Consider the following 555000-nt stretch of genomic DNA (forward strand, 5'->3'; position numbering starts at 1 on the left):
TAACTTTTTCTTTCTTTTTTCTTTTTTTTTTTTTTAACCAGTCCTGAAAAAGCAATACAATATACACAATAATCAGCATTAGAAAGCACACACCCATTATCAATAATTTGTGATATGAACTTAACACATTTGCAGAAAAAATATAAATATATCTACATACCTGATCAGGTTTCTTTAGCCTTTTAAATCAAGATAATACATTTATACGCAGAATGCATGAAAAAACGTGGATGCCTAATTGATCTAATTATCACATTATGAAGCCTTTTTAAATACTGAAAACACAATGTAAATATACTGATTGGTGACAAATTAAAGCAATGAGCAAAAAAGCATCATAAGGTGTTTGGACACCACAAGACTCAAGAATAACTTTAATGTTCTTTGGCATAAATTCCCTGTCTGTGCTCTGCTCCTCCTCAGTATGAATTCAAATGATGTGCAGTGACCCTTCCATTTTTGGCGTCTATGGATTTTTGCACCACTGAACTCTAAAATGTGCATTTGTAATTATAATGAGGGGTTTAAGTACAACAAACCTACCTTAACATCCCTCCCTGTGTTGTTGTCGGCAGACTGTTGCTGTATTGATATTCTCAGTCACCGGAGGAGGTCAAGCTTGTTTTTAGTGTCATGTCTCTTAAAATCCCAGGCACAGTTTGCCACAGTTTTCTGATGACTTAGACATAGATATAAATTCAGATTGGTTTGTCCTTTTATCAACTGTCATTTTTATACACATCACAGAGCATGACATGAAGTTATTTGCTCTATTGTATCATTAGTGCATCTGTATGAAAGTACCAGCATTCTTAATGTTTCTCCACTCATTTGTCCCAGTTTTTCTCTCTAATTGAACCACATACAAACCTCTGTAGCATTCAGTGGACTCGTAGAGGGAACTTGACATTTCATTATTTTACAAGCAAGGACCTTTAATTCATTTAATTGCCCCTTCACCTAGATAAAAGAAAATGTTAAGAGCTGTGATGGACAATTGAATCAGTATTTCATGTTGGTTCTTCAATGGCTTTTCTTAACCCAGTCCAAATCATGTCGTATGAAGGAACCCCTAAAGGCAGTTGCATCCTAGTGGGCTCCAACATAGGAAGGGCCGTCAAAAATGTAATAATCAGACACAATTAGCATAAACACTACATTGTGATTCTTAGATGTCACTGAGACAGCATGTGCACAGGGCCCAGAATTGTATGCTTAAAAAATATCAGTTCTTCCACATTAAACAGGCCTGAACAGCATTTTCCTTTTGTAGGGTATGAAAATATTACAAATAGGAAAAAGCCACTTCAAATTGAAAAATGCTTATAGCAATACAAGACAAGTTTAAAACACCTTTTTAATGCTTTGGACATCATTTATATGGGCACCACACTCCTGTAGAGAGTACCGCTGTTATTTTATCTTTAAATAAGACATTTAAGTAATTACAGTATGTCATGGGTTATCTATTACAACCAGAAGCTGGAGCTGAGCTGCAGCAAGAACTAATTTGGATGTAGACCGGTGGAGCTGACAAACTTTGGTCTAATTTAATCTCTGGCTTTAAGCCATTGTCTGTTGGTCTAAAATTATTCAGATAAAACATAATTAAAAACAAACCAATACAGCAGACAATCATCAGCATAGCAGCAGAACTCAGTGTTGGTAAGCCAGAGAAAATGGCGAGGCAGGTAGCATATAGAGACAATAAGACTTAACCTAAAATTGAATTCTGGAGTATGCTACATCTACTGAAAGAGGTGAAGTAAATTAAAACCACCAACTGAAAAAATGCAAGATAGAAGTGGCTAGAAGTGGCTTCCTGTTCAGGTCAAGCGCTGCCCTTATGTGACATTAGTGCAAAAACTGACTAAGATGTTCGCTGGAGAGTTGGTCCGCAGTTTTTCACTGTTGCCTCATAGAAATCAGTGAGAGACTGACTTTGTTTATGCATGCTTTTTTTTTTGTTATTACTTACTGGTTTTATATTATGACATCATATTTCTCTGTTTACCTCTGCAAACCTCAGAAGTAAAAACTTCTTTGAGTTTCCTGTTTTTCGCCTACTTTATAGTCTTTTTTCTAAATCATTTAATTTGGTTTAACACACACACACCTCAGGCTGTCCAGATTTAGGGATTTTTTTAACATTGCACAATGCATCTATTTGTCCATTCATCCATCTCATTAAATTAATGTATGTCCCTTTCTCTATTGCTTAGTCCAGATTAGTCCACCATTCATTCATCTCCCATCCCTCCAGCTCTTCTGTCTCTCCTCCAACACATTTGCTCTGCCCGTCTATTAAATTATCCCTCCGTCTCTCAGCAGCCCAACTCTCTTTCAGTTCACCCATCCCTCCCACAGCTCCCGCTCTCTCTTAAAATATTCATTGATGTCTTAAACACTTTTTCTGTCTCTTTGAGACACACTACCTATCCTTAACACTTTCATGGCTCTCTTCAGCCCTTGTACACTGGCATCAAAGATGATTTACTTACATATGTTCACATATAAACATACCATTTTTCGTTTTATTGGAACTTATTTATAAAATTCTTTTTAGTTCTATACTTAATTGTGATATTAAATGTTATGTAATACTGTATGTAATATCATAGGCACATAAGCATCCTTCCCCAGGTAACAGCCGTGTGGAGTCACATTATTCTGTAATTTCTATAACAATCAAATGCTACTGAGACACTGTGTTTGATTATGTAATATTTTAAAACATGCACATAAATGTTTGTGGTGCTGCAGTCCCAGTAGAAACCATTCAATACTGTGCAACAGAGGAAAACATGAAATCCTAGACATGGGGCATTATTACATCTGAGAAAATCATGACAATTAAGAGCTTGAGAATTTATGCTTAACAAAATGTTTTTTCCCCCTGTCATTTGATTACTAAAACCTGATGCTTATGTTATAAAATTGTTGCTTTTAAAAACCCACTTAAAACCTGCAACGCAGGTGTCAGTGAGCCTATTTTTTATTGCGGTTTGTGCACAAAAATCCAACCTACAACAAACATACTTTACACATGCAGCCATCTTCATTAGTCCTTTTTTATTTATTCCAACCACAAAAACAACTGTTCATCTACATTCCCTGTGTGACACACTTGACATTAAATCTCACTGAAGTCATGAGTGTTCCAATTAAATTCCATTCAACCTGCATAATGCTGTCTCCTCCTGCCCATTTCCTTGACCGTGGTTCATGGTGTAGCTGTGCTGTGTGACGTATGTCTATCGCTCTCATCATATTATATAGTTGGCCAGCCAAATCCAGTCAGATTTATTTATGAAGTACTTGTCACAAAGTGATTTGTCACAAAGTGCTTCAAAGAAAACAAAGGTGACACAAACAGATATTTATATGTAAACAAGCAACAATGAAAGACAAAACCAAAAAAGGTGTAGACAACTGTGTGAGCATTTGTGTATGAGAATATATACACATATATACACATATGAAGAAAAAAGCGACCAACACAGACTGGAAAAAAGCAGTCACAGAGACAAGAATGGCTTGTCGTCATGTTGGAAGCTTTTATTACTTAATGGACATGTGGTCTGTAGTAAAGCCTGGCACAGTGTCTGGTCTGATGCAATGAGTGGACTGACATGGAGACCTGCATATTGCAAGCAGGAATTACTTCCCAGTACTGGATTATAAAACACCAGAAGGCAACAGCAACAGACAGGTGAGAGAACAGAGAAGGTGTAGAACAGATACGGTATCTGCTTATGTGAATCTAATTGTCTATTTCATAATAATCACACTGCAAGCCAAGGATTTATGCATTCATTGTCTCTCAAGCACCTATAAACAGGCACCCACATATTGTACATTTAACCAGTTTGGTAACATGTACTGCCAAGCATAAAAATAATGATGCCCCAAATTAGTGTATTTAAACCCTGCAAACTGGTTTATGTGATGCATTGGATTATGTGTTGATGGTAAATGGTGTCTCAGAACATAACATTAAATAAGCTCTAATTGTTATTGAAAAGTCTGCAATGAGGATTAAAACAAAGGGGTTGCAAATGTGCTTTTTGGCTCTTGAGTTATTGGCTTTTAAGCATTTATTCAGATTGCCTATGAAGATTCTGCTGCATCAGCTCTAATTTGTCTGTAGCATTGGATTGTCACTGGATTTATAAGATTATACTGAGTAGTGTCTGTGGGTATAACACATAGTGTAAAACTGTCTGAATATATTTTCTTAATTAACAGAGTCTAAATGCATAATCACACAGATTATGCAATATTCAAGTGGAAACCATTGTTCCCAAAAACAAAAGCCTTTATTTTTCACTCTCATCACCAAATTACTCTATATTCAAAATGTCACCAACACACCTCTGTACTATCTATGGCCAGAGGTCACATACAAATTAGTGATTTTCTGTGCAGTGCAGTGTTACAGCAACCAGGCAAAAGCACAATAGTGGTGCAGGTTTCACTGGCTAACAGGCTTATGGTGTTTTGGGATCTCACACTCTTGTGAACAGCAGCAGTCTTTATTGGTATGTCTCACAATGTCAGAGCAGTGTGAGGAAGAGGAGGGGGAGGGGAGTGGAAGAGGACAGAGATCAGATCAGAATATTAGGAATATTAGAAATGAGCAGAAACATTCAAATGATGTAGCTGTTCTTTTAAAGCAGGACATCTTGTGATTCTCACAATTTTTAAAAAATATATCCAAAAATAAGCACACCCTGCACACCCACAGGTCTTTTCACTCATTTGCCTCAACAGAGGATTGTGTAGATGTGCACAGACTGTAATTGATTGACATATGTCTGACCTTCTACTTTTAGGGAATGAGAGATTACACGGTTGTAATTGCTCATGGTTCATGAACATTTTGTAAAATTCCAACACAGCTCGACCAAACTACAACCCTCAGCAGAAGTCAAAAAATCTGAAAAACTGAAAACACCTAGCTATGATTAATTAATTTAAGAGCACACTGTTCTTATCAAGTCAGAGACAATATAATACAATATTTTTCTAAAAAAGTTCCAGCTGATACGGTCTGGTAGAATAAAATAATAAAAACTAGGGCCCATGAGTAAAAGCTAGACTGCTGCAATCATTCTTTTGTGTGTACAATTTCTTAATGATGAGCAGTGAGTGCAATTTTTTCAGTGCTGAGAGTCAACAAACAAGTTCCACCCAACCATAATGTGGCATATCATATTATTTTTTGTCATATCGTAATACATTGAAACTTAAGAACTAACACACCTCAATTTTCATTTGTGCAATTCAACTAGACTGATTTGAATTCGGTATGGTTGAAGAAGGTTTGAAGAAAGAATATGAGAGAGAGAGAGGAAAATTGGTGTGGCAGGTAAGAGGCGTAGGAGGATGGGAGAGGCAAAGAGGGAGGGAAGGAGAGCCTATAGAAGCCAGTGGGGGTGTGAAAAAGGCAATTAGTAGGGGTAAAGAGATGCAAAGATAGAAAACAAGAGAAAACGAAAAGTTGTTACAGAGATTAGTGTTTATAAATTTCAACAGTTCGAGGGATATATGGATACAAGTGAAGAAGGGTTATTTATTGCTTCACAGCACCAGGGCACTCTAAATACACCCAGAGGCTTTGAAGAAAGTGACATATCTGTCTCATACTTGTGGGGTGTGGAAATACAAAAAAAGCTGTGTGCTCTGTGGACTGGTTTGGGCAAAGGTTAGAACCAATAAAAAGCACCAGACAACTGTGAGGAAATCGGTTGCTCACGAGATAAATACTGAGTCTAGAATATTTTATTCTGAGTCAAACTTAATCATTCACACACAACACCCCCTATCTTTAGACCCTTGATTCAGACAGGAAAACTCACCTGTAAACGTGGTTGAAAAATGGAGGAAAGAGAATAAAGATCCCACATCCACGATGCACAGGCATCCAAGAGGTGTGTAGAGAACAGACCAAAAAGCTGTGTTACCCTATTATTAATAGGGAAAATCAGGATGACAATATTATGATGATAAATATTATATAACATATATGAAGAGTGTGTATCTGAGAAAATTATTGTGTCTTTTTAAGTGTCACCAAACAGATCAGACCTGAGCTCCACAACCTGCTCGCACCGCTGAGACCTGGAAAGAGCACTGATACATACACATACAAGACTACAGTTGGCAACAAAAGCTCTGAAATGTTTTCTTTGTACAACAGAAATCACAAATGTCTCTTCAGTAACCATTTTATTCATGCAAAGGTGTTAAACGTGCTGACTCACTTTCACCAACAGCAGCAAACATTTTTACTCTGCTGCCATCCCTTGACTTTTACCTCTGACTGCCTCTTGAACACATTTTAATACATGACAGCTCTTTTAAATTTCACTCACTGTTCCCTGACATAGCAAGACAGCCAGGAAATGTATAAATGTAAAATGTTTTTGCCCGCTGCTGCATGCATTAATTATGGCTGCCATGCAAAATAGATTAGATCTGCAACTTCATTGAGTGGGTGCAGCAGTTCATGGCTCACATGGATCTGCCTCCCACCCCAGTCCATCTAAATGGACCCAATTTAAAATAATAAAAGCAGGAAATGTATAACAGTATGTCCCTCATTTTAGTCACTTTGTTCGGTGGACCCCTTTTTCCAAAACCTCAGTGCTGCTGAGACACTGAGCTGTCATTTAACATCAGACAAATGTGGTGAAATAGGCACCTTTGTGTTTAGTCTTCTTGATCAGTCAGGTGAGTCCAGGTGAGTCAAGAAAAAATTGTAGATAATCTCTGCTTCAACGACTCAACACACTGTAGAATGACCCAGTTGAAAATATTTTATTGCATGTGGAAATAGTGCCTTTTCTATATGTTATTCTTGAGCCATTAGTTTGAGAAGCATCCGAATGTAAGTATTTAATGTTGTGGCAACTACACCCAAGACTGCAAATGCATTATTATTTACAAAGTATGTCCTTTTTTAGTGTGTGTGTTTCCAGCAAAACACTGTGCAGTTACACAGAGAGGACAGGAAGTCTGATGTGTCATTGTTTTGGTGATTTTTCTATTCTGTCTGCGGGACATGTTTGACTTTGAGACTACAAGGCGCTGTCTGTTAGCTTGTCTCCTGTTGTCTGCCTCGTTGAATGCTTGTAAGACAACACTGGCCCATATTTGTTTGCCAACTGAGTCTTATCTCTGCATTTCCTTTACAGTCATTTGCTATAAAAGATGTACTAGTATGCATCATTAATGGATTATCTAAAGAAGACTGTTGTTAACCACAACAGGATTTGGTGGAGTGGATGCTGTAATTTTCATTGGGTGCAAACTTGGAGTGTTGATACAAAATTATCCCTACAGTATATCCCACAGCTGTCGGAAATTAATGGAGAATCTGTTTATATTTTATAGTACTCATGTATTATACAGTAGAATAGACCAACGTCTTCTCTGTAGTAAAAACTAACTCTAAGCCCGCCTGGTATGATTCAGTTTGGGACAACATGTTTTGTCAGTGGAGGGTTTCATAAGTAAAGTTTTGTTCCTGGCTTTGAATTTGAGAGCTTGTACTGTATTATAGTGTTTTGGAGGCTGTTATTGACCTTCTTCGCCCCACAACTGTTGTGCCTATTAGACAACTGACAATCAGTCTATGGCAAATGGACTCTGTAGGCCTAAGTGTGGTGCAGCACATACCAACCCTATCTGTCATTAATTTAAAAAAAATCTTTATTCATGAAATGGTCTGCATCTTCATCATCTGTCATTCTCAAGTGAGCACATTTGTGTGCCCCTATGCATACATGCATGCCTGTATACGGACACTGCTTATCTATCTCTCCATCTCTCTCTCTCTCTCTCTCTCTCTCTCTGTTCAGTTCGATGCAAAAAAGATTTATTGGCAGGAATGTAGATAACACATTATTGCCAAAGCTCTACATTAGTACATAATCATTAAATCTATTTTCCAAAGGAAGATAAATAAGACCACAAGCATTTTAATCACTACAATACACTACTTTCTTGAAATTCTGACACTATTTCCTGCATATATTGGTTCCACTTCAGAGGTGGCCAGATTATTACAAGCCTGTGACCCATCAATGGCAGTGCCACTTAGAGTTATAATTTAGGGTTCATTGCCATATAATCTTGCTCTGCTGTGTGTTATGAGTCTGTCGTGATCAATGTATCAACACTCTATCAACAGCTTTGTGTACTTGTACTTCCTCTATTAGTTATTTTTCGCATTTCCCAGAAAAAGTGGAGAACTATTGCTTTTAGTATCCAACTTTGCCAGACTAAACCTGTCCCTGACCTTTCCCTGCACTGCAACACGGATAAAACAACATGTCACAAGAGTGACAAAATAGGTAATTTGGAGAATTTGTGCCATATGGCTGTGTCAAAAACAACTCATGGGTTTTCACGGTTCAGAAACACTGGACTGAAGTGCATGACTCAGGGACACAGATAAAAAGTTCAGTTCACAGTTCATTTAATTATAATGCAAGCAAGAGCAGGTATGGGAGAAAGGTGAGAGGTGAATTCAACAAGCAGAGAGAGGTCAATAACAGACAGGCAAAAACACCAGGCAAAAAAGAAGCAAACAAAAGACAGAGTCCAAATACATGCAGGAGGTCAAAAAACAGACACGATTTGTCTTATATTGTTTTGTTTTTTTAAAGGCTGGAAAGCTACAGATGATAGCACAATAGACAATCTGGCAGAGGGTAAGAGCAAAGCTATACTATGGAAAGGCAGGGAGGGCTGACAGAGCAGATGAGAGTGGCTGAATCTGAAATGACAGGACAGTTAGTGAAGATGGCAAAGGGCAAACAGCAAAATGAATGACTAAATGACAAGATGAATGAAGTGTGACATACGAGATGTTTCCTGATTTAGGAAAGAGAGAAAGAACTGGTTTAAGGTTGGAGAAAGATAACCTTCATGGGTTAAAGAACCAATGTTGACTGATGGTAGAAAATGTGACGCAAATAGTGGACTATGGTGCCAAAGTCATACACATTGTACTCCCATGATGACAGTCCCTATGATCATAAGAGGTCATTTATGAGCTTTTGAAACAAACAATTAATACTATTGTTTTTTCTGGTGAGGACAAGGAATAATAATGTTCCCCAAAATGACAAAGGATTCCTCTATTCACAAAGCAAGTCTTTAAATTAAAATCCATTCTTCTGCTTTCTTTTGATTTTTCTTATTTCATCTCATTCCCAGTATGATTACCATTGTTCATGTAGAGGATGACACATCTCCAGCCAATGCTTCTGGAAAATTACATCAAGCTTCCTCAGCCTTGCAATTCATTGTCCACTTTGGCCTATGACTTCATTTATGAGGAAAATCCAGGAATAGCCAGAGTAACAGCTCAATTAGACAGCCATGTTGCAGGGAATCCATTTTTCTCTAGATTGATGACCCATGTGAAAGTTCACCTCAGTTTGATGCATGTGATGGATAACTTTTACACACAATCTAAAAATAGCATTTTTGCAGTGCACAGCAGTCAACATTTTACATTCTACCATATAAAATTCATGCATGTCATCATTTTTCTTTGCAGCTGCTTTTGGTGATTTATGTATCTGCCAACCAAAAACCTTCTTCATTACTAGGCAAGAAATGAAAGTGTTATTGAACAAAAGTGGTTAAAATTACTCATTTTTCTATGTGGAAAGACAAAAGGCTCTGGAAAAATGAGTATACTGTATTCTAAATTAAATATTTGTGTGGATTTTATTGCATTATGCAACACTATATTATTTTACAAAATGACACCACTTCAGGCTGTCACCGAGCACAGTTTGTTTCTGCAATTATCCTTTGACAGAAAATGACTTTACATCTGTGTGTGTCGGTGGGTGTTCCTCCACATGTGGGCAGAAGAACAGAACATGCAACATGCAAAGATCCATTAAAAACATTACATGCACATACATACTGCATATTTGAAATCTGGTTTCTGAGTAATCATGTGTTCATCCGTGTTTGTGTGTGTGTGAGCTGGAGTCTGCTCCTGTGCCTGTGTGTTGCTGCTAAACACTGGCTGAATGTGCTTAAGACATGTGTGTGTGTGTGTGTGTGTGTGTGTGTGTGTGTGTGTGTGTGTGTTTGTGTGTTTGTGTGTTTGTGTGTTTGTGTGTTTGTGTGTGTGTGTGTGTGTGTGTGTGTGTGTGTGTGTGTGTGTGTGTGTGTGTGTGTGTGTTTGTGTGTGTGTAGGTATAGGCCTCCGAGAGGAAGTGCATGTTGCCGTAGAAACATCACAGGGCATGATAGAGGCAGAGCTCATGGCCAGATTGGAGATGATCTACTACTGGACAAAAACACCCAGGGAGCCTCATTTACCTTGGTACTAGGCATGCTCAGAATGTTCCTCGGCTGGTCCACACTTCCACACTTCCACACAGACACACACACACACACACATACAAACGAATAGATTAAACCGAGGTCAACTGCCAGCATTATCGATCACTTGGCTTCCCCTCTCTGTAAAGATCTTGAATACACTATCACTATTTAAACCAACTGTGTCCTTTTCCCAGTGATTTCTTTAGCAGGAATAACTTTTATGCAACATCACCTGGCAAGGTAAAAAAAATGCTTGAGATGATGAAAGGTATTGATCAGTTATTAATAAGATCTTTAGGTATGTTATGTGATTTACAGTATTAATTTGATGTTTTCTGTATGACTTATTAATTTGCTTACACAGTCATGCCTTAAGGCTCCTTGTCACCTCCCCAGATGTTCATAACACCTCAGTAAGATCCCGTCCTTCTGAGAAACACTAAACTACTGTAACCAATCACACAAATGACAAATCTTACTCTCAACAAGAATTCAAATGATGACAGTAATTCTGTTGGCACGCTGCTTAAGTAAACACAGTCGGAGGTGTGTAACTTCTGCATAAATTCACATTGATCTGACAAATTGGAGCTGCTTTCTTCATGGGGAATTTATACTGGAACTCATGCACAGTCACAACACAAAGCAAATGGAAAAGCAACAAAGACAGACAGTGGAGAATGGAGGGATCTTCAAGTTAAGCAACAGGATTTCACTGGCACTCCAGGAGGCTTTGTCGCCTAGCAGTGCCTGGAGCTCTTTTGATTGAACAGCTGCCGTATCAATTCAGGGGCCAGTGCAAGGGCTATTTGTAGCTCAGAGGTACCTTCAACAATAAATCTCTTGACACTGATAAAGAGGGAGACACATGTACTCATACAACACTCGTGGACACAACCCTCTCACATTCCACTCTACTTCAACCCTGTGTTCTTGTTGGATGAACTGAAGCTCTATCGCACACGCATTTGTTGATGCACACACATACATATTTTGAAATAGAGAAGCTTCTGTCCCTGAGCGACAATTGCAACTTTTTGTATTCAATCTGAGATGACAGCAGGAAGCCCCCTAAGGGTTGCGATACATGGACATCAATTTCAGGCACTGTGGATTTACATAGGCAGTACCTCCTGCAACACGCTGTGGCAAAATGACTGTCTTTGGGCTATGAGGCACAAATGCAATATCAAAATAATACAAAAGGTCATAGGTGTGACAGAATATTTCTAAATATTTTAGGGTTTGTACTAGGAACATGTGGTTATAGGGAACTTGCTCTTACGCACCACACAAAACAATGATATAGTATGTCAGGTCAAAGCCTTATTAGATCAATGTGCTGCAAATGAATTAATTTGACAAATGCAGTTTATTTGCTTTTGCTCCTATCAGCCTCACAATTTCAGACCACACATAAGACACCAATCAAGCACTCCAGCCAGTCAGCCAGTCAGTCAGTCAGTCAATCAATCAATCAATCAATCAATCAATCCATCCATCCATCCATACATCCATCCATCCATCCATCCATCAATCAATAAACTGATTATGACGCTAGTATTCTGGAGCCACAGATAATTCTGTAGATTATAAAGTGCCTTGAGGAAAATTTGTGATTTGTAATATTGGACTATATAAAAAAAACTGACTTGACTTCAAACATACTTTAGAAGATTGAAATGCATGCAAGTAAAGCAAAGCTCCAAAAAAAGCACAGGACATGACAGGAAACAATAAAGCAGAGGTACACAGATAGATAGACAGACAGATTCACTAAACCCTTTTTAATACAATTTCAACAAATAAAGACAATCAATACACTGCCAATTTATTTTCAGTGGAAATCTTAGAACATTTTTTGGTGAAATGAAAAGCAAACACGTCACATGAAATGCAAATTAAAAAAGAAGATGCCATCTGCCATCACTGTGAGGAGTGACTAATGACTGAGTAGACCGAAAGGATTCAGTTTATAATTAAATCACTCTGGTGGTTTTTCCAGGAATAGAACCTGTGATCTCTCAGTTAGCCAGGAAGACCACTCAGCTAACTAATGTGAGTACTTTAAAGCCCTATGGCAAGTATGAATATTTGATCGGCCAGTTGCAGATTTCAATATTTGATTAGCCTGTTGCAGGTGGATTGGATGTGAAACCCGGAGTGCCCATGTGTCATTTATTCTTACATTATTTAGTATTTTTTGTAGCCGCCTGTAGGCTTACAATGCAAACTTTTCCTTGACAATTCTTTACCTAAACATCCTGCAAACACTAAGAAATAAAGTTGATTTAATCATAACAGATTATTCATTAGCTCTTGTAAGTGTTTTTTGAGTCAGCAGCACATCTGAAAAAATTGTTTAACATTCATGGGTAGTACTGAATATTCTAGTCATGGGAGGGAAACACATGCAGGTAAATGTCACAGCAACAACATGAAATGGCAGCTGCTCATATGTCTTGTGTATTTCCTGCTGTGTAGGTTTGTTCCTCCAGAAGTACACACACGCACACACACACACACACACACACACACACAAACACTAAGACTCTCTACCTTGATGCCTTTATTGTACATGTCAGCAAGAGCGCAGAGTTAAATCTTGCTCCTGTGCAAGTGACAGGTGACACACACACACACACACAGCTGCTTGTCTCTACAGTACATATGTGGTATCATGACCGTACATCGTTGTGTCACTGTGACCCACTCTTGATCCTCTCACTGTGAGCCCCAACATGGGCGATGGACTGGAACGTCCATGACTCTATAATACAAACATCTCAACAGTCGGGTTAAGGGCTTAGGTGTGGTGGGCACTGGACTGAAACCTCTCATACGTGTGACACTGTGACACACACACACAAACACACACACACACACACACACACACACACGCCTTAAACATATTCAGACAGTGTTTAAGGCATGTGTTTAAAACTATTGTGTGCTGAAAATCTAATTCATTGATGTTACTGCAGAGTGTATTGAATATACAGTATATCTGAAGAAAATTAGATTATGTTGCCCATTATCCTGAGATAAAGGGGAATGTCTTACCACTGAGACCTTAAGTCTCACCTTCGATGCTGAGGCACACGGTATGTTCTTGGGCGCAGACAACAAGAGGACCTTTTCTTCCCTGCAGCTAACATACACATGCACACACACACACACACACACACACACACACATGTACACACATATTAACCTTGATCTACCTTGATCTTCGTTGACATCATTATGGGTTCTCCCTCTATCCCTGTGACAGACAACGCACATGCACACACGCACACCGAGCACTACCTCTGCTCTCATTCTCGAGCAATGGACTGGAACTAACATATACTTTCCTGCGGCTGTCTCGCACACTCACAGAGGAAGAGAGACAAAGAGGACACATGCACAAAGCCTTGCTGTTTGTTCAACGCATACAGACACAACCTTACACACACACACACACACACACACACACACACACACACTCTATGATCTCTGATTCACACACAACACATTCTCTCCCTATAGAAATTAATCACATGGACTCCTACATCTATGCAACCACACTCAAACTACACTGTACTATTTTACTGCTCTCATCATTCACACCAACACGTGCTACAGTCAGGAGGCATCTGCCTCCGACTGACTTCATAGGTCAACTCTGTGACAACAGTCAGCATCTCTGCCGCCCTCCTGGATAGAGTTTGATGAGCCACATCCAGCTAAGAAGACTAGAAGCCACATTACACATGCTCCACTACATCAGGTATGAAATTAGATATGCAACACACAAACACTTTATGTGAGTTCAAGACTTTATCCAAACACACAGTATGGCAAAACAAGCTGGATATTTCATTTATTTTTGTTTTTGTTGTAATATTTGATTATTTTTCTTGAGAAGTCTTGTTTGGTGTCCTGGAAAGGTCAGAAGACCTTACCTTTCCTGAGGAGAATCACTTCTGTTTGAGCTATAAGACCAGGATGACGTCAGATATCCAATTTAAGGCTAAACATAACCAGCAAAAACAGCTAATAGTTAGTATTAAAATATTTTCAGTACAACGATAATTTAATTTGCAGGTTTTCATGGGAAGAAGGAGGAGGAGAAGAATTTCTTCAGAACAGTTTAATATTCTTAGCGAATGTGAGAATTAATATGTGTTTAAATTTTAATTCTGACCCAAATATTGCATTATAAACTGAAAATGAAAAGGATATATTTTAAGATTGCATTTTTACTTTCCAGTTTTCATTAATATTTTATTTGGGTTAACTTCACTCATCCATAAATTAATACCAATAGTTGCTCTTATCCAGTGCCCTCATAAAATATGCATGCATGCATGCAACATGTGTGTCTTGAATCATGTTCATATGCTATTGTAGCAGTAGACTCTCCTGTTCTTGTACAATTCTGTCCTGATGATGACAGTGACACACACGCACACACATACATGTTAGGAGACCATTGTCACTTTTGGGAACATTACATAGACTTACATTTATTTTCTGGAGACTTACCCTAACCCAAACCATAAGCACTACTTGTCTAACCTTAAGTTTATCCTAACCCTAACCTTAACCAGTGACCCAAAAAAATCTGCTAATTGAGGATATGAGTATTGTCCCCAGATGGACAAGCCATTCCCCATTACCTGGTCCTAAATCTGAAATGTGGCCACAATAGTAGCCTACAACAGACCACACACACATACAAATGTGAACTGAAATATGCACACACAGTTTTGACAATATAATGAACCGACAAGTACAGTCAAAGTTACAACCTTTATTTTACTCACAGTTACAGACACAGCTCACTTGGTTTAGTAGGCAGTGTCCAAGTCCATCTCAGTTAAATTAGGCATCTTATTTTCTCTTTTGTTCTCAGTTTTTCCTCTCATTTCTCTTCTCTCTCGTCAGCTTTTATCTTGTCTAGGCGCTCATTTCTCCCAAATCCTCTTTTCTCCTATTCTTCACTGTCTCTGTTGTCTTCGTTAGTCTGCCTCACATTGTGGTGAAACAAGTTCCACTCTGATCCAAAACTCCACCATCAGCTTATCCGGTGTGTGTGTATGAGTGTACATGCGTGTGTACATGCGTGTGTGTGCGTGTGTGTGCGTGTGTGTGCGTGTGTGTGTGTGTGGCAATGGTGTGAGAGCATGTGTGTTTTGAAAATGGAAAGCAAGGGGGAATGACCTCCTTTCCTAGCTGCACAGCAGAGTGTGCAGAATGCTTAGATTGGGTGGTCGTTGCAAAGCACTCAACTGTCCATTGACCGGCAGCCATTGATCTGCAAATTCCAATGACTGACTTGCTGCTCAGTAAACAACCCACATACATATGCATTCAAACGTGACTGCTGTGTGTAAACAAGCACACATGTAGACACTGATATAAAGGCCTGCCACTGTAATTACTGATTAATGTACTACCGTTCACTAATAATTTTGGTATATATAATTGGTCCAGAATATTTGAATAGAGTCCATGTTTTGGAGACTACAGTTCATGAAGATTACCAGCCCTAATCACACTATAACTGAAAAAGAAAAGAATATTGAAAACATTTCTCATTTGTCAAATGTTGATATTGTTTTGTTTTATCTTTCTTTCTATAATGTAACAGTACCAGATAACATTTTATTTTACTAGCCAGTGATTCAGACATGTATACACATATGAACACACTTCACTCTTGCATATGAGTCATGTATGGAAATATGCCTTTATGTACTGAATCATGTTGCATGTATGGATTTGCATTGACGTTGCTGCCCTTGCTCTCCATTTCAACATTTTACAGGAACATAGAGAATAAAAACTATTCACGTAATCTTCAATCTTATTAACTCCCTTCCTTAAGACCCTTCACATGGCAACATGAGAATCATTTTAAATGTGTCGATCAGCAGCACAGCGAGTCAACACAGACTCTTGTGGAAGACTTATAAGACACAAAGAGAAGTTAGGGCAGCGGCAGGGATTCTTCTCTTTGGTGTTTCATTTGAAAACGAGCCACGTCACTGTCAGTCCTAGCCCCTTAATCCACGACTATGGTAATGATTGTGTTTTTCATCCGAGTGTACGCCATGGTGCTTTGGATTTTAAACCCTATGATGAAGACTAAGGCAGAAACACACTCTGGAGTTTTTAACCTTTTTTATCCAATTCAGTGAGCAAATCCACTGATTAAAGGCTTTTAAGTTGTCTTCATGAAGACCGCCTCGGGTCACTCAACATCCGAGTAACTCAGAAAACTTGTAAACCAAAAATAAAGTGTTTAATGTGTGGAAACCCTTAACCTTCTTTACTTACCACTGAGTCTTTTAGTGCCCTCTTTGTTGATGAAAGAAGCCCCAAAATCTCCCACAGAAGATTTCACAGACGTCATGTTTGTTGGTTTAAGTCCCTGTAAGGACATTAAGCATGGTGAGAGCAAAGAGAAAGTGCACCACTTGTAGGGAGGTTTCATAACTACAGGTGTTTGTACAGTGTTTTCTTGAAGGCCATTATTTTAAGAATACAAGCACTCACTGTGGTGTCATCTGGCCACTTCATGTTTTTTTCCCAGACAATACTCTTGTGTCTCATAAACACATCTTTTATTCATTTTGATCTTTCTATTTCACAGCAAGTTGTCTGGACACACATACAAGAACATATTCCTGCAAATTGGTCAATCTTACAGTCAGGTTGTACTATTGGGGTCAATCTCTGCTGTGAAGGCTCTCATTATAGATCTGAAAGCAGAGGGTGGACTGCTGAGCAATGCACTATAGGCCAATGTCACTCAGCTTAACATTCATTCAGTGACCTTATTCACACCTGGCAGTGCTTGATTCTAATTTTAGGGATACTCATGCAATATAACACACAGGGCCAACTACAATATCATGTGGATTCCTCACATTTGCCAATGTAAAGTTTCAACCCTTTTAGTTGTTTCATGGGGTGTGTGTCATGGTGACAGTTTGGCACACACACAACTAGCTGTATTAGTATTGTCACCTCCATTTTGGTAAGGACCTGATCTAAAATAACCAGAATAGAGCAGATAAAGATATGGATATGTTTTATAGAGGTTACTAAATGTAAAAACATCAATAGGAAGAATAAAAATCAACCAATAACTGAGTCCATCTGAATCCACAACTTTATCAAACCTGTTTCTATAACTGTTTTGATGGGTTGGTTATTTGAAAAGACAGCTCTCCTCCCAAAAAAGGCATGCGTTTTACTGTTTAAAAGGACAATTACATTTTACTGTTTCCAATTAAACTGTTTATGTGGCTCAAACTGGCATTTGTGAAACAGCAGATTTTACCATCATTTTTAAACTACTCCTAAAAACAGCAGTCTGTTCATCTTTTTCTTTTTGCACTCTCCTGTATGTTTGTCTATTCTTTTCAACTGTTGAGCAAATTATAAACTCTGCTAAGTGGAACAAGGGGACATTTCATTAACTATTGAGCAGTGCCTTGTTAATTCCTAACTGATGGTTTGGAAAATTTAATTAATTAAAGATAATTATGCATCTCAGAATGTAAAAGCTCAATTTGGTCTTATAAACAACAAAAAATTACTGCTCACTTTGTTGTTGTTTTTGTGTGTGTATAGAATAAGACAACTGGTTTGCCTTCATGTCTCTTTTCACCATATTTAAAATATGTAAAATTATTATTATAGATAGAATATATTACATCTAATAATATATATATATATATATATGCTAATAGAAGGAGATGCAATTAAATTATTTTTAATAAATCAAAGCTTATGAGTTCCTGTATTAATTCTGGTCATCAACCAAGATGAACAGAACTATTCTCCCCTCCCCACTGTTGGCAGGCATATGTCTGTTGTAAATGTGGAGGAATACATTATGAGACTGAACTGAAGTGAACACAGCACACAAAGACATCGATATATACAGATCATTGAGGTTTTTAATAATCATCAACACATTTATGTACAAAGCAAGCAATGTCATATTGAAATGACCAAAAAATGAATCCTAAAATGCATTTTTCTTCATTTTTCTGTCATTAAAATACCTAAAGATTACTTCAGCGAGTCAACTCCAACAGTTCAAATACGTTTGGTTCAGAATCAGTATAATTACAGTCTGACAAAAAAACAAAAAAAAAACCCTTCACAGATCAATCTTCTACAGTTTAACAGCCCTGGGCATGGGAGGGTGAACCCACAGTTATTTCCCTGTCCAATGAAAATAAACCGGAGTAATGATTGGAAGATTCCTTAAAAAGCAGAAAAACATCCCTGCCAGTTTTCCCTAAAGCACCAAGTTCGTGTTTGTTCAGTTATCTAATTCCTTTAGTGAAATACAGACCCTGTTTACCCAGACACAGATGAGACAACAGACCTAATGCAGGTCAGGGTAACAACAGCTATTAAATGTATCAGGGTATTAATGTAAATGGCTTGTTGGGCTTTTCATTATGCATGCATCTTACTACACATCCTGTAATACACAACAATTCCCCCAAGTTATCACCTGAATACAGCGCTGCAAGTGATGTGTAAATCCTTCTTCAAAAGAGTAGCATCTTGAGACAACCTGATTGTCTGGTACACAAAAACCTTTGACAACAACTAGAGGCATACTCAGCTTTCTACATTCAACTCTATTACCACTACAAATAAATGTGTCACCTCCCGACACGACAACACGAATTATGTTCTCCTTTTGTGCCTTTCAAAAAAACCCACCAATAGAAATTATGTTTCAGAAAAATGCAAACAGCCAAGCTGAAATGCAAAAGCATCCCTAAAGTCAATTTAAAATGTCAGTTGTTTATTATCATGAATTCAGTTACACAGTGAAATACAAATGTTCTGAACAAGTAATTACCTCCATCAATGGTTTGAAGTTTGGGGGAAGCTGCATTCTTGCATTCGGTTTGTTATCAAGACAAAAAATGTGTTGCATGTATAACTTGAGCTCAGTGAACTAAATATTTGTTGTGGTGAGAATCTGCAATTTAAACAACTAGGCTAAAGTATTAATGATTCCAACATCTGGAACCTCTAAGACAGCACCAATGAGCGACGTTTTCACATGGCAGTCGCTAAGAAAATAAAACCCGGATGACCAATGATAGAAACACAGACCTTTCAAACTTTTGCACTCTACCAAACAGCTTCTAGTTTTAAAATGTCAACATGGTAATTTGCAGTAAATATTAACAGTATGCTTTCTGTGCAACTTAAATTCTATTATATATTAAAGTTTCCTGCCAATCACACAACACTGCATGTTTAGACAGTGGTGTTAAAACTGTGGCAGATGAATAGTCAGTTTAAATCTACAGCAAACATGTTTCCACTTTTAAAAAAATCCAAAAAAGCCCAAATGAAAGGCCAGGTTAGTGGCTTTAAAAAAACAAAAAGAGGGGGGAAAAAAATCCTGCCCAGGGCTGTGCTAACTGAATTAGTTATGCTTTGTGAAAGGAGAGGATACTTTTTGTCATAGCCAAAATTCAAACCTTGTTTTCTTTGCAGCCAATTTATTCAGTCATTCCCTTCCTTCAAAATAATCAGATGTGGCACCGTTTCAGGATGTCGACTCTTTTGCCCTGCCTTTAACCAGGCTTTCAAAAGCAAATTGCATGTGAGGATCGACCAGAACTTAGTCAGCATTAATTGCTTAAAAAAAAACACAGGGGATAGAGATAACTGAGGGAATACAGCAGAACAGGAAAGCAGTGTCCAATTAACACAATTATTTAAGAAACCATAAAAGTAAAACAAATTTAGAGAAACTAATCTTTTACAAAAAACACTTGCGCCACTAGATTTTTTTTTTCCTCTTCAGTCTTTACAACAGTGACTGCTTGAACGAGCAGCAACACTGAGGGGTTGATGGTGAAAGTCACTATATACACACAATGCGCACACATACTCTGAGTCACTTTACAGTCATACAACTGCGCACACAAGTCAATGTGCCCAGTTTTCTCAGTGGTTTTCACAGGTGACAGTCGGCCAGTCTCTCGCTCGCTCTCTCTCTCTCTCTCACACACACATAAACGGAAGCAAACTGGGGAGATGAGTGGGGCGGTGGCTGGTGCCGGTGCTCCTATACTCTAACTGTGAAAACTAGGGTTGTCTTCTTCTTGGTTTATGAGGCTCAGTCACATCATCTGGCTTCAAAAGGGAACTGCAGGAAGGTAGGTCCTCCTGTAAAGCATTTTTTTTTTAAAACATTTTTTCTTCTGTCCTTTGAGAGGAGTAGCTGCATGTGGACAAAAGAAAATATGTTTGTTTTAACATTTTATGTCATTAGTTTATATATATTACAGACATGATCTGCAAATGCCTAAAGACAGAGAGACATGCTTTATAATAATTACGCCTTGTCTATGTAATAAGCAGAGGAAAACTTGAGTGAGGGGAAAGGCTGACGGCCAATGGCTGGTGAATGGCTTTAATAATGTGAAGAATGAATAGAACTCTCACAAAATCCATCTCTGTCTCATACTTTATTTCTGTCTGGTCAGCATGCTAAACCTTTTTCTAAATACTTAAGAAATGGTTTATGAATGGTGGAAATAAGAAAATAAAAATGACAACTTGCAGTTGTTCTAATGCTAAACTGGTATCTAGTTGTCATGATATGCATCTAAAACTAAATTTAACAAAGTAAACAAAGATAAAGTACAATATTAACATGCAGAACTATCACGACATGCACAAAAACAAAACTAAAAATCCACGTAGGGCTTTATAAAGATGGAAAATGAAGCTAAAACCAAGACCATAAAGTTGAGGGGATAAATGTATGCATGACATGTTTGAAAATGATGACAATGATGGAAAGATAAACACTTTGTGGACTACAGTGTGGTAGAATAAAGAAATATTTTCTAGTTAAGTAAGTTAAAATGTAAATACAAAAGTGTAGTGCGGATACAATAACACCCAAATATGAATCTATCAAGGAAATAGGAACCATGTCATGCCAAATCAAAGTACGCACAATTCATACTGAATGAAGTGAAATTAATTCAGCACAAAAATAAAGACACAGGCTGTCAAAGAAATGGAAGAATAAAGGTTGTCACTTTTACCTTGAGGGCTTGGTGGTTTTAGCTTTCATCATCTGAGACATGGGGTTTAGCAATTGCCATCTCCTCCTTGCTATTTGCAATCATCTTACATTTCTACAAAAAGACAGACAAAAACATTAGTTGCTTTGAGTAAGCACAGTAATGCACACACATCCACAAAATCACATTACTCTCTTGCACTCAACACTTTTGTATCGAACAGGTACACATACCGTGCAGTCATTCTCAAGCAAAAACACACACTGACGCAGTCTAACCCAATATCCATATTTACCTCAGTAAGCTCCTTGATGGTATGTATGTTAGCTTGCTGAGTGACCTTCCTCTTTGCTTCCTCAATGTGGTCCAGATTAAGGGTTGGGGCTGGGGGAGCGAGGCATGGGGGAGGCTTGTTAGTGATGGTAGGAAGTGGAGCCAGGGGAGGCATGGCCGCCAGAGCACCCATGTTGGTCAAAGCAGCCGTCATAGTAGCTGCTGTCATACTCGCCATAGCAGCACTCATGGTGATGTTTGACATGCTGGGCATTCCTGGAATTGTAGGTAACCCCATTGGACCCATGTTGGGCATATTCGGCATGTTGGGCATCCCCATGCCCATTGGGAGAGGTAAAGGTAGAGGAAGGGAGAGGGGGGCAGGAGATGGAGTGGGTAGAGGGAGCTGGAGGATGGCTTTTGGCCGAAGACTCTCGGGAATGGGCACCCCAGCCTTAGCACACATGGCAGCAGCATTAGCCTTGGCTATCTCCAGTAACTGGTCCTTGTCTGAGGAAATGAAGAGACGGAGGGAAGGCAACAACAGGGCACAGAAAGGGTATTTAGAGAGGGAATGAGAGCTGGATTAAGCATAAGAGCAGTGTAAAACAAAATCTAAAAACAAATCAAGCTAAATTGTTGTATGAATGTTCATAAATGTAAAACCACAAATGTAAGTGTTATACAAGTGTTGGTCTGTCTGTTTTTTACTATGGACCTTCACTGTGTCCTGAATAAAGTTTGATTGATATACAAGTGATTGTCATTAGTTACAATAAATAAATGTTTTACCCAGCTCAGTCAGCCGTGGAGGAGTCTTGCTGGTGCTGCGTCGTGTCCGGGAACCTGAGCGGCGCTGTTTGCGGAGAATGAGGACTGGAGAGTGACTGGGTTCCCGCTTCCACCTGTCCCGTCTGTCGAATGAACGACTGCGAAACACAGGGCGCCTCCCTCGACCCCTTGACCTTGACCTGCGCCTACGATCAGAGGAACGTGACCTAGATCGCCTGCTTCTGTCTCCTGATCTGGATCTTTTCCTCCGGCCTGCAGACCTGCTCTTTGATCTTTTGTTTCTGTCTGTGGACTTGGACCTCCTCCTTCCTCGGCCGTTGGGGGAACGGGATCGTCTTTTGCGGGCTGGAGAGCGGGACTTGGATCGGCGTATCCTGGATCGTGACTTGGAGTGTGATCTCTTACGCCGTGCGGTAGAGCGGGAGACACTAGCCTTTCGCCGCCGGGCAGGACTCCGAGATTTTGACCGCCGTTTTTTCCTTTCAGATGGAGAAACAGATTCTCTCTTCCTCACTGGAGACTTGGACCTGAGGAGAGGTGAGTGATAAAACTCATAAATAATTGCACATTTCTGTTAACAGTTAAAGAACGAGCAGAAGTGCAGGACTGTATAAAAATATGTGATGTCTTTTTTAGGGATCGACTGATATGGTTTTTTAAGGTCGGATACCGATACCGATTATTAGTAATCAAGGAAACCGATAACCAATATTTAGAACCAATATTCATTTGCGGTAAAAATTAAAATTTTGGTATAAAAAAAACAAAAAAAAAAAACACACACTTGGGATTAGACTGAATACAGTATTATGTTTGTTATACATGAAATATATTGTGAAAGTCGACTCTGCTTGTGAAATTCAACAGGTTCAGCTCTCTTAATCTGTAGGCTACTTGCTGTACCCATATGTTGCTATGTCTTCTTTTTATTAAATAAAAGGAGCTCCAGGTCATGTTCACTTGATCATTCTTTTCTCTTTTTTTTTGCCGTGGTGCTATTTATATTTAGAAGTGTGGGCTATTTAGGCTATTTGCAAAATCTTGTTGCACTTGATGTGAATATAGGCAGGCAGGTTGGTCCAAATTTTGCTTCTGGGCATGCATGTCAGTGAAACTGATCATAATAAGGTTGTGGTGTCTTTAAAACTTCACCATAGAGTATTTTTATTGCAACTTTGACATTTTCTGTTGCCTTGCCTTCAAACACCACACTGCTGCTTCACGGAGCAGTCCTCTCCTCTTCTCTCTCTTCTCTGTGGCGCTGCATCAAGAAGCTTCAGTGTTGATTGGCTGTCACTTGTGCCGTGCAGCCAATCAGTGGGCGCTGTAGGCGGGGCATTGTTACACAGCCAAGAGTGGTGACTTCAGGCAGAGAGAGACGGCTGCATTAGAGCCAAAGGAGCACGTTTTAAAATAAACTTATTTTATCGGTGGAAAAAACAGCTGATGCCGATTATCATAAAAATGCTGAATATCGGCCGATATTATCGGCCATGCCGATTATTGGTTGATCCTTTCTTTTTTCGTTATACTTAAATTATTTTTTCTAGTGCAGAATGATGCCAGCATTGAGGTATTTAAAGGTTCGGTGTGTAGAATTTGGTGGCAGCTAGCCGAACAATCGTGGTTGGGATGGAATATAATATTCATGGTTTAATTAGTGTACAATCACCTGAAAATAAGAATCGTTTTGTTCTTATTTCCTTAGAATAAGCCTTTTAAATCTACATAGAGAGCGGGTCCTCGTCCAGAGGCCAACATGTTGCATCGGCTTGTTACTACAATTGCTAAGAACACACAAACCAAACACTGGCTTCTTTTGTGTGTTTTGTGAGTTTATCGGCCACTACAGGTTGTCCAACACACTTGGAAGAGAAGGGTGAGGGGAAAGGTAGTTGGTTGCAATCTCCAACCTCATCATTAGATGCCACTAAATCTGGTTAATTTTATGCAATCTTAAATATTTAATACCTTACAAAACATTGTAACATTCTTTAAAAGACGCACAGATTCATGATGCAGGATAGATGTATCCACATACACTACAAACCTGGATTGCTTCCTTCTGGATGTGGTCTTGGATGTTGATCGTCGAGGCGATGATGTTGGGCGTGAAGGTTTTCGGCGTTCTGTAGGTGAACGTGACTTTGACAGCTGCTTTTTCTGCATTCTTGGAGATGCTGAACCTGAGGAGCTTCTCTGACGTTTGGATAACGTTTTAACTGGGGAAGTAGAATCCTCTTCTTCATCTGAGCCTTCTGAACAATCTGACCCATCTGGACCAGTGCCAGGCTCTCTGGAACCAGACCTGGACCTGGAAATATCTCGTTCATTGGATGAACTGGCACGCTCGTTCTGTTCCTTTTCATTGTTGGGAGAAAGGGTCTGAGGCTGCTCCTGCAACTTATCAGAGAAATTTCCAGCTTGGGAGATGGGTGCAGCTGCTGAGGGCACTGGTTTCCATGAACCTGCAGAATACACGTTAAACAGCATATTAGCCTATTTTAGGGAAACATACCACATACATTATTCCAAGTTTTCAAAAATAAATAATATGTCCTTTTCTTAAAGAACAACTGGGAAGAAAGATGATAACTAGCAGTTCTGATCAGTTTTGGAGGAGTGAGGTGCAGGGTTACTTGACTGACGTGTCGAATCAGATGATAATGGAATTGATCAGTTTTAACATTTTCTGACAATTTCACACAAATGCAATTGTGAGTTTGAAGTTTCACCTTACAGAACAGTTCCGTTATAGTCATTCAGTCACTGTAGCTCTTAGTGCCACAGCAATCCCTGGCCTCATATTACCTTACACACAAATTATCCCAAGAGAGCACTAGTTATAAATATGGAATAAATACCAGAATTGTATTAGGGGGTAAAAAGACGGCTTGGTGCATCGCAACTCAAGCAGGAATAGCGTAGCAATTTCAGGAACAAAATCAAGTTGCTCTAGTTTGAATGCAAACAAAGGGATTAAAAAGCTGGCCTCACCTGCCACAGTGGAAACTGCTCCACTTTTTCCAGCTGCCTTCACATTAAATGTCTGCTCTGCCTTAGGAGAGGAGGACCTCTTCTCCTTGACAGGAGACAAAGATGTGGATCTGGCTGGAGAGGAACTATCAGAATGCCCCTCACTTGACTCAGACCTAGACCTGGACTTAGATTTGTTCAAGCCAGCAGAGACAGATTTAGACTTTGACCTTCTGCTACTCTTCTTGGGAGATCTGGACCTCCTTTTGCTAGGTAGTGGTGAGTGTGACTTTGATCGGTGCCTTCGAGACAACGAGCGAGATCTGGAGCGTTTTCCAGACCTTGGTGGAGACCGGTTTCTCCTGGCAGGGGACAGAGAACGCTTTTTGACTGGAGACCTGGATTTTGACAGCCGGCGAGAGGGAGGGGTTCTGGACTTTGTCCGTTTACGGGGAGTCCTGGATCTGGAGCGTCGGTTACGCTTAAGGATGACAATAGATCGTGATCTAGTGCGTCTGCTCCTGCGAACTGACCGAGAGCGTGATCGGCGGGATCTGGTGGGTGGCGACCTCCTACGTCGAGACAAAGACCGACTCCTGGAACGCCTGCCTCCTGCACGCCTTGCCAGTGACCGGGACCGGGAGCGCCGAACAGGGCGTCTGGATCTAGACCTGGAGCGGCGGGTTCTTGTGACAGACCGTGAACGTGAACGCCTTCCAACTGCACCGCCACGTCTAGGTGAGCGGGTCCTGGAGCGCCTTGTGCCCCCCCGGGAACGTGACTCTGACCTTCGACTTCTCCTTGGAGACCGAGATAGAGAGGGAGATCTGTGCCCACCACGTTTAGGCGATCTTGAAAGCTTTCTTTTCGGAGAGGGGGGACTCTTCCGTCGTTTTGGTGACACAGACAAGGAGTTTCTTCGACGTTTAGGAGACTTGGACTTCCTTGGAGATTTTAACACCTTCTTCTTGGGGGTGAGGGAGCGAGAGGTGGACCTAGAGCTGGCTCTCTTGGGAGACTTGGGGGTTGGGGAGCGGGACTTCCTCCTAGATTTAGGGGACTGAGAGCGAGACACAGAGCGCGACAGTTGACTTTTTATAGCCTCTAAAAAGTCAGCTACAACTCCCCTAAGAGGAGTGGTAGACTGTTTTCCCTTTGAGGTTGACCTGGAGTGAGTTCCTGACCGGTCTGATCGCCTGCTGGGACTAGGTGACCGACTCTGACTTGACCCAGACCTCTTAATGTCTAGGCCCTTGGAAGGGGAAGGAGACCTTGACCTGGATGAATCGCGTTCCTTGACCTTAGCCCTTGGAATTGAATTGGCCTGATCTTTCAGGATTGGGTCATCTCTTGGGGTAGTACCTTCCTGTTTAGGGATAATGTCAGGGAGTTCCTGGGCATGGCTGAATGTGCCATCTCCATGACTGCTTTCTATCTTAACTGTTGTTGTCTGTGTTCTGTCATCCTGGCCTGCCAAGGATTTTTCTGATCCATTGGTGTTACTGCCCTTCCCTCCAGTTGGGGAAACATCCCTTTCAGATATGTCCTCTTTCTTCACTCCAAGCAATTCAGGATTCTGTGTGAGGTTGGGAACCCCCTTCTCATCCCCTCGTTTGCTTTTTGGCATCAGTTTGGATACTGGTTCTTGCAGGTCAGGTGCTGCAGCTGGGGAGTATTTGCCATCACTGATACCTTTAGCCCCTTCCCCTTCAGACTCAGAACCTGAAGCTGAGCTGCTCTCAGATGGGGAAGGAGATGGGGATTTCTTTTCCTGCTTTTCATCTTTCTTCTTCTTCTTTTTCTTCTTCTTAGCAGTGTGTCTTTTATGTTTTTTGGATTTTGAATCTCCCTCTGTGTCCACACGATCTGGGATGAGAAGTGATTTTTTTTTAAGAACAAGTAAATTAACTAGTTTCAAAAGGTAATATGGATTATGTTTATGTGCGAGTGTCTCCTACCTGTAATTACATCTCTTTTACCCTCCTCCTTCAGCCCAGTATGGTCTCCGCCTTTTGCAGCTGCTGCCAATCTGGCACTATAAACACAAGGGAAAGTAGTTTCACAAAATAAGAATTTTCCGCATAAAAATGCTCTTAGAGAAACTTTTCTCAGACAACCTTCCTAGATGATACTGGAAGCAATGATTTCAAACCACAGTTTGCATTTCTGTTAAAGGCCCCATGAAACAGAGGTTACAGCATATATGGCCTCTGTATAATAGACTGAATATTTGAGTGGTGTAAATTTGCGCACTGATATCCAAACATACATCTCTTATTATTATTGCTATGTTAGCTACTACATCCCACAAACTGTGAAGTTTAGGTTTTTATGATGAGTGTGGCAAGTTAATCCTGAGGGCATCATCAAACATTTAAAACATTTACAGGAAGAGAAAAGACATGATTTTTCTTTTTAAATTAAGAACTGAAACAGACACACATGATTAAAACTGGGAATATGTTTTTTTTTATTTCATGTGGACTTAAAATGTGGCTTGATACTTTTTGTCTCTTATACCTAACAATGCACATCGTGACAATGTTTTATGTATGTAAATCAAGCATCACATAATCCACCAGGCAGAAATGTATTTAAGTAATAATGTTCAAACACTATGGCCACAATCTGAATATGAGATTCACTTTTACGTACCTTATTTACTACACAACATTGAACACATAATTCATAAAATGTAAAGAAAATTCATCATTTTGATTTAATAAACCTATGAAGACAACAGTACATTTAATCCACACAATGTATTTTAATTAAATTTAAGTGCTTTTACCTGGCTCTGGTGGTCCGGACAGGTTTTGGTAGAGGCTCCGCATCCGACTCAGCGCCAGATTCTGAGCTGCTGTCTTTTTCACCCTTCCTCCTCCTCCTCTTCTTCTTGCTCTTGTGTTTTCTGTGCTTCTTGTTTTTCTTATGGGGTGGCTCATTCCCTTCCTTGGCATTCATGTCATCTTTTTCAGGTGCCTCATCCTCACCTACACAGGGCATCCAGTATTTCAGATCATCATCATCATTATTATTATTATTATTATTATTATTACTATCCTTAGTTATTTCTGATTTTATTTGATTAGTTCTGCACTTAAAATTAGTACATTTAATTTTTCTTGACCATCTTATACCTTTGTATGTGCACAAAGAATAAACTGATTTATGACAGAGACATTTGGCAGACATTTATTAGCTTTTCATCTCTGAATGCAGCTTTGAATATAATGCTTTTTTTCCCATGGAGATGGAGCAACCATACTGTGCTATTGGGTAACTTTTTATCTTCAAAGAACAGCAGCACAATTGTTTTGTAAAAAGGTAATGTCACTGACCGTGTCACCCAAATGCAACTATGATGTGTCTTATGTAGTTTCGGGGGAACAATTAACTTTTATGAAAGGGGCATAATCTAAAATGTTCAACCTGAAAGCTGGGAGAAAGTAGTAGTGAAAGGAATAAAACTGGACATAAATAGAAATTATGCAAATGTAATTCTGTCCTATCTATCACTCACCTGAGGGAATGTCCACAGCACACTCCATTGTGCTGGTGCCCCTACTTTCGTAAATGGCCCTCTTGAAGTCACTGGTGCGCTGTTCCCTCACTCAACACTGAAGAGAGAATCAAAGCATTATGACTTCAGCAACAAAAATGGCACAACCAACAGAAGAATTTATAACATACAACAAAATATAAGTAAAACCACCTGTATTACATTAAATACATGCAGTACCAGTGGTTGGGCCACAATAATTCCACAAGCCCAGCAAGATATATTTATCCAAATATTATGTAGGTATGAGCACAGAGGATCGTTCTAAAATTGGTACCTGCCTGACCAGTCAGAAGCAAAATAGCTCATGGGCAGTCACGCTGTAATCAGTATTTGAATGTCATCCACTCATTTAATGACACCCCCCCCAACAACCTCAATGCTTGGATACAACAACTATATGTCTCAGGACAAAGATCAAAAAAAGTTGGCGATATAACCAAATAGATAATCAGACTTTACTTTTAATTAATCAGTATAACACAAGCCTGAGTGAACAGCAGTGGATGTCTACTAACATATTAACTATCTTTAGATAATTAATAGACTGCAAGCACCTAAATCTGCCAAAGGTAAAATTACAGCAGAGTAAATCTTAACATCATTGAGATTTAACCAACAAGCACGGTCCACCTGCACTCAAACACAGTAGTGGAAGGATTATGAAGCCCTTTTCACACATGGAGTCTATCGTTGGAATGTTTATGAACGTTTCTTGTATGGAGTCATGTGAGCATGGAAACAAGGATGAATAGTCAGGAAAATCTGTACCGCCAATTTCCAACATCAAGACATCGCAAAATTTCAGCGAAAATGCAGGTACAGGCACGTAAAGGCTTACGTCCATCTGACAAAACACACTATGTGGAGTGAGCAAACCAATCACAACGCTCCGCTGATGAAGTATTTCACTCCTCGACCTGTTTATGGTTTCCTTGCCAAAGCTTTCACGGGTGGTTTAATAGCTAACAAGCCATACAAGTTCTTTTGCATGCAACCAAGTTCATTTTTTCATGAGTGGCTGATGACTATCACCATCAAACAGCACACAATCCCTTTCCCAGCCACGATCCCTTTCTAACCCAAACAAAAGGCAGCATTTCCTGTAGCATCTCCCAGGCTACAGTGAAGTAGTATGGTAACAAATTCACAGATATTTCTGAAGAGAACAGATCTAAATCAAAAACCACTACTCGACTGGTCAGACCTTAATGATAATAATCTTCTCAAGACAAGTGTGAGTATAGTGGTGTGTGATCTAGACATGGTTTTAATTCGTCTAGATGGGAAATAAAAACAGTTATTTCGGCCTTTTCATAAGCAAAATAAAGACGTCGCAAATCTGAGAGTGGGTTTAAACAAACGTAATGCTCTTTTGCAACTCTTTTACTCTTTCTTAAGTGTAAGTGGCGGCAAAAAAGTGAAATATCATTGTTTATGTTTCCCTTATGGCTGAATTAGAAGCTCCGGGTCGTAAAGCTAACTTCAGCGTCGTGGTTGCCAACATATTATATTAGATTGCAAATAGCTAAATTAATGGTCCTGAAACATCCTGTCAGTGGTTAAGTTGCACAAAATGTAGTTGTTTAACACTTAACGTTAAGCCAGCTGACTCCATGGATAAAAGAATGAAAAAGAGAGGGGGGAAAGTTTTTAGCAGCAGCAGACAGTTCATTCACACGTTAGGTAACGTTATCAGGCCTGCAGCACTAACATCCATTCACAGATCACTGCAGCATCTAAAAGCTACCCAACGAGAGCTTATACTCATAGGAAAGAGTTTGTGGTTTCTGTACATTCTGTATGAATTACTAAATCCGTTTTGTACAATTATTTTATAAGTTAGATAACGTATAAGCAATAAAAGCAGACAGGCTGGCAGCACGCTGCGGCCTCAGCAGGCAACGCACCGCTATAAGTTAGCACGAATGTAGCTACACCGATTAGCTACTCCGCGGTTTCAAACAAAGCAAGCCCGCTCGTTCACCACACAGCTTACGATTCTCCAGCGCATACTTACCCAGTTAGTTTTCGGCTGCTTCAGTCCTTGTGTAGAAAATCCCAAGTGGTTATAATGCTGCAGTGTGCGAAACAAAACAACCGTTGAATATGCTAACCGTTAACGTTAGCCTGCTAACAGATCCGCCATGATGGGGGAATGGTATCCCAACATGCCATGCTGCGCAGTTTGAATGGCGGCGTCACTGTCTCCTAGGCAACTCCATGCTCCGCTTTAGCAACGGACTGTTTGACATAATTTCACTTACAAATATCTTGATTTTACGGAAGTCCGCCAATGTGATGACTAAAAAATCATGTAAGTCAATTATAATGAGAAACCTTCTCAAAATAATGAGAAACTATCTCAAAATGACTTAGTAACAAAAAATAATGACAGAATCTCAAAATAATGGCTTATTAACTCAAAATAATAAGTGTGTAAAAATAATGAGAAAGTATCTAGATATAACGAGAAACTATCTAAAAATAATGACAGAATCTCAAAATAATGGCTTATTAACTCAAAATAATAAGTGTGTCAAAATAATGAGAAAGTATCTAGATATAACAAGAAACTATCTAAAAAATAATGACTTACTAACTTAAAATATTGAATTATCTATTAGATCTCATTATTATGAGATACTAGGTCATTCATTTCAAATAGCCTAGTATCTCATTATTTTGAGATACTAATTCAATATTTTGAGTTACTAAGTCCTTATTTTGAGATAAGAAGTATTTTTTTTAGGAAAGTTTCTCATTATATCGACTATCACATTGGCAGAAATGGGCTTCTGTGCTTGTTTTTTCTCTTTACCTTATGTATTATTTTTTTATTTAAACTAAAAGTTTTTGATGCAACCGTATACTTTAGACTTTGTTTTTTGTCTGAATGATTTTTTGCTTATTATAGCCTTACCTTGTCCTGGGAGTTTTTTTGTTTGTTTTGTTTTTTAGTGTGAGAGTTCATTTTTGCATTCTTGAACTTTGAAACCTTAGTATGATTATTAAAGAAATCAAGATTAGCAAGTAATCTGTCATTTGTTTGTCTCACTCATTCTTAAGTATGTGCCATTGCGACTTTGGAGGGTAATTCAGTTTCACATACACTCACTGGCCTATTTATTACACCTGTGCAATCTAATTCAATCCAATACAACAACTCTGCTATAAATTCTACATTCATGAAGCTTATCCATTTTCAGTTTTTGTTGATATTTTCAAGATGGTGATAATTCAACTTTATGTTTATTAATGAGGTCATAGTGGGTGATGGTGGTGTACTAGGGTGCATTATACTGAATGGTGTTCCTAATATTTTGTATTTGTATTATTAGAAACACCATTCAATATAATACACCCCAGTATGCCACCACCACTTAGCATGACATAAACATAAAGTAGAATTATCACATTTTGTGGTAATGTCAACAAAAATTTAAAATGTATAAACTTCAAAAACGTATCATTTATACAGGTTTACAGTTTTTCAAGTCTGTCTTAAAACAACAGTCAGTTGTCCATAAACACTGAAAGAGATTTTCCTCACTGTTATAAGAGTAAGAGTAAGATGTATCTTTATTGATCCCACTTTGGGAGAAATTCAGATTGACATAAGTAGTGGGGAAAAGGGATCAAACTAAATAAAATAAAGTACTATACTGTAAACCATCTCTGTTTAAATAAATCTGCAATATGTAAATGTTGAATATTCCGAAGCTTTTGAGTTTATATACATGTGTGCAATGGTCCTGGGATTAACATAGTAAGGAAAACATCAGTCTTTTTTAGTGGGAGTGGGAGGTACTGGGAGCTGTGGTGTTGTACAGTCTAATGGCTGATGGCATGAAAGAGCCCCCTCCAAGCATTTTTATGGCTATTCATACTGATTATTAAGACATCTCCTTCAAATGTGTTTTCAATGCAAGTGGTGGGGCTTATATGAAACTTAGAGTCATAATAAGTGAGTATCTGCCACCTTCACATCTATCTATCCATTTTTTAAATAGTTTTGAAGAATACACTTTTATTCTGAAGGGCCTGCTCCGGAAGTGTCATGGCTACTGCTTGTTTGTGTCTGTCAGTGTGTGAAAGGAAAGAGAATAAATAACGCTACATCAAGTCAAACTTACGGCCAAAGTTTTTAATCAGTTCAGAGACATGAAGAAGAGATTTAACATCAACCTCGATGATTCAGCTTTCACTAAAGAAAGAACACCGGTCGGTATTTTTGCTTGATTTACATTTACGGAGGCTAGGCTAAATGTATCTAACAACTCGCTTTCAAATTCAAATTTTTAAATGGCTAACCAACTTAGCACAATATTTAGGCTAGCTTGCTAAAATGTGTGATTGTTTTAATCATTTATTTTATAATGTTCGACTCTCAAACTGTAATGTAATGTAATTGCATTTTAGCCAAAGCCCCAGTTTCAGCCTTCATCGACCACAGCTGCATCCTCATCAAAGCCTGCTCCTGAGTCAGTGGACCAGCCCCTGTCCTATGCACAATACATCGTCCAGAGTAAAAACCGTGTACCCGCTGCTCCTCAGAGAGACGGTTCCTCTAAACTTCTCAGGACTGAAGGTGAAGGAGGTACCAGTCTGAAGCAAAGCGAGTCTGCCACAGGAAGAGGAATAGGGACTGAGAGTGGATCTGATGGCGCGGAGAAGAGTGAGGAGACACAGGTTACTGGTACAGACCACACAGAGGGGACCTGTCAAAGCCTCAGCCTGGGTCCCAAACCAGTAGGGTCTGGGAACTGCATTATTGTCAGCCCTCGACAGGTAGGCATCAAAATGTTTGCATAAATGTATCTTAGCCATCCATTTTTCTGTCCCTGCTTCAAGGATTCAGGGTTACATTACAGAGCAGGTTTATTTTTGGTAGCCCCCATGGATGCATCAGGCTCTTGGGTTATTTCTTGAAATAGTTTAATAGCTTTCAGGCTTGTTAGTCAGCCTGCACAATGCTAGGTTTCACATCACATACATGTCTTTATCATTTCAGAGAGGAAATCCCATTCTGAAGTTTGTGAGGAGTGTCCCTTGGGAGTTTGGAGATGTTGCACCAGACTACATCTTGGGCCAGACAACTTGTGCGCTCTTCCTCAGGTGCGTTTTTTTACGCCTCCAGATTGTGTGTTTATGTGTGTGTGTGTGATACCCCAGAGAAGTGCTGCTAGCGTTTGTACAAATGGAAGTAAATTGTATGAGCTTTGTTTCATGTTTCATTTATCCTGTTGCATATGTGGTGTCATACACAATCCATTATCCTAATGAGCACTGATGTTTGTATTGAGACTTTGATGGGTTTTTTTCATATGTTCTTTCTATGTTCTTCTCCTGTGTTTTTTTGTTTTGCTTTGATGTCGGTTTTGGCCCTTGAAGTCTGAGGTATCACAATCTCAATCCAAACTATATTCATGACCGTCTGAAGCAACTTGGACAGACTTTCACCCTCCGAGTGTTACTGGTTCAAGTAGATGTGGTAAGTAAGAAGATGCTTCATAATTCAGTTTACGTTGACTGTAATCTGTATATCAAATCAGATTTCTATAATATATTTTAACAAACTGTGCTAAAGATATGGCATCAGTTCCAAGCTGTCAGAAATGTCCAATTATGCTCTATTAGCAAAACAGCATAACGCATTTTTCAGTTTTTAATTATAATTTAAAAGCTATTACAAAAAAATGATTCAATTATTTGAATATCATGATTTTGCAGTATTGAAATAAATGTCCCTTTTTTAATTATTTTTTGCTAATACGCCTTGCTGTCATATTTCATCACATATCACAGAAAGATCCTCATCATGCATTGAAGGAGTTGGCTTGCATCTGCATAATGGCTGACTGCACTCTCATTTTGGCTTGGAGGTGAGACCTGCATCTGATTGCCAAGAACACTGTACTGTTTGTTACTGGAAACAGACATGAGAATGAACTGAGAACCAGTTTTAAATACCTTAACTTCTTGATATGCAACGATCTGAGCCTTGCTACCTAAAAAAGTGTGTATTCTGGAGATATATAATACATATATATATGAGATATATGTAAGGTTTTTTTAATGCAACCTTTTAGGGTGTTAACATCTGGCCAGGGTAAACAGATGAAAAATTCTCTTCTATGTTGACGCTGGCTAATTTATTTTTTCCTTTGATCAACAAGCCTCTTGCCTGACAAAGAAACAAATCAAATGATATAAGTAACATTCTTAATACTCTCTTCATGTTGAATTGACAGTTCAGAGGAGGCAGGACGTTACCTGGAAACATACAAGTCCTATGAGAAGAAACCAGCAGACCTTCTGAAGGAGCAAGTTGAAAGAGATTACCTGTCAAAGGTTTTGATTGCAAACACTACTCATGTATTCACCCTTTCAGAATGAAACATTTCAAAGTCTGACAATGTTTGGAATTTGATAACTTTGCAAATTTACATAGGGGTTTTGTGTAGCTTGATAAGGAGGATACAGGGCACATAAAACATAAATAATTGTTATGTATCATTTTTTGCAGATTTTAAACATTTTCAACATTAGAAAGACATTTAACAGAGTATGATGCAGCCATATACAAATGTTAAGGTTAATAATCTTATATCTAATAATATTCTTCTCAGTCTTATCCAACTGTTTATTTATTACTTGAACAATAATGCTGATCGGATTTCTGTTTGTTTTTTAAGGTTACAGACTGCCTGACAACTGTGAAGTCTATAAACAAGACAGATGCTATTACGTTGCTGTCCACTTTCTCGGTGAGTACCCTTGGGGGAAAAAAGAACGTAGTTTCCAGTCCATTAGCTGCTCCCAACTGCTAAAATTTATCAGATTGATGCCATATTAAAGTATAATTGGCCAATTTGGGAATGTACTCTGAATTAATTGTCTTATCCTAGTATTAGTTTGATTTATCGATGTTTCCAGAGGTAATGGCCTAGTGCAGTCAATAAACTGAGATTATGAATTTTGTGCTTTCTTTTTTTACAGTCTGTAGAAGGAATCATAAGTGCCTCTAAAGAAGACCTGGTTCTCTGTCCAGGCCTTGGACCACAGAAAGTGAGGAAAATGAGATATTCACCATATCAATATAGAGAAGGCAGATGGAATATTTGTTAAATTACTAAGATGATATTTTGTGCTTGCAGGCGAAACGACTGCACGATGTGCTCCACAAGCCCTTCTACAAGTCAAAGACTAAAGACAACTGAAACAACTGCTGTGTGACTTGTTACTGAGAAGAAGTTGGTTGTTGCATTGATCAGCATGCAAGCACAAAAAAGAGACAATTAAATGCTTAAAAGTCTTTCACATATTCATGTTACTTTCTTTGTGGCAAAGAAAGAAATATGTGTGCTGTTACTCAGACTGAGAATAAGCGAGAGAATTTAAGACTTTGAAATCTTCAGCTGTAAGAGTTGCACACTGATGTCATGAGTTTTTGGTGTAATATCTGCTGAATTCATTTAATTTCTTAATAAATATTTTGTGATATTTTATACAATATAATGTTCCTTAGTTCTTTTTTTAGTGCTGGAATGTCATACAAAAATGTGTATCGCTTTAGGGGCAAATCGAAAAATGTATTATACAGAAAATGGAATTTGTACATTTTGTCCAGTATTGCTGCACATTGACTCCTCTCCCCACATAAATAGGGCAGGTTCTGAGGGTTGGGGAGATGGATAAACTCAGGACATGTATTATTTATTTGTCAAAGAAAACCTCTCTAAAATTCTTATATTTCTCACAGTATAATAGGAAATGAGTTTCTGTCTCCACCTTTCTTTTGATGACAAAGTGAACACAGCCTGGCCTCCCTGGGTCGTCTGTTCTGCCTGTGACAGCCTGTTTCTATGGCCAGGCTGTGTCCACTCAGTCTGTACATTGTTAGAGTTTTACTTTCTTTTCTATCAATCATGGTGGTCAGGTACTCTGCCACCATGTACTCTCTGTTTAGGGTCAAATAGAATTCTAATTTATTTTTGTGATATTTGATATAATTTTCTATTTGTTTGGAGTTGATTGGGTTGGACCAGATTGTTTGGTTTGTGTCCTGAAGCCCTGGTGTGTGTGGGCAGAGCTTCAGGACCATCTGGCAGAGGGGACTCTTATATTTGCTCAACTGTTGGCACTGAAGGGCTTTGTACTGGTAGGAGTGGGAGTCACTGGATTGGAGGTGTTTATAAAATTTGATGGCTCGTTTTTTAATTTTAATTATTAAAGGGTATTGGCCAAGTTGTGCCCTGCATACATTATTGGCTGTGTGTTTGTGAATTTCAAGTATGTTTTTGCACAGCTCTGTATGCAGGGCTTCCAGCTGATGTTTTTCCCATTTTGGAGGTCTTGGCTGGTTAATGGACCCCCCACTTCACTACCATATAATATTATTGAAATTTGAATCAGGTCCGAATTAGAATGTCAATGGGATTTTTTTTCTTTTGATGGTGTAAAAAGCTCTTCTTGCCTTTGTCTTTAATTCACAGCCAGCTCAGTCACAGCTGTGCCAAAATGCCTAAATATGTGTAATGTTTTGACTGCTCAATTTCAATATTTCCTGAATATTGTGAACTTATTTTTCAGAGAGTTTGGATTTTCGTCATTTTAAATTTACGTTTTTTGAATGGTCAGGATTTTGGTCTTTTCATGTTTACAGATAGTGCCAATCTTTGAATTTGTGGAGGATATTCAGGCTCTGCTGTAAGTCCTCTCTGGAGGGAGATAGGAGGATCAGGTCAGCAGCATCAACATCAGAGCATCAGACATTTGACCACTGTGTCGTGCAGATTCACACCAGGGGCTGTGGATTTTTGCAGTTGTTCTGCAAATGTATTTCTATATATGTTAAAAAAATGGTTGGGCTCAAATTGCTGCTGTTTCACCCTGTGGTACTGTTTGAAATAATTGGTTCTTTTTTCCAATTCTAATTGCACATTTGTTATTCAGATACATTGATTTAATTAAAATGTAGGTTTTACCCCCTGCACCACTCTAATAATTGTTAAAAGAGTCTCCCATGACAAATACAGTCAAAGGACTTATTGAAATCTACAAATCATGAATACATTTTATTTTTATTTTGATGCATTTGTGTGTTAATGAGAGTGGTGAGGGTAAAGATATGTGCAATGGCTAGGCATTAATCCAATCTGACTTTTAGACAGGACATTGTGTTCATTGAGGAATTCAACTATACAGGAGTAATGATACAGAGCACCTTGCCCATACAGCTAGTGACACATATGCCTCTGTAATTCTGAGGGTCAATTTCATTGCCACTTTTAAATATAGGTGTAATAAGACCTCTCAGAAAAAAGCCAATTGGATTTTTTCTGGGCTGTATTTCATTTCATTTAGTATTCAATCAGATCAACATGCCTTTTTTGCTTTTTAAGGTCTTCAGTTTTGTTTTCAAATCGTTCATAGTAATGGGGAAATCTAGGGGGTTTTGGTTGTCTCAGTTTCATATTTTTTAGTTTTTCAAGTAATTGTCTGGTTTCTAAGTCAGTTCCAGATGTTGTCGGCCCAAATAAGGTGTGAAAATGTTCGGTCCATATGTCTCCATCTTGTGTGACCAGCTCCACTGGTCCCAGAAGGAGTTTTATTCTGTATATATGGGGGCAGTGTAGTGGAGCTCTCACTCCTTTAACTGCAATACTTTAACTACATCAAGGTGATAATACTTTTATACTTTAAAGTATGTAGTATTTGACATGCAGAACTTTTACTTGTTATGGTGTATTGCTACATTGCTGTATTGGTACTTTTACTTCGCTAAAGGATCTGGGTACTTCTTCCACCACTGGATGATGCCTTAGACCAACACTAAACACTACTGACAGAGGATTGATGATATACTGTATATGTTTGAATTTGAATAGTTAATGTATGCAAATGTAACGTGAGGGTTCGATATGTGGTATTTGGACACTCTTCATGAGAGAACACAGCAGGATTGAAACAGATGACTTTTAGGCAGAACTTTACTATAGCTCCCGGAATCAGAAATCAACAATAACCACACTTCCTTGTCTTTAACCCCTAGGTGAGTAACCCAACCAATCAGAGGCCAGGAACGACCTAGATCTAGGCAAATTTACTGTAATGAGGTAATACCTACAGTCTATGGGTAAAACCCAAAACCACAGAAGCAGATTCAAGAGACTATTTTAACTGTTTCAAGAGATGCTGGTGTAACTATCTGAATCTGTAAATATGTAAAAAATAATGTAAAAATAATAATAAAATAAAGCACAAATATATAACTACTTAAATAAATTAACTTAACTTTTAAATCTTACACAAACATGACATACAAGTTTTGGATATACAGAGAAAATGAAAATTACTAAGAAATGTAGAGTGATTATTACCAGTAGAGTAATAAAGTGTGCCTATCCTTAGTTATCTTAAAACACTCCCACCCCAAAAAGGTATTTCAGGTATTTAGCTCATTTTCCAAATACGAGGTAGGCCTATACAGTCTATGGGTAAAAGCTGGCCAAAAATCCTAGATTTTTCCCCACAGTAATTGTTTTCTAATGACAGCTTCTCTAAGGGAAGTAAATAATATATTTGCTCAAGAAATGTATTTAAAAACAAATTCGAGCAATGTTATCTTTCCAATAAGACAAGATACGAAGTAAAGCGAGTAAAGCATTTATTCGAGCTTTTTGACTAGCACTTTTCATCGCTATTTGTCCGACAGTACGTGAAGGCACCGTAAGCGAAGCTGACGTCAAAACAGGAAGTATTTGCTAAAGCCACACCAGTGATGTTTTTTACCGCTAATTTCACAGCACTAAACAGGTTTATTCTTTATTGACAGACAAACCTGTGGTCCCATGAAGACGTGTTAATCACCGGAAACACAACAGAGACAGATATGGAGGAGAAAGAGGATGAGGAGGATTCATCTCCTGAAGAGTACTTTGCTCGGTGTAGTTTCACTGGAAGCGACAGTGATCAGGTTAGAGACCCTAACCCCCCCACACATATGCATCTATAAACGCCTGAAGGGTTATAAAGGAACGTTACTAGTTATAACTGCGGTTTTTGTCCCGCAGTTGACTTTCAGCAGCGGGGACAGGCTGCTTGTGCATGTGAAGACCTCCTCAGACTGGTGGTGGGCAGAGCTGCGAGGGGTCAAAGGTTACGCCCCTGCCTCTCACCTGAGGCAGGGTGCAACAATAGAGGGTGCAACTGAGGAGGAGGAGGACGCCTCCCTGGAGGACCCGTGGCAGGACGAGGAATACTTCGGCAGTTATGGGACACTGGTTAGAAATGTTAAATTATCTACAAGTTGCACCATTTAAAAGCTTAACATCAGACTGTGCAGAATTACCCGAAGAAAAAACAGACTGGGAACTGAAATTATTTAAATTAAGTCATCCATCTCATGCACAGGACAGGTACACATATTTTCAAGTCTGTCTTAAAACAAGTCAGGTGCCCAAATGAACTTTGAAACAGGGTTTTCTTGCAGTAATCATTCCTTCTGTTTATGATGGGCAGTAGAGGATCCTTCCATAATGCACTAACGATGTAAGTGATGGGGGCAAAATCCTGTTTCAGTGTTTCATTTGGTAACCCGACTGTTGTTTTAAAACAGACACAACAGACACATTTTCCTTTGTCTAAGCTCTGTGTTCCTTGGTGGTGCGTTTAAGCAACCTTCAACCTCAGAGAGAGCTGCAGAAATACACCTAATTCACAATCCATAGGAGAAATCGAACACAGAATTAATACTTGTATTTAAGAAGCTGATGTTCTGCGATTAAACGGCAAATCTTTGCTTGTTGCTTCTGTCTGAATGAGCAATAATCTTAACAATTAAGACTTTAGGTGTTATAATATAAACAGCGGAAACTGTAAACTCATGACATATCACATGCTATACTGATATGCTACTGCAGCTACTGTAATTTTATTTTTTTTAAATGTTTTATGATACAGAGGCTTCACTTGGAGATGCTGTCAGACAAGAGCCGCACTGAGGCGTACCAGCAGGTTGTTCTCAGCAACAGTGCTTCTCTGAGAAGTAAGGTGGTGATGGACCTCGGCTGTGGGACTGGCATCATAAGCCTGTTCTGTGCTCAGCTGGCACAGCCTTCAGTGGTAATGCCAACAGTCTGCCACAGGCTCTCTCTCACACACACAGGGTGCTTATGTTGTGACTTCCACAAAATGAAATTCCTTGCATCCAGTTAAATTTGAGGAAGACATCTGTTGGTTTGTTGAAGGTTGTTTATTGATTTCTGCAGGAAATGAACTGGCTCTTTCTATTCCTGCGCCTACACATATGAGCACATACATAGATGTTTGTTGTTGTGTTTTATTGTAAGCAAAAGAGTAAGTTAATTTCTATTTTTGTAATGTTTCATCCCAAACTATTTTTAAAATCTCACCACATACACACATTACTGTACCTCTACTCCCATCTGCTGGACAAGGAGGATTGCTACAAGATATAGCGTACACAGTGTGAGAAATAATCTGTGGTATTGTAGGTGTATGCTGTAGAGGCGAGCTCCATGGCCGAGTACACCAGACAGCTGGTGAAGCAGAATGGATGTGAGGAGGTCGTCACGGTACTGCAGGGGCGAGCTGAGGACATCGAGCTGCCTGAGCAGGTGGACATCCTGGTGTCTGAGTGGATGGGGAACTGCCTACTGGTAATAATCACTCTTCCAATACTGTTTTTACTACTAACAATATTTTTTTTTTTGTGAAAATTTTGATCATTCAGATTTGAATATGCAATGTCATGTTTCTATCTCCTCTTCCTCTTGTCTAGTTTGAGTTCATGGTGGAGTCAGTCCTGCTGGCCAGGGACCGCTGGCTGAGGGAAGGTGGTGTGATGTGGCCTTCCTCTGCAGCCCTCACCCTGGTACCGTGTCAGGCCAACAGCTATTTTGCAGAGAAAATGGCCTTCTGGGAGCAGCCCTATGGCCTTGACTTCACCCCCCTTCAGTAAGGGCCGTTAGTCAGCCGTACTCTGTGCACTTTGCCATGTCTCACTCTTATGTTTTTGCACTGATTTTCTACAACAAGGTCACAATACTGAGAATCATTTTCATTAGAGACTGTAGAGACACTCAGATCAGATCAGATCAGATGTGCTAGTCTGTGATCCAAAAAAAGTTCCTGCAAACCAAAAGCTCTTAGCATCAGATATGTAGCATCTACATAATTTCAGGAGAAAAACAAAGAATGTTACCCACTGTCCATCACTTCAAATCATTTAACAAGACATTTTGGTCCTTAGACCATCAGGCATAATAAATAGAAACAAAAAACAATCTGTTATAAAGTACCTCATTTTGTGAATAAAATTTGTAACTACTTACTTTTCAAGCCACAATACTTACATGTTAAACACGGATGACAAAGAAAGGATGGGTGAGTGATTGTATAGTATGTCCTCAACCCTGGGCGGATCAATAACATCTCCTTATATGGTCAATTATGTGGTTAACAGATATTTAGGGGAAACAGGATGCAAGTACATATAAGATGAGTAACAGAACAAGCAGGCACAAGATCACAAAGAGGAAGAAAGTGCAGCTGTGTAGATAACTCTGTGATATTATGTAGTTAAAATGACCCAGCATACACCCCATAGAAACTCATTGCTGTTTACAGCTACACTTACTTAGCTGTCTTGTGTACTTATAATCAATTTGCCCTTCTCCCTCTTGAGTTGTACTACATATAATCTGTGGCAGCAGCTTAGTTTCTGCAGTGTTGAACATTTCATCTCTGCAGGCCTTTGGCACAGCAGGAGTTCTTCACCAAGCCCAAGTTCAGCCATCTCATTGAGCCCGACGACTGCCTCTCCACCCCCTGCGATGTCATCTTCCTGGACATGTACACTCTGAAAGTCAAAGATCTGGAGGTGCTGTTTTAGTATTATAAAGTTGCTCCATCCCATAAAAGTTGTGTTTTGTGGCTAATGGAATGTAGTTTTTCTCAGGAAATTGAGGGTCAGTTTCAGTTTTGCGTGAAGAAGTCTGGTTTTTTCCATGGATTCACCGCATGGTTCACTGTTTCCTTTGAGAGCCTGGGGGAAGAAGGTGCAGCAGTGGAGTTGAACACCGGACCTGAGTCTGAGTAAATACACCTATTCACTCTGTTGTGCTGTAATAACATTAAGAAGGCTGCATTACTCATTAGCAGCACTGCTCCAGGGTATGTGCAGCACCTTTTAAAAGCCAACACACATAATTCAAGTAATCAAATAAGTTAGTGGTTAACAGACAAACACTTTAGACTTTGTAACCAATATCAGATTACATCTCTGTGACATGCTGTTAAAAAAAAACCGTAATACTTATAAATGAGCATCTTATAAAACCCTGGAACTGCCATGCACGTCACTATTGAACATTTCTCTCTTCAGGCCAACACATTGGAAGCAGACTTTGTTCATGCTCGACAGGCCAGTCAGTGTGCATACTGGAGACTCCATCAGTGGAAGTGTTCTTCTGCGCAGGAACCCTATTTGGAGGCGCCACATGACCGTTACCCTGCACTGGAAGATCAACAGCAGCAAACAGGAAACAGACAACTGCCAGGCAAACATCCTGTTTTCACTTTACACTCCTTTTATCTGATGGTTGATTGATTTTTTTAATTATTATTTTATGTTGCGTAATGGGTTACATTTTATCCATGCAATGTGAGTTTGTTACATACTCAACCCATTAGTTTCCCAAGAGTCTACACATGACTTCAGAGTCTTAATTAGAGTCTTCACCCCCCCCCCCCCCCCTTCTCTGTCCATAGGTCGGAACAAAGAGTTTCCCCATGTGGAGGTGACAACTTATCACCATTTCTGCCAGCAGTGGATGTCCACAGAAAATCTCTTGAGTTTAGGGTCAGTAAAGTATAACTTGTAAACTGCTGCTGGACTGGACTGAAATGTGACTTTCATTTGATAATGAAAGTAGCAGTCAAAGGAGCCTCATCTGGTTGGACATGAAGTTGTACTATTTTAAGTCTGATGGCTACAGGTCCAGGTGGTACAGCGCTCCATGAACTGTGCCAAGAGGAAATGAGCAGAAGAAGTTGTTATATGCTCATAATAAACTGTGGAGGAATACTAACCTGGACTTAAAAGAGGCTTTATAGACAGACTCCTTAGTCATCATTTGTTAACCAAATTAAATTGTTTCTGAAAGATATTTGTGATCTCAAGGTGCAAAAAGAAATGAATGAAACTAAGTTTTTATGGCCATTTTAGTCACTGTGCATTGTGCTCTATAATACTCATTTCATTTACATTGTCATTTGTATGAGTGCTACACATGCCAAAAAGTTTGTATGGATATAAAAAAACAAAACAGATTAACCATAATTAAAAATGATATTACATGTTTCTCTATATTAAAGTGAACAAAGTGCAACTATGAAAAAAATGTTAATTGCCAAATATCAATTAAAAAACAAATGGAGTGACTACAAAGTTAATTCATTTTTCACAATAAAATTCATGATTCAAAAATAAAATAACTACAATTAATGAATTCTTGTTGGCAAACAGAGTCATATGAATATATTTTGGGAGTTGTTTAACCAGAAATTGTTCTCGGTCCCTTTTGAGTTTACTACTGATGGTGGACTTTTAATTTGCTCTGTTGGTGACAAGTGAGACTTTGAGAGCCAGTTGAACTAACATGAGGATGCTGCCTTGCTTCATTTGTTATCAAGTTCTGTGGTAGAACCTAATTTTTGTCTCCTGGATGCGCCCTTGTTGATCAGGGCTCTGTTTTGCTCTTGGCTTTGGCTCTGGAGCGTGTGTTGACCTCAGAGGATAAAGGCTGGGAGGGTGAGGAGGATTCAGGAGAAGGAGGCCTGGAGAGCGGGACAAACATAGGAGGTTTAACCACTTTGTCTTTAACTTGCTTGTTTTTATCCTTTTTCTGCCTTAAGTGTTTATCACAGTGGTTTACAAACGTATCCAGCTTGACAAAGGTCTTGTTGCACACTTTGCAGTGATAAGGCCGCTGTCCCTTGTTGAGGTGTATGTGCAACCTGATGTATGACGATCGTACAAAGGTGCGGCAGCAGACGCCACACTTTAGATCCTCAGAGCTACTTTGTGTGTTCTGGGGATTGTTGAGCGTTGCTGTAGATGCTGGCTTTTCCTGCCCGGAGGACTCCTTGTGAGAGAGCAGAAGTGACAAAGAGCGGAAACCTTCACCACACTGCTCACACTTGTACGGTCGCTCCCCTGTGTGCAGGCGAACATGTGCCAGGAGTCCAGCCTTCTGGGTGAACGACTTGTCACAGAAGGTGCACTTGAAGGGCTTCTCGCCAGTGTGAAGTCGACGGTGAGTCTTCAGATGCGAGGCCCGGCCGAAGGTCTTACCACACTCTGGGCATTTAAACGGCCTGTCCCCGCTGTGGATAGTCTTGTGTGCCACCAGGTGGGAGGACTGATGAAAATACTTTCCACAGATGTTACATCTGAACTTCCTTTCTTTGTTGTGGGAGGCAAGGTGAAGGCTCAGGTGGGCTGAAGAAATGAAGGTTTTGGGGCACAGGGAGCAGCTGTGAGGGTCGAGGCGGATGCGCCGGTGTGGCCGTCGACCGTTGGGGAGGCTGCTGCCCGCCTGGCAGGATGGACACTTGGAAGGGATGTCTGTTTTGTGCACACGTTGCCGTTTAGATGTGGTTGAAGTGTTGGTTGATTCAGGGTCAGAGTCCGGCTCTGGTACAGTGAGACTACATCCACAGTCTGAGCAACGCCCAGTCTGTTGGTCTTTATCACTGGTTTTATCCAGCATGGTGCCATCTACAACCATAGTGGGAGAAGTGGGGCTTTGTGACACATCATAGGGACATCTGAAAGCGAGACACAAGTGTTTGTTATACACGCCTACATACTGGTGTTCCCCAACCCCACCCCGTTTGTTAGCACACAAACATTATTACCATGTGATTAGTCAGCCAGTATGATCTATGTTTGTCAGTTCATCTTTATAATGCCTGCTTGTGCGTCAATGCACGATAACACATCTCATCTGATTATTTGGGTGGAAGAAAAAGCAGGCCACAGTCGACATGCACAACACAGCACATGCTAACATAGCAGCCTTTCAGCAGCACTGGGTCCTTAACAACAAGCTTATTCGATGATGTAAGCAAACTTTTACATACCGTGTTCATTGTTTGACAGTAAATGGGGTTAAACGTGTTATATCTTGCAAGCATCACATCACAACGGGGGCATTGTCGGATCGCATTTCATTTCCTGCGTTTTCCTGCAAGAAGCTGTTTGGTATACTTTTTTTCCTAGGACGGTAAAGTCATGACCCGCCTTGCACTACCTCTGATTTAGAGTAAGGTACTCTGATTGTCGTACCCTGATATTCTTACCGTATTTATAGCCAATCTTACTCCTCATGCCTAAACATGACTGACGAATACAACGTGTACCAGCCAATCAGAGGTAGAGTGGGGCGGGTCACGACTTCGCCATCCTAGGGAGAAAAATGTGGTATCCGTGGTATGGCTAGTAAGAGCCTGCTGGTAGGAGCCTGCAGCAGCATCTAGCGAGCGGCGGATTAACTGTCATCATGAGTGATCATTTCATACTGTCATGACATGAGGCACAATCATTCAAAGTATGTTGAAAATAAACGAAAATGAAATGAGCTCACATTAAACGTGTTTGTGGTAAATATGACAAAGACGTGACGGTCTTGAGGTGCTTTGTTATTTGATGGCAGATCAGTAGTGAAAATGAGATATAAAGTTTCGTTTCATTGAGAAAACCAGAAGAAAACAGTCGTTGGTTGGTATGTGTTGTTAGTGCTGCCTCCTAAAGTTTCGTTTCACTTGAAGCAGGGCTGGATTTCAGAGAGAAATGAAAGACTGAGTTGGAAACGACGTTTGGGGCTGGACACCAGCAGCCTTTATAAACGCTGAGCTGGTGAATCAGGCATCATTAAGTTTCTCTGACATTTATCACAGCAGGACTTCTACACGCAAGACTCACCATGACTGAGGTATTGTGAATTGTGTAATTTATTACCTTGTGAATTTACTTTCTACAGCTGTTAACTATTAGAAATAGATGCAAAAAAAGAACAATTAAGAAAAATAAATGTTGATTTAGTCCTAAAATGTTATTTTTGTATTATTCTTCTGTATTCATTATCTCTGTATAAATTGTATTTATTCTTTTGCACACATATTCCTGAAACTTTTTCTGCAATTAATTAATCTGTCCATTTCCTGGACTGCGGTCACGGCGTGACCGCAGTATTTCCTGGTTAGTGTTTGACATAGCCTAATTCAACCCCTAACTATAAACTCCAGCGATCATTTCCACCAGAGGATGGTCATTTCCTCTTCTCATTGTATTCAAACAATAATAATACAGCTATAATACTTTTATAGAGAAGTAGAGTAGTTGGTTGGGAAACTCAGTAAGGCAGCAACATTGATTCATATCATTTATTTGTGCAAATTCAAGATAAGACTGGACATTTAAGTTAAGAAGTAGGCAGTTTCAGCCTTAGATGGATAGATGAGTACACAGGGTCATACAAGCAGCAATTTCTTCTACAATGCTGTGTGACTCAGCAACATTACCTGAAACAAGAAGCTGTTAGAGGTTTTTGAGGTTTTCTAGTGAGCTCAGTGAGTCAGCATTGTGACAAACGAACCAGTTTTACCTGTTTACAAATCTTAATGATTGAAACACATTAAGATATAATCAGAAGTGTATTATATCAGGTTCTAGTGGAAGAGGTTAACAAATATATTTGTTAAACGAAACGTGCACTGTGCACTCAATTTAGTACCCACTATTTGGGATTTTAGTCAATCAGGCCCAAAGTGTGTATGCACACACACACACACACACACACACACAAACATTAATACCTCCACTGGATGAATAAAAATAAAATGGAAACCCCGCCTTTTATTTACGTGTTGCCAGGTGATTTTGAAAACTTGTTTTTTTTCATTCACCATGCACGCACTTAACTCAGAGTTAACATACCAGACATTAATTGAACTGACTTTTTTATGTTTAGGAAACGTTTTACCAGTAATGTTGGATTATGTACACTGGACTTATTTATGCTGCTTTTATCTGTTTTTGACTGATTTGTGAGTTTAATTATGCACACTTTTACTCTGTTCCCTAACACAAAGTTGACTGAATTTAAATAAAGTGCTCAACCCTTACAGCTTAATGTTAACTTACAATTAAGCAACTGCAGCTAAATAATGTAGTTTGAGTTTGGTGTGCGTTTGTCACAACACTCTTGACTCTCTTGCAGCATCCAACCCAGGAAGGATGAGTTTGAAGACAAAGAAAAAAACTCGGTAAGTTGCATAAGTCATGACTGATGACAGTAAGAGGTTGTTCTGGTATTTTAAAGGGCAATGAGGAAACATGCACATAACTGCCACTGGATGTCATCCCCAACTATGGGCTTGCTTGCACTGCTGTTTTTAACTTTACTGCAACTGCCAGATAGTGACAAATTGCCTAGACTAGTAGTTGTTTTTGACCTCTCTAGGAAATATAAATAGTATGTCACAGATGATGACTGAGGACATCCACATCGACTGATGAATACATGCACAGTTTTGGAACAACTTTTTCTTTTTTCAACTACTGGTGACTTCTTGTAAAATCTTCTTGTGTCACAGGGTTTAAGGATACATGGTGGTATATTACTGAATATGAAAACCCCTGAAGAAAATTTGTTATATGATATTGGGCTATACTGGACTTTGGTATAGTGTTAGTGCAGTGTCTGTTTCTATTCAGATAACCAAATGGACAATGATAATTATCAGGGTTTAATTGAATCATTATCAAAAATGCTTCATATCAATATGCAATGTAGTATATATATGTATAGATAATATAAGTTCATCAGAATCTGTATCTGTTTTATTAGCCAAGAATGGAAGCATACAAAGAATGTTTTGGTGTTTGCTCCAACATGAACAAAAATAATATAATGAATAATATAACATAAAGAGATGAACAAATTAATATTAAAATTAAATTAAAACATACTATTTACAGAATAAAATATTCATAGTTTTGAAATGTGATATAAAACTAAAATTAAATATTGACTGTACAAAGGAAATATGGACTGTCTTACTAAAGAAATCAAGTGTATATGAAGGTGACAAGTAAAAATTAATTGTGACACGCGTAATAAATTATTAAATGATGTAACTGTAGAACTGTTAATATGTAAGACCCTACTACACTAACAGAAATTTACAGTGGGTTAAGACACCCCTGATCTTCTTAAGGCTAAAACAATATCCCATTCATTGGTATTCTTATTAGTTTTCATTAATATGTCATGTTGTTATTATTACGAATATTTGTGTCAAACAAAATCAAGAACACATAACTAACTAAATATAATAATTCCATTATTGATAACTAATTACCTTAACTTCATATTCATACCATGTCATGTTTCATAAGTGGTCATTTGGTGGAGCAAGAAACTTTTTATAATTGTGTCTGAGAGGGCAAAGTCACATGTACAATGCCACAAGTATATGATATGTACGTAAGACCAACTAAGTCTTTCTTGGCCAATTGTTCAGGGCCTCCTTCGGGGCAACAGCGCCGCCCTTCATTGACTACCTGAAAGATATTCTACGTCGATATCCAGATGGTGGACAAATTTTAAAGGTGGGTACGATGATCTTCAGTCAAATACTGTTTATTATAAATACTCTACAAAACCTTTCATATCTTGGTTGATATATGAATCCTGAAAACAGATCATTTTATTTCCTCTTAGAAGTTTCCTCTGTTAATGTGTTTTTGAATTGAATTAATCTTCATTAATTATCTAAATTTGTGCTTTTCTTACTATGACACAATGTATTCATTTAAATATATATCTATGCACTTCTAATAATGTGCAGTTGCCTTAGCTCTCCAGTTTGGCGAAGGACCATCAACCTTTACTGATACACATAAATGGTCAACTATAAACAATATGTGTAGCTCAGATTTGATGCAATGAACACAAGACTCCTTTAGAGTAAGCTTTGGTCTGCAAAAGGTTAAAATGTTTAATTTGTCAACAGGAGCTGATTCAAAATGCAGATGATGCTGGAGCCACAGAAGTGGTTTTCATCCATGATGAAAGAAGCAATGGGACTGAGAGCCTTTGGACTGATGAACTGGGAAAATACCAAGGTATGCATGATGTTCAGAGAATATGGATGTTCCAGGGTTGTTATCAGCACCAGTAATTAAATATACAGTATATTAATAAAATACATGAATAGAGCAAATAGAGGGTGGAAAAGACAGTGACTCCGTTTTAGCCTCCAAACAAGAAGGTCCAGTGCTCAAATGTCTGCTCTGGTCCTGTCTGTTATGTTTTGTGTGAGTTACTTTAGCATAGTTGGCAGAGAGGGTATTTTTCTAATATTTTTCCTCATTGGAGCAAAATATCAATTTTGTGAGGCTATTTAATAAGGCTTTGTTTTCTGGTTACCCAACGAAAACTTGGTTCTCATGATCACTTGATAGCATGGCATATGACTCTGATCTAGAAGATGTTATGTTGCTGGTTCCATTTGACATGAATACTTTATATATACTACAATTATACCTTTACATAATATTTTTTCAGGGACTGATAGTGTATCTGCAGGCAGTTGACAGTAGATTGTGGTCACCAAATTAAAGAAAAGACCCCAACATTACTTTAATATTGCTTAAGGGACATTAAGCAGTGTCTGACTAAAATTAATAACAAAATAAGTGAGAAGGTAGAGAGAAAATTAAAGGGATGACTGACAACACATAAATGCATACTTAACTTCTCTGGTATAAGTACTTTGTTATTTTTGCAAAGGTCCTGCTCTATATGCCTACAACAATGCAGCATTCACTGAAGATGACTGGAAAGGTATTCAGACTTCAGGGAGGAGTGTCAAGCGCAATGACCCAAACAAAGTTGGGAGGTTTGGGATTGGCTTCAACTCTGTTTACCACATAACAGGTAAAGCTATGCATAGGTATCACACATATTCTTAAAGTATCAGTATAATGCTTAGTGTTTGGAGAACATAGAGCCTGTGGTTCAATAATGGGACAAGCACTTTCATTTTATTGACAGATGTGCCAAGTGTCTTCAGCTCAGGGCACCTTGGTGTGATGGATCCCCAGGAGAAAATATTTGGGGAAAGAAAAGGAGGTTTTCAGTGGTCTTTAGAGGATGAAGAAGATCGAGAAAATCTGATGAACATACATGACCAGTTCAAACCCTTTAGAGATATTCTTTCACTTGTAAGTAGACAAGAGTGGTCAAAAGTCATCATGGAGGATCAGCACTTTGATGGGACAATTTTCAGATTCCCCTTGCGCAATCAGGCATCAGACATTTCAGATAATCTATATGACTCTGATAGGGTTGTTCAGCTTTTTGATAGCTTCATTGCAGATGCAGACTTAAGCCTCCTGTTCCTAAAACATGTGACCACTGTGTCCTTGAAACACATTAACATAGATGGCTCTGTTAACACCAGACTTGAAGTGAAATCCTCCGTCCCCACAGATGTGATGATGAAATCAGAAGACAATTCAATCACAGAGGGTTCGACAAGATTCAAACTAATAACCCTCAACTCAGAGGACCACAAGGAAACAAAGTGGCTTGTGACATCATGCACCATGAAAGAGGGAAACTTAGAAAAAATAGATTCACTTGCAAAAAAGTTGAGCTTTTTCCCTCAAGTTGACTTGGCATTCCCTTGTAGTGAGAAGAGAGACTGTAGTGAGAGTAGACTGAGCTGCTTTCTCCCACTCCCTAACAATGAATCCAACAAGACAGGGCTCCCAGTTTATGTCAATGCGTGCTTTGGCCTCACAGACAACAGAAGACACATCAAGTGGCAAGAGGAAGACCAGAAACATGATGAACATGCTGTGTGGAATGAACTGCTGATGAAGGAAGTGCTCCCACAGGCTTACCTCATGATCATTCAAGATGCTATCAAACTTGCCCAACAGGGTATTGTCCAAGTCTCTTCCGTGTATGATCTGTGGCCAGATATCGCTGAGATACAGCACAAAGACAAATGGCATGTCATTGCTCTAGATGTTCTTCATCACTTATTTAGAGAAAATGTTGCTGTCCTCTCTCTTGCCAAAGATGAAAGAAAGTTTATCTCTCCATCTGAAGCTGTGTTTCCCTGTAATAGTCCACCAAGCCCTGACATACTGGCCACCATTAAAAGGACTCTGGTTTCCTGTGGAGAAAATCTTGTCACTGTACCAAGTCGTGTCGCAAGAGCAATAAATGAGACCTATCCACACAGTGACACCCTAAGACATGTGACTCCAGCTTTCCTCAAGGGTGTTCTCCACAGGATTGACTTGCATAACATATCTAAAGAAGACAAACTCTACCTTCTGGAGTATGCTTTGAGTGATAGAAAATACAGAGAACTCCAGGGTCTTCAGCTGCTTCCACTCAGTGATGGCTCTTTCAGATCTTTCACAAACAGAGAGGAGGACACCACTTTAATTGACAGCAATGAATTTCCAAGGTAGGGTTTAAATGTTGTCTTCACACTCTAGATATAAAAACTATTACCACATAAACCATGTGGTTTATGCTCCATTAGTCCTATACAAACTATAAACAACTTCTTCATAAATAAATGATGAGTGGATGCATAATGACATTAATATTTTGTACTGATGTTAATTTTGTAGCTGTGATAACTAAAATCTCCATTAATGAAAGATACCTATTAATAAACAAACTAATGTTTGGTCATTATGGACATAAGCATTGCTATCATAAATTGGCTTTGCAACTTCAACTATGCAGAAAAAAATGTTGTAGTTGACAAAACATACAAACACACAGATGCCACAGACATGGCTTGTGTTTTTTCTTTGCTAGTTTGTTTGTTTTTACATGAACAATGAACAAATGTATCCTCTGTGCAGAGCGTTGCTGCCATGTTGCAAACACCTCTTCATCCCAGATGATCTCAGTCCAGCCTGCCGTACCCACCTAAAACAACTAGCTAGAGAAAGTAAGAACAACATTTGAGAAAAAGCTGTTTTAAAAGTTACTTGTAATATGCATGTTTACACTAAATACATATATTCATATTTTACAGAATTATTCAAGGTAATCAACATTGATGCCGACCACGTGAAAGAATACACAAGGAGGTATTTGCCAGATGACTGGAAGCCAACGAGGACAGGGCTTGTTAAGTGGGACATCAGCAACAGTCAACATCCACCTTTAGACTGGCTACAAGAATACTGGAAATTTCTCAACACTCACTTCAAAGAGTTAAGTGGTTTCACTGGAATGCCATTAATACCAGTCAGCCCCCCATCTCTCAGTCAGCCTGTATTACTAGCAAGAGTACAACAGAAAACAACCCTAATTTTTCAGAAAAGTAAGCAGAGTAGCTTGCCAGAACAAATAGTTCAGTTGGTAAACAAAGTTGATGGTACTGTGGTGAGAGGAAATGATTGGCTCAAACATGAAGACCTAGACTCTTATGTGCTGAGCCCATCTCCAAGGAGTGTCATGAAAATCCTGATGAATTTAGATTCTCAGCATCTCATCAGAGAACTCCAGACTGCTTCTGACAGACAACGAGAAGAACTAAAAGAATTTCTCTCGCGTCTGGAGTCTCTCTCAGGCAGTGAGAAGGATTTACTCTCAAGGGTGCCTCTGTTCCAAACCATGAAAGGACAGTATGTTGCAGCTCAGTCCAAACAGGCTGTGCTTTTAGGTTCTGGTCTAACAGTACCAAAAGAGCTCCCCATGCCTGATTCAGTTGTGCAGTGTGCTACTGAGGCTGATCGCAAACTATTAAAACTGCTCAAAGTTAATCTCTTGGATACAGTTCAAGCAGCTAATCTCCTCATTGACAGTGTTGAGAAGGGGACTTGCAGTAAAGAGGACACTGAGAAAATAATGACTTGGATTTTACAGCATGGTCAAATAATTTTCTCTCAAAATCAGACCTTGAAACATAGATGTAAGAACTTGAAGTTCATTGAAGTGAATGGAGAGCTGAAAACGACCTCAAGTTTTTTGGATCCAAGAATTCAAGCTTTCAAAGTCATTTTTGAGCCATATCTCTTTGCCCCACCTTTATATGCCAAAACACCGCAGATGCTTGAAAGTCTGACAGATCTCGGGTTGCTAAATAAAGAAGTAGACTTGTCACCGGGGCACTTGTTGCATGCTGCCACACAGATTGACAAACTCCATGTTGACTCTCAAACTGAGGCTCTCAAAAGAGCTCAAGTACTCTTGAAAATGTTGGATGCGAATGATCTGCTGTCAAAGTTTTCTCATGAAGAGCTCAATCGCCTCAAAATGTTAAAATGGGTCCCTTGTGCTAAACCTGGCAATGACAAATCACAGAGTTGTTTCTTCTGCCCACATGAAATAAGACACACTATGTATGACAACATTGTTGAGCATGTAATGCCTTTAATGGGAAAGCTGAGTGACAGAGTTAGCAACAAACTTGGTCTCAAATGCCTACCTCCACCTGCAAAAGTGATTGAGAATTTATCAATCTTGATATCAAAAACAGACGAAATGGCTGATCCTGACACAAATTGGGATTTCAAAAGGAAGCTGAACAGCATTTACAAACACATGCAAGATCACCTCTATGCATTTTCTACAGTTATTAGCAAAGAAGCACGTTGGCTGTGGAGCCACAACCAGTTTGTTGCACCACAGGATCTTGTTCTAGACTATCCACGTAATTTAGATCTGAGCTCTTACATTGGGAAGGTGCCAAAAGAATTTCTGCTTTACAAGAACTTGCTTTGTGAGTTTGGTTTGAGAAAATCACTTTCAGATCAAGAAATTGTTGACATTCTTTATTTCATCAAGAAATCCATTGAAGAAAGGAAACAGCAATTGGCAACTTCCTCTGAGATAAAAGTCTCAATAGAAATTCTTAACTGGCTGTGGAGAGAGAAGAAGACAGTGCAAGATGACATCCCAGTGCCAGTCATTACAAAGGGTGGCCAATTTACTCTCAAACCACACTCAACAACAGTCTTCTGTGATGTAAGCAAAAAAAGTTTGGAAGAGCTTCAGTATAGCCAGGAGGAAATCCATGTCATGCATGAGGAAATACCAAAAGCATTAGCTGATTGGCTCAACATCCAACTTCTCAGTACCCACATCCTCGATCCAGAGTTAGTGGGAATTGAACAATGTGGACAATCTGAACCAATAACAATGAGAATCAAAAACATTCTTAAAGAGTATGATGAAGACAGTGACATCTTCAAAGAGCTCATTCAAAATGCAGAGGATGCTGGGGCAGAGGCCTGTAAATTCTTGATGGATTTCAGAGTGCACAAAGACGCCCCTGAAAGTCTCATTGACCCTGATATGGCACTTTGTCAGGGACCTTGTCTTTGGGCATTTAATAATGAGCAGTTTACAGCTGAGGATTGGAAAAATATTGTCAGAGTTGGCTCTGCCTCAAAGGAAAACAAGCTGGAAAAAATTGGAAAGTTTGGACTTGGATTCAATACTGTGTATCATGTGACAGATGTCCCTTCCATCCTCAGTGGAAACAGTCTTCTCATACTGGATCCAAATGTAACTCACCTTAAGAAGCACATCAAACACGAAACTAATCCTGGGATCAAGCTGGACCTCTCTCTACAGCGACATTTTCGTTATTTCCCAGGTCAATTTGGACCATATGAACGCATTTTTGATTGCAATTTCAGCAAACAAGGCCCACCGGCACCATATCAAGGCACTCTGATCAAACTACCTTTCCGAACTGAAGAAGAGGCGTTCAAGTCAGAGATTAGCAAAAAGGTCTATCACAATGACAACATCATCAGTTTTCAACAGCATTTGACTAACAACTCACAAACTCACCTGCTTTTTCTGAAGAATGTCAATACATTATCTCTACAAAAGATCTCAAACAATGCCTCAACACCACCGAGAGATGAAGAAATGAAGACAATCTTCACTGTCTCCAAAACCACTGTGAGCACAATGAAAATTCCTGATGAAGTTGGTTTGTCAAAGCAGAATCAAGCCAAAACAACATTGATGAAACATGATGTAAAATGCAAAGAGGTAATTGACTGCAGCACAGTCAACATTGTCCAAATAACCAGTCAGCAGTCTGGTGTAACTCAGGTTCAGTCCTGGCTTCTGTACAACTGCTTTGGGACACACCAGTCTTTAAAAATGACCCTTGAGAAAAACAAGCAAGCAAAGTTCTCCTTGCCAATCGGGGGTGTTGCTGTGCCTTTGCAAAATGATCCAGAGACTGGGAAATTGGCTGCATTACACTCTGAACTTGTTGGACAAGCATTTTGTTTCCTTCCTCTTTCCATTTCCACTGGTCTCCCAATCAATGTAAATGGAACATTTGCTGTGACGAGCAACCGAAAAGGTCTGTGGGAGAGTGGAGTGAAACAAGAGTGGAACAAATCTCTTCTTCAGGATCCTGTAGTGACAGCATATATTACTGCACTCTTAGCACTTAAGAAAATGTCTGAAAATGACCAACTGGACAATTACTGTTACCACACATTTTGGCCTAATAGGGAGAAAGTGAGTGAAACTTTCAAACCTTTGGTTGATGAATTTTACTCCATTGTTGCCCAACAAACTGCTGCTCCAGAACTCTTCAGCGAAGGCAAACACTGGTGCTCAATGAACAATGCCATATTTTTGCATGAGGACATTGAGGAGGATGAAGACATTTGTACGCTTGCAATGCAGATCTCCCAAAAACATGCAAAAGCACCAAACCATGTTGTTCCTCTTCCACTATGGCTGAGAAATAGCTTCAAACAAGCTGGCCTTGAAAAGGTTTTAGACAACAGAACATGGAACTGGGAGAAGTTTTATCAAGAAGCAGTGTTTAACAACCTTGCTACCATGGACCCTAAGAGTAGAGATACTCTTGTGCTTCATGCTATTGACCTTAATATAAAAAAAATTGACAATCTATTGGTCAACCATCCATGCATTCCCACAACAGGCGGACAGCTCCAGTATATCAGGAATCTTGTGAATCCCTCAGGAAAAGTGGCCTGTCTTTTTGAACGAGCAGAAGGACGATTGCTTGGAGGTACTAAAAATGACTTTTGTTCCCCCAAAAGGATTCAACGCTTACTGGCACTTGGAATGGCAGATGATGATCTCCCATTGGAGGACATAACCGAGAAAGCAGGCACAATTACCAAAACCTGGAGCACTGACAAAAAGAAAGCATATGGGCATCTGAAATGCCTTCTTGAACTCATGAAGGATCACATGTACAACAAAGAGTCCCACCACTGGGAAACACTGAGGATAACAGAATTTCTGCCAGCATTTTACCCTGGTGATACCAAAATGGAAGGACAGGTAATACTTAGAAGGCCCACTGATGTTTTTAGTGACAAATGCTCCCTACTTGTTAACATGATACAACCTGTCCTGGATCACTGCACTCTGAAAATACACAACACAGATACACTCCTACAACTTTTGGGGGTTCGCGACCATCCAGAGCCTGAGATGGTGCTTCAGCAGCTGAAAGAAGCACATATGCAATCTCAATCCACTGACAAATCCATGCTTCACAAAATAGCCTTTGAATGCTACAAGTTTCTGGATCAATGGCTCTGTGCTTCTGGAAATTCCACTTACATTTCACAGAGCGCAAATTCCTTCCCATTCATTCTTGTTGGCAATGCATTTGTAAATGTGAACTGTGTAGCTGAAAAAGAGCAATTTGAAGCAAAACCGTATCTCCATGTTCTGCCGCCTGCCTTCACTGGTTTCAGGAATCTCTGGGAAAGTGTAGGCATTGAAAAGAAATTTACACTCACTCAGTATCTAACTGTGCTCCAGGAGTTGCACACTCAACATGGAAACCAGCCCCTGCCAAAGAGCGATCTTGATATTTGCCTCACAGTATTAAGCAGAGGCATATATAATGCAGAAGAGGAAACTAGTAACTGCCTCATACCCAATGAACATGGTGTTTTACAACCTGCAAGTGAGCTCTTTTTTAATGACAGCCCATGGATCCCAATCAGTTCTGGCGTCACATTATGCCACGAGAATATCCCACGTGTTATGGCTCTCCATTTTGGAATCAAAACAACCAAGCATCATGCTCTGCAAAATCATGCGGTTGAGAACATCTCACCATTTGCCTTTCACTTTGAACAGCAGGAGAAACTACCTGTTCGAATTAAGAACATAATTTCAGCCTATCCTTCAAAGAAAGATATCCTTAAAGAGCTTATCCAAAATGCAGATGATGCAGAAGCAACAGAAATTCACTTTGTTTGGGACAAACGACAGCATGGCAATGAAAAAACGTTTGGGGAGAAATGGAACAATTTGCAGGGTCCAGCACTGTGTGTGTTCAACAACAAAGTCTTCTCTGATGCCGACCTGATTGGCATTCAACAGTTGGGAGAAGGAGGAAAGCACAATTCTCGAGGGAAGATAGGAAAGTACGGAGTAGGATTCAACTCTGTTTACCATCTGACTGACTGCCCCTCAATCCTGACTGGAGATGAATTACTCTGCATTTCAGATCCCAATCAAAATTACATTGAGTGTCATTCAGGCAAATCATCCGCTGGAATTGGTTATAAACTGGATGGAACTTTCAAGGAGATGTATATGGATGTCTACAGATCCTTTCTTCCAGACCAATTTCCCCTTGAAGATGGCACCATGTTCAGATTACCTCTAAGGTTGGATACCATGGCAGACAACTCTAAAATATCCCAACAGGGAGTCACTGAGTGTGACATGAAAGAACTGTGCTCTGCCCTTGCTGAAGATCCTGAAGGACTAATTCTGTTTCTGAGAAACATCTGCAAAATTCAAGTCCATGAAATCAATGAACACTCAGGGACACCTAAAAGCATCTTCTTGGTTGAAAAGACTCAACCAGAGAAAAGCAGAGAAGAAAAAGATGCTTTTGTCAAGCTTTTACAAAATGCTTTACAATCTGACAAACAGATAGACCCATGCAAGGCTATTTATGGAACCATAATTTCCTCCTCAGATAAAAGACAAAGTAAATGGATCATTGCGGAGCAGTTTGGCACATTCAAAAACAGTGGTGGGAGAGATGTAAAACTTTCAGACAAACTTCCCCAAGCTGCAGTAGCAGTGTGTGTTAAGTCAAATATCAGTACGACTTTAAATCGAGCAGTATCCAGCCCTGCTGGAATAGAACTATCCAGCCCTATTCATTTTGATGGAGTAGCCTTTTGTTCACTTCCGCTGCCTGGAAAAACTGGACTGCCAGTGCACATCAATGGAAACTTTGAGGTAGACTCTGCCAGGAGAAGCCTTTGGAAAGAAGATGGCCAAAGTTTGAAATGTAACTGGAATGAATTTTTGAAAAAGAACATCATAGCACCACTGTATGCAGATCTCCTTGATTACATCAGCCGAAGCATTGCAGTAAAGAAAGTCTCTCCTGCACGTATTGAGTCATTTCTCAGTACCTCATACCTCTGTTTTTGGCCAACTGTGTCCAAAGTTGTTGGTCAGGAGTGGCATGAAATGATACATGAAGTATACAGATCAATCAATGAACGATGCCTTAATGTGATTCCAGTGTTGAAGAGCTCAATACATGTAACTGCAGAACGAGCATTTAAAGAGTACGCTTTTGACTGGTGTAATGTCAGTGAAACTAAATCAACAAAGGCACCTTACCTACAATATTCATCAGGTGGACAGATTAATTCCATTTTGGAAGACCTTGGAATGAAACTGGTTCCATTTTCCATGATGATGCAAAAGATATGGACTGGTTTCAAAACTGCTGGCATTAAAGTGAAAGATGTCAGTCCTTCAACTGTGCAGACTTTTCTGAGAGCAAAACCCCTGAATGACCCAACACAAACGGATGAGGATTTACCCCTGCCTATAAGTGCCACTCTGATTAGAGATAAAAAACTATGCTCAAAGCTCTTGAATTTCTGCTTAAAAGGTCTCGACTTGAAAAAGGTAACCAAGGAACACTTCAGTTTACTTGATGGACTTCCACTTCTTCTCACAAGAGATAACATTTTGAGAGTATTTAACTCCAAATCTCCAAAGCATATAACAAGATACGACAGTCTGTTCATTGGCTACGAGGACCAATTTGCAGATTATGAGACCAACAAAGACCAGATTGATGTTCTACAAACTCTCAAACTTGTCAACAGTTTGACACTTCCCACTGCAGCCAATTATTTAAAACCATATATTCAGGGTCTTCTCCAAAACTGTGAAGTGGATCCGCACACTGGTCTTCATGTCCCAAACGAGGCAATGTCAAAGTGGCTGAAATCACTTTGGATGTTCTTAACAAGTCAAATCAAACCTGAAACATCTACTGATGATGAACAAAGTCTGACATTAAGCGCTGTGAGGCAGCTCTTCAATGACTGCTGCATTTTACCTGTTGTGTGTCCAAGGTTAAACAACATGCACTTCCTGCAAACAATGAAAGACATGCCAAGTGTTATTCAGGTCGCCTCAGAAAGGGACATATCAGGCATCCTGTTTAAACTTGGTTTTATGAAGCTTGACAGTTCATTTTTCATTGACATGAACCGACAGACACGTTCACTTCTACAACCCGAACTTATGGATGTGAATGATGAAAGTTCTGTGTTGGACCAAGTTTTCAATATTAACCACTCAGAGTTTTCCAAGCTTACCACTGATGAGATGAGAGTGCTTCAGAGCTTCCTGCAGTCTGGAGTATTAAAAACCAAAGACATTCAAGGGTATCAAAGGAAGCTCAAATCTTTGCCATTATTTGAAACAATACATGGTACACGAGTGAGGATTGATGGACCAAAAGGGGTATTTATCCTCAACATCAGTGCATATTCAATGACTAGCTTTCCAGATTTGTTCACCCTGCCTGACAGCAACAACATTTTCCTCAAAAACAATCATGTGAACTGCAGTGTATCAGAAGCACTGAAAATCCAAACCCTGACTGACCTGGAGTATTTCATGGAGTTCATTCTTCCTGTTGCACACAATCTCTCAGAGAGACAGACACTTCATTGTTTCAAAATGTTATTATCACTACAACTAAATGTCAAATATGCTAACCATAAGGACAAAATCATCTCCTCAATGAAGACAGTGAAATTGATCCGCAGTTCTCACGGCAGATTGGAGATGGCATCATACTATTATGATGAGAGTGTTGCTTTGTACAAGGCCATGTTGCCACAAGAAAGATTTTTGCCCAAGACATTTTGGACTGAGGTGTGTGAAGAAAATGCAGTGAAAACAATCCAAACAAAAGAGTTACTCAAAGAACTTGGAATGAAGCATTTTGTGTCAAAAGATGAAATAATACATTTTGCTCAACAGTTGGAAGTAGAAGCAAAAGGAAACAGTCCACTTGAAGAGTTGAAACGTAAATCATCAGTAGTTTTAAAAGCAGCCTTGACTATGGCAAGTAACGACAAAAACAAAGAGGAAAGGTTCCTGGAGAACATAGCCGACATCAAGTTCATTTTTCCTGTGAAAATTGAAAATGAACTCTGCAACTATCACCAACCATTCGCCACCGAGAGGACTGCTGTTAAAATCAGAGGATCTTTGATGGAAAGCGATCGTAAGCATCAAGAGTTGATTTGGTCTTCAATGGCAATTATTCATCTACCAGTTTATAAGTCAGAGAAACTTCTGAAAAAAATGACAAATGCAGGAGCTTTTGAACAACCACCTCCAGAGTGTGTTACCAGAAATATAAGCAACATCTGTGAGTCACCTTGTCATACTGAGGACTTGATCAAAACCCGTGCAAATGTGTTTCGAAGTTCTTATGCCTACTTGCAAGCAAATGGGTTTGATATCCAACAACTGAAAGGTCTCCCAGTTGTGCTGGTTGAAAGAGATACAAAACTTGTGAAGGCTGATAATACATCTCTTTCACTGCCCTGTGACCTTGAGTTCAGACCATATTTGTACGGAATTCCTCCAATGGATGTCATGTTTGCAGAGTTCTTCAAGAAAATTGGTGTAACGGTGGTACCTACTGCTGAGCAGTACTGTAATGTTCTGGCAGCAGTTTATGCTGATTCCTCTGCTAAACCACAATTAAACCCAAACCAATGGAAAACTGTCAAACAAGCTGTTAAGCAGTTGTTTGAGTTAATTAAAATTCATGGAAGTCAGGCCCTAGTCGATATAAAAGCTCTCTATCTTCCTGCAGTAAATGGTAAATTATACCCATCACACACACTGTACTACAATGACACAGCATTTGAGACTAAAAGGATAGAAAAAGCGCTGGCAAATGAGTTCCTGTTGCTTCAGAAACTCAGTGAATGTTATTTGGGCACAGACATTTATGCGCATCATCGATTGCTGCAACTGCTGCCTCCAAAATTTCAGCCTAAAATGCTGTCTAACTTCACTGAGGAGAAAGTCGTGGAATTACACATGCAGCTTTGTGAGCTCGGAAGTAGCTGTGAATTTAGAGGATGGTTTGACCAACATCTGTCCTCAGTAGCATTTCGTCATGGACTAGTCTGTCTTATTAGAGAGCATTCGAAGGGGAAAATAACACAAGAAGATGCCATTGAAATGTGTGAGAAGACTTTTGGTAGTATTCAGATTGTCTGCTGCAAAAGCTTGGAAACAGAGCTTTGGCTGGACAAACAGCCATTAAATGACACTGCAGCTGAAATTGATGTTTACGTCAAACAAGGACAAACAGATTGCATCTTTTACTTAAAACACAATGAGAGCATGGCTTTTAAGGTGTTAAATAAAGTTGTTATGTTATTGACAAGGGAGATCAACGCTCTTTTAGACAACAGAATTGCAACAGAACACCTTCCAGTCCTTGGACAACTTCTCACATGTGACAATCTGCAAGATGCTCAGACAGTTCTAACTGAGAATGGGATCCATGACAGTGCTGAAACGGATGGCTTGCTGGTCAATTCACATGCCCCTGGGACAGATATCCCAAAGGAATGGCATGATTCCTTGGACATGAACATCCTCAATAACTTTGAAGGGGGGGAATATGTTGGCTACATGACTAACAACAAGTACATTTATGCAGTTATTGTTGAGGAACTGTCTGGGCATTCTGGACAATATTCACGGAGATACAAAATACTAATTGGAGAAGATGAGACAATTGAAGTCAGTTGTCTGGATCTATATCAGTTTAAATGCGAAACGAAGCCTGAACCTGATAGGGGGACTTGCACTTCTGCTGAAGCTTCTTGCATGGAGCTAGTGTTAGTATCAGGAGCTGTGCCATCTTCTTCCCAACCATCATCTGCAAGGTCCTTACCGGTATCTTTTGAAGAGGCTAAAAGGGAAATTGATAAATGTTTGGCTGAGATCTGGACTCTCTCTGAGGAGGAGAAGCATAAAGCCATCAGACGACTCTATCTAAGATGGCATCCTGACAAAAACCCTGACTGCCCATTGCTTGCCACTGAGGCATTCAAATATCTGCAGAATCGAATTGATGAGCTCAGTAAAGGCAAAAGCAAAGGCAAAACTGCTGGGTCCTATTCAGGGGCAAATTCAAATTTCAGAGACTTCTACCAGCAATGGAATCAGGAGGCCGGGTATCACAGAAGTAGCCGAGAGCGATTCTTCAGAGGCAGCCGTTCCTACAACTTTTGGACTCATAATAGCAATATCCCGAGGCCAAACAGAGAGGAGGCCCAGCGCTGGTGTCGACAGGCTCGCTGTGATCTAAATGCAGCTTACAATGACATCGGTGAGGGGAGCACAGAGTGGTGTCTGTTCAAAGTCCATCAAGTTGTGGAAAAGTCTCTCAAAGCCGCACAGTATAAAAGACATGGTAACCCCAGCAGCAGCTCCATCTCAGTTATTGCTCAAGAAGTTTCCCTCTACAACCCTCAACTGAAAGATCTCCCTCAAATTGTGCAAAATCTGAGGATGCTGGGAGTGGACCCCAAAAAGACTCAATACCCCAACTGTCATCCATTCCCCCACATTCCAAATGGACAGTTCAAAGCAGAAAATGAGAGGCAAGCTGTAGAGAAGGCAGATGAGCTTCTCAGTAAAGTAGAAGCATATGTCAATTAGGGATTCAAGACAAACACAAGTCATCTAAGCAACTTAGCATTTCTATACCTGTTAAACATGTTAGCAATTATGCATCTGTGATATTTAATCATTGTTATTAACAAAGCTACTTTATCATTGTTTAACAAGACGAGACAAGTTTTGGAAATTCTGACTTGTTTCTGAGACCCAGATGTATGACTTTGTAATGTAAATACAAATATCAAAGAAGTGTTTGCAATGTTGTAAGTCTGTATAACTAATTATTGAGTGCCCATCTTCTCACAACTTTGTTATGAAAATGCAAATATTTAAAAAAAATTGCAATGTTTTAAGCAAATATATAACTAATTACTGAGGGCCCATCTTCTTACTGTATATCCATATTATGAAAATGCAAATATCATTTTTATTTTTGCAGTGTTTTGGGCAAGTATAACTAATTGCCATCTTATTACTGTACAACTTTGTTACGAAAATGCAAATATCAAATGTCTTTTTGCAACGTTTTAAGCACGTATAACTAATTACTGAGGGCCAATCTTCTTACTGTATATACCTTTTTTTTAATTAAAATGCAAATACAACATTTTTTTTTACTTTTAAGCAGGTATAACTAAATACTCAAGGCCAATCTATTTACTGTATAACTTTGTTATGAAAATACAAATATAAGAATTTTTTGCAATGTTTTTATGGTTTTAGATACTTACAGTAACATTCATATCTACTATACATTACTACTGTATACATTTTTACATTTAATTACTTTTATACCAACCATCTGGGAATCAACATAACCAATGTATGACTTTGTTATGAAGATGTAAAAGAAGTTTGTGGAACTTTGTCACATTACTTAATTTTTTGTTAGTTTGTTGTTTGTTTCTTACCTTTTGTGTGTGGGGGATCAATAAAACGCAAAACTGCAATTCTGGTTTACATCATTTAGTTAGTTTGGAAGTATTATGTTCTTTGTTCTTTTCTCAATGATAAGACCATGGACACAACATAAGTGTGTATTAATAATAATAATTATGCTATATTGTAGATCAACATACAGAGGCTTCGGATGGTTAATGTTTGCCAAAACAAGAAAAATAAAGCATTAGTTTAATGAGTACAGTGTTAATAAAATAATTCCATTATTGATGATAATCTAATAAAAAAAATAACTAATGCTCTAATACTTTTAGGGCCCCTGTCAGCCACGGGCTCTTAGAATCTTCCTAACTTTTCACCCTGTTAAGATGCCCCTGTCCACCAATATGACTGTGTGTGAGTAACATGTTCAGAGCTGACAGCTTGTCAGTGGTCGTTGAACATGTTCAATACTGAATAAGTAACTGTAAAGAATTTCACTGTAAAATAACAGTAACACTGGCAACATAGAAGCCGGTATACTATTAAAAGAAGTATTTAATAATGTTCATACAATGTACTCCCCTTACACCTCACCTCTGAATGTGAATAAAAACAGCAAATAAAAATTTGAGGGCTGCTTAGTGTAATTTATGTCTAAACCAAAAAAAGCCTTGAAACAATTATCCACCTCCAGCAAAGGTCTGTTTCGGTAACATAGCCAGCAAATATGGTGAAGGCATAAAAATCCCCAAGGCACAAGATATACAGGAACAGTTGACGGGTGGCTGCACTTTGTAGATACTCCACCATGTTGGCCCCACCTGTTAAATACACATCAGTCAGTTAATGTTGTAATATAATTGATATTGAGGTTGTTTATGTTATTGACCACATTGTGCTTATTTAGTAGTAGGATCTAATAAAAAAAAGAATTGTCAAAAAACCATCCACTGCAAACATGACCAATGCAAATATGCCAAGTCAATTTTGTATTCAAATGCAAATGCTTGTTCTCCGAACAAGATGTGCAGAGGAGTAGTGAAGTGCAGCTCTGTCCTACTGCAGAAACAGCAGAGGTCACATCCATCTAAAGTACATAAGTCATCATCACAGTGGATCCTGGTGGCTCACAGTGGATCCTTGTGGTTCACAGTGGATCCTGGTGGCTCACAGTGGATCCTTGTGGTTCACAGTGGATCCTGGTGGCTCACAGTGGATCCTTGTGCTTCACAGTGGATCCTGGTGGTTTACAGTGGATCTTGGTGGCTTGTCATCTTTTATGGAAACTTGTTCAATCATACATCAAAACCTGACCTGCATAACAAAGAGTAACACTGATATTTAAACATCTACATCCAGTTTCCTTATCTCTCTGCTGATGTATCATACTAATATACTTTCATGAATTACATGAACAGTGTACACAACCATTTACAAACAAACTAAAAACATTGATCAGGGTTTCTTTGAACCAAAGGGAACAAACAAGACTTTCCTGCAGCCTGAGATGACGACTGTGTGACCATGGAGCATCTACAGAAAACGCTTTTATGAGTGCACAGCATTACATGATTATACAGATACACACTGTTCACTATGTGTATATCACCTGCATTACTTACTGTTACAACTGGTTAACTAACTTGCATCTTACAGAAAACAGCCTTTATATTTTCACACACACACTTGCTGCTGTGAGTTTAGCTTCAGAAACAGTTTAACTCACCAAGAAGAGTCCAATAAATCCAAAAGTCTATCTCAGCAGAGCAAGGTTCATTCAACCGTAAGTTAGCATGTTTTTCTCTGACAACTTCTACTAAGAAAAGTGGCTGTATCATCTGGCGTGGAGGATGAAACTTTTCTCTCTCTGTTTGTACCTTACAGCTACACACCGGGTCGAGTTTCCAGGCAACTGAAATCGGTGTTAAGGATAAACAAACTTTTTCAAGAAAAGAGAAGCGGGAAAATTAATGAAACAACTGCTGGGTCAAGCTGCGAATTAACATTGTTGAGGGGGCTGTCAGTTTGTCCTCGTGTATTCTTTTAATGAAATAGAAGGAGAAGCATTTTAGTTCAAAACAATCAGTTTTATTTTTAACAACAGTAGAATGTGCAATATTACAGAGCTCTGGGTCTGACTTATAGTATCCCTGACAAGCAACAGAGTGTTCATCAGTTCACAAAGTCTGACTAACTGTCTCTTCCCTGACCCAGTGTTTTACAGCGTACAGAGCAATAGGTGTAACGCAAGGCGGTGTCCTCTTCTGATTGGCTCAAGACGTGTTATTCCTTCTCCTCATGATATCTGACTCCATCCGTTGTTGTGACGCCTTAGAGCGCAACCTGAAACACAACTGTTAAAGACAAACATCCTACTTTCAAATACTTGCTAAGAACACATTAACCCTTAAACAGGCAATGTGCACCAGGAGATACAGACTCTTTAAGGAGCATGATGGGTTAAGGTGGTTGTTTAATTGTATATGTGCCTTTAATTGGTAGAATTTAAGCTTGTGGTAGGTTTATACTTTTATAGAAATGATAAAAATCAGTTTAGAAACTAGTATGTGTGATATTAATGACCAGAATGTATCACTTTAACTTTTCTATGTTAAATAACACATTTAAGTGTTTTTACCATTATGACCATTTTATACCTTAATAAGGGCAGAGCATCCTGGTGGAGATTACTTTAGGTGCAAATGACATAACTAGTAACATCAAATTAGGATTTTTCACATCTAATTTTCCACTCCTGCCTGTTTAAGGGTTAAAGGTCATCTTTTCACGCTCTGTATTTTTCCACTTCAAGCTACATTGTGTTTTTTTGGTACAGTGGTGTGACTATGGCTAAGACAATACAAGCATTCACTTCTTATCACTTATTAAAAAAAACCTTATTAATTAATGCAACATAGTTCCCTTTAATCGTCACAGCCATTTCCCTATACTCAGCAGATTAATCAATGCAACAGTTCAAGGCTACATGAAAATAATTTAACAACTTCAATATATTGACACTCTTACTGCTCAAATGCAAGCAGAGGTGTGTGCGTGTGTGTGTGTGTGTGTGTGTGTCAATTCGATATCATTCAAGCTTTGAGAGAGAGAGAGAGAGAGAGAGAGAGAGAGAGAGTTAACAAAATTACTCTCTGGACACATTCATTTGTATAGAAAATGGCCAAATTTGCGCCATGTCATTATTTTACTTTTTGGTATTGTGGTAATCCTAAAGTCATCAAGTGACATTAATTTAATATTGTGGTCCTTGGATTACGTTACTGACTACATTTTTTAACAGACTCGATATTGTATCTGAATACATTTTTTAAGTAACTTTCCCAACCCTGATAATAAATGATAATGTCATACAGTCATGAGGCACAAGCATTCAAACTATGATGAAAATGAACGAATCGTCACTGAGAAAACACAATGAGCTTACATTAAACATGTGTTTGTGGTAAATATGGCAAAGACGTGACAGCCTGGTGCTCTATATCTAATGGCAGATCAGCAGCGGAAATGATCAATTCATTGATAAGAGGTAAAGTTTCGTTTCACTGAGCAAATGAGAAGAAAATGATCGTTGGTATTGTTGGTCATACTAAAGTTTCGTTTCACTTGAAGTAGGGCTGGAAGACTGAGCAGACTAGAAACGACGTATGATTTTGGGGCTGGACACCAGCAGCCTTTATAAACGCTGAGCTGGTGAATCAGGCATCATTAAGTTTCTCTGACATTTATCACAGCCGGACTTCTACAAGCAAGACTCACCATGACTGAGGTATTGTGAATTGCGTAATTTATTACCTTGTGAATTTACTTTCTACAGCTGTTCCATTATGTAAGAAATAGATGCAAATAAAGAAAAAATAAGAAAATTAAAGTTGATTTAGTCCTTCACTTAAAAAAAAAAAAAAACTTTTTCTGCATTCATTATGTCCGTACATATTATATTTACTTTTTTGCACATTTTTTGCACATTCCTGAAACTTCCTCTGCAATTAATCTGTCCATTTCGTGGTTGGTGGTGGTCATAATTTAAACCCCAAACTATAAACTCAGAAGTGTCACCAGCGTCAATTTCCACCAGAGGATGGTCATTTCCTCTTCTCATAGTCAAACAATAATAATACAGCTATAATACTTTTATAGAGAAGTAGAGTAGTTGGTTAGGAAACTCAGCAGGCTAATGCAGCAAAATTGAATCACACCATTTATTTGTGCAAATTCAAGATAAAACTGGAGGTAAGAGGTTAAGGAAAAGCTACATGAAAATATACAATTATTTTTTAAAGATTACTTGAAACTGTGTTGGCTCTTTCATGCACCTCCTTGCATGCCACACTTGCTGTATTGTGGAGTAAACTATGCATGCAACTAGACAAACCTGCACACTAGGACAGTTTCAGCCTTAGATGGATAGATGAGTACACAGGATCATACAAGCAGCAACTCCTTCTACAACACTACTGTGTGACTCAGCAACATTACCTGAAACAAGAAGCTGTAGAGGTTTTGGGGGTCTTCTAGTGAGCTCAGTGAGTCAGCATTGTGACAGATGAATCAGTTTTACCTGTTTACAAATCTTAATGATAGAAACACATTAAGATATAAAATATAAATACTTTAATGTTCCTTCACAGGAAGTGAAGTATGTTCCAGAAAGTATGTCTGGTGTTAATCCTGAGCTCAAAGTGCAATACCTAGTTGGATATTAGTTTGTTACCCAATCACTATGAAGTTATCACTTACTTGCCCTCACATTCTGTGTGAGTGTGTATGCACAAACTGGATTAAAATGGAGACCCTGCCTTTTTTATTTAGTTAGTTGTGTAATAGGTGTCAAGGTGGTTGACCTTTGCATCTTTAGTCGGGCTCAGACCATTAGAACCTAAACCACACCCATATGACTAAAGTAACAAATAAATACACATGCAAGGAAACGATACAGAGAACAATAGAAACACAGATTCAAGCAAATACTAGACATAATGCTTCCTTTTTTTTCTTCCATTTTTGTATTTATTTACTTTTAAAAAAAGAAAAAGATATTCTCATTTAATATCATATCATACCAAAGGGGATGCAAACACGGTGTTCAAATTTTGTTATGTTTAGACAACATTTTAAAGTAACCAATAATATCTGATTATGTACATTTCCAGCTTTGTATAGTTTGATTCATGGAAACAACTTATTTATGCTGCTTTTATCGGTTTTTGACTGATTTGCGGGTTTAATTATGAACACTTTTACTCTGTTCCCTAACAGAAAAACAAAGTTGACTGAATTGAAATAAAGTGCTCAGGCCTTACAGCTTAATGTTAACTTACAATTAAGCAACTGCAGCTAAATAATGTAGTTTGAGTTTGGTGTGTGTTTGTCACAACACTCTTGACTCTCTTGCAGCATCCAACCCAGGAAGGATGAGTCTGAAGACAAAGAAAAAAACTCGGTAAGTTGCATAAAAAAAGTGAGTTCTGACTTTTTTCTCAGAAATTCTGAGTTTAAAGTCAGAATTCTGACTTTTTTCTCAGAATTCTGTTTAAAGTTTAAAGTCAGAATTCTGAGAAAAAATGTTTTCCCTTTTTCCCCCCACAGTGATCCTAATCCTCTTCCATGTTACACCTATTTGGTGGCCACTTTTTTTTTTTTTTTTTTTTTTGACCATACCATAGGGGCTCCGTAGATATGTACGTAAGACCAACTAAGTCTTTCTTGCCCAACAAGGAAATACTGGGTACTGGCTAATCTTAAGTAGTTTAAACCACAAGCTACATGTAAGATGTACTGGTTGAACATAAATTTGGTCCATTGATTGGTTGTTCCTATACAATGGCTCTGTACTAATTTAAACTTGACTCAATTTTTCTCACTACGTGATCCCACTGTTTTGTTCAGGGCCTCCTTCGGGGCAACAGCGCCACCCTTCATTGACTACCTGAAAGATATTCTACGTCGATATCCAGATGGTGGACAAATTTTGAAGGTGGGTACGATGATCTTCAGTCAAATACTGTTTATAATAAATACTTTACAAAACCTTTCGTATCTTCGTTGATAGGCCTACATGAATCCTGAAAACAGATTTTATTTCTTCTTAGAAGTTTCCTCTGTTTCTCTCAGTCTGAAAGCAGATAAGTGAAATCAATGTACGTACCCCATCACTGAAAGAAAATATATTATTCTATCCTCAATATGTGTATAATTGGGTGCAAATTTCATAAGCCCCTTTTCGTAACAGACCTTTTGACTTGTCAGAGTAGAAAAGGGACAGGTGTTACTAATAACAGTAACGATGGCTTCATTCTAGTGTCCTATTCAATCATGACAATGAGCCAGTATGAATGTTTATTTGAATGCACCAGTAGCTATTCATTTATAAACACATATGTTTATACTCCAGAACTTTCTCAATTTACTTCTATTAGAAACACAATCAAAACACAAATATTACATCTGAAACAGTGTGTATTTGCCTGATAAAGAACCTGATAAACCTTTTAAAAGAACACAGTTATGCACTTCAGCATCAGTTTGGTCTGTAAATACTGAAACATCACAGCAATTAGTGTCCTGAAATACTTCTGATCAACACACACTCATTTTTCCACACAATATACAGGCTTAACTGATCTATTTTCATTAGCTGCCGACACAGCTGCAGTGTGCAGCGCATGCTTGACACCACTGTTTATATGACGTTATAGTTCATAGTGTGGACGCTCACATCATTATCTTTACAGTTATAGTAATCATTCTTAATGTGGACAGCCCTTTACCTATGATCATATCCAGATCCAACATATCTTTGTATTTTGTATTTTACTGCTTTATAGGACACACTGGTGTATAAGACGCACCCCACTTTTAAATGAAAAAAATATTGTGTTAAAGGTGAGTCTTATACACTGGTTTTTATGGTAAATATGTGTTTTTTTTACTGTGACATGATGTATTATTTTAAATATGTCCAATAATGTCTAATAATGTCCAGTTGCTTTAGCACTCCAGTTTCCTGAAGGACCGAGAACCTTCACTGATACACATAAAAAGTAAACTATAAACGATATGTGTAGCTCAGATTTGCAGTGAGGCACAGTGATGCTACTGCAGATGAACACGAGACTTCTTGAGTGTTAGTTTGGGTCTGCAAAAGGTTAAAATGTTTAATTTGTCAACAGGAGCTGATTCAAAATGCAGATGATGCTGGAGCCACAGAAGTGGTTTTCATCCATGATGAAAGAAGCTATGGGACTAAGAGCCTTTGGACTGATGAACTGGGAAAATACCAAGGTATGCATGATGTTCAGAGAATATGGATGCTCCAGGGTTGTTATCAGCACCAGTAATTAAATGTACAGTACATTAATAAAATACATGAATAGAGCAAATAGAGGGTGGAAAAGACAGTGGCTCAGGTTTAGCCTCCAAACAAGAAGGTCCAGTGCTCAAATGTCTGCTCTGGTCCTGTATGTTATGTTTTGTGTGAGTTACTTTAGCATAGTTGGCAGAGAGGGTATTTTTCTAATATTGTTCCTCATTGGAGCAAAATATAAATTCTGTGAGGCTATTTAATAAGGCTTTGTTTTCTGGTTACCCAACGCAAACTTGGTTCTCATGATCACTTGATAGCATGGCATATGACTCTGATATAGAAGATGTTATGTTGCTGGTTCTATTTGACATGAATACTTTATATATACTACAATTATACCTTTACATAATATTTTTTCAGGGACTGATAGAGTATCTGCAGGCAGTTGACAGTAGATTGTGGTCACCAAATTAAAGAAAAGACCCCAACATTACTTTAATATTGCTTAAGGGACATTAAGCAGTGTCTGACTAAAATTAATAACAAAATAAGTGAGAAGGTACAGAGAAAATTAAAGGGATGACTGACAACACATAAATGCATTTACTTAACTTCTCTGGTATAAGTACTTTGTTATTTTTGCAAAGGTCCTGCTCTATATGCCTACAACAATGCAGCATTCACTGAAGATGACTGGAAAGGAATTCAGACTTCAGGGAGGAGTGTCAAGCGCAATGACCCAAACAAAGTTGGGAGGTTTGGGATTGGCTTCAACTCTGTTTACCACATAACAGGTAAAACTATGCATAGGTATCACACATATTCTTAAAGTATCAGTATAATGCTTAGTGTTTGGAGAACATAGAGCCTGTAGTTTAATAATGGGACAAGCACTTTCATTTTATTGACAGATGTGCCAAGTGTCTTCAGCTCAGGGCACCTTGGTGTGATGGACCCCCAGGAGAAAATATTTGGGGAAAGAAAAGGAGGTTTTCAGTGGTCTTTAGAGGATGAAGAAGACCAAGAAAATCTGATGAACATACATGATCAGTTCAAACCCTTTCGAGATATTCTTTCACTTGTAAGTAGACAAGAGTGGTCAAAAGTCATCATGGAGGATCAGCACTTTGATGGGACAATTTTCAGATTCCCCTTGCGCAATCAGGCATCAGACATTTCAGATAATCTATATGACTCTGATAGGGTAGTTCAGCTTTTTGATAGCTTCATTGCAGATGCAGACTTAAGCCTTCTGTTCCTAAAACATGTGACCACTGTGTCCTTGAAACACATTAACATAGATGGCTCTGTTAACACCAGACTTGAAGTGAAATCCTCCGTCCCCACAGATGTGATGATGAAATCAGAAGACAATTCAATCACAGAGGGTTCAACAAGATTCAAACTAATAACCCTCAACTCAGAGGACCACAAGGAAACAAAGTGGCTTGTGACATCATGCACCATGAAAGAGGGAAACTTAGAAAAAATAGATTCACTTGCAAAAAAGTTGAGCTTTTTCCCTCAAGTTGACTTGGCATTCCCTTGTAGTGAGAAGAGATACTGTAGTGAGAGTAGACTGAGCTGCTTTCTCCCACTCCCTAACAATGAATCCAACAAGACAGGACTCCCAGTTTATGTCAATGCGTGCTTTGGCCTCACAGACAACAGAAGACACGTCAAGTGGCAAGAGGAAGACCAGAAACATGATGAACATGCTGTGTGGAATGAACTGCTGATGAAGGAAGTACTCCCACAGGCTTACCTCATGATCATTCAAGATGCTATCAAACTTGCCCAACAGGGTATTGTCCAAGTCTCATCCGTGTATGATCTGTGGCCAGATATCGCTGAGATACAGCACAAAGACAAATGGCATGTCATTGCTCTAGATGTTCTTCATCACTTATTTAGAGAAAATGTTGCTGTCCTCTCTCTTGCCAAAGATGAAAGAAAATTTATCTCTCCATCTGAAGCTGTGTTTCCCTGTAATAGTCCACCAAGCCCTGACATACTGGCCACCATTAAGAGGACTCTGGTTTCCTGTGGAGAAAATCTTGTCACTGTACCAAGTCGTGTCGCAAGAGCAATAAATGAGACCTATCCACACCCTGACACCCTAAGACATGTGACTCCAGCTTTCCTCAAGGGTGTTCTCCACAGGATTGACTTGCATAACATATCTAAAGAAGACAAACTCTGCCTTCTGGAGTATGTTTTGAGTGATAGAAAATACAGAGAACTCCAGGGTCTTCAGCTGCTTCCACTCAGTGATGGCTCTTTCAGATCTTTCACAAACAGAGAGGAGGACACCGCTTTAATTGACAGCAATGAATTTCCAAGGTAGGGTTTAAATGCTGTCTTCACACTCTAGATATTAAAACTATTACTATGTACTTGCTATTGGGAAGACAGCAAGCAAAATATAGACCAAACCATGTGGTTTATGCTACATTAGTTCAATATAAACAATAAACAAATCATCATAAATAAATGATGAGTGGATGCATAATGACATTGACATTTTGTACTGATGTTAATTGTGTAGCTGTGATAACTAAAACGTTCTTTAAGGAAAGATACCAATCAATAAACAAACTAATGCTTGGCCATTATGGATGTAAGCATTGTTAACTGGTTTTGCACCTTTAACTATGCGGGAATAAATGTTGTAGTTGACAAAACATCCAAACACACAGATGCCACAGACATGGCTTGTGTTTTTTCTTTGCTTGTTTTTTTTTTTTACATGAACAATGAACAAATGTATCCTCTGTGCAGAGCTTTGCTGCCATGTTGCAAACACCTCTTCATCCCAGATGATCTCAGTCCAGCCTGCCGCACCCACCTAAAACAACTGGCTAGAGAAAGTAAGAACAACATTTGAGAAAAAGCTGTTTTAAAAGTTACTTGTAATATGCATATTTACACTATATACATATATTCATATTTTACAGAATTATTCAAGGTAATCAACATTGATGCCGACCAGGTGAAAGAATACACAAGGAGGTATTTGCCAGATGACTGGAAGCCAACGAGGACAGGGCTTGTTAAGTGGGACATCAGCAACAGTCAACATCCACCTTTAGACTGGCTACAAGAATACTGGAAATTTCTCAACACTCACTTCAAAGAGTTAAGTGGTTTCACTGGAATGCCATTAATACCAGTCAGCCCCCCATCTGTCAGTCAGCCTGTATTACTAGCAAGAGTACAACAGAAAACAACCCTAATTTTTCAGAAAAGTAAGAAGAGTAGCTTGCCAGAACAAATAGCTCAGTTCGTAAAAAAAGTTGGTGGTATTGTGGTGAGAGAAGATGATTGGCTCAAACATGAAGACCTAGACTCTTATGTGCTGAGCCCATCTCCAAGGAGTGTCATGAAAATCCTGATGAATTTAGATTCTCAGCATCTCATCAGAGAACTCCAGACTGCTTCTGACAGACAACGAGAAGAACTAAAAGAATTTCTCTCGCGTCTGGAGTCTCTCTCAGGAAGTGAGAAGGATTTACTCTCAAGGGTGCCTCTGTTCCAAACCATGAAAGGACGGTATGTTGCAGCTCAGTCCAAACAGGCTGTGCTTTTAGGTTCTGGTCTAACAGTACCAAAAGAGCTCCCCATGCCTGATTCAGTTGTGCAGTGTGCTACTGAGGCTGATTACAGACTATTAAAACTGCTCAAAGTTAATCTCTTGGATACAGTTCAAGCAGCTAGTCTCCTCATTGACAGTGTTGAGAAGGGGACTTGCAGTAAAGAGGACACTGAGAAAATAATGACTTGGATTTTACAACATGGTCAAATAATTTTCTCTCAAAATCAGACCTTGAAACATAGATGTAAGAACTTGAAGTTCATTGAAGTGAATGGAGAGCTGAAAACAACGTCAAGCTTTTTGGATCCAAGAATTCAAGCTTTCAAAGTCATTTTTGAGCCATATCTCTTTGCCCCACCTTTATATGCCAAAACACTGCAGATGCTTGAAAGTCTGACAGATCTTGGTTTGCTAAATAAAGAAGTAGACTTGTCAACGGGGCACTTGTTGCATGCTGCCACACAGATTGACAAACTCCATGTTGACTCTCAAACCGAGGCTCTCAAAAGAGCTCAAGTACTCTTGAAGATGTTGGATGCGAATGATCTGCTGTCAAAGTTTTCTCCTGAAGAGCTCAATCGCCTCAAAATGTTAAAATGGGTCCCTTGTGCTGAACCTGGCAATGACAAATCACAGAGGTGCTTCTGCCCATGTGAAATAAGACACTCTATGTATGACGACATTGTTGGGCATGTAATGCCTTTAATGCGAAAGCTGAGTGACAGAGTTAGCAACAAACTTGGTCTCAAAAGCCCGCCTCCACCTGCAAAAGTGTTTGAGAATTTATCAAACTTGATATCAAAAACAGGAAAAATGGCTGATCCTGACACTAATTGGGATTTCAAAAAGAAGCTGAACAGCATTTACAAACACATGCAAGATCACCTCTATGCATTTTCTACAGTTATTAGCAAAGACACACGTTGGCTGTGGAGCCACAACCAGTTTGTTGCACCACAGGATCTGGTTCTAGACTATCCACGTAATTTAGATCTGAGCTCTTACATTGGGAAGGTGCCAAAAGAATTCCTGCCTTACAAGAACTTGCTTTGTGAGTTTGGTTTGAGAAAATCACTTTCAGATCAAGAAATTGTTGACATTCTTTATTTCATCAAGAAATCCATTGAAGAAAGGAAACAGCAATTGGCAACTTCCACTGAGATAAAAGTCTCAATAGAAATTCTTAACTGGCTGTGGAGAGAGAAGAAGACAGTGCAAGATGACATCCCAGTGCCAGTCATTACAAAGGGTGGCCAATTTACTCTCAAACCACGCTCAACAACAGTCTTCTGTGATGTAAGCAAAGAAGGTTTGGAAGAGCTTCAGTACAGTCAGGAGGAAATCCATGTCATGCATGAGGAAATACCAAAAGCGACAGCTGATTGGCTCAACATCCGACTCCTCAGTACCCACATCCTCGATCCAGAGTTAGTGGGAATTGAACAATGTGGACAATTTGAACCAATAACAATGAGAATCAAAAACATTCTTAAAGAGTATGATGAAGACAGTGACATCTTCAAGGAGCTCATTCAAAATGCAGAGGATGCTGGGGCAGAGGCCTGTAAATTCTTGATGGATTTCAGAGTGCACAAAGACGCCCCTGAAAGTCTCATTGACCCTGATATGGCACTTTGTCAGGGACCTTGTCTTTGGGCATTTAATAATGAGCAGTTTACAGCTGAGGACTGGAAAAATATTGTCAGAGTTGGCTCTGCCTCAAAGGAAAACAAGCTGGAAAAAATTGGAAAGTTTGGACTTGGATTCAATACTGTGTATCATGTGACAGATGTCCCTTCCATCCTCAGTGGAAACAGTCTTCTCATACTGGATCCAAATGTAACTCACCTTACGAAGCACATCAAACACAAAACAAATCCTGGGATCAAGCTGGACCTCTCTCTACAGCGACATTTTCGTTTTTTCCCAGGTCAATTTGGACCATATGAACGCATTTTTGATTGCAATTTCAGCAAACAAGGCCCACCAGCACCATATCAAGGCACTCTGATCAAACTACCTTTCCGAACTGAAGAAGAGGCGTTCAAGTCAGAAATCAGCCAAAAGTTCTATCACAATGACAACATCATCAGTTTTCAACAGCATTTGACTAACAACTCACAAACTCATCTGCTTTTTCTGAAGAACGTCAATACATTATCTCTACAAAAGATCTCAAACAATGCCTCAACACCACCGAGAAATGAAGAAATGAAGACAATCTTCACTGTCTCCAAAACCACTGTGAGCACAATGAAAATCCCTGATGAAGTTGGTTTGTCAAAGCAGAATCAAGCCAAAACAACATTGATGAAACATGATGGAAAATCCAAAGAGGTAATTGACTGCAGCACAGTCAACATTGTCCAAATAACCAGTCAGCAATCTGGTGTAACTCAGGTTCAGTCCTGGCTTCTGTACAACTGCTTTGGGACACACCAGTCTTTAAAAATGACCCTTGAGAAAAACAAGCAAGCAAAGTTCTCCTTGCCAATCGGGGGTGTTGCTGTGCCTTTGCAAAATGATCCAGAGACTGAGAAATTGGCTGCATTACACTCTGAACTTGTTGGACAAGCATTTTGCTTCCTTCCTCTTTCCATTTCCACGGGTCTCCCAATCAATGTAAATGGAACATTTGCTGTGACGAGCAACCGAAAAGGTCTGTGGGAGAGTGGAGTGAAACACGAGTGGAACAAATCTCTTCTTCAGGATCCTGTAGTGACAGCATATGTTACTGCACTCTTAGCACTTAAGAAAATGTCTGAAAATGATCAACTGGACAATTACTGTTACCACACATTTTGGCCTAATAGGGAGAAAGTGAGTGAAACTTTTAAACCTTTGGTTGATGAATTTTACTCCATTGTTGCCCGACAAACTACTGCTCCAGAGCTTTTCAGTGATGGCAAACACTGGTGCTCAATGAACAATGCCATATTCTTGCATGAGAGCATTGTGGATCATAAAAACATTGGCATGCTTGCAATGCAGGTCTCCCAAAAACATGCAAAAGCACCAAACCATGTTGTTCCTCTTCCACTATGGCTGAGAAATAGCTTCAAACAAGCTGGCCTTGAAAAGGTTTTACACAACAGAACATGGAACTGGGTGAAGTTTTATCAAGAAGCAGTGTTTAACAACCTTGCTACCATGGACCCTAAAAGTAGAGATACTCTTGTGCTTCATGCTATTGACCTTAATATCAAAGAAATTGACAATCTACTGGTCAACCATCCATGCATTCCCACAACAGGCGGACAGCTCCAGTATATCAGGAATCTTGTGAATCCCTCAGGAAAAGTGGCCTGTCTTTTTGAACGAGCAGAAGGACGATTGCTTGGAGGTACCAAAAATGACTTTTGTTCACCCAAAAGGATTCAACGCTTACTGGCACTTGGAATGGCAGATGATGATCTCCCATTGGAGGACATAACCGAGAAAGCAGGCACAATTACCAAAACCTGGAGCACTGACAAAAAGAAAGCATATGGGCATTTGAAATGCCTGCTCGAACTCATGAAGGATCACATGCACAACAAAGAGTCCCACCACTGGGAAACACTGAGGATGACAGAATTTCTGCCAGCATTTTACCCTGGTGATACCAAAATGAAAGGACAGGTAATACTTAGAAGGCCCACTGATGTTTTTAGTGACAAATGCTCCCTACTTGTTAACATGATACAACCTGTCCTGGATCATTGCACTCTGAAAATACACAACACAGATACACTCCTACAACTTTTGGAGGTTCGCGACCATCCAGAGCCTGAGATGGTGCTTCAGCAGCTGAAAGAAGCACATATGCAATCTCAATCCACTGACAAATCCATGCTTCACAAAATAGCCTATGAATGCTACACGTTTCTGGATCAATGGCTCTGTGCTTCTGGAAATTCCACTTACATTTCACAGATCGCAAATTCATTCCCATTCATTCTTGTTGGCAATGCATTTGTAAATGTGAACCGTGTAGCTGAAAAAGAGCAATTTGAAGTAAAACCCTATCTCCATGTACTGCCGCCTGCCTTCACTGGTTTCAGGAATCTCTGGGAAAGTGTAGGTATTGAAAAGAAATTTACACTCACTCAGTATCTAACTGTGCTCCAGGAGTTGCACATTCAACATGGAAACCAGCCCCTGCCAAAGAGCGATCTTGCCATTTGCCTCACAGTTTTAAGCAGAGGCATATATAATGCAGAAGAGGAAACGAGTAACTGCCTCATACCCAGTGAACATGGTGTTTTACAACCTGCAAGTGAGCTCTTTTTTAATGACAGCCCATGGATCCCAATCAGTTCAGGCGTCACATTATGCCATGCGCATATCCCACGTGTTATGGCTCTCCATTTTGGAATCAAAACAACCAAGCATCATGCTCTGCAAAATCATGTAGTTGACGACATCTCACCATTTGCCTTTCACTTTGAACAAAAGGAGCAATTAACTGTTCGAATTAAGAACATAATTTCAGCCTATCCTTCAAAGAAGGATATCCTTAAAGAACTTATTCAAAATGCTGATGATGCTGAAGCAACAGAAATTCACTTTGTTTGGGACAAACGACAGCATGGCAAAGTAAAAACGTTTGGGGAGAAATGGAACAATTTGCAGGGTCCAGCACTGTGTGTGTTCAACAACAAAGTCTTCTCTGATGCTGACCTGATTGGCATTCAACAGTTGGGAGTAGGAGGAAAGCACAACTCTCCAGGAAAGATAGGAAAGTACGGAGTTGGATTCAACTCTGTTTACCATCTGACTGACTGCCCCTCAATCCTGACTGGAGATAAATTACTCTGCATTTCAGATCCCAATCAAAATTACATTGAGTGTCATTCAGGCAAATCACGTTTTGGAATTGGTTATGAACTAGCTGGCACTATCAAGGAGATGTATATGGATGTCTACAGATCCTTTCTTCCAGACCAATTTCCCCTTGAAGATGGCACCATGTTCAGATTACCTCTAAGGTCGGATACCATGGCAGACAACTCTAAAATATCCCAATGGGCAGTCACTGAGTGTGACATGAAAGAACTGTGCTCTGCCCTTGCTGAAGATCCTGAAGGACTAATTCTGTTTCTGAGAAACATCTGTAAAATTCAAATCCATGAGATCAATGAACACTCAGGGACACTTAAAAGCATATTTTCGGTGGAAAAGACTCAACCAGAGAAAAGCAGAGAAGAAAAAGAGGCTTTTGTAAAGCTACAATGCGCTTTGCACTCTGGCAAACCAATAACCCCACAAAAGGACATATATGGAACCATAATTTCCTCCTCAGATAAAAGACAAAGTAAATGGATCATTGCAGAACAGTCTGGGACATTCAAAAACAGTGGTGGAAGAGAGGTACAACTATCATACAAACTTTTCCAAGCAGCAATAGCGGTTTGTGTGGGGTCAAACCCAGCATTCAGTCATAGTCGTTTTCATGGAGCAGCCTTTTGTTCACTTCCTCTGCCTGGGAAAACTGGACTGCCAGTGCACATCAATGGAAACTTTGAGGTAGATTCTGCCAGGAGAAGCCTTTGGAGAGAAGATGGCCAAAGTCTGAAATCTAACTGGAATGAATCTTTGAAACAGAACATCATAGCTCCACTGTATGCAGATCTCCTTGATTACATAAGCCGAAGCATTGCAGTAAAGAAAGTCTCTCCTGTATGTATTGAGTCATTTCTCAGTACCTCATACCTGTGTTTTTGGCCAACTGTGTCCAAAGATGTTGGTCAGGAGTGGCATGAAATGATACTTGAAGTATACAGATCAATCAAAGAAAAAGGCCTTAATGTGATTCCAATGTTGAAGAGCTCAACACGTGTAACTGCAGAACAAGCATTTAAAGAGTACTCTATTGACTGGTGTAACGTAAGTGAAACAGAATCAACTAAGGCACCTTACCTGACATGCTCATCAGCTGATGAGATTAATTCCATTTTGGAAGACCTTGGAATGAAACTGGTTCCCGTTTCCATGACAATGCAAAAGATATGGACTGGTTTCAAAACTGCTGGCATTAAAGTGAACAATGTCAGTCCTTCAACTGTGCAGACTTTTCTGAGAGCAAAACCCCTCAATGACCCAAAACAAACAGATGAGGATTTACCCCTGCCAATAACTGCCACTCTGATCAGAGATAAAAAACGATGCTCAAAGCTCTTGAGTTTCTGCTTAAAAGATCTCAACTTGGAACAGGTCACCAAGGACCATTTCAGATTACTGGATGGGCTTCCACTTCTTCTCACAAGAGATAATGTTTTGAGAGTGTTTAACTCCAGATCTCCAAAGCTGATATCAAGATATGAAAGGATATTCATTGGCTATGAGGACCAATTTGCAGATTATGAGACCAATGAAGAACAGATTCATGTTCTACACACATTGAGACTTGTCAACACTTTGACTGTTCCCTGTGCAGTCAACTATTTGAAACCATTAATTAGGCAATTTCTTCAGTTCTGTGAGGTTGACCCCCACACTGGTCTTCATGCCCCACACAAGGAAATGTTGAAGTGGCTGAACTTTCTTTGGATGTTCTTAACAAGTCAAATTAAACCTGACACATATACTGGTGATAAACAAAGTCTGACTTTAAGTGCAGTGAGGCAGCTCTTTAATGACTGCTGCATCTTACCTGTTGTGTGTCCAAGGTTAAACAACATGCACTTACTCCAAACAATGAAAGACATGCCAAGCGTGATTCAGGTTGCCTCAGATAGGGACATATCTGGTATTCTGTTTAAACTTGGTTTTATGAAGCTTGACAGTGCATTTTTCAATGACATGAACCGACAGACACGTTCACTTCTATACTCAGAACTTATGGATGTGAATGATAAATATTCTGTATTGGACCAAGTTTTCAACATTAACCACTCAGAGTTTTCCAAGCTTTCCACTGATGAGATGACAGCGCTTCAGAGCTTCCTGCAGTCTGGAGTATTAAAAACCAAAGACATTCAAGGGTATCAAAGGAAGCTCAAATCTTTGCCATTATTTGAAACGATACATGGTACACGAGTGAGGATTGATGGACCGAAAGGGGTATTTGTCCTCAACATGAGTGCATACTCAATGACTAGATTTCCAGACTTGTTCACTCTGCCTGACAGCAACGAAATTTTCCTCAAATGCAATCATGTGAACTGCAGTGCAGCGGAAACACTGAAAATCAAAATCCTGACTGACCTGGAGTATTTCATGAAGTTTATTCTTCCCACTGTACACAATCTCTCAGAAAGACAGAAGCTTCACTGCTTCAAACTTTTAGTGTCACTGCAACATGATAGCAATTATCGTCAGCATAAGGACAAAATCATCTCCTCAATGAAGACAGTGAAATTGATCCGCAGTTCTAAGGGAAAATTTGAGTTGGTGTCATACTACTTTGATGAGAGTGTTGCATTGTACAAAGCCATGTTGCCACAAGAAAGATTTTTGCCCAAGACATTTTGGACTGAGGTGTGTGAAGAAAATGCAATGCAAACAATCCAAACAAAAGAGTTACTCAAAGAACTTGGAATGAAGCATGTTGTGTCAAAAGATGAAATCATACATTTTGCTCAACAGTTGGAAGAAGAAGCAAAAGGAAACAGTCCACTTGAAGAGTTGAAACGTAAATCGTCATTCGTTTTCAAAGCAGCCTTGACTATGGCAAATAATGACAAAATCAATGAAAAGTTGCTGGAGAGAATAGCCGACATCAAGTTCATTTTTCCTGTGAAAATTGAAAATGAACTCTGCAGGTATCACCAACCATTCGCCACCGAGAGGACTGCTGTTAAAATCAGCGGATCTTTGATGGAAAGCGATCGTATGCATCAAGAATTGATTTGGTCTTCTATGGCAATTATTCATCTACCAGTTTGTAAGTCAGAGAAACTTCTGAAAAAAATGACAAATGCAGGAGCTTTTGAACAACCACCTCCACAGTGTGTTACCAGAAACATAAGCAACATCTGTGAGTCACCTTGTGATACTAAGGACTTGATCAAAACCCGTGCAAATGTGTTTCGAAGTTCTTATGCCTACTTGCAAACACATGGGTTTGATATCCAACAACTGAAAGGTCTCCCAGTTGTGCTGGTTGAAAGAGATACAAAACTTGTGAAGGCTGATAATACATCTTTTTCACTGCCCTATGACCTTGAGTTCAGACCATATTTGTACAAAATTCCTCCAATGGATGTCATGTTTGCAAAGTTCTTCAAGAAAATTGGTGTAACGGTGGAACCTACTGCTGAGCAGTACTGTAATGTTCTGGCAGCAGTTTATGCTGATTCCTCTGCTAAACCACAACTAAACCCAAACCAATGGAAAACTGTCAAACAAGCTGTTAAGCAGTTGTTTGAGTTAATTAAAATTCATGAAAGTCAGGCCCTCGTTGATGTAAAAGCTCTCTATCTTCCTGCAGTAAATGGTAAATTATACCCATCACACACACTGTACTACAATGACACAGCATTTGAGACTAAAAGGATAGAAGAAGCGCTGGCAAATGAGTTCCTGTTGCTTCAGAAACTCAGTGAATGTCATTTGGGCACAGACATTTATGCGCATCATCGATTGCTGCAACTGCTGCCTCCAAAATTTCAGCCTAAAATGCTGTCTAACTTCACTGAGGAGAAAGTCGTAGAATTACACATGCAGCTTTGTGAGCTCGGAAGTAGCTGTGAATTTAGAGGATGGTTCGACCAACATCTGTCCTCAGAAGCATTTCGTCATGGACTAGTCTGTCTTATTAGAGAGCATTCTAAGGGGAAAATAACACTAGAAGATGCCATTGAAATGTGTGAGAAGACTTTTGGTAGTATTCAGATTGTCTGCTGCAAAAGCTTGGAAACAGAGCTTTGGCTGAACAAACAGCCATTAAATGACACTGCAGCTGAAATTGATGTTTACGCCAAACAGGAGCAAACAGGTTGCATCTTTTACTTAAAACACAATGAGGACATGGCACCTAAGGTGATAAATGAAGTTAATATGATATTGACAAGGGAGATCAATGCTCTTTTAGGCAACAGAATTGCAGCAATACACCTTCCAGTCCTTGGACAACTTCTCATGTGTGACAATCTGCAAGACGCTCAGAAAACTCTGGCTAAGAATGGGATCCATGACAGTGCTGAAACAGATGGCTTGCTGGTCAATCCACATGCCCCTGGGACAGATATCCCAAAGGAATGGCATGATTCCTTGGACATGAACATCCTCAATAACTTTGAAGTGGGGGAATATGTTGGCTACATGACTAACGACAAGTACATTTATGCAGTTATTGTTGAGGAACTGTCTGGGCATTCTGGACAATATTCACGGAGATACAAAATACTAATTGGAGAAGATGAGCCAATTGAGGTTAGTTGTCTGGATCTATATCAGTTTAAATGCGAAAAGAAACCTAAACCTGATAGGGAGACTTGCACTTCTGCTGAAGCTTTTTGCATGGAGCTAGAGTTAGTGTCAGGAGCTGTGCCATCGTCTTCCCAACCATCATCTACAAGGTCCTCACCGGCATCTTTTGAAGAGGCTAAAAGGGAAATTGATAAATGTTTGGCTGAGATCTGGACTCTCTCTGAGGAGGAGAAGCATAAAGCCATCAGACGACTCTATCTAAGATGGCATCCTGACAAAAACCCTGACTGCCCGTCGCTTGCCGCTGAGGCATTCAAATACCTGCAGAATCGAATTGATGAGCTCAGTAAAGGCAAAAGCAAAGGCAAAACTGCTGGCTCCTATTCGTCCTATTCGTCCTATTCAGGGGCAAATTCAAATTTCAGAGACTTCTACCAGCAATGGAATCAGGAGGCCAGGTATCACAGAAGTAATCGAGAGCAATTCTTCAGAGGCAGTCGTTCCTACAACTTTTGGACTCATAATAGCGATATCCCGAGACCAAACAGAGAGGAGGCCCAGCGCTGGTGTCGACAGGCTCGCTGTGATCTAAATGCAGCTTACAATGACATCGGTGAGGGGAGCACAGAGTGGTGTCTGTTCAAAGTCCATCAAGTTGTGGAAAAGTCTCTCAAAGCCGCACAGTATAAAAGACATGGTAACCCCAGCAGCAGCACCATCTCAGTTATTGCTCAAGAAGTTTCCCTCTACAACCCTCAACTAAGAGATCTCCCTCAAATTGTGCAAAATCTGAAAATGCTGGGAGTGGACCCCAAAAAGACTCAATACCCCAACTGTCATCCATTCCCCCACATTCCAAATGGACAGTTCAAAGCAGAAAATGAGAGGCAAGCTGTAGCGAAGGCAGATGAGCTTCTCAGTAAAGTAGAAGCATATGTCAATTAGGGATTCAAGACAAACACAAGTCATCTAAGCAACTTAGCATTTCTATACCTGTTAAAAATGTTAGCAATTATGTGTCTATGATAGTGAAATATTGTTATAAACAAAGCTACTGTATCATTTGCCTAACGAGACAATCATAATCATAATATGACATTTTGAAAATTCTGACTTGTTTCTGAGGCCCAGTTGTATGACTGTAAATTTCATATAAGTTTTTGCAATGTTGTGTATACAGTATAAATAATTTCTGAGGGCAAATCTTCTTTGTTATAAAAATGCAGATATACATTTTTCTTTTTTGCAATGTTTTAAGCAATAACTTTGTTATGATAATCCAAATATCAATTTCTTTTTTTGCAATGTTTTAAGCAAGTATAACTAATACTGAGGGCCCATCTCATTACTGTATAACTTTGTTATGAAAAGGCAAATATCATTTTTTTTGCAGTGTTTTAAGCAAGTTTAATGAGGGTCCATCTTCTTACTGTATAACTTTTTTTATGATAATCCAAATATCAATTTCTTTTTTTCTTTTTCTGCAATGTTTTAAGCAAGTATAATTGATTACTGAGGGCCAAACTTATCACTGTATACTTTGATATGGAAATGTAAAAATCAATTTATTTTTCTTATTTTTGCAATGTTTTAAGCAAGTATACCTACTTACTGAGGGACAGTCTTATTACTGTATATCTTTGTTATGAAAATGCAATTATCAATTTTTTTTTTAATGTTTTAAGCAAGTATAGTTTATTACTGAGGGCCCATCTTCTTACTGTATAACTTTGTTATGATAATGCAGAAATTATTTTTTATTTTTTGCAACGTTTTAAGCAAGTATAACTAATTACTGAGGGCCCATCTTCTTACTGTATAACTTTGTTATGATAATGCAGAAATTAATTATTATTTTTTGCAGCGTTTTAAGCAAGTATAACTAATTACTGAGGGCCCATCTTATTACTGTATAAATTTGTTATGAAAATACAGATATTAATTTTTATTTGTGGCAATGTTTTAAGCAAGTATAACTAATTAATGAGGGCCCATCTTATTACTGTATAACTTTGTTATGATAATCCAAATATCAATTTCTTTTTTTTCTTTTTTTGCAATGTTTTAAGCAAGAATAACTAATACTGAGGGCCCATCTTATTACTGTATAACTGTGTTATGAAAATGCAAATATAAGGGCTATTTTGCAATATTTTTATGGTTTAAATACTCAACGGTTATATCTACTATACAATTACTACTGTATAAATACATAATTTTAACTATTTTTATACCAACTCACTGGGGATCCATGTATGACTTTGTTGTGAAGATCTTTGTCTGTTTTAAGCAAGTATATATATATTACTGTATATCTTTGTTATGAAAATGCACTTATCAATTTTTTTTTTAAATAATGTTTTAAGCAAGTATAACTAATACTGAGGGCCCATCTTATTACTGTATATCTTTGTTATGAAAAGGCAAATATCAATTTCTTTTTTTTCTTTTTCTGCAATATTTTAAGCAAGTATAACTTATTACTGAGGGCCAATCTTCTTACTGTATAACTTTGTTATGATAATGCAGATATTAATTTTTCTTTTTCTGCAATATTTTAAGCAAGTATAACTAATTACTGAGGGCCCATCTTATTACTGTATAACTTTGTTATGAAAATACAGATATTAGTTTTTATTTTCTGCAATGTTTTAAGCAAGTATAACTAATTACTGAGGCCCATCTTATTACTGTATAACTTTGTTATGACAATGCAAATATCAATTTCTTTTTTTCTTTTTCTGCAATATGTTAAGCAAGTATAACTAATTACTGAGGGCCCATCTTATTACTGTATATCTTTGTTATGAAAATGCAAATATAGGACTATTTTGCAATATTTTTATGGTTTAAATACTCAACAGTTATATCTACTATACAATTACTACTGTATAAATACATCATTTTAACTATTTTTATACCAACTCACTGGGGATCCATGTATGACCGTTTGTAAGATCTTTGTCACATGACTTCATATTTGGTAGTTTCATTGCCTCAATAAAAAAAAAAAAAAAAAAAATGTAAACAGCAATTCTGTTTGATGCTTTTATATATTTTAGTTAGTTTGAAATTATTCTTTTTTCATTGATAGGACCGTGGACACAGCGTAAGTGTGTATTAATAATAATAATTATGCTACATTATTGATCAACATGACTATCTCTTAAGTTTGTTGCAGTACAGTTTCAGCCATGGGAAGTACACCTACTGTAAAGACTCAGCAAGCCTCCAATTTTCTGCACCACCTCTGGGTTTGCATGTTTTTACATGTCCTAATCTTACACAAATTTTGAATTTAAACTTTTTTAATTTGAATTTATCTTTGTTCAGTCTGGGTTGCAACCTGCCAGCTATTTGTGGGAGGTTTCTGCAAATACAAGTGCTGCAAAAATACAACACTATATTAAATCCTCAGGCTGTACACAAAAGTAAAATAAATCTTACTGCAGTCATTTAGGGCATCTGTTGCTTAGTTACCAATAAAATGCCATATAGTGTATGGTCAAGTTAAAAATGACAGTACTTCATTTACAACTTATCTGACATCATCTGAAATGACATCATCCAGATCAGAGGTTAGTAGGTCAACCTACAGACACCGGATGTTGATAACATGCCACCACGGGCTCAGAGGGGAATAGCACTAACGTATCATAACTAAATATTGGTGAAATGAACTAGTTTCGCGGCAGATAATGTGTATAGAGGCTGCGCTTCGGTGCCCCGTGTACTTGCATCATACGGATATACGCGGCACTGCACTGGAGCTAATTTCGTCTGAACGACTCCAAATGACACCAAAGTTGTCTGGGTGAGTAAATGATCGTATTTTATGCTAGAAATAAGGTCCAGGTTGTAAAAAACGGTAATTATCCTTTAACTCCTAACGGAACCTGCTATGACAAGGATCACTGCTGATTGGACGAAAGCACGTCTGTCTTTTTAACAGGTGGGAAAGGCTGCTTTACACTGTACCTGAGGGCTGTTGCACAAAAGCAGAATTAAGAAATCTCTCTCCCTCTCTCTCTCTTGGGGTTGGAAAAACCCCAGCATCACTAATTCTCACCCTAATGCTAACCAATCCAGGTAAGGCAATGAGTAAATCAGTCTGACTAGCAACTAGCAAAACTAACAAACAAACAAACTAACTAACTAGTAAATCAGAGGCAGAGTAGGATTGGTAATAACTTCACCATCCCAGGGAAAAAAATGTGCTGGGTGCTAAAAACGTATTAATAAGTAGGCCTAGATGTTCCTTGAACCATATCCTATACACTACATGGTGTGAAAACTGTTGGTATACATTTAATATAAAGACTTTATTAACCTTTATCATTCATATTGGTGGAAAACATTTACTTAAGTACTTTGCAGTACTTAAGTATGTCTATGCTTAAATAGACAAATACATCTGACTGACAAGAGCTGTGACACTGTGCTAAATCAAGATCTGCATGGACGCTGTTGCCATCAACAAGCGCATCTGGGTCTATCCAAATCAAAAGCCCTGGATGACTGGAGAGGTCGGGACCCTGCTGAAGGAGAGAAACAAGGCCTTCAGGTGTGGTGATGGGGCACAGTACAGTGCTGCAAGAGCCAGCCTAAGTAGAGGCATCAGAGAGGCCAAGGCAGCATACCAGAGTAAAATAGATGAATATCTTAGCAGCAACAATGCAAGGCAGGTGTGGCAGGGGATGCGGCACATTGCCAGCTACAAATCCAACAACCTGGCAGTGGCTGATGGAGACGCCTCGCTGGCGGATGCACTGAACATCTTCTTTGCTTGCTTTGAGGTGGAGCAACCGAATGCAGCCACAACCCCTCAACCCGCGACAACATCCTCACGCTGGAGGAACATGAGGCACGGTGCACACTAAGGGGGATGAACCCGAGGAAAGCTGATGGACCAGATGGCGTACCTGGACGTGTACTGAAGACCTTTGCAGACCAGCTAGCTGTTGTCTTTACCAGGATCATCAACCAGTGCCTGTCCCACCTTGTCTGAAGTCCTCTGATATTGTTTCACTGCCAAAAAAGACAGCAGTCAGCAGCCTGAATGACTACCGTCCATTGGCACTTACACCGATTGTTATGAAGTGCTTTGAAACTTTGGTTCAATAGCACATCAAGTCTGCCACCTAGATTGGGCTCTCACCAGTTTGCTTACAGGGCTAACAGATCAACAGAGGATGCTATTGCAACAGCCCTCCACACTGCTCTGAGCCACCTAGAGCAGCAGGGGAGCTATGCAAGGCTGTTCTTTGTTGATTTTAGCTCTGCGTTTAACACCATCTTCCCCCACAGACTGGTGTCCAAACTGACGGGGCTAGGACTGTCTTCCTCCATCTGCCACTGGATCCTGGACTTCCTGACAAATCACTCTCAGAGGGTGAGAGTGGGCTCCCGCCTCTCAGCATCAGCTTCCTACAGGGCTGTGTGCTGAGCACCCAACTCTACACCCTCTACACTCATGACTGCACCCCTGCTCACTCCACCAACACCATTATTAAGTTTGCAGACGACACCACAATAGTGCGACTCATTTCTGAGTCTGCCTACAGGACTGAGGTGGAGCGGCTGACTGGGTGGTGCAGGGACAATAATCTGGCCCTTAACATCACCAAGACAAAGGAGCTGATTGTGGACTTCCGGAGGAAGAAAACAGAAAGCATCCAACCTCTTTGAACCGCTGCCCTCTGGCAGAAGGTACAGGTCAATAAAATGCAGGACAAACAGGTTTTTACTCGAGGGCAATAGTGTCGCTAAATGCAGTAAAGGCTTGAAAAAATGTGTCTGACTGTACAGTAATCTGGTTGACTGTGCAATAACTTGAATGACGTGTTGTATGTGCAGTGTGTGCTTGATATTTGTTTATTTTATTTTATTTTTTTATCCTAGTATTAATGTTTTTATCTTTGCACTTTCGTAATTTGCACAAATAAGGGGTTGCATCTCAATTTCATTGTACAATGTGCAATGACAATAAAGATCTCTTCTGCTATGCTACTTTCTACTTCCACTTCATTACATTTGACAGTTTTAGTTACTTTTAAGATAAGATTTGACACAATGGATAACATAAGCTTTTACAAAATATTGTTAAAGATGAAACTAGTGTTTTCCAACCTTTTTGGTTTTTGACATCTTTCAAAAAGCAGAGAGTAGTCGGGACCACAGATGTCTATGAGTTGTTAACAAGTCCACCAAAAAGTTATTAATCAATCACTCAATAAATGTTCAAATGATCCAATATTTCACCAAAAATCTGAGATAAGAGTAAAAAGTTCAAAAGCGGTATACAGATTTGTTTTTTCTTCTTTTCTTTCATTTCACGACCCCCTCAGATTTATCTTTCTCCACCACTGCTCATATTGGTTGATGGAGACATCATGTAATAATTCCCACCTTCAACCTGAGCAGAGGTCTAATCAGCCAGAATACCTGAGGTGATCTGTGACTATACAAACTGCATCTGCATTTAAGTGTCCACTGGGCTGTCAGAGGGATGAGTTGTTTCAGAAAATGTGTGACCTAACTTCAAATATTCTTATTAGACACATTAAGCTGTCAGTAAAGACAAACATTTCCAGTTAAAAGCATTTTTTTATTCATTAAGAAATCATGTTATGAAAATAATGACAACTAACCGTATATCAGACAAATGTATCTTTCCATATGTTAACAACAAAAGTTTGCTCCGGAGGATGTGACATCTCAGCAGTCACTGTCTTCTCCTTGTGCTCGGAGTGTGCTTTGTCTCACTCTGGCCTGTTCCCACAGTTCATTCATACTATAAAAAAGGCTTTTCATGTCTTTTCCCCAAAGTCAACACATTAGAATCCATTTCAATTTTTTGTCTGTGAGGGAGAAGTTCACATATTTACCAGATTCAGTCTTTGTGTTATGCTTCCTGCCGTTTTCTCCTTCTATTAATAATTTACACAAAACCTGTACATACTTACAGCAGGCTGGTGGCCTGTTTCTGAAGGGATGTGCACATAGAAAAAAGAAGCAACACACAGTGAAGTGAATCTTTACAAAGTCAATGTGATAAGATGGGAGGTTGTGGTGTTACGAGCATATTAGACACTTGCCTCGTACAGTACATGCAACTCTCGACTCTCATTCAACCTTATGGCCCTCGTAATGAGGCTATGACATTCTGCATCAAACCCAGAGCGACTGCTATCGTTTCCAGTCTTTTATAAAACACACATTCAACACCATTAACAATGGGGACAGACATTGTTAAAAAAACATTTATGGAGTAAGTGTGTGTATGCAATGGCTGATGTAAGGATCAAGTATATTCATGTTTGCTATAAAGATGAAAGACTTTGGGTGCAATAAGCAGGATTTACCAGACCTAACCTCCTTCTGCATATTCCCTCCCTATCCAGCAGCTGATAAACTTGACAAAATTAAGTTAAACAGGAGCTAGGATAGGAACAGGCATCTGAGAAAACACTTAAGGCTTAATTCATATCATTTGGCACATTGCTTATGCTAAGCAACGATTATATTCCTCGCCATCTCATGACTTTGAATGATCGGCACTTACTGTCTGCAGTCATTCAAAAGCAACATCGTTCACATCACTCATATTGCATTTTGTTCTGATAAAATAACTACAGTATATTACACATTTTAGATTTAGAAAAGAACAAGATTGAGTCGAACCACAACATTGTTTATAAGCAATTATCTTATTGACACTACAAACTAAAGCACTAGCTCGAACACAAAAATCAGGGTTCACCTCAAGGGTGCAGCCGAGTTATTCCCACAGATGTGACGACAATGTTTGTGGGATTTATGAAAAGCATACGACCTCTAATGCCCCATGAGGCTCTGTGAACATGAAACATGTTAGAGCTTGTTTGAGTTTGGGTACTGGCAAACACAATTAACATTCATAATTTTGGAGACTGACAAAGACAATCATGTTAATTACACAGTGTAGTGTTATATTTTAACTACTGTCTTACTGCTATGGGGTGTCCTGGTTTTAAGGAGTCAAATCTTCCGTCATACATACAAAACTCACTTTAACACAACCAAAACGCCCATGAAAACATTATTTGTTGAGGCAGGAAATCACAGGGAGAAACAGACATGAGGTTTGTGTCAATCTCTTATCTCCGTTTTGCTGAGAAGTTTTGCAGTTTTCACGTCTCATTGAGCGGGCAGCTCGCTCTCTTGCCTCTGGCTCCGAGCGCTGTATCTACTGTCCTGCTGCGTGATAAGCCACATGGAGGGGTGAACCTCCTGTAGCTGGGTCCTCACATATTGTAGGCCACGTATATGGGGTCCAGTTGGTCGGCTAAGAAGCCGTCTCTCAGGTGCATGCGTTGCTTCTCCCCTCGGGAGTTGATGGGAATGACACCGGGGTCGACCACCACCACCACACCTACAATGAGGTAGTGCTCTTCCAGGACAACATTGGTGACAAGAGCCACCAGGTCCAGGGCCTCCTGCTCTGATCCCTCCAGCTCCACCACCACCACCAGAAGGTTGGTCCAAGTGAACACCGCACTGGAGAGGTAACCAATGCAAGAAGAAAAGGCAGATGGAGAGAAGACAAAGAGAAGTAGAAAAAAAGGGGTGAGAGATGTAGAACAGTTAATAGTAAAATAAATCATGTTGCTCATCTATAATTTGACTTTTCTAATGAAAAAACATCTGGCCACACAAGAATTTATCCAAATCAAGCAGTGAACTCACCATTCAGCTATACTTTTGTGAGAACGGATGACAGAGGTCTCAATGTCAATAGGGTGATACCTCATTCCCCTTAGCTCCAGAGTCTCATCAAGAGAGCCCACCACATAGAGGGCGTCATGGCGCTCTGAAAAAGTTAGATATTTAGTTAGAGAGGGAAGACAGGTGAGATATCTTTAGTTTTATGTGGTGAAACATTCTCACCTCCACTGGCATCAGTCAGCTCAGTACGCCGTAGGAAGCCCAGGTAGCCCGTCCTCGCCCAGACAGTCTGAGTATCGCCAAAGCTGAGTTTGGTGTTGAAGTGGTCAGCATGTAGCGCCTCCTCCCCATAAACTGTGTAGTAGCCTGTAGCGTTGTGAGGACTGCTGACCCAGACCTATCACACAGAGTAAAGCAGTCACAAACTATTCACAGTGTTTGTCACCTGTTTATGGGTTACTGGAGTGAGCCTTTGATCAGATATGAGCCCAGTAAATATTAAGACCAAATGAATTATCCCAGAAGGAAATGTGGTGTGTGCACAAAACTTTACATAAACAATAAAAAAGAATCAACCATACTAGGAAGAAAAAAACAATCCCAGATAAACTCCACAGTATGTTTGACCCAAGAAACCAGGTCATTGAAGGTTGGGCGGCACAGTGTGAGAGCAGCACTGTAGTGACAGCACGGCATTTCCTTATAATGCAAATGTGTCTGAATTTTACTAGTCAAATGTTCTGTAGTGGAAACAGACATTGTCAGTTTAAATCAGACTTTATCTGAATGTAACTGTTTCATCCAATCTGAAGTCTTTATCATGAACCTGCGTACATGTAAAAAGCAGATTATGAATTCAGAGAAATCAAGCTGAAGAAATCAATCTACTGTAATCTCCCATATCTGTCACAGAAAGGAAGCTTAATGTAGTCGTAATGCACTCATTTACCTGAGTGCATGTAAATGAACTGATTGTGGGTCACAGCCGTGGAGCAGTGATGGTCAAACGAGGCTGCTCTGAAAAAGTGATGAGGTGACGTTGTGACTTACCTCTCCTAGATGGGAGTCTCCCAAGGGTCCTTTAGTCTCTGTGTTGGCAATAATCACCTTCACTCCTGGGAGGATCTACAACAGCAGACAGCCAGAGCAGTTTGAGAAAAGAACTCTTCATGACGTCACGCTAGTTAATAGTGTTTTAGTGCGTGTTTATGTGACACTGTACCTTTCCTGACTCCATCAGTGGCAAGCTGTGTGGTGACCCCCTCTCTACCAAACGAACCCTGGAGAAGACGCGAAAGAAAAAAAAAGAAAAATGACAGTTCTGCATATACACAAAAACAATTGGAAAACTGTTGAGTTTACGAAATTGAAAAATGAAAGTTCACAAGGAAAAGTAAGACTAACAAAAGAACAAGAACCGCAAAAATACTTTCTTAGGTTAGATACTTGTTACAATAATAATTACTTTATTTATATAGCATCTTTCATACAAGGAATGCAGCTCAAAGTGCTTTACAACAAAACAACATGTAACATAAGATAGACAATAAAACCTGCTATTGATAACATTAATAAGATAAAATAAAGTGAAAATATAATACGTAGAATGTATGCTTCAGTAGTGGTGGTAAATTGAGACTTAATAAACAAAAATCAGAAACTATTTGACCTTGTGTACACAATCTGTAAATTGGTGCCTAGGTCTCTGAAGCCTAAAGCAAATAGATCCTTCATTTACCCAACGGACACAGATACTTAAGTAATACTTTTTTTTAACAATCATTTTTTACTTTTAGCACTCAATCCCCTACCGATCATGTCGTAGAGCTCTCATGTCCACGTAAACAGTGGTAGGGTCTGGTCCGGCTGTGCCCTGCAGAAAAACAAGCAGAGTGTGACGTGAGTCAATAATGTAACTCTGAGAGACCTGACATTCATACATGCCTGGGTGGAGGAGAGGTGGAAGCTGCTTATGATACAACTGTTGACAAAGCAGGGGGACAGCCAGAAGTCAACCAGCCAGGCTACAATAGTTAGGACTCTGGCAAAACTCAACCATGTAGCCACAGGCAGTTTAAGTAACTGCAGCGTTAAATTCACCTGCTCTTATACTATCAGTCTGCCAGGTGTAAGAATCAAGCTACTGTACAGAGCCTTATTAGAGGCCTACAAGAAATGATAAGTTAACTGTAGTTTATTACTTTCAAATATTTATCTTCTGTAACTAAACAGGCCCGCAAATGTCAGCTATTTCTAACTGAGCATCATTTGTTTTGATTAAATGTCCATGGTTCTGCCATGCAGCCATATCTAATTGAACCATTTCTCAAGAACTGACTCTAGTCATCAGATATTGATTGTTTATGCTTAGGGATTTATCATCATTACTGCTGTAAGACAAGTCACAACACATTATGTTTTCCATCACTCCTTTGCCAGAGTTTAGCCAGAGCACAAGCTAGCAATGAGTCGCTGTAAGGTTGTCTGCAAGGTCAAAGCCAAACACACAGAGGGATAATTCAGTATAATGAGCCGCGGGACGCCAGGACATCGAGCCAAGCAGAGGTTTCAGCAACAGAGCGATTTTTGGAAAACCTCACCGAGACTCAATCCAGAAATTAGCCTTTGCCATCAAACAAATGCCAACAGTGTGATTAGCTTAATTAAGAGTGCATCAATCACTCCTGTCAAACATTTCCTCCAATGAACTTGATCAACAAGTTTGCTCAACTAATACAGCTGAAGAGTCAAAACTGTGTGTGGTATTTGTTAATGAGGAGTTTAAATGTGAGATATCATCAGTTTGAAGGAGAAAAAACTAATAAAAACCACCAACTTCTCTTATTAAATTATTTCTGGTGTGAAAGAAAAGGCTATCAAGATAATATATTCATGATTTAATTAAATAATTAGTGTTATTCTGTCTACTATAACTAACACTAACTAATGAGGTGTGGTTAATGAAATATTAGAATTGTCAAAAAAAATTCTACCTCAATGTAAATGTATGTATCACATCCTGGAGTCGATCACAGGGTTTGACATGACACGCTTCAGATGAAAAATTATTCCTCAAATTCATGCTGCTTATTCATGATATCATGTAAAGTAGTGCATCAAAAAAGCAATGGTCAAGAGCCAGGCGCTACAGATAAGACTCAGCTAAAAATGAAAAATTGTAGCAAGGTGGAGCTGAAGCTTGTTGGACAAAAAGAAAACACAGATAAAAATCAGTAAATAATAAGCAGGTTTGAACATTATGCAGGATAAACAACAAACACACACAAACACACACACACACACACACAGACAGACCCAGTGGCAGCCCAATGAGCAAACAGCCACTCTTATCCTACAGTACCTGCTCAGCCAGTTTCCCTAACCTGTTGGGCTGACGGGGACAGATAAATAAAGATATATACATGTATATATTTATATATGTGGACACACATGCACACACAACAACAAACAAGCAAAATAAAAAATCACCAGTTACCGAGGAAACAAAACAGAACATCAAAGGGCCAAAGGAAAAAAGAAAAAAATGATCAACAGTCAGACTGAGAGGCTGTGAAAACACAAAGACCCCCAGAATCAAATTAAAACTACCACAAAGCATTCATGCTATTTTTGCAGTTGTTCAAAAAACACAAATGATCTGTTGAGACCCAACAACTGAAAAAAGTAAGGTAAAAGTATATTAAAGATGACACCAATGAACTGAACGGTTCAGGACAATTGAACTATTACAAAAACAAGTCAATGAGGGGTGACTGTAACTGAAACCACCAAAACCAGTGATGAAGGTGAGTGCATGAGCGGTTTGAGAATAGTAATTAGTTACAACTATCATTTTAAAATAACTAAAAACAGTCCAGAGTAAAGTATGAAGTTTTATACTTTTCTCTAAACCTCCAGTTAGTTAGTTGTTAAACAGAAAGAAAAGACTCATATTTTTTACTATGCCTCCAGTCAGTAGATAAAATAAAGTTTCAGACTGATTTTAGAAGTTTTAGCATCTGTTACAGGAGTTGACAGGAGGTTAAGGAAAAAGTATAAAGTTTAATATTTATATACATTCCTTATATATTTCTTTATGCACTCCATTTGAACTTGTTAACTTACAGTATTGCTGATAAATGTATTCATTATAAATTTGTACTGCCTTTTGTCAGTTTCAGGGTTCAATACAATAACATATCTTTTCCTGTAACTGCCCAGGTATCACACATCTTCACTGAGTGCTCATCCCTTCTTCCACAATTAACATTTTTAGTGAATTAGCTGGCCAAACATCATAAAGCAGAGGATTTGCCATTTATACTTTAAGTGTTGCCAGTTTCCTGGATGTTCTTCTGACTTACTTCTTCTGACTCACATACTCCGTACTTCTCTAACCCTCCACCCCTCCTCCACTATTGATGGATGCTTACCTGCAAACAGATCGCCACATTCACCCTGCAGCCAAAGGTAGTGCTGACGGCACGTGGTGAAAGCCCCAAGTCCTTGAAAATCTTTGAGAAGGACTGAGTTAGTGATATGCGAGGCCTCTCCTCTGCTACCACCATGCATGTGCGCACGCAAGACAGGTTCACATTTCGCAACTGTGGATGGAAAAAAGAAGAGTTGGATTAGCAAATTTAAAGAAAAAAATGTGTAGAGCATGATGAAAACACTCCAGTTTCAGTAATAATGTCACATTCATTCTCAATTTGAAAAGAGGAAAAAAGATTGTGGAAGCTGCATATAAACTTGAAGCTGATGAAAATAAATGAACATAACATTTTCATATTAATAGTTTCAAGTCAATGTTTCACATGAATGTTCTTTTTCACGTTATTATGAGCTTTCTTATTAGATAGACTCTACTAATTAAACTACACACATAATTTGTAAAACATCCAAGTCTCAAGTGCTGGAAGAAAATCAGCTCACAGATAAGAAGGAGTAAAGTGTTTCACCCCTGAGTACCCCTGACTTTGTCTCGATAAGCATAATCATCGCTGTGGCAAAAGCAGCACCTCTGGGGAAAAAAGAGTCACTGAACAGAACTCCTTAAATTTTCTGGAAGAAAAGGCAGTTTGTTGCTTCCCATTAAACACCAAACAACTGAGGCGATAAACTGACCCGCAGTGCTTCCGTCTGTGAACCCAGGCCCTTGGTGCACATCTCCATCACTGAGTAAGAGCAGAAGGTGACGCGCACTTTGTACTGGCTGACTGCTGCCAGCCACAGAGATGCATTGCTCTCCAGCTCCAGAGGGGGAACAAGGATCGACTGATGGCCCGAGTACACACTGAAACCAGAAGCATATGGAGAGGCATATATGAGCAGGACAAAAAAGACTTCGGAAAGCAAATAACCCAATGTTTGTCCCAGTCACTAGCAACAACACTTTAATCCTCATATTATCTCTGATTTTGGAGCTGCTGGTTCACCTGCACAGGCACCAGAGAGCGAAGCCCAGACCACAGTAGGGGTCCAGACAGATGGCGATCTGTCGAGAAGGGTAGAGCTCACACTGCAGTTTGATGGAGCGACACAAGGCACTGGTGGCAGCGTGAGACATCTAAAAGAAATGACATTACACATGCATCAAAACTGGGTCCTGGAGTAAAATTCAACTCAAACACAACTCCTTGAGATTCACTAATGGACACCTCAGCAGTGTGTGGATGGTTGCTTGAAGCTGAAAACTTTCTCGTCCATATAGATTTAATCGGACTATTGCCCAGTAAAACTAGACATTTTCGGCCTAAATTTTCCTTACTGAGTACTGAGGTGACCCATTTGCATCTACTATGCTTATCACACCTCTCCCAACATACTTTTACTCCTGCTAGGATGCCTGTTGTGGACACACTGAAGTCCAGGTACGCTAACATCTCAGGGGTTGGAGGCTTGTACATCTGGGGACTCTTCTTCCTGGGGAGGTCATCTGGAGTACAAACAGAAGAGTAAATGGAGGAGGGTATTTGCAGCAGACATGCAAATCAAAGACTGTGTCCTTCTTTTTATTTAAAAATCTACCTGGTGATTTCAACATGTTAACAAAACTGAAGACCATAGTGTCTTTTTGAGAGTGTGTATATAGTTCACCTGTGTCCAGCACCATGGGCCAGCTCTTGATGTCCACAGCAGCAGCGGCCTCTTTGGATTTCAGCAGCTTCATTATTGCTTGAGTAGTCAGGATGCACACCGACTTACTGACCTTTAACACAAAGATACTACAGTTTTACGACATACACTGTGTAAAGTAATTAAACTGTTACAGAAAGAAAAGCATGGCTCAGAGTGTGGAGGTGACTTTTTATATAATAAAATCTGTCACATTCTGTCAATAAATTCACATGGTTTAATCACTGTAATCTAACTGTGGTTAAAAGGACTTAATTAGTATTTTGACGCAGGTAAGGAGACGCTGTGTTACCTCAACAATCATCTTGACGGTGGGCAGAGTGGTGGCCAGGTTCTGTGGGTGTGGGGGTCTCACAGTAACTGGGACACAGCCAGCATACAGGCAGCCGTAAAAGGTGGCAATCAGGTCGATTCCTGCACAAGAATATTTATACTTACAAGAATACACTGATGTTATGATTGAAGGAATAATATGCTTTTTTATTATAGTACTTTTTTTAAGTTAATTGCCTCAGGTGTTGGTGTGTGGGATTAACAGACATATCTGAAAACTAAAGACAGGGACAGTGAAGGAACAGATGTCTACCTGGTGGGTAGACAAGCGCTACGTGGTCCCCGGTGTTGAGGCGTCCCATAAGAGCTGCAGCCACCCGCTCTGCCCGCTTGTGCAGCTGCAGACAGGAAGCTGTACTAGCTACCGTGCCCTGAAGAGCAAAAGATAAGAATGCATGAGATCCATCTACATCGCTAACTTAATTTAACATATATATGACAACAACTTCAGGGGTAACGTGCAGTCGTCATCATTCTACATCTGATATGACAAAGTATGAGACGATAAAGGTTCTTCAACCACAATCTACCAATGTAACTATACCTTTAATAAATGTACTATTATTGTATTAGGTTATTGTATTTATGTTGCAAAATCAATGAGGGATTGCAGAATGTTTGCATCAATACAATGTAGAACGTTGATTTATCAGGTATTAAATGATCTGAATGATCCAAAAACAGGCATTAACTACAATTGATTGTTGTTGTTATTTTTTTATATATATATTTATGTGTGTGTGTGTGTGTGTGTGTGTGTGTGTGTGTGTGTGTGTATATATACACAGACATTTATTGAAGAGGACTTAACTATATCATCCACTCTGAATTGAGACCATGATTAACAGATGCTGAACAGAAAAGCAGTACCTTAGCATTGAGAACAAGAAACAGAGGATGGTCTGGAGTGGCCTGGGCTCTCCACTGCAGCACATCCTGTATGTATAGGAACTATAAAAGAGAGACAGAGACACAAGTTTAACTTGAAAGGAATAAAAGTGACAAACAGCTAAATCAGACACGCACTGACACAATACATGCATGTAGATTTAATGGAGCATGGTGACATGAGATGGGTTTTTATAAATGAATGCGTTTATGTGAAGCTGATAAGAGTAATTAATGATTTAGGAGAAATCGGAGTCAGCAGGAAGTCAAATCCATGTTCACTCCATCCACCTATGCATCCTTACCTGTGTCTGCAGCATGCATGTGAGTGTGATGAGGTGAAATGAGGATGAATCTCTACCTTACGTGCCTGGTCATTGTCCTCTAGTTGGGCCACATCTCTCCCGCAGGCTTGTGCTATCCTCTTGCCGGCCACCAGGTTTCCCACTATCATAGAAGCAGGTCCAACCTCTGTACAACACAACACCATTCATTCATTCATCGTGTCAATGAAGTTAGCAACGACACTGATATCAACATATAAATGCAGCAATAAAAGAGAATAAAGCACGTTTTTTATTTTATTTTCTTATTTATTATTTATCTATTAAGGGATGTGTGGTTCTCTACCTGGCTGTTTTTGCCTCGGCTTGGGCAGATTGGTGACACATGTGTGAGGGCACATGAGGACATTGCAGGGGTGCAATGCACCCTCCAGGAAGCGTTGCTTTGTCTCGGATATATGGATGCCACCTAGAGGAGCCTTTGGAAGCGTGTTGGCAGGCACCAGAGCCAAGCAGTACACCCCAACCTGGTGAATGCTGTCGATGGCCTGGAAATGACAAAAAAGAACCAGAGTTCAACAAAAGTGTCGAATAAATCAGAAAAAATAGTTTTAATCCTATTGTGTAAAAATACACAATGTGAGCTTTTGAGATTTTTTTATATTATAGTTTTAATAAGCACTCTAGGGGATATTTTCAACTTTGCAGTTGCAATAAATTATCTTAATCAAGTCTGAAAGCTCTGAAGCTCTGTTGTTTTTATATGGAACTGGCATGTAGTAAAACCAACTGTTTCCTGGAAGGTAAGAGTAATATAACCAAGTATACTGTACATTAATTGCACGCTTACTAAACTACAACATACAAACCCACAAATATGTTCCTTGAATTAGATGTCACTGATAATAAGTTGTGAAAAAGACAAGGCAGACAGAGCACAGTGAGCACCTGAAGGACACGGCTCATCCACTGGAAGCTGTCTTCCTCAGAGGCATCTGGTCTCTGCTCTGCCACAACAACAATCCTCTCGTCATGCAGCACCGACACAGAAAACACAGCTATCCTGGAACAGATAACGTACAACAACACTGTTACAGATAGAGTACACAGTCCTCAGATAGGACAGTGTGTAGATATGACAGCTTACATCATGTGGAGAAGTATAAAGCTTAATTTGTGATGTTTTTTCTTTACCTCCCCCTGTACACAAACTTCATGGGCTCCACTGCCAGCGCAGTGGCAACCACATCATCAGCATTGTGTCTCCGCCCACTGACCACCATCAGCCCATCCATCTTCCCCACAACAAACACAAGGCTGTCCTGATATGGGAAACAGAAAGTACAATCTATTAGATGGTTAAGTTGTGACATAGTGTGCCAAGAACTGCAGTTACTCAGGGATGTATCTATTTCAGATGCACTAACTAATTATCCCATCCAACACTCATTCACTCACTGGCTGGCCTTGGATCAATGAGACAGGTATCATTCAGGTTGGCTGTATAAAATATGATTCTTTCCTTCTTTCCTAGTGATTTTAAACTGTGAAAACAAGTTTCTTCTTAACTGATTACTAAAGGCAGTTTCTGAACAAGCACACCTCTTTATAGACAGTCTTTGAAACAATAGTACTGTATGTTCTGCTGAAAAGGAAGGCTGTGGATTATGTTAACTCTGTGGCACACTGTTTCTGGAAAGAAAGACAGCTGTTTAATTACCCATAAACATATGTGAGAAAATACATTTTTGTGATTTAGGTTGGCTGACTTGACTAGATGGTAAAACTACTGAATTAATTCAGGTTTTCTCTAAATTCTTTATTCACTCACAACCAGAACCACCAAATTCAGCCAGGTACTTTTAAAAGGTTGTTGAGTCTTTCTGGCAAAAGTACAAAATTATTAACCGAAATAGAGCAGGTTGAGCAACATGGAGGATATGGATATTAATGATGAGTATTTGAGGTTTGAGCATGTCCTTAAGCAGCCTTTGAAAAGCTACAACATATCACAACCAGGAAGCTGGGAAGAATTGACACTTATAAAGACAGAGCTCTAAGACATCCAGAACTGAAAGTTACAGGACTGATTAATGAGGTGGAACTTACTGGTCCCACAAAGCCCAGGAGTGAGGTCCTGCTGAAGGGTCTGTCACTAATGGGAAGCCCAGATGATGTTACTGGGATGGTCTGCAACAAGACACAACACTGTTAAAAACACATATACATGTAGGAAGTACAAAGGATTTAACATTTTCTTTACTTTGAATAACACTGCATGCAGTAATGAAGTACATATAAGCTTTTGCAGTCTGCTTTCATTTAGCAAAAACTACAGTCTAGTGAGTGAGCTTAAATAAGATAATGACTGAAATAAAATGTTTTAAGGTGGAACAGCACTAACTGGGATAAGTGGGAATTTCAGCGTTTTATACCACATGATTTTGAAAATGTAACAACTGATTTCTCGCATCCTTGAGAAAAACAAGCATAGAGTTAGTGTAATTACTGTTATTACACAGACACAGAAAAACAGTGTTCAGAGAGATGATAGTACACTAGAAGCACTAACCTCAAAGATGTTCTTGGTCATGCCTGGGAGGCCGTAATATGCTACACCAGTGCAACCTGAGCTCACGCAGATTTCTCCAACCTCATCTGTCTGACAGAGGTAGGGTGTCCCCTCCACTCGCACCACACAAACCACAGCTAGAGTCACACAATGACAGAAGATTTCAACATCAGAACAATGTTACATTATCAAAAATAAATGTCTAAAGTGGTCTATTTACTCTTTACTACTTTTGTTTTTTAAAATCACGTCTACCAATGTTTTGTTGTTTAAATGGAATTTGATTTGAATTGAATTGTTATTGTCTACACATAGAGGGATGTAAATGCATCTGAAGGTAGACATTTTTTTCAGCCAGATTGCAAAAAGAAAAAGAAAGAATAATAATAGTTTTATCTATAGAGCACTTTTTAAGCAATAAGCAGAAAGTGCTTTTCAAATGAGAGGAAATTCAAAACACAAGAAGGACAATTGCAAGAGGTAAAATTATGAAACACAAACATACACATATGCATATAAAAAAACCCTCAATGACAGAAGAAAAAAGATAAAACCTCAATCAAAGAAAAAAATCAAACAGCTCACAACTATCAGAATGTAATCTATCACCGATGTAGTCTAAAATCTGATCAGATCATCCTTTCTCTCTGTGGTGTAAATACAAATATTTCACTTTTTATATCATTAGCATTTTACTCATAAACAGAAGCCAAACACTGATCGATGGTCGGTGCAGTGTACTGTACCTCCAGGCATGACTTGTCCCACATCCTGCACTGTGAGGACAGAGAGTTTCTCCTCTGTATCCACACGGATCACGCTGTGGCTCAGTCCAGCCATAGACAGCACCGCTTTCCCTGGAGGAGGAACGCCCATTTCTGGAGGTCTGTGGGACACCAACATTATCAGTTACACTTGAGGTACAACCACACAGAATGACACACATGAACCATTTCATTCACAGTTTGCAGATACCAACACTTCTTTTTGTTTTATTTCAAACATTTACACAGTTTGTATGACTATGATGCAAGGTCTTTTTGTTCTTTAATAGGACAAACGGCCATCCACTGCCTTAGTACATTGTGTTTATCACAGCAGTACTGACACCTGAGAGGAGATAGACATGGTTTTGACAGAGCATGATTACTATATTAATCTGTGAGACTGTGTACCTCCATTACAACATTTCTAGACTCTCACATATGTCTCAAAACAAATGGTATTACTTGTTTTCAAAAACAGTGCTAGTTTGTCTATTTGAGGCATGTGTTTTTATTCCATCTGTCATAATAATCCCTCTCCATAACTAAGCTTCATGATCAGCAGAAAGCTTTAAAATTGTACATTCTGTCTCTTTGGTAAAGAAGCACCAAATCTCCTTCATCTCCCTGCAGGATCCAGCTGATGTTGCAAACGCAGTGTGATATAACAGCACAGTGATGCAAAGCGGTGCCAGGCTGGTTGCTTTGTTTCAAAAGGGTGCAGTAATAGCAGCTCACCTCCGGATGGCGACAGTCATGGCTTCTGAAGAGCTGGCACATGGACAGATCACCTCAGGTCGCAGCCCACGTGCCTGGAACACGTTGAGGAAGGCATCGCAGGAGGATATCGACCCTGTAGTAACACACACAACGATACACAGGACACAAACACACATACAGAGCCAATCAGCAAACAACACAAATGCATGATAATCTCTTGTAAGCCTGAGGGTTTTAATCAGATCAAACTTATGTTTTATTAAGTGAGAGTACTGTCGTGGACTCACATGGGTTGGCTCCATCGGCTACGATCAGCATGCGCAGTGAGCTCAGGCTGATGTCTCTCTGGTCTCTTTGGGCCAGCAGAGACCAATGCATGTCCCTTGACTTCACCACTGCTACCCGCGCTGTGCAGCGTACACACAAACAGAGACATGTTACACGGAGTCAGCGAGACAGACTCACAATAGAGTCGTCCAATCAACACCTTTGTCGTCCAGCTTGACAGCCAATCACAGATCACAAAGCCTGACAGCAAATAGCAGTGCAGACTGACTCGGTTGCCAACAGGTGACTCAGCAAAGCTCGGACCAGTCAGGAGTTGAATGTTATTTAGCATGTCGGGCCTTCTGTCCTCGACCTCCATCGGGCCAATAAAACTGAGCAAGAAATCAATGAGTTCCACAAACTATTGCTCTAATCCATCCACCCCTGTGCAATGTGCAGTGAGAATCAAAACTGTTACATGAAACAGTCTCTTTCTGGCTGTCGCTCTGGTCTATTGCAACCTCACTGATACAGCAAAAAGTAGCACAATTTAGTTACAATCATCTTTAATACGGCTGAGATGCAGCAGACAGAGCAACATTGAAAAGTGGCAAAAGTCAAGCATGGAGCCTCTCTTACCTTTGTATGTGTGAACCTTCTGTATCCAGGACAGGGGGTTGACTTTCATCAGGGAGTAAGGGATGCTGATCACGTGCATACGATTCATGACGCTCTGTCACCAGAACAGACAAGCATCAGATAAGCACCAAAATGTATCAAAGTGTGTTACGACTATGTGAATGTCACTGTAAACAAGCTACAAGATATGACAAGATTTTATCACTTTCTCCTGAAGTGTGAAAATATATGTGTGTTTGTGCTATGAAGTGTCATTTTAGGAATTCAAACATGCAGGTTATGTATGAGCTGTATGTAGATCCCCCTGCATGTTTGCTACTGGTTAATAAAAACTCAGTTAACCAAGTGTTAGAATAAGAAGTTAGAATTTACAGCTCTCAAAGTCGAGTTGATTTATGGGACAATGTTTCTGCCCATCAGTCCTGTTAGAATGAATTAATTTACATTCTGATTATGCCCTCAGAGGGAAAAAAGTCAGTCAAATAAATGTGACTTTTTATAGAGTATAGATCTCTTCTATTTCTAATTATAAAACTATCCTTTCATCATTGCCAGAGGGGTTAAGACCACTCACAGTGAGAACACCATGCCATAATCCTGCTTCTCTCTTGAAATCCAGGACATTGGTGATGGTCTCAGCTGCAAATCAAAAAGGAGATAGTGCAGTTAGGCGGGATTTTTAATGTAACATTCCTGTAATCACATATCATCCTGCTACTTTTCAGACGGCACGATTTTCATAAAAAGAGTAAATCCTGACCACAAGAGTATTGGACTGGAGTGGAGTAACATACTAAGTTTCAGAAACAGACCTGGAGTATCTCTAGGGGCTGCTGTGCAGTTAGAAGTTATTTAGAGCAAAACTGGGACACTCGAGGTGACGAGGTACCTTTCTTTTTAAGCAGACCTGACCCAGGACTGATGCAAAGAAACACAAGCAGCTGAACAGTAGCATTTATCAAGCTAGACTGTAATTACACTTTAATGGAATCTGTGAGTAACCTGACAGGAAAAGTCTATAATACAATTGATAATAAAATGTGTGTTATCTGATCTTAAATAAAATAAGAAAAAGCCAAAGGAGCAATTCCAAAAAGGCTCTCTATCTGTTTCTCCCTCTCTTTAGAAAATGCACTCTACTGTAGCTCTCAAATTCACCAGGATATATTCATACTACCACCAGCTGGATGTTTTTGTACATGACAATGCAAAATGAAGTATGGGTACTTGAGAAGTAATGCAGAGTGTCCTGCTCACCCTCAGTGTAGCCACAGGCTTGTGTGAGGGCATGACAGTGAGCCAGCATGGCTGAATGTGACACTGTGATCCCCATAGTGCTTCCCTCCTTGCTGGTTTTATACTGGATGTAAAACACACACACACACACACACAACATTTGAACAGGGCTAGGGTACATAAATGAGATATAACTAGAGGAAACAGAATGGAGTCAAATGATTTTGTTAAAAAACATATTAAAACATATTTAAAAATATACATATTTGTTTTATCGTTAAAATCTACATTCTTCATTCTTCAAATTGCTCTTACTTCTATATAGGCGATGTCATTACTGGCTTCCCGTATTGGAGGATGCCAGTCTTTCGGAGGCTTCACAACATGTTTTCCATCTGTCACAAACCACAGCAACCGCGGCCAGCCTGCAGGGACAAAGATATTAAATCAGTTTCGACCATGTCAAACTATACAAACAGACAGAATGAAAATAAAACCAACTGTACCTTTGAAAGTGGCTACCTCCCCCGTTTGTGCTTTGGGCAGGCCCTTCTGACAAGCGTCAGTGGTCAGTGCCAACGTGACACCACAACTGCCCAACAGAAAGCCAATCTGTTGACTTCCTGCATCCTAGAGGAGCAATGAAGATGAAAAAAAATTAAGCTTGTACTGGCAAACTTTGGCAAACAGTTCTGTTGCACAACAACTATTAACAATAAAATTAAAAACATAAAAAGGTTTGAGAAAAAACACTGTCAGGGAATGCAGGAACTGTAACAGTGAGAGAGAGAGAGAGAGAGAGAGAGTGAGAGAGAGAGAGAGAGAGAGTGAGAGAGAGAGAGTGAGAGAGAGAGAGAGAGAGAGAGAGAGAGAGAGAGAGAGAGAGAGAGAGAGAGAGAGAGAGAGAGAGAAGGAGGATAACGAAGATGAAACCTCAGAGCATTGTAGATCAAAGCAGCAGCAGGTGAGAAAGCAGAGTGACAGCTAATCACTATTAAAAACTCTGCTGCTGAGCATCAAAGCCTGATCGGTGCAGAATAAAAACCAAGTTCTGACACACACTCACTCATATTTGATTGGCTGCAAAAATTAGCTTACAGCTACACTCATGCTGAGCAAAACATACTGTGCAGGAAAGCAAATAGAAAAAAGGAGATACGGGGTGGAAGAAAAAAAAATGGAAGGAAGAATAAGGATGAAAGAAGCAGAAAGGGAGAGGAGGAGGATAGAAGACAAAGAAAGAAAAATAGAGCAGGAAAAAAAAAGAGTTGAATTAGTTTCTGAGTCTCGAGAACAGTTGGCCTGTGATCTGATATTTTGACTGGAATTACACATAATTTCACCTCTCTCAAATCTTGTTAATTACACCATAGCGTCTGCCAACAACAGACAGTGTGCTCATAAAGAGCAATGAAGAACAGGCATTAATATTCAAACTCTGTGACTAATGTGGATGAATTTGGTCCAGTTTGAGCTGATGGATGTGCTGGAGACTCCAACATATTACAATGCACTGTAATTAGAATATTTAAGAGATAAAGCTGTTGCTGCATATATAGTCATGCAACGAATGACAACTAGATTACTACTATGAACTAGATGTTTTTGGGTACTATTCAGGGATATTGGAATAAATCCTTCACATCAACGTTACAACAACATAACAACTCTTGTCCCCCCTTCAATCATTTAGAGGTTAAACGTCCAGTAGGGGTCACTCCTGTTCTTCACCCATCTGTCTGCAGAACGGCAGAAAATGTCATTAACTCCATACTCTCCCTGGTGATTGCATTACAGTTGTCTTTACCTTTCTGGTCAGCGGCACTTCAATAGGCACAGGAACTAACTCCGCCAGGAGACAGCCGTAGAAGGCCACCATGAACATCACTGGGTCATTGTTGGGGAACACAAGTGCAACCTACAGAACGATTCAGAGACACCACAGCTGTTACGGTAAGTCATTGATTATTTGTTTTAATGGGTGTTTTTTTTCACAAGAAACATAGGGAATGCAAGGGGTAGCATGGACGAAACCTGAAACCAAACATATGATTCTCCTCATTGGAGTGTCATCATGATTCTAAGAAGGCTCACTTAAGAACCCACCCCCCAAATTTCATTTTCAGTACAACCTCATGTTGCAGCCTTGGTAATACAACTCTACATTTTGCATTATTTACTATTGTTTTTTGAATACTTGTATTGAGGAACTGAGCTTATTCTTCTGTTTATTCTACATTTGCTGATTGTTTCAAAAGCATCAGTCAATCGCCTAAAATGCCACAAGGAATCTAACATGCAACTGACTGCTATCAAACACAGTTTTATATCATGACTTACTCTATCTCCAGGCATAAGCAAAGGCTCATTTCTGGTGCTCAGCTTGTTAAGAAGAGTATAGGCCAGTTTCTGACTGCGGGTCCATAGTTTTCCTACAGAGGTGAACACACACATATACATATTCACAGAAATATTTCATGTGATTTACAAACTGACAGTGGGTTACAGAATAAGTTGCGCAGAGACAAACACAGACACGTCCCTGTCTATTATCTGGATGGAAAAACACAAACAAGGAGTGGATGAAAAGAGGTAATATTGTTTTACCCATCTACATAATTCATTCTGGGCTAATCCTTCACTGGTTGATACTTACCGTAGGTGAGTGTGTAGACGGGTTTGCCAGCATTGTCAAGTGCCGTCAGACAGGGGCTCTTAGGCTGTGTGGTGCCCCACCGTTGTAAGGCTGCTGGCAAGGAGGGAGGCCAGTTGGTGACCACTCCAAGAGGCTCTCCTTTCAGGGGACTCATTTGCTGGCCTTCTGGCTTTGGCTGGTTGGGATCTGGCTGCTGGACTAAATACAGGAGGAAGAGAACAGGACATCAGTCTGAGGCTGGTTCAGTAGGCAATATTGTCAGGAGATAGTTCTGCTTTTTCAAAGTGGTTTTGATAATGGTCTTAGAGAGCGCTGTCTAACATATTGGTCCTAAATCTCCCATAGGTGTTCAGTTAGATCTGATGACAGCAAAGGCCATAGCACAGGACCCATATCATTTTCATACTCATCAAACCATTCAGTGACCCCTTGTGCCCGATGGATGGGGGTATTGTCATCCTTGAAGAGATGACCACCATTGTGATAGAGATGATTCATCACAGCATAAAGTTGATCACTCAGAACAACTTTCTATTGATTTGCAGTAACCCTTCCCCTTAAGAGGACAAGTGGATCCAAACCGGGCCAGAAAATGCCCCCCACAGCATAACAGAGCCACTGGATCCCCTCACTATAGGGGGTCAAGCATTCAGACCTGTACCAGTTTTTCCTGAAATGGTAAATTTGTGAATTGTACAACTCTCTTAAACGAAGGCTCAGGAGTAAAGGGAGTTGGGATTGCATGACAATGAGATAGGGGTGATAGAGGATTAAAAGGTGACTACTCTCCTTATCAGTCTCCGTGCCCCTGAGAAACTCAGTCCTATCTGTCTCAAGGGAGCTACTGCTTATTGGAAGGCATAGTTTTCTCCCTTCATCCACCTACTCGCACTTTGATTTTACTTACATCTCTCCATCAATATTCTCCCCTCACACCTCCCTCTTCAACGGTAACTCTCTGACAAGTGGCATTCAGAATTGTTTATCTGAGCTGGTTACACGAATCCCCGCCAAATAAAACACCCCTATCAGGAGCACATAATGTTCAGTGCTGTGTGTTCTTCTGCTCACACCATGCAGACCACTGAGGCTTGCTGTGCCACAGAATCGTTGCCAGAGTCAGGGAGGCTTTACAATTACCTGCTGATGTATTGCTATTCCTGTTGGGGTTTTTATTCATTTGGACAGTGTTTATTCAGCCTGGCAGAGTACCACCCAAAACCCACGATGGGCTGGTTGGATTGGAGGAAATGGTTAGGCAGGGCTGGTCCACAATGTGTTTCTGTACCTAGTTTCCCCCAACCACTCCTTTAGCACACCTGGTGGTCTCCGCTCCACAACGAGATAAAACAACAATCAATGATCTAAAAGTGTACATTGACTGTTTACTTGTGAAGCGTGGTGAGGTAAGAGTGACAATTTAACGCAACAAAAATAATTTGATAAATAACCAAGACTAGAGCTTGAAAACTCATCAGGAAATCTAAAAACTCCACTGCCCCTAACCCTTCACAGGCATATTCGTGTCAAATTCACCTCTGACCAGTATGTCACACCAAAGAAAAAGGATGTTTTTTCATGATTTATTGTTTTAATAGGAACTTAGTTTCTAATTAAATAATGTAGTTACTTTCAGGCTAACTTACCATCCAAAAGCTCCTCAAAGTCATCAACAAAGAACTCTCTCAACGGTGGCCGCTTTGGTCTTTTCAGAGTGTTGAGCAGCTGCTGGATTTTGGAGGAGACACGACTGTTTACTGGAACACCTACACAATGAGATTGGAAGGGAGAAAAAAAGGTAGGGTGGAAATAAACATGGCAAGACAAAGATATGGAGAGAAATACAGACAAGTAAAGGAAGAATATGGTAGTGGAAATAGATGTAATGGATCAGGGAGGGACATGGAGGAGGTAGGAAGGGAGACAAGTTGAGAAAGACAGATTGATTGAGAGGTTGATGAGATGGTGAGGGGAGGACATATGAGAAAAGAAAAGAGAAAAAAGGTCAGTAGAAAGTTCTAATAGTACATAGAGGACAACCAGCTGTCAATCACAGAGAGGCAAAACAACCCTACAGTCACCTGAAGGTCAAAAGTTAGTCTTTCAGTCATCAAACTCTATAGAATCACTGACGAACCTTACAGGCTAAATAAATCAGAAAATGAGGAGCTGTCTGCTGCCTAGCAACAAAGATGTCCCTTCTGCAGCAAGTGATTCATGATGAGGTGTCTCAAAAAAATAGCTGTTTCACATATGCTCTGCTCCAAATTCATAACTATGGGAGGCATACATATAAGAAACCAACACCTATGAGTAAAGTCAAAACATACGTAAATCAACTGACATGTACAATTTGATCTTTAACTTGAACTGAGCTGAACTTTGCACAAGACAGCTGAACCAGAATATACTAAAAAAAAAGTCATCACAGAGACACAGACCTTTGCAAAGACAAAACAACATGAATAAAAGGAACAGGAGAGGAGAACAAAGAGAAATACTTTGAGTGAGAGAAGAGGGGATGTGTCCAGTCAGATTTTCCTGACATGTTAAAAAGGGGTATTTGCAGACTATAATTGGAGATCACTTCCTCTATATGAATTCATACTCAGTTTGGGGGGGCAGGGTATGGGGGGCTGTGTCAGACATTCCAGACAGCCACAGGAGACGAAGGCCACAGCTGCACACAGCTTGCCTGATGTATCTTTCTATTATAAACCTGGCTCAGAGAGACTCTGCCGCCTCGTGTAAAGACAGATGTACTGGGAGTGGACGTGTGGGTTTCAGCTCAGCACCTGATGGGCCAATTAGAAAGCCCCTGACACACAGGAAAACATCTGAGGGGCCCCAAACCCCCACCCACTCAATAGCCTTGATCGTGAATATCACAGCATGGCAGGATCTGCTTGTGATGATGACTATAATTAACATATTCATGGTTTTATTATTTATCCATCCACAGTATTAAATTACTGAAGCAAACTGGTTTTATTTGGAGGGAAAAATGCAACACTATGTATTCGCAATATTATGTATATACAGTAATCAACTACATATAAACAGAGCATAACAAACATGGAGACAAAGCCTGATTTTATTCTATATATTTCAAACTGTCAAAACATCCCATGAAAAGGCCAAACCCAAAAGTACATAATAATCTGGACATTTCCTGACCAGCCTATCTGTCCGTAGTTTCATTTCAAGGGGCCAGCTATTTTCTCAAAACAGCTGGGTACTGAAGTTTTTAATCACATGTTACTCAGACCAAGGGGAAAAACTGCATCTGTTGCCATGTATTGTGGTAACAAAGGAACTTGTGAACCAGTGCGGCTCACTGATGTGTTTTAATAGTTTTGGACAAACTAAGGGTCTATGGCACAGACGAAAAAAACAACACCTGGCTTTGGCAACACAGGCAATACTTGGTAATAGGATAAATTCATTGCTGTTTGTTTTCATGGTAGTGTTTGACAATAAGAAAAACAGAATATTTCACTAAAGATCCTACTGAACAGTGGATGTCTTCATTTGTTTTTTTTCAGATGGCACAGACCAAATCTCAACTTCACATCAACCATCTTTTTTTTAAAGGCACAATAGGATATTTCCCCTTCCAACTATAACCTCGAATGAACAGTAGAAAGGCTTTTTCACACTATCTGCTTCAACATGATCTATTCAGGCAGCAAGTAGGTTAGACATTGCTTGAAGATGCTACAAATGCTAAAAGCCTGTGCAAGATACTCAACTACACAAACACACACAGTCACACGCAAGAATCTAATGACTGACTTCACACTGTAGTTTGGCGTACATTTTTGGAACATACACACATACACACGCGCACGCTGTTTGGACAAATGCTAGACCTGACACTGGAGGCGAGGAGCGGAAACACAAATAAACACACACGTGCGCAAGCAGCAGAGTGCACATACAGCAGACTGCCATAGAGATGAAGGAACAGTTATAAATACCATCCATTAAACTGAGGGATCCTTGACCTCTCCACTCACAGCCTGGAGGAAAGACACATCAGGAATGAATGAACACAACCCGGCCAACTCTGTGTGTCTGATCATTTGTGTGTGTGTGTGTGAATGTGTGAGAGAGAAATCTACCAAAAGCCAGATGTTATGTAAGAGAGCGCTTTTTTTTTTTTGGATGTTTTGCTGGTTTCTGTTATTTTAGGCATTTTTTAATTAGACATGTGATAAGAGCTGCATATAAGGTGTGGGCTTAACATGTCTTTAACGGTGTTGACATCCCTTAACATTCTGTCCATTTTTATTTATGTGTCAGCTAGGTGGGCTGCCATTGCATTTATTAAGCAGTGAAAACCCAGATAACAGTTCAATTCTTAATGACAGCGGATGAATGGCAGTAATGAGAGGTGTTGAGACTGCTCCAGTTTTCCGGCTGCTACCTTGTTAACATACTGGACATAAATTCAAAGCAGCATTTCAGCTCTGATGTTGAATGAGTGAAGATGCAAGGATGACAGGAACACGGTGAAAGTGCTTTTATGGATTATGGATCAACCACATTGTCATCTGTGGCGAATCTCTGCATTCGATTAACTTAGACTGTACAAATGTTAACATTCATCTTCTTTAACAGGTTTCTATGGTAATGTTTGTTAAATTTATATTACATGCACTGTAATGACACCATCCATGCTGTGCAATTGTCAACATCTGCAACGAGGTGCACACAAGACAGCACTGTTTGAATGATGAATGATGTTTGGAGGCTCTTCATTTTATGCACTGATTCACTAACAACACGGTGAGAACTGACACAAGACTCATCTATAATAATTTGGTATTCAGCTCATGACTCTGAAATGTTACTTTTTTTAAACACAAGAGAAACAGTGTTGTAAACAATTGTAAATGTCTATTTATCCAGAAAACAGGTAGGCAGTTCATGTTTTTTTTAATCAGTTAATGACATACAAAACATTAAAATAGAGACATGGTGGTTTGGGAGTTTTTCCAGGGGTAGTGTAGAGTTGCAGTGTTACCATGGCAACACAAGAGGGTCAGTCAGCAGCTTGTGCCAGTCTGACAGGCAGACTGACTAAGGAGTAGACAGAGGGACAGACAGCAGGGGAGAAAGGAAAATGGGAGGTGACTTTGTTTCTGTGTGTGTGTGTGTGTGTGTGTGTGTGTGTGCCTGTGTGTGTGCGAGTGCAGGAAACTCACCATCTGCAGTCTCCATGACGCTGGTGTGATGGTTGTGGCTGCGGGAGACACCTCGCACCGAGGCCACCTGGGGCCGCTCTGCATGAAGCAAGGAGCGCTCTGACAGCCCTGTCACATCGGGGGGAGCTGTGTGGTTATCTGTGGTGGGTGGGGGTGCCGGGGGTTAAAAGGTCAAACGAAAAATAAAATCTACTTGATGCGTTACCAAAAAAACTTTTTTTCCTTCTCTAGATGTCTCTAACTGCAGTGTGTATTTTTTACACTTAACCTGCATTTTAACCACCTGCTGTGATGATGAATGATTGTTTCTATTCAGCAGATACATTCCCATCAGCGAGTCAACGTGGGGCAAGACACCTTTGTAATATGATTAACGGGCAAGTGTGAGGACATTATGAAGCCCTTCATTTACATTCCTTTGTGTGCCCACCTGTAAAAACAATGAACTTCCACAATTTAAACAATAGAATCATTTTTCATCCAAATCAATAACACGAGTGGGAAACACCAAAACACCTGGCTACATGAGCATCTTTTTATAAAACTTAAAGGCAACAAGTGTTTAGTTTGTTTAGTTTAGTTTAGATATGGTGTCATGGGATTTAAAATGTAAAACAGTGACAGTGATGTTAGAACCAAAACAATCACTATGAATCATCCGTAAATTTCTCCAATAAATGCACCGTGGAGAATTGGGTCCAACGCGCCGGGTAACTTACACATGATGCACATATAATTTGAACATAGAACGAGTGTATGATTTCAAAATGCCTCTGGTTATGTTTGTTTGTTTCCCCACTACATAAAAATGTTTCCCATGTATGATTCCCTACTTGTCTGAAGTGAACGACAGATACAGGATCAGAGTCTGACGGGTTCAGGAACAGGGTTATATAGGAGATTTATTTACAGCTCCATCCATTAACCACCAGTCACTGCTGCTACTTTATGACAGCAACCTTGAGGGGAGACGGGCTGGACAGAAATCAGACAGCTCCATCCTAATAGGATATGGTTCTGCCAGCAACACGTACAGGCACACATGAACACACACACACACACACACACACACACAGACACACACACACACACGAGCAAGACACCCCTCACTTTAATGTTGCTGTTTGAGAGACGGATGGAGATAAATCCGCTGAATCTCATTAACTAGCTGGTGACACTCGCATGGCGACGTGGAATGAGTAGCAGCTTTGACGTGAAGTGGCTGTGAGCCCTTTCACATGAATGAATGACAGTGAGATGGCAGACAGAGATGGCTAATTAGACAGACGTGAATTAAAAATCTGTAGCTTGTTCTCTTTGTTTGGCCTCATCATCAGTGCTTTTATGTGTCTGGAGGGAGATAAGGCCTCGGCAGAAGTAGTTATGTAAGATATTGCTGTCTGTGTGCAACTGAGCTACATACAGTTGAAGGAAAACCAGCCTGAGCAACATAACACAGGTTCAAATGACAAAAAATCTGATTGTCTAGTAATAATAAGATCTCCGAAACTTCTGCTGAAATCAGCAAATGTAAGGAGATGGAAATATTTCTTAAATCCATCTGCAGACTCTCTAAATCATATACAGTAAGTGTAGAGAGAGGAATTTAAAACCACAATTTGCAGGGGATTCTGCACGCTTGTTAAAAGACTGTGTGTGAATATAATTTTACCATGAAGGTTACCGCAATGAAACGTCTTCCACCAGCGCATGACAATTTTAAACATCTAATACTATTTTCTTTCTTTGCATGAAACTATTATCTCCTTGTAGTTTTATATCTTCCTACTACAGCTAACACCCCTGCTAGACATATCTTTAAATTTTTTTTACAGGAGTGCTTTTAAATTCTGTCCAAATGTATTCACCTCTGGGGTAGCTGGATGAGAGTGCTGCATCGATTAAACAGGAAAACTGATTTGTGATAGCTCGTGAGACTGGGTGCATGTCACTGACCTAGGTGGGTGTGTGCCATAAGGTCGGCCAGTGCAGTAGCTGCGGCGTTGGCGTTGAGGGCTGCGTGGGCAGTGCTGTTGGTGGTGGTGACAGATCTCCCTCCCGGGTGGGATGAGGTGGATGACGCGGAGGATGAGGTGGACGAACCCTGGATGACACGGTTAAACCAGTGCTCAACGGCTGGGTGGCCGTGGCCCTGGTAGGGCGTGGAGGTGGCCAGACGTCCCTGCCGGCGCAGCGAGCCCTCGTCTTCCGACGCTGAGGAGGTGTCTGTGTTTGACAGGTCAAGACAGGGCAGCGTCATAACACTGGACAACAACATGAGGCTGTCTAATGTGTCACCAGGATTTAAAAAAACCCCTATAAAAATCAAAACAAGATAGCAATGATAGATTTCTGCAGGACTTTGATGATATGCTGATGATAAATTATTCTACTTATACATACTGGAGAGAGTATATATAAGCCAGTGGGATGATCAGATGATTTTGATGGAGATGATGATGAAGCTGAAGCTGAGGGGGGCTTTTTTAATGTCTTATGTGGCTTCATTGGTAGAATATATATTTGATATTTGACCGCTACACCAAGAAACAGACACACTGGCAAGAAGACCCACTGAAACTGTATGTGTACTATATATGAGTGATAAAGTCTGATAGACTTTGACATCAGACAGGCCAGTGTTTCATATTTGTGGACAAGGAGACGAGTGAGAATAAATTAGGTTCTGTGGGAAAACAAGATGTTGGAGATTGTGTGTTTCTATATACTAGAGGTAGACAGAAAAAGGAATTGAACTAACAAAGGCAGCTTTTGAAGATAACTAATGGTATACACTTACTGTAGTTGTAGGACTACAATGGGTAAGGCTAGAAAAGATGATAAATCACAGTACTAAAATATTGTTTAAAGACAAAATGTGTTTTGCATTTACATATCTGCGCATTTACATTTTACCAGATACTGGTATCCCTGCTTTAGAGTACTGCTGTAAAAATACAGACATATAGTGCTTTTATCCTTAAGAAAAAAACATTGATAATACATAAAGAAGCTGAAATATTCTAACCGTATTTCATGCCTAATGCTGATGTAAAAGAAACCCTTGCTGGTTGTAATGTATGCTCAGGCTTTGGACTAAAACCAAGCCACTGATGATTTTACCATCTCTCCCTTGAGGCAAGTGTGAGCAGTTGGTCACAGCGAAAAACAGCCTAAAACAGGAACAACTTCAAAGCAAGGTAAAGATCATTCAAAATTAACACACTCCACCTCATCTGCCAAGCTCGCAGAAACGTTTGTTCTTTCAACAGGATCATTGAAGTTGCAAAAGAGCAGGCCAGTGTGAGATTTGTATTCTGCAGAGGAGCTGAGTGCAATGAAAGAGCTAAAAGAGCCAAGGCATCACCAGTTTGAGAAAGCGAAAAACTCAAGTTATTAACAAAAACTGTTTTCTGTATCACCAAGGTAGGTCACTCGTTACACCGTTATTTGGACAAATTCAAACACACGTCTCAGAATATTAAATTAAGTATCTGGGAATACTGTACAGAAAAAAAAGCCTTAATAACATGAGAAACCAAAGTAACTCCACTGAGATAATGAGAGAGAGAGAGACATTTAGAAAACAAAGATTAAGACTCTGTGTGTAAGTATGTGTGTAGTGTGTGTGATCAGCACATGCCTGGTGGATGTTCTCTGAACTAATAACCCTTTCCTGTGAATAATCTGCCTATTAATCACACGCAGTATGTACTTAAAAGTAAACACCACCAATTGAAATCACCATTACTTTGCTCAAGCTTTCTCATGGCCTTGCAGAGACTGTCGGAGAGAGGCTGGAGGAGGTTTGATTATAACAAGCTCAAATTTAATGTCTCTACCACCAGCGGACTCATGGGGGTTATCTTGCATTTATGATTCTGTTTGTTATTCCTCTGCCTCTCTCCGATATCTCTCTCTATCTCAGTAACCTTGACACACTTGCACAGAGGGAGAGGAAAGAGAGGGCTCGAGAACAAATACCAAGTAGAAACAGAGAGGTGGAAAGAATGAGAAAGGAACCGAAAGAGAACAACGTATATATATTAGTCACAGATAAACAAGAATAGATAGCGAAGAGCGAGTCAGAGAAAGACAGACAGGGATTGAAGATTTGGAGGTAGGGATGGATAAACACCTAAGAAGAGGTTGTTGCTCTTGTGTATCAATGCAATATTGTGTTCAAGCACTCACTCAGTTTCTCTATAGAAAATATAATCAATCCTACTGTCGGAAACCTCATCTTAATGGCTTGTATCTGACCGTGACAGTGATGATACTATGAAATCCTTCATATAGGAACATCCACTTATAATCTACCGTTCTTCCATTTAGTATAAATGGTACAATACTTTTATGACTTATATTTGATCTATTACTCCTAATGCTCTGTGTATACTGTGACAGTCGATCTGTGCAATGACTATGTTTATGTTGTTTGAATAAGGCTTCCTCTATCCAGTCAGGCTACCGGATTGAATGACAGGTCTGTAAATATAAAGATCTGGTTTCTCTCGCATCACCATTGGTTTTGAGATATTAAAGTATGATAAGAGATCAAGAAGGGGACAGAGGAAAGTTAATTCATGTGTGTTGTTCATAGAGTACCTTTAAGGCCCCTGATAAACATTTGCTGATGCAATCTCATGAAGATTGCCACTTACAAATCTCAGACAACACAACCGTGCCACTGTGTGCACACCATGAAGAAACAGCACAGCCACAGATTATCTGATTTGCAGAGTACTGTATATAATTTCATGGATCTGGCATTCATACCTATGCACCTTATCCCAGCAAATCACTTACAATAGAGTGACTAAAAAATAAAAAAAATAAAAACCACAGAGACCCCCTCCTTCTCCTGTTCAAACCCCAGTGTCTGAGCTCTTAATCCGGTTACTCGCTTCACCAATGTGTCCTGCCTCTTTACCAAAGACACGAGGCTCTAAGGCCCCCCACCAATTAACTCTTAAACACCAGTGGTAAAGCCACTGCAGTGTTTGACTGGTAAGTCTTCTGTCATCAAGTCTTTCGTAGCCATCTTACTGACTGAGGATGAAAGAGTTTCCTGGGGAAAGATAGTGAAACACTGAAAGTAAAAACAGGGACTTTTTGGGCCTTGAAATTCTTGAGAAAACAAAATTGCTGAATGCAGTGAACCGGCACAAATTCGAATGAACTGGCCTCACACAATACAAACTGTAGCAGGCAAAAGGTCAACGTTTTGAGACTATGTTAAATATCTGATTATTGTATCCATTATGCAACACACGTGGGAAGGACTGCCTGGGAACACCCCAGTAAGAACCGAAGCCTTTATAGTCACAAAGAATAGACACATTCATCAAACTGCACATTTCTTTCCAGTAGCAAATGCTCGTCAACGTCATCTTGGATCACTGGACGCAACAGAGAGTCAGCGTCCTACACTCCAATGCTCATGGGAACACATGTAAACATCCCAGTGTGAGCACAGGCCTAAGCTGTGTGTACACAGATATACAGATGCGCACAGTGTGTATGTTTCAGAGCTTTTCTGTACGTCTGTGGACACAGGATAAGCTCTGGCCTGGATGAAGAGTGGGTTCACAGGAGGTCTCACCTGGTGGGGTGCATGCCTCAACAGAGGACTGAACTAGCACAGATCGTCTCTTGGAGGGCATGGGCATCTTCCTCTCTTTGTACTTTGCCAAAGCTGCTTGGACGGCTTCTGTGTGCAGATCTAAGGGAACACAAAAACACAGTTTAGTGACGGCATTAAAAAGGGCACCAGACATTTAAAACTCAATACAGACACATGATTACCAGATCTGAAGCGTTCATCCCTGGTGTTGGCAGCCCGAGACTTGTTGTGTTTGGAACCTGGGGGAACAGCTTGGGACGAGGCCTGGATCCTGTTGTCAATTTGTAAAGAAGGATCTACACCTGCAGAGACAGAAGACCAGAGCGACAAGAAGACAGTCAGTTTGCCTTCCTTTAATGTTTTAAAGCAGAAATATTTGAAGTTTATTCAATCCTGTCAATAGATGATGTACAGTCTTTGCAAAACGTGCCATGGACAAAGTGCAACGCTACTGAAAATTGCCCGAACAGATCAAGTATCCGCAAGCTTAATGGTAATCCCTACTTAGGCTTCTTTCTTCTATTACAGTAGCTTTGAGTTGAGAAAGTATTCACTTTAATTAATCCAGACTCTCTCGCAGCTTTCCAGCTGCCTTCCAGCTTTCCAAGGGGAAGCAAATGCAAATTACACAACTGTAACAGAAAGGAGGTGATTAAGCACCATGAATGTCAAAAAGACAACATCTTCTAACTAGAGCGTTCTAAAATTATCAAACCCTCAAAGTCGTCAGCCTCACACTGCACTGCTCCGCATGACGTAGGCAGTGATTCATCCTTTTAGCTTATGCAGTTATCATTTAAGCTTCATTAAGAAAATTGTGGTTAGCATGAGAGGGGAAACCCAAGACTGCTGCCTGGAGGAAGGTCGCAGTTTGAGCTCCGTTAAGAGTCTTGCTACCACCGGCCTCACTTCCTCTTCTTATGCTCTCATACTGATCCATTTGAAGGATCTATGAGCTTTTATCTTGTGGCACAAACACTAACCTTACCAAAAGGAATGAACAAATCAAAAGTTTGATCCAGATGAATCCCTTGACTCATTAATTATTGTCAGGAAATAGTCATTACTATATAATTCTCTGTACATTGAAGCTCTGCTGTATATGCACACATAAATCATTTAATATGAACAAACCAAATAACTAAATACATCCCAGACAACTTGCTTGTATTTCTGTTTCTAGTAATGAAAGGCCTTAGCACTTATTTTAGGCAGAGTTGAAGGACAACATCACAAACACAATTGAACAGGAAGCTGTCAAAGCAACAGCATCTGTGCTATAACTCAACACATCCAACAGATATATTTTTCTGACACTCGGAAAAAGAGGAGAATAAACTTAAAAAGGATGCCTCTGCAGTTCTGTAGCTCAGTTTTGATAGACTATACAAACTAGTGCCGCCTTCCCACTGCCTCCTTTCAGTCTGTAGCTGAAAAATTGTCTTATATTCTGTTTATTATTATTATATGTGCGGTATGCAGCAACAAAAGACGACCCCTGTGATTTCTCACCTGAGAACACAGGCAACTGTGTTCAATAGAGCGCACACTGTGGCACCAGTAACACGACTTAAAAAGACCTTCACTCCTGAGCACTAGTATCATTAAGATGCTTTTTGATATTGTTTTTTTTATTGTTAGATGTCATTTTGCATAATGATAATAATAATAATAATAATAATAATAATGATAATTCTTGGCATTAGCAGTGACATTAAAACATATTTACCCCGATGGCTGAATGTGAGGGACTTATGATTAACACTAAAACAGTCCAGTAACATGTAAATGTAGCACTTCAACCAGACGTTTTGGGAGCTCAAACTGCTCTCCTATAATTAGCCCTGCAATTGACATAATTATGGATAAACAATTACAAGGGTATTATTGCATCATGTAGCAACAAAGTGTGAAAATTACACTAAACTATAGCTGATTAAGGAGCTGAATATGAACAGAGACTTAATCAAACTAACACTAACTTGAGTTAAAAGTTAAATAAATGTGACCAGAGGTAAAAGTCATATTGTGGCATGTTGGAAGGTCTACAAATCACAAATGGGTGCAAAAATTAATACCTCAGCTAAAATAACATCTATGACCAGACTGAGGACAAGTTTGAGGTTGTTCTGATGTTGCAATCTCTGCTGACCTGTGACCCAATGAACCCCGCAGAGTGTCTGCCCTTGATAGAAAAACATTAGAAAAACAGCCTTTTTCGACAACGCCACATTCAGCCAACTAGATCCAACACCAAGCTGGCCGGCCAGTCAGCCGGCGAGCCAGCCATCAGCCTGCCCAGCTTTTCAGCGGCAGCTTAGTGGGGATCAGTAAGCTCCACGCTGTCAGCAACTCTCAGACAGCAGCAGCACACACACTGCAGTGCTGAGCAATATTCACACACGCTACAACTAAATCTACAAAATAACACAAGTTTCAAATATTACACAAGGTCCCAAACAGTCTGAGGACATTTCAGGACACCAGAGGCGTGGGTCACACATCACATCCTCTGAGCACAGATAGACACATCAATGCAGGTCTCTTTTTATCATGCCAGCAGCCCAGTCAGTCACATAACGGCCTTTCCCCAGCGCCTAGAGGAAACAGGTCTATAGAACAAGCCAGGAAATCAGACCCCGTTGCTGGGCAGAAGACACTTCCCAGACACACGGGACTGAGCCAATCAGAGGCGTGCTCCACAACAGCAGATGTTTTGATTGGCTCACGGCAAACTCAGATGAATTTTTAGCACCTGTCTGATGCAAAAACTTAATGGTGTGGCGGCTGATGACACACGTCTCACTACCAGGAGAGCAAATAAGCTTGGCTAATGCGTCAAGACTAGTGTGTCAAGAGCACAGCTGTATGCTAGAGCCACACGCAAATGATTTTGCTTTGAATTAAATAACGAGATGAAGATGAATGAGTAGCAAATTCAGTTTGAAAGAGACTGCATTCATAAAGAGCAAATTAAAAACTAGAAAATCACTTCAGATAAAACAGACACATCACAAATACCTGTATTCTCACTGATGAGGTACAAAAATCTGATGCTGATAAACATCAATTTATTTACATGCCATCAATCTTGTGTTAAGTGTCCCATCTCACAGCAAGTCTACACCAAAAGCTGTCATTTACTCCCAAAGCTCACAGTAAGCCTCAAACGCCAACTTATAAACATATGAAATTAATCTGCTCTCTAACAATCTGGCTTTCTACACTTACTTTATTGCAGTTGGCACATGTACTACGACAACAGTGAAATATAAGACGGTGAAACAGCTTATGAAATTTTGTATGGAGCTCAGCCCTGAAGCCTCAGTCTATTGGCCTCCTATTTCAACCCTGCAGCTCTGTTAAACCATAACCCATCGATTCATCCTGCTGGATGGATGTATCACTGAATCCCAACACATCAATTCATCCTGCTGGAAGCATGTGCTCCATCTGAAGAATCCCACCCAGCCCAAAACCCATTCATTTCTGCTCTCTACACCTTTTTCTAGACCCATCACTTCCACCCTGTAAGTGTTAGGATGCAGTCTGAATGGATTTAACAACGTATCACAAAAATAAAACACATTATTCCATGATAACAAGGAGGGAGAGAAAGAATGTGCAAGGATGGAGGAGATGATCCGCCCAAGCTAAATAACAGGCCTGCTAACTCCAGTGGAAATCCTTGAGCAAGCGGCCCACAACAGACTGGTTTCCACTGAGACTTGGTTTTCAAAGGCCAAACCAAAGACTGCTACGGACCCCGAAAAGAGGACAGAGAAGCATGAAGCGTACAGACAGCGACTGCTCTCTGGGATTCACCACAAACCACCTCGAGTCGGCTGGGACTGAGTGGACGACTGGGGCTAAAAATACATTGAAGAGATACAGAAATGCATGTTGCTCCTTTCACAGACAAAGACAGATTATACAAACTGCCACCGACACATACAGCTGGGAAACATCACACCTCCCTGTTTTCAAAGTTAATACCTTTCTTCTCAAACACTCACCGCCTAACACAGGATGAGAGGCACAAACAAGCACACAGTAGCAATTAATAAAAACAATGCAATCAATATTCTGAAAGACAAGGAGAGCTTAGAATTTGCACTATGAGAGCAGCACACAAACGTACTCGACAAAATAATCCGATAGAGATCTAAACGGTGACCATTTAGTCCTTGTGTTTCCATCAGGTCTTCCTCCCTTTGGTATGTATGATATATGGCCGACACAGGGCTATAGCATTAATAACAGGTGACCACAGGTAAAGTCATGATTCAAGGAGCCCACACACCAGCACTGACTTTTCTCTCAAGTATAGTTTTGACAAAAATCTTCTGCAGTATCCTTCATGACAATTTAATGTCCATGTTCATCTTTTTAACTGCATTTCAACTCTAGATAACTTCTGAACCTGAGTCGTTTTGTTACATTTTGGCATTTTACTTCGAATTCCTTTGTCAGATTTGTGAGCTGCGATGGGACTTTTCGTTTTAATGACAAACGGGAAATGTGATATATGTAAATAGATCTTCCACTGTAATCACATTTAATGACATTTTAAGACATTTTTTTCTTCTTCTGTTTGCTTCCTGCAATAACACTATGCTAACTGCTATGCTAACATTCAGCTCTTGCCAAATTAAACCAGGTGTGAACAGTAAATTTTCTGCAGGCCCGTGTGCCTTACCTTGTATCTGTGGGATGTACGGTGCCAACAGCTTGCCTCTTTTCTTCTCATAGCCCTTCTGAGTGATGTCCCCTGTACAGAGACAGAGACAGAGAAATACAGAGGAACAGACAGACAGAGAGGAGAGAGAGAGGAGGAGGGAAGGGGGGGGGCAGAGGGATGAGTCATTAGATTAGCTGTGCACTGGTGTTGTGCGTGTGTGTGTGTGTGTGTGTGTGTACACAAGTGCCACAGGATCACACTGCCAGGCTGGTTACACTGGCACCACAGGGCACCAGGAAAGGGTTGGGGGTAACAGATGACCAGACCTCACCCACTGGATGTCTCTATTAACACACATACATACACATAAGAGGAGGGGACACTGCAACTGTTCACCTACACCAACATAAAAAAGCACACTTGATCAATTTGTAAGTGTGGAGAATTTCCACTGAATACTTGGATGATAACATCGGCTGAGCGAGGGGCATTTAAAAGATCATTTGTCTGGTGCGTCTGGAACATTTTTCCTCCCAGTTTTTTTTTTTTTTTTTTAAACCAAAAATAAAAAAAAACTGCTGATGTCAGCAAAAACTGAGTCGGCCTGAGTTGTCTCCACACACACACATAATTAAAAGGCGGACTGTTAAATAAAGGTCTTGCTGCATTTTAATTTAATAGCCTTGTTTCACAGCACAGGCTTGGAGTCTAACTAAAGAAAGAGAAAGAAGAGGAGGAGACAGAGAGAGACAGAGAGAGACAGAGAGAGACAGAGAGAGAGAGAGAGAGAGAGAGAGAGAGAGAGGGTGAAGCTACAGAGCTAAGTACTAGTATAGCTCTGAAGATGGAGCAAGACTTAACTCTGCTCATTGTCACCACACATGGGAAGGTGGAGACTAGACTGAGGGAGGATTACTCTATGTAAGGTACTCACATAGTGATGAAAACTGTCAAAAGCAATATCCCTAATAAAGCTAATACATGACCTCAGCACTTCCTTTGTATTGGTTGCTATATTTTTTTATTTTTACTATTTAAAGGTCACACTGTTAAGTCCACGGCATAAAAAATATGAGAATGTCTGTCCAGTCTAAAAGCCTACAGCCATGCTAAAGGCTCTGGAGGCTGTATTTGAGGTAAATGCTCACAATGGGAATGCTTGCATGTGGATGTTTAGCAGGTATAATGTTGATTGTGTTCACTGTGTTGGTTTAGCTTGTTAGCATGCAAACATTTGCAAATTTGCACTAAACACAAAGTACAGCTGAGGCCGTCGGGAAGGTTATTAATTCTGCAGGCATTTGCTCATAAATCAAAGTACTGGACTAGAATAATTGAGATATTTCAACAAAGAACTAAAAAGTCAACCTGATGGTGGTACTGTAGAAACAAAAGATCACCAGAGTTGTTAGAAAGCATCCTCTGGAGACACTGAATATCTGATGTAAATTTCATGGCAATCCATGCAAGAATTGTCCAGACTACGAACCACAAAGGTCAACCTCAAAGTGGAGCTAGAAACAAAGTCAGAGGTTCAAAGTCAGTGGGATCCTCTGGGGAACATGAATATTTGCACAAAATTTCATAAAAATCCATCTCATAGTTTCAAAATAAAAAGACTACCATGGCTAAAAAAACAGCAAAATGTGTTTTGAATCTAATTTAAATACTATGCGTGTCATCGTCATATGACAAGTAGTTTTTATAAACATCACAATTTGCATTTCTGGTGTTCATCCCCCTTATAGCTGCTGTGTATCATTTAGAAGAACCCAGAAATACTTCACAAACCAGCAAAACATAATAGCTTTGCAGTGGGACATAGGAGCGTATTATAACTGATCTCTTCACTAAATGACATTGTCACTAAAATGCCAAAAATGAAGCTCATCCACATCCAAATCCACATGCGACTTGTTGAAAAGACAGAGAAGTAGGTCACTGAGCTTTTTGGCTGCTTGTGGTTGTAAGATGTCACTGTGTTTTTGCATATCAGACATTGTTGTGGGCCAGGCTGATGGGGTTGAAGCTCGATCTTTTGCAGACAAAAGACATATTGATTCACTCGGAGAGGGCTGACTGACAGCACCTCTAATACAAACCATGAGAATGTACACATAACACCGTATGTCCTCTTTAACAAGCTCTATCCCCCCTCTAACACGCCTAAAAAAGGTAAACAAAGCTGTGGAAGAAGTGGTGCCTTTTGGAAAATATGCAAGTCAAAGAGCCACTTGACATGACAAATTCATTGTTTTGACAGGAAGGAAGAAACGGTTTTGAACGTCAACATGAGATCTCAGTGGTCAGACTTTCCACTGGATATCAACACTCGAGGTCTATAAACAAGGATCACTCTGTACCTTTTATTTTAATCTCCACGGGCTCTCAGCGGGGGTCATTAGGGTCGAGGTCAAGTGAAAAAGCAATAAGTTCAACAGAGCTGACTGAAGAGAACAAATTGATCAAATTCCTTCCCTTGTGATCACATTGCTTTATCCTGCCTTTGGGAATAGTCAGATTGTCTCCTATTGAAGTGTTGAACCTTCATTAATTCACAAAGGTTCAACAGGTTAACTCTTACATACCTTTTAACATGTAAAAACACCCCAAAACTCCCTGTGCTTATTATAAAATTGAACAATAAGCATTCAAACATGTTTTTGCATTCTTCATATTCTATAAAATGTTCTCTTGGACCATAAAATAGTGATTGTGAATGTCTTTTTTTCCACAAATAAATAGAATAGACTTTGTTAAAGATTAATCAAATTTACATTTATTATTGACAGATGGAGAATTTATGAATGTCAATTCAATGTCAATTGGGGTGGAGACTAATTATGAATCAGATTATGAACAGTAAAGGTTAAAAACGGATTATGTACTTTTCCAAAATTTTTACACACAAAAAAATCATGTAATTATCTGCCCTTTCAATGCTCTTGAACACAACAGTGTAGCAGTGTGAAGGCAGGTGTTGTTGGTCACACTGCTTGCCGCGCTGCCTGCTGGTCCTGAGTCACCAGTAAACAGTTGAATGCCTGCACTGTTAAATGTCCAGGAGAGCTGGAGGCTAGCAACAATACAGTGCTGTCCACAGGCCGGGCCGGCTGACCTGACACTGACTCTTTCTGGTGATAAGTGTCTCTGTTTGTGTGTGTGTGTGTGTGTGTGTGTGTGTGTGTACATATCAGTAAATGTCTACGTGCATGCCAGCGTGTCTGAGTGTGTGCACCACAGCAGCCAACCAGCCTGACAACCACACATGGAGCGCTATTCTCTGCGGCGGCTCCAAATTCTGGCTAGCGCCTCAGCAGCCAAGCAGCCCCAAGCACACACTGATCCATCAAGTTATGTCTCAGTGAAGCTAATCTTTTGATCTGAGAACAAACAGCTTAGTCATTAAATATGGAGGAATGGACTAAACCATTCGGCGGTAAACAATGACCCTTACCCAAAGCAAAACAAAAAGTCGGAGGCACCAAAGAATTACAAGTTTTTCCTCCTCTGTGAGTGTATCTGCATATGTTCACATACGTGCATGGTCTGCATTTTTATGTATTCAAAGAAATACCCTGCACATCCAATCCCTGTTTGAGCTCTGAGTGCCTCCATAAGAGAAAAATGGGAGGATTCAAAGGTCAATATGTGACCTGCTGCTTGGGGAATAAGGGTGGAGGGGAGGGGTGAAGAAAAAAAAAACAAGAAATGGAGAGGTAGCTGGAGTGAGGCTTAGCACCTATGCCAAATTACACACTCACAAGGGACAAGTGTAGTTTACAGTATGTCTGAAGCAGAGAGGGAAAACCTTTATTTGACCTGCCTCAACCCCCACCCCCTGCATTGACTACAGGCAATATAATTGAGCTGTAAAAAAAAAGGTAAATCTCCAAACAAACACATGGGAGGAGAGGTTGTTGTGAAGAAGACAGAGCAAATAAAAACTGTGAGCCAAGGTGTCAAAGTGGGAGATGAAGAGGAGCGAGAGAGGAGAGAGAGAGAGAGAGAGAGAGAGAGAGAGAGAGAGGAGAGAGAGAGAGAGAGAGAGAGAGAGAGAGAGAGAGAGAGAGAGAGAGAGAGAGAGAGAGAGAGAGAGAGAGAGAGAGAGAGAGAGAGAGAGAGAGAGAGAGAGAGAGAGATGAGAGAGAGAGAGAGAGAGAGAGAGAGAGAGAGAGAGAGAGAGAGAGAGAGAGAGAGAGAGAGAGAGAGAGAGAGAGAGAGAGAGCATTTCTCATGTCGTGACGGTTTGAGACTCATCATCTGGGGCTCAGCTGGAAGAAGTTTTTCCTTTCCTCAGCCCACATCCACCTTTACTGAGGCTGCAGCTCCTTTGTTCCCTTCATCCCTCCACTCTAACCTCTTCACCTTCATCTCAACCCCTCCGAGGGCTCACTCTCCACACATACTCAGCATTTCAGTCATCTTTTTTTTAATCACCTGCAGTACTTCTTGCCGAGGGGAGACAAAAAAAAAAGAACAACGAAGAGAGGGAGCGGGATAACACGTCCACATTTTTTAAGGGGTGTAAATGCTAGACTTGTGATACTAGTTTTCATTCCACTGAAGTAACAAAATGCTATTTCCCAGAGAGCGGGGTCATTTTTGTTCTGGCACATCATCCAAGGTTGTTACCGTAAACATTCCTCTCACCCGGCCCTGAATCCAATTTTCAAAAAAGGGATGGTCAATCTTGTGACACTCTAAACAGTGACAGCAAGATGGTGGCTGTCCTCTGCTTTGTCTTATTGATTATAATTGATTGACAGCTATTGAGCATAATTGACTGATTGCTATTGAGTAGAGCCGAAATTTACCTTGCATCTTCCCAGACGGAGCTATTCAATAAGGAGGACACTACTGAAACGCAGCACATTCCTCTACAAGCCAGCGCTAACAAATCACAGAAAGATAATGAAGCTTCAAATGACAATGGTGAGATCGGCATCAGTGAAAGTGTGAAGCTCACCTAAATAAGACTAGCAAAAATAAACGGGTAGCAGACATGATCACACGCTTTTATAGATGCAGACGAGACAGAGATGTGAAGTCATGTTGTCAAGTATCTCCCTGGCCTGGGTAACACACACACGCACACACACGCACACGCACACACACACACACACACACACACACACAGTAGCAGCAACACAGCAATAGTCTCAATGTCTAAAGCCCTGCATCTGTGTTTTTCCTCTCCTGCTGGCTGCCTATGAAAAAACTGAACCCATGCAGAGTGTGTGGCAGTGTGCTTGAGTGTGTGTGGCAGTGTGCTTGAATATGTGTATATGCGGAGCAGTGAAGGCAGATTGTCTGTGTGCCTTCCTGGTTTAAGTCTATCACAATAATCAACACTAGCTCTGGTGATAATTGAACATCATAATGTTTTGTCTCTTTACAACTTCAAACTCGCATATTGAAAAATCGTGGATCACAGCTGTCATGTTTTAATCAATCACAAGTAAAATTTTACCAAAATCTGTCACGGTGTGGGTCGAACAATTAGTTTACCACCGATTAGTCGAGCAACATAAAATTAACAGTCAACAGCTTTGGTAATTTAATTGTTAATAGTATTTATGAAGAATAAATGCTTAAATATCTTTGAGTCATTGAGTGTTGGTCATTCAAGTTATTTGAAGTCATCTTAAGCTCTATTTAATTGTAAATGGTATTTAACTCAATTTTCTATATATTTTTTAGCCTCAAGGATTATCTGAAAAATCAAAAGATAAATTTATATATATTTTATGCTATAAAAACTATTAGTTATTAAACATTAACAATGAGATGTGCTGGTATAAAATTGGATAACAGTGAAAAATCCTTCACCCTGAAATAAAACCAGCCATGTCTGGGACATATCCACCCTCTCCTGACAGTGACAGACACCAAAGAAGTAGCCCCACCCACTCTTAATGTCAGTTCCTGAGCCAGGCTGACCCACGAGGTGCCAACACGGCGGCCGAGCCAGCAACCAAGCAGTCTGCTCTTCAGCCACAGAAAACCACAGCTTAATATTTAAACAGGGCAGCATTTTGCTCTCTAGACTTGTGTGTGTGTGTTGATTCCAACAAAAGCAGATGTGTCCAGCTGCGCAGCATATAGATGTTGGTTTTACACATTTGGATTAAGTAGTGTAATTTCACCGGTGCATACTTTCAGTGGATAGTTTATTTGAGGTGCATCAGTGCTCGGCTCTCTGCATTATTCCTCTCATTCTCAATGTGCAGTTGAAATGCAATACACATGCACTACTCACAACTTCACTTGAATTATGTCTAACAGATGCAGAAAACAAACCTTTTACTGTTGAGAAAAATGAGCAGGGATTTAAAAAAAAAAAGTAAAGACGCAAAGAAAGAGAGAGAGAGAGAGACAGAGACAGAGCAGCTGCACACCACAGACTCAACCACATGTCTAGCTTATTATGCTGTCTACATGACAAAAAAACACTGACCAAGCAATATAATAAAAAGTATATTAACAGTACAGTGTGCAATGACCACACCAGACCTCTATCCAATTGATTTAACAGACACAGACAGAATCACTCACATGCAGGAGCCAGAGGAGCAAGCAGAGCAGCGATGATGCGTCTCCAGCACACACAGAGAGAGAGGAGAGGGAGGGAGAAGGGGGGGAAGCTCGGATGGATGGATGGATGGAGAGAGGAGCAGCAGAAGAAGAGGCCAGCGGCAGAATAACAGGCAGGTCAGGTCAGCAGAGGCTAACAAGCTAACAGGCTATCAGGCAAACTCTAAAGAAGTCCTGCTGTCATAAGTCAGGCCCTTCAGCATCCTTTGTTTCCTCTCATGGTGAGAGCGAGAGAGAGTGAACGAACCCCATCTCTCCCTCATTCTCCCTTCCCATCACTCCCCTCCCTCTCTCAAACGCTGCGCACCCGACTTCCCCCTCTTCAATCGACTGCCTCTGCCACCCCCTCCCTCACTCTCTCTCTCTTTCCATCTCTCTATCCCTCCCTCTCTCTCTCCTCCCAGCTAAGGTCTCCACACAAAGCCAAGCTAGGCTCTAGGATTAGGGTGTCAAAGCAGACCCCTGCCCCCCACCTTCCCACGTACCAAACACACACACACACACACACACTGTACGAGAACTATGAAGAGGCTTCGTTAGCCTGTTATGACACGTTTATGCAGGTCAAGTTACAGGATATGTAAGTCTTCTTTCACTGTCAAGAGGAAGTTTTTACAGTGTCCTGCCAGATCAAACCTGCCTGAAAACAAACCCATACTTTTTTTTCTTCTTTTCTTTTCTTTTCTTTTTACCTCCAGTGGTTCTTCACATTGCTTTGTAAAGGCCTTCAGAGTGAGGGAAAAAACTAAATTTGGGTGAGATTAGGTTTATCGTGATGAGGAGCCCTTTGATGTGGAGGAAAACACTGCCCTGTGTTTATAGTGGCTGGAGATACTACAGCAGTCCCAGCTGGCTTATCACCCCTAAGTGTGTATGTGTGTGTGTGTGTGTGTGTGTGTGTGTGTGTCTGTATGTATGTGTGTGCGTGCGTGCGTGCATATATTCATATTTAATTTCTGAAATTAGAGACCTATTCACCCTATGGCAGTAAGTTTAAATGAATAGCTACACATAATTAGGCTCAATAATTTCTTCCTAGTACACACTAATGGACCCGTACCAACACTTCATTGAACGCCCACAAACAACAGAATCTCTCTTCTGTTTCTTTATTTAATACTTTTTAATTGGGTTTTCAGCTCTGGAGAAAATAGCATGAACACAAACAATATAACACTGAGCATATATACAACACAAATAGTTGTCTAGGTCAACTCAGAAGCATAACATGATCTCTTCTCCACTTATTTCATATCCCAACAGTTAAGTTACTTGTTCGGCATCAAGTTTCTTGTAAGTGATCCACTTTTCCCAAGACTTGTCAAAAACTGTTCCTCCAACTGTTCCATTGAATAGAGGTCCTGGACAAGATCAAATCATTGCTCTTTCTCTGGAGGATCAGCTTTACACCAATTTCAAGTTCTAATTTTTTCTGGCTATAAGCAAACAGATATCAATCTCATCTCTGTACTGCCCTCTCTCGCTTGCATATCCCATCATGAGATCTCTAGTTTCTACACCGAGATGAACAATCACCTCGAACCAGTAGGTCAGTCACGTTGGTTATATATGGTTTATATGTTGGTTTAATCCTGTATAAGATCACAAGCTATTCACATGTTAAACAGCATGTGACCGGAGCAACAAATGACACTCATGAAAATGTAATAAGTGCTACATGTAAACCTTGTAATTCGAGTTGAGAAGATTAATCGATTAACTGATTAATCAATCAACAGAAAATGAATCGACAACTATTTTGATCATTTAAGATTTGCAAATATGAGGATTTGATGGTTTTCTTTGTCATATATGATAGTATATTTTATGAGATTTGGATTATTGGCTGTAGCCTATAAAACCAGCAATCTGAATATGTGATTTGCAAATTGTCCATTTTTTTTTTTTTTACATTTTATAGACAAATATTCAATTAAATAATCAAGAAAACAATGTATTCAATAATGTAAATAATTGAATATATTATTGAATAAACTTTATGATGATCCATTTATGATTCAACTGAAAGTAATGTATAAATAATATGTTTTTCCTAATGTACAAGGCTATAGATTGGTGTTTGGTGCTAAATTGCATTATAATGTTCTTTTATATTGTACCTGGGCATCTCAATATGACACAAAGAATTAAATTCAAGTTTCACAAAGGTTTATAGCTCATAAAAGTGTATCACATTGCTCGAGAGTTTTCTTTTTTTCTTCTTTAAATCACTTCATGTATGTATTTAAACAGTTGGAAACATTTTTCTCAAACGTGGCAGCTTAGTCAGAGAGTAGACGTCATTTGTCCTGGACTTGTTTCCATCGTGATTTAATTACAAGCCAAATTACTTCAAGTCACATAGTGAATGTAGCCCAGATGAACACAGCAGTACAGTACTGTACTTTTCAATCCAGCCAAGCGATGTCTTGTAACCTCAAGGCTATAACTAACATGTTATTGCAGATTTATTCCTTTGTACAGCTAGAGTCATACTGAATGATGTGAATGCACAGTATTGGATCATTTATGTGACACACATCTTACTGGAAGGTTAGAGCCAGTCAGGGACGGGAGGAAAAAGGGTAAGTGTTGCAGAAAAGAGGGGTTGATTGAAGATGACAAGGAGCTTGACACTAAGGGCCAGCTGGAGAAACGGAGGGGGGCGGGGCCAACGGGAGGAGGCTTTAGGAAGAATTTAGAGACAGAAGGGGGTGGGAGAGGAGAGCAAAGAGAGAAGAGGAAGAAAAAAAGGGAAGGAGTAAAGGAGGATATGATTAAAAGGTAATGACTTCCTCTTCCTTTCACTAGACACACAGACACATGCTAACACACACAGACACCCACCCACACCCACACACACACACGGATATCCCTGAGCCTAAAGCACCGGGGCGTCTCTCAGTCTCCATCCATCAATGGTTCAATCACACTGTCGCATCGCTTTTAATTAAGTAGTGCCAACGAATTAGGAGACTGAACGAACCCTCCATTACCACTTTGCTAATACATAACCCCCTCATCACATATGCACACTCACACACACACGCACACATATACAGCCCAAAAAAATCCCCTCCATCCCCCAGGCTCTGTATGGCTGGTGAGCAGACAGACAGCGTGAATAATAAGACATTAGATGCAGCACTGCCTTACACAGAGGGCCCTGCAGCTGTGCACTGATTTGGGGGGGGGGGCATAATTAACAGTCACAAATAAACACTGATACTGCATGCACATACATCAAAAGAACACACGCACACACACACGGGTATGATGCTTGCTCCAGTTTTCACAAAGACACAGATGCAGATCAAACTCAAGAGCAAATACTGAAGTAGTGAGATCAGGGATCGGGCCGGTGGACACACACACACACACACACACACACACACACACACTAATGGCTGGTTGTGTGAAATGTGAAAGTATGCGTGAGGTCGGATGCTAATTGAACTGGTGTATGCACGTGTCTGTCTATCTTTGTGACCACCAAGACCTCCACTTAGAGTGATGACATTTTTGGAAGATAAGGACATTTTGGCAAGACCTCACTTCGTCAAAAGGCTGGGTTTTTTTAAGGTTTAGATTAAGCTTAGGATAAGGTTTGGGCCTGGACATGTGCAGGTTAGGATAACGGCTCAGGGACTGCTGCACTGTGTCAATGATGGTCCTCACAAATATCTAAATACAAACATGTGAGTGTTTGTGTGCGGGAGTGTGAGAGCGACGGATCTGGCTGCAGTCCACACATTTTCATCTCAGCTCCATTCAGACACACGATACACTGGCTGGACTGAGCTGCACGGTAACTGAGCGATGTGTTGCTATTCTGGCTCTCGGCCAGAGCGTCATGATGTGTAAACATGCATCTCACCTACACACACGCCAGCGGAAACTGTCAACTGCACATATGGCTCACTAACACCAACCTAACTGATGATGGTGAAGAGCTAGTGCAGGAAACAATAAGTCCAATCTGTAATAATGTTGACCTCATCATAATTATATACACACACACACACACACATCCATTTTACTATTTAAACCCACTGGAAAGAAGAACCAGTGCCCAGAAGAGTGATGGTTAACTAGCTGTGCACTGGACAAAATAAACTAATAATAAATAATTAAATAAAATTTGCACCATTAGTTATATGATTATAGTTACACCACGAGGCTATTTATAAAATGAACATAAAGATAAATGCCAGTCTAGAAATGCAAGAACTGCGAAGGAGTAGAGAATTATTATTTCACACTAGACTCTCTCATTATATGTGAATGCTTTCATGTTCCCTGTGTGTGTCTCTATGTGTGTGATTTGTAGAGCGAGACATCTGTGTGACAGGCGTGACTGGTGTGGGAGCCTCGGAGTAAAAGACTCTGCCGTGAAATGTGAAAATCTGTCCACAACCAACAAACACCACTCTGTCTCTACTGTAGCTATACTGTGATGCACTAACTAACTGACATATTAAGCTCAGGCATGCCAAGCTTACGTGCTCCCTAACGTTGCCCTGCCGGTTGATTTCTTTGATATCATGTCTATAAATCAGCTTTGTCTGTAGTGACAGCTACTGGATCTTTCTTGAGCCACAGAAAAAATGTGTGTGTTAACTGTCAATTGGCCAACACGTTTGACTTGGTGGCTTAGTTACAAAGTAAACAGCGTCGCACCAAAAAAGGAAGAACAGTACTTTACTAGCTGCCAATAAATAACTCAATACCAAACTGGAGCTCCATCCAACTTGTCCTCATTGCAGACTAGACCATGTACCAGGTTGTTATGTTCCTCGTTGTAAGCAGTTTTAATAAGGAAGAAATCAAGTCAAGCAAATGCAAAAGAAACAGTTTCAGTAATGGCCTCCATTCAGTGCATCACAGCTCTATTCCCAAACTTAACAATCTAATTTGTTTCCATTCAAACAGACTCTAATACACAGAAAGGCCTACCCTGAAGGGAATTCTGCTGCCATTGTCCAGATGCTATTCACAACATGCTCAGCCGCACAATACTGGATGTAGTCTCACTGCTTTGCGGTCCTCGCGGGACCTGTTAAATAACCTGAAACTAATGTTTTTTAAGACTGTGGGTCTGATAGTAATAAGGGTGAAAATTAAACCTATGTGATAAATATTAAACCAAACAGGAATGGTGACAGCAGTTACAAAAAGCCTACAGCCATAATACAGAACTTATGCTATCAACTGCTTCCACCTACTTGGCAGAGGTGGCTCACAGCACTTGCAGCATCTACTGTACCTTCATGAAGAGACACGCTGAGTCCCTGGTATTTGGGATACGAGTGGGATTGTGTCCCATCTGAAGCTCCCAGCTCTGTGCGCTCTGATCACTTCTCTGAACTGTCTCAGAGGATGTGGAGAGATTTATTGTCTTCTTCTTTGCCCGATCATTACCATATGAATGACCATGTTTTCACCGGCCTGACACAGGCTTAGCCATTAAGCTCTTTGCGTACACACACACATAAACACCTTCGTTATAGTGAGGGATAGCAGGGTGGGAGAAAGCCGGGTGTTTTTGCATGAACACATAAAACAGCTAAACATCTACATATGGGCACCGTGTCAATCCAATTAAAGGGTGCACACACAGATACTCTCTGTGGTATTAGAAATCCAGGCTATCGCCCCCAACTGTGCGTTTGTGAGTGTGTTTGTGTATCTGTATCTATATGTCGTAGGGCAGAGCTAAGTAGAACTACTCTAACAAGCCATAGCGTAAAGTCTTTTGTTCTTCGCCTGTGATTCATGACCAGGTCTTGGAGGAGAGCCCAGCATCAGTGAGGGTTGATATGAAAGGGAGTGCGTGCCTGTGTTTAACCTTTTCCACAGAGAAACATACTGTAGGGACATTACTTCTTATCTTCACTGCTGATGTGAAATTGTATGTTTTCAGATATAAGAGAGCAGAGCGAGGCTAATCAGGGGAGACGGGATCACCACAGCATTGGTGCAGGTTAAAACACACTGTAGAACAAATATGCCAAAGATAGAGGATAAAGTATGTGCTTATTGCTTACATATTACAACAATGACCAGTTTTTAGGCTGTAACTGTTTTTTACTATGGATTATTGATTGTTTTTTAGTTAGCTAAAAGTTTGGTAACAAACTCCACCAACCAGTACCTCTTAAGCTCCTGATTAGATGATTACAATGAACATGATGTGGCTTGTTTGTTTAATCTGTACAAAACCTGAAGTGTAAAAACAACAAAGTGCTTGCACTGTTTACAGGGGTAACGTGCCAGACTATTTCTTGGTTGTTACCAGTAGCTTCCTGGAGTCTCTGCTAATAATTGGCAAACATTGGCAAATCTTTACTGGAAAGGCAGCCTTGTGTTTTTATTCTGTCTGTTGACTACATGTCATTTGAGAAGGACAATTACTCGACTAATCGTTGCGGCATTCACTCGCTGTGAATAGTGAGTGGTTATGTCTTTTTCCAACAGACTCAAAAAGTACAAACAGTACGACAGGCTGATCTCCCCAGGTGCTGGAAAGGATGCCTAACCTCTCCTCCACCACCATCTGTTCCTCTATTTCCATTTTCCTTCCTCTTTACATCACAACCCCACTGTTTTAACATCACAAAATATACAGGCGGGATGTCACAAACACAACCGTGGCACTAACACTACTCCTTCTAGCTCTGCAGGCATCAGTGTGTGTTTGTTTTCTATCCAGGCATGAAGACGTTTTGCTATTTTAAATGTTTCAGGCTGAAGCAAAGGTGATGATCAGAAAAGACAATACAGCTTCTGTGTAATGAGCAGCAGCAACAAACTGAGACAAAAGTGAAAGAACCTGAGTCTATTATATGGAAAGTAGGGCTGGGCAATAAATTGATATTATTTCGATCTTGTATCTTTTATAGATATTGTCTTAGATTTTGAATATCCTATATCATGATATGAAATAAGTGTTGTTCTTTTCCTGCTTTTAAAGGCTGCATTACAGTAAAAATGTAATTTTCTGAGCTTAACAGACTATTCTATTATCTGCCTTTTCCACTTACGTATCAGGAATCTCAATGCATGAATATTTTGTGAAAGCACCAATAGTCAATAGTCATCCCTACAACCTTGTCTTTCTTTCTGGCTCTGCTTAAATTTTTTATACATCAGTCTGCACAGATCACATGCTGGTGTAGATTCAGGATAGGTGATAAGAAATTTTGAATTGAAATAGTAGAAGCTATATTTTAGAGCCAAACTACACAACCCTTAAAATCTTTTGTCACTGCAGATGCTCCCATGGGAAGACATGAGTGTGTGAATGTGAGGATGTGAATATACTTGAACACTCTTCTAGCTTGTGTGTGCATGTGATTGCTAATCTATAATTCAGCAGCGCAGCACTTTCACTTTTTCTCAGCCACACAACCCGGCTGAACTGTACTCATCTGGGTGCACCCAAGCAATTAAGTAGAGCAGTGATAGCGTTCTCAAGGCCAGACTTAAGCCTTTTAAATTTTAACACAGCTCAACACTGACCCGGCCCCTGTTAACAAGGCCTGGGCTGGCTGGAACATCTGGTTGCCCTCAGATGAGATATTTATTACTGGACGAGAGGTGAGGAAAGATAAGCTACTGTAAATACAATTTATCAATAGTCGGCAGAGTTTAGTTGGGTAGCAACAGGTGATATGTGACAATTTACATTTCACTGCTTTGCATTCATCCTGGTTCTCATGTGGCGGGCTAACTTTTTCACTTAGAAAGGAAGGAAAGAGTGTGTGTCTGTTGGTGAGAAAGAGAGAGCTTATTAAAGTCAGCCTCATCTCAAATCCACCCCCTCACAACACACACACACACACAGAGACACACACACGCAAACACACGATCCCGCCGCCATAACCCACTAAAACAGCATAAACACCTAAGCTCAAACACAGACACACATGCAAAGTATATACGTATCCCATACACATGCCTGCTAATTCACTCAGTTACATATACACACACACACACACACACACACACACACACAGTGAGCAGTACATTAACGAGAGCAGAGGCAGTATGAGGAGACAGTCCAGCTGGAGCACATGTGCAGAGCTCCCGTTCTAATGAGTCCATTAGCCAGTACCACGGCAACCACAACTGCTACCACACACACACAGACACACAGACACAGACAGACACACACACACACACACTTTACACATGCACTTTCAAACACATTTATGTCATACATATTCATAAAAAAAGGCGTCCTCTGGCCCTGAGGCAGAATCAGACCGACATCAACATGGCACATTAATTTTGCTGATAGTGAACACAACTGGCTAACAGTGGCAAAAGTGTTCCTGTCAAACAGGCTTATCGTGTTACATGATGGGCTTTTGTCTAATCTGTCCAACAGAGGGTGCTAGAGCAATGTGTAGCCTGAAGGCTCCCACACCATCCTGTATTCTCTGGTGCTTCATCTCATCTTGTCTGCGGCTCCCTTCAGTCTCTTCATCTCCTCTCCCCTCCTCCTCTTCCGATGTTAGTCAAATGTCCTTTTGACACAATGCACAAGATTATATACAGATCCATCTAAACAGAGTTTCTAAAGGTGCGTAAATGTGTCTGTGTCTATATTCTGTCATCCAAGGCTAATAAGTTAATTCATTTTGGGTTTTTTTAATTCCAAGTCAGTCAAGTCACTTGCATAAAAAGTATAGTAAGAATCATTTTCCAATTACTGGAGTATAACCATAAAAGCTGTCATTGATAACAGCCCATTACGCCATCATTTTTGACTATTAAAAGCATCGTTCCACTATGGCCTGAGGCGACTCTGGGCTCTGTAATGAGTGGATGACATACTTTATTTGAGGACCGGTAGCTTGCAGACAGAAGCTGACACCTCATATAAGGGTTGACAGGTTGAGTTATATCCACGTGTAGGTAAACCCTGGCCTCAGAATGTATATGTGTGTGTGTATGTGTGTGTGTGTGTGTGTGTGTGTGTGTGTGTGTGTGCGTGTGTGTGCGTGTGTGTGTGTGCGTGCATGCGTGAAAGGTAGCAGCGTGCCTAAGCTCATCCATCACAGTGGTTTTGTGTGTGCATTTCCTAATGAGTTTGCTCTTAATGAGACTCAGCTCTGTGCTCAGCTCTCTTAACAAAGGCCAACACATAAAAAAACAATCACTTTACCTCCGCAGCATGAGCAAAGAGCAAAGAGCAAAGGATAAAAAAAAGCAAGGCTGTTGACCTGTGCAGCCAAGTAGTAGCCATCATCTTTCCATATGGATTGAGCGTGTTTATAGCTCTGAGTGCTGAAGTGATAATCTCTATTACATTAAAAAGATATAATCTATGAATCTATGTGTCATCTACAGCTGGCATTAATAAGAGGATAGAGCTCTGTCTACACTGTAATCCTCTACATTTGTCATTGCAATAATAAAACATGCTCTAATGGATCTAGAATAGATCAAAAATACAACACTCCAGGGAAACAAGTATATTATGTTTTAATTCAAGTGAGTGTAGAAGTCCTTTAGAAAAATACTGAAAATGTTAAAAAATACAATGTTAAGAAAAATCCCTGCTTCTGTACCAACACTGCAAACTAATCATTTATTTCTTGAATGATAATCTGATTGTTCATCAAATTTGTAATAAATCTGTTTGCTAGTTTATTAGCTTTGCTTTTGTTTTAATATCCTGCTAACTAACTAATAAAACAGGCTAATAAAAAGGGATAATGAACAATGTTTCAGTACTGGAAATATGCCAATAATCCATGATTATAATCCCAATTGTGCTCCTGTGTATTTAGACTTTAACTGCACATTAAGACCAGCCCATACCTGAGCCCAGCATTGACAGCTTTGATATGTTACAGTTTTGGAGCACAGGAGCAGCTACTGACCTGAGCCACGTCACTTTTTGCGCAACTGGAGTGCTGAGAATGCAGACAGGCAGGGGTGGGAGAGGATGTAAGGTGAGTGACGGATGTCTGGTCTTTTACTGTACCTGTGTAATAGCGATACCAGCAAGGAATATGACCTCTCCTCAAAGGCGTTTACAATGCTAATGCTACTGCACAGCTCCCTTCAGGCTGAACAAATCTGTACAACACACCTTCCACCCTCTGGCTGAAGGTCACCACTGACTGAACAGGGACAAGAGTGTATGGATGTTTTGACCTCTATTACTGTGCATGTGTGAGAGTAGCTTTGCATATTTTTGTATGTTTGCTATGTGTGTGTCTCATGTAGTGGTATCTCGGCTCACTATTTTGTCTTTAAAGAAGCAGAGCAGCAAGCGGCCCTGACCTCACCTGATAGGAGTTGGGAGTCTATCACTGCTGATTTACCCACAGCCCAAACTGCAACGGGCAACTTGACAAAAAAAAAAAGGTACCAACTTCAGTGAAACAGTATGCAACTATCTTGAAAGAAGAGTACAACAGTTAAACTAGTTCAGAGGCTGTTCTATTTTTAGTTTCACTTTAGAGGAATCGAATTCAAACGAGCACATTTGTGAAATGTGGGCTATTTAAGCTTTAAAACTGTGCCTTTCTTCTATTTTATGAGTGCTTGTACTCATGTGAAGCATGACAGAGTGGAGGAAGACACAGAACAGGAAATTTGATGATGAAAGCATGTCATTGTAAAGGCTGGTGGTTAAACCTGCTATACAATGCCGTCTGAAGGGAGATATTATGTGGTACAGTACAATGATGTGCTGCAGTTTAAACAGAAGCCATACAGTGCCTCTCAGTGCTGCCTGTCCTGTTTTTTGTGTCCTTTGACAACTGGTTTTTATGGTGTTTCCTGGAAAACGGGAAGCTTCTCTAAAAATAGTTGTGCGGACAGAGACGACAAAACAGACAAAATAAGAGAGGTTAGTCATTTTAGATTATAGCCCATCTCAAGCAGAGCTTATTTTCTTCGTCCTCTCTGTCTCTCAGCCTAACAAGACCTAGTATACGGCACATTTCACTATTTGTCCATACATTCCTCAAAGTATGACGTAATTCCTAATATAGCCAAGGCTTTTACTTTTTCCACACTCTCTTTCCCAGATAAGGTACAAAGTATTGCTGTGGTGCTCTGGATCCTCCCCCGAGGGTACCTGGCCTTGGCATGAACCCCGCCTGCTGGCCCGCCTGGGTGACTAACTGCTGTGGGGTGGAGGGGGTGGCAGGGGCGGGGAGGGGACATGCCTTTGAAGCGTCTGGACTGGTGGGATTCACTCGATGAAAGACGGACGGGTGAGAAAAAATTTGGAGGGCGGGAGCAGGAAAGGGAAGAGGTACTGAGAGATAAGATAGCGAGAGAGAGAAAAATATATTGATTGGACAGTGAAGAGAAGAGAGAAAATACAAATAAAGGAAGAGAAGGATTGAGTAGGTAGACAGGAAAAAGAGGAGGAGGGGGGGAGGGCAGGTACTTTGAAGTTATGAGGCGAGCAAAGATCTGCCTCCCTAGAGTAACACCAAGGGAGGGTTGAGGCCTGCAATCGTAAAGAGTGGATGGGGTTGAAGGGAAGAGACAATGAATCATGATGGGCTAGAAAGGAGCTAAAGTGGACTTTTAATAATTTTGTTTACTTCTATTGACTATTAAAAGGCATGAAACACGGCCAGAGCTTCAAGCACTGAACACTTCGTCTTTGATGTCTTTACTGCCATTCAAGTGCGTAACTATCAACATTAAGACCGCTTTCTCTTCGCTGTTTTTGGTAGCGTGTGAATCTCTTGGTCTGATTCAGCCGGGCCAGCAGCGGTGATTTAAAGCAGGGCTTCCAGCACCTGCAGCACTAGTACCCAGCTGTCCAACATTGTCTGTCCCAGGCAAGAGGTCACCATGGTGACAGCAGCAGCACTCTCCTGGGTTGGCTAACACGGAGAGTAAATGAGCTGAAAAAGACTGATTGTTCAAAACTTTCACTGACAGAATGAGACCAAATTAAGAGAAACCAGAGAAAACAAACACTGCTTCTTCTTTTCTGTGCTGTAAATGTACTCCACTCTGCTTCATTACATTTAACTCCAAGACAAACAAATTTTGACCTAAAAAAATAAGGCACGGGGTCCAGACTTCAGTTCTTGAGAAATCTGTGCATTTACTGTAAGTGAAATAGGACACGCTTTATCACCTGAGAAAATAAACAAACACATGTTGAGTGCTGACAGAGTGGGTGATGGAAAATGACAGAGACGAGAGGGGGTGCATGGAAAGAAAGTGCAGTTTATAGGACGGAGAGATCACTTTATCTTTCCTTCACACTCCCTGGCCTCCCTTACAGTTGCCAGTCACTTCCTGCTCCATTGTGTAGAATGTTGGCGGTACGTACAGGAAGTGGGCTCTTTGTTTCCTTTCTCCTTCCTGTTAAAGAGAGGAATGCGTGTGGATACCGGGTGGGAGGGACAACACATGCTGTGTTTGTGAGTTACCAGGAAGGAGCTCCTGGTGGAGACCTTTACACTTGGAAACACACACAAACACACACACACAAACACACACACACACACACACACACACACACACACACACACACACAGGCTGCCTTTAAGGCTGCACTTCAAACAGAGAGAGTGAGACGCCGACAGATGCACAGATGGAGGTGATATCTGATACTTAATATACGGACATTTAATGCAGGCACACATGCGGACAGCCACAAGCAAAACATTAAATCTCATCTGATTAGACACCTGATCCTGGCTGATGAATTGATCAATTTCACGACCCATCAGGGAACTGAATATAAATCAACAATGGCAGGCTCTCAGCTACAACATATGTCATGTCAGCCAACTCTATTTACCACTCTATATTGATTCACGCCTACACAACGGCCTCTGCAAACGTGGAGCTCTCTTTGGCTTGAAATATCCCATCCATCCTCCACTTAATCTACCTTGCATGGCCGATAGCCAAGAGGAGAGGGAAAATTTATCACAACGCTCCATCAAAAAGATTAAAAGCTAAGTATACGGCCCCAAATCTTTCAATGTGTTATTACTACACAGTAGAGTTCACGGCACACCATGAGGCTCGGCTAAGAGGCAAAAGCCACTTCTTTCTTTATTGAGGGTAAATGAGGTTACCAGTAGATCCCACTGTTAATACGCCATGACCCTCACTCAACAGCCTGACACATATGCGCACCAGCAGTTATAAGTTTTTCAAATTTCCTTCCTAAATCAAGCTGAGGATGTTTTAAATGGAAAACACTCAGCCTGCCTCAGTGTCTGGAATCAATTGTTTCAAAACATTTTCTTTGATTTCACAATTTACTCTCCATACATATATGCATTGGATGCATCAGCATAGTGAGAACTTGTTTTATTCTTCTACAGTACATACAGTGTTTTTTTTACTGCTGCAATGACCCACTTTAAAAAGGGAATGTTTGGGGCAAATTTCAATTAAAAAAAAGAGATATATTGACCACACTCAGTTTCTCAGAGTGCACCTTAGAGGTTTGTTTTTTTACACTGATGCATCCTGTTCAAATTTGCATGTTATTTTCATGACTCAACTTCTGCAGCCTTTTTTTTTTTTTTTTTTTGAATGTAAGAAAATAGGACAGAGTGAAAGAGGGCAAGGTCCGCATGCTGCCAGAGAAACTAGTTCCACCGGACAGACAGGTTAGAGAGGAGAGAAACAGAGGGAAGAGGACACTGACTGGAAGGGAGGCGGGTGCCCGAGCAGCTGTCGGAAGGATTGATTTAGAAGAGAGCAGAGTAACGACAGCCCAGCATCATCCAATCAGACCCTTGTTTCACGAGGCTGGCGGAGCACGACAAGAGTGTGTGTTTGTCTGCATGGTAAATTCTTTGAGGGAAGAAATAAAAAAAGAAATGAAAGAAAAAGAAGTAGCCGTGAGGCAGTGAGAGGAAACCTAAGGCGTCGTGTTGCTGTCAGATTGTCAATGTGAGTTCAAGTATCTGTCACATCTCTGAGAAGTAATAAGAATATTGGGGGACAAAGATGGAGAAGCAATACATTTTTAACTCGATGAACTTTCGGGCCAGATGGTGTTTCTCTGTCAATTCTCTCTATTTTTCAGTCTGCGTCCTCAAACTGGAGTCCAGGGGCTTTAAACAATAGGGTAGTTTTAGTCCGATTTAATGGATTCCAAACAAAGGAAAAATCAACATGCAGCAACTAAAACTGTTGTGTGGTTCCAGTTTTTTTGTTTTCTTTTAATCAAACAGGATATTAAGTATCTTTCTCAAAACTACACTACCCTCAACACTTGATAAAGTTTCTTTTATGTCACCAAACAAAGCTCAGTCTAAGTAACATTTAGATTACACGTGTCTTAGCTGACTGAAGGAGTAATCACCACCTCCTGTCCACCCGTGCGCCGGTCTCCACACCGAAACCTGATGTTGTGACACACATCCAGCCGGGTCGTGTCGTGTCCTCCCTCAAAGCAAATAGTTTAAGGAAGGAAAACAAACAAGAAAGCATTAGCACAATGCTGAAGTCACTCTAAGAACACTTATCCCCATTGTGTCCAATTCAATGGTTCTGTAAAGTGTAGTATTGCACATGACGTGAGTGTATGTTGCTTTCCAGAACAAACACGGAGCGGGAGGTGGTGTTTAGGTCAGTATACATGTGCCTGCTTTTTGACCTGAGGCACAGCACGAGCATGATGACGATCTGTAGATTAGACTACAGAGGAGACAGCTGGGCCCTTGACTTCTTGCCTTCTCAACCGTTCATGGAAGTTTAATGGAGTGAGATAATATGGGCTACTAATCAGAAGGGGGCCATGGGAGGTCAGGTGACCCTGATTGACTCCAGATCAACATGAGAAGAGAAGAAAAAGAGAGAACATGTGTGCGTGTGTGTTTGTGACCTGGAAAAACAGCACACATAAAGCTTTGTGTAAAAACAATAGCTTGCCAGGGGGTGAAATTGATCTGTGAGTGAATCGAGTCTATAATGAGCAAATGGACTGCTAACACTAGACGAAAATGACAATGAAATTTAAAAAAGAAAGAAAAAGAAAGAGATATAAAAAGCAGACAGTGGTAGTTGTACAGTATCTGTCTGCTCTTTGATGATACAGGAGTCTTTTCCCACGGGGGTAATCCCCTCCGACAGGACTGACGTGGAAAACAAACACTTCTATTGCCTTCCCTCCCTCCCTCCTTCCCTTCCTCCCTCCCTTCCTCTCCCTTATTTTAACCCTCTATTAGCCATTTTTCCTTCTCTCTTTCATTGCCTGTCTCTGTTCCTTCCTCTTCTTTGTCACCTGATCTCTGACTAACTTGAAACAATAGTATAAATCCTTTAGTTTATATTCTGTGGCTACAGCTTCTCAAATGTGAGGATTTCATTGCAATTTAAATTGAGTATATATGAGATTTTTAGATTGTTTGTCAGACAAAATTTTAAAAGTATTTATTTAGGCTCTGGCAAGATGTCACAATCATTAGATTTTTTGAAGAACCCCCCCCCTCCCCAAAAACAATAGATTAATTCAAAGTGCAAACAATCGTTAGACAAAGGCCAGCTCCAGATTTGAAGTCAGCTCACATTAAGTCATTAGATGAGGGAATTACAAATAACACTAAAATTATAGTCTTGAATGTCTAGAATGATAGTCTTGATGATTTCCTGCACATCTTGCATCATTATTTACACTTCTTTTCAACTACTTCAGCAAATTTAAATATATGTTTTCTGAACTTAAATTTTACCATAATTATTAACTGTAAAACATAAAAACAGAGCATACAAGTTAAATCACTGATCCCTGGTTTCAAATCTGTCATGTCTGTGAATGGATGGTGCACGGAGTGGGGGCTAATCAGCCGTTGCTAAAAAGAGGAAATCCTCCAATTTCTCAGCTGCCACCTGTCACTCCACCTGACACCTGCTCCACTGACACACACACACACACACACACACACACACACACACAGTCACAATGTATAGCTCATTGTGTGAAGTGTAAACAAGCCAGTTGATACACTTGTAGGTAAACCTGTATGTCTCTCTGCACGTTATCCACTGGGCAACACCTTCATGTAACTGGGAGACAGAGACGCAGAACGTGGGGTGAGAACTACAAAGAAAACTGTCGGTTCACGGTTCAGGACCACACACAGCGTACAGACACACAAACAACAGTAATTATACAGATTCAGGTAAAGACTCACAGAGCTCACTCATTCAAACAGAAACCTAAAATAGCTATAGACAATAAACATGATTTTACACAAATACTACACTTTAGTGTAAACAAGAGCTACAAATAATTATTTTCATCACTGATCAATAAGTTGTTTGGTGTATCCAAACAAGTCCATACTAAATTCACTGCAGGTGATTTAATCAAATTGCTTTTTTTGTCCAAACCCCAAATAATAAATAATAATAATAATAATAATAATAATAATGATGATAATAATGATAATGATAATAATAGGTGTGATTTATATAGCGCCTTTCACAAACCCAAGGACGCTTTACAATGGATAAAACAAACAAACAAACAAAGAAAAATCAAGACTGAGCAGAAGAAGAGGAAGAGAAGTGTTCATTGAATAGAATGGTTAGGATTAGTAATTGGTACATAAGACAAAAAAAAAAAACAGGAAATCATTACAATTTAGAAGCTGGAATAGAGGGATGTTTGTCATTTTGAGCTTGAAAAATGAGCTGCGTGCTGCAGTAACTGAGTGTCGACTACAGGCTTCTCTGTGTGCCACCGCCTAGCCACCAGAAGTGCATGTGAGGTGTTTAAGGGAGATCTGTAAATTGTAGCTAGAAAATAACATCCCTAAACTGCATGAGTCTCCACATGCACATTGGTCACATGTTGCCACCCCCACCACCACAAGTAAATTCTCAGCCAGTGGGAAATACTGCAGTCTAACACTTATTCTGGTTATTAGAATAGCAACACCTTACAAAGTTGTGTCCAATATCTTCTCTCTTTTTTTAAAGTGTTTTTTCTAAACTAACAAAAGGAAAATAACTCACTTTTTCATCTAACAAATTTGTAGCTTTATTCAACTCTTTCAACTAAAAGAGGACAATCCCTCTTTCACCCCCAGGCCACATGTGCACAAAACCCAACTCTTAATGACAGACTGCATTAACACACATAGATCCATTCTCTCTCGCCCCCTCTCTTTCTCCCTCTCTTTCTCTCACACATACACATATAAGAATCCAATAATCCTTTGTTTCACGCTTGAATTCCCTTCAAAAACACATCCTGCACTGATCCTAATGTACACCAGTGACTCACAAACCATTTCCTTTTTTCTATAAGCGCACATACATATACAGAATGGGTGTCTGTTTTTCTGTGAATACACTGTTTAGGTGGTGTGCACTGGTTTTTCCAAAACCCCCACAAAGCAGCTGTCCGTTCACTCACAGATATCAATGTGGGTTGTGTATTTGTTTTTGTGAACTGGCGAACCCAGCTGTGTGTTTGTCCTGGAGTCCTCGTATCGCCACTCATGGCAGAGAGTGAAACCAGCTAAGTGAGTTTAAAGTCATGCTGCTGTCGAATCAGCACTCGCTCCGCTGAGACGCCTCGGGGCAACAGACATCACACTGCAATGTTTTATAATAAGCGCCTATACACAAACATGCAGTGTTTCCACATGCAAATGCAAACAGCTTCATGCAGACACATGCAGGTATAATGCACACATCAATGTACAGACACATGCATTCAGTTAATAGCATAACTGAGAAATAAGTAATATACCTACACTAGGAGGACATATATCGCTTACAATAGCATAATCCTAATTCCTAATCCACCCAGATTCTCATGATATACTGACATAACCTAAATAGTATGCGGCTTACGTCGCTAAAACCTGAGTTGTTGCCACTCAGCCAGCATTATCTCCTCTCCAGCACACTGTCCAGGTCTAATGAGTGACACGGTTAACACAGATCCATTGTGCTCGAAGGATTAGTAATGTAAACATGAGCTCTCTGATTCAGGACACGGTCTAGCAGCTTCACTGACAGACTTGATCATTTCATTTGTCTGGATTGTTTAACAAGGTGTGGTGTAATTGTATTATTAAAAAAAGGGACCTACATTTCCCAGAGTTCTCTATTGTGCAGTAACTACACAATAGTACAATTGGGCCAAGATGACTAGCGCTACTCCCAAGCAGTCTATAAACACAGATGCTGACTCAGGTCATGAGAGTGTGCAACATGCGGGCCAAGTGAAACCCAGGGGTTGAGATAAAGGAGGAGGTACCACAATAAATCATCAGCTAAACATGTTCTCTGATGTAGCAGCAGCAGCTCCTTTGGATAAATTTCCTTAAAAGGACCAATGGTCGGTGGTGCAGTGATACAGTCGCTGTGCTGCGAGTACAGAAAAACTGCTGCGCCTTTCATCGAGTACAACAGGAAATTTGAGTTGAATGGGACTGGACTGAGAGAGCAGGGAGGACAGGAGGCAGGAAGAAGGAGTGGTGTGTAAGAAGGTGGGGGGGAGTCGAGACAGAGGGGAAATAAGTGTGTGCGCAATACAATGAGTTTTGAAAAGGATGAAGGAAGATATACAGACAGACTGGCTTGAGACAATAAAGATACAGTAGATTAAGGAGAGTACAGTAAGTGTGTGCCTGCATATTAGAGCGAAAACAACAAGAGTATTTAGCCATTAAATTAATATTTTTGATTTTTTTTAAATGAAAAACAAGTTTAGATTCGCTTGTTCCAGCTTCTTAAATATTTCTGGTTTCTATGACAGTACACTGAATATCTTTGGGTTGTGAACTTTTAGTCAGACCAAAACATTTTAGACATTTTAAGTTGCATCTTTTTGGGAAAAGGCGAGCCACATTTTCTGCCATTGATAAAGAAAAAAATCCTGAATTGCTGCTTGACTGTGTGTGTATATAAGTCTCCAACAGGAAACAATACACAGAAGTCATGGCCAGGCTGCCACTATCAGCTCAGATGGCAAACACAGCAAAAAAGAAAAAAAAAAGACAAGTGCATGTACAAACCAGACAGCAGACACTAAATACCTAACTGCCACTGATAACACTAATGTTTACATCACAGAACACAGACGGGGCTGTGCTGTTTGTGCTCATCTAAGGACACTTGAGAGACCTGAGTGCACAGAAACTGCACATTTGTTTAATCGGGTCCCCACAATGTGTGGTAGAAGTACAAGTCGTGTTTGCACATGAGGAGCTCTGCTGGCCTTCTAAATTGGATTTCCCTCAAGATGAAAAATTGAATAATATTTTCTGATCTCCAATGGTCTGATACAATCTACACACACACACACATAATGTTTTTTGCCCCCCCCCTCCCCCCCAACAACAAATTACTGTGACCATGTATGGTGAGAATGGTTCCACACGCACACTCACAAAAAAAGCACTACATCATTGGATAGTTTTACAAATCAGTCATCTGGCTGCCATACCATTTGGTGTTATGCTGCTAGGCAGGATGCTAGCTGAGGTCAGAGATATGTTAGATGACATCAGGGTAAAAGCAGGCTGGAGATCTGCTACGTTTAACTGCACACAATGTAGGAGGAACACCGAGTTTTATACTCATTTCTCTGCCCATTTCTCTCTCTCTCTCTCTTTCTCGCTCTCTCTGCGTCCTTTCACTCTTCTTGTGTATCTTTGCCTTTCCATCAGTCTTCATGTCTGTCCTGTAGTTCTTTCTCAGATGAGCTCTTAAAAAAAAAAAAAAAAAAAAAAAAGAAAGGGTCTGTGTTGCCGGTGTCCTGAAGGGAGTTTCGTTGCTTTGTCTCATCTTTCACAATTCTAACCTCCGCCTCAACCTCCTCGAGCAAGAAGTGAGAAAATGGAAACTGTCTTTTGTTTAGGCTAGGCTGTATGATTCATGAATAAGCTATAGGATAAATATAAGGGGGGAATGTAAGAAGCTCTATACTATCACTGTAGTCCACTCCCGCTTTCTCAAGTGGAGGATACAGTAATACAGTTTTATGCTCTTGATCCTAATGAAACCACTGTTCCATTAATCTCTCCCACCAGAATTCAATAACATTAATCCTCAGCAGCTTCCCTGCCTCTCTCCATTTCAGCCTCAGACACACACTGATACACCACATACTACACAACTGATGTCATGAAGCCAGGCTGCCTGCCAGGTGTGACCTCATTGACCTTTGCTTAATTTGGTGGCACTGTAAAGCTGCCACGGCTCATCTGCAGCTACAGTAGCCTTTAGCTTACAAGCTATAAAGCAGGGTTGGAAATTAACTTTGTCTTCCCCCAGCCATCATTTTTCTTGCTTTAGAAAAAAAAACTAATTTGTAATTAGTTGGTTTTATTTAGGAATGCTTAATTTTTAATCACATATTACAGACTTGAGGAAATATCTTTGTTTGGTGCAGATCCTCACAAAAATAAACCATTATCATTTTAATATGTTTCTCTAATATCACAAACCATATTGCAATTGGAATATCAGTCTAAATAATCACAATTAGATATCTAAGTAATTTTTATTAAACAATCTACCACACACCCATTGTGTTGATCACCTCTTTGGTGGCATTTTGAGGCTTCATGGTCCTTGCTAACCACCAATTAAACATTTTGTTCACACATTATAGATGTTTGCTTTGCTGCTGGCCAAAGCGCCAAAAAATAGAAGCGAAACATTGATTGACTACTCTCATCAAAAACTAGCCAGTCACGTAACTCCCCACTGTCAGCTTTTAACTTTTGGTCCCTGGGTTGTCGCCTCTTGCATCGGCGTACTGACACCAGCTGATCTCTTAACACCCACAATGTAGCGCCATGTTGTTGTTAAAATATTGCGTCAGATTAGATTATAAGCACTATCCATCTTTCTTCTTCTTCTTCTGATGAAATTTACGGCAGACCAGACACAGCGAAGGCACACTGCTGCCGTCCACGGGTCTTTTGAGAACAACTCCATTAAAGCTACCCTTACCTTTGTTACATTTTGACAACTTTTTTTGTTTAGGTTAAAATGCTATTATTAAGGTAATGGCACTCTAAAATGTTAGAGAGATCCACCAGGCAAAGAAACTCATCATTATTCCATTCTCATATGGTTCTGTGAAAACTCTGGTGGTGCTCCCTGTGTCTGCTGCTGCTGCTGCTGCTGCTGCTGCTGCTGCTGCTGCGCGGGGGGTGGCGGGTAACGAACAGAGGCCGGAGGATCGGAGGTGTTGGAGGGCAGTCTAGAGGAGGAAGAGGAGCAATGGGTGGTGGCAGTGGAGGCCGAGCGACCTACTTGGGGGGGGGGGGGGGGGGGGGGGGGGGCATAGGAGGGAGGAGGGGTTGTTGCTGTTCAAGTTTTTTCAAAGTGCTGTGTGAAATGCAAGAAAGGTAAGAGTCACTTTCACCAGCCACTTCATAAATTCACCAATATTTGTCTGGTGCCTGGTGCTAATTCCCGTCCCTGTATGAGAGGACTCAGACCAACGTGGCTTCTAGCTTGGAGGTGTAATTGTGTGGGTGAGGAATAAAAGGTCAACCTCTGGCCACTGCTTCTTTTGAAGCTGATGGCCCCTGACTGAGGCTAAAAAGCCCTGCAGCTGTGTGTGTCACGTATGACCTTAACATGTGGACAAAGCCAGCAAGCTATAAAGTGGACATCTGAAGCTGACCTGGCCAGCTGACTCAAGAGTTCAAAGGGAAAGTAACAAGTGGCCTAGGGGTGCATAGGGGTGTTACGACAGGCTAAATTAATTTCAGCCTAATTTGATTCACTGCTTTGACATCACGATTCAATATGTTCTTTCAAGAAAAGAGTAAGGAAACACAAGTAAAGAAAAACACAAAGATCAATTTAACAGAAAAAAAGACAAAGAAAGGCAACTCTCATACGGAGTTGAAAGCCAAAGAATAAAGATGTGTTTCATGACTTGATTTTAAAAACAGGCAGTATAGGGGCCAGCCTAACATGCAAGGGTGTGAAAGTTTGGGAGGTACGACTTCAACCTTGACCTTGCTACAACCGAAAACAGCTGACATGATGGGACAGAGAGATAGGTTGTGGATATGCTATAGGCTTTGAGACAAACAATAAAATCTTAAAATCAATCCTAAAACGTACAGAGAGTCTGTGAAGGGAGGCCAGTACTTGCCCTCACTTGTGTGACGACAGGCTGCAGCATTCTGGACCAACTGCATGCATCAGAGAAAGGTCCGATAAAACATGCATAACCCTTCCAAAATCATTAAGTGATAAAAAGGACTAAGGATGTCTTTAGACATCCCTTTAGAAAAATCAATATAGTAAAGTTAATGCTGTCTTGAAATGAACGAGCGTCTTAGCGTCTGGCATTAGTGAAATGAGCTTGTTACCGAAGCAGATATGGTAACTAGCATGCTAACATGACGAAGAAGAGAAGCACAGGTGTAATGATTTGTTTGACTTTAATGCTACAATTAAGTCTGTCTTATTTTTTCTTTTTAAGACAGCAGTAGCAGTAACACATGTTATAGCTGTAATCATAATACCGTGAAACCGTGATATTTTTGCCTAAGGTTATCATACCATCAGAATCTCATACCAGCCCATGCCTAACAGGAACCACTGGATATAAAAATCAGGACTGCAGTTTTACTCTCATGAAAGTTTAAAAAAAACTGAGGCCATTCAAGCTTTGATTTTAAAGAGATGGCATCTTTCCATTTCAAAAGCAGGTACATTTGAGTGTCATCTGCATAACAGTGGAACAAGAAGTCATATTTTACCAAGAATCGACCTTAAGGGCAATAAAGGGAAAATAGGATTGGCCTGAGAACCCTGAGGGACTCACCAAGGCTAACAGAAAAACTTCTGTCAGACAAGTAATACCTGAACCACTCCAATACCTTTAATATCAACACAATGCTCCAGGCAAGAGATGAGGATAATATGGTCTACTGTTTCTAATGCAGCTGTGAGACCTAAAAGCATAAGAATAGTGGAGTTGCTAGAGTCAGTAGCTAATAAAAATCGATATAAACTTTTAAAAGTGCAGATTCAGTGCTGTGAAGGGCTTTAAAATCAGACTGGAACAGCTGGGTTTAATTATATTGTTCAATTTTCCACATAAATAATGTAATTGTCCCACTGAAATATATGTCACTACTTAAAAATTACGTACCAAAATAAAGGACTTTTTTCAAATAAAGTTTTTTGTTTGTTTGTTTTATCAAATAAAGGGTTAGGGTTCTGTACAGTTTAAAATCTCTTTAATGTTTAAACGAAAAAGAAAAGAAACAAAATGGTCATACTGTCATTTTTATCTCGGTCCTGCACTAGAAAGCAATGAAATTTGGTGCATGTGTGTAATAAAACACACATGCTCATCAGTGCATGACCCCTTTAATATCCGAGTTTCACAAAGGGAACAGGGTCCAGAATCCAGTAGTCGGAAATACCAGCACGACGGAGAGCCAAGGTTTGATCGCTCAGCTGATGACTGACACTTCCTCCTGCAGTCGGCCTGATAACACGGTTCACACAGGTTACCTCACAGTCAACCCTTCATCCAAAGAGACTTTACTGCTTCACCAACCATTCGAATGGATGAAAGCAGAACATGTGACATGAAAGATTCAGTCACAACAGAGTTTGGGTTAACTCCAGCACAATAAGACGTATGGGAGCAGTACTGAATTTAAAGGAATAGCTCTTTTTCTCTTTTTTCAAGTGGGGTTGTATGGTACATATGTAGAGTCAGTGTATTAAAGGGAGGCATGATACATTGATTTTTTGCCAATATTCGATATGCCGATATCTTCCAAATCATTTTGACTGATTGCCAATAACGATATATACGTGCACATATTTTTTTCCTCCTGACTAAGGAGACTATTACGCATGCAATCATAGACTGTACTAAGTATGATCAAGAAAGAGGGTTAACTTTGGAAGACTATGGTTCAGGAGCTCAACATTACACTTAAATAAACCTGCCAAGTGGGTCAAGCAGTAGTTTTCTTTGAGTTTATTAGACAGACAGGATTAATGGGTAGGAGTTAGATTTAATCTCTGGTCCAGACTCCAGAGCAGGTGGTGGTAATGTACCTAACACGCGGATTGCCAACCGCTGTTATAAACCAAACGATTTTTTCCAAACAGAGTAGCACATCCTGTCAGTCAAGGTGTTTCCCATCTTTGCAGTTGAACTCAGCGGCTCCTTCACATACTGTTTCACCCTGACTGTCCCAGTGCATCCTTTGCAGGCTCCACTTCATTCAGCTCCCTGACAGACCTGCTGCTTCTACCTACTTTATCCTGAATAACTAACCTGGGCACGGTGCTAGTTGGATCCACACAAAAAGCTGTGGCTAGCTGGAAGGCTAGCAGAATGTTAGCTGCAGCATTGCCAGATACAAGCACAGTCAACTATTCCCTGATATCCTCCCAGCTAGCCCTGGCTCTCCACGTGGATCCAACTGGAGAACCAACCTCCAGTTTGTTATGTGGGATAAAGTAGGAAGAAGCAGCGCGTCTGTCAGTGGAGCCTGCAGAGAAAGCACTGGGACCACCAAGGTGAAACAAATAAACCCTGCCCACAGGGTAAAGATGAAAACAAACTACAAGTGTTAACATTTTATTTAGAAATTAAAGTCATATGTTTTGTTAAGGTCTTGAGTCTGTTCCCTTGGACAAGCAGAAACATGAGACTTTTTTCATCCCAGAAACCTGTTCTGTAACTGATGCTTACTCCTGTCGCATAACTGTGACAGAGGTTGAATGCTAGCAGTACTATAAAACACATTTTTCAGATGTGTCAGCATACCACCAACCCACATAAGAAGCACTGAACATATCTTGTTGACATCTAGATATGTGTCTTCCCAGCATGAAAGAACAACACTTTTCTTTTACAATTAATCTAAACCATCTTTCAAAGATTTTTTTGACCCAACTCGGTGCATGCCAAGACATTCCAAGGGCACCTGAGAGATGCAGTGCTTTAAGTCTGTGCCTGTCGTGGATGAGGGTTGTAGCTCGCTTTCTCCAAAGAAAAGGCAATAGGGGCATTCTTACCAGTGTGAATCACATCAATTATCTTCTATAAATGACTGACACTTTAACTCTTTGAAACCTATCATAAGCACCGAGATCTGCATCTATGAAATAGATCTTAACTTGAATTCTTACATTTAAACCTCAGAAGTGGATCTGAGGCATCCAGAAAGATCCAGTGCAAGAAGGGGGCAGGGGAGGAAATCATTGCTTCCTTTATGCATCAGCATAAAACATCCTTTAATACCTTAACCTTCTCTGACTTCTGAATGATAATGAGTAAGCAACGCCGTCATTATAAAAAGAAACATCTACACACTGACCCATCAGCTAATCAGAAGGGCCGCGCTACATACTGAAGGACAATGAGGACAGGAGTAAAGTGATTCTTTGGAGGATGGTGTTAACCTCACCACTCCCCTCAGCAGGCAAGCTGCCCAGTTCCTGGAGAGAGAGAAAGAAGGAGGGAGGAAATGTGTGACTGACTGAGGCACTTGCTGACCCGTGACTATGCTCTGCTTGCAAACACAAAACACATTCCAGTCTGCAATCACAGGACACACATCATCCACTTTCACATTCGCCTGAGCAGGCACATATATGTTCACATACACATGCACGGTCTCCAAATAGCTCACAAACAACATGGCTGGGCAAGCCGAGGGTCGAAAACCTAGGAGAAATAATGCTTGTCTCTGCTCGGGATGCTTGGCTGCTCAGTCACACATCCTAGCGCTGGTATAAAGCCTCTTCTGAAGGCCTTATCTGAGGACAGGAAGTACACAACACAGAGAATCAGAGAGAGTGGTGAGATTCAGTGGTCCCCTGTGACCTCAAGGCTCATTACATGTAGTCAAATGCTGTGCAATGGGACCTAGCTGCGCATGGCTTATTATTGTGCCTAAAACTTGTGTAAACTGTTTGTTAAATTGTGGTTTTACTACAATGTGGTAGGTGGCGTCTACAGTTATCTGAAGCTCTCTGAAGCTACATTCATATTGTATATCTACTGTAAATACACCACACCAGTCAATCTATCCATCCATCTATTCATTATCTATACCCATGGTCCAGTGCAGAGCCTTGTACAGCAACTGTCTCCACAGAAACCTTCACAATACTAACACTAAAAAAAAACCAGAGTATCAGTTTAACATTTGAGGCTTCTAATGATGACAGTGTCAAAAAAAACCTGCGGGATCCTGTCATCTGTGACCGTGTGCAAACACCTGCTGGCGGAGGTAATCCGACCATGCAGCAGAGATTTTTTTACAGACTGATCATTTTACAGTGAGATGATTTCTAGCTTCTCAGCATTCCTTTGAGACCAACTTTCTCATCTTCAGATCAATGGTACAAACAGTACCTAAGCTGAGAATGAGACATTGACAGACCAATCCCAGCTATGGGATAGCCTGAAGGTCTATGCTGTAAAGAAATACATCTCTTTATCAACACTGATACACAATGTACAGTAAGGGATGTAGTATAAAGGCCTCAACATAATAAACTAAAGCCTTTTCTCATGAAACTAATTAAAACTCACCTGCTGTAGTTTGTGCTATTAAATTATGTTGTGTTATACTAAGCAGTGTTTGTAATATTTTGTATGTATCTTATTTGTATCAATGATAATCTATATAAATAATATTAGAAATACTTCTAAGGAATATTCTTGTCTTTCTCCTTTTTGGAAACATGTAATTAGGACTGGGCAATATTGGCAGAATCAAATATCACAATATTTTATACCAAATATTGTAGGGATGACTATTGGGGCTTTCACAAAATATTCACACAATGAGATTTTTGATAAATAATCATCAGTAATGCAGATATAATGACTAAGTGGATAAAAGCCAATAATAGAATAGTCTGTTAAGCTCAGAAAATTACATTTTTACTTTAATGCAGCCTTTAAAAGCAGGAAAAGAACAACACTGAGTGACACTTACTCCATATCACGATATACAATATTCAAAATCTAAGACGATATCTAAAATATCACATTTTTGATATAATATCGATTTATTGCCCAGCCCTACAAGTAATTAAAATTATTGGAGATGGCATTAGTTTTAGCTAGGTGTACTCACTGAGCTGAAAAATTAGTGCCTAAGACCATGTCTGAGCACCCCACAGCACAATAGCCATCGGACTATCTAAAGACATAAATAAATAATAATAAAACTACTCTTGTCATTTCACTTCTGTGTCACTCTGCAGCTTTTATTATCCTCCTTCTGTTATCCTTCACTTCCACCTATCTGCTCCATCCTCCCTATCGCCGCCTGGCATCACTCTTTTTTTCACCCTCTTGCTTCGCTTCCCCACCCTTCAACTCTTCGATCAATATCCTCCCCACTAAAACCTCAAGCATTATTATCCGTGGTCAAACCCCCCCCCCGAGTGAGCCGCTCACTGAGGAATCTGACAGGCAGACAGAGGAGAACGGGCCACAAAATAAAATACAGTAGGTATAAGGTGAGCTCAGGTTAGCTTCAAAGACTGATACTGTATGAGGATGATTGACCACAGACAGCTTGAGGAAAATCTCATGCTGCATCTCCCTCAGAGAGACAGAATACGGTCCTGAAGCTAAACTATAAACCTACAAACATACTATCTCAAAACCTTGGGGTGTAACTTCAGAGAAATAACCTTTTAGACTTCGCAGGTAAACACTCCCTGGAATTTATAGCAGACAACAGTATTATATCAAGCAAACAAACAAACAAATAGCAGCCACCGCAGCTCTTGTCTGTCAAACAGACAATAAACCAAGGTCCCATTTCACTTTCACCAGCTTCCTGAGGTTTTTTGCCAGCTACGGGTGCATGCTTCCCCATAAATGAGGAGAGCAGCTGAATAATATGCCTGTTCTAAAATGTCTCAAAGCCCTCCCAGGCTTTTCCCAGCCCCGCATTCCACATACGCCCACAATTCAAAGTCAGGCAGCCTTCGGACCAGGCAACGGCAGGGCTGCTCACCATACTCCCAGGACTTGGAAGATAAGACAGAAAGAATCAGCTGCAGTGGTATTGTTTGCAGGACTCTTCTCAGTAACACTAGTCAGCAGATACTGTCTGCCAACACCACTGCAGGCTAATCGGCCTCTATTAACTAATGTGGTGAAGCTTTGGCCTCGCAGGGGAAATTAAAGAGTTTCAAGTGAGCCTCTTGAGAATTCATTATGTGAAGTTGCGTACAAACAGACCTGAGACAAACATTTACAAATAGTTTTAAGCATTAGTTTCAACCTGCTTGGAGGAGGAGATGGTTGGGGAAAACGGTGTATTAGTACCTAATGAGTGCCAGGAAACAAAGCTATTTCAAAGTCAATTAAGTAAGACTTTAGTGTGACTGATACCCCAACACTGTGAACCGCTCATGCTGCAAACTACACACACTAAATAGATTCAGACCTCAGAAATCATTGGCCATTCTTGAGGATCTAGCTGACAGTTTCTCTTGAACTCACATCAGGAATGCACAATAGGGAATGAAAATCAACTTCTCTGTAACATATTGTTTTAAAATAAACATGCAGCCTACAAAAATGCAATTAATAAATACCACTTCATTACACCAGACAGAATATCCATTATTTATGGAACCAGTGTGAGGTGGGGTTTTACTTGTGAGCTGATACTTTAAAAACAAGTGGAGCTGAAGACAAAAACAAACTCTTGTAAGTCTTGAAATAGCATTTTTCACTGAGCAAGGCATTCAACGCTCTGGACCCTCCACCACTCCTTTAAAAACAAAACAAAAAAAAGAACAAGATTAAATGGCGAGTTAAAAAGAGGGACAGAGCAGCCAGCCATCATAGGGTCTGCTTTTGCACTTAGTGACAGCCTTACTCAACAAACAGGCTTCGACACAAGAGAAGGAGTATCAGTGTGTATCTATGTGCACACACACACACACACACACATACACACACACACAAACACACACACGTAAAAGCCTGCTGGCGGCAAAGAAACAGAGAGGAGCACAGTCAGGGGTCCCAGATGATTGTCTAGGCAGACAAGAGGCGGTAGCACATGTTCTACAGTCAGCGGCCGATTCCTTTTGCCCTAAAGAGAAAGTACAGATTGATGGCAGGCAGATCTGCTAAAATCCCTGCGTTAGCCTATCATCCGTCTTCTGTGACCTGCAGGGGATGCAGCACTGATCCTGATGGGGCATCAGTAACAGTGGGTCAGAGGTCAAGTCCTGGAGGAGGACCCTACTGAGGCCTGTAGACAGTTCATCTTCACAGCTCTTCAAGAGGGTGAAAGGGTAGCTATACGCCTGAAAGAGTGACACTCAATGTGTGACGTACATTCAGATGTTGGAATTATTAATTCATAATAGCATAGCTCTTTGAAAAGTCAGCTTAGGAGAGAATACAGACAAAAAGATCAAAAATAAAAAAACTTCCCTTGTAGTTTTAATACTGTACCACCATAAAAAGTCAGAAAATAGTGCTTTAAAAAAATTATGTGCATTATTTCCAGTAGTCAGGTGCTCTACTGTTACCGTGACAACTCAGAAATAATGCATCCGTACTACCCTGCAAGGCCAGATCAATGCAACTACTAAAAGCACAGTGATTGCAAATTCCTTTTTCCTCAAAAATGCTTCATGATATGCACACAAGCACATTTTTTTGCTGCAGACACTGTGAGTGATTCAGCTCAGTGAAGACACCATATAAGGATCCATTTTTCCTTAGCGTTAGTTTCACCATCGTTACAGCTCAATGCTAAGGTATTTACTGCATTGGGCTAACTGATCAAAAGTAAGACATTAAAAAGAGACGTTCAAATAGAAAATAGTACAAGTCTGAAATACTCCAGCTGTTCCTGTGGAGATGAAACTTAAATCCAACTTTAGGGCTTGTGATTCCTCGCACTCCTCCCGTCTTCCTCCTTTCTTTCCCCCTCCTTCTTCAGCTGAACTTTTGGACTCATGCATGTAAATACAACTCTCTTTATAGAATTGACTTAGGATGACTGATTTTAGCCTCACAAAAGCAGACCAAACTGCAGATTCAAAGTGGACTTGAAAGAAATGTCATCTTTAAAATGAAACAGACTGGATACCTTTTTCTTTTTTTTTAAATTACATTTTCAACACCTTATCTTGGTCAACATAACGTATTCAAACATCTCACTGCTGCTAAAGTACACAAAAGGCAAAACTAGAAAAATGAAATATCTTGAACGTACTGACAGACTTCAATAGTTAAAAAGGTGAGAACATTGTGCAGGATTCAATTGTAACAGAGCTGATGCTTTGAACTCCTCTTCCTCTTACTACTTCTTCTCTCTCTGCATTAAGTAAAGTCACCTGCTCATTAGAGTGCTGTGATTTAACATCCTGATAGGCTAAATATAGGCATGGCCTGACCAATGACAACACCAAAATTCAATTCAGCTTGTCTCATCAAATTAGATAACAAGGAAGGAACAAGGAAGCATTTCAGATCATACAGCTTACTCACTTACATACACCCACCACACAATTGCCAATTAAACTAAGAATCAAAAAAGAAGAGAGGAGCAGTAGTAACCCTCAGGGGAAAGTTTACACTCCACTGTGTCATCAGGCGACATGACATACTAGAGGAGCCTGCTAGCAGCTATCTGCCACTTGTTTGCATTTCAGACTTCACTGTTTCTGACTCTGCATGCCTGACAGGAAGGAGTCAGCATGTACTGAGTATTTGGGCTCCCTGCAAAGATTATCTGGTTGATCAACATGTTGATTATTTTTCCAATTTACTGAATAATTGGTTGGTCTATAAAACTCCAGAGAACAGTGGAAAAATGCCTATCACAATTTCCTTTAGCCCACGCTGATCATCATAAATGTTGTTTTGTCTGACCAAAAGCCAAAAATCATAAGAGAACCAATTTACTATAACGTAAGACTTTAAAAGCAGCACATTCTCACATTTGAGAAGCTGTATATCTTGAATTACTAAATCAGTTATGGAAATTGTTGACGACTAGTTTTCTGTCAACAAACTATTTAATTAATTGACTTATTGTGGCAGCTCTAGCTGAAGGACTCGGCGGTTTAGAGTATGACAAGCTGTCAAGAAACTTTGAAAATAAACAATAAAAAAGACTTGCTTACAAGAAAAATGTGTGAATACTTAACACACATGCAGGCAGACTGTTTGCATTGTGCTAGAGCTGGAGAAGAGAGACTCAAACACGCAGATAAATATAAAAAACACACAATTGACAGGTTTGTGTAAGGTGGGGGTCTTAGACTTGGTCTAATGACTTTGTAGGCAAAGAAGGCTAAAGGAGACGTAAGGAATGAACAGCAGACTTCTGACATTCAACAACTGAACTCCAACTGTAATCATGGGATGAGTTGTGTGCACATTTCAGGACGGCAGCCACAAACACCAGCCGCTGACTGCAGTGACCTGTGACTTCTATGTCAAGAATGTCGAGAGTAGGAACACTGAGACGTGACGTGTGCTTGTGTGTGTGTTATATTAGATTACAGGTCAGCCCAAAGCTGTATCTGTGTCATTGTTCCTAACCCGAGCGCTTGAGATTCCTCAAGTACCAGTAAAAAAGGTCATTCAAAATCTCACTGGTGGGATGATAAACAGCAAAATGACTGCAGTGACAAAAATGTGTATTTCATCAAAGTGTTAAAGAAGCTACAAGCACAGTTCATAACAGATTACCAGTGCTTGGCCCTTTCACAGAGGTCATTGTCGATGCTCCACGTCACCTTTGCCACATAGCTATGACCTTAATATGGACAAATGAATATAAAAATAGCTTGCTGGCGTTTCTAGGTTAACGCTACGTTCAGTTCTTTACCTGCAGTCAAGAAGAAAAATACCACAACAACACCACACTCCTCTCTGAGCTGCTTATCAGTGAAACATCTGTGTTAGTAGAAGTGCCAGAGAAAACACTGCAATGATTACTTTAAAACTTTGAACATGCATACTATAAGAAATCACATTCATACTTCATTACTAAGGAATGGAGATTAGATGTAATCTCTTTCCTGCTTATAAGAAGGGCACTGGAAGCGTGACACATATACAGCTGAAAAGATATGGTTTGGATCATCTGCTCATGGTTACACAGAGGAATACAACGAATATAAGGATGTAAAGTAAGGCTGCTGCTAGGAAACAAAGAGGAAGAAAATTGACTTGCTCAGTAAAACCATCTATCAATTTCTGTATCTAAATATTGAGAGGAAACACAACAGTTGAGAGTGTTATTTCATAGCTGAGGTGCTTTGCGTGTTGGAAAAAGAAAGCGTATATTCTGCTCAATAAAATCCATTGAACATGCAATCAGACAGGCAGTGAAGTTACAACTCACTCTAATGTGTATTGGATAACAGCAGATGGTTATAACCCGCTGTTAAAGAGACAGTAGAAAGGATTTCGACGCTGTTTTGAACCAACAAAGAGCATCTATATCATCTATATCACCTACGTCAGTATTAAATGATGATGACTGTAGTTTATTGCAGCTGTAATACAGTTCTTCCACATAGTTTTTCACTGTTTCTGTCAGTTACGGTAACATAACTGCTAAGATATGTGAACAAGGAAACACCTCAACAACAAAGTCTAACAGGACACATGGGACAAGTTGTAAACAAGCAAATAGTAAAGCAAGATTCTTAAAACTAATTTTATTTGGTGGTTTTAAAAAAAAACCCCAGAGCACAACCAAAATGTCAGTCATGGTCTCTCACTGCAGAGAAAAACTGCGTGCACAGAGCTATGTAAGTACAGTTGGTCAAAGTTTAACCAGGTAGTACGTCTGTAAACTGTGATAGATGTTTAATGACAGTGTGGGCGATATATTACTGTTTACAACATGCTGTGTTCCTTGTTCCGTCCAACTTTTAAAAAACAAACAAACTTTAAAACAAAAGGCCTTTCTTTCATCCACTAACTACTGAATGCTGCACCAGGGATGGAGTCAGAAAAGACAACAGCTTAGATGCTCAATGATCTGGATGATTTACCTCTTTCCGAAATTAGCCAGTAATTGCTATATGTTGGAAGAGACTCGACAGTTTGTCAGTTATGCCTTAGGAACTTAAATGTAGTCCTGACTTGCCCTCTCTTTGCTTCCCTCCTTTCTTTCTATCTGTCTTTCTTTTCTGGCTGTACAGCTACACGTTGAATAACACAAGGGGGAAAGTCTCTGGAGAGAAACAGCAGCGGAGCACACCTCAAAAACTCTGCTTGCTCAGAGCACACAGGCTGAAAACACATTTTCTGGTATGTGAGGCGCGTCTGCCAAGTTAAGTTCTATATCTAAAAAAAGGCTGGCGTTCACCCCACAATTTAAAAAAAAGAAGAAGAAACTCTCAGTTCTTCTCCATTCTTCCCCTCCCATAATCTACTGGGACACTGAAGGGAATGAGGCAAAGGGGGGGGGGGGTGCAAAGAAACTTGGCCTTGTTCTTTTAAAAAGGCTGGGACAGGCTGCTATACTATCTGCCTGTTTGTTGTGTGCCCTCCAGCAGTGGCGGGGATTTGGGAACCCCTCTACTCACGGTTAAGTTGATAGATCTCACAGTACATTCCAGACATTTTCTGCCTGTTTGTTTTCCACCAGGAAGGTTCACAATAGGCTAGAAGCTACAAAAGGTGTTGTTTGTCTTTGATCTGCACATCACACCTGAGTAAAACCAAGACACTGATTGAGTGAAAGAAAAAGTTCAAAATGTGTTTACATTTGTTTAGACATTTCTTTTGGTCTCAATGCTACTTTTTTTAAATCTTCAAAAAGGTAAAAAATGTCTATCCTCTTTTTAGTGGTGTTACACTGGATACAAGGCAATTTAATTGGGAATTCTTCTAGGCAACATAGAATAAAAAAACTACTATTCCTGGCAAAAAGATGGTAATCTAAGTCATAAGCTTGAACACTGTTATCCCCTGGGTTTTTCAAAAACTTTCTCTTTCAGTGCTTCTTCCATACTCTCACTGCTTGTTGGCCAGGTGTTGATGGAGCTCAGTTCAGCGGTGTCTGACTCCACACGGTCCTGACATGCTGTTCAGGTTGACCTCCGCTAGCTGCCAGCCGGAGAAGGTCAAAAGAGGCTATTAGGCGTTGATAGCACTGACCAATGTATAATCACACACAGCCTCTCATCATACATTATAATGAAACTGCTTATTGAACTGGGACTACAAACAGCACTACAAAGTAATCAATACTCTCATACAAGATACAGCAGATGATTTGCTAGACCAGGGTTACTCAATATATTTCCACTGCATCAAGGGTCCAGTAAGAGTGCATTACGTGATGATATTTCTGTACAAAAGCTCCACAACTATGTGCATGAACAGCATTTCTGCATTAATGTGAGTTGTGACACCTTTGTTGTAATATCAAGTCCTTAAACTTGAGCATAACAAGTGTGATGCCAAGGCGGAGACATTGGTATAAGTGTTGTTAATAAGCTTTTCACTGCAGTCATTGTTAAAATGTTTGGTTTTACATTCTGTTGGGAGTTTTAATATCACGACTTCAGCTGGTTCTGTTTTGTGGTTCGTGATACCTTCGTGTTTTTGGGATAGTTTTATTCATAACAGGCATGCTTGGTGTCGTAACAGCGTTTTGCTTTCCCGCTCTTCCTTACGGCCACTGTTTCATTCCTAATCAATCACAATGGTCTCATTCTTCCCTCTGACAAAATTAATGCATATTTCTCATGTTTAGTCATTCTTAAATATGTGTTTTCCACTGTCAAACTTTCTTTGTTTTTTTACAGTTAGATTAGTTTTCAATAAGGCCATTTTACATCATCAACCAGAACTCCTACATGCTACAATGTGGGAGGAACCAACAGGAGCTCCACCATCACTTAAATAGAGTGAGGTATATATCACATTAACAATATAAGCATGCACAGCACCAGATCTGATAGATGATACTGTTTTACTTACTTTATTTCTCATTGAATTAATCAAGAGATGAAGTGCCAACAGAACTGCAGCTGAAGAGAAGCTCCTTAATTTACTGAAACAGTCAATTGCTACATTATTTATATGTGAGGGGGTCAATCAGAGTCATGGGTGTACAGTTTAGAACGAGGTAACAACATTTCTCTGATGTTAAAAGTAAAGTTAGGTTTTGCTACTAGTTCCCCAAATCATCTGAAAAAGACAAGAGAAAGAGAGAGAGAGCAGTGGTGGTCAAATGAGGACAAAGCAGTGAATGAGAGAAAATTATTTTCTGATTGCTTCATGGTGGTTTTGTTTTAAAGCACAAATAAATAACCATCAAAAGTCAATACTCTCTCTCTCTCTCTCTCCTTATTTTATATCCTGCATATTTGTGTAATATATCAACATTACACATCGATGAGGATTATGGAAAAAAATGCTTTGTATTTTGTAAGCGTAATTGAGAGCATTCAGTGAGAAGTCAGCTATCTGCAGTGTATCTGTGTGATTTTCACTGTTACTGAGACACTAGAGAGAGGCCAGATTGAGCTGTGGTAGCTGGGTAGATGGGGGGTGGGGGGTGGGGGGTACATCCGTGTCCATAGCTGCTTTCCAACTCTCACTCATGCTAAGTCTCCATCTACACCAGATGGTCACAGGAGCGGTAAGAAATCAAACATACACACAGGTAGGAAAACAGACAGCAGAGAGCTTGCACCAGATAGCTGAACAAAAGCGTCGCTGGGCAGCAGAGTGAGGTGCAAGCAGTACAGTGAATTTAATAATGTGTCTTTGAAGTGGGGCATGCAGCTTGTTTGGTCAGCAGATCTCTCTGGCACCAGTGCCGCTGCACTGCCCTGCTGTCCGCACCGCTGCACTTACCGTCTCTCTTGCAGCAAGAACTCATGTAGTGTTACCACAAGCACCGAAGGCACAGAGGCTGGCACCGAAGATTACCTGAGGAGGTATTTATTAAGTTGTGCAAAGTGGTGCACAACACACATTTTAATCATTTGCATTTTTTCCATGAGGAGGACACACCTTCTGGCAACCACAGAGCTCTGCGTTGTCTCTGTGGCAGGATGGAGAGGATGGTGGCCTGGCTGGAGGCTGGCACCACCTTTCTACTGTTGTTATGAGAAACAAAAAGGGGCCAAGTCACTGTGGGACGTCATGGTTGTGTACAGTAATCTGATTTACTGTAAAAAAGTTAAATGAACACATCTGCTGAATACAACAGAAAAGGTTATAAAGGAGGCAATCAAGTTGCCTGTAGTGGAAAGATACAGATTGCACAGCCAGTGTGTCTCATTACTGAAAAAAGTAGATAACTGATATGCTTTCACCATGTTTACAATATTTTATTCACTGTGATAGCGAGCAGCGTTTATGGTGAGCAGAGGGTTTGCTAGATATGTGTTACTGAAAAGGAGAAGATAAATGAGCCTTTCTTCTTTCCCTGATGCTTCACTATCAACAATCTCAGAAACTTGCAGAAGAAAAACACACACACACACACACACACACACACATCCCACACTGACCAATCAGATATGAGGAGCTTGATATGAGCTTGATATGAGCTTCAAACTAAATGTAGTAACATTAGAGCCCTCTGTGGCAGTAATATTCAATTAGTGATTCTAATCAATTCAAAAAAATGTGGCTTGTAATTCTCTCTTCTCTGTTCATTTATTTTTCATGTACTATACATTCATGAACCACACAGAGGTTTTTAGCAACCCATTAAGGCAGCATAAATTTTCAGTGGCAGCGCTGTTAAATTGAGTGTGTTTTTGCTGTAACTATTGATGACTTTAACAATGAGTTAGACTGCATTTCTGTCAAATCAGAATAATATTGGAACAAATTAAGCAGACTTTACTGCATTCTGATATGTAACATGGTTACATGGGTCTATATCTGACCATATATATATATAACGTTTACTCTGTTCATCAACCTTCAGTTCACTGCTGCTTTTAGTTATGTTCTTTACACAGTACATTAGAAAAAACTTAAGTTAAGTGCAGCAGTGTAATCGAATTGTGCCATCAATAGTAATCACAACAATGGCATGATATGAAACACTGCTGAAATAGCACCAATAGGGATGGGAGGATATCATATTATTCCTATAATTATTTTATTAATTATATATATAAATTAATCATGGTGAATTTCCATTATTAGAATAATCCTGAACTCGAATCTCCTCATTTGAGTGATTTGAAGAAGCTGCCTCGTGGATTTACATACAGTCTCATTGATTTCCTGATTTATTTTGAGTTGACAAATGCCTGTCAAACAATGACTGAAGAGACTTCAGTGACTGTGAATGCTTGGAGATCAAGTTCATAGCTTGATTCTTATTATTAATGGGGGTTTCTCTCACTGTGATTACCTGCTGGGTGTTAGAACAATTCTGAATCTCTTTGTTTGTTTTTCACTAAAAAAGATGTTCACAATCACAGAAATCTTCATATACTTACTCATACAAAAAACAGAGGAAGAAAAGATGTATTACTAAATATTACGTTCCCACACTGCAATTCATTAAATATTAATGTCTGCTGTAAAGAGAGAGAGAGAGACAGGAAGCTGAAGAGTGCTGTAAAGAAAACAAACAGGCTGGACTTACAGTAGAGAGTCACACAGAGGAATCGCTAGGACAATACATAGCACAGCAACTGGATATTTGTTGCATTAAAATGAAACACGGCACTGTGATTTGTACTTTATAAATAAGAAGTAGCACCTCAACAAAAGTGGACTGACAACCAGATATGCAGACACTTCGATATGCAGGCAGAAGCAGCAGCAGCACAAGAATATGAAGCTCTGCTCTGCTCTGAGGCACACCCTTGAAATATGTATGACCCTCCACGTTCAATCCACCACGACGGCAGGGACAAAGCATAGCTGCCTCTTTATCTCCCAAATGGACTCAGGAGCAGCGAGTTCGCTCCAAGGCTCAACATTCTTCTCTTGTGGATCCTATTACAGGACTAACCAGCGGCCACATGTACACAAAGTCCCTTCAGTAATAATCACCCTAAATCCTACGTGTTCTCAAAACTCTCAATGTCGAATGAGTTTCCACAGTACATTCATCAAATGTTTGGTTTTGTTCAACAATGGGCTGAACTCACTGTGGGTTAGCCTCGTGGAAGTTCTTTCTTCATGAGTTGGTGGTGGGAGCGAGTGGCCACAGAGAGGAATGAGTCAGGGCCAATCCAACAGGCTTTTCCCTGCACTAAGTGGTCTTTCCTTGACTAACATTGTAGGACAACTCACTGGGGTTTCCTGTACACTCATAGTTTCCAAAGACTGTTTCATAAAAATGCTGACTACCAAGGCTAGCCACTAACCCCACCAAGAATTCAGGACCATGACCTTGGTTCAGGTTTAATTGTATAATGGGCCTAAATGACATGTAACTGTGCTTCTGTTGTATGATAATCATACTTTTCACAAACATTTTAAGGTTCATCAACCTTAAGCCACCGTGTGTGCAGGTTTGTCAGGTCTGATGATGAAGCATGGTTCAACAATAAGGATTACCTGATTTCCCGGGGCAAGTTACATGCCACATCAGGCTTGGAAATCTAGCTACTCACTGGCCTGATTGACAAGTGGTAAAAAAAATAATAAAATATAAAAAATGTTTCAATCATTTATTTGATAATTGTCTTATCATAAATCATGTTCTCGTTCTCTGGCACACAGCACAGCCACCTTTCCTTGCATGCACTGGAGAATATTGGCACGTGTCGTTGGCCAATCAAAAAGTGAGTATGCTAACATTGTGCTCGATACAAACATCCCTCAGGATTATGTCAGCAGTGTCACAGAGAGGAATCAGTGGAAAATGTAATTTTTTCACTGCCATAAAAAAAACTCCTGAGAACGAGAAACATTAAAGAGGGACATCAGGAAGCTTGAAGTGGAAGAAATCAGTATAAAAATTGTATTTGCCATCAGGTTAGGGAGTCTGTTCCATTAAACTGAGCTGATCAAAAGAACTTAATGTTCAGTGAAATATAGGGGACGGGTCATACCATTATTGATACGCAAGAATTTCTGTTGCATTGCATCTACAACACTCTGAGTCCTTCTGTTCTGTTTCATTAAAATAATTAAATCTAGATCATTTAACATGACAATTCACTTTAGTTTTTTTCAACAACCACCAACAATCAAAACAATTTGTATTGAAGCAAGTAAAAACTGTCTTTCTCATTCATTTGAAATGTAAAAAGTTTGACAACAGTAACTTACTTTTCCTCATTTATTTTATTCTTCTTTTCTCTTTCTCACACACACACATACACACATTAGACTTGTACACTCTTAATTAAATGCACAGTCTAATGCAGTCTTGCTGTTGCAGTTGTTTTGATGCTGTAGGTCTCAATGCAAATGCAGCAGAACAACAGCGAGACTGCACAGCGGCGCAGAATTTAAAATGTGATTTAACAACAATTAACTGCGCTGCCCTACTTCAAAGCTTGCGTGAACTGTCAACCACGTGAGTAAATGATGTTGAGTCACTGTTGGATTACATCTATTAACAGCAATAAGATGCACACCACCAATCATTACACCATAAAGTGCTCTGTCAGTGCCAGAGGTTGACGAGCATGTGTAGGTTTAATCATCACAATTATTACTACAGTCACCACCTGATAGCTCTCTGCCGGGTGCCTACAGGGCTACAGTATAGTTTCACCTTATCTAAGTGATTAGATAAGGTGAAATGTGAATGATCTTCATGAGGAGAGCAGGTCATGGCAGCAGCAGATACAAGAACAAGATACAAAGGAAAACAGTGTCTATCATTAATCTGACCAGATAATCTGACATTAATAATGAAAATTATCATAATATTTGCAGAAAAATGTCATAGTACAACATAGTAGCCACTGCTGGATCTTCTTCCAAACACCTACAACTGTTTTCTCAATGAATACGAACATCCATAAACAAGCCGAGCAGCACCTAAAACTACTAAAAAAAAAAAACTGCAATGCTCTTCTGTAAATGTTTGCCAAACAGGAGTAGGCAACACAAGCGCGATGACCAACCAGGGGGGTTTGGCAGTTTCCCAGCAAACACCAGCACTGGACTAAAAATGACTTTGTAATCAGAGGGTTTAGAAAGCAAACATAGGAGGAGGGAAGAAAACCAGGGAATGATAGAGTGAGCCTATGAATTACTCAGCAGATACCAACACTACACCACCCCCTCCTCCTCCTCCTCCTCCTCTTCTCCTCCCTGTAGGAGATAATGGGGATCATCCGTCTTCTTGCCCTCCTTTACGCCCCATCTTTTGACCACTCGTCTGCATCCAGGTCAGCTGAGAAATAACACAGGTCCGTTCCAATAACTACGATGTGCAGAATTTAATGGAGGATTTCAGTCTGCCAGCACTGTTGGGAAAAGCCAGAGTGGCATGTCTCACAGTCACAAAGTAATACCAAGTTAGCTCAGTCTCAATCAGCTTCTTCAACTTCAACTTTATTTATAGTACTGCACTTTAAACACAACACAGTTGATCTAAAGTGTTAAAAACAAAGTGCAATAACATTAATAATAAAAGTACATGGTCACATCAAGTATAGAGCACATGGTGATGACTGCACAAACTTATGGAGACTTCAGGTGAAATGCCTGAGCTGGTTTTTATTAATCTTCTTATTTAACATCTTCCTATGCACGATTTGGTCCCATATGAACGCACAATTTTCTGATGAAGTTGGAAAGTTTTGGTTATTTCACATAAACAATTCCTTCTTGTACTGTTTAGTCTACGCTCTTTTCTTTTGGTTTGAAGTAGAGAAAAAAGTGATATCACGCACGTCCATCTACCGATTCAAATCTGACATTTGTGGTGTTGTTTGCTTTTGTTTCTGAACTTCTAACTTTGTAGTCTTGTAGTCTCTGTAGTCAATACTGTAGACAAATATTTAAGATTTTAAAGCAAATTCTCAGGGTTTCTCAAATCTGGAACCGCTCTATTAGCTACTTGTGGTTTGGTTTCCATAGGAGAAAGGTCTTGAGTCTACACAGAGGAGACAATTACACAATCATAGGCAGAACAAGGCCAGTAGACTAAGGTAAGTATAAACATTTCAGGATACATAGTCACTAAAAATACAACAGAGCAAGAGAAAGTGAATGCATCTCTAAATGCCTCTCTAGAGCACGGACTATTTATCATCACCACAATAAGAATGCACAGATTGTTTATTTCACACATCAGCAGGCCAAAACTGCCTTTGTTGGATTATCTAGCTGAGCTGCTGGATTGTCTCAGAGTCGTGTTACTGTGATGCCTGCTGCTGCTGCTGCTGCTAAAACTGCTTAAGAAAACATACATGACACATTTATTCAAGTTCATGAATAATACAGAATTTCCACTCACGCATACTAAAAACTGAGGTGTATCTCTCCACGGGGCACACACACACACACACACACACACACACACATACACACACACGTCAAATGTTAAATCCTCATCAACGAGGATAGGAAACCTGCAAGGATTTTCAGCTATCATCTCCTTCCAATAAAGCGAGTCGTCTATTCTATCATAAGACAGGATGCAAGGGGAAGGCTACCGAAGGGCAACATCATGAGGTGAAGAGTTCACAGCCGTGTACAAGAATAGGATTTGAGAGTGGAGGAAAAAAAACGTTGAGTTCTCTGTAGCTGTAAGAGAATGACACGCTCCTCTTTGATCATACAGAAAAAAAGAGGAAATATGGAGGTGGGGGAGTCATGGAGAGAGTGAGGCAGAGACAACAGCTATAAGTAAAGGTAGAAAGAGAAGCAGAAAGCAAAGGAGCTGGGGAGATACTGCTATCAGAGCTCCAATATGGCAGGATGTGACATGTGGAGAGCAGGAAGAGGAAACTGGACAGATATAGATTGGTTTGGTAGCCACTACTGAAAACATGTCTATCCCATTAGAGGCCTCTGTGGCGGTTAATGTGCTTATCAAAGCGTACACCTTGGATCTACTCCTAACCCTAGTATGGTGTTACTGCACATGGCTAACATGGAGCGCTGCTGGAAAAAAGATGGTTCAATGCAGAATCTAAAAAGGGATTTCTATCATTCTGAATCACTTACTAGCGTGTCAAGTTTCCTCCAAAGTTGGACACACCCTGGGGTCAAATATCAAATCTAATAAAACCTAACAATGAAGGTCATTAATTAACATGCCTTTCCACAGATCAGCTAATTTTACCATGTGACAACTGGCTCAAATAAACAATGAGTCTCACAGAACTAACGAAAAACAAAAAGAAAAGCTTTGTGAGTACAGTGAATGAGTGAAGGACTCAAAAAAGGAGGATGATTGCAGCTTTATTTACTCTTTTACCACCAAACAGACAAATCATGCAGGTTGCAGTTAACAGGTGGTACAAATATGAGCAATAGCATGTGTTATGTTTAAATGGGCTTCACATATTTTCACACTTTTTAGCACATTCAGCTAAATCATTGTTACCATCCAGATTTGTGACAGTGACATTTCGTCCTTTGGACCATGTGTGTGTCAGTTAACTAGGGCAGCATAATAAATCGCATCAATATATAAACTTTGCTTTTTTTTATTGCACAGGACTTTGAATAGGCACATGCCGTCATCGGGTTCCTGACAGCAGGTAGGTAGACACTAAGGGAGGTTAAGTGGGTCATATAGTAAGTATAACAGTAAGTTGTAAGATTTAGGTGGACTTTGGGATTTATACAGTAGGCTGTCAAAACATGTAATTCTGTCAAAAAGATACACTTTGAACATTTTCAATTTAAAATTTATCATCATGTTCAAATGCTCTCTTTGTACTAAAGATTTTAAAAGAATAAGTAGAGGGTTAAACAGAGGACTTAAACACATGTACTGTACCCACATGCTTACATACACATGTACAAATTAGCAATATCACCCACATGGTGCATCTAGAACTTAACTTAAAAACCTGAACCTTTACTAGGAAGTAAAAAAGACATTGTTCACTATTTCAGCTTTCCTAATGATCCTCCAATTTCATGGCTCAGTAAAATAGCAATGTCTATTTATTAGGGACTACGGATGCAAATTAGCAGCTTTGCTATAATCCGACATGTTTACAGAGATGTTTAACATCGATGTTCATTAATGTGCACTGTCCCTATCCAAAAATAAAGCATTATTATTTTCATTATTATTATTGTTATTATTAATAGCCTCTAAATCTGAAGCCTTCTGGAGACTCCTCAGAGGCCAACCAGTTACAACTCTTTATTGAAGTGAATGCTTTTCCAGTCAGAATCCATTAAACAGCTGGCCTCCGGTCAGGCAGGATGAGAGCGGCCATTTGGATTAATACATACTGAAGTTAATGAAAAACATACTGTGGATTGATTTAAGTTCTTAACTTTCCTTTTTCATGAACTTCATAAAAAGGACTGACCCTTTGGTCATGAAAAAAACCCATAGGCACATAGAAGCAGCATGGGTGTGTCAGCTCAGCTGTTGTTGAGGCAGATAGCCATCTAATCAAATATGGTATTTGGAGCCTGAGAACGGGTGGGATGTAAAACTTCAGGACAATACAACAGCCTGTCCTCTTTAAACGAGAAACTAAACTACATGTTAACCAGTCACGTCTACTGTAGTTTAGAGAGTGCCTGTGATGCAGTAGTTTATTAATCACGTTGAAACGAAAACTACAGAAGTTCAGCTTTGAATGACTAATAGTCGGTGATGCTGGCATGTTTTTTTTAAACATGAGCCATAAAGCCAAGATAAAGGGCGGTGGTTCAGATGGCTGTCAGGCACATGATGACTGAGGTTTAAAGCACCCAACCAAAAACAAACAGCCTTCTGGTGACACTTGGAGCAGTAGTTTTGCGTAGCGTTTCATGTTGTTATCAACTTACCCTCGGAGAGCTCCAGCTCCAGCTCCGCCAGCTTCTCCCGGACCTCCGCCGGCAGAGTCATAGCGACAGCCGGCGTGGGCTCCAACATCATCGTTAGCAACCCGGTTGAGGTTCTCTCTGCCATTGCGATCCAGTAAAAAGCGCGAATGGGTCCAATAGGTTGTCGGTAAGAATGACAATACAACCAGACACGAAAAAATAAAAAATAACAACCCCTCCTCACTTGGTTTCGGCTAAGGGGGAGCAAACAGGGTGTTGGTGCTTCTCGCTGCAAAGGCGTACAGATGTGTGAGAAATCTCTTCAAACGTCATGACACGGCTAGCTCCAAGGCTAGCAGACACACCTGGCTGTGTGTGTCCATGTACTGTGGCGGGCAGGCCCCTGCCACTGTCTCCGTGCCTGCTGTATGTCCCGCGGCACTGACTGAGTCCTGAATGACGGCGGCTGCTTCACTTTAACTGTGGAGGGAACTCATTCAACTCATCGCTCGCTTCCCACGGCGCAGTCGCCATTGCATCATAGCAACAGCAGCCCCGGCCGTGCGCGTTCACAAGGCCTGCTGCTGTGCCTGCGCGCGTGCTTGTTTGCTGCACGCTTATGTCGCACATGTATAACTTGTCTGCCTCCTGCTGTTACAATCGCAGCGCTGCTCAGCACATACTGTGACTGCTGTTTGAACTGTGAAATACTGCTGTGCTTCTCAGATATTTATTCATCTATTAATTTATTCAATCATGCATTCATATTTGCTTTTGGGATTTTACATCCAAAACTGAACTCAACTTTGCCAGATATTGGTATGGTTAAAAACATGTAGCCTATATTAGGAAGATTGTGTAGGATAGTAGGCCTGTACAAACTGGCCTATGCCACAGGTAACTCACACACCATTAGGAAAGAAATCTAAACACTGTGGCCAGACAGTAGTCCTCCTACATACAATTCCCAATAAAAAATACTACTGTTATAATAAACCATGTTAGGCTTGAGGTAAACTTAAAGATACCCCCCATACAGGTATTAAGTAGTATTGGGGAACATCACTTTTAAAAGTAACTAATTACATTACAAAGTTACTTCCATTAAAAAGTAACTAGTTACATCACATCATTACCTTCTGAGAAAAGTAACTTGTTAAGAGTACTTTTGTGTCACTGAAAATGGAAAACCCTTCGTAATTCCTCGCACATGTTGTTTTAGTCCAGACCTTTTTTTTAGTTTAGTTTATTTCGAACATGTTAACATAATGAAACAAAACAAATAGGCTGTGGTTTATAACTAAATAGATATTATAGCAAATAAACAAAAACATAAAAAATAATAATTTAAAATAAGAAAAATGAAATCAAATAAAACATTTTGACCACTGAGTTTTCTCAATAGTGCAAATAAAATAAATAAAATATAATCTTGTAAAAAAAAAAATCTTAAAAAAAGGTAAAAGTATTTAAAATCAAATAAATTAAATAAAAACATAGAAGATATAGAAAATAAAATTTAAAATGAAATAAAAGGACACATTTAAAAGTTAGTGTAGAGATAGATAGATAGATAGATAGATAGATAGATAGATAGATAGATAGATAGATAGATAGATAGATAGATAGATAGATAGATAGATAGATAGATGGATGGATGGATGGATGGATGGATGGATGGATGGATGGATGGATGGATGGATAGATAGATAGATAGATAGATAGATAGATAGATAGATAGATAGATAGATAGATAGATAGATAGATAGATAGATAGATAGATAGATAGATAGATAGATAGATAGATAGATGGATAGATAGATAGATAGATATCAGTCATATGTACTGTAGTGTTTATAAGCCTTCATCACTAATTTCTTCACATTTCAACACATTTTAAAACATTAATACTATTAAACAAACTTTACATGCTGTCTGTCTACATATCTGTTTAGCTGCACTGTGTGGCAAGACAATGGCTACTCACAATAATTAGTTATGTACAATACATAGTTATATAAAACATCTATTCATATTATATACAGACCATATTGCCCTAAAATGTTTTGTTTTTGTTTTTGTCTTTTGTTTTTGTCTTTTGTTGTTTTTAACTACTTACTATTATCACTGTTGTTTTTTCTTGTGTGCATATCGTATTTATGTCTGTTAGGGACGTTTTAAAATGTATAAGTTACAAATTCATATAGGATACAAGCAATTGGCCTTTGCACCTTCATCTTAAAAAATAAATAAATTTAAGTGTTTTGAGTTAATACAACCAGTAGGGGTCATAGTAGACACAGTAAAAAAAAAACAAGGTTCTTCTCTGGCAAGGAGTACAATATCTATATGTTAGGTTGATAGAATGGAGGGTTTGGTGAAAGTGATTAAAGTGAGTAAGAATTCCTCTATTGTAAGCAAAGCTGTTTCCTTAGAGTATGTTTCAGATTGATGTGGTAATCTTCTCCAGGATTCCTATTGTTGTGTTCATAGATGGCCCTGTTCACCTCAAGATGAGCATCAATAAGAGATGTATTCCTGTCAGAACACAGACAACAGTTTAATCCTGTACATAAAAAAGTTTTTTTTTTAAATAAAGCTCACATATAAACTGTATGTACCTTCTCTGGCCTTTGTGTAAGGCATCTGTCAGAGTCTTCAGGTAGATGGAGCGATGATGTCCTTGTTGCAGGTGACGTTCATCTGTCCAGCAGTGACTCCAGAACACATCTGCATCTGTAGGGACTGAATTACCCCTGGACAGCCCATCAAAACCATCTGTCTCCAGATCCTCGTCCCGATGCTGCATCCTGGCATAGGGCTGGAACTCAGGGATGCTGTACCTCTGGATGAAGAAGAGTTTAGGCTTGCCAGCCAACATGGGGCATGCATCCGCAGTGAAAAGCTGCCTGACACTGTCAAGACGAAGACCCATGCTGTACGAGTCTGTAGCCAGAAGATGACTGGCTGTGCCACGGCTAATGATGCAACAGACAAAGCCGTCACCTCTGTGGTTCTCTCTCTGTCTGGAAATCCTTCTGAGAGTTGAAAGTGTGTCATCCACACTAAGCAATTTGTGAAGGACCACATTGAAGTGAAGAGCCTTAAATGTATGTTCCAGCATCTCTGAGGGAGTAAGGAAAGATGAAATCATGCATATGAGTTTTACCCTGATGATAAGTCACAAAACCCCCCCAGAAAAACACACAACGTTAGCACAACCAGCACTCCAAAACCCCAATGATGTTCAGTTCAGTTAAACAGCTTAAAATCCTTCCAAATAAGAAGCTGGTACCAGGTAATGTTTACATTTTCCCTTGATAAATGACTGCAACTACTAATCAACTAGCAAAACAGCTGCAGATTATTTTCTGTCAGGTGACTCATCATTTAATCGACTGGTTGTCTCAGCTCAAATTCAAATCAAATTTAATTTTTCAGTGGTATAGTCTGTTACTCTGTGCTTTGTGTCTCACCTCCGTCATTGCCCACACAGTCTATGATAACACATACTCCTCTGGGATCACTGTTAAATTTGTACCAATCTAGTGGACTCTGCAACACAAAGGAGCAAGAAGAGACATTTCATTAATGCATTTAAATGATCAGACATGCTGAAAAAAACAGCAAAGATCAGCACAAACCTTACCCAATTGTTCTGCCCTCTGTATATAGGCACTGTTTTTTTTTCATGGACTGAAATGAAATGAAAGTAAATACCAATGGTAAGTGCAATGACGGAACTGGGGCTTTCCAACTCTAAGGGGTAGACATAAAAATAGTTGCCAACAGCAGTTTCATTGTACTGAAATTGGTATTTTGAATTCTATGTAATTCATAATGTCTTACCAATGTGACGGGACTGTACCAGTCTTGTTTGTTGTGGAGATTGGGTACTATTTGGAGTGGGGGATTGAAGCTAAAGAGAAGTTGGTTTTCATGAGTGTTCATTTCATGAGAGAAAATATTAATAAGCATGATCTTTTATTCACAGTCTTACTCACAGGAAAACTGTAATTTTGCTGTTGACATGAACCTTGTTCAGATATTCCAACTGTGAAAGGTGTAAATAGAAAGAAATACAAGTAAATATAAGTAATAAGGTATCATTTCATAAAAGTATTGGTTAGTTAATGAGCTTTCTGTACTTTTGAAACAAGAATGCTTTAGGACAGTGGTTTTCAAAGGCTGAGACAAAGGTCAGAAAAAGGCCCACCCCCTCACTGACATCACCACCACAAGTTTACTTGCTCAGTTTCACTTAATGCCCAGATGCCTATGGAATCATGATTATCTTATTTGATCCCACAGACAGAAGATAGCCTGGTATTGCTGTTTGACATACAGTACTTCATACTACACCAAACATATGAAATGTCTGAAGACATTTATAGGTTTTTGAAACTTTTTAACCAAGGCTACTGTATTTTATGAGATCTCCTTTTGATAACTAATAATAATAATGTAATATGTTTTCACTTCCATTCATTGAGCCTCGCCTGAAGTTGTTTGGAGCCCCCCTGGGGATGCTTGCCTCCCACTTTGAAAACCTCTGCTTTATGATCAATGAACAAGTGAATTTATAGTGTTTGGTTGGGATCGAATCATAGTTTCATACATAATTCTTTCACTAGTATCAGTCCACTTCTCTGTACATGTGGTCATACGTCATACTTCACATTCTTTTTCCTGAGAATGTTCCTCAAATATCACTTTCATTTCACATTTTGTCACAAGGGATTTTTTTTCAGTCATTCAGTATTAAATGCAAAAAGAAAATCCATTCACCTGATGTCTTGTACATATTCACTTTTTTGGCCAGGTCAATCCTGTCAATGTTTCTTAAGCATTCTTCTACTAACTCCACCCTTTCAGGTGAAACTTTATCCAACTTCTCCAGTTCAGTAACTACGTCCAGGAAATTCTGTCACACAAGAGAGTTTTTTTCTTATTTCAGAGTGCATACACTTCTGTGGTATGCAAAAAGAAATAAAAATAGATTTTGACATTTCTTCTGGGGTGACATCAAAACTCCCCACCCATGCACAAGTTAGAGTACAGGCATGGTTTCACCTTTGCTTTTTCTGTCTTTTCACGAGGCAGTGTGCTGCTTAACAGGAATTTCACACTGTTCAGATCTTCACTGGCCATATCCTCACTTATATTAGCAATCAGTACTCTGCAGTGAGGAATACAAAGATTGTGTATGTTAAATTGAATAGTTGAAAACATTTAGGATTCATCAAGTATCTTAAATACTTCATATTTCACCTGAATCTTGGCAGCACCTCCCTGTGTTTCAGAGTCGTCTCCACCTCAGCTCTGCTGCATCTGAACACCTGCTTCAGGATGTCAAAACGCCTCAAATGCAGGAGAAGCTCTGCCAGGAGCAGACGACCATCCTCACAGCCTGTCACTTTAGACCTCAAGACGTCCTTCAAACAAGACACGCTGTCGTCTGCGTCCAGGTTTTCACACAAGTATAGGAGCCTTCTGCCTTCACCGCAGCTGAGAGAATCTGCTATGGTATTAATAACCTGAAGCAGATGTGTGTCTGGAAGAGCCATTTCTGAAGGTAGACGATGACTTGTGGTAGTTGACAAAGGGAACTTTGACGTCCGATAGACTACGCCTAGAAGCTGGATCAGATAAAACACTGTTAGGTAGCCTATGAGTTCCGTAGCCTAACTATCGTGAAACTACGAATGCCTAAAGGAAAAGAAACGATTATTGAGGCGGTCTTACCTTTTAGCGTCGAACTCTGATTACAGAGGCGGGGGATCTGAAGATAAATGTACACAAATTGACATGACGTTACTTCTGGGGAATTTGTGAGTCAGAAGCTTTCTTATATACAGTCTATGGTCAGAAGAGTGAAAGCGAAAGCAAAAAAATGCGGATGTGCATTAACCCCCCTCCCACACACACACACACACACACACACACACACACACACTAAAGTAGCTCTAAACTGACACAGATGAGACCATGGGCCCCCATTTCAACTTTTGCCTCATGATCCCCTCTCTGAAAGGACTTTTTAGATGTTATATAACAGAAAAGTCACACATTCAGTTAGTGTTACTTATGGGTGCAATGGCAATGAAAATCAAATCTCCCCTTCTTTGCTGGGGACCCCTTGGAACTCCCTCAAGGATCCATAAAGAAGAACCACATACTTAAGTACATGAATTGCACCCTAATTATAAAGTGTTTATGACTATAAATCTATAACGTGCAGTTCTTCTGTTGGTGCTGAGATTTCCGACAGCCGTGAATGTGTCACTCCTGCTCCCCCTGCAGGTCGTCCCAGCGTTCCGCTCTTTCTTCTGCTCAGTCTGGCCAATCGTGGAGCTCTGTGGCCGTTCATCAGCACCATTGCAGTGTGGAGAGATCATCCGGAGGTCCTGCTCGCAAATAGAGGGATCATTTGGAGGAAAGATAGTCGACCTGGGTGAGAGCTCCCGGGCAAACACCACCCCGTGCTTCCTCGACTCAGTCACGGCGTGACACTGCCACAACGAGCTTCACTCCGGGTGAGTATTTAGTTATTTGGTAGCTGGTAAAACACTCCGGTTTTTCCAGGTAGTCGCAGTCAAGGGCTGCTGCTGACTTTCATCAGCACTACGTGGTGTTGATGGACACCCGCGGTGAGGAGACTCTAACATTTAATGCTAAGTGTGTTTAGCGAGGGGGGGCTAACTTACACATCAGATGCTCCGGCGTTGAAGTCAGGCAGCCAGCCGCTTCGGCCTGGTCACGACCGAGGTTGAGGATGTCCACCAGCAGCTGCCATGCAAAGCCAAGCTAAAGGTAGCTAACGTTGTTGGCGTGTGGGCTCCAGTTTTCGTGGCAGTGCTGTGAACAGACGTCAGCTAGCAGTCAACTCACCGTCCAGATAACACGGTGAGTTAGCTTGTTACAGCGGAAGGTAACACAAAACGACAGGTTTAATTAGGCTGTGACTCAATGGTAGCTGATACACATTTCTTCTTGAAAAATATATATATGTACAGTTTGGGGTTTTTTTGCCAATGGAGCAATTTACAATTGAACTCCTCAAATGTTCATGTAGTAGTAAGTAATGGTGAAGTAACATTAGTTTTGTGAAACGAGTTGCTGTAGAGGAGTTAGATAACCACCGTCATATCCAGCAGAAGATCTGAAGGCTTTGCTGTATTGTCAGCTGACCTTAGTGGTCAGTTTGTGACTCATGTGTTTTTGGCTGGTTGGGTGGCAGTTAGTTGTCATATCATTATGTGTGTGAGCAGTACCTTGGTGGTTAAATATGAACATAGGTTTGTTTGGCATGAACAAATAAATTGTGCAATACAGTCAGTTGCCTCAGTCCACATGGGCTAGAGTGCAATCTGCACGGTCAGTTTAAAAGCATCAGTAATATTGATTCAAATGTTTGTTTGAATGGCACCATCTCATACAAAAGCATTTCAAAGTGCTTTACATATAAATAAAATCAAACAGCTAAATTGTGCTTATACACTGAAACATGTATACACACATGCAAATATACTGTTCAAATACATTTAAGTAAATTCTGAACTGAAAAGGAAGGTCTTCATGTTACTATAAAAAGCACACAGTGTCAGAGCAGGTCTAAGTTCAGCAGGCAGACAGATCAATTCTTTAGGTGCCCAAATGCTGAAAGCCCTGATCAGACCTTGAAAATGCTCTGAGTACATGGAAGAGATTTTCACCTTGTGACCTGAGAGATCTACTGGGGTTGTAAACTGACAGCATGACTGTAATGTACTGTGGAGCTAGACCATTAATATTAAGATTTCATTGAGGGTGGGTGAGAATACAGTTGCTGTTATTACAATGTATTGTATATAATGGTTAAAAAACCTGAATAATAAAAATGATAATGATCTGAATAATAATAATTTTAAGATGTCTATATTGACATTTGTCAGTACTTGACACACACACACACACACACACACACACACAGAGATACTGGTAGCAGTGAGCAACCACAGTGCAGCTCCTGGGGACCAACTCTAGTTGTTTTTACCAGTGCCTTGGTGAGGAGCTCTGACAGGAATATTAATTCCTAACATATATGTTGTTACCTGAACATATGGCGCTTTTCCACTACACAGTTCCAGCACGACTTCACTCGACTCAGGTTTTTTTGCGTTTCCACTAGGGATAGTACCTGGTACCTGGTACTTTTTTAGTACCTGCTCTGCTGAGGTTCCAAGCGAGCTGAGCCAATACTAAATGTGACGTCAACAGACTGCCGGCCACTGATTGGTCAGAAGAGTTGTCGCTGGAGGAGTCATGAGCCGTCCCACACAAGAATCAAACCCAGCATTTTTAAATACCGGCAACAGCGTTACAGTCATTCGTTTCTCTTCTCTTACTTTGTGTGTGACAGAAAGCCACATACAGCAGCAAGTACACCAGTGCCTCCATGTCCTCCATTGTTTATGTGTTTTGTGTCGCGTATAAAACGAAGTCACGGCAGAATTCACGGAGCTGTGCTATGATGACCCCGCCCACGTTGAATAGGTACTTTTTTGTAATGGAAAAGGTCGTTCCTGGAACCGTACTGAGTCGAGCCGAGTAGTGCTAGAACTATATAGTGGAAAAGCGCCAATACAGGTTGTGTGAGAGAACGTGCCAACTCCACACAAAAAGAGCCTGGCACGGCTGGGGTTTGAACCCAGGACCTTCTTGTTGTGGGACAACAGTGCTAATCACTTAGCTGCCCAATGCTGCCCAATTAATTAAGTGCCGGATTAATTAAGCACTTTGTAAACCTAGAGGAGATTTTTTAAGCTTCACACAGCAATTCAGTTGCATAGCTGTTCTAAAATATGAATCAGAATTTATTATACTTGTCTTCACCAGTTGCCCAAAGTAACCAGCAAACAACTCTTTTACAACAACATCATTCATTCATTAATTCCCCGTAGCTCTGCCAAGCCAGTTTGCTTCTTCTTTTTAGTTGATTGTTCGTTTTTGACAGGCTGCTGTTTATAATACAGACATCCATGAACAAAATGTCACTTGAGGTGATATTGGTCATGAAGAATAAGACACCCCTCCAATAATGACATAGTGGGCAAAGATGTAGAGCTGAAGATCCAGATAATTCCATGCCATCTGCTGCTCATCCTCAATCATCATCCTCCTCTCTCTTCCTCCTCCTCCCTTGCTCTATCTCTGCCACCATGTGTTTTGGGACTAGGCTATCATCAGAGCTGCGGTCTATTTTAGACGGAAACTCCATTTACCCACTTAATCTGTGTCTCTGTCTCTAGGAGCCGAGTTTCTTTTATTGCTCAGTGTAACATATTCAGCCCAGGTCCTGTGACGAGCAGAAGGCTGTAAAAAAAATGAACAGAATCATATTGTGTAGGTTTGCTTATTGATCAGTATACTGCAGGCTTGTGGTCATGTGCTCCATAAAACGCTTAAGCTTGGATTCACTGGAAGCTGAGGTCAACTCTTGTGAACTTTGTGCCAGTGTATGAGCTGCTTAATAATCCACAATAGTGTCATTTGTTGGTCATACATGTGCTGCCGTGGTGAGTTTACTGAGAGAGTAATAAACCAAAACAAATCTAACTCTACTGGGCTCCAGAGTGGGTTGCCTCCCTCCAACCTATGGTGATACACAACGCCTAAGGGATCAAAGCTGTAATTAGCATGCCATGGATTAGCAGTGGGGACTATTTTCCACTGTACTTGCCCCCACAGAGCCAGAGGATCACACAGGCAGCCAGCCCCCTTGTCCTTCCCCATTTTCCAATGGAGAAAATGTGAATTGCCATGTTTGTTGTTGTCCTCCAAGGCCAAACAAACAAGAGACCCCCCAATGCTACCTATGGGAGTCTGTATTTGGAAACAGTATTTCTTAAATTGATTGTGTAATTCATTTTATTTTCCTGATTGTTGTCGTTTAGCATCCAAATCATTTCTTGATGTACTTTAAGTCACTAATGGAGTCATTCTAGCCATGTTGCCTGCAGATATTCTTGAGAATCAGCTGGGTATGTTGTTGGCATGCAGAGAGAGCTGTTGTGCTGCTGACTCACTACACTGCCAGGTATGAGGTTCGTCTGTGTGTTGGCTGATTTCATCATGTACAGTATGTCCCCCCCCTCGGGGCTCAGTGCCTTGTCCCTCAGTCAGCCAAACAAGAGTTCATACTGCTTCTCTGGGGGGCTCCGAAGAGGTGGAGTAACATAATGTCAGTGTGTACTCTCTTGTTTGCAAATGAATCAATGCTTTCAAAGCTGATTGTGCAACAAGGTTTAGGAATCACAGGGTATATTGCCCAAACTAATGATGGTATTATCGTACAGGCAATATGCAATATACAGCAGGAAGGAGACTTATGTTTCATCCCAATATACCTCTAACATGGCAAATAATTCATCAAAGTGCCAAGAGTCAATCTGTGCAAATGAATTTAAGCATAAAATAGCAAATTACTCCGTCTAATATGTAATAAAACAAACAACAACAATTAGACTGATATTGTATAGCAGCAGACGTGAACATATCATTATGTACATCCTCCGAGAACAATGTGGAATGAAGGGAAGGGGTTGCTAATGAGTAATAAATACATCCATTATTGATCAACTTCTAGAAAATAGTAGAAAGTGCCTAGTTTCCCAGAGCCCAGGGTGATATCTTCAGATTGCTTCACATTACAAAACCTGAAGTATCCGTTTTACAATGTTTGGGGTTTTTTTCAAGGGAAAAAAACGGTAAATCTTCACATTTTAGAAGCTGGAGCAATGTTGTACTCTTTCCTTTTAAATGTACAACCAGGTTATCCATCAGGACATTCTTGAGGTGGTAAGCTACTCAGAACTTGTCTCATAATCATTTTAGATGACATCTAAACAAATATCACACTATCTAGATACACTTTTTTTGTGTGTGGTGTTTTGTATTGATTTTTAAGATCTTATCAGAGGTATCTCTCACCTCCACCATGCTAGACTGCATGAAACACTCAGTTTTGCCTCTGGGACTGAACTCAGTTGAGGGACTTCCTTTTGCTGTGTGACATTCATTGTTCTGTTTGTACCACATGGGATACATTTGTAAGTTTCAGCTGTGTCAAGCAGCTCGACCAGATAACCTAATTTGACATGTTGTCATGCAACTGCAACCCTTGAACAGAAGGAAAAGACAAATCCTGCTGCTGACCCGAACACAGTTTATGTGCGTTTCAGTATGTTGGTGCATTTGGAAAAGGAACACAAGCTCTGTATTTTGCAGCTTAATATGGCAGCATGACCAGTGTATTTAAGCCAAGATAATAGGTCATCATCCTGTCAGAGCCACAGTTCTCTGCTGGGCTTTACTTTGCTGTCGGTCAGCTCTCTGCTCCCTTGCTCAGCTTGCTGGTCACGACTCAGCGCCTGTCTGAAGTTGAACAGACGCCAAAGCCTTGGTTGATTCCAGGAGCCTTTGAATTATAGCCAGTTATTTGTTGTTGTGATGTGATGGAAAATACGTTGAAGGAAAGTGGAGGCCTTTGCTGAAGCAAGCTGAGAGATGTACTGGAGAGTGAGGCAGGGGTGGGGTAGGGTAGGGTATCCTTTGAATTTGATCAATTCCCAGTTTCGATCCCAATGTGTTTTACAAAAAAAGAGGTCAAATGTTTAGATAATAAAATATCTTTATTGTTTGAAGCATAAAATTCAAAGTATTTTAACTGAACATTGACAATGTAAAAACATACAATAAAAATGTATGCTCCACAGTCAGTATACATTTTCTTGTGAGTGCTGTGATTTTTGACCCTCTTAAGTTTTCTCTTCGGTTATCTTTCCTTTTATTGCCAAAGAGAACTGTGTCGTGGTGTGTTATCCCAGGCTGTTCTGGAGGTGCTAGCGTGGGCTGATGACACTCTAGAGCTGGAAGTCCACAAGACATCAAACATTGAACATTTTTCACTACTGTTGGGACGTTAGCCATGCATCATGATTCTATCTGCTTGTATGCATTCTTGTGTGGCTGTTCTTTACAGTATGTTTAGTTCAGCATGTGACTTTCCTCGGTTCAGTATGCTCCCTAACCCAACACTTGACAGAGCACCACTTAGTTGTAGTATGCTCAGGGATGTGAGCTTGCCAACTTTGCCAAGTTACTCAGGTTATTCATGTGCATGTAGTGTTGCTGCCATGTCCCGCTCCCACCTCCCCCCTCTGTGACAGCAAGCCTTTGAGTGAAGCAGTTCAGAAAGACTATAAATATGTTTTGATTTCTGATGTAGTTGGACAGCACATCATGAGAACCAGTTCTGAGCCAACCGTAAATCGGCATCTGTCAGCAGGTGTCCTGATTCCATGCAGGAAACGAATGTGACCCCAAAACTGAGGTACATACTCAATGATGAATTTTGTTTACAGTCACACCCTTAATAGCCATGTCCCTGCAGATATGTAGTCTTTGTTTACAATAATAAAGGGTTTTTACATTTAGGAACCAATAAGCAGAATCAAATTCATTTGGTTCCAACCTATAGGCACCTGTTCCCTTGCATTTAGTGAAGCCTAGTTGTTAGCACAGCCAGTGTACTTGGCATCGTTTGTTGGTTTGCTTTGGAATAAGAGGAAGGATGATTTGGAAAAAAATGCAGCCTCGCTGATCAAACATAGTCAAAGTCAAATGTCTAAATGCGGCAGTTTGCAATGCACAATAAATTTTTTTCTGAGTACTAAAAATCTTGGAAGTGTTTGAGTGTCTCATTGGCAAGGGAAAATCTGGCCAGGGCTTGAGGGCTAATGCTTATTAACTTGGCCACAGTTGCTCACTAGCAGTAATTTCTTTGTGTCTGCTGCAGTGCAATGGATGGAGCCAAAATGTAGCTGACATTATTGTTGTTTTTCATTCAGTACTGTAGGAAACTAGCCAGGCTATCGCCAGACCCTACCTCACTTGTGGTAGGGTCTAGAGCCGTTCATTTCCTCGTATTTGAGACGGGATCAACGAATGTCGATCAAATGCTTCTGTACGCTACTGGACAAACTTACAGCCAATCATATCAACGATACACAATGACGTATTCAGAGCCTGTAGGGAGCAGCACAAACATCATTTTTATGAAGAAAAAATCGAATCATGTAGCACAAGTGTTTGTTCTATTTTCAAAGTGAACTTGCCTTCCAATTTATTTAGCACACAGTCTACTGCTGCTTTCAATGGTTGCTGCAGCTCCGTGGCTGCTATGCTGGATGTAAACAGAGTCGCTCTACAGTTGTCATCGCCTTGAGCCTGCCTCCCCGTTCTGTGATTGGTTCCCTATCTCAGGCGAAAATTTTGTCTTGGTGGCCATGCTAACTTTCTGAGTGAAGTGGAATGTCGCTGGAAATAGAGCATGGGTTTACCCAGGCTAGTAGGAAACTATTTGATCCAATGACTGTTATGAGACTCTGGGGTGGGAGAAAGTTGAGAGGCCAAGCTCTCTGGCTTGATTTTCTTGATATTCAGCAGTTTTGTAATAAACACACCCACACCCACCACCAGCACCAGCACCAGCATCAACGGTGGGCAGTGTAGTCATTCACCCCCTCTGTTCTGTGTTCCCCTGAGTTGATCCTTTGGCCTTCCAGGCTATGCCCTCAGGCCTTTGGGATGTCAAGTGGTGTTGGCATGTCACGCGAGCTCAAGGTGGCCCATTGTTAGATGACTGCTGAGCAGCTTACATGGCAGTGCAGCATTTTCCTCCTTTTCTCTGGAGTAAAGTTAAATGCTGAGCTGTTCCCCCACACCATGTGCATATTGTCAGCAGCAGTGCTAAATACTGTGGAATTAGTGGTCATGTGTCTGTAATTTGAACTTTCAGTGAACTTGTGACTGCTCAAGCTTTCATAAAAATAAAACTCCCCACCTTACAAGCCTTGTTTACATCAGTTAGTTGCACCTGCTCAATCTAATACAACACAATGCATTAGCACCACTGTGAATCCTGCCATTGTGAAGGTTGTAAGTTGTTTGACACTGTCAGAGAAGCGCTGATTAACCTCAGTGATATTCTTTACGGATATAGTTAGTCTTACATTGCACAGGATTATTATGATAGGTATATATAATGTTGTCTACACCTCCTTCACTTTAATATTATATTAAAGTTCATTTGAAATTGAATTGTCTTTTTTGTCTGCCACAGGAAACACATCTGCAATGAACCAAAAGAAAAAGAGAGGAATTCATAGTTTTTTAGTTAGTCAAGTTTGGTGTTCATTGTTCATATTTTGCATTGATTTGACATAATCAGTGAGTTATCCGTCTCAGTAGATGAAATCCTCACTTTGATATAGCCAATTGAGTCTTTGCATAAATCTCTGCGCTGCTGTATGATATGGCAGACCAGACAGTCACACTGAGCCTGATAGCATCCTGCTACACAATACAGGCACCACAACACAACAACACACATTAGTTTTGCTGCTAAACTCCAATCTTAACATACATGGACAAAGACAAGACATGAACACACGTATTGCACAAGCCACCAAACAAACCGGAGAGAAGTGCACCGCTAAGGTCAGTTTGCGAGCTAGATAGCTAATTAGCCAGTGAGCATCAGCCCATTACACAGTATGTAAATGTATCTGCAAATGCGTCTTCAGTCTCTTTAGATGCAGGTGTGATGGTCTTTACTCTAAAGGCGCTTTTCCACTACACAGTTCCAGCACGACTCGACTCGACTCGGTTTTTTTGCGTTTCCACTAGGGATAGTACCTGGTATTTTTTAGTACCTGCTCTGCTGAGGTTCCAAGCGAGCCGAGCCAATACTAAATGTGGCGTCAACAGACTGCCGGCCACTGATTGGTCAGAAGAGTCATGAGCCGTCCCACACAAGAATCAAACCCGCCATTTTTAAATACCGGCAACAGCGTTACAGTCATTCGTTTCTCTTCTCATGCTTTGTGTGTGACAGAAAGCCACATACAGCAGCAAGTACACCACTGCCTCAATGTCCTCCATTGTTTATGTGTTTTGTGTCGCGTATAAAACAAAGTCACGGCAGTTTCGCAGAGCTGTGCTATGATGACCCCGCCCACGTTGAGTAGATACTTTTTTGTAATGGAAAAGGTCGTTCCTGGAACCGTACTGAGTCGAGAACTGGATAGTAAAAAATCACCATTAGTCTACTCTGGTAACCACACTGTTTACGCCCATGGTTTGTAGTTTCAGCGCAAGTTTGTTTACTTTGTCTCTTGTTCCCTACAGTGTAACCCCGGCACTCTGCCAGCTGCTGTCAAACAGACACCGCCACACCCCTCCAGCTGCACAAAAAGCAGAATTTCTGATATTTCCCTAGAGACCCTTTTTTCTTATTTTTTAATTACACAAGTTATTAACAATACATTAAAAAAACTAACCCTAACCCAATTCAATTGTACTTTAACAACATCTCTCAATATAATCTACTCTAATAAAACACTGCCACTAACCACAGCTGAGAAAATAATCAGAGTTGAATCAAGACTTCTCTTTTACAGTGTCAACAGCTGAACATTATAACCTTCATGAAGATGGGATTTATTGCAGCACAGTTGTATTAAATCAAATAAGAGTGCACAAGTGTAATAAATAAACTGGTAACTGTGTTTTTCCTCCCCTAGTACTTTTCGCTTATATGGATATCTGCAGGAACATTTGTGCTGTGTCTATTATTAACACAAGTGCACTAGTTTGGAAAAGGGAAAAGGCACTGCAATAGAGACAAATGGTGGACAATTGATTGGTGCAAACACTACAGCCATAATACTGAAAATTAGTGTACAATGCACAACAACTCTTTAAAAATTATTCTGCATAAGAACACAAACTAAATCTTTTAAATCTAAGAAATGCCATTAAGCAGTTATAAGCCAGCTTGTTGTACCTTGATACCTCAATACAGCCTGTGTGTGTGTGTGGCATGTGGATTTGTATGCACACATTTGCATTGAAAGCATTTGTGTTCCTTAGTTCGTGTGGGGCAGGATGCTGTTGGCATTCACCTGTGCTGCTTGTGTGTTGTGGCTCACACTGTTTAATTGGTGGAACCCTGTGTGTCTGTGTGTGTGCACTTATTTGCAACACGGGCCCATCCCAACACGTCTGGCCAGCTGCAGCAGAGCTAATTTTAGCCCAGGATGTGCGTACGCCTCAGTTCCCCTAGCCTGGCCTATGAGAGATGAGAAGAAGATGAGGCAGAAAGAGTAGCCAATTTTTCACTCACTCTCGCACACTGTGTGCACCTTTTCTTTCTTTCTCTCTTTCTCTCTTTCTTTCATTCTTTCGCTCTTTCTTTCATTCTATATTAAGCCCTCTTTTTTTAGTCCTTCTCTCATTGTGACTGGAAAACTGTAGTATGTATTTTGTGTTCCCAAAGAAGTCTGGCTTTTTTGTGTATCGGTGTCCTAGGGGCAGCACTATTGATTCACACAGGAACATATTGACTCACTCTAGCCTGTCTGACAATGACCTTTATTCACCAAAAGTCTGTCATGGCGTCTGTCTGAGGTGCGTGTGTACCTGTCTGCCTCCCTACCTTTAACTGTACATCGTGAACTTTCTACATAGGGAACCAGGCGATAGAGGTCATTTTCCAGCTCTGTATTTGCTATTAATAAACCCCATTCTATTCCCGAGCAGACAGCCTACTACGCTGGTAAGTGGCTGGTTCTTGTTACGATTGAGAGAGGCACAGGCATGGAGATTACAGCGGACTGGTTCGCTGTGGTCAGGTATTAGAGTTAATCCCTCCACCCAGGGAAAGTGTCTGTGAAGTGTTCCATGAAGAACCGCCTGCAAACACACATGCACCAAAGAGGATGAGTAAAATTCCCCTGCGAGTCTGTAAAATGTGTAAGAGGAAAACTTGGGCAGTAAAGACGAGGGAACGAAACGAGTGCATGCATGTGTGTGTCTCTGTGCTTACTCATGCGTTTGGGCTTTGCTCCGTGTTTATGCACAAATCAGCAGACTGAAACAAAACTCAAGAGTGGTCACGAACATTGTTACCCATTGTGGAAGGTACGTCATTTAAATTTCCTAACATTTGCATACAGCTTATGGAAACAGCATCACAGTATTGAAGCAGCGGGAAGAAAAACATTTTAAGTTATGGCTTGTGTCCACCCTGCTGAAGTATCTCCTGGTCTATATCTGACCCTGTGATCTGACCCCTCCCTCTTGAGGTGGTTAAACGGAGAAGAAATGGTACCTCCAGAGATTGAGACATTTCATACTATCATGGTTTAGTTTGTGATGGTCACACTGAGCAGAACTTGGAGGAAAGAAGGACAGAGTCAGAAGTGGCGTAAACAGAACAGGCATGGAGCTTGCTCAAGCTCAATAATTCATGGCTGATTGAGCTAAGCTGACCTTGAAAAATCCCCAGTGTTGGGCTGTTGAAACCTGGCACTCCTCATTTAGGGCAGAGAGGAGAAGTTGAGATGGATAGATACAAACAACCACATACACAACACACTTACATTCTCCCTTTTAGTAAGCTTTTAGTGAACAAAATAATCTACCAACTGTCTGCATTTATTTGATTTCACCTTGAGCATTTGCTTTGGATTTCATTTATTATCATTTATGTATGCTCTTTATTTGGGTTAGGGTTAGCAGCTGGTGATGAAGCTGTACTTACAGTTTTCTACCTTCATCAATGTTGCTTATAATTATATATACCACTTACTTGCCCACATTGTTTCATGGGTGTAAAGAATGTGGATGTTGACAACCCAGTAACTGATGCTTGCTGGTCCTTTTTATAACCACAGTACCAGAACACAGAAAAGGCAAATAATGAACTTCACTCCCACGTCTCTGAAATCAGATTAGTTTTTGACTCCTCTCTCTCTTTTGCTGCCAAAACCTCTCACTAATCTCACAGTTTGCCATAATCCACTCTGATAAATAAACTCACAAATCATTGTATGTGGATTTCAGTATTTATTACAAGTGCTGCGTCACATGGAGACGCTTTGGTACATAAACAAATCATGAAGATGTTTCAGTAGAAGAGCAGTTGGTGCTATCATACCAATCAATCTTTTGTTCAACTGTTTGGGGCATTTCACCCAGTTCATACATCATCTGACTGTTACTGCAACATTTGCATTTGTAATAATGATACTGCACTGTTTTCTCTCTCTCTCTTTTTCTTTTTTACGCAAATGTTTCTACATTTTGCTTGTTCTGAATGCAAAACTCATGACACTTATCGTCAACTCTATGGGGAAATAAAATGACTGTTAAAAAGATAGCTAAAGAATAAGTGTTGCCTGTGTCAGATGATTCAGTAGCATTCATGCTCTGCAGTGGTTCAGTCAGCAGGTAGTTTCCACCGGAGGTCCGAACAGAGACAGACTAACCCTGTAAATCTTTCAGGTCCGTCCCCTCCTCCTCTGTGTGCAGCTGTGGTGAAGAGTGGCTCTCTGTACTTTGCTGGGCCTAAACTTGTGTTTGTTTACACTGGTTTAATGAGTCACATAGATACTTGCATGATTCATCTGTCTGTAATGAATGATGAGTATTGTTGGGTGCTCCAGGCAACCTTCCATTCAGTGCTCACTTCAAATAAGACTTTGGCTACTAGTGGGTGTATTTTTAGCTACAGCTGCGTGGTTTTGTGCCACACGCAGTCACATTTTGTGTGTTACCTGTGGGGAAAATACTTGCGGTAGTCATCAGTCTTACTAGAGCCTCCCACCTGGTTCATTCTACAGTTAAGCTCCAACTAACAAGGTTTGTTTATGATGACATTAAGGTAAACACACAGACACAACAGCAGTGTGGGATTAGCATACAAGTGCTATCTGTCACAGAGCTGACTTGATTAGCATGCGTGTAGTGTTTGTTGAAGGAGTTGCACAGCATGTCGATTAGCGTGCTGCAGCTGTTGATAGTCCTTTGTGTCCTGGCAGCTGGCAGAGGAGAGAACTACCTAAGATGCCTGGAGTGGAGTCATGGCACAACAAACACACACACACACAGGTAATCTTGTGTTGTTTTGGATTTTAGCTAGGGCTGGGCGATATGGCCTTTTACTAATATCCCGATATTTTTAAGCCATGTCACGATACACGATATATATCTCGATATTTTGCCTTAGCCTTGAATTAACACTTTGATGCATACAATTATGCCAGTGTGATGATTCTACATTAAAACATTGTTCATACTACATTAATATATGCTGATTTTAAACATTCATGCCAAAAGGGTGAATCACAACTAAACAAATTCATCAAAACTGTATTTATTAAACAGCTATTAAGCAGTGGCACAAACATGTCATTTCAAAACAAATAAAGTGTCTTTTATGCATGATGTAACTAATATGACACATCAAAATAACACTAAATTAAAGTGCACATTTTGTGCATAATGCCACTAGGATATAAAGGTAGAGCTGACTCTGCTACGTAGATTATATCTTGGATCAAGTGTGTCGATGATCTTTCTGAATCCGGGCTTTTAACCACACTCACTGGGGCCATGTCTTTCTCTGTGTGGTGGGTTACTGCGGACGTTATCTCCTTCTGTTTTTGACTGTTTTAGTCGTATTGCTGTTCTGGAAAAAGAAGACGCTAGACTCAGTTGCGTCAGTGCTGGTTGCTTCGGCACTTTCTTCAATATGTCACTGGCCGGAGATGTGCTCTTGCAGAGTTTCAAGCACACATGGTGATATAACTTTGCTGTACTACCAGCTTTTGTGGTGACGTTTTTATGGCGTACTTTACATATTACGGTTTGTTGTTCAACGTCCTCCCTCTTTTTTTGGGAATTAATCTCCCTCCTCCACTTGTCAATATCACCTGCTGCTCCCGCTACCTGAGATCGCTGCTACTGCTGCTACATGCTGCCGGGCATATGACGTTGCACGCACAACAGAATGTGATGTACGTAACTAGGTGCGCTTGTTTTATCTCTCTGTGCGGAGAGATGAGAGCGTGAGAGAAACCTGTAGTTCAACGGGCCGCGACTAAAAACAAACTGCGTGTAAATTGAATGTATACTCGAATATTCACGATATAGTCATTTTCTACATCCCACAGAGAACAAGCCGCGATACATCGAGTATACTCGATATATCGCCCAGCCCTAATTTTAGCACTGACTTGACTGATTGTATGAAGGATTTAACCTTTGCCAGCTTTAGCTAAGAAATACAGCACAGTCATGAGACTGCTAAGTCTAAGTCAGTGTGTAAAGTAAGTAGCTCCCCCTCTTCTTCATAAGTGCAGTTTTAACATCATAACACATGGCACTCTATATCCACCTGACTGGGCTGCTCACTGGACCTTTTCTCAGTTGCATTAATAAATAAATAAAAAAACACATGACGTAGTGCAACGTCACACAAAACAGCTTGATGCTTGTTGAGGCAGTAAAAGTGCACAAGAAGGGAGTCAGTGCCCCCAAAAAAGTCAAGGCCCACTGCTTCATCAGTGTACAAATGTGATTAAATCAACACATATCATATACACGTTGTTTTTATCATGTAGCTACTATGATAAAACCTTTTTAATATTTTTTAACACAAAGCTGTATTCTGTGATGTTTTTGGGGAATCCGTGTCACTTGTGGTAGATATGTATTAATCATGCTGCACTTTGCCATTTTAACCACTTATCTGGCTTATCACGATAAGATCATGATTCTTTATGAATGTTGTGCAGACAAATGGAAACGTGTGCAGCTTGAGTTAGGCGTTATTGTTTACATCTTTTAATTTCTTGGCCTGTTTTCTACATGTTTTTAAACTCAAATTGGACACACATTAAAAATACAAATTGCTACACTAGCTTATAAATCGATATTAATCACCTTGACAGTATTTGACAAGCTAGAAAGTATAGATTTACATGCAGCTACACTGGAGCTCCTCTCACGATGAAATGTAATATAACTGATGATACTGCATTCATGAACGTTACAGTATATTGTTCACTTTTTGTAGAAGTGTTGATTCTGGCAACTGAGTGTAGTTCTGAGGTAAAACTGTGATGATGCAGGTGTACCAGACAATATTTATGACAATTGTTATTTTAGGGGGGAAAGTCTTGCCGTCGCCTCACTGCAAATTTACAGAGAAACCTTTTTGCATGTAAACTCCTCCGTCTTGAAACTAAATACACACAATACACTCGTTGGCTGGCTGTGTTACAACCTTGTGCACTGTGTTGCAGTGTGTTTGGCAATGTCATTGTAATATGGGGTTTGAAGTGCGGTAAACAGGATGGGTTGGCACTCTCCTATTCCCCTTTGAGCCCCACCGCAGGACAATGAACAGGTCTCGCATAGAGGAAGAGCGGCCCTTGAAGGGAAAGCTTGCTTATTGTCATTTGCCAGGCCTCATTAGGTGTATGACATATTTAGCCAACAGTGACGGCTGAATGGAGAGAATTGTACTCGACTCACAAATACTGGGATGAGATAGGTGCAGAGTGAGGTGGGATTTCACCATAGTACCAAAGTATATGTTAAATATTATGTTCTTACAGTAAGTTATAATTTTGAGCTGCTTTTAAATAATGGGGGACTCTACCTCATATACTAAGCCCTGTTTGGCCCTGTTATGGTGAGACTGAAATTGTTTATTTGGACTGAGCTGAAGACTATGTTCTTTTGTTGTTGTGCCATCATTTTATCTTATACCATCTAATTTGATGCATTTCCAGATGATTTCTTTCTCTTTCACTTGTTTGATATTCTCTCAGAGATCTTCATAGAGATTTTATGCCCTTATAAACTTCTTGCTTTCTCTGTTCTTTATTGTTAATGAGCATGAGTGCGGGACAGACCTATTGAAGATATCTCATCCATTTTTTATAAAATCATTGAGTCCAAAGCTGCACTTATGAACAGTGGTCCATGCTACCTTGCACACAATGACAATGTTAACATGTTGCTGTTCAGAGGGTAATGTTTACCATGTTTACCAGCTTAGTTTAGCATGTTACAATGTGGACATGAGCTAATTAGCACTAAACACACAGCTTAGGCTGATGGGAATGTATTTATTTTTTCTGAAGTATATTTATGTAGAATATTTAGTTTGTGGTGTATTGTTTATTCCTTTTTGCTTCCCTTTGCCGTCTGCCTCTGTTAGCTTTGATGAGTCATACGGATTGTGTATACTTTATCTGGCAAAGGAAAAATAAATACCTTCTTTATGGCTTTCAATAGACGGAGAATGTACACGTCATTCTAGACAGATGGGACTCCTGCATTGCAATTTCCTTGAGTCTTTGTGATGAATTGCTAAGCACAAGGCTGTGTTCAAAATGCTTAACATGGCACAGAGTGCTCAGTGATGCAGTCCTGTCTGCTTCTCAGGGACGGCAGTGCAGAGCAGTCTTGAATCATTCTGCCAAATACAGTAAATACTATGGGTGTGGATCCAGCGAGATGGCCAGTTGACTGTTGCTATGCAACAGTAGGAAACTTGAAACTTGGCTCTTTGTGCCATGCCTCAAAATAACCTTCAAAACAAAGTGCTTGTTTAAAAAAATGCATAACTTTCACTATAAAACAAAATGAATGTTATTTGTTCTCTGAATGGATGTTCAAGCCCTTTTTTTTAAAGGTTCGTCTGGATTACAGCAACGTTTTTTATGTTTAATCTGTTAGTTGAGAGCTGTGCTGTTGTAGCAACCATCTGTTGGTTTCCAAGTGTCTTGTTGTCAGCTGCTTTGTACATCCTGTTTTTTTGCCAACAGAATTTCCCTTTTCAACAAAGCAAGATCAATTCAAACCAGTTTTTGAACCATTGTTTGAAGTTTATTTGCCTTTTCTTTCTGTCTTTTTTGAGCCAGTTTGAAAAACAACAACATTTGAAGTAATCTTTTTTTTTTTTGCAAACGTACTTAAATGACAAAGGAGAGAGTCAGTAGTTTGCATCACCGCTCTGTGTCCACATCGTTCGGTGTTATGAATTCTGATAGCCTTGAATTATTGGCAGCAGGCCGATTAAATAGAATAGTAGCTCAAATAGCGCCCAAGGATGCTGAAGCACAGGACATCCTTCTGTTAAAATGCTCCTGGCACTTTATTGATGGAGACCTGTGGATGACCTCTGGAAAATCCCTTACTACATCAGTTTGCTGCACACACAGTCATCTCAAATCTCCTCTGAAATGAGCCTCACCCCTTACGACTGAAGTGAAGCCTGCAGTCTCTAGTCTCAAGTCATGCTCTAGGTTTTGTCTTTAGTGGTCATAGGTTTTTGTCTCACTGGCACAAAGATGATGTTTAACTGGCCCCTAGATAAATATTAACATCACAACCTCTCTATGTAAATCCAGTCTAATGATTGCTTAATACAGATGACCATTTCTCCTGTGCTGATCTTACTGATGATAATTTTTTCCCCCCTTGTTATTGCAGGTGACCCTCAGTGACTGACAGATGTGTGACACTGTGGAGAACCATTTGCCTCTCCTAGTGGAGATCTGAATTCTGGGACACTGAGGTAAGAATAGGAACCTGCCTCTAAACCTGCCTCATAATTTAAGGAAAAATATGTTATAGAGAACAACTAAACTGTGTATCAGATGCTTGGTTATTATTATAAGTGAGTATGGGTGATCACAGAGAGCAGAAGGGGTCAGAGCAGCAGTGAACGGGCCATCTCAGCCATCAAATGTGCACGGTTTAACAATCCATGTGCTCAGTTTATGAATCAAGTCTCATAGATTATTAATCGGTTTGCACAAATTTCCACATCAATAATGTTTCTACTATATCAATGGTTGGGGGGTCCATGCTATGCTAATAAAGAAACAAACACACTCTACGACCTATCACATCTGAATCTGTCCACTCCACCGAGTCAGGTTGACTGATTGTGTTGGTCTGGCATCATGACGTAAAACAGTGTTTTCTCGGTTGAAAAAGCAATCGATCCCATGAGCACCCTGGGGGTACTAACGATTAGCCAACCAGTGTCATGGGCGGGACTAAGCTGTGTGCCAGGACTCAGGAGGAGTAAAACTATGCAATGCCAATCAAATTTAAATCAAGATTCTGTTACTGCACTGTCTGAGATGTTTGCAGAAACATATTTTAGTGTACTGTTTAGCTGTAAAAACTATAAAAGTTTGTAAAAGTGTGTGACTGGGCCACCATGTTGAAAACAGACAAGTCAAAACCAAGCACCGCACAACTCGCAGTACGTCACCCACTTCATCATCACCAGCTGGAGCGTTTTAATGGTGATTGAATCAATCCCCCTCCCCCACAGAAATCAGTTAGAGTGGAGTTATTGATGGAAATAGAGTGTAACGAGTTGACAATTGTATCTGATGTCAGGCAAACTTAAAGCGTATTGATGCTGCTGCAACATGGATGATAACAACAAACTCTGACATCCTTTCATGATTCAGATCTTCTATTCTTTGATTTTAATAGTATAGGTTACCTGCCACTTACAGCCCCTTTCTGTTCTGATACATCTGAGAGCAGTATATTATGGAGGCGAATTGTGACCAATATTTACATTCAAATACATTTGCAGAAATGCTTTTTCATTTTAAGAACGTTGTCTAAAATGGTCATTTCTTGCTGGTGAATATTTGTCATTTTTGTGAAAGTCACTTGACTACAGTTCCCATGGTAACTGATAATCCTGCCCTGCCGTTAGAGAATTTCACTTCACTGAGTCTTTGACAGTTTGACAAGCCCGAGGAAATGAATGAGTCAGCCTTTCATGAAGAGCTGAACAAGCTTACTAAATGGAACCTTTCAATTCACACACTCAGATTTGAGAAGTGTCCTCTCTCACACGAAAAGATTTGACTCATTCAGATCCATCATCTGCTCAGAGATGTGAACACAATCTATGTCCCCTCCAGTCTTCTCTGAGCCTGTTTTGTGACATTTTCAGGCTTATCTGTGCAATCCGCTGTAAGTTGGATTTGTTTTAAATGGTGGCTTTTTAATACTGGTTAAAATACTGAAGTGAAATGAAACTGCTGCAAGGTATTGTAGTAGTTCAGCTAAGTTTAAATATTCCCTCCAGATGAAGGGGGTTTGTTGCATTACTGTTCAGTCTATACTTGAAAAAGGAAGAAGAAGAAAGAGGGCAAAGGTGACAATGAGAAGCCTGTAAGCATGTTTAGTAAAATATAACCAGGCCTGAGTGTTATATAACATAAGTAGGAAAATAGAAAAGGGTCATATCATAACTGAATTGCATTTTACTCCATTTTATTTGGAGCTTTAATCTTTTCAGTACAACATGTACAGCTGGCATCTTTTCTGTCCTTGAATACAATTTTCATATAGGTGAATGATTTGCATAATTACTACCAGACATTTTTCATAAGCAAATAAGTTCACGTTTTGCATGCACCCTGCAATTTTATAAACTGCAAGAAACTTAAAGAACAAGAAATGGCCTTTGGAGTTTGTGCAAATGTTCCGGCTTGTCATGATTTGAGTGTACCAAATAAGATTAAACATGGGTGTGTCAACATTATGGCTTACTGTAGGAGTGAGCTTTAGGACCGCACACAGTTTTGCAGTGTTCAAGTCTCACAAAGAATAGCAGTGTGTGAGCATCTTAAAAGCAGAGGTTGCTAAATCTGACAAAGTCTCTGCATGCATATCCATAAATTTGTGCACACTCATCTTTTTAGTCTCGGATCGAAACAGTTGGATGCGTCTTAACTCCTTATCTCTGCAGTTAGTTTTCAGTTCAGTCCTTTTAACGTGCTCGTGTCAGAAAGTTAACCAAGGACACTGACCCAGATACAGCTGCAACAAGTTTATTTACAACACCCAACTGTCACATGTCACCTGCTGCGGGAGTGCATTTTTGTGCCAAATACGAGGCAGGGCGAAGAGTCAATTGGGCAGACTTGTGACATAAATGTGAACGCTACTTATAATTACAGTGTGCAATGTGCATAAGCAGTGATGAAACTGCTCATTACAAAACACGAGGTTAAGAGTCTGTCTGCCATTTGTCTAGACTTTGGCATCTGTGCAGTAAACAGAATAACAGTACTAACACCATGACATCACCTTTTAATCAAAAATATAATCAAGTGAAATAATACAGTCTGTGTTACACTCATTAACTGTCATGGTGTACTGCAATGGCATGTATGTGATCTATATTATCTCTTAATTTAGCTGAATTTAGTATTTAATAAAAGAAAATTGTGACTGTTAAATCACTAGGATAACAGAACCAGTGTGTGGGCTGCAGACGAATACCTTACATACAGCGAACAGCAGCGGTCGCCTGAAATGTTAAGTGGGATCTTCACACTTTGAAATGAGAATATATTGAGTTAGTCCTAATCCCTAATCCCATCAAGTCAAAACCACAACAGGCTTATGAGCTGGAAGGGCTCATATGGCTCCAGTGCCATTGCAGTTGAACACAGATGACAGAAGTAAAAAAAAAAAAAAAAAAGATTTAAAAACTCATCTCATGTCTGGAAAACACACTTTTGGAGATGTTTTACAATGGCACCATGCCTTAGGAATGACACGATCATTGGCAGTGGCGCATGTTGAGGATACACTGCATGGTGTGTTAATGGTTGGCTGTTGGTGAAAGTCTCCAGTTGAACATTGACTAATTTAGATCATAGTGTTGATATTGAGTTGACATAGCATAGGGAATTTGTTCATTTGAAAGGATTTGTATCCCAGTAATTTGGTTACAATCTTAAACAGCAGCTTCCAGGTGGTAAATTGTACCTCTGGTTTGGTTGCTTTACCATTTAAGATTGTTTTCTTCCTTTAAAATCTTTGGGACATGGCTGTTCCATTTCAGTTTTATTGCAGCTGGTTCTTGTTGTGATGCATATATTATCTGTGCTTGACTTTCCTAAAGGTTAACAATGATAGCTCAATCATGACAGTCTTAAGTGAGGATTGTTGTCAACACTGTATCATATTTGTTTTTTAACATTTATGGACACCTAGCGCTACAATTGCATACAAAAATGCATCGTTTATCTCATTTTGCCAACTTGGAGCACAGGAATCGGAGTATATTTTCTATGTGATGTAATCTGAAGATGAAATGGCTTGTTATTTTCGTCAGTTTGCCGCAGTTAATTTTAGCTGCTGAAGAGAAAACCAGACCACAGATAACAGTGTTCCTGCAGCCCAAGATCAGAATATGTTTGAAGAAGCTGTACTAACCATCTTGTTATCTAATCTGTATTGATGCAGCATGAATATGAATAACGTGTTTTTACATCTAGATTCAAATCAGATTTCTAGCTTTCTGTCATGTGCAAGTATAACAACGTTAGGGCACTAGTTATTCAGTTCATTTTAAATTTAAACTGGGCGCAGTTGTGTTTTTTCCAGGCTTAGTTTGTAACATCATCTCAATATTTAGAATAAAAAGGAAAAAACTGATGTCGAGGAACAAAAAAGACATGAGGTTGGCCACCTAAGATTTCAACTGTAAAGGGAAAGCCCACAAGGATGCCCGTCGTGGTGATTCATATTTATGTCGTTAGTTACTTATGCAAGGGGACAAGTGAGGTCAGTGACTGCTTGTGTAACATTGTGGCCATCGTAGCTTCCAAACTCTAGAAGCATTAAAGGATCATACTGGTGTTTTCTTACACACGTTGTATCCCATATACTACATCACAACATACTATAATTTAGATTTTTTTTTTCTACCATGTGACCCCATTAGGGCTCCATAAAAGGCAGGAATTGCAGAAATTTAAGTAGATAATCTAACATTTGTTTGCCTTTCTTTGTTGTCATAGTTATTTACGATTACATTGCAGTTATAAGTACAGATCATTCTGTAAAATCAACAGGGACGGTGTGTTCATGGGCAGCTGTGTAATCTGAGGTTTTAGAGTCGGTTGCCGAGCAGTATTGCATTAATGTTCTTTCACATCTGAGCCTTAAAGGGTTAGGGTTAGGTTACTCTGGGTTGATTAATAATTTGTTTCTGATGTGGTTTTTTCTCAAAAGTTACATCTCCTTCACTGAAAATTTCACAATCTCTGCACATACTGTACATCATTCTGCACCATGAAGGTCAAACATCCATCTGAAATATCAATATGTGTGGAGGACTGTTTCAGTAGTCTCAAATAGTGGTTGTTCAGCTTTTGTCTTTCAAGGCGTTCCTCACAAGTGTTGAAATATTAAGCAATTACAATATATGGTTTTGTAATGAGGGAAAATCATGAAAAATACAGCACATGGACTCACCAAGCTGAAAGACCTTTCACCTTTTTTTCAAATCAACCTCGACATTGACCCACATTAACAATGACACTGTAATTTTAAAAAGGTCAACCAATTGTTCAGTTTAAAGTATATGAAGGTACATTTTCCATTCTGTGAAAAGAAACATTGGGCATTCTTTGGAAAATGGTTGGCAATAATTTGATATACATGTACTTTGTAATAAAAGGGTCAACACTTGAAAAAAGACTTAACCGTGACCTTGCAAGTACAGATGGTTGAATAAGCACCGAATGCTTTCTCCATCCTAATTCTGTCCCCTCAATGTCTTACATCTCTCTTTCTCTCTGTCCACCAGGTAGCTGAGGGGGGGGGTCTCTGAGGAAGATGCTGGGTTCAGAGCGCGGTGTTGTCGAAGAATGGCTCTCAGAATTCAAGGTAACCTCTTCTCTGCTCTAAATCATGACTCATGTTGACAAAATGTTCTCCCGGAGGTTATCTTTGGGAGGCCCTTTTGTCCAGAGAAACCAGACACTGTGGATGTATGAACTATGATGAAAGAGTGTTGAGTGTTCAGGTGAAGACTGAACTTTGGTCCAGTTCAAGATGAACACCTAAATACCTGGACTGTTGACGGTGACGTTTCATTGCATGTTAGAAATATGGCTGAGTCAAGAGAATTGTCCAAAACATTCAGAGAAAAGGTCATTGCCTTGCACAAACAAGGAAAAGGATACAAAAAGATAGGAAAGGCATTGAATGTTCTTAGAGATACAGTTGGAAGCATAGTTCGCAAATGTAAAGTTACGTGGCAGAAAAAGGAAGCTATCAATGGCTGCCACCAGATTCCTGAGGAGGCAGGTGGTCAAAAACCCTCGATTGACTGCAAAAGACCTACAGCAAGACTTGGTGGCGGCAGGCACACTGTCACAGTTGTCTGACTTGAACACCATTGAAAATCTCTGACGGGATTTGAAAAGGGCAGTTGCAGCACGCAAACCCAAGAATATTAGTGAACGGAAGGCCTTTGCCCATGAGGAAGGGGCCAAGATCCCTCAGAACGCTGCCAGAGGCTGGTTTGTGGCGATGCATCATGTTTGCAGCAGGTCATAACAGCAAAAGGGTGCTCTACTAAGTACTAAAGATGCTTGTCATGAAGGGGTTGAATCATTTTGAGACTGCAGTAATTTGGAGAAACCACTTGTAATATTAGTTGTGTTGGACTATTTAAATTGTTATTGTTTGATTTGTTTATTGCAAACAGCTGCTAGTTTGTACATTTTGCCAATAAGCCTAATTTGGAGTGGGGGTTGAATAATTTTGATTGCAACTATTACTGTCTCTCAACTGATAATAGTTGATGAAACCAACTCAAAACAGTGACGTAGACTCAATGTCACTTACAAATCACTGATATTTAAACATTGTTAAATGACAACAATAGGTGTTTTTTTTATATACTTGCAAGTCTGCATGAAGGAAATTCAGTTGTATGAGCAAAGCTGATGTGTCGATTCCAATATGAATTCAAGGCCAGCTGTACTTTAAGAGCGTTCTTGCCCCCTTTAACAAAAAAAAAACCTACAAAATGTTTTTCTCAGTACAGTGGCACAATAGTTTGGCCTCTACTTCACCCACATAAGGTGAATTCAGGTTCAAGGTGAAACTCAAGAACATGAAGTTAGTTTGATGCTTTCTGAGAACTACATGTTCACTTTGGCTAGATTTTCTGCTGCATGCCCTTCATTTCACTTGCGATTTTCTATATTTTTCTTATTGTCAACAAACCAACAATAAACTCAGTACAATAGTGTGGCTCACAACAATGGAGGTCCACAGAAGAATAAGATATATCAGACTTTGGATACACACACACATTATTTTTAAGTAGGATGAGCTTGTTGTTGGTTTGGCTCTGCATATGAGATTGGTTGACGATAAGATAAGATTAGTCTTTAATGTCGTCTTTAGGAGAAAGAATTCAAGAGAACACAGGTGATGTTGCAGCACACTGTCTCTCTGTATATATACACACGATATATCTGTATACATGTACAGTCAAACTACATTTAACATGCAGTATCACACCTATTTCCAAATACACACCTACACTACACACACTGGTTTGGTTTGGGTCACAGGTGATTTTAGGCCCGCCTCCTCACTGTCTCCTCAAATATGTCCTGGAGAGAAGATGGATCCAGCATGCCAATTATTTTTCCAACCCTTCTGATCATGTTTTGGAGTTGTAATTTGAGTTTAACAACCAGGCAACAACCATGTGGTGATGCCATAAAGAGTAATCGATTCAGCAGCTGCTCTATACAACAATAACAATGCTTGTATCCACTCCATGGACCTTGAGCCTTCGCAGAAAATGCAGGTGCTGATTGATTTGTGAACAAATGTGATGATTTGTGAACACTCTCCTCGATGAGCCCATTGTACCTAAGAGTCAAAGTGAACACCTAAGTACTTGTATGTTGTTACCTGCTTAACTTGCTACCTGATGATTAGAAGTGGACTGTGATCAACAACAGAGCTGAGATCTAAGACCATTTCTTTAGTTAAGTAAGAAGAAAAATATAGAAAATTGCCAGCTATATCCTTTCAGCTACTGCAACAACATGCAGGTTAGACTAATGAAAGCTGATCAGAGCCTATTGAGTCTGGGAAGTCCCAAAAAGCCCACTGTAAAGTATATTACTAGAATCATCAATATAAGATGAAGAGAGTGTAAAGGGAAGAAAATTAAAAAGAATTACTGAGGTCACACCTCCTCTTGGGCTTTTTGGTGGCAGAAGAGAGCATAAATTGTATAGACAGAAAGGAGGAAGAATGATCAACAGTAAAATAGATTGGTATGATTCATGGTGTGAGTGGTACAAAGCAGGCACATTGTGTTCTGTCTTCAAAATGACCATACTGAGACTGTGCTCAGAGGGTATCTCTGTCATTTGCAGACAAACACACGATCTTGACCATTTGAAGAATTTCACCCCAGGATATTTTGAGCCTGTCATCACTGTAATGCTCAATGCCTTCAGAGGGTTATTTTGTGATTTTAATTTTTTTTCATGAGTGCACCCATTTTGACTTAACCTGCCTGATTAAATTACCCTGTGAGTGATTCCTCTACATTTCCCAGATTGCTTTTGACACGGCCTAAGAGAAGAAATCCTTTCACTGAGAACATGTTGACCTGTCACAATAGTGCATTCAGAAAGTATTCACACCCCTTCACTTTTTTACACTTTGTTATTCCGTATGTCAAATATAGCCAGATTTATTAAAAAGGATAAACTGAAAGATCACATTAACATCGGTATAGTAGCCTTTGCTATGACATTTATTAGCTTGGCTGCATCCTATTTCTCTCGATCATCTTTGAGATTTTTCTAGACCTTGATTCCACCTGTGGGAAATTCGATTGATTGGACATGATTTGGAAAGGCACACGCCTGTCTATATAAGGTCTCACAGGTGACAGTGCATGTCAGAGCAAAAACCAACCCATGAGGTCAAAGGAACTGTCTGCACAGCTCAGAGACAGGACTGTGTTGATCAGATCTGAAAAGGTTACAAAAAAACCTTCCAAGAGTACAGTGGCCTCCCTAAATCTTAAATAAAAGAAGTTTAGGACTCTTTTTGATGCTGGCCATCTGGGCAAAACTGAGCAGTCTGGAGAGAAGGGTCTTAGGAAGAGAGATGAACAAGAATCCAATGGTCACTGTAGGTCAAGAGATCCTGTGTATAAATAGGAGAAACTTGCAGAAGGAACCCTCCACCAGCCAAAGCCCTGACTTAAACCCCATCCAAACATTTTTGGAGAGACCTGAAAATGACTGTATTCAGTGCAGATTGATGAGGGGAGAAATTAATTTAAACAATTTTATCACAAAGCTGCAACACAAATAATAACATTTAGCTGCTTCAGTTTCATGGTCCTGATGTTGTGCCTCACTGTCAAACTGTCATGACTTACTGGGACACTTGAATAGATCAAAGTCATCATAAATCAAAACACTTGTGCTTTTCCTACCATGACATGTCCAAAATGTCTGCTGTCAGAAATGCCTATGGGTGTCAACTTGTGCCATTCAGATGTGTGTTATACATGTAGGAGGAGAGTCTGATAGTGATAGCAGTGTGAGGTTTTTAATAGACTTGCGCCACTTAGTCAACATCTACTCTAATGTAGTTGCATGAAAGCCTGCGTCAGTGGCTGCTGCTTGTGAAATTGATGTATCTTTCTCTTCTTACATGGATTTATCTCTGAATCATCGTTGAACACAAATGTATTGAACACTGCAAGATCCTGCGCACCCACCCAGATGTTTTCAATTTCCCAGACTGATTAGACGTCTCGTCAGGTTTAAGCAATGCTAGGAATTACGTCATGTCTCCAGAAGGCGTGTACAGTACTACCAATCAACGAAGGCAGCAGAATGGGAAAGGAGATATTAATCAACTGAATTTGTACACACCCACACAATCCTGAGAAGAGGTGTAATCAGGCAACATAAGTGACATCACCTGCGTGGGTGAACTATTGGTGTGTATGGGGCTTTAAATTGTCAAGCTGCGGTCAGACCAAAATTTACTCGTGGTGTCGCAAAAAGCAGGTGGAGGCAGGAAATATTGTGGGTTGGGTTGTCAGTATAAACTGCTGGAGCTAGCATGATTAGCAGACTAATAGCAGCAGTTTCCAAAGTTATAAATTCTAATATTTTACTGTCATTAACCTAACCTCTTTCCAGCCTCCCACTCACTGCAGATAAGCAGCATCGCCCCTTTTCCACTGTTTGGATTATTTTGACATGCAGTCATAAAAACAAGAATATATACCAACAATATTTCCTGAATGAGAGCCTAGTGCCACCCTCTCTCTCAAACCAGCTTAACATCAGAGATTGAAATTAAAATTTTAAAATAACCAGATTAACTCCACTAGCTACTTCTGAAGGTTTTTTAATATTTATAAAAACAATGACTATTTTGGAGGGAAGTAGTGGAAAATGACAGTCCTTTTGTGTTTACCTTATGAAGAAATGTAGCAATTGTATGCCATCGCTCAGCAAACCTTTCTTTCTCCTTACTCCAGTCCCTACCAGAAACCCACATCCCCAGCTACGCAGGCAGCCTTCATCTGAAGAAGTCCCTGGTGCCAGCACTCTACAGAGTCATCCAGGATCCCAACAATGAGGTGATACACAGAGGGCACGCACACGCACACACACACACACACACACACACAGACAGTCTCCCAAGTATGGCTGTTTTTAGCTCAAGGTAATGTGTTGCTTGTGACTCGCATCATGCCATCTCTGTTGGCAGTGAGCAAGAGAGTAACACACAACCGTGTCTGCGGGGTACATCTGCACACAATAACACAAGCCAACTGTGCTCTAGGAGAGTGTGATGGACGGGCACAGTGGCAGTGCCAGCTACATCACCTGTTAGATATCACACATTGTTCCATACACACACAAACACACACCACGCGCCCCATTCTGACGGATTAGAACATCTGCTGCCCACACTGGGAAAGCTACACGCATCGTCAAAGACGCAACTATTCATACTTTATATACAAAGACAACAGCTATGTTCGAAATCGCACACTAACATACAGCCTGCTACATATTCACTCAAAGTTTATAACCTACTACTAAATAATCCTACTAATGGCATGATTAAGTATGCCGTCACCAGCAGACTGCAACACACTGAAGGATACTTCAGGAAGACATTCATGACTGCATCTCATGTTACTGCATCACATGAGTGACGGCCGGCAGCAGCTACTCACATCTCCGAACATGTGGGAGCAAATTTCCAAAAACACAGTATTTGGACAAACTCATTTCATATTGGGAATATAAAAGGTTACAATCTCAACTGAATAAAAATATTCAAACTTACTGAAGTGACATATTAACAGCATTTAGCTTGGCTCAAAATCTGTGCCATTGTGCAGTGTGACGTAAGATGCAGTATTTTGGGTTGGTTTATGTCCATATACATCCAGGTCTTTCTCATGTACACAAAATCTGACGTCATACTTTGTAAGAGTAGTACATTAGTATGCGATTCACAACACAGCCTTTGTCACAAAATGTACTGCAACATGAGCACCTTGTGTAACCCTAACCCTAACCTCAGTATTTTCTCTTTTAAAGGACTTAATGTCACAATGTTTGACCAAAAGGCCTGAGGCACTCAATGAGACGGGACTTTAATTTCACTCTAATGACACAGTTGGTGCCTCCACTTCTCTTTCCCTCCCCCTTTCATGGGCAAATTTGGGTGTCAAGCAACCGGGGATCTAAATTCCATTAGTGTTGTCAGTCTGGCTGCACACTTCCGAGTAATGCAGGAGAGAGAGAGAGAGAGTGTATGTGTGTATGTGTGTGAGAGAGAGAGGTTTCAAAGTGGGCTTGACTGTTGCGTGTTAGGGTGTTTTTTTGCTGCCTTGCCAAGTTCATTAATGAGTTGTGGCTTATTTCAGGGTCAGCCACAGTACAACACAGACACACACACAATGCTGTTTGGGCATTCAATTTGCTGACCCCTTGACAGTATAAACACATCGGCTCAGCTGGCTCCTCTGAGACCTCATCTGACCAGACTTTCATTGTAGTGATTTATCTCCTCTGCTCCTACACACCTCCCACGATTGACCAGCAGCTACACCGTCCCTCCATCTGTCCGTCCCACTAGGTTGTGGCTGGGATGACTTTCATTCATGTTTTGAAATAAAAGCAGATAAGCTGAAATCCTGACTCAATGTGTTGCTGAAAACAGGATTTTTATCAGGTGTTATTATATATTCTACTCATCTCATTCATAAATCAAAAGCAAATTTCACTTCCATAACCAATTTAGATTCTAGCCTTATTAGACTGATCTATTGGCTGTACTCTGTATATTTGCTGGACCTTAGACCTGAACTGATTTGCATGTCCTTATGTTTCTTCCCACCAATCCAGCTGTTGGAGCCTGTGTGCCACCAACTGTTTGAGTTGTACCGGAGCTCTGAAGACCGCCTCCGACGTTTCACCCTGCAGTTCCTGCCTGAACTAGTGTGGGTATATCTGCGGATCACGGCCAGCAGGGATCGCCAGAGCAATGGCTGCATCGAGGCCCTCCTCCTGGGCATCTATAACCTGGTGGGTGTCAATCCTCCGACCCGTAGTGGTAGTGAAAGAGGAGGCAAAGTGGTGACCCTTATGCAGCTTTGGCACTGTAATTTCTAAACATCACTGTGATATGTACTTTTTTGTGCTATTTTGCATCCCCAATTGAAAAGTATCAATTATGATGCAAATTAGAGGACTGTAGAGTGTCCTCCACTCTGGCCCTAATGGTCCTTCAAATTGATTTATGGTACAGGTGGGGGTCACATTGGGTATTTCCCAGGTGAAGTGGCTTTTTGAGAATCCTGCAGCTTGAGGGCTGCTGCTGCTGCTGTGTAACTGACTCTGACAGCAGATCACAGAGTTGTTATTACTCTCATTATGGCCATCATTGCCCAGCAGGGATGCCACAGTGTCCGATTTTCTGCAATTGAGCTTAATTTTCCATACACATGATCTATCAATAACCAGGATGGAGCGTCTGTTTATTAAATGCTGTCGGTTGACACAGAAGGTCTTGTTTTGTCTCCAACTCTCAACTCAACTCATTTCACTTATATATTAATAATTAGGTCCATTTATGTGGAGAAACATAGAAAGATAAGATATGTTTAGAGTGAAGGCAGCAGCCCTCACAAAAAACAGCCATGAAGTTAGCTATGAACGTTTTTGTTGTTTTAAACTGTTAATGTAGGAAAGACCAACGTGAGGATATGCAAAGTACTGGTTATCTTTTATAACGTAAGACAGGTGGAGCATTAGTTAGGTTTGTTGACATGAAAGACGATCTGCAGGGAAAAACCCCGGTCAATGCATAGATCCGGGATAGATTGCATCACCAGGAAACACCCTCTGGGAAATGGGCTAGGAGTTGGAGATATCAATAGAAAGAGCTCTGTGTCAAGGTATATCCATGCATAATTTATTCCTCTGTGTCCATACCGTTCTACATACATACACTCACAGACACACACATTGTATACATACTGTACACTGAGACCTCACCCCCCCCTTTTTGGTCCTTGATGTCTGAGCTCTGATAAACAGCTTTGCTCTCAGTGGTCCCATCAGATATACAGAGATATACTAGATAGATACTTTCCTTTATTCTCATTGTATAAAATACAATGAAATTCAAAACCCAAAGGAGAGAACGGAGCTCAATTAAAAAGTAATAAATAGTAAAATAATAGGGCTGGATAAAATACATACATATACACTACACACACAACCATACACATACATACTCAGTTATACAAAAGGGAACTCAGTCCTATAAAAGTGCCAACATAGATACAACTACTACCAACTGGTGAAGGGCAGGACAAGAGAGGTCCAACAGTATGCTGAACATCAGGGAGAATACGAAATAAAAGGGGTAAAGCCTTGGTGCCACAATCCAAAAACCTAGATTATAGATGCTTATAAATGCTTAGACCGATGGGTAAACTAATGTCTCTTTGTTTTCTTTGAAGAGGCCCCACTCATCTAGACACTCTAATTCCAATCGACATTTATCAATCCAGTTTGAGGAGCCCTCTCAGGGGACTAAAACCCAAATACATTTACGCAGTTATCCATATTTTATGATGTAGCAAACGCTCTCCCCACCTTCCACATCTGCCATAATATATACAGATGAAACTGAGCATACACAGTTATTTCCTTGTCCGTCAGTCTGTAATGCCTGCTTCACTCACATGTAGTAGAAACAATTGCTTTGATAACGCTTTCACAGCTCTTGAATCTTCCTCAGCTGTGTGTAATTGGTTTACGCCGCAAAGTAGGAATCACAAACGCTTACTGCCGAATGAGAAATGCTCAGCGCTGCTGCTTTGTGAATGCACTTGATTATCATTTCAACTGTGATTGTGTCTGGTGGAGATAATCAGGCATGTCTTTTAGAAATAGCATCATTTTACGGCACTATTCATCTTTGTTTTGTTTTTTACTTATTTACTGGCAGGGGTGTTTAATATGTCAGAGTCAATAGCAGACATTTATTGACCGTCAATATGAATGAGCATTGCACTTTAGACTGTTAAGAAACAATGCCACGTTCCCTCAGTGACATAGCTTTTCTGTGTTTGTCCACCTTTTGTTTGGTTTTGCAGGAGATCGTGGACAAAGATGGCAACAGCAAGCTCCTCTCCTTCACAATCCCGTCCCTGTCCAAACCATCGATATATCATGAGGTGGGAATCATCTCTGTTCTGTGTGTCCGTTATGTGACCAATTTTGTCTGTTTTCTTCCACTTCCTGTTTCACCTCCTCTTTCTTTGCCTCCTTCCTTCTGGCAGTTGGGTTGGGAGAGAGACTTATTAAAGTGGCCATTTGGAGGATAGTACCTCCTCAAGTCATTAACCTCAACCTCAGGGTGTATCCGTCTATAACATTTCTCTAATTACAAGGCCAATGTAGGAAATAAATCCTTTGCAGTTTGCAATTATACTCTGCTTTTTCTGCTTGTGGTGTTTAAAAAAAAATTCTCTGAAAGTCAATTTAGTTTAGTCTCTTGTCATGCTGGATTTGCGCTACCATCATACCTGACCGGTAAAAGACTGCGTAGTATTGACTATTGTGTTGAGTTTGAATTCATTAGCAAGATGTTGAACATGCTCACCAAGGACCATTAATTTACTTTTTTTCTTTATTTCTACCCAAGGCTAAGAGAGTACAGTGTATTTTCATACAGAATGACGGCCCTCTTTGTGTCCGTGTGTGTGTGTGTGTGTGTGTGTGTGTGTGTGTATTGGTGAGTGTTGATGAGACTACAGTGTGTGGCGTGTGCTGAAGGCGATTTATCGCTGTAATTACAAGCTTGAGAGGCTCTTCCCTCCCTGCTGAGAGAACGAAGAAAGCATGGAGGAAAGAACGGAGAGGAAGGGAGGGGTGCGCATGAATCACAACAAGCCACCTCGGCTGTAGTACAGCTCAGCACATCACGTGGCATTATCCCCAGGCTTCCAGCATTAGCATACACTCCAGTCTCTCTTTTTGAATTAATCCATCCTCCCCTCTGTCTTCTCGGCTCTGAGTCATTACTCAGACTATTTGGGACAGAATATCAATTCAATTTAGGGGTGACTTTTGCTCTGCACACCATCAGAGTGAAGTGGCCTTGTTGATGTAATCTCACTTGCACATATATTTAAGTTCCACCTGTGCCTCTTCCTCTTTCTGTTGGACTCTGAGAGGAAAGAAAACATGTCCTTATTATTATTATTAACCGAATGTGCACACATACAGTACACTGTATGTGCCTGTTACCAGTACTCTTAATACAGTCACAAACCATTCAAAATCCACAGATGCAAAAAACAGGAGGTAAAAAATATAGAGTAGAAGGTGCTGATGAGCCACATAACTTCAGAGTTGCACCAGTTTACTTGGTGAGATAACACCAAATCAGCTTAGTTAGCAGATAAAGTCCTAAACAAAAGCAACGTATATGTTTGATGTTTAAACTCATTCAAATGTTAAAGTAAAATGTAAAAGTGTATTTTCCACTGTCAGCATAGGTGTACAGACAGAAACATAAGTTACATAGTTAAAATTCAGTAGATTTAGACGATATATGGAACACTGCAAAAGATTTGACCCGCAGAAGATGTTTTGTTTGTGTTGTGATTTCCCCAAATTTTAGAAGCTGACCTGTAAGGCCAACGGAAAGAAGTCTGTTACAGTAATCCAGTCAAATGCAAGTCTGGCAGAGATCCAGCAGTAATATCAATCCACTCTAATAAAATGTGAACGCTAATCATCTGAGTACAGCAGAGGCACCACTTTGCCAATCGACAACTTGACAGGCCGAGCAGCTTGTTTGCAGTTCATCTTTAGACCTGCAAAAGCTGTCACTTTATCTTCTCTGTACAAGGCTACTGTTTTTATGAGCTTTTTCAAGCATTTTTGTCTATGACTTAGTTAATTGTCTTACTGAACATCATAATTATGTCTGTTTTTATTTGATTGTGTCAATTTGTTCAGCATCTGTTTTTAAATGTGCTCTACAGTACAAATAAATTATTTATATTTAGAAGCACAAGCAGCTACATTACTTGAAGTCAACCATAATGGGCAAGTGTTGGATTAACTGTGTTTTTCTTTTGTGTGTCTGCGTGCCTGTGTGTTTAGCCTTCTACCCTGGGGTCCATGGCACTGACAGAGGGGGCTTTGTGTCAACATGACCTGATCAGAGTGGTGTACAGTGGCCTCCATCCTCAGCGAGAGACCTTCACCGCTCAGAACAGGTGCAGCTCATTTCAGACGCAGTACAGACACCACAAAAGAGATTAAATTGGAGCAGTTATAAAACATTGTGCTGTCTAATGTACTGAATGAATGTTGAAGAGGAGAAACCTTAGATGCTTTTTGATACAGAGGAGCACTATAGCCCTGAATCCAATTTCTGCTCTGTGGATTTCATTATTCTTTCTTATTTATTCTTCTACAAAAAAAGTTTCTTTTCCCCTTGCATCCTACCCTTCCCTGTAAGATGATAAAAACCTTTTTAAGACGATCAGACCATAACCCTCAACCCTCATTCAACCTCCTCTGCCCAGACTCAGCAGGCCTGAAAGCTTTTTTGGCTCTCACATATTCTCTGTTGCTGTGGATGAATGATAATCTCGGTATAGTAATGAAGCGAGCTGGAATCCTGCCAGAAAACGGTTCTCTAAAGCACAGAAATGAGTTGCACTTCGTACATGTATTTATTTTCGGCGACACATGTGCAGACACAGTCAAACATCAAAACTATCAGTGCAGATAATGTATGGGCAGAACAGTGTTTTACAGAGCAGTGTGGCCCTTGTCTATGAGGAATATGGGGTGTCTAAATATACTCAGTGGATTTCAGCATGGCCAGGACTTCTCACTTATCTGGAAATCCATTTGTGTGGCTCAGATAGTGTTTGTCTGAAGAAAGCCCAAAATCCCAGAGGGATGCACTCACAAACCACCTCAGTTTAGATTAAATATTTTTAATTTACAATTTTTTTTAACACATGTTCTTGCTGTTTTTTCTATATTTATATCTATTTGTATATTTACAGCAGGTGGATTTTTGAAAGCTCTTTGTGTAATCTGCTGCCTTTTAAACTCCAGTGCAAATGATATGTGAGCTAGTAATTATCACATTAAAACAGAAATGGTACCTTCATGTCATCATCAAAAAACAAGCCAAAGAAATGCACAATTTTGTGCCTAATCAGTAATTAAAGCATCCATATTTAATAGGTTAAATATATCAGACATTTTCTTTATTTGTTTTTATTATATTATTAGTTTTTTTAGATATATTTTTGTGGATGTTAAATGCCTTTTTTATTAGAGAATATTCCAGCATCTCCAAGTCTTGAAATGTCTTTAATCCAGTTCCCTCAAAAAGGCTGAAATGACTGCCATAGACAGTAACAGTAGTTATTTTCTATGTGATTGTGGGCTGTTAGACATTCTTCACCTATAAACTAAAAGTGGGATTTTTTTCCTCAGTGGATTGTGCTCCAGTTAGACCGGTATTAAACACAGTCACTACTTCTAGCTACAGTAACAGGAAGGTCATCCACTCATAATAGACAAATGTTAAATTTAGCAAGTTTATCAGTTTTTTAAATTTATTTTGCAGTTGGTTAATCCAGACATCACTTTTCTGCCACTTGTACAGTTGAGAAGTACTGACAGAAGTAGGACAGAAATGTCAATAAATTCATGTAGTTGTAGGCGTTATTGTCCCTACAAGTTATCATCCTCGACTGTGACCTTTTAAAAAGGTATTAAATTGCATTATATGTTGTGTTTAAAAGGTTTTCAAAAGTCATACATTTAATGTGGCAAGCATTGCAGTAAACTGTAGAGAGACAGCATATGAGGGGACTGACAAGCAGCAGATGTCCCTGGTTGTACTCGGAGTCACTCCTTGGCCCCTATTTATATATTCTTAAGAAAATAATTACCAGATTCTGTATCAATAAACTGATGATAAACTGCTCACCTCTGGCACCAAGTATAAGACCAGTTTAATGTAGTCTCATACATGTGCACACACTGTCATGATGTGTGTTGCAAGTGTAAGGCTGGTTACTGCAGTACATGAAGCAGTGCATCTACATACAGTACAGTAGCTCACAATAAACAAAGCTGCTTAGGCAAGCAGTTTGCTGAGCAGACCATTTAACAGTTCATAGAGGTAATAAATTGCTTGAGCACCTCCTAGGTAATCGCATTCAGTAAAGGTGTCACAAAAAAATAATTGGTATATGTAACTAACGGACAATGTTGAGGTGTCATTGAAATCAGTGAGATTCAAATGTGCCAAAATGTTCCTGCAATACATATAAATCTTAGTATTTTGGTATATTGACATACTGTATAACTTTATTGAGGACTCTGTATTACTGTGCTTGTTTCTGACTTGACTTTGGTCATTGTGGTTGCAGGTTCGAGGTGCTGTGTTTCCTCATGCTCTGCTACAACTCTGCTGTGGTCTACATGCCCCTCTCCTCCTATCAGTCAGTTTGCAGAATGAGCTCACGGTGAGAAAAACAATTTCTTTCATGCACAGTTTTGTCCTTACTGTGCCAATTTTGCAACCCCCCTCCCCTATTCTACCTAAGATTAAATCACCTCTGCCTTGTGGTCATGCACTGACCTCAATAATAAAAGTCATTTTTCCAGCGGGATTTCATAAGTATGGTTTCATTAAAGCCCCGGTGGTCTGTGATCATCCAGTTGAAAGCATCGCTGTTGGATAACCGTCTGTCTGTCTTGGAAATACAGAGATGCCCTGCAGTTAGGAGAAAGGATCAATGTGGAATTTACAATTTGAAGGTCTGCGCCGCCGCCGCCCTGGCGATTGTTCCACCGCAGTGTGCAGACCATTCAGGATATGAAGACTTCCCTACTGTGAGCGAGCAGACAGACAACGCCTGAAGCCTGGCTCAGTCTAGACAGATGCCAAACTGTGACTGTGAAGAATGCAAAGCGCAAAAACAATGCTCGCTCTTTGAGTTTAGCCTTGCGGCGTAGACCTTGAACCCCATGTCGTCTAATCTCGCCTGATCTCCGAGTGTAAAGTAGTTAAAATGTTGTCATTGCTTCCTGTTTGATGTTTCGTCTTTGTGTAGTTTACTCAGGAAGTGACTGATGTTCCGTTCAGTTGCTCTTCCCATCTGGACTCATCTAATCTGTGTTGCAGTAGTTGGAGGGAACTTATTAATGTGATGGTGTGGTGTGTGTGTGTGTGTGTGTGTGTGTGTGTGTGTGTGTGTGTGTGTGTGTGTGTGTGTGTGTGTGTGTGTTTATGTTTATTCCCTCCTCAGGTTGTGTGTATGTGGCTTCCCCCGGCAGCAGCAGAAGCTTTGGAGGGAGCCGTGCAACCGCGTGCTGCTGGACCCCGAGTTCATGGTGCAGATGCTGACTGCTGTTTATCATGCCATGTATGTATCATCAGGTGTCTGTCATACAATTTCTGACCCTCTCTCATGTTGTCGCTATTGAGATCAATGAAAAACACCTGCATGCTGAGTGAAAGATAACAGGTAATTGAGAGGAAGATGACCTCACATTCACAGATATCAGCATGAAATTCCTTCATGAGCTAGTTGACAAAGTATTTCACATTTTTGTTGCTCTGCCTCTGTGGGACGTCACTTATGAGGGCAGTCTAGTTCACTGGGATCTACTGCAGAAAATCTCCTAACGGCATATGCTACCAAGGACAGAAGCTCCACACTGTACAGGCTGATTACATCAGCAGTGCATTGTGGGAGCAGGTGATTTCATCCCTTATGAGGACAGTCGTTGCAAAGCTGATTACAGCTCCTCGATGATAGCTCATCCCCAGAGATGGATCCCCTGATACGCTAGTGGCTAGAATCACTGTTTAGGATGATGCACCAAGGAGAGTGGGAGAGAATGAGTACGCACTCTGCTTCATCGCCCCCAAGAGGGTGCACAGCAGCAATCAGGAGATTGGAGCATTCTGTGCCGCTGGGGAAAAAAACTGTGACAGAGAATAATAGCCTTTTTTTTTTTTTTTTTGTAATAAGTCACCTCAATGCCAGCCTGAGCTTTCACATTCACCCTTGGCCCAAGCAGACACACATGAAGGGCAGATGAATATGAATCTACAGCTCCACACATGAAGAGGGACCTTGGCACTCGACGAGGACGCTCTGAGATTTAGGTTAATATGTCCCCTAATGCTTCAGCACCGTAATGCTACATGGAGAGAGAGAGAGAGAGGGAGAGACGTGCAGGGACATGAGGACCGATCTGATATAAAGATGCATGCTCAGTTTTGTGGGGTTTTTCTATTTTCTTCTTCTTTTTCTTGTCAGGGTTTAAAATGTATTCTGGTAAAGGTTTTTTTTATTATTATTATCTACAGTCCTCACAACATCAGAGAGTCCATTTTCACCTGCCCATTCAGCCCATTCTTTTTATCTTGAGTCTAAAGGGAGACCCACACGTTTGTCCCTGGCTGTGTGATTGTTGCATGTGCAGGGCCAGATCAAAGAGAATTGAGCTACACAGTCCTTTTTTAACATTTTGTTAAATTATGTGCACACTTTATTTATTTATTTATTGTGGTTCCTTTCATCCTTTTTTACTGAATCTGGACACGTGGCATCATCATCATCTGCTGCAAAGCTTAGTTAAGAGCCACGTGATAAACCAAGCATCTACTGATAGCAGTACTCACTCATTTCCTGTTTTTTCTCCTGTCACTGTTTTTAGAAGTCTTCTTCTGCCTTGTCTCATTTGCATTCCACATCTTAGTTCAGAACATTTACAGTAATTAAAAGCTGTTTAAAACAGGATCTCAGGAGAAAGTAACAACTGGCAGCTGTCAGAACTTCAGTAAGAATTTAAAAAGTGACATATTTGTACGTGTTTTAATTTAATTTTGTACTTTACCAAGGATTAGGTAATTATCATGATATTGTTTTATGGTCATATCACCCTGCTGTATCATACTGTGTCTTGAACATATCAATCCACTGTCATTTAGGAGTTTGCATTATAAGTAATTAGTGTTCATGGGAGATGACTTACTTTGCATACTGTATCAACATATTGACTCAAATTAGCACACTTAATTTCATTATTACCAAATTGGTAATATGTTTATTTGTTGGGAAAAGTAAAACTGACAGGCCACATGACCCCTAACTATGAGCTATGTATAGTTTTTCCCATATGTGATAAAAGGGATATTTCTTTGTTTTTGTATGCTTTTAACAGTATACCTGAAGTAATTTATGTAATTTTCTACTTTGAGTAAAACCAGTTGAACTGTCAATAGTGTGAAAGAAGTAGGATCAGTCTGAGTAGGATGTAGGATCTCCTTCCCTCACTTTCTGTAGCCACAGGCATTACTAAATAACTGAAAATAGTTCATTGGATGTGGCTCAGACATCAAGGCATCTCGTCAGACACTCCTGTTTACTCAAATAAGCTCACAACATGACGTAGTTAAATACTTGTGTGTGTGTGTGTGCTTTTTGTTTTGTGATGTGTGTGTAGATACAATGGAGAGTGGGAGATGGGGCGGGAAGCTCTGGAGGACATTCTGTACAGAGCCCAGCTTGAACTTTACTCCCAGCCTCTTCTGGTAAGACCAAAAGCATTGTGTGTATGAACTCTAACACAAATAGATCTCTTCAACCCGTTTGTAACCGTGGAGGCCTAGTCAAATGAAAACACTTGTAAAATCATCCACAATCAGTGATCATTCACAAATCACTACATGCTGTCCACAGTCTTTTAAAATCAGCCTTCATGGCCATGTCAGAGTTCAGATCTTGTACTGCATTCCCGCTTTAGTCATTTACCTGCATAATGATTTGCATCTGTGCATGTTTCAACCTCAGCTGGGGAACGCCATGAAGAACTCGCTGCCAGACAGTGCCCCCGATGAGCCACAGGGGCGCAAGGTGCTCCAGGTGGAAGTGACACCTACCATTAGCCGCATCTCCATCTCAGCCATCACCACTGCCTCCATACGACGCCACCGCTGGAAGAGAGAGGGTAAGGGTGCAGCCCCGGCAACAAGAGGAGAGCACACAGGAAAAGCAGTGCAGGAGAGATCTGAGTAGATATGACAGCAGCACAGTAGATTCATTACAATCCTTTTTTGGTCATTCTTATTATAAATTTAGCACCTGAGGGTAGGTTGGATGAGAAAGTTATGTAAGGAAGGGGACCAGTGTTCTGCTATGATTTTAGCTTTAAACTTATGAGCTGTTACTTCTTTTCTTTTATCTGTGAAAGGCAACAAGAGGGAACTATTTGGTGAGAGAATTACTTTTCTAATGTTTGCCCTTAACAGTGAGAAGGAAATCTGTTTTCTGTCCAAATCGTGTTTCATTTCAGTTACTGTATGTAATTGTGTTCATATAGTCTCACGCTCACTGCTCCTTATTGCTGTTTCTTTGCTCGTCTTGTCTATTAAGTTTGTGCTGTGGTTTGTATCACCATTTAAAACGGTGCCATGAAACTTTGTGGTTGCCCAGTTTAAGAAAAACTCACAACAAAATGGTGCCTGTAGATTCTACTGCCTCCATTTTTACCCAGTAGATGGGCGATTAATGGGGCGGTTCATTTTTAAAATGCCATTGCGTTCCTCTTCTCCTGTATTTTGTGATCTACAAATCAATTTGCAGACAACTGTTAGGCCTGCTGTGCCCGTGATGAGGCCCGAGTCAGTTGAGGCTTGCTGCCACTAAAGAAACACATTTCCCCATCTGTGTTGTTGACTCCCAGATTGTTTTGACTTCTCAACCGAAGCAGAGTTGTGCATCACCATCAATCCTCCTAGCCTCGCCCAACAACAACAACAACACCACCACCACCACCACACTACCTGGAACCCAACAGCCAAAGAGGAGAGAGGAGGGCAGCCTCACAGCCACCACAGCAGCAGCAGCAGCAGCATCATTCCCCCCATCACACTTGAGGGTAGGGGACAGGGGCGGACACTCAGAGCAGAGAGGGTCTCAGGAGGAGGTGCCACTACGATCTGTATCTTCCCAACCCTCCTCCTCCCCCTCCTCTTCCTCCTCTTACCCCTCCTCAACTTGAGGGGGTTCCCTCTGCCGTTCGCATTTTGGCTGCGTCTTCACTTCCCCAGAGTATACTAACTCATCCAGTCTGTAAGACCCTCAGCCAACAACCCCTCTACTATCAGACCACTGCTGTTTTTCATCTCAACCAAAAGTGGAAGAGTCGCCTATTCTGGGTTTGAAGGAAGTCTGGCTAACGGCCATTTTGCATGGGCCTTTCATCATGTCATATCCTCTCTCTTTCCTCATCTACTCCAGCGTACTTTAGACTGCTGCCCTTGTCACTCACTGAGCATGATCAGTGCCCAGCCTTCAGCTTGACCTCTGAGGAAGCCAGCTTTCTCAATTCTTCATAGCTAGTAATTGATTTTATTGATTTATTTTTTCTGTAACTATAACAGGAAAAATACATCAGTTTTACTAAACTGGCGAAGCACCTGACATCTTGTTCCTGTGCTCCCCCTCACCATGGCGTTTTTTGGGTCACTTAGGCCAGCAGCACCCATCTGCTGCCAGCATTCTGCAGGGAGAAGCTTTCCATTTTGTTGTTCAGTTCAGAAGTTTTACTGATGTTTACTGCTAATTTTGTGTTCTGCCATGATACATTTTTTTCCTCAGCTCAGTGAGTGGGAACGAGCCCTTCATCATGCATGCGCACGCTACCGCAAGCTTCTGAAATTACTGCCAAAACATGAAACTCTGAAAGCTAACATTTCAAATGAAAAGGCCAAGCGAATAGACCTAACCAAACAAACAAATGAATAAATCCAATACGTTGCACAGCAGAGGTGATTCCATTGCCAGGACCTATGATACGGCCCATTTTGTCTTGTTGAATGTGTCTTCATTTCCATGTGCTGTTGCTACACATTTTGAAATCTTGAAGCATCATTCAGATCCTTTATCATGACTGAAATTCAGCTCATTCCCTGACAAACAGTCACTGTTTGTCAATGAGTGCCATCCCCTTCTCTTTGCACTATCGTTCACTGAACTCTGTTCTACTGTGGTTAAAGTTGTTTCAGTAGATAGAAATCTGCCACCCAGTTATGAGAGAAATGTTCCACATTTTAAAGAAGTCAGATCAGTCATCGATAATGTTGAACCTCCTGATTCTGAGCATTGTACATGATTTAGTTTGGGGCTGCAGTGCAATGACATGTTGCTTTTGGGTGTTTTGGCCTATTAACTATAATGTTTTTTAACTGGTTTCAAGCCACTCATTTCCATTTGTGAAGGACTCAAAACTTGACATAGATGTTTGATCATAGCAAACACTTGATAGCTTTATTTCATTTTTTGTACAAAGCATACATCATTGTCACAGTTTTACAAACTATCTCCCTGGTTTTCAAGGATACTTGGAAAGTCTGTTCTGTGCTGGCACGTGTATAATCCAAGAAATTATGAAAGTCACACCATATCCATTTTACAGGGTTATTATTTAAGTACACAAGATGAATTGGCTCAAGCACATTTCAGGCTCTTCAGGCTGATATTCATGGCATACTGAAATGACTGGAAATCAATGGCAAGCATTTTAACGTATTACTTAGTCAAAAGGCTAAAACATGCAAAGCAGTTGCTTAATCCTTTAACTGCAGCCATGTTTGTTAAGCTGAGACTTCAGAACTTCCAGTTCTTCATTTGTGACTGGGACGGCTCACACACTGGCCCTTCTTTGCCTTTTGGGTTGTCAGCTCTAACTGGAATGCTATTGATCTGACGAGGTGTACGGACTCGCCTCAGTGCTCTGTAAAGATTGGCAGGCTCATCTTGACCAGCTAACCATGTGACCACTGGGCCAATGCTGCAGGAGAAACGAGGGATGGGGCGAGCATGTGTCTTCTCCTTATGTTATGTGCATGTCAGTCCAGACCTTTTTTTCTGCTCAGTTCCTCCATTTTTTTCTGGTGCTGCCTGTTGTCCCCTGTTGTCTAATTTTGCTTGTCCCAACGGTGCATGACGGAGACAGACGGCTGGTCCTCTCTCTTCTTTTAACAGGCTTTAACTTGCATATGTCAATAACAACTTTCTTTTTCTAACTCAATATATCATCTTTTTCCCTTTCAGATTTCAAAGAATGAGGTCATTAATGGATTATAAAACATTTTATATTGTTTGGATTAATTCATGTCAATATTGTGCCTGTTATTTACCAAATATTCACTAGAATTTATTTAGTACACAATATATTGAATATAATATTTTTGCTAAATATGATCTCCTCTCCAATCAGGCCAGTTATTGAACTCAGACTTTCCTACACAAGCAGTTAGTCAGATTGTAGTCAATCTGAGTTACGTCAGATGATTCAGAGCTCAAGGTCGTTGTGTACTATATTGAATTGTACCACTGTTTGGTGCATAATGAGCAAGCTAATGAAGCTGCATGCTCTGTTGAGTGTTAGTGTTGGCCAAGTAGAAGGCAACTAATTTATTCTGCATTATTTATGAATGCCACAACATTATTATTATCCTTATCATTATTATTATTATCATCATTATTATTATTATTATTATTATTATTATCATCTTCAGTGCTCTGATTAATCTGACATGAACCAGCAGCTAAGATTCTGCCTTTTCTGCAGATGTCAGGGTCCGTCGAGATATTAATGCTGGTACTTTACCATTTATAGTTATTGGCTTACAGTATGCTGGAAGAGGTTTGCAACTGCCTCACCAGCTTTTATGTGTCAAATTTTGTAAAAACAAATTTGTAGCATTAGGTTTTTAAGCACCCTTCACATTGAGATAATGTTTAAATGTGTGAACAATCACCTCAGTCGTTGTATGATCTTGCTCACTTTCTGTTTGTCTATCATGCTTTATTTTTGTGTATGTGTTTGTGCGTTCTCAATGTTTAGATGCTGATGGTATGAGCGGCGGGGAGGATTCCTTCAACATAAATGACCCAGACGAGGGCTTCTCCTCCGGGGCATCAAACAGCAGCCAGCCCAGCGGCACAAAGACAGGTGGCAGCGTGGGTCCGAGGGGAGGCAGCCTAAACAGCAGCAGCAGCAGCAGCATCAAGAAAGCCATCACAGCCCGACTGTCTCGGGATAAGGAGAGGGAGAGGGAGAAGGAGCGGGAGCGAGAGAGGGAGAGGGGGAGAGAGGCGGAAAAACAGGCCGAGTTGTCGGCAGATCACCAGGCTGTTGTGAGGAGGCATCACCAGAGGCAGCAGTCACCTCCAGCCAGCATCAACTTGGATGCCATCCAGCTGAGTCCCATAAAGAAGCACCTGAGTTTCCCTGTCGGGCCCATGCTGGTACGGACTGGCAGCACCTCCTCCAGCAAGTCCTTCGACTGCATGAGTTTCAACCTGAACGGAGGCAGGGAGGACCGGGAGGAGGGGCCAGGTGGCTCAGACAAGGAAGGGGTGCTTCCAGCAGGTGGCTCTCACCGCCACTCCACCATTAGCCTGCAGGAGGAGCACCTCATCAGGCCAGAGGATGCCCAGGACCTCCTGTCCCCTGGAGCTCCTCTCTCCAAGCAGTCCCGCTCCCCGAGCTTCAACATGCAGATCATATCACAGGTCTAACGTGCAGTACAGGGCATAGTAGACACACACACACACACACTCAATACGTATTCATAACACACATCCTCATGCAGTCTTCTTCTCTGGAACTCTTTACAGCCCTACAGCAACAACTTCTGTCTACCTATTTGTGTTTGAGTGCGTGTGTGTGTGTAAGTGTGCGATTGCAAGCACACATCCTCAGATCTCAAAGAGTTGTGTCTCCACCCCGTTTAACATCCATTCAAACTTTTATCTCGACCTGTGTTTGTTGCCGGCTGTTACTGAGAATGCAACCGGTGAGAAGTAGTAAAACACGACTGCTCACTGCTGTAACTACAGTTGAGTGTAAAAGAGTCCAGCATGTCACTGCATCCTCCCTTCTGACGAAGCTGAGCATTCCACACACAGACTCGCCTCAAAAGGTGGAAATGTCGAGAGAACTTGTAAGGATGCCAAGCTAGCTGTAAGGGGTATATGACATTTCAGAATTTTTGTTCCTGACTGAATCAGTCAAAAATGAATCAGCAATAACACTTACCGTTGCTCATGTGGAGAAGAGTGGGGATTATTTCTCTTTCTCCTCATTCCTTCCCTTTCATTCCCGGGCTCACGTGCAATCGTTCTTGCTGATTATCTTCCTTTTTAATTGCTGTTTTTAATCAGGCATAAATGGTTTTATGGATAACATTTCTTTTAAAAAAAAAATTAAATCACAATCCAAAGAAGGTAGCAAGTTATTTCTTCACTTTTTGACAATGGTTTTGCAGAAATCAGTCAGACCCAAGAGATTACTGCGATTTCAGCCCATGACATTTATTTTATTATGTTGTAATCACATTTGATCTGTAAAGTCAAACTTTTAAGATTGTTGTAAAACCAAACTGGAATGTGGGAAGGGGTTGTCTTGCCCCAAGCTTTTAACTGGACAAATCTGAAGAAATCACAACTGTGCAGCTGCAAAAAGATATAATTCGTCTTGTGACTTGAATTAAGGTCTAAAGCAGAATCATGTGTAAAAACTGCATTAAAACATTGTAGATAGTGCAGGTTTGTGTCTAAAGCTGAAGGCAGTTAGATTGTTATTAGATGGTTCAAACCATTTAATGGGTCCTCCCATTTGAAAGCACTTGTTGGTGTGTTTGTCAGTCTGTGTTGAGGCTGTGGCTCATATGAGGTGTCGTTGCTGAGCTGGTGAATTACTGCCCTCTGGAGGCACGTACAAGTCACTGCGCTCCAGAAGTCACCGTGAAGGCTGCCTCGTGTTTTGTGCTCTGATTGGATGCTCATGAAACATTTTGTTCTACCTCATTGTGTGTTCACCTGCCACTCAGACACCTGTCTCCCAATCAGATGCAGGATTCAAAGACCCCCATTAGGTTTGAAACTGGAGGGTTTGAATAGTTAGAGGGGATATATAGTGGAAACCAGAATGGTTTCACACTGCAACTGTAATGATGACACTGTAAAATCTGTGTGTTCATGTGAGGAGTTGTGACTGAATATCTCGGCCTTGCATTTCAGTTCAATCACATCATGAACAAAATCTAGCTGCAAACCAGGAACACGACCGTTTTCGTCTTCAGGTTAATTTTCTTTTGTATATCAAACAACCACGTTGGAATTAATCAGATAATTTTAATTCCCTAGAAATGTCCTGCTTATCTTTTTTTATGTAATGGTTTTTGAAGTGCAATTTTTTTTCTTTTTATCCTCATGTGCATGGAGTTGGATCTCTTCTGCTGTTAAATGCCTGCATCTGCACACAGTGCTAGCTAGCCTTCTGTAGTGCTCCCTGCCCAGGCTGAGTGATTTGAACATGGTGTGCTTGTCTGCATGTTTAGTGCCCTGCAAAGCACTGCTGTTTCAGATGCGTGAAACAGCCAAGCGAGCCAAACCCCAGTCTTGTCCTCGTCTTTGCCAGATGTGCCAATACACATCCTCTCCTTAAGGAAATTATTTGTTTTTGCTTGGGTGTCTTAAGTTTAAAAAGAAGTTTGCCTATTTTTCTTTTTACTAGTCTTATTTGTTAGTTAAGGGACTTTAAGGGATGTTTGGACCTGTGGCTCAACGTGCCCTTAGATGCAGCTTCACCTTCTTCTTTTTTTTTTGCTATGAATCCCTCTTTACTCATCACAAGGCGTGTGTAACAAACACGCTGTAGTTTCACAATCATTACTAAGCTTTGCTGTTCACATGTAAAAGCAGTATATTATGCGTCTGTGTAGATGTCAGCTGTTGTAATGCATTTCCATGTCTTGCTCATGTGTGTGTTTTAAAAACGAGAATGAATGATTAATGTATATTTAAAAAAGTCAGTTCAGTCTGCAGTGAAAACCCACCAACACACACACTCACTCACTCATACTCCTACTGTGCTGGAATCCGTCACAACTGCTGCTCCCGGTCCCGAGTGTGCACTTTAGCCTTAAACATTTCAGGCTCTCCGGCCTCACATGCTCCTCTGCTGGACTGAACTGCTGTAGAAGAAGCAAGAGAGAGGAGCGTGGCTACAGTTCACACTCTCACCTGGTCTGTCTGCCGTCATCCCTGTGCTGTGGCTCACAACGAGCTGTGTTCCCTTTGCTGTATTTTGCTGTGAGTTGAGTGGCACCTTTTTGCTGTTTTAAAACTGGTGACGTGTTCATGTCATTAATTATGAGTGCCCCCTGACCAAGATTACCAGCAGCCATGTTGGTACTGTATGTTGACTTAGAGTAACGGATAGACAAATATCCCTCAGTGTCTGGTGTTATTTGCATGTGATCAGGGCGGGAAATGAACACCAGCTGGCACATGTCAAAATTATTTGACTGTGGCTGGTGAATTGATCTACCATCCATTTTGGCTGATTTCTAAACCTACAAATGCTCACAAAGGTCCAGTTACATTTCAAAAAAAAAACTCTACTACAGATGGTTAAATTTGTACTTGGTTAGCCACTGTGGCTGGTGGACAAAATTCATTTCCGGCCCTGCATGTGATAACTGTGGGCTTAGTTTTCATACAGTATAATGCACTTTAATCCATCCACCTCTCTCCTCAAGATAGTTATTGAAATGATATATATAGATGTGCAGATGTGTATACACTCAATGCAGGGTTTTAGTCTCTTTTAAAGAAGTACTTCTATGTGATGTCACATCCAACACAATGCTATTTTTGTTAAGTCTAAGGGTACAGCTATTTATTAGTTTTTTCTTTTCAAAGCCAAAAAGTTGCGGGGGTCTGGAAGGTCTCAGGAGTTTATCAAAAAGCCACATTTTAAAAATGGCAGCACCAAAATTTCTGTTCTTGAGGTCAGAATTGATTCTATGCAACATTTTTTCCCCTTTTTTCTTTTTTTTCTCTTTTCTTTTTTTTAAGTGTACGGGCTTTCATTAATCCTTGTCGGGTGGGATGGGGCAAATGCATTAAAGCTGATTCCTTAGTCCTCAACAGTGTCCCCATTTGATGATTCTGTTTATACACTCTGTTGTGGTGCTACAGAGCAAAGGACCTCATGTGGGTGAATTATGAGGACTATCCCTGTTGTGCATTTGTCATCTGACTGCCCCTCACAGGGAGAAAGCCACACCTGGACTGTTGGTGCATGTCGAGCCCTTCTGTCAGTTTGCTGCTCTGTGGCTCAAAGAGATTGGTGTATGAAATACAGATTATCAATGATGAATCTAGTCTCGATGCTTCAGGGGAAGCTGCTGGAGATGTGATAACACTGTACTATTGATGTTGTATAAATGGAGAGAAAGACTTATTTTAAATCTTGTAAATAAGAAATGTACAAAAGTGAAAGCAAGATAAATATAAAAAACTGAAGACAAGTCTGAGATGTAGAGAGAAATTAATCTGTATATTGTTGAATAAATATTGTGACGTTAAGGGAACTGAGTGTCTCGTCTGCTTTGTATGTGGAAGTGGTTCCTTGTGAGACTGTTAGTCACTCATCACTACAAAATAGTACTCCAACAATTATGTTTCTTTTGCTATACGCAGTCATAAAGCCATTCCTCGGTGCTGTTCCTAGCAGCTGATGATTCAACGATGTTAAAGTCCCCCTCCACTCAAAGAATGTGTACCTTCTCTGTGCTCACCTTAAATGTGAATTCGACACATGGACGTACCAGCAGGATTTCTGACATCACGACTATTTTTAAGCCAATCATGGTCTAAAATGCATCTGACACAAATGTGACATATACAGTAGATTTGAAACCTCTCAGACATCATGTGTCCAGCAGGGAACATTTGAAGTGAGTAGGTGTGATTTTTTTTTTTTTAAGAATTTTAAATTTGTTAATTGTAGTTTTTTTTTTTTTTTGGAAAAAATATATCAAACAAATTACTCAAATCAGAGCATCTTAAACTATGTCTGGAAGGGGTCTTAAAGGTTTATCTTACAAGGTGTTATATGTTTTAATCAGATACATTTTCTATTGAACAGCTTTCAATACATTTGTCATGCAGAGCCATTCATCTCTTATTACAAAGCTGTAACTGTGTGCTGCAATCCAAATCACAGGTTTAAAACTGGAGCAAATACTCTCCAGAGATACCCTCATCCCCTCCTTACATGTTTCAGGGTTGTGAGCTGTAATCGGTGGTGGTTTGCTGACATCTAGTGGTAGTTAAAGCAATATGTTTCAGGGTTGTGAGCTGTAATCGGTGGTGGTTTGCTGACATCTAGTGGTGGTTAAAGCAATCAGTATTCAGCAGGTAAATTGATTGTTCCTGAACATGACAGTATTATTACTTCCTAACTTCCCACCCAATATATGTTTCTAGAGTGATGCACTAGTTCATCAGCAATCTATTAAATGCGCTCTAGCAGAGGAAGTAGAAAAAAGCTGAAAAGTCCTATTTGAATCATTTCTCTGATTACAGAGGCTGGACTTGATATTTGAATTTCCTCTCCTTTGTGCCAGTTGACATCCCATGAACAAAAACTTCTCTTACCTCCACCGCACTTGGTGGACCCCAGCCCCTGACCCCGTTAACTAGTTACTCATGCTCCAATATTTACAGTGAAGCTAGAAGGGAGTTGACTTAATAGAGTTAAATATAACCGTTGTTAAAACACCCACAGAGTTGTTTTTCTCATGAGGGACATAGCTTTACCAAGGACCAGTATAACCAAGAGGACACTATTCTTACACGTTTAAAGCCAATCTTGAACAAAAGTAGATGCAAAAATCATTGTTTCACACCCATCAGCACCTCTTCTGAAAGTCTGCAATGTCTTTATGTTTAATATAACAGGAAATAAGGCATATGGTTACATAGACTGTTTTGTCAGAAAAATCAACACGTCCTTAAACAATTAAAAACGCACACATACACATATACAGACCCTTTCCAAAAAATTAGAATATCATGGAAAAATTGTTTAATTTCCATAATTCCATTCAAAAAGTTAAACTTTCATAGATTATAGATTCAGGGCCCACAATTTAAACGATTTCAAGTATTTATTTGTTTATTTTTACATAATTTGGGCTTCCAGCTCATAAAACCCACGAAAACAGGAATTCAAAAAATTAGAATACTATGAAGAAATCAGCCCAAATTTTATTTTTTTTAATTAAATTGCTTCAGTTTGGTTCAATTGTCTCAGTTCGGTTCAATATGGGGAAGCCTGCAGACATGACAACTGGCCAGAAGACCATCATTGATACCCTCCTATAGGATGGGTAAGCCAAAAAAGTTCATAGCTAAGGAGGCTGGCTGTTCACAGAGTGCTGTGTCCAAGCATATCAATGGAAAGTCTAGTGGAAGGGGAAAATGTGGCAGGAGAAGATGCACCAGCAAAAAAGATGACCGTGGGCTTCAGCGGATTATCAAACAGAAGATTCAAGAATCTGGCAGAGATCCAGAAAGAATGGAATGAGGCGGGAGTCACAGCTTCAAAAACCACCACATTCAGACGCATCCGGGAGATGGGCTTCAACTGTCGGGTTCCTCGGGTCAAGCCACTTCTGAACCTGAGGCAACGTAGGAAGCGTCTCAACTGGGCCAAGGAGAAGAAGGACTGGACTGTTGGCCAGTGGTCCAAGGTCCTCTTTTCCAATCAAAGTAAAGTGTGCCTTTCATTCGGGAATCAAGGTCCAAGGGTTTGGAGGAAGACGAGTGAGGAACAGAACCCAAGCTGCATGAGGTCCAGTGTGAAATATCCACAGTCAGTCATGATTTGGGGTGCAATGTCCGGTGCAGGTGTTGGTAAACTCTGTTTTCTTAAATCCAAGGTCACTGCAACAGTCTACCAGAATATTTTAGAGGACTTCATGATTCCTTCTGCTGAGGATCTGTATGGAGATACAGATTTCATCTTCCAGCAGGACCTGGCCCTTGCCCATACCACCAGAAGCACCAAAACCTGGTTTGATGCCCATGCCATCACAGTGCTTAACTGGCCAGCCAACTCGCCGAACCTAAACCCCATTGAGAATCTATGGGGTATTCTCAAGAGGAAAATGAGGGGCACCAGACCCAACAACAAAGAAGAGCTGACAGCAAGCATCAAGGAAATCTGGGCTTCCATAACTCCCAGGCAATGCCACAGCTGATTGCCTCAATGCCACGTTGCATTGAGGCAGTGATTAAGGCAAAGGGATTCCCAACCAAGTATTGAAGATTGACATATCATTTTGAAAGTACCATATTTTGATTGATTTGATGTGATCCTAATTTCTTTCTTTTTTTTCTGCAAAAACTGAGAAGTAAATAGTGATTTCTTCACAGTATTCTAATTTTTTGAATTCCTGTTTTCGTGGGTTTTATGAGCTGGAAGCCCAAATTATGTAAAAATAAACAAATAAATACTTGAAATTGTTTAAATTGTGGGCCCTGAATCTATAATCTTTGAAAGTTTAACTTTTTGAATGGAATTATGGAAATTAAACAACTTTTCCATGATATTCTAATTTTTTGGAAAGGGTCTGTACATATGTGTATGTGTGCGCATGTGTGTTTGTAGATATATACCCACTTATTTATCTTATTTATCATTATCATTATTATTGTTTTTATTATTTATTATCTACATGTGCCTTTTTGTTCTGTTGTTCCTTGTTTGTAAAATTAACAAAATGTGCAATATGTAGATGTTTTAAAAAAAAAAAAAAAAAAAACAGCTAGTAATTGTACAGGCCATTTCTGTCATTAACATTTTTTAACATCTTTTCTTTTTTTCTCTCTTCTGAACAGTTTGTTTTGGCCATAGTGTTGAAGGCTGATGGAATTATCGTGAATTTTGTAACTATATGGCCATAAATCAAAGTATTAAGGAAATTACAATTTTGACCAGATGATGGTGCTAGATGAAAAGTCTGGACATCAAATTCATTTCAATTCATCTTCCATGAATGTGTTTACCAACTGTCAAAGCAAAGCATTTGGTGGTTGACAAGATATTCAAATGAAGAAGTAAAAAGTTAACCTACTGGTGGCACTTGAGGAGAAGTCAGAGGATACCAAAGTGAGTGTTCCTAATCTGGGAACTAAAATGTTTTTACAGAATGTTATGCCAATCCATAAAGTAGATTTTAAGACGTATCAAAGTAAAGTGAAAACTTTTAAAAGTCAGAGGATAACCAAAGTTGTTCATATGTATCCTCTCAGAACCTTGAATATTTGTTTACACAGTTGTCGAGATAGTTCACTCTGAATCGCAAATGTCAACCTCTCAGTATCACTAGGGGTTCACCAAGTCAGTAGGATGCAACCTCTGAGGCCATGATTGTCACAAGATCATTACAATCTATCTGATAGTGACATAGTTGTCATAATTCAGACAGATATTACAGTTACAGATATTACAGTCTCTCAATCCTCGCTGCTAGAATGACTAAAAACGAGACTCATAGTCACAAGCACAGAATTGATGCAGAGGTGTTAAGTATTTGACTCATACATTGATAATAATGATATTCTTTCTTTATGAGAGAATGCTTATTAGAAATAGTCTTGTCTCATGATGGGAGTGTTCCATGTTTAGTAATCACATACCAGAGTGTTTGAGAGTGTGATGAAGAATGTATTTTAATTTTAATGTATTTTGTATTTAAGCATCATGAAGTACCCATACGCGGAAAGGGAACATACAGGGAAAGTTCCTCTGCACCCTACAAATGGACACTGTGGGTCCTTAGAAACAGGAAGTTGAGATAATAAACAGACTCAGAGAGCATCTTTTTGCTCTTTGCTGTGGAAACCACTTATCTCTGTATGACAGATTCTTGTCGTTGTCCTCTATTACACAGATAGATAGTATGGGAGAGGCTGTTATACAAAGGTCACCAGTTAATTGCTAAAATTAAAAACCTGCTTCTGTAGTATCATAATCATAACTTCCTGTTTCTAGGGTTTTTACACAATACACAAAACACACAACCATTTACGGTGCAGAGGAATATAATTATAGTATTCTTTCCCGTATAACAACACCAGAAAGAGAAGTGAAAGGTCAGGCAGTTTAAATAGAATATAGATAGATAGATAGATAGATAGATAGATAGTTAGATAGATAGATAGATAGATAGATAGATAGATAGATAGATAGATAGATAGATAGATAGATAGATAGATAGATGTGTTTGGGACAACTTGGAACAGAACGAATGAGACAACATATAGTAATTTATAATAATTAGCACACACAGAAATGATTAAACACTCAGGTAGTTTTAAAACCATAGCAATTAACACATCAGCTGACAGAGTTTTCTGTGATCAGTAACAAGATCCCTCGTTGAATACACTGGAGGTGTCACCTGGCAACATGTGTTGTAAGGAGAAGAAACACCGCACTTCCTTCCATACACACTTTATCTTCTGAAAGTGTGTGTTGTTGAAGTCAGACCCAAAAACGACTTCATGTTGTTGTCATTCATCCAGGTAAAAGGAAGATCTGAAGGAAGCAGGAAGGGTATGTAGATTTTTTAACTAATGTTTGCAAAATTGGTGAGCTTTCTTTTCTTCTTCCATTTGGGATCTGAAAATATGTGCATTAAATCATTTCAGACAGGTGAAACAAACTGGTGAGTTGACTCAGTCAGTGTTTAGAGCTCACATTTATATGTATCAGAATCCTTTGGTTTGGTGGTAGTATTATTCCTTCTCTACCAGAAGTAGAAATATGAGGAGGTTAGTATTGATGTGTGAGGGTGGAGCTACTCAGCAGAGCAACATAACAAGGCAATTACAGCCTCTCTGTTCAGTTGAGATCATGAAGGACCAACAGCACAACGTGACAACTGAATCAGTCGGTTAGTGTGGACTTTGAACTCAATTAGACACTCATTTGTTGCTGTTGTTAGTTTCCTGCTTATTCTAGGAGCCTACATACATATGTCAAAATACTAAAGACCTAGACTCTGGAGTTTTCATAGATTGTGAGACCATAAATGACGAGATGCACAGTGTACTACAACTTACCTCAGACTCCTCAGAATACTGAGTACCTATTCCAAGCAGTGGGTCACAAGTAATGTAATGACAATTTTGCTTCTCCTTCAGAAATGCTGCCTAAATCTGAGAATAAGATTCACCCGGAGCCCATCATCGAGCAGTTGCAGCAACAAACATTTGGACTAACTCAAGTGATTCCTTACATAACCAAGGTAAGTCAGTGTTTGTCTCATACATGTTTTCTATTGTGATCAAACAATTTCCAGTATGAGGATTCATTTGATTTGCATTGCATATGTTAGCTACAGAACACTGATAACGCTCTAATATGAATGCATGTACAGAAATAAGACTTCTACAGATACTTGCAAGTACCCATGGAGAATATATTCACTAGTGTACTGAAAAGGAAACTATTGGAAAATGTCCTAAAACTATTTTGTGGGACACACATTAGAGAGAGAGACACACACACACACACACACACACACACACACACACACACACACACACACACACAAATGTATTAGCAACAGAGTAGAAGTTTAAATCAAATTGAAATACTCAGGGAAAGTGTTTCGAAATTGTATTAAGTACAGCACTTGAGTGAATACACTACCAGTAACATTTAGTTAAAAACCAAAATAAAATAAAAAACATTTGTCTTACTTACATGTCCAATCAATAATTTACAAACTAATTTACATATTAAAATGGAAGAGTGTCTCGTAGTGGTGTTTGGGAATAATGAATCCACTGTCAGTGATGCAGTTATTTATTGATCCAGAGCTGGTGTGCACGGTTATTTTCTGTCCTGTAAGAAGGAGCTTTAGTCAGGTTTCAGGACTCAGCTCAGCTCTGACATCACTGATGCAGTGCTGCGTACTAGCTTGCTCCCACAGCTGAGACACAGACTGCAGCAGCTACTCTCTCTCCTGTCATGCTGCCTGCAAGCAGCTGGGCGTAGATCTGTGCACTGTAGCCCCCCATGTATCCTCCAGGATGGAGGATGCTAAGGTGAAGTCACAGCTGCTTCATTCTCTGGCGATCAGCATAGCCAAAGCATCTAAGCACTTTTCTCTTTCGCCTTCTTTCCAGCGCTGCACCTTTGCCTCCTGGATCAAGGAAAACATCCGCAAGAGGGAATGTTGCCTCTTTGAAAAGGGTGACAGGTAGGCTGAGCTGCTCTGTACTGTGCTTATTTGAAAGTCTCTGACCTTGAGCTTCTGCTGCAGTATGCCATCACCCTCAGATGCTGTGAGGGCAATTATATGTTAATAGCATCCATTGGTTGTTTCCAGTAGTTACCACTTTGCTGAAACTTTATCTGTTTTCAGATAAATTACATTTGCATTAATGCTGTGCTATTTAACTTCCCCCTTTTTAAAATCTTGAATAATAAAGTATTCACATTTGTCCACTAGAGAGGATATCTGTAAGTGTGGCTACTCAAAGACTGTGCATGTGGATGAAGCCATCAAGCCAGAGGAATTCACAGGCGAGTCGTGGGACATACACAGACATGTCCGTGAAGTGCCCAGCGATGCTTTCGGAGACATCAACTTTGGTGGTTTGGGACAGAAGACTGGCAAGGTGAAAGAATTCTTTATTAAAATATCTAACATAACCTTAAGTATATGTAAACATGTGCCTATACTCACTTTCACATCTGTGTTTGTATCTACATTTGTTATCAGTATGCACGAGTGTCCACAGACACCAGCCCTGAGATCTTGTACGAGTTACTGACTGAACAGTGGAAACTTTCCCCTCCCAACCTGCTGATCTCAGTGACTGGAGGAGCCAAGAACTTCTACCTGAAGGCTCGGCTCAAGAACATGTTCCACAGAGGTCTTATCAAAGTGGCCCAGACAACAGGTTAGATAGCAGAGACACTGGGGAGATAGAGTATGTGTGTCATGTCAAGGTGTACTAATGATTAGCCAGAGACTGTGTGGCAGCATTTGATTTATGAGTATATGAGTGTTTATGAAGTGTGAGTGTGTCCATGCAAAGGTTTGGTGGCATGTGGTTGAATATGATGTACAATTAACAGTGCCTCACAATGTCATTTCCTGTTGGCACAAAGTTTCTTACTTTTATTTCATACAAAATGCAAAACAGTATACTAGTGAGCATACAGCATGGTGTACAGTAGTACTCACTGTAATGTCCTCGTCCACATACTTTTGGTCTGAAGTTGTGTCTTTGGTTTTAGCAAGATGTCTTTGTTCCATTTAAGAGAAATGTTAATCTTAATACAAAAAAGTTTCAGCCAGTAGCATGAACCTTGACCTTTCCTATCCAACACTTTGTGAATGAACTGGAGCAAAGTCTTGTGGAAAGTCTTCCTGGAAGAGTGCAGGCTGTTAAAAAATTAGAATATAGGAGTGGTTTTTCATTCACTTTCTTGTCAAGAGTTTGATGAGAAGATTAATACCACTTTGATGTTTGTCCATTAATCGTACCCTAGTTTAGCATAAAAAGAAGTGTTAAAATGACAAGTTGTGGTCTGTCATACACTTTTTTTGAAGATGAATTTCAGACTCATCACCAGTTTATTGGAGACAGCTTGTTCAGCTGAGGACAAAAAAATGTGTTGAAGTTAGGGTTAGGTAAGTAGCAGTGATGGTGGAAGTCTTCAGGAAATTAATGTAAGTCTATGTAATGTCCCCCAAAGTGACCTGATATAGATATATAAGTAAGCTTTAAGTCTATTTCCACTATGATCTTTTGAGACATTGAGATCTCATTTGTTGTTGTTGTTTGTGTGTACATATTTCTGGCCTTACAGTATATTTGGGACACATACTGTTTACTTTGAACTGTGTATACATTCTGTGTTGTATGCAGGTGCGTGGATCATCACCGGAGGTACCCATGCAGGTGTGATGAAGCATGTAGGGCAGGCTCTGAGGGATTACACCCTGAGCAGCAACCCCATGCAGGGCCAGATCGTGGCAATCGGAGTGGCAACATGGGGAATAATTCACAACAGGGATGTTATGGTGCATTCAGAGGTACCATACAATAAATTTACGCACTTTGCTTTTCTTCATTCTTTTGGCCACATACAATCTCTTTTTTTAAATCTCTTTCTCTCCTCCTCCTTCTAAGGGTTGTTTCCCAGCCCATTACTCGATGGACATCAAGGGCCAGGGCCAACTGTCCTGCCTCGATAACAACCACACGCATTTCCTGCTGGTGGATAATGGCACTCATGGAAAATACGGGGTGGAGATCGAATTGCGGAGTCATCTGGAGAAATGCATCTCCGGAAAGCATCTTGGAAATAAAGGTTAAAGATATCTGATGCAGCACACCACTAAAGATATAATCTAATATCTGATAATGACGTCTTCTTATTGTCTGACATCTAGAGAGTGGTGTTACCATCCCTGTGGTGTGTGTTGTTTTGGATGGAGGACCAGGCACTCTGAATGTAAGTCATCAGTTTCCTGTTTCTGTCTCTGCCAGTTAAATTCAATTCATTTCAATTTAAAGGGGCTTTGCTGACATGGACATACTGTGTGTTCACATTGCTAAAACAAGTGTGAAATTTAAAAAAAAGTACATACTATAACTAAAGAGCAACTAGAGTAAAGAAATAGTCATATATATAAATAAGAATAGGTAAAATTAGCTAAAAATTAAAAACATATCTGTATGTATGTACAGTAAGTGTGTCGAAGTGTGTCAGTGCATGTCTGCGTCTCTGTCTGACTGTCTTACTGTCTTATGTTCCTCCTCTCAGACTATCTATAACGCCATGCTGAATGGTACACCGTGTGTGATCCTGGAGGGCTCCGGGAGGATAGCAGATGTGATCGCCCAGGTATCAGGACTGCCAGTGACCCGGATCACTATCAGCCTCATCAGCCAGTTATTAGAGAAGTTTTTCGGCCAAGAGTATGAAAACTTCACTGACTTCAAGATAATAAAATGGACCAAGCAGGTAAGCTGAAAATACTCAAAACGCCACAACTGATACTTGATGCAAATCTGATGTGAAACGTGTCTGTTTTCTGTTCCAGATTCAGGACATCATCAGGATGTCACACTTGCTGACAGTATTCAGAGTAAGCGAGGACGATCATTGTGATGTGGATGTAGCCATTCTTCAAGCACTCCTTAAAGGTGAGGCTCTGGTTTCCACACCGATGTTCAATAACTGACTGGACTGACTGTAGACTGCAGTGTATAAATAGAGAAAGGCTCAGTGCCAGGTTTTATCAGGTATTTTGTCTCAGAAAATACGTGACTGAACTGTGGTATTAAATGTGCCAAGTCAGATATTGTTGCAGATATTAGAGATAACTTAATGATCGTTACTTGATATATTTATAAAAATATGCAATCCCATACTGCCTCATGCTTGAATATGCATGAGTATACTGAGCCACAGTGCACTAAACATAAATCCACCATACTAAATATTCCCATGATGATTCATCATTCTGTACTGTATCTCAACTGTTTCGCACAGTTTCCATCAATTTTATTAAAATGACTTCCAGACAGTCGTCCTGCTCAGTCAGCTTGGACATCAGCTGTCTTTTCACCTCTGTGGCCACAAAGTCGATAGTAGAATCTCTGTTTATGAGTAATGTTTTGCCACTCATAGACACTAAATGTTGTTAAATCTCCATCCCCAGATTCTTTTTTGTTGCAGCAGTTTGTTGATTATCATCAGCAAATTTTATATGAAAAATCATTAAAGTCAATCATTAAGCACAAAATGACACATTTGATATAGTTCCAGCTTTTTGTGTGTTGGAGGTTTTTCTCTGTTTTCAGCTATGTAAACTGAATAGTTTCTGGTTTTGAAATGTTGATCAAACCAGAAAGCAATTTCAAGATGACACCTTGAGCTGTGGGATGCTGAAATTAATATATTTTCTTAATGTTAATATGTATTTTTACATATGGCCTAGCAGTCATGTTTTGCCTGTCTGGAACACACTCAGCAGAAGATCAAGTCAATTGAAGAATTGGGCTTTGCAGTGAAAACAGAATTGGGTGTTGGTGTCACAAAAAATGTTTGACAATATAAATTCTCCACTCAGCTTCAAGGATCAACGAGACACTGGGAACAGAGGCCTGGAAGAGGCAGCTGGAGCTGGCTATAGCCTGGAACCGTGTGGACATTGCTGAGACTGAGATCTTCACTGAGGAAAGTCAGTGGAAGGTAAGTCTGTTGATTATACAACAGCAGCACCAGCAGCAATCTGTCACATACACAGGCTTGACAAATAAAGGCCATCCTCTGTACTTGACCCTGTGTCGCACCCCTCCTCATCATTATTATGAAGATGATATAAACAAGTGCAACAGACTGATTGAAAAACATGAAAAGTGGCCCTGTGAAGTGCTGAAGGAGGTGGCGAACTACAAATAAAATATTTCAATCTCGCATTATCAACAGCCTCATAAATGTTGTTTTTAGCTGTAGCATGAATTACAAAAAAAATTAAATGTGACACATATTAAAATGGGGAGACCAGGTACGGTTATAACACTTTGAGCAATTTTTCCAATAAATCAGAAACCGTTTACACTGGAACAGCCAATTTGCTATATTAAAAACTTTAATGTGTCAACTACAGAAAAAATGTATGAAAGTGCTTTTAAGAAATATATTCAGGTTGCAAAATGCATCTAAAGACAGTGACTCCAATGTTACAACCGTCCCAATGTACAGGGACAGTTGTAACATGTCTACAGGCTACATAATTAAGAAATAAATAATTCATCAACAATATCCAAAAGGGTAAATATTACTTTTAGTTAAAATTAAGATAATGGTTACCTCTTTCATATTACATTTTTAAAAACTCAGTCAAATTGTAAAGCAAAAAATGTCTACATGCTTTGTCAAAAAAGTTCAAACATTTTGAACATGACACATGACTCAGAACAAGATCACATGACGGCTTATGGAGCACAAACATAACATAATTAGAACAGAATACCTGTAACAGCACACGGCATAGCTGAAATACAACAAACAACAAAAGACAACATCCCCAACAAAAGAGTAAGGGGGATTGGGGTGGGGGATTTGGTTTCACTACACATTCTTTGTGTGTGACAAACATGAACAGAACATGTCCTCAAAATATTAACCAAAATGTTAACCAGGCAACAGAACATGGGTGTGAGGACTTAGTGGTCTGTCTGTCTTCCTCTTTCTAACATTTGGCATGCTGTAAGCAAACCAGTGACTATTATCATGCAACTTATTATCATCTCTTAACAACTTTTTAATAATTAAAACAAGCATAATTAAAGATATAAATTAAACTAGAAATGTTTGACATTTCAAACATGGCTTGTGAAGGCATTCACACTACCGGCTGCAAGGTGACAGGCTACAATTAATTGTCAACAAGCAACATGGAGCTATGCTTCTGACGCCTGACACTTGTCACTGTGTGTATACAAATAAGCCAGCCTAAGCTAGTAATAATAAGTATTAAGACACAGTGAAACATCAACCAATCACATTTCACCATTCCCGTTTGGCTAGCTGTGGTGATGTTATTTAGTTAGCTGATGTTATGCTAGCTAAGGTTAGCTTTTGTGCATCAAAAAGTGGGAACACTTACAAAACAGTGAATTCAGTAACTGTTTGAATTCTTAGATATTTGATCTCATGACAGTATCCAAAAAATATTTTGAAGTTTTTACCTCAAAAACACAATTTTGTAGAGAAATTCTCCTGAGTGCTGCAGATTTGGCTCCTTTTTTGAGGGCAGGAAGACACTCTAACTGAGCATGTGCACAGTGAGTGTCATCACTCTAGCTTGTTTCTGATTGGAGCAATTTGAGGTGTTACAATCATCCCGTGTTACAACTGTACCTGGTCTCCCCTACACAATAATTATAGAAAACCTTTGAGCCATCTAAAAGAACATTGTAGGTGACAAAAATGAAAGCAGAAGCAGACATGTTTTTTAGTCCACACAAACCCTTCAGAAGAAAGTGAGGACTACACCTTCTGAATTTATAAGTATGTTTAGGTTTGTTCACTGCAGTCCTCAAAAGTTTCAACCAATACAAAGATCACATGCTAGTAACAGTTTTCCTCTGATCCTTGTATCATAAAAGTTTTATGATATGAGGAGCAGAGGACAAGGTGTAATAAAATAGTAATAAAATATTAAAAAGATAAAGATATGAAGATATTATATGGGGGGGGGGGGTGCTGTTACAACCGGCAGCATGATATTAATTGTGTTTTGTTCCCATCTTCTAGTCCAGTGACCTCCACTGGGCCATGTTCTCTGCCCTGGTTAGCAACAAGCCTCAATTTGTGAGTCTGCTACTAGAAAACGGTGTGAGTCTGAGGGATTTCCTGCAGGACGAGGACACTCTGTGTGAGCTCTACAAACAGCTGCCCGCCTGCTTTTTTCTAAACAAGCTGGCCAAGCGGGTCCACAGTTCCCGCCGCAGCATGAAACGAGTGTTCTTCAGGTCTCGACCTCACCGAGGGCAAGGTGAAAGCATTTCCATGACTCATGTGTCCGATGAGGTGCGCCACCTACTGGGCAGTTTCACCCAGCACCTCTACCCTGCCACCACGACACATGACTTCAACGTGTCCATGGAGGATTCATCAGTGTCAGTGAGTCTGTTTATCTACAGTTCTTTCTCTTAAACAATAAACAGCAACTGAGCTGCAGAAAACACACATTATGACTGAATGAATGTGGTGTAACAACCTTTTTTATACAGCTCATTCTATAAATAATCACTCAACGAATCAGGGATATGGTATTTAAGACAGAGGTTTTTTGTTGATAGTTGGGGGTTTAATGGAATTGTGAGGGCTATTTTTTTTTTTATATTTCACACATTCATGGAGAATGTTCCTGACTGAAACCAGTAATTTTATAAAAGACTACATGTAAGCCAACAAATAAATTAATAGATACATATTAATATATAGCTATATACAATAATAATATAAAAATATTAATATTTTCCAACCAGAATATTTTAGTCTAGATAGAGTGGAGAAGGAGTTTAGACCTTCATAATAGGAACTAAAACTGAAAAAAGAACAAAATATATAAAAACCCGCATTGAGGTCTAACCAAAATTTTACGAGGGAGAGACGACTGATGAGATTAATATCATCAGGGTTTCTAAAATCACAGCTACAATCCTGCACCAAAACATGCAATTAATTCTACATACAATGCCTCCCTTTGCTTTTCCTGTCTAACAGCTGTCTAAAAGTCAGAGAGGTACCACAGCTCTACTCAGGGAGGCCAGCATTGAGGCACAGAGGGATCCAGGCAGAGACCTTTTTCTTTGGGCTATTGTCCAGAACAATAGAGAGCTGGCTGAAATAGCCTGGGAGCAGGTGATTAAAACACTTACAATTTGTACAGGCAAATTTTGTGTTGTGTGTATGTCAGTTTATCTGTATCTGTATCTGTTATTGTACAGTGTAGAGACTGCATGTCTGCTGCTCTGGCCGCCAGTAAGATCCTGAAGAAAATGGCTCAAGAAGGAAATGATGCAGACGAGTCAGAGGACATGTGCGCACTCGCCAGCCACTATGAGCAACACGCCATTGGTATAATAACACAGACATAATCATTCTTTTTACTGATGAAAATTTAGGGATAATTCAAGGTTACCATTTGTCTTCATTGTATGCATATGTGTACCAGGTGTGTTCAGCGAGTGTTATAACTGTGACGAGGAGCGAGCTCAGAAGTTGTTGGTTCGTGCATCACCGTATTGGGGCAGGACGACGTGCCTGAGGCTGGCACTGGAGGCTGATGATAAGAGTTTTGTAGCTCTGTCAGGTGTTCAGGTAGAGAAAACATCTGCTCTGTGTCTGAATGGTCAATGAATTGAATTGAAAAATCCATCATACAGGTAGATGAAAAAACAATGTTTCTTTTCAGTGCAAGATTCTAGTTTGTTACACTATGAGTGGCTAATATACTGAGAATCAGTGCATCTACAATATTCAATAACACAAATATAGATAAACACTTTAATTTTTCGGTACAAGTATGAGTGTATGTTGTTATTTAATCTAAACAACATGAATTGCTGTAGGAACAGTGTGACTGCTAACATGTATTTGTGTCTCCTCTAGGCTCTTCTGACGCAGATTTGGTGTGGCGGGCTCTCAGTGGACAACCCTGTGTGGAGAGTCGTAATCTGCATGATCTTCTTCCCGTTTATCTACACTGGCTTTCTGACTTCCAGGTATCTGCCCAGATATTTGGCAACTTTCCAAGAATTATAAAAATACTTCTACATTTTTGGGAATAGTGAATTTGCCAACAACTTAGTTAAGCACAAATAGCTCATTTTCACTTCCTTTGTCTTTCAAAGAAACTGGAGGCTCTTCCTTTTTATATTTATATAAAAAATATATTTTTTTAAATATACGACAAACCACACAGGTCTGAGGCTGTTATGCAAAGACGTCTGCATACTTTCTACCTACAGGATATAATGTAATGAGTATTTATATAGCTGTGTACATAATATAAAGTAATTATTCATTATGGCTTTATATAATTGATGTAATATAGTAGTAGTTTCATTCCATATATGCCCATGTCTCAGAAAATACTTCACAGTTATTTGTGGACACCACCTGGTGGTAGCAGGACCTCTTTTACTCTTTTCTTTGCCAATCAAAACTGATTCATGCTCATAATAAAAGTGGTTTAGATTTTTATCCCAATTACAGTCATGTTTAGATTTGTTTTAAGGGTTCGTGATAAGGGTTTTACAAATATGAACATATATTCACCGTGCAAACATTTTTCTTAATGAATTATCTATAATTCTCCCCAGACGTGACGAACTCATCCACAGGGAAACTGAGAAGAGTGAGGAGGTGAAGACAGTGGAGATGGTGACAGGAAGTATACTTCGAACAAAATTTCGTGGCCTGTGAGTAGACAGTAAATACATGGATAACAATTTACCTTGATTCTGTCTGACCTTGTGACCACTTACAAGTTTATAGACACCTTAATAGTTCACCCTAACTTGATGATGAAGATGATTGAAGATGTGTTACTACCAGGTTAATTAGCTGAAAACAAGAGAAAAAACAGAAATGTTTCTGAAGTGCCTCAAATGTCATTTGTGAAAAATAACCAGCTAACCATGAAAATATATAATAGGTTGTGTCTTGAACCCCTGTGATCTTTTTATCCACAGTGACCCCACCAGCCTGCAGCACCTGAAGCCTCTGAGCAAGTGGTCCAGATTGGCCTGCCTGTACAACTCTCCGCAGGTCAAATTTTACTTGAACATAGTGTCCTACTTCGCCTTCCTCTTCCTGTTCGCTGTGGTGCTCATGATCGATTTCCAGGAAACGCCATCTGCTGGGGAGGTGCTGCTCTACATCTGGCTGTTCTCTCTGGTGTGTGAGGAGGTCAGACAGGTGAGACGCACACACATGTACATCATTGATAACATTTTTCAAAATTCGAAACTGTGTTGATTAACTGCATTGCTTCTCCTAGCACAGCATAAAAACTTTATGGTTTATTTTGATGATTTATTGGCAGCCTCAAGCAAACATGTCTCAGAAGTAGAGCTGCTCTGGAGACAAAAACGATTTGATAAACTAAGAGCAAGAAGAGCAGAAATCTAAAGTTAAAGTGCCAAATGGAAACCTAATACCTTTTCAAGACAGACAATTACGAATGTCTTATGGACTTAATTTAGACATGTTTTTGACTGTCTTTTTATGAGGGAATTAGCCACATTTCATTGCATTATAATATACAGAACATGTGTGACAAATCTGAATCCTATCCTCAATATTCAATAAATAAATAACTTTGAACAATTGTTGCATGAACAAGTTTACATTTACCTTGACACCAACATTGTGTCTTTTTTTCAATAAACACATGATTAAAGTAATTGGTTTTCATTTGATTTGATCAAACAACATTACCAGTGTTATTCCGTTCAATACAAATGTGAGGTATTTGACCCTGCCAATGGAGTATGCTATGGACTATGCTGCCAATATTCACAATTTGTCTTTTTTCTCAGTTGTTTCATGATCCTGATGGCTTTGGGTTTCGGAAGAAATCCACAATGTACATCAAAGACATATGGAATATTTTAGATGTCATGTCCATCATCCTCTTTATTTTTGGGCTTGCATTTAGGTAAGTTTCTTTCCTCCTAGAAAAGCACTTTAGAGCTTAAGTGCCTCAAGCCTGCTGCATTATCGCTGAATTGCCATATTTTTCTATTTCAGGCTGACGACTGAGCTCTTCTATGCGGGTAAAGTCCTACTCTGCATCGACTTTGTAATCTTCTGCCTCCGTCTCATGGCGATCTTCACCATCAGTCGAACTCTGGGACCAAACATCATCATGGTCAAGAGAATGGTGAGAGGATGCACACAAGAGTCAAATACAGACATAATGCATGCTGGCCTGATGTGATGTGGGAGCAACTGCAGAGAACAAAATGCTATGCTCCAAAACACCTTTTATCTAATACAAAAAGAGACTTCTGCCTCATCTGGTGTCTGCAGATGAGATGTACTCTTTGTGTTAAATAAAAGGCGTTTTTAAAACTAAGTTTTGCAGTTCTCTTTGCCACCAGACTGGATTTCACCCAAACAATTATGGGATGTATGCTGGTGACTTTGACGGAAATTGAATCTACGATTTTGATTTGATTTTCATAATCGACTAATCGTTTTGAGTCCTTTTTTTTTTTTTTTTGAAAAAATTCTCTGGTTCCACCATCTCAAATGTATATATGTTCTGTTTTCTTTAGTCCACTGGGCTAGTAAACAGATTATATTTGGATTGTGGACTGTTTGTCAGGATGAAATCAGACATTATAAGTTGCATATTGGCCTTTGGGATACAGTCATGGACTTTTTTCACCATTTTCTAACAATTTATAGAACAACAACAAGAGAACAAGAAAATAGTTGACAGGTTTGTAGAGAACTGGACAAAATAGATTATTGTCCTTCAGAAGACTTTGTGCAAATATGCATCTGGAACCACATTCCAGTGTTTTGTGTTTTGTTTTGTGCTTTTCCTTTTCATGTTCATATGGTGTTCCTTTTGTTTAAGTAGTTTATGGGAAGTCTCTTTAAAACAAAGAAAGAGAGAATTACAATTACAAACTTGTAACGGATGTCATCTCACCTGTCTTCCAGGTGAAGGATATGTTCTTCTTCATGTTCCTGTTGAGTATCTGGGTAGTGGCATACGGTGTGGCGAAACAAGGCATCCTCATCCACAATGACAATCGACTGGACTGGATCATGCGGGGGGCTGTTTACGAGCCGTACCTCATCATATTTGGAAATGTTCCCACAAATATAGATTGTGAGTGGAGCTGGATAGTACTAACTTTCTTTGTAGTTGATACACTGTGACGCATTTCTCTTACAAGACATTTCATCCTTCTAGCTTTTAAGAGGATCAGACTTGGTTGCCTCTAATCTCTTTGCTGTCTGCAGATGCTGAGTTTAACATTGACACTTGCACCATGAATGGCACCGATCCTCTGAAGCCTAAGTGTCCAGTGCTGAATGAAAACCAAACACCAGCCTTCCCCGAGTGGCTCACCATCATCATGCTTTGTATTTACTTGCTCTTTGCAAACATACTCCTGCTCAACCTGCTCATAGCTATCTTCAAGTGAGTTCTCCTCAACATCAGTCTTAATTCAACTTATCATTTAAGTGATGTGAGGTTTTCTCTCCAATCTGCTGTTAGTTTCATGAAGACGTATATTAATCCAATGCCACACCACTGATTCACCTTGTGCTCCTGTGTAGCTTTACATTCCAGGAAGTGCAAGACAACACAGACAGAATATGGAAGTTCCAAAGATATGAGCTAATAAAAGAGTACCACAGCCGTCCTGCTGCCCCTCCTCCATTTATCATCTTCAGCCATCTTTACCTCCTTATCAGAAACATAGTGCTGTCCAAGCCCCCCATCAAAAGCAAAGGATTCAGTAAGTGTTGTATTATTATGCCTATTATGAAATGTTACTGATTCTAAACCAGGATGCATGAATGAGACAGGTTTTGTTATCCAAAAAATGCCTCATTCCTTGACCTGCTTACATATTTCCTTTTTACAGTCAATATGTCATTTCAAATTTTACATCCTACTTCAAAACTATTACTATTGCACTCTGTAATTAAATTTTACAGCTGATTTGATAGCTAGGTTACTCAAAAGTGTGTAACAATCTTTATTTGCTCTGCTTTTCAGAGGATGTGCTTCCTCAGATAGAGGAAGAGGAGCTGTTGTCCTGGGAGGCCTTGATGAAAGACAGATACCTGCTGTCCACGCAGCAGGAGCAGAGCCAGAGCATGGAGCGACGCATCCTGGACACAGCCCAAAAGTAATGAACTGACACAGGAACATACAGTAGTCCAGTGTAGATGCTTAATCATCAGCTTAATTTAAGAAAAAGCTCACTGCACACTACTTGCTCACCACCAAATGACAGACCATTTGTCTTGTTTGGTAGTGACAAGCATAGTAGAGCATTTAGCATCTTGAGAGTCAGATATTTTCCACCAGGAGTTGTTTGAAGACCCAAAACAGAGCTAAAAGAAGAATAAGTGTTAGCCTAAAATTTGTAATGTGGACAAAAACTCCACTCATATACAGTATCTGTCTGTGAAATATGAAACTAGTCAGGGGACAGTTAGATTAGCTTAGCGTGAAGACAGGAAACACGGATTTTGTTTCACTCTTCCTGCTAAGCTAAGCTAACCAGCGCATGGAAAAAAGAACATGTTTCCCAAAATGTTGGACTATTGCTAAATATAGCAAGATAGTTTGTGTTTTTAAGGGTGGATCAGGTCAAATCTTACTTTAACCAAACCTAGCAAGTATATACAGTCTGGCAGTGATATTCAACAAATACCAGACACACATACTGTGCTTGTTTGTTTCCTGAGGGTTACCACCATGACGGATATGCTGGAGAGGGAAGAGGAGACGAACTCTGCTGCTATGATGAAAAGACTGGCCAGACTAGAGGAGCAGGTTGTGACCTGATTTGTGGTTATCACTAATGTTGCACCTGTATCTGTCACATTTCATGTTGTGCTGTGAGAGCAAGGCAAGGCAAAGAAGAGAGATGACACACTTCATTCGTGTTTGTTGAATTCTATGTCCAGATGTCATCTTCAGCATTAAAAGTATTTGACCCACTTTTATTTATCTCATCAGGTTTCCCAGTCAACCAAAATCCTGCAGTGGATTATGGACAATCTGAAATCTCAGGGTTCTGCAGCAAAAGAATCACAACCAACGAGTCAGCTACCACATTCATTATCTTTTATTTATGTTAATTTATATATGTTATGTGGCAAATTTTGCTCAACACTGTCACTTTTTCCTGTTTCATGCAGCGTCAACTACAATAGACAGTGAGTCCCCTAACATTGAAAAAGAGGAAGGCGGATTTCATGTGAATGCCCGTCAGTTCGACTACCCAAACAGCAAACTTAAACGCTTCCCTGTGCCTGAGGAAAAGGTGCCATGGGAGGTATTTAGCATAAATTTCCATTATAAAACACCAGCTGCTGGCGCTTTCTGCATAAAATTATTATTGGATCCAGTTTGTTTTAATGTCATCTTTTTTTAGGTCAACTTCAGCTCATACGTGCCTACTCCTTATACCCCAGAAGATGACCACAGGGACGGGTATGTTTTAATTATGAGAAGACCATACACAAGACTCTGTCCCTATTAGGCTTGATGTGTAGGTATATTTGTAGCTCAGATGATCCATAACAAGGGATTTTGTCAAGATAGCAAAATGTTTTTCTGTTAAAATAAAAATGTATACAACTGATATTTACTCAAATAAGAGATTATGAATGGTCCCGAGTAATTCATGAATCCTGCTCTAATAACTAAAGCCATCGACCTCACTGTGGGTCCACTATCTAATTACAAGCCATCTGCTATCTCCTTAACTCTTACATTTAATTTATTCTTTCTCTTCACAGAGCAGAATCAGAAGCCTTAGATAATTACAGGTATGATACTCAATCAGATGCACAAGACGTCAAAGAGCACTTACTGTAACTTTACAAGCATGTCCTGATGTCTTAATATGTATCCAATTTCTCATCTGTCACTAGAAACCCATCAGGGAGGACGGGCATGACGGGACGAGGTGCGCTCAGCCGCTTGGGTCCAAATCTGAATGTAGACCTTGTGCTCACACGGTAAGTCGCATCATTACTGTGCTATAAGACTGTCCTCACTACCACATGACTGCATTGCATTATCTAAGAATATCTAACTTGTTTTTCTAGCTGGAAAGACAGCGAGAAATCTGTTTTGGAGTTTCTGGCCATTGGAGACGTGTACCAACAAACCTTGACTTTACCTGGGGTTAGTCCTGCTGTGTTGTACAGTTCAGGTGTTTTATCTATTTGAGGCTGTTAAATATAAGCACAGATTTGCAGTTTAGTTGTCAATTTTGAAAAACCCTCAGGGACCTGTCGAATCTACTCATCACCTGCCACTGACTCTTGAGAGCACCATGGGGAAGAAGCTGTATGAAAAGTTGAATGAAAAAATATTGGAGGGCACAAAGGTAGGTCTGATTAACACACAGAATAGAGCTTTTATGTCAATGAGCAATATACTTTACAGAGAGCAGACCAATGAATATATATATATTATAATAAGATATATATAAATAATAATATATAGATAAGTAAAGTAAATAAAAAGACTTCAGTACAATCAAAAGATTACTGCCAACATCACTGTTATCACATGGAGAAAACAGTAAGAAGCCAGACACAAGGATGTGTTTAATAATGAGGAACAAGAAAAGACCAAAAGTCATTGAACGTTATAGAAAAAGTTCATTGCATCATCAGAAAAAACTTCTAGCTTCAAATATTGTCAATTAGTTGAGATGCTGATCAGCTCAATCTGAGTGACTGATCCATGCTACCTTATCCATCTTATCCATTTTTTTGTTGTTACTGTGTCTGAGGTGTCTGAGGGTTATGTGGATGACAGCAGGAATACGGATAACGCCTGGGTGGAACTCACTGTCATAAACCTTCACCTGTACGGAACGAGCCAGATTATGACAGAAATCAATAAGGTGAGACCATTTTTATTTTATTAAGTTGTACTGTACTGTATGTGTGAAGTAAAGAGAAATGCTCTAAATTCTTGTGTCTGGTACTTTTCCTCTAAATTTGGCTGATATTTATGGATGAAATTTATACCATGATTCCTCCTACAGTGGATACAGATAATTCCTAGTTTTTATGGTGTCTCTCTTTATAGGTGGCATGTCTTCAGTGGCAGGAAGTGAACAGAAAAACACGACTTATCTCAAACCAAAGAGACTCTTTGCGGCGGGTCGCTGACCTGCACAGCAGGAAGTTCTAATCTTCCCACCGCTGTAGCTACGTGTCCGTCTACAGCTTTCCTTCTGCCTGTTCATGTGGCCTTTTGTTATTCTGTTGCACTGATCGCACAGAATTAAAAAACAAGACTTAATATTTGCCAAGATATATGCTGCTTCATATTAATCTTAAACAATTTGCACTAATGCCAAAGACAAACTGTATGTTTTAGCCTACACTCTGTGCTGTACGCGTCATACACGTGTAAGCATTCATATGTGCTCTGATAATACTTTAGTGGTGGAAAGTACATTTACTCATGTACTGTACAATCTTGAGGTTCTTGCACTTTAATATTTCCATCTTATGCCCCTTTATATATCACCACATTTTCAAGAAAGAAATATTGTACCACCACATTTTGGTTACTTTATAAAAAAATGTTTCCCCTCACACAAAACAGAAATACAATCATCATCTTATTAAAAAAAAGAGGCATTATTACAGATGAAAATGCAGTTGTTCAAATCAACTCCAGCTTAACTAGCTGCAATTTTAAAATGCAGTTTATAATCTAATGCATTAATAATAATACTACTACTAATAATAATGCAATAATATAATGCAATACAGTGTATAATAATATAAACCTGAAAGGGACCTTACTCCACAATGAGTACTTTTATTTTTGATACTTTAAGTATTTTTTTTTTTATATTACTTTTGTTCTTTTACTTAAGTGACATTTTTTGAATGTGGCTCTTTTACTTGTTTAGATTTTATTGTTGTTACTTTTACAAAAGTGTCCAAGTACTACTTCGTCTTCCAACACTGTATTCATCATCATGTTAGTTTCCTTGTATGTTAATTTATTTTACAATTTTTTTACGTAATCAAGTCAACTTGGCCTTAAAATAATAAAATAATCAACTACAAATATAGTCTTGGCTGTTTTGGTATCTTATTGAAAAATGTGTTCTATGACATTGTTGTGCAGAGGGGAAGAATTTTTTAGTCTGTCTTAAAACAACAGTCAGGTGCCCATATGAACACTGAAACTGAAATGCAATCATTTTCTCCTGTTCATACTGACCATTACAAAATCCCTTCATAATGCATTTCAATATTACAGTCTTTTTAGTGCCAAGGTTCCTCCTTTTGTGACTACACTTCCACTGCAGCTCAACAGGGAAACACAAAGAGGGAATTTGATGCTAAGAAGACTGTAAATGTGTCAGATACCCAATAACCACACACTGCTGAAGCCTCATATAAGCTTCAGATACACTTCTAAATGCATTTTTTGCACTGAATGACTGTGGACACACTATGGACTTTGGCTCCCATCACTTTGGGATCTTTTAATAGGTCTATATATTAATAATATGAACAAGAGGAATGATTACAGCATGAAAACCTCTTTCACTGTTCATATATTGACACCTGACTGCTGTTTTAAAAATAGATTTGAAAAACTGTGAACCCTTTTAACCCTTTAAGTTCACTTTCACGCAGGGAGTTCCTGTCCCATGCAGATTCAGTTTAAGCTGATTTCCTCCACCTGCTGGTCAGCCAGCCTTGCATTAGTTTCGGAGCAGCTTCAGAGTGCTCATTGGTTCAGGAGGAGGTGGCCAGACTCAGCAGTATCGGTTTCACACCCTCCTCATTCCCCTGCTGTTCCTCCTCCTTCAGAGAAAAATCAATTGTTCCTCTGCCAAAAAAGATGATATGGCATGTGAGTGAAACTGTACAGAGCAATGAATTTCTGTGACAGTTTTAAGAGGACAGATGAGGGAATACGTGTCACTCTGAAATGCTTTACACTGTCAGAGTTTACAGTAATACGTCCACTTCCTCTGACATCCATGTCTTAGTTATTATTATGCGCTCTTTGAGTTCCCGTGCAGTGCCATTGAGGAGAAAATGGGAGCTATTTTTATCCACAGCGTCACAGAGGAGAGAAACTAAGATATCCCACTCTGCTGCTTTTTCTTGATACCACGAACAGCGTCTGAAAGCAATTCACAAGCAAGTGCACCAGTAAATCACTGCTGTGTCTCATTAGTGTGTAGACCTGACTTTATACACTGAAGATTTACATCCACTGCTGTTCAATCCAGTGGTTTTGGATGATTATAGTCACGTGCATGAAAAAAAGTATAATTTGGTTACCTACAGTTTTGTGTAATTTGCTGACAAATTGACTTGAAGACAGCAAATAAATGAAAAGAGGTCATAAAATAAACAGTAAAGGCGATTTTTCATAAGAATTAATTGTATAATTTTTGTAAGATATGTAATTATTATGTAAAATTTATGAGTAAAAAAGAGAGTGAAAAAAAGTGAGTGAAAAAAAGTTTTATAATGTCATACTGAGGCCTTCACTGCTGCTTGGAAAACACAATGTTGGTTGTGTTTCTTCCTTTATGCACATAGTAATTTCTCGATTTTAAGCAGCTTTTAGAACAACTTTTAACATATGTATTCATTTATATGAGTTAATTGAATGACATTTACTTCAAATGTTATTTTTAGATCAACACTTTTAATAGTTTTTGAGTGCATATAATCAACATGAATGTATTATTTATTTGTTTCAAAATAAAATGAATTATTTTAAGGATTTTAATGACTTTCCAATGAATTGTCCAATTTCTCGGTTTAAATAAATTACTTTAAAGGGATAATTCTAATATTGAAGGGCGTCATTTTAGAGCCTGGCCTACATTTACCAGACAAGACATTTCTTAAATTTTAATAGTGCAAAAAGTTTGACGCTAGTTAGAACTAAGAAACATAAACTTAATAATGGATTTATGAATAGCTGGTGCAACTTGTGCAGGTAGTTGAACTGGTTTTCTTTTGTATGTGTCTCTGATAATGAAAGCAAATAATGAAGCTTTTACTGTACTGCTGTGTGCACACATGACTTAAAGGGAACTTTAAGGACAGGTTAACAATGTTTCTGTCTGTCAGTAAGTCAGTCTTAAAACAACATTCATATTATTCATATTTAGTTTTCCTCACTGTAATCATTCATTGTGTTTATTCTGGCTGTCAAGAGATCCCCTTCCAATGTGCTTTCAGTGTAAATGATGGGGGCCAAAAGGTTTATATGAGGCTTCAGCGGTCTAGCTTAGTCATATCAAGTGGATATCTGCCACATTTACAGTCTTTTTTAGTATCAAATTCCCTCTTTGTGTTTCCTTGCACAGTGTTTCCTGTTGAGCTTGAAGTTTGGTTACTGTATGTGTGTCTGATAATGAAAACAAATAATGAAGCTGCCATACTGTATGTCTGTGTGCACTTAACTTAAAAGGAACATTAGTTAAAGGGAACAAATGTACAAACAATGGGGTGTACCGGGTCCTGGTTAACCCACTCCCGCACACTGTTCACACTCTGTCTCTGCACCTATTCACATTCATAAATTCCCCATCAGTCATTAATTAATGATGGATCCTTAATAAAGAGTGTATTCTGTTTATGTATGGGGAAAAAAGACATTCACAATCACTATTTGATGGTCTATATGGTATATAAAGAATACAGTAACATGTTTGAATGATTTTTGATTTTTTTTTTTTGGTAATAAATAAAGGTCAAATTTGCACATTTACTTATACAAAAATGTGTATCAGCTGCATTTTATTTCCATTTTTGTATATTCAGGGTCACATTAAAGTAAAGTCCACCTTAGCAGAAATGTGTATAGGATGTTTTTACAACTCCTGAACAGTATGTAAGGGTTAAGATTCTACGGCTCCCATGAGTCTTTGATACTTGTGCACTGTTAAAGCCTGATGGGAGATGTAGTTGAATGCTTACAATTTAGTCTAGTTTGCCTTTTTTTGGTTTTCTAGCTTCACCCAAAAAAGATGTAGTGATAAGTTTTTGGGGTTTTGTAAATAGTAAATCATTTATTGAGAGTCACAGTCCCTGATTTAGTCTTGCACTTCTAAATTATAATGAATTCGTAATGAAGGGTTACATTTTTCACACACATGAATTTATAGTGAAATATAGTGCCCACATGATGTCTTGTCATGTTTTAGTTTTACACAGAGTTACAGGAGTTACATGTAACAGTGTTAATTACAAAATAAATCTAACTATGATCCAAAAAAATGTGTAATTACATTACAGTTACTTATGAAAATGTGTTTGATTATAAAGGGGGTTACACCTGAATTCAGACCTTTAAAATTTTGCTCAGGAGGGTTTTTTCTTCATATTTTAATATTTAACATGTTACTGAATACATATATTGCTGTTTTTAATTCTTTGAAATCAATATCTTTTTTATATTTTGTAAATAAATCATGATGTGGGCTTAAATGGTTTATTAATTAAGCCCCTGCCAGACTTTTGACTTTTTTCATAAAACATCTTTAGTTTATATTCCAAAATCTACATGAACGAATTAATACATTTTCAAATGATATAAATATAAATCATGTCAGTATCTATGAAAAACACCTGAATTTAGATTTTAGTGGGCTTAATGGGTACACTTAACCTAACAGCTGAAAACATGATAGAAAATTAGAAAAGTATCCAAAAGTAATAAGTTACTTTGATTGAGTAATTGAAATAGTTACATTCCTCATTACATTTTAAATAGGGTAACTCATCTGTAATCTATTACATTTCCAAACTAACCTCTGTGGTATCTGTTTTGCCTTTGTCCTGTGACATCATGTGACATTCAAACACATGTTTTTCTTAGGTTAGAAGTTAAAAGTCAGGCCATAGGCTGTTTTTTCCTGACTGATCAAATGTTCAGAAGGTGGAGTTCTCGAGTATTTAGAGATAGGAAACTAGTGTTGCAACTGGAGTAGAGTTAGAGACTCAGATCGGCACCAGGGACTCAAGATTGGATGTTTGACACTGTTCTCTTTTGTAATAAAATCTTTAAATATACAAGTGAGACGTGTGGTTTCCTTCTTTTTCATCAACACATCAAGAGACAACCATTTTATACTACACTTCCCAAACCTGATTGTGCATTTCGGAGTTGAAACACAGATTGGTAAGAGGTGAACTACTTCTGCCCTCCGCTCACTTTTGTCAGGTTTTCAGGTTGACAGACTGACTCTTCCTAAATAGACGATCTTTGACAGCGCTGGAGTTTACAGGTGCACAGCGGAAGTGACGCCAGCTGCTCGCTCACAAGACTCACTGGATTGGACAGTAAATAGACGGACCAAGAGAGAGAGAGAGAGAGCCAGAGCGAGAAGCAGTGGGACATCTCTGAGGCACACACCGGCGATAAACGGTAATAATCTTCATTTTGTATGATATTTATGGAAAGATAAGCGCTTAATAGTGGAGATTAAAACATTCACGTTGGCACAGTGTGAACAGAAATGACCGTGTTTGGGTTGAAATGTGCAGACTGAGGCAGATGTCAATGAGCTGCGGTCTGAAGACATTATTATCAGAGCAGAAGACTGTTTATAGCAACTGTTTAGGCTCTTTATGAATGAAGTTTTCTATCCCAAATGGCCTTCTTCTTCGTATCAAACCACTCGTTAACAGAGCAAAGCTGTGCCTATTTAGTTAGAACCAGGAGGAGTCCTAACAGCAGAGATAATAAACATTTACTTCTTATTCGCCTTTCATTATATAACCGAGTGGACAGTGTTGTTGAGTAGCTGCTTCTGGTCTGTTGTAACCAGGAGGAGGAGGAAATTATAGGCTGCTCCAGGAGAAGAGGCTAAATTATAGTAGGTGGTGAAGAAATGTTTGTTTTTGAGTCATATTGTACTTTTGTCAAGTATTTTGACTACGTGGCTATAAAGTGAAATGAAAGGTTGGTTCAGTAATTATGTCATCTTTTATTGAGGATGCTATGTGGGCAATAGAGGTATCAGATATTCTATCAGTTCAGTTTTTTATTTCAAGTGTATCAAATTCAGCTTTATGGTAATTTTGGAGGCTGTAGTAGTGTGTGGTGCTGTTGAGTTAAATGGCATTATACTAGTCTGGGGTTGAGATGTTTCTAATACTTTGTCTGTCCACATGTATAGAAATGAGGGTGTAAATTAAATGAGAAGTCTCCTATTATAAATTAGAAATGGGACAAAGTCTTTGATTTGCATATCGTAAGTCATGAGTAATTTAACATTTGCATTTTTACATTTTGTCATTTGGTTTTTATGAAAAGCGACTTACAAACGAGGCAAAACAATCACGTGTTTGAAGAAAGTAGCTGACCAGGCAGAAGTGAGTGCTAGGCAGAAGTTTATTGTTGTTTGTTTTATTGTTTATTTTTAAAAAACAATAAAAGTAAGAAACAACTGAAAGTAGATGTGTGCAAAAAATTCGATAAACAATAAGAAAGTAGTGAAACGATCAATAAAGTAATAAATGTTAATAATCATGAATAAGATGAGAAGAGTCCAAATTTAATGGCATTAAATTTTTTGAAAGAGTAAAAGTTAAATTTGTTGTAGGCCTCCAACTAACAATTATTTTCATTATCGATTATAATTTTGATAATTTGATTACTTATTTGGTCCATAAAACATGTCAATAGCTGTTTCCCAAAGCCCAACGTGATGTCTTGAAATGTTTTGTGCCGACCGGTAGTCCACCACCCAAAGATATATGTAGTTTACTGTCACAGTAGACTAAAGAAACCAGAACTTTTTTTTTTACATTTTAGGGCCTTGGGGAGGATCTATAAGTCAAAAGGTGCAATTGAAGTCATGAGTTGCAAGTGTAAAATATTGTCAAGTTAAAGCCTCCATATTTATGACACTTCTGCTACAAACTAAACCCTGAATGTAGAAACATTACAACCTTCATGAAGGTAGGATTTATTGCAGGCCTGTACCTACTACCTAATAAATTAGGATCAGAGCATTGTTCTGTTTCAGAGGTGATGTGCAGTGATGATCTTACTGTCTTACTGCCTCCTGTGAGATGTGGGTTGGTAATATCTCACCTGCCTGCTCTCTGTGAGCAGTATAGCAGCTCTCAGAGGCCATCTGACACAAATCACACACAATCATTCATCCGCCTTTCACCAAGATGTGATGTCACAACAGTTTTATGCTTCAGCTGCTTTTCATTTCTGTTGCAACATACTCTGACAGTCAGTCAACAGTGGAGAGCGTTACACGTGTGACCGCTGGATGCTGTGTGCTGTCACGACTGCAGTGTTGCATTCCAGCCTCGTTGTGCTGAGTGGGACATTTCCAGTTAAGTGTGTGTGTGTGCCACTAATGGCTTTGCCTCTCTTGTATCTCCTGCCGGTCTATGGTGCACTCACAGGTCACTCTCAGCAGCAATCAGCCAAATGTAGTCCCCCACTAACAGCGTGTTGAAGGCTACACCTCTCAGGTGTTCTTTGTGTTCTTAACTATGGCACAAAGACACCTAACACCAGGTTTACAGCAAACCCGAGCAGCTACACATGCGGGGGAGTTTGGCCTTTTAAAACCACAGCTATCATCATGTACACACAAAAGCTCTTGTACAAGGAGTGTATCGACATTAAACCCAAGCCACCAACAGTGAATCCGCATACTGTTATTTTTCCCATCAGGGTGCTGATTCTTAATTGAAAACACGACAAAGAGGTCCTGTCATTTCTGTGTTGTGACCATTGCTTAAAGGATAATGCATGTGGAGCTGAAATTAGTATATTTATTGATTAGGTGATCGACAGGAACATTTCAAAAATCGTTGCAGTTGTGTAATGAAGCAAAAATCCTGCGGCTTCATGCTTCACAGATCAGATTATTTGCATATTCTCTATATTTTATATATTTTAAATGTAATATCATAACTTGAAAAAGTCACCAAAAACTCTCAGAACATTTGTCATTTTTCAGTATTTTTAGCTTAAATTTGATTATTTTCTTATTAAATCTCACGAAAAGCAAATCAAGCAGACCAAAATAAACAGTGATTTGATCTTACTAATGAGTGTTGCCTGTGCAGCCAAAGCCTGATATATACAGTATTGTTACACTGTAGTTTATTTTGAGTCAGTACACTGACCTGATACTGTAAGTAATCACTAGAGCGCCAAGTGTATTTATCCACGGATGAAAATAGTCCCCAACAAATGCACTATTTATCTCTCTTTGAGTTGCCAAACTTGCGATCTGATATCTGTTGTTGATATTAAAAGTTCATTCTTAAAACAGAAACAGTGGTTGACAGAATAATCTCAATGCAATGCAAAGAGCACCCACACACTAAATCAAAACGCCCTTTATTTTTATCTTCATGCCTCAGCTTCAGTTTTCCTCTGGCAAGATTAGGGTGTGCAGGAGCCCCTTGCAATGCAGTTTCATTGATTTTGTATTTAGCACCGATACCACTGAGATTTTGACGACATGTGCATGACTAAACAATCACACCACATGGTCCATAGTAGCTGTCCTGGAGCTTTCAGTCATTTCACAGGATCTTGTTGACATTCAAACTATCCATTTTGGCTTAATATTATTAATGAGATGGCGGCATGTGGAGATTGCAAGGCTCAGCGTCTCACCAGTGCAGTGTAGTGGACTCGGCTGGGCGCGTTGTCTTCATGGCTCACAGAGTAGCAGCAGCCTCAGGTAAAAGCAGTAATGCAGGCGTATGCACGTTTATGTAAACAAAACAGGATGCTTGGACTCTGTCATTGCTGGTATCCTCTGCTTTGCTGATCTGCTGAGTACTGATTATTATGTGCAGGCCATTCTACCTACCACACCAGTCTACTTGTATTGTTGCTGCAGCAGTTTATGTCCCTTCTAGTGCAAAAGTACCCATGAAAGAACATGTTGCTGCTAATAGCAAGCTGCAGACCATACACTCTAACTGGGGGCTTTATTGTCGCTAGGGTCTTTAATCTCTGCACTTTGAGATCTGTACTTCCAAAGTTTCATCAGAATGTGGCCTGATTGGATATCTGACCATGTGCTTAGAGCCTGTGCAGAACAGCTTGCCAGGGTTTATAAGGACATTTTCAAACTGTCCCGGGTGCAGGCAGTTGTCCCCACAAGGTTCAAGACTGGCTCCGTCGTGCCAGTGCCACAGTACTCCACTGCTATCTCCCTGAATGACTTCCATCCTTTCGCACTTACCCCAATCATTGTCAAGTGCTTCCAGAGACTGGTTCTTTCACACTCGAAATCCTGTCTTCCTGCTACAGTGGAACCACACCAGTTCCAGTGTAGCAGTGTGACCTGCCTACAGATCAACAGAGGATGCCACCTCCACGGCACTCCACTGTGCCCTTTCCCACCTGGACAGTCACAACTCATATTTCAAAATGCTGTTCATTGACTTCAGTTTAGCATTAACACTAAGATCCCCTCCAAGATTTGCCAGCTTGGTATCAGCACTTCCCCCAGCAACTGATCTCTGGACTTTCTGACTAACAGATCCCAGTCAACATCTCCACCTCCACTATTACCCTGAATAGCACAAGGTATGCCACAAGCCTGTTCACCCATGATTGCGAAAAGACGATTGGTTTTCATTCGCTCATTTGCGTGTCATGTCAACTTTTTATGATGTCACCGTGTGGGTCATTTCCTTGTTGCAGTGGGCACCCTCGTTCCAGTTTGTGAACTAACAGCTTCTACCTGCTGAAAAGATCTCACAGTCAGAAGTAGGAGATTGTGAGAGGAGCAGGGGTAAATTGACCTCGGGTCTCTCCACAGAAAGCCTGAGGTAGGAGGAGCGGGGGAATCTAGTGCAGCTTATTTGTATGGTAGCCTTATGATGCAAAAAGTAAAATTAGTCATACGTATGTTGTTTAATGTGTGTGATAGGATTTGTGTAATTTATTTTTATTTCTGTGTTTTTTATTTTCAATATGTAATAATTTGGTATAATCTGTTTTTTTAATTTCAGTTTATATTTATATAGGCTACTGGAATTGTTTCTAGTCATATTTCAGTTTTGGTATTTGTGGTTGTATATCATTTTGGTATTTATGGTTATTATTTCCATAAATACCAAACTGATCTATCTATAAAATATCTATTTATGTGGGTGGGTGGAGAGGGGAATACCTTTTACAATGCTTGCATATTGCATACTGCATATGATAATTCATACTTAGAAAGTAGAACTGAAGTGACGTTCGCTAAAAGATGTCTAGTTAAAACATTTCAAAATGCACAGTCTGCGTTGTTTTGCATTTTGTGCATTTTTCCATGTCATCATTGAAGTTTAAAAAAAAAAGTTATAAAATCTCATCTCGTTCTCGTGAACACAATATCGTGTATCGTCACACCCCTAATCACTTATGTTGTAGCATTTTCTTTCCTGCACTCATCTGTAAATAATACTGTATTTTTGCACTTCTGTTTGATGCCAAGTGCATTTCATTGGTTTTGTACCCGTACTCCAGCAATGACAATGGATATCAGACACTAGGGGAAGCTGGAGAGTATTTAAAGAAGTTAACAAATTGTTATTTTTTACTTTTTTGTGGAATTGTTTTCACAATGAGACACGTATAGAATGACTGGAGCCTCATCCTCTTGCATGGCAACACAGTGTTTATCAAGGTGTACACATCGGAGTTACTGAGCCCTGACACGAGCAGAGCGTTAACAGAGGCATATGCAGGGGGGCGGTCCTGATGCTGGCGTATAGACATTAAGCTGTATTTATGTAATTGACATGTGTAGCAACAGTAGCAGTGTAGCCCTGCAGCTGGTCTGCTCTCTCTAATCCAGTCCTGGAGGCTCAGCTTGTTTGTTTTGTGTCACATTTATGTGGTGGTGCTTCCAGTGTCATGTTGTATCAGGCTTAAAGATTAAGCTTATTGATATGTTTCGTGAGATGAAACGTGAAGTTTTTATGATGAAAATACAACTATCTGATTTGAAAGGCCACAGTGAATAATTTCCCACATCTGCATTAGTTACTCACGTTTTGGATTTTCATTTTAAATATAGTCATAAAGCTCCTACACAAATTATTCACCCTCACAAGTGTTTTTTGGTGATTAGGCTGCTCAGGTCTGTGTGGGTGTGTACAGGACGTTTATTTAATTTACCTCCTTCATTCTTATGTTGGCTTTGATGCCGTTATTAAGGCAGGGCTAATCACCTGTATGGGTGTTCAAGACCTTTAATTACCTGTTTTCGTTTTCCCTCAGTTGTGTCAGTTGGTCAAATGGTCTCAATTATTAGACATTTTTCACAGCTGACATTTTGACTTGTCTTAATAGGAAAAACACAGGTGTTACTAATAACACTAATGATGACTGTGTTCTATTCATAAAACTAGCACACACAGTGCCAGGACACTGAAACCAAAGCAGTGCTGTGCCCCATGTCAAGATGTTGATGATGTGGCACAAAATTAGAGAAGAGATACAAGACAGAATGTAAAAAAAGACAACCGCAATATGTTGTACACCTGATTTGTGCTGAAACAATCTGATCTCCAACATTATCATCAAAAAGGACAAAAACTGTACTGGTTCCAGCTTCTCAAACATGAAGATTTGTTTTTTCCCCCTTCTATTTTACATTGCTTGTTAATTGAATATCTGAGCATTTTGGACTGTTAGTTGGACAGAATAAGCAATTTGTAGACCTCACCTTGGGCTGCTAGAAACCGTGATGGACATCTTTCACAATTTCCTAACATTTTGTTGACTAGATGATTAATTGAAATTGAAAATGATTGTTATTTGCAGCCCTAGACCAAACTACTGTAGGGCAATGCAATATGTCAATATTACATCTATTGTGATAAGATATCACTAGATATCAACTTAGATTTTGGATATTGTAATATTGTGATATGGTGTAAGTTTTTTATAAGGCTGCATTACAGTTAAGTACTCTTCTGAACTTACCAGACTGTTCCAGCTGTTCTATCCCACTTAGTCATATTGTCCACAGTGCTGACGATTTATTAAAAGTCTCATTGTGTAAATATTTTGTGAAAACAGTCATCCCTAAAATATTGTCACAATATCATATCAATATCTGATATATTTGATTTTTGTCCATATCACCCAGCACTACACCCAACACATATTTGTACCATAAAAAATGTCAACAATGGGTCAGAATCTATTTTTAGGTGTGCTTGGTTTACATTAGTGGATGTTTAACAGCTGTTAAAAATAGACCTCACATAGGTTTATGTGCTGAATGTTCACATTGCGTTCTGCACAGCAGTTGAAGTTCAGTTAAGTGGAAAAATTCCAAACAACAAATGTTGGGCTGAAGGAGGGATGTGTACATGAATGTATTGCCCACCTTCTCGTTCACTCTCTCTCCCTCTGTCTGCATCCTCTTACCCGCTTGCACTCTCTTTTCCCGTCCTCCCCTCTTCTCCTTCAGGCCCTCTCCTCCTTTCCTTCCTTCTGACTGACATTTCTGTAATGACACTGTCTGAGCTCCACAGGCCCTGCCTCCATGCCATCCTTAGCTTAGTATGCGCCACACACAGGGCCAGTCTGTCACACTGAAAGCCCGCCTGGCACGCCTCACATCTATATCAGACCACTAAATGCCAATAATGGCAATTCAGCTTGATTAAGAAAGTAAGCATCTTCCGTCTTGTGGGCCCCTCTGCTCTGTTGGCTCTCCTGCAGATAGAGTTGCCCTTTGCCAAAGGTTTATTGGACAAAATCCCAGATGCTCTGCTGGTCAGCCTCTTTGAGGATTGGGATTCTGTTGAGAAGTGGGTTAAGCCCCACATCTCTTTATATTTGGGCAGGGGTATTACAGTTGTGACTATGAGGGGGTTAGCTTAACTCGGCATTGTTGAACCCTAAGTGTGTCTGGGCTTTGCTGCTAATATTATGCAGGCTTTACTTACTGGAGCAGTAGTGGGTGTTGTTGGCAGAGAAGTCTGCATCTGCGCAGTGATACTTAGTTAAATTATAAGTTCATCTGCATTGTTTGCTTTTTAAAATTGGCTCGGGTATCACAATGGTAAGCACATCTTACATGAGAAAGTTGATCAAAATGCAGTTATATTCTAAACAAGCATCTACAGTACTTCAGTAGTGTGTGCGCTTTGGTGTGTGTGCATATATGCACGTAATGTATTCACGCAAGTGCACATGGCTTTAAATGTACTGCTCTCTTGTGATGTGTCTGCTAGCTGAGTTTCTATAATTACCACAGCCTGCAGCGCCTCATGGGGAGCATATTAACACACACGAGTGGAGGAGTGAGAATCAGAGCACATGGACAAGTCATACAGGCTGCTTGAGAGTGTTTGCATTATTGCTGACATCTGACGTGTCTGTAGAAAAATATAGGAATAATGAACAGTGATGCACGGTTGATCATGCTTGTCCAGTGTGGTGATAGTTAAGATTTTGTAAATCAGTCACGTGGTTTGAATGTGCAGCATACACCATCCAACCAAGTTGAATGATAAAAAAAAAGAGTCTCCATAATATGGAGCATCTTTTGAATAAATAAAAATGAATCAGTGTCCTAAATGTGAGGAGTTTTTGTAACTACATGATACAAAATGTAGAAGGCATGACATTTTCAATATGCCAAATATGCCAAGACGACTAAATAAAATAAAAATGATTTGATGAAACCGAGACATGTGATCATGATTAAGAAGAGAAGAGATTTATTTTTTCACATTATCGTGCAGCTGTACTGTACAGTCAATACTTAATGTACAGTGGGCACTCTTTCCCACAGTGTCCTCTTGTTTTCGTTTAGCTGTGACCTCACATAATCGTCTAACCTCTCACCCCAGGGAACAGCAGGCAGCAGCACTATATAAACCCCCAGCTACATAGCTGTAATATCAAGCAGACCACCACTGCCTGCCACCCCACTGCAGTGCCACACTATTGTCTGATTGGAGATGTGGAATTAGGAGGTGAAGTATATGTGGACATGACATGCCAGCGTGTGTTCATTTTCTCCTACTTCTTTAATTCCACTTAGTGAAATGATAAGACTTAAAGAGGCTGGAGAGCCTTCATAACATCTCATGTTATCTAAGGCTGGCTGCTGTGTTCTGCCTTATAGCGCTGCACGCAATCCCATAAATCATGCCCGGGATTACCAGGTGCATACAGTTGGTAGGCTGGACAGCATAGGCGGGCTTTCTGTTTGTATGCTGTCCACTCTGAACTAATGATAACAAGGGAACCAGGGTAGGTGGATTGTTGTGGTGCGGACAGAATCCTCTTGGAGTGTTGAACAGTCATTGTTATGTAATTTCCTCTCAGTGTGGGTGGCTGTGGGTTTGTTGGTGGGCTCAGCGTGGTAATCTCACAAGCATTATTTGTCTCTCAGAATCAGAGGATGTTGTGTGCAGGACTCACTCATCCGTGCCTGCCATTTGTAAAACCAACCAGTCAGCCAGGCCAGCCTATTTTTATCCATCGATCATAGCCAAACAGGTTTGTCCTTGTTCATGTAGTCAACATACTCAGTCCCAGTCTTTTCTCATTAGTTTAGGCATTTCCCGGACTAATCTGACTTCTTCCAATCACTCCATTTTATCCAACCACCAACCAGCTGAATGTGGGCCGCGTGACTTATAGGATTGCAGTTAGTACGAAAACATTATTACGGTTTAGTGAGAGTGTTTAGAGTGCTTATAATGCATTGTCACACTACCAAACCACAGAGATTTCTGTGCAATGAAAATACAAATATAAGTAATATTTTTCAAGTAAAGAAGACATATTGTACACCACCTAAATTAAAATAAAGCTCAGCTATACCTCCCTTCAAAAGGTAGAACACAGTGACTACAGAAAAGCTTTTAAGTTTTAATGTTGTGTCTCTTAGGTCCCTGAAAAATTTGCAGCAGAAAAATATATTGTTTTAGATTTGAAATAACCCGTGCCATCAAAATGCTAAGTGAACAGGCTAAAAGCCTTGTGACTTTGCCACCTTATGGCTTTAAATTAGCTTTTTGTATGTACATTTTGCACTTTTCCCTTTGCAAATATGTCAATTCAACTCTATTTTTAAAGCCAAGGATGTCTTTGAGAAGTTTCTTCTCCATAGAGAGAATGGCCAATGCTCTGAGTTGATCCTGTGACATTGAGGTCCGGAGGAAGGTCTGTTGAGAAGCACCTCTCAGATCCAGCTGTCTTCACAGGAGTTTTGATGAGGATCTTCAGCAGAGCCACAGCCATCGCTGGTACAGAGCCACAGCACCACTGCTGTTCTTGAAATTATCATTTCAGTAGATGAGTGACAGTTAAATTTTCAGCTTGCTCTTGTTCAGCAGTGGGTAAGCCTCTGTGGTAGTGTTCAGTGCTGCTTCAGGGAACCTGCTGTTGTACTGTTGGAATTTGTCTCCCTGCAGCAGCGCAGCACTGATCAGGTGCTCAGTGAAGGAAAACCGCTGTTCTGCATGGCCCAAGATAGTTTCACACGCCTAAAAAAAACAATAGACATAAGTCAACATTACGATATATAAATATATATTGTACAAAAATAAGTAATATATATAAAAACTACGTATGGTTTATTTGCTAGGGACAATTCAAATGAACATAGCACCACTATAAAACAAGACGACAAGAAGTCATGTTGCCCACTTTTCTGCATAATACAGCACTACTACAATTAAAAAAAACAAAAAAACCAACAGCACATATTCGGCTTCTCTCTCACCTCTGTAACTACCCTCTGAAGTTCACCTGGGGCTGGTGTACTGCTTTCTTGGCCAGCTGCTGCTGAGTTTCACCACAGCTAGGTTCTCCACAGAGAGCAGGGAGGGAATCTCTGAACAGAACCAGAAAATTGACATAGTTAAGTTGTTTAAGCATCACATTTATAAAACAACAATGTACAAATAATTTATCAGATTTTTTGCATGCTGTCTGTGAACTACTGCATGACTCCTTTTACAAAGACTGAGTCAGTGTCCACGTGAACCATGATGTGATGGAACAGTTCCAGGAAGCATCTGAAATTATCCTCCAGTAGCCTCACAAACCCTCCACCTTCTCAAATAGTGGTAGGATCAAACTCGAGTCCCTGATGGTTTCAAAACACAGGACAAGGGCATCACTCTATCAATCATACTGCTTCCCTTCAGAGAGCTTGGAAAAATAGCCAGAAAGTCTAGTCAGGTCAAAGAAGAGTTAAGTTAGTGAGCATAGCATTGAACATAGGGGAGCGTGTCTATGTTCCCACAGCACCTACTGTATGTTCCCACAGCACCTATGTTCCCATAGCACCTATGTTCCCACAGCCCTATGTTCCCACAGCACCTATGTTCCCACAGCCCTATGTTCCCACAGCACCTATGTTCCCATAGCACCTATGTTCCCACAGCCCTATGTTCCCACAGCACCTATGTTCCCACAGCACCTATGTTCCCACAGCCCTATGTTCCCACAGCACCTATGTTCCCACAGCCCTATGTTCCCACATTTCTAAGAGATTATTAAAATATAGGCCCTATGTTCCACAGACATGTGAGGTGTCCTGGTACCTCCTGTGAGGCTACGAGTGAAAGTCCCTCATGAGAAATAATTTACAAATTAAGCACTGGGGCGGGCACAACGCCGTCCTGATTGGGCACTCGCAAGATCAGGTAGACCAGAAGAGGTATAAATAAATAAAAAAACCTCTTGCACATCATGGGCGAACTGTGCATTTACAACTTATAATAAGTGTCACTGACTCTGCAAGTGCTGAGGGCTGTCCAATCCCACAATTCATCAAGTCCACAAGGGACATCAAGTGGAGTTTCTGTAGATTTCCAAAGAGTCCACTTTGGATGCACACTTCACCAGACTTTGCACAGAAAATTAGTCCCACAGCAATAGACTACAAAGTGAAGATGTAAAGAATACTACTAATTATTATTATCAATAATACAAAACAATAATTATCATAATAATGATAATTGACTGTGTAAAATATTTAATATTGATGACTTTTTTCACTTCTGCTGTGTTGTAGTGAGGTATTAAGTACATGCAGAATAACATGCCTATAGGCTCAATGATGTGGATGTATTTATTATAATCAGCTAAGCGAGAAGGGCAAAGGTTGGTTTTTGTCCATCTACAATGTGAAGGTCCTCAGTTGAGGACTTAATGTGAATGTAATATTAGCATATTCAGCAGACATAGACTGTAGTCACACAAAGGAGAGACAAACCTCTCTACTGTAACACCACCAATACTGTACTTGAGTATAGTTTTAGGTATGGACACTTTACTGGCATGTTGCAATTTTGTGGGACTGCCTACTTTAGTCCATGTTTAAGAGGGAAATAATTTATTTTACTACATTTATTGGAAGGCTATTTTGCAGTTTCATTTCCAATATCAAAACAATACTTTTCTGATCTTATTTTTAAAAATATATTCCTGTTTTTCTTTTTTTATGTCAAAAAAGATTGTGATTTGATTGTTGTGTGCATTCATAGATGTGTGTCTGCACACATCTGCATGTCTGTCCCGGTCTCTGCATGCAATGGTAGATTGGAAAGGTAAACCACTGTAAGCTGCGATGCTGTTTTTTCTCTTATTTATGCGGGGGACACAGTAGCTGTCAGTGCTGCTGTTCCGCTGCTGGTGAAATAGTAATGAGTGTGTATAACGGAGCTGAGCCAGTGTGGTTTACAGCCTGGTTGCACTTGTAGGCGAGACCAGGCCAGAGCACCATTGGCTGGCTGTACATGGTGTCTGTGTGCCGGTGATGGAGACTGAACAAGGAGGCTTTGGCTACTGCTGGGATAAACCTAACTCAGAGACTGAGGTTGGATTCTTTTTATGTCTTTGGTTTGGAAATGTTTAAAGAAGCTGCCTGGAAAATATTTCACCATCTTTGTCATGTAAACCCTTTAAGAAATGACAGGAAAGGGATGTTTATTATTATATCTGGTTATATCTGTAGTTCAGTTGAGGGTTTCAAATATGCTAATGTGAAAAATAATTACTAGGATTCAAGATTTTGAGGCTTTTTTTATGAGAAACATTTAATGTGTCGTTCTTTAAACATTTATATCAGTTTAAGTACTGTATCATGTGGACTGACCTCTGAAACATTGTGTCAATTAGAGCTGTAATGATGAATCAATTTATGGATTAGTTGATTGACAAAAATTGTTTGATACATTTTGATAATTAATTATTTTAGTCATTTTCTGACAAACACCGTCATTCTACGGTTTCATCTACTTTGCTGCTTCTCTCTTCTTTCTGCTTTAAATAATATTGTAAAGGTATTTTTTGATGTTTGAGACAACACACGACATTTGAAGGTCCTCAGTGCTAAGAAGCTGTGATGGGCATTTTTGGACCATTTTTCTTTAAACCTTTCATTAAATTTAGCCATTAGTTTCTTAATTAATCAATATCAGTAATGTAAGTAATCTGTAGTGTGGATTTCAGTTTTGGTACAGTAGGGTGATTTTGGTCTTTCCTGACTCTACAGATTTGCACAAATCAAAGCTGTGGCCTCAAGCTTAACAATAAAAGCTTAAGCTTAACTAAACTTAACATCTATCATAATTAGGGATTTCCGATAGCAGCATAATAAATATGGCAGTATTATATTGGCACTTTTTTCCATAACTTAAGTTGAAGTTGTTCTCTTATTTTGCACAGACAGTGTTCACATATATCACAATAAAATGAGGCATAATGTGTTATAGGAGGAATAGGAGATATGTTAAATTGTTACCTAACAGTTTTGGTGTAAAAAGCCTGCATATATCGGTATCGGGTGATATCAGAATTGTAAATTAAGAGTTGGACAATATCGGAATATCAGATATCGGCAGAAAAGCCAATATCAAGCATTCCTAATCATAATGTATAAATGTTGTGTTAAACTTGACTTCCTTTTCTGATAAACTTTGACAAATAAGTCCTAATTTGCAGTGACTGATATTCTTTACTTACACTACAAATAATTCTCAAAGGAATCTTTATACTTAAGTTTCAAATAGTTCCTAGTAATACAATTAGTTCTCAGTGTTTGCAGATTTAAAGTACATCTTTAATAAAGACACATGAAGCTGCCTTCATTTTATATTCACAAAACTGTGACTGGCTTGTGATCGTTGATCATTTAAGATTTTCAACCCCTCTGTGGCTTTGACCTTCACACTGCAATCACAGTTTGGTGGAAACTGCGATACAGCATCACCTCCAGTTTTTAGGCCGATGGTGTTGTCCATGTCATTCCAACAAAAGTAAATATGGCAGATGGTCAGCTCAGCAGAGGTGTGCTAGAAGGGTTGGAGAGGTTTAGTTTTCTCATGACAACAAAAGAGCTGTTTTGTGATGACGTCGAACGAGAGCACATTGAACTTGTTGTTATTTTGTCATTTGCCTTGTTTTCCTGTTTCCAACTGTAATGATTATCACTTCTGCGAACATAATTGCTTAAAAGGCCATCTTCTTTCATGTCTTATGTTAATGGTATATCCCATTTATCATTTGGTATGGTCCACTTCCATAATAGAAGTGATCTAACTCAGTCAACGTCACCTGTTGAATAGTCTGGATGAAACCACAACTGTAGTAATACGTGCTGTAGTACAGAAACTCAGCTGTTTGTTTATTGTGTGGTAGTGGTGGTTTCCAATGAAAGGATTGAACCTGACCCTGGACTTATGATTCTGACAGTTCACATATGGTGGGCTAGTTTTCTTGGACTCGGCAGTTCTATTTGTAGTAGTCAGGTATTCCTTTCTTTCATGTTCCTTTTAGCCAGATCAGAGCTAACCTACATAATCATATGTCCAAGTTATCAGCCATCCTTCATTCCTCACACATAAATGACTACGACCTAGTGTACAGTCAGAGTTTCTCAGCATAAGGACATGAAGGCACAGCCAGCTGTTTCAAGACCATTTCTGAAAGTACTTCATTAGATCCTATCTTCCCAGCCTGCAGGCACGTCAGAAGTGGTTCTCTGACACACCAAACATCAAGTTGGCATCACTGTGATGGTAGTTGATCCTCAGTTACCTTGGGCATTCTTGTGATTCTGGTAGATTACCTGTGGTGGGCTAGTTTTTACTTGGACTTGGTACATATGTTTTATTTGGAGTAGCCTCAGTCAGCCATTCCTTCATTTCAATAATTAATCAGTACACCAACTGTAATGAGCGGCGGTATCTACCTCAGCTCATATTTCAGCTGCTCTGCTGCTCTCCAAAGTTATTTGAAACTTTTAATTAAAATTAAATAAATTAAATTATTCTCAAGAAAATTTGAGGAAATACAGTGAGAAAATAACATCACATTTTAATTAAAAGGTCAGGTCTGATGTTGACATGGTTCATAATATCATAAGTGGGTTGTGGATGTGATACCGATGGTATAATATTATGATATTCATGCATTCAATTGTGCATGCAATACTCACAAATCAACACTGGATTGATGAGTTTAAAATATTTCTGTAATCAATATTTGGGTAGCTTTATCTTTAATGATACTGGAAAGCCTGAAATATACAGTCATAATGGTATATCATATCAGAATTAATGCATTTATATGTCTTATATGATAGAAAAGCAATAATTGCCTCTGTTGAAACTCCTAAATGGCTCGACATTGGCTTGTTGTAGGTGTTTCTGGCTTGTTTGTATTGCAAAGTAGCTCTGCATGTCTTCCACATGAACACACAGGCTTGTGATCTGCTGACCTTTGGAATTTGGGGCTATAGAGCAGAGCTTGAAGTTCTTGCTAAGCAAACAGGTCAGGTGTTTGAATTCCTTTAGATATCTGATGTCTGTCTCTCTCTGTCTCCTTTGCACTTTGTCAATATTTAACTAGAGTTCTGTTTTTGGGAATTCCCCTGCTGTGTCTATGTGTATGCAGTGTTAACGTGGCAGGAATAATGCCTTTGGTTCACACCTACTCATCCAGAAGAAGGAATCTTGATGTTGTGTTAAGTTTGCGAGTGTCCACCATAAAGGTGTAGCTGTAACAGATCAGCCAACACACACACACCAGTGCCTAATGTCAGTCCCATTAGAACCAGCATCCGCGGCCATCTGCACCATGACTCATTAGACTGTCATTTCACGCCGTTTATAGGCTGTGGTTGGACGCCTTGGCTTCAGCCTCACCCCGGGATATCAGACCTCCTCCTCTGGCAGTGTCCCCTGCGGGGTGTGGCTTGAGGACAGGGATTGGAGAATGCTGCTCGTATCCCAACCCCCAACACTCCATGCATCATTACATTCCTACTCCCCCACCCTTCAACATCATCTTCCCCAGAGGTCTTGGCCTGTAACGAGAGGACGGGGTGGAGCATCTGTTCCCCGAGCCACTCCTTTTATCCGCTGGCCCTCCCTTTCAATCAGTCTCTTTTCATACCCCCTCTAGTCTCAATCTCTGCTGTTACCACACACATACACACACACACGTACTTCAGACAGACAGACAGACCGACCATCTGAATTGTGCCCCCCCCCTTCTCTGCAGTCTTTTGATTATTTGGTAACTCAGTCTTTCAATCAATTTCTTAATCCTACCCTGAAAATGTTGCACCCCTTCCAGCGCCCTGATTGTGTATTTCTGTCTTCAATGTGTCATCTTAGTTCATGCCAGTTAACCATTTTCCCTGCTTTGTGTGTGTGTGCGTGTGTGTGTGTGTGTGTATGCATTCAGGTGAAGAGCAGAGAGACCGTAAACTGGATCTGACCCCACCACACGCTCAGTACACCTCTGAGATGCTCAGAAACCACCTGACAGGTCAGTACTGAACATGTGCACACACTGACACAAAAACAAACACACAGATGCTGTCACATGTGCAAAGAGAACGGCTGAATGAAGCTGTGTTACGTCAGCATATTAAAGAGGGATTGTGAGAGACTTTAAATGACCTTTCGGGGAGAAAAAAACAGCGGTTCCTCTGACATGCTGGCTCTGACCTTTTTTGATTTCTTTCTTACTGTCTCAGCCCTTCAGTTCTGAGTATGGACTCCTTTCAGGTAGTTTGATTTAAAAATTGAGGGGTCAAATTGGGTTACTTTATTTGACTGATAGTAGTACACAAGTCACGTGCAGACATCCTCAAATATGTCTTTTTTTTTCCTGCTCCGTAGAAACATTTGAGACAGAAAGCTATCAGTGTGAAGCAGAATACTTATTAGAGCTGTGCAGCTGTGCAGAGCATTTACACCCTGTGGAGAAAATGTACGTAGGTGAAGTGATTTCATGACTAGAATCATATTTCCAGTTTATTTAACTACAGGAGCAGGGTCTGAACTGTGTGTGTGTAGCAGGGTCAGGTATGTGTGTAAGGAGCTCGATGTTACCAGGGACACCTCAAGAAATGAAGTCCTGGAGGAGGAAACATCATCCAATGTCTTGTAGCTGATATATAAATCATTATTTAATGATTTATTGACTGTTGATAAAGACGTTAGTTACTGCATGAAACCTCTTTTTGAAGACTGCATTATTGTGCTCTCAATTTACATTTTCATCATCTGTTTATTTTGGCTCCTTTACCCAATTAGAAACAACTTGGAAACAGTTCAGTTCAAAATGAATATAATTTGAAGATATTTCACCACATTTGGCATTGAACCTACTTATGATTCATTTTGTGCTGCCTCTGTTTCTTAGTATGTTGGTTCACAGTTTTAAAGAAAGCATAAGCTGACGTTTACAGTCTACGTGCACATTTGAAATGTTTAGTCAGAAATGAAAACAGCTCTTGCCAAGGAGGATCCGGTGCGCTGTCATATGTGGGACATACTGATTACTGATACAATTGGCATGGAGAGAACTGATTACTGATTTGGTACAAAGGGATTTTCTCTCTGTGCAGAAACACAGTCTGCCCTACTTACAGAGACGCCACCGCAGCCTAACCTGCTGTTCCCAGCTGGTGCTGCTTTGAAATGCATCCCCCCACCCCCACCCACACCCCCTGCTCCTCCTCCTTCCCCTCTTTTCTCCTCTTCATCTCTCTTCGCTCCTCCTCTCTGAGTCTGTGCAGAAGGCTTGTCGTCCCCCCCCCTCCCCGGTATATGAGCCTCGTCCTCTCTGCGTCAGACAGCTCCATTCATGAAAAGTGTGACGTGAGCAGGTCTTCAGCGACCCCGGTGACGCTGCCTCCCACCCACTCACAGCCCAGGTGCTGCGGGAGTCAGAGGAATGTCTGTGCTGCCTCTCTCCCTGCTTTTTGTGATGTTTTTCTCCGTCCTGATCTCAGTCAGTTCAGTCTTTCTCCCCAGGGTTTTTTTTCCTCATCCTTGGCTCCGAGCAGAGCGACGACCATGAATCTGAGCTCTGTCTGCTGTGAGTAATCTGCTGATGCTGTGTCTTTGCGTTTACATCTGCGTGGAGGCGGTGCAATGTGGAGGTGGCTCTCCCCCTGCTTGTGTATGATTTGTCTTCTGGTGTTTTTGAAAGTTTGTGTCCTTTATCATAGATGTGAGACATCCCTCTGTGTTTGTGCTGTTTGTATGTGGACCAGCTGTCAGTGTTTGTTCAGTTAGCAGTACTGCAGGAGCATGTTGAGCGGTCGTGCGTTGGTGCGTGCAAGAGCTATTTTAGGAACAGCGGTGATGCTGCTGCTGCTTTTTGATGCAGTATTTCTCAGTGCCCTCTGAAGGACAGGTTGTGATGTAGGTAAAGGTATAGATCAGCAAAACCCGCCCTCCGCCTCCTGATGTAACAAATGAAACAAACGCACCTTCTGAGATGTGATAAGGCTGTTGGTCAGAGATGACACACTTTTCTGGGACACACGTGTACACACACACACACACACACACATGCACACATATAACATTTACTCTCCTATTCCAGTGTCTCCTTTTTATTTAGTTAACAATGCCTTTCTCTTTTTCCCTGCAACTTCAAACCTTCTCTTTATTTACTTGGCTTGGCAGCAGGAAAGATCTGTGTGTGCCCACCTCTGTCCTCTGCTACTAAGCATGTTTATGTAACTGCACAGGATGAGTAGCCGGCAGCCGGGCTTTAGAGGGGAGGAGGATGAGGAGGAGGAGGAGAGAGATCCATCCATCCATCCATCCATCCATCCATCCTCCACAGAGCATTTAAATTAATGGCTAGATGCTCATATCCATGAGGGGTTTGCCATTTGGATTTTTGTTCTGGAGTATCTAAATTCAGCTGCTTGGAGTACAGAATTTAATATTTAAACATAGATGAGGTGCATGTTGCGTTTTTTTAAAAACATTTTAAGGGCAAGCAGGGATAGTATAAACCCATGAGCTAATAGAAGCACTAATGTGTATTGATTTCCTGGCTTTTTGCTGTGGCAGACATGTAGTACTACTTACACTTCCTGTCGTTAGACTGAAATACTTTTTTTTTGCTCAATAGCTTTGTGCATTTTCATATTGCAGCCATTAAAATGGTGTCAGTCACAACCAGTCTCCTGCAATATGAATGTTTGTCTGTTGTGTCACTTTTTGTGTGTCTGCCTCTCTCTTCAGCCCTTGTTGTTGGTGGGCCAGGCAGGCTGTCCCTATTAAAAGAGCACAAGGGGGATTGTTGTGGCAGCAGCTGCTCTGGTGTGCAGAGTTGTGTGTGTGTATGTGTGTGTGTGCTGCTGTCTCCTGGCCGTGCAGGGCAGACAGGCCCAGTTCACATGGAGCCGGCTCCTCTTGTGTCCTTTGTTGTCGCTCTGGGAGTCTTTCCCATTGGAGCGTGGTCGGTACAGTATCACGCCGCAAGCAGCCACAGCAGCAGCAGCAGCAGTGGCAGAATAGCAGTTTCTCTCTCTCTTCTTTGTCTGTCTCTCATTCATTTTTCTCTGCTCTCACTCTTTTCTGTTTCCAGCTACAAAATTGCCTCCATGTCTCCGTCATTCACAGCCCTTTTCTGTCTTCCTAATCTACTTTACGCTGAGCCATTTTCTCTTTCGACTGTCTACTAGGCCCTTCCGTCCCTCTCTGTCCGTTTGCATTCATCATCTATCCGGATGGATCTGGTTAGCATTCATAAATAGAGCTCTGTAAATCTTTATTGTTAAGAATAGCTGGTAACAAAGAGTCGACTTGACTGAAAAGAGATTTTCAGAGCAGAGTATGCGTGATAGTTACAGATTTTAGTCTTGTAGGAGGCTGTGTCCTGGTTACAGTGCAGGCTGCAGCCTTACTGAGAGTCAGGGAGAACGAAGCTGGAGGGAGAGTGTGTGACGTGTCGATGGCGCACACTCTTCTCTTCAGTTATTTATTTTCTCCAGTTCTGACTAGTACCGACTGAGGCTATTTCAGGCACAAGTTATATTTGTATGTTTGGGGTTCTAATGATTCACAGCCACATTAACTCTTCTAAATGTTCAATATACTCTTAAAGAATGCTGCACTGGTTCCCCCTCTACTCTTCTCACTACATGCAAACAGCTGTCTTCAAACATTAGGAGTTTGACTAACTACTGACTGGAGGTGCACTCCAGTCAGTAGTTAGTCAAACTCCTAATGTTTGAAGACAGCACCATCACCATTGGGCTCCCCTCTGGTGGGGGTGAGTATGCCTACAGGTGGGAGATTAACCATGTGGTATCCTGGTGTAGCCAAAACAACTTAGCTTAACCCTCTAAAAACAGAGGAGATGATTGGGGATTTCAGAGGGAACACAGCCCCACCCCCAGTTGAAGTCCTTCGTCTTCCTGTGAACAATCATCAGCCAGGACCTCAAGCGGGAGCAGAAAGTTAGCTCCCTCAACAAGAAGGCACAGCAGAGGATGTACTGCACCTGCTAAAGCCAATGGTGGTGCACTTCTACAATGCCATCATTGAGTCCACCCTCACCTCCTCCATCACCAACCGGTATGTTGCTGCCACTGCCAAGTATAAGGGCAGGGCAGAGTGTAGTATATCATTCGCTCTGCTAGTAGGTTGATTGGCTGCAACCTGCTGTCCCTCCAGGACCTGTATGTCTACAGGCGAGCAGCAAAGATCATGGCTGACCCCTACCAACCTGGGCAGGCTATCTTGACTAAAACCTCACACCAAAAGAATAGTGTCTTCCTTTCTGCACATGGCCTCATCAACAAGGCCCAGGGCCCCCAATGACACAGACTCTATCTTGCTCATAGTCACTACCAGTCATATTAGTAAGAACTCTATCATTTTATATTGCTGTAAACTCATCACATCTTACATGGCGTATTACATTAATGCCATTATTTGTATTCTTTCTTATTACACTTGCACATTCCCAGTCAATATTTTGCACATTATGTGTAAAAACTCTACAGCTTTCTTTACATAGACAATTTTTTTTTAAGTTTGTATATTTACTCTACCTGTCTTTCATGGTAGTTGTATTTTTCTCACTTTATATAGATTTTTTTAATCTGATCTTTTCTTAATTGTTATGCATCACTATACCGAGACAAATTTCTTCTATTTGGCCATAAATGTGGCTCTGAAGAATGGGTTGGTCAACTAGGATCAATTTGACTTGTTTTGGTTTGCTGGACTCACTGGCAGACACCAGTGTTTTGTACTTCAAAACACTCACACTCTCACACTCTCTCATCAGTAAACTGTCTCTGGCAGTTTCATTCATCCTCTCCCTGAGAAATCCAGCTCTCACACCAAACCTGGCATATTCCACATGATCCCACCTGGCATGTTCCCTGCGGCTTTGACCTTGTTCTTATTTGCCCAGCAACACCATTCAAACCCGGAGCAGGCAGGTAGGCTGGCAGGGATTACTGCTCTGTGGCCTGCTATCCCCCTCCAGCCACCACCAGGTATTTAAATCAGCCCAGGTGAGTCACCAGAGGGAATCAGAATATGAAGAAAGAGGGATTATAGCAAAATGTCAGCCATGTGAGAGCAGATGCCTGAACACTGTGCCAGAATCTGTTTATATTCCCCCCTTTCAACTGCTGGGCCTGCACCAACAGATTATTACTTTCACCCACCTACAGCAGGCTGTCCAATCCACTCTGTCAGGGCTCATGGCCATGACAGTGAGGGAAAGCTGATTTAGACATCGGCCCACATCCCGACAATCAAATCAGGACTGGGCGGCTCTCATATTTCCGAGGTTCCTCTGTTTGATGTTCATATCATTAAATATGCTACCATTTTGCCTGCTGCACCAAATGGAAAACAAATGTGAGCAGTATGTTTACAGATTTCTGTTTCATAACATTGTTTACTGACATGATGAACAGCGGCCCTGAAAGTCCAGAGTCTGCATTAATTAGGGAAACAAGTACAGATACCAGAGTGCAACTGTTCAACTCTGTCCCAGAATAACAGATCACACGTGTGGTTCAGAACAGAGTATAACTTTGGCTATAGACTGATCTACTGATAATACTGTTTTGTTGTTTTAAACTCTGGACTTTTCCTTTATTGGTTACTTGGTCTTGACATCCTTTTTTATTTTTGGTGATGGAAACAGTCCATAGCAGGTATTTATCTTTCCTCCCAGCAACAAGCCCTTGAAGATGTGTGGACTAGTATCTGTGAAAGGTCAGATTTCACTTCACTCTTCTATAGTCATAAGTCTCTGTATGCCTTTGGTTTCTGTCAATATGAATGTGAGATTTAACAGTTCCAGACAGGTGTTTAGTAGCTGGACATTTTTGAGGTAATTTGAGCCCCTCCTCTTTTGAGATGAAGGCTTTGCTGCTCTGAGAAATATTCTGATAAAAGTAAGGCCACAAGGTTGTGGTTATTTTAAAACACTACTCTCTTTAAAATGTGACTGCCTTAGTGGATAACAGCAACCTCCAGGCATTTTGGCCTCTCCAAACCTGAGAGTTGAATGAGAGCAAGTGTGACTGGTAGCAGAAGGTCAGGATGGATGCTGTGTTGACATGGTAACGTGTAAATGATGAGGTGGGATAGGAGGCTAAATTGGCTCTTTGTTGGCGGGGCAGCTGCCACCTAAAGGAAGGTTTCCCCTATGGGGCCCAGTAGGGCTTCCCTTAATGAGGAGCAGAGTGACAGAGACACAGATGACACTGCTGCTGCTGCTTCTGCTGCTGCTGTGTTTGTGAGTGTGAGAATGAATGCAATGTGCATGTTAATAGGCTGTCTTATGATACAATAATATGTTGCAGGAAGTTCAGCTGCTTTACTGAAGGTACAGTACGTTAAAACCCAATCGAAACGACCATATTGGCGTTTGCTGAGTGGCACAAAAAACTGCCTTCCCTAGTGGATTGCTGGGAGTAGTGGGATTATTGGATCCTGCCAGACACGCCCCAGGCATGTGTGTGTATATGTTTGTGTTCATGTGTATGTGTGTGCGTGTGTGCAAGCATGTGTGTTCTCTGAACCTGATCCCCTTGTACCACCAGCTGCTGTGAACACACACTCAAACACATGGACACACATAGTAACAATGCCAGGGAGGTGTTTATCTGCCAAAGTTGCTCCAAACCTCTTTTTCTCTCTGTCACTCTCTCTATACATATATATGCATATAAAGTGACCCCCAGACTGCTGGTCCACCAAAAATGTACATACCATAATGTATCGTGCTAATGGCTGTTGACATTAGGTCACACATTTGAAAGGAAGTGTGTAGAGAATGTATGGAGGGGAAGACTGAATAGGGTCTGTGTTTGTACAAGCTTGTCTCTAGAGCTCTGTAGGGATTAAAGGATCAGCCCCTGATAATTTCTCTCTCTCTCTCTCTCTCTCTCTCTCTCTCTCTCTCTCTCTCTCTCTCTCTCTCTCTCTCTCTCTCTCTCTCTCTCTCTCTCTCTCTCTCTCTCGCCCTCTCTCTCGCCCTCTCTCTCTCGCCCTCTCTAGCTGTCTCTCTGTCTTTCTTCATTTTATCCATTCTGCTGAATATCTGCATTGTGTCATTCTCTGGAGTTATATTTACCTCATGCAAACATGCAATGTGTTCTTTTTTGTTTTTGTTTTGTGTTTAACATCAGAGTGGCAGTCAATGTGACCTTTTGCCAGTCACGGTCACTTTATGAAAGTCCAGTAAATAAATGGCTGTGTAAGTGAAACCCCTCTTGATCAAGCCGGACATTATTAATGGAATTCTATACCCTATAGAGATCTCCCATTACAGATTAATGGGAAAGGTCTGTTTCTTATTCTTGGTGTCATATATAGATGCATAGATTTTGTCTATATTCAGCTATTAGCACAGGAAAGCGATTGGGTCAAGCAAGAGTACAAATGGGTGAAAATTCTAAGCATTTGAAAGGCATCAGATTTTCTTGTGTTGAGTTGGGTTATAGAGGTTACTGTGCATGCAAGCCTGTGTCTTGATGTGCATGTTTCTCTATAGCTAACCACATCCACACTCCGTGTCCCACGTCAGAAGCCCAGCTCTGAGAATCATCCGTGGGGTGGAATTACAGCACAGGCCTCTACTCACACAGCTCGATTGTCTCGGCTGTGGAAGGGACGGATTTATTGGATACCTGAGAGAGCATTCTCTCCTTCCCCTGCACTCTCAGCAACCTGCTTAGAGACAGGCCTGCATTATAGATGAGCTTCTGGCAGGCACTACACTCTCACAGCACTCAGGTTACCCCCCCCCCCCACCCCCTAGTGGATACACACAGATACAGTACATGCACTCGTACTAATATGTAAGCAGCATTCATATGGACCAATAGTTCAGGACATATAGCACGTAACTGTCAACATCTCCAGTTAAGGCTTGTCAAGAACCTTTCTCTTACCCCCTTTTCTGTTTTCAAATATACAGAAATGGAAAAAAATGTCAAATACTGAATGCATGATTTAACACACACATTGGAGACTTGCAGCATTTCAGCAGTGACGTTGTATGTTATAGAGGGCTTGATTGTACTTTGACCTTTTCCAAGTGGAAGACGTGTGCTTTCATGCCAATGTTCCCTGCAGAGGGTAACGTACACGAAAAGTGTTATAGCTGAACTTCTTGACTGTCCTCTCCTCTTTAGAAACCTTCCACGTAACACAGGCCAACTCACTGCTCTGCCCCTCTGTCTCCTCCTTCCTGGACTTTGATCTCCTGTTCCCAACTGTAGACTGTACAGCCACTCTCTCTCTGTCCCTCACTCTCTGATTTTTTTCTTCCCCCTCAAACTTGATTGGATTTCTAAGGCCATAATGTCCTCAGTGGCTTTAAAGTGTCATTTACTGCAGCAATTGATTCAAGGCTTTTTGTGCAGATTAGTAAACGAACACAGTCAGACTGTGGATAAATGGCCATCTGTTTGCCTCTATGTAAACACAGTATATGCTACAGTTGCAACAAATTAAAGCCCCATGTTTGGGATTTCTGACCTTGACAACTCCCAGTGGTGACGTTGAAAAAGACTGTGTGGCAGACAGCATTGCATGTTGTTACAACACTCCCCACACTTTCGATACAGGGACACTGAGATGAAAGAAAGAGAGCGACACACAGTGTAGACAGGGATTGTCTCCACAATTTTTCTAGAAACAAAAATTTAAGCAATTTTAATAATCTGATGTAAAATGGTATAATCATGCAAACTATTACACAAAGTGGCTTTAATTGACATCTTGTAGGAAGGTTAGGTACTGTAGGTTGTACAGTTCTCCAGTTTTCTTAGTTACATCTATGACATAAGACATGCATTCATGGTTAACATTCTTCCTTAGGAGGCACATACAGTAGTTTGGCATTATAAGATAAGAGTGTACGCCAGTAGCCTACATGTTAGACACATACTGTAACGAAAATGTCCACAGTTCAATTCCAGCAGCGACATGAAAGCTGCATCTTTGTTGCATGTCGTTCCCCTCGTCTCTCTCTCCTATTTGTCATCTCTCTATTATTGCAATAAAAAAGACATAAAATGTCTGAACAATATTTTAAACAAACAAATCAAGAACACATTTAAACTGATCTTAATATGATCCCAGCCTTCACTCTTTGGTTTTTATCTGGATAGTATTCATTTTTTATCTAGATTTTATTACTTTTAACTCTTTTTCTGCTTTTATTGTAGAAGTATCCTACGATCATGATTTTATTTGTTTAATTTTGTTCTGCTATAATTATTACTTATTGTTAATTTATATGCACTGTTTTTATTATTTATTTGCTTGACATATATTTTTTCTTACATTTGACACTTTGGCACTTTTCTGTTGAACTCTCCTTCTTCTTGGTGAAAATGATGATAAACTGCCCTTCAGCTGAGTCAAGTGCAATACTTGGAAAAGTGTAATACTGTGTAGATCAGGAGTGACTGAGTACACTTTCCTTTGTTGTTGTATTTTCTGTTCACGTTCTTTGTTGATGTTTTATGTGTCTGTGTCTGCAGCCCCTGTAGTACTACTGTCTACAACACATTTCCAGTAAGGGACAATAAAGTTCATCATTATCCTTATCCTTAGATACTCTATAGTATTGTCAAGAAATACCATTACCAACAGACTAAAACTTCTGTGTAGCCAAACTCTGACATATGCACAAAAACTTAAAATATATCATATATTATATATTAGCATTTGCTAAAAAATGACAGAAGCCAGCCATTTGAGGACATAGTTATTTTGGGGGCATTTTATTCCTTATTCTGAAAAACTGAAAGTAGAGAAATGACAGGAAATGAGGGGAGAAAGAGATGGGGATTTACATACAACAAATATCCCCTGCAGGATGTGAACCGGGGGACATAGTGATTATTAAAATATCAGGAGACCGACTAATGTGATGTTGGATTTGGTCTCTTCATCCAATTTGTGGATAGTCAGAAAATGTAGAGCAATGTCAGTCTCATCCCTTTTAAATATTAATACATTTTTTGTGATGTTACTGAGCTGATATCAGATATCAGATTTTTTTGGCCTTAAGCTTTGGTAGAAAGTCAAACAAGAGGATGGTGACAAGTAACAACTTTTTACTTTATTTACATAAACTCTTCTGTGTAGTCCTCTTCCTCATTGCACTTGTATCTAGTCAGCTTCTTGAGAGTTTGTACTCCAGAATCACTGTCCTCTAACGTTTGATTGTCTTGCCTCACTTGTAAGTCACTTTGGATAAAAGCAATGTGCTGATGTGTAAGGTGATATTTGTCTACCATGAGAAATTCTTTACCATACTGTTTATACCTTGGTATGTTGGCATTTCTACTATAATATTTCCGGTGCATTTGTTGTGGTAAATGGTGTAGCTCTGATTTATATTATGAGGGTTGTGTCCCTTCTTTGACCCTGTTCAGCATTGTCTTGTGTTACACTAACAAAGATGCTTTTCTCCTGTTGGGTCAGTGACTGCAGAAAAGCAGAAAGCATGTTCACTGCGTGGCTGGCCTGTGGTGGCCGCTATGCCTGGCCCTGCCGTTTAAGCACTGAGTATGGTTTGTGTGTGCCAGATGTTTTACTCTCAGCTGTCGTAATACACAGCAAGACATTTTAATCCCTGCTATACTGTTACCGCTTCACAGAGAACATAGTAAAGCCCTGATCGTGTGTGTGATCGGTTTATTCACTGTTTCCCAGAAATTTCCCAGAATTGCATTATTTGTATCTACTCTGGCCTGATTTAAAGCCTATCTGATATTCCTGACATCCCCCACCCTGCTGTGTTTACACTCAATAGTTAAAAATAATCATCGTTAGGCACGCAGGTGGTCGATTGGTTAGTGCGCATGCCACATACGCAACCGACCCCAGTTCAAATTCCAGCCGGAGGTCCTTTGCTGCATGTCACATCCCCCTCTATCCCATGTTTCCTGTCTGTCTTCTGCTAAATAAATGTGTCTATGCCAGACAAAATCTTAAAAAAAAAAAACATCATTAATGTTAGCTCTTCAAACCCAGATCTATAGAGGAAATGAGAGGATTGCTTTTCTCTGTGTGGAGGTAATGAGGGTCCATGGCAACAGCTCTGATCATGTTTACTTTTTTGTATTTTGCTTTTTTCCTTTAGCTAACATGTTTCTCTTTCTTGTTCTTCATCTGTCTCCTGTCTCTACAGGTAATTTTCAACATTCAGACAAACCAGTGCGTTAGGACGCCACACTCATCATCTCTTGGCAGCCCATGCACATGCATGACACCATGGGTAGTTCCCCCGAGGTGCTCTCGTGGACTTCCTGCCCCAGTCTGTTGGTGGGCAAGCTGAAGGAGGAGCTCAAACTCACTGTTGTTGGGGACGCTATGAAGAAATCAAACACACCCAACTCCCAACCCCAGCCTCCTCAGGCCCCTCCCTCTAATTTACCTCCTCAGATTATCACAGACCTGGCCCCGCCGACACACCTGCCGGTTCCCCTGCAGACGCTGCAGACACTGCAGACACCTGGCCAGGAGGAAGACTCAGTGCTGGGGGGTTTAACTCCCCCTAACACAGCCTTGAGCGTGGACTCAACGCGGAGCGAGGGTGGGCACTTTGACAACAGCGTGCTCCAGCTACAGGAGCAGGATCATGAGGAGGCTGGGTCGCCAGCATCCTGTGAGCACGGTGGGTGTGGCAGTGGAATGGAGGAGCAGATGGGAGAAGGGGACTGTCCCATGGACCACAATGGAGAGGGGAGGCAAGGTCACCCACATCACCCTGATGACATCAAGCTGCACTTCCACAGAGCAGGGCCTGGGTCTGGCGGTTTCCTAGAGGGGCTGTTTGGCTGTCTTCGTCCAGTCTGGAACATCATAGGAAAGACTTACTCAACAGAATACAAGCTACAACAGCAAGGTTAGTGCTTAGCTTTCTGCATGGCATCGTTTACACAACGTAGTGCACCGTGTTTATTCCAGATGTCCCTGAACCTTTAAGGCTTCTAAGAAACAAACTTCAGATCTCCCTCCCATTTTTCCTAATATATTCTGAAACTGTAATTGAATAGCCTCTCCTAGCTTTGCCATATTGCTGCTCTGGGTGAAGCTGTATTGCTGTCAGTTTGAATTGAGGTCATGATGAAGGTAGACTCACCTTGCTGCGGGGCTGCCTGCACAAGCTGGACACACAGGCTTCAGGATACAAGTGTGGTCAGACAGAACTGGGCTGAGTCTTGTGGTTGGTCAGCTAATGTTCAAAATTAGTGTGCAAGAGATTTCAGCAGCATAGCTGGTTTCAAAACCGCATAACGAGGAAGGAACAGCATATGACTCACGGTTTGAGTGTATGAGACAGTTAAAGGATTTTAACACAAGGCCATAGGTTTGCGTTAGCTCATTATGGCTGAATAATACAAGATCTACAGCTAACCATGTGTTTTTGTGTTTCTGAGTTACTATGTTCCAATAAGGAAGTAAAATGTAGACTTAAACAACATGACAGTTAATTTGCAAGAAACAATTTCTCTTCTTAAAGAGCAAACCTGACAGCAAAGCAAAACTAGACAGAAAAAAAACAATGCTAAAGGTCAAGATCTGTCTTATACACTTCCAAAAAAGAACAACCTGTAGTGTTCACTATATATGACATATTGGTAAAGTGTAATTTCCTTGTTTCCAGACATGTGGGAGGTTCCATTTGAGGAAATCTCTGAGCTGCAGTGGCTGGGTAGCGGTGCACAGGGAGCCGTCTTTCTGGGCAAATTCCGCTCTGAGGAGGTGGCCATCAAGAAGGTCCGTGAGCAGAAGGAGACAGACATTAAACACCTGCGAAAACTCAAGCATCCCAATATCATCAGCTTCAAGTAAGTCGACAACTATTGATGAGCTTTTTTCATTGTGCCCTTTAAGTTCTTTTTTAAAGCACTTCTCTACAAATAGGTTTATTTTGTTTTTGTTAGGGGCGTGTGCACCCAGGCACCTTGTTACTGCATCATCATGGAGTACTGTGCCCAGGGCCAGCTTTATGAGGTCCTGAGGGCAGGGCGGAAAGTTACCCCCAGGCTGCTGGTGGACTGGGCCTCAGGCATTGCCAGTGGCATGAACTACCTACACCTCCACAAGATCATCCACAGAGATCTCAAATCTCCCAAGTGAGTCGCCTCTTTTGTTGGTTTTGTCATATGAGAAATATAATACAGTTTGGGGAGTAAATTTGGAGTGATCAAATCATTTTTTGCTTTATTTAATCTGGTAGTCTTATTAAGATTGAGATCTATTTGTCAAGAGAGACCAAATAATAAAAAAAACATTCATAGTCAGACAAGCATAAATCAGTATAAAGAAACAACACAACTAAGGCTAGACACAATCAACCAAAATGAATAAAAACATTTATGAGTCATAAAAAAACATCAGATAATACAGCTTTAAAATCTCTTTTTAGCTTTAAAAAATTGATTGAAATACTCGAGAAAATGTATAGTTCATTTCATTTAAAAAGTGCATTGTACCTGAAACCAGTTCTACCAACATTAGTGGGTACATATGAGATACTTAAGCTTAAGTAATTACTGTATCGTGTACTGCAGTTACAAGATTCAGGATTTCTGCACTTGTTTTTTGCACCTTTTAAATTCTCACCATTGTGTACTCCACTTCTGTCAAAATCAATACGCATTATATCGCCTAAAACACCATTAAAGCCAGGTTACAATAGAAATCCAGTTAAAGTGTTGTGTAAAGCAGCAAAGTTGTAATTCCCTCATGATCTACAGAAAAGGTCTTTCATGGTTATGCAGCGGCTCACAGAGGCTGCGGTCACGTTCTTATAGCTGATCTTGTAAAGCTTGGGAAAACAGCTCAGTGGCCTTGTTTAAGATTTCTTTGCCCTCAGCAGCAGCAGCAGCAGCAGTCCAGCCTTTCAACTCTGCATAGTCTGACATTAACTGAAATACCATTCTCAGAGTTGGTAAAAGCTAGTCGCTTTAATATAAAGCAGACAGGACTCTGTGTCTTAACTCATCCTGCTCATCTTATCTCGTCCTCAGCCTCAGCACACTGTAGCCCTGTTTCTCTAATCAATATCATCATGCTGCAGCACTGCCAAACACTGTATTAGTCAGCAGAATGATAGGCGGCTGAATGTGCTGGAAAGGTCAGTCTCATTTACTTAATGGGGTGATTCAGATGCAGAAATGTGCTTCTGTAACAGTGGAGTCTGTAAAAAAAAAACTAATGTTGAATACTACAGAATGAATTGTATGCCCCTTAAAAAAACAACAGAAAAACTTGGCGTTTGTCTAAATGATTTCACCTGGGTAATCTGTCATGGATTAATATCAGTCTGATGCTGCTTGGCTTTGATATAAAAGGGTAACGTGAGTTCCTATAATAACTACACAATTACTACACAGGAAACATCATATTACAGGATTACTGTAGCTTTTAATAATACAGTATCAATCTCACAAACACTTGTGTAGGTTGTTGCAACATTTCACAAGGTGACTAAATTAAAGAATATATTTGCTATAATGTTCCACCATTTTTTAATCTGCAGTGGAAATCCATCAATACTCTTGTATAAATTTTATGTTTATGTCCAACACAAGATTTGTCTGTTGAAGTATTTTTTTTTTTTTTTAAAGATTTTGTTGGCATAGACGCCTTTATTTAGCAGTAGACCAACAGGAAACATGGGAGAGAGAGGTGTGACATGCAGCCTCTGGAGGACCTCTGATCGGGATTCGAACCGCGCACTAAAGATTGTTGCCAATATGCAGTAATTTATATGTGTTTTCTGTTTTTGTGTCTTTTATAGTGTTTTGGTCACCCACAACGACTCTGTGAAAATCTCTGACTTTGGAACATCCAAAGAGCTCAGTGACAAAAGTACAAAGATGTCATTCGCTGGTACTGTGGCCTGGATGGCACCAGAGGTGATAAGAAATGAGCCTGTGTCTGAAAAAGTAGACATCTGGTGAGTTGGTCAATGCTGCAGATTTAAAATGATATATTTAAATTGTCTGTGAATGTCACTGTACATTAAACAGTCTTGCTTGTCTATCTATAATTGTGCTGCAGGTCATTTGGAGTGGTGTTATGGGAACTGCTGACTGGAGAGATTCCTTACAAAGACGTGGATTCCTCCGCCATCATTTGGGGCGTTGGCAGCAACAGTCTTCACCTCCCTGTCCCCTCCACTTGCCCGGACGGTTTCAAAATCCTCATGAAACAAACATGGTGAGTATGGATTATATATTAAGTGCAATAACACATTTTACACTGCATCTGATGTTCTTTTTAAACATCACTGTTACTTTTGGCTGAGTGCTTTGGACAAACACTAACTGAGAATTTGCCCAAAAGTACACCTTCTCATTTATCATAATTACATCTCCTCTCTCTGATGTGCATCAATGCTAGGCAAGGCAAGCCCAGGAACAGACCATCTTTTCGTCAGATCCTCCTACACCTTGACATTGCCTCTGCGGATGTTCTAGGAGCTCCTCAGGAGACATACTTCAAGTCTCAGGTCTGCACTGCAACTGTAAAACACCAGCAAATGCACTTCACTTTGTAATGGATTCTTTATACTGGTTTTCTCATGTTTGGTGTTCACATACTATCTAACCTCTAGATATTTATTTGTTTGAGATAGCATTGATTTCTCAGCTGTAGCGTTGATGGCAGTGAGAATTGTTAGCATTTTTTGACTTTGCCCATTCATATTACAGGCTGAATGGAGAGAGGAGGTGAAGAAACATTTTGAGAAGATCAAAAGCGAAGGCACCTGTATCCACAGGCTTGACGAAGAGCTGATCAGGCGCAGACGGGATGAACTCAGGTATGTGAGTAGTAAGTGCTTGAAGGACACATTCAGAGGAACACGCGACCATAGTAAACATATTGCCTACCTGTTAATGATGGCATGAGCTCTGTCTTTCAGTGTGTTCATTTAACTTTTATTTATCTGGTATATTTTTCTTCTTCTATGTTAATTATTCCTAATGTGGTGCTGAAGTTATTTGAACATTTGTCTTGATTTTCAACCCTTCTCAGGCATGCACTGGATATCCGGGAGCACTATGAGAGGAAACTGGAGCGGGCCAACAACCTCTACATGGAGCTGAGTGCCATCATGCTGCAGCTGGAGGTCCGAGAGAAGGAACTAATGAAGTATGTAAATAAGCTATTTATCACAGCATGGATCACTCTGCTTTACTGCTATCCTTCTCCTTTCCTCATTAGCAGGCTTCACTGGTAGTCAGTTTATCATAATTTCTTCCCTCTCAAAGGCAGTAACTACTAAACAAACACCGCTACTGCAGAAAAACTTTTGGGTCAGTTTGTTTTTTAGAGCAATACTGCATTTTTATTTATTTTTTTGACTCACATCACAATCAATTCTCAGTAACACAGTTCACATTTCAGCCTCAGTTTCTCAGGCATTTGTTTTTGTTTCAGGTATGAAATAAATAAATAAAAGCCTCTGTGAGTTTCCCCTCTCTTGATTTGTTGCCATTTTCATGACATTTTTCCACTCATCAGGATTTCCGTTCTCTTCTGAATAATGGATCTTCTTCATTTCTCTAAAAATAAACAACTAAATCTAGGATCATCTACGAGCTCACACTCATGCATGTAGATTTGAACTTGGAATATGTTGTCTGTCATGTAAAATCATATCAGTTTAGAGCTCTGAATGAACGTCATGTAACGCCAGACTAATTCTGTCATCCGTGCAGGAGAGAGCAGGCAGTGGAGAAGAAATATCCCGGCACCTACAAGCGTCACCTGGTCAGACCCATTGTCAGGTCCAATGCTGTAGAGAAGCTCATCAAGAAGAAAGGAAGCATTTCCCACAAAGCTGGGTTGCCTCCTACTAAAAGGTTTGTTGAACAGCTTATCATAGACGAAAAGAGGATTAATAAAGCCCTGATGTAACGTTGATCCATTATATAAGTTATCATTATCAGTAAAGTAAGTAAGATTAACCATAAGAGGTGTAACTAAAATAAATTTGATGTATAAAACATACTTAAACAGCTGTTAAAATTCTTAATTTTGATATTTCTGTATGGATGTCCCACCAGGCCAGACTTACTACGTTCTGATGGCATCCCCAGTGTTGACCCTCTCCCCTCCCCCTCGCCACTATCTGCCAGTCCAAAGGTCTCCACACCTCCTGGAAAAGCCCGCTACCGAAGCAAGCCCCGTCACCGCCGCGCCAACAGCAAAGGGAGCCACAGCGAGTTCCCTGGTGTGCTGAAACTTGTTGCAGGGCCACTAGAAGACACCCAGTCACTCCAAGAGCAGCCCTACCACCATCACCACCACCACCACCACCTCCCACCAACTGAGGGGCCCTTCCTCCCTTTGAAGGGCCGTGAAGAGGCCGTTGTCAACTGTGCCAACAACCTGCGCTACTTTGGCCCCGCAGCTGCTCTCCGTAGCCCTCAGACTGACCACCTGCAGCGTCGTGTTTCAGGCTCCAGCCCTGACCTCATTTCCACCGCAGTGGATGCAGACACACGTCAGCGGACTTCATCCACCAGCTCCAATCCCGTCCCAGGTGCAGGCGCTGGTTCGTTGTGTCCCTGCTGCCAGGCTCACCCTTTCCCTGGATGCCTACACTGTCAAGAGACCCCTCCTGCATCCAACCACCCAGAGCTGCCCCACTACTCACTGCTCAACACCCAAGAAGGCACCCATTCTTCTTTAGGGGCTCCCAGCAAAGATCCAGCTTCAGATGGCGAGACCACAAAGAAGGCAGAGCCTCAGGAACAAGAGGGGTCCCAACTCACCCACACCCTGCCCACTGCACTGCCTCGCACTCTCAGACCTCTCAGGAAGGTAAACAGCTGGAAGCCTTCCTTCAGTCAAGCTGTGTTAAAGTATGTATTTGTGTGAAGGAAATGGGGTTGAAAATGATGGATTAACAGCTGTAATTGCTTCATTTACAGGGTGGAGATGAGTCATCTGAAGAGGAAGAGGGGGAGGTGGACAGTGAAGTGGAGTTTCCAAGGAGACAGAGGTAAAATGCTCATTTACATGCAACCTTTACCATCACGCTGTTGTAACACTGTTGAATCATGTTGTGTAATTAAGAAAATTATAGTTTGTACTATTGGCATGCCCTTACACATGAATCTTCACATCAACACACTTTTGTATTCCTTTGCTCCCTCACAGACCTCATCGCTGTATGAGCAGCTTCCAGTCTTACTCCACCTTCAGCTCAGAGAACCTGTCTGTGTCTGACGGAGAGGAGGGGAACACCAGCGACCACTCCCATAGCGGGCCCCTGGAGAGGATGAGCGCCAGCCAGGAGGAGCACCTGGATGAGCTGCTGTCACACACACCAGACATCCCCATCGACATCTCCACCCAGTCAGATGGCCTGTCCGACAAGGAGTGCGCTGTCCGCAGGGTCAAGACCCAGATCTCCCTGGGCAAACTGTGCTCTGACGAACACAGCTACGAGGTTAGTAATATAGATGTGTCGTTGTGTGGCATCCATAATTTTGGAGGACCTTAGTTGCATGTCATCCTAATCTCTCTTCTAACATTTCCTGTCTGAATCTCACCTGCACATTTATCAATTAAATGTCCAAAAAATGTTTGAATAATAAAATAGAAATTTTAAAGCAGTTGCCTGACACTGTACTTGTGCTGTTGTTTCACTGTCTTCTGCATTTCACATCTCTTTCAGAATCCGCTACAGTTTGGGGACTCAGACTGCGATACATCAGAAGCAGAGTGCTCCGACGCCACCATTAGAAACAAAAAAGTCAGTGCTCCTTCCACATGGTGAATCCACCCGCAGAGCTCTGTTCCGTTTTTGCCTCGAGGCCACCGTGTCCCACTCTGCCCTGCAGAAAATAGCAATAAAGAGGACAACAAAGCTCCCTATAGCAAAGCCCCATGCAATCTCTCCCAGAACCTCCCCCTGCCCCTCCCCTTGTAAACCTCCCCTCATCTCTAGCACAGCATCCAGGCAACCCATGGCAGGGATTCCCTTTTGAATGATAATGTACAGTAGATATTGTAACATTCATAATTTATTTTTGTCTGAGTTTTGAAGGAAAATTCAGGACATCTGTAAATTCTCTGATCCAAACAGAATGGAGAGAGAGAGAAGAAAAGACTATAAAAGACACATTTTGAAACTGAGCATGGGCTAAGTGTTTGTTAGGGAGAGACTGAGACTGGACGAAGATGCAGGTGATGATGATGATGATGATGATGATGATGATGATGATGATGATACGAAGTTTGAGGCAGACAGCTAGCAGACAGGAGTCACATCACTGCAATTGTTGGCCTCTCAGGTGACTGACCCCAGACTATGAGAATCACTACAAGCCTTTATCTGGCTGCGGTCACTCTCTGCATCTTATTGATTTAGACTGAAAAACCCAACCAACAAGCACTCTCTCTTACTACAGTATGACCAACCTACTTTATCATGAGTGCAGAGCCCCAGTCCCCTGCCTCACCTGCCCCACCTCAAACCCATCCCCACAATGGCGGGCGGGGAACTCAGAGCTCATGAAAACAGTGTGAACACCAGCATGAACAACCTGCCTTGCAACCTGACTCCCTCCCCAACACCACCACACGTGTCTAGTCATCAGGACCTTTGCTGAACTGTCCTCGCATGCCTGCACAGCTTGCAAAATGCAAAAGCTGCCAGAAGACTGCATGAAGTGGACAAGCTTAGCAGAGTGAACAGAGATGAAGACTCAGCTGACAGCTAAGGAACAATTTAATTAAAAAAAGAGACTCTTTCTCTGTGATCCAGCTTGTCCTTCTCTCCAAGACATCATTGTCATCATCAATCAGATGTCATGACCACAGGTGTTGAGGGACTTATCAGTGTGTGTGTGTGCGTGTGTGTTTGAGAGAGAGAGAGAGAGAGAGAGAGAGAGAGAGAGAGTACACAAAGCCCCTTCCTCTCCATTAGACATTACAGTTACAAGTCTCATCTCAGGATTGTATGCGGACTGTAAGAAACTGGACTGGACCAATTATTGTATGTTGGAATGTTCTTTGAGTGGCACATATTACGGACCGTGCAGGAATATTTAAAGGTCTTATGAATAGCCTTGATGTTCAACCCTTTATTGCTGTAACGAACATTAATATTACTTAGAGACGTAGAGTGTTTTAGTTGCGCTCCAGGTGCAGTATCCCATTTCTTAAAGTCACTCGGTGCAGTATCTCATGTACCATTTTCTAGCAGGGTAATTTATATTGTCTTCGTGAGGTGTGGCACTGTGTAGATGTCCAAAAATGCTAAGTGTGTCCTGTGCAAAACAGCAATAACATAGGTTGGGTGAGAAGATGTTGTTCACTCAGGATCCGGAGCGTCTAGCTGGCTAGACACAACACAGTGACTGGTGGCTAGTGGAGAGCAACAACAGCTTATAGATCCTATATTCTTTATTAGTCCCAGTTTTTTTGAACTTGCCTTTCCAGAATTTGATGCTCAGGTTTTGTGTTGCTGATTGAGAACAGGAGCAATATATCAACAGCCACTTGGTGGCAACAGTTACAATTACTTACATTACCTTGTGTTATGTAAATGTCCTGGCTCCACTCCTTTTTCTACTCAAGGCAGAGCATCCAAATGCTAGAAGCCCAGCAATATTACTTCTTTTTTTTTTGTCTTGATGTCTTTGAAAACGAGATACTGCATCTGTGAGAGCTTTATTTTTACCCCTGTTTGAGTGTTTGTCATTCACCTTAATGATTTTGCGGATGAGAAATAGCGAGGCAAGGTTAAATTTAACGACAATGATGTCAAGATGTCAGCTCAAGTGTATGCAGAAGGCTGAGATTCTTAAATATGGAATATAAGCCAGAGATAAGGCCACAGAGCATTAAGCTGCTCTTGGTTTTCAACAACCTCATCTCAGTGTTAGTTGCTCCTGTGTATATAAACATCTGTAAATGTAATGTGATCTGTTTTTTTCTGTCCTTTCTCTTTAATGTATCACACAGCTCTGACAAAGCTTAGGGATTCTGTCACTGATGACCAGCCGACTGGTTGAAAATGAGCAGGAAAATTCTTGGAAGTGTATTACATCAGTATTGAACACTGCAGGAGGGAATGTGTCATATAAACCCAGTATCACAAGGTGAATCTAAAACTGTACTGATGGATAATTACCTTTTGCTTGAAAGCTTTGGAAAGGCTTGGTACTGCTGCCTTTCCTTGAGCCTCCTTCAACCTTCTTCACTCTGTTTACGTTTGTGTGACATAACCTTTAGTGTATTGAAATTATCCGATCAAGCTGTTTAAATAACATTGTCTTTCTGGCATATATGCTGTGAAGTATGATTGTTGTTAAGTTTTTAATTTAATTTTGATTATTTTTTTTTGTTTTTTTCTTTGTAGCTGGCCTACATGATTATTGAATTAATTTATTATGAATGACTGGTAAGGTGTAGTGTTCTTTTTAATTTCAGGCAGCTTTAGAAAAGTCATGATCTATGATTTCTCCTGAAACAAAGTATTATTTAAAGGAAGCACAATGAATTGGTATGGGGAAAAGACAGTATTTGTTTTGTAGGACAAAAGCATTGTCATATCTTTGACCCTGCAGGGGACCGTTGATCAATTAGATCGCCATAGCAGATCAAGTATGATTTTTATCAAATTTCATATCAGTAAATAGCAACATCAAGTGTGCCCATACCTTTCTTATCTCAACATAATCACTTTTGTTTTAAAAATAAGCCAGTCAGTGGACTTTAACCAAAGGGTTAATGAAACAGTAAGCCTGAAGACTGCAGATTTCTGTACTTCTGCAATGGCCCCTTCCTCTCATTTTTAATCAAATACCTACTTACTTACATCTGAATTTCTGTGAAATTGTTTCTAACTGTGGACATCATGTTGCCTCATCCCATGTATCGAACATCTGTTTCTTTGTTACTCTCATTTCCAAACCCCTCTTCCTGTTTGAATGGCATTATGATCAACCAATCCTGTCAGTTCCCTGTATTATCCAGTGTACAGTACAATGGGTATCTGGGAGAATAAAATCTGAGCAAGCAAGTGCATGGAATAAATGCTGATGTACTGTACCCAACACCTTCTGGTCTGTCTCGTCTGTGACCAAGATTATTTCTGATACGTTATCAACTCTGCCAATGATTTATATGAATTCACAGATTAATTAATAGATTTTTTTAGTTTTATAATTAGTTTGCATATTTTATGTGTATTCATAAAAACTATACTTGTAGTCTTGTTTTGGTTATAAACATAATATGATATAATAATATATAATGGTTTTCTGAACAATTGAGCATTTCATTTAATTTTACAAGGATTATTTCAAGCAATCTTTTGCTAGTGACCTATTCAGTTTAGTTTTAGTTTATTAAGTGTATTATCATTCCAGTGCATGAAAGAGAACAAAATTAGGTACTCAGGTTCTAGATCAGTAATAAATACTAAGTATAAAAATATGATTTTTGAATAACTGTGAGAGGAGATAAACAGTCAAGTGGACTCAATTGCACAAGCCCATGATTAACAGTGATAATGAGCAGTGTTGCTCAGTAAGGTGAAGCACAAGGTACAGCAGTTAAAGACAAGTTTTGTAGTGTGTTAAAGCAATTTCAGTGTGATGCAGAGTTTGTCAATCTCACAGCTACTGGGAAGAAGCTGTTCTTTAGCCTGTTAGTTCTGAACCTGATGCTACATAATCTCCTGCCTGAGGGGAAGGGGGCAAACAGTACATTTCATCATCAACAACCTTTATTTTCTCAGGGATACTTTGAGAGGTGACCTTCATTTTCAATGATGCCGAGATTACATAACACCAAATCAAACAGCAGAAAGTCAATTCCTAATTAAAATAGTTACATTCAAAAACATTGCAGGGTGAGTGGAGTCATGATGATCATGATGCAGGAAGCCTTATCCTTGCACCTGCTGATGTAGATGGCACTGCTGTTGTCAATGATCTTCTGTGCAGAATTCACTACCCGCTGCAGTGCCTTTTTGTCTACAGCAGAGCAGGTGCCATACCACACAGTGATGCTGGAAGTGAGGACACTCTCCATCACACACCTGCGAAAAGATGTGAGGACCGAGATACCAAGGCCAGTGTGCTTCAGCCTCCTTGGGAAGTAGAGGGGGTGAAGTGAAATGATACCTTTTACCTTCTGTATGTAAAAGAATGTTACACATTGGTAGGTTTTGAAGTATATGGCAGGTATTAAGTATTGGATAATAGGGAGGAGTATTAAGGATTCAGGTAGATCTAAAGGTAGATTAAAGTGTCGAAAGCATCTAGGTAAGTATACAGGTAAGTATTTTCCAAAACAGTGCATGGTAAGTATAAAAGTAAGTATTAAGTAAGTTATAGGACTAGTGTTTAGGTAGGTATGGCTGTAGGTATGGCTCTATGCAGAGACAGCAGCATGAACAGGCTTGACCCACCATCACAGCCAGGTTCCTAAAGGGAAGGGGGGAACAACTGCGCAGAGCTGGGGCAGTGACAATGTCTCTGATGCTGGCACAGCTGCTGCTGCTGCTGCTGGGGACAGAGATATAGGCCTAGCTGCTCAAACACCTGCCAGGTCATCTCCAGCCAGCCATGGCCTGGATGTTCAGGCTGAAAAATTATTTGGTGGAGAGTGCTGCATTCATCATCAGCCAGAGGTACCTGTGTCCTGTTTGAGTAGCACACATGGTGCAACCACTGTCAAATGCCTGGGGCATGCAGAAGAGGTATGTATGTGATATGTACATATGTGTTCATATGATATGTTTGCCAGGAGGTTTGTGTTAACTTTCGTCAAGATATGTTTCCATCTTTAAATGAAGCCCAAATAAGGGCATGTGCATCACATGTAGACGCAGGTAGATGTCTTTGATGCTAATCTCTGGTTCTCAGATCACACTCTTCTACTTTAATTTTCTTTCGATTTCTCCTTCCTGCTCTGTGGACGGGCTTTGAACCATAAAGTCTCTGTTGGTTCATATTAGGGATATTAAGCATCACATTTAAGTACTCTGTAGCTTACAGTAAATCGAGTATGTTGAAGTTAACAACAAGTATTTTCTTCAGTCTCCAAACAGGTAGCATTGCACAATACACACTTTTTTTAAGTAGAAAAAAACAGTTGAAATGGTAAAATCAGGTAGAGAATCCGCCTATCACCTGAGCGACCACACCTGCTGGTCAAGCTTCTGCTGACCATTCACCACAACTGCCTGGTCCATGGCCTCAGGCTCAATGACCAATCTTTGCATTTTCCAGGATAAGTTGTGACACTTCTCACATAGTAGCAGTATTTCTATCCATATTATTTATTAGACACTGGATCCATTCCACACTAGGTCTACTAGTAGATATTTTGCCTGTGTTTAATCAAACGTCTAACTCGGGGAACACTGTTGGATTTTTCTGGGTCCCAGGTCATGTAGGAGTACAGGGGAATAAAGAGGTCAATAAGGAAAGCAAAAAGAAAAAGAAAGAGTCATCAACAGGAAGGGATTAGATCTGGAAGTATTGTGTGTTGAAACTGAGGTTTAGCGTGTTGAAAAAAATCACTCAAGTCCTTGTTTAAAATTTGCTGTCATGTTGGTGTTTATTGATATCTTGGGTTATTGCAGGAATGATCAAAGGGAGATCATCAAGGGCAGGAGTGACCAAGGGTCTATTTGACATTTGATTATCACATCTCTACCCAAACCAAATGTATTTATCTTTCTTCCTCAAGGGTAGAGCTTAATACAGAAAGGAATAACAAAGTTATGGCCCAAAAAATGTGAGGAGGGAAACAAAGGAAATTTTTACATTTCAATACAGCTATTGTGAAACACATAGATACAAGAGGCAGGAGGGACTACACTGACTGTGGTAATAACAAGGCTGAGACTGGGACTGGGTCACTGTTGCTGGCACTGGTTGGCAAGCACTCACATGGAAAATGCATCTGTGGACAGGCAGAAACTATGGAAATGCTTTGATATGATTGCACCAACTATCAGACAGACAGAAGCCTGGTGCAAGCAGGTAAACTTTACTTTATTTTCTCCATCGCACTGGATTTTAGGCTACATGAGGATTTTATTCATTCAGTGCAGTTCATACAGATGACCTGTGGAGGGAAGCACTAAGCCTTTGCTGCGTCTAGTCTGCCGCACATATCAGCAGAAGCAGAAGAAGCAGGTGACCCGCTGCTGACCTGGATGTTGATATGATGTTACATTTGATAATTTCCCCGGTCAGGCTACGATGAAGTGTTGCATCTTCAGGCCACTTAATACCCCTCTCAAATGTCAGTACTAAATGCCCAGAAACTTTAAAGCAGGTTTTTAGTGTCTTCTTTAATTTACAGCAGCACAGTCCTTCAGTCATCAGTAGAGAAAAGGAAACATGTCTCAGGAGGGATATCAGACTGCATCAGGGAAAAACACCGCCGACTCCAGGTTAGTTGTCTTATTATATTGATTACATCTGATTAAATGTGTGTTAACCTTTAACAATGACAGGTTGATAGTGTTTAGCGGGGTCTGCTATCTGTTAAAATATAGTAATTAGGTTAATATAAGTGCTGTGAAACGTCTCAAGTTTAATGAATGACAGTTTCGGGGAAATGAAACTGTAAGAAACATTGTAATAACATGCTGTTTTTCTTTAGCATTAAACTAACAGCTAATACGTCTAAATATGACAACATGTTATCGTCACAGAAAATGAATTTTTAAAGGGGGACTGAGACCTTAATGTATCATGTTATCTTGATAGGTGTTACACAGTATTTGGTGAACCCTCAGATCCTGTGACCTGCATACGTATTTAACGCAATCAATATCAATATGATCAATCAATATGTAGAAATACTTTATTTAAAGTAAAATGTTTGCGTTTAAAATCATACTCAAAGTACTAAAGTTAAAGTATTTTCTGCAAATGTCTAATAGGATAAAATGATATAGTTAAATTCAAAAGATTAAAGGTCAATTTAACTTTTCTGGCCATTATTCAACACCATAACTCAGGAACAGAAGCAGAGGATGTGACCATTTTTCACATAGCCTACTGGTGACTCTAATCTTGGGTGCCCACCTTGAATCCGTGGTGATTGTTTAGGTCTTCTGTGCTACCGAGTTGAAGGATGGCTGTGCTTGTTGGCTAGGTCGGTGTCTGCATTAATAAGACGTGTCTTAAGACAACAACAAATACCCTGTTAAGATGTCCATTTCGAACATCTTAAGGTGTTTGCACCATTATGGCGTCCGTGCTATAAATTGATGTTATCATATCTACCCTTTTTTAAGTAGGGGCTGCACTGGGCTGTAGGCTATACCTACATTGTGGTCATGTGGGTACAGCCCAATTTGGGCAGTAGGGGCTGGCTCAATTTGCGGCAGCGGCATCTTCCGCGGCATTTCTTGCGGCACCCAGAGATGCCGCAGAAAGTGCCGCTGGCTGCCGCCGGCAGCGGCATCTTCCGCGGCATTTCTTGCGGCACCCAGAGATGCCGCAGAAAGTGCCGCTGGCTGCCGCCGGCAGCGGCACTTTCCGCGGCATTTCTTGCGGCACCCAGAGATGCCGCAGCTAGATGTCGCTAGTAGGCACTTTCCGTGGCATTTTTTGCGGCATTTTCTGCGGCATTTCTTGCGGCACCCACAGATGCCGCGGCTAGATGTCGCTAGTAGGCACTTTCTGTGGCATTTTTTGCGGCACTTTCCGTGGCATTTTTTGCAGCACCCAGAGATGCCGCGGCTGCTGGGTGCAATTATGTGATACGGCAAGCCGCTGTGTGCCGGGGGATAATGCTTGTGTCACCATGTGCTGGAGCATGGAGGAACACGTAGGGGGACGGGGCAGATGATAATAGCCTAAGTGCGGGATAGGCTATTAGTTTGAATTTCGGGGAAACCTGAGGAAGTATTTAGCAATGATATCCAAATTATAGCCTACTACAATTTGTCCAGATAAACCATCAACCACGAAACATCTCAAAATTATAGCCAAACAGATTAATAGATTTGTTCTGCTGTTTATTTATTATTATTTTTAATAATTCTCTTCATTTCTGCCCTGTTCCTAACTTTAAGCATACGTAATTTTGATGAATTCAACCCTTGAAATTACATTTTTATGGTTTCAATTAATAGCCTTGCAATGTTTTCCATAAAAATTTATTAACAAAAAGAAACAAACACAACAATTGAACAAGGTTGTGTGTGTGTGTGTGTGTGTGTGTGTGTGTGTGTGTGTGTGTGAGAGAGAGAGAGAGAGAGAGAGAGAGAGAGAGAGAGAGAGAGAGAGAGAGAGAGAGAGAGAGAGAGAGAGAGAGAGAGAGAGAGAGAGAGAGAGAGAGAGAGAGAGAGAGAGAGAGAGAGAGAGAGAGAGAGAGAGAGAGAGAGAGAGAGAGAGAGAGAGAGAGCTATATGCACACATCCACTACTTACTGAATTTCAGCCTGCTCCTGGTTTCCCGTCCCACATTATTGGACAAACGGATTAATCCAGGTGTGTCTGACCTCAACTTTTGGTCAGACACACCTGGATTAATCCGTTTGTAGGACGGGAAACCAGGAGCAGGCTGAAATTCAGTAAGTAGTGGATGTGTGCATAAAGCACATTAATCTTCAAATCTAGCCCACACTTTCAAGTCCATTTTATCTATCAATTCTTGATTGAAAGTGTCATATTCGGTCTTTTTTCCAAACACAAATGTGAGGTGTTCTGCTGGAGAACATTCGTCGTAGTCCTCGTTCCACACTTTCAGTTCCTCCAGCAGGTCCTTTTTTTCTTTGTTGTCCATTGAAAGAACCGCTGGCAGTTTCAATTGTCCTTCAAAGGATCTCTTTTTGCACCAGTCTGCAGCTGCCACAACATCGCGGAGAAACACATTTTGCTGCAGTGAAGATGAAAACATGGTCCAGGTATGGATGTCATTCTCAAATAGGGTTAAAATTTTGAATTTTTTAATTGCACACCATTAACCAATAGAGCCTAGTTCATAACTTGTACGTAATAAGGAGGACCTGTAAGGTGTTGCTGAGGTGATGAATATCTCAATTTCCAATAAGTTACCATTGTGATCTTTTTCCGGATAAGCAACAGCAGATAGATGTATGGATTTCATCTACCAATTTTGTATTTGTTTAGATCCACTTTTACAATATACAATAATGGATCTGGCAAAATGTTTAGATATCTGTGACATTTAATATTTTTGATATATGGTGTCTCTAAATGTGCTGTATGGCTTCCCCCAATCAGCACTCACTACTGATCAAGTTAAGTGGGCTATAACATAAACCTGTAATACAAAATTACTTTTTCATTTCACAATAAGATGCAGCAGTACTTTCTGAGAGCCAATATGTAAAGCTCTTTTGTTAGGTGCAGAAATAGTAACTTGTTACCTCTTCCTCTGTGTCTGCTGTTATCATATCTTCAGCACTGGAAAATAAAAAATAAATTATATAGGTTAAGTGTATTGATGCAAAACCACTTTATGCCACAACTAGCGCCATAAATTATTTACTGGCACAAATTTGGCATCTACACCCACACTGCAAATAAGTTGTGTACCTTTGCTCTTCCCAGGTAGTTGAGCACTCCTGAAGCACTTTTTCAGCTCGATATCGGCACATGTTGCTGCTTGTTTGCAACCACCGGATCAAAACCTAAAAACCAAATAACAATAAATAGAGTGAAGTCACGTTTTCATTATGCTGTAGTTGTGGTATTATTTTAATTGTCAAATTACTTGAGTGGAAATAGCAGACGCTTTAAATTATACAACTAAAATCAAGGCACACATTTGACTAAATTGATTATGACTTACCTATGTTTCTCCAGTCGTCAATGTCTCTTTAGGGATTTGAAATACAGGACTGACAGTCGTACGCTGATGTGACAAATGAGTGGGCAGTCGTCAAAATGATTTGACACGCTCTCGGGTTGCCAGGTGTGACAGGTAACTCTCCAAAGTAGGTTATGATATTTAAAAATGCGGTTTTATACACAATTTTCCATAATTAAAAAAAAAATCTCTCATAAAAATTAAGTATAGGCTATTTTAGTAGGCCTTGCCTCTTATTATGTCACATATCTCCAACACTATAACAAAAATACACAAATCCGTTTATCAGTATTATAGACCAATTGCCTAAAAAGCTGATGTTAAAAATGTGACGCAGTCTCATTGTGTCATAAAGTGTCACAAATCTTATTGTAAGTATTGCCTTAGCACACGTCCATTTTAGTTATAGTGGATAAAGAAAGATGAGGACAGGGAAACCCAAACATGGCAACCATTCTATATGTATTCTTTAGGCTACGTTTAACATGTGTGGCATCAAAACATAATTATTTTCTAACGTTGACATGTCTGTAAATTGCCATCTAAAGCCTAAAACCATGCCACAGTCATGAAATCATTGCCGCGTAAAGTGCCTACTACCGACATCTAGCTGCGGCATCTGTGGGTGCCGCAAGAAATGCCGCAGAAAATGCCGCAAAAAATGCCACGGAAAGTGCCTACAAGCGACATCTAGCTGCGGCATCTCTGGGTGCCGCAAGAAATGCCGCAGAAGATGCCGCTGCCGCAAATTGAGCCTGCCCTCTCTCAATTTGGGACAGCCCATTTGTGCTGAGTGGATCAATTTGTGTGAGTAATTTGTGTGGTAGCTGAGTAGAGCAAAAAATACCCTCTAGAAACTTTCTGAACAACTTTGGCCGTTTCTTTCTGAACACAAATGTGGTTGTCTGTGTAATACTATTGTGTCTCATTGCCCCTTATTTATATATTTATTTATATTTTAGACCATATTTAACGTTTTATGGAGATTGGTATGAATGTGTATGTGGTCATGGGTATGGGTGAGATGTGCTTGGCTCGTGCATGTGTGTATTAGTATTATTTATCTTATATCTTATTTTATTTTTTTATGCTGCATTGGACTGCTCAAATGGAGGTTCGGTGATTACGTACAATGACTAAAACTATTCTATTCTAAACAGAAAAACAGTAGTTCCTAATCAACTGTCTGTTCATGAAAGGAGAGAAGTTAGACTTTTCCCAAACATAATAGCCACAATGTAAAATATACATATATATATTACACCATTTCATTAAAAAATAATGTCTTTAAGTTCGCTAAATATATATCTGAAGCCTGGAAAAAGCGTCAGGATGGTTTATATGTTGTTATGTCTTTTCACTTCTGGTGCATGACACATAAAAAATCAATCAAATCATTAAAAAATACTTGGCTGTTCTAAAAATTACTCCATTAATCATAAAGGAAGAGATCTTTATAAGGATCTAACCAGTTTACACAGAAATCAAGGACTTGCAAACAACTCTTTCTTTTTCACCCCAATCTACTCAACCAACTGCAGATTGTGCTCTAATACTACCATCTAGTGGTCTTTTAGGAAAACACACCACATGAAATGAATATGTCAAGTATGATATACAAGCTAGATTTTTTTTCTCAATAAGTAACCAGTAGCCAATCAATTCAATCAATGTTTCTAAACCTCAGTTCATTCAAGGTTGGTTGAATGGAGAATTGATGACATGTAGGGTTTCTCTAAGTGACCCAATTTGAAATGTTTCTGAACAATAACTTTTGGTATCATATCCCCAGCGAAATATTTAAGGAATTATATTATTTATTATATTATTTAAGGGTTTATAATTTTTACTTAAATGTGATTTAAATGATCCCCTTTTCACCAGCATCAGAAACTCATAATTTCACCCCACATAATACACATATATGGAATAATACATAATTTCATAACACATCACTGAACAACAAGGTCTGGATATAGAAAAGTATTGCTTCAGCAGCTTTAAGTGTGAATGTTTGGTCCGCGTGAGTAGTGTGAGCAGAGAGACCTTTACTTCCAGCGATAATTCCCTTAATCATTAAAGTAAAAACTAATTGTTGGCTCAGTCCAATTACACATCCTGCAGCAAAACCACAGCTACCATCGGCTTTAGTGTGCGCTCAGCGAGAATGTGCAGAATGGTGCTGGCAATCAAAACCTCTCTTTTATCTGTGGTCATTTAAGCGATACTCACATTTCATTTGCACTTCAATAAAATGAAACGTTGGTCATAATATCCTATGTATTAAAAACATCTAAAAGATTCAGAAGCAGTACTTGCTGCTGTATATTGTACATGTAAACTTGTTCTCACCAAATCCTGCAGTGTTTTTTACTGCTTAAATCCTGTTTTTTCAACATTAGAACATTATGAATTGTGGAAAATTCTCACAAGTAAATTCAAAATATGTCCACAAACATCAGTTTCACAGTGACACGTCCCTGAGGCACCACAAAGCGCCTGTGACGTCTGTCTCCAAACGTTGGACATTCAGACCAGACTCGACTTTAGTAAATCAAAAATAGACGATGTGCATGAGCCTCGATCCTGAATGTGTTAACACTAGGCGCAGCTCTGCAGTGTAATCCTGCAGTAAATATCACCTTTATGAATCGTAAGGTTTCATTTTTGTTGAAGCTGTCAGAGAGGATTGAACTCTTTTTATTTTACTGGCTGTAGTTTTTTTTGGTGAGATTGTAATGGACTTGATAATGTTATGACATTTCCAAATCCAGTTACATTTCTCAGTATGGAAATGTCTTGATTTATGAAGTTGCATTTAATTCTACACAGGTTTCTCTTTTTATGGCAGCTGACTACTAGCAAAACATTTTCAAGTGTGACACTGCTATCACCTGTCACAGCTGATCAGTTGCCATGGTTTCTGCGCTATCAGTGTGTTACATGTTTAGTGGGAATAGTTTAGTTCCATCATTTAGCTTTAATGGAGATGCATTGGGCTTATTGAACTCATCAGTATGTTTTAATTTACTATGAAAGATATTGCTGTAATAAAGAGTAACACTACTAATAGCCTAAAGATATTCCATCAAAAGCTGAAATTAATAATTTTGGTGTATGAATGGCATGTAAATATTAAAACTGTTGACAAAATGGACTGCTTAATTAAATTTTCCTTGCTGTAATTTGGTTCTGCTATTTGTATTCATTATTTCTGCTCCGTTAACTATGGTTTGGAGCTCAGATGTATATTATAGTCATTTCATCGCAGCAGTGCAGTTTTTTGCTCCCACTGAAGTGTTTGTTTAATTCATACAGCTTGAATACAGATGAAGCGCAGAGGGCCAGCCCCGGGAAGACGCCCATACAAATCCTGCATGAGTATGGCACTAAAACTGGAAACCTGCCCGTGTATGTGATGGAGAAGGCTGAAGGAGAGGCTCATCAACCCAGCTTCGTCTTCAGCGTGAGAGTCGGAGATGTTAGCTGCACAGGTAAGTTACAGTCCCAAACCTGCTGGATGAAGCCTTTTATTTCAAGTTAAAATCACACACTGCTCATTCAGAGAGACTCCAGCCCACATCTCATTATTTGTCACGTGTGTTGTTGTTGTTTGGAATGAAAATGTAATTTTTGCTGTGGTGACTTGAGATTTAGATGCATCTCATCTGGTTGTAGATTCATTTCTGTAATAACTTACATAACATGTGGCGTGTGTGGCTTATTGTATTCTGTTTCAGGTCAAGGTCCCAGTAAAAAGGCAGCTAAACATCTGGCTGCAGAGGCTGCCCTGAATATTCTGCAGATAGATGCTGGAACAGTGTGAGTAGATCTGAAACAATCTGGACATAATATTAATCATCAATCATATGATATTCAGTGAGGGTAATTTTTTAAAGAAACAAATGCCACAAATTCACTGATTCCAGCTTCTCAAATCAGAATTTTTGTGGTGTTTCTTATTCTTCTATGACAGTAAACTGAATATATCTAGATTTTATACATGTGCTTGGACAAATGAAGGAATTTGAATGTGTCAACTTGGTTTTTGGGAAATTATGGTGCAATTTTCTAACATAGACCATGCAATTTATCAAATTATCAACATAATCTTCCTGTTAAATGATAATGAAAATAATGGTCAGCTGGAGCCTTGCTTTGAGTTTGTTTGATGTTAGTCTTTGTAGATATCCAGTGTTGCCATACTCACGTCAGCTGGCTTCACAGACAGCCTGTAGTGAATGCTGATGTATTGGGGCTGTACTGACTGCTTTGATGTTATTCCAACAGGAATGTGCCTGTGAAGTCTGAGAGTAACGGTGTTGTAGCAGAAACAAACAGCCATCCCAACTCAGTGGGGATACTGCAGGTGTGTCAGTCATAGCTGTGCTGTGTCTTTGTACTTGAGTACGTCTATGTATATGGGATTCCATACTGTATAAGCAAGTGTCTTTGTATAGTGTACCATATTTTATAAAATACCAAAAAACACTCATAACAAGAGCAAGCTTAATATTTACTTCCAGAGATATAAAAATGCACAAAAAACTATTATAAAATAATATTATAATGCTGTTTTTTTTTCCTTTTAATCTTGTTTTGTCCTCCATGTTAGGAACTAGCGTTGCAGAGAGGTTGGCGTCTTCCTGAATACACAGTTTTAATGGAGGCTGGTCCACCACATAAGAGAGAATTCACTGTTACTTGTAGGATGGAGTCCCTGTCAGAGAAGGGTATGAATGCTTTCAAGACATTGCATGAAACTGCAAGTATGTTGTTGTTCAACCCGTTATTAATCTATGACTTATGTTTCAGCAGCTGTAGGAAATTCAAAAAAGTCAGCGAAAAAGGCAGCTGCAGAGAAAATGGTGGCAAAACTTCAAAGTCTGTCCGGCTGCTCTGAAATCACATGGGTACGTCAAATATTACTCACATGCCACTGGAGGCGGTTGCTACATTTCTCACTTAAAAATCGAATGTTTGTGTCAAATTTATTGAGGTACGTTACATTTTTCAGGCTCCCACACCGAGCGTCCGATTTGAGAACTTGAGGAACTCATCAGCAGAGAAGATTTCCTTATTGAGAAGAAACCCACTGAGCATTCCCAACACAGATTACATTCAGATGATGCTAGAGCTGTCCAAGGAGCAAGGTTTTGAGGTCACATACTTTGACATTGGTAAGATTGCAGTGTCTCTTGGTTGCTAAGGATACATGGTGCTTTTAGATAAAAATCTACATTTTGTTTTTGTGAGGCTGAAGGTACATTAAATATGTTTTTTCAGGCTCAGGTTGACATTATCGGACCAAATAATAATTGTGCAGCAGTGGAGGGCAATATATGGAGTTATTTTTCCTCAACTCTACATGTCACAATGCGGGGACTAACATTGGGCTTGGTGAATCCATAAGAGTCTCAGCTTTCCAGTCATACCCAAATTATGTAATTCCAAGATTGCCACGAGACCCCAGTACGCAGAAATATTCAAATACATCATATTAAGGATGGATGAAAAAATGGCATGATTCTTGCCCAAAACTGCATGGGATTAACATAAAGTGAACATGTGTATATAGAGGAAACTCTGGGTACCCACAGAACCCATTTTCATTCAGATATCTTGAAGTGAGAAGTCAGGGGACTCCTTTGAAAATGGCCACACCAGTTTTTCCCTCAAATTTTGAAGTGTTATTTAACCCCTTTCCTGACATGCTTCGACCCAAGGAATGCCTCAGGTCATTTTCAGTTTCATGTATGAGTATGCCCATGTTATGTGTGTTTTTTTTTAAGTGTGTATCTGTGCTTTGCAGGTGAGCTGACGGTGAACGGCCAGTACCAGTGTTTGGCAGAGCTGTCTACCACCCCCGTCACTGTGTGCCACGGCACAGGTATCTCCTGCGGCAACGCGCACAACGACGCAGCACACAGTGCCCTTCAGTATATTAAGATCATGGCATCCATCAAGTAAAACCAGCACAGTCAAACACTGCTTCACCCGCATTGTAACGTAAACCAGCTCAAGTCGAGTCAGGAGGAGGCTGTAGATCGTTCTTCCCACTAGTCTTCCTGCCCGTGAACAATATGAGGTTAAGGTATATTTTTATAGTAATGTATATTAAAGCAGATCATGTTCCACAATGGATGAAGGTTCATTACAACAGTGTTTATGAAGAGACATACTCAAAGAATTAAAACAAAATAAAATGTTGTCATCAGGCTGTTAGGACACCATCATGTTTACATAAGATGTCCAGTGTATTTAAGCAAATGTTGATGTGTAAATGAAGAACAGTGAGTAATATGAAGCACTCCTTTTTACGTGCATAGTCTGAGCTGTCAGTGCTTTATTTGTCCATAAGGTTTCTGTGTTGCTTGAATGGAACTACTTATTTTTTTTAGAATGCAGATGCTTTCAGGTTTCTGTGTGCTCTGACTTAATTTAATTTTTTATTCCAGTTTAATCTTCCCAGTGACATAATGAGCTGTATGATGAAGAGCTTTTAATTTACCTCAGAGAACTGAAAGCCACCTGAAAACATTTTTAAAACTTGGGATTTATTTTGTTTTCTTTTATCTATGTGTAAGCAATCTACAATCTTTATCAGGTCGACTCTCAAAGTATCAATGATGTTACTTTGCTGCCGACACACATATTCCCATTCTGCTGGTCTGTTGCCATTCTTTGCAGTGTGCCTCATAGTATGTACAAGTAGTATTTAATATTTACTGACTGATATCCTCTGCTTTATGAACTGAACCCTGGTGGAGAATAACAGCAGCAACAACAATGTGTGTATGTGTGTGTGTGTGTGTGTGAGTCTAGAAAATAAACCCAAACACTAAATGTTAATGAGTGTCGGTTTCTGTTAATGGTGGTACAGCAGCTGATCCTGAGCCGCCTGAATCGACTGCAGTACCTGTAGGAGCTGTTGCTGCGTAATGAATCGTCTCTCGAGGGAGCTGACCACTCGACAGCCATCAATTTATGAGTCAGCACGTCCTGCTGTATTAGTACAAAGGCAATTACATCAGGAACCTTGCACTGGTTCATTCACTCTTGATTTGTGTGGTTTAATAAGTAAGACACAAGAAAGCACGTCAATCGCACAGTAGGATGATACAATGCCTTTTAAGTCATCTATATAAGAAGAGCTGGTTCTGTGATTTGGGAAGAGTATTTACTATTAGAGCTGAAACAATTCCTCAACTGGCAACCTTTCCTAAGTTGCCAAACAAAAGAATGCTCAAAAAGTTGCTTGATGTCCTGCTTTTCTGTTTTATATCATTGCAAATTTAATATTCTTTGGATTTAAACTGTTGGTTGAACAAAACAAGACATTAGATGTTGACATCTTGGACTCTGATTGATGTTTTTCATTATTTTCACTTAATTATTACAACCACCACAACAACCAAGATAAACTGATAATGAAAATAATTAACTGCAACCCTATTTACAATAAAATGTCAAGTCTAGTGAACATCATTAATTCTCTTTTATATACAATCACACACTCATCATCAGCTACGTTTTACAGTTTTATTAGAACAAGCACTATGTAGCAGCAGTGTACAGTGTTCATGGAAAGATATGTACTTTGTTAAAATTGCACTTTAGAAGGTACCCATTAGGAAATCGATTGGAAAGGAACTGAGCTGACATAGTGCTTAGTAATACATGTCAGTTTAAAATAACAACAAAAACAAAACGTGAGTCCAATTGAGAAAACAAAACCTTTTTTTGTAAGGCATCTGCAACATTCATTGGCAGGCTATGTTGTCTAGACATGCAGGTAGAAGAATGGATGAACTTGACGTTGGGGTCATGATAATCTACAGTATAACCTACATGGTGATGAAACAAAGCATGATTTTTTTTTTTTTTTTTTTTTTTCATGTACGATATCACACACGAGCAACGCAGTGCCCCTCTCCTCCACACACAACTGCTGCTTTGTTTAAAATCACATCATCCACTGACGGGAGCAGAAAACAGATTTTTGCCCTTAGTGACCCATCTTCTTAAATGTGCTGTATTTACAGTGATCACCAAAAACACATCGGTTACATGTCGGGAGCAGCGGAGCAGTGCAGAACATCTTGTAACACTGCAAGCTTTTTACAGTCAGATTAAACCATATTTTCCCTTATCCAAGTGTCAAAGACATCTCCCTCCAAAACATTTCTCTGTGTCTGTCTACTTTATGGTCTGCAGGCAGATGGAGACTGGAGAATGTGCAGAATTTGACTTGAATTAATGGCATACCTTCTTCTTGGCATGTGGATCAGTAGTGTGTTTGTGAGGCATTAATAAATGCATTAAGGCACAGCAAGTGAGACTGACACTGATAAGTTGTAGCATTGAATTTGTGAACGGGGGAAGAAATTATAAGTACATTTATTTAAAAAAAACCCAACAACAACCAAGGGATATGGATGCAAAGCAGTACTACCTTTTTTTTTTTTTTGGTTTGTAATCTACAGTACCATGTGAACAGTGCACACAAGATGGATTTGCTTCACATAGTTCTACATATTTATTTATATTCACTCTTTTTTTTTTCCCTTCAGTGTCCTCACCCCGCAGTCCTGATCGAGGGGTATTAAAAGGAAAGTGCCCTCGTACGCATGGATAATGTGTGACTACTTTCGAGTGTTGGGGTTGATTTCAATCAAAGGCCCCTGTGTTTATATTTTCTTACTCTGTAACACAAAAAAGGGGGACACCGGTTAAAACATTAAAGCTAATCTGCTTTGCAATAAATATACAAACTTCAAATAAGTTACTGGCGCTTTGCAGAAGCCTGCGTCATAGCAGTAAACTCTCTGAGGAATCAGACCCGTTTAAAAATATCATGTTTGGCTTCAACGTCTTAAAAACATTCAGAATAAAAAGAGGCAGATTCTGTTCCTGAAGCTGCATTTTCACAGAGCGATCTGCAGGTGGCTCTGGTGTCTCATGATCGACTGAATATATGAACTGTTCACATTATTAACTGATTAATTAATCACAAGATGATTGATTAATTAACAATGGAAGTCATTTATCAAGAAAAAATACCAAAACTTGCTGGTAATAGCTTCATAAAAGATGAGATTTATTACTTTTCTTTGTTTTATATCATTATACTTTTTTGTGTGTGTGTGGTGCTAATCAGTGGAAGGATGTACACTTGATGACGTTACTTTGGGATTTGGTGAATTGTGATGGTAATTTGGGATTCATTTAGACAGAAAACTGATCAATTAATTAATCCAATAATGATTGTTGTTGCTTTTTAGCTGTGTGGCTGGATGTAGATGAGTATTTGGCCTCCTACTGAAGATATGTGACTGTAGTTTAAATAGCCCTAAATCACAAAATACTCTCAGGGGTTTACAATCTTTACACCCTCTATTCTTAGACTTTAAGTTGTGTCAGATGATTTTCCGAGAGTCTGTCTTTGACTGAGACCAAGGCAGTTCTCTGTATTACGTTCGTGCAGGAGCACAGACTGAATGTTTACCCACTATATATGGGAGGGGAGTGTATGTATTTATGTAACCATGTGATTCAGAGGAGCTGGTTTCATGTTACCGTGCCTAAAATAAGACTGTGGGGGCAGGGGCGGGCTGGTGATAGTAAGAGGACTTGACCTGGTGTCATGGGGTGAAGTATTTACACTGAGACACAGAATCCCACTGTGACTAAGAACTGAACTTTACGGATGTGTTTGACAGATGTGTGTTGACAGCTTTAAAAAAAAAAAAAAAAAAAGTATAGGGAGGTGTGTAGGTTTGGAAGATGGGGGTCCTCCTACCAATTTGACTTTAAGAGCTCCTCCTTAAAAATTCCTTATAAGGATGCCAAAATTCATTGACAGCAGTCAAGGTGACTTAAACGAGTTGCTTCCAGAGAGAGAGTACTCCTACCACAAAGATTCAACAGTATTAAAAGGCAAAAATAAATAAAATCTGCCAATTCACATAATACTTTTTCACTAAATTCTGAGTCCCAAGATATTTTATAAAAATACCTCTTTTTTTTCTACAACATTGATGATATAGTAAATACGGCCTAATGCCAGTGAAAGCTGCTCTCTAAACATGCACGGTATCGTAGGTAATCAAAATGTCTACTTCATAGATTAGTCTAACCCGACGGCCGTCAGAAATCAAATGGCTCCAACTAAAAAAAGCTCTAAATCACGTGACTTGTATGGGTGTCTTTTTAAGGCAAGGACATACTCGGAAGTCAAAGGAGCTGAGGAAAGATCTACGTATGAGTGGTGCGATTGTTGCCCTGACAACCCAACTTCAACAAGCACAATGAAGGTGATCCTAGGAGTTGTTTCCATGGACGGATGACCATGTGGCAACAGGGGGTTGCTGGGCATCGGGCAGTCCCTCAGCTCTGCAGTCGTTCATATCCATGCACACGGATGTTTTATCGTTAACATGTTTCTCTTTAACACCTTGTTGTGCATAGGTAACCGCCTTCATGTCTGCGATGACTACATGATGTACAGAGCAATCCATGTGCTACCACAGGTTCACTGTTGGTTCCATGTTGATGAAGCCGGGGTTTTTGCGGAGCTCCCAGTACATGTTGTTGGAGACCCATCTCTCCCTGTGATTGGCATCGACCACTTTCCTGGAAGAAAAGACGGAGAAGGAGACGGTTGTAACTGATAATCCTGCAAGCCACGGGAAAAATGTCCTTGACATTCACATAGAAATGAAGACATGAACTGGCTGATGTTATCTCGGCTGTGGCAAGATATATTAACAAAGTGACAGAAAACATGCAAATGCCATACCCACACATTAATATTTTTTTTAATCGTTTTTGGGGTCAAATACTTCAGTCAATGAATACACTTTTTCACATTTTAAAGAGAATTTAGTAATAAAACGGTATATTTACATTTCCAAATTCACCGCAATATCTATGTACATTTTGCTTCCTAATTTATTGTGAGCACTTTGCAAAGTCTTTTGCTTTTGATCTGTTTCCCTATGAATCATTAATTTCCATTCTTAAGGTTAATAATATAAAAATACATTTCACCTCTTTAGACTGCTGGTGGGAGAGGCAGAAGTATTGAGATACAAATGGATGATCAAGAGTGTACATCTTGGCTCCTGGTGTCTGTGCTTACTTGAAAAAGCGTGGCTCCTGTTTGATGTTGTTCTCCTCGTTACACTTCCTCCTGGTCCTCTGCAGGTCCTCGATACGCTGCTTATCTGAGGACGCCATCTCCAAGTTCCCTTCTTCCAGATGCCTGTGTGAACCAAACGACCCCTCTCAGTAAACACATATAATATGTCAAGTTGTCATAAAGCATAACTTTTATTATGCAGAACATCTCAATCTCTACTCAGATAAAAACTAAACTAACAGAAGATTAACTGATGTTACAATCCTGTTTACCACTGTTTTCTCACTCGATGGTGGTCGAGTGTTTGTTGGTGGGGATGTGATGCTTTACCTTTGATCGGGCCTAAATCGGGCATCTGTGCGTGGCAGGACATCTTTCAGTTCCGGGCAAAGTTCATTCAGTTCAATGGCGAATCTGGTGAAGCCGTAGTACAGTTCATAGTCTGTGGGCATGGAACCTGATGAAGAAAGAATATTGAGCAAAAATATTAACGTTTAAAAGTCAACATTGTTGTTGATCATTTACTAAAATGTACCAGGGAGCAATATCTATCTTCCCTGATGTAGTTCTGTATTTTTCATCTATTTCATACATGTGCCATTCACTTCCCATCATTCCACTCTGTTTTTTTAAACTTACACCAGTTAAAAGTCTTATGTGAAAGGTTGGATGAGGAACCTATGCCTACCTGGCCTCCAAATACATTTGGCAGAAGGTGGGACGCCACAGTAAAGGCCCTCATGCCATTTTCCAAAAAGCCTGTGGATCACTTTCCCCTCCTGATCCATCACAAATCCTTGGACCTCGTTCACATTAGAACTCCAGTAGTTTCCCTAAAAGACAAACGCTGCAAAATCAGCTTTGACTATATTAGAAATGTGTGTTTATAGTAAATCAGTCCTGACCAACAGGTATCACTGATATCACTGAGTCCTGCTGATAACTGACAGTGTGTTTTACCTTGACAAATGTAAGTTTGCAGAGGCAGGCGCTGCTCTTTGTGTTTCTAATAGTGATCTCCCCGTAGTGTTCAATCCACCGTCGTCCACTCAGGATGTTGTGCACGCAGGTGGTGACTTTGTTCCATTCATACTGATCTCCAAACCTGGAAGGACATAATAATAACATAAACCCAGATGACAACTGTCCTGGAAATCTTCTTGAATGTACAAATACGTAACATACATACATAATAATATGTGACACCTTGTTCTGTCCGAGGTAGATAGGAAAATACAGATTGATTAACAGAAAAAAAAAAATCTTGATCTTGTTTTTTTATTTTGAAAGAGCACCAGATTTTCAACATATTGTGTGATAAAAATAATTGTGCCCCTCTCTAAACGTCCCCATCACAAGCATTAATTGCAGGCTAGAACTCCTTATAGATTCGTCTGGCCCACATCAGCATCCATTAGACATTTGTATTCAGGATGAGGGAGCAGAGAAGATCTCAGTCCTTTCTAAAGGACATTATGAAAGACAGAAAACTACTTTAGAGAGAGGAGACATGTCAAGGTTTCACAATTTCTGCTTGGTCAAACGTTTAATGGGACAGTATAGATAGAAACACGACTAACATACCACTTGAGTATTTATTTTTTGAAATTTTAAATGTGGATATTTCCTTTTTTTAATGTGATCACTGATAAAACATAATCCACTGATTTACTGTAGAAGAACAGTGACACATTGAGTAAATATAAGATGTATGGGATATTGAAACTCGCCAAATAAGATGACTGCAGGGATAAAACCTATGATTTCAGATATGAAGTATGAGTTACCTGGGAATCATAAGATTCACGGTGCCGACTGGTAATATCTCCATTGATTTCCCCCAGAATTTGTTTTTCCATCTTACATCTGAAAAATCAAGAACAATGTGCTGAACCTTCACATTCCTTCAGTTTTTCTCAAATGTGAAGAAATTTACTTTAAATCTATTCAAATTCATCTGGATATTAAAGAGGTTAATTGAGATGTGTTGGCTCTCTCCACTGAGAGTTCCCAAGTAGAAAATCCCTCACTAATTAGGTGTGTAACCTACCTTGCCAGAAGGTGAAGTTCTTCGACTCGCAGAGGCAGGCGGAGATGGGAGGGTGGTGGCTCACCTGGGAGAAAAGATCAAATAAAACCAGTCTGACAGCTGTTGTTGTTGAAATTACACATCATATAAATGTCTTTCAGTCTCTAAACAGAGAACATGATGCAAGACATGCAACCAAACAGTGAGTTCACTGCACAGCTGAAAAGCAATACGTGGATTAGTGGGTCAACAGAAAATTAAATAGCATCTATTATTGTAATTATTCTACAGTCTTTTCACAAGTGCAGCTCTTGATATGTGAATATTTTCTGCGTTTTCTGTCTTAAATGATCATGAACAAAATATTTTAGGCTTTTAAACTGTTGGTCAGAACAAGTGATTGAAAAATGTGCACCATCTTTTGGTAATGGGTATTTTTCACTATTTCACATCTTATAGACAAAACAGTTACTTGATTAATTCTAAAAAGTAAAAAGTATACTTTAAAATGATCTTTAGTTGCAGCCCTAGTTTACTGTACACCAGAAGTTATCCAGTGTGTGGTCTTGAAAAGTTCAGTGAAATGTGACTTAAAGCGCCTTTAGATTGTGCGACAGTTAATTGCATGTCACAGTGTGTGTGACACCTGTAGTAAAATCTTGGTTACAATCTGTATCAGACTGTACAGTATCAGTTTGAGGCTGTCAGATTGTGTGCTGTAAGGTGAATCTCAGCGTTACGATGTAAATAGATAAAAGTGTATGAAAGCAGAGGTGTGTCTTCAGCTTGTACCATCCATTTGTGCTGCTCTGATGAAGTTCTTCATCGTTTCACCGCCATCATTATGTTATCTGTGTGTTGCCAGTTCTCCTCATATTAAGGAGACTGAGAATGTGTTCTCCCCCTGAACTCCTACACTTACAAAATGTCACAGCAGCCAGTGTATTCTGTGTCATTTCATGTTGTATTCTGATTGGTCTCACATTTGTCGACTTTCATCTCAGATAGCCTTAAAAAGGGACCTTAAAAGATGTTACAACAGCAATGCAAATGTGTGTGTGACATGATTTCTATGAGAAGAGGAGGAGATATGCTGTATATAAACTCCCTCATTTGTACTGTTAGTAGTTATTCAGTTCAACCAAAAACAATACTGCAGTTATTTCTTTATAAACCAAATACTGCATGATCAAAAGTTGCAGTTTGCAAGCTCAACAGTGAACTGTGAAGCTCAATTTCTAAGCCAATCTGGAGTTGAAGTGCTTAAAAGACAGTTTCCGTGACACCTGGGCAAAATCCATCAGCTAATAAAGCTCATAGGATATGATTGAAAGCTTCAACAGCTATTAAATGGATCCTGTGGTGAAATTATTTTATCAGCTATTGTTGTCAAAGTCAGGAGTGAGTTTGATTATTTACTCTTGTGTTGTCCATCTTAACAAATATGCTGTAAAAGATCCAATTATCCGATTATCTCTGACAAAAACAAAAAATTACAAGAAGTACAAGAAAATACTGGTATTTAAAATACATGAAATATCACTAATAATCATAACATAATCTGTGCTCAAATGTACCTGTTCAGAGAAAAAACAGAAGCCCTTGTCTTCTCGAATACATTCATAAGTCTCTCCGAGTAGCGGGTTGAATGGCTTACTTCCTGCTCTGTAGTAAGTGGATGAGTAGCCTGAGATGGCAAAAGCAGCAACGAGAACCTGTCAGAGAGTCAGAACAACACAGCCAACATAAACAAGAGGATTAGCGGGCTCATATTAACAGGCTTTGTCATGAATAAGCTGAACATTAGTATGCACTGGGCGCTATCAAAAGGACAGAAGACGGATAAAAATAGGAGGATGCAAGGTCGACAGCTGCACTGCCGCGTACTGCCAACTCGCTGCTACACCTCTGAGTGAGAGATTATTTACGTTAGCTTGTCACCTCACATATGAACAAACAACACGTATGGAAAACATAAAAACACAGCAGAAACTTAAGATGTTAAGTCAGGAGATTCAACTTGAAAATCCTCAGCTGGAGATTCCTCTCTCAAAATCTGCTCCACAGAAGTGAACGTGCTTCATAAAGAGCAGTTAAGGGGGGTATTATGTTCTTCAGATCTAATACCTCACATGACTAACATTTGAGCTGTCAGAGTACTTGTGACTGACGGGTTCTTTACCATGCGTTCAAAGGGATCCTCGGTCTCAGCAGCCTTATCCAGCAGTTCGCTGTACTCCAGTTCCTCACACATGCGCTGCAGGGTGTTGAGAGGTTCGTTGAGCTCCACGGGCATGGACACTTTGGACAGGTCCTTGCCGATGTTGTTTCGCAAGATGTTCCAGAGGTTGATGTTGCTGGTGTCAGGACAGGGCGCCGGCAGGCAGGTACGCCGCCCGTTACGGAAGGAACAGCCAGCAAAGTCTCCATTGGCCACTGGGAAGAGATTACACTTCATAACTGCCCATACGTGCTACAAAATGATCTGTACAAGTTACTGCAGTTCTAAAATAAAATAAATATACATTTTTAATAATATACACATTTTATTATACAATTTACTGTATATTATAGAGCATTTTCAAAACCCAGGTTACTAAGTGCCTCACAGAAAGCAGCAAATTAAAATCAATGAGCTATAAAATAAAATAAAGTATAATAAGTTGGAAAATGTTTAGTTAATAAAAGACATTAACTGGACCAGAATAAGAAACCAATTTCAGTCATGTAAAATAAAAGAATTAAAGATGCCATTCAAGTAAAATCAGGATAAGCACTCTGAGAGAAAAGATATAAAAGATGATCCTCAAGACGATCCTGATTCAGCCAGCCTTAAAAAAGTCGGCACAAAGAAGGCATCCAAAAAAATGACATAAATGATTGTGTGAAAAAGGAAGAAGCTCAAACTCTGCTTAATTGTCATATCCACACGCCTGGACAATCACTGCGTGAAGTGGGTGTGAGTGTCACTTTCTGAAAGTAACAAAGTAACGTATTAAATTGTCGAATCCAGTGTCTGAAAGGTGCTGGATTAGGAGGTTTTAGATGCTGCTGTACCACTCAAAAAGCACTTTGGTTGAAATACACTGACACCTTTATTCCCTCACTACAAAGGCTCTTTCCCCTTGAGAAGCAGCTTTCTTGCTTCTTTGCAGTCTGGCATTTCCTGACTGAATGATTTCTTTTTTTTGTTGGCATCGTAAAGAGCCAATAGAAGCTGATAGCTCTGCACAAACTTGTTGCAGTAGGCCATTCTTCAGAGCATCAAAAACACTGTAATGACAGCTTGTCTACATAAAAAATGTGCAGTACATGTATTTAGACTTTTTTTCTTTCTTTCAATACTTACATTTTATGACATACTTAAATTTTTAAGCAATCCCTAAAAAATAAAAACCAGCTCAGTAATTTTTCCAGACACCTCAGACTTGTACAAGAACATACAATAAGTATTTTCATGATGATGACATACTATCTAAGCCTGTGTGGTATGTGACAGAGATGGAGGAGAGATATCTCATCCCTTCTCACACAGATAGCTTTCATAAAGCCAGAGAGAAGCCCTTGGCGTAGAGAAGCCCTGCAAAGTCAACTGCCTCAGCCATGCTGATAAATTAGCTTGCCAATACTGTACCAGTGTGTGTGTATGTGTGTGTGCGCGCACGTGGACGTTTAAGAAGAGGCACGGATAATCCACTGAGTGGGATCCCCTCCTACATTAATTTTGCCCTTTTTCTAACTGAAAATTACAGATGCTTCGTGTAGGTTAGTGATGGTGCAGAATCAGACCTACTTTGTCTGGAGACGTTATCAGTCACACTGGCGTTGTCCTCCGAAATGTTATCGCTCACATCACTGACATATGACTCATCGTCTGAGCCCTGCGAGGGAAACAGGTATGGAGTGGAGTGAGTCAGTGCAGTAGAGTACAACACAGTTTCTGATTGAGTAGCAGACAGCTTTAGCCATACACATGCACACACGCTTGCTGCAGTTTGTCAGTGGCTAACAAACTGCAACAGTCGCCAGCTATCTGTCCTACTGCAGTAATCATAAGATGAGACACTGCAGCATTTTCATGCTTTATATATAGCAAACACAATGAGGCCATTGACGCTGCAAAAGAGGAGTATAGTATGGCCACTTGCTGTAATGGCTTCCATTACAGTGGCCTACTGCTGGTGAGGGTTTGGCCAACAGTGGGTGTGAATGAGGCTGCCTTTCGAGCTACAGGATGGGGTTTGATGAATTTCCTTGGTGAGTAATCCTTCAGCATGGCTCAATCTATGCCTGGGGAGCCATAATCCTTAATGGTTCCACAGAGACTGCATGTATTTGAAGCTGGCTGTTCAGAGCAGGCAGAAATGATTGTTTCAAGTGATGGACTAAACTGCTTTCTTAAACAAAGCAAGAAGCTACAAATCCTGAGGTACAGAAGAGTGTTATAATTTTAGGTTTTAGACCTCAGGGCAGATTGAAAAGGGGTGCTCCTGTCTGCTTTTGTTTAACTTTTTCATTATATGCTACCTTAACCTCTCATGGAGCTCTCATTAAAAGGTAATTCCAGTATTTTTCAGCCATTATGCTGCTGCAGGTGGTTAGTTACTGTGTTAACTATCTTTATCAGACACTTACAATACCAATCTGAGCCTGTCAGAGTGGCTAAAACAAGGCACTAATGTCCCTATTAGTCACTTAGACCCCAAATGATGGGAAAATAGGTTGAAAAATACCCAGATTACCCTTTATTTGCTGACTGACTCCAGCTCCACCACAGTGATGTTTAACTCCCTCCCTCGATCCACTTCCTCATTGTTCATGACATCATTTTTCAAAAACTCAACAGCCACTTCCCCCCGTTATACCTCATTCTCCGATGAGCTGGCTGACAGAAGCACTTCCTGGGCATCAAAGAACTCGGAGACAGACTCCGACATGGAGAGTCGGCTCTCATTAGAGGCCTGCTGAGTCAGAGGGATCCCCATCTGTTCCACAGCCTGCGGGCAAACACATGCAAACGCATGAGTCCTTCACTGTTCCTTGCTATGACGACAGGTTTAAGAACCAAAAGGTGCCTGAGCAAAAACAAACCGCATAAGAAGACAACATAGCGTTCATTTTATAGCAGGTGTATCCTTGCCAGAGGGTGAGCACCCATCCATTTCTAATTAGCTATTTCTTCCATTAACCTTGATGTCAGTTTCTGCATAGAATAATGATCCTTTAAGCTCACCTGCCAGCGCGTAATGGAAAAAACATCAATCTATAATGACAGGAATCAATAGTGCAATTGACAAACACAGGACGCAATCTCAACGACTACCTGGACAGCCTCTGAGTCCGCTGTTTTATCAATGTAGCAGTCAGATATTAGTACTGTCAGCGACAAACTGACCACAGTAACCTACCTCATCAGGTGTCGAGATGATGTTCACACTGACAACTTGTTCTGTCAAGACTGATTCAGAGTGGATGCGGTTGAGTCGGGTTCGAAGTTCTGCGTTTTGGGACAGGGCCTGAGTAATTAAAAAAACCTTTTTATTTGCTTTTTGTTTTAATAAGCTACAATGAACTTGTTAACAAACAGTTGCCTACTGTATTTACATATCCATCGGATACTGAGCAAAATTAGCACTGATTAAGTTATCTGGAGTTATATCTGGCTACCTGGTGAATCTAAGTCCGATAGTCACTCTCTTTAGCTCTGTTTTTGGTCTCCACCAATTCCTGAGGAAAATATTTGGCTCTTTAGCTGCTAAATGCTCCATTATGTTCACATGCTAGTTACTGACTGTTTGCTGTTTGGTGCTGAAAAAAAGAGCTGAAAGACATTAAAATGGTGGCCAGAGCCAAGGAGAACTGCAGAGTCAGTGATAATTTTCTGTGTGTTCATCACTATGATTGACCACTTTCACATAGAAGAAGCCATCGTTGTGATCCATTGTCAATGTATAAATATTCATTATAGTATGCTTATAGTAAGTTTGTGTATACATGTGAAATAAAATGTCAAAAAGACAAAGTTGATTAACTTCCCTCAGGGATTAAAATACATGACACCAGCAGCTGTAGCCATGACAACCATGACTGAGCATGACCTCCAGCCTGTGACAACACTGTCACACAAATATCCAATTAGGAACAAAGCAGCGATAAAGCAGCAGAAACATTTTGCCAAAATGATGTCAACTGTTAACAGAGGAACAATCCAATTAAATCACCGGGGTAGAGAGACAGCCCTGAGGAGGAGAGTTAATGAACTGCACGGCACATTTCTCTCTCTCACCAATTAATATGGGAAAAGATGATTGGACTTTTCATGACTCACTTGCCTCTGCTCTCGTCTCCACACATCATCTTTTTTTAAATTGTGATTACTGTAACTGCTCAGAATAAACTTGAGCTTGTGCGTCTCATCATCAACACATCGTATAACATGACAACTACGAAATGTGTTTGAGTTCACAGACATATTAATTATATGTTAAGACAGCATCATGCTTAGCACTTGAATATGTCCAACAAAGATTCAGACTGAATAACTCTAAGATTAAAGAGAAAGAGGTATCATGAGTAGACAGTTCATTACCTGTGACAGAGACTTCCTGAGAGAGTTGATCTGGGTTGACTGGTCTGACTGCTCCTGGTCACACAGAATCTGTTTGATCTTTTCTTTCTCTATAGCCACGGTGTTGAAGGCTGACTTCAGCAGAGAGTGGACTGCAAAGAGATGGGACAAAAAGAAATAATTATCCTTCCCCACTCCCACAGTATTTCTCAGTTGCTTTGGCTCAGTCTGAAAATGGAAATGGTTATTCTCAAAATGCAGTGTGAAATTCTCCCTTCTATTCTTCATTTTCTCAAACCAGTTTTTTACATTTCTTGTTACTTAATATAAAAATGTTAAAGTACAGTCATCGTCAGTTGACCCAGTGGTGCATTGAGTTAGACTAGCCTGTCCTGACTTAAGCAATGACAAAGGTAGATTTCATTTTGGTGCTGACACATGATGCAGGTTTAATGTTTTGAATGAGTGACAACCTTTTGCAGGATGTTGTGTTGCACAATATTTATTTATATCTATTGATGTGGTGATTGCTCTCAGTTCTTCAGAAAAACGTTTTTTTGGTAGCTTTAGCTGTAGTTAGGATAACACTGTACTTACCAAATTAATTACTAAGATCTGGTAACATGGTGAGATTGATGGATGGATTGGGTGGCTGGTAATCAGTACTAAATCCAGACTCTCTGAACTATTATATTTGGAAGTAAAATAAAATAAATGAAATCCAAGTTGTGACAAACCAGAATAATTGAACTAATAACCCCTGAAGCCTGCGGCCATGCATGCTGCCTGCTTACCTTTCTGGGCAATAGTGCAGAATTCCTCCTGAAGTTTAATGTAGTCACTGGCGCAGTCTACACTATCTGTCAGCCGTGAAACAGGGGGCTGAAAGTCCACCAGCTCTGCACACAGGTTGGGGTTGGATGAGTGGAGGCGGATGGGGGACATGCTGGCAGAGAGAGGGACCTGGAGAGAGATCACAACCACAGAGGACAGCTGTCAATCAACTGGGAGGCACAGTAATGTTGTTGTTGTATGTCTGACCGAGAACCAGTATATACTGTAATAGTACCATTGACCATTTAGTCATCTGATATGTCACTGGAAATGTATTGACCTTACAAAACTATCACCATACAGGAGGTCCAGTTTTTTATTACCTCTAGTGACACCAAAGGTAGAATATTGAGGATGCTTTATATTATATAATGTATCTGTTCATTAAAGAAAAGTGTTTAAAACTCCCTTCAGCATGGTGGTGGATTTAAAGAAAGAGTCAAGTACATGAAAAGTGTCTGAAAGCATATTTCAAATCTTTTCAGGAAGCACAGATTAATGTGTTAAGCAAAATAAGGGTAAATTAGTAAAAATGGAAAAATAAAATAAAATACTGAGGCCATGACACAACACATTCACAAATGCCAAATAAAAGAACAAAAAAAAGACATTTTGTCCCAACTGTGTATGTGTGAAGAAAGCAGTCGAATTACACTTTACATTTCATTTTTGGTCAAGAGCACTTTAACTAGACATAAAAGCTCATAGATGAGTTTGAATCACTGAGAGTTACTGCAAAAATCCTGTGTGTGTGTGTTTGAGTTGTAGAAATCTTGAGAGAGGTACCTGAAGCTGGAATTTTGGATCTTTGCCGACACTTTTTGTTCGCCATCTTCTGTTCAAGCGCTTTTCTTTCTTTGACAATTCTACACAATTGGTCTATGTGGCACACGTGGATCAGAATATGCAAAAGTGTGGTTAATAGGACAAAACGCATCACAAATACATAAAGCATATGTTAACAGACACACAATTGATTGCAGTGAAATGACAAAAATAGATGACATTCCCCAAAAATGAGTTGCAAACAAAATTTAGAGGCAAATGGAGTGCGCGGTGTTAAGAAAATGCAAGTCAGTTCAGTCCAAAAAATAAAATTTACTAGATTCTGAACAGCTAGAGGAGTGGGCAGATGTTTTGAAAGCATTGCTGAATCCTAATGAGAGTGAATGCTGAGGTGTTAAAAGACTGCACTTTTCTTAGACTGACACACCTCAATCATTACCTGAGTAATAACAGCTACAGACCACCTCCACACACACACACACGCACTGCAGATAGAAACCTGTAAATGAAACAGTAATTGAATTGCCTCCCCTGCTCTCTGTATAGCATGTAGGTGTTTGTGTGTGTATGTTTAACCTGCATATCTGTGAAGTTGGGCGCTGACTGTGTCCTTTGTAGAATCTCCAGACTCTGCAGTAGCCGGCTTAGCTCGGTCAGATTGGACTGGCATCGTGCAAGCTCTGAAAAATGAAATTCACACCCACACGAACACATTCAGTATTACAGCATGTGTCATGAAATGGTCATCAATACACCTCTCATTGTTTGAAAGACTTATTGTAAAGCCTGAGGCGTGATTTAAACCTCCCCTTTGTGAAATCAGATTGGTTCCAGGCATATGAAGGAAAATTATCCTCACCCTCTGCACATTTGTCCATTTCCTCTGATTCCTGCAGCCAAGCTACCACCTTACTCTGGCCGTTACTATAGGAAGCAGGCAGGCTGCTGTTGCTGCTGTTATTGGGGACCACCGGCTGCCACGGCAAGCTGCTGGGCTTGGCCTGCTGTACAGTGATAAGAGAATAGACACAGAATTACACACCGTCAGTTTGAATGTATTTAGTAGTAACTTTGCAGTAACATGCGTAACACATGAAAGTCAAATTATAGATGTTTCTTCAGTAAAGTTAAATAAAATAAAGTCCCTTTCCACACAAAAATGTGCTTTGTTTATTGGTTATTAGTTGTTTGCGCTTTATGCATAGTTTGACACTAGAGGGCTGTTTTCACATTCATCTGATGAAGGGCAAAAGTTTCTTTGCACCAACCTTAAATCTCAGTTTAAGAACATGTATCTACAAACAGGATTTGTGACATCAAACTGGTTTAGAGCCAATCAGTATGCAACTTCCACATGTGTGATGTGGAAACTTGAAGCCTCCAGTGCACATACACTAAGAATGGACTTTTCAAGGAGGTGAAAGACATCTTGTGTCCTGTAGTTGAATTATTTAGTATACATAATATTTGCATATTCCTAGGACCTGGAATTTCTAATGTGGGACAAGGAGAAGCAGTCATTTCAAGGATTTTGACCCACCTACAATAGCTGCAGTTTAGTTATTGAGCAGCCAACAGACTCGTTGTTTTCTATAACTCTGTCACTGCATTGAACTGCATGAAAGTGCACTGTGCCTTTGATCATTTTAAAATAATAGTACAAAATAAGTTAATGGAATAGAGCAGGTTAAATAAAATGAAGGCGTCAAGAATGAGGTTTCAATATCTGCAGTTAGGTGTAAGTACAGCTGCTATGTTGAAGCATTCTTTTTTTTGATAGTTGACAGACAGGGAATAATGAGAGAGAAAGGGGGGTGTGACATGCAGGAAAGGTCCTCCGGCCATGATTCGAACCAGGGTCTGCTGTGTACTCTTAACCACTCGACCACCTGCACGCCCTGTGTTGAAGGCATTCTTAAGCTTGTGCAGGAGACTTTGAATGTATTCCTCTCTAAGTCTTTGATGTTGCAGTTAATTCTGACTCTTGGATTTGAGTCTTTCATTTAAGCTGTTCTTCTGGGGGAGCTCATCAGGGTGAAGCAGCTGCTCTGAATCTAGATCTGGCCTGTGTGAGGCACAGACACACACTCCCAGGAGAGCACTTCTGCACTGGCAGCATCTTCACATTTACACACAGTTAGGACACATTGCCAAAGATCAAAGACACTTCACACTGAACTGGAAACAGTCTAGACAAACTACAATTTATGTTATCTTAATGATCTGGGTGCAATTACCTCACAGCATTACTGCATTAGACAGATATCTGTCTACACATTCACTGCCATTAGTCTAGCAATCAGCCACATAATACAGCAGGCAGATCAGGGCCAAAAACATTGTGGAACACGTGTTTAAATCACATCTACTAAAACAATGGTTTTGGCCATCAGTATTTTTATATAAATGTAACTATGAAATGAGTGTAAATTAAGATAAAACATTGCACACCACAAAGTGATCAGTATAAAGATGTCAGCTGTGGCAGATCACAACCGAACAACAAACTTTTATCTGACCTGACTGCCTGTCATTACTGTGAATGTCCAGTGACTTTTACTTCCTTGCTTGTGGATGATATTTTGGTGCACTATCCCAGTTTCCAGTAAAAATCAATGAGGCGAACTGTCATTTCCAAAGACATAGCCTTCTTTAATAAGTTACTGCACTCTGCTCAGAGCAGGCAGAGAGCGAGACTACATTTAAGCCCGTAATAGTATGAAAAATAGTCTGACTTCTCTGTTAAGAAAGGTCCATTATCAACATCAAATCTAATGATGCTATGAAGTAAAAGAGTGCAATTTCTAATTCCGTAAAAGCCAGTTGGAAAATATTTTCTGAATTTAATCAAGATTTTCTGGCAATTTATAAGCACTAAAAAGCACTATGTGGGGGTGGGGGGGGGGTTCACCTTGGCTTCATGTACCACACTGGGGGCAGGTTGGGGTGACTCTATAGCAGTCGGTGGAGGAAACGTTCGCATGGTGGCCTCCCGAGGGGATCGCACAATTTCATTCTGGCGGTAAAGCCGGTGATGACGCAACTTGGACACCCAGGCATCAAAAATGTCTTGAGATTTGACCTGAAGAGGAAGAAGACATAGAACACATCTCTCATCCGCTGACCTTCTGTTTATCAGTACTGTAATGATAATATTGACTCTTTCCCTCAGTGTTACCTTCAGGTGATAGATATGCTCCTCAGTGTCCAGGTCGATTCGACGGGCCCTCTTTTTGATGGACATGACTGAGAGGCCGACATCAATGCTGCCATGCAGTTTGCCTTTCTGGATCTGATGCAGGTGACAGATACACATTTCAGTTAGTCATATTTTTTCACACCCTAAAATGTGAGGAAACCAAAGAATCCCCCAAGCTGTTGATCATAACTGTAACATTTCACTCTTAAGACCCTTATCAGACTCTAGAACTGAAACAAATCAATCAATCAGCCAATATTTTTGTCTTATATGATATTACAGGACAAGGCTGCTACATTGTACATTGTAAATGACTTCAGTACAAAGTCAAGAGGTTGTGATATGTAGCACAACAAGCCAGGTAAGCTCTGTACCGTACACAGAACCCACCACTCTGGAGCTGTTTCTAATCAAACTAACATGCCCAAAACTCTTTGGGGTGAAGTAACATGTCACCTGGTGCATCTGGGTAACCCAGTGACATGTTTTTAGTATTTTGTGGACAACAATAGAGGTCTATGGCATAGATGGATAAGACAAATCAGGCTTCGGATACACACACAATACTGTAAGTATGATCAATTCACTTTTTGGTTTTGCTTTGCACATGAGATTTGTTGACAGTAAGAAAAATATAAAAAATCACCAGTCTTATCCTTTAAAGTCGTTAGCTTTGATTGCAATTAACAAGCAGTTAATCTACTCTTCAACTATTGAAATAAAATAATAATTAACAGATGAATCAACAATGAAATGGTAGTTAGAGCTCTACAGCAGAAACTTGTACTGATAATCATTTATGTACTTGAACTTGTACTGAATTGTGGTTAATGAAGTGATCCAAGTTGTGTTCTTTGGTTTCTTCGCAATCATCTCTAAGTGCGTCCAATTCTCATTTTTTTGTCAGTTTGATCTTAGTTTTCAAGTGACATGGCGTGCTGAAACATTTTGAACATCATGACCCTCACTGCAGATGTTTTTGCTGACTCATTGCCAAGCCAAGCTGATGTCAGGCCAGACTGCCCTGGTTCTGCCTGTGGGTTTAAGTCAGAGTTACTTACATCAATGGGGGACTTGGAGTACTTTAGGATACCATTGTCCAGAACAAAAAAACGCTGCGGAGAAAACATGCACACAGAAAAAAAGTGTTAGTTAAATACGAGGGAGGGCACACATTTAATATAGATCACATCTGAGATCATGTATTTAGAGCTGTAGATTCAACATAAATGCAATGTTGTCTACAGTTTATTCTCTCAATATTAACTGTGGGAGGTTAACACAGTGCGCTCGGTGGTGTTGTGCGTCTAAATATGTGAACATCAGGAACTGGTTTCAACTGGTGCTCAAGTGTTTTGAGGAAACAATAGTTAAGCTGATGCTGAAGGCGGTGGCTTCAAAGGAAGTATCGTTTAAGTGCTTTAGACAGAGGCCCAGAGAGGGTAAAGCAAGGTGCATGAAAAGGGGAACTTCTTTTAAGCAATAGCACTTTACTGAACAGCAGACTGTTTAACATTCTGGGAGCAGTGGTGTTAAAGTGTTTTTCCAGTAACAAAAGCTATTGTGCCTACCTTGTGCCAGCCTTTCAGGGGCCATTTCCGTTTCTTCAGCATAAAGCCCTCGTGTTTATCTGGCCTCTGGACGTTGCTCTGACCAATTTTCAGCCCCTCAATGATTTCCCAGCTGTCTGCCTCCTAGAGAAGAATAAAAATACAACGCTGTGTCAGAACTAATCTACTCACACCGTCAGAGTAAGAAGAAAAGAGGAGAAACACTTGCTGTAATAAAAAAAAAGGTGTTCCTGTCACGTCTGTAATCTGACTGACAGGAAAACAGTAGAAAAGTTGACTCTTCTTTATTCTTTTCGTGTGTACTATGCATTTACAGAAATACTGCCCCATTAAAATTACTCTCGCTCTCTCAGCATTTCCACTCCATTAGCTTTCTCCTGACTTTGCTCTTCCTGCCTCTAGTGGATCTGTAAATCAAAGTGACGTCTCTGGAGTAGAGGGATGGCAGGGTCAGGCGGGGACAGGTAAGACATCACACCGTTGTCCACTGTCAGGGGGTGGGAGGGAGCATTGGGAACCACGGGATCACAGCTTGGATGGAAGCAAAGTTGAATGTCTCATAACAGGAAAGGCTTGTCACTGTCCTGCTGTACTGGCCTTACATGACCCATCTGGTTTGTCCTGACTTAGAGTTTAATAAAGGGAAACTGACACAGGTGATAGATCTGCTAAATATTCAGCAATAACAGAGTTGGAGAGAGGAGTTCCGGGAGGAGTTTGACATGTTGGAGCACAGCAAGCGTAACTTATCTGAAAGGTTTTTATTCATGGCTGAATATTATATCAACCCTTGTGAAATTTCAGAAAGAGACTTCTCCTTGAGCGAGACTTGATTACACACAATAATAAACAGACCGGGTCAAGCGAAAGGTAAAGAAAAATGTTTATTTCTCTGTCAGGTCCTTTCTGTAATGTTGTCAGCGGGAAAAAAAGCACTTTTAGTGGATGTACATTGAAGGTGAACAATTGCCTGTCGGATTACATTACAGCCCATTTTGCAACCCATGGCTGCAGCGCTCGATTCTGGACCGATTTCAAAAGTGGCTGTCCCCATTAGTCACTTAGACACAAGTTTAGAGTGGGTTTACTTTTTGGCTAGCGTACCCCTACATTTCCCAGAATGCCTTTAAAGATCCTAAAATGTGCTGAAGTCCAACATAAACACAAACTCTTTTGTCAAAGTTATAACGGTATAATGGTTTTTCTCTGTGTTCGTCTTACTGCTTTGAAATAGTCGGAGCTCAGTTAGTAAAGGTCAATGTACATCTGTGCACTAATCAGGATATAGAAACATTTGGATAAAATCTGATGCTGATGCTGCCAGGCTGCTGTCAACAAAATCTGATTAAAACACATCTACACAGTCCTTGCAGAGGTTTTGATTGTTAAACACTTGAGAAATAAAAATGAACTTTCTCTGTTGCTTATCTAGTCAGGTATGGAACCATTCAAGACCCATATATAGTTAGGTCCCTCTGCACTTAAAAGATATGTTTTTCTTTGTGTTCTTTCAGTTGGATGTTTGAGCTTCACTGTGCACAATGATGTATGTGCAGAGTTTGACACCAGAAAGCTGTTTTCACATTCATCAGCTGGAGACTTTGAGCAGTACTATAACTACAGGCAACTTACATACAAGTGTGATGTGGAAGCTTGAAGCGTCTGGTGTGCACACACTAAAAATGGACTTTTCAGAAGTACAGGGCATCTCATGTCCAGCAGTTAAACTTTTGAAATGAAAGATTCCAGAGGGAGACGAAGTCATTGTAAGGAATTTAATTTAACATAATTGTACTTTTTTTTGAAGAACAACCATATCAGATTAACATTATTATTCCAACCAGTAAATATAGCAGTATCACAGGACATCAAGAGTTTTTGTATTTGATAAAAAGAGAGAGTGGCAATGTTTGATCACAGTGCAGTCAATGCAATATGTCTTCTGGCTGCACTGCATTATGGTTTTAAAAAGCTTCAAGTTTCAACTTTGTTGAAATATCTCAACATGACATGAAGTACTTATTATTAGACAGTTATGATGAAATGTATGAAATGTAATGCAATTATAAACAATATAGTAGAAGGGAGTTCGATTTTCAATTTCATGTGGCAGAGCCTTTACAGCAAAATTCACGGCTTAACATGCACAAGCTTCTCTGCCAAACCAAATATTAGCCTGTGGCTCTTCCCTGCACTGTGTGAAGTCACAACCATCCAGACAGCTCCTTTAAGTGTGCGTGATAAGGACACCCGACCTTGGTTTGCAGAGCATTTAACAAAAGGAGACAACAGCTTGTTTAATGTAATGACCAGGCAGACAGATCTGTCCTGTAATGAGGTCATGTTTCTTGAGTGGCTGCACCCCCTGCTTTCAGTGGCCTTGTGTGCAACTGGGGGGCAAGTAAAGTAACACAACTTCATTTGCAAAATGTATTTCACCATTCAAAGCAATCATATCTTAAGAGGAAGTGGCTTCCTCATGCTCAAAGCCATTAGGTCATTATAAGTTGAACAACTCAACTGTATAATGTTGCCATAGAGCCAGTGAAATGATCAATACATCAATGCTTCTTTATTTAGACTATGACGGCCTTTCACATGACAATAATCCTCCCTAACTGGCAATAACAAGCAGCCGTCTAAAAGAAACCCTTTCCCCACAAACCTGCTGTGTGTTATCTTCATCACAACAAACAGAATTTCAATGGACTCTAAATTGATAAATCAATATTTCACTAAATAAAGAATTGCTTGTGCGGTCAATATCGAGTGCACTTTCCTGGGCATTATTTTAAGATCCGAATCAACAGATACCTCCTGAGGAACAGTCCACTCTCCAAGTAAAAACCCAAGTTCATGCCAGTTACTGGTGTATATGGAAATTACCGCTACAGTCAGAGGATTTGCTTTGTTATTTGACCCTGAAAACAGAACTGAATTAAGCCAAAGTGATTTCCTGTACTCTGCTCGTATTCATTGATCTCGCTGCAGAACAATTGAAAGTTGAATGAGTGTGTCGCTCTTGGTAAGTTTACTCCTTTAATGTAGGATTGTTGTGGCAGATTCATTCATGTCTGCTTTTCTGTGTCAAGATTTTAAAATGGTTTGTTCGCTAAGCTTGTTCTTTGATACTGGGTGACTTTTCCTTGATTTCGCTTTTATTTAAATCTGGATAACATTTCCTGCACTCTGTTTTCACTGTGTGACTTAAAAAAAAAGACATGTCAGATTAAAAAAAAAAAGAAGACAGCGAACGGTGAAAGAAGTTGCATAATCCTACATAATCCTCAACTGAATCTATCAAAGAGTCTACCTGTGTCAGTTTCATAAGTCAAGTCTTACAGGATGCAACACCTGCACTGACACTCAGCTCTGTGGAGCTTTTATTACTGCAATAAATCAAACTATTACAGTTAAGGTCTCACTGAGCAAGAGAGAGGACAAATACTCTTCGGGGACACCTTAGGCTAAATCAGCCCTATAAATATCAGTACAAGAGCCCACTTCTGATGGCAAGTTTGTCTTACACATCCATGGACACTGATTTACATGTGGGGTAAAAGTGCCTACTGCGGCAGATTGCTGAAATAGGACTGACTGATATTAATCTTAACAGTTCCATGATCTTAAAGAGGTTGCGCTGCGTAGAACAACATGACTAAAATCTAAATTAAAATCTAAACATTCTCTATCTTTAATCATTTCACTTTATTTACCTTCAGTGTATTCTCATTGCAATAAAACATAATGGTGTAATAAAATATAAAAAGCAGTAGAGCTGCAACTCATGATTCTTTTCATTACCTTTAATCATTCATCTTAATTATTTTCTTGATTAATAGTAATGTTAGATATAGTAACAGTTTGTTAGATAATTGTTAAAAATGTCCACTGTAGTTTCCCACAGCTCAAGGTGACATTTTCAAATGTCTTGTTTTGTTTGACCAGCAACCCACACAACCCAAAGATATTTAAGCTTGCATTATGTGAAACAGAAAAAAACAATAAATCTTCACATTGAGAAGCTGGAACCATCAAATGTTTTGGCATTTCTGCTTTAAATGTGAGATAAATCAATCATCAAAACGGTTGCAGCTTTAAACACTATTAAATAACAACACAGACCAAATCTTTCATGAGATGTAAATCGAAGCAGCAGTCACAGTTTAGAGAAGATGGCTACAGAAGCCTAGAATGGTCAAGTTTGAAATAAGTAGATTTTATCATATTATCTCGAGTTATCCTTATCTCATTAAACCCTGAAAATTAAAGGTCATTTTAAGAAAATGAGATTGTGAGTTAATTTAATTAAAGAAAACTACCTCTTGTTTATTCAAGGTAAGTGTTCCTGTTATCCCACGATAACGAATTTGTGATCTAAAGATGAGGTATACATTCAAAAAATTGCAACTACTTCAATAGATGGCATAGACTGGCCTGTCTGAAGTTTTATTTATGTGAAGATGAATTCTTAGCCTGTGCCTGTGATTATTTTTCAACTGACAACAAAATCCTACATTTTTTGTGCTATTCCATATAAATGCCTCAACTGTCTATGGAAACAGCAGAGGGAGATATGGTTGGAGTGTACTAATTTTAGAAGTTATATGTGGGGTTGTCTGAGGCTGAGAGTGGGTGGTGAGTCATTCAATGTTGAGAGGTAAGACATTTATAGTATTTCTTACTGTATGTGTGTATCTCATCATTTAAAAACGATGGGCAGAGTCTTTCCATTATGTAGCTGTGTGATTTCACTAAAATACCAAATACTAAATATTTAAAGATGCAACATACAGTATGTGGCTTCCTGTTGTCTTTCCACTGTGTAAGAACATACTGTGCTATGAAACCTTAGTCTTTTAAAAACTGTAACATGCTCTCACTTTATCTTCTACAATCACCACTGAACAATAGTATTTCAGCAACTAAAAACCACAGAGGACTTGTTGTGAGGATGGATTTCACTGCAGTGTCCTGACTAAGACAGTGGGACGCTAATGCATGAGAAGCTAACACCCTGAGAGTGTGAGAACAGAGCAAACACCACAGATTTATTTACAGACTTACAATCAACATGTGTGACCTGCTGGTTTATAAGACAGAAGTTGATGACTGATTGATTCAGAAAACATCAAACCAACCAAGAATTGAGTACATGTTGCTCGTCCCTGGAAAAAGTGGTCTAAACCTAAACTCAAAGTCCACTTGTTCAAGATGTCATGATGAGGTGCACCTGACTTCGTCTTCTGTTCAGTCTATGTTTTGGACTTTGGTTGAAATCTGATTCTGAATTCATCACTTTTTATTCTTGGCATCCTTCCTGATAAAGTATCAAACAATAAGCCACAACCTCCACAAATCTAGCAACAGAGAAAAAGGGGTTATAGTTGTTTATGTCTAGGCAAAAATCGTGGCAAAATTTCAGCTAAGAACAAAAATAAACATAGAAAGGCTTAATAGGATTAGAGCCACCTCTGTGTTTTCCTGTTTTTTGCCAGTTTATTTCTGTCCTCTGTCAGGATCCTCTCCTCCTTTTTGAGTTGGTCTGTTTATTTAATGTAAAACATACCTTTTTTAAAACAGCTACTATCTGATCTTACAGCTACTGATAATTGCATAAAGGTTGTTAACTATGTATAAATGTAGCCAGTTTCCTTTCAACTTTGAAAACTGTCTTACATATTTCCCACGAACACAGCGAGTGATTCTATGCTGCTCTCCTTCTATCTCCGGCCCACAAACATCTTATCTGACCAGGAAATAACAAGTAGCAACAGAAAAATTGATAGCTGCAGCGACATCCTGGATCAATGTTTAAAGTCTTCATCCGCAAACTTCAAGTGTGAGTGAGTCTGTGCTTACAGTAGTGATCAACAGAGAGGAAAGTGACATGTATTGATTTGAAAATGGGGGCTGGATCTCATTAAGGCTTCCCCCCAACAAAATGCCCTGCTCTCATTTTTCCTCAAAAAGGCACAGCTGAGCTAGCTAAGGTATTTTCTCAGTGTCTACTCTGCTTCCTCAGGATGTCCCGGGGGAAGATGTATAGTATATACTCTACAACAGACCACTGACAATGTGTAAACCTGCACAGAACCTACTGAGCAGACAGTAACGCAGAATAACGCTATCAGACAAGTTAATACACAAACAAATGCAGGCAAAACTTAACTTTGATCATCTCAATCATCTCAATAAAGTTCAGAGTCAGGTATCTATATTAGAGACGTTACAAATCAGTAGTAGTAGTATTTAGTCTGAAAACATTGCTCTTTTTTGGGCAAGAAGCCCCTCACTACAAGCTAGAAGTCAGGGTGGGGCTACCTGCTGTTCACATGGGGCGGGGCTACACATTTAGTACTGCCCACCAACCCAAAAACCCAGCTTAGTAGCTGATTGCTGATTTTGTTTAAATAAATGTTCATGTCAATCTTACAAATTTATGATAACTCCAGCAAATACAACACATTATAAGTCTACAGCTTTTAGCCATCAGCATTTCAGAGATTAAAGCCATCTGTTTATTGCTAAGAAACTGTTGCTTAACTTTTTGGGTGATAAGACAATTAGTCCTACCCCTACTTCCAACTTGCAGTGAGGGGAACTTGTCTTGAGTACCTCTATCTTTTATTAAAGGGAAGGATAATAACTGAAATGTAAATAGGTTTAACAGCCAGTGTCTCTTGTCATTGAAATATGCATGTGATGTCCTTTCTTTCCTTACATATTTTCTTTTTTTTTTATATAGATCTAGTAATGGAGAGTTGATGGTGGACAGAAAACAAGGGGCAATGACATGCAACAGGGGTCTCAAGCTCGAGTTCAGCCAGGGACGTGCTCCCTCCTTATACATTTTTATAAGAGAGACGGTTTAACCAAACAGCAGAGTGTCGAACTGTGTCTTTGAAAAACACACTGGCCTCTCTAGTAGATACATCAAGTATCTGGATTGCCCGCAGGTACTTCGCTGCATCGTTTAGCAACAATCAAGAAGTAATTCCCTTTTAAGTTCTCAATGTGCTGCTGATTCTTTAAATATGCCACAGTCTATCTTGACATCTTCATCGAGGAGGTTTACAAAATGAAGTGCACAGGACAAAGACTTAATTTGTTTCTATTTTAGTGGCTGCTTCTTTGCCTGCTATCTGACTGCATTAAACAGTAAAAAAGATGAATAAGAAAAGCAGAATTAAGAGATAACCACTGGTTCAGATAAAGCCAGCTTAGAGATTATGGAGAAATGAAATGCTGAACCCTTTCACCTGTGAAAGCCTTTTTATCAAAAGTGAGTGGGCGACATTAAAGAAAGGAACAATGGACATAGGGTTATGAGGGGTTAATTGTCCGCCTCATCAAGCATCAGGTCTGAGTTTCAAAAAGACCCCATTTTCAAACCAACTCCCTCTTCTCCCTGAGAGCCACCTCCCGTGGCCACAAGCTTGGGCTCCCACACAGCATACCAGAGTGTGCCACATGTTCACTGGAGCACCAAGCCTCTGCCTGTCCCTCATGAAATATTCATCAGCTGGTGCCGACGGAAAAGCCGTGATGTCAGAGATTCCAGTTGCGGTGTCCTGTGTTACTGCATGGCCACAGTGACACAGCAGCTCAGTGAGTTAAGGACAGTCGGGGGCTTTAAACTGGCATACTGCAGGGGTTATATTTCAACGCTTTCCCTTTGAACTGTAAAATAAGAGCGTATCTCACTGTTTAACATGCCTCTGCGACATTTTCATTCATTAACCGGGAAACTGGGGCTGCTCTTTATTCGTTGATTAGTCAGCAATCAGTCTTTTTTTTAAAGGGAAGATACTATGAGTCATTTTCAGAGGAGAAAATGGGTGGGGGCTCAGTTGGAAAATATTTATAGCAACATTTGAATAATAACAGTTGTGGAGCTGGTTGCTTATGTTGCCAGGCCGCTGTCATTAAAATCAGATCCACCAACACTGCCCTGATGACGCAGATTCACTTTAGAGTTTTTGATGATTAAACTTTTTTAAATAGTGATTTCTATTTTTTTTTTTTTTCAAACTTGAACTTGATTGTTGCTTATTTAATCACAAATATTTAATGTTACTGACAATACATATCATTTGAAACCAGGTTTCAGGGGGCTTTAAGAGGAAAAAAACCCACTAGGAATACATTGAAACCGTATGATGAAACATGCACAAGGTTTGCAGAGAAGATTTGGGGTTGACACTGGATGTTGGCAGCTAATCTTCCGAAAATTGACTAGGTCATCACATATTAATAGTTTTCACCGTCTTTGTTTCACACTTTATAAAACAGCTGAATGAATATTCAATTTTTTTTTACTATTTTCCTGCCAGGCGCAATTCCCTTTTATCGGTCTGTTTTTCTGTTGTAGAAAATGTCTCTGACAGAAGACTGCAGCAAACCGTAATGACATTCACTGCTCCCTTATATTACCTTTTCTCTAGAGTTACATTTATTCAGACTGCTGCTACCCCTTAACACAGATCCCTGCTCGGAGTCTCCTGTGGCCTGAAAATTACCTGGCGGCTGTCGCGCTGGGAGGAGGAAGAGGAGGAGGCGCTCTTGTGAACCGGTGTAGAGGTCTTGTTGATAGGCGTGGAGCTCCTCTCCTCAGAGCTCATAGTACGGCCATGGGGGCCTCGCTGGTAGTGTTGGTGGTGAGACATGTTGGGCACCGGTTGGCTCTGTGGACCTCCCTCAGCACTGGGCCCCACGGATAAGGAGCATCCTCTGACACTTCCTCACGCTGACTGCTTGCTGTTCATCTGAAACACAAAAGGTCAGGAAGTTACACTATCACATCCATGACTTTGCCTTCCTCATTTTATCACAGTGCTGTTGTGTATCACTACCAGACAGAAAGACGCACAAACATCGATTTAACAACACTAAGTCTGGTTTATTCCTTGTCGAAATGAGTGTCCGGACCTCTCCTAGGCTTTCAGAACGATTCTCCATAAATTTGTTAATCCTGCTGCTCAATTGAGAAGCCAGGAGCTATTCTTTGAAGCATGGGTTTTTAAGATTCTTCTCATTATATGTGCATTACTGAATAAGCCTTTCATTATGTTTGCTATGAGACTGGTGCCACTCAATATTAGGCGAACACACTGGTGCCCACTTCACCGAATGAACTCAAACCCAAATTGAACCTATATTGACTTGCAGTTGCCCCAAGTGTTTGACACACACTTAAGTGGAATTGGCACGCAGTACAGCTCTGTACATCAAGGAACTGAACCTTGTTTACAATCGGGTAATGTTGTGTATCAGATCAGCGTGTCGATTTCAGATTTACTGCCTCCACTCCAGAAACTCAAGATCATCCCACAGGACTGCGTTTGTAATATCTACAATAAATACCTCTATGATAATAATAGTAATTAGGTGAAGATACCGAATCAATACAAGAAAACATCTATAGCTCTACTTGACAGTGACTTGGTTATCAGTTCACGGTAGCTACAAGATTTAAAATGTCTGATTAACCTTATGTTCAGATAGCAGCAGAGAGTGTTTGTTTTCATCATTAGTCAAGGCACTGTGCTGCTCCACACTGACAACCATAATACTGCAACAGTGTTGCTGTGTAATTGTCTGAGCTCTCAGAAGGTCTCAGCACTGATAAAACATACATCGATTGCAGAAGACAAACAGATAGGCAAACCATGTTGACTGAGTACCAATATTTTTGATCAAGCATCTCTATGTTGATAATGTGACTTTTTTGTGGTAACATTCAAAAGATACCGTTTTATACAGATACATATACAGATTCACACAAGTTTATTATTAGGTTGGAGGTTTTTTTGCAATGCTAAAAAGAGAGGATATTGCAAATGGCAAGGCCATCAATATAACTACACAAGCAGTAATACGCCACAGCCAGTTTGTGTTCATACTATACACCACTCTGGAGCACCCTGTGGTTATAACAACAGGATGTGTATGTTAGGCTCTCCCATGTGTCAGGGAAACTCCCCGAGCCCACTGAGCAGCTCTGCACACTTCAGCAGAATGCACTCTTACATGCAACTGTGCAATATACTCACACTATAATCTATAATTCAGATCCTTTGAAAACGTCATCATCCCCGCCCTGCCTTAAGCCAACTAGGATCTAAGCCACTGTAAGACAAGGCACTAAGTCCATTCACATAGCATACTCCACTTGGCCTATTTAATGTAACCACCCTCCGTGACCTAATAAGGAAGCAGAATTGAGAAGTACTCTACTTAAAACCTGCTAAAACCTAGCTGTTATTGTGTTAATATGCTGTTAAACCTTTGATGGTGCAGGGCTGTACGATATGAGGATTGTGTGCAGAGAGAAAAACTTTTCATATTTTATATTTGTTGTTTGTCGTTTTATATTTGGCTCTGTTGTTTATTTCGTTGAGATGTAAATCATACTCTGCTGCAATATTTTTTTGTCATTTGGAGTCCATCTTTTCTTGGTTTTTTACTCATGATGCTTTTATTTCACTTACAGTAATGTAACAAGTTTAGGTGTCATCAACTCTCCAATTTTCCAATGCTGTCTGTCTGTCTGCTGCAGGGGCTGAACGGACCAACTATTTATACATTGAATTAAAATGTGCTATATCAGGATAAGCACTGTTAAATTCCTTACATCGGGATATGAAATTCTGGTCATATCGTTTAGCCGTAATAGCCATCTAGATCAGAAATTAACAACCACCAATGACCAAATGCTGATAGATTCTGCATTTGGTAAGTAACTCCTGGAAGGCTATCTACCACCCGAGATAGTCATCTAATAAAATATCCGGCATGATGTTTACTACACAGGATATCATTTGATGTTGCAGTTCTACACTAGATTGTCACTTGCTGCCAGTCTGCTGCTAGCTACTGTTAATTAAAGAGCTATTATGCGGCAACCTTTAGAAGGAGTAAGCCTTTAAAACAAACATCTACCGACAAAAACACATAAAAAAGAACATGTGAGAAATGGAGGTTTGATGTATGATGCTGAGGCTGTGGTGTTGGGTTGTTCTGTATTTGTATTAAACTTGATACCTTATTATCTCGATGAAATAAATGTATATGTGAAATTTGTTATTTTGGCCTGTCAAAAAGCTAATTTCGGACACTGTAGCCATCTATCAGCACATGAACAGTAGGGGTGTAACGTGTATTTGTCCCAAACCATTACATAAAAGATGTTTGGTTTAACTTTCTTTGGTTTGGTACGCTTTATGAACCAAATAGTTACCGTCCAAAATAGTTTGATAATCCACTAACTCCAATGTGCAGAACAATAATTCGTGAGCGTGAGATATTTGGCAGCATGCCACTTAGCTGTAGCATTGATGTATGCTAGCCGGCTTAGCCGAGGGTAGCCTGGTTACCCTGGTTACCCACGTAATGTTGCTGCTGTCACACTGACTGCAAAACTAGAGACCTCTAACACTAACTGAGTACAGCACTATTATTAAAATATGCTCCATTATCTCTGTAGTGTGAGTCCCCGTCCCCTCTCTCTGATGTTCAGCTTTTCACTCTGCCTTTGAGTGAAGCTGTTCAGAACAATTATGAACACATTTTTTCTAATGAAAGAGACAAATGTAGACAACAAGTATGAAAGTAAAAGCAGTGCTTTGGCCCTCTGACTGACATATTATTATATATGACATCATTAGATGATTAATACTGAAGCATCAGTGTGAGCATCATGTTACTGTTGTAGCTGCTGGAGGTGGAGCTAGCTTGAACCACTTCATATAAAGTTACACCAAAAAATCGGCACAAAACAGCTGTCAGCAGGTGTCCTGAAAAAAACCCAGAAAGGTCGTTTTCCTTTTCCACAGCAGCAAAACTAAACTGTTTCAGCCATAGTTATGGCCAATGAGCCATTGTTGGATGTTTACATTTTTTAAAATAAAAGACTAAAATTTGATTTTCTACCTCTCTTTCTTTTTCCCTGCTGTACTGAAAACGCACTGAACCATGACACCAAAGCATTGAATATTATGTACCATTACACCCCTAATGAACAGCAGTGGAAAGATACAGATTTGTTGGAAGTAAAACTTGCAACAAACTGTATCTCTTCACTCTTCTGGTACTCTCACTGTTTACTGTCTACATTGATCAATTTTTCCTTTCCCATAAGTCTTTGTGTAAATGTTAATTGATGTAAGCGAGGGATGTTTTACACACCAATCCAGTAGCGCCAAACATAACCAGACATAATATAATTTTAGTCCACAAGGAAATAAAAGCTGTTAATTTTGAGGGCTGACAGAAGCTGTTTGTTTGACTCCTGTTTAGATAGACTGCAGTGTTGCATCATATGAGTCCGGTTACCACGTTGGGGAATGTCCGGCCAGGACTCAATTAGTCATGAGCTTAATCTTCTAAATCCAGTCACCATGATTATTGTCCTCTAAGCAGGAGGACAAGGCAAGCCCTGCCGTATGAATGCTGCAGATACTCCCTAAATGCTCAGTCAAAACCTCAACAATACCAAAAACATGGGAACAAACAAATCAACCATGACTGTCTCCAGATGTGTGTGGCTGCTAAATGATGGTGATGTGTGTGTTGTCGTGTGGATAGAGGATACAAGTAATCTACCAGTGTAGTAAACTGTGATTCCATCCTGTGACATGCAGCAAAGGACCTCTGGCTGGGATTCAAACCGGGCTCGGCTGCGTATATGGCATGCGTTCTAACCACTCGACCACCTGCACGCCCAGTCCCTCATACTTGAAAATATAACTCACTGTGGTGAGTCAGAGCTTTACTATTGGTAATACACCTCCAGGAAGCATGGCATACAGACCAAACAGGTCTGTTGAGGACGCTGTAAATCAGGCCCTTTACTACATACTGCAACACCTTGACAGTCCAAGAACCTAAGCCAGAGTGTTGTATGTAGATTTTAGCTCGGCCTTCAATACGGTGTTGCCAGAGCTCCTGCAGATTAAGCTGTCTCAGCTTGCTATACCAGCTCCTCTCTGCAGGTGGACCGCAAACTTTCTGACAAGTAGATGCCAGCAGCTGAGGCTGGGTAAATATACTTCAGATATTCGCACCAGCAGTACAGGAGTGCCACAAGGCTGCGTCCTCTCGCCCCTTCTCTTCAGTCTCTATACTAATGACTGTAGGTCCAGAGATCCATCTATGAGGACCTTGAAGTTTGCTGATGATACAACCACTGTGGGCCTCATCACTGATGGTGATGAGTCAGCCTACAGAAGGGAGATAGGGCAGCTGGAATCCTGGTGCAGCCATAACAACCTGCTGCTGATTTCAGACAACACATCCCCCCCCCCCCCCCCGCCTCTCTCCACATTGGCTCCTCTGTTGTCTCCACTGCAGAATCTGTCAAATTCCTGGGTACAATCATTTCCAGCGATCTAAAGTGGGAGAGGAACACGAACTCAATCTTTAAAAAAGCCAAACAAAGACTATTCTTTCTAAGACAGCTTAAAAAGCATAAACTGCCACAGGCCCTCATGATCCAGTTTTATACCGCCATCATCGAGTCCGTCCTGACCGCATCTATAACCACCTGGTTTGGGACAACGAACAAGCTGAACCGATCCAGACACCAGTGAGTGATTAGGACGGTGGAACGGATCATCGGTTGCAGTCTGCCAGTGCTGGTGGATATCTATAACAGACGGGCAAATAAGATTTTAAATTTTTAAACTTTAATTTTTGCATTCAGGTCACCACCTCTTCCGTTTCCTCCCATCAGGAAGAAGTCTTCGGTCCATCAAGACCAGCAGGACCAGACACACAAACAGCTTTTATCCTAGAGCTGTGTCCCTTCTTAATCGCACTGAACATTTAATAATAATGGATTACACTAACTGCACTATTATATTGCAATTGCACTTTTTTCTACTGTAGCAATATTTATTGTATCTACTGTATGTCATCGTTGTACTTTTAATTTGTCTGGTTTTATGTCTTTTTCTGTCTTAGCCTATTTACTTCTTCGTTATGGTATTGACCTTTGACGGTAAGCTGTGTCAATCACATGGAGACACTGAGCAGAGGCATACATATATAAAAGATCACCATAGTCCAACACAGGTTAGAAAAAAGTGGCAGCAACCAGTCGCTTTTTTACATTTAAAGAAAACTTAACTCATTTCATCCCACAAAAGTGACCATCATAAAAAGGATATTATACTGCCTATAAAACATAAGTTTGGCCTTTATCTGCATCAAGAATGAGTTTCAGCTGAAGCAGGGTATTTTGGGCAACATTAAAAGCATGTTTCAAGTAACCAATGGTCTGTGAAAGAGTTGACACAACAGTATATGAGAGAGTGTCATCAGCATAAAATAAAAATTAGCATCTGACACATTTTGACCCTGATTATTTGTATAAAACATTAATAAGGACCGAATACAGAGCCAACAACATAATGGTCAACATCAGTCAGAATTATATATCAACTTCAACTAATCCTGGTTAAAATCACCAGCTAAAACAGTTTTGCTGTAGTTTAGTCTGAATAAAAGGGGAATTAAAGACTGCAATTTAAAAATAGCAACACCACCACCTTTCTTTGGTCTGCCAGCACAATAATCATTTTATGTATCAATATCTTTATCAATAACTATTTTTTTCATCCAAATTTTGGATGTTACAACAGTGTCTGCATCTGTTGCTATAACCCATATTCTAATCATATCCATTTTAACAAGTTGCACACATTGAGATGATTTATAATCAGATGGAGTCTGAATACATTATGACTCAGGTCCAGCGTTGGGTGGAACGTTACCAGATAAAAGAAATCTCTGTTTTAGCAGCATTACACAATGCTTCCTTTGACATTTTGTATGTTAATTCTGAACATTGAATAGCGAACTAGTTATGTAAAGCTGGAGGGCTTTGAAAGCGGGGTAAGTCTGTGTGTAAATTCAATGATAAGTTCATGTCCTGTGCCAACCGCTTCTGGTTTGCATAGATTGTACAAGTGCATCCATGAACACTGTCCAGCGGGTAAAACACACTGTTAGATGTACTCGCCCAGGACCCATCACTTACTCACTTGCTCGTAAATCTCACACAGACAACGTGCAAAGTAACGGCACAAGAAAGGCCAGAGAATAAATATGTGAGTGTGTGTCTGGCAGACTGAGGGGTGGATATGGGGGGGGGGGGGGGTTGCAAGGCCAGGTGGAGAGGCCAGGCAGGTGGAGACTGAGAGGTGCAGACTTCAAGACCAAGGAGAGTTGGAGAGTTAGACTCAGAGGATTGGATCAGATCATGTCCCAATTAGATGGTCCAGGAAAGGAAAGTGATATCCTCATAATCTCCATAAAATAAAATGAGTAAATGCACTATATAAATGCTTCAATACTTATATCTTATACTTACTATATACTATAAATACTGGCTTTACTTCAGTATGAATGTTAAAAGAATAAAAGACTTGCTTGGAGAAACTGTAAATATGCTGTATTGTAAATTCAATATCTTTGGGTTTTGAACCGTTGATTGAGCAAACATTTGAAGAAGTCAAATATTGGAAATTATAATGACCATTTTTCAATTAAAAAAAAAAAACATTTTACAGGAAAAACGATAAATCAGTGAAAATAATCGTTAGCTGCAGCCCAACATGCTACAGAGAATTCCTTGTGGAAATTAGCCAATACTTTTCCTAATTTCCTCCACAGCCGTTTAACCTTCACTCATGCATGGCTCTAAATGTCTAAATAAGGGAAAAAAGACCCTTTCACTTCCCTCTCAGCTCAAACACATAAAGCATGGTCTGTCTGTCTGTCTCATTTCATGCTTCAGAAAGGGAACTGAATTTGGGGGGAGGGGGGGTCTTTCTGAAAACTAATAATGAAAACTGTCAGAGATGTTTAGGAGAGGAAATGATTGAACTTCTAACCAGTGCCATCAACTGATGCAATGAATTTCTTATATAATTCAAAGCCATACGTGCAAAACTACAAGGCTCAGGAAAGATTTTATCAGAACAAGCTGAGTGAACAACTCTGGCATAAACATGGCACAAAGGCTTGATTGGATAATAATTTGTCCACAGCATTTTTGCATCATATGCCCAATTCATAGATTAATGTGGTAAATTCTGTAGTGCTGGATCCTATATTATGTTGGTATTTAATCAGGAATCTTAGATAAACTGAAAAAAATAAACATGAATGGTGCAGTAGTTTATAATACTTGTTTCATGATCCGAAATCATATTCTTTCAAATTGGGTTTGGTGTTTATTTTTCATAGCCCAACTATAAAAAAAACAAATGTAAACTGTACCTGTGATCACAAGACTCCAATTGCTGAATTATTCTACTTTCATTTCCTCTTATATTATAAGACCAAAACTGAATAAATCATTTGGACAGATTTGAGCACGGTAGAAAAGCAGCAGCAGGTTCAGTCACATACAATAACAACAATCTGCTTTGCTGAAATCAAGTCTTTGAATAAGATGCTTAATTCTTACAGGCTCCAGGGTTTTGTTTTTTTCTAGCTGAAAATGTGCTAGGGCCTTAGCGGAAGGTGGCGAGTGAATAAGTCAAATTTCTCCTTCAGGGATCATTTGAGTATCCCAAATACAGTAAAGCAGTGAAGAGCACAGCAAAGCTAGGTTTAGACGACTGCAGTCATCCCACTATCTATATTTATGCCCTGCTCTGCGAAATCTGACACGGATAAAGAAAATAAACTTGAGATTTAGACACCCAATATATCGGGAAACGTTAAAAAAACAAACAAAGCCGAACATGAAAACAAAAAATCTGATTACTTTCTGCTGTATGTTTGGATGTCTCCTGCTGCTAGTGCACTTAATATGTAATACAATGAAGCATGATGGTAACTTACCTGCGGTGGAAACAACTCCATGTCTGTGTCACCACATCTAAACCACCCACAACATCAGACTATCGACCAGCACTCTACAGAGGAACCAAGTTTGCTCATCTCCCCTCTATCTATTGCATAATTAAAGTGGGCCAACAAAAGCAGACCCGTGTCCCAAGATTACATTACAGGGCCTTTGAGGAGAACTATTGTCTGAATTTACAACTAGCTAATAATGCATATCGATCAGCAGAGCAGTGTTTTGACTATTTACATGGGTGTACAATAACAGGCTAAATGGATGTTGATCTTATTTGACATCTGGAGGCAGAGAACAGCACATCTGTTAAAAGTAAAGCTGGTCTTTTTCTCTTTTTTTCCCTCTTCTAACAACAGTAACTGGACGGAGCCAGTTTATCCTGTGCTACACATACACACACACACACACACACACACACACACACACACACACACACACACACACACACACACACACACACACACACATTACATCATCAAGGTAGAGCTGGGTACCACACTGCAATACTTTCTGAGACTGACTGGCCTGTGTCCATATTGGGAAATTAAGTGCTGGAAACTGTCAAGAGCTGAAAACTGGCACTGAATCCTGGGTCTGGATGACTATACTTGGGGCACATTTTGTAACTTTATATTGTTCTTACATGCTGTATCTCACTCAAGTCCTACAGCTGTTGTGTTAAGACAACACCGATGCATTTCAGATATTTAGTTAAATTTGTGAAATGGGTTTGTTTTTTGAAGGAAATCTGTTTATACTTAACAAAGTAAGATATATAAAAAAGTGTGTAACAACCAATCATTAAAGCAAAGGAGAGGGTGTGCTATAGATGAGTCATAGGCCTAAAAACCATACATCAGTCTGGCTCCTGCTTAAATTTTGTGATTACTAAAGGAGTAAAAAATATTCTGCTGTTTAAATATTACATTTAATCTAATATTATGAGCATCAAAGTCAGTTTAGTCTCTGCATACCCCCTCTCCTCCCTCTATCAAAGGATAAGGCACATAATCTGTGCAAAGATTTCATCTAAATGGGACAGGGACACCTTCAGCGGGAGGGTTATTCAGACCGAGCTAAGAAATATATTGGAAAATCAATCATCACTGCTGATCAAAGCAATATCTACTGAAGAAAGTGTGCCAACTACAAACTACAAATACATTGAGCTTTCCAGTCCCCTCTGCTGTTCTTTAATTTATGTGATTTCAGGCTGTTTTAAACAACTGCAAAGTCATTTGGCTGACCTTCAACTGGAGGGAAAAAAACAACAGAGTGATGTTGTGAGGCAAATCCTGTCAGTGACAGAAGTTGGCTAACTTTCAATTAGTTGCCATCTCAACAGTGACAGCAGGATGAGTGGATTATAAAGGATGACGGGGGGAGATTATGCTCATCAATAGCACACTAATATATGGTAAGAAAGGCACCTAATGGGACATTAAGAGAAGCCACGAAGCTCAGTTAAAAAGGTGAACATGTCAGTGACGCATTACGTCTCCATCACCAGAGTCACTTACAGAGCTGGCTGCCCTGTTGGGTTGTTATCCATCTAACTGCATCCATGTTTTTACTGTCCGAGTTCATGATAGCTTCCCTGCGGTTGTTGGGACATTAATGTTTGGATACATCGTCGGAGGGTCACCTCTTCCCTGGGTCAGACTAGCAGCAGCTAGCTAAGTCAGCGGCGGCTAGGTGGTCATATCTGACTGGTCCTCGGTGATTCAGTCAGGATGCTAATACAAAAGGATGCTCTGAGCAGTGGCTGTACACCTTCATCTAACACGGCGTTGTTATGACATGGTTTACGCCATATAAGCAAGACTGGCATTCACGTTGCCTTGGAAGATGGAGAAAGAGACAAAGCTTCTTGCCTTACCAAAGATGCGGTGTAATGACCATGTCTTTACAGTTCTTGGCGCAGGAAACAATTGAGCGGGTCTCCCTTTTTGCCTGGGTAGAGGTCCCCAGCTTTTTCAAAGACAAGCGGCTTCCATGAGGGCTCCACGTCGAAAATATCTGTTTCTTCTTATTAAAGATATGTATAGTACGAAAACAGCATTGTGGAAAGTCACAAAAAAAGTGCTGTGTTTGTCTGTTTCCTTGAATGCGGCTGGTTGTGATGCTCAGCTCAGCTCGACTGCACTCCGCTCGCTCCTCCCTGCAGCAAGATGGGCTCGGAGCGGGAACAAATCACCGGGATGGATCCTCACAGAGGCGGGTACCGGATGGTCACAAAACACGGCGGTGGAGTAGCAAACCACTTCGGACTCGGAGTACATCTCGATATTTTAACCTGGAGACCAGTGGCGATTTTAGACCCTTTTTATGGATGCTCAAGCACCTCTAAATTTGATCTCAGCACCCCTAAAAAATAGCCTAAATAAATTATTATTGTATTATACAACTTTAATTATTTTTTGCGAGCCTGTCTGTTAGAGATGGGACAAACAATTATGCTACAAGTTCAAACGGTTTTTTATTTTAACAGGTCTAATGTACTTTGGATAGTTATGTCATTAATATATTATCTTTCCCTCAGGGTTCACTATCTTAGGGTCCTCTCTGTAGAAACCTGTGATTGTTTATTCTGAACAATTATTATTATACACTAGCACCACTCTATTATGTATTAATATTTCTTGTTGTAATTTATGTTATCCAGTGAAATGAGAAATTTAGCATGGGGGTTGAACACTTGCAGGGTCAAATTCTCATTAGGAGTTGAGCCCCCCTAAAGGTCTGATCCTAGAATCGCCCCTGTGGCTGGTTCTAGCTAAATATATTATGCGTTATCATAGCTCCATTGATGGACTCAGCAAAGTTTTGTTGTCAAAATTGATAAGGACTGTACCACTAGAGGCATATGCTTACTAGTTTAGCTAGATAATTTATAGCCTATTATAGTGAAAAAAATATCAATGTAATATGAATTAATCCTGTTCCAAAAGCACTATAAATAATCACCTATTGACCACTCTTAGCCTATTTTATCCCTTTGTTTCACTTATTGCAACAGTAGCTGGATTATAGGTTGCCTGGCAACAGCTCTCACTTCCATGTAGCTGATTGGCAGCATCTTGTCAGCTTTAATAGTGTTGACAGTTTGTCACTTTATACTACAATTCTGACTATATCTGGCTATACAGTTACTTTGAAGCTTAGTTTTCCCATTTAAAAATAAAAAGTTTAGTTTATAAAGTATATGCATTGTTATAGGTTAAACAAATCAAGTCTATAAATCTGTTAATATGAGCTCCACATCGACCAGGTTTGACAAAATGCTATAATTTCCCAATATACAGCATATAAAAACACTATAAAAGTGAGGATGGTCATTCAGCACCTTTTATACTTTACTACATTTTGCTGCCAATACTTGTACTTGAGTATAATTTTGAATTCATAAAAATAAAAAAATCATGCCATAAAATTCCCTCTGTTTGATTCCTCAGACAGTGTTTCCCTGTTGAGGTGTGCTGGAAGTAGTAACATAAACAGGGACTTAAAAAGACTATTAAAAGATATCTACTAGATTTTACTCATTTGGATGCCTGAAGCTTCATATTAGCTTTAGATAAACTTTTTAATACATGTTTGCAAAGAAGGAGGATTGGATTTTGTCCTCCATCACTTACATTGCAAGTGTATTATGAAGGGATCATCTAATGGTCAGTATGAACAGAAAGAATGATTAAGGAAAGAAAACCCTGTTTAAATATTAATTTAGACACCTGACAGACTTGAAAAACCTGTCTTTTACGTAAAGGATGTGAGTACTTCCACCACTCAGACAAGCTGAGACAAGTTGAGAGTACATTACATATTGGTCTACACGTGTTGGAAGTATTTGTTGAAAAACTATTGACTATAGCTGCTTAAAGTAGTTTTTTTGTTTTTGTTTTTTTGACAAAATCAAAAAGATATCTTTAAAAATGCTTCACAGGCTTTATTATTTGCAGAAATTCAAGAAGGCATTGATGTTAGTTGCACCTTTTGTGGGGAGCTCAGAGGAAGGCTGGTACATTTATTTTGGTATTGCCCGCATACCAAACAACTGTGGAGTAAGCACTGTTGATCATATCTACCCTCACTCTACATTACTTTGGATTCTTTGAATATGATATGAATCTCTGCTTTTCTTTGTATTTTGACCAAAACTGACATTCAAAAAGCTGATTGTTCATATCAGACAACACATGTCTTCAATATGTGAATGTACAAACAAAAAAAAAATGCTTTACTTATTTGATTACAATCTTCAGTCCCCTGGCGTGTTTGTGATTGTAGACATGCATTGTATGGTGACGGTGCTCTTAACTACCTACCAACAGAAATACCAATTTAGCAGCAGTGTCACATACAGATGTCACATAAAGAGTGGAGGCCATGGACAATTGATGAACTGATGCATTAGTGTATCACTCAACCATAGGTCAAGTGGCACTGCAGAAGCAGCCAAGCATCAAGCCTTACACTCAGCTGATGTTAAAAGGTGAGACAAGGTGACCTCAGTTATATTAATGAAAACCATTATATACATTTACCCTGTCCTATTCAATGTGGGACAGCAGGCAGAGCAGTATTAAGGCATCCAGTCACTATTTCATTGACTGCTTGAACAGACATAAACTCTTCTCATCTGTCTGTGCCTGTCTCAAAAATGGCTGGGTATCAGTTTTCATGGCTGGCCGACCAGACCTGAATTCTCCACTTAAAGCTTTCCCCGTCTTACAACCTGTTATTCCCAGAATAGTCCTTGCCATGATTGAAAGTTTGGTGTAAAGGCTTTCTATTTATTTTATTTTTTGCCTTCTTCAAGTTAAATAACATTTATATTGTATTACATCATATGTACATATTTTCTACAAGCACTTGTATGTTCTTTACAGTTTTTTAAGCTAACTATAACCAGACCTAACGAAACACCCCAAACCTTGACACCATCTACCAAAAGACAACAGACCCATTTTCCAAAACTATAAACACTATTTCCCTGTTTTCAGTCATGTGCTCCTGTAGAAAGCACTGGCATTCAATACCATTAACTCCAGTTATAACAACTGGAACCTAATTAACACACAATTCCCCTGGTGGAAATGTTAAGAGTCAAAACTATTCAGAGCATCAGGAAAAATAGATAAAAGGGTCATGGGTCATTTGACTTGATTTGGAACAATGGATCCACAAAGACCTGAGCCTGCAGCAAAATAAATGGGATTGTGATGTCTGTGATTATGTATAAACAGTTTTCCCTTGGTTTATATTGATAATATATAAAATATTTTAGTGTTTTCTACATTCTCTATGTAGGCTATCAGTTGTATATTTGTACAGTACATTTACTTTTTCATTCAATTTCAGGTTATTCTACTACAGTACATTACGGAATTAAAATAATGTGGAAATGTATACATGTGTTGTGTCTTTATACTGTATTCATCTTCGTAACATAGTGTTTTAAGTTGATCTCACCAGTGTGAGGTGGTGGTTTTGTAGTGTATGTGTATTAAATGACTTTTGTTTGATGTTTGAGGGCAAAGTTTGGTTTAGATGTAAGGTCAAGTGGTTTTGAGTTGAGAGTTTGCTTTTGACATGGAAGTTTGAAGTTTGTGAAGATGCAGTTATGCATTTGTGTTTTATACTTTGGGGAAATTGAGCATAATTTCAAGAATCGAGAAAAACTGTAATATGTGTTCAATAACTCGAACAGAAAGATTCTACTGTCTGACATATAGCTAATCAACAGCATCCTGTCAGCTTTAGTAGTGTTGCTAGTTTATGTCACTTTCTACTTTCTACTATTCTGACTATATCTGATTATAAAACGAAATAAAACTGTAATATGTGTGTTCAATAAATCAAACCATTAAAAACCTTACTCAACAGCTGTGTGACGTAACGAGCATGATGAAACAGGTCAGCTGACCGGTGACGTGAGTGAGTAACTTCACGGGAAGGAAGCACGTTTTGTGAATCAGTGAGAAAAGAGCCGGCAAAAAGGTAGAAGCCAAGGAGCTAAAGAAGAAGTTTTCTAACAGTTGGTTCGACTAACTACACACTAAATACAGGTAAGAGTTTAATAACCTGAATATTCAACGTTTCATGTCGTTTTTTTAATAATATGTTTGTTTATTCGACGTAGTTTCGACTGAGCCGGTTCTGTCTTATATGCAACGTGGTCAGTTAACTGTCGTCTTTCCGGAAAAAAGGCCGCTATTTCCTCTATTTCTGTTCACTATTGTATTATCTGCTAGTCCACCTTTCACAGCACAGATATTGATGAATCTACAGGAGATAACGTTATTACCAGATGTTAATATCAAACATTATTTGACGTTGGGCCTGTCTAAGTTACCGTATGTTACACTTGTTTTTGCCGGATTCTTCATATGACAGAAGTAGTAAATGTATACAGACCGCTTGTTTATACTATATAAAGTTAACTAAATTGAACTTCTCTAACCCGGTTTTGTAACAATGGCGGGGTCACATTAGTTGCGCAACTTTTCTACTACCCCCTTGTGGTTAAATGAGGGATTGCATTCATAATTCTTTTAAAATATATATAGAGGGAGAGGGCAGCAATCGAGTCAAATGACTGTTGTGAATGTTGTTTAGCCATAAGAGTGGCAAACAGTTCAAAGCTAATACGGCATTGAAGTCCAAATATATATATATATATATATATATATATATATATATATATACATACATACATAGTGTGTTATGTATTTTTTTCCACAGAAGCCATGCCTGCAGACATTAACAAAGGAAAGAAGGCATTCGTCCAAAAGTGTGCCCAGTGTCATACTGTGGAAGAGGGTGGAAAACACAAGGTTGGACCCAATCTGTGGGGTTTGTTTGGACGCAAAACAGGCCAAGCAGAGGGCTACTCCTATACTGATGCCAACAAAAGCAAAGGTAAATACTGTATATTAACACTATGGGGATATTCCTAGAGGTCATGCTATGTAGAGTAAAACATAATTCTCATTTGCTCACTTTAATTCCAGGCATTGTCTGGAATGAGGACACCCTGATGATTTATCTGGAGAACCCCAAGAAGTACATTCCAGGAACAAAGATGATCTTCGCTGGCATCAAAAAGAAGAATGAGCGTACTGACCTCATAGCATATCTGAAGTCTGCAACTTCATAAAGAACTCTACATTTGCCAATTTTGTGTCTTGACAAACTGCTCAAGAGGCCAGGGATCTTCATTTTATCAAAACTCAGGCAGAACTGCAGGCAATCTAGCAGTAGTGGAGCCAGCACTATAACTTGCCACATTTGTCACAGCTCTTCTGTTTCTGACATGATCCTTCTCTTTGGTGGAGTGAATGATATCCCCTGGTTTTAACAGGTTCTTTTTCTTACATAAATTATTAAACCATTTACTGTGTATTCAGAATGTAGGGACTGAAAGCTGTTTTTTTGTTTTTGTTTTTGTTTTCTAGATTACTGTTATCGAGTATTTTTTGTTCTCTCTGTAGATTCTTGGTCAATAACTAAGTAGTGTTCGTGATTGTTCCAGTAATGAATATGCCTTTTCTGCTTTTGAGTTAATGATACACTCAAAGTCTCTAATTGTCACTGTTGAAATTTCAAGTTTAATAATACTGACACTATACACCATTTTTAAAATTTCTTAAGAATCTGTTTGACTTAATGTATCCAAAAGTGAATACTTGTTCAGTATTGAGTTTTCTTAAAGAAAAGTGGTTAAATACACAATGTGGATTTTGTTGTCAATTAAGGCTAATGAACCTAATTGGAGTGATATACGTAGTCTTAAACATCTGGCTGTTGCCATAGGGTGTGCAGCTCTAAGATTTACCTCAAGGGATTTGATAAGCGTGAAGTGGCTTGGTTTGTCCCTTGCATTTTGCAATACATGTATAAAACCTCAACATTGGAATACTGCAGGTGTGATGTGTGTTATGTTGCAAATGTTTGGGTAATTTATGGAAGCGTAACTTCTTGCCCTAAATGAAGTGCCTTGCAGTTTGTAGTTTTAAAGAGTCTGAGTTTGAGTTGTTCTCCACACCTGTTGCATGTTTTTGTAGTAGGTTGGTGTGACCTCTGAAAAAATGGAGAAACTTTGCATGTGAATCAGTTGTCTTGACAGGCTGCTAGTTATTGAATGCATTTGGATCATTGCATGTTCATACATTAAAGGGAGTGAAGGTGTCATGGTTTTGGTTTTCTTTATTGTCCTGCATACCAATGCTTTGAAAACTTGTAGTCAGGCTGCTTTTTTAAATACAATTTTGAAATAATTCGAAACAGTACTATTTTTCATAATTTTCCTCACAAAAAAAATCTAATTAAGCAACACGAAGGGAGAAAATCATTCTTTGACTGAGCTTAATTGTAAAATTAAGGGTCGTCCATGATAGGAGATGCAAGTAACACCATTTCCACCATTACTGTTGTACTATAAATCCTCATGTCTATTTCAATGGGTGGAGTATAGCTCCCTCTAGCGTTCAACGGGAACATTTGCATCCAGACTAATAATTTAGTATTTAAAGGAATTTGATTTTCTGACATCCTCCATCTGTCAAAAATCCTCGATGTTACATAAATTAATGGTAAAGGCCACTGCAGATTCCACACTTGCCAGGATTTTGATATTACGAAATATATTTATTGTCCAGATCCAGTATATAATATACTGAACATTTCTTAAGCGGCAGTATTTCACTTTGATTGCTCTTGTCGGTCAGCACTATCATGACCAAAGCATTGAAAGGGAATACATAGGAATCCATTCTGTTTGACGCAGCTGAAGCACAATTTCATTAAATTATAATTAACCCACACGGGGGGCTTCTGCTTTTAAGTAGCACTATAGCTCCCTATAATAAAAGTAACCATCAGTGAACAAACATACACCACTGTAAGCATTAACAATATGTTTTATGTTTGTATACTGTGCAGTTTACAACGTGCATATTATGCATGCCATCATCATCATCATCATCATCATACTTGCAGTGCCTTTCTAAGGAGGGCAAACGGTTCAAATGGCCACAGGGCTGAATTGCTGAAACAAACCCTGAGCTCCTGTCAGTGTGACGACGCGAGCGTCAGCGGGATCGAGCCAACCACAGCCAACATCATTTGCACACAAGATACGACGGTGATGCTCGGTAGTGGCTCTCTATGAGATTTTCAGTTCTTGTGATTCTTGCGAGTCGGAATTTGCTTCCACGCTGCTTTGCTTTAGATTTCCTTTAATGTTTTTAGATCAAGTCACCGGTGTGAAGATGCTGTGGAGGAATATGCTGGTGCGCCAAGAGAGAGTCCATCTCACTCCCCACAGAGTGGAAACTGGAAATATAGCCAGTGCTCTAGGGGTGTTTTCAGCATAATGCATCTTAGAAGTTGTAGTATAAGTGATTCTCTACTTTAACCTTCAGTAAAGCATCATAGATGATATTTCTTTGTGCGACTTCATGGATTTGGTTCACTGAGGACCATCTGAAGAACAGACATGGAAGTGCCAAATATGGTGTTCTCTGACGTGGAAAGTTTTCTGGACTCGCATCCCGAGTTATTCGAGGACTACCTGAACAGAAAGGGGAATTATAGCATGGTGGAGAAATGGCTCAAGAATAACCAGGCGAGCAAAAGTCCGGCATCTGCAGCAGCTCCAGCCGAGCCGAGAGAGGAGAAGAGCAGCGCGTGCAAAGATAGCTGGGCGAGCAAATGTGATGGTCTGCAAAGGAGAGCCTCGCAGAAGGAGCTGCGCAAAACTTTTGCCAGATCAAAGGCCATCAATGTTAACAGGACATACGACGAGCATGTCAATTCCAGGGCCCAGGAGCCGCTGACGAGCATGAGGAGGAGAGCTCTGCTGAGGAAGGCGAGCTCTTTGCCTCCGACCACTGCGCACATATTGAGCGCACTGCTGGAGTCCAGAGTCAACATCCCCCAATACCCGTCCACAGCAGTGGATTTCAAATATTACCTCAAAGAACATAACGAAAGAGAGTTTTTCTTGGAGCTTGTAAAAGACATATCCAACGACTTGGATCTAACGAGCCTCAGCTACAAAATCCTTGTGTTTGTTTGTATTATGGTCGATGCAGACCGGTGCTCCTTGTTTTTAGTGGAGGGCACTGGCAACAAGAAGACACTAGTGTCCAAATTCTTTGACGTGCACGCGGGTACCACAGTTTTACCCTCAATGAATTCAGATGAAGTTCAAGTGCCGTGGGGGAAAGGGATCATTGGATATGTGGCTGAACACGGAGAGACAGTGAACATCCCTGACGCTTATCAGGTGCTTCCTCTTAGTGCATACATGCTTGTGTGCTTTTGCATGACTTACAGAAAGAGAGAGATCTGGCTAAGGAGACAGATGATGTTCTTACAGTCTGTCATTATATCTGTCACAGTGAACTGATCAGCAATCAGACTGTGTAACAGAAAAAAGAGCATTGAAACCAACACTAACAGTCAGCTGGACAAAGCTTGTGTCAGGCAAATCATACCAATAAGAATAAAGGAAAACTCAGAAAATCAGACAATATTACATTCAAGCACAAGAGACCTTTTCTTGACCAAACATCTACAGTAGAAATTAGTTAAATTGCTTCGCTGTTCAAACACAGCAATTATCTGACCATCACATCTGCAAGTCAGACATTTATCCGGGTTCAGTGCATAAATTTATAAAGCACACCTGAGACTATGATGCTGTATATGTACCCCTTTGTTGTTGTCTTTTTTGTGTCCGAGATGATTGAGATGATGAGATACATATCTTACTGCACTGTCATCTGAAAGTAAGAAGGGAAAACTGCCTTTTTGCAGTAAGTGCTTACATTGTGTCTTTGTTTTGTACTCTCTTTGTGAATTGCAGGATCGTCGGTTCAGTGATGAAATTGACAAGCTGACAGGGTACAAAACGAAGTCGCTCTTGTGCATGCCCATTCGCAACAGCGATGGAGAGATCATTGGTGTTGCTCAGGCCATCAACAAGAGTTCAAGTGGAGAACTCTTCACTGAAGATGATGAAAAGGTAATTTCATTCTCATAGTTGTGAGTGCTACCATAATATAGCATGTATCCTACTGCCAGCCTGGAATGTGCAGGATAGAAAAAGATAATAATGTTAATTTCTCCTTTTGTCTGATTCTTATATTTTGCCATTTTGTCTCACAGCCAGTTATCATCCTCTCAGTTCTTGTGTATCAAATGTTTGTTTTCTCCAAAAAACTAGATTTGCATCTTTACTCAAAACCTCCATAGAGTTTTGAAGTCTGAATCAATCAACTTGATCAAGCACAGAACAGATAAAAATAATATTTGGGGCAGTCTTAGTACAGGCCACTCCTCATGTGTGTATAAATAGAACAGCTATGAGTAAAGGGACTGTAAGTCACACTGGTTAGGTAATTTTAGTTATTATGCTTACGTACTAGTATTGTATTTGATAGAATAGCAAAGCAAGGGATATAGATATGGATTAGGCCATAGTATCTTTTTGTCACAAACCATATCACCATATACAGTAGCTGGTAGGCAATTGGTCAGTCCACCCCTCTGGTCCACAGACCAAAGAAGCTTTGTACAGCTTTGTGACATTCATGCTCCCTTCCTAATATGATGGGACTTCTCCTCTAGTGCCACCACAAGGTTGATCATATGTTGTTCATGTGTAATGTCTCAGTTTTCAATCATTCAGTGAAATATCTATACAGTTTCCTTCATTGATTGGCAAAAAATGTGGTCAAGACTTAACGATGTATCTGAAAAAGTTTGGTCATCCTTTGAAATTTGTTGTTTGTTGACATTTTTGCAATGAAATCTAGAAGAAATGTACATTTTTCTCTCTGGATGACATATAGTAACTGTAATATGCAATACACTGATTTTTCCTGTAGCACCACCATCAGGTCAAATTTTTAATTAGCAAATGTTACCATTCTAACATTAAACTAAGGTGAACATGGTTAACATGTTGTCATGCTGACATAAGAACATAGGCACAACATTTACTAAGAACAGCTTTACAAGGCAGCTATTGTGGCTTTAGACTCTTTATTAATCTTGTTATTTTTGCAGTGCAGAGGAGAAAGTAGGCCTGAAGTAAATGCTCATACGCTTCATGATTCATACATGGCATTTCAGGGATGTTACTCAGTTGTTTTCTAGTTGTTTTTCTGGGCAAATATGATTTTGTGTTAGTTTTAGTGGTGCACAAGCATAGCAGTGTTGCAGTGATGTCATTTTTCATAGTTGTCAATGTTGCAATATTCATGAGTTTGCAACAGCATAGATATTAAAAGCAAGATGAATTAAAGCAAAAGGGACATTTTTCTCATATTTTGTCACTTTCGTATGTTATGATTTGCACTGTGACCTGCATACATGAAACATCCTAAGGAACAGTGCATTCATTTAATCTGTGAATCTTCAGTTGTGGGGACCTTTCTGTGGCCTGATACTCTGATTACTGTTATTTTAAAAACATCTTTATACATTACTTATTTATTATTTGAATCACTTAACAAATCAGAGATGTACTGGAGGTCAGAACTGTTCTGTCCCCTGAGTTTTGAGCAATTGAGTAGATTTAAAGTGATTTATTGTCTTTAATTGTCTTTAACCTTCTTTTTTTTCTTTCGTTTGTTTTTTTGTTTTGCTTTTTTGTTATTGTTACTTTTCTTTTCTTTTCTTTTCTTTTCTTTTCTTTTCTTTTCTTTTCTTTTCTGAAGACAGTAATGAAACAGTTAAATTAATTACTTTCTCACAGTAACTAAATAGCACATTTCAAATGAATATTAATGATATTATATATGCAACTTTACACCTAACAAAGCAATAGTATCTATAGTATCTTGATACTTTTTCCTAAAATTGGACAGGACAGCACTATAGAATAAAAATAAATTGATGTCCAGAAAAGTATTTTTTAAGTTTATGCATCATGATCTGTACATTTTATATTTAAATCAAACCTTTGTGTTGTGTGACTATAACTATACTTTGTTGTGACAACACTGAAAAGAGCTTAAAATATAGAATCCCTTTAAGATAGACCAAATTCATCATCAAGCCAGACAAATTCTCCAACCTTGAATGTTTTCCACATCACATACTGTCCTCAGAGTTTGAATGGAGCTCATGCTACACTGTCACATCTGTCTTCCTAATGCATCCTCTTTCAAATAGAATATTTCACAAGCAGCAGTGACTGCATATATGTTATCTGATAAACAGCAGGCAGCGTTTGTTCTTTCTCTGTTTGTTCCTGAGTCCAAACAGAATGTAAATAATATTTATTATTTAAATAATTCACCCAGCTCACTTGTCATGACGTGTAGTATATTTGCCCTGAGTCTCAGTGCTTGGTTTCTGGCTCGGCCATAGTTTGTCTCTCGGCATCATCAAATCATCCTGAGGCGTCACCAAGAATAACAACTTTATACAAGCTGTTCAGAATCTTATTGGTTGTCACTTGCATGCTGAGCAGGGCAGCCAACATGTCCACCTTATTATATTACTTTTAATGGTTGTCGAAGAGTTAACATCAGGAAAAGAAGAGGTGTAGTGGAGTTTGGTGACTGGAGCTGCTCAATGGCCAACAGATTAGACTGGTACAGTGTGGTTCCAGGTGTGAATGTGTGTAACTTTGTGAGTGTGATTAGGAAAAAATACAAGATGTTGTTACATATTAATCTTTGATGCACACTTTTGTAACAGGGAATTGAGACAAGCTGCACAGATATTCTCTTTTTGATCAGACATATGATCCAAGAGGACTGAAATATTCTGCTGATGGATGCTATTTAAGTAAGGGGGGTGTCCATCATCAAAGAGGCACGAGGAGCATGTGTGTTGTTAATCAGCATATTTGGTTGAATACAAGGGTAGAAGACAATGAAACATGAAAGCACAACTTGTATTAGAGTTAGGTTTTACTGTAACAAATGGCTTTGATTTTATATTTATAGTATATTTTTGTCTCAATTGAAGTCCTACTGTCGAAACTACATCTCTAGATTCCATCCATTGTTCATAATAGATGCAAACTGTGAATTCTTTTCTTCTTCCCCATGTGTTGAGTTCATTGTCCATGTGTTGAGTACTTTTCACATTGCATTAACATCACACTAATGCTTGGGATGGCTACAGTGAATTAGTAATGAAATGCAATGCTAGCATCAGAGAACACAGAAAGCTCCACTGCAGCTCTGCTTTCAGGGAAGACCTTGTAATAACAAACACATCACACTTTTCAAAGCATTAAATGATACGGCAATAACAAATGTCATTAGCCAGAGATTTGAACGTGCTTTTAATAAAACGAATGCAGTTCTTTACAAAGTGAAACCTTATAGGATAGTTTAACTTGTTATATAGTTGGTTTCAAATCCTATGCTGCCTTAATTGTGTTGTTTTGATGCTCTGCAGTGAATTCCTTGAGGGAACTCGGATAATGGTTCAACCCATGTACAATTATATTGTCTCATTATCTTCTTAGGGGCAATGAGGCTATTGATTCAATTTAAGTGTAAGGGATCCTCATCATGCTAATTCTGCATTTTGCATCATTACCTTGATTTAGCTTTTCTTTTATTTTGCATGTCTTTTAATATGTGATTGTCAAATAGCATTGTCAATCAGCACTGTTCCCTCTAGCTGCAAAAATCCCTGTAAGATTGACTTGATGCAATACTGTAATAACCACTTTCACATGATTTCACAATGTAAATCTACAGTGAAAGGAGAGAAAAAAGAATTGGTTCCTTGAGAAGTATTTTATGTAACAACACTGTCACTATAACCTACTTGAATCAGGAGGGGGGTGGGGGCAATGGCAACAACATTTGTAATATTGTGAGAAAGCCCTAGAGGTGAGGCACCACCTACTGGTCAGAGACAGTAACGCGGGCTGATAAAGTTGGGGAATTCCAGCAGCAGAGCAGACTGAAGCTGCACAGACTTTGTGTGTTCTTTGTTCTTTATCCTGTGTGCGTTCCTGAAGAAATACCACACACACACACACACACACACACCCATACACAGACACCAACAGATTGTACAATGTGGCTGAAGTTTTATTAAAGAAGAAAGATTTGAACTCCCCCTCTCCAAGTGCCTTGGTTCTTTAACCGGATCCATCGTTCATAATCCACCGCCTCAACCAGCTATCCTGTTTTCTGAGGCTCACCCTCTAACATTGGTCCTTCGAGCCGGATTGAGTGCAACCTAAGAAGAGGATTATGGACAACGCAGCATCAGGCGACACAGAGCTCCGAAGACGTCCACAGAGAGAACATCGCTTACCTGCTTACCTGGATGACTACGATGTTGGATTCCAGCCATCTGCGCACCCAGACCCACTGGCTACTGTTTCCCGCTCTAGCAGCCACCACAGCAGTAACCATAGCAGGTTATCCAACAGAAGTTCACATAGCCATAGCAGATCCAGTAGGCGTACAAGCTACTCAGGTGGTACGTATCCCACTCAGGGTCTCTCAACCGCACAAGCTGCAATCTTGGAAGAGAAAATGAAGCAATTGGAGCTGGAAGATCTCCGTCGTATGATTGAGCATGAGACTCAAGCTGACTTTGAGTGTAAACTGCTGGATGATCAAGCCAAAGAAGCACAGCGGCTCCAAGATGAGGCACTCAAGGCCAGAGAAGCACTCACTAGGCGGCTAGAAAGAGAACAGCGCCTAACGAGGGCCGAACAGGACTTTGAGATCGCTAAACTTCGTTCTTCTATGCTTTCTACTAGCTGGACACCTGCACATTCATCTTCACACTCCGTTAAGTCAGAGTATTTCCTGGGTTTACCAACGCCAGTGCAGGGAAGACAAGCTGACACGCTTCTATCCACTTCCCGGCTCTCACAGTCAACCCAGTTATTTCCAACGCCTGCTCCTGCAGTGCACCCACCTATTCCTCCCCCACAAGTCACGCAACAAGTCATTCCAGTCTCTACGGCGCCTCCTACTGGACCACAGCCAATGCTGCAACCTGCTGCCACCTCAGCGATAACTGCACCCCTGGCAAACTCAACAGCACAGCCCCAGGGTCCAGTACCTATGGCACCTAGGTCTGTGAGACTACAACCTGGCCCTGTTCCAGCACCCGCTCCTGTGATACAACCTGTGCCACCACCTTCAGCGCATGTCATCATCTCAGCACCTCTCGCCCATACTACACCTCAGGCTTCGTTGTCCTTTGAGTCACGACTCCCTAGTAGCCTAGCACCGGCAACAAGTTTACACTCTAACCGACCACCTCCTGCCAATCCAGTAGAGTCTCAATCTTCGACAATGTACCAGTCCGCTTACAGCTACAGCCAACCAGCCATGGAGCCATTCAACACCGCTCAGCATGCCAGCCATGGAGCTCCACCCCTCTTCTCGACTCACCACGGGCAACAGACTGCTCCAGTTCTCTCTGCTCCCTTCCCTGGTTACACACCACTACCCGGAGCCGAGTTACTCCTAGCAACAGCCCTTGGAATCCCTCGACCTTCCCTGCCAGTGTTCGAGAGTGGTCGAGAGAGTGACTTTGCTCTGCTCAAGCTTGCACTAGACAACGTACTGGGAAGCAACCTTCACCTCAGCGAGCAATATAAATATCAAGTGTTGATCGGACACATAAAGCTTCCAAGCGCGCTGCAGCTTGCCAAGGCGTACATGCATGACCCGGCACCATATACGAGTGCGCTGCAGGCTCTACAAGATAAGTACGGGCAGCCACGACAGCTGGTCCAGAGTGAGCTAGGTGCCATACTCAACGCACCTGCTCTCAAGATGGGTGACACCAACGCCTTTGACTCGTTCGCCTTATCCGTCCAGTCCTTGGTAGGCATGTTGAAGACCCTCGAGGGACAAAATGGATATGAGCTCCATTGCGGCTCACATGTTGATCGCCTGCTCAGCAAGATGCCTCCCACCTACCGCGATGGCTTCGTTGAGTATTGCCTGCGATATGGTATTCTGCAGACTGGCACTGACAGAACCTACACTCTTCAGGACTTGGCTACCTGGCTCCAAACAAAGTCTCAAGCGAGGCGCATCTCCAGTCGAGCAGCCACACTGTATCAGACTGATACCCCCCGACCGGCCAGGAGAGATCAGCGAACTGCTCAACCCAAGCCAGCAACTGTATGTCTCAGTGTAGCTGAGAAGGCAATCAGGGAAGAAGCATTTGGGGCAGTGACTACACAGATGAAGGCCAAACCCAAGCCCAAACCTTACTGTCCATATTGTGACAGTCAGGACCACTACCTTAATTCCTGCGAGGAATTCAAGAAGCTGAACACTGACCAGGTCTTAAAGTGGCTCAAGGACGGCAAGCGGTGTCGTAAATGCGGACGCAATCACACTGAGGACCGGTGCACGCTTAAGCGCCCTTGTAAAGCCTGCAAGGAAACGCACCTCACGGTCCTGCATGAGTCAGTTCAGGAAACCAAATCGAAGGTGTACACAGTCAGTCTGCTTCCCACAAAGGTGTACCTGGACCGGCCCAACAGATCTCAAAGAGTAATGCTGAAAGTGGTCAAGGTCCTCCTCCATAACGGCAACCAGAGGATGGAAACTTATGCAGTACTCGATGATGGATCAGAAAGGAGCATCGTCCTTCCTCAAGTGGTACAGCAGCTCAACCTTGTCTGCCATCCAGAGACTCTACCCTTGCAGACTGTGCACCAAAGTGTTGAGCAACTCAATGGCGCATCAGTCTCCCTGGAGGTATCATCACCACTACGTCCATCTGAGAAGCACTTGATATCCCACGCCTTCACCGCAGAGGGATTGGCTCTTGCTGAGCACACCTATCCTATCGCCATGCTGCAGCAGAAATACAAACACCTCAGAGAGCTTCCCTTGCCCCCGGTGAACCGTGCCCAACCTCTACTCCTAATCGGGTCGGATATGCCTCACCTGGTTACCCCAATCCAACCAGTGTATGCAGGGCCATCAGGCGGACCTGTAGCTATCTGCACTCAGCTGGGCTGGTCGCTTCAAGGGCCAGTTGATGCTGTCCATCTCTCACCTGGTGTCCAGCAGTGTCTGCACGTTGCCACAGTCTCAGCTTCGAGTGAGCTTTTCAGGAACGTGGAGCGTCTCTGGCAAATGGACACCTTGCCCTACAGTGAGAAAGCTGCCACTCGCTCGAAGGAAGACCAACAAGCTCTCGCTCTGCTCCAGACAGCCACCACTAGAGTGACAGTAGATGGCATTCCACGCTATGCCACTCCCCTTCTGCGCCGTACGACTGACGTAGCTCTCCGGGCTCCTGCAGAAGCAGTACTCCCTAGGCTTCGCAGCACAGAACGGAAGCTCGCTAAGAACCCTAGACAGGCTGAGTCTTACTGTGCTGAAATCCGTAAGCTGGAGGAAGCAGGCTACGTATCAAAGGTCTCACCAGGGGAAGCCGGCCAGTCATCAGAGTCATGGTTCATTCCACACCACATGGTCCACCACAACGGGAAGGACAGAGTCGTCTTTGACTGTTCATTTCAATACAGAGGGCAGTCATTGAACGAGCTTCTGTTGCCTGGACCAACCTTAGGGCCGTCCCTACTTGGTGTCTTGCTGAGGTTCCGTCAGCACTCAGTTGCTGTGAGTGGGGACATAAAGGCAATGTTCCATCAGATCCGCTTGCAGCCCACTGACACACCGGTGCTGAGGTTCATCTGGAGAGACATGCAGAGAGAGGAGGAGCCAACCATCTATGAATGGCAGGTGTTGCCATTCGGCACTACATGCAGCCCCTGTTGCGCTGTATATGCCCTCCAGCGCCATGTTCAGGACAACTGTGGTGACAAGTCCAGCTTGGTCGAGGTCGTGGAGCACTCCTTCTATGTGGACAACTGTCTACATAGTACCCGCAGTACTGCTGAAGCCAAAGCCCTCATTGATGACTTACGCCAGCTACTCCTGGAAGGAGGATTTGATCTCAGGCAGTGGGCGAGCAATGTGCCAGCAGTGATCAAGCATCTTCCGCCAGAAGCCAAATCAGAGTGCTGTGAGCTTTGGCTGTCTAAGGGCAGTAACAACCTGCAGGAGTCGACCTTGGGCCTCCAGTGGAACTGTCTCACCGACTCTCTAGGCTTTAAGCTCCGTCCAGCGGACCACCTTCAGCCAACCTTAAGGAACATATATAAAGCCCTAGCGAGCCAGTATGATCCACTGGGTTTTATCATTCCTTTCACCACAAGGGCTAAGGTCCTCATCCAGGATATCTGGAAGCAAGACATTGGATGGGACGATCAGATCGAACCCCAGTCTCTGAGAGAGCAGTGGACAGTTTGGGTGAAGGAGCTCCCTGATCTCATTCAACTCCAATTCCCACGAACCTACGCACCTCCATGTGCTGACAAGCCTGCTGTATCCACGGAGCTTCACGTCTTCTGCGATGCGTCAGAGAGAGCGTATGGTTCAGTGGCCTACCTACGCACCGTCGATGACGGTCATGTCTACACCTCCTTCGTGCTAGCGAGATCAAGAGTGGCACCGAAGAAACGCCTGAGCATGCCACGTCTGGAACTTAGTGCAGCGCTCACTGGTGCTCAACTCGCCAAGCTTATCCAGACAGAGCTGACCATACCCATCCAGCAGACATTCCTCTGGTCAGACTCCACTACGGTGCTCCAATGGCTGAGATCAGAGTCGTGCCGTTACAAGGTCTTTGTTGGCACGCGTATTGCGGAGATTCAAACTCTTACAGAGGTAGCCAGCTGGGGATATGTTGACTCTGCGAGAAATCCGGCCGATGACATAACGCGAGGTCTGAGGCTCTCAGATTTGGCGCATCCACACCGATGGATTAGTGGTCCGGATTTTCTCCATCAGCCTCCTGACCAGTGGCCGACTATGCCCACAGCAGCAGAAGATGAGTCTGACTCTGTTGAACTCAGGAAGTCCACCCTTGTTGGCATTACATCGGAGGCTCAGAACCCAGACCTACCTGATGCAACTCAGTTCCACACATGGAAGGATCTAGTCCAGAAAACTGTCACCTCCCTTCATGGGGCGGCTGCCCCCAGTGACTGTCAGACTACAGATGCTGCAACCTACATCGCCACTGAGAAGTTACTCCTGGCTCAAGCTCAGCAAGACTCTTTCCCTGGTGAGCTAAAGGCCCTCAAGGCGAGCCGACCCATTCCAGCTGACAGTCGTCTAGTCACACTCTCACCTGAGTATGACGAAGCCACAAGACTACTTCGCGTTGGAGGTAGACTGCGACATGCTGAGGAGCTAGAAGCAGAGGCTATCCATCCCATCATTCTGGACCCAGCGCACCAGATCACCAAACTGTTGATTAATGATTTCGACAATAAGCTTCTGCATCCAGGACCTGAACGGGTACTAGCTGAGATGCGACGCCAGTACTGGGTCCTGCGTGGTCGAGAGGCGATACGGAGGCATCAGCACAACTGCAGGGAATGCCAGCTCTGGCGCGGCAAGCCAGATGTTCCCAAGATGGCGGACCTTCCGCCCTGCAGGCTGCGCATCTACAAGCCGCCATTCTACTCCACAGGAGTGGACTGTTTTGGTCCATTTATCGTGAAGATTGGCCGCAGAACTGAAAAGCGATGGGGGATCGTGTATAAATGCCTAACTACCAGGTGCGTCCACCTCGACCTGCTAGAGAGCCTTGACACAGATGCCTTCCTGCTGTCCTTGCGCCGATTCATCGCCAGGCGCGGCACGCCGTTTGAACTCCTGTGTGATAATGGTACCAACTTTGTTGGGGGAGAACGGGAATTACGGGAGGCCTTTGATGCTATGGCACCTGAGCTGCGGGATCAGTTGGCGAAACAGAAGATCTCCTTCCAGTTCAACCCCCCAAGTGCTCCACATTTCGGCGGGGCCTGGGAGCGGGAGGTTCGCTCTGTGAAAACAGCGCTCAGAGTCATCCTCCGAGATCAGTCAGTGCCAGAGCCGGTCCTCTACACCGTTCTCGTCGAAGTAGAGGGGATTTTAAACGCTAAACCACTCGGATATGTCTCGACTGATGCTGCTGACCCTGACCCGATTACACCGCATGTTCTTCTCATGGGTCGTCGTGATTCCTCGCTGCCACAGGCCCTGTATGACTCCAGCAGTATCCTGGGGACACGACGATGGAGGCATAGTCAAGTGTTAGCAGACAACTTCTGGTCGACCTTCATTCGACGATACCTGCCAAGCCTACAGGGACGATCTAAGTGGCAGACCAATGGAGGCCAGATTGCTATGGATCAGATCGTTCTGATAGTTGATCCACAACTCCCACGAGCTCTCTGGCCAGTGGGCAAAGTGGTCAAAATCTACCCTGGAGCGGATGGAAATATCAGAACTGCCGCTGTTAAAGTTAAAGACAAGACCTATGTCCGGCCTGTTGCCCGGCTCATCCAGCTACCCAAGATCAGCGACTCGGAGGATACCACAAACTGATGGACTTTCCCTGGGAGTTCAAATGTCCTCAAGACAGACATTTGGGGGCGGCTGTGTGAGAAAGCCCTAGAGGTGAGGCACCACCTACTGGTCAGAGACAGTAACGCGGGCTGATAAAGTTGGGGAATTCCAGCAGCAGAGCAGACTGAAGCTGCACAGACTTTGTGTGTTCTTTGTTCTTTATCCTGTGTGCGTTCCTGAAGAAATACCACACACACACACACACACACACACCCATACACAGACACCAACAGATTGTACAATGTGGCTGAAGTTTTATTAAAGAAGAAAGATTTGAACTCCCCCTCTCCAAGTGCCTTGGTTCTTTAACCGGATCCATCGTTCATAATCCACCGCCTCAACCAGCTATCCTGTTTTCTGAGGCTCACCCTCTAACAATATGTAGGCAGATGTTGGATCTGGTCTGGATTTTTTTTTATTGTCGACTGCATTCATTTTGAACTGACTTTGATATAATGATTTGTGGCTCAGTGTCCACAGAGCAGTTCCTCTTAGAAACATCAGAGTGGCATTTCAGGGGTATAAGGGATCTGTAACCATTCAACTAATGGTGCTCCTCTGCAAAGAGTTGAAAAGCTTTTTTTCTGTTCATTTTCATTAAACACAAAGTACAGCTGACACTGATGGATGGATTGAATGTCATTAATTTTGCAGTTATTTGGTCATAAACCTAAGTACTGGAAAACTTGGAATTTTGACCTGATGATGGCGCTAGATGAAAAGGGATTACCAAAGTGATTACAGTTCCTCTTGGGAGGAGTATGACAGTGATTATAAATATGTGTTTGTCTCAACCCATCCATATTTGTTAAGACATTTCACACCACAAATGTCAACCTCACAATTGGCGTGAGAGGAAAAGTCCAGGAATTAGTATTCATCATCAGGGAACCATGAATATCTACAACATTTTGCAGCAATCCATTTAATATATGTTGAGATCTTTTACTGAATAAGTGAAAATTTTGACCTTGGTGAAAAGTCAGGGTGTAATTGTTGATATATCAGTCTGGACCAAAGTTGTAAACTGACCGACCAACGTGCCATCCCTATAGCCATGTTACTAGTGTGACTAAAATAATACAGGAAATACACATATCACACAGCCACTGTTGCTGTCCCCCTCTCTCTTGCTCATGCTCTCAGCTTGCTCATGCTCTCTTTCTCTCTTTTCCTATCGTCCTTTTAAAAACTAGCGCTGTGCCCATTCAAAACATGTCTGTTCAGAAAACCAAAAAAAAAAAGACAGATACACATACACACAGAGACTCCTTCCTTTATAGTTAGTCGCAAAGCCAACAAGTCTTTACTTTTAATGTTATTAAACGTGGAGAAATGTCCTACCCTTGCTCTAGTAGCGTCTTTGTCCTCCCTTATGCTAACAATGCTAGGCTTTTCAGGTCTGGGTGTCGTAAATTGTTTTACTATTTTATAATAACTGTATAGAAATGCTGATGGACTCATTTGCTTATCCAGGTCATGTAGAAGCATCAGCATTAAATTGATATTGTTTCATAACCAGTTAAAAGTTCCTCATAGTAATTTTAAGACAGAAACACATTCAACTTCTTGGTTAGATAACTTTACAAGCTAGCAGTAACAGAGAGCAATGTCTATGATGTCAATTAGAAACATAAACTGACTGAAACTTGTACATGAGTATCATTATGATTTCTTAATTGACTTGCAATTTGTAAATATTTCCACAATCTATTGTAAAATAACACAGGAATGATCTCATACTGTATTTTAACTATTTTTGTTTTGGTGGGAGAACTTTGGCAATTTTTTCGCTGCAGTATTCCCCACAATCTGTGTCACATCTGGAGGGAATGTCTAATCAATACTAACTTAACTAAAAAGAAACATTTTCCAAATTTAGAAATTTAGAAATTGTAGTTCTTCCATGTGCGGTTGCATTATTTTGCTTTAAGTCTCCACAGACAAGATTAAGAGTTTTATCAGCTGGAGAATTTATTTTTTATATTTATTCTAAATTTTACATCGTAGGCAAATAATGCTGCTAAATTATTAGGAACTGTCTGACCATTATAAGAATATATTGCAAACTACCTCTAGCTTACTACTCATTGTTAAATTTGAATAGCAATCTCTGTCTTGGTTATATTTTACATAGAATTTGACATCAGTGTCTTTAACATGCATAAAAGCCCATAACTATCACAATAACCATGGGGGCACTAATCTCTGCAGTTGATTAGTGAATTAATTCATCATATAATTCGTAATTATTGATGTTAATTACACAAATTTTGACAGACATTTTTTTCAGATAAGAAATTAGCATGTGTAAACAATCTTGTATCATTCCTGAATGTGCTGGCATAAATTCAATAACTGGACTGACCTTACTGTTTGAGAAAGTCTGATCTTAAGATAAGAGCAAGTTTATTTTTTAAGTAATTAATACAAACAACATTTCACGTACAGTTTTTTCATATTCAATTTTTAATCTATATTTTAAATGACTGCTGCTCTGTGAGGCTTCATTACATTATGTTGTTGTTTTCCAGTCAATAAATGCAGTTTTCACATCTCTGCTAATTTACAATGTACTGAATTTGAAGACATGATTGCTGTTAATTATTGTCACAAAACAAACACAGTTTTTCTTGCTATGCCTGTATCAGCATTATAGTTTGTCTTTATAAAGAAACTACACATTTGTTTTTAGGTTTTATGTGAACAAAAACCCCTCAGTAGAGTCACTGCAGTTTGAAAGGTTCACATATTCAGAAGAATTAAGTTTGCTCTTAATGGTCACAGGAGCATCTGAAGTATTGCAAGTTTTAACAAAGAATCTGTCGCAATGTTACTGCACTGATATAACATATGCTTCTCAGCTGTTGTGACCACTCTTGGCTCATGGCTCTTTTTTTCCATGTACCTGCGATGTACAGAACAAATTCATAATTAATGTATGATTGATATTAAGTACCACCTCTGGTGTGGTACAGTATGTATATTAGATGTGTTGTGTTAGTGCCCAAATTACAGCCAGTCAATTCAATTCATTTCAAATGCAAAATGTTATTGTATAAATTGTAATTTTTACATTTTATTGTGGTTTACTTAAAAGGGAGGGAACAATGTTATCTTCATCTTTTAAGTGTCTTATTATCATTCATATCACTATTCATGTAAATATTCATGTTCTAAATAAATAATAGTGACATACTTTGTCAATTTTGTTGAGGTGTAATTGTGGTTGCATGAATATTTGATGTCACTTAATTTAAAAAAGCCATCATTGCTTAGTGTATTTGCAAAACTGCTATGTGCTCTGCAGACACAAGCTAGGGAGTCACATATGAGATCAGAGAAAATTGAGAGCTTAATTTTTATTCTTGAGAATAATTCTTGGCAAAACAGCAACACTGTACCACACAGAGTGAGCCCCGTTTTTTATAATCAACTAGTAGATGACATTCCTGTGGTATAAGTGGAGAAAGAAAGAAAGACGTGGCTGTGTAATTTCCTTTGGTTTTGCCTCATATGAAATTCCAGTTGTGGAGTAGGATGTCATTGAGGGTAGAGGAGCTAACCGTCCCTGATGACTTGGCCAGTTAGTTTTGTTATTAAACCACTCTTTACTGGTCAGTCCACAGGTCTCTAGGCAAAAACGTCTTGTTTGTAATGCAACCTTGTATAATGGCCTGCCTGACAGAATGTAATTAGAGAGAGCAGTGCTTTTCTTGGGTTTGCCTGTTAGTTCCACAGGCAGATCCATAGCCAGATCCCCAAAGTCCTGCTTGCTAATGAATCTGCTCCTGCTGGGGCTATTGATGGCCACTGCCTTTCTGGAAGATCATTATTAGAGAATCCCACAGGACAGCTGAAATAGCATTATGTACGAGCTTATTGCTCAGCATCATCTGTTTTCTATGTCTTGACAACAGCTGTATAGAGCACTTATGATTATGTATAACTGAGTGCATAAAGTTAATGTGCTCATTAGCATGACGGAGTAAATGTTTCATTCGCATTATCAGTTTAAATGTTATTAATTTAGTGATTTAATTTGTACTTAGCATGATACTAAACAGTGTCATAATATACATATCAATGTGAGATGCCAGAGCTTTGGATGGTGTTGATTGATTCAATTTATTTGATGATTAAAAAGCACTACTGTGAGTACAATACTGCCACACTGCACATCAGTATTTTTAATCATAGAGTATAAAATACACTTCCACATGGTAAGCGCTTAACTCCATTGTCATTCTTGAAAATGCAACAAAATAACACTAACACCATATATATATATACTAACACCGTTCAAACAGACACCAGTGTAGTGGCAATAAAACACAAAAAAATGCAACATTAAAAATATAACAAAATGTTAGAAAACAGACTAATCATAGAGAGGTTGAAAAAATAAAGTAAAATAAATATATATATATAATTAAACCTTTATTTAACTAGTTGAATCCCACTGAGATTACAAGATATCTTTTTCAATGGAGCCCTGGCCAAGATAGCAGCAATACAGTGTTCCAAAGAACATACAAACAGACAATTAAAAACACATAAAACAAAACATACAGTAGCATTTCATAGAATTCCAAATTCCAATTGAATTAGTCTCTGAACCCTTCAATACATAAAAAATCAAAACAAAAGTAATAGTAAATAAAATGACAACAAATACTATAGGCGAGGTAAAGATACTGTAAACATTTTAGGCAAAAGTGATTTTAACAAGGTGGGTTCTGAGCTTCATCTGATAAAGTCGACACGTTATTGCTAGCTTAAAATGTGTTAGACTGAAACTTTAAAATATTTTAAGCATATTTTCTACTAAAGCAAATTTAAATAACCCATATTAGTCTATTCATTCCCTGTTTATCCAACTGTACCCAGGGTTGTGTACCTGCAACCAGTGGACTACCTAAGAACATTTTTATGGAGTAGGTTATAGATACAAGCTTCATAGTTATCCACACAGTGCTGTAGGATCCCGATCTTCACATGTTCATTTGTTGCCGATGAGTAATTGATGCATTATCTCTTCTAAAAGGAATGAGATTTCGTTGTATCAGCAGCCACAGCTGAGTAACTTCCCATTCATGTATTGTTGTACTGTCCCTACCCTCAGGTAAGACTGAAGGCTGGTAAATATTAGTGGGTTTGTTGTACTGATTGTATTGTTTACACAGCAGCCAGATGCTGAAGATAGATAGCTAAACAAAGAGGCAGAGCAAGGAGGCACACAACCTAAATTCTATTGATTCCACGTTACGGGGGCTGAATGTCTCTCAGATAAGGCAACATTGTGAGGTAATTGTAGTCGTATAGTTCAACCTGTGTATTCATATCACAGCTGTCTTAATAGCATGCACTTGCAGCCACCTCTGTGTATCCTCTGAGTGTGCCTTCATATTGGTGAACATTTTGAATCAACATGGGGTGGAGGCGAAAAATAAATGCAGTTCAATTCCAAACTAGTACGACGTTGATTCGATTTCAGGATACATATTAACCATCATCAAGCTACATCAAGTAATTACATTATTTATGTGAAGAAAATATGAGTGAATTTATGTTATTAGCCCAAGGCACAGTAAGTCAGACTATTCAGTCAAATGGTAAAATGTCAGTTAGATAGATTTATTTGTCCTAGCATGTAATGATGCCAATGAATGGCTATTTCTTCTCTGTTCTGATTCAAAAGCTATGTTTTCCAGTGTGAAAATATTACTCACTCTCACTTCTTCTTCTTTTTAAAATAGCTTCGATTTTACAAGCAGTTTTCAATTTGGCTACATCACTGAAAATGTATTATATGTTCTATTTTTAAAGGAACCACATGTTTAAAGTTTTATCTTTTTCCACATTCAGTAATAGCATTTTGTCTCATTTTGTGACATCAGGGTCCATATTTGAAAAAACAAGCCTTTTACATTATATGAAGCTCATTAATGAGAGAAGTCTGCAAATTACAGATACAAATGACCAATATGTCCACAGGTGCTGCAGATGTACCTGCCTTTCTGTGGTATTGCAATCTCCAACGCCCAACTCTTCGCTGCCTCGCGGAAGGAGTATGACAGGAGTCGGGTAAGGACTACAGGACCAACTGCGATAACAACCCCCCCATCCCTAGGATCAGCATTACTTCCTCCCCCCTGATGCTGACATTGAGGCTGAGTATTGATCAGCAACAGCCCACTTGCTGCCACTGCAGTGGGGATCACTGAGCAGCATGCAGCCCTGCATGGACATTTTCTCTGGATGTGTAGAGGGGGATGGGCCTATATCCTGATAGGGCCTGGTCCATGATCCAGATCTTCCAGGGAATGTTAAGAGATGCACTAATTCATGTCACACATTGATCTGTGATGGAAGAGAACATAATGAGAACATAGTTCAGTGAATAGAGGAGAGAAATGAGCAGCGCCCTTTTTACACCATATGATTTTTATGTGCTTGTGCATTAAATTGGATTGCCCCTGCCTTAGATGAAGGGCCTAATTCACTTTTATTGGGGAAACTATTTGTGTTATATCATGGTGTTGGTTTATGGTTTAATGATAATACTAATCATGTAACAGCTGAGCAAGGCAAAACATCTTAATTTAAAGGGTCGACGCTATTTTATTTTTTTTAGCAGCTTGTGGTTCAGACTGTTGAGCCACTGATATCTTTGTCTGTCCCTGGTATTCAGGCGCTCCTCGAGGTAGTCAATGACCTATTTGAAGAGCAGACTGACCTGGAGAAGATTGTCAGGAAGATCATGCACCGCGCCCAGACATTGCTAAAGTGTGAGCGCTGTTCTGTTCAATTGCTGGAGGACATCGAGTCACCGGTACTATTTTTCTCTCTGCTGCAATTGTGCATGTCTGTTCTTTCTGTCTACCTCTGTTTTTATCAGTGAATACTGTGTACCACCATACATTGTTACTAATAGCTTTAGTGATTTCCCCCTTTCAAATCTTTCAGGTAGTGAAGTTCACCAAGTCATTTGAACTACTGTCTCCCAAATGCAGTGCAGACACTGAAAGCAGGTATGCATGTTGTCTCTGTTCAAATTTCTTCTTCTTTCAGATGCACACACAGACAAAGCTCCTCAATAACATCTGGCCTGATAAAAACATGCCTTGCATTTTCCCTTTTTTATACCAGTAACCTTTTCACTATATAGTCAAATCTCCACCTTTGTTTGCCCTTGGCACCACATCACTTGCATAGAGCCTTGTTTGAATCTATAAAGCTCCCATCAAGGACAAAAATAAGGGAAGTATAAAAAATGGAATATTTTGTAGTGCTGTGGGAGTAATATACTAATTCAGAATAAAAGACATACTGTAGAAGCCCTGCTTAATTGGGTTTTGAGAATTCTCTCCACTGCTAGGCATGGCTGAGTGGAGAAAAAGTGGCTTAATACTGTGTGGGATGTTTATGGATGAAAACCAACACTGAAAGGAAGACTAATTCTTCCTGGAGTCCTGCACTTGTCATAACTGATATAGTCATGTCAAGGCAGTAGTCATAAGTGTAACAATCCTTTAAAAATATGTCATAACACAAGAAATACCAACAGAAAGAGAAGAAATGAGATATTAGCAATCAAAGAAATGTTGGGTTGCTTGACTGGCCAGTTAAGTCTTTCTGTCTGGGCTCACTCCCTTCTAATCTGGTGTCTCATATTGAATAAATAGCATGTTTGTGATGTCAAGAAACAAATCACACAACATATCAAATCAAGCTGAAATGACAAAAGTACATCATCTCTGTGATGACACTAGTCTTCCTAAATGTTCATATCAGAATAACAAGGGTCTCTGTGCAAGATTTATGTGTATAATTAAGTGAATACATTTGGTGTCAAAAGGCGAGCATACTGTAGGATTTCTAATGTGCCTCAGAATCCCCGGCCGCCCCCATGGGGAGGATAATGTTGAGCTAGTGTACAGTTCTGCTGGTGTGTTTGTGGCAGCTAAATGACAGACAAGAGACAGACAGAATGAAGAGAGAAAGAGAGACAGAAAGAAAAAGAAGGTAAGGCATCTTGCCATCACACCCATGAGGTTTATTCCCCACTGCACTGTGTGTTTTCACATCCACACAGCTGTCTCACTAGATCAAAGGGAGCCAAAAGATCTGACATCAGTGTCTCTCCACCTTTATTCTAATCTTGAATGACAAAATGAGCCACACTGAACATTTATCTTGTTGTGTTTGAAGGTTAAAAGTCAGTAACATCCTACTGGAATAAATGTGAATGGGAAGTCTAAGCAGCAATGCAGGTGTTTCTGTGCCAGAGTGTGGGGGCGTTTGGCAATGAGGAAGACAATCACACAATTAACTTTTCATTACTTCATAAGCTGCAGGAGAAGCTTACTGATATCTTCTGCATGAGTTCATTAAATGCAAGTCAACGTAAAAGAGTGCCCGCAAAAATAAAAATACCCTTCTGCAAGCTTGCAGTTCAGGTGTGGAAGAGAACACAAGGTTTTTTACTTAAATGCAATAAAAAGGGATTTTTTGTGTTTAAGTGTTTAAGAAATATTTGTCAGAAGCATTGTGACCTGAAGAAAGGCAAGTGAACAGATTTTTCGCATCTTCTCATCTTGCTTTCTGACCCTAGTTTCAAAGACAGTATTGAGAAATCGTCGTACTCAGACTGGCTCATCAACAACAGTATTGCAGAGCTGGTAGCATCCACAGGACTCCCCGTGAACATTAGTGATGCCTATCAGGATCCTCGCTTTGATGCTGAGGTAAGCATGCTTTTATCTGAGAGAACTGATCTCAGCTTGTATCAGAGGAGAATCATTGTTACAGTGAATGTGCTGGTGACACCTCACATCCAGGCCATAGTATATTTAGAAGTACTAAATCAACACTAGACTCACTGCTTTACGCTAAAGACATCACACTGTTCATTCAAGGAGTATCTTCAGGCCGAGGCTTTTTAAACAAGGGGATGTTCACACCTTGATGTCACATGTGAGTTATTTAGATCACACAGGGTTCATTAATGGCTGTGTGAAACTGCCTAGGAAGTGATGTCAGGATGGCATTGTAAGTTTGCAATTTGATGAGAAGACAGATGGTTTGAAACAGAAATTAAGGACACGATCGGTGTTAAACTGTAACAGCCATCCATGAGCTGTTGATCAATTTATGTCACTGCCCTGACATTTCCTCCAAAATGGTTTCATAACAATTCTCACCTTAATTAATGGGACTCTGATCTCTCATGTAATTGCCATGCAGAGGGGGAAAAAGTACTTACATTCTGTACTTAAGTAGAAGTACGGATACGTGTGTAGAAAAAGACTCTGGTAAAAGTAGAAGCACTGATTCAACTCCTGTACTCAAGTAAAAGTAAGAAAGTACAGGCTCTGAAATGTACTTAAGTACAAAAGTAAAAAGTAAAAATGAATTGATACACAATACCTCTTGTCGGAAGTAGGGAGTAAAAGTGAAAAGTCGTCAGAAAAATAAATACTCAAGTAAAGTATAGATACCTGGAAAATCTACTTTAATACAGTAAAGAAGTATAAATACTTTGTTACTTCTCATGTTTGTTGCCACGCAACCTTAAGGACTCATCCAGGTGTGAAAAGCTCACAAATGGCTGCCAGTCACTAGAACTCATGAAGCCTCTGGAAATAGTGGCGAAATGCCTTCAAGACTAAACATGAAGTCCAGTCACCTTTGATTTAGTGCGTTTTATATTATCACTACACGGTGAGAGATAACAAACAACTGTTACTTTATATATGTAAAGGTCTTTTCAAACCAACTGTAATTGGCTGGTGCTGATGCTGCTGACTATAACCTGTGACAGTTTCTAAATGAACTCAAATCTTATTTGGCATTTCTGAACTGCAGTTTCTTGTTAGCTATCAGCCAACGTATACACAAATACCAATATATCTGCAATCAGCTAATATCAGCTTGGCCACTTTATCGGTCTAGCTCTACTGCATAGATTTAAACAGAAACCTACAGTGGACATCACAAGTGTCCGTTCGGCATACAGCAGTAAGCAGCAAAAGTTTGACATGACAACCTGTAACAGCAGCGGCAGAAAAATGGTATTACTACTACCACTTGGCTGAGCGGAAAGGCTGCCAGCATGCTCACCTCTCGCTCTAAGACAGTTCTTTCACTGTGTCCTACGCTTCATTAATTTCAGCGTAGCAGTGTTCTTCCATTAGAAGTGAGGCATATACGCATAGTTGATGCTGGTGTCTTTTTAAATATTTCAATATCAGTACCAGCACAATACACAAGTTTCCAAACAGGCACTAAGGTGATACTTGTTTGATACCTCAAAATATGTCTCACATGCATATTTGTTTAGAAAATACCAAAATACTTACTCACAGTGCATGGAAATATGTTCCCCATGCACGTGGATGGTAATCCTTGTTTATAATGTATTCACACTCCCACTGTTTTTAGGCAGACCAGTTCTCGGACTTCCACATCCGCTCTGTGCTTTGTGTTCCTATATGGAATAGCAACCACCAAATCATTGGTAAGTTAACAAAAAGAGCTTCATTTTCTCTTGAACTCACTTAATAATCTACATAAAGAGTAAAACATTAATAATTTTTGATAGTGGAGAGGAGGATGTTTAGTTAAGGCTGAGGCTGCGTGTGTACTTAGATCCATACTGCACCATCGTTCCACATTTTGAGGTGGAGTTCCTTCTTCTGGTTGTGTGTTTCATGTTTGTGGACTGCCCCAGGCCAACGCCACACTGACACTGATAAATCAGTGATCTCTTGTCTGGTTTTGGTGCTGGATATTGCAGGGAAGAGCAAAGAAAGCAGCTCCATTCAGTCCACTGAGATCTGACGCAGGAAGTCATTCATTTCATTTGAGTGCAAAGTGATCAGTGTATCTGTCACATATGGTTAGTTTAGATTTTTGTGTGTGATTTCTGTGTACCCTCAAGTTTTTTTTTTTTTTTCTTTGTTGTTGTTGTTTTTTCCCATGGATGTACGTGCATTTGTTGGGGAGGTGAGAGGGAAGGGGGAGAAGAACAGAAAGAGTGATGGGAGAAAAAAAATTGCACTGTGCGTGGGCGGCACCTGAGGATCTGGAGTGAAAAACCATTATACAAACAAAGCAGCAGGAGATGAAATTCTCAAGTCAAGGATACATTCAGTTAGGAAACAAATGTCCTTGTGTCATCTGCCAATGTTACAGCCTGCAGCTTCAAAATAGAGCCAAAAGAAATACTGTTGTGATTATATAAAAAATAATGAGGTTTAATGTCAAATATCAGATGTGAGTAAAATCAATATTAGCACCTCCTGTAGAAATATGCTGTGAAATTCAACTTAATAAAGGTAGCTGGTACTACCAAGGTGGTTTTTTTTGAATGATTAATTTCTCAAATTTAAATGAACATCATGAGAATTGGCTAAAAAACATGTTGTACCTCTTTAAGACCATCTCTTTAAGATTTTTATATTATGAACCCACTACATCACAGCTTAAGTTCCAGATATGTAAATAAATAATGTAACTGACCAACCTCGGGGCAGGAACACACTATTACAGTATGATGTGACAATGTTAAGTCAGTGCAGGTCAACACAGGACATTTGTGACGTTCTCGCAGTGGGTGGGGTCGGGATTCAGATCTCTCACCTGCTTGAGTGTCAGACAAGTATTCTGATTATATTATATATCTTTGATTTTTGCAACTAGAATCAGAGCAAAATCTAAAAGTTATCTTTAATTTCAGATTGTTAATGTCTGTATCTGTATCTGGGTTACATGGACATAGATGGATGTTTGGTTAATGACAGGGACCTGGATGAAGTTTACATTATAGATATAATATATTACAAAGACAAAATACTAAATAATTTTGCACAAGTTTTCACCACTCCTTAGCAACGTCCTCCAGCTCTTCCAGGCTTTGCAGCCCAAATGAGACATATAATCCCTTCCTTCCAGGCTTCTCAGCCCAAATGAGACATATCCCTTCAGGGTGTTCTGGGTCTGCCCCACAGTCTCCTATCAGCTGAACATGCCTGGAACACCTCTGAAGTGAGGCACCCAGGAGGTTTCTTAACGAGATTCCCGAACCATCTCAGCTGACTTCTTTTTACACAAACGAACAACACCTTTACTTCAAGCTCTGCCTATTTTCTTAGGTTGAGCTCAGACACCCTACAGAGGAAACTCATTTTGGCCACTTGTATTCGTGATTCTTTTGGTCACTACTCAAAGCTCATGACCATAGTTGAGGATTGGAATGTAGATGGACTGGTAAAGTCTTCACCACAAAAGTCTAATACGATTCCTGAATTCCCATGCGCGACCTCACTTATGAACAAGATCCTTAAACTCCTCATATGGGGCAGCACTCCCAACATGGAGGGAGTAGTCCATCATTTTCTAGCAGAGAACCATGATCTCATCTACTGTAAACTGCTTTAAGATTTCCAAAGATATAGTACAATAACATATATCAGTATTGTAGAATTTCTTACTAAACAGCTACTTGTGTTGTATGGCATTGTATCTCTGTATCTCACTAATAATGTGTTTTAGTCAATGACATAGAGTTTGTGTTTGATCCTTTATTAACTGGAGGCAGGTCATACACACTTATCAAGTTACAAGCACTTCTGTTATGTTCTTATTGATTGAACTGTGTGTAACAGGTGTTGCCCAGGTGCTGAACAGGCTCGATGGGAAACCATTTGATGATGCAGACCAGCGTCTCTTTGAGGTATTACTCTTGCTTCTATATCTCTTTCTACTTACCGTAACCTGTGAGTGTATTGGAGAATGTTGCAGTTGATTTAGTTTTATTCATTTTGACTAGGCGTTTGTGATCTTTTGTGGACTGGGAATCAACAACACCATCATGTATGACCAAGTAAAGAAGTCCTGGGCCAAGCAGTCTGTGGCTTTGGATGTAAGAACAACCCATTCTATTTTCTGTCTCGTATGACAAATAGAGAAAATAAAGATATGAAATTGCTGCCATGTTTTGAACAACACATTGTTATATCCACTTACATTTAAAGTACGTGATTATGCAAACTTGAAAGCTGCTTTCAGAGTGCTGCGTTAACTGCTCCTGCTTTCTACTTCAGTTTCCTTTTGTTATGCTTGTATACTCATTGTGTTTATGATAGCATTTCTCAGATGATTTTTTTGCCCCTTTATGTATCTACTCTGCTATTCCATTCGCTTTATTTTAGTTTTTCCAATCAACATATGCCCTATGCCCAGAATTCACAGGAAGTAATGGCTGCTGCATGGCTAATATAAAACCTCTTTTGACTTAGTCTCTCTCTGGGGTCTTTGTGTTTGCCTCCTTTTTTTTAGTCTCATATTTCCAAAGAATGTACGCATGAAAAAAAAAAGTGCTGATCTCTCTTTGTAGATAACCTTCTCACAAAGGTTTTATTGAAAATTAATGAGAGGCAGTGAAAAGCAATCCCTCATCTGCCCTGCAGGATGTATCCATTCAGCACTACTCAGCCCTTACAGTATGTCCTTAGATTACAATAGGGAGCTTTCAGGTGCATTATAGTAGTTAGTACCACTCGGTTTCAAAATAGGTTGTAGAGCACAGTGAGGTACAGCATTTAAGGGAGCGGAAGAGAATGAACTAATATGTAGATGCATTGCTTCTGGCAGCATTGAATAAACATGAGCGTTTATGATCAAATAAGCAACTGCAGGTCTGTGTGAGGTATTTCTCTCAGGAAATGAAGGGAACATGGCGATGGAATCAGGGCTGACATAGCTGCTCTTGTAGGCTTTTCTATAGGCGAGTGTTAACTTCCTCATCTGGAGGACACTCTCCTCTGAAATGCAGTGATACCACAGTTCAGTGTTTTCAGCTGTAGCCAAAGTCCTGCTTCTGTTAGAGTCGTACTGTGTTTTAATGATTTGAAAAATACCTTGAGTGACACAGATATCATTATTTTACAGGTTCTGTCTTACCATGCCACTTGCTCCAAGACTGAAGTAGACAAATTTAAGGTAACTGGTATTCACTGTTGTCATCATGACATCTTTCTCAGCAAATATGTTTGTTTCTCTCAGTAGTTTCAGTAGTAGAGCGACTCAGTTTTTACCTCTGAGCTCTACTTAGATATTAAACTCACAAATCATGTAAGGCTTGTTCTTCCTTTGTCTCACAGAAGACAGTAAGTCTGATGATACTCTATATTTTATATATTGAAAAAAACATGAAAAAAAATGCCATGAAAAAAACAAAAGCAGCAATTAATTGATCCTATGAACATGTATTGTCTGCGTAGCCAGAACCTGATTAGAGCTTATTCCTCAGTGCCATAGACCTCCATTGTTGTCCAAAACATCAGTAAGCTTCGCCATTTCCTTCATCATAATGAACACGATGATGACGATATTTGTGACCTGTTTTTGAAGACTTGTGCAGTTAGTATAAAATGAACGGGCTCAGGGCTGAGTGCTACACGAAATTTAGAAAGGTTTCAGAGATGGGACTAATGTATTGTTGATTTTGGTCTTTCTTTTGTATTTTCTGACAGTAAAAACACCAGTTTCATCCTTTAAAATAAACCTATAAACCTTGACTAGACCAAGTTCATAACAACACATTTTGACTCTGTCACAGCGCATTTTAACCTAAGAACATATTTTGCTAAAAAAAAAAAAAAAAACTAATTTCAGCTGAGTAAGTTGCTGCTCATAAGCTGTTCTAATGTAGTTATCTTACTGAATGATGGATGACGTGAAGATTTTTTTACCCCTAGTTACCTGAAATATTGCAACAGTGGGTCATCCATTATTGCCTTCCAAAAAGACCCATGAGAGTGTTTTTTGATTTGGTGTTTTTCTCATTAGGTTATATTGAAGTGTCTACACACTCGGTTTGGATTACAATTTGTGATGATCAGATTTGCTCTGTTGGTGCAGATAACTGCTATCATACAATTTCATTGTTTTCTTACTTATATAGCTGTGTTTCTTAATGTCTAAGACAATAATAAAATAACAATATTCATTTTGATTCTGCCATACTAAGATTTATGGCAACAAACGATGCCTAAATCTATTGTTTACAGCATAAAATCTCAGATATTTAATTCAGAGAGCATTTGGTTTGCTCACAGGCTTTTTAATTAAGATATCTTTTTCTAATTAAATAACAATCTCTCATTAACTTTGATGGGAAAGAAACAAAGCTATGGCAACACAGGGGGATTATTGACAGCCTGTCTTCTAGACTTCATTTTCTAGTTTTCTAGAACTGCAGTAGTGCACAAGCATTAATATGGAAGTATTCCCCAGTGAAAATAAACTAATTGTGGTATTTGAAATGGATTACTCCAATCAATAGACAATCATTCTCTATGCATTATTTATAAAGATGAAAAAATGAAAATATCTACATTTTTAATTGGCATGACATTTCTGAAATATAGATATGACCTATTTTCTTGCACTTTCATGTGTAGGATTTTCCCCTGTGGCCATTACTGCGAAGTAGGAACCCCGCTTTCCAGTATGCCTGTGTGATCTCTCAGCCCCCTCATCCAGCACTGCTGTGCTCTGCTTCCCCCCCTTCCCCCTTCTTTTATAACTGCTCTACATATGGAGCCGTATGGCATACACTTGACTGGGATTCCACCGGAGTGCAAATGGTAGCGGCAAACAAACCTGGCTGACATTTTGTAACCCAGAGCTGTGAATTAAGAGAGAGGACCTGCTGACCTGGCAGACAAACATTTGTGAAAGAAACATCGGGCTCCAGTGGCTGTTAGAGAGGAAAGAGAGAAGAAGACAAAATGGAAGCACTCATTGTAATGAAACCATATCACAGATTTGTAAGAGATGCAGGTTACACAGTATTAAATGGTTGTTTAATAAAAGCTGACTAGAGGCAGAAAGGATATATCTCCTCCGATTTCCATTGTGCTCATTAGACCACACTGAGGGTAGAAGACATGAATACTTCAGTATGAATATGGTTAATTGGATCATGTATGTTTTTGTTTTTGTTTGAATAACGATGAAAAATGCTGTTGATTATTACCACTTCATGACTGCGTTTGTCACTGAGCTCTGAAAGTAAACAACAGTGACATCCTTTGGTTAAGCTCCCTCATTAATCTTAACCCTCTGAATGAGTCCTCAGAGTCTTAATTAGCATGTCTCCATATTTCCATGTATCATCTGAAAATGGCACAGCATCCTCTGACCTCTTCATCCTCCTCTGCTCTCTGAGCTCATATTCTCTTTCCCCCCTCCATGTTTTTCTTCCGCCACGATGAAACAGGCTGCTAACATTCCCCTGGTTTGTGAGCTGGGCATCGATAAGCTCTCCTTTGACGATTTCTCTCTGGACGTTGATGCCATGATAACGGCCTCCCTGAGAATGTTTATAGAGTTGGGAATGGTACCAAAATTCAAGATTGACTATGAGGTGAGATCACTGACGTTTCTCATCTTCCTCCCTTTGAATACTTGATTGACTTTGTTTAGAACACAGTTCCTTTGGTAGCCTTATCCCCATGTATCCTCATAATGTCTGTTGACCCATGTGCTCATCTATTTTTCTATGCTCCCCTCCAGACACTGTGCAGATGGCTGCTGACTGTCAGAAAAAATTACCGGATGGTCCTCTACCACAACTGGAGACATGCCTTCAACGTCTGCCAGTGCATGTTTGCTATGCTAACGGTAAAGATCATGCTGTCTGCTGATCATTAAATCAATTTCAGTCAGAGACACATGTCAAGGAATTGATCATTCATAGCAAATGTTCATGCATTCACATTTGGCAGAAAAAAGGTTCCACTTTTTGAGGGAAGCAGCAACAAGAATTAACCCCCCACCCCCTTAATAAACACATACATGAGTACAAAATGTTAAATCAACATTAGAAAAGCCTAGAATATAAGGAGGAGGTTTATTTACTTAAAGCGATGGTTCGTCGTAATTTCCACCTAGCATCATATGCACCATGAGGTCTATCTAATCAGCACCTCAGCCTATTTTTTTCATTTGGTCGCAAATTAATGGAGTTAGAGCCATCAGCCGAATGGCTTAGTACAGACGCTAACAGGACCACCAGTGTATCTTGTAAATTACCCCACTAATAATGCCTGGATTGTTATCAAACTTCTACAGTAGTACAAATAGGGTCTTTACTCATAAATCGATGCATTGGAAAGTTTGTAAGTACACCAGGAGTTTATTAAAATAACACTTACCTGATGGCTTTTACTCTGCAGCTACTGCTAAAGCTGTAAACATCTCGCGAGATCCCGCACAGATCTCTAGATGTGCTGTGCAGGATCTCGCGATATTTGGACGATGTTTACAGCTTTAGCAGTAGCAGCAGAGTAAAAGCCATCAGGTAAAGGGCTGAGGCGCATGGTGCATATGACGCTAGGTGGAAATTACGCCGAACCATCGCTTTAAGAACTCTTCTGCACTGTGAAATTTAGAGGAACTTGTGCTTTACTTGATTGTTTCCATTTTGTGCTACTTTATGGTTTACGATCTCAGCTAGAAATAATGCACTTTTTACCCCACTACATATATCACTCACATCTTGTCAGAGTGAGATTTTACATAAAAACATTGGATACGATTATAAAATACAATGCATTGCCACATCTCATGTTTCACAAGGGATTTTCCCTCTAAATTTCTCAGATGGTTTAATTTAAGCTGAACTTTTTAAGGTGCAAAAAGGTAAAACATTCCAGTATTTAACAAAAAAGATTTGATATGAAAAAATGCTTCTCAAATATTTGAGAAAAATAAAAATATAATCATACAATTACAATGACCCTTTGGTGATAAAACTATTGCATAAGTAGGATTTTTTTAAATGTAGAACTCCTTGTAATGGAGTTTGTATTTTGTATTGATGCTTTTACTCAAAGTGGCTCCCTCAGCCTTACAGAGTTTTACAGCAAATTTCATCTCATCATTTAGCTGTTGCGTTCATGACTCTCATAGCGATGTTTTTCGTCGCAGGCAGCTATTTTCCAAAACAAAAAAAACCTGGTGCACTAAACGGCCAACAGACACTGTCAGATATTTCCCTCAGGAGCTGATGGAGAACAAAAACAGCTAAAAGGTAACTAAGCTAAAAGAGCTAAAAGAGATTGAAAATTGGACCCACATTAATCAGGTGGCCAGACACATGACTCCAAATGAATGCTAACATTCAACATAGCAATATGGCAGAAAGTGACAGAAAAAAATCAGTAGATGCAGGTTTAAGTAAAGACTACTCTTTCCATCACTGGATGCTGTGGTAGCACACAGTGTGGACATGAGTATATCAGCGTAGTAGTCAGAAATGTCAGGTTATAATGACCATGCTGTACACATTCATGAACATGGTTGGGCTCTACTAGCTTGCAGCTGCGCAGCTGATGAATGAACCAGTGATTGTGAGGCATGAATGAAGCAGCTGATATCAATCAGCTAATGCAGGCACTACCTCAGTGCTCTGCCTGATCTAACGCTATGCTGTAGATACTGAATACTATTCTAATCCAGTTATTATAAAAGGTGAATGGCACATGATACAATTCTGTTTGACCTAAGTCCAAATCACTGAGATTCGATTATCAGGCCCTTGGGGCAACAATATACATACACATGCTACACATATTTATACATACAAGTTCTTATACAAACACTAGAGTGTAGTTAATTTAATCAAGCACAGCATTAATGTATGGTGTCCCATCTGAATTGATTATTGGCAAAGAGAGATGAAACAGTACTGTGTAAGCCATTCAGGGTCCCTTTGCTCTCCTGCCACGTGCTTTAATGAGTGGGCTGGGGGCATTGCTATCTTTGTTGCTATCCCCACGATGACCTATAGTGACTCATTCAGCACATGGCCTCCAGAACCCATTCATCCAAGTCATAAATCTCCCCGTGTGTCTGCGTTACTGCAGTCCCAGTGGCATTTTAGGGAGATAGTATTTTAGGATGTTACTGCCATTGGAGTGTGAGTCCATTTTTATTCACTCCTCACAACAACATGAAATAAATGAATAAGAAATGTGTCTGTGATGCTCAGAGTGTGTGTTTGTTATGTAATTGGCCTCCTCCTCTCTGTGCCAATCAGACAGCGGGCTTCCAGGAGACTCTGACAGAGGTGGAGATCTTAGCGCTTATTGTTGGTTGTGTGTGTCATGACTTGGACCACAGGGGTACCAACAATGCTTTTCAGGCAAAGTAAGTGTTCCTGCTTCCTGTCTCTCTCTTTTCGCTTTCTCTTAACGTCTCTGCCATACACACATAAGCACACTCCCTCCCACACACTGTTTATAGTATGTTTTCCCACCTGCAGTAGTCTGCAGTAGTGCAGCCCAGATCAGCAAGAGTCAAGTGGCAAGTTGTATAAGGCTTATATAACAGTCCGTTTAACGAAGAGACTCCAAACACTGCTGACTCTGAGCACATTAAGATGAGCAGGTAAAGTTGCAGATAAATTGGTTAAGGTTAGTGTTCTGTGTCCTTATTATTGTAAACTACATCTAAAACAAGGTGGAAGGAACACATTGTCATGAGCTGGACTGTAAACTGGAAGGCTTAAATTATTCTGTTGCTGTGACTAGTCATTTTTGTTAAGTACACCACAAGATGGTGTTACCCAATTCAATGACTTATTTGGCATCCACAATCATCCTTTTACTATGAGTTCTTTAGATGCTATTGTCGCCCGTCTCATTACATCAACTGTCAAATATACAGTAGTTGGTATTTTTGTTTGTTATTTTGAGCTAGATGGTCTGAATTTTAATGAATGTTTACTCGGCTATAGTGCTAAATTAGTTAGGATGGTAAAAGACAAAAGAGGTGATAATGCTCTTGTAGCTAAAAAGGCAGATTCTTTCCCAGGAGCACATCTTACAAAACTGGAGAGCCTTTATCAACTATGGCAAAGTGTTATGTCTTCATCAGATGGTGTATGATAGCTGTAGTTGAGAATTAATTGAAATTTAAACAAAAATAATTAATAATTGGCATTGGTTTGTATTACACAGCAATGCTTGCTTCAAACATTTGCACAAAAACCTTCTTCACCACTACCATTGTGTACTGCTACCATCTCACAGTGCAGTGAGAAGAGTTTAGCATAGTGACACAGATTTTGGTCTTTAAACTCTGCACTCTGAATTGAAAAGAAACAATGACTATGAGATAATTGTGCCAATTTGCTCCTCTTATTGAAGGCAGTTTACAACTAATCTCAATTTTAGAGCAAGGGAATAAATTGACAAGTAAACATAACTTTAAATTTTAAAATAAAAGCAACATTTTTATTTATATATATGTTATAATTATGTTTTTTGAGTTGGTCAGTAAAGAACATTTCACTGTTGGCAACAAAAATCCATCTGTATGTTTATAATTATTGTCCAAAAATTGGGGACTGTGTCTAAAACAAATCCTGCACTGCTCACCTGAGAAGATGTGAACATCAAAAAGTGAGCATATTTACCTAATTTAAAATACAAAGCACTGAAGTATAGCCAACACTATGAACAAATATATACTTTCTAACGCTACTGCAATGTAATGCTGAAACTAAAATGTAATTTTTAAAAATCCCAGGCAAATCAGTACACTAATATGTACACTTTTTGCTTTTATAGTTTGTCAGTTTATTTTTTCATTTTGTACTCTATTTTCATTTCTATATATTATATTATTTTAACTTTAGTAAAAGAAGAATAAAAATGATAAATTCTAGTTTCACTGACTCTGGCCCACATGCCTCATATACAGTACAGAAGGCTTAGTTATTGCAGCGACATTAAATGATGATCGTATTCAATGTTGAACGGGTGAATTTCAACTGCAGTGAAGGTAATAGCTCTCCGATTTCTTTTATTATTGAGCCATAAGTTGGTGACAGTGCAGAGTGAATTGATGAGGGAATTACAACAGACTCAACAGCAGACTTTTATTTCTCAGAACTTGTTGAACGCTGATTATTTTATCCCTCTGTGTGTTTTTGTGTGTGTGTCAGGACGGGCTCAGCCCTCTCTCTGCTTTATGGGACCTCTGCTACTCTGGAGCACCACCACTTCAACCATGCTGTTATGATCCTGCAGAGCGAGGTGCATTATGTTTCAATTATCTGCTGCAGTGCAGTTACCATGATGTTCTGCTAATGTCTATGACTGCATGTTTATATTTGTGCAACACATTTAATTGCATCATTCCAAACAGCATTTACAAACCAAACACTTAACCCAGTGTGTGTTTTTAACACACACAGTCCCCCTTGGACACATTTTCCCTTTGCCATGTGTGTACCTAGATTATTTTATGCTATGCTCGCAGCACAGCTTTAGGAATGGCAGTTACTCTGTAGGTCTAAGGTACTAAGTAGGCAGCGTCTAGAGCTGCAACGATTTGTCAATTAATTGATGAGTCGATCAACAGAAAAATAATCCAACTATTTTGATAATTGAGTATGCTAAATGATCTGATTCCATTTTCTCTAATGTGGACTTTTTCTACTTTCTTTAGTCCTCTATGATAGCAAATTGAATATCTTTGGATTAAGGACTGTTTTGTCAGGACAAAACAAGACATTTCAGGTTGCATCAAGAGTAATTGACTTTTTTTTCACCATTTGCTGACACTTTCCTGTATTGCCAACCTCAGGTCAAAATTTGAGTTTCTCCAAAAACTGGTTTATGTGCACAACCGTAGACTGTAAAAATTAATTGACGTAGCCACCGTGACATCACCCATTGTTTTGGGGACTCCCATTTTGAAGGCTTGAGTTTGCATTTTGACTGTCATCTTGGATTTTTGGAGCCAGATATGACCATATTTGGATGAGAGGGTGGAGCTGATTCTAACGCTAGCTACTAGCTTGGTTAGCACAGTGCACTGACAGTTTATGGCTAACTGTGATAATGCTAATTGTCATTAGCAAGAAACAGGCTTAAACCATTTAAAATAAAATGTTTTTATTGGGAAAAAACTGAACATCTGACTCATTAGAGGATCTTTTAGTACAATGAAATGCTGAACAAGACCAAACTGTTTCAATTAACTTTCATAAACTGAAAGCACACTGCTAGCTACGGCTATGCCTCCGTCAATCTGGGGTTATGCCATGGTAACATTACCTAACCAACGTTGTCACTCAAAGCGACCAGACCCTTAATTATGCTTAACTTTAAGCTTTTTATAAAATTTAAACAGATGAGTTCCCATGTACATTTGTCACAAACAACTATAGAAACCAAAGCCATGTTTTATGAACCAGGCTGTAAACATTTTCATTTCTCCTGTTAAGTTTGGAGCCATTCATGCACCTGCAGTTTTTTTTGGCAATTCTGGGTTGGCTTCATTTTCCAGCCCTGCTAAACTAGGGTGGTGTTGTATGTATAAAGATCTGCATTTAGCATTTTAAAATTTCGGTTAATGTCATTTGTGTGCTGTCCAGAAATCAAAGTTTTATTACACCTATCTCTCATTTATTGTTCAGCTGTCTAAATGAATACAAAAAAATGCTATTAGCCCACTTTCCCCTTAATATTAAAGGAGTCTGTGCTCACTGCACCTGACGACAAACATGGTGCCTCGATGTCTGTATGTGAGTGAGTAAACAAATAGCTCATGCTGCCCTCAAATCAATGTAATCACAGAGGCGATAGATTTGGTGGTAATTGGTTGAGAGAGACATTTTACCAGGTGACTGGGTTTGCATGAAGTTGTAATTAAAGACGTTTTGAGGGAGCAGCTGAGAAGAGGCTTTGTAGGGTGGGTACCAGTGGCTTCATTATCATGGTGCTGACAACACAGTAAGCTGACAAATGTTTGCTTGGAATATCATAATGGTTTCTGTTGATACTGGGGCTGAACTACTGCTGTCCTATTAGCATATAAATGAATAGTGTGGCTAATTCAAGGAGAAGAGAAAGCTCACGATTCAATCCGCCAGCCTGCACAAACCATTAATTAAAATGTAAACTTTTAAACATCACTCCCTCCCTTTGTATCTCTCAATTTATTCTCATCATTCTCACTTTCTAGTTTACTCCCCGCTCCACCCCTTACATCCGCTCCAGTTGTGACAGAATGAGAGACATCCTTTACAAATGGCTTTGCTCTTACATATTTCAGTATTTCATGGGAACACATGAGCTGATGATGGGAGTCACAGCCGTGCTGAGATAATCTTAAGACTTGTATTCAGTGTTTAAAAGGATCATTCAGTTTTAAAGACCTTTTTTAATTCCTGCTAGTCATTAACATCCTCTCATCTCGATCCTTTTCTGTTATCACCTCCACATCTTCCACTTTCTCCACAGACAGACCCTCCATCCATTCAAACCATCCACTAGAGGAGGGTGCCTGAGTGATGAATGAATGTATAATACATGATGGAGAAAGGCGTGTTTTAATGATAGAGTGAGAGACATTGCTTAGTTATGAAGAGCTGCTGGGGAGCTGCTGCCTTCCCTCCTCCCATACACATAACCATTCCGTTGGATTATTGCATGTTTTTAACCATTAGTTTAATTGCACAAAAATGCTAGTTTCGACACTTTTGATATGTCACAGTGGGAAAAGCAAAATTACTTCTCCTTCTTCTCTCCTTCTTCTTCTAATAGACAATAGTTTCCTCTTTAGTTCAAGAGATTAAAGAGGTTTAATTGTCACATGCACAGCTACACAGCAGATAATTGAAGGCAGTGAAATTTGGCTTTTTTGAGCTCTAGTTCCATTTAGAGTATATAATAAAATGAGAGAGAGAAATATAACAAAATGAGAGAGAAATATTATAAAATGATTAATTGCAAATTGGAGCAGAGATGTGGTATTGTACATAAGTGATAAATAGATGAGTAGTGTGTTGCACATACAATACAGTAAGCAATTGGTGATAAATACTTCTGTTAGAAATATAAATATTGTGTCGTGGGTGAGTAAGTGTAGGAGAGGAAGAGGGAGAGAGAGAGTCTGTGTGTGTGTGTGTGTGTGTGTGTGTGTGTGTGTGTGTGTGTCTCTAACATATGCTCACAAAGTCCCAGAGTTCAGCAACCTGATGGCTTGCGGATAGAAGCTGTCGCTGAGCGGGAGTGAGCAGTACACTTATGAATCACTGACAGCTTTAGTACTGCGTGTCTTTATTTTTCACATCTATTAAATCTGACACATTGCAGTGTGGGATTGTTAGCAGAAATTAGTGTACACAAACTCTTTGTTTTCCTTCTGTTGTGTGAATCTGTGATTTTCATCATGCATAAATTGTAAGAAAAAGAGTCAGATGCTCAAAAAAAATCACAGATAGTAAATATAGTGGACTATATTATAAAGCTAGATGCAACAACACTGCCATTGTATCTGACAATACAAACTTATTGCAGCTACATGACTATCTGTGTATATGATGGCCAACAAGTAACAAGACATTGCAGTACAGACTGCCAAATTACGTTTGAGTGAATTTAGAAACAGCATCTGCATTACATAGTTTGTCCACCAGAGAACACAAGCAAGTTTATTTTTCAAGTAAAATCTCCTGCTCAGTGTGTACTGTATCTGGGTCACAATAAAAATAAATAAATGTAAGCGATCAAGCTTGTTTATGTTATCTATGTATGTTTTTAACAAAACACTCATAACAAGTAATCATAACCACATTTTTTAAAATTCCCAATTATCAATGCCAGTATCAGGCCTAAAAAATCCAGCATCACTCGAGCTACGTGTAAAGAATGGATGAATGTTATTCAAAATGTTGTATTTTGAAAAAGGACTGTAAACTAAAACTACAGTTGCTACTCTGGTCTTGTAATTGTTACTCTTACTGAACCAATGGCAGAGTTGCCTTTCAACCAAAGCAACAAGAATGAGTTGATTTCCACAGCTTGATCTCATATTACACAGGCCTGGATGGATTCATCACTACACGAAGTTCAAACAGAAGCAGCATTCACAACTCCATTTTTAATTTATGTTCAGAATGGATCAAATAACTTCTGAATGGCTTGAAAATCTGATTAATTTGCCCTTTTGTTCATCCCACTATTAATCGTAATCCTTTGACCGTTTGAATCACTGAAAAAATAGAAGATTCATACAGCCATTCAGAGCTCTAAGACCAGGCTATAATTTACACTGTATATACAAAGCCCTTTAACAACTTTCAGCAAGGAAAATAGTTTTTCTTTATCTCTGTTATACATCTCCTGTTGACACAAATAGTTATTTTGATATACAGGGACAGTGTGTGTTATTGAACTGAACTGGATGGAGGCACTTCCGACTTTATGTCAGGAAGCTGATGATGTGAGCTGATGATGCTGGATTATTCAAGGCTGATATTAAGGGAAAAAGTTATATCAAAATAATCTGTAAATATTCATCATTTAGCAATAATCCTTGAAATTTGTTTATTAAGGTGTTGTGGCAAAGATATGTCCTTGTAAGATAGAATAATGAATTTATATTCCTGATAGTTCCCACACCAACAGATTAGCAGCTGTGTTTTTATTTTCCAACAACTTCCAGTGAACTGTGATAAGCTAGTATCTACCTAGCCTTTTCTTTCAGGCTCTCTGTGTGTGATTAGAAGAATAACACATGTCTTGAATGTTTTTATCATGTTATTTCTGTATGTGTCTCCACAGGGTCACAATATCTTCTCCAACCTCTCGTCCACAGAATATAGTGACCTCATGCAGCTGCTGAAACAGTCCATCCTGGCCACAGACCTCACACTTTACTTTGAGTATGTTCTGTTAAACAACAACATTATTAGAGACTGAGTGGTCCACACAGTACTGACTTATCTACAGCCAGTCTCTTTACACTGTTTCATTAGGTTTACAGGATTCTTTTAGGTAATATCGCCCCCTTGTGGATTTTATGTAATTTACACATGCATACTTCGATGTTTTCTTTCCCTTTAGGAACAGAAACACTTTCTTTGAGCTTGTCAGCAAAGGAGAATACAATTGGAATGTGAAGGCTCATAGAGACATGTGCAGGTAATGGTCTGCAAACAGAAAGAAATGTGTCTTTGTCTCCTTCAAATTAGATTAATTAAGATTTCTTAATGCAAAGTCTTTGATTTTACATCAAATAAATCTGTCCATCCGATCTGTTTTCAGATCCATGATGATGACTGCATGTGACCTCGGTGCTGTCACTAAACCGTGGGAAATATCACACAAGGTGAGACAGGGCCAAACTCTCTTACATATGAAGTAAACAAAAAAGAGGCCTGTAAACCATTCATCTTACTCTGGTTCCAGGTTGCAGAGTTGGTGACCAGTGAGTTCTTCGAGCAAGGTGACAGAGAGAGATCCGAGTTGAAGCTCACACCCTCAGTGAGTACACCGCACCATCTCTGATTTTTAATGCGTTTTGCAGTTAGACCTCCACTAGCTGATGACGGCCAAGATATATATTTTCCACAGTTCCAAACATACTGACTGTGTAGGAAACATGAGAGCTTGTGTCTATAAGAAGGTATAAGAAAAGTGAATTGTCAGCTTGACCCCTCCACTGCGTCGCAGCTGTGCCGAGAACAAACTATGGAGCGTATAACAATCATCCTTAACAAAAAAACTCCTGTTGCACTGGGTTCAAAACAAACACTAACCTTTCTATTCATTCAGCTGTCTAGATTTTGTTGTGTTGTTTAGGTTACTGTGTCAAGACTCTATAACTGTAGCTGCTGTTTACTTTCTGACAATAAATAGTGAGTGTTTATCTTCCTCATAAAGGTATAAAAATAACATCATATTAATAGCAGGCAAACTTAATTGAAAATGAAAATCCTGTCTTCATTCAGGTTGCATTAATATCGTCCTCAAAGCACAACTGAAGACTCCTGTCTGTTTGATTGAAGAGCTTTGAAGGCTGAACTGTGTTGTAAGTTCATAAAGAACCAACAGCTTTCCATGTGCAGTTAATGGCTGTTGACTAATCAAGCCAGGCCACATTGCCTTCGCTCTGAAATAACTATGGCAGTAGCCTCAGGTCTGCTGCTTGTGTCAAACCTTCACCACTTTGTGTGTGGGTGTTGGAAATTAAATATTAACTTCTAAGTCGTAGCCCAGTAACTATCTCTGAAGCGCAGCCTCTGTGGAGCCTCTTAGACTCAAGCTGCAGAAGAGTGAGGTAGAATAGAAAATGTGAAATAAAGTAAGTTGTCTTGAGTGCTGGTGGAGAATTTTCTTTGACCAAAGCAGCAGTAACAGCCACCCGGGTTGACTTGTAGCTTCATAACAAGCCCAATAACAACTCCTCTCTTTTGTTTCTCCAGTGTGAGCGGAAATGAAAACTGACAATAGAGAAATCAGGAGGCTCATTGTGACTTTTGTGTTTCAGGCCATCTTCGATCGAAACAGGAAGGATGAGTTGCCAGGACTTCAGCTAGAGTGGATTGATGGAATTTGTGCACCGCTGTACGAGGTAATACTCGCTTCTCCTGAGGCTTAAATAATCTCTGGCCGTCATCGTGGCGCACTCGTCACACAGCTGCTGTTGACATCAGTCAGGGGAGGATTTAGTGATTTGGAGGCTCGCAGGCAAACTCTGTCTTCCTTTATTTTCACTGCTTCTCTTACTGTGAATGTTGGTATTGGCAGTAACAGAATAAGGTTTTAAAACGTTTTCCTTAAGTAAAATTATTAATATGGCACAGTAAAAATACAAAAGTGAAGAGTGAAAGAGAGGTATTATTAGCACAATGCACTTAAATTTATTGAACTTGTGGTGAAGGTGGAGCTTTTAATTCTAATATAATTCTGGATATTTTAATGAATAATAATGCATCATATATCATAATGCATCGTTAAAATCTGAATCTGTGACGTAAGCAGTAACATTTATCTGTCAGGTAAATGTTGTAGTACAATATTTTCCTCTGAAGAAGAAACACACACTAAGTAAGTCGTGTACAGCTGAATTTTTTTGTGCTTTGGGGCCTTTTGTAAGTTATTTCGGGGGAACATTGAGTCAGAATAGTAACATAATTCAATATTTTTCATATCTAAAAATATAATAAACCTCTAGCTGTTTGGCCAGGCAGTTGCCTACCTCACGTCTGCCCCTGACATCAGCAGACGCTCTCCTTCCTCATCTATTGTCCTCACTGACGCCAGCAATGAAATTGTCACCAACAACTATTCAACTTTCTTTTCAGCCACAGATTCCTCAGATTCCATTGAAAGCTCTGAAACGGCTTCAAGGTTGCATCCTGTTCTTTTGAGAACAGCAGAATGAATGTGCATTTTCTGACTGAGAAAGCTCAGAGGTAGTGGAGTGTGTGAGTGGAGCTGCAATGTTAGTCAGGTTAAATCCCTCCAGTAAGACAGTGTACGGGCTTCACTGCACAATAATGAAATGAGCGAGGACTGACTCTTCACTGCCAAATTTTTGTTCTTTTTTTTGGCTTACAGAGAGAGAGAGTGAGAGAGAGAGAGAGACTCTGTTTTTATCATTTTAGACTGGAGGATTAGAGTTAAAGGTAGCGGTTATCTTTCAGTGAATGAATGGAAATCTGTGCGTTGTCCTGGCCAATATAGTAAAGCGTGTGTATGTGTGTGTTTCTGAATGACGTCAAGAGACTCGCCTGCTACTCCCACTGCCAGCAGCAGCGGCTGTGTGGGAGAAAGACTAAGGCTGAGTTACTGACGAGATCAGGTCTGTTAAACGATGAGGCGTGTTGAGAGAAAATATATGAAAGCAAACAAGTCAGACACATGGGTAGCTGTGAAAGGAGTCGAGAATAGTTCATTCATGGCCACAGCACCGGGTGTTTCTCTCTGCGTTTGGACAGTTAAACCTTCTTGCTGTCATATTAAACACATCATGAGTAGAAAACGAGCAACAGATCACTATCACACTTATTGAATTATTACAAGATTAGTGTCAAAAAGTTAGAGCAGAGCATAGTTATTGTCTGTGTAGTGTAGATAAAAGGCATCAAAGCGGCATGTCGTCTGCGTGGGGGGTTTGCCTCCACGTCGCCTCATGTAAAGGCTGATGTTTGGAGAATGCAGATATAGAGCTCACAATCATGCTGCTGCCAATTAAACTTGCGAAGGGGGAGAACAGAGGAAGTTCAGAGGCAGCAGGGTTTTTATCTGTGGGCGGAAGAGAGCTCGTTCTTGATCTCGCTGATCTCCTTCTCCTGGTGGTGGCCCGCTACTTTGTGGAATATTAATCCCCCATTACATAACCTTCCCTTATTTTTTTTAATATATATCCCACCATATGACAGTCGTTCCTCTCCTTCTTCTTCCTCTGAGTCTACCTCAGTGGAATAATGACAATGTCCTGCAGTGGATGTATACTATTCTTGTTGTCCTTTAGAAAATCCTCTTCTTCTAACCCACCAACTAGACAAATCCATAAAGACCAAGACGATCAGTGTACTTGGCAGGACTCAGCAGAATAGTCCTAGAATGGTTCAGGTCATACTTGGAGGAGCGGAGTTATTTTGTGACCATTGGAAGTTCGATCAAGTGGCTATGACATGTGGAGTTCCTCAGGGGTCAGTTCTTGGACCCCTTCTGTTCAGTCTATATATACTGCCTTTGGGTCAAATTCTGCAGAAGTCTAATGTAGACTATCACAGTTATGCAGATGACACACAGATATACCTGGCACTGTCCCCAGATGACTACAGTCCAATACAGTCATTGTGTCACTGTTTAGATCAAGTAACTAATTGGATGAACCAAAATTTCCTTCAATTATATCAGGACAAAACTGAGGTCATTGTTTTTGGCAATAAAGAGAAGAGGATTGCTGTCAGTAAACATCTCGAGTCACTCTCTCTAAAAACTAGGGACCAAGTCCGAAACCTTGGCATGCTGAGAGACTCAGATCTGACCCCCAGCAGTCATATCAAAGCAATCACCAAAACAGCCTTCTATCAGCTTAAGAACATATCCACAGTGAAGGGTTATATGTCTCAAACAGACCAGGAGTAGTTTATTCATGCTTTCATCTCAAGTAGACTCGACTACTGTAACAGTCTTCTGACTGGACTCCCACAAAAAAGCATTAAACAGCTGCAGCTCATTCAGAACGCTGCAGCTCGAGTTTTAACCAGAACAAGATCAGAGCACATTACTCCAGTTCTAAAGTCTTTACACTGGCTCCCAGTCAGCTATAGAATAGATTTTAAAGTTCTGCTACTGGTCTACAAATCACTGAATGGTTTAGGTCCAGAATACATGAATGACATGTTAGTAGAATATAAACCCAGTAGAGCTCTGAGATCTACTGACTCAGGTCAGATAGTTGAGCCCAGAGTTCAAACTAAACATGGTGAAGCAGCTTTTAGTTGTTATGCTGCACACAACTGGAACAAACTACCAGCAGAACTGAAATCAGCCCCAACTGTGAACATTTTTAAATCCAGGTTAAAAACACTTCTCTTCTCCTGTGCTTATGATTGAGCTCTTTTAAAGCACTTTACATTTTAATCTTTCATTTGTCCCTTTTAATGATTAAAGCAAATCATTATTTTATGCTGCAACCTTATATTTAATGCTCCATTTTAGTATTGTATTTCTCTCTCTTTCTATTTTTCTATAATTTAATTGTATGTTTTAATGTTTGGGTTTTATTTTTATTTCTCAAATTGCATGTTTTTATGTTTTTTATTTTCCAATTCTTACTGTTAAATGTTTGTTTTATGTAAAGCACATTGAGTTGCCATTGTGTATGAAATGCACTATATAAATAAAGCTGCCTTGCCTTGTAGTTCTTGTAGTTAAAATGACAGCTCCATGTAGGCCTGCATCATGCCTCATTCAGCACTTTACACTTCAGTACAACACACCACGCACATACCAAACCACATATGAGCAAAAAACAGAAGGAGTAGATGCATAACTTGAATCAATTACGTCTAGAAATGGGCATTGGCTCGCTCTCAAATCATAGAATCCATGTTGCTGTGATGTGATGAGGCATCACAGGTGAACCACACACACTCCACCACTTAAAACATGATGAATTATTGAACACATAAGGTCCATAGTGGGCAGACAGCAATTTATTTTATTAAAAAGAAATTCTTGATGTTTGGACTTAACCACATTGTACAGTAGTAGAGCACTATCACAAGTGTTTTAAATGTTCATATCAATTATTGAATAAACCTACTGAATATGTCTGCAGTTCCCCGAAAAGATTTTAATTTCATGCACACAATGCACAATCCCCAGTGTAGGTGTGTGCAGTTTTTACATCCCTTTTTATTTAATTCATTTTCACAATGGCAACTCATTGGACGCCTATATACAGTATGTGTGAATAAAAGAAAGTTTTCATTGTTGTTGTGAGTGGCCCACATGTTATATTTCCATATGAAACGGGTTAATGAAACAATAACTAATTACACAGACTTCCCTTAGAGCTACAGACAATGTTAACAGAACAGAGGGAACAAAATCCCCTTGTCTCTCAGGTGATTTATTAAACAGTGGATGGGAGGCAGCTTTGACTACGCTGCCACTTACAGTTCAACACAGAAAGACGACAAAGGCAACTAATCTCAGTCATACATGTGCTTCTAATCTTTAAAGAGCAGCCATTTCATTAACTGACTGTATGTTGCTGTTATTCTTCTCTGCATTGTTTCATTTGTTTTGCTTGTGGTGCATTTGATGAATAATGTGCTGTTTTTCTAGCCCTAGTTTGAGCCTCCCATGTATCACTGTTACATTAAAAGTTACAGAGCTAAGCATCTGATTTTCCAAAAAACATTAAAAAAACCCCAAAAAACAAAACACCTGACTGTCGTTTGGAAAACCCAGGCAGTCGTTTAACATCACTTATCCTCAAAGACTCTTCTAACCCTAGTGAGGAAATAGTCTATCTGCTGCATAATTAAAAAAGATTTTAAAATTATCTCTCAAGTTGCGACTGTATTTCTTAATTCATGTAGCAGGGCTTCAACTAATGATTATTTTAATTATTGATCTAGATCTCTAATGAGACAATTATTTTCTCGATTTGTTGATTAATTGTTTAAGATAGATTTTGCAGTCTTATTTAAACTAAAGCGCTGCTCAGTTTTGTTTTGTTTATTTATTGGTTTGTTTTATCTTTTGTAAAGCGTCCTTGGGTTTGTGAAAGGTGCTATATAAATCACACCTGTAAATCACACCTATTATTAAAGTATAAAAAACAACAAATCTTCACATTTGAGAAGCTAGAACCATCACATATTTGGCATTTTTGCTTGAACATGATTGAGATGATTAATCAGTTATCAAAATAGTTGCTGATTAATTTTCTGACTCACACTGTACAAACTGAGCAACATCTGGCTATCATTTGGATAAGGAAACACAAACTTGGGTTATGGATTAAAAATCTTTGTCATTTTGATGAAAAGAAAAACACATTTTTGAGCGGAGGGAGACTTTAAAAAAAAAATCAGATGCTTATATCTGTGACTCTGTGACTAATACATAAGAGGTTCAAACTGGGGCTACTGCTCTTCATGCTGATGGAGTTTTTACTTTAATATTTCATGTGTGGATTACTTTTACATTATCACCCCTCTCTCTCCCCTCTCTTTCTCTCTCCAGACTCTGGTCAAGTTGAATCCTAAACTGCAGCCGATGGTTGACATGATCAAAGCGAACAGGGCCAAATGGGAAGAGCTGAACAACAAGAGACAACATGGTCAGAGTGTTTCTGCTCCTGCAACCCCCTGCAGTGGTGACAGCAGCACAGAAACAAGTGGCTGCACTGTGGCCAAACCGGGCAGCACATCCTGCTGTAGCGGCGATGCTGAGGGCACACTGTCTAAGCCTGTTAGTTAACATTGCTGCCATCTTTTAGGCTTTCTTTCCTCTTTAAATGCAGCCTGCAACATAAGCAGTGCAGTGCATGCAGAGGTTCTTGGCTCTGCTCTTCCTCGCTTTTGCTACTAGAGATGAGCTTTAGAGTTCAGTGCGGCGCTATCATAGAGGTTTTTTCGGCTCCCTTCAGTTTTCCTGTGCTGAAGGCTGACAGAGCTGTGTTTGCAAGCTTGTCGGAGCAGCTACAAATCAGCTGATGACATCATGTCAGAAGGGAAACTCAAACCACTGTGTCAACATGTCAACCAGTGAGCTAACACTAACTATTCATGAGCATCGCACAGATTTTCTGCACAGCAAGGCATGGAGAATTATTGGAGAGAAATGTTTGTGGCTCTTTTTGCTCTTGGTACCTCCTTGTTACTCGCATTTTGTCCAGGGTAACAGATATTTTTTTGTAAATCTGTACATAAGCTGTTGAGTTTAAAAACTGTTAATGTACGAGTGCTGTTTAAAACCTGTACGCTCTGGATTGTAACGTGGCTGTAGAGTTTCTGAAGGATAAAGTGGTGCAGGGACAGCAGAACCTTTGACAGTGCTTGCAATGCAAATTGAGTGCTGCTCTCCCTCCCCTCCTGTGCCTTGTTTTAAGATCCTACTGAAAAATGCATGGCCTCCTCATTCTTAGATCGTGTGGAAATCCATGTTAAACCATGATGTATTTTTGAAATAATTTGTAAAAACCAATAACCACACAGTTATGTCTTGACCCCATGTTAACCACAATAGCATTGACATGATATAGCCTACATACGGAAATCTATTTTGCCCACTTTTCTAAATGCAGGGTCTCACTTGTCACAAAACACACACAATGTGCCTTGATGAAATTGTTCTGATATCACGTTAATTTCTGTAGAAGAAGCCATTTCCTCAACTGATTTAACTCTAAACATAAAACTGTTATTGTATTAAATAGAAACTACTCTATAATCTACACTGAATCTAATATTTGGCCTTTTCTCAAAGCTCACAAATGCTACTTACTGTATGACAGCTTTTATAAAATCAAGGAGACTGAGAAACTGATATTCGTACAACTGAAGTGCCCATGTAGTCACAAGCTATTATTTTCATATTATTGTTATTATTATTATTATTATAACTGTTATAAGTATTATTTTTGGGAGGGTATGCCTTATGAATTGTGTTGTAGCTTTGTTCATTGGAGTTTAAAATGTGACTGTGCACATTGTGAGGCATGGATCTGTGTGCTACTTTTACTTGTATTTTAGTTGAAGAGTTGAAGTCAATCGGAAAACTTTAAATTGCATGTTTTATGCAGTATTAAATTCAACCACTTGCTAAGGATGTAGCAAACACGTGAGCCAACAAATACCTCGTATTTTGAATTTACATCAGTAAACACATTATGTCATCAAAAATGCATGATTTAAATTCTATTGCATCATGTTACGTGGACTATGAATATCGCTGTTCTATTTTTCTATCAGGCCTCTGAATGTGGCCAAATTCTACTTGTCTTTTTTGCGATGTAATGTGCTTCTTGTGTTTCTTCTGTTTCTTCTTTCCTCCCCCTGCCCCATGTTTGGACTCTGGATTTATTCATGGCGAGCTAAACTGAAAGAAACCTAAGGCATGAAAAGGCAAATGTGCAATGTTTCTGTTCAGACTTTAAATAAAAATATGCTGCTACATGTCCTCTGGTTTATTTTGACTTGAAAGTACACAGTGGTGATCCACTCTGCCTCTCATTTCTCTCGGTGCAATGCTGACCTCATGTGGACAAATGTATCCTCTCACTCACAAAATGTGTCTCATCTCATCAATGAAATACTGCAGCTATAAGCACTTTTCATTGAGATAAACTTGGAGGCATGAAAAGAAGAAATTGCATGAAGGACATTAAATCACTCAGATTAGAAAGACTAAATATTAACAGGGAAACTGTCTAACTCTGATCAATACTGGACCATTAGAGTGATGTTGAAAGCTAAAACCTTTATGTCCAGTTAATCTCCATTCACACAATCCCAGTTATTACAGTACAGTGTAAGGACTGTGATAGCTGCAGTGTATTTCATAGTCCAAGGCTGAGCTCTGTTGCTGTTGATAGGTGGTGGTGACGTCAGCGAGCAGTGTGTGGGCGGCTGTGTGTGGGTGAAGATGACTCCCAAATGAGCCAGTGTGTAGAGAAAGAAAACCTGTCAAAAAGCAAGAAGACCAGCTCTAAAAACTCCTCTGAGCTGGATTACCTTAAACTCAGTGTGGCACAGGAAGAGGAAAAGCAAGACGATAACAAAACAAAACCCTCAGCTCTCGGGCACTGTCTGTCTGACAATATAAATAAGAGCATCTACTGAAAAGCTGAATTAGAAATGACATGCGTAGACCAGTGAAGGAGGGATTTCTGCTTTCCTGCAAAGGAATGAATTAGGTTGTGTGTGCTAAGAGAAAAAAAAACCTGAAACAGGATGTTTTAGTTGAATTTATTGCACAAATAGCATTGACAAAATGTACTTGGATGTTACTATGTTGTGTAAAGAAGTGGAAAATAACAAAGGGGCACATCCATAACATTCAAAAAGCTCTTTTTGACACAAGGGTAAAATATGAAACCATTCAATGTAAGATGGCAGGTCCAAAATTATCCTTTTATTTGGAGAATTATTATGAATCAAAAGGATGTGGTGGTCCAAAGATTAGGATGGAGGTTCAGTGTTAATACAGCTCTCTCAAAGCTCAACCTTGCTTCAAAATCAGTGGTTACCAGTGACAGAATGTCTGGTATCAAATTACGACAGAGATACACAAATGAGGGAAAGTATTTGAGGAGGAATTTCTGGGTGACGACTACAGTAAATGGAGATAGGAAATCAATACAGTGTCTTGAAAAAAAGAAAAGAAAATTTAGCATGTAACAGTAACAGATATCAACATTTAGGGTTATTTTTGCATATGCTGATTTAAAAAAATGCAGTTTAGCTGTGCATGAGTTAAATGCGTGTGAAGGTGGTGGTCAAAGCATATTAGTACAGTATGTTTGCATGTTTGGATGTGTTGAGTCTTTGGTACGACGAAAGCACCGGGATCCAGAGGTGTTTGCAGACATGGTCACATTGAAGCACGCATGATCGAATGGCTTTTTTTTCCATTTCTCAGTAACAAACCATGCTTTCGGTACAAAAACTGAACACACAAGGAATATGTCTTTTTGTTACAATAATAACATTAATTATAATAATAATAATAATGATGATAATAATAATATACTCTAGTGTTTTGTTTTGATTTTGTTAAAATTTCATGGGGCTTTAAGTTGTCAATGGAGGCGCACACACACATAAATACAGTCCAGAAAAAAGTCTCTTATGGCAATAGGTCAGAACAATGAAAAGGCATGAAAATGGTGAACTGAAAACAGACACACAAAACACATCATGTTACAAAGGGACTGAGTGTAACACCAGGGGAGTGTGGACAGGCAAGTGTAGGAAAAGGCAGACAAAGCTTTAGAAAGGCACAGAGCTTTAGAAAGCGCATTCATCTAGAAATGACCACTAAAGAAGTGCCACACGCACACACACACACACACACACACACACACACACGCACACACACACACAGACAGACACACACACACACAGAAAGTAAAAACAAATAAATGAATTAACTATGTTGGCAAGGATAATTAGAAAAAATGGTTAAACATAAGCAAATATGACAAAAATAAGTTTATGTTGCATCATCTCCAGTTGCATCTTGGCCGTTTTTTTGTTTTTTTAAGTCTGACTGTACAAAGTCTGTATTTTCAGCTCCAACAACAAGCAGAGACCAGGACACAACAGCAACGATGAGCTTCAACATGATTGTTACAGCATATTAGTGCAATATCATGTCAAAAGAAAAGGTTTGGGTGACTTAGTAAATGGCACCGAATGATGAATTTAATGAAAAAGACAAGTTCTCTGTCCATGTTTAAATTCACATTTAGTATCTATTAATCCAAGATGCTTTTTTTTCTTTTTTAGAAAAAGGTGAGAGAAAGATGGACGAGAGCGGGGAATTAGAGGAGGTTCCTGTTGCCGAAGATGTTATTGGGGTCCACATAGTCCTTGACAGACTTGAGCATCCCCATGCCGACATTGGAGATAGTCTCTCTCATCCACTCCTTCCGAAGTTTCCCCACTGAATGACAAGAGGAGAGAGAGAAAGAGAGAGAGAGAAAAAAATAAATAAATAAACTCAAGGAAGAAGACTGAGGGGGGGGGAAATAGAGGAATCGGCACGGCTGATTGCTCAGCAGGCTGCTGTGAGCCAATCAATCTTGTGAGAGTGAGTGAATAAACAGAGGGTGATAAATGCTTTTATTCAGAGAGGAGAAATGTTTTGCATGGCATGATTTATGGAGCTCAGCAGACTATCAAACTCATTAGGCTCTGTGTGTTCCCAGAGGAGGGGCCGGCTGGCGGCTGTAGCAGGCCGTCCCCGGCTCCCTCACTCTTTTCTCTCTCACCCTGCGAGCCGCCACGCCCCTCCAATTCCCTCCCTCCCGAGACACCAAGGCACTGTGTGTTTCACTGTGTGCTTCTGTCTGCTCTTTGTGCTCATGAGCGCGTTCCACCGGCTAACCTGCGAGGGTGTTTTGCTTGCTTGTCCTGAACGCACTTCTGTGCCCTCTGACACTGGCCCGAGTGCCAACAGGGTGCCAGAGATGACTGTGGAGTGCCACACAATGCTCCTCTGTCAGCAGGACTTTGGCTTTCAGCTGCTCTTCACCCTCCCTTCTCCTTTCCCTCGTGCTAAAACCCAAGGAGCGAGTGTGGCTGTGGCACGAAGCCTAGTGAGGGTGCCCATTGCTTCACCAGCTGTCCAGTCCGACATACTCCACAGCGTCTGTACCCGACAGGTTCTTAGCGGAGAGTCTGGAGCCAGCGAGAGGTCTGGTGACTGTGGAGGCTGCACAGAGGACTGGGAAACCTCGCTGGAAAGCCAAAGTCTTACTGCAAAACTTCAACTAAAAAAAGAAACTTTGATTTCCTATAAACTAACAAGAATTTTATGACCAAGTTTAAAAACAGGCACAAACAGCATGAAAACAGTCAACTTTAGTGGCTTAGACACGACCACAAACCGCAACGTCTTTGATAGGTAGTGAAGTGGAGATGGACGGGAAAAGTGAGGCTGACAAAGGTCCTTTGTAGGGCTGAAACAATAAATAAAATAATCAATTTTGGTAATTGATTCATCAAGAAAAACATTTCTGCTTCTCTCTGTTTTATAACTTAGGGTATTCCACTAACAAAAGATATTGTTATGGCCATTGTTTCACTATTTTGGGATGTTTATTGAAAAAAGGATTACCAAATGAATCTATAATGGAAACAATAGTTGAATCACCAGTCCCCAGACAAAATTGAAATGGGGATGTTCCAATTACATTATATGTACCTTTGACCAGTAGGTCACAAGTTCACTCTCATAGCATCCAGAGGTTTGAATATTTTAAAAGAGAAAATCGTTTTTTCAAAAGTAATAACTGCTTTCATCAAGCAATAATGACATAAAAGTCAGTCTCAGAGTGAAAGAGTGAAAGAGCCAAAGAGCAGCACAGAAATGAGCTTTAAGTAGGTCAGGTCATCTCTTTCTGGGTAAATGTTAACTTTTGGAGGTCATGCCAACTTAAAAGAAACGCACAACATCTATATTCCAAAAGTCACAAAGATAGATTTGAGAATAAAGCAGCGTGGAACAGGTGCTGCGTGCTGAGTAAACACCTGAGATTAGATACGAAAGCCTGAAAATAGGAAGGTGTATGATGGGAGTTTTCACACGCCTTCCCTTCCCTCTGCACACACGCCTCTTCTTTGCATCACATGCAGGGGGAGACCCTGTGTTAATAGGGCATGTTGAGGGAAGGGGGCGCCGTGTTATCAGAGTCCAGCCGGGGAACCCAGATGGGGATCGGCCATGAGGCTAGTGGGGCCCGTCTCCTGACAAAACAGGGCAGACAGCGGGGTCACCGGGGACTCTGATACCACACGCACCTCCAGATGGTGACAGAGGGACCAATCAGCTGCTACCCCATAACTAAAAAAGTCCCCCTGCTCTCTACCACATCCTCCCTCTCCTTGCTCCTTCTCTACTTGTCCCACCTCCATCCCTCCCTCCTCCTAGGAAAAAAAAGAGAGAGAGAGAAAACAGAAGGTGCTGGGACTGCATCATTGCCTCCATCACAGTGATAATTTACACATCTATCTTGTCAGATTCTCTCTTTTTTGCTTGCTATTGCAATCAATCTCTCCAGGCTTGGTCTGTGCAGCTGAGACATGCAAAGAAGTGCAGGTAGTTATTTCAGAAATGACAGATTTTTTTAAAGTGTCATATTTCTCTCGTGAAGAAAAGCCTGGTGCAGTGTGGGGTGAATGGCGAGAGAACTTCACTAAATCAGGTCATTATTCTATCACCTGTGTTCAGTGACCTGTGCTGTGGTGCGGAGTTAGTGAGATTGAAGCTCTGCAAAGCCACAAGGTCAGGTGAGGATGCAGGGCACCCTGGGGTGGCCCCTCATACAAAGGAGACTGACCCCCTGACGCGGTGCTCTCACTCTCCCCGGGCCTCTTTGACAAATGAAGGGTCAGGACATGAGAGACAGACTAAGGTAGCCGCCCTGCGCTCCGGTGATACGGCCGAGCCACAGTATAGGTTGAGAGGCTGCGGTGCAAGGCTGATAGATGGATGACTCTCGCAGTGATGGATGCTCAACAACTCTTCACTGCTGCAACACTGGTGACCTAGTTAAAGAGGACATTTCTCCCAATGTTCTGGTTTTCAGAACCAGCAAATGATCAAACAAACAGAGCTTCTGCTTGATAAATCTGACTTATTTTTTAAGTTCAAATCGTCACCATTTTTGTTTAAACATGTTGTCGTTAGCTGAGTATTTTGTCCTGCAGAGACACTCTACACGCCCAGATTCCGTTACCGACACCCACGCAGCACAACACTGACCTGCTGTAAATACAGGGCCACAAAAATGTATATTTCCTCCGGTGCCCTCCCACCTCACCATCCTTGACTACATCTGTTTTGTTTGATACACAAAACCCAGTGAAACTAGCTCCATTTGTCAAGCACTGATTGTGGGCAGACAAACCGGCCTGTCTGCGCCCAGATAGCGAGCCCCACTGTTATTAATCACAATTACAGAGTGGGCCTCGCACGCAGGAGCTGCATCAATATCCCCTCCTCTTTCCCCCCCTCTGTCACCTCCCCCGGCTGCTTGGGGTGGCCGGGCCACCGTTTGGAGGTCAGTATACAGCCGGCGATAACGGTGGCATCATTTACCCTGGCCCACCGCCTCCTTTTTATTAGCAATCTTTTAATTTTGAACCCGTCCCCGCCTTCAGGAAAAATTGTGATTTAATATCGCAGCTGATTCACTGCATACTGTTTTTGACAGGCATGATGAATAGCCTGAAGTGATGTATGAAAACAGCGAGGCGGATGGCAATATAGATAAGGCAGCCATTTCGGTTAGCCCTGATGGGACCCAGGAAGTTGTTTCACCGCCCTCCCCTGCTCACGTTTCATTTGGTCACTGACGAAATGAAAAATAGCCGAGTCAGAGTCATTCGTCTGAGCTATGAAAGACCTCAGACCCAAATGCATTTACAGCACGACTGGGCAGCTCGCTACCATAGAAGAGCACACGTCATGCTGTCATCACGACTCCCTACAGCCTCTTCTCAGAAATAGCAATTTAGAGAAAAGGTGCAAATAAAATGCTCATGTTATAAGAATTTCATTCAGTTCAGTGTGCCCATATTTTCGTATACATTTCTCAGGTTGTACCTCCATGATGATGTGACAAGCTCCCTCCATTGGCAAGGATCTCTTCTCTAGCTGCACGCTGGGAAAGAAAAAATAAAACCACATTCAGTCTGACATTCACTCTCTGGGCTGTTGGATATGAAGACACATCATTACATCAGATGTAATAATGATATTCATCAGATATAATTGTGAGGGCTATGTTGTTAAAAATAAAAGTGAATGTACCTCTACTTGTTCGTAAACATGTACTGGATCACCGAGTCCCCTGTAGTTGAAGGCAAAGTAGAAGTAGACACAGGCACCTGCATCGTACGTCTGAGTCACCCTGCAAAAGCAAAATGCATGTTTAGACAAATGGGGAGGACTCCTTAATATTTCTCCTTTAACTGGCCCTCTGAAACCTAATTTATAGGAATCCATTTTCATACAATAAGTGCATTTTCTCCTTTGTAATTGGGAGGCATAGTAAAGTGGGAGGTTTTGCTTTCAACCCCTCCTCATTTCCATTCAAGGTTTCAGAGAGTGGAGGCACCTTTAATAATGTGGCATTATCACACATTAAATGCTTTCGTAATAGGATGACTCAGCTGACACTTTAATGTTTGCAAAATTGATTTGTTATTTTTCACTGAACAAAACATCATTATTGCTAATGTGGCTGCTTCTAAATAGAATGCAATGTGTAAAAAAAATTACTTCTTTTTAAGAATAAACAGTTTTTCCAGTTTGCAAAGTCTCTCTTTGGCCTTGCTCCCTGTGGAGGAGCAGGGTGCAGAGCCCTTGTTCATTTGACATGGCCCATCACCTGGCACACTGACTGTTCTAGAGGTTAAATGGACAAATCAATCATGTGACAGACTGCAGCCGGGAAATGAATGGCTGTAGCATAATCAGGCCGAGGTCTAATCTGTCCACAATCGGTGAGCAGCAGCCTGGTGCTCCTCAACCGACTCGCCGTCTGTCTGTCAGGCTCTGGCTAACGTATCAGGGGTTGGGGTTAGTAGAAGTGTGTGTGTGAGAACATCAAAACTTCTGACCAGACATTTCAGTCTATAATCCTATTTATGTATTCTTTGATACAAATAGAAACAAATAGTTTCTGATTAAATCATAAGTTCGACAATTGTAGACAATATTAAGTAGATTGTGCTAAAACAGGATATAAAAAGGAGAAGTCCAGCGATATTCTATATATTTGTTTTTGTCAACAAATTCCACAAAACCTGATATAGCTTTTTCTCCGGTGCTACAAACCTCCATCCTTGTGTAAAAACTATAAAAACACATCAGTGAATCACACCTTTACCCTGTGTGACATGTGGCATTGCAGTTTCTCCTTAGTCAATTCAACAAACTCCATTCTGGTGTCATAGTCATCAGTGCACCAAATCCACAGCTTAAAATAGTCCCCAAAAAACAAACAAACTACAGTTTGAGTAATAATTTAAGATTTAGCTGCTTTTAAAATGATCCTTAGTATGATCCTATGTATGTGACTCATTTTCAGAGGTTTGAGTCCTCTAAAGAGTAAGCAGGCTTGAGGCTGAATGCCATGGACAGGGCACTGAAGTCATAAAGTACTTTGTACAGTACAGACAGACCAACATTTTACATTACTGTCAAAAACTGTGCTGCCATCTGCAAGTATTACCTGCACGTGGATAACGGAGGAAACTGAACTCCTCTCTCTTTACACTCTCCGACGATGCGCGCCTTTACGTTCCGGCAAATGTCCAACACCCTGAAAATAAAGTAAATGGCAACATTTTTAAAAACTGAACCAGATAGAACAGAATTGTAACAACTTGTTTATTAAATGCTGACATTTATGTATTTAAAACATAATACTAGTGTTGTTTGTAAGGGAACCTGCTTTGCACTGCATTCATTTCTTATGCAGGATTATTAAAATTCAGAAAAAATGGCAAGAGACCAAGAAAGAGGAAGAGGACAGACTTTAAGATGAAGACCATTCTGTTAGAGGTTCCCACTGGTGTGGAAATGGCCGCCATGCCTGAGCATGTGCAGCCGTGTGTGGAGTGTGGAGGATGGGGAGGAGGATGGGTAATGAGCCAAGCACATATGCTCGCCTCAGTGCCTGATCTCTTGGTCTCTCCCGTCAGGCATGTTACACAATGTGGTGTGTGTGCATATGCAAGTGAGTGTGTGTGCGCGGGTGTGTGTTAAAGAAAAACGATGATGAGAATATGTAGAAAATGCAGAACACACCACAAGTGGATGAGAGATGAATCTGTGGCTCATATTGTGCTTTCCCACATTGAACACACAGATAGATCTCTTATATGTGTATTGGTTTGTGTGTGTGTCAGTAATGGCGCATTTGTAGGCTGAGGAGGCAAGCTTCTGCCAACGCAGAGACGGTTAATGTGGAGGGAGAAGGCAGGCATGAAGGTGAATGTCAAAGACAGAGGCAAAGAGAAATAAAAGAAAGGAGGGGAAACAGGAGCATGAGGGAGACAGAGGACTCTCTTAAGACTGAATGTGTGGGAGATGAATAAGGAAAAATGTTTACCACTATTTAAATTAACAGGAAAAGCCTTCAGGTCTTGGCTGTGTTTTCTTTTGTTATGGGGGGTGGGAAGGATGTTTTATGCCTTTATTATAGCATAAGTGAGATATGACAGGAGGAGAGGGGGAAGAAAGACATGGCTAACAATATGTTGCCAAAATCAAAATGCAAACGTTGCAGTTACATGTGTATTTACCTGTCCCAAGGCACAGAGGTTTCAAAGGACTCCCCGATCACATAGTAGTCCATCCCCAAGTCCTGCTCAGAATAAAACATTAACATTAGTAGGCTGACAAGTCAATGCTATTCAGTATGTTTACAAACACACATAAAACCAAGACACTTTGCATGCACTGTAGTGACCTAGTCTGGCTAACGCTAGACCCTACCACAAGTGAGGTAGGTAACTTTCTGAGCGAAGTGGAATGTCACTAGAAAGAGAGCATGGGTTTACCCAGGCTAGTAGTGACCTGCTTACTGTAAAATCCACATAAACATGTAGCAGATCAATAATCTAATTTCCCCATCACCTCCAATCTTATCAATGATGATTCATGTGTATTAGTGACAGAAAATGCTGCTTCCTTCAGTTTTTGGACGGATGCCTCTTTTCATTTGTGACTATATTTTACAAATACTCTGTTCATCTGCAGAAACTGGTTCACTAGATGTCTAAAGGCTAGTTTGTGTGGCTTTCAGTGTTTGTTGGACTTTAAATTAAAATATTTTGCATGTGATGGTGTGTCATTTCACATGTTCAACTCTCTTGATAAATTTCAGGTTAGTATTTGTGTTGGGGAATTTTCCATCATTTACGTCAATCACTGGCATGTACTGGGTCAAACTAGGCTTTGCGGTCATTGCAAGGCCACAACAAATCTTGGTTTAGACATTGTCTCCCCTTGAGGGAATGGTAAGCAGTGAGACTGCTTTTGGGGAAAACAGGAAGCATTTTGATAGTGTTGCTATAGCAGCCGAGGTCAGATATGTTTTTGCCCGTTTCTCTGAACGGGGTAGAGGTAACTGTAGTCAGAGGTTGGATATGGTGAACCCTGTGGGATGGAGGACAAAGGAGTTGCGTCTAGGCACTGTTTTATCTGTAGACCAGTAGACTAAATTCTATATGCTGTAAATGTGATGGATCTGGCCATATTTGGGCATGGCTCAACTTGTGGCATTATCTGTGTGGTTTAAAGACTATCTCTGGAGGACAGAAACTTCAGAATTGAAGGGAGCATCAGAACAGAACATGTACTGATTATTCATTCACTTCTACTTGATCAAGTAAATAAACCTTTTCTACGCAAGTGTGTGTGTGTGTGTGTGTGTGTGTGTGTGTGTGTGTGTGTGTGCGCGCGTATGTGTTATGTTAGCCAAGGGCCTGGTTTTAACTAACTAGGAAACTATAGCTCTTATTTATTTATTATATTTCTCATTGAAATTCAATTTAAAAAGGCCTTTGCACAAAAGAGGAGAGGATGAATCAGTATTAAATATACGTATACGTGACCACTAAATTACTAAATTACCTTTCTTCAAGAAATCTTCTTTTAGAAATCAGTATTTTGAGAAAGCAGAGAGTAACCCAGTTACTAGAGATCATGCACATGCACTGTTTTCATGTTTCTGTGATTATCAGAAAGGCCTCTGACAGGACTGACCTCATATGACTCTCCATTGTCATCCTGACTGCAACTACTGTGCTCTTTTCATGTTCTCTAGTTGTCAAAGTGTCTCCACACTCTTCAGTGTTAGACACCTTGGCAACAACTGTGACCAGATCAAATCAAAGACCTCCAGAGGTCACATTCTGCGGGGTCTTTATATTGCTCACTATGCTATCTGCTGTCAGAGGTCCTGTCAGATTGTGTCCTCCCTGCCCACCCCGCCCTTCAGCTCAGTCAGAAAAAAAACCAGAGGAGTGACCCACCCGGAGGTAAGCGATGACAAAGGTCAACATGTAGCCCCTCTGCCCATTGTCCTCTCCAGCTGCCAGGCCCCTGGAAGAAGATAACAGGGTTAATATTTAACAGCTCTTTCTTTTAGCTTTGTTGGCTTGCCCGCTCCTCCTCACAACAGCTGCCTGGGAGCCTGTCAATCCAACAATGTACAGATCAATGAAGCTTTGCTCTATGCATCGCCACAGGTCAGCCACACATCCATCACCTACGGTGTATAATCAAATTTTCATCTACCACCCAAACTAATCAGGCCAAGCTCATTAGAAAATCACTACATCGATTTTCACCCTTCTTCTTGTTTCCTAACGCCACAAGAAAATATTCCTCACAGAACCGCACTAATCCATCACTGGCACTTGATGTGATGGGGGATCATGATTTATTTGAAATAATGCAATAAAGCAGAGTATGCTGCATGTAACTGACAAGTTTCTCATGATTTTATTGCTGGCTATTACCAGAGCAGCACTCCAGCTACCTGCAAATGTGGCCCTGAACCAAAGAGTAACTCTAACAGTAATATGTAATCAATAACTATCACCCAAAAAAACCCACCAAAAAATCACTGACATTGCCCAGTGAGGATGGTATATTTAGACTGTTGTATCTGAGCTATGAGTTTCTCACTGGTTTGTATTACTTTGAAATTACTTTGGTTTAAATACATTATTATATACATGTATTATAACTATTATATAACTAAATAGCTATTTTTTGATAATTTATTTCACAAATTGTTTTGTTTCTTGCTGCAAGAAGCTGCTGACCATGTAGTCTACAAAAAACCCTGATAAACACAGCTTCTGGTATTAGTAAATGATTGGAAAATGGGGGAACATGCACATTTATACCAGAACATGCTCATTATATACCAGAAGCTCTTTAACTAAAAAAAAGGAGTGGTATGTTGAAAACAACTTTAAAAAAAAAGCCTCCAATATAGAGGGAATAGAGATAACTTGTATTTCATGTTATACAACTACAGCCGACTGCTCCCTGTTAAGTGCACAAAACATTTTAAAGTTTAAGGCAGTGAACATTTCATTGGAACGTGTTTAAACGTATGACTTCACAGCCCCCTCAGGATTACCAATAAACAATAAATCTTGATTATAATAACAAGGTGGACCAGCACAGAAGTTAATTTATATGAGGATAAACCCATCTATGAAGCTGCTGTAAGGGGTTTAAAAACAGGCCGAGGATAGAGAGAGCATCCCTCTCAGCCTGACAGGTAACTGATTTCTCCCAAAGTCCTCATTGATCCATTCATGATCAATCACAACACCGAAGCAGTCCCAGGCTGTGTCCTCTCGCCCTGTGCTGTCCTGAGGGGAGCTATGCCCTAGCTATCCCCACCCACACCACATTTACTTTAACATAAAAGCTGGCCTGACAGGAGGATGTCCACAGGTGATCCATCAATCCATGCCAAGACAAACTACTGAGTGGAAGACCAAGTCTGAAGTGGGTAATAGTGCTTTTCCATCCTTTTCCCGGCTACTACATAATGGCTGATTAAATAAAGTGAAATCAGAGCCTCTAGCAGCTCCCCATCAGATTTAACTTCCCAACAAATGGTGCTTTACCATTTCTGTGCTTTACAAGGCCGCAGATCATTAACTGATTGGAAAGATAGCAACTACTTACCCAAATTTTGCAGCAATGTCATAAACTTGCTTCTCATGCTGCAGGACCTTCTCACGATTTCCCTCAAACAACAGTGTGGCCACACACAAGCGGTTGGGGTCGAACCCTTTGAACTGAGGATTAAAGAGGTGCATTTATTTTTCATGGATAAGATTCGCCTCAAGCAACTGGTGATGTTCACTTGCTATTTGTTTTTTACCTTGGTGATGTAAAACTTTTTCAATCCGTCCAAAAAGGATGTGAATAGTGAAGATACTTGAGGCTTCAGGGCATGACCTGTGAAAACACCAGCTAAAAGTCACAGCCATGTATTTGCACAAGTAAGCTTGAAAAAAGCATAACTGAGAATTTTATTTTTATTCACATGTGATACTCTGCTTCTGCTTGTATCCTCCAGCGTTCTGAGAGGGCAGGCGAGTCAGATTTATTTGGGGGTTTCAAACAAAGGAGGAAAAATAAATGGTAACATTTGAATAACTTTACAACTGGCCAGTGGCTGCCAGCGACAGGGACAATAAATCAGAGGGTTTCCGAAGGGAAGTAGGGTTGACACAGCGATATCCGTCTTCCTCACCCACACTTTTTGATTTATTCCTGATCGGACGCACAAAAACGCCTGTGGACAAGCGAAAATGAGGGGCTGGGGCCAATGGGATGGTTATCAATCATAGCGAGACTTAACAGTTCATTTACCCCCCCCCCCCCCCTCCATGCTCAAGTCTCTTCATCACTTAGTGTCCTAATTGTTTCCATTCCAAAAGGTGATTGTGGGTCTTTAGGTCTGTCGCAGCCATCATACGCGTTAATTAAATACTCAACATCCAGAAAGAGAAAATTACACCTACACTGTGCTTAATTTTACTGTTAACTTACCTCTCTGTGGTTTGGTCTTATATATTTTTTACATATCAAAACACACAGTGCTACTGACTATAATATTCTCATTTTTCATCTTGCGTGTCAAGACAGGCAGTACTAAATTGTACTTGTAGTCCCAATCTGAAAGGGACCTGTGAATACATCAACTCTCCTTACTCAACAGCCAACATGATTAAAAGTGAGGACAAGCCACTAATAAGCCCAAGAAGGTATCATAGAGCCATGAGTTTTAGTTATTAGTGAAAAACCTGGTCGCTTCATCTTCCCTACTTAATGCTAAGAAGTGCCTACTCTGTGAAAAGTGGAAATATAGGGGAGATAATGAGATCCCTGGAGACTGGGGAACTTTACAGAGATCTGTGGTAATGCCAGATGCATTCCACTAGACCCTAAGAAACAACATCATAAAACTTCAATGTAACAACTACTTCATTTTGGCTGTGGTCATTTTTCATCTTGCTTCAATTCTTTTGCTTGTGTGTGTGTGTGTGTGTGTGTGTGTGTGTGTGTGTGTGTAGCTATTCTGCTGCTGAAATAATAATCAATTTAACAATACTGTGCTGTAGAAGGTAAAATCATTGCATGCTGTACTATTACCATTCATTGCTCTTTTCTCAGGAGGTATACAGTACATCAATGAAACAGAAATCCAGATACTGGATAAATATACAGTACAAGAAACAAATTTCAACTCAAAACAAATAGAATTACTATTATGTTGCTGGTGAAAGCATGCAGAGTGCCACATGTTGCAAAGCTCTTGATCAAAGCCAAGGCTTACATCTGGCTTTAAATGAAAAAACACTTCCTGAAAATTAAAACCAAGTCGCATTGAGTCCTATGTGTGGAGGGAAGGGGACCACAAGGTATTCATGGGGCCTGAATGAGAGTGATGTCTTCATTCAGGAGTCTAGTCTGGACTATACTATGAATGAATGAATGAATGAATGAATGATTGATCAAACAAAACTTACCAAATTTAAATTGTTCATTATCCATGAGTCGTATAGATGCTGGAGCACATCTCTGTAAAAGAAAACAAACAAAAAAAATTGAAAAAGAATAAAAGAAAGGTCCACATTAGTCTGTCAGTGATTCAGGCAAAAAATAAAGCTGTCGAATTATATTTATTGGTGTCAACACTGAGAGCAACAGATGGAGGTTTGGCTTCAAAGCTTTTCGTGCCTTGTTCGACATCCTGAATAAACAGTCTGCATGATTTACTAAGTCATTCCTGCTCGATGCAGGTTGGATTACAATAGTGTCTGTCTGTGCCGTTTTTATCTTTATCTTGTTTTCTACTTTTAGATTTTAAGTGTCTCTAATTCACCTGATGTTGAGCTGCATGACTGAGATGAAACTGGAGGAAATCAAAGTGATCACAGGACGACACACGAACGGCCCTGGCAAAACAAAGCTAACCTCAAAGATCCTGTGCTGAGATTGACTGAAACAGGCACGACTTCTTATCTTCTGTTATAAGCTGCACTTGCAAAGAAAAGATTACAGCTCACAACCACAAGACACCAGCCAAATACTGTCACTTCACAATGTGGTTAACTAACAGCTTGCAACTGGCACATTTGCGTTGTAGTTGCATTCATTATTGGTGTTTGAGAGTAACAGCAAAAAATGACAAGCAAGTAACTTAAGATGCTGTTAATAGAAATTTAACACTTTCTGCAGTATCATAACAGTAAAAAGTCTCAATACAGACGTCTGATCATGTGTTTTACTGGGTTACAGCTGGAGAAAGTGTTGGATTTTTTCTACTGGAGATAACTTAGCTGAGGCTAGTTAGGTTTTAACGAGTTCACAAAGTTAAAAAACATAACACTTTGCTGCTTTTTTGTTGGCAGATCAGTAAAGCAGTGTAGTGAAAACCTAGATGAACATATTGTAGGTCGGGTAAACCTTACACTTTCAACACACACACACAGTTTCCAGCCATGTTGCAACAAAGATTAAAACGTTACCTGTCTGGCAACTTCTCGAAGACAGGCGACTCCCTGCTCAAAATTAGGGAATACCACCGAGCCATATTTCTGATATTCTGGCATGGGGCGAATCTTCATTGTAACTTCAGTAACCACACCCAGGGTGCCTGTGGAAAATCACAGTGAGATTTTGAATGAAAAAAAGAAAAAAAGGAAGGAGGAAGTCAGATCCCACAATTTATATGACCTAACCCCCTAGTAGAGTGGAAGTTAAGACCATTTTAAAAGGTTCTGGTACACGTCCCAAGGGTCCTTTGGGTGACCTTTGTCTCACATTTCACCAAATGGATCTGGTTTTCTACCACACACCGGGGGACAACTAAGATTTATCAGCTGAGAGAATGAGGAAGTAAAGCAAGTCTCTATCAAAGGCAACCAGGCTAACAGCAGTGCCACATATACAGATACACCTAAACCTCTGGCTGACCTCGTGACCCTTAAAACTGTCGATCATTAGCTGCTGAAGGAGTCGCATTGCATGTCTGAAAAGTAGAGGGTATACTTTTCCTTACATAGGCAAATATGTCTGGGATTAATAGTAAAAGAATATCCAGGTGCACGATACACAGTAGCTGGAGAGTGTTGTTAGTTATCAAGTCTCAAAGTTAAGATATTGTGTTGATAATCATCTTCCACAGTTTCTTCAGTCTGTACAAGGCAGTTCACACAAGCTTAAAAGCCATGTGGATATGTATAAAAAGAAAAAAAGAAAACTTACAAAATGTAACCAGAAAATTAGAAACTGCTGCACAATTTAATACAATCAGTGTATAAGCCCTGTAATAAATGCTAACTTTGTGAAACTTGTGGTTTTACATTGTTTGTTTGTTTCTAGGGGGCATGTTTGCCTTTAATTGAGAGTATATACAGTAGTTGAGAGGCCGACAAGAGCGGGATGATAGAAGAAGAGGAGGAGGAGGCGGAGGAGGATAAAACACAAAAAAGTTGCGCCTTCACCTCTAAGCCGCCCAGAAAGCTAATCATTTTCTGAGGCTCTAGTTTGTGGTGTTGTTAAACTAGATTGCATAATGCTGTAAAAACTACATGCGGTGGACAAACCGAGCAACACGACCACCATAAAATACACCCTTAAATGTTTTACATGGTAATAAACTGTTCAAGTGTTTCTGTTTTTCTGGTCACTAGGTGTATTACATTTATAATTTGTATATATTTGGATGAAAAATAAATGTCATTTTTGTTTAGTAGCTGATCAAGTCATCTGTAATGTACTGGACAAAACAAGTGTACATGAAAGCCACATGGAAATGAGGCTGGCTTTGACTTTTATGGGCTGACAGTAAATGATACAAAGTGCATGGTAAGAAAAAACAAACAATTCCTCTGTCATCCTAATGAGATAGCACTAAATAGAAAATCCACCCAAACTTAATGACTGTTTCGACTAAAAACCATGTCTGGTAAACCATTGTGTGCCTGTATATAAAAAAGAATATCAAAGATACGAAGAAAAATCACAATTTTTGCACACTCAAATCTTTAACTCTGCATGGTGACACCAGTGGTCAGGATCAGTTAAATGTCCTGTTGCTAGTAGCAACCATTGCTGCCACAGTTTGACTCTGTTATAGCTACCATTTTATCTGTGACCACATTCACACTACATTAATTTAATTAATACAACATCCTAAGTAAAGGTTTTATATATTTTACTCTTTTTTACTTCTACTGAGGGACAATGTAACAATTTTACTAGTAAGTCTACACTTTAGTCAATCCAGTTTTCTTGTTACTATGATATGATGTCATTATGATGTCTCATCTTTCAGATTTTTCATCACTATTATTGATTTTGTTATGTTTTATCCATTTGATCCAGTAGTTTTTTTTACATTTTCACAACTGTGATCTCATATTAGACTGTATCTATGTTAATACTGCAGTCAGTGCTGGAGCAATTTGCAGTTTTTTTTTTCTCATTTGAATCATCTATTTATTCTTTAAATCACATTACTGGTGCTGGTTCAGCCTCTCAAATGTGAGGATTTGCTCCCTTTTTCTGACTATCTACAGGTTTTGGACTATTTGTTTGACAAGAAGAAGTCACAATGGATTTTCATAATCTGCGATAGATATTTTTCACTATTTTCTGAGATGTAATAGACTCAACAGTTCTGTATTACTACAGCCTGTGTCCATTTACAGATGTATCTCTCCTGAACATTGCTGGTCTGGTTCCATTAGCAGATTTCCTCGACATGTTATGATCGCTAATGAGCCCCCTAACGTGACACTACATGTCACATGCTGCGCCCCAGTGGCCCAGTGAAAAACATGCTACTCCATTATACACCTCAGCCATGAAAGACCCTCAGGCTCCTCCCAGCTGACCTTAGGCAGGAGGAGCCTAGGAGAGCGCAGCAGGGAGGAAGGGAGAGAGAGAGAGAGAGAGAGAGAGAGAGAGAGAGAGAGAGAGAGAGAGAGAGAGAGAGAGAGAGAGAGAGAGAGAGAGAGAAAGCTAGGGAGGAGCTAAAGCACAAGAGCAATAAACAGAGGGTATGAGTAGCAAGGTCAGAAAAACACTCAAGGGGATGAACGCAATACAATGATGATGCTTGAGTATAGCTTAATCCAGTTTTACTGTGTTTTTACTAAACCAGCCTCATTTTACTGGATTAGTAATTAGGAAGAGGGACTATTTGACTTTTAATGTAAACAAAACTTGAGACTCCACTTCACTTCAGAAGCAAAGAATTGAGTTTGTGCATTAGATTAGCACTGGTTGGCTTCACACACCAACACTACAGCCTCAACAGTTAAGAAGAGTTTAAAGAGAAAGGGATTATCATTGATTATTCCAATCATTCTTTACACTGGCTGGGGGGGGGGGGGTACTTTGCATGCAGGCAACTTCAAGGTTAGAGAGATAGAGAGACCCAGTTGTTGTGCGGTGAATGAGAAGCTCGAGGTTTCACAGTAATTTTGATAAAATGGATGCGTTCCACTTAACATGCAGAGCATAGTTGAGGGTTTTGGTGCGGTGCTTTGTTGTTGTTGTAGCCTACTGTCAGACTGCAGGATGAGGTTTCTGGGCTGAGGAGGGAGATAATTTTAATGGGACCAAGCAGTGTTATGACCTCTTAGTTCTAGCATTAGGCCTCCCAGAAGTACTTGCGCTCCCATAGAGGTGTGGTCTTCTCCCATTTCTATCTGCACAAAAGCTCTCCCTAAGATGTTTTACTCTAGAGGTGCTTATTCACTGGCAATATGGAACATCATCATCATCATCATCATCATCATCATCCTGAATTCATAAACTTCTTTTAACGTCTTGAGTTTTGCTGTTTTGTTTTACTTTTCTTTTTTTTAAAGATTTGGTACATGCTACAAAAATACTGTTTTACATCTAAATTCAACCAATTTCTCTTTCAGATTTCAAGTGGAATCATAACGGTGTTATGCAAGTTGTTATTTTTAACTCCCTTTAATAAAGTGAACTAAAGTAAGACATCATATACGTAGAATGCTGCATATTTTAAGGCTATTATTATTAACTATTATTTTCATAATTAATTCAAATGCAGATTAATCTGTTCTCGTTTGGACTGTACTATTGATTGTGAAAAATGACAGCAAGTTGATGAGCTTTAGGAAATTGTTTTCAAAATTGCTTTCCAAAACCCACAAATTCTTAGTTTACTGTAACATAAGAGAAAGACAGCAGCAAATGCTCTCAATTGAGAAGTTGGAACTATGGCATTTTTGGAATCTTGCCAGAAAAAAAATGAACTTAAATGATTGATGAATTATTTTCCAAATATTCACTAATTCATTTTATATTTATTGAATAATCGTTTTAACTCTTTGCTACACATTAAACTGAGCCAAATTTACTAGCAGATGTGCTTGATCCCTCTAGTATTCTACTATACTATGATTCCCAGATAGACTGATGGGGACTTCAAATGCATAGATATGAAAACTCGAGAAGTCCATAAATTTCACTTAAGGAGAAATGTTGACAAAAACCCTGATGTATGTAATTTACTCACCTGTCACTGCTCTACACAGTTGCCTTTTAAACTCTATATAACCCACTGAACTCTAAGTGTTTATACAGACTGAATATAAATCATGCTCACTTAACACAAAATATATCAAACATGGCAAGTTTCTGCCAAAGCAGGAAGCCTGACTGGGACCAGTTTATAGATGTCTACCATAACTATCACATAGTGGTTTACACTGTATAACTCAATAAGTCAACCTGCACAGTCATGATACAACTAAAATGTATAAAAATGTATTATGGTAGTCAATAGAACTATTTATAAATGAGTAACACATTTCTTGTGAAAAGCAGTCAACAACATAATCACATATTAACAATATAAACATTTCATTTTCAGTTAGTCTACAATTTGTCACTTGTAACTACATTTTGTAATAAATATGAATGTAATCTTATATACTGGTGTTTTCTTGGTACTAACATTAGGTCTAATGAGTACAAATAGAGATTTCTGCAGCGATCCCAGTTCAGTCAGGGAGCAGATTGCTGAGCTTTGTAGGGCGAATATAAAGTTTGTATCCACAGCTGTTTAACACAGTGACGCCAGGAGTCTCTGAACCTTCTCATTATGTAGGGGGAACCTGGCATATGGTAGTATTCTCTGTGGGCATTCACAAGGACAGGGCACCGCAGATGGGGTGGGAAGGACACTTGCTGTTTCCTAACTAACACCCCTCCAGATCACTTTTCCACTAAAGCTGGTTAATGTGTAAGAGGCACAGAGCATGAGAACTGCCCTAATGTTGCTGTTTTATCACAAAGACATACGGTCATGTACACAGACCCACACTGACACATGACTCCACACAGTTGCACATGTGCCCACGTGCCTTGGTGTACAAAAATCACATGAGAATGTTAAAAAACCTTCTGAGCCCAAGATGAAGTGGTGAACGTCTGGCCCTGTGGACATGCGGGGACCCTGACAGCTCTTTTCAATCACACCTCGTGGAGTCACCATCTTAACGTGGACGACCTAATAAATCAGAAAAATAACAAATAACTAACTGTTTTGAGAATCAAACATATGCAAATAATAACAAACTATACTTTCAAAAAGCTACAAAATATAACTAGTATTAAAATTCCATCATAATTCATGCTATGGCCATTGCATCTTTGAGGTGAGGGCAAAGTCCAAAAAAGCTAAGCAAATAATTTGCTTCCTAATGACTGCAGTAACTCATGTGTCCTGACTGTCATGGTTGGTTTGGAACAAACATAAACAGGAAGGTAAAGTGGAACGTAAGTAACCCACCAGGTCCTCAATATTGCCGTAGATGTTCTTCTTCATGCCCGATGCTCTGGTTGCTACCCAGCCCCCCAGGGAGCTGAACTCCATGGAGTCAGGCTCATGCCCCGTACAGTAACCACTCTCATTAAGCTGTAAAAAAAAAAAAAAAGAAGAAGAAGAAAAAAACTAAACAAAATGCATTTGTTGTTGCAAAAATGTTTGGAAAAAAGACTTTATAATCCCACAAGAATGTTTTAATAGCAAGAAAAAAAGAATGAGCAAGCAAAGGGAACAAAAATAATTGCGGGTCTGCTGCAAAATTTCACTGCTCTCGTTATGCTGCAAAGCTAAAACTCAAGTTTTATGGCATCATAGATTTTTACAACAGCCTAAAATAAACCAAGTGGAAAGAGAATGAAAGCTCTGAAAAGAGAGATCAGTACATTATTTGGGCAGTGCCAAACTCCACTGGTCAAGTGTCATGTGCAAAATAATGGCTGGACACTACTAACATGTTTGTGCATTTTTATTTGTCTATTTACTTTTAGAATTGTTTTAGAGTCACACAAAGAGATGTTGTTAGGGTTTGACGGGAATCATCGTAAGGAACAGAGGCATTCTCCTCAAAGAAGTTCAACCCCTAAAAGATTTCATCTTTAGGCAGAACATTTAACAGTAATAGTAGTAGTAGTAATAATAATAATAATAATGATAATAAGGACCTTAAAATACAACAACCTCCACCAGAGGCACACATCACAAGATGGGGTAACGTCAGGCCTCGTTTTATCACAGCACTCCCCTGGAACGTAGTTTATAATACAGACCCATCTGCTCCATCAAAATGGCCCAGTCTAAATGCAGAGGTGGAGTCTGCTTTAGATGCAACACACGCATTCCTCTACATCAAACGCCTGCTCCTTCTCCATTTTTCTGAATTAGCTTGATGATGCCATCTGCTCAGAACCACAACCTCACTCTCTAATCTTTCCCCTTCAGCACTCTGCTCCTGTCTCAAACTCCTCCCTAAATACTGTCAGACCTTCTGAGCAAAGAGTACCCAAGGTGACTGAGCATGGACAACCTGCATGTGAGTGGTTACACAGCTTGATTGTTGGCACAACATTTCACATTCATGTAAGCTCTTTCACTGGATGAATATGGATGGATGAGCAGTACTTACCAATCTCTCCAAGTCTTGGCCGACGATGCCAGCTTCCACATGGGCAGTCAAATTTTTCTCGTCAATCCACAGGATGCGGTTCTGCAGACGAATAAAAAACAGCAACATGACTGAGGAGGTCATAAACAATCTGTGTGAATGCTTTATGCCACACAATACAAGAGACTATTTGTAATCTGTATTGATTTTGTTTGTCATTCAACCGATGCAGGTTACAAGATCTTTGAAAAATAGGTTCTACTGTGTTTCTCATAATGTCTGCCATCTTAACTCCAAATCTGCCTATACATCTGTTCTATTGACGTAAAATATCTCAGGCTAAGGCATAAACTGCTCTCATCAGCAGTCCATGGAGAAAGTCCCTTGGCAGTTTGCTAACAATAGCGGAGGTTTTGTACTAGCATGTCCTTTTAGCCTGACTGTAATACATCTGAGATAAATGTGTGTATAGAGGCTAGGGCGCAGTGACAAGAGTCGCTCTCCTCAAGTTTAACCTTAATTTAACATCTAATTCCAAATATATGCCTCTTATTTGGGCCACTGGGCAAGTGTCTACTCCAACCTACAGGAGGTCATTTCACACCTGCCATCAATTATTCACCAGAGGCGATAAAAGTTTATGCTCCTACCATACAGCTTCTTTCATGTGCTTCCATTGGACCTCACCTCTAACCCCTGACACAAAACACTGGCCACTGGTGACTATAACCCCAAACCCCAGGACTGGTGGGCTAGCAGCATCCAGACAGCTTGTATATCATCTTTACATGGGCCTGGATCAAAGAACTGTTCTGTACTGGTGTTGATGCTAACCATTTTATATTCTATCAAATGAAACGTTACCATGTTCATGGTGAGAAGTCTGGTATCTCATTGTGTGTTTGTCCCAACTGCACACTACACATATGTTAGTTTAAACTCAGGCTGCAACTAATATGATTCATTTTATGTACTATCAATTGTGTTTCTGAATAATTGTTTAATTGATAAAATGAAACAACGGTGAGAAAAGCCTTTAAGAGTTTCTCAGAGCCCAAAATGGTGTTTTAAAATAAATTGTTTAGTCTGGCCAACACTCTAAAATCAAGTATTCAGTTTACAATCATAACACATCCCAAAACAGACAAAACATAATAATTTAATTTGTGTTCAGACTGTGTCAAAGTGATGAATCATTATTTTTGAGGCAGCAGACAGTGCTGTATTGCATTATATCATATTAAATGGCATATTTAATAGCATGTCTACCTCCATGAACATAAAGAACAAAATAATATGCTTTTATATGTAATGCAAAACCAATACATCACTGCTACAGCATCAATAACCACAGACATGAAGTCTCAAAACAAACTTGATTTTAAAGTTTCACAATGCTAAAATTGGTGTAAGTCTATGAGCCTGCATTTGATTTGGTTTCAGGTTCTCTTGTCATTAATTAGTGAAGATCAGCTCTTATTAGTACTGACAGAGGTGTTTACGTACCATCTGTGAGGTATCCAGAGAGACAATGGAGCGAGTTTCCTCTGGGGGGCACTCTAGAGCGCTAGAGACACTAGTCCCTCCTGGGAGGAAAAAAACACAACAGCAATTACAATCCAAAAGCCTTGGAATGGACCATGTGAATATATATACTGAACAGTTTTAGGTTTACACACACACACACACACACACACACACACACACACACACACACACACACACACACACACACACACACACACACACACACACACAGCTCAGTTCATCCCACAAACTGTTGCTGCTGCACCAGCATAAACTCTGCATGAGTCCAGTACTGGGTCCAGAAATAAAAACACAGATTATTTACTGACTGAAATTAGTTTTAGTACTAGTGTCAAAGTCTGTCAAGTAATTAAAGTTTGCATCAAATGCTTTGTCACATTTTGTTTACATATTCTTTGATCATAAGTTAGGATGCTGAAACCATTTCACTTCTTGCATCCCTTTGTGTCAAGACAACATTAAGGCCTGCTGTGTTTGAGAACATCTCTTTGGTTAAATTAACATAAAAGAGTTTAGAAAAAACCTTGATCCATCAGCCTTTCCATTATCTCAGAAAGCAGTGTAGACAAGCTGGTCGCTTTAATATGTTGAAAACTTGCAGCAAAAGTTTTAAAAAAACGCAGCACATTTGCACACAAATTGCTAATCTGCAGATTATAATGAATTATATATTTTTAAATGATCGTAATTTTTTGTTGCATACATGTGTTTATTAAGTATATTATTCCCATGAACCTGATCACAAACTGCACTAATACAGTTACATTAGTGAATAATAAAATAATGACACCCAGGCTAGAAGTGAAGTAGGGATATTATGATTAGACTGATACTATTGTCTTTAAGTTTCAGTACAGAAAACACAAATTTACTGCACTGTGTGAAGTACCTTTTTTAACAACATTCATTCAATAATTACAATATCTGAGGCCACTAATTTAAAAAAAATATGTATTCCATAAGCATAGGATGGGAATAAATAATACATCCAAGAATAAAAATTGTAAATACACATCTAGTGTTCTGTCCAGTAAACCGCTGTTAATTATGCTGATTAGAGTCTTTTAATTTCATGACTCACCTCCGTATGGTATCAAACAAACATTATGTTTGCACGCCAGTTCCACAATTTTCTCTACATCGTTGTGGCAGTCTGCAAAAACACACATAATTTTTTATAATTAGGACATCACAGTAAATATATTTCAATTTATCATCCTCTATTGCATTCATAAATTAAATCTACTCATAAAAATAAGAGTTGACACATTGCAGAGAGAATACAGGATGGCACACTACAGTACATGTGTACAGAAGACAATACATAAATGTATACGGCCTGAGCCATTAGAGCAGGGAGAGCAGCAACAAGGCAGGGTGCGTTGTGATTTGCCTGATGGTTGTGATTTGCCCGCGGCTTTCCTCGGGCGGAGTCAGACTGCGTGAAGCTACACTCTCTGGGGTGGGATGTGCTGGATCGATACATACATGCTTTAGCCAATCACAGAGCCCACATCCATTCACTGTGGAGTGGTGAGTGAGTGGGAAGAGCAGCAATACCCACCTACACGGATGTGCTTTACTGGGCTCAAGTGCTTTTAGAGGCGGTGAGAAATGCCTTCATTCTGGTACATTTTGTTATCCAATTAAACACACAGCTCAGGCCTATGGATCACAGTTCAGCAACCTTAACCTACACTTAAAATACACGGCTTGAGTTGGGGGGACAACAGAGGAATGCAAATTACAGGTCAAAATATGTATCCGATACTTTGTAAATGAGAGTTTGTGTATGGGGTTGAAAAAATAAAAATTAGGTGCCGGTGGATGAAACTATGCTTACAGTTGCTTGGTGATTTGCTGCCCATTTGGGAGACTGCTAATCAAGTTTCGACCATCAGTCAACACACATTTGCATGTTAAAATAGTGCCAGCCATAACAACAGAAAACCAATCTCAGAATCATAATTCATGGGAGTATTGTGCAGGGCCAGACCGTGGAGTATTGGGTGTCAACCGTCCTCCCCCTGACGCTTCTTATTAAGCTTCCACTCATACATATTAATATCCCTGCCTCTGCAGAGATTAACCCTTTAAATCACCTAAGCCAGAGGGGGAATCAGCGCTGCTACGTGGGAGGAGAAAAACAGACCAATAAAAGCAGAGAGATGACACAGCTTCTGAACTCACTTGGCCATACCACCATGTCTGGAACACGACCAACTTTCCCTTCTCGCAGAGCAAAGATCTCATGTAAGCAATGCCCTGGAAGAAAATACAGGAATTATGAGAGAGATGACAGATCATCACAACTTAAAACCCCACTGCTGAATTCAAAGACCAGGGTTATGCAGTTTGCAAACATAAGAAGGTTACAACGTGGGGGATTTTTTTTTTGTCCCAGCACGCCTTACCATGGGAACGAAACACCCGGTCCTCTGCATCATGAGAGAAGGGAATACTTGTGGATTTCAGCTCATCCACGAAGGCCTGGTTAAGAGTGGGAGGCTTTACAGCGTCGCTATTCAGAATGGGCTGAAACAAAACAAACCATTGTAGTTGGTTGGTTGTGGCAGCTGTGACTGACTGCTGTAAGTTTACCATTCACTAAAGACACAACAAATAAACATGGATTGCACTCACTGTTGCTGGCATTTTGTGCTGCAGAGTGGCTCCAAATGTGCCTTCCATCCAATCTTTCAGACCAGGGATGATCATTCCACTTAGTCTATACCTGGAGTGGGTAAAAGGAGGACAGACAGTCTGAATAACCCATTTGACAAAAAAACAACTACAATTCATGTATTAGTGATTTCCAGTAGTGCAAGTCAAAACCCTCAACTGAAAAGATCTAAATGGTTGACTGGGCTTATTCATTTGGAAAACCAGATCTGTGTATAATAAGAATAGAGTGTGAGGGTTGACTCCAATGAGGTTATTAGGGAAGCAGAGCAGCAGTGACAGTGCTGATCGTGTGATCGCTCTCACCATCCCTTGCATAATTGAGCTGCTGGCACAGCCTGGACCAGCCCATCTGTGGTCTGCCTTTGTCCAAGAAACCATGAAACACACTCTATAATGAAAAAGCCTCTGTTACAGTGAGTGCAGTGGAGGAGGAGAGCACCGTCTCTGACATTCATTCAACCGCGCCCAAGCCTCGGTTACTGTACGCTGCCCAGGTAGCTTTTCAGTTGAGAGGGCACAGAGCTGTGGCAACTGCTTGCACAAGAGGAGACCATTTGCTGCACAACGTCCTGTTCAGCTTCACTCGTTGCTCAAAGTACATCTCCTAACGCACACTGTGGCAATTCCCTGCGTTTGCAATCTCGCAGGCAAGGCTGCTTGTTATTATAAAAACAATGCCCAGCTCTCTTATCATGGGAAACATAGAGATTAACATTTGGAGCAGGGGACATAAATATAAAAGAGCTATCATTTCTGGCATCAGTGTCAGTTTGAGGACAACAGGCTTTGTGTTTGAACACCTTCAGACATTCAAACTGAATCTCTCAGTAGAGTCAACTCCCCAGAAACACATCAATATTTACCAACATAACATGCTCCATTTTTAAACAAATTGCAGAGAGGCTTCTGTTAATGAACAACAGAGTTTGAGGCGAGCAGAAAATCACAACCAGTGACCTTCTCAGATGACATTTAACAGTTCAAATGCCTACCACTAGGTGGCAGTAGCACCACATTGCTGTGAGCGTAGGAGGGAGGCAGCAAATGATTTCAAAAGCTGGGTTCACAGTATGGGCTAAGAAAATGATCAATGCATAACTCAAGCCTCCAGTTACACACAGAGTATGAATGCTGAATGTAGATACACTAAAATAAGATGTGCAAATAAGATCTAGTACTGATTGGATTCATGAGTTATCAACAGATAAGCACAAAATATACAGCAAAGAGCAGTGATGTGATATTATACTGTACCTTTTTCCGGTAAATTCTGCTTGACCTTTTTTATTGAAGAGGAATCTTGAATCGCTGTAACCCCAACCGTTCCATTTCATAATCTCCTGCCTATGGAAGAACAAATATTGGCAGAGGTTAAGTTAACAGCTCACAACCCTTACACTAAAGTTAAGACATTAAATATATATATTCAGGGAAGAAAGCAAGGTATGCATTTGATTCGCAGGGGAACTATGATCTATTATATGCTTGATTTGTGACTGATACTGATGATACAAACATGACCAATGATGCGATTTCACAAGCCAAAGAGAAAAAGAAAATTCCTTCCTGGTGATTTTTGATGTTTGATGTTTGATCAGGCACATAACAACCTTTAGAGAAAAGTTGTTGAAGTTTTCTTATTTAATTTAGTCATTCACAACCTTGCCAGTCATCTCAGGTGGGGCTCACTATCAGTTGGCAAATGTACAGTACTTGAGGCTGCAGACTACAGTAATATCTGGGTGCCTATTACCACACAATGCTCAGCACACAGGCTTGGAAACACTAGCTGACGTGGAAACACAGACGCAAAGAAAGAAGCTTTCTGACAACATATTCATCAGAGGAAGTGGTCATAACCAACAGACACACCCTGTGCTGTTCCCTTCCAACACGTTAAAATGATTTACATTTATGTCACCCTGCAGGGTTTCTTATCCAGAGGTAAATTCATGATTATGATTAGGTCCAAACCATCAGTTCAAGAGACATTTGGCAAAACTAAGGATGCAACTTTCTTTCCCAACACTGATTCTGATACCTAAACCCAAATTTTAAACTCTGCATGTTATATTATGTTGTCAAAAAACTTTATTAAAAGTCAATCTATCACATCATGGCAGTATCATCAGTAATAAATGTGGCGGCTGAGCTAATAAGCTTTAAGTTAAAAAAAAAAAAAGGTGCAGACATCTACTTAAACAGCACACGGGAAGCAGTCATACTTTCTGCTCTTTGCTGTAGGAACGACAACCACACTGGAAAATAGCCAGGGGCCACTAAATTGGTTTCCCCCAAAATGGCTGTGCTTATTATGCCAAGACTATGTGGAATTTCTCAAACAAATGCTACTATGCTATTACTGCTATTACTTTACTATTACTGTCGCTATTACATGATTATCACTGTCCCCACAACCAAAGACAATGCTAGAAAGGGATCTCTGCAACTATAACTCACGGGTCACTCGGGATAAGAAGCTAACACAGTGCAGTAAAAGCCATAATTAAGATTAATACCTGCCAAATGGGGCTTCCTATAAATCCAGAGAGAGAGCAAAAAAAAAAAGGGAGTGACACTAAGTCCTACTTGAAATGAATCCTTGACACCACTGATGTGCTGTCATGGCTGCTGTACATTCTGTTTCAAAAATGTATCAACAAAACGGATAAGTATGGGCAAGGTCAGTGAATACAGACTGTTGCTACCAACACAAACTTTATTTAGTCTTTTGTCTGAAGAAGCCACAATCGGTCTTAACAAATTTGTTTAGATAAGCTGAGACAGAGATGCTCTTTTTTTAAACCTTCTGATAGTTGAATTAAATTACGATGGCTGAGCACCCTGTAGGTTATATGTTACCATTTGATACACACGTTTCATCTATATTTTGTTCATTTTTTAATATTTTTTAATGTACCTTAGGCTGTGTGATTTAGTCTCTGTGAGTTGATAGAGTGAAGACACATTTCAGCTGTCCTGTTTACTGACAGCAGATGGAAGAGGCAGCGCTACCGACATCTTAAAATAAATGCCTGGGTGAACACAGCTGATGAATAACTAGCAACGCAGCTCAGAATAATGCAAAACAATTTGACAGCATCACATACTACATCTTCCAAAAAATGACCTTATAGTTGCATTAACAGTTTCAACAAAAAATGAACATTAAAAACATCAGGAAGATAAAAAGTATTTTTGTAGATGCATTGGATTTAGATAGCTGCACTTAATAAACTGGTAAGTAAGTGGATATCAGGCAGTCCTCATCCAGATGAAAACACATCCCTTTAACAATGCATTAGTGGTAGTCACAGTACTTGAGCATCTTCCTAAATTGTTGTTGAATCTGGAGCTGAGAAGCCACTCAACCGGCAAGTCAGGATTTTTTTGCCTGAACCACTTAACTGACCGCACAAGAAAGGCAGCAATATGAGTGGCTGCTGACAGGCTGAACTGAGGAAGTCTCTTAGTACTTCTCCAAACACACCTTCACAATATGACAGAGTGGCATGTGGCTATGTGCAAATTTAAGAAGAAGAAGTAGAGCCATATAGGTTCTCTGGTGTGTACCTGAACTTCACTACATTTTTTCAAGTCTGTCCTAAAACAACATTCACATGAACACTGAAAGAGGTTTTCCTTGCTGAAATCATTCCTCCTGTTCATTACTGCCTGTCAAAAGACTGCACTGTCGTTGTTAGTGATGTGTCCACAGAGTCATTACATATACAGAGGACTGTGGAGTTTGTCTCCCTTCACTTAATTATAAGAGCTTTAGGAAGGGATCTTCTAATGGTCAGTATGAACAGGAGGAATGATTACATCAAAGAAAAACCTGTTACACTGTTCATTTGAACACCTAATTATCATTTTGAGACTTGAAAAAATTGTGAGCCCGCCCTTTTAATTCTTGTGATCATTTACACAACAGCTCCAGTTGTTGTCTCAGACTTGACACTAGATGTCAGCACAGCTTGGTGGCGTTTCCTCAAGAGGAACCGGCTACATAATAGGTTGAAAGTCAGACCACCACTTGGCCCGGCCAATCAGATCAACAGAGGAGGCAGAAGTTTAACTGGCTCCTCCGTCACTCGTTTTACTGAAATTGCCTCATATCTTCAAACATCTCTCATGTATACAAATCACCGGCTCTCAATTATTAGCCTTATACAGATATATTAGCATGTCTACTCAAATGATATAATCTGAAATACACCATATAGCTCACGTACTGGTATTGGAAATCAAAGGTGGTTAATTAAAGAGCACGTGACTGTTGTTATATACAGTAACCGCTACAATGATACTTGACAAGTTGCACAAGTTGATCCAGCCGACTTTGTTATCTGAGGCAGCAGGAAAATACCACATTAGCTATCACGTTAGCACTTCTGTTACGCTTTAACAACCTCAATTGACACTGTCGAATAATGAATTGATTAATTGAACTATTTCTCAAAAGGTCACAGAGAATATTTACAGCTGTCTCACTATGAGAGAGTCGACCAAACCCACGTTAAAGTTTTAAAATGTGTACACCTAACCGCACCCACCTCTGTTACGAATGAATGGCTAGCTAGCAGGCTAAACTACAACTAAGACCCTCTTTACTCATGTTTTACTGCGTTATTTAAGCATGGAAGAAATGTCAAATATAGCCAGTCTCTATCTATCACCCTGTTGGTTCTTGTGTAGCTGGTAGCAAGATTATGTTTGATTTAATAACTAGCTAAAAACACAGAGGATGGAGCCTCTACCACCGCTCCATCACAGCCTTGTACCTCCTCTTCGGCACCGTCTTCTCCTCAGTAACTTTAGGGACATCTGCCTTGCTCCCCTGGGCTTTGCACTCCGCGGCTAGGACGGCCGGTTCTTCATCCACAGGTGTCTGTAAATGTCCAGCAATTATCCTCAGTCTTTGCTGTGCCACCCTTTGCCTGTCGGAGCTGCCGCCGCTGCTGTTGGACGCCATGCTGCTTCCGTGTTTGTGAAGGGAGGGAGCGGATGGATCCATGAGCGGCTGTCAGAGGTCAGCAGGGAAAGTGCGCTGCGTTCATGGCCCGTCGAAAATACCACTTGTCTGTTCACATGACTAAACCAAAAAAGGGATAAGGACCTAACTGCAGACAAAACAGCGGGCATAAAGGCAGACATCTTGACCTCTGCTTCTGCAATTGATAAGAAGTCACGTTGTTAAATAAACTGTTCATGTTTTTTTTATGGTTTAAAACATTACATGACGCGTTTAAAATAATTGGCAACTTTCCAAAGACTTGGTGAATTCACTTTATACTGGCCCATTTAAAAAAATCTTCAAATTGCTAACGTCTCAGTTTTACATATTGTATGAAGTCTTTAAAAGAAGATCCTCTCTCTCACGTCACAGACAGACACAGCACAGGTAAAGATTTCTGAGTATATTTCTGCCATTTTGTCTGCAGTTTGGTATTCCTGGGGAAAGAGAATTTGTTTATTTTTCTGTTTGGGAGTTGGAGAAAATAGTCAAGTAGAGTTAGTTTTATTTGTGCAGCCCAGTATCATGAATCATCAATTTGCCTCAGGGGGCTTGACAGTCTGTACAGCAATAGGCTACAACATGTCCTAATGTCCTAATTTCAATTAAAGAAAAAAAAACCTTTAACAGGGAAAAAACATCACCGGCCACTTCATTAGGTACACCTGTGCTTTATACAATTTCAGCTTTTGTTGACATTGTCAAAAAGGTGATAATTCTACTTCATGCTTATTACTGAGGTCGTACTAAGTGGTGATGGCGTACTGGGGGTGCATTATATTGAACGGTGTTTCTAGTATACCCCCCCACCCCCTCTCCCATGTATGTTAATGATGTGCACACATCTTGCATTGCATGTCTGTCCATTTGTAGGTGAGGGATCCATCCTGTGTTGCTCTTTCTGAGGTTTCTTTTTTTCCCACGTTAAAGCATTGTTAAGGAAAAAGTTTTTTTTCCTTATTCAAATTGAGGGTCTACGAAGGACATATACTGCTGTGAGCCCCTGAGGCAAATTTGTGATTTGTGATATTGGGCTGTACAAATAAAACTGACGTGACTTGATCCCTCTCCCAGCATGCAAAAGATGTTATGTGTACAGAATAGAACAGAAATAACAGAAGTACAGCATGGAAAACAAGATGACAAAATCCTAATGAATTTGTAATGTATGAAGGATGTGATCAAGAGGATGCAGACCAGCTTCCAGGTGCTGCCAAATGGAATAAGACCTGAGTCAAGAGACCTCCATGATTGTGGAGACCTGGGAGGAGGACATACTACGCATGCACACAGAAGAAAGAGAGACTGGACATAATTCACACAGTAGAGAGAGAGAGAGAGAGAGAGAGAGAGAGAGTGTGAGAGAGAGAGATAGGCAGAGGACTATTAAAAGCCAAAAGAGTCAGAGAGACAAAAGGTGAAGTTGCAGGAGTTGCAGGATTATAGACAGGATTATGAAATAATTATAACACAACATAATTTGGTAAATCTAACAGACAATAATCACTTTGTGATATGTTCAATGGCTATTAGGTGTGAAATAATTAATCAATTAGTTGACCAACATAATTAACTGTAGTCAATTAGCACATTTGTAAATTGAATAAAATTCATTTTCTGTTACATCATATGCTAATGCCCCAACTCCCAAATGTGGCAAGAGGATATTTCCATTTTCCCTGGCAGACATTTGCCTCTTTTTGGGCTGGTTATGACCCAAAATCAAATTTCTTAATCAAATACTTGTTGCTAAACATTTGCTTGTTCTAGCAAGCAAATGGACAATGAGGACAATGACTCAAAAGAGCCATAGTACATTTTCTGAAGTAGCTCAAGTAGGTACAAATACAGAGAAAGAGCACTATAGACAGAAGGTTTATGTTTTATTTTTAAAGTAAGAAATAACTGAAAATGGACGAGTGCAAAAGAAATATCATAAACAACAAGTAAGAAGTGCAACAATCATAGTGCTTAAAGGTTAAAAGGGCTCAAGTGGTGAAGTGAGTAAACTGAATATGTTTGAGTTTTGGATTGTAGGTCAAACAAAACAATCAATGGAAACAAACACCCATTGGCAAACAAAAGTATCCTTTTTTGCCGCCTCAGTTCAGGTTTGTGTATGTTTAGGTGTAGTTTGTAATGGTTTTAGGTCAAGGCAAATATGAGGATCACACTTCCACCTGTTATTTTGATAGATAATGTATTGAACCCCAGTAAAAAATTGTATTATTGTATGTTTTTATTCTCTCTCTTTGTCTAACCTTTAATCAGAGAATTGGGCTATAGTTACAAGCATGCTCCTTACATTCTGCAATAAGAGTTTACGAGGAGCCCCTGAAGGCACCATTATACGTATTTCCCAGCATGCAATGCTGTATAGGACTGGTTGCATATGCTCCACTGGGGCTGGAATTTACAGTCTATTTGCATAAACTAGTTTTGAGGAGATAACAACAGGAATCCAGCCCGACTTCTTCCATCATTACTTGAAACATTTAGGACAGGACATAACATCCTAAAAAACTTGATTTTTATAGTAAAAATAGTCTTTTGAAGTGAATTGTAGATTAGAAATGATACCTTCATCAGCTCCTTGTCAATACTAACATGATAAATGATGAAATTAAGCAGATGCAAATGAACAAATGCTTGACTTGGGAGAGAACAGAGTAAAAACAGTGGACCATATGGAAAGAAAAGCGGAATACAGCTGATCAAACACATTTTAATAGCAAATTAGATTTTGCACATTTTCTACCAAGTTACTTTCATATGTTGAAATATTTGACTGAAACCAGAAGGCTTAACTTATACCTGCAATGATAAACATATGTCTTTTTTAGACCAATCATTTAAAGTGTGCTATGCACCACATTTTCAGAAATCATTATGTAACTTGCTGTGACTTTAGCAGATTTCAATTATTAAAGCAGCATCATCTTATTAACTCCTCACATGTTGGTTATGTGACGTGGTTTTACAAGCTGAGAATAACTTGAATGTGACTCCAGTGTTTACCTTTCTACCTCACCTCCACTGAGTCACCTGACCAGCATGACTACTGTTTCCATATGGCACACAGCAGTGCTCCAGTCTAAGTAATAATTTAACGCAAAGTAAAAAGTATATAAAACACCAGCAACCGTACTGAGATCATGATACCATGTTTAAATCATATTTAACAAAAAAAGACAGAGGCTACAAGAAACGCTTAAAACAGAGGGGAACTTTATTTGAGTAAACAGTCATTAGTCAACACAAAATTTGCACCGTGCTATAAACTGAAATATCCAGATGCTTGAGGATTTATTTCCCACATGGTCAAAGTATTAACTCCCAAAACAAAGTTCTGTAATGCACTGACTGCAAACAATTAGAGTCTGAGTGTATCACAGAACTTTATTTGGAAAGCCACAGTGCCACCTCATAGGTTTGTCCTTGTGCAGAGCCTTATCCACCTCACGACTGGGTGCTCCTTTAACCTGTAGTAAGGCACAAAAACCAAGAGGAATGCATTATCTTTGATTATCTCTCACATTGACTTCATGCAAAAACATTTACATTTTATGACTAGCTAGTGTAACTTGCGTGAGACTAGAGCAGAAGAAAGTTGCGAGCTGTATGCTTTAAGGACTGGGCCTAAAGCCTTGGTGTGTGGTGGGTCCTCCCTACAGTCACACAGGTAAAACAGGCCAGATGGAGTCTTCTTACACATTGTCACTTCTTTACACAAATGATTAAATGACCAAATATTACTAGTTGGGCACATGCAGTAGTCGACCCTTGTAATTCATACTAAAAAAATATCCATATATATATTAACTCACCTCTTCAGACTTGACCATCTGTTTGGTTGAAAAGTTAACCTATTAACCAGTCATCAGCTGATTTAAAAAAAAAAGTTTTTGGTTTCGATGGTTCCAAACTGTATTAGGATTATTTCACTCTTGTGTCATTGATTCTACCTGTTGAGCTTTGACAACATTTCCGAATTCAGCAGGCCCTGCAGGATGACCTTTTCACCAAACAATGTAGATAAATAGGATAGCAATGAGGAGTGCACAAGGCCAGCTGAGCCCCCAAGAGTATTATGTTGCTCCAGTTTAAAGGTAGTTAGGACACTTAACCAGTTCAACAGCATTTAAGTGACAGGAACTTTAGAGATGCAACATATTGAAACAAAACAAATCATGCCATGTTTCAATCATTCCCTTGAAAATGAGTAGAAGTTATATGAGAGAGCCCTGCAAGTCATACTGTACCTGATAAAGGTAGACGCAAGGCACCAGCTGCAATCCAACACGAGGGGCAAATAGTCTAGATCATAAAATGCAAAAGCAGAAAGCGATCTGAGGACATTGCAGGCCACGGGTAGATTCGCAGTGCAAACGCCTGTTTTCACTGCGGTCGATGTCCGTCTGCGGACTTGCAGCGCTCTAATCGTAAGGTGGCTACAGCCGCTTTTACCTTTTCTTCCCCCAGTCCTGTGCAGTTCACTATATGCAGCTGGAAGAATGTCGACGTGGAGCTGCCAAACGTGAACGCGTGTTCATGAACGCGCTCGAGGAGGGAAAAAATTGGGCTTTTTAGTGTAATTTCACGGAGTGGCACAGTGGGCTGCACTTTAGTGTGAGCTTCTTTGCAGATAGGTGCTAGAGGCAGGAGTCTGTCTTATTACCTTGACATATTTCGAAAGCTACTTTACATCGCGACCCGACTTCTTACTTACGCTGAGGTGTCAGTATGGTCCACGTTTAATTAACTGTGTGGATTTAATAAGCTCTAACAACTTTTTAAAGACACGAGTAGTCTTGGATTGCCTGATTTTAAGTTTGAATATCGCATTTAACAGCACATCAACCTGAAATACTACACGTTACACTAGAGGTGTAACAATTCAGTTCTTTTACAAGTTGGAGTAGCCTACAGCAAAATCATTTTCCAAGTCTAAAGTCTTGCATAGTCTATACAAGAGTAAGCCTATCATTAAATTGAAGCAATAGATGAAGATTCAAATCCTTTATCTAGTAAAAGCAGCAATACCACAATGTAAAAATATTAACTTTACCAGGAAACTTAAGTATCCAAAATAAAAGGATTCATGTTGCATAATGGGTCCTTTCAGAGTGTGAAATATACTTAGGGAGTCCCCAAGGTCCTAAAAGATGTAATTTTATAGGCACTAGATAGTATTTCATGTGCACAAGTTATTATCTTGTGAAAAATATGAATTTTTTCAAGGTTTCAGGAGCTCACCTGTTAGTTTTGTTGCAGGAAGGGTTACAACTTTATCATTCTTACTGGTAAATTCATCCCAGCAGAGCTCTGCATAACTCAAACCTGAGCAGGTTTAATCTGCCACATAACTGAAAACACCTGTGTGTCTGTGTGTGTGTGTGTGTGTGCATGGCCTTTAATCTATACCAGCATCACAATTTATAAGTTGATGACATGTTTTGTAGGTAAAATCAAAGTAAATAATAATTGAAGTTGTTGTAGGCCTATAGGGGAGTACAATGTTCCCACCTGAGAGGAGTAGAAAAGTACTGTATATTGGAAATGCTCAAGTAAAGTAGAAGTACCTAAAGTTGTATTAACTGGAGTACTTGAGTAAATGTATCAAAAATAAAAGTATTCAGTAAGGAGAGTGCCCTCTTTTAAAGTTTCAGAAATGATAGAATACTTTGTTACTGGACTACTATTAACACTTAAGTAACACTTAAATGTCGTAGTTCATCACTGTTGAACAAGTTTTAACTGTATTTACTGTTGGGTTGTTAAATCTAAAGCATCAATAGGGGATGATATGTTCAGACCCATAAGTGAAGTAGTAGTAATAATAATCATGCCATTACAAGTAAGAATAGGAATACTGCTTTCAAAACCTAAACTCCAGAAGTAGTATCAGCAAAACATACTTAAAATAAGTGAAAATAGCCACATTATTAGACCCTAAATCTATAAAATAATTTGAAACATTATTGGAATACTATTACTGATTAATGAATGCATTTTAATGTGGTAGCTGTTAAGATAGAGGTAATTGTACTTATACTGTTGGGATAGTTTAATCAAACAAATGCATTGTATTTTATGACCTTAACATGTTTCATATATAAAATCTTAATATGTAAAGTAGCAAGTATAGTTGTTAAATAAAGTGAAAAGTATATTTCCCCCTGAAATATGGTAATAAGCGGCAGAAAATGAAGATGCTTGAGTGCAAGTACCTCAACATTTTACTCAAGTGAAACACAGTACTCAAGCCTACTTAATCTTATTCGAGCACTGTGAGTACTACATCATATTTGGTCATGTGTAATTGGACATAGCCTATGCAGCCTATGTGTTGCATGTGTAGCCTACAGATTTGTATGTCTAACGTGGAGAAAAAACTGTGCAATCCAAATTGTAATTGACGTAGCTAAGTGGACATAATTACTCCACTGCTGTCCACTCCGATCATAAATATAATTTTTTGATTTTTTTTTTTCAATAATTATGTGCCTGGGCCCCTCTTAAAAAGCTTTTTAAGCTTCCTAGGGTGTCCCATTTCACACAAAAATGAATAGGTGTACATGGTTTTAATTGAGGTGTGTGAATAAAGAAATGATGATATTAATTACAACCTTTATAGGCTGACTTTGTCATTTTCTGATCCCTCATCGTTTGCATTGCCAGTATAATTTTAAGCCATTTAGATCAACATGCATTATGTACTAAAGCCTGTAGTTGGCCCTTATATAGAGCTCTGTGGTGGTCTGCCAGTTGCAGTGGGTCTATCTTCAGTGTTTTCACGGCACAACGGGACACTGGGGCCCCACAGGGCCTCCACGTCTACACTTGGCTTTGTGACCAGCAGGGGGCGCTATGAAACAACCCAAATTCTCCTGCTGACGGAGGTGCAATTAAAATGGTAGAAGGAGCTGCTGGTTTTGGTAAAAAAAAAAAAAAAAAAGAGCACAGGGTCTGAAATTGCAAAGAATTACGTTCAGCTATTCATGCCAAGAATATTTTAGTTTCTGTATTAGGCTACTTATCAGACACATATCACGTGCTGGCGTTTTTTCATAGCCTACAAAAAAAATGTGTTTATAATCACGTGAGCAGCGATCTTTAAGCCTTATTACGACTTTCAAAGCTCAAAATGTCCACAAACATATTGTTAAACAGTTTTACTTTATAATCAGTGTGACATCTCCTCGCTGCTCTGCTCAGCGGGCTCCACACGCATGCACAGCCCCTACTCACCGCCTCATAGGCCGGTAAGGGGGACGATCCCGGTGCCGCAGCGGTGGGCAGGGCCATCATTTCCGTAACGTTCATTAGATTAGAGGAAGCAATATTTCCCTCAAATTCAGCCACACCGCGTCGGACTATAACCACGGGACTTCATCTCGCCATTTTAATCCGCCAATTGAGGAATTAACTCTCACACACTATAGGCTATATTTATATAGGCCTACATAAGGCGTTTCTTTACAGCAAGGCAGATCTCCATGATGATGGAAATGGAGGTGATGCATTCCGGTCAACAGGTAGGCTAAATAACACATTTTTTTGTCGGGTGATCACTATATAATAGACACACTGACAGGCTGGCAGTGCCCCCTTAACTCCTTAAATGTGATCTGATAGAGAGGTAAAGACGCGTTTTCTAGTTCAGGACAACTTTAAAAAATATATTTGTCCCAAATGAATACATCCATACATAGTGAGAGAGGTGCTTGTGGCGTAGTTAAGACGTTATAGTGTAGCGTCTAACGTAGAGAAGACTTCCTTTCATGAGTTAGACATGTTAAGGTTGCCCTTTGTAACGCTTTCAGTTCTGCAAGTCATCGAGTTGTGACGTTTATATTCTCGACAGGAAGTTTGAAATTTGACATAAAAACGAAATGGAAATGTTGCTTTTTGGGTGTATATTTTAAACAAAATGACATTATTGGCTTCTTCCTGGCAAGTTGGGTAAACACAAGACCATTGACTCCCTTCTTTTGGGTTCTTATTCCCGTAATTGTGTCTCCCTCCTCCTCCTCCTCCCCCTTTCCTCCTAAGCATGTGATCCCATATCTGATACAGGCAACAGCTTGTAACCACTGTGAATGATCTGTATAAAGGCTAGAAGTGCTACCTCTGTCCATGCTGGCTGTCTTTAAATGTATTTCTATTAAAAAAAAAGCACACACACAAGCTCAGTCTAATCTTGTTTCCCCCCAACTGTTGTTCATACACACACAGAAGGAGATGTTGAATATGAATTATTGTTAAATATCATTTTGTGGCCTTTAGTTTAATCTGAGGCAATCGAGGGTCTGTGGAAGTAAGTCAATGAGGGTAGAAAAAGGGGGCGGTTTTGGAACATGTGCGACTGTGTTTCATCATCCACGGTCAAGGGTGGATGTCCACTGAAATGTGATAAACTACAGGAGTCAGGTCCCCTTTTTGAGGCCCTTGTGTTGAAGAGTAGACTGAAGAGAGGTAAATGAACAACCTATAGTGAAAAAGCACAAACACACATATCTCTAGTTCGATAGCCACAGGAAACAGTTTCCAAAACATGTCTGTTTTTTTTTTTTTGACGTGTGTTTCCTGTTTATTTGAAGTTGTCTGTCTCTTCTATATGTTTTCTCTCTACTTAAAGAATGTTGACTGGTGTGTGGCTAGTAAAGGCTCATTGTTAAGCAGGGAGGTGTGGGAAATAGGAGTAATTTTATGAACTAGTTTCCTTGTTCTGGTGCCAATCCAAGTCTTGTGACAGCCACGTTAGTGATACCGTTCTCATAACCTGATCTTTGACACACCAGCATTTACACCATCAAATTTGGATTAAATACAAAATGAGATATGGTTTGTCAGATTACTTTGGCTCTATGACATTATATAACAGCCTCATTAATCAGTGACAGTGAAAGACCTTTGTTAGACATGAGACTGTTTTTTACAGTGGCTCGCATGACTCGTCTGATGAGCTTATGAGGTGTAGAATGTGGTTTTTTTTTAGTTTGAAAAACATTGGATGACCTCAAGAAGTGTGTTCAGACATTTTAGGACACTTCCTCATTCCTACAGCAGCCATAATGTCTAGTTGTGTGTTCACCTCACAGCCAATGAGTGTGATTTATGGTTGGCAGACTTAGTAATGTGTAATACCTCGGCGTCCATGTCTCTGATGCAACACTGTGCAAAAGAGGGTTATAGCGGGTTCTTATTATGCAGTGCCACAGCTGTAATCAGAAACTGTGTCAACAGTGTCTCAAAATATAGGTATATGTGGGTACTTGTGGGATATTATTGTACGTTTATGAAGGTTTACCACACAACCCATTATAGTGAATAATAACAATTGATTATAAAACAAACAAAATCAAAGGAAGTCAAACTAGAATTCATATATTATCTCACATTTTCACTTCCTCTTTATTGTTCTGTTTTTTTTTCTTCCTCTGTGTGTTTAACCATATGACCGAGAGCAAGCAGTTTTGAAGCCTAACCCATAAGTTATGTTTATACCGGTTTATACCCGAATCTGAGGAACAAACAAGTCACATGCTCAGACATTTTCTAGTGAACTAGTATCTTCGGTTTATGCAACATCCCAGAGCCTTGTGAAATGGTTTCCTTCTGTAAATATGTTCCGGTTACAGACCCAAGGAAGAGAGCAACATAGTTTATCTTAACACATTCTTGTTTTAAAAAAAGGCCTTTGGGGAGGAAATCTACAGGAAACAGTATTAAAATATACTCATAGTTGTTAGTACTCCTGTGTTTAGCCTTCTTAGGAACAGCTTGATGTGTAAATACTAAATGTAGGGTAAAACAATTTGAGCAGTTTTGAGATCTTTTGAGGTCAGCTATCAATAGTTTTTCTTGGAGACACAGCTAGAAAGAAAACAAGGAAACAGGGTCTGAAATTCCATTCACAAACAGATCTACAGCCTTCTTAATTTTATATGGTTACATCATACCCATTTTTAGGAATATTACTGTTGTCATCTTATATGTTTATCATGCATCATCTAAGCATTGCCATGCCACATTTTTTAAAACTGCAGGCATTTTTTTTAGAATCCTCATTTAATAAATTCTGTAAAAAAATACAATATTACTTTTGGGGATTTACTTCTTCCAGAGAACAAACTGATCATTTTGACATCTACCATAAGGTCACTATACGTGAGTCTGGACGTGACAAATAAATTCACACCTCATTGTAATCAAATGCATACTGACCACTTCCCTTGGAAAGAGTATTAAGGATACATGTCTGCTGGTGTGTGGTAGCAACAGGGGAAATAGAGAAGTGTATCCATTATTCATGAGGCTTCTCCCAGTTGACACACTTGCCTGTGCTGTTGTCAGTGAACAGACACTGAGGGACAGGGTGTGGCAGGTGTGGCATCCATGCTTCACAGCAGGGACACTGTTCTTCGGTCCAATGCCGATCACATTCTCACTGCAGGACAGCATGGCTACGGCTCACAACTCTCTAAACTGATCTGCCGTTCTCTTTTTACCAGGACATGGAACTGATTGACATCCTGTGGAAGCAGGACATTGATCTTGGTGCCAGGCGTGAGGTGTTTGACTACAACCACCGTCAGAAAGAACATGAGCTGCAGAGGCAGCGGGAGCTGGAGGAGGAGAAACGGCTGCACCTGGTCAGAGAGCAAGAGAAGGCCCTGCTGGCACAGCTACAACTAGATGAGGAGACGGGAGAGTACATACCCCGCCCGCCACCCAGCGCCCCACTGCAATCGGCAGTCACACCTCTAGAGGTTACACAGGTACCAGCACATAGCCATCATTAGTCATGTCATTGCTAGACCACTCCCACCTCATTTGATAGGCTGCAGCTATGTCGTAGCTAAGTAACCAGCTCATCTTGTGTAATTACAGAAACACAGGTGGGTCTGTAGTTTTGCATCGGTGTATTGTGCTTTAGAATCAACTCTACAGAGACCTAAGCTATGTAAATATAAAATCATGAGCTGTTTTTTAAGCGTAGTGGGCCACAAAGGATGCTAAGTGGCAAATTTAAAATTAAATATCTCTACCTCTCTTGCAGAATGTCAACTTCACAGAAGAGAATGCTGATACCATGTCATTTGACGAATGTTTGCAACTGCTGGCAGAAACCTTTCCTGTAGAGGAAACTGAGGTAAGAACATAAACTGATTACCACACATGTAACATGATAGCTGTCAGCTTTTGACAGGACTTTCTACTTTTGATTGTAACCTGTTAACATATATATTCATTTGTTTGTCTCATAGAACACCCCAGTTTGCCTGAACACAACTGCTGTTTCACCACCCAGTAGCAGCAGCATGATCATGTCCCCTGAGCAGCCAGCTCTGCCGCCAGTCACTCTTTCCCCAGGTCCACTACTACCACCACCAACACCACAGACGATGTCCCCAGAGTTGGAGCAGGCTTGGATGGAGCTTTTGTCCCTCCCAGAGCTACAGGTATAAAACATGGATTTTAGTGCCTCAGTGGCATGGTGGTTTCTGTTGTGGAACAAATATCCAAAGAATGCATCAACAGCAGGAGCCCGGCAGTGCAGGATAGACACTTTTTGTTTACCCTTTGAGAACGGGGTCTCTCATATATGTGGAGGCAGGTGCACAGGGCTCATTGCACTGAAACCACAAGGTTCCTGTGGTGAGAGTTTTTAGAGCATTAGGGTAGGGGTTTTTACAGTGTGACACAGTTTATATGATTAGTAGAACAAGGGCACATCGTATTCAGAGAGGGTGTGGCAGTCTTAAAACTTTTGCTTTTTGTCAGGAATGTGAAGGCAGGTTGTCAGTAGCTGCCTTATCAGTTTTGTTTCAAAGCAGCTATTTGCATTAGCTGATGGGTGTGGCAGTGTACCATTCATTGCCTTGTTTCAGACAAGACTGGACAACAACTGTGATAGTACAGCTACATTAGTTGTTCTGGTTATTGACAAGACTCTCTATGTAGAAATCGAGTTTTGTTAAAGATTTGCTGCTTTTCTTGTGGTGAGAATGCAGTTGGTCCACTTCACTGTCCTGGTAATGTCCAGTTAGTCTTGGAAATTCCTATAGGCAACGTTGTGCTTTTAAATCGATTAATCCATGTACTTTTGGAACACCTAGCACTACGTTTAGGAATTTGTCAGGAGAACCAACTGCACGGCAAAACATACCAGACCATGCAGTACATGTTGCCTTTTTTATATTTACTTTCATCTTTTTTAAAGGAGATTTAAACATGTTAAATCTGTGCATTTTACACAAAACAAAACATGATACCTGCACTGTAATCAATGTGTTGATATTTAACTAATGCTTTCGTTTTTGTCTCCTTTTCCTTTTTTTGTTTTAGCAATGCCTAAACATGCAAATGGAAGACACACTGGAAACTACAACCTATCCTCTTCCAAACAGCCCTGAAGTACAGAATCCAAACTTTCCTTTTTACCCTTTGTCCAGTGTCACAGAGGGGGAGACAAACAATCTAAATGTTTGTCCTGCAGAATTTATGAATACATTTGATGGCTCTGTTACCAGCATGGTGTCACCGGACAGTCTCAGCCAGATTGACGAAAAAGATCCTCAGATAAATACTAACTTCAATGCAAAAGGTTTCTGTGACATATTTTACCCTGACCCTATGCTGGAAGAGAAAAGTGGTCAGCATGACATTGAGGGCAATGAAAGTAGCATCATGTCCGATATCCCAAACAAACCACTCTTCGCAACAGTGGACCTGTACAGCCTCTCACCTGGTGACACATTTGATAGAGAAAAACAAAATCTGACGGCAGAATTACCAGACTCAGATTCAGGAATTTCTTCAAACACAAGTCCAAATTCTAGCTCACCTGGGAAATCTGTATATGGAGATGGGTCCTATGGTTACAGTGATTCAGACATGGAGGAGATGGATCAAAACCCTGGGAGTGCAGAATCTGACTACTCCGAGATGTTCTCATTAAATTTCCAACCAGATGACCTTCAGTCAGGAATTCCTGTATCTGCACTAATGTGTCAGACACAGCAGCAGGACAAGAAACCCAAACACCAAAAGACGGAGCCAGCAGTGGAGAATGGCCACAACAACGCCCCCTTCACCAAAGACAAGCAAAAGAAACGCTCTGACATGCGTCTCTCCAGAGACGAGCAGAGGGCTAAAGCCCTCAAAATCCCATTCACTGTTGACATGATTATCAATCTGCCTGTTGATGACTTCAATGAAATGATGTCAAAGCACCAACTGAGCGAGGCCCAGCTGGCCCTGGTCCGAGACATACGGCGCCGTGGCAAGAACAAGGTAGCTGCCCAGAACTGCCGCAAACGCAAGATGGAGAACATAGTGGGGCTTGAGGGCGACCTGGACTCACTGAAAGATGAAAAGGAGCGTCTTCAGAGCGAGAAGAGCCAAAACATCAAAAACCTGAAGGAAATGAAGCAGCAGCTCAACACCCTGTATCTGGAGGTCTTCAGTATGTTGAGAGATGAGAAGGGGAATTCCTACTCCCCATCTGAATACTCCCTCCAACAGTCAAGTGACGGCAGCGTCTTCCTGGTTCCTCGCATCAAAAAGACTTTCATCAAGAGCGAAGACAACCACATTTCTCCTTTGTAATAATAAGGTACTGCATTATTATAGTAATACTATGCAATAACTTTGTAGTCGCTCGCTTTAAGCGTTAGTAGCTCAGCAGAACTATTGTATAGTTTTGGCTTATTCCTCTGAATGTTGTAATATTTTTGATATTTTACTTCTTTTGTACTCTGAAACCTTCACAGATTCTATAACCAATTGTAAATAAACATGACTTGCTTTTCAGATTGATAAAAATGTTAATGTATATATATATATATATATTGTATATATCATGGTTCTGTATGCTAATGATTGTTTCAATCATTGTTACTCATGTTTTATAACTTTCCCTTATGATTTGCTGCCCAAGTTCCTTTTTTAAATCTTGACTTCTGTGGTTTTCAATAAACTATTCCTATAGCTATATGGCCTCCTACTTTCTGAAGAGGGAACATTGTGTAGCGTGCTACAGCTCCAGCCACAGCTTTTAACAGATTGATGCCAGATGGATATATAGTGATTACATAACTTAGCACATGTTCAAGTCAGTTCTTGACTTGAATGGTTTACCATAGAGCTTACAAAACAAGAAATAAAAGGAATCTTGTATTGAAAACAAAAGCGTTCACTTAATCCACTTCCCCAATCTGCTAGTTGTTATTAGGGCAAGGTTGTTTGTACAGTAACCTAAATCTTTTAATACTGTGAAACTCGTGACGCAAAAGAAATCACACCCAATGCATTTATTTGGGTTACACAACAAAGAGCACAATTGTTGACCTGCAGCACAGTATGCTCAGAGCGAACTATGCATGACAACTTCACAATGGTAGACTGGGCAAACATATTCAAAGGTAAAGCCCTGCACAACCAGTATTTGCTCCACATGCACTTTCACACACAAACACCACCTTTGACCGCAAAGCCCGAACTTCAGAGGGCGGGTAGCAAACTAAACTGGCGACAAACTCAAGGACAACTTTGGATTAAGTAATGCAGTAAAACAAGATAAAACCTTGTGATACTTGAACATTCAGAACAGTTGTACTGCGCATAAAATACATACATTTAATGGTTTATGTGGTTTTCAATTGCTGTTCATAAATGAAACACTCAGTTCATGAAACACATTTTTATTTAAGAACACAAGTCACACGTAACATTTACATATTCTTCTCAAAAGTCAACAGTTCATTCACACAGAGTTTTATTACAGTCAAGCTTCACTTTATTCTGTGTAAAGAAGTTAGTCATTCCACAAATACAAATACTATCCTGCAACAGATTGGAAAACATCTTCAGGCAATATTTTGTCTGATTTCAGACTGTGTTGATGTGTGAAATCTTTAATGTGCAGATCAATTAAAATGCATAACATTAGATTTGTAGCCCTAACATTACATGTCTAACAAAATGTTGATGTAATTTAGTATAAAAGATGTTGAATTCAATTGATTTCTCCAACCTCACATGTTTAAATAGCCTAACAAACAATTTACAAAAAGTACTGTAGCAAAAGGTCAGTTCCTGTTTTGTTTTTTTAAGGAAACCTCAAAAAATGTCCCCACTGGGGAACGAGTAGGAGGTCATGAAAAGGTTCTCACCTATACAAACTCACATTACAATACATGAATTACTAGTTTTTAAATAATCAGTTTAATGTGTTTGTCCCATCCCAGTTTTATTAGTTTCAACTTGTGACCACCGTTCCTCTCAGTTGAGGCAGTTTGCTTGCCATATTGTGTTACCCTGACACCTGGCCTGACACATAGGATCATGTTTATTACATTATTTTATCCCTGTCATTCGCACAAAGGATCTGACCTTGTTTCATGTTGCTTCAAAATCAGGCTGGTCAAAGTGCTGATTGTCAGCCTTTTTAAATTTTATGACATAGTATTCTGCATTTCACTACTATAACTAGCAATGATCAAGCAATAACTAGCAATGATCAAGCTCCTTCAGTTTAAAGTTCGCTTACATGATTTATATAGATCCGATAACGACTTTTTGATCTCTATAGTTTCATACTGCATGACTCAATGGTTGTTTGGCTTTCTTCCATATTATTTTTTTCTTGGAAGTATGGTAACCTTGGCACCCCAGGCTTGTTTCATTAAAATTAACTGAGTGATATTGAAGATAGATAAATAAATAAATAAATAAATAAATAAGCATGAAAACACAATACACTTTTGCCTTCATAGAATACCAAGCTGTGTAAGAAGCTCAGTCTGATTCCGGTCAAAGTGCAGCAACACTGGATGTCATCCTGCTCGGTTTACCGTCAAAAGACCCCTGCACCTTGTCATAACCACTCAGTGCACTGTTAGATTACAATATGAGCAGCCTTATATAATATTTTGAAAAAAGTCTTACCCATCCAGAACCTTCCATGTTATCAGGTCTTTACAGATTTTCAGCAAGAAGAGAATGCCTCTTTCCACATCTGCAAATCAAGCAAAGTGGTTACTCTTACCTGCTCCATCTTCTTTAAGTCAGCTTTTGTGAAATACTCACTCCCTTTTCTTGTTAATGTCTGAAATCTAGCACTTGCGGGTAAACTGCAGTATCTCTGACTCAACAGGATCTCCAATGTGTCCAGGAACTAGTCTTTCTTCGCTAGCACCGGCTGCTGGAGGGTTTAGCTAGCCTTGAAAGAGAGATAGATGCTCACTACCAGGCACGACACTGCAAGCTTCCTCCATGGGCGTTGTGCTCGATGCTGCCTTCTCCCTTCTCTCTCAAAATGCTGACTGGTCCACTGTGCTGGGGCTGAAGACGTCCTGTCTGACAGTCATCTGCAATCTTCCACACTAGCGATGCTGAGAGCCCAACTGCAGGTGCTTGTGGCTGTTTATAATCCTACTTGCTCAACACTGGCATAGTGGATGTACGGGCCCTTGCCTTAGGACTACCCAAATCTCCCTTGTCATTGACCCTGGTACAAGTGAATACATATAGTATATGAACACTGTACTGTATTCACCCACATAGATATTTATACTCCAAAAAAAAAAGGCAGGCTGATATACTAAACTTCACAGTCACAATAAGCAGGCAACAGATAAATTGACACTCATTGAATCTTTTTCTGAACCAATGACGCACTGAACCTCATGTTACTTTACTACACAATTTTATTCGTTCTTTTTCTACTAATCAAAATATTTGGACAATCTAGAATTCGGTTTACTGGGAACAAGAAGAGTGAGGGATTCCCTTGATTCTAAATCCAGACTGCTTATAGTTGTTAACACTGGTACTACGAAGGATTTACATTACTGTGCTTCACATACAAAATCAAAATACACTTGACACTTGCAATTGAGCAATCATAATAACTGCAGAAAGAAAAAATGTGTAACTCTAGCTCACCCGAGGGCCTGATATAACTATACTATTTGACAAAAACCAGGTTAAAATACAAAAAAAATAATAGACTAACTCATGTAAAAAAAAGGAAAATAAAGATATTAAGAACTGACTTTAGATAAAAAAGAACAATTTACTCTTTACCCCTGATACCATAGGCACAATACACACACTTCAGACGCACAAAAGGGAAAAATTGCTTAGCAGGGAAACATCTATCACAATCAGGGAAGGGTATCATCTGCACTCATGTCTTGTGTATACAGTCCTTCTTCCATAAACTTCTCCGATTTAGCTGCAGTAATGTCTGACTTGTGTGTTCCTCTAATGCTTTCAGATGACTGCCTCAAAGTAACCTGCAGCTTTCCTGACAATTCCTTTGCTCACCTCCTCGCCTCTCCTGCTAAGAACTGAAGCCTGTTGAATGGATACAGGATAGAACAAATTGTTATTCTGCACTTTCATGGGCTCACTCTGTACTGTGCTAGGAGAGTGGTGTGAAACTGAATGCAACTTACCAAAACATGAAATAATTAATATCGCCGTGAGCCATAGCCACCTCCGCCGCCACCACCGGAGCCATAGCCTCCTGCCATTCAAATACAAAAAAAAAAAATGTATCCTTGTCATACCTCAGGGGATGTTATGTCATTTGTTATGCCCCATTTTAATGTTGGATCTTCAGAGTTGGAGGGTAAAACTCACCGCCGTAGGGTCCTCCACCCGAGTTTCTGCCACCAAAGTTGTTCCCTTTCATGGGTCCATAGCTGGACTGCTGTCCACCATAGTTTCCAAAGTCATTGTAATTTCCACCCCCTCCATATCCTGAAGATATAAGTATCAAGTTCAAGGCAAGGCTTAATTTCAGGTGTCTAGTAGTTATGTAGTATTTAATTAAGTTGAACTGAGTTGTTATATATATGCTATGTATTCAGTCTCTGACATAAGCTATTAATGTGATTTTCTGTGATCATTTTAACTTATGTAAAGTGTCTCTGGGTACCCTGAAAAGCACTATATGAATAAAACGTAGTATTTGTATTATTTATTTTCTGGATGAAGTAAAAACTTTACCTCCGTCATTACCCCCATAACCTCCATCACAGCTGCCACCAAAGCCACCACCCTGGTTCCCATACCCTGGGCCGCCACCACCACCACCTCCATAGCCTCCTCGACCTCCTCCATAACCTGGTCCTCCACCATAATTTCCTCCTGGACCTATAATAATGTAAAACAATGCAATCATACAACAGAACTTTATTTAATGTAGTGATGTTAATAACATTTTACTTTTCAATTTTATAACTGCTCACCATTGTCAAAATCATCACCATAACCACCACGTCCTCCACCATAACCACCTAAGAAACCAAGCAGGGTAAAAATACATTATGCATAAAAACTGTGATCAATTTATGTAATCTTGCAGCTCTGTGACAGCTGAGACCGTATCCACATTAATGCAGGTTCTGAAAAACAATCTCACCCTACTCTTGTCTTTTGCTTACACTAAGGGGATGTTTCTGACCAACAAACATACTCATAGTAGATAAACTAGACTAAAATGTTGCTCTTGCGTGGTAGGTTGAGTAAGACAACAGGACATTACCAATATGTGATGGTCAAAAAAATCTGACAAAGAAATTATTCATAGCAGCAATGTTAAGACAAATTTCTGGCATGAGTGACTTTGGCACCAATTCTTTTGCATGTCCAACATGAGCCCTCAATGAGATAATCTACGCCTGATGTTAGATACCAGCAGGAGAGTTTCATATGGTATCTATTATGAAGATCAGCCAAAACATTATTTGATAAGGGCTGTTATGTGCAACAAAGTTCAAGGCCACAGCACAGAGCCCCGCCCTGCCTGGGCAAACATGGGTAACCAGTTTTGCCAGACTTGGCCAAACTATTCTGTTAAAAACACAAAGAGAGAAGAGAGATAAAAGCAGTTTACTCTGTTTGGCATTGGAGGCAAAACCGGATCTGCAAAGCCCTGATGAAACAAACTATCAGATGTACCTGCTTTAGTGTGGATAAGGTCAATGACTTTTTCATTTGACATGCAAATGCTACTCACCACGGCCAAAGTTGCCACCACCTCCAAAATTACCACCTCTACCCATGAAGTTTCCAGATCCTCCGCTCCTGCCTAACATGAAAAAAGGTGTCATTTTGTAAGGTTTTTCATGCAATCAGCAAACCGTCAGCTGCACACAGTAAAGACAATACCACTGAGAATGAGTACTTTATTCTCCATAAGATGGCGTGCTTACCCCTGTTATTGGACATGGAACTCATTTCCTGTTTTGACAGAGCTTTCCTGACCTCACAGTTGTGGAAGTTGATTGTGTGGTATTTCTGGGCTGTAAGGGGGAAAAAGGGAAAACAATTAACATTCATAACATTCCTTGATGTTTCTTAAATGCATAATTAATTCTCAAGTCTAAACAACCACATACCAACAATTTTGTCTACGGTGTCATGGTCATCAAACGAGACAAAGCAGAATCCTCTTTTCTTTCCGGTGGAGCGTTCTTCCATGATGTCAATGCATTCGATTTTCCCATATTTCTCGAAATACTCTCGGATGTGGTACTCCTCAGTGTCCTCCTTGATACCGCCGACAAAGATCTTCTTCACGGTCAGATGAGCACCTGGTTTATTGGAGTCCTGAAACAAGAGCAGATTATCAATGAGCACATATCAAAACATACCCCTTTCATTGACATCTCCCTTAAGGTCAAGGGTTTTCTTACCTCTCTGGACACAGCCCTCTTCGGTTCAACAACACGGCCATCGACTTTATGAGGCCTTGCTTTCATGGCGTCATCAACCTCTGGTACCGCGGCATATGTTACAAAGCCAAACCCTCTTGACCTCTTGCTGTTGGGATCCCTCATCACCTACAAACAACAAAATTAAACACAATAGTAGTGCAGAACAGTTTAGTGTTTGTAAATTACTATTATTGATTCTTTGTCTATTACTATTACAATTATTATGCAAAATACATACCACACAGTCCGTGAGTGTCCCCCATTGCTCAAAATGGGCCCGTAAACTCTCCTCAGTGGTTTCAAAGCTCAAACCCCCAATAAACAGCTTCCTGAGCTGCTCTGGTTCTTTAGCTTCACGGTCCTATGCAAAACAGGAAAAGTACACAGGGTTGCGGTGAATAACGATGCCGGAAGTTACTGTAGAAACATGACAATATTGATACACAACGCTGCTGTCCTCCTGCATTTGACAAAATGTGTAAAAACATACCAATATCTATAATTTCATCACATGAAATGATCTCACTGCCAAGGTGTAACGTTACCTTTACTCCTGTTGTGGTGGTAGACTATGCTAACAGTAAATTATTTTTAGGTTGACAAATAAACCCAGTGCTCATATAATATGACATATGGTAGTGGAAAATTGCCGGACTAGGGCCCGTTATTCATAAAAGCTAACAACAGGCTGAGTTTGGCCGAGCGGCCTAGCTAGCGTTGACGGCTATCTTATTTAAGGGGGAGTTGTAGGTTGCCACTGTGCTATCAACCAAAAGATGCAATTGATCCAGCTCCTGTTAAGAGCAATAAGGGTTGCAAACATCCAGCGACAATGTTGAATTTGACGGTAACCTGAGACAGTACCGTGACCACCATTAGCTTGGCTGCGCTAGCTAACCAGAGCAGCGTTTTAATTTTATACAGCCACAATATGCCACAAATTACAATAACAAAACTGCGCCGTGACATTATCCGCCAGAATCTCGTTTATGTCACAAAGCAGCCGTGACTCCGGCGCATTTTAGACACACACAGCCGTGTTTTTTTTATTCGTAACATTTCAGTGAAGCTCACCTCCATTTTGCAGACGTCCACGAGCGCAGATCGGAGATGATCACGTGACAAGCAGACGGTCGTGCCTTCTTCATTGTGACGTCAGCGCGGATATATAACCAGCTGTGATAAAAACTAAACTGTATAAAGATGTAAAAAGCTTTAAAGAAAGGAATGAGATTGGACCCAGAGGCACTTTTTTCGGGATATAAAAAATTTAAGACATATATTGGAAAAGAGCTTTCCAATCTTGAGTGTCAGCTCTCTGAAGCTCTCAATTCAGTGTACTCTTTTAACCTCAGACATCATCGGCTGCTATAACTCAGAGAATAATGTTGCAGAATATCTGATTAATTTAGTCATTATTTATGCAATTTTTTTATTCATAAACACAAATTATCCGAAACAATCTGCACATTTTATTATTTATAATTAATACAATATATATCAACCCCCAAAATTGTATTTATTTAGCCTATTTAATTATGTATGTACTAATATTTGTTTTTACTTTATTTGAATTATGTTCTTTACGTGTAGCCTACATTTTCTTTATTTCCTCACATGTGTAACTGACTTCTGAACTGTATAGACTGTATGCGTGTTGTGATGTTTGCCTGTAATGTGTTTTCTATTGTTGTTTTGAATTTTAAAAAGATTATTTTTGTTTTCTATTGTCTACATATCTGTTTGTTCATCTGTAGGCCTATATGAACACATGTAAAATAAATTTTTTTTAAAACCCAGTAACCTATATTTATAGATGGACAACCAAGCATAGACATATATAGCTATGTCTATATGTCTATGCAATCATATGTGTCTATATAACAGCTTCCATTAACGGGAAGCCAAACTATCTCGATCGCTCCCTGGTGGCTGGCTGCAGTATAGGTCATGAATCCCGCCCCCTCCATGTTTACTGGATGGCACATGAGCAACATTTAAAATTAAAATTAAAATAAAAACAAAAGCACACACCAAATACGGTTTCTATCATTTGAAGTATATCTTATAATTTTTCTTGTAAATTTGCTTTTATTTGGTTATTTGACGCCGGTGTAAGAGGCAGAGCCGCTCTGACTGTGACATCTTGATTGACAGCTGTAACAGCCGCTCTCAAATCTCTGTTAGGCTGAGGGGGCGTGTCCCATCCTTCATTGACGTTACACAAGCAACAGATTTAAACTTGAAAAGAGATTTAACAGACACATTGATGTGAATTGAAGCTTTTGTTATGAATGTCCAGAAACTATTGTACATTTATTTTGACAGTGCCTATTTGTGAAAATATTCAAGCAAGACCTTTGTGCTTTTATTATTGAACATATTGATGAAAGTTTTAGCCTATGTTACTTTGGAAGAATGTATTACTTAGTTGCATGGAACACAAACTCTCATTTGTACATAATACATCCTATTTATCTCAAATCTTATTATAATGGCCTAATTCCATATCCATGAATGTAAAATTTACAGGTAAGAAACCATGTTTTATTGCATTTAGCAATGAGAACAAACAATACATTCATGCAATTAAATCCTCCCTGAAACCAAAAGCAATTAAAACTGCAAAACATTGTTCTATGTTAAAAATCTATAGCTAAAGATCCCCATCCCCCTAGCTTCCCGGATTATACTCATCAAGACTCAAGATACACCCTATGATTTCTTTATAAAAATGACCACACCAAATTCTATGAATAACTACGAAAACATTGTTTTCTCTTGAAATGTTACATCATGGTAGTCCCTTTTGACGCCTGGTCTCGGTTTATGGAAAAGGCACACACGAGAAAAAAAAGAAAAAGATAATTTGCGCCATCTACTGGTTAAAGGAGAATGACCTTGACAGAGAGCTGAATCCTCAAGACCTCATCCAGCCACTTATTTTTTGGACAGATCTCCAGATCTCTCTCTCTCTCTCTCTCTCTCTCTCTCTCTCTCTCTCTCTCTCTCTCTCTCTCTCTCTCTCACACACACACACACACACACACACACACACACACACACACACACACACACACACACACACACACACACACACACACACACACAATAAATGCAGTTCATTGGTTTTTAAAGAAATTGATTGATAACTGATAATTTCGTGTCTGTCGATGGGGTCATATGTTTACCTACAATGAATTCTCAGAATATAACATTCCTGTGTATTGTAGAGAATTTTTTAGACTATTGTCTTTGATGTTCCTCTGTCAGCTATTAAAATTCTGTTGTCATCTGCAACCACAGATATAATCCATCAAACTACTTCACCAGAATGATACATAGGGGATTCAGATTTTTTGATTTTTAGTCTATAAAAACTACTAATAAATGAATAAGGGATATAATCCAGAGGTACAGTTAGTAAACCTGCTTGCGTATTTGTTTGGAATAACTTGTCTATTGGTATGGACTGGGAAAAAAACAAGGTTATTGCCAAAGATTTTTTTTGTTTTGTTTCAAATAAATGCGAATGGTGTCTTTGAAAATATTGCACAGGTGTTATCCAGTAAAATATGGACTAAATGTTGACCCTATTTGTTTCCTCTGTCACTACAGGTGAAATGGCAATTCTCCTTTTTTTGGGACTTGAGTCAGATTTTTTTTGGCATGACCTCAATCTTTTGTTTTATTTTTTATTTTTTACTAATGAAATGCCTGTCATAAAAAATGTATCTTAATTCTTTATTTGCAAAATTCCATATACTACACACCAGCAAATTTGTAAAACACAACTCAACATTACTGTCTTTACATCTTACTTAAATCCTGGGCACACCAAAATACCGCACAAACTCTAAATTTGTGAAAACTATAGCTTTATTTTTATTTTTATGTATTCTGATCTCTGCAACTTGAATGGTAAACCAAGTTTCATTTTTATAAATATAGTTGAAAAACAAGGTCTCAGTCCACATCTTATATGTATGGGACATTAAATGTAAAAAAATCATGTTGTTTATAATGTTTACTTGTCAGTGGTCCATTTTTGTAACTTAATAGTTGTATTATATAGCCACAACCCAACAACAGCTTAATTCAAATACTATAAAGTAAAAATATAAAACATGTATATGAAGACATCATAGGTTATAAAACATACATATCTGATTTTTGACAGGTAGAAATGAAGCAGCTATATGTATTTAAACTGATTTATTTCAATGTAACAACAAGAAGGATATGTGAAGTATGAAATGTGAAAGCTGTCAAGTCTTTAAGTGAGTGTCCTTGCTGGAGGGCCGTGCCTCAGGGTCCCATTAAATTCAACACGTGTTCCTGTGCTGAAGCACACATGTACAAAGCGTGTGGCAATTAGATTATGTCCAGCTTTACGTAGGAAAATGTAGTTTATATTATATTGTACTTGTGCAAATTTAATTATATTTAGAATGACTGAAATTATCAAAACCGACTGACATGTAGTGAAACTGGGGCAGTTACCTACTTTGACCAGTTTGTGATCCAGCCTTGCTTGGTTGATACTGTTACACCTGACTTTTGTCTTATATGTGCTGGTCCTGGTTTCTGTTCAGGCCAGAGAGTTACTAAATTGCTGGTGCATTAACCAAAAATATAGCAAAAACATGTTTTCTGTAAGGGAGAAAAAACAAAAAAATAAAATAATGATAAATGTCAAACACCTCAAAACTGCACTATTGAGGACCAGTTGTCATAACTAGCCCTCCCTAAGCAACACTGACTAAAAGAGACACAAATGGAATTTGTTTTAACAACACTATAAACTGTTACAGCCTCAAAAAAGTGACCATGTTTTGGAATAAATATGATAGAGTCTCAACAAACCAAAAGACTATCACATGGAAGTGTATCCATTGCAGGACTATTCATTACAGTATATGTGTGGTAGTTTGATGTTATCATTAAGCAGCATTATCTCAGATAAAATGGATTCAGAACATCAGAAACTGATATTCAAATAGCTTTCCTCTGCAGTTGTGGAAACATGTCATACATCTTTGTTTTCAGTTCAAGTTAGACCTCTCCGACAAAGCTACTTGATTAGGCGAGTGTGATGTATGAGCCAGATGCTACTGAGCCCTGTTGAAGCTAACCAGCATCTCCAAATATATGACTGTTTTATGGTTTAGACAATGTCTGTCATTAACTTTATTGTAGTGCGTGAGGAAAATACAGCCCCAATAAAAAGGGTAATGCTTTTCTGACACTATTAATGATGAGTATTTATGATCAGTCCATAGTTCAAATTCAGACAGTCAGTGTTTTGCCCCCTTTATTCCACAGCAGTTACTGTATTTGCTTAGACATAATAGATACCTTAATAGGCGTACCGTACAACATAAGCAAATACGTCAGCAGAAATTGTTTTATTCCTTAATCTTATCAAAAATATGCAGAAACGAGCAATCACAGCCAAATCAGATGTATTATTACTTCTCTGCATTTTACACTTTTTCCATAACTAAATGTTTAATGGATGTGAGAAACTGGTAACATTATTTCTACTTATACACTTATGTATACTTATGTATACACTTCAGTTACCTTTGTTAAGGGACATTATTGAAAGCACTGATATCAGGGTTATCTTTATTTTTGATGTCCTGCCAAGTGTAAACATATAAAAACTGCTGTCCTCTTTGATAATTGGACCTTGTTGGGTCATTTGAGGATGGTGATGGTATTACCTACAATGGAGAGCTACATTTCATCTGCGTTGGATGCCTGTTGCGCAAGACTGATATGACACATAGCATTTGAAGGCTGTGTGAGCCACTGCTGTTGAAGTAGAACAGATAGTTGGGAGATTGTCCAAATGTCATGCTTCTTTTAAACTTTTCTCTATGTCTGTATTGGCAGAAAAGCAGGAATACAAGCAAGTACTGGTTATATTAATAGTCATGCAATAAAAACACTTGAATCTGTCTTATTTCTCCACTTGCATATCTCACAAACTGAACCTGCTCTCTGACAGCCAGGATACTGTAGCTTTGTCACTGACTACTTGCATTTTACAGTTTTGTAATCATTTACAGATCAGTTTTGAATTATTAATCCGTTTAATCCCAATTTTTTAAATCAGGATATAACCATACAGTCTATGGATATAACTAACAAGTGTAACATATTATAACTAGGAATGGTTACAATTGCTTCCAAAATGTTATTAGATAAATAAAGATACCATGACAATGCATACTGAAAGGAACCAACAATGACAATGAATTACTGTATTTCACAGTCTTATAAAACGGTTAAATAACTGTAGAGCTAAGAGTGATTGAACTTACAAAATGAGACCTCAGCATAGTTTACAAGAATCAAATAAATTCACATTGTAGCAGTAGCTTAGACTGAAAATAACATATACTGTCCTGTAATGGCCATAAAATGAGTGCACAGTATTATCCAACAAAAACACCTTGCCGGTATTTTCTGTACCTCAAAAACTATGCAATAGGTATAACAGTACATACAGTGCACACTCTAGGGTATGATTAGGGACAAAAATCAAAATATCTCTTTAACAGTCTCAGTTTCAACAAACTTCATTTACTTAACATAAGAACAAGACACAGCTCAAAAGCTTTTTGTTTAGATTTCACTCCATGAAAAATCTTGAAGCACTCAATGTTAAGTGGTATTCACACTTCTCACATCCATACACAGTGCGGTTGTTGCACCAATATGCATCTTTGGTAGCGTTTTCCCGTGTTGACAGGCCAGTGATGTTTTCCATCACCTCTTGTGGAATCCCGAGGTTTTGCAATTACAGATCTTCTGCCTTGACCAAGAGGTCGTTTCCTATATATCTTAAGGAGCTCCGGGACAAAACCCGCTGAAAGGTCAGGAGGTCACTGCCAACAACATCTCTGAAGAACAGCCAGTTGTTCACCACTGCATTTTCATCTGAGCATCTCCTTTTACTGCACTGTGGGGTATCAGAAATCGTTGTTTATTATGGGGTTTCAATTTCCTCAGGACATCTCCTTTTTTTTGGTAGTGGAGTCTCATTTTCCTCAGGACATCTCTTTTTTTTGGGTAGTGGAGTCTCATTTTCCTCAGAGAGTGGCTGGACACTGTGGGAGACTCACCAAATAGTAGCTTTGGGTTTTCTTCATCACCAAATGCTGCAGGAATTAGAGATGATAGGGTGGGGCCATTGGGGGGACAGAGAGGGTCTGGGAGTAGGTCTGGACTTGTCAAGATCAAATTTTCCTCATCCACCTGATAGGTCACTTCTGCTTCACCATTCAGTAATCTAGCAGGCAAATGTTTCACCTTGGTACTCTCTATCTGAGCACTCACTATCACAGTCAGTTTCAATTGCTGTAGGAATGACTGTGATGTAGCATGTATCACTTTGGGGTTCCTTAAGGTCTAGGAGATCCAAAACCTCTGATAATTTTAAGCTGTGTAGAAAAAACCCCAACAAGAAATACAGAATAAACAACTAAAACCTAGCCTAGCATAAAAATTTAGCATAGCCTAGCCTAGAATAACACTATGACTATGTTTTATGCTAGCGGCAACAAATGTTGCCATGCTTATATTTACTCTTATGATCAACAGATGCATGAAGGCACATAGTTCTCATTATATATCAGTAGTAGACCCTTTAAAAATGCATGTTGAAAATATTTAGTTATATCTGTACATTAAGGTATTTTACTTGTAAAGGTTTGAGGCAGACATCTTCCAAAGGTCAGTGGTGGAATGTACATTTAGTCAAGTACTGTACTGTGGGTATAAGGTACTTGTACCCACTTGATTACATCAATTGTAAACTATTTTATACTTCCAGTCTTTTCAGATAAGACATTGGTACTTTTTTCTTCATTATATCTATCTGGCAGCGAGTTAATTGTGATATTGACAATCAATGTGTTACATGTAAAATGTAAAATGAATGCAATGTCTTTCTATAGGTTAAACTATTCAACACTATATAAACTAGTTAGCTCTCATAAGAAGATGCAGCATTACAATTGTGCACACAGATGAATGTATCAGTAATAACAAAACAGTAATATAATGCAGCATACAATGATGTAACACCAACAGGAGCCATTCTTCCTGCATAACAAGTACTTCTACTTTTCATGCTTTAACTATATTTTACTGGTCTTTAGATTAAGTATCATTTTCTATTGCAGGACCATTGTTATTGCTACTTTTACCTTCAGATCTGAATTCTTCTTCTACCACTGTCAATTTTACCTGATGCATCTCTATGATTAAGTAGTATGAGTTAAATTGCCATCACACAAAATGTAAATCCCAGTATGTCCATCACTCGTCATTTAAAGAACTGTATAGTTTTAGATAAAAACTCTGCAGTATTTGGAACAACTGCATCATCATGTGTATGCATTTCTGGCCTGTTGAACTGTGATCAAACACTATAAATAAGTAGGTATGATAATTCTCCTCATAGATACAGTTGTACATAATTTTGAGTTACATGTTGGCCATTATCACATACCAAAGAGCCCACAATGAACAAACACCACTCATCATAATGATGAAACTGTGATAAACAATCTAATAATTGAAAGCCCACCTATATTTGAAACTTGAGGAGCTGAGCTGAGTGCAGTGGTGAGAGTAAACGATACAGTATCAGCCTCTCACAGTTGTAGTTTGATAGATGTTCTGTGTACATCTCCTCGCCCCAACCTCAGGACAACATGTTTGTTTGGTTGTTGATCATACCCCTCAGTCTTTGTACCTAACTGCCCTCTGACACAAACATATATCACAGGACCCACACACTGCTCTCTGCCGGGGACTTTCTTTTCTGTGTGCTTTTCTTGCTGCTTGTCCTTTCATATAGCATTGTAAGACACCAGAGCTTTTTATTTCTAATCCGAGAGTCAGCTTCTGTTTCATCTCTGAAAATGTAGGTATTTATCCCTGCTATGTATGCCGGTAAATCTATAACTTGGTCCATTGCTAGAGAACTGAGATTTAAATGTAATTAGCAATTCATTTACATCAAATAGAGGGAACAAAATGAATACAAATGAACCTTTAATGACACCCATAAAAAAGTCTTGGTTTGCTCTGATTTACCATACAATTTTACAATCTCTGCCTTGATTATGTTTTTTTTTTTCGATGACAAATGACTGATATAACAATCCCCTGAAATAGATGGGGATGACATCCTTGCGTGGACTAAAAGGCAGCACTTAGAACCACGATTAAATAATTAATACAGGTTTTATACCCATTTTACACCTTCAAATTATGGTTTGCCATATATCTGAGAAGCAGCAGCGGAAGAGCACCATGTCAGCAAAAATTTCATGTACAGTAAATCTTTGCGAGGGAGGAGCAAGTGGCTACAAATCACCTGTGAGGTGAGAGATGACATGCATATAACCTTTTCCCATTCATTCATATCTTGTGAGATGGGTGACAATGAAGTGCACAGAAACAACATATATGAATAAAATTGTTTACTCTTTTGACCTATGTATCACTTTAATTGGATTACACCAATATCACTGCTGCTATGACTGTGTTAACTTGACTCCAGTTATAGAGAAAATAATCCAACAGTAGGGGGCGCCATATTAAAATGCTCTAAGGTGTCAGTGTCAAGCACTGCCAAGCCTGCTGGGTTTCCTTTCCACTAAATCCACTAATTCACACTGACTAATGTAAAAGAAAAACATTAACCCAGGAACAATTTGCCTACATATGCTTAAGCACAGGCCTTGTGATTTGCACAAAGCAAATCATACACTACATTAGGAACATAACTGACTCCACTTTTGTTTTCAGTGTCCTCTAGATGGCACCATGGTCCATGAAAAGATGAGCCTTTTATTTTCAAATCACATCACCTTGTAAATGTCAAACAATTTTCCTCAATACTACATTATTATTTTCCCCTTGTGTCACATGTCTGGCTACTTTATTATATACAGCCTTCTCAAATCCTTAATTATATGTGCTTCTATTTGTTTTTATAATTAATCTAATTATGGGGAGCATATTTTTTATTATTGGCCTAATGGGTGTTTGAGAGCACAAGCAGACTTTATTAGACATGCTGTGGCAAAAAATGAAGTTAAATGGATTACTTCCTAATATTTATTGTACAAAATATTATGATATTTTCAATATTTCAAAGAGATATTGGTTTGTATTGCAATTGGTTTCATGTCTTTATGGGTTGAGCTTGTCTTATCTTTTGTCACTGAACCATTCTTATGAACTTAATGCACCTCACAAACCCTCTGGTGCCTGGGGTGTTAAGGTTGACCTTGTCCTGAGAAAGCGTAGACTTGGCTCCGTGACTTCATTAGGGAAGCCTCCCTGCCATAACCTGGGTTTGGGCAGACGGACGTACGCAAGTGGAAACTCTGAGGAAATGGATCTTCAGAACAGGGAAACCAGGGAGTCAATTTAGTCACTGTCTACCACCTTTTCGCATGCAAGTACAAAGCCAATCTCACACATTGGTGTTGACTAGAATCTCTCTCTGAGGAATTCGGGGACAGAACAATTCCTAGCATCTGTTTCCTGTTCACTTACATGGAGGAAACTGGGTGTAAATCACACCAAATATAAATAGAATCAACATTCAATTTACAGGAGCTAAAGTTGGTGATTGTGGCCTTGCATGTTGGTTCCCTCTCTCTCACTATGTGTGTGTATCTGCTGGTGAAAGAGGACATATCGCTTAATAAGATGCTTCACAAGGCATTCATCTAATTTTAAACATAACAAAGAAAGTTGTGTTTTTCTTTCTTATTCTAAGAACTGCAGGTTTACTGGAATAAGCCACAAATATTATATACTGCAAAAACAAACAATCCAGTACTACCCCTAGAATCTGAATAGTATTCAGATATGCTGAAACAGTCAGCATTCTGTTGTTTACAAATTGTGGAGCCTAATAAACATAAATACATTCTTACTTGTTATAAAAATTGTGATAATTGCTTATTAACTTTGCAGGGATAAATAGTGAAAACTGACATTAGTGTTCAGACCCTTAAACATCTCAGCATAATCTATTATTATTACTATAAACACATTATATTTAAATCCCTAAATAAAGTGTTTTTATACTGTCTTAAAGTCTACTAAATAGCAAGAAGAGAGATTAAAATAATGAAAAAATTACCACATGAGTGCTACATATAAGCTAATGTTAGTTAGAGAATTGTGTTGATTCTTTATTGTTTCATTTTACACATTTCTTTTAATTTTGTGTTTCTGTAATTAATATGAATGGGCAATATATAACTGTTTCTTCAGGAATGGTTGTTGAATCTTGTCCCTCTTCACTTTTACTCAGTTATATGTTTAGTTTGAATGTCTTGAAGAGACTCAGATAGTTTCCATATATCTATAAACATCAACAATATGCACCTTGCATTTTAATATTGACTTTTCGGCTTTTTGGCTGATACATGGTGGCCTTCACACTTTGTATTGATACTGTCAGACATGCCATGACAAAGCCGTTTTAAATGAGCTACAGGTCAAACATGAGCTTGGAGTATTTTTCTCCTTCTCCTGTATATGCACAGATAATTGCAGGTTTTCTCCAAATACTCTCTGGGAGCAATGAACTGTGTTAGGTTGTTTGGTTGTCAATCCTTTTCCAAATGAATAATGCATTGAATGGATTCAAGGCATTTGTGTGAAAGTTGTTGTTAAAGTTAATACAAAAAATACCAATCAATCCAAGAAGGTGACTATTTGCTTTATTAAACCGGTGACCGTGACCCTTCTTCTTACTTTTAGTGCGAAAAAGAGATAGAAGGAGTGATTATGCGAGAGAACAGTCCAATGCATCAGTCTATTGATGTCCAGAGAAGAGACGCAGATATTGTGGTGTAATAAAACCCTTTATTTACAGCTCCTCAGCAGAGAGCAACAGAGGAGTGCTGTGTTTCCCTCTGGCACTAATTGACTGCCTGCAGCAGGAGAAACACAGACTCTCACCCCTCGCTGGCGCACTGCCCTCAAATGTAATAATAACCACTATGCTTCCAGAGTCATCCTCCTCTACAGTTATCGTAAAAGGGTATTCATTTTGATAACATGGCATTGTCTAATAAAATGAAGATTTGGGCACTGCATTTCTGTGCTTCCCTGCGTGCTTGCTCTCTGCTTAAATGCTGTGAGCTTATAGTGATCTGTGCAGCTCCAAGGCAGTTGTGTGCGGTCCATTCAGTGCATTGCCCTTCTTCCTGGGTGAGAAATAAAGGAGGGGGCAGGTGTGGGAGACAAGGGAAAACCATCTCTCCCTTTCCCCTAATTTTTGTGTACAGCCAACAAACGACCACAAAAGTGCTGCTTTCACAGTTTTCTGTGGCCCGACGTTGAGCTCCTGGCAGAAGGAGACAAAGGGATGGTGGGATGATGAAGTCCCAAGCAGTACAGGGCAGGTGTTTCCTCGGTCTCCTGGGAGCCAGGGAGTATACCTGCCCACTACTAACCCACTGTGATGGATCGATGAAGCACTAACTGACTCAGCACTTCAAGAGCTCTACCTGGGATTAGAGCACAGAGGACCTGATTGAAACACACTGTCACCCCACAAACAATAACACACATCCATCTTGGAGGGCCAGCTCCTCTTCCCTCCCCTGTGCTTTACTATCACTGAGAATGATTGTACTGTTGATGATGAGAAGAGCAAACTATTGGATGAGAGGCAACAGCTAAATTTTTGCAGACATGATGTCTAATGGCACCACTTGGATACAGTAAACACAATCTGCATCACTATAAAGCAGCTGAATTATGACCATCGCACCTGGCGAGCCAATATGGGTTTACAGAAATAAACACACACACAAAACCCAGGCATGGATCTATAAACACATGAACACATACACATACTCACACAAAATCTGAAAATAAACACACACTCATGCTGAAGCACTAATATATACACAGGCAATCAGATTAACACATTTCCGTAATGTTTTGAATTAGATAATACTCCTTTTAAAGAAGAATAAACATAAGGGCCTGCGTGGTCCCAGGAGTCAATGACTAATGTGGTATAATAGCCAGTGCTGGCATGGGTCATTTTGCAAGTCAACCCAGGCAAATCCTCACTGGTCTTTTATCCAGTTAGAGAAATAATCACTACAATACATTTTTAGACTGTATACAGATCTATCCAGTGCCACAATAAACATATATTCAATAAATAATAATTTAATCAAGGATAGAGAGACATGCCTTTTAAACAGCAAGATTAATTTACAATGCAGAATATTTAAATGACCAATTTCATTTAAAAAATACATCAGAAATAATCCCAAATATATGAAATGTAATACAAGTACAAATTTAGGCAAAAATTTTAACAATATTTGTATTTGTTGAAATGATTTTCATACAGATTTAATTTGATCTTTTTAAGTTAAATACAAACATAAGTAGGTGATGGTGTAATTTCTTTTTCTTCATATTTGAACGCCTTTTCATTTCTGAAAATATTTGATGTGGATTGAGATGCATGTGAAGGTATGTGGAGGCTTTAAACCATAAATCACATGCAATGCTTAGACACAACTTTGGAGGGAGCCTTAAGCATGAAGTTGAAAGCCCATTTCTATTAGCCTCCTTTCTTTCCTTTTAAGCAAATATTTATAGTGCCCAGAAAATTGTTACCTGGGTGCTTCTTCTCAATATTACTTTTATGCGCATTTAAATAATGTATATAAGCATTTAACTATATTTTCTACCATAGAAATATTCTTCACTATAGTGGTATATTACTGTTAAACACATCATGATAATACATTCTCTGTAATGGAAGTGTTGATATGGAAAGTGACAGGCACACATCCACTTAAAAAATCCACTTCATGTCTTTGCTGTATTTTGCTGCATTTTCCTCATTCTTATAGCAAAAAGCAACAAAGCAAACAAGTAGTTTTTCCCTATGCTGATTAAAATGCAGCAGATGGGAATTATTAAAATAGTGCTTTCATGGGTGAACAACAGAGCAAATGTTTAGACAGAGACTAGATGCAGCTCATGGAGGCATCAGAATATCTGGCTGCACTTTGCTGTAGCCAGGCGCGCTTCCTTATCTTGTCCTGTTCTGCTTATCTGGCCTGTGTACAAAGTTGGGTTTGTAATGAGCGTCACGGCTACACCTCTCCCCATGTGGATGGACTGACCGTTGTCCCACACATCCGTCCACACATACACACAATGAGAGGAGGGGGTGTAGTGGTTGTGTTATGCCACATGCACACACACAAACACCTGTGTATCTTCCTATACATGTGCCCACCACATGCATGTGCAAAGCTGCAAAGGGGTGGTGCACTCAAATGTGGGATCCTGATCCAGGTGGCAATGACAGATTTAGAGGATGTTGTGGACGGAGGTGGACAAAGGCTGGCCTATGGAGGATATGTGTGACATATAACATGCAGGGGTGGCGTGGAGTGATGACATCCTCTGTTTAATGAGTAGAGTTAACACAGCCCTAGTTACAGCAAGCTGCCTGCCGCGGAGAGCTGTAAATCTGCCTGCTATCACTACTGCCCCACTAATACAGGAAGTATTATCTAATAAGTGCAACTAGGAGGACTAATTTCAATAGAGCTGATACCCCCCACGAGCCGTTTTCAAGCTTGTTGCAGTGGAGAGGATAACCTAGTTAGAAAGTTTTATTACTCGGAAAGCAAGTATGGAGTTATGACAGGCACTGACCAAACACTGACCAAACACTGAGCTGAAGGAAGTTTGTCTCATGTTGAGGTAAAAATCAAGTATGGTGCCAGACAAATCCCAGACGTCTGGTTGTTCTGCCCCAGCTGCCTACATTCCTGGGTCCCGCTGGAACTCTAAAGGACCTCTGTGTCAGTGCCCCCATTCTGGCCTGCCCTTCAGCCCTGATTTGTAGAGTGCCGGTGTCAAAGGGGACTACTTTGTAGATGGTGTGCTCTGCTTACCTGTTTCCCCACAGAAAAGGCAATAAATGTCACTCTATGACACTTTCTGGACTGTCTCAACCTGACCATTACAAGGTTATGGGATAGATACACAAACACACTCACAAAAATCCAAAGTGAGATAACTTGTTAACGAAACCACCCGTATATTTGTAACTAAAGAAAGTCCATTCTCCTGGAGTGTAAAAAATGGCAGAGATAGCCACTTTCTTTGTGGATGTGGTGTCTGGCATTTGTCTACTGCCGTAATGCAATTGTGTTTCAGAGTTTTCCTCCACTGAGCGGGGGGTAATTGCTGACTAGTCTTTTAACCTTATTAAATCATCCAGAGGCAGTGTTGGAGTGAAGATAGAGTTGATGATACTGCACCTCTCGTGCTTTTAGGAAAAGGAAAGATGCTGACTGCACTTCATCCAGGGGATTATACACTGAATTCAAGCAAAACTGCTAAAGCTAATTAGAGGAAAAGGGAAACACTGTCAATCACCATGGGATAAACCTCAGGCAGTGGTGGTGGATTTTTTTCACCTTGTTTTCCACTTTTTTTGCTCAAGTTAACTTGGCAAAACCATTATCGTAACTGTTTTGGTTATTATTTTTACTACACGTTGCATTTGCTGTCATTAAAATTTATACGGCCCCTTATGCATGAGGAGCATCAGTTTTTATTACCATATATCCATTGACAGTCATTATTCTATCATGGTGATGTGTGTTCATAAAAACACATACACAGGTGTAATTGCTCATGGCCATTTCTCAAAGCCTGACTCTCACAATATGGCTGCTGAAACTCCAAAGAGGTTTGGGTCTAAGCTTAATTAGATAATGTGAAGCTAAATCAAATCAGTCTAAACAAGAGCAGCCAAACCCTCCCCGTACAAACGTGTGTCTGTTGTCTGCTCTGTGTGATTGCTATCTTAACAGGACTCTGTGTTTGGAGGTTGGAGTGCAGTGGCTTCAAAGCAAAAGCCACGTCTCTGTCTTTTCTTGCTCACTTATTCACCCTCTCCTCCTGCGGCTCATGCATCGTTTTCTCTAGTCAAGGAAAGAGGGTGTGAGAAGGATGGAGAGTTTGCGCCTCTTACTCCTCCCCCTACTCACACTGCTTAACCTTGACAAGTCAATATGATACAGACGTAATTTGCTTATCTTCTCCTGACATTACCACTGTTCTCCTGCTGTGGGGGCATGGGGCCTTCATTAGCATAGCTTACAAACACATCACTCTCTCTTTCAGAGGAGTCACACTCATCTATGGATACTTACATACTGTACAGGCTATAACACAACCACAATACAACATTTTTAAAGGTATAAAACATGACATTCTTTCATGTTCTTCTATCATGTCTTCCACTTTTCTTGAGATAAACTTTGATACCTGACAGGAGAACAAACTTATACTCCAGCAGTCTGATTGCATGACTAAGTCTTTATCATGCAGTTTCTGGCTAATCTACATGTACAATCACATGGCCACCCTACTCCAGAGTTCACAGTCAAATGTGGTGTGCATGTATATAACTGTGTGTGTCAGGCAGGTGAACTGAGCCCCTCAGCATCTGGCTGGTGCTCCCTGACCAGAGAAACAGTCAGCTCCCTGGTCTCCAGCTGCAGGGTGGCTCCAGCCCAGGTCCATTAGTCACCAGACCCTGGACACCTCTCGCTCATCCCACCACATAAGGTAGCGTAATTGATACCCATCAGCCACTGCTGTAATCTCCTTGGTGGGAAGCAGTGCGGGTGCAGGATGCGCACCTCGTGTTTGGTTAAGAAGGTGCCGAGCGGGGTCTGGGACTCCGGGCCTGTCTCTTTGCCATCACTCCACTTGAAGGTGAGATGATTTAGGGGCCTGGGAGAAAGTTAATTTCTCTTGATCATTGTGTGCAACCTGGAGCCTTAATGGCGGGCGTAATTAATTCTGCTGATGTTAATCACCAGGGCTGGTCCCCACAATTATCAGCCCTGTGCAGATGGGGCGCGGCGCAGACATGAAAAATTAGGAAAATGAATCTGTAATGGGGTGGCAGATCTAATCTGCGTCAGAGAAAACAAAGTTAGGAAGAGCAAAGAGCCCCAGGATTCCAGGTGAAAGCCACCAATACTGACAAACCTGTGTGGCGGAGCTGAAAAATGTTGCTGTGTCTAAAGTGTTTGGTAATTACTGGGGCATTGAATTGTTCTATTGTTAATTCATCACTGTAGCAGAGGTTAAGTTCAACATCTCCTTCCTGGGCTATGGGTTGGAGAGGAGGGGAAGCAACAGTGGTCGCATGCTTCTAGAGTCACTGTAAGGTTAATCAGGTTCCACTCTTAGTTGTGTGGGCTTTGCAATCAACCAGCATACTCTTCTCCGGGGGGAAAAACTGCCATTAATGAATGAATGAATGAAAGATGAATGAATGGTATATGTGCAGGTGCATATATTCACTGTATGTAGAGTAAAATAAAGTCATACATGTATGGAAATGCTCATAAACACTGGCCCACATGAATGGGCACACACACACACACACACACACACACACACACACACACACACACACACACACACACACAAACACACACACACGGAGGGAGAGAGAGGGAGATACACACACTTGATTGTTTCAATCATGGGTCTTACTGATGGAAGAATTACTAAAGCATTAGTGGTCAAAGGACAGATACTCCCAGAGGACGTTTCCTCTGCCAACGTCAAACAAAATTAAGCAAAATACAACTGATTAATTGAAATAGCAGAGGAGCCATTTTTCAAGTCCTTACTTTGGTCTGGCAGTCGGGCATGTCGTCATTCCTATTTGGTCTGCTTAATTAGTCTTCTACCTATTTTGTCTTTAATAAGGCATGCCATAGGTTCTTAGAAAATCCAGGAGGATAGAACGAATCATTATTCATCATCATTGTTGTTAGAATGGTGAAAACCGAGCAATAGACTGAACTGCTGGCTATGATTTAGTTAAAGTATATTATTAATGAGATGAATAACCAGCTCTGTTACATTGTTGTTACTCACAGAATTGGTGCATCCCTCGAATATCAAACCAACTCTGATATTACACTTAATGGTAAGCAAGAAGAAGTCTAATGGACTATCTCATGATTAGTGTAATGTTATCTGTGCTTCATCCTTCACATAGTAAAACCATCCACCTCTGCACCATCAAGGTATTTAGTAGTAATTACAGGTGTGATCAATACACACATATCGACAATATTACACCTAGCTCCGAGTTTCTTCCCCCCCAATATACATCAAAGGTCAAAGGCTCATTTTCTTGTAATTACTCACAGGGGGGCGAATGCAATTCTTGAGGTGAACCTCAACAAACAATAATAGATGAAGCAGCTGGCTGTTCATTGTTCTGTGGTGACCAGGTGTTTACACAGGGCACAGCCACACAGCCTCACGGCAAGGGGAAGGACGTAAACAGCATTTAAAGAAGGGTCTCGGATCAAAGAGAAAACACATACCACACACACACACACACACACACACACACAATCCCGATTGAAACAAACAATTTTTATCATAGGGAGATTACTGGATTACATTTGTTCCTGTCCTTGAAGGGTTGCTTTGCTCAAAAAGATTCCTCCACATTCAGTCACAGTTTTATAAATGCACATCCAGAATTCCTCTGAGAGCGCACAGTGATGGAGATTAGTACAGTCATAATTCCAGGGGATTATATGCTAATGCACTCTCGCCTGTTTGTGGGAGAAAATTGCATTGTGCTTATTAGCGTGACACCAGAGCTCTGAGATGCCACTTGGCAGACGTCCTCATCGCCTCTCAGATGCCCTCCAAGGATTTACATATTTATTACAACATGAGAGGGAAACTGAAATGATATAACAGCACACACACAGACAGAGAGCAAACGCCCTCAACTTGAAAGATTTAATTGAAAGTATTCAAATGTGATTCATTGAACAATTACACTCCCATTTTGTGAGCACATAGTGCAATTGTTTTGCCTATACTGGTCTCTCCTTCCCTTTCCTCATCCTCTTGCTAACACTCCCACTCCCTTTAAATTAGAAAATCGGACTGGCCTTTGTAGGAGACACTGAGGGGGAATCAATAGGTGCATTAATTACAGCAATTCATTACCCAAATAAACATGGGACTCAACCTTTGCTGGATACAAATTCGGGGGATGTTAAGTGTTTGGCTTGAGACAAAGGACTGGCCCAGGAATCCCTATTGCATTAATTTGAGGGTTCAAACTCCACTGAGTGCCAGGGCTCCTCGAGGGAGTGTCCAGCCTGGGATCAATCCCCACGCACAGGCAGTGAGTTATGGCTACCGAATACAAAAGTGGTCATGTGACATGGCACCAACACTGCTCTCTCTTTCTTTCTCACTCTCTCTGGCACTTAATGGGAGTCCTCCTGGCCCACAATGCAGCGGGCTAACAGGGCAGGCTCCTGTTCCCCAGATCCCCAGCTTCCCTGCCCATTCCAGAGTTGGGTCTTTTGCACACGGGGCTGCAGAGACTCCTGAAGGCTCCTGGCAGAGGACGAAGGTAAAGGACATCCCTCTCCCTCACTGTCATCTCTACAGTGTGTGCCTATTTGTGAATTATATCTCCAACAGTGGCCATAATAAAACATGATAATGATGGATCGCACCGATAAATTACTGTTGAGTGGATTGTTAGGTCAGATGTTTTAGTGTGTGTGTGTGAGCTGCAATGAATGTGTGATAGCCCTGAAGACCAGGGAAAGTATGAACACTCCCCGGAGCAAGGTAAAGACAAACACAGGCAAATAAAACACACAGAGGCACACATATATGCATTCCACATGTAATATGCAGTGAAATCTGGGAATTTGATACAGCGGGTTCAGTTGTCATATACACTGACATATTTGATTAAAAAAACACTTAAATCTAGAACCAATAATGTATATTTATTACAGGTTTTTAAGATGTTGCAGAGTTATTCCCTGCAGAGTTATAAAAGCAGATGTGTTGCTCATGTCCTTACAAAGTCCTTTCTGTTAGTGTAAAGATCATGCTTAAGACATGCGTGCCTTGAAGCCAGGCTGGGCCTTTTCATCTCTATCTCCACATCTTTTATACATTCACATTCTCCAGAATGTTTGCCATTTCTTGCCAACAACAGCAGTGGTTTTGAACCATAAACTGTGGTAAATGTGTCTGCTGTGCCTCTAATCATTCAAAAGAACAATTATTTAATGATAACATACTCTTTTACAATTGAATTTATGCTAACAAAATAATGATGCTATACACTGTTATGCCAAGTATAGCTCATCACTCAAAAATGTGATTCAAAGGGCTCTACAATTGGTACAACATGTGACACCCTCTATATCCTTAGACCCTATACAATATATATACAGTGTCAATTAAAACAACCAAATAAGAGTAATACAAGAAATTAAGAAACAGAATGACAATATTAGATTACAACAATCTAATCCATAACAACTATAACTACAAACATCTGTGAAGAATATGGATCAGAGAGGAAGTAGAGCCACAACACATACACAGACTGTCTATTGATAATCCCATTTCTGAAAATAGTACAGCAGAAGTAATAATATCAATAAAAGTGATAAAGAAAAATAAAATGTAAATATTAGAATAATTATGTGTGAAAAAGAAAATGAATGCTGAAAAGATGATTTTACAGGATCATGACGAATGGATATTCCTCTGCAGCAGACTTCATGGGCTTGACCCGGTGATCAGAGAGCACACATCTGGGTCTAAAATGTTGCAGATGTTGTTCGTGTCTCTTTTTACCATCATAAATACTGGCCCAGTTTATCAAAGCTGGGTACACTTTGATAATGAACTCATGCCAGATGAACTCGCTGGGCACACAGTTTTAGTCTCGTCTGACCTGCTTGTTTAATGCGGACTGACATTTCATTGGCCCAAAATTTTCAGCAAGCCTGAGACGACTGACCTGACCCACTTTTTGTTGAGGTGGCTGCTCCACCGCCTTCCTCTTTGCACAGAACTTTAAGAACTGTAAGGTCATTTTTGTGCTCTCTGGGCTCTCCAGTATACTTCATACAAATTCTTGCTAGCTCATAAGGTTTTGGTAGTTTTTATTTATTGTGAATATCTGAACAGTACTACAGCTTCAGACCATCCACTTACACCTTTTAACACTTAAAGCTAAAAGGTGATTAGTTTTTCATAAAAGTCAATTTGAGTTGGCGACCATCCAAAAGTGTTACTAATTAAAAATCAATCTGTGGGCCATTAGCACGAAGGTGTGTGCCAAGGTTGTGTGTATCAGAGGATCATTTGTAATGAGGCTAGCTTTGGATCTGGAGGAGGGAGGGAAGGAGGGATGGGAGAGGGAAGCTACAGATCTGAGATAATCTAGGGACCTGCTGTTGCTCAACTTAACAATTGATACTACGTGTAAAGATGCTGAACTTGTAGTCTTCACTAATTGATCTACTTACCCTCATCGGGAGAAAGCAGAGAAATAAATGTGGATGTTCATTGCATGAGAGGGACTCCATAGATAACTATTAAAGCTGGATTTGTTGCCCTGATTCTGATGGCTGCGGAAGGGATTGCAGAGCAGGAAAGCATTTGTCTGCTTTAGCAGGAGTGGTGTTAGATGTTTATGTGATAAATGTTAGCTAACTCAGACCAGCACCTTGGGAGCAGCAACCTGGAGCCCTGGACTCTGGAACTTATTAAAGTTGCAGGGGTGTATTTCATAGCACCTCTCTAAAATCTGCCCAATTACAGAGGTGTAGCTGGTACTGGTGCCTACCAATTTGTCCTGTTAACCCAAACTGTAAGGCACAACTACTTCTGTCAAAGTGGACAGGACAACAGTCTCTACCTCATACTGTGATATCTCGCAACTGTTGTACATTGATTTCGTCGGGATCAATGAAGTACTATCTTATCTTGCCTTTACAGTGATTATATTAAAAAAATGTTTTAACAGAACTACGGAGGTTTGTGGGATATGAGCCCTGCTTTTATGTCATATTATGTCAATAAAAACATTCTGCTCATGTATGTTGGTGGCCAGTTTCTCTCCCCGTTCTTTATGGTAGAGCAGCAGCTAATGTGGCATAAAACTCTGCCCTCTTGATCATCTGTGGTCGTAAAAAGAGGCCCTGACTGTATTATAGGAATAATTGTTGAAATTACTTTGAAGATGGTTGGTTTAACTGCTCTTTAAATTTGGGATATGTTTCAAACAGTTAGTAAGTCCCAGGATTGGGTTGCACCAGCTATTTGTAAAGCCATTGCCAAGGATGTATTCATAGTCCATCCTAAATTCTTAGCACTACCTATTTTCAAACTAATGATTTACCAAATTGGATTGCACCATTATAAATTAAAACATGGATTATCTACTAAAGGCCTTAAATAATTATTAAATCAGCTCATATAGAAACATCTGTAGAAGTCACTGTAACACCACAAGCTGTAGTTTAAAAATCCTACATAACATACAAAAATAATTCCACTGTGACTTGAAGCACAAAGCACAATCTTTCACTAACCTTAACCAAAGTAATTATGTTGCCTAAACTGAACCACACATGGGAGCTAAAATGCAACATGGCATTGTTCTGCATTTTGTACACCAACCATTCCACCAAACCACCTCCATCCAGTTAAGCATTCATTTGAAAAAATAGGGTTAGGGTTAGGGTTAGGGTTAGGGTAAACATACATAATCCAGCAGCGATTATGCTTTAATCTGAATTCTTTTAAGACATAGTGGGACATTTTATGGTTTAGGCTGACGTTCTTGGCTTAACATTTCTCATTTCAGATGCATTGTGTAATTTTTGTGAAATGTCATTTCACAAAAGTTTACATAATTATGATCATGTGTCCAGTCAGATATGTCAACCACATTCCTTATTTCTTCTTATACTATTCAGTCTATTCGGATCATATTAGCAAGCTAATGTTAGCTTTGTTGGTTGGTACATGTAGCTAGGCAACTTAGCTTACAGTGAATATGTGTAAATATTCAGTAGCTAACTAATTGTTATGAAATAACTAGTTCGTGTGGTACACTTCCTTTTTAATTTAGTGATGTGTACATTTCCATGTTTTAAGCTTAGTTTTAACAAAAAAACCAGCTGGTTCAACAGGCTTATGATTTTGAAGAGTGGAATTTAAAGAAAAATACATTTTAAAAAAATATTTTGAGTGTTAATTTGCATGTGACTACCAGGCAACTATAGAGAAAGAGAGTGATAGAGGTGTTGCGTGCTTTTGATAATACATGAGTCCTGAGGGCGATCCATGGCTGCTGTGACAGAGGAAGCTCAAGGAGAGCTCAATAACAGAGCTGTCAATGTATTCCCTATTTGAGTGTATTTTTAGTGCAGGCATCATGGGCCTCATGCATATTTCAATAGATCCTTTGTATATTAGGTGCGAGAGCACACACAAACTGGAGTGAGGACTAGCACAACATGACTCCAAGAAATATGGGCTTGATTCTTAGATTTGACAGAACAGCTCAGAGTGGCCCCAGATAGGTTGGGTTTGACTTTCAGTGGATGGGGTAGGAAGACCTTCATTGATTGCATTTTGAGACAACAAAGAGATGACATTGAACCCACTATAAGGAATGAGACAAAAAAAAGTACAACATATTAAACTTGCAGCGCTAGCCAATGTGTAATAATACTACACAAAACAAAACAAAATTAATAGATACCTCCAGGCAGGCAGACTAACACATACACACCAGCAGGTAGTTACGTTATATAGATTCTTTGTTTCATGCTGCTTTCCAGATTAGATTCACAAAGGATTTCACGCAAAGGGATGAATTCAAATGAGATTTGTCGCTCATCACCTTTGAGATATATTGTCACGAAGTTGTAGATTATTATATAATGATTCAATTTCCCTAGTCTGATTAAATCAAACTTTATGAAGCTGTCAGTCCTTTCCTGATGATGGTGCCATCATTTTACGGCAACATGTGTATCTGGCGACATCAGCCTGACATCAGAGAGGGACCCATAACACCTCTGTGACCACAGCCCAAATCATAGCCCGACAACAGCAGCAAGCCAGCAGCCTCGCAGATTCTACACAAGTGCTTTGGGAAGATCAGACAGGCAGATTTTCCATTACATCGAGGTCTTGGAATTTACTCTGGATGATAGCTGGATTCTATTAAAGAGGCAGCGTCTGTTGCCTTTGAGGCTTTACTTTAATATGCATATATCACATTATGGCAAATGTATTCTATGAATGATTCCTGTGATGAGACAAGTGGCTGACATCTCCCAGGCCTGTGTAATGTAAAGGAGACAGCTCCATCTTTTGTAGCACAGACGTCTCACTATGGAGATGGAGGAAATTTGGCTACAATGAGCCCTGCAGGGTTAAACATCCTCAGATGTCAGAGGGTGTTACTTCACACTGTGGATTGCACTACAGAGCACTGCCAGGAGAGGGAGTTTTTTCCTGTCAAGGATGTGATTGGCTCCATGAGGGCAGTGGTGCATTACCTTTTTAGTGACTATATCCAGCAAAGATTCATATACTAGTTTGTATGAAGCACTGGCAGCAGAAACAGGCTGATACCACCTCAACATTCAGGATCCAACAGCTGGTACCAGCATCACTTCAGCTAAAAGGAACATTTTGTTAAACCACAATCAAGTTCTCAGTTCTGTGTTTGCATTTCATCGTGTGTGTGAGACAGATTTTTGTGGTTACAAATATCTCCCTTACAGGGAGATGGTTTGCCTGACAGATACTGTAGATGTTGGATGTCGTTTGCAAAAGGTCTAGTTTCACACATCATCTATCGAATAGACACTATAAAAAATCTGCCTCCGTGCAGTGCTTGTCTGTTTTGAATTTGAGGTCATTGCCTTGCCTTCTGATACATAACATACATGTCTTTTTCTGTGAGAGGAAACCGCAGAGGAAACCCACATGAACATGAGAAGAACACCACACAAATGGTACCTCAGCCAAACATACGGACTACTCATGATCTCACACCTGGCTCCCACTAGTTCAACAAAAAGGTTGAATTGAATTTAACTTACCATACAGCCAGTACTTCCAAATGGTTTAATTATGACAATAAATGTGATGCTTTAGTGTGAAAATTATACATATACATTGTTGAAATTTAACAGCTCAAGCGAGACTCTGTAACATTATTTCAGTTTTTAAATACTCTTTCATTACTTAACAGCTCTGCCTTGTCATTATTTTCCAACAGTCTCTGCGAAGTGAAGTTGAGCCTCTAATTGCCTTTATGTCAAACGTGGCCAGTGCAAGTATGGACATAAAGTCTGTGAAGTAAAAGTATGCAGTGATATAAGATGCAGACTGACATACAATGAAGGGCATTAATTTATTAAGTGAAGATGCTATTTGAGAAGCATTTTAATTCATGTGTGTCAGCAGGAGCTGACGCTAAAATAAATAAATAAATGAGTTTGAAATAATGTAAGGAGATGGATGAATGTGATGAGATGATTAAATTAAACAAAGGCTCAGAAAGGACAGATTCTGTTTTAAGGCTGCAACCTTACTTAGAGGTGTAATTAAATGGAGAATACCAAAGTCAAAATATCCCTACACCATTGGAAATCTATTGTGTCTATGGATTGGCCTAGAACTTTCAAGGTGCTCTAACGACAGGGAGAGGAGCGGTCACATAGATGGCAGAGGGGGCATCAGATTTCCATTATTGACTGCTGCAGATATTGCACTGTAGCGGTGTGTAAATTGGTTCCTGAGGGCTTTTCAACTCTCTGAGCCGGGGCGAAATGTGCAGGTTCACCCCCACCCCCATCCTCTGTAAATCGTAGTGGCGGATCGCTTCCAGTCCCCCACTGGCGCCGGGCCCCCTCCTCTGATCAATACCTAATCCCAGCATGTGCAATCAGCCATCGTTGCCCAGGCAACGCTGATGTCACACAAGTTGAGTGCTCGCTGTTACAACAAATCATTTCCTTTAAGCAAACGTAATTGAGTATTTGTACAGTAGGCTGTCAACTGAGACTATTTACATCAAGCCTGAACCTGCAGGACATTAGTTATGCCTGTTCTCTGAGGGATGGGCTCACCATAGCTGATGACCTTACAAAGTAGCCAGGAGGAGGTAACTATGGCAACACAGGCTACTTTGGAGCAGTGCAACTCCGGAGAGGATCGGGGGAGATAGGATGGGTCTGGTTTTCTTTTTGGGAGGGGTAAACTCGAACACTCGTAAGGAAAATTAGTGACTTGTCCTTGCTCTGTGCCAGAAGACACAGGTACAGAAACATGACTGATGTACAGTCACTATCAGCAGTAATATCACAAAGTAGAGCACTTTTAAATCAGTTTGCTTTATTATTCCTGCAGAGCCCAAGACAGTTTAATTGACTGAATTAGCATATTAGTGAGCAGTTTAATAACTTATATTTTCAGAAAAATTCATTTTACTGAACATAGCATGTAGTGTCCAATTGGCCAATAAAATAAATCAGAAATTCAACATCAAATGTATCACTCAAAATCAAAACATAGGGAATAATGAGCTGTTATTTCATACATCATCATGCCAGCTCTCAGAGAGTGTCACAGTGTTTTTAGTTCATAATTTTTGACTGTGTGGAAACTAGCTTTGGCTTCATTGTAAGTTCAGCGCAATAATAATGCCAGCAGGGATTAGACTGTGGAGATTTGTTCAACAAGCACACTGTCTTTTCTCCTGTTTTTGTTACAGCAACGCTGCATGTGTTAGTCATGGTGTGTAGCATCCAGTGGCATCTTTCATTTCTTTGAGTTTCTGTCAGGACAGTTCTCCACACAAACACTCACTCATCCTATCTATTCAATCACACGTCAAACTTAAAAGAACTGATCAATCCAGTAAAGGCATTGATGATCTATGGACTCTATGCCTTCAGTTCATCCCAAATATTCCGTTTTTCTAAGTCCAGTAGTCTTTTTGGCAAGCAAAAAACAAAAATAAACCACTAAAAATGACTCCGGATTGTTATCATTACCACAAATACTTCACCCACTTATGTTATCTTCCATTTCCACCTCTTCTCTCACTGTATAAAAATGCAAATATGCAATTACAGAAAAAAAGTAAGACTTATCTTTATAGACATGAAACCTTGTCCTGCATTCAGGATAGCCACAGCCATATTAACTGATCCGAACAAAGGAACGATGTGATATGGATAATTTGCATTCATTTGTGTTCACTGATATCATCAGTATATCAGTACAGAGAATACTGACATTCTGATGCAAACTGACCAAGCTATTATTGACTTTTAAAGATAAAGCAAAGACTTTAAGCTGTTTTGTTACCAAAAAGGGACTAAATCCAAAGAAAAATATCTCAGTTGATGTTTGAATGATACACATTATTGAATAATATTGTAATCTTCCTATTAAAAATGCCAAACCCCATAACAAATGTGCAAATCTGATTTCTATTATCTCTCTCTTAAAAGCAATTTTACAGTCATTTGTCAAAGGTATTGGTCATTTATCTTCGAAGAAACATAAGATGTCTCATCAAAGTGGGATGTAAGACAGTTTGTGACTCATAAAGACATAAAGAAAGAAGTGCAGAGTGATAGCCATAAATAGTTTATTGTTTATGCTCACAGAAATTGTTGGCTCCTATACTGTAAATCAAATTAGTTTTTTCAAACCAATAATGTGAGCAGTAATGTTTGTACTACTTTAAGCCAAGTCCATGATTATCAAAACAATGTTTATGTTATTCATTTAAAATTATGGCCACAAATGTTGGACATGTGGTAGTTACAGAAAACATTTAAACCTAATTGATAGTTTTGTGGTTTCACATTGAATTATGAGTTTGCTGGGGTTTGGTTTTGCATTCAGTGTAACATTTGATGACTTACAACATTTTTGTATCATGTGTGCTTAGTCAGGTAGAAGTTAGATGAATGACCTCAAAGTCCTGAAACATTGTTACAGGAGATACAGTTAGAGCAATTCTTGTGTGAGATGGAGGGAGCCTGCTGGTTTGGTATAGATGAACTCTCCCCAGAGCCTCCATGGCCCCTGATTCAATCAGTGTGTCTCCACGTCCACTGTTTCCTGGCACTGATATATTACAGGGTGCAAGCGGTGGTGTGTGCCGTCACCACGTGGATCAAGTTATGTCACAGCCATTTCGCAGCAGCTGTGATTTTATTCAGTGGCTGTTCAGAGACGCTGAGGGGTGAAGACATTAGTTTGATCTGTCAGGTATGATCCCTTTATCTGAATGTGGATTGAGTAAGGCAAGATGAAGGTCAACTGGATTTCTTAGTGCACACACAGAGACAAAGAGGGCACAGGGACTGTAACAGGATAGGGTGAGAGAATAGAGAAAAAGACAAATTGTTTAATGTTATGTTTTACATATTTTAAAGCTCTCTTAAATGTTTATTTAATCAGCAGAATTCAGAAATGTATCTGGTTATTTTACTCTTCTCTAAAATTGGCAACAAATCCAACAAAAAGACTAAATCTAACAATGTGTGTTCTCTCCGACTTCCCTATGTATGCGTCACCCAGTCCTACACCTATTCATCACAACTCGAGGTGTAAATCATCAAACATCGGTCACAAGTATATAGTTTGATTTTTTTTTAAAGGAGAAGAAGTAACTTCCTAAACCAACTCAAACAGGAGTAAATTGTATGTTTTTGGGGACTATTTTTAATCATGGATGAATACACATTAGCTGTTCTCGTGAGTATTTACAGCACCAGAGTATGATGTATTGATTTGAAATAAACTGCAGTGTAGCAATGAAGGAACATGTCACCGAGTGCAATGGTGTGACTCATTGACATCTTTTTAATAGTTTCTGGATGACAATGGAGCTATGATGAATAAGCTTTACTGGGCTTTCAGTACACAGAAAATACTTGGGACTATGTGACCATGTCATTGTTGGTTTTGGACTTTGCATGGAGTTTGTTCACAGTGAGTTAAAAGATGGAATATGCTTCAGCCTCGTCCAATAAGGACATGAGGGAACATTGAAAAACAAGCTGTTGTTCAAGGAAGCCAAAGAAATATGTGAAATATGATACTAGATAGTTTATCAAGTTATAGTTTTATTTCACATAGTTTTCTAACAACTGAACTTTGATTATTTCACTCTTGATAGAAAAACAAAAAACAAAATATATATTGAGTAAGCTAAAGAGTTTCTATGTTAGAGCTTTCAGAATAACCATAATTACCTTTTTATATTATTATATTATGTGCTTTGGATTTCAATTTAATTTTTGATTCCTCATTTTTCTGTGAACAACTTAATATCTGCTGTATAAATTAAATGTACACATAAAATGAGTTTCTTCAATGTGTGACATTGAGAGAAAACATGTTAAACAATCAATTTAGTGCTCCCCAATTATTCAGTCAAGCATGACACAATAATAATCTGTGTTTGACCATAAATGTGTATATGCGAGTTGGTGTCAGATATACATATACATATATTTTATGTGTAAACTGTGAGTTTGAGGATGTTGAGCTCCATGTTGGAGTCCAGGCCAATGATAGTGTTTTCTACTCGATAGAATATGGAGATATTCTAATGTTAATCTGATTCAGACCGTAGTGTAAATTTCCATATTATTACCCAAATGTATTCTTCTGGTGGATGCTTTATTCAAGGTGACATTGTGTTCTATACATTACGGTATGACAATATGCTGAATGTGATTACATGGCACTTATTCAACTTGTCATTTTTCACAAGGGTTAAATAAATACAAACTGAATTAAATGTGACTATTATTCCCTCTCCAAAGGAAGACAAAAGCCGAGACACTGCTTTGCATATTCTCTGACACCTCTCGACTAACAGATTAGACGTGATTTAAATAGGAGCTTGCTTTCTTCACCTGCCGACCTCCTGTAAATATTATTTATGGGCTAAAACACATCTTTTAATTCCAGATATGTATATTTTCTGTGATAGCCAAGTGTCAGTCTGACTCAAGGAACTGGCTTGTGCCCATTTCTCAAGACCACAATGAATATTCAAAAGATATGCTTTAGAAAAGGGTGAAAAAAGGAAAGGGGCTCAGAGTTAACATTAATTAATATTCGTTGCAGTAAAAATGAAAGCTAGACCCGCACTAATTTCAATAGACAATTAATCATGAGGCTCAGTAATTACACCGGGGAGTTTACAAATGATTTTTTTTAAGGGGCCAGAGTAGAGGAAAGGAGATAATCCCCTACCCATCACAATCACTGGCTTCCCACCAATCCCTGCAGAAAGAGCAATTAGAGCAAACAGCAGCAGAGCAGTAATTGTGTACCAGGAGAAGATGAAGGCAGAATCTTAATTGCAGTGAATGAAGATCACTTGCTCTCACACCTGATTGTGTTGAGGGAAAAGAATGTGCACGCCAGAGCAAGTTTGTAACACCTCCAGGTGGAAAGGAGTAAAAATAACCTTAACAGGAGCTCCTGCTGTAACGAGAGTGTGTAGCACATGACATGTGGGCATCCGGAGTGACCCATTCTAGTTCTGTCACACTGAGGCTGCCACACATTCACCGGAGTCGCAAAATCTCACTGGGCATGTTACCATTATTTCACAAGTTTTTTTGGGTTCAAATGAGTCCTATTTACTTTTTTGGCTGGACTATAAACACCAAAGTCTGTCCCAGGTATCACCACTTCCTGTACCCTGTATGAAATTCAAAGCCCTAGTGTTTCATACACAGACCAGCCATATTCTAGGTTTTGACATAGTCTTGTTTGATGTGACTTGAGAAGGTATGAAGGCTTTTCATAACTCTTGTAATGTGCCATTAATTGGAATAAAAAATATTTCCAATCAGGGTTATTTTCGTAGTGGTTACCATTAGACCGGTGCAGCTCAGCACACACTTTTCACCCTGAATCTTTTCCATGAACACATACACAAAATACACACTATAAGTATTTATGAAACAGAGCATCTAAAGCCACTAAACCAGCAATACTTTCCATGTTGTGTAATGTAGAAGTCAGTGAATAACACTAAGGAGTGGTGCATGAAACATGGATATATTAAAAATCATGTTTACATTGACAAAGATGCCTTTGGCTCAATAAATTGTTCAGTAAAGTTGTCACAACAGTTAGAAGTTAGGGTTCAGCCCTCAAACTGGGCAGAAAGAAGTGCAAATCCTGGCTGCTGTGTGTTTGACTGTGTTTATGGTGAATCACAGGGACTCCTAAAGAAAAATATTAAGTTAGGTCACTCTAAAATGGTGTTGAAATATTGTGCTGTCAGCACATTACCACATCACCTCACGACATACAGTTGGGGCACAGAGTACAAGGCCCAGCCCTTCACCACAGTGTTGTTGCTGGCTGCCTCCTCACTCCGAGCAGGGCCAGGAATCAACAGAAGACTTTATTGCAATTATTTTTAACTGTAGTATTCTTGCAAGATTATTAATAAATACATTCTTTGTTATTGTTCAAAATATTCATCAACCCATTTATCAAACCAATGATCCAGTGATATAGTCAAAATCAAGACAGTAAAGACTGTTAGATTTCATTTGGGGAATCTTGGCACAACTTGGTGAAGCTGATATCTCAACTTAGGGAGAAACATGCCACTACATGTTATGTCTGAATCATGAGGTTGCTTTACAGTCTTCCAGTAAGGGTGGTGATTCACATAGTAGGAGTAAACATAACAGATTAATGTGGATCAAAAAGTAAAATATTGTATTTGTGGTGAAACAGTGACACTTCACCTGATATGTCAGGATGATTTAATCCGATTTAAATCACATTTACATCACATTTTGTCATAACCAATGGCATTTATGACATACTATTATTGAGATATTATGATTTTAAATATTCATTCCTTGATGCAAAGTAGGATAAACACACATTGAATAAAGTATACCATAGCATATACACATCTTTTCCTCTCTGAAAAAACTCTTCAGCTCATATTAACACATATTGTACCAAACTGAGATGATTGAATTTGGAATAGAAGAATAACACAATTTAGAGTTTTCAAATATGACTTCTGAGTGAGGTATTGTATTTCAAATAATTTAAACATGAATTAATATGAAACATTAAAACAGATATACACAGTTGCTCAATTGCTTGTTCAACTTACGGAACAGAAGTCAAAGTAAATTGTAACCACCTTAACTGAACGTCTACAGTCACAAGAGTAGACAACAGTAAATTTATAATAATTATAATCACTGCTTGAAATATTGATATTATGTTGACATTAAATAACTTTTTTGAGCTTATCTGTCTAACGTGATTAAGAAATGCACAAAATGCTCCATAACAATCACTGTTTACCTCGTATGATTGTATGTTGAGTTATCTTGAACAAATGAATCCATAAAAACAACAACGACAGGCCTGAGCAAGGCTTGTTGTGAAGGAGTATCACTGAAATTACTGGTACAGAGTCCATCTCGGTGCTTTATCAAATTGATATGACAAGGATACTGGGAAATGCAAGATTTTAATGATCTATTTAGAGAAGTGTGTCCAGTCCAGGAGAGCCTGATAATCGTTAAGAAATGAATTAGATCCACAGTGAATGATCAGTGCCGCCTGTGATCTCAGTTTATTGTGTAAGAAGATACAAGGGCAGGCGTGCCGGAGCCTCGTGCTTTAACCCCCAGCTTCCTGTGTAACAGTATAGCATATCTGTTTAACTTTATAATCAGGGCTTTATTAATGCAATGCTTTTCTTCCGCCTAATAATGAAACAACACAAATAAAATAAATTGTGATCAATGGAGGCGAGCAGAGACAGATGAGGAGTCTGTCACACTGGGGATGATACCAATTTATCTCTTTAATGCATCTCCATGGGGTTCTCTCACTAAAGGATACAGATTACTGAACCCCTTGTCTCAGAGGGAAATGCGTGAGAAGAATCCATATAGCACACAGAGATGGAGAGCCCTTCTTTCATCTTGTATCATCCATGCTTCTTGGTCACTCTCTACATCAAATGCAAGACTCTAGCAAACATGTGTACACATATTCAAAGGGAAAGGGATGTTTCCTCACAATAATGCACTTAAATTTACATGGCTTCAGATTTACACATATGCAAAATATTGTTTATCCAAATAACTTGATATTTATGTATTAAATCTCCTGAACAAACACTAATATTGCCAAAGGTAACAATATATTTAAATGTAGCATTCACTCAAGTCTGTAATGTTGCAGAGGCACAGCTGTCTCTGCTGTGGTCATGATTTTGAGCAGACCAAGTTAGTTGAACTTACAGTGTTTTTACAGACTGTGTCTTTCCTCTATTTCATGCATAATCCTGTGTGCCATATGCTGTTTACAATTTGTTGTTTTGTGTAATTTTGTGTTTTGGTTTCACATCCAAGTTTTGTGTTGGATTGATTTTGCATCTTTCTTTTTTTGTATGAGTATTTGGACAAGTATCTTACATGTGGTTTGTGAACCAAACCAAACAGGAGCTGGGAAAAAGAAAGTCAAATCGGAAAAATCTGCAGCTTGGGTTTTTCCACTTTCTAGACAGGATGAGCTATAAACAACTGAAGCTTTGAAGTAGAGCGAGAGACAGAAATCTAACATGTGCTGGTGAATGAAGACAAGGCGAGGCACACCCCTGCAGTAAATAAGGAATTCCCTGCAGCTCTCCTCACAAACCAGAAGGCAAAAGTCAAACAGGTCACTGTGTTGCGTCAGTGACAAAAAAAAAGAAAGAAAAAAAAAAGAAAACACACTAATAGCAGAGAAATATTTGAGGTCAGCCAGTAAAAATACAGTTGCTCTCTGCTTCAGACATGAAGGACAACACTTTTAGCTCTAATGTGGAGGCTTTGATCCTAAAATTCCCCATTAGATATGAACATGTGGAGCAGGATCCATCATGTCCAGCAACTCAGAACAAAATTCCCCTGCCACACATTTTCTGACTTCAATGGCCTGTTGTAATGCCAATCACACTGAAAAAGTTAATGTCTTCACACATACATATACACGTTTTCATTTGTAGGTTTCTACATTTTCTATGAGCAATGGCATTTCAGGAGGCCCAAGGTCAAATTTAGACTGGGTCATAAATTGTTTTGTTTGATGGCCTACATTTGCCTCAATAGCAGGAGGAAGGCCAAGCCCATAAAAACGTAAAAGACGGGCCGGCTGGCTGTGGGCTTGGCTGCCAGCATTGTTGTCCAGGGGATGGCGAGATGCTCCCAGTGGAGATTTCATGGTGAATAAAGACAGTTATGGCCCGCCATTGGCATGCACAGAGGACTCATGGAGATCATTGCTGCCAGGACTCAGTCAGTGAAGAAGTCACAATGGCAAACTCAAAGCTGGAGCCATCCCATTGTCAACAGAAAAAAGAGGGCTGCTTTTCTCTCTGCTTAGGGGTTTAGAGGAGGTGGGAGACAGCTGAACAGCCATCATAATGTCAATCATTTATATTTTTAGGTTTTGGAATTTTTTTTCTATATAAAGATTCTGTCATCTGTGGAAATAATTTTATTTTTGATTCTTTAAGTATTGCAGGTTGATTTGCTTACCTTATATCTTTTAACCACTTTAATATAATTGTAGCTATTAGGTGATGCACAGCCAAACATTTGAACAATACAACACATGCTTGTAATCAATTGACAAAAGCCTCCTTGAAGCTGTAGTAGAATTATGACAGGAGGGTAAGAGGAAATCAGGTGACATGATTATACAGTGACAAATTCCATAGTAAAAAAGTCAGGGTGTATGGATGAATTGACAAAATATTGGACTCTAACACAAGAGATCAAGACATTTCTCATTTCTAACCACAGGCCAAGACTTAAAAAAAAATCGTCCCAAACCTTAACTACGTGGTCATTATTGCATGATGATGAACTGTGTTTCCCAAATCTTAACAAAGTACTTATTTTAACCCAAACCATGATCTTTCCCTAAACTTAACCAAGTTGTGTTTGTGCTTAAACCAGACCTTTATCTGTCCATTGTTGTCACATAATTAAAATTATTTACCCTTCAGCAGTGATTTGAAATGATTTTGGACACTTTCTGGAGTGCATAGATCAATGACATATTTCTCCTGTTTTTGTTACCTTACAATGAGTCCTTTATTTCTATATAGGGTGAGCCCCTCCACCACAGAGCCCATCATGTTGCGCCGCCATGTTTCTACAGTAGCCCAGAACAGACAAACTAAACTCTGACTCTAGAGAAGGTCTTTTGTGTTTTGCAAGTTTCAAAACCACCGTAGGTTTTCCTACATGCTTGGAAGGGGAGGAGGAGGAGTATTCAGTTGGTAGCATTTTGCAGCCTCACCACTAGATGCCATAAATCCTTCACACTGGTCCTTTAATTCAGTGATGTTTTTGGTTGCTCATTTATGTATATTTTTTGGAAAATAATATGATACAGAGAAAAAAGCTACATCTGACTTTGGATGCAAATGCAATACATTTATTGTTGGTTTTGGTCTTTTCATGGGATTTGGTGACAACAACAAAAATATATGCTACCTAACTTCTCCTATGTATGAAGACTAAGCAACTTTTACTCTAAAAGCCCCAAAGACCTGATTCTAATAATTTAAACAAGAAGGTCTCTCACAGGTCTGAATAATTTATGACTACAGCAATATCCCAATAACCTTTCAGCTAAGCCAAGGTTGAGAAGGCCTCAGTAAATCACTGTGGTAGGCAGATTTCAGTTTTTGCTAATAGCATTTGCTGAGTAGATATTAACACATGAAGAGCGTGTGCATTGGTTGTAGTGAGAGCGGGATTTGGGAATCCCAGGACAGGACCTCCATGTAGGCTTGCCCTGGACAGGCCACACCTCGCTATTCCGGCCGCCCCCCACCCGAACCCCTCCTCCTTCACTCAGCTACATCTGCTCCTCATTAACACCATTATAATGAGCTGCTGCACCTGAGGTAAATAAAACCCCGGTCTGGCTCTCGGTCTGCTCCCTCACCCTCACATCAACAGATCCAACACTGGCACTGTGTGTGTGAGCAGAGCTTGCTGCTGTTGTCAGAGGGGCATGGATACCCCTGCCCCTCCTGCTCCACCCCTTCTTCTGACCCGCCAGTCTTTTTGTTTCTGAGAGGACATTAAATGTGGTCAGTGGAGGAGCTACTGGCTACACATAAAACCCCCACAGGTTCTCCATTCACAGCCATGGCCACAAAGCGGATAATGAGTTCCATAAAACTGTCAGGAGGGAAGAATAAATGTGCATCGGATACACCAACGTAATTCAGATGTGCCTCTAAGTAGCTGGAAGAATGATAAGAAATGGTTTTCTCTGGCATTGATCAGACTGCAGAAATATTAACGTGTTAAAAACCTGGTAAGAGCCAGCAGTAAGTATCTACCCTCAGAACAGTCCTGCCTCTGGTGGTCTGGACTGCTGCCAAGTCCAGCTCTCATTAATGTGAAGAGGTTAAATGGTGAGGTAAAATAGTTTTAAATGTAATGATTTTTTTTTTTGCATTTGCTTACCCGTTGAACAGGACTGACATTGTTTCTTTCTGGCGAGTGATTTATATGTAGCAAAGGTTTGATGTCTGCAGCAGCTGTTTCTGCAAAATTACTGTATGTATTGTAGAGACTGATGAAATATGTTCCCTCTGAAAAATTCAACTGCTCATTCTCACTTTATGGTCCAGTCATTAGTCCTGATATTTGCTTAAATACATTACGACTCAGATAAATGGCATTTAGAGATCTGCACAATTTTATTATCCTAACATTACCATAAATATGACATCCAAATAAAAATCCCTCCTCAAATCTGATTTAGTTGGACGTGAAGCAGTGGGCGACTTTGAACAACGCTGTTTTGACAAATGAACATGACATGCAGGGGGAAAATAATTTGACAGGTGACAAATGTTGAGCAGTGATACAATCTGAAAAGCAGGCCACCTGAAATATGACTCACTCTATTAAAATCATTCACAGATGATATTGAATAGTACTTTAAAGACTTCAAATATCTGATAAGATTTATTTTCATTTGATTAAATGTTTTATGATGATTACATCTAACATAAGCACAAACTTGCCACACATTACAGCTACATTTAGTAATTAGTTTGGTGTATTATGTGTTTGTTTGTGGAAAAAACATAATTTGTTCTTAATCACATGGTATCATATAGCAACAGTTGCTTCCAGTGTATACAATAAAGGCAAATTAACATTTCAATGAAAGGTACTGTCATCACTCTGTGTTATTTGCATTCAAATGTTTTGATGAAAAGTGTGAGATCAAACTTGGTCATGATTATTTAATGAGGCATGAAATCCTTACTTGGCCTTTATTAACTTCATATAATTGAAATAGCTGATTTAAGCTTAATTTCGTTTATGAAACAGTGTGAAAATGAAATAGATGAGGTTGTTTGGGTCATTGCAAAAAGCGTGTTTTTCTTTCAGAATGTTAATTACCAGAACAGGTTTGGTCTGCCAGGCGGGGAGTTTCCTGCAGCTGCTGCTTGTCCACAGCAGCAGCGGGATCCGAGTCGACCTGCAGACCCAACAAAACAGACTAACCTCTGGGAGAGGAGAAAAAAGGTTAAGTGTGCAGATAAAACACATGAACATATCTGTGGAGTGATGCACATACAGTAAGCTAATTAGACAACATCTAATACTCCTCCTAAAACTGTAGGTTTAACTTCAGTGTTGAATTTACTTTGACTGATTTTTTTTACAAATCATATTTTAAATCTTAATCTTAATTCAGGGTTATGTTCAATAGTATTCTTGCATTAGAAAATCAGAGCTATTGTTGAATTATTGTTTTCCATCTGCAATGTGTTAGCTTTATTTTTCTTATTTTAATACTTTTAACTCATGCAGGGTCTACAAAAGCAAAGAAATGACAATACAGAATTGCAAACGTGGTCAGTGGTTTCCTGATTTTACTGTTTTGTGTGTTTTCGTTATACTGAATTTTAATTTTATTTCCACACAGATCAGATTCGCATGTGTTTAGGGAAATATTGTCCGTGATTTATGACTGCATATGTTGTAAGCTGGATTCAACAGACTTTCCTGCTATAATTCTCAGACTTCCCATTCCAACACAAACACAGGAGTCATGCATAGTGAAGGTCAGATGTTTTCCTTCTCTGCATGTTAAGAAGCTGCAAAAAGTTATTTGTCAGTATAGTATTTTAAAGTAAAAATATCGGCTCTTTGCTTTAAAAATGTGAACATTTATACTGATGGTTTAGAAGCATATAAAAAGCCATAGAAAACATTAAGTGTTGCAATAATCACACATGCATCCAACATAGATCTGCACTATTTTCCTCAGGGTGCACTGAAGGTGAAAAGAGGGGGACCACTGAAGAAAGAGAAAAAGAGAAGAAATAAGGAGGAAAGTCACATGATCTCAACTGGGACAGATAAAATGTTTTCGGAGAGAGGCCCACTGTCATCCTCAAACACCATATACCTAAAACTGACACACACTCCAAATTTATGTGCCCCATACTTGTCCTAAATTATATGCGAGTAAGCCACTGGTTCCTCTTACCTGCATTACTGAACACAAGAGCACTGTCAACAGGAGGGATTTAAACTTGCTGAACATTTCCTGGAGGGAGCTCAGACTCCTGGCCACAGAGTTAGAAGTCCGGACCACTCACAAGGTCAAACTGACAGCCAGCTTCACGGTACGACGTCCTCAAAGTGATATGATCAATCAAGCTTTTTGGGAGTCTCTCTTACATTTGCTCTGTTTTCTCTCATATGGTCCTGATTATGCAATATAAAACTCATTGTTTTTGTTTTGTCTGGTGTTTTAATCTGCAAACAGGTTCTGTCTCTTTCAAGTTAGTTCACATTTTTCATCCGCCCCCCCCCCCCCCTCCTCCTCCTCTCTAATTTCTAGGCTCCTCTTCCATTCAGTGCTGCCTGAAAAAAAAGCACTGAGCTCAAAACAACATGTGTCACAAATATGTGCTTCTATTCATTTCTGCACTAATAGAATATCCAAGAAAATTTCAGTTTTTTGCAAAGAGGAAGTTTTTAAAATATGAATTGTGTTTGTATTTGTTATGATTTTTTCCACCTCTGCATCTTCTTTTATTGTGAGTAAAGATAACTAAACTCAGATAAATATTTTGATTGGTTACATACGTTCACTGCCTAATTATCTTTTTGTTTTAGCTTTTCAGAAGTCAGTGATTTACTGTTCATGAATAAATGCAACAAGGGAAAGCAGCCAGTTCCAGAGGCCATAACTCATAAGGCAAAAGTTGGCCTTATTTACATTGTATACAATACAAACCTGATTTCTCATTTTGTCTTAAGCCCTGCTGTGTAAATCTTCATGGGAATACATGAAAAAGATAATGGTGCACAACATCACTGTGTGCTACAACAAGCAAGATAGTGTCAGAGCATTTGTGATGATGCACATTTGTTATAATGTCAGTCAGCTGTCCATGAATTTTATAATCACCATTAGATTTTCTATAATAAATATTAATTTAAATGTTGATTTTAGGAGTTTATGGTACCAGTTTGACCGCTGCATCTTCAGCTTGAAATGTAAAAATGACTCACTGAAGTATAAAGTGATGCAGTTGAATCACTTAAGTTTTTATTACTGTTTGCCTTGTGTGTATTTCAGTGGCGTTGGCACCGCAGAGCGTACCGTGTGGGAGTAACAGTAAAGACTTTTCTGAGGTTAATGGATAAGCTTAAGGTTTCTCTCACCCAAATGTTATTTTTATGGCCGACTTTGGCAGGGAGCCTTTTGTTTCATTAGACTGCGTCTTTATCATTTATGCATTGATGGGAACACAAGGTTTTGGGGTTAGAGACACTTATTCTCTAAATGGTATTTCACTCATTGAGCCACAGGGCAAGGCTAATGGAATCTGCTGATCCCTACTGTTCTAAATGGCTTCAGAAAAGAAGACTGCAACCCAAATTCTGCTTGAGATTCTGGGCACAAATATCGCCAGAAGTAATGCATTAAATATTTTATATTCAAAATATTTGATGGCTATCAATAAACTTCATAACAGCTTTCATAGATCTATAAAAGTATCTTTCAGTTTTGTGCATTTTTATCTGCAATGAATTCTCTGTTTCCACGGGCTATGAAAGAGAACTGTGGATGTATTATGTATCTTATATTGATTGGGTTGGCTTATTTAATTCAATTGCTGCATATCCTTACTTGGAGGGGCAGTGAAAATCGTTTGAGAATCAATGGGCGGAAGCAAGCAAGACAAAAATAATTGACTGTTTTCAAACTCCTGCAGGCAGCAGAATAACTAACCAAAACAGCTCCCAGGGATGTCTGAAATTGGTTTTGCAAATCCTTCAGCCACACACCCAAACCAAGAAAAATGGTAATATAGAAATCCATTTCAAAGTCTACAGCGCACATGAAGTTTATTTTCAGTTTCTTTTATGTTCTGATACTTACTCTGATATACAATAGTATGCTAATGGTCAGTAAGGTTTGTCTGAGCTAAAGGAGGCCGGCAGGGTGTGTGGTTTTTTATCTCGACTGTTTGGGGGTGTACAAACCAGATGCGGTGAGGTGGAGTTCTCCCCTATGGAGCAGACTCCCTGGGTGCCTAGAGGTCCACTTCCAATCTATTTGCTGTAATTGCCGTCAGAGTGTACACCTTGGAGTCCTCTAATTCCCTCTTTTATTTCAGCCACCATGAGGGAGACCATCTGTCCTCCTGCCTGCACTTCCCCCACCCTTTGGCGTCAGGTCTCTCCTAGTCTGCACAAACACACACACACACTACACACACACACGCACACAGATACTAACACAGTATGCCAAGATTTTTGTCCGCGACACCATGGCTTTGATGCATCACACCTTCATCCAGCTAGTGTCACATGACCGCATTGGAAGGACATGACTGTGGTTTTATGAGGTGCCAGTGAGGATGACCACAGTGCTGTTACATGAAAGGTAAAAGTTGTAATGAAAGTAAAGTGACACAGTATCCCATCTGCTGAGTTTTTCTTTTTTTTAATTAATTCGGTTCTTCAGAAATCTGAGGGGCTTTACACACACACACACACGCACACACACCACCCAAAATAGAAACTGCTGAACACAAGCTGGCCGCCGTTCCCTTTAAGATTTAGGCTATATTATTGCTACCTGCTTCATTTTCTGAGTCTGGTCCCCTGAGAGAACATAGACTCAAGCTGTTGTGTGCAGTTACCTCAGCCCCGTGTTTTCTCCTGAGGTGGTCACATTTTGTTTTAGAGACTACAGCTTTGTTCCAGTCCACTGGTGACAAGCAGGGCTTGACCCCAGCATCTTGGCAGGACAGGTGCTGTGCAGGTGCACACCTTTACTTCATCATTATATCTGACTTTTGCCCACAAGTTCTCTTAATTCTCTCCATTGCTCCAAATGCACTCCAAATCTTCAGAAAAACAAATTTACCACAGAATCAGTTTCTACTGATTTGATCAAAAGTCATTTAAAAGCTTAAACAAACCATAGAAACAGTACTGACAAAAAGAGATGCTTGCAGTGGCTCCTCAAAACTGAATAATATCTGACATTTTCTGTATCTTTCTCACTGCATCCGTGCTCTCTCTCTCGCTGCGTCTTTGTTTGTGGTTTTCTAGACTGCAGCCACAGTGTCTGGGTCGCAACTGATTTAAATACCATCCCATCTCATTAACATGCACAGATAGAGCTGCGAGGGCCAATTACATTCATCTTGTCATGTGGCTGGGCTTCCAAGTCATTAATATTTTATGGCAACACGCTCCCCCAGCCGCGGCAGCAACACACCAGTGCTCTTACATTATTCCACAGCTCAGGACACGAGATCAGAACATCCCCCTGAATACACACTATTCCAGGTCATGACAATATAAGCATGAAAAATGAGTGTAGAGGGAAACCCGGCAGAAATTCACATATAAATATGCCACTTTTATGATAACTGATTATTATGAGACAACAAAAGCTTAAAAATACTGAAGAAAAATGTTTGAAATGTTTCTTTATTTCACCAGTGTCCTTATTAAAACTGATGAGTCAAAATTGGAAAATTCAAGTAATTTGTAAACTGTCGTTTCAAATGGCATTTTGGCATCATTCCAGTTATTAAAGCATGACTCTAAACACGAAGGCTTTTCTCAGTTTATATTACTTCATAAGCTTTTTGAGGGTGGATCGGCTGAACAATGGATAGTGAATCTGGGCTAAAGTGAGATTTTTACCCTTATTTTACATTGTCTGTAAATTCTCAAAGAGTATGATTAATTAATTAATTAATTAATTGATTAATTAATTATAAGATATTTATAATTAAGACTCAATTCTTATACTCACTTATGAAGTTCTCTGTTTGAAGGTATTATTTGAAATGATGTGTCTGATGATTAATCTGACACCTCTCCAGTGATGACTCATCAGTGGAGAGGTGCAGTTGCAGAAACAAATGCATTTTGTCATATTTTGTTTGGAAAGAAGAAAACTTCAGATAATGTCTCTCAAAAGGCAAAGTGAAATCATTTCTTTCCTGAACCTCAACAACAAGCCAGTTAATCTACTAATTATATATAGAAACAATAAATCCCCATAACATCTGTCTTAAGTAGATGCCACTGTGTGTATCTTAAATCTGAAAACTCAAAACTAAAATGAAAATAAACTCACTTTGTTCACAGCAGTGTCACTACACTATAAGTTGTAGTAATGGTTTTCAGGATGTCTGTATATTAATATCACATTAGATTACATTCTGGACACATGAACACTCCCCTCAGTGCTTGTGTGTGTATGCATGTACCTGTAGGGTTAGTTCAGATAATTTGCAGAATAAACATTGTTGTTATTTACCCTTAAAAACTGTCCTGTATTTTTACCCCCACATGTAAGAACAGCAAAAATAAATGCTTAATGTTTGGAAAATCATTTGGTAATGATGATAATGTATTAAGAAGTAGCCTCTTGATGATGCACCTTATAAACCCTGACATACTTATTAATAAAAAGTATTAGTGTCTGCTTCATTATTGGTGTCAGGATCAGTGTTGATATATAAATCTAAATTTTGTGGCATTACCTACCTCTAAAAATGAACTGTAATCTAAAAGGATAGGATTGTTGTCATTATGTATTTTTGTTCTTCTATACAAAGATCAAAACCAAAAACACACTGAGAGTCCGTCTCTCAGTACTTTCTATCTTCCTGCCCGGTACTATTTTCAACTGTGGATTAATACATATTTAGTGCTCTAGTGAGTATTAAATCCAGAAGAACTGTGCACACTTTGTGTGGGACTCAATCAAAATAAACAGTGTCTTTGTTCATTATAATGATGGAAGCTGTCAACAGTGTTTTGGACAACAATGGTGGTCTGTGACACATAAGTTATATGAGGCTTTGTCTACACAGACAGCATTTGCTAATCAGAGTCCTTGTTGGTTTTGGTATTTTCATGGGAATTTTGCTGCAACTTGACATCAATCAGCTAGGTGCTGCATCAGTCAATCAAGCACATGCAAGCTCATACTCATGGTGGATGACTTACCTTACGATCGTTGTGACAAAAGATAAAATTGTTGCCATCATATTAACTTTCAAGAGTTGTAAGATCCTATCTGTGAGTATTACAAAACAGTTTTGCAGTGTTTCGGTGTCTGTTAGGCCTTTACTGCACTTCCTGGATTGTATTTCATAATCTCACCAACATGCCCACAACACCGCCACATTGTTTTAATGCAGGTCTGTTTTTGAATTAAATCTATGCTTACCCATTAAAAAGGTTGTAGAAAAATGTCACAGCATCTTCAGTGTCTACACAGCTCCCTGATCTTTAGGATGACGTTAAGTCGAGTGAATGATTGTCAGACTGAAATAAAATCCCAGAAGGTATTCCGCACCATCAACAATGTTTACTTTGACGAAATCAAGTCTGTTCTGAAGGCAAAAGCAACTAATTAAGCAAAGACTGATTGCGTTCTTGTGTAACCATTCTTCTTTTCACTGGCATTAGCATTCTGACCTCAGATTTCTTTTTTGTGTAATCAAGAAAACCACAGAGAAATCAGGATGGCAATGAAGAGCAAGAGCAAAATAAGAATAACAAATCTATACATTAAAAGAATAGCTTTTTGTCTCTTCTTTTCTTAAACACACACACATTTTTTTGCAACAATTGCTGTAGCATTTATATGTTGTTCTATGTTGAGCTAGAACCAAGCACAATAATCGAAGAAAAATCTATGGCTGGGCTCCTGTAATTCCTTTAATGACTTCTCTAATGAAAGTGACCAGTCTTCAGAACATTGGCTACAGCTTGGTGCCTCTACTGTACCAAGCGAGAATGGCCCAAGGAGACAAGCTCAACACAATTCTGACTAGTAAAAGCAACCTCAGCCAGCTCGCCTCCCGGCTCTGTGGCAATACACATCAAGATTGATGTGTGTTCCTGACAAATAGCATGGACAGCCATTTATACGGAGAGATGCTGCTTGGCAATGTGAGGGGAAGACTCACTTAGCAGAACAATTTCCTCACACAGCATGGTCCTTTCGATTCAACTTGCCCGCAGAAATTATATTCAGAGAAATGGCCTTGCTTGTGAACTACACTGTTTCATACCTCATTGTATTATAGATCTAGTCTGACAACAAAATCAGGGGTGGTTAAAAGAGCTGTCCCTTTGAATTGATAAACTCTACGATAAATAATAGTTCAGTAAGGACATTTACATTATAAACTAGCATTATGTTATGTGTGGTTACAAAGTTGTCCCATGTTAGTATATCCTTCCTCTAGTGTTAGGGCCGGCACCGACCCGTTTTTAGGTTTTAAATGTGTAAAAGTACTACATCAATTTGTTAATTGCATTGCTGGTGAAAATGATGACCTTTGTGTAGTTAGGGTCAGTTTCGACCCAGTTATAATATATGATTATAAAAAAATATTAAAACCAATCTTTTCATGGATAAGGAAACCTAACAAGGTAGACAAGAGATAAGAAACAAATTTGATGATAAATAATTGTTTTTAGGGTATTTTATGGCTGATTTAAAACACGGGTCAAAACCTCCCCGTTAACATAAGAGATAGTAACAGAAAGCTAACACAAGAGGAAGGATATGATGCAGTTTTATACCCTTCAAGCTAAACAAGTATATGTTAAACAAGTTAAGCACTAGAAAGTAACAGCTTTTGAAATACAGAAACAACGAATTCTGAGGAATTAATCTCGTCATGTGTATGAAGATGTTAATTTCTGTGAAATCGTGTGACACTAAGAATATATTGACATTTGGGTGGCATTTACATTGTGTGGCAGACAGAAAAAGTGTGAATGCTGCAGATTTGTGATAAATAAGTGTTCATTAATATTGTAGCTGAATGCTCCAAATTAATTCACACTCCAGTGAGTGCTGCAGTAAATACTTAGCAAGCCTCTCTTTTCATTTAGATCTTAAAATTATCACATTTCTATGACCAAAATAGAGTAGATGCATATGTAGATACATTATCAAGTACACTTAGGAATTGTCAATGCATAAAATAAAGTTTCATGTCATATTATTCACATAAAATGTTCTTAAATAGTTAATGAAAGACTTTGAGAATTGAGTGCAAGGTTTTCTCTCCAGTGACATCATTCTTTGAAAATAAAAAAGGCAATGTACAAATAATGAGTAATAACCCCCAAATCTTCTGAACATTACTCATGTCTCTTATCTGTTGTGTCTTAGCAGAGCATTCCTCATATCTCACTTCTCCAACAGCCAGAAATTACTAAAGTGTGAGGTGTGAGCCGCTCCACATTTAACATATCAACCATCTTCCTGCTGACAAATGTTAGCTTTAATAAATCCACAGAGCGAAAAACAGGACCGGGGGGGAATCCCACTAGGACAGGACTGGAGCTGAGACAATTTACCAGGAAATGAAAACGCAGAATTGCGGGAAATATAAGAATCATCATAATCATTTGTCAAACCCTGATCTATATCTTTATTGCAGCTCAGATTGTATATCTGTTGCGGCTAGGAGTCACTGCTTTAAACTTTTTAGATAAGCTCTTTGTCTGCATCTTTCAGAGACACAGTTTTGACTTTTGTATCATCTGCTGCTTATTACATTTTGAACCAGAGCTGAGAAACATCAAATGTCTCTCTGTTGTTATCATGTAAATTGAACATTATGCTGTATAAACAAATAGTTTGTCAGAATAAACACTAGAAAAAAGAAAAAAGAGGAATGAGCTATGTCACATTCTTCTTGAAGTGGCTTCAATCTATTTTGTATATTAAAAACGGCTCAGATGACAATATGTTGCACTATCTGCCAGCACCAAACTAAGCTTTTGATTTGATGGTGACATTTAGCAGCTAAAAGACAGATAGTTTGCTCAGAATTTGGGGGACCAAAACAGAACTACAGTAAAAAGAGAGTGAATATACTTTTTTTTGAATGAAGCAAGCTTTTTGAGATCAAGGTCTCTTTTGCGAGAGAAACAATCACAGATATCACTAAACAGACTCCAGGTTAAAAGTTTAAAATCAACCTTTTTGATGAGGCATTCAAGTTTTTAAGTCCTCTGTGATTCATCCCATTTATTAAGTGCAAAATAGTGGAAGGCAATCTTTCCAAGTTCAGTATTTACCGGAAAGGTAACTGGAGCGAAACAGTTCTGGGATCTGGTCTAGTGATTAGTGGCGCTAAATTGAGAAAATAAGTGAAATACTGAATATAGGACTAACTGTTCTTTCATCAGTTCAAAACAAATTAATGCTTGTATGTTACTGTGTACATGCTGGAGGTAGACCTATAAAAATGTTTTCTATAAGTTGGCAATATGTCACTGTTGTGTTAACAGTTGTTTATTGCTACCTGCAAGTGACCAAAAAATAGTTTTTGCATGTTAAAGAAAAAAACACATATCAAAGTAAAGTAAAAAGTAAAGTAAGTAAAAATACCCCTTCAAGTTATTTAAGTGTCCCACTAAACCATGGCAGTGTGACAGTGAGTCTGTGTGTATAATAGCAGGAAACCAAATCATCCATCTTTCATTTTAGTATTCACACCTCTGCTTTTCGTACTGTGACATGTGTAAAAATGTTCTCTGTGGGAAACCTCTGTTGCAATAATATACTGTTTTCATCTATGACAAAATGCATCATATTTTATTAGATGATCTTAGATTTTGCATGTTCAAATTGTCTGTAGAGTAAGTACAGTTTTCAGTTGAATGGAGCACAGTAAGAAGTACTAGATTTCCTTCCTGAAATAGTAGTAGCATTTAATGAACAAGTAAAGTGTAAGTACCTCAACTGAAACAGTACATGTACATTCCCCTGCTGCATACAATGCATACAGTCTCTATAATTTAATCAGGAACTGACTGCAGCATTCGCAGACATAGAGCGATTGGTTAAGGGGAATGAGGTGTATAAAAGCATGCAAACTACTCCAGTATGTGTGAAACGCTCACATGCATCAAGTTTCTGAGCTTATCAACTACAGTCCTAAAACAGGGGAGAATGCTAGGATAGTTCAGTTACGACATGGAGTCCTTGATGAGAACTTGCTGACCAAACAGCCCTCAGCTTTACTGTATAGCCAAGCAGGTTACTTTCCATTTCTGCACACCAGGTCTTCTTTTTTTAATTGCCATAATGGAATGATGTGCTGAGTGTCTGGTGTGTGAGCCATCTGTGTTCCTGCTGCAGTCACACGCCTCAAGCCCAGAACATCAGAAAGGTAACTACTAGGACACTATTGAGGACGTAATAGCTACTATCAGGCAGAGAGCATATTTATTACAAAAAAAGAAAATGAATTGTAGAGAAAATATAATTTATAAAAATATGTTGTTGTTTTTTTTTACCACAAAACTCTTGCAAGGGTGATTTAGAAAATACATAAGACTGAATCCTCACCAAACTGAAAAAATCTATTTTCAGTGCTGGATAACCAATTTAAAACATTTCATGCAGAGAAGACACAAACAACACAAAAATAATCAACTCAGAGATGATGCAAAGTGGGTGAAATGTGATTTCTGTATTAATCATAAACTGATATCATCAACCTCAGTTCAGTGTCCCGACACCTCCCGAGGAAGACCCCATCATGAGAGAGAAAATACAATTTCTAACAACTCCCTGCTGCTGTTGTCCTCTCCCTGAGCTGAGGAGACAACTCATTAGAGGGTGATGTGCCAGTGTGGACTGCTCGTCGAGGTGGTCTATGATAGGCATGGAAGCAAAAATGTCCCTGTATTGTTGCATGCAGAGCATAAATCCTCTCATTAACCAGGATTTTGGCTTTTGATGTATCAGAAACCAGTGAGTGGTAAAAAGTTTAAACTATGAAATTCATTGACTTATTTTTTACATGGAGAGCAGGTCTGTGGACACACACTGCATATAAAGGCACAAAGTTTCAGTTACATGATGCACTTAACAGCACTATGAAATCCCAGGTCACCACAGACTTGTTGGCTATTTTAGCTGCAGCCTCACATTTCCCATTCTCCAGTGGCTAGTTAGTTGTTTTCTGTGAACTTCAGTAAAATATTGTAAGTGGGATGCATTGTTACTGCTCATTCTCCAATATTTCTGGCCCAGAAAAGACAATTGTTGAGGCGTTCCTTTAATTGCTTTATCTGTAGTGTATACCATTGGGATATTGCAGCCTCAGATACTTTCCTACATGCAGTACAGTACAGCCAGATAACTTTCAGCCAGAGCAGAGCTACAACTGCAGCAGTGCACTTCATTAAAGGAAAGAGCACACAACAGTGGAAACCCTGTGCTTCAGCTGGCAGTCACCGCTTGCGTAATCAGACATCACAAGCAGATGAAGCATGGTGCAGTATGCTGGAGCCAACTGCTACGTTCACTTAAATGATGTTTCCATCACTGGTGTGTCATCTGGAATCTGTTCCTTGAAACCTTCTTCTCCATTCCAAACCAATTAGCACTTGATGGTCTGCATGAAGGTGGTTTCCACTCCAGTGAGAGCTAATCTAAATAGTCAATACATCGCCAGCCAGAAGATCTTTGAATTTAAGTACCAGGAAATCCAGTGATGAATACTTTCACAAGCTGCAGCATGTGTTCAATATGTTATTTTAATGATATATAGTTAATCTATATATCGTATATGATATATAGTATGAGAGCTACACACAATGTAAACATACTACATCAACAAACAATGAGAACAAAATGTGCACTGATCATCCAGAGAGGTGTCTTTTTTGATGAACACTGATTTAGCGCCGACATCGATGGCTGCCGTGGAAACGACTTGATTATCACCTCGTTTTGACAGGATGAATGTATTATCAAAGGCAATTAAGGTGTCACCAGTGTTTGTACAGAGAGATGGATGACACTTTGATGATCATGATGAAAAGCCATATATTGACCCGGAATTAACTGTCATCCCGGCTATCTGACAAATATTCACAGAGCAGCTGCTTTACCAGTTTTTATTGTGAGAAAATATGATTGTATCTTGGGTTGTTTTTAGGGAAAAGTCAAAATAAACAACATATGAAAGAGGTGATGAGTCAGGTATGGTAAGGTAATAATTGGTCAAATGTTGTTTAACATTACAAAAATGCACAAGAAGACGAAAACAACAATGAGGCCTTAGTGAGGGCTCCTAAAGAAAAAAAAAGGTATTTTCAGCTTGCATCCTGATTGGCTGCAGACATACACACCCATATGTTCTTTCAAGGGGAAGCCATTTCCTCAAGGCTTTCCCCGTGTAGTAAGTACAGCATGTCTCCCATGACTTTATTTACAGTCAAAAACTCTTAAGCGTGTGCATTAGCGCGAGAGATTTATCACTCAAGCCCGTTTAATTTGAGAGGAGTTGTAACTCTTCCTCTCCAGGCTCTGTAATAAGAGTGCAGAAAAATGTACACTAATGTAGCCGTCAGAGGAGTTTCTATGAAATCTCCTCTAATCTGGATGTCTGGTGATGGCCAGTGTGGAAGGGAAGTGCAGAGTAATGGCATTGGTAATTGAGAAAATAGGTCACCTGGGATATGAGGTGTTTGCAGGTGGAGTTAATGGAGGGATTGCTTTGGTTAAGGGCTAATATGAATCACCGATAATGTGTTCTAAACATGGACAGTCATGCTGTCACTTCAGTTCAAACAGCCCTGGACTGATAGGTTTACACAACTGACAGATTGAGGTCATGGCTTTAAAATAATTCCCTCTATATCCTAATGGAAGTTTGCTTCACATCTAAATCTCATGTCGGAAACGAGATGAATCCAGGTACCTGGCTGCTTGTAAAGACAATATTTAGTGAGAGGGCCAAGCGTTTATCGCCGGCCCTGTGTGCATGTTGTGGTTAATTATTATTTCCACAGGAAATCCCTGTATCCAGCCGCGACCCCCACCTGAAACACACTGACACAGAAACACACACACACACATGCACGCACAATATTGAATGCAGCTGTATCTCCCAGAGGGGAAAGGGTAATTTGTCCAGCTCAGAAATAAGGGTCTCTCCATTTCTCTCAGCAGGATGATGAAAAACATGAAACTGTGCTGCTAATGAAAAGAACACTCAGGATGTGTATTATTATTCCATCAGTCTCACCTAGTGAGCCCTGGCCCAGGTCCACGCCAGAGGAAGGGCCACGGCTTTTCCACCCGCTCTCCTCTCAGAGAGATCTCGTGGTAGGCTGCCACTCGCAGATTTCCTCTTCATTCATTCCACAGGAATTTGGCTGCCATTTCCTGAGCAGAGGAGAAGGTTTGACTGGCTTCGTGCAGGGCCAAGCTGGTATTTATCTAACCACACACTGGGCTTGATTCATGTGAAACAAGCACGCCCTGTAAACAGTCTCGTTACTGAACTCCAACACTTCATTACTCAACAGGCCAAGTCACTGGCTGGAGAGGCAGCCTGAAATGGTGTAAAGCGTGGTTTGAACACATTTGCCTCGATACATACACGAGGGGACTGATTGATTTATCTCTGAAGCAATATGATCTTAACATGCGCCTGATGTGGTTTAGCCCTGGCTGAATAATCACTGACTGAACAAAGCTGCGGCATGACTCAGCCACACTGCTGACAACAAGATTTCACTTTACAGCATTTAGGTTCGGTATCACTTGCAGGGACCCATGCTGGGAAAACGTGATACTGACTGAAAAGTGAGGATGTAATCCTTACCACAGAGTCCAGGATGTCTAATGAGGATGTTGTTTGGTCCAGACCTGAAGCACTTACACCAGCACATTGTAACCTCAAACAAATCAACCCCTGCAGCAATGCTAACCTCATATCCTCATTAGCCTTCTGCTAGCACGTCAAGATGACAATTTGCAATACAACAAATCAATGTAATGCAATTTAATACGTAATTTGATTTAATTGTGACAAAAATAGACATATTCATTGCCTCCTAACCACATTACGTTTATCACGGCGTGTATCACAAATGATTTCCTAATATCCTCTGTCATTTAATCTCTTGAGTTTTGCACAACAGGAATCAAAGAGGGAATGATCGCCCCCTCTAAATCTATTTGTTGCACCTCTTAAACTCACAGCGCTCCTCACTGTGGGTCACCTGTAATTTGTAATGTTAAATAAAGGGCAATTCATTTCCCGCGGGTGCTGAGCAGTAACCCAGACTAATACTGAATCAGCCACAGACTCAAATTCATTACACTTAGGAGCCGAGCAGTTTATGTTCATACCTGTATGCAGCCATGAATATTACAGCAGTCTGAGAAGTTGTGACAGTCCACACAAGAATTACAAAACTCTTTGTGTAATGGCTCAGGACAAAAACAGTAAAGAGCAGAATAACACTGTCACAAATTTAGTGTTTACTTTGTAGTGATTATTATTGATACTGTGGCCATTCTTGCTTCTAAAATTCACTGATTTAAACTCAATGTAGAAAATATTTTTTAATATACTGAGGTAAATGGTGAAAGTCATTTTTGTACTGTCACTGTGTGTCTAATTGGTTTTATGGGTTGTATTGTGTTCCAATATAATAAGACTGATGCATACAGTAGTGTTAAGTAATAACTAATTAACAAATTTCATGTACAATTTTTTAGGCACTTTACCAAAGTATTAACATTTTCTTCTAGTTCATACTGTACTTCTCTGCATTTCAGAGGGAAATAAGGTACTTAATTTCCTTTATTTATTTATTTGACAACTATAGGTTGTCTATAGGATTGTACTTTGCAAATTAAAAATATCTGTATACAAAACTTGACCAAGTTATTAAATATAATGCAGTGTTACAGGATAAACCAACCTATAATTATAGACAGTTAAAATTAGCTTTACCGTAACAACAACGCTACAACATTAAAATACTTGTTAGAATTTAATTAATGCATCAGTGAAATAATCCAAAACATTACTGGAGTACATTATAACAGTTTGCAAACACAATATATTTTATTTTGGGCAAATAACCCAATATTAATATAAACAGGGTTAAAACAACCAGTTGTCTTTTTTTTCTACCCATGAGTTCTGGGTGAAGTCAACCCAGGACTGTGGCGGTGTTGAATCGCTAATTGGCCTAAACTGGTTTATTTAGATTCTGGATCACGACAGTCATTTATACAGTAATGGAGTGTTTTACTTTTTGGAGTGTTGTCACTACTAAGTAAAGCATGTGAATACTGCTTCCATTGCGTACTTTTGACACCTGTCTGTAACCAGTTCTACCTAAAAAAAAGTATTTTTTACACATTTGTTGCAGTGGATGTTAGCAATGATTACTTGGATTTGAAAATTAAATATATGCTATAAAAAACCTATAATAATAATAAGTATCACTAAATCATACAGGTGAAGCATGTATTTCACTTCATCTATTTATACACTCCATAGTGTATATTCTTCATATGAAATACCTGTTAAAAGCTTTCTCAGCTAAACTCTTTACTCTTCCTGCAAACACACATAGAGTATATAGAAAAAGATCATCTATTTCTTTTTACGTACAGTACAGTACAGTAGCAGTGTATCTGAGCTGAGCTTCAGAGCATCTTTGAGGAATGAGTGTCCAGTAAGATCTGGCCATAGTGCAAGCCCTGCTGCAGAGCAGGGACTGTGTTGCTGTCTGGCTGTATTCACATGAGCCAAACAAATGGTCATGTCAGGCTATCTCTGTTCATACAGTATACCCCTCCTGCTCAGAAAGCTCAATTTTTCAGCTGGAAGCTGCTGGCAAAAGACTATAGAGGGAGGTGCGTGACCCTGATGACTTCAGTGGCACAGCAACCAACTGTGGGACAGAAATTGATTTTGAAAATATAGACCATGTGCCTGGAAACTGGGGAGTGTTTCCCACGAGCTCTCAAATCTGTAATCTAAAACAAAAAAAGACTCCAATAAACTCCAATAAACATCCTCACATTTAATATGCTTGCAGGACTTTGCATATCTAGTATTTATATTGGAATTGTATGGTAAAAAATGATATCTGATTCACATTACTATGAATCTAGCATGAATAATTGCTTTTCTCTACTGAACAAAAATGCAGAGACATTTAAAAAAGCAACTCTAAGTGCTCCTGATGGGAAACTTCATAAACTCAGAAAGACATTGACCCTTCACTTCAGCGGGAGTAGAGGTTTCGGATTCTTGAGGCCAGGCAGCAACACTTGCCTGAGCCAAGGCAAACTACACTGTTACTTCTGCTAATGTAGCATAGAAATGATTATGACAGGCTTCATCAGTCCTTCTGATCTCATAGAAAGGCTGCATTTAGTGTGGAGTGTACAGCAGTTTTCAAAAAGAAAATGTCCCGTGTCTTCAGCTTCTATTTGCAGCTGGGATCACAGAGGCGTTTTCTGCCCTGTGTTTATAGTTCTAGTGCCGCCAAGAGGAGGGAAACAAGAAGAGGGATTGATGGGAGAACAAGTTGGTTGAGTGGCCATCAGATGAGCTGGGAGTAAGCCTGTGAATTTGTGAGAATATATATATATATATATATATTTGACATAACAATTAAAAAAAATCTTGCATGCCAATATACTTCCTTGTTTGTTTCCAGGTATTATTAAATTTAGGCAATACCATCTAGTTACAAGACAGAAGGAGACCTGAATGAAAGCAAAGAAGGAGGTGCAGAGTTTGACTGATCTCATCCCCTCCCTCATTGCTTTGTAATGTTTTTCAGATCCCCCTGTGCCCCTGCCAGCAGGGGGAGCAGTTTCTGCAGGGCTCAGCTTCATTGTCATGTCCAGCCTCCTGTCTGGGCTTCTGCTGCTTGGCTTCCCTGACAGCCTTAAATCACACAAATAGACTGAGAGAGGGGCATCTGCATTCCACAAAAGTTGTTCACTCCTGCTGCAATCATGTTGAGTGTTTCATGGCAAACATAAGAAGAGGGAAATAATGCATGATAGAAAGTCAAAAGTGAACATTTTAATGAGGACAGTTTGTGTTTGTTATGGAAATAGTTTGCTGTTAGTCTGAATTTGCAAAAGAATATTAACCATCATATTGTATAATATGTTTGTCAGTCCTATGGGAATTATAATATACATTGAAATATGTCAGTTGTGAATTGTATTTTTTTAATGTGCACACTGAGCACCTTCTCTTTATGCTGAGCACTGTAGCAGTAAATGCTTTCAAGGATGTAGAGGAGCCAGCTCACTGCAGCCACATGGTGGTGCTATAAGAAGATATTTGGATGTGTTAACATGCAGCTGAAAGGCAGGGATTTTATTTATGTATTTATTGTACTGTTTCAGCAGTGTGATGCATGCTGCATGCAACATGATAAGTGTCTGATTGGACATGAGGCCTGTGCCAACTTTATAACCTTTTTTTTTTAATTTGTTTTTTAGCTCAACCCTCTTCCTGCCATCAAGAGTCTTCATGAAAAGAACAAAGGCAGATGAGCAGCCTGGTTGGGATTCATGTTTGTCTGATGAACAGCAGCAACATTTACTGCCACTAAAAGGACAGGATACACAGAGCAGAGGGAGAAAACAGTGAAACTGGAATGGAGGAATGGTGGTGGTGAACAATGCAGGAGGGCGGCTGCCAGGTTTTATGGTCTGGGATCCTGCTCCCAACCCCCCACCACCAGGTCCCTCTTCCTTCCTGCGATGTACTGTAGTTTACACTTGAGCCACTATGAGCCACATTGGCTGAGAGAAGCGAGGCATAACAATGAAACAATGAGGCAGTGTGGAGAGCGGTGCCAGTATGGGTAACACTTGACATGTGGTTTGTAACGCTGTCATGATGTCTCTCAACTTAAATCTGTCTCACCTTCAGCAGTTATTCAAACTTCGCACCCCTCTGTGTGAGGTATTCATGTGATTAATGCCTTTATTTGGCCTTTAAAACGAAATTGAAATCCCTTGTTCCTCTTATAAATACTAATGTGATTAAAATGTGGCTCAAATTTTACACTAAAGTATATATATATATATATATATATATATATATATATAAAGCTCTAAATAAACCTGTTAGAATAAAATACAAGTCTCATGTCATGTTTGCAAACAGCAGAAGTATAGTTTCATACAAAAACTTGGATGCAGCCACAATTATCTAAATTAAACTAATTAGTACACAGATTCGATCTAATTAGATGCAACAATCCCTGCTGGGCTTTCCATGTTGTCACCGGAGTCTGGCAGACTACTCTACCTGTCAAGAAAGATAGATACATGAAAACACTTGGAAGGTTTCACAGGTATTGTTTTACGAGACAGTTCACAGTCTGATACTGAATCACTGAGTATTTTATAAACATCGTACTGGAATGTTCCTATTTTAATGTTCAGAGAAAAGTGACAGCAACAGCTCTCTTCACCATTGGTCACGGATTAAGAAAACCAAGGTTGACCATGGCTGTACATGCCACACACACACACACACACACACACACACACACACACACACACACACACACACACACTGGGTGACAGGCTATGGAGGAACCTTTTTGTGACAGCGCCTTAACAGCTGGAACTGTGGTCATCCATCAGCATTGGGTTTGATATTAGGCCCGGCTCCCTGGTGGGTCATTGACACAGATGACAAACCTGTCTGAGGGAGTTATAGAGCTGCCAATCCCTCCACTACATGCCCCTTACTCAACTGACACTCACCCTATTGTAGGCCAGGGATTAAATTGAACAACCCACTTCCACTCAAGTCTTAATACTCTTGCTGCTGATGGCATTATCTAATAAAGCTATAATTCTTACAATGACACTCTGCTGTTGTTTAAAAAGCTTTTCTAGCCCCAAAAACTGTTGATAAACCCTCAAACGTGACTTGTTGAGTGTCTTGCATATGATCTGCACTTCAAGTCACTGGTGAGAACACTGTGCATTCTCCCCAACACAAAACAATACACAGCCACACAGGCATTTACAGCGCCAACTATATGACTGCAATAAAAAGCACGACAAATGAGCCATTCTGGGAGCCCCAAGCCAGATGTTGAGTGAGTGGTGTGCGTAATAAGGCTTAATGAAGGGTTGGAGTTACCAAAATGTCCAGGGAATGAGAGGGAATAAACACAACATAAACAAGTCCTAAAAATTAAACTTGCCAATGTGAAACACGTTGCTTGCAACAGTTCCAGACTAGGTGGATTGAGATTTTTCTTTTTTACATTAACCTTTTGATCAGATTCTCTTATTATAAGCAAGTAATTGGATATTGTTTTTTAGTCTATATAAGTAGAAAGAGAGTATCCTTAGTACATGCTGTTCCCTGTTTTATTGTGAGCTCTGTGTTGGGTCTACTGAGGACCTCCGTGTTTTCAAGGTGACATTATCCACAATGAAAGGAGACTTCCTGCACAGGGAGCCTCTCTGGTTTACAACTTCCTTCTTGTGGCGACAATCCCACCAAAATATGTGTCAGGTTGTTGAATAAGAGTGATGATGGCCTGTACAAGTGAAAAGCTGCTCTCATGAGATGGAGACCTTTTTTTAATGCTGAAATGAAACCAAAGCATGTACTGTGATCCCGCTCTCAGCACTGGCTCGATGAAAACCACACAGCTCTCTCTGTGATATTTTCTGTGATACTTCACACTTTATCACTACAGTAAACAAGCTGTTAATTGTTACACTTGGCTCACAGAGGATAGCACTGGAGAATGCTGCAAATATTTTGTTGCTGGATAGTCTGACCTCTTGCGAGTAAGAGGAGGTCACTGCCTCCTTCACACTGAGATAACATGCCCTTATCAGCTCTCTGTTGAAATGAAGTGTTTGCTGTTGGTGTGTTGCAGAAAGGTGGTGGCAGTAAATCAAGTGTGCAGTGAAAGTTGCAATAACTTATTCTTTATTAACCTCTCATTTGAACACACTAATGATGGCGCTGTGTCAACAGGAAGCAGTGCACCGGCCAGAGTGTCGGATTCATGTTGTGATGCAGTATTTCTGTGTGTCTTAAAAGACTAAAATAGGAGGGGAAACAGCTGCATCAGCTCTAGCAGAGAGCAAGATAACAAAATCCAACTTCAACTCACATTTCCATCCTCTGTGGTTCAACTCTGTGCAGGCTGAGCACTCACAACCTGGCAGTGAAAGGACGGGGTTGTACTTGAGAGCTCATAACAAGACAAGACAAATTAAGGAAAGGTTAAGAGACACAGAGTTTCAAGAGTTGCGGCACAGAGGTCCACTCACTTAAAGTGATACATTGCAAAATTGCTTTCCTATTGGGTGGAACATTTATTTTGTGTGACGGGTGTAGCATACTGTGTCAGCAAACAGGCTTGTGCTTTGTGTGTATGGTGCTACCTGTATTTTAAGGTCTTTTTCTTGCTGAAAATGTTATTGATTGCTCACTGCATACTTCTGATGTAGCATGATAGTTATCATAGCCTATAGATGGCATAAAGAACATAATTAATTTATGTAATTTGTGATAACTTAAATCAATTTGGCAATTAAGCATAAATTATTATCTATATTATAAATAGGGTTCAGTTAAGTCAATCACATGGTTCAAAAATGTGCTAACCTTTTTTAAGACTGATATACATAGCTGCTTCCAAAGCAGTGGAGCATTTAGATACGAAGTAATAGTGGCAACACCATGATGCAATATATTATGTGAAAGTCCCTCATTCACAGTTTTACAGAAGTAAAAGCAGAAAAAGTACTTTAAGTATCAAAAACAAAACTACTGGTCACTGTTAACAGTGTTATATTATCATATATTATAGTGTTAAATGTGATTACTTTGCAATCACATGTATGTAGCATTAGCAGGTCACTATGGAGTACATTCTAAGTATTTTATATACTGTTGGGATGTTTAATGTACTATTTTAAAATATTAATTAGCAAAGTAACTGGTAAATGCATGTTGTAGAGTAAAAAGTACAATATTATGTACTTCAACATTATATGTAAGTACAGTTCTTGAGTAAATGTCATTAGTTATTGTCTACTGTGTCAAAGGTTTATATTCCACCCACATCATTACAAAAATACTGCAGACTTAACTGCCCCTGTCTCAGTGATCTCATGCAAATGTGGCTGATCAAGGGGCAGGGTGTGAAGTGACCAATGCTGTGCCAGAGAGATAAGCCAGAGCTGAAAGTCAGGCCTGTCCAGTTGGCCAGGTCAAGACATCTGAGTCAGGCCTAGCAAATGGCACACCGTCTGTCTCATGTTACCACATTCAGCGAGGGGGCCGAGTAGCTTTTCACCAACACCAACGACAATTTCTGTGGAGCTCCACATACACACACACACACACACACACACACACACACACACACACACACACACACACACACATATATACACACACATACACACACATACACACACATACACACACATACACACACACACACACACACACACGCAGGAAGTACCTCATCACCACACTGTTTCTATTTCCCAGTGCTGCAGCCAAGAGCTGGAACAACCACAACGTTTTTCCCTCCTGAATGAACTCATAGTTGATAGTGAATAAAATATCTCTGTGTCTTACACACACACACACACACACACACACACACACACACACACACACACACACACACACACACACACACACACACACAGAGAAAAAGCATGTGAAATTAAATCAAACACGCGGCATCTAAAAAACATTTCAAATAGGAGTTGTGTGATAAAGATTTAGCTGATGTCAGACAGCCTGGCGCTAAGTTTCTTCTTCACTAACAGACTGAAGTTACTATATATAACAAACCATAAAACTGATAAAACAAGATGTACATCTCAGTGTCTGTAAGCTGCCGCTTTCCTCAACATAAACCACAGTATGTCACTAATGCGTAGGTCAGAGCCGCAAAGCCTGCCAGGGTTTTTAGTAGCCTTGTAAATAATAAAGTCTGCTTGTAAAGTTTCATAAAGTGTTGATCTCTAACAGCTAATTTCTTTTACTGTCAGTCTGCTGAAAATTACAAAGCTGATGAGGTGGAATCCTGTGCAGATTGACAAGTCATCTTATTACATGTTCAAAGAGTTTAACTGGAGGTTGTGGCTCATCCACTGGCTGCCTGGTAGCTGCAGTGTTGTATGTGGGGGTTTCCGGTCTATGTGGACTCTGACACAGGGCCTTACCACTAGAGGGCAAAGCAGCTCCAAAAATCTCTCATGACTCCCTCCACCCTTGAATGTTTGTGACTGCTGAGATATTGGAGAAGAAGAAAGTATGTTTGGCAGACCATTCATTCACTAGGGTGTAAATTAATAATTACAACATGCAATAAAATAATATATAAATCTTCAATTATTATTTTTTAACAGGGACAAGCCAATGCATTTTCCTCGATGAAACCCTCATCAAAAAACTGCCTGATGCTTCATTTTTGGGCAGGAATAATTACTGTCCATTTATATTTTAATTTATTTTTACATCATGTCAAAATAGATATCTTAATGACTGCTGTTTGTAACAGATCCTAGTGTTGCACAGGTCATAGTTCAGTGCATTCTTTTGCTTTTTAGTTGTTAATCTTCATCTCATACATAGCATAGTTCAAACTGAATGAAAACAGCATTGGACCTATAAATAAGACAACATGAATCCTTCACAGACACAGAGGGTGTTGAGATGTATTGTATAAAGTGCTTCTTGCCATAGAGGATGTAGCATGGCTATGGTGGCTGGATTCGCTGGTCTGCATCTGCTGTGTTTTGTGCTGCTCCCCTTGGCTGTGCTGTGCTCCACAGAGAGCCGGGCTCCGCTCCTGTGAGTCTGGGCCTCAGGCCTCACAGCCACCTGGGCGACAGGGAAAAGGAATGCGCTGACTTAATGATGTATCGTAAATCAGAAGAACCACACAACGATCCCGACACTGCCATTGGACAGCACTGTGCTTCTCAAAGCCCAGCCCACTCTGAACTCAAGCTCCATACAAAAGGCATGTGGACACATAGTATGTGGATCCACTCAGAATCAGTTTGCATGGAGACATGTTCTGCACCACTTCGCTCTCAGTTGTTCGACTTCTCCAGTCACCTCTGCAGAGGTCGAGGAGGTCTCAGCGAGGCAAGACAGAGAGCAGGAGGGTTGAAACTGAGTGTGAGGAGCTCTAAACCCCTCAAGGCTGATGGGAAACTAGTTGGGGGCACGGAGGGGCTGCGCACTGAGGCAGACTGCCATAAGTGATTGCAGCTGCTGCTGAGGCCTTGAAGTTGGCTACAATAACATCCAACCAAGTCAGACAGATGACAAGGTGTGAGAGAGAGCCTGTTTGTTTTAATCCTGATGTAGGTGCCAATTCAAAACTGAGATGCTGCGGTAAATACAACAACAGAGATCCAGTGTTTAAAAATGTTGGCAGAATTTGTGATTAAATATAAATGTATCATATTAATTCATACGATAATAGTCTATGCATGATACCCAGTTCCTAAATCAGGAAACTTTACTGTCATTCTTGACAAATTTGAGCAAATTGTTTTTATTTAGTTAGTTCAATTAGTTGCATATTGGCAGCAACTGTGAATACAAAGAAAGCATTGGTGCTGTTATTTCACGTATTCACAATGTGCTCAGTAAAGTGTGTCTTCTCTCCAGTTATATTTTATTATACTGTGTTATTGTCTCTTTTTATGTCATTCTACATTTTCCTAACCTGTAGCCTGCACTGATGATGCATCTCACAGTGAGCTATTTCAATTCACAGCACAGAGCTCTTGTTCCTTTTTCTCAGTGAGCACACTCTCTATCAAGTCCAGCTGAATGGAGGCGTTCAAGAGCGCACTAGCTGCAGCAGCAGAAGAGTGCGGAGTGGTGAAAGATTCATTTTTCTCCCCAGGACTAACTTCTCCATGCAGTGTGGGACAGGACTAATGACAGTCATGTTAATGATGTTGACACTCCCACCAGTGCCAGCCAGCGTACAGTAATGAGGGGAAGTAAATAGCAGGTAGCTGACAACGCGGCTGCTTCCGCTGCTACACAACTAATGATCCCTTTCACACCCCCTGAACATACTTTGTAAAGATGACAGCACACAGTTTATGAGGGTAAATCCTGCCTTTCTTACACCTTCACTCTACCTGTCAGTGGAGAACACCTCTGTTAAAACATGATAGACCATCACATCTACAACTCTATTGTCCTTGAGATCCCAAAGTGAAAGGAAAGATCTTACAAACTGATCTGCTGCTATGTGGAGGCCTGATCTGTCAGTGGGGGATTATGTCTGCTTATTCTGTAAAGCCTGGTTGTGGGTAGAGGATAGTATTAATGTTGCAGAGTTACAGATTGTATTACCACTCTATCACCATGATTAAAGACGCACATCTTTGTTCTTATGAAAGATATAGCCATGCAATCATGAGCAGCTTTGTCTGAAATGTTATGTTGAAGTGTACCAAAACTTCATACCAGCTGACAATTTTATGCATATTATCCTTTAAACATGCTACATCTGCTGTCCAGCATTTCATTGAACTTGATAGCATCATACATCTGTATTTTGGATCTGAAGCACTCCACAAAAACATGTACAGTAATGATATTGGTGTACCGAGTGGAAGAATCAAACAAAGCCAAGTAATATGATACTGTAGGAAAAAAAAGAAAGGGAAGAAAAATGAGTGGTCGAAGTCCTTTGGTTTACCTGCTGTGCTCTTCTCATATGTGAGGGTATGTGTCTGTGTGACCTCCCTTTGAACTCCAAAGTGAAAAATTCATTCACCTCAGGAGCGTCTGTACATCTGTGAAGATTGATGTGTGTGGCAGGACACATGAGTAATGATGTCAACAGTAATCCCGTCAGTGGCAGCCATTATTATCATTTCCACCATGAAATGACACGGGGCCTAATCTGATCCCTAAACAAACTATCGCAGCAAACCCAGAGTATTCTGCCATGCTCTGGGCTCGCATGAGATAATTTACATACTGAAATCAGTGGGACTGTGAAATCTTCAGTATTAATGGCTCCTCCAAACAAAAATGATCTCCATGTTACAGCAGCATATCTTACGTACAGGACATGGTAGATGTTCTGCCTAGTAGCATGTGATATCTCATGTGATGAACATCAACCTCATTGCCATCGGTCGTGCCTGAAGCCACAGAGCATCGTAAAATGCATGAATCTGCCCCGCCAGCTGAGGTCCTGAAAGCCTCACCGTGACACTAACTATAAGCAGACACGTTGATCACTGTGTAAAAACATAACAGACCTCATTTTTAAATGTTATCTCTTTATTTGACAGTTTGTAATATAAATCATATAATCACATCATTTTCTTTTAATTAACATAAGCTGTTACACATTATGCGTTTTTTAAAGAGTCAACCTAATATCTACTGAAATAAACAAATGACATGAAATATTTTTTGAACCTCATGCTCACACTGTGACCAGGTTTTGTTTGTTTGGTTTGTGTGTGTATATGTGTGTGACTGAGACAGACAGACTTAAAGGGGGAGATGGGGTTGGGTTGGGGGAGCAGGGGTGGAGTTTCCATCAACACAGTGTCTGTGAAGGCACAAGGACTCTCTGACCCTCCTGTGAACTTTAAGGGGGTCAGAGGCCACCAGAGAGGGCAGAGGGCAGAATTCATGCTCATCACAAACAATGCACTGTTTTGCACAGAGTACAGAGAGAAGACAGTCACCACAGGCTGCTCATATGAGCCTGAATATAATTACGCAAAAGCCTCTTTCATGACCTTTTCATCCATTTATTGCTGTTTTTGATTTTGCCTTGAAAAGAAACTAGATTACATGTTTGGTATTATTCATGCTGGTATTGGGAGGTATCTTTTGTCTATGTAGAATACATACTATCAATATAAATCTGTATATTTATGTACATACATTTTGCCTACCTATCCAAACTTTGGTATGAGACACAATATGTCCTCAATAACTAGATTCACATTTGCACACATATTTGCACAGATATTTGTACAATGCACAAATCATGTATGTGAACTGAGGTACTGTGACGTAAATAATGTATATGGTTTGAATGTTGTTTTCTCAGTTTCTAACTTATTTTTATTGTATTTATGCCATTTTAAATAGTTCTTTGTCTTTTAGACAGTTTATTGTGCTGCTGTTGTTAATGTCAATGTCAGTAATCCATAACTAAATTATATCATATATCCTTAAATAAATCTTTAACCTGGATGAGCTGGAGAATCTGTTCTGTTTATCATAGTAAAATCCTTGAAAACACTTGGAACTAGTAAGAAGTCTTAGCATTATTCACATATATCAGATGACATTTTTTCTTGAATTCAACTACTTTTATATAGAATTTGACTAAAACAAATTATATCTTTCTTGTTGTGTATGCACATGCAAGATAATAAAAAAAGACAACTGTACAATGACTTCATGTTAGCATTGTTGTTCTCCATCTTTTACGTGTTGAGCATACCTTGCATCCTTGAACTGAGAATTATCGCAGCACCGATAAATCACTGCATGGTCATTTAAATGTTGAAGAGTGATCCCAACATAGTATGAGCTGGTGGGTGGTAAATTGTTATGTCAGCACAGAGCTTTGCTGAGAAAGGAGTGCAGAAATGTCCATTTTGCCCTTGTGGCAACATGTGCACCTGCTCTGTGGCCGCCAGCTCTGAGTGTGAGGGATCTGATGCCGTTAACATGGAGAGGAACATCAGGCTCGTTGCCATGTCTGCTGCCGTGCTGAGGAGTGGGCTGACAATGAAGAGACAGAAGGATGCTGAAGGGATGTGCCTGTTGTGGAACGATAGGAGTGACTAACTCAGCTTTGCATGGCCCAGATGCAACCCCCTGTGTCCCCCTGAGGCCCTGTGAAATGCTGAGCGGCAGGAAACCAGCACAGCAGAACAGACAGGCCCAGCGGTGTACCCACTCCACAACAACACAACAACATAACCCACTATAGCAGCCGTGCTCGACGTTTGCACATATGAATGTCTGAACATACAAGAACGTAGGAGGAACATTGGTCTTTGCGCTGCTGCAACAGAAACCCCACAATTCATAATGTTTAGCTGTAATGAAGTTACTTGTATCTCTCAAAAGAAAACTGAAACTTGCTTAAGATACTTCCTTTGTGGGTGTTTACTTTGTGTTTTTACTCTATTAGAGCAATCAGCACTGAAACTCTCAAAATACATTTTCCATAATGTGCATTAAAAGCAACTCAGGCTTGTATTCCTTCTCTAAACCACTAGGGGGTAAAGCTCCCCACACTAGATGGCTGCTGATGTATGCAGCAGGTCTAGCAGCAACTAACCCTGATCCCCTGGACCAGACCTCCCTCTGCGCTGTTATCCACTGGTCTAAATGAACCAGTCCACCTCACCGCTTGATTATCATGATGTAAGGCTCTCCTAATTGGATTCTCCACAGAGTAAGGACTTGTTATTGTAATGTGTTATCTATTCTCCAGTTTTCTTCTGCAGCATCTGGGAGATGTTGTCATTCCAATGATAAACACCATTTTCACTTGAGCCTTTATTACTAGATACTGTGTGTGAGAAATGGAGATAAATGAGTGTGAATCCCCGAGCTCTGATATGCTACCATAAGCTTTCACCTCCTGTATACCCAACACTCTGCCTGTGGCCTCGCCTCCACATGGGAGATGCACTGGCTAACAAATGACCAACAGGATTACACACTTTGAGCAAGAAGGAAAATTGTTTTACAACCACATGTTGAGGAAAGGCTCCTTAAGGAAAAAATGCATTTACTCTTTGACTGTATGGCCTCCCTAATCCTTATCTAAACCATGAATAGATTGCTCAGTGAAACTCCCTCTGTCCATGAGCAGCATATTTCTTTACTCATGTATTATAATATGGCTGTGCACTCACTGGTTTGGCTCCCAGACACATGCATGAAAGAGGATATTCATCTTGTAGTCCAATAATATGATGAACTGATGCTCCGCTAGCTTTTTGGGAGCCACAGACATTTTTGAGCAGACGTTAATGCAGTGCAGGAGATATGAGGAAACAGTGAAACATAAAAGGACCCTAGGTGACCTTCAATATGAGTGACTGTACTTGAATAAGCAACACATCTGTTTTTGTAGGCTGGAATGTCAGAATAGCATTCGCTAATGTCCTGGCGTGATTCCTGACCCAGTGCCCCCCTGACTCAAAACTCTCATGTAGACATTTGACAGCAACATAGGAAACCACTACTACCCCACATGCAAAATGACTGTCCACTGCCACAATGAAAATAATCTTTTTACATCGCAAGTCACATCGGAATCTAATAAGAGCAGCAATTTTTGGCCCACCTTAACCTGGTGGTGAACTCTGTAGTTAATACGCAGCGGTTATTATTTTACCATCAATCAACAGCGAGGCAGGCAGGGTGCTCTCTCACCTCACAGCACTGCCTTGCAATCTAATTGTGCCCGAGCTTCATCAGTTTCCAGAACAATCAATTCCTCCTCTAGCTGGTTGCAGGCAGCCGTGCCCTGGACCACTACACAGCCTTTAATATAAGCTCCATCGTCCAGGCCTCCTAACCAGAAAGCCAGGAGGCAGCTTTTGCTGGCCTGACAGGCCCTGGCCCCAAACCTGTCTTCCATCATCGTTTTTTTGTTGTATCTCTCCTGACAGGCCAAGTCTCTCCATGAAGCTTTGAAAATCAAGATGTGGCGAGAATGTGATGAGACCCTTGAGGAAGTGACTGAACTTTTGAACCAGTGTGTGGGGACAGTCGGGGCCACACAGACAATATTAAGTGGCCTACTGCCTCAGAGCTGTCACTAATAGGGTAAACATTGACATATGAGAGCAGTCTCAAACAACCATTCATCTGAGCAACTTCACTAACCTTGAGAGGATGCTAGAGCAACATCCTCCTGTCTGTGACAATTCAAAACACATAGAGGATAGATTATTTTCATAAACATGTTTCCAAGAGGAATCACACTTGACTAAGATGCATGGGCCCTGAAACCATATACTCAATTTCTTGCACTAAGCTGCACTGTAAAAGTTATAAGTGTATTATGATATTGTATTTATTACAGTACAATAAGTGCACACCTGTCTATTATGGGGCTCATTTGTATTTCTATGACGAACTCTTCCCTCCTGTTTTCTTTTATGGATGTGCTTGTCAAGAAAAAGGTTTATATTAATTTATTTTGCTAATTCATGCAAGAATCTCACTATAATGACACAAGATGTAATGAAGTAACCCTGTGATGTGTATCAGAACCCTAAAATATTGCCTTTGGGTTTTCGGCTCGCACGGTGTGGTAAACTTATTTGTTATACGTATGTCATTGCTGAAGATGAAGACATATGGCTCTTTTAAAGCCGCTAACAATACCAATCAATAATCATGAATGTCTCAGTATTGTCATATTTCATAAATCAGCTCCATTGTTTCGAGATGACAGTGATCATTCTCTACAGAGTTGCAGCACGCATGCAAATAATCTTTGTCTTGATCACAGTCATCTTAACTGACCACACTGAAATATAGTATTACGGGAAGGTCTGCTGATACTCCGATCTACGGTAAGATTTCAGGATTTGCAGAATACACTTGTGGATTCAAATGATAAAATAAACCTTTGCTACCCGTTACAGGAACAGTGGACAATGGAAACTCACAATGAGTGAGTCACTTTTCAGATGAAATATATTCAATCAGCTCATCTACTTTGTCCCTTACTTTTAACCCAACACCAGTTCAACATCCCATGTAAGTGTTTTTTTTTTGTTTTTTTTATTCAGGCAACTTGTCCACATGTCTTGTAGTTGCTATTTAGCAGTGGATTTATGTTTAAGAGCACAGCAGGACAACCTGCTTGGCAAACTGTGCTGGTTCAAAGCCAAAGCTATCTGTAACACACACTTTAAATCTGACAAGTAGGCTGAGCTGGAAAACAAGCCAAAAAAAAAAGAGATTGTCACAAAGGTTTTTTTTTTTGTTTTTTTGTTTTGCAATGGATAAAGGAAATGCTCATATGGACACAAACTGGCCCCTGCGCTGCTTCCTCTCAAATACAGTAGGTGATGATGGACAAAAGTAAAATGAATGAATAGGCCTGTCTCACACACACAACACCTCACGGACACATTCATACACCAAAAATAACAGAGAGGCTCTTCCTCGTGCAGTTACACAAAGCACAATTGAGAGTGATGTGGGCTGCAGTCAAGCAAAGGTTGAAGTACGTGGGAAAAAGCACAGGCGCATAACCACCGAGAGGCATTCAGTAGGAGAACAATCTGTCACTGGACTTTTTGCCGAGCTCTGACACAGCAGCTAAAAATGACAATCTAATAGCTGGGATGACATTTTGTTTAAAAACGTGATGACAGAATGATCCCACGTCTCTGTAACTGTAGCTGCCGTCGGGCCGGGAGGCGGCCATTATTCTCTACTTTGCAGCTGACTGTCTTGGTGGTCACTGTGAGTGCTGCTTGTAATGGGCTATGATGAGTTTGTATGACTTATGATAGGATCTCCCATGTCAGCCCATGTCATGCAAATATTTATGTCAAGTAGGAGCACTTGAGTATGTGAGCACATGCTCTGATAGATGTGAATTCCCTGTTGGTGCTGGAATGATAGAACGTTTCTGAGGCAGCGGCCTACTTCCTGTCCCGCTCCCCAGGCCTGGACGCTAGCGCTGTGCCAGGGCACTGCCCCCTCTTCCTCTGAGAGATCCTGTGATTGAGAGCGTTAAGCGTGGTGTTTACTTTGGCCAACTCAGAGAGAAGCAGATAGAGGGAGAGAGAGGCAGACAGATATGAGGGCAAAAAAAAAAGAAAATACAGATAAAAGACAGAGGAAGAGAAGAGCACCAATCTCAGCAGCTCATTTCTCAACAGGCAACAATCACTGTATTCTGGGCACTTTTTAATGCCCTGATGTTACTGCAAATCCACAGCAGGGAAAGTGGCCAAAAACATTTACAGGCACAATATGATGCAATGGGGTCAAACACAGTGTTGGTTTGTGGGATTGCATGAGTCAGCTTTATTTATTCAATGTTGTAAGCAGCACTTAAAGGCAGTAATTTGAAGTGTTTGAGTTGATAAATACTAGTTGTGTCCCCCCATTGTGAGGGAGCGGTCTAAGTGGTGAACTCTCTCTCTCATCCTCTTCCATTGCCTGTGGCTTTCTCAAGCGGCAACATTCTTCTACTTATCTTTATAGCCATTAGCGCTGTCAGCCTCCCCGCGTCTCTGCTCAGGCTCACTGTGAAGCCCCTCGTCGAAATTCCATGAATATCGCTTGACAAGCGGGATGGGATGCATGCAGGAACGCAAGTTGCAAACAAATTGAGTTATTTGTGTCTCTTGAGGAGGAAACAATGAAAAACATGATCTGGTAAGAGAGGTGTGCTGGCCTTTGGTTACACCTCTGGCCTGCTAGCAAACACACACTTACACAAAATGACAAATGCACAAACAAGCAGGACAGCCTGAAGTAAAGTGGCCTCTTAGTGTCTCATCCAGGGGGTGTTTAGCAACTTGGAAGTGATGGTGTTGGAAGGCCTCCTACATGTAATTATATGTTCTGCTGGGTGACATTTAATTATCTCATCATACACTCAGTTGCAGTTTATTAGGTACACCTACCTAAAACTAATGTTCTCTGATACAATCCTGCAATTAATCCTACTATAAAGATTTTAATATTCAGTTATGTGAAATTTCTGTTCCATTATTCAACTTCATGGTCATTTTGGAGGCTGCAAGTTGTAGAGATGTTTCTAATATTTAGTCTGTCATCAGTGATATGCATAGGGTGGACAATATATTAGATACACCTCTAACACCTCTAACACCTCTCTAAAGCGATTATGACAAAAACTGGCAATCATGCAAGAATGACTTATATTAGACTACATTATTTCTGGCTTGGTGTGCCTAATAAAGTGGCAACAGAGTGTATATGTTTGTGTTGAAATGTAATAAGAGAAAAATACGATTTAATTAACCATATGCAGTATATAATTATGCACTGAAGATATAAAATAATTTAAATATGGGAAAAAATACTTCAACTGAATAAGATAAAAAGGATTATCACCAATGAATAAATAAAATCAGCTCATTGATCTGCTGATATGATGGATTAGTGAGGAGTTTCCACCACTCACTGTAGTGACTGCACTGTAGTACTGGTGGCGTCCTTTAGGGGGAGTCTGGCATCACTGCTGTGTGCCAGGAAAACACACACACACACACACACACACACACTGAAAGGACCACACACTGATGGAATGTGCAATTCTGTCATCAGCTTGTAATTACACACTTTAACCAAATATCCAACCTTTAAAAAAAAAAGAAAGACAAAAACTCTGACCCTGACCCTCTGCCAGTGTGACATCATTCAAACCTTCCCAGCGTTCATTGATTTTACTGGAAAGTGGCACACGGCCCTTAAATTTTACAGTATGTTGTGAAGCTTACAAGCCATATAAGTCCAATTAGAGCAAAGAGAGCAACAAGTCTTTAACTTCACCCTCTTAACCCAGCTGCCTTCAGCTATTGTTGATCGTCTAATCCCGCAGTGTAATAGAATTTGGGACAGACAACAAGGGGATTTGGCTAATCCCCCATTAAGGACCTCCGTAATCCTCTTGAAAATCCTTGTATACACACCAGGTTAAATACTGTAGGAACAGCAAAGGTCAAGGGGATTAACCTCACAGAAAGTGATCTGATACAAAAAGAAAAAGAAAGTGGAGCTAGTTCAAAGGTGATTGTTGGCTCAAGTGCGTGTAAAGCATAATGCTTGTATGTTGCACAGATTTTCATACAGATATAATGGCATTTTTACAAAGTTTAATTGTTCATATAATAGAAAAACAATGTGATCCATGATACAGTTTATTTAGCATAATAATAATAATAATTACCTTTTAATGTTTTTTTTCTTTAATGCACTCTCCCATAATCTGCTCTCATTGAGTAACCATGTTATTATCTTTTTAAAAAATCCCAGTAATATAATTCCCTGTTCTCTGGTAAAGTCCCCGTGAATTTGTCTGTGGATGGAAAATGTATATGCTCCATATGCTCTCTGGCTAGTGATGTCAAGGCAGAGTGATTAGGTGGAAGTGGAGTTCATTTAAGCAATGGTGAGCGCAAATCGGCCCCAGATCCCCCCACAAGATGCTCACGCTGACTGGGCTTGCAGCACTTTACATTGAGATATGTGATATTAAGTAGGAGGCTATAAAACCTTGTCCGGACCCATGTGGTTGACTACAAGTAATAGGGAACAGTCAAATATATATTCAAGTTTTCAATGAAAGCCTGTTGAAAGTGTAATGATGTTAAAGTGCTGTCAGGGGAGTACCAGCCTGATGTTTTATTGGCTGTTTATTTTATTGGAGGACCAGCCATGAATCTAGGTAGCCTTCAGTGATATTGCCACAGTGTGGTTGAGCCCCTCAGTCTGCATGAGAGATTTTATTAGCCAAACATTTGTTTCCCTATACTAAAAGCACACAGGACTATGTTTTTCCAGTTCAACGGTGAAAATAACAAACAGATGTGGGTTCAGTCTTTAGCTTCCTCTACATATGAATTCTATAACCTACTTTTGGTTGCATTTGCATTTGTAAAGCTCTTCATGATGAAGAAATTAGTAAAATAAAATGATCTGGTGTAATACAGAAAACACTTATTGTATGTACTGAGTGTAATTAATTATTATAGAATAACTGTGCTGAAACCCAACAGAACTAGAGTTAATGTTTTAGCCAACATGAATTTCTGCTTCCATGGAAAGCAATGTGATTGTTTACGAGTCTTTCAAAACCCTGGGGATAAAAATAATGATTTTGTCCCACAAAAGAGAATGCTCAGTTCCATAAATGTGGATAGGACGGTGGGCAATTTCTGTCTCATTTCCTCAGCTCACTAACTGTTGGCTACACTGCAATATGTGATAACTATGCCTGTAATATTTGGTCTATGGGACTAAACCATTAGAATAAGCATTTGCATAATACAGTGCTGTCATTGAACAAATGGGTAATATGTAATGATCCAATCTGTGAGGGGACACAATGAACACTACAAGTAAATATGTAATGATTTCCACATGGCTGCACATCTGACGAGAGGAACAAAAGCCCTCACTGTAGCTTATGAATGACCCTGATCATACACTTGACGTTCTGGTCAGCCCAAAACGTATCAGTGACCTCGCTAAGGCTATTGGCAGGAAGTGTGTGAATATTAGGTAAGCATCAGGTGTGTATCTTGAGAGACCAGCGCTTGGCAAATCAGTGCAGCACATGTAATCAGCACGATAAATACTGACTAGCTGTTTGTGCAAACTGACAGGCCAGTGACTGATGTGGTTGCAGGAGAGTGGGCTGAATGGATGGCACAGATCAGCCAGATGAGGTCAGAAAGCAAAGCTCTCTCGCTGCATTTGGCCCAGCTGATCTCCAATTAAACAGGGCACTGACATCACACAACTGAGCAGACCATGTGAGCCACCTCTGCAACACCAGCCAAGACATGTCACACACACTCTCTTAGCTTTCACCAGAAGCTCATGAAGGAAAAAAAACACACATGCACAAGACATAGTTGCACCTAATTTTGTCTTTATGTTCAAACAAAGCCACTGGAAGCGCTGTGGAGGTTCATCCCAGGAGTCTTCTGCTCTGATGTTGGGTACATGATCTAGTTTCTGTGCAGGTCTGTACTTTTCAGGCAGCCCCTGTGGGGAGGGAATAGTGAAACCCCTTTAAAGGCTTCCTTAGCTATCATATTTCTGGCTTGAAAATACGGAGCCCCCAGTCAATATGTCTATGACTATTATCTATCAATTAATACATCTGTCTCCATTGTAGGGGTCCGCTGCCCTGCTAGCGGCCTGACCAGGCAGTGAACTCTTGCATTCCTAAAAAACACGGTCATCCAGCCTCTGTAATTTGTCATGTTAGAAGTTGACAGTAAAAGGTCATCCACTCCCATCGCTGGAGGCAAGAAAAAGCACTAGGATGAAAGTGCACGTTCAGAAGATGGCTATTGCTGGGCTCTCCCTATTTGTATAAGACTGGGAAGACACACACACACTCACACACACACACAGCTTTATCTAATCTAGGCCACCTATCTGTCTTATACTTCCCACACTATCTGAAAGCAGAAGCACTAGCAGCTCCTTTAAAAAGCACTCCAGCGCCTAATAATCCACCTATTATAAAAACCTTAAACTGAACTCTACAATAAGGTAATGTTTGTAAAGTGTCTTGGTCATGACAGCAATTATAATGTGTGGCAATAGAGGCCTCTCATGTCCTCCGAAATATATTTACTTCTGACATTTAAATTCAATATGTGAAGATTCTCGACGAGACACTTTTCAAGACGTGAAATGAAATATATCCCTTCTGAGAGTAGTTTCAAATTGAAGAAGGGACTATGTCACACCACTCATCATATTCATGTTCACTGTGGATATTATGACATATCAGTAAGCCAACAACACCTCCCACCAGCTGTATATTTTACGTTGCAGTGTAGTTGCACATTTAGTTTTGAAGCCGACAAGCTATCCATTAAACTGGGCCACCTCTGACTCCTCTCCAAAGAGAGGGCAGGTCTGCCAGCAGCTCATCCATCATGCACAATATCAATTGATTTCCAAACATAAACAGAGCATCTTTGATATAAGGGACAGCTGGATCAGTGGGGGCACAGCGGAGGAAATGCACTTATAGGCATCACGGCCGAATAGTCCAGCTCCTGTCTGCTGCCCTCTCTCCCCCAGACAGGCATGATTTAGCCGGGTCCCTCGCTTCCTGCAATTATTTTACTTCCGAAGCACAACACTGCCAGAGCCTATAGCACCATGACACTGTGGGACTGACTCTAATGACTCCTTTAGTTCATCTATGCATGGACAACTATTAACCCATTACCTGCACTATAGTACACCTACAGTGTAAAGCAACATACCTTTGCAAAACAAAGTGTACCACTAATAGCATGGAGATTAATAAATTCTTATCATTCAGTGATTGTGGAAGAAATACTGTATAGTAGCACATCATGAATGTATGAGAGGTGGAGTTTGTGAGTACTCAGGAAGTGTGGCCGTTAACCAGATGGGAGACTTCTAATCACAATGCCATTGTGGTAACTGAGGGTGAGCTGGGGGAAAATGGTAGAAGCTTTTAACATTAAATCTATCATAACTAATTCATAAGACTGATACATGTGATTCATAAAAGCAACAAATAACAGCAACAAATGCAGTCTGCACTTAAACTGAAGTATTTGCAGTTTTTACTTTTACTTCCACCTTCTGCAGACCAGCATCTAACACTCATATCTTTCAATTATGAAGCACGTACGTGTGTTATAAATTATTCATTGATAATCCTCTTGAACACGATATGGAGCAATTCCGTTAAGATACATTGAAATATTATCAATTATCGTGTTTTAATTTTTACCCAAGTGGCTCCCCTATCTCCACTTACATTACCCTCCTCTGCTCTTCCATGCAGCATTAGAGAGGCATCATTAGGGAGGACCGGTGGGAAGGCTGCCCGCACTAGAGCAAATGGAAGTCATAAAGCAGCGCTACTCATCACATGGGCATTACACACTGACCCTCCCAGTCCCTCAGCCTCTTCAAATGGCTGACAGTGTGCACCAATGACACGCTAAACCACAGGCCTTTCTAACTCAATTTAGCCCAGCATTAATTATTCCTCTAAGTATTCTGTGCCCCTGTTAATATTGAGATTCATAAATATATAAGGTTAGCGGTGAGCATATTGTGGTACACTTACCAATGTGATGATAAAATTCCCATTTGATGGTTGTTACCTAATTAAGACTAGCGAGCTGTGTACTGTAAGAGCAATATATCTCTGTTATACCAGACAAATGCTCCCCTTGGTTCATGACCAGAGCAAGTTCAGGAGTTTTTTGATGACTGAAACTTCCATTAACTTTCATTTAAAATTCACTTGCTATGAGGAACTACCATACCTCCATGTCCATCTATATCTCTATATACCAGACAAAAATGAATTACCCGTGGTGCTAAATTGAATTTGTTTCTCCACCGCCTCAAATCCTCAGAATGTTTGGTGCCATAAGTGGATTAAAATCTCCTCGTGATGTAAAAATATTCAATACAACTAGTGGGTTGCTCTGTTTCAGGGTAATGCTGCACTGCTGATGCACTTTAGTGCTGTCATCTTAGGTGAGAAGGGTTCAGATTTTCAGCCTGAGGGCCTTGTTTGCCATTTGAACCCTCGGCCTTTGGTCCAGAGTTCAGAGGTGTAGACTGTGCTCCATCTCAGACACCCATCACATTGTTTGCAAATGACGTGATCACAAGTATGATTGCCATACTTGCACAATAATTAAAATGGTAGACAGGCTACTGGTTTCAAATTAAATGCAAAATTATAATGCAGTTTAAAGAACTGCTGTCATTGTGGTAAACCTCCTGATAAGGGGAACACTCAGCATGCAGTTGGAATGAGCCTTAGCCGGTCCCAAACACACAGCCACTCCTGTCAAGCTGCTGTTATTTATAGCATAATACAGCTGGTTCCTTTTACATGACCTTTTTTAGAATGGTTGAACTTGATGACACCGCTGCCTGTGATGACTCTGACTTGAGGTCATCAGCTGTAGATGTCTGGTCAGAGAAACAGATTACAGTGTACACGTCTTCATGCAGTCTCTCAGACAAGTCGGGCTCAGCCTGTGATGAAATACAATTTTGTGACAAAGCAAACACTAGATTTTGGGTTCCACAGGCTAGACCAAACAGATTACAGAACTCCCTTTTTTCTCATTCTCATTCAAATAACATGGGTTTTCCATATACCAGGGATCTGACGTAATGCACTCAGCTAGTGTGTTTTACCCTCATACCTGCATAGTAATTTGACTGCACAGTAGCTACGTGTAACATTTGATTGTGCATGTGTTTAAGAATGTTTTATTGTTTATTTATTTATGTATATATATATATATATATATATATATATATATATATATATATATATATATACATATATATTATATATATATATGTTTAGTTTTAGTTTAGTTATGTATGTAAAATAGTGTCATTATGTATGTCGCTATGATATCTTTCAAAACTGATAATTTAACAATCACGCTGATTTGATTCTGCGATTGGCCATGTTTAGAGAGACAGTGCACAGGTTTTGAACTCTCTCCAACTCTTCATGTGCAGAACAGTGTGCAACACTACGAATGCCTTCCAGGAAAGACTATCTGAAAGAGCGTGCCAGCGTCCCCACATTCAAATAGTTATCTCGCCCCTCCCTATGATGGTAGGCTTTTCACCCCATTTGGAACAGCTATAAACACTTTTGACTTTTGTGACTGGACAACATGTTGTACAAGCTAGTTTATTTCAAGTAGTCCTGAATCCAAGCAAACTGTTTTCTTAACCAATTTTTCACTTGTAGCACTCTGTTTCATGACTTTCATACGCAAGTAGCTTATGTTTATTTACCCTGTCTCACAGACAATTTTTTTTTTCAAATTAATAAAGCAGTACATTAACACACTTTACTGAAGTCAAAGGGAGGTGGTTGGGGCATATAAAATGTACATTAAGATTCCTAAATTGATTTGGTTTAGGCAACAAAAACACTTTTGTTAATGTCACTGGAAGATTGTGGTTTTGGTTAAATGCTAATAAACACATACTTCAAGTTTCTAAGTTTTGAGCTGAATTGTTTTCCAAATTTAATTGAGAACATGATCTTTCACCAACCTTAAACAAGTGCTGCCAGTGCCTTAACATAACCATAAAAAAGTATTGTAGAGTTACTCCCAGCGGATACTGAACTGCAAGAACAGACATTTTGGTGGGAAAAGAAAAACCCGGAACATTTTTACTCATATATTTAGTGTCAGCATTTTTGCAACTTACCAGATACAACATTTTCTTACTATGTTCAGAGAAAATGTGATCTGAAAATGTAAAAACATATTTGCTGTTGTATTTAATAGCATATATATATACAATTTTTACTGAAACAAGGCTTAAGATACTGCAGTTGATGCATGTTATGGCATTAAAATGTTGCCAATGTATTGAATCTTTCTACTTCCCGTATATGGTGGAGGGAACAAGTAGAATGAGGCACAAAAGAGACGCTGAATCCCTTTCCTTCCCTACAGTCTGCTGGGATCCTATTCTGCAATAATGGTGTAGGGTTTGTGACATTCAGTGCTGATAGAGGACATCATTTCACAGGAGACCTCACAGAGCAGCTAGACCAGGAAGAATGTGGCCAGATGGAACTGGGCTGAATTGTCAACATTTCCCTGTTGACTAGCCAGCTAAGCAAGTTCTACAATGCAGGCGGATTTTTGCATTCAAGAGGCAACAGACACCATACACACACACACAGACACACACACACACACACACCTTCCAAAAAAAGGCACTAAAACCAAAACTAAAGTGAGTACACAGAGCCTCCTGAGTGCCTCGTCTGAGAGGGAGAGGACAAAGGTGAGGACTGGCTGTAATAAAGCCGTATGCCCGCTGTTAAGAAATGAAATGTAAAGCCATCACTGTGATCCATCTTCATTAAACAATTTCCCCTCTCCCTTGCTTGCGAGGGTATCAGTTTCAAGGGGTCAGGTGCTATTTCTCCTCCTCTTGGGTGTCGGCATGTGTTTAAATATACTGTAGAGCACAGCACCAGTGCAGTGCAGTGAAGCAGAGGAATGGGAGGCCATTGGTCTCGTGCCGATTGGCTGCCATTCAAGGTTACTCTTGGAGGGTTTCCCATCACCCCCCTCTAAGTGATACATTGCAATCTGACAAATGCAAACTGTGACATTTAGGAAAGCACTGAGAGAATAACTACTGTTGTGTTGTTAATATGGGTTCCTCACTGCCAAACTAAATTGTTGGACAGGCAGCTTACAATCCTGATGTCCGTTACACAGCTGGATGGTTTCATAGTTGTACTGCATTACTGCAATTGTCTCTTTTTTTCATCCTACTATTCTTTAATATTTAAGTAGTTTTTTGATAAAGGAAACACCAACTGAAGAAATGTAAGGCAGTGTATTATACATGCAGTGGAAAGTATAGTGACCTATTAAAAGCCATATTCAAAAGTTACACTTTACAGATATAATGTAAATGTAAAATGTATTGTTGTACATTATATTGGTCAAAGGAAGTTCCACGTCAAATCACATTAAAAACTAGCTCTAACATCTGCAAACCTAACAGGTATATTTGATGTGGATGCAAAGTTCATGTTTTGCTTATAATTCCAGAAGCAAGTGGTGATTGTGAGATTAATTAAGAACATCTAAGCAGAGCGCTAAGATGACAGAACTTTTTTTTAATAGGTAAACAAAAGTGTCTGTGCAAAGATCAGATGTTGTTTTGACAACATAATTACATGATTTATGTCCTTTTTTTCGAATCCAAGTCAGGGATGGCCTCACTATTTTTGCTGATTCATAGAGAAAAATACGCCAAGACAGATCAGATGAATTGCCTTTTTCTCAAAGTCGTGTTTGTCTAAATAAGAACTCTGTGATCAATCTTCAGTCCTTCAGTTAAGTTTATTGTCGTGACTGGCTCCTCGTTGTCTGAGTAATAGCTAGGCATTTTCAGATAGCTGATTACCTCATCACTCTGGGGCAAATCTGTTATAATTTGAGTGAACAGGTACACATCTCACTGCCTTGTGCAGCCAAAATAAACATCAAAGATAAGACCTGCAAATTCTTTGGAGTCTCAGTCTAATTCAGTATGCATAGATTTGTCAAAACCACAGCACACATGGCTGCAGAATCATGCTGTATTAGAAATTACAGAAAGCAGGAGGGAACTGCAGGGCTCGTGGGGAAATGTCTTCCTTTTTTGCTTCCAAATGCACTGAGCTGTTCCCCCTTGTATGGTTGCAAGGCATACGTTAATTATACCGCTCACAGGAATTGCTGCACTGCCATTGTCACCGAATTACCGCCTTTCGCCACAGATCAGCTTCCTCTTCTTTAATGTGCCATTTAATGCAGTTTCTCCTAATCCAGTTCATAGATAGAGGTGAATGGAAATGGTGCTGTGTGTGTTTTATGCAAATTGCAAGATGAGGTGATTAATTTATAATGGGTTTCGGTGCAATTGAAGGCAGCGGGAACTGATCAAGGGCAAGGACATTATAGAATGGTACAGGCTGCATAGGGGTGGCTCTGCTTGTTCTGCACTGTACCACAGCATGACAGTATCTCATTACATCTAGACAAAACACCTCCCCCATTGATAATGAGCATTTTTCATGAGGAGGGACCGTTTTCGTCTGTTGTTGTATTTTCCTCTTCTGGGGCTGCACATCATTCTTCATCTAGCTAAACCACGTATTGATCCAGCACTATATCTCATATCCATGCACCATAATGTGCTGTGTACAGTGCATGCAATGTGCCTGAGCCTGCGTCTTTTTGAAATCAAGCCACATGGAGATTTTTTTGTTTGCTGTGGATATTTCATATGAACCTGCAATGCATCACCATCCACAATTTAATAACAATAGTCTTTACATGGGCAAACTAAAATCTGTTTCATACTGACACTGAGAAACTCTTTGAAAATAAACCAAGCACTCATACACATGAACTAACATTGTTTTTCTCTGTGAGTCTCTCTCTCTCTCTCACTCTCTCTCTCTCTGTCTCCACTGTTAATGGAATTGCAAAGACTGCTGAGTATAACATCCTTGCCTGAGGAAATAAGACGAAAAAACTCTGTTTATATGTTTGATGCCATTCATTGCTGATTGTGAACTGCTGAGCAGGCCTGAACAGATTCAACAGTTTCAGGTGAGAATCTAGCTTTTGCCTGATGGTGTACAATACAGTATTTGCTGTTATCACATGGGATACAGTATATTTTCTGCTACACACTTTATATATATATACATATATATTAAGTGTATTATAGGTTATTATTCTAAGGTTATGTTTATATTTGCTATTAGTCTTTCTTTAGGTACTGTAGGTATATTTCTAATATTTACAACAGGTGAGTCAAGGTGAACAAGTTTTTGAACTTGTCATAGCATGCAGTGTAATATCATCTAAATAAGAATACATTAATCAGTAATGGGCTGCGCTGAGAGATAACATTAAGATAAAAATCACCTGCTGATGTGAACTATATCTTCAAATACACACTCATTCAATGGTTTTCCTGCCTCATACATGTGGTTATTTCACAAGCAAGATTTTTTTTAAAGGGGACATATCATGCGTTTTGTGATTTTGTGATTTTATACTGTTATGATGTTAGATGTATACGTTTAAAATGGTCAGAGTTCCAAAACATGAGTTGAAAGTCAAAAGGCCAGGCTTCTGTTTGCAATACTACTTTTACTTTCTCCTCATGATCACATCAGATTGTTCATGTATGCCTACAAATGGCTGTGTGTTGCATAGTCTTTGTTGCTACGGTTGTTGCTAATCAGGACAGGGACCTTAAGAAGACAGGAGCTAAAACAGCCTGTTTAAGACAGAAGCCAAACAGAAGCTATAAAGGCCAATTCTTGCTTTCCACGCTTCACAGACAGCTGTGGTCCTGCAGACGTGCATGCGGTTTCATTCATAATGTTTTCAGAGGTCTGCAGACACGTTCCATATGTGCCTGCTAGTAAACACAGTTGCAGTGCGATAACTTTCCAGAGATTAAAATCCAGTCTGTGAGTATTACAAACCGCTGTGCTGTTTTTCTGATCAGCCTTTAAATGCAATAATATGTTACTCCAACCGCACTTGCAGTCCTGTCGCACCAGGACTTTAAACAATGTGCCCACACCAACACAGCCCCTTGTTTTGTTATACACGGGGCTGTTTTCAGTCTGAATGAGGAGTTCAGGAGTTCCTGTATGTTGCTGAAAAAAGAACCAAAAAACAACGTGGAAATCTGTAGAGGGGCCGCGGGCACCCTCATGGACATGAGCAGGTGTCAACATTTACATTTACATCACTCGTACCAACGCAGACCCTTATGACCATGCAGGCGTGGAGGGTATGAATTGCCCTTAAAGCTCTAACCAGCTGCAGTTTCCATTCTCCTTAGTCAATTTTAACATACATTATATTAATGCTTAAATTAAAATATGTTTTTAGTATTGTACTGAAAAACAAAGGATAACCATTTATGTCTTAAATAAAGAGTGAAACAGTGTCATTAAGCCAGACTTATTTCAATATCTCCTGAGGTCTGGTCACTATATGTCCCTGCTGTTTCTCAGGAGTGCGTGATATTAAATATTTATAAGAGCTTCAAACAACAGTGAGACAATGGCATTTTCTAGGTATGTCTTAAAACAGTGTAATTTAGCTGTCAACATTTGAATCTGTATCTGACTTTATTCACCAGTGTGTGTAAGTGCAAGATGATACTGGACTTGCACATCTGCAAATGTCAGTGTGGATGCTCTGCAATTTAAAGCATGTGTTTCATTCCACCATCCTCCTGCCTTGCTGCTATGAGTATAGGTGCCTCGTATACTTTTTACTGAAGAGACTAGGAGCCCTGAACAGCCTTAGAGGCTTAACAGAGAGACACAAAGCAACAGTGGCACCGTTCATACCTTCAGGTGACAGAGTGCTGATGATTATAGCAAGGACAATGCCCTGCATGTGTCAAACAATTGGCAAATAATTTATGTCATCTTTTCCACTGTTATTTCCGTGGAGGGCACTAACTGTGTTGCCAATATCAAACCTCCTGCAGAGGAGAGGCGGGGGAAAAAGGGACATGTTACAAAAGACTGATGGAGGGAGAGAGGAAGAGGGAGCAAGAGGAGTGGATTGGGGGAGGGGAATAAGTGCCAGGCTCAGCTTTTTCCTGACTGAAGATGCACAGCCATCTGTGAGGAGACAAACACACGTATGGACATCATTTGTCCAACATCTTACATGATGTGAAGGCTTTTCACTCGCCATGCCAACCTGTGTGGCAGATGATGTATGTGTTTCTTCAGTCCTGTGATTACTAGCACGGAGCTGCAGAGCAATGCTCTTCACCTCATCAGTTCCACAGGCTGCGCTCCAAGGTGGGTGAGGGATTCGCTGCAAGATGGCTTCTGACACACAGCACAACCAAGGCGTACCAGCATGAATATTATACAGTGCATTTCACCACAGCCACCCACTGTGAACAGATCAATCGAGGTGGATGAGGTGAATTAGAATTTTAATAGAGTGCCTAGGTGCAGTAATTAAAAAGAATGATTATATTTTCCCTAAATGTATGAAAAAGTGGCTGGTCCATTGGGGTGGTGCTTGCTGCTTTGGTCTCATATACAGCATACACCGCCTATTTATTTCTCATATGTTCTTTGGGGGAAACTTTTAAATGATACTAGAATCACAGTGAGTGAAATAATGTTTATCTATTCCATTTTCTTAATGTCTACCGTGTAATAATTGTTAATGTATTTCCAATACCTAACAGTTTTGTAATAGAAAAGAAAAATAATGAATTGTTTACCTACCACACAAAGCTGTTGACCTGTATGTACGCAACACTGTTGCCTAGTCTCCTCACAGCCATTAATCACTGCCAAGATTTAGGTGAGTATTATTAAGTTTTACTTAATTTGGAAAATTAAGCCCATTGCTCCTTTTGGTCCACAATTATCTTTCACGGCCGGTGGATGATGCGTAACAGGTTTATATATGACTAATATGGCACAACCTAAAAGGTAAGTAAAAGGATGAGGAGGATGGTGGCGAAGAAAAGGAAATAAGCCCAAACAACAACATGGTGTCATCAGACAAGCTGAGAAACAAGTGGGTGATAATTGTTGTGGGAGCCGCGGGAGCAATAGGCTCTTTGAGAAAAAGGTAACAAACCAGCACAACAATAGAGATGAATCACAGTGGAGGATCTGCTGCTGCAGTCTACCTTTCCACTGAGGCCCTATTAGACTCGGCTCACAAGCTTTATGTTTCAGTCACAGACATCTGGTTACAGCTTTGAAAGCCTGGGCTTCAATTGTAATATAAATCCCTGCCTTTGAAAGTTTTAGTCATGTGGTTGTATGCTGTTGTATATTCTGTTTGATTCTGTTGATTTTTCTTTCATAAAAGATGAAGAATTGAACTTTGTTGGACATTTTTATAGTATTGTATTTTTAAACAGAGACCTGACACATCGTCTAACAGAACAAGACCCCTGCTAAGTTGAACAGCAGGACAGGAAGGATGTTATCGCTTTAGAGTTCATTATAACATATTACACAGCGAGCCTAGTGAGCTTAGTCTCAATTAGAGAATTGTGGGCTGTCAGTCAACAAAAATATCTCCATTGTTCTGTGGCTTCATCCAGAGAGGGAGCAATGTTTTTGTAGGGTGACCTGGGCAACTATGCTGTGTCAACTGGTGTCAGGCTACAAGTGCGATATACCAGCTTGCCCGCAGGCTAAACTCCAAACGAGGCCCCTTGTGTCCCAAACAACACAACCAAAGATAAGGTTCCTAGTCTCCTCCTTGATAAATATTTCTGGTTGAAAGAGCCAGAAAAGGTGACACAGCCACGGTGACTAGACAGGAAGTCGGTCAACCAACCTCTGCTCTGTATGTCACCAGTTGAACTGGAGAGTTTGCATGAACATGCAAAAAGATGCTGATCTCAGGAAAGGAGAAGTATCTTTGTTAGGCAGCTCTAAGATCATCTCAAATGATAATCCACTAATGTGCGACAATGCTTAACATTAGGTCTTTTGTTGCTCTGGGGCAGAAGTCGAGGGCTCTCCTCTAATGGGATCTTGCACCACAGAGGAAGCTTTGTCTCTCATCAAAGAAGAGGAAGTCCTCTGCTGCTGTAACTACTCCATGCCCCTCAGAGTGCACGTTACAGACGATGCAGCATCTTTCATGTTCCTGTTAAGGGGAAGAAGAACAAGTGAACAACCCAACCTTTAACCCTCACGACTTTTCAGAGCATGTGGTGATTTGTCCTGAGTTTGGCAACAATGACCAATCATTCACTGTCCAGAGCAGGAGACCATAATGAATTCTTTTACTTGAATTTGGAATTGGCTACATTTTCACAGGGTCTAATTAATTTTCCATGAACAATGTACGTTCTTTTTTTTTTTTTTCTTTTGCCTTTCGGATACAAACCAGGCCATCCAGTTCAGTGGTTCTCAAAATGGGACGCGGAAAAACTCATTAGGTTTCCCCTAACCTCCCTCAGCTGTGGTTGAGCTACAGCAGGTTAAGTGTCACTCAGAAATTAGCGTTCTCCTGGTAGAGCAGTGGACGCCACATCAGCTGCTACCATTTTTGTAACTACATTAAACAAACCCTCTGAAGGCCTCAATGATGCATGCAATCTTAATTTTTATTACAGCAATTTATTATACACTCCCCGAGCTTATGACAGCCCCGACTGTCATTAACAGATTAATTATAATTTCCCCCTGCGCTCAGAGTTAAAGAGAAACGTGAACGCATACAGGCGCCCCTTAAAAACAACGAGAGCCGGGTAGCTGTGTTTCATCATTCCAGTGGCTTTACCCTTCACCCTTCTTGAAAGTAAATGAAATACAGGAACCAGGGGTCTGCTCCTGAGGTCTTCCCTGCAGCCACTGTGCATAACAAAGGATTTAGGCACAACTGGTGCACTTCAAAAGGAGAGATTCGCCTTCCAGGTCATCATGAGCAAATGCAGGACAGACTTGAAAGCTACCTTTTGGTTCCACCTCCTTTGTGTCATTGTCCAAAAGCAAAACATGACAGTAATTTCAGTAGAGTGGGTATATCATGTACAATATACCCAGTTCTGGACGCCAAACCCAAAGTCCTCCCTTCACCTCTTCAACAGCACAGCAACTTACTGCCCTTCAACTGCCCAATTAAAATGCTCAACCCTGATTCGCCCCCATTGACTTACTGTTAATAACTCACAGCTGCTCTCACAAACCCTAAAACTAAAACAAAAGACCACACACAAACCTTTCACTATGATATAACATCTCCTTGTCACCTTTCATTGGGCATAGCTGTACTATCATCTCAGATTGCCAATGTAGAATTTTCTCTACAGAGAAGATGTGAGCATGTGCAACGTGTTTTGCCACAACTACATTCACAAAGCAAATTTCTAAATAGTCACATCAGCATTTGTGATGATTCTTGTTAAAATATACTGTACTTCAGTTACAGATATCATGATAGAAGTTAATGTTATGAGAGACACACATGCCGTAGAAAAAAAAAGTACAGGCCTGACAAAAACGATTTTCAGCTTGTCTACAATATACTAAAGACAACTTGGCAACATGTCATGTCAGTGACAATTGACAAAGACACAGTTGCATGTCACATGTCCCATTTAATTAATTTTAGCCATAAATGCTGAAATATTCCCATTCATGAAGTTGAAATGTATACAATGTATATATTTTTCACTCTCCATTTCACATTTTTCAAACAAATAAAAAACCCACAACAATTGAAATTACAATGGAAAGTCAGGATAGCATTAAATGTTGCTAAATTATATCTAAAAGTTTGACCATGGCATAAACATTCAGGTAGACAAAGGTGCTGTGAGCAGAAAGCAGCTACTTGGCACAGCTATTCATTGGAGGTCCGTCACCTGCAAATTAAAGCAAGAGCACGAAGATATTGAGGTGAGGGTTAGTTTAGCTAATTTGTGTTGAAGGCTGTAAGGCAAGAACATTAAAAAACTGATAGGGAGGAAAGGTAATACCCCAATATTAGACAAAGGTGAGGATTAAACTCATTAGATCACCCTTAATCATCTATAATGACCCTCACCTGTAATTTGCACCTCATAAAAGTTCTTCCATCTCAGAATTTATCATCTTTGGTTAAATCGATGAATAAAACACAGTTACAGTGAGAGTGAGTGAGTTTTGGTCGTTAAAAATCTGTAATTTGTCACGTAAAATAGTTGAATAGGTCATTAAAATGCTATATACTATATATTGGTCATGGACGCTACTGTTTGAACAGGTCTTAAACATTGTTCCACATTTTTTTAACCACAGTATAGATGGGTTAGGGTATGGGGTAAAAACACATTCATGAAAGCTAAAATGTACATATTTTCAGTATTTAAAAATTAAGTAATTTGCTGACAAGTAGCATTATATGTAAATATAAAAATACATATCTGAAAATGAATTTTAAGGGTGAATTTTAGCACCTCTCAGACTTGCATTTCCAAACTTTTTGTTTAGTATTTCCGCTCTAGTTAGATGACATGACATATTCTGGTAAGAAACAAAAGCTACTACCAATGATAATGCAAACAGAGACTACACAAAGCTCGCCCTACAGGTGCTGAGACATTAACTGTGAGCGTCCCAGACCATCAATCCCACACAAACGTAACGTTAGCAAAAAAAGCAATGTTAGTATATATGACACTGTTGGCCTGCTGCTTAAGGTAAGAGCACAACATTCACTTTAGTCTGGATATTGTATTTGTAATATCAACATTTATGAAAATCCTACTGTTTACTATAAAAATAAATCTAATACTAGGCTGTTTGTACTTGCTGACTTAAGCTAACTCTTAAGGTGTGTTATAAAAGTGAAGCAAATTTTAGAGGCAGTAAGTTAGATATGAGTAGGTGCAAACAGGTACAAATGTGCTTGAGACTTTGGTAACTGAGGTGAAGAGGAATATGCAGGAGTTTCAATGTGAGTAAAAACATGTTCTCATCCCGAGGCTGTATGACTATGCTTCATAAGCATGCAGAGACAATAAGAAGGAGGAGAGACGATAGAGGAAAACAACAGAGAGAAGTAGGATAACTGAATCCTTTCTTACCTGTGGTGAGGGGCCTTGGTACACAGAAAGATGTAGAAAATATCAGACTCAGTGGAAGAAATGTGTCCCATGCTCTGCCTTCACTGTTATGTTTGTAGATTAGGACTCCTCTTTGTTTATGGTTGATATAGGGTTATGTAGAGAATTTGATACATGGCACATCTTTAGACACCCCAGAGTCCACACAGTTCACATTCATGCTGACTGTTAGTCAAAGTGAAACTGGAACTTCCCAGTATCTTCTCCAGAAGTAGGAAATCCTCATTTAAACTGACACATTTATAATAACAGAAATTACTAAAATTCAGTCTTAAAACATAATCTTACTCAACCATAATATGTGTGGCTCACCCCATGTCTAGATAAGGATAGCAACATTACAGGTGAAATGTCACCACCTTCACAGAATGAGAAAAATGAATTGGCGAGCTGGTGACCACTGCTAGTTCAGACATGTCTGTTATACCAGCTGAATAGTGAGGATATTCTGAATATGAAAGAGACCAAGTTATATTGCTGATACATTTTATATACACATCAAAAATCATGAAGGTTCCAACTTCTAACGTTAAGTGCTAATGTGAGGCTAATTTATAGTAGAATATAGAAAGTAAACCCCTGGATCATGTCCATTGGTTGTGAAACAGAGATAAAAGAAAAGCTTAATGAGAGATTTTATTGAGTCACAGAAGCTAGTGGATCAGAGGCTAGCCTGGAGGTGAAGTCAGGACTTCGGCTCTCTATTAAACAGTAGCAATAAAGTCAGTCAGCGGCAGTCTGTTCCAGGTTTATTTCCATATATCTTACACTTGGTCTGTGCCACCCGTTGCATATTTGAGGCAATACGAAGGCTTTCTAGATGTCTTAAAGAAAACATCTAAAGTGTTTCTCTCAAATATATCATTCATAGGACATCCGTCATGTAACACTTCTAAAAACAAATATCATTTTAGAAAGCTTCATTAAATCAGGCCAGCAGTATTTTCAGTGCATGTTGATTGAGCCTGTATACTTGTCCTGACTTTAAATACCATTTGTTGCAGCATGCTTAAATTAACAATGTATGGAGCACTTTGTGAGTAATGCCACAAAGTACAATGTTTCATTTATGAGCTGCAAGACACAATAGCAAAGAGATCCACATTTGATTAAATTTTAATTAAGACAAACGATCTGAGAGAGCATCCCATCTCTTAGGTGGCTCTCACATGTCACGTGACAAGCTGGACAGAGAGGAGACACAAGAAGAAGGACATGATGGTGAACAGAAAATGGATGACAATAAATATGTGAATGTCCCACTGAGATACACAGCTCAAACAAAACAGAGGTGGTTGGAGCAGTTGTGTGTAAGACAACAGCCCACAGGAGAACGGTGTGATTTATGATGGGTTAACTGTAATGAGAAAAGGTTAGCTACATGTCATTAATGAGATTTCACAGTGCCACAGTAAATCCTACATTATGGTAGCCTGTTTGTTTATACTTAAGTCATGTCTTTATGTTGATCATCAATTGCTTGAAACATGTGAACGTCCTGTAACTGTGACAGGCTTGTGATGTAAGTGCAGGAGCCCAGTATACCTGAAATATGTTCATATTGTACAATTCTGCACTTCACAATATATGCCAAAGCAGGAGGTGGTGTGTCCTTTATGCAGTAAGGTGCAGTAGGGTGTGGAGGTCAAGTAGGTTGGTGGGTGTGTAGCACATCTGACCTTTACTCAAGAGATGAGAGTTTGCATTGTTTTAAGACCTGCAATGTTAATTACGATCTTTCTCTAATCCTAAAGACCCTGAACACCCACAAAGGTTTTTTCAGTTAACCTGGATGGTTAGACCTCTGCAGACCTATGCTGGCAATTACATGAGGTCACCAAACACAACATACCAACAGGAACGTTAAAAGTGTAAGTCATCCCACAGTAACAGGTGCGTCTAAAGAGTGAGGGAGATGTCAATCAAGCACATTTTATATACGCCTACAGTGTCCTCAAAATAAGTGAAAACACCTGTATGGGTGGACAGAGGCTTTGTAGGGCCTTCAACCAAAGTGTTCAACTGGGCGTTATTTCCCATAAATGTGGCCATTGAGACTCTTTGAGTCATAAAACTTCAGCTCCAGCTCTGTTATAGAGATTTTAGGGAAAAAAGGACTTGTGTGGAGAAAAAAAAGTACATTGTGGCAAGTTGCACGAGCCACAGCTTTCCAAGTAAACATGATTTCTACATAAATCATTTCAGAAGCATTTCTCTGAGTCTGGCCAAAGCTACACACAGAAAGCAGCCACCTGGAACAGGCAAACCATGTTCATTTAGAAAGCTTTAGGATTTTCACTCAGCTTGCTTCAATGTATATATGTGGTTTCCCAAAATCTTTACAATGTAGCTGGTGAGTACAAAGTTTGGATGAGCCACAAAAACCCACATTTATGGGAAATACACAAAGTTGGAATATCCTTCAACTATATCATAACCATGACTAATATACCATAAATACAATTTTTCCTGAAGAATAGTTGCCATGCGTAGATTATTACAGGACATAAACAGACTTGCTGAATGTAATTCAGAGTTTTGCAGAATCATCTGAAACACACGTTCTTGTCTGGCAATAGGGTTGAACTGTAGGTGCAGTTTCTGCTCAGGATTCATTTTTTTGTGCCCTGCCCATAATTTTAACTAATTGAAGAAAACACATCTCCATGTTGGCTATCAATGAATTTAGAATGGTTTTTAATGTTTATCTTCAAAGCTAAACAGGGTCTTGCTCCAAATTACATTTCTGAACTCTTTACCCCTTAGGAGCCGAGTCATAGCCTGAGGTCATCTGGTGAGGATCTTCAGGCTGTTCCTCGATCGATGTTGGTGATAGAGGTGACAGAGCCTTCTCTGTTAAGGCCCCCTGACCTTTGAATGCCTTGCCAGAGGAACACAGACTTATCACTTTAGTGTCAACCTTCAGGTCCCTTGTCAAAATACACTTGTAGAGACAGGCATGTTCATCCTCACAAAATACAGCCTGCTGTTAGCTTCTGTCATTTATTGTGCTGAGCTGACCTTATATCTATTATCCCTATATGTGAATGTTTTGTTATGTTTTATTTATTCTAGTCTTGTGGTGTCCCTTTACACTGTGAATCACTTTTTAACTATTTTAAAAGTGCTATACAAATAAAATGATTATCTGTATTTAAGTAAAAGACATTAGTAACTTTTTTGATTAAATTCTAGCGTACCTTTATCCTAAAAGTGTCCCTTTTTTTGCAGATTTCATGTTTCAGATAACAGAGACACACACTTGGTTGGCGTCTCAGTGAGTTTAAAGTGAGTCAGGTTCTCGATACATGGGGCGTGATATCGTTATGTTCAATGAGACAAAATATTATGTGCATATATTCACCATGAGGGAACAGTTCTGAACATGACATGAGTCACATTAGTAGAAAATCACATTCCCATAACCCTCAGCTATAGAAGTCTTATGTCAACACTTCCCAAGAAGAAAATCAGGTAATTTATTTTCCTGTCAGCCAGACCTGACTAGAGCGCTGTCAATCACCACAGAGCCACGCACACTGCTCTGCTACATACCAATAGGATCGGAGACAGACACATTTTCATACTTTTCAGGAGAGAAATTTGGCCTTTGAATGTAATCCAGCTTTCAGTTTGCTGCTTTAGAACAAGAGGTCCGAGGATATAACACTGTATGGAATCCTTATGCATTGATTAAGGGTGGTTTCACAGCTACACCTCATTTGCTTTGGTCCAAATCAGTGGATGAGTTGCTACTTTGTTGCATTTTGCCTTTGGGTCAGTTAGATTTCACACAGGCAAAATGTTAAGCCAGACAAAATTTATCAACAAAAACCTTTAGGAGGCTATCACTCTGTTCATTGGTCAGAAATCTGGTGGGTAGAGAAAGTAGTTTGTTTTTCTTCTGAGGTAGCTTTCGAAAATGGACTGGCAGGAATTGGCATCTCTGTATAGTTGCGGTCATATACTAATCCACAATCTGTGAACAAATGGCACATCCGAACACACTTCAAAGAAACGTCTGGAAAATTATTTGTTGCTTCACATTATGCAAAAAAAAAAAAGCTTCAGCCTTCAGTCGGCTGATGAGGAGAAGGTAACGTATTTCATTGCCATTCCAGGTCAACCCTTGATTCGTGGTTACAATACAAAGCTCTTCCTCAGCCCAGTATAATGCACAGGGCAGCTGGCTACAGGAGTTGGTTTACACTTAAAATGTGCAATGTTTCCTACAGTTAGTTGGTTTGAGGTCGGATCACATTTATACCACAAACAAACCAAGCCTGAGTTGGTTTCTAACTGGACCGAGACCTTGTCTAAGAGGTGGTCTTGGTCCAGTTAGAAACTAAGTCTGGCATGGTTTGTTCCAGTTGTTGGTCTGCTGCTTTCACACCTGCCCAAATGAACCGCACCAATGGGGAAAACACATTAGAGGTAGATTCAGTCGAACTTAAGATTGCAGATGTGAAAACAGCCCAAGATACTGCAGCTGGAAGACTAATTGAAGAGTTACTCATATTTACAGCAAAAAGTAAAGCATTGTAGTGCAGCATCATGCAATATCAGTGTAGAGGTTAATATCATTTCTATCAAACACACACACATTTCATATGAGGAAAACTTGTCAAATGGAACAATGGTTATGTTATGTATGCAGTCATTAGAGGTTCTGTAGAAAAGAGAGAGATTGATGGACTTGTGTAGCCCTGTGCTGTCTCTGCGACCCGCTCAAGGCGAGCTCCTTACAGTGTTTTCCCCTGGGCAAGCGAGAGTATTGGTCGAAGTTCAGATATAACTTAATTTTCTATGTGGATGAAATGCACCTTAAGGGCAGAGACGGTGGGTAGAAAAGAGGAAGGGGTTGGGAAGAAACTGTGTTTCCAGCACACACACAAATGCTCGTTGAGAGTCAGAGGCTAGAGCATAAAAGAAATCCATTGTGGCTGTGGAGCCTGACTGCTGACAGGAATTAAATTGTGTCCACTGACTTTTCATATAACAACCCAAGGTCTGTGTCAATAGTGCCAGAGCCTCAGTACCATTACTGAGCCGGCAAAAAAACTGTTTTGTTTTCACTCCAAATGTCAACCTTTCAGCAGCCTTTATCTCTTTCTCTCGCAAGAGCAATAAAGCAAAAACATCACAATTTCTATTGAGAAACATTACGTAACGAAAATAAACATAACAGTTTTTAGTAGGCCTACTTAATAGTAAAGGTTCCTGTATGTAGTTTGTATTTGAGTGTTTAGCTTGAACATGTTTTCAGATATACGTTGTTAGGTTTGGTAGAATTGGATTGTGGTTTATCCCTCTTGGTATGATTTGTTCATGGCAGATCTGAACAAAGCACTTGTCCTCAGGTGTGGGTCAAAACAACTGTATAGAGATACTTTTTAGAGAAAGTGGTCTCAGCCCAGTCTCAAATGAGTTGTGGAGCAGTTTGTGGTGGAAACAGGATCTGACCTTGGGCTGACTACCAGATATACTCTACAGGTTTTAGTGAAGTGCTGCCTGTAGACGGGTGCACTTTGCATATAGAGATATGGAGGAAGGATAGTAGGTCTAGATATCCATGTTAGCTCACTTGCTACTCACTAGCATACAACATGCTAAACTTATTGTTGAAGATACAAGCAAATGTAAATGTGCATAGAATAGCATTCTATTAAGAGTTTACTACTTCATTAAAATGTAGCACAGCAAATCCTCTTAGCTCACAGTTTGTTTGGCTGCACTGCAAACAGATACACCAGCTGCTTTTCTTCTGTTGCATTACAAATGAGGTTACATCTGAATACATTCTTTTTGGTAAAAAGCCATGGAATATAACATTCATTATGTCTTCTTTTGGCATATTTCCGGAAAACGTGGGTCAGCAAAGTCACTGGGACAAATTTGAGTGTAACACCATCCAGGGGAGCTGTCCCTACATCTAGACAGGCTCCATTCATTTTACAGTATGGGCTCATATTTTGAGCTTTGTTTTTTATGGGTCCTCTTGTTTGTATTTGCCCCACCTGTTGTCCGCCAATCAAATCAATGCACACTGCTCTAAGCAACCAGTCTGCCATGCCTGCAACCAGCCAACAACATCAAGGTGGGTGGCTAAATCAGCAGACAAGAATGCCTTTCAGTGTTGGATATGAGTCTAACAATGAGGTTTACTCTGCCTGGTTTAAATATGTTTTTAGGACTTTTCAGCTTCATTGCCCAGTTCAAAGCATTTGTTAAAAATGTAATCAAAAAGTAACATATATATAATAAGTTACATTATTTGGATGAAGTTATTATAGTTACATTATTACATTTTTACTAATAATCTGTAACCTTCCTAACATTGCTTAAAGATTTATAGTTTTAAAAGAAGTAATTCAAGTGAGCACTGAAATGACAAGAAGGGGTACAATTGAGGATAGTAATGTTGGCTGCATTGTCTCAGTCTCTTCTATGAAGGATTTTGAAATATCAGCCATCAAACTCCATAGTATCTGATTTAAATGCAGTATATGTAAATGTATGTATATTCTACACATTCAGTTGTCTTATCACAGCCTTTTTTCATTTAGTTTGATGTATAAATAATCTAACCCTAACCCTTTTTATCAACAAATCTCCATTTTTTTCATGAGAAATGTAAATGATGATATGCAATTGATTATATTTAGTATTCCAAGTAGAAGTATGATAGAATCACAGCTGCAGTTTAATATATAAAACAATGTTTAACTGTTTTCAGAATTGTATCCACTGTCTGTTTTTTCAAATATATCTGTACAGCCTTTGCAGTGAAATTTTGATTCAACAAGACAAGATAGTCACAAAATTCCCAGCTTACTCTTAGTCTCCACTGGATTGAATCTTCAGAGACAGATACCGTGCTCAAAGGAATATCAGATTGACAGATTGATACATGAGGATGTCGGACGTGTTGATAGTAGCAATCTGTATGAAACACAGGCCAGAGCAGCAAAGAGAAATTACTTATTTTTTTGATGCATGGATCCCGCTGTTGAACCTAGTTCACAGAAAGTTCAGTTGAGCAGCAGGCTCTGTCATGGTACTATTGAATAGATTCACTCTCCACTATCTCTCTGGCAGGCAGAGGGTAATGGATGAGGTGCAAGGTTCCAACAAAAAGCACATCTGCATCCACACGATAAAGTGTTTCACAAAGGAGAGGCAGGTTTCTTTGAACAAGGACCCTCTTGGAGTTTCCCACACATGGTCTTCATAAACAGTTGAGGTTCACAAGTAACCAAAATGTTACTCTTCTGAAGTAAACTGTTGAAAATATACATCTTAAAAAGCAATGTGTTATCAGGGAATAACAATGAACATAAATAAAGTCTCATCCTACTACAACAGATACTCACAAAGATACTCACTGACCACAGCTCTGCCTGACTTAATGATAATATGCGACCAATAATATACTAATGATGGTGTTACTATAAACCGTTTGGAGATGTGTTTCCTTGTTGCTTTTGGTCTATTATTGAGCACATGTCGTTGCTCTGGGTAGACAGTATTGTGTAATTGACTGGCTGGCCCTGAGGCAACTGGAGATGTTAGGCATCTCTGTTGTCACACCTCAGTGCCTCACAGTTGGCAAGGCTGGGCTTGCCACAAATCACACTCCACTGACAGCCACGCTCTTCTTTCGCAGCTCCCGTCCTGTGGAACTGCAGCAACAGCAACAAAAAGGCCCTGGAAGCCAAGGACAGCACATTTGAATATTACTCAGCATTAAAGATTCACCCTAACTCTTTCTTGCAAATAAGGATCAACCAGTTCTGATCAGAGAACTGTGAGCACATGGCGGAGACATTTACCCCCCCTGTAACCTTAGAAATGGCTGGGAAACCTCTGTTCCAGCAAATGGGAATGTCTGGCGGGGGAAATGTATTGTCTGGGCACTCCAGAGAGAGAACAGATGGGGACGTGCTCCTGTTGTTGGGCCAACAGGACACTTGAACAAGCAGATTGCACATTTACGCCTCAGAACTGGAGACATTATGAGCCAGAGCTTTGTACAAAGTAGCATGCATCGTTGCAGCCAGCATATATACTCTAGCGAGATTGCAGCACATACACCCAGCTGTCAGTGCTTTACCTATTCATCAATGGAGTTATTAAACAGTTTAAAAAGGATGTGTAAGACTTGTGATTATAGAAATCATTACTTACAAAGCACACATCTCAACATTATCTTTATGAAATCAGTTGTTCAATGTGAGCCAGACAAAATGCAGGGAAGACACAAAAATAACAATTGCCCGTGTTGTTTCTGGGGACACAAATGTATTCAGATTATGCCTCGTGGTCAGAGTGCATCCCAAAATCCTCTAGTTTGATTTTACCCCATCTATCATTATTCTCTTTGGCAAACACAATGCCATTGGTTCCCAGAAGAATTATTGGGCAGCACTGCAGAAGACAAACAATTTACTGGCACTTTGCCTCACTGAACAGCACTGTCAGCCTGCCAGGAACCATCCATTTTATACAATACATGCTTTAGTCACCAAGCTGCACATTTCTTGGACACAATAACTCACAGTATTCATAGAACCATTTAAGTTATGCCAACTATCTAAAATAATAGAAGCTATTCAAACACTGGGAATGTGTACTCTCATCAGACAGATGTCTGATTCCATTTTATGCTTAATGAATTTAGATAAACAAATATAACATAGATCAAATCAGCAGCCAAGATGTGCTAGAAAAAAAACATCACCCTCCACACCTATGGTATATTCAATATATTGTGCTCTAAACTGCCTCACCTTTAAAGAGTGAGAGCAGATAAGATTCTTCTTGGCAGGCTTTTCTGCATTAACTCCCTCTCCTACCAGAGTGTAAATTAAGTGGGGAGCTAGTGCAGTGTGCCGAAGCAGGAATGTGGGCCTGAGGCAAGCAGAGCAGAGCAGCGGGATGCTCCAGGGGAGCCGCAGGCCACATTATGCTGCAGCAGGGCCAGAGAACTCAGTGTCTGACAGCCCTGCGCCCTCAGCGGACACACCAGGACCACTGCCACCATATTCTCAGGACATTTACATTATTCAAAGATAAATGCATTGTCAATTTTGTGTCTCCGAACACTAGATATGGGTGCCGCTTCACTCCTCCCACAGCCAAAGGTGGGCTCACCTCCGCCCGCTGCAAGACACACTACAAATGAAATCAAATGTCTTTCTCAGTGGTGCAGAATTACTTAACCCTGCACGCTGCCACTGTGCTCTTGGATTTTAGATTGTATGCAGAGGCCTGTAGCTAGGGAGAACAATAGAGGTAGTAAATGCATCCTTGTATTTCAGTAGTTTGTTTAACATTGTAGCCGAGCACACTGATATTTAACACTTAGAATGAGGATGTGAATAGGGATAGCATCCACAAGATCTTGTCCTTACATAATGGAGCACTAATTTCCACTGAAGCCAGAAATGAGATCAGATTACCACAAGTGTATAAATCAGCCTGAACCCACCCTGTTGTGTGAATATAAGACTTGAAATGTCACTTGGTAAAGACAAAAAAACAGAACACCACACATACAAACACAATTTAGATTTTGAGGATAAATTATAATATACCCAAACCAAAGAATGTGCTTCAAGGAAATTCCCTCTTCTGTTTACCCCACTCAACCGTCTACATGTAATCTGAAACTCAGAGGAACTGTCTGAAAAATGATGAGACAAATTGAGGTAATGTGGATACTGAATTCACATTTAAACTGTATCGAGTTGTTCAACCACATAAAAGTCAAACTTGATGTAGATGTTGCAGGTGGTCTACAGAAAGAGTCAAAGCCAAAGATGAATAATGATACATTTTAATCTTTTTCAACAGCTTGTGGTGAAACCCGCTGACTCGTGCTGTATTTCATTATTGTCACATGTGCTCAAGACATTGTGTGCTAAGGTAACCCAAAAGACAAACAGCTCATTTTTTTCATTTGATTCTTTTTATTGTTAGCAAATCCCATGAAAATACCAAAATCATCATGAATTGAATCAGTGTGTGTATTTTATTCCACTGTGCCATAGACCTCCAAAAACTCACTACAGACACATCAGTGCTCCACACCATTGAGCTGGGAGACATGTTTCTTTATTACAATGAACACAGGCACTGCAGTTAATGTCAATCCTGCATGAATCACACTGGTACTATATATGCTTTTACATATTAATCTTTAGCTGAAAATAGTCCTCCACTGATGAACTGCACAGTTAAAGTAAGTTTTACCAAATATCATAGTGCTCAGCTGTTTCAGAAAATACCTTTAAAACTTTTAGAATTTAAAAATATTTGTGTTGTGTTTTGTAAAGATAGGGAATGAATGGGACTATTCGACTGCTGCATTGATGGTTTTGGTCTCATCATGAGATTTTTTTTTGGCAATAACAAAAATATATCACCAGTCTTTCCCTTTAAATTAGATTTCTCTTGATTTTTATGCGTCACGCTCCAAGTCAGCCTAAATATGTCATGTCATTCCTCTACAGTGAATTCTTTTGGTGCTAAGACCTCCAGTGAAGCAGGCTCCAGTTTCAACGCTGCTGTTGACTGTAAAAGAAAAGTTACATGAATGTTGAAACTTCCTTCCCTGGATGAATTGTTAACTTTAATCCTGAAACTTATGAATACAGTTATTCATTCAACAATCCATCTCTCATATCTAAAAGTCACAGACTATTTTACTGAAATAATGTGTCTGCTATTACAAATGAAAACCACACAGGATCATTCTTTATCCAGCAGACAGATTAAATTCCAAACCCTGTTACTGTAATAGGCACACTTGTAGCTTGCCATGAATTAGAGCTCTAATTATATTAGGTACTATTTTAAACAAAATAACACATTTCTTATGATCCATAGGTGTAATTTATAGCAAAGCCAGGTTCGTTTTCCTGGGCAATCAATTTCGTGGTGTAGCAGAAGACTAATATAATTATGTAAAGCGCTGAGAGCTGAGTATCACGGTGAGCACAGAAGGGTTTTTCGAAGATAAATGAAGATGCAATTTATTCACTCATAATTTCATACAGAAAAGGCTGTGAAATAAATCCATATGAGCATCAGAAAAGGGTAGAGGCACTAATACTTTTTGATATAGACTACCAGAGCATTGTAGTCAAGGCTTGGGTAATGTATGAGTTACTTCAGGTTTCCTCACATCAGTGAGCTATCTTTCACACAAGGAAGGAGGAGAAGAGCCTTTTGGCCAAACCCTCTAAATCATACCCAGAGGAGTCAGTCATTTATTATAGTTACAATTATATCAATATCACTAACACATAAGAGCTGCGATAAATCCACGCACATCAGTTTCTGTGACAACATGCGTGATCAATGTAGGGAGGCTCCTCAGCCACAGTTATTCTTAACAGTTTGGCTGCACAGGTTTCTCACAAGTGTTTTATGAATCAGCAAACCTGCTATCTCACAGCAGGAATTCAATGCATTAAGATCCAGGTTTTCTAGTCTCACATCAATTCCTCATCTTTCTCACATTTTACATGCCCTTCTTGAAAACACTAACCCATAACCCTTTACCGTTATGGCATACTGAGTACTAAGAGGACCACCTACGCTTTACTGGAAATCCATTACAGTCAGCTGCAAAGGCCAGTTGCAGGAGAACAGGGGCTGACAGTGTAAAGAATTACTTACAAGCTTTTAGGTGCTTGGGATGATGCAAAACGGACAGCTGTGTAGGAGGCATCAAGCGCTGCAGCTGTTTTAGCTGTCTTAAGGCTCTACACCCTGATACTTTAAATGCATCTATTAAGCATTTATAACCAGCATATAAACATCTAACACATGCTTTATAACCCGCTGTAATGTAGTTTAAGAAGATATAATGGATGTGTTTGTAGCTCCTGTGGGCACCAAAAAGTGGAGGCTGCTTAAACAGTTAAATGACAATATAGCAAAACACTGTAGTAACAATATAAAATATTATCTTGATAAAAGAAGTTATAATGGTTGACGTGGCACAATTGATGATTGATAAACACGTGTCTTTATATCTGCTTATAATCACATTGTAGTGTTGTGATTTTTGAATGAATTGGTTTTATACTGCTTAGAAATGCTGAATAGGGAGACTGAGAATAAAGTGTTACCATTTATTTAGTGATGTTAGTGTTACTTTGGTCAGAGTGTGTAGAGTAACTGTTGAATATCACACCCACAGAAGGACAAATGTGTCTTACCACAGCCACGAGAATTCATATGCTTGTAGTACTTGTGTGGTCTGTTACCCCCTGTGGTAGAAATACAGTGTAGATTTTATGAGTTGGCAAACAGCACAGATGCCCCTGCCATGAGCAGAGTGTCTGCCTCCTCTTCTCCTTCACCTACTCACAGTGTGCTGAATCTATAATGACAGCCGTGGCCAGAGAAAAGCAAAGACTTCTGACAATGCTGTCCTTCAACATTCACATCCTCTGTTGCTGTTTACAGATGGTCAGGGAGAGTGATCCAGATCACTTCCTCCTTATGTCTCATACCAAATGCTTTCTAAACATCAGTGTAGACCTCCACATGGTAAAACTGAAAGGCATTCAATCATGTCCATTGTTTAAATAGACTGAGACAAATACTGAGACCTTTTAAATCAAGGAAACGTGCTCTGTGTTAGTGTATGGACTGCTGCGAGGGGAAAGGTGGCATCTATTTCACCTATTTCATTTTGTGTGAATAAGAAAAATGGTGAATGAAAGAGCATCAGATAAAAACACAAACATTTCAAAACATTTCTTTTATTAGGAAAAATATGCATCTATTAGTCAACAATAAATCTTCAATTTGGTATCAGAATACATTAAACATTATATGGGGTCATTGGCATTTTGATTTAGCGTCATAAAATATTACATAACAGCAAAATTAAAGTATGCTTTTGGGTTAATTCACATGTGCAAATGCACTTAAACACAAGACTGAGTTCATATTAAAAGTATGTTGTTGAGACTAAGAGACATGAAAGCAGATAAACAAATGTACAAGTAAATAATCTTACACAGGTCCTCAGCAGTGTAACTTTTCATTGACTTGAAGGACTTAAAGTAAGTGAACTTCCTTTAGACTGTATCCTACACATCACAGTATTAAGCCATTGGTTGTGTATTAGCAGCTCTGATTTACAGTAGTTACATCCACATGTCATCAACAAGAATAAATCTTCTTTTCTAATCACAGGTTTTCATCATGGTTTTTAGCCTGATGCATGAAAAACAAACTGTTAGAGAAAATGCAGCTGAGGGATGCTGTGATAAAAAAAAACAAAGCAGACCTTCAGGCCCTTTTTTTCTCTCAAGTCTTCTGCTCCTCTCTTCAGCTCTAAGAGCGTTTTAAACTGCGGGCCAGCGCTTTTACTTTGAGTCAGGTTTTTGGCTGAGATGAAAATCCTTTTCCAGTGCGTTGTGGAGGAACTCATTCTTGATCCAATGCTTGATAATCCACAATCAGCTCATTCGTCGGTCATAAAGCGGAACAGTGCGTGTTAAGTAAAATGAGGCATTTCTTACTGATTTTTGGATCATTTCTTCTTCTGCGACGTTTCCACACAGCTATGACTCCCTCTGGTCTCTCGAGCCAGTGCGCGTTAGGAAAAAAAAGAAAAGAAAAAAAAACAAAAGCCCTGTTAGGATGGAGCTGGATGCTGCTGCACTCTGAGGAATCATCGCGATATGTTCAGCCAGTGCCGATGTACAGAGCAACTTTCTTCGAAGATTGATCAAATAATTGTGCAGAGGGAATTAATGTTTTCCACCTGCATCCTATTCTATCCAAATGCGTCATTTGAGCAGCTATGACTCTTTTACTCTACTTCAAATACTTAGAATGAATGCAGGCTGGCGATCCTCGCTATAAGATCTCTCTCCCCATCACACTAAACACCACCACCAACAAAAACGACAACGTTATAAGAACACCTATCAAAAGCTTCAATTCAAAACAATAAAATAAAACAATTGTCTCCAGGTGGTGGTCCTGTGCAGAGATGGCTTGATGGCTGTTTGCACCTCTTGTTCTCATTAATAGTTAGCCCCACAGTAGGGCTACTTCCCCATATGTGATTATTACCCTCCACTGAGCAGGCGTGGTCTGCTCTGCTTTTATCCAATCAGGAGCACAAAATGAGCTGCCAGCTGCACTGATGTCTGCTCCTCAACAAAGCTTCTCCTGGGTCAAGTGTTACTTACTTTATGTGTCTTGCTTTATGAATTACTTTATAATAATAATGCATCTGAATATAATGCACATCATTCACTTTAGTATAGCCTATTCATTAACAGCAATAGACACATTTAGTTCTGTTTACATGCAAAAATAAAACTTTGAACTCTAATTTATTTACCTTATAAAGTAAATTATTTGTTTTTATTTATCTTTAGCAAGCAGTTCCAATCTTCACCCTGAATCTTCCTCTTGCATGACAGATTGTTGAATTGTGCACCCATAGCAAACTGCAGAGTGATGGATACAATCTAAAACTCAATTTGATCCTATTGCTGCTTCATGAGTGATATTTTTGACTTTTACCTCTAAACATGATGGTGTGGCTGTGAACATCTGAGTGGTATAATTAGTTCTCGCTTAAGACTTGATCATTGAAAAGGCCCAAATCAATAAATAATTCATTTGCATTATTCACATTGACAGTTGAGGCCATCACATATGAGGGAGATATTCTATTAAATGGTATTATTTAACTACAACTTGATTGGAATCAGGTAGTTTTTTAATGAAACACATAGAAAATAATGCAATAGCAGTAGGTGAATATTTAACTTCAATTCCTCTTTGTTGTGATTGGGGAGGGGGTGGGGGTAGGGGGGTTATTTGATAAGCAGTATTTTCTGGGCTCACTAAATGACTTGTGCGGTGCAGAGAGCTGCAGCAGCGGGGGGAGATGAAAGAAAGAGCTCACCCAGGGTTAAAATGGCCGCCATCCACTGAACACAGATGATTTGTAGCCTATTGTAACAGCCCGCAGCCAATCTCTAATAACTGGAGGATGGATTTGATTGCGAAATAGACCTAAAAGCGGTTATTAAAGGATTTTTTTTGGATCACACCTGCGTGGTGAATCACATTCACTTCCCTGGTTGATGGCTGGGGAAACTTTTTGGGGCCAGTGTGTGTGCTGGTCCTGCACGGATTTAAAGTCATTGATGATTTCTTTGACAGCAGTTTCATTTGCTTTGACGCGCTCTTTAATCCGAGGATATATCATTTTAGAAATGTGAACAAAGTAGGGTTCCTCTCTCTCTCTCTCTCTTTATCTCTCTCTCTCCTCCATTTAAAGACTGGCCTGCTCGGTTTGAAATGTGTTACTTTGGATTTGGAATGCAAATGCTTTGTTCACGAAGAGGAGGAATCAGCGAGGAGTCTGAAAGCGACGAGTTTTTGATTAATGAGCTTTGAAATGGCTCTCCAGGAGCAATAAAGGATGAACTGCGCTCTCTCTCCCTCTCTCTCTCTCTCTCTCTCTCCCCCTCTCTCTCTCACACACACACATCCATGGTTGCATCATTTCCAATGTCAAAGAGGCACCAAGTTTTTATTTTCTCTCTTTTTTGGTTTTATTGCCACCAATCTGCCTTCTATCCGTGAATGGATATATTTGTTGCTCCACTCCCAACAATGTATGAAAAGTCATTTTGAAGATCACTCCCACTGTGTGCTAATCAATTAGACAGATAGTGATTGGGCTCTGGTCTACAGGAAAAAATGGAGCTTATTCCCTTGTCCCAACTGTTAGGAAGGTAATCATGTGGCCGAAGTCTAAAAACTGCTAAGTGACATGTGGAAGATGCAATAAAGCCCATAGACTCACTTCCCTCATACCAATAAAACATCAATAATGTCCAGAGCTGAAAAGCATTTTGCATTGGAGGCATAGAGCCGTCTGATGACTTTTAGATATCCTGGTGTCTAATTATTGATTGGCTCTCCCTGTTTGGACTGTACAGTAGAGCTGCGAGTCAATAATCCTCCTCGGCACTGTTACCTGACAGTTTGACTGGGAGCAGAAATTCAAATGATCAGAAAGTGCAGCAGTCTTCCTTCCTGCTGCGGTCTTTTCTTTACAAAAATCAACAAAATGCAATAAAAAAAATGCAAGTTTGAGCACTTTATTTACAAAATGTTAAACACAATAAAATATAACATTTCAATATCATTAGGGTTTCATAAATTTATGGATATCCAACCGAGTGGAATAAACAATGGAAGACAAATAAAAAATAGCAATGGACTACACGAAATGACATGCTGGTGTGTATAATATTTGATACTTCGATAGTCTACGTTTTGCTTAAGGTT

The 555000-nt window shown here is 39.9% G+C and overlaps 18 protein-coding genes across 27 annotated transcripts; 11 read left to right on the forward strand and 7 right to left on the reverse strand.

The window, feature by feature from the left end:
- Nucleotides 1–18298: 18298 nt before the first annotated feature.
- sona (SON DNA and RNA binding protein a) lies at nt 18299–31193 on the reverse strand. 2 transcript variants are annotated; one of them, XM_053328807.1, is made up of 10 exons: nt 31067–31193; nt 29008–29104; nt 28276–28477; nt 27443–27519; nt 25506–27350; nt 24559–24976; nt 22509–23035; nt 21739–22226; nt 21465–21557; nt 18299–20574 (listed from the first exon to the last, which is right to left on the reverse strand). In XM_053328807.1, the coding sequence occupies exons 2-9, from the start codon at nt 29033–29035 to the stop codon at nt 21483–21485; spliced, it is 3660 nt and encodes a 1219-aa protein (XP_053184782.1). In that variant the 5' UTR covers nt 29036–29104; nt 31067–31193; the 3' UTR covers nt 18299–20574; nt 21465–21482. The 2 variants fall into 2 exon arrangements, with proteins under 2 accessions (XP_053184782.1, XP_053184781.1); XM_053328806.1 differs by having other exon boundaries at nt 18299–20629.
- Nucleotides 31194–33135: 1942 nt separating this feature from the next.
- On the forward strand, nt 33136–36483 carry ercc1 (excision repair cross-complementation group 1). The gene is made up of 9 exons (XM_053328920.1): nt 33136–33270; nt 33469–33837; nt 34061–34164; nt 34441–34540; nt 34855–34931; nt 35301–35400; nt 35745–35816; nt 36049–36117; nt 36207–36483. Exons 1-9 carry the CDS (start codon nt 33211–33213, stop codon nt 36267–36269), a joined length of 1014 nt encoding a protein of 337 aa, XP_053184895.1. The 5' UTR covers nt 33136–33210; the 3' UTR covers nt 36270–36483.
- A 3335-nt stretch (nt 36484–39818) lies between these two features.
- Nucleotides 39819–44517, forward strand: prmt2 (protein arginine methyltransferase 2). Its single transcript, XM_053328918.1, has 9 exons — nt 39819–40027; nt 40125–40334; nt 41014–41175; nt 41568–41732; nt 41855–42030; nt 42826–42955; nt 43034–43170; nt 43460–43634; nt 43846–44517. Exons 1-9 carry the CDS (start codon nt 39944–39946, stop codon nt 43876–43878), a joined length of 1272 nt encoding a protein of 423 aa, XP_053184893.1. The 5' UTR covers nt 39819–39943; the 3' UTR covers nt 43879–44517.
- A 140-nt stretch (nt 44518–44657) lies between these two features.
- Nucleotides 44658–46326, reverse strand: LOC128368155 (zinc finger protein 774). Its single transcript, XM_053328919.1, has 2 exons — nt 46222–46326; nt 44658–45906 (listed from the first exon to the last, which is right to left on the reverse strand). The coding sequence occupies exon 2, from the start codon at nt 45864–45866 to the stop codon at nt 44817–44819; it is 1050 nt and encodes a 349-aa protein (XP_053184894.1). The 5' UTR covers nt 45867–45906; nt 46222–46326; the 3' UTR covers nt 44658–44816.
- A 2050-nt stretch (nt 46327–48376) lies between these two features.
- LOC128367818 (sacsin-like) lies at nt 48377–64527 on the forward strand. Its single transcript, XM_053328469.1, has 7 exons — nt 48377–48405; nt 49666–49753; nt 50158–50269; nt 50937–51083; nt 51201–52632; nt 53042–53130; nt 53218–64527. Exons 1-7 carry the CDS (start codon nt 48377–48379, stop codon nt 64188–64190), a joined length of 12870 nt encoding a protein of 4289 aa, XP_053184444.1. The 3' UTR covers nt 64191–64527.
- A 5938-nt stretch (nt 64528–70465) lies between these two features.
- LOC128367819 (sacsin-like) lies at nt 70466–86430 on the forward strand. The gene is made up of 7 exons (XM_053328470.1): nt 70466–70494; nt 70941–71028; nt 72224–72335; nt 73005–73151; nt 73269–74700; nt 75139–75227; nt 75315–86430. Exons 1-7 carry the CDS (start codon nt 70466–70468, stop codon nt 86249–86251), a joined length of 12834 nt encoding a protein of 4277 aa, XP_053184445.1. The 3' UTR covers nt 86252–86430.
- Nucleotides 86431–91904: 5474 nt separating this feature from the next.
- dip2a (disco-interacting protein 2 homolog A) lies at nt 91905–176956 on the reverse strand. The gene is made up of 39 exons (XM_053328527.1): nt 176506–176956; nt 126045–126116; nt 121528–121647; nt 121325–121444; nt 117676–117945; nt 115720–115857; nt 114490–114531; nt 112156–112275; nt 110510–110707; nt 110194–110285; nt 109661–109771; nt 108360–108483; nt 108169–108278; nt 107875–107977; nt 107192–107256; nt 106618–106711; nt 105999–106118; nt 105730–105844; nt 104974–105113; nt 104228–104364; nt 103765–103845; nt 102850–102977; nt 102604–102718; nt 102002–102203; nt 101733–101842; nt 101354–101434; nt 100737–100854; nt 100443–100564; nt 100112–100223; nt 99841–99950; nt 99451–99581; nt 99140–99308; nt 98446–98616; nt 95824–95885; nt 95235–95292; nt 95063–95137; nt 94235–94409; nt 94034–94157; nt 91905–93844 (listed from the first exon to the last, which is right to left on the reverse strand). Exons 1-39 carry the CDS (start codon nt 176627–176629, stop codon nt 93592–93594), a joined length of 4812 nt encoding a protein of 1603 aa, XP_053184502.1. The 5' UTR covers nt 176630–176956; the 3' UTR covers nt 91905–93591.
- A 1265-nt stretch (nt 176957–178221) lies between these two features.
- LOC128367554 (CASP8 and FADD-like apoptosis regulator) lies at nt 178222–183215 on the reverse strand. 2 transcript variants are annotated; one of them, XM_053328143.1, is made up of 11 exons: nt 183192–183215; nt 182230–182266; nt 181756–182123; nt 181558–181663; nt 181273–181408; nt 180489–180538; nt 180334–180403; nt 180134–180180; nt 179961–180039; nt 179106–179610; nt 178222–179022 (listed from the first exon to the last, which is right to left on the reverse strand). In XM_053328143.1, exons 3-11 carry the CDS (start codon nt 182049–182051, stop codon nt 178893–178895), a joined length of 1419 nt encoding a protein of 472 aa, XP_053184118.1. In that variant the 5' UTR covers nt 182052–182123; nt 182230–182266; nt 183192–183215; the 3' UTR covers nt 178222–178892. The 2 variants fall into 2 exon arrangements, with proteins under 2 accessions (XP_053184118.1, XP_053184119.1); XM_053328144.1 differs by lacking the exon at nt 183192–183215 and having other exon boundaries at nt 182230–182332.
- Nucleotides 182718–230289, forward strand: LOC128367553 (hyccin 2-like). Of its 4 annotated transcripts, none has more exons than XR_008321928.1 (13): nt 182718–183020; nt 199879–199963; nt 205034–205113; nt 209780–209881; nt 211668–211847; nt 213929–214009; nt 215949–216064; nt 218252–218347; nt 219134–219250; nt 221343–221430; nt 221690–221846; nt 222582–224206; nt 224237–225317. XR_008321928.1 is itself a non-coding variant. In XM_053328139.1 (13 exons), the coding sequence occupies exons 3-13, from the start codon at nt 205063–205065 to the stop codon at nt 226424–226426; spliced, it is 1860 nt and encodes a 619-aa protein (XP_053184114.1). In that variant the 5' UTR covers nt 182723–183020; nt 199879–199963; nt 205034–205062; the 3' UTR covers nt 226427–230289. The 4 variants fall into 4 exon arrangements, 3 of the variants coding, with proteins under 3 accessions (XP_053184114.1, XP_053184116.1, XP_053184115.1); XM_053328139.1 differs by lacking the exon at nt 224237–225317 and adding an exon at nt 225750–230289 and having other exon boundaries at nt 182723–183020; nt 222582–222776; XM_053328140.1 differs by lacking the exons at nt 182718–183020; nt 224237–225317 and adding exons at nt 183063–183390; nt 225750–230289 and having other exon boundaries at nt 222582–222776.
- Nucleotides 230290–237592: 7303 nt separating this feature from the next.
- Nucleotides 237593–252477, forward strand: trpm2 (transient receptor potential cation channel, subfamily M, member 2). The gene is made up of 30 exons (XM_053328145.1): nt 237593–237685; nt 238661–238827; nt 238925–239105; nt 239188–239249; nt 239562–239762; nt 239842–239944; nt 240874–240995; nt 243066–243442; nt 244052–244178; nt 244265–244394; nt 244492–244637; nt 244929–245041; nt 245642–245740; nt 246014–246239; nt 246863–246981; nt 247074–247206; nt 247998–248169; nt 248304–248484; nt 248625–248806; nt 249070–249202; nt 249768–249855; nt 250042–250142; nt 250219–250360; nt 250460–250518; nt 250827–250856; nt 250962–251048; nt 251139–251217; nt 251321–251422; nt 251834–251947; nt 252136–252477. The coding sequence occupies exons 1-30, from the start codon at nt 237646–237648 to the stop codon at nt 252238–252240; spliced, it is 3921 nt and encodes a 1306-aa protein (XP_053184120.1). The 5' UTR covers nt 237593–237645; the 3' UTR covers nt 252241–252477.
- Nucleotides 252478–257406: 4929 nt separating this feature from the next.
- Nucleotides 257407–295343, forward strand: si:ch211-45c16.2 (mitogen-activated protein kinase kinase kinase 13). Of its 2 annotated transcripts, none has more exons than XM_053328494.1 (15): nt 257407–257475; nt 273775–273858; nt 285031–285747; nt 286510–286693; nt 286790–286981; nt 288652–288810; nt 288915–289073; nt 289257–289365; nt 289568–289677; nt 289893–290009; nt 290579–290722; nt 290927–291686; nt 291797–291867; nt 292026–292317; nt 292546–295343. In XM_053328494.1, exons 3-15 carry the CDS (start codon nt 285096–285098, stop codon nt 292645–292647), a joined length of 3051 nt encoding a protein of 1016 aa, XP_053184469.1. In that variant the 5' UTR covers nt 257407–257475; nt 273775–273858; nt 285031–285095; the 3' UTR covers nt 292648–295343. The 2 variants fall into 2 exon arrangements, with proteins under 2 accessions (XP_053184469.1, XP_053184470.1); XM_053328495.1 differs by lacking the exon at nt 257407–257475 and adding an exon at nt 273017–273603.
- Nucleotides 295344–299117: 3774 nt separating this feature from the next.
- Nucleotides 299118–309170, forward strand: prkra (protein kinase, interferon-inducible double stranded RNA dependent activator). The gene is made up of 8 exons (XM_053328666.1): nt 299118–299292; nt 306008–306183; nt 306430–306511; nt 306980–307058; nt 307305–307422; nt 307508–307602; nt 307707–307869; nt 308502–309170. The coding sequence occupies exons 1-8, from the start codon at nt 299240–299242 to the stop codon at nt 308657–308659; spliced, it is 924 nt and encodes a 307-aa protein (XP_053184641.1). The 5' UTR covers nt 299118–299239; the 3' UTR covers nt 308660–309170.
- A 3291-nt stretch (nt 309171–312461) lies between these two features.
- osbpl6 (oxysterol binding protein-like 6) lies at nt 312462–347782 on the reverse strand. Its single transcript, XM_053328227.1, has 23 exons — nt 347575–347782; nt 337342–337587; nt 328820–328942; nt 328310–328363; nt 327228–327341; nt 326961–327131; nt 324909–325053; nt 324626–324729; nt 324050–324142; nt 323224–323392; nt 322451–322581; nt 321270–321377; nt 320727–320858; nt 319655–319742; nt 318044–318297; nt 317439–317576; nt 315883–315946; nt 315620–315698; nt 314793–314937; nt 314521–314665; nt 314163–314289; nt 313833–313955; nt 312462–313324 (listed from the first exon to the last, which is right to left on the reverse strand). The coding sequence occupies exons 2-23, from the start codon at nt 337486–337488 to the stop codon at nt 313213–313215; spliced, it is 2766 nt and encodes a 921-aa protein (XP_053184202.1). The 5' UTR covers nt 337489–337587; nt 347575–347782; the 3' UTR covers nt 312462–313212.
- Nucleotides 347783–351643: 3861 nt separating this feature from the next.
- On the forward strand, nt 351644–353888 carry LOC128367749 (cytochrome c-b). Its single transcript, XM_053328380.1, has 3 exons — nt 351644–351766; nt 352443–352619; nt 352712–353888. The coding sequence occupies exons 2-3, from the start codon at nt 352448–352450 to the stop codon at nt 352855–352857; spliced, it is 318 nt and encodes a 105-aa protein (XP_053184355.1). The 5' UTR covers nt 351644–351766; nt 352443–352447; the 3' UTR covers nt 352858–353888.
- Nucleotides 353889–355197: 1309 nt separating this feature from the next.
- pde11a (phosphodiesterase 11a) lies at nt 355198–399969 on the forward strand. The gene is made up of 20 exons (XM_053329233.1): nt 355198–355989; nt 356572–356730; nt 373139–373228; nt 373836–373976; nt 374111–374175; nt 375759–375891; nt 377588–377663; nt 379813–379880; nt 379977–380069; nt 381098–381141; nt 383423–383579; nt 383729–383836; nt 386256–386365; nt 388167–388257; nt 392797–392897; nt 393079–393156; nt 393280–393343; nt 393424–393498; nt 394505–394588; nt 399733–399969. The coding sequence occupies exons 1-20, from the start codon at nt 355198–355200 to the stop codon at nt 399967–399969; spliced, it is 2766 nt and encodes a 921-aa protein (XP_053185208.1).
- A 2476-nt stretch (nt 399970–402445) lies between these two features.
- On the reverse strand, nt 402446–432474 carry agps (alkylglycerone phosphate synthase). Its single transcript, XM_053329235.1, has 20 exons — nt 432269–432474; nt 428739–428828; nt 427443–427533; nt 427214–427334; nt 426990–427064; nt 425881–425952; nt 424758–424837; nt 423273–423353; nt 422114–422239; nt 421723–421831; nt 416802–416929; nt 415800–415851; nt 414146–414222; nt 413947–414059; nt 412266–412335; nt 410532–410593; nt 409457–409546; nt 408031–408130; nt 407824–407881; nt 402446–404157 (listed from the first exon to the last, which is right to left on the reverse strand). The coding sequence occupies exons 1-20, from the start codon at nt 432457–432459 to the stop codon at nt 404036–404038; spliced, it is 1908 nt and encodes a 635-aa protein (XP_053185210.1). The 5' UTR covers nt 432460–432474; the 3' UTR covers nt 402446–404035.
- A 7373-nt stretch (nt 432475–439847) lies between these two features.
- Nucleotides 439848–446503, forward strand: nfe2l2a (nfe2 like bZIP transcription factor 2a). Its single transcript, XM_053329234.1, has 5 exons — nt 439848–440039; nt 443019–443285; nt 443567–443659; nt 443775–443969; nt 444856–446503. Exons 1-5 carry the CDS (start codon nt 440001–440003, stop codon nt 446116–446118), a joined length of 1857 nt encoding a protein of 618 aa, XP_053185209.1. The 5' UTR covers nt 439848–440000; the 3' UTR covers nt 446119–446503.
- A 693-nt stretch (nt 446504–447196) lies between these two features.
- hnrnpa3 (heterogeneous nuclear ribonucleoprotein A3) lies at nt 447197–453423 on the reverse strand. 4 transcript variants are annotated; one of them, XM_053329240.1, is made up of 11 exons: nt 453315–453423; nt 452479–452601; nt 452220–452366; nt 451923–452133; nt 451737–451826; nt 451541–451612; nt 450771–450818; nt 450529–450675; nt 450160–450279; nt 449973–450040; nt 447197–448528 (listed from the first exon to the last, which is right to left on the reverse strand). In XM_053329240.1, the coding sequence occupies exons 1-10, from the start codon at nt 453318–453320 to the stop codon at nt 449988–449990; spliced, it is 1017 nt and encodes a 338-aa protein (XP_053185215.1). In that variant the 5' UTR covers nt 453321–453423; the 3' UTR covers nt 447197–448528; nt 449973–449987. The 4 variants fall into 4 exon arrangements, with proteins under 4 accessions (XP_053185215.1, XP_053185213.1, XP_053185214.1 ...); XM_053329238.1 differs by having other exon boundaries at nt 449973–450043; XM_053329239.1 differs by lacking the exon at nt 447197–448528 and adding an exon at nt 449202–449871.
- Nucleotides 453424–555000: the final 101577 nt, after the last annotated feature.

Source organism: Scomber japonicus, chromosome 11, assembly GCF_027409825.1.
Source record: "Scomber japonicus isolate fScoJap1 chromosome 11, fScoJap1.pri, whole genome shotgun sequence".
NCBI lineage: Eukaryota > Metazoa > Chordata > Actinopteri > Scombriformes > Scombridae > Scomber > Scomber japonicus.

Bases quoted from the DNA above. Each gene is read 5' to 3' on its own strand.
- LOC128367818 (XM_053328469.1), top strand. From the start codon at position 48,377: ATGAGTTTGAAGACAAAGAAAAAAACTCG. The intron at 48,406-49,665 runs GTAAGTTGCATA...CCAATTGTTCAG, and splicing joins AAGACAAAGAAAAAAACTCG to GGCCTCCTTCGGGGCAACAG. The intron at 50,270-50,936 runs GTATGCATGATG...ATTTTTGCAAAG, and splicing joins TGAACTGGGAAAATACCAAG to GTCCTGCTCTATATGCCTAC.
- prkra (XM_053328666.1), top strand. From the start codon at position 299,240: ATGTCTCAGGAGGGATATCAGACTGCATCAGGGAAAAACACCGCCGAC. The intron at 306,184-306,429 runs GTAAGTTACAGT...ATTCTGTTTCAG, and splicing joins CGGAGATGTTAGCTGCACAG to GTCAAGGTCCCAGTAAAAAG. The intron at 307,059-307,304 runs GTGTGTCAGTCA...CCTCCATGTTAG, and splicing joins ACTCAGTGGGGATACTGCAG to GAACTAGCGTTGCAGAGAGG.
- LOC128367554 (XM_053328143.1), bottom strand. From the start codon at position 182,051: ATGGCTCTTCCAGACACACATCTGCTTCAGGTTATTAATACCATAGCA. The intron at 180,040-180,133 runs GTAAGGTTTGTG...TTTGTGTTGCAG, and splicing joins ACAGAGGGCAGAACAATTGG to AGTCCACTAGATTGGTACAA. The intron at 179,611-179,960 runs GTGAGACACAAA...TTACTCCCTCAG, and splicing joins CTGTGTGGGCAATGACGGAG to AGATGCTGGAACATACATTT.
- pde11a (XM_053329233.1), top strand. From the start codon at position 355,198: ATGGAAGTGCCAAATATGGTGTTCTCTGACGTGGAAAGTTTTCTGGAC. The intron at 381,142-383,422 runs ATTTAAGGTAAC...TTCTTCCGCCAC, and splicing joins TCCAAGACTGAAGTAGACAA to GATGAAACAGGCTGCTAACA. The intron at 393,499-394,504 runs GTGAGTACACCG...TTTGTGTTTCAG, and splicing joins AGTTGAAGCTCACACCCTCA to GCCATCTTCGATCGAAACAG.
- si:ch211-45c16.2 (XM_053328494.1), top strand. From the start codon at position 285,096: ATGCACATGCATGACACCATGGGTAGTTCCCCCGAGGTGCTCTCGTGG. The intron at 288,811-288,914 runs GTGAGTTGGTCA...ATTGTGCTGCAG, and splicing joins TCTGAAAAAGTAGACATCTG to GTCATTTGGAGTGGTGTTAT. The intron at 290,723-290,926 runs GTTTGTTGAACA...ATGTCCCACCAG, and splicing joins GGGTTGCCTCCTACTAAAAG to GCCAGACTTACTACGTTCTG.
- trpm2 (XM_053328145.1), top strand. From the start codon at position 237,646: ATGTTCCACAGAGGTCTTATCAAAGTGGCCCAGACAACAG. The intron at 240,996-243,065 runs GTAAGTCTGTTG...CCCATCTTCTAG, and splicing joins CTGAGGAAAGTCAGTGGAAG to TCCAGTGACCTCCACTGGGC. The intron at 244,179-244,264 runs GTGATTAAAACA...GTTATTGTACAG, and splicing joins CTGAAATAGCCTGGGAGCAG to TGTAGAGACTGCATGTCTGC.
- LOC128367553 (XM_053328139.1), top strand. From the start codon at position 205,063: ATGCTGGGTTCAGAGCGCGGTGTTGTCGAAGAATGGCTCTCAGAATTC. The intron at 205,114-209,779 runs GTAACCTCTTCT...TCCTTACTCCAG, and splicing joins AATGGCTCTCAGAATTCAAG to TCCCTACCAGAAACCCACAT. The intron at 216,065-218,251 runs GTGCAGCTCATT...TTGTGGTTGCAG, and splicing joins ACCTTCACCGCTCAGAACAG to GTTCGAGGTGCTGTGTTTCC.
- osbpl6 (XM_053328227.1), bottom strand. From the start codon at position 337,488: ATGTCTCACCACCAACACTACCAGCGAGGCCCCCATGGCCGTACTATG. The intron at 327,342-328,309 runs GTAAGTAACTCT...CACCTGCATCAG, and splicing joins ACTCCAAGTCCCCCATTGAT to ATCCAGAAAGGCAAACTGCA. The intron at 323,393-324,049 runs GTACCTCTCTCA...ATCTCTCTCCAG, and splicing joins ATCCAAAATTCCAGCTTCAG to GTCCCTCTCTCTGCCAGCAT.
- LOC128368155 (XM_053328919.1), bottom strand. From the start codon at position 45,866: ATGGTTGTAGATGGCACCATGCTGGATAAAACCAGTGATAAAGACCAA.
- LOC128367819 (XM_053328470.1), top strand. From the start codon at position 70,466: ATGAGTCTGAAGACAAAGAAAAAAACTCG. The intron at 71,029-72,223 runs GTGGGTACGATG...ATTTGTCAACAG, and splicing joins ATGGTGGACAAATTTTGAAG to GAGCTGATTCAAAATGCAGA. The intron at 73,152-73,268 runs GTAAAACTATGC...TTTTATTGACAG, and splicing joins CTCTGTTTACCACATAACAG to ATGTGCCAAGTGTCTTCAGC.
- agps (XM_053329235.1), bottom strand. From the start codon at position 432,459: ATGGCGTCCAACAGCAGCGGCGGCAGCTCCGACAGGCAAAGGGTGGCA. The intron at 416,930-421,722 runs GTTTTTTAACAT...GATTTTCCACAG, and splicing joins CTTCATCTTGGGCTCAGAAG to GCACCCTGGGTGTGGTTACT. The intron at 407,882-408,030 runs GTACATTCACTT...TTTCTTTCCCAG, and splicing joins ATGTTTACGAACAAGTAGAG to CGTGCAGCTAGAGAAGAGAT.
- nfe2l2a (XM_053329234.1), top strand. From the start codon at position 440,001: ATGATGATGGAAATGGAGGTGATGCATTCCGGTCAACAG. The intron at 440,040-443,018 runs GTAGGCTAAATA...TCTTTTTACCAG, and splicing joins TGATGCATTCCGGTCAACAG to GACATGGAACTGATTGACAT. The intron at 443,660-443,774 runs GTAAGAACATAA...TTTGTCTCATAG, and splicing joins TTCCTGTAGAGGAAACTGAG to AACACCCCAGTTTGCCTGAA.
- hnrnpa3 (XM_053329238.1), bottom strand. The intron at 451,827-451,922 runs GTATGTGGTTGT...TCCCCCTTACAG, and splicing joins CACCGTAGACAAAATTGTTG to CCCAGAAATACCACACAATC. The intron at 450,819-451,540 runs GTGAGTAGCATT...TTGGTTTCTTAG, and splicing joins TGGTGGCAACTTTGGCCGTG to GTGGTTATGGTGGAGGACGT.
- dip2a (XM_053328527.1), bottom strand. From the start codon at position 176,629: ATGGCAGAGAGAACCTCAACCGGGTTGCTAACGATGATGTTGGAGCCC. The intron at 107,257-107,874 runs GTGAGCAGGACA...TTTGATTTGCAG, and splicing joins AGCCTGTGGCTACACTGAGG to CTGAGACCATCACCAATGTC. The intron at 95,138-95,234 runs GTACAGTGTCAC...CTGCTGTTGTAG, and splicing joins CACTGATGGAGTCAGGAAAG to ATCCTCCCAGGAGTGAAGGT.
- LOC128367749 (XM_053328380.1), top strand. From the start codon at position 352,448: ATGCCTGCAGACATTAACAAAGGAAAGAAGGCATTCGTCCAAAAGTGT. The intron at 352,620-352,711 runs GTAAATACTGTA...CTTTAATTCCAG, and splicing joins TGATGCCAACAAAAGCAAAG to GCATTGTCTGGAATGAGGAC.
- sona (XM_053328807.1), bottom strand. From the start codon at position 29,035: ATGGAGTGTGCTGTGGACATTCCCTCAG. The intron at 28,478-29,007 runs GTGAGTGATAGA...TGCCCTGTGTAG, and splicing joins TGCTGTGGACATTCCCTCAG to GTGAGGATGAGGCACCTGAA. The intron at 21,558-21,738 runs GTAAATATGGAT...GTCTTTTTGTAG, and splicing joins CCATCAAGGAGCTTACTGAG to AAATGTAAGATGATTGCAAA.
- prmt2 (XM_053328918.1), top strand. From the start codon at position 39,944: ATGGAGGAGAAAGAGGATGAGGAGGATTCATCTCCTGAAGAGTACTTT. The intron at 41,733-41,854 runs GTAATAATCACT...CCTCTTGTCTAG, and splicing joins GGATGGGGAACTGCCTACTG to TTTGAGTTCATGGTGGAGTC. The intron at 42,031-42,825 runs GTAAGGGCCGTT...TCATCTCTGCAG, and splicing joins CTTGACTTCACCCCCCTTCA to GCCTTTGGCACAGCAGGAGT.
- ercc1 (XM_053328920.1), top strand. From the start codon at position 33,211: ATGAAGAAGAGATTTAACATCAACCTCGATGATTCAGCTTTCACTAAA. The intron at 33,838-34,060 runs GTAGGCATCAAA...TTATCATTTCAG, and splicing joins TTATTGTCAGCCCTCGACAG to AGAGGAAATCCCATTCTGAA. The intron at 35,401-35,744 runs GTTTTGATTGCA...TTGTTTTTTAAG, and splicing joins AAAGAGATTACCTGTCAAAG to GTTACAGACTGCCTGACAAC.